The 461,668-nt window shown below is 36.6% G+C and overlaps 4 protein-coding genes and 2 pseudogenes across 19 annotated transcripts; 3 read left to right on the top strand and 3 right to left on the bottom strand.

Moving 5' to 3' along the window:
- Nucleotides 1-34,996: 34,996 nt before the first annotated feature.
- On the bottom strand, nucleotides 34,997-267,394 carry ABCB1 (ATP binding cassette subfamily B member 1). 2 transcript variants are annotated; one of them, XM_073238890.1, is made up of 28 exons: nucleotides 267,298-267,394; nucleotides 137,348-137,418; nucleotides 133,199-133,250; nucleotides 120,531-120,696; nucleotides 101,792-101,840; nucleotides 99,610-99,801; nucleotides 99,027-99,198; nucleotides 78,004-78,128; nucleotides 70,736-70,907; nucleotides 70,176-70,289; nucleotides 69,920-70,030; nucleotides 69,621-69,746; nucleotides 69,312-69,515; nucleotides 68,157-68,327; nucleotides 66,481-66,642; nucleotides 65,521-65,697; nucleotides 64,831-64,977; nucleotides 62,753-62,860; nucleotides 60,160-60,237; nucleotides 57,524-57,607; nucleotides 54,422-54,625; nucleotides 49,127-49,227; nucleotides 47,737-47,877; nucleotides 45,289-45,445; nucleotides 44,609-44,806; nucleotides 39,025-39,231; nucleotides 36,446-36,592; nucleotides 34,997-35,600 (listed from the first exon to the last, which is right to left on the bottom strand). In XM_073238890.1, the coding sequence occupies exons 2-28, from the start codon at nucleotides 137,410-137,412 to the stop codon at nucleotides 35,397-35,399; spliced, it is 3,834 nt and encodes a 1,277-aa protein (XP_073094991.1). In that variant the 5' UTR covers nucleotides 137,413-137,418; nucleotides 267,298-267,394; the 3' UTR covers nucleotides 34,997-35,396. The 2 variants fall into 2 exon arrangements, with proteins under 2 accessions (XP_073094991.1, XP_036846585.2); XM_036990690.2 differs by lacking the exon at nucleotides 267,298-267,394 and adding an exon at nucleotides 137,996-138,187.
- RUNDC3B (RUN domain containing 3B) lies at nucleotides 182,717-363,393 on the top strand. Of its 6 annotated transcripts, none has more exons than XM_036990695.2 (12): nucleotides 182,717-182,854; nucleotides 198,023-198,138; nucleotides 235,820-235,870; nucleotides 240,895-241,028; nucleotides 265,239-265,324; nucleotides 276,787-276,876; nucleotides 278,900-278,980; nucleotides 298,234-298,402; nucleotides 317,490-317,647; nucleotides 333,182-333,328; nucleotides 340,238-340,359; nucleotides 362,324-363,393. In XM_036990695.2, the coding sequence occupies exons 1-12, from the start codon at nucleotides 182,757-182,759 to the stop codon at nucleotides 362,467-362,469; spliced, it is 1,398 nt and encodes a 465-aa protein (XP_036846590.1). In that variant the 5' UTR covers nucleotides 182,717-182,756; the 3' UTR covers nucleotides 362,470-363,393. The 6 variants fall into 6 exon arrangements, with proteins under 6 accessions (XP_036846590.1, XP_036846589.1, XP_036846591.1 ...); XM_036990694.2 differs by lacking the exon at nucleotides 182,717-182,854 and adding an exon at nucleotides 183,225-183,802; XM_036990696.2 differs by lacking the exons at nucleotides 182,717-182,854; nucleotides 235,820-235,870 and adding an exon at nucleotides 183,225-183,802.
- LOC108395282 (small ubiquitin-related modifier 2 pseudogene) lies at nucleotides 269,583-269,960 on the top strand (annotated as a pseudogene).
- On the bottom strand, nucleotides 355,966-356,139 carry LOC118966984 (U2 spliceosomal RNA; annotated as a pseudogene).
- Nucleotides 363,394-365,158: 1,765 nt separating the features above from the next.
- SLC25A40 (solute carrier family 25 member 40) lies at nucleotides 365,159-419,206 on the bottom strand. 6 transcript variants are annotated; one of them, XM_036990711.2, is made up of 12 exons: nucleotides 418,995-419,042; nucleotides 395,207-395,275; nucleotides 393,663-393,771; nucleotides 391,720-391,779; nucleotides 390,092-390,198; nucleotides 387,480-387,547; nucleotides 377,686-377,810; nucleotides 376,838-377,011; nucleotides 375,442-375,551; nucleotides 373,263-373,344; nucleotides 368,842-368,922; nucleotides 365,159-368,441 (listed from the first exon to the last, which is right to left on the bottom strand). In XM_036990711.2, exons 3-12 carry the CDS (start codon nucleotides 393,757-393,759, stop codon nucleotides 368,329-368,331), a joined length of 1,017 nt encoding a protein of 338 aa, XP_036846606.1. In that variant the 5' UTR covers nucleotides 393,760-393,771; nucleotides 395,207-395,275; nucleotides 418,995-419,042; the 3' UTR covers nucleotides 365,159-368,328. The 6 variants fall into 6 exon arrangements, with proteins under 6 accessions (XP_036846606.1, XP_017523084.2, XP_036846609.1 ...); XM_036990709.2 differs by having other exon boundaries at nucleotides 365,160-368,441; nucleotides 393,663-393,783; nucleotides 418,995-419,064; XM_036990710.2 differs by lacking the exon at nucleotides 418,995-419,042 and adding an exon at nucleotides 418,805-418,968 and having other exon boundaries at nucleotides 365,160-368,441; nucleotides 393,663-393,783.
- Nucleotides 419,207-419,273: 67 nt separating this feature from the next.
- Nucleotides 419,274-448,059, top strand: DBF4 (DBF4-CDC7 kinase regulatory subunit). Of its 5 annotated transcripts, none has more exons than XM_036990720.2 (12): nucleotides 419,274-419,621; nucleotides 421,210-421,385; nucleotides 426,638-426,814; nucleotides 428,256-428,306; nucleotides 428,769-428,838; nucleotides 429,054-429,118; nucleotides 435,010-435,043; nucleotides 436,306-436,348; nucleotides 438,762-438,890; nucleotides 439,326-439,440; nucleotides 442,378-442,502; nucleotides 444,491-448,059. In XM_036990720.2, exons 1-12 carry the CDS (start codon nucleotides 419,576-419,578, stop codon nucleotides 445,473-445,475), a joined length of 2,016 nt encoding a protein of 671 aa, XP_036846615.2. In that variant the 5' UTR covers nucleotides 419,274-419,575; the 3' UTR covers nucleotides 445,476-448,059. The 5 variants fall into 5 exon arrangements, with proteins under 5 accessions (XP_036846615.2, XP_036846616.2, XP_036846614.2 ...); XM_036990721.2 differs by having other exon boundaries at nucleotides 419,274-419,707; nucleotides 429,054-429,130; nucleotides 436,303-436,348; XM_036990719.2 differs by having other exon boundaries at nucleotides 419,275-419,621; nucleotides 436,303-436,348.
- The last annotated feature ends 13,609 nt before the right edge of the window (nucleotides 448,060-461,668 follow it).

Raw genomic sequence — 461,668 nt, 5'->3', positions numbered from 1 at the left:
CGCCCCTGCGGGGGACAGTTTCCGGGCGCTCAGCAGCCACCGGCGGCCGAGAGGGAGAGAGGCCAAACTCGCCTCCGCGCTCCCACCCAGGGCCTGGCCGCGGGGCGTTGACCCCGCCGTGCAGGGCGGCGAGAGCGCGCACCAGGGCTGCCTGCAGTCAGCACGCTGTGCTCCTTCGGGAAGAGCCCTAAAGCTTTGAGACGCAGAACCCTAGGGCTGGAAGGGACTTGAGAGTCCACCCAATGCAAAACTCGCCTTTTTTACAAGAGACGGCCGCCCAGAGTTGAGTCCTGCCTGCGGCTGCCTCCGCGGGAGCAGAGTCCCGTGTTCAGTGCAACCCCGGCTCTGCTCCCCTCTCAGACTTCTCCCTGGGCTGCACTGTCTCTGCACCTAGAGCCTGTTTGAGTCCCCCGTATGTCCCGTCTGATTAATATCTCCACGTTCCTCCGAAAAGGAAGGGCCTAAAGCTGAAGGCAATCTTTATTAAGGCTTTTATTAATAATTATAAGGCTTTAAATAGAGGGATTCAAACTCTGAGCTTCGCATCTTATTAGCCAGGTGACCTCGGACACTGGCAGACCCTGTCTTGAAGAGTATGCTGGGAGGTGATTGAAAGGATGGCATGTTCTAGAATTTTGTTAGAAAAAGAAATTTACTTATTTTCCCTCAAAATGTTTTATCTCCCTTCTAGCCCACCGTGAGGATTCTCTGTATTGATGAACCAGAATTCTTCCTCCTCGGGAAGCTAACAGGTGGTCAGATTACTATTTTTCAGATACTCTGGGACTGAACCAGTTGGAGCTGTTTAGTTTAAAAGAAACCTTAGTGATAACTGGAGGACATTATGGAAGTGAGTAGACTAAGGACCACAGCCTCTTCAGTTTCTATAAAAGGAATCTTGGGGAATAAAAATGCAGATACTTGAAGAAGGAGGAAGCTGCTGAACTAAAATCGCAAATGACCAACCGACCAACCGGAGAGCAGCTGGTGATGAGATGCGTAGGCCTGTCTGACTGTCTGAGTCAGCTCTAACGTTGTCCCTCTAGACGTGCTCACTCTGTGCTCTGTGTCTGAGAGCACAAGTGAGAATCTAGGACCAGGGGTGTTTGTGAAGACGAGTAGCCACGTCTACGTGACATGTTCATGTATATCAGAGCCAATTCCAAGGGCTCCTTTATATTTATTTGATAACAATGAAACAGCCCTACCTGGTGCAACCATCCAGCTATTCATTCATTGAGAAACAATATTAAGCCACTATGTTCAACTGGATGGTAAAATGGAACAGAATAGAGATCTTAAAATTGATGGAGCTAGAATTCTAAACCAGGGACATCTTAGCCACCACATTAAGTAGGGCAGGGAAGTGGGGTGGAGAAGATACATCAAACACATGCATTCCCTTCAATCCAGTGATTTCACCACCTTTGTCCTGTTCCTCACTACCTTAATTTGATCTCTTATTTTGTAACCCATCTTGCGAACATCTGCAACCCTCTTGTAGGCCTTATCAGGCTTGCCCGCCAAAGCCATAATCCTGCTAATTTAACTACAGCAAGTCTCCACTAAGCAGTAGAACATGGCTGAAGAAAAACCCAATCCATTTGGCTGGTCTCACCATGAAACTAAATGGCCCTTTATTATACACTTCATGTAATTATTATGCTTGTTATTTATGTCCACTCTGTAGGATGCAAGATTCATAAGGACAAAGATGTTTCTTCTTACTTATACACTGATTCCAATATTTGCTGCCCAACAGTCATAATATTTCCTTAGTTCATTCACTCTTCCAGTATCTTAATAATTATTTCATACTTACCTTTCCTCAAACTTCTATTACTCTTGCCCTATCTTCACTTTCTGCTGAATTACTGTGCTGCTCATTTCACAATAAAATCAAAGAGTTCAAAAGGGCACTGGATACAACCTCCCTGACATTTGCCCACTTACCAGCATCTGCACCAACACCAGTTTCTCTAAGTGAACTATCCATGTCCCTATTTGCAGCCAGTCCTTCTGTTTGTACTTTATACTGTAGATCCCATTCCCTTAAGAATGGCTGCTTCTTCTTAAGGAGCCATTCTTCCCTCTTTCTCCTGAATCATCAACATTCCTGTCCCTGTTGGATCATTCCCCTTGGCACATATACATGTTGTTATTTTTTCCATCTTAAAAGAAGGTCCCTCTTGACCCCATTTCCCTGGCAATGACCATCATGTTTCTCTCCTCCTTGCAACTAAACTTTTTAAGAGCTATCTCTATCATTTCTCCATTTCCTGTCCTCCTGTTTTTCTTTAAGCCCACTCTAATCAGGTGTTTCACACCATCAAAACTGCTCTTGTAAGGGTCACTGATAACCTCTACATTGCTAAATCCAAAGGTCAATTCTTTGTCCCTATCTTACTGACATATTTAAGCAGTTGACAAATGTATCATCCTCTCTTCACTAATATACTTTCCTCACTTGGATTCCACGACTCCACATATTTCTTGGAGTTCCTGGTCACTCTCAGTCTCCTTTGATGTAACACTTCCTCTTTCAGCTTAGTTAACTTTGGAGCTTTCTGAGGCTTGTTCCTTGAACTTCTCTGTCTATTCTCACTGTCTCTGTAATCTCAGTCAGTCTGGTGGTTTTAAATACCATCTGTATCCAACAATTTCTAAATTCTGATTTCCAGCCTAGCCTCCCTCCTGAATCCCTGACTTATACACACAACTACATCTTTGACATCTCTATTTCGATGCTTAATAGGCCCAACCTTGACTCCCAAGCTTTTCTTAGGCTGCCCCTCCAAACAGGCTTCTTCTCAGCAGGCAGCTCCAGCCTCCCAGTTGCTCAATAAAACCACTGCAGTCATCCTGCAATCTTCCCTTTCTTCCACACCCCCTACTCAGTATGCATATAGGAAATCCTACTGGCTCTACCTTCAATGTATTTCCAGAATCCAACCCTCTCTCTCTCTCCAGTTCTGCCACCATGGTCTCTACCTGCATTACTGCAGTAGTGTCTAAATGACCTCTCTGCTTCAGTCTTTGCTCCCTCTGCCTTTGTCTATTCCCAAGGCAGCAGCCAGAGTGATGTTTTTGAAATGTGCATCAGATCACATCACTCCTCTTCTCACCATTCAGCCCCTCGGAGCCATGGCCTGCAGCGGGTTCTCCACATCCTCTCCGACCTTGTTTCCTCCTCTCCCTGCCTCCTCCACCCCAGCCACAGGTGCTTCTTTGATGTTCCTCAAACAAGAGGCAGAGTTCCACTCAGGGTGTTCATGCTAGTTATTCCCCCTGCCCCAAATTCTCTTCTCCCATATATTTACAGGGCTAAATCTCTCACCTCTTACAAGTCTCTTCTCAATTAGCATTATTTTTCCCTATAGTCCTGTATCATTTTTTCATTGCTGATTTCAACATGTTCTTTAGTTTTCATTTTTGTCTTTATATTTTTTACAACAGCTTTAAGTTTACAGCAACATTAAGTGGAAGGGAGAGAGAGATTGCCCATAGATACCTTCTGCCCCTACACATACATAACCTTCCCCATTATCAGCTTCCTCCCCAAAAGTGGTACATTGTTGTACAATTGATGAACCTACATGAACACATAATAAACACTAAAAATCTATAGCTTATGTTAGGGATCACTCGTGATGTTGAACATTCTATGGATTTGAACAAATGTAGAATGACATGTATTCACCATTACAGTATCATACAGAATATTTTCATTGCCCTAAAAATCCTCTGTGTTGTACTTATTCATCCATGCCCACCCCATCCCACCCTCAACCCCTGGCAAATATTGACCTTTTTACTGTCTCTGTAGATTTGCCTTTTCCAGAATGTCATATACTTAAAATCAGACAGTATGTAGCCATTTCAAATTAGCTTCTTTCACTTAGTAATATGCATCTGTGATCCTCCATGTCTTTTCATCTCTTGATAGCTCATTTTTTAAGTGCTGAATAATATTATATTATCTTCATAAACCACAGTTTGTTCATCCATTTACCTCCTTAAGGACATCTTGGTTGATTCCAAGATTTAGCAGTTATGAATAAAGCTGCTATAAATATCTGTGTGCAGATTTTTGTGGGGACATAAGTTTTCAACTCCTTTGGGTAAATACCAAGGAGTGTGATTGTTGGATTATACAGTAAGAGTGTGTTTCATTTTGTAAGAAACTGCTAACCTGTCTTCCAAAGTGGCTATACCATTTTACATTCTCACCACCAATGAGTTCTTTAACCTTTCATATGAAGCTACTTCTAAGAAAAGTAATTCTGAAAGCTCAAAGATCAGAGAAACAGTACAAAAACAGATGGGATCAAACAGTGAAACCTGGAAGAAAGAAGGTGTGATCTTAAATTGGCCGAGGCAAACTGTAGAGAAGGATGTGGTGAGCTATAAGAGATTTTATATATTAAAAGACTAAAAACTAAATATGAATTTAGACTTATGGAGGTAATTAAGAAGGTTTTTAGGAAGCAATCATTACATTGGTTAAGAATGCAAATTCTTTTTGCAATAGTAGAAACTGTCCTTTGTCAATCAGATCTCAGCAGGAGAGGAATGGCACACTCAAATTAGAATATTCAAGAAGGATTTAATGAAGGAACTATTAACAAAGATATGGGCAGAACATAGGGTATAGTACATATAGTATAATGAAGTATTTGAGGGCCAAAAAAATAGAAGAGCCATTGCCTTTCTCAGGCCAGCATGGTGAGAGGAGGGAGCAGTTACCAAAACCCATATTCCATGTTATGTAGAGGAAACTACTTTGAGAAGGGCTGTGTTACCCTCCAACTGTGCCCCAGCTTCCCCTTCAGCTGAGCCCACAGAGGTCAATCACCTAGGACAGAGTGCAGTGTGGAGAGAAGGGTGGAGAATACATACGAAAGCAAATGGAAGATACTTGGTACATGTCTCAAGGTGGAAGAATCTGGAAACTGGCCAAAAGATATTTTAACTCCACCATTCCTTGACTAGTTGAGACTATTCATGATTCATTCAACACTTTTGAAGAGGTTATATGCTATGTCAAGACACATTGCTTTAAGCACAGTGAAGACAAACACAATGAGATCCAGTCTGCAGGTATGTGGAAAATAGCTATAGAGTGAAAAATAATAAAATTAATTATACAGATTAATTGAATACAAATAATTAAAATACACAGTGAAATAGAAACATAAAGAAGTATAGAAAGTATATGGAGTTTGGCGCAGAGAATTTTCATAGCTGACTTAGGACCTTATATGCAATGCTAGGATATAAAATTATTGGCTAGAATAGGCTTTCTGGTATGAGTGCAAACTTTTAGAATTTAAAATGTACATGAAATTTAATTTAATCTATTAGTAGCCACTAATGACCCATAAAAATTAGCTACTCAAAGAATTTGCCTTCAGAATTAAAGGATATGCAAAAGACTAATTCATGAATGCTGTTATGAAACATCCAGTATTTTGTATTTAACCTCTGACACTCTTAAACACCTTTTAAAATATTTGTTCTCACAAAGGAAATCCTTAAAAGTGTCTTCCCTTAACCAAACCATTTACATTATAGTATATTTCTCTCCATATTTTGTCTATATACACATGTTTCAGACTTGGGATCCTCAATCCCGAAGAATTTTCTAGCGTTTTTTAATCTAAGAAGGTAAAATATTTCAGCAACAGGGTTTTTCAAATAATCCAGGTAGTCTCAGCCATAGCTTGGGTGGGACTGGCACTTTCCCAAACAACATAGAAAATCCATGAAAAATCCTACCTGAATCATCTATTTAAACTCTAAAGAGTGGGAGTATTAAGGTCATTGCCCACACTGATGGACATATTTTGTATAAGAGAAAATTGAAGAGGGTCAATGAACTCTTCCAGAAAGGAAAAACTATCACACTTAAATACTGATTAAATAGGAAGCCTCAGTTACAAACTGGCTTGATTATAGAAATGAAATATTAGAGTTATGACCTTGATAATATTGTTTAGTTTTCTCTATCTCTTCACTAAAAAGAAAAAAAATCCTCTTTCCCTGACCTTGCTTTTTCCCCTCCTCCACAAATAGAATAATGTGATTTCCTGCCTAAGATGCTAAAACCTCCCAATGCATATAGTAGAAATGCTTCAGCCACTACAGCTCTCTTGCAGGTTACCCACATGCTCAGGAATCGAAGATGGGTTTCTAAATTGTGTTCTTTTTTTCCCTTCAGGTGTAGAAGATGTAGGAGGGTATATTTTCATCTTTATAATGGAAATCAAAATGGTTAAGTGTGATTTATTTTAGAAAACCCACTGCACAGATATATTTATAGGAAGTGGACACTCTAAACTAAGGCATAGCTCAACACTCTATTTCGAATAAACCACAGCAAGAATAAAAATAAACCTATGCTGGCACACCAGTCCCTTCAAGCTGAGCTCCTGTCTTCCAGACTCATTCTTGTGGCAGCCACCACCCACTCCTTTCTATGCCCACCACCTGACACTCTGACCACCCTAAGTCATTCCAGGCTGTTCTACACTGCCCTCCACATCCACACAAACAGAACTCAGTTCTCCAGGAGGATTTTCTAAACTCTCAGATCACTTTCAGGAGAAGTGATTAATCCCTTCTTGATTCCCCAAGAAGTCTTGCATCATGGAGCCAATACATATTACTTATTGTTTCCTGTGTCCTAAACTGTGAGATCCTTGTCTTATCATTGTGCTCCCAGTATCTGGTCTAGTAGGCACTTAAGATTAATTGTTAAATCAATAGAGATAACACAAAACTTTCTTCTCATGAAGAGAATTGGTAGGCAACCTAGAAGAGCAAGAAAAATAAGAAGTGAAGACAACTATGACTTTTTTTCTTCTATTCTGTATATTTAGTATTGCCCTAAGTACTTTATTATAATATTTTAGTGCTTAAGTAAGCCAATGAGGTAGTGATTGAAATCCCTTAATTGCTGGTGAGGAAATAAAGGCTTAAGGAAAATAAGTAACTTGCCTCCTCAAATCATACATGTTAACAAACTAGCAGTCAAAAGAGAAATCCAGTTTTTTCTTACTGGAGAGTGGAGGTGCTTCACCATACACCAAACAACAATCAATAAGGCATTAAAACTGATGTAGCTGCCCAGTGAAGAAAGTGAAAAAGTTCAGTTTTCAACTCAAAGGTCATTTTTCCATATGACCAAAACTGGCTCTTTTGAAAGAATCCAGGTAAAAATATTTCATCATGTATCTTTGCCTCTTGCACATATCTGGAAGCCTTCCTGCTGTTCTCTGCTATTCTGATCTTTCTAGTCTCCAAGGGCAGAGGTCTCTCAAGTACTACAAGTTCCAAGTGGAACAAAGGACTGTAGTTACAGATGGTACTCCCTAAAAATCTTTTAGTTTTTTTCTAAGAGCAAGAAATCTTTTTTTTTTTCATTTAACAACTTTTATTGAGGACTTTCAATGTACCATGTGTTGACTGAAGTTTTGGAGTACAATGGTGATTGGTGAACCCGTTATCATCAAGGTATTGCTGCAGCCTAGGGGAATACTTTGAAGATCAAGAGTGTTAAGCTAAGTGAAAGTCTTAATAGGCTCTGAAATGAGAAGGGCTGTTACTTGTTCTAATTATCAGTTGGTTTAAAACAATGGTTTTTATGATCCCTTACAATTCTGTAAATTGGGCTCAGCTGTGAGGTTTCATCTCACAGGGGTGCATTTAGGTGCTGGCTCAGGCTGCATCTGACGGCTTGATGGGGCTAGATGTCTGTGATACACACTCACATGGCTGGCACTGATGCTGGCTGGGGGCCAGGCTCTCAGCTGAATCCCCAGGCATCTTGGGCTTCCTCTTACAGCATAATGGCTGGGATATGAGAGGGCAAGGTTGTCATAGTTTAGGATCTGCTCTTCAGTTCAAAGCACTCCCTAATTCCATGTTGTCAGGCAGAACTCCCAGGAAAGGAGGCAGCTCTGCTTACAGCACCAGGGAGCCTCATACCTCTCTGCCTTGCTCAGCCAGCTCCAACCCCAGTGGCCTTTTTCTGCACTTCAAAGGCTCTTTGAAAAATGTATCAAGGGGAAGGTGGGTCAGGATGACACCATAAAAGAGCCTGAACTCACCTCATCTCACAGACATTACAAACCCACATATGGAATAATTTCTTCGGATAGAGTCCAGAAGACTAGTTAAACAGTGTCTCCACAAAAAAGGATAAAAGGGCCACAGTGAGATGGACAGGGGAGACAGAGACACCCTTTTTCCAAGAACGCCACCTGAGGCATGGTAATTCATAGTTTGGAGGAATCTCAAAAATATAGAACTTTTCCCTGAGGAGCAAGGAGTTTGTGCCCTCCATCAGGCACCCCGACCCTTGGGTACTGCACTGGAGACATGAGCTCCCAAAATGTAAAACCAATGAGTATTACATTCAGGAGAACCATAGAACTGTAGGAAATGGAGAAACTGCTCTTAAAAGGCCCACACTCACTTACTTTCTCTGGGAACCAGTACAACAGCAGCAGTTTGATGATATATGAAGGAGACCCTCTTATTAATTTCTAAATAACTGACTTCCAGAGGGCAGGGACCCAGTTGGACTCTCTGGGGATGGAAGTGCTGGTAGGTGCAATTTTTGTGATCTCATTCTACCTTGCTAACACAATGCTGGTGGGTACCATGTTGGCAACCTTCTATTCATGCAAGAGGATATACCACACTCCTCCATCCCACACCGCAGTAGCACCTCAGCCAGTCAGTTGAGTGACCTGCCCCACCCTGTGCTACAGCCATTCCACAGCCAGCTGGATGAGTGCCCCTCCTACCCTGCCCCATAACCACAGCCTTGCTATAGCTGGTGGGCTCATACTGGTCACACAGGGACTTCTCTTTGGGAACCTGGTTCTGGGGCCAGGGTGACTACACTTCTAGGCCCCACAGGTCATTTACTATACAAGGTCACCTCTTCAAGATTGGGAGAGGTGGCAGTTTCACCTAATATGTAGATAGAAACAGTCAGACAAAATGAAGAGACTGAGGAATATATTTCAAATAAAAGTACAAGAGCTCAGAGTAAGATGTAATAGAACAGAGATAAATAATCTACCTGATAAACAGCTCAAAGGAATGGCCATAAAGATGCTCACTGAACTCAGAAGAATGGATGATCACAGTGAGAACTACTGCAACAAAGAGAGAGAAAGTATAATCAAATATTGAACAGAAGACACAGAGCTGAAGAATATAATAACTGAACTGAAAAATACCCTAGATAGGCTCAACATTAGACTGGATGAAGCAGAAGCATAACTCAGCAAGCTGGAAGAGAAAGCAATGGAACTCAGAGTAGCACAAAGAAGAAAGAATTTTACAAAGTGAAGACAGCTTAAAAGACCAATGGGACAATATCAAGCCAAATCACTTTTGCAACATAGGGTCTGAGAAGGAGAAGACAGAAAGGGGCAGAAAACTTATTTGATGAAATAGTGGTTGACAACTTTCCTAATCTGGGGGAGGAAACATACATCTATGCCCAGGAAGCACAGAGAGTTCCAAATAGATGAACTCAAAGAGATCTACATCAAGAAACATTATTGAAATGTCAAAAGTTAAAGATAAAGAGACAGTCTTAAAAGCAGCAGGAACAAAACAACAACTTGTCATATAAAAAGAAACCCCAGATGGCCATTAGCAGATTTTTCAACAGAAAGTTTGCAGGCCAAAAGGGAATGACATGATATACTCAAAGTACCTAAAGGAAAAAAATTCCAACAAAGAATACTTTACCCACCAAAGTTACCACTCGGAAGAGAAGAAGAGATAAAGAGTTTTCCAGATAAGCAAAAGCTAAAGGAGTTCATCACCACTACACTGGCCTTACAAGAATGGTAAAGGGACATATTGAAACAAAAAACAAGAGCACTAATTTATAACAGGAAAACATGAAAGTAAAAATCCCAATGGCAAAGGTAAATATATAGTGAAGGTAGTGGATTAATCACTTATGAAACTAGTATGAAGATCAAAAGACAAAAGTAGTAAAATTAATTGAAACTAAAATAATTAGCAAAAAGATACATAGAATAAGAGGTAAAATGTGACATCAAAACATGAAATGTGGGGGGGCAGAGGGATAAAAATGTAGAATTTTGGAATGTGTTCAAATTTAAGTTGTTATCAACTTAAAAGAGACTGTTACATACATGGCATGTTATATATGAACCTCATGGTAACCACAGAGCAAAAACTTATAGTAAATATACAAAAGAAAATGAGAAAGGAATTTAAATGTAACACTATAGAAAGCTATTAAACTACAAGGGAAGAGAACAAGAGAACAAGAAAGGAACATAGAGGAGCTACAAAAACAGCCAGAAAACAATGAGAAAAATGGCAACAAACACACAATTACCTTAAATGTAAATGGACTAACTTCTCCAACCAAAAGACAAACAGTAGCTAAATGGATGAAAAAACATGACTCACCTATATTATGCCTACAAGAGACTCACATCAGAAGTAAAGGCACACACAGACTGAAAGTAAAGGGACAGAAAAAGAGTCCATGTAAATAGAAATGAAAAGAAAGCTGGTATAGCTATACTCATATCAGGCAAAATAGACTTTAAAACAAAGACTGTAGTAAAAGACAAAGAAGAGCATTACATAATGATAAAAGGATCAGTCCAGAAAGAAGACATAACATTTATAAATGCATGTGCACCCAATACTAGAGAATCAAAATATATAAAGCAATTATTAAAAGACCTAAGGGGAGAGACTGACAGCATTACATACTAGTAGTGGACTTTAATACCCCCATTTACATCAATGGATGGATCATATAGACAGAACACCAATAAGGAAACATTGGCTTTAAACAACATATTAGACCAGATGGACTTAATACATATACAGAATATTCCATCCAAAAACAGAATACACATTCTTCTCAAGTGCACATGGTGTATTCTCTAGGATAGATACATTATGTCACAAAATAAGTCTCAATAAATTCAAGAACATTGAAATCATATCAAGCATATTTCCAGACCACAATGGTATGAAACTAGAAATCAACAATAAGAAAACAAGAAAAATCATCAAAATGTGGAGATTAAATAATATGATACTGAACAACCAGTGGGTTATTGAAGAAATCAAAGGAGACATAAAAAGAAATTCCTAGAGACAAATGAAAACAGAACTACAATATGCTAAAATATATGGGCTGCAACAAAAGCAGTTATAACAGGGAAATTCACAACAATAGTTCTACCTAAAGAAACAAGAAAAACCTCAAAAAATCTAAATTTACACATATAGGAATTAAAAAAAGGAAAGCAAAGGAAACCCAAAGTTAGTAGAAGGAAAGAAATAATAAAGACCAGAGCAGAAATAAATGAAATAGATTAAAAAGGCAAGAGAAAACATCAAAGAAACTAAGAGATGTTGAAGGTGGGGTACTGAAATCCCTTACTATTATTTTATTGTCTATTTCTCCCTTCAGATCTGTATTTGCTTAATATATTTAGGTGCTCTGATGTTGGGTGCATATATATTTACTATTCTTATACCTTCTTGATGAATTAACCCCTTTATCATTATATAATGACCTTATTTGTCTCTTGCTACCATTTTTGGCTTAAAGTCTGATGTAAGTATAGCTACCCCTGCTGTTGATTGGTTTCCACTTGCATGGAATACCTTTTTCAATCCCTCCTTCACTTTCAGTCTGTGTGTCCTTATATCTGAAGTGAGTCTTTTGTAGGCATAATATACATGAGTGTTTTTCTTTATCCTTTCATCCACTCTATGTCTTTTGACTGGAGAATTTAATCATTTTCACTTAATTGTTGCTGTTTTATAATTCCTTGTTTCTCTCCCTCTCTCTTCCTTCTTGAATTGATTTTCTGTAGTGGTAGCTTTTGATTCTCTTCTATCTTTTGTTAATCTACTTCATATTTTTGCTTTGTGGTTACTAAGAGGCTTACATCTCTTATATATATATATATAACTAATAACTTCAATTGTGTATAAAAATGCTAGCCTTTTACTCCTCCCTTTCATGTTTTTGATGTCAAAAATTACCTCTTTTGCACCAAATGCTCATTAGAAAATTGTTGTACTTACAGTTATTTTTAACACTATTGTCCTTTAACCTTTATACTAAAGTGGTTAACACACCACCATATTACAGTATTAGAGTATTCTAGATTTGGCTATATATGTAGCTTTACCAGTGTGATCTATATTTTCATATGTTCTCGTGTTACCAACTAGCATAGTTTCATTTCTGCTTGAAGAACTCCTTTCAGTGTTGCTTGTAAGACAGGTCTATAGGTGATGAATTCCCTCTGCTTTTGCTTTTCTGGGGAAATGTTTCTCCTTTGTTTCTTGAGGAAAACTTTGCTGGACAGAGTATTCTTGGTTGGCATGTTTTTTTTTCTTTCAGCAGTTTGAAAATATCATCCCACTCTCTCCTGGCTTTTAAGGTTCCTGCTGAGAAATCTTCTCATGGTGTTATGGGAGTTCCCTTGTAAGTTACAAGCATTTTTCCCCTTGATTTTAAGATTCTGTCTTTAATTTTTGACATTTTTATTATAATGTGTCTTGGAGAAGATCTAACTTGATTTTGTTTGATGACCTAAGAACTTCATGAACTTTGATATACAGTTTCTTCCCAGGTTTTGAGAGTTCTCAGCCATTATTTCTCTAAGTAAGTTTCCTGCTCCCTTCTCCCTCTCTTCTCCTTCTGTAACTCCAATGATTCACAAATTGGTTCTTTGGATGGTATACCATAGGTAGCACAGGATTTCTTGGCTCTTTTTCCATCTTTTTCCTTCTTTCTCCTCTCAGTAATCTCAATGTTTTGTCTTCTGTCTCAGATTCTTTCTTCTAATTAATCTGTTCTGCTGTTGATTATCTCTTATTATGTTTTTTAGTTCATTAATTGTATTCTTCAGCTTCAGAACTTGTTTCTTTTAAAATTTTCTCTGTTAAACATGTGATTTTGTTTATGTATTCCTTTCCTGATTTTTATTTGTTGTCTTTCTGTGTTTTCTTATAATTCATTGAGTTTCCTTAGAACAGCTATTTTTAATTCTTTAGCAGATAAATCACACATCTTCACGTCTGGGGTTGGCTACTGGAAGATTATTGCAATTCTTTGGTGTTATGTTTCCTTGATTTTTCATGTTCCTGGAAGTTTTGCATTGCTGTCTTCCCACTTGAAGTAGCAGTCACCTCCTTCAGTATTGATTAATTAGCTTCAGGAGAGAAATATCTTTAATCACCCCTGCTAGTGATTCTGAGGCTGTCTCCAACTGTCTGTGGATACAGCTGATCCACGTTTCTTGCTCCCTCTTGTGGCAGAATTGTTAAGCTTCTATGCCTTTACTTGATCCTGCACCAGGGCATGTACTGACTGCCTAACTTTTGGTTTTCCAAATGAAATTTTGTTTTTTGGTTATGTTTGCGTGATGATGTATTTTAAACATCTGCCCCCAGAAGGATCAGCTTTGGAAGAGACCAGTTACTAGGAAAAGTTATTCACCAACAAAACAGAAAAAGAGTCACTGTAGTTTTTAAAGTGCAAAAATATTAAAATCCTTGAGGAACCCTTTATAAGAACAATGCAAAATATTTAATGTACATCAGAGTATACAATTCACGATTGTGTATCTTTGGAATTACCCCAATCTGCCAAATCTGTAATTGACATTTGTGACTGGTTTGGGAGCCATCACAATGTGGGAATGCAAGAATCAGCAGGATCGAGTCCAAGAAGAATGACAGCAGATGACTCTGTGAGACCCAATGGTGAAGTCTTCAATAGCAATTACTTACACTAATAAATAGAAATTATTTTTACCATTCCAACCATTCTCACAAATATTAGTGGGAATTCTTAAGGAAGTCTTTTTAAAATTGAAGTGTAGTTGATATACCATATTACATTGATTTCAGGTGCATAATATAGTGATTTGACAGTTATCTACATTAAATGCTCACCACAATAAGTATAGTTAGCATTTGTCAACATACAAATGTATTACAATATTATTGTCTATATTCCCTGTGCTGTACTTCCATCTTCATAACTAATTTATATTTTAATTGGAATTTTGTGCCTCTTCATCCCCTTCACTGATTTTGCCCAACCCCCTACCCCACCACCATGGCAACCACCAGTCATTTCCTTATGTCTATGAGTCTATTTCTGTTTTATTCACTTTTTTGATTCTACAGGTAAGTGAAATCATAGGGTATTTGTCTTTCTTTGTTTGACTTATTATAATTAGCATCATACCCTCTAGGTCCATTCACGTTATTGCAAATGGTAAGATCTCATTCTTTTCTATGGCTGAGAAATGTTACATTGTGTGTGTGTATAGACATATGTGTGTATATATATATACATACATATACACATAGCACATCTTCTTTATACATTCATCTATTGACAGTCACTTAGGTTCCTTCCATATCTTGACTATTGGAAATAATGCATCGATAAATATAGGAATGCATATATCTTCTCATATCAGTGATTTGTTTTATTTGGGGAAATTTCCAGAAGTGGAATTACTGGGTCATGTGGTATTTCTATTTTTAGTTTCTTGAGAAAACTCCATACTGCTTTCCATAGTAGCTGCACCAATTTCCATTTGCCCTAACAGTGTATACGGGTTCCCTTTTCTCCACATTCTTGCCAAATTTGTTAATTTTTGTCCTTTGAATAGTGGCCATTCTGACTGGTGTGAGGTAATACTTCATTGTGGTTTTGATTTGAAATTCCCTGATGATAGTAATGTTGAGAATCTTTCCATGTGCCTGCTGGCCATGTGTATTTCTTCTTTGGAAAAATGTCCATACAGTCATCTCCCCATTTTTTAATCATGTTATTTGTTTTTTTGGTGTTGAGTTGTATGAGTTCTCTATGTATTTGGATATTAGCCTCTTATAGGATATGTCATTTGAAAACATTCTCAAAGAATAAACGAGAAGAGGATTGGATTAAAGATGGCAGCATGAGAGGTGAGACAGAGACCTCCTCCTAAAAGCACATATAATATGAAAATATAATTTAATACAACTAATCCTGAAAGAGCAACAGGAAAGAAGGCTGCACCAGACTGCATAGACCTGGAGAAAAGAGCAGACCTCACGAAACGGTAACATACCAAAGCTGTGACCCGGTGGGGCCCAAGCCCTTCTCTCACCCCACCTCACCAGTGGAAGGAAGAGAAACAGAGTGGGGAGGGAGTGGAGGCCTGGGACTGCTGAACACCTAGCCCTGGAGATCTGCTCTGGGAGCATGAACCTACATTGCGTGGTGCTCTGGTGATTTAGTGTGGTTGGAAAGCTAAGACAGGCAGAATACCTGGAGAGACTGGGACTCCAGTTGCTGTGGAAAACAGGGATTCATATCCGGCTGATCTGGGTGGGCAGTCTGAGAGACTTCCTAAAAGCAAGAGGGATGCTAAAGGGGCAAGGATTGCACAGAGCATACTGCTCAGGAGAAAGGACAGGTAGACAAAATTGTTTGGGGGCACTCTGCCCAGCAGGTTGGGAACTTAAATTATCTTCAGGCACTCCAGAAACCTGGCTGGCTACGCAGCTCCAAGGTCCCCACAATGATACACAGCCTGCAGTGTCTTCCTCCCGGCTAGCCTGTACCTGGCTCAGGCTTGCAAACCAGCAACCCCTGTCCTGGCATCAGGCCAGCCATAGAGAAGCCCTACCTATAGGGAAGGCCTGCCTATGGCAGCTACAAACACAAAGCATAGAGATTTACACCTGTGTGTTCGGCCTACTGGTTCTGGCAGTGGAGACAGACATAACAGCTGGGAAGCAGGAAACAGCTTTTTCCTCCCCCCAAGCATCACCACCACTCCCCTGCAACCCCTGACATGGCTCCAAGGGCTGAGCAGCTGCAGAGAGTAGAGCTTATGGGCACTAGGGGACACCACATACAAATTATGAAACGTCAAAGGAACTTGGCTCAAAGCAAAATTATGAATACACATGAGAAAGTTTCACATGAAATTGACCTCATGAAACTTCCTGAAAGAGATTTCAAAATAAAAATCATTAACATGCTCACAGAGGTAAAGAAAAATAATCAAAAACTCAGGAATGAATTTAGGATAGAGATCCAATCATTGAAGAACACAATGGAGGGTATTAAAAGCAGATTAGATATGATGGAGAAGATGATAAATGAAATAGAAACTAGAGAAGAGGAATACAAAGAAGCTGAGACACAGAGAGGAAAAAGAATCTCTAAGAATGAAAGAATACTGAGAGAACTGTGTGACCAATCCAAACGGAACAATATTTGTATTATAGGGGTACCAAAAGAAGAGAGAGAGAAAAAGAGATTGAAAGTGTCTTTGAGGAAGTAATTGCTGAAAACTTCCCCAATCTGGGAAGGAGGTAGTCTCTCAGGCTATGGAGGTACACAGACCTCCCAACACAAGGGACCCAAAGAGGACAACACGAAGAACTGTAATATTAAAATGGCAAAGATCAAGGATGAGGACAGACTATTAAAAGCAGCCAGACAGAGAAATAAGATCACATGCAAAGGAAAACCCCTCAGGCCATCATCAGACTTCTCAGCAGAAACCTTACAGACCAGAAGGGAGTGGCATGATGTATTTAATGCAATGAAGCAGAAGGGTCTCAAACCAAGAATACTTTATCCAGCAGGATTATCATTTAAATTTTAAGGAGGGATTAAACAATTTCCAGATAAGCAAAACCTGAGAGAATTTAGTTCCCACAAACGATCTCTACAGTGTATTTGGGAGAGACTGCTATAGATGGAAGTGTTCCTAAGGTTGAATAGCTGTTACCAGAGGTAATAAAAAGAGATAGACAAAGAATACAGAATATGATACCTAATATTTAAAGAGTGGAGGAGAAAGAAAAGGAGGGGGAAAAAAAAGAAATTTAGATTGTGTTTGTAATAGCCTACTAAGTGAGTTAAGGTAGACTCTTAGATAGTAAGGAAGTTACCCTTGAACCTTTGGTAACCATGAATCTAAAGCCTGCAATGGCAATAAGTACATACCTATTGATAATCACCCTAAATGTAAATGGTCTGAATGCACCAATCAAAAGACAGAGAGTGGCTGAATGGAAAAAAAAACAAGACCCATCTGTATGCTGCCTACAAGGGACTCACTTCAAACCCAAAGACATACACAGAATAAAAGTGAAGGAATGGATAAAGATATTTCATGCAACTAATAGGGAGAAAAAAGCAGGAGTTGCAGTACTTGTATCAGACAAAATAGACTTCAAAATAAAGAAAGTAACAAGAGACAAAGAAGGACATTACATAATGATAAAGGGGTCAATACAATGAGGATATAACCATTATAAATATCTATGTGCCCAACACAGGAGCACCTACATATGTGAAACAAATACTAACAGAATTAAAAGGGGAAATATAATGCAATGCATTCATTCTAGACTTCAACACTCCACTCACTCCAAAGGACAGATCAACCAAACAGAAAATAAGTAAGGAGACAGAGGCACTGAAAAACACCTTAAAACAGATGGACCAAACAGACATCTACAGAACTCTCCATCCAAAAGAAGCAGGATACACATTCTTCTCAAGTGCGCACGGAATATTTTCCAGAATAGACCACATACTAGGCCAGAAAAAGAGCCTCAGTAAATTCAAAAAGATTGAAATTGTACCAACCAACTTCTCAGATCACAAGGGTATAAAGCTAGAAATAAATTGTACAAAGAAAACAAAAAGACTCACAAACACATGGTGGCTTAACAACATGCTCCTAAATAATCAATGGATCAATGACCAATTTAAAATAAAGATCAAACAATATATTGGGACAAATGAAAACAACAGCACAAAGCCCCAACTTCTGTGGGACACAGTGAAGACCGTTCAAAGAGGGAAGTATATAGCAGTCCAGGCCTATTTAAAGAAGGAAGAACACTCCGAAATGAACTCTAAATTCACAATTATTGAAACTGGAAAAAGAAGAACAAATGAAGACCAAGTCAGCAGAAGGATGGACATAATAAAGATCAGAGAAGAAATAAATAAAATTGAGAAGAATAAAACAATAGAAAAAATCAATGAAACCAAGAGCTAGTTCTCTGAGAAAATAAACAAAATAGATAAAAACCCTAGCCAGACTTATCAAGAAAAAGAATATACACACATAAACAGAATCAGAAATGAGAAAAGAAAAATCACAAAGGACACCAAAAAAATACAAAGAATTATTAGAGAATACTATGAAAATGCATAAGTTAACAAACTGGATAACCTAGAAGAAATGGAGAACACTCTAGAAAAATAGAACCTTCCAAGACTGACCCAGGAAGTAACAGAAAATCTAAAGAATTACCAGAATGAAATTGAATTGGTAATCAAAAAATCACCCAAGAACAAAATCCCCGGACTAGATGGATTCACCGCTGAATTTTATCAGACGTTTAGAGAAGACATAATACCGATTCTCCTTAAAGTTTTATAGAAGAGGAGGGAATACTGATTCTATGAGGCCAGCATCACACTAATACCAAAACCAGGCAAAGACACCACAAAAAAAGAAAAGTACAGAACAATATCCCTGATGAACATGGATGCAAAAATACTCAACAAAATATTAGCAAACAGAATTCAAAAACACATCAAGAGGATCACACACCATGATGAAGTGGGACTCATGCTAGGGACGCAAGGATGGTACAACATTTGAAAATCCATCATCATCCACCACATCAACAAAAAGGACAAAACCATATGATCATTTCCATAGATGCTGAAAAAGAATTTGACAAAATTCAACATCCATTCATGATAAAAACAAAATGGGTATAGAGGGCAAATACCTCAACATAATAAAGGCCATATATGACAAAAACCCACAGCCAACATCATACTTAACAGTGAGAAGCTGAAAGCTTTTCCTCTAAGATCAGGAATAAGACAGGGATGCCCACTCTCCCCACTTGTATTCAACATAGTACTAGAGGTCCTAGCCATGGCAATTGGACAACACAAAAAAATAAAAGGTATCCAGATTGGTAGAGAAGAAGTCAAACTGTCCCTGTTTGCAGAAGACATGATATTGTACATAAAAAACTCTAAAGAATCCACTCCAAAACTACTAGATCTAATATCTGAATTCAGCAAAGTTGCAGGATACAAAATTAATATACAGAAATCTGTTGCTTTCCTATACACTAACAATGAACTAATAGAAAGAGAAATCAGGAAAACAATTCCATTCACAATTGCATCAAAAAGAATACCAAGGAATAAACCAAACCAAGGAATTGAAAGAACTATACCCTGAAAACTACAAGAGAGTCCTAAGAGAAATTAAAGAGGATACTAATGAATGGAAATTCATCCCATGCTCTTGGGTGGAAGAATTAATATTGTTAAAATGTCCATTCTGCCTAAAGTAATCCATAGATTCAATGTAATCCTTATCAAAATATCGACAGCATTCTTCAATGAACTGGAACAAATAGTTCTAAAATTCATATGGAACCACAAAAGACCTCGAATAGCCAAAGCAATCCTGAGAAGTAAGAATAAAGCAGGGGTGGGGGGGGGATCTCACTTCCCAACTTCAAGCTCTACTGCAAAGCCACAGTAATCAAGACATTTTGGTACTGGCACAAGACCCATAGACCAGTGGAACAGAATAGAGAGTCCAGATATTAACCTAAGCATATGTGGTCAATTAATATATGATAAAGGAGCCATGGATATACAATGGGGAAATGACAGCCTCTTCTGGTGTTGGCAAACTGGAGAGCTACATGTAAGAGAATGAAACTGGATCACTGTCTAACTCCATATACAAAAGTAAATTTGAAGTGGATCAAAGATCTGAATGTAAGTCATGAAACCATAAAACTCTTAGAAGAAAATATAGGCAAAACTCTCTTCGATATAAACATGAGCAACTTCTTCATGAACATATCTCCATGGGCAAGGGAAACAAAAGCAAAAATGAACAAGTCGGACTATCAAAATAAAAAGCTTCTGTACAGCAAAGGACACCATCAGTAGAACAAAAAGTCATCCTACAGTATGGGAGAATATATTCATAAGTGACATATCCAATAAGGGGTTGGCATCTAAAATATACAAAGAGGTCATGCACCTCAACAAAGAAAAACCAAGTAACTCAATTAAAAAATGGGCAGAGTATCTGAACAGACACTTCTCCAAAGAAGAAATTCAGATGGCCAACAGGCACATGAAAAGATGCTCCACACTGCTAATCTAATCAACAGAGAAATGCAAATTAAAACCACAACGAGATATCACCTCACACCAGTTAGGATGGCCACCATCCAAAAGACAAACTACAGAGGGGCGGAGCCAGGATGGCGGCGTGAGTAGAGCAGTGGAAATCTCCTCCCAAAAACACATAGATCTATGAAAATATAACAAAGAAAAATCTTCCTAAAATAGAGACCACAGGACACAGGACAACATCCAGACCACATCCACACCTGCAAGAACCCAGCGCCTAGCGAAGGGGGAAAGATACAAGCCCCGGCCAGGCGGGACCCGAGCGCCCCTCCCCCCGGCTCCCGGCGGGTGGAAAGAAACCAGAGCGGTTCTTTTTGGCCAGTGCTTTTTGGAAGCCTTAAAGGGACGGGCCCCCATTGCTGGGGAGGCAGGGTGGCGGGACCGGTGAGCAGGTGCCTGGGACCGGCGCCTGAGGACAAAGAATATCCCGCGTCTCTCCCTGCGGGACCGGCGGGCGGGTGCCTGAGACCGACGCCTGAGGACGGAGGAAATCGCGCGTTTTTCCCCTTTTTTTTTTTTTTCTCTTTTTGGCGAGCGCTTTTTGGAAGCCTTAAAGGGACAGGGACCCCGGTGCTAGGGAGGCAGGGCGGCGGGACTGGTGAGCGGGTGCCTGGGACCGGTGCCTGAGGACAAAGAACATCCCGCATTTTTCCCTGCGGGACCGGTGGGCGGGTGCCTGAGACCGACACTTGAGGACAGAGGAAATCGCGCGTTCTTCCCCTTTTTTTTTTCTCTTTTTTGCGAGTGCTTTTTGGAAGCCTAAAAGGAACAGGGACCCAGGTGCTAGGGAGGCAGGGCAGCAGGACTGGTGAGCGGGTGCCTGGGACCGGCACCTGAGGACGGAGGAAATCGTGCGTTTTTCCCCTTTTTTTTCTCTCTGTTTGGCGAGTGCTTTTTGGAAGCCTTAAAGGGACAGGGACCCCGGTGCTAGGGAGGCAGGGCGGCAGGACTGGTGAGTGGGTGCCTGGGAGCAGCGCCTGAGGACAAAGAATATCGAGCGTTCTTTCCCTGCGGGACCAGTGGGTGGGTGCTTTTTGGAAGCCTTGAAAGGACAGGGACCCTGGTGCTAGGGAGACAGGTCAGGAGGACCAGTGAGCGGGTGCCTGGGACCGGCACCTGAGGACAAAAAAAAAAATCGCGTGTTTTTTCCTTTTTATTTCTTTCTGTTCCCTCTCTCATTCTTGCTGTTGTTCTTTTGGTTTGGAGAGTGCTTTTTGGGGCAAGACAGGTCACTTAGACCAGAGGCAGGGAATCTGGGGATCTCTGGGCACTCTAACCCACTGGGGAGCAGGGAGCACAGAGGCCCCTTATGGAGATAAATAGCCTCCAGGCCGCTCCCCCTCCAACGGGGCTCCACCATGTTGGAGGAACAGCCCCAGCCAGGCCAAGCTCACAGCAACAGCGGAGATAAACCCCAAAGCAACTGGGCAGGAAGCAGAAGCCCTGTCTGCACACAGCTGCCCAGCACAAGCCACTAGAGGTCGCTATTCTCCCAGGAGAAGGCCACAAACCAACAAGAAGGGAAGCTCTTCCAGCGGTCACTTGTACCAGCTCTGCAAACTATCTCTATCACCATGAGAAGGCAAAACTACAGGCAGACAAAGATCACAGAGACAACACCTGAGAGGGAGACAGACCTAACTAGTCCTTCTGAAAAAGAATTCAAAATAAAAATCATGAACATGCTGACAGAGATGCAGAGAAAAATGCAAGAGAAATGGGATGAGATGCAGAGAAAAATGCAAGAGCAGTGGGATGAGATGCAGAGAAAAATGCAAGAGCAGTGGGATGAAGTCCGGAAGGAGATCACACATGTCAGGAAGGAGATCACTGAAGTGAAACAATCCCTGGAAGGACTTATAAGCAGAATGGATAAGATGCAAGAGGCCATTGAAGGAATAGAAGCCAGAGAACAGGAACATATAGAAGCTGACATAGAGAGAGATAAAAGGATCTCCAGGAATGAAACAACACTAAGAGAAATATGTGACCAAACCAAAAGGAATAATATTCATATTATAGGAATACCAGAAGAAGAAGAAAGAGGAAAAGGGATAGAAAGTCTCTTTGAAGAAATAATTGCTGAAAACTTCCCCAAACTGGGGGAGGAAATAATCGAATAGACCATGGAACTACACAGAACTCCCAACAGAAAGGATCCAAGGAGGACAACACCAAGACACATAGTAATTAAAATGGCAAGGATCAAGGACAAGGAAAGAGTTTTAAAGGCAGCTAGAGAGAAAAAGGTCACCTATAAAGGAAAACCCATCAGGCTAACATCAGACTTCTCGACAGAAACCCTACAGGCCAGAAGAGAATGGCATGATATACTTAATGCAATGAAACAGAAGGGCCTTGAACCAAGGATACTGTATCCAGCACGACTATCATTTAAATATGATGGTGGGATTAAACAATTCCCAGGCAAGCAAAAGCTGAGGGAATTTGCTTCCCACAAACCACCTCTACAGGGTATCCTACAGGGACTGCTCTAGATGGGAGCACCCCTAAAAAGAGCACAGAACAAAACACCCAACATATGAAGAATGGAGGAGGAGGAATAAGAAGGGAGAGAAGAAAAGAATCTCCAGACAGTGTATATAACAGCTCAATAAGCGAGCTAAGTTAGGCAGTAAGATACTAAAGAAGCTAACCTTGAACCTTTGGAAACCACGAATCTAAAGCCTGCAATGGCAATAAGTACATATCTCTCAATAGGCACCCTAAACGTAAATGGACTTAATGCACCAATCAAAAGACATAGAGTAATAGAATGGATAAAAAAGCAAGACCCATCTATATGCTGCTTACAAGAAACTCACCTTAAACCCAAAGATAAGCATAGACTAAAAGTCAAGGGATGGAAAAACATATTTCAGGCAAACAACAGTGAGAAGAAAGCAGGGGTTGCAGTACTAATATCAGACAAAATAGACTTCAAAACAAAGAAAGTAACAAGAGATAAAGAAGGACACTACATAATGATAAAGGGCTCAGTCCAACAAGAGGATATAACCATTCTAAATATATATGCACCCAATACAGGAGCACCAGCATATGTGAAGCAAATACTAACAGAACTAAAGACGGAAATAGACTGCAATGCATTCATTGTAGGAGACTTCAACACACCACTCACCCCAAAGGATAGATCCACCGGGCAGAAAATAAGTAAAGACACACAGGCACTGAACAGCACACTAGAACAGATGGACCTAATAGACATCTATAGAACTCTACATCCAAAAGCAACAGGATATACATTCTTCTCAAGTGCACATGGAACATTCTCCAGAATAGACCACATACTAGCTCACAAAAAGAGCCTGAATAAATTCCAAAATATTGAAATTCTACCAACCAATTTTTCAGACCACAAAGGTATGAAAGTAGAAATAAATTCTACAAAGAAAACAAAAAGGCTCACAAACACATGGAGGCTTAACAACATGCTACTAAATAATCAATGGATCAGTGAACAAATCAAAATAGAGATCAAGGAATATATAGAAACAAATGACAACAACAACACTAAGCCCCAACTTCTGTGGGATGCAGCGAAAGCAGTCTTAAGAGGAAAGTATATACCAATCCAGGCACACTTGAAGAAGGAAGAACAATCCCAAATGAATAGTCTAACATCACAATTATTAAAACTGGAAAAAGAAGAACAAATGAGGCCTAAAGTCAGCAGAAGGAGGGACATAATAAAGATCAGAGAAGAAATAAACAAAATTGAGAAGAATAAAACAATAGCAAAAATCAACGAAACCAAGAGCTGGTTCTTTGAGAAAATAAACAAAATAGATAAGCCTCTAGCCCAACTTATTAAGAGAAAAAGAGAATCAACACAAATCAACATAATCAGAAATGAGAACGGAAAAATCACGACAGACTCCACAGAAATACAAAGAATTATTAAAGACTACTATGAAAACCTATATGCCAACAAGCTTGAAAACCTAGAAGAAATGGACAACTTCCTAGAAAAATACAACCTCCCAAGACTGACCAAGGAAGAAACACAAAAGTTAAACAAACCAATTACGAGCAAAGAAATTGAAACAGTAATCAAAAAACTACCCAAGAACAAAACCCCGGGGCCGGACGGATTTACCTCGGAATTTTATCAGACACACAGAGAAGACATAATACCCATTCTCCTTAAAGTGTTCCACAAAATAGAAGAAGAGGGAATACTCCCAAACTCATTCTATGAGGCCAACATCACCCTAATACCAAAACCAGGCAAACACCCCACCAAAAAAGAAAATTACAGACCAATATCCCTGATGAATGTAGATGCAAAAATACTCAATAAAATATTAGCAAACAGAATTCAACAGTATATCAAAAGGATCATACACCATGACCAAGTGGGGTTCATCCCAGGGATGCAAAGATGGTACAACATTCGAAAATCCATCAACATCGTCCACCACATCAACAAAAAGAAAGACAAAAACCACATGATCGTCTCCATAGATGCTGAAAAAGCATTTGACAAAATTCAACATCCATTCATGAAAAAAACTCTCAGCAAAATGGGAATAGAGGGCAAGTACCTCAACATAATAAAGGCCATATATGATAAACCCACAGCCAGCATTATACTGAACAGCGAGAAGCTGAAAGCATTTCCTCTGAGATCGGGAACCAGACAGGGATGCCCACTCTCCCCACTGTTATTTAACGTAGTACTGGAGGTCCTAGCCACGGCAATCAGACAAAACAAAGAAATACAAGGAATCCAGATTGGTAAAGAAGAAGTTAAACTGTCACTATTTGCAGATGATATGATACTGTACATAAAAAACCCTAAAGACTCCACTCCAAAACTACTAGAACTGATATCGGAATACAGCAAAGTTGCAGGATACAAAATTAACACACAGAAATCTGTAGCTTTCCTATACACTAACAATGAATCAATAGAAAGAGAAATCAGGAAAACAATTCCATTCACCATTGCATCAAAAAGAATAAAATACCTAAGAATAAACCTAACCAAAGAAGTGAAAGACTTATACTCTGAAAACTACAAGTCACTCTTAAGAGAAATTAAAGGGGACACTAATAAATGGAAACTCATCCCATGCTCATGGCTAGGAAGAATTAATATCGTCAAAATGGCCATCCTGCCCACAGCAATATACAGATTTGATGCAATCCCTCTCAAATTACCAGCAACATTCTTCAATGAATTGGAACAAGTAATTCAAAAATTCATATGGAAACACCAAAGAACCCGAATAGCCAAAGCAATCCTGAAAAAGAAGAATAAAGTAGGGGGGATCTCACTCCCCAACTTCAAGCTCTACTACAAAGCCATAGTAATCAAGACAATTTGGTACTGGCACAAGAACAGAGCCACAGACCAGTGGAACAGATTAGAGACCCCAGAAATTAACCCAAACATATCTGGTCAATTAATATTTGATAAAGGAGCCATGGACATACAATGGCAAAATGACAGTCTCTTCAACAGATGGTGCTGGCAAAACTGGACAGCTACATGTAGGAGAATGAAACTCGACCATTGTCTAACCCCATATACAAAGGTAAACTCAAAATGGATCAAAGACCTGAATGTAACTCATGAAACCATTAAACTCTTGGAAAAAAACATAGGGAAAAACCTCTTAGACATAAACATGAGTGACCTCTTCTTGAACATATCTCCCCGGGCAAGGAAAACAACAGCAAAAATGAGCAAGTGGGACTACATTAAGCTGAAAAGCTTCTGTACAGCGAAAGACACCATCAATAGAACAAAAAGGAACCCTACAGTATGGGAGAATATATTTGAAAATGACAGATCCGATAAAGGCTTGACGTCCAGAATATATAAAGAGCTCACACGCCTCAACAAACAAAAAACAAATAACCCAATTAAAAAATGGGCAGAGGAACTGAACAGACAGTTCTCCAAAAAAGAAATACAGATGGCCAAGAGACACATGAAAAGATGCTCCACATCGCTAATTATCAGAGAAATGCAAATTAAAACTACAATGAGGTATCACCTCACACCAGTAAGGATAGCTGCCATCCAAAAGACAAACAACAACAAATGTTGGCAAGGCTGTGGAGAAAGGGGAACCCTCCTACACTGCTGGTGGGAATGTAAATTAGTTCAACCATTGTGGAAAGCAGTATGGAGGTGCATCAAAATGCTCAAAACAGACCTACCATTTGACCCAGGAATTCCACTCCTAGGAATTTACCCTAAGAATGCAGCAATCAAGTTTGAGAAAGACAGATGCACCCCTATGTTTATCGCAGCACTATTTACAATAGCCAAGAATTGGAAGCAACCTAAATGTCCATCGGTAGATGAATGGATAAAGAAGATGTGGTACATATACACAATGGAATACTACTCAGCCATAAGAAGTGGAAAAATCCAACCATTTGCAGCAACATGGATGGAGCTGTAGGGTATTATGCTCAGTGAAATAAGCCAAGCAGAGAAAGAGAAATACCAAATGATTTCACTCATCTGAGGAGTATAGGAACAAAGGAAAAACTGAAGGAACAAAACAGCAGCAGAATTACAGAACCCAAAAATGGACTAACAGGTACCAAAGGGAAAGGAACTGGGGAGGATGGGTGGGCAGGGAGGGATGGGGGGGGAGAAGAAGGGGGGTAGTAAGATTAGCATGCATGGGGGGAGAGGGAGAAAGGGGAGGGTGGGCTGCACAACACAGAGAGGACAAGTAGTGACTCTACAACATTTTGCTAAGCTGATGGACAGTAACCGTAATGTGGTTGTTAGGGGTGACCTGATATAGGGGAGAGCATAGTAAACATAGTATTCTTCATGTAAGTGTAGATTAAAAATTTAAAAAAGAAAGAAAGAATGAAAAGGGGGATTACTCCTTGACAGGATAAAACTATTGGTAAATCAAAGATCAACGCATGCTTTAAATATCCTTAATGTTGATCACTTAAAGGGTGTCAGATGATCAGCTATGGAGGTACTCTTTTCTGATAATATTCCTTTCTCTTAATTAAGAAAAAAAAAAAAAGCAGTTACTGTGTGCTGACCTCCAATGAGTTCTGCACAGTGGTATAGACGGCATGTCAAAGTGTGGGCAAAGGGTCTGTTTGTTTCTATGCAGAAGATCAAGGCCTAGCTTGGATACCCACAAAATGAACTAAGATACGATATGAGGAGGAGCTTCCGGCATCAGCACTCTCTGGAGGACTTGTGCCAGGGGATGATCATCAAAAAGCCTCCACAGGGATCCGGACGATGCTGCGGTTGTGGCTGCATCCAGCCCACCATCTCCTGGACTGGCCATAGGAATGAGGAGGGAGATGTCTAGGCTGGCATCTGCATACAGTGAGACAACAAATTTGACCGGATCTGTACTGTTGGAACTCAACCAGGAGTTGGGAGGGGTGCAAGTTGTAGCACTCCAAAATCTCATGACTATAGACTATCTATGGTTAAAAGAACATATGGGATGTGAACAGATCCCAGAAATGGGCTGCTTTAATTTGTCTGATGGTTCAAGTGCAGTTGGACAATATCCATCATATCATAGATAAATTTTCACAAATGCCTAGGGTGCCTAAATGGTTTTCTTGGCTTCACTGGAGATGGATGGTAATTATAGATTTGCTTTGTTTATGTCACCGTATTCCTATTATGTTAATATGTGTGTGCAAATTAGTTAGTAGTTTAAAACCTATACATACTTAAGGTACTATACAAGAAGATATGTCAAAGAAATAATCAATCCTCCCAAGTTTCCCTCATATGCTACATCTATAGCTTTTCTTCTTCCTTCCTAATTACAACCCTTAAATAGAATTCGTGCCTCATATCGAATTTACCGAGTATCATAATTCCTCCAGGTGGTAAAGATACCTCGAGACAAGTGCTGGGCATAGAAGCCACAGGGCATAAATCTTCAAAGAAGTAAAAAGCTAACCTTTGCAAACAATATGGCTTCTCTCTCACTTACCAACTTTACATTTCCCTGTATGGCCCCGGAAGATGACTGGTTAGCCAGAGACGGGTAAGATTCCTCAAGGGAGGAACAACCTAAGACAGGCACAGTCGCAGGGGGGCCATCAGGTGAGAATTTGGGGATCAACAGAGGTGAGGCTCAGAACCTCACCCCCTCTGCTTTGAGAGAAATCTTCTGCATCCGTGGATGTCTTGCTGCCCTTGTCTAGCCTGGATTAATACTTAGTCCATAGGCACACACCTGATCATCTGATCATCTACATTTGCCCTCTTAGAGCACTAAACTATGTTTTCTACCTTTATCTTGCATCTACCTACCACTTCAGCATTTTATTAAAAATAAAAATAATAATAATAATAGGAGAAATGTGGGATCAACATATAAACCAAGTACAAAAATCAAACGAATATTCATATTTGACCTGATTGTTTATAGGTCATAATGCATGATCAAAACCGAAAGTTTCTGTGATGAATGCCCTTGTACTGTTCACCATGTAAGAATTTATTCACTATGTAAGAATTCGTTCACCATGTAAGAACTTGTTCGTTATGCTTCAGAAGATTGGAGACTGACGAGAATTAGGCTTGAGATGGATTAATGATTGTACATTAAGCGTTGACCCGCCTATACTGAATTTTGTTGTTGTTAACAACCATTTGATCAATAAATATGAGAGATGCCCTCTCAAAAAAAAAAAAAAAAAAAAAAAAGCTCTCAACCGTAAGTCCCATGGGTGGGCTTTAGGAGGGCTTGGGACTCCCATGATTAGACATAAAATTTTATCTATGGTTGTATGTTTGCATTTTTTCCTGGGGCAAGAGCCCTTAAACTGCATCACATTTTTAAAGTAGTCTGTGATACTCCCAGGATTAAGAACCCTTGAAATAGTTTCTTTGACTGAAAATAAAAAATAAAAAAAAAAAAATTATCCCAAATTGAACCCTCCTACACTGCTGGTGGGAATGTAAATTAGTTCAACCATTGTGGAAAGCAGTATGGAGGTGCATCAAAATGCTCAAAACAGACCTACCATTTGACCCAGGAATTCCACTCCTAGGAATTTACCCTAAGAACGCAGCAATCAAGTTTGAGAAAGACAGATGCACCCCTATGTTTATCGCAGCACTATTTACAATAGCCAAGAATTGGAAGCAACCTAAATGTCCATCGGTAGATGAATGGATAAAGAAGATGTGGTACATATACACAATGGAATACTACTCAGCCATAAGAGGGAAAATCCTACCATTTGCAGCAACATGGATGGACCTGGAGGGTATTATGCTCAGTGAAATAAGCCAAGCAGAGAAAGAGAAATACCAAATGATTTCACTCATCTGAGGAGTATAGGAACAAAGGAAAAACTGAAGGAACAAAACAGCAGCAGAATCACAGAACCCAAGAATGAACTAACAGATTACTTAAAGGGTATCAGATGATCAGCTATGGATGTACACTTTTCTGATATTATTTGTTTCTCTTAAAAAAAAAAACTGTGTGGTGACCTCCAATGAGTTCTACACAATGGTATAAAGGGCATATCAAAGTGTGGGCAAAGGGTCTGTTGGTGTTTATACAGAGGACCAAAGCCTAATTTGGCTACCCAGAAAATGAACTAAGATACGATATGAAGAAGAACTTCCAACATCAGCACTCTCTGGAAGAGACATACCAGAAGATGATCATCAAAAAACTTCAAAAAGGATCCAGACAATGCTGCAGTTGTAGATGCATTCATCCCACCGGTTCCTGGATTTGCCATTGGAATGAAGAAGGAGATATCTAAGCTGGCCTGTGCATACAGTAAAACAACAAATTTGACTGGATCTATACTGTTGGAACTCAACCAAGAATTAGGAGAAGTGTAAGTTGTAGCGCTCCAAAATCTTACAACTACAGACTATCTCCTGTTAAAAGAACATATGGGATGTGAACAGTTCCCAGGAGTGGGTTGTTTTAATTTGTCTGATTTCTCTCAGACTGTTCAAGTACAGTTGGACAATATCCATTATATCATAGACAAATTTTCACAAATGCCTAGGGTGCCTAACTGGTTTTCTTGGCTTCACTGGAGATGGATGGTAATTGGAGGTCTGCTTTGGTTATGTAGCTGTATTCCTATTATGTTAATGTGTGTGTGCAATTTAATTAGTAGTTTAAAACCTATCCATGCTTAAGTTACTCAACAAGAAGATATGTCAAAGAAATAATCTTCCCATGTTTTCTTCCATCTGCTACCTCTATAGCTTTTCTTCTTCCTTCCTAATTACAACCCTTAAATAGAATTCGTGCCTCATATCAAATTCACCGAGTATCATAATTCCTCCAAGCGGTAAAGATACCTCAAGACAAATGCTGGGCATAAAAGCCACAGCCATAAATCTGCAAAGAAGTAAAAAGCTAACCTTTTCAAACAATATGGCTTCTCTCTCACTTACCAACTTTACATTTCCCTGTATGGCACTGGAAGATGACTGGTTAGCCAGAGACGGGTAAGATTCCTCAAGGGAGGAACAACCTAAGACAGGCACAGTTGCAGGGGGGCCATCAGGTGAGAAATTGGGGATCAACAGAGGTGAGGCTTAGAACCTCACTCCCCCTGTTTTGAGAGAAATCTACTGCATCCGTGGATGTATTACTGCCCTTGTCTAGCTTGGATTAACACATAGTCTACAGGCACACACCTGATCATCTACATTTGCTCTCTTACAACACTAAACTATGTTTTCTACCTTTATCTTGCATCTACCTACCACTTCAGCATTTCATTGAAAAAATAATAATAATAATAATAAAGGGAGAAATGTGGGATTCACATATAAATCAAGTATAAAAATCAAACGAATATTCATATTTGACCTGATTGTTTATAGTTGATAATGAGTGATCAAAACCGAAAGTTTCTGTGATGACTGCCCTTGTACTGTTCACATGTAAGAACTTATTCACTATGTAAGAATTTGTTCACCATGTAAGAACTTGTTCCTTATGCTTCAGAAGATTGGAGACTGACGAGAATTAGGCTGGGGGTGGATTAATGATTGTGCATTGAGTATTGACTCCCCTATACAGAATTTTATTGTTGTCAACAACCATTTGATCAATAAATATGAGAGATGCCCTCTCAAAAAAATAATAAAATAAAAAATAAAAATAATAAAAATAAAAGTAACCCAAAAAAAAAAAAAAGACAAACTACAGCAAATGTTAGTGAGGATGTGGAGAAAAGGGAACCCTCCTACACTGTTGGTGGGAATGTAAATTAGTTCAACGTTTATGGAAAGCAGTATGGAGGTTCCTCAAAAAGCTCAAAATAGAAATACCATTTGACCCAGGAATTCCACTCCTAGGAATTTACTGTAAGAATGCAGGAACCCAGTTTGAAACAGACAGATGCACCCATATGTTTATCATAGCACTACTTACAACAGCCAATAAATGGACGTAACCTAAGTGTCCATGAGTAGATGAATGGAAAAAGAATATGTGCCACATATACACAATGAAATATTATTCAGCCATAAGAAAACAAATCCTACCATTTGCAACAATGTGGATGGTGTTAGAGGGTATTATGCTCAGTGAAATAAGCCAGGTGGAGAAAGAAAAGTATCAAATGATTTCACCCATCTGTGGAATATAAGAACAAAGAAAAAACTGAAGGAACAAAACAGCAGCAGACTCACAGAACCCAAGAATGGACTAGCAGTTACCAAAGGGAAAGGGGCTGGGGAGGATGGGTGGGAAGGGCGAGATAAGGGGAAAAAGGGGCATTATGACTAGCATATATAATGTAGGAGGAGGGCACAGGGAAGGCAGTATAACACAGAGAAGACATGTAGTGATTCTATAGCATCTTACTATGCCGATGGACAGTGATTGTAATGGGGTATGTGGTGGGGGCTTGATAAAATAATGGGGGAAATCTGGTAACCACAGTGTTGTTCATGTAAGTGTATATTAATGATACCAAAAAAAGAAAATATATTCTCCCCTACTGTAGGTTTTTCATTGTAAATGGTTTCTCTTGCTATGCAAGTTTTTTAATTTGATGTAGTCTAACTTGTTCATTTTTGCTTTTGTTTTCCTTACCTAGAGAGGAATATCCAGAAAAAAATTAGTAATACTGATGTTCAAGAGTTTATTACCCATGTCTTCTTGGAGGAGTTTTATGGTTTCAGGTCTTGCATTTAGGTCTTTAATCCATTTCAAATGTATTTTTGTGTATGGTGTAGGACAGTAATCCAGTTTTACTCTCTTGCATGTAGCTATCCAGTTTATTGGATACCCAACACCACTTATTGAAGAGACTTTTTTTTCTCCACTGTATATTCCTGCCTCCTTTGCCTTCTATTGACAATATCAGAATGGGTTTATTTCTTGGCTCTGTCTTCTGTTCCACTGATCTATGTATCTATTCTTGTGCCAGTCCCATATTATGTTGATCTTTTTCAAGATTGCTTCTACTGTTTGGGGCCTTTCATGGTTCCATACAAATTTTAGGGTTATTAGCTCTAGCTCAGTGAAAAAAGATCATTGGTATATTGATAGGGATAGAATAGAATATGTATATTGCTTTGGGCAGTATGGCCATTTTAACCATATTAATCCTTCTTATCCATAATCATGGAATAGCTTTCCATTTATTTGTGTTTTCTTCAATTTCTTTCATCAGTGTCTTATAGTTTTCAGATTACAGGTCTTCTACCTCTTGGGTTAAATTTACTACTAGGTATTTCATTTTTTCTGTTGCAATTGTAAATGGGATTGTTTTCTTGATTTCCCTTTCTGCTAGATCATTATTAGTATGGAGAAATGTAGTAGATTTCTGTATACTGATTTTGTATCCTGCAACTTTAATGAATTCATTTATTAGTTCTAATAGTTTTTGGTGGGGTCTTTAGGGTCTGCTATATATAGTATCATGTCAGCTTCTTCCTTACCAATTTGGATTCCTTTTCTTTTTCTTATCCCATGGCTGTGGCTAGGACTTTCCAGTACTATGTTGAATAAAGTAGTGAGAGTGGGCCTCTGTCTTTTTCCTGATATTAGAGGAAAAGCTTTCAGCTTTTCAGTGCCAAGTATGATGTTAGCTGTGGGTTTGTGGTATATGAGCCCTCATTATGTTATGTTTCCCACCTTGTTGAGAGTTTTTATCATGAAGGGATATTGAATTTTGTGAAATGCTTTTTCACATCTATTGAGATGATCATATGGCTTTTAGCCTTCCTTTTGTTAATGTAGTGTATTGTATTGATTGATTTACAAATACTGAAGCATCCTTATGTGCCCAGAATAAATCTCACTTGGTCAAGGTGAATGATCCTTTTGATGTATTTTGAATTTGGTTTGCTAATATTTTGTTGAGGATTTTTACATGTTCATCAGGGATATTGGTCTATAATTGTCTTTTTTCTTGCAGTGTCTTTGTCTATTTTTGCTTTAGGGTAATGCTAGCCTCATAGAATGAGTCTGGAAGTATTCCTTCCTCTTCCATTTTTTGGGAGTACTTTAAGAAGGCTAAGTATTAGCACTTCTTTAAATGTTTGGTAGAATTCACCTGTGATGCTATCTGGTCCTGAAATTTTCTTTCTTGGGAGTTTTTTGATTACTGCTTCAAGTCCACTATTAGTAATTTGTCTGTTCACATTTTCTATTTTTTCCTGGGTCAGGCTTGGAAAATTGTACATTTCTTCTAAGAAATTATCCATTTCTTCTAAGTTGTCCAATTTATTGGCATATGATTTTTCTCCAAGTATTTTTGCTTTTTCTGATTTGTTCATTGATCCATTGACTATTTAGTAGCATATTATTTAGCATCCACATGTTTGTGTTTTTTTCCATTGGTTTTTTTGTAATTGCTTTCCAATTTCAAATCACTGTGGTTAAAAAAGATGTTTGGCAAGATTTCAATCTTGTTAAATTTACTGAGATTTGTTTTCTGACCTAACATGTAATCTAATTAGAGAATATTCCATGTGCTTTTGAGAAGATTGTGCATCCTGTTGATTTTGGATGGAATGCTCTATATAGATCTGTTGACTCCATCTGATCTAATGTGTCATTCAACACCCTGTTTCCTTATTTATTTTCTGTCTAGATGATCTATCCACTGATGTGAGGTGTTAAATTCTACTATTATTACATTACTGTCAATTTCTCCCTTCAGCTCTTAGAATATGCTTTATATATTTAGGTGCTTTTATGTTAGCTGTGTAGGTATTTACAATTATTATATCCTCTTGTTAGACTGACCTCTTTATAACTATATAATTCCCTTCTTTGTCTCTTGTTAACTTTCTTTGTTTTGAAGTCTGTCTTGTCTGATGTAAGTGTTGCTGCTACTCCTTTTTTTTCTCTTCTATTTGCATGAAGTATCTTTTTCCATCCCTTCACTTTCAGTCTATATGTGTCATTAGGTCTGAAATCTCTTATAGGCAGCATATAGATGGGTCTTATTTCTTTATCCATTCAGCCACCGTGTCTTTTGTTTGGACTATTCAGTCCATTTAAATTTAAAGTAATTATTAATAGGTATGTAGTTACTGATGTTTTAATTGTTTTCTGGTTGTTTCTGTAGCTCTTTTCTATTCCTATAAGAAGTTTTTTTCTTAAACACAGAAATGATCTTCAATATTATAATCAGGAGATGATATATTATACATTTTAGACACAATGAGTCCAATCATACAAAAGTTTAGTTTTATTATAGGCACTTTATGCAAACATTCAGTATTCCTTACTACTGCTATAGTCTTTTAGCAAGGCAGTTACAGTTCAAATAAGAAAATATAAACAAAAATTATACACCTTAACAAAATCTACTCTGAATTACTGTATAAGTTTTATAATGCAATCAAAACTATTACTTTGTTTCATTTGATGATGTTTCTTTCAGTTCCTTATAGTCTCTGAAGACTCTGAACTTGGTAGTGCTCTTAAATTCTGGCAGGAAGTGTTAAACAGGTAACTTTACATAGTTTTTCCAGGAGGTACTTGCTTTTTTAACTTTAATTAAATGTCATATTTTAATACAAATATTAGAAAATATTTAACAGCTCATGTGGCCACAGTTCACTAGTTCACTAGCGCTTTGCCCCAGCCTGGACACTGACCATGGAAAAGTAGATGCCTTTCTGTGCCAGCAGCTGTTGATGTGTGCCATGCTCCTTGACTTTGCCATTCTGAAACACCACTATTAAGTCTGCGTTCTGGATGGTGGACAGGCGGTGAGCGATCACTATGCAGGTGCGGCCTTCTCTGGCTTTGTCCAGGGCTTCTTGGACAACCTGTTTAATAACCACTTATATTAATTATGATAAAAATAGTCCTCTCCCTTTCATTCCTCCTCCATAATAAGCCTCACAATTAATTTATCCAATACTAGGTCCTTCTGTAACGATAGTATCAGTGAATTTATAAAGAATTTACAAAGCAAAGTATTTGTCATATCAGAAGATAATTTAATCCTAATTTGGATTAGTTCTGAGGCAGGAGTTACCTATTCTAAAAGTTAAGACAATAAGAACAATAGAGCCAATCACTTAAAAAAATTCATTGCTGTGCCCACCCACACATCCTTGAAAGCCACCATCTAGTCCAGCTCAACAGCAAATTCAGGAACACTGAGCCCAAGATGAACACAGCCTCCTTGGTTATTTTTAAGATAGGGAACATCTTAGAACTTTGTTTTTCACAGTCCTGAATGCTCAACTTTTTCTTGAGCTGAAAATGATTACTAATATTTATCTTAAGGTACAGTCAGCTTGTAACTCTGTATTGACCTTTGTATATTGCTGTATTTTAATACCATTGTATTGACCTTTTTATATTGCTGAGGAGATGCTTCCAGTAGAAATGAGAAATATGCCTCCAGAATACTGCTTCTGAGGTCAATACAAAGTGATCCAGGGCTGTTTTTGAACTGTAAGTGCTATAAGACTGATGTGCCTAGTTTTCTCTTAGTTCTCCTGAATAACAGCTAAAGAGCATTTAAATTCCACTGAAAGCTGACATAAGTAACAGCCAACATATCTGGCTGAATTTTGTTCTCTACTGTGGAAGACAGCAGTGTAATTAAAACCTTGTAAGGACAACTGATTCAAGTGTGAATGAGTTGAACTTAAATTCTTACCTTTTCACTTTCTGTATCCAGAGCTGATGTAGCTTCATCCAAGAGCAAAATATGAGGCTGTCTAACAAGAGCACGAGCTATTGCAATGCGCTGCTTCTGGCCACCAGAGAGCTGAGTTCCTTTGTCTCCTACTCTGGTGTTGTATTTCTGTAAATAGGGTTATGTTATTATAAAAAAGTAGAGCTGATAATAAAGTCTTAAAAACAGAGTTTTGTTACAAAAAATAGGATAACCACTTCCATACATGCAAAGTTTGGGTTCCCAAGGTAAGAATAAGTTCACAGGAGTTATACAAACAACAAAAACAAGAGCACATTTGATCTTTCTTCTTGAAGAGACAGTTGGATCTTAAAAGCTCAGTGTAAACAAGTCAACATTTTTATGAGGAAGAATACTGTTGTCATGTTAGTCTCTTTCAGTCTTTTGGTTTCATTGTATTTGGGACAAAGATTGCAGGAAGAAGGAAGGCAATTTGATTTGACCAGGCTATACATAATAAATAAATGAAGCTTATTTTATTTATAACCAGCAGGTGATGCTCTCTGCATTGTTTTAAACTGAGAAAGGGCCAAGTCTTGGGATGCAAGCCTTTTGCTGTCTGTTTTTATAAAAACGATCTCCAACACTTCAACAATTTTAACATATAACACACAATTCTATTTTGATATCTAACTTTAAAAGCTGAAATCCCCTTTTTTAATTTTTGTTTTCAGAGTTCACCTAAAATCCTTTTCATATTCTTTGCCACCATAATTAACTCTATTCAACATAATGATAGCGACAGGAATTAAACAGGTAATTAGAGGAAAGAAGATGTGGACTCTGACAGCATGTGTTACCTAGAAAATAATACTATGCTATTGTTTTCTGGTTTTTGCTAGGCTGAAATTTTAATCAAACTGCCTGTTCTGATTCTGACACCAAGTTTGACTTTAAAATTCATGTTCTACATGTTCTTAAAATTCATGCTCGCTCTCTCTATTGTCTATTTTTATTTGCTGTTTCTAGCAACCTTAGTTCTACAGCGCACAGTCTGAAATCTTCACCTCCCGATGGGGAAGACTGCAGGTGAGGTTGCAGATTGTCCAGGACTGACTCTACCCCAGAGTTGCAGCTGCCTGGAAAGGCAGGAGCACTGAGGTGTGTCCCACAGGAGTGCAGGGGTTGCTGGGATGCACTGACATAGGATGGATCCTGGTGAGGCTGGTAAAGACAGGACTGTAATCCAGGGAAAGAAGAATTAGACCAGTCTCCTGCAGGGTGAGGGAAATCTTAGTACAAGTCACTTGGGTGAAGCAGTGGGTCCTTAGATAGAAAACAAGATGTAAAGGGGTTTGCCTTCTCTTTCCATATTAAGACACTGGGGAAAGGACTGCCATGTCTAAAGGTGTGCTCTGTGTGACAGGCAAGAGCCCAGGAGCCCAGAAAAGTGGGGTCTTTGTGGCAGACAAATACCAGGGGGCAAAGGTTAGTCTCTTTGTTTGTCTTCACTAACCCCTAGCCCAGCTCTTCTCCAGCTTTAGCCTTGGCTATTAAAATGGATAGCTGGGCCCCACCTCCAAGATGTCTGATTCAGCAGATCTGGGGCAAGGCCTGATAATCTGCATTTCTCACAAGTTCCCAGGTGATGCCAATGTGCTAGTCCAGGCTCATCTTGGAGAACATACTTTGAGAATCTAGGTAAGGAGCTTGAAGTTACATATTGGAAAAGTTCTAGTCTTGGGAAAGGCCAACTATCCACAGTTAGGTTAGAAGGTTAAAGGAGGAGAGGGACAATTCCTCCTCCCTGGGGACTATGCTGTGGAGGCAGCAGCTATCAGAAGAGCCTGAGGAAAATGAAATCTTGGGAAAGAACTGGGGCCACCTCCTCCTTGAGGAGGAGATTGCCCTCCCTGCTGGTTTGAGGCTACTGAGCTTTATTTCTAGGGGCCACGATAAAGAATATAACTAGCACTAAGGTAGGGGAGATGGACTGGGTCAAGATGCACTTCAAAATGCAGGACCTAAGAGGCTTAAGAGAGGGCAAGAGGTTCCGTTTCGCTAACTTCCTAGGAGGAATTCAGAGGACATCCATGGGACAACAGCCCAGGGAGCCCAGGGAAGGCTTCAATGATTAACCCTGTAAGTAGAGCCTGGGTTCCATAAATATGCGATGGTGAGAGATTATGTGGCACCACTGTCACTCCAGTGCTCAGCTCTATTCAGAGAGAGCCTTCTTTATGGCATGGGGCCAGTTCCTCGGCCTGGCCTGACTCAGCTTGTGGGAGAACTGCAAGGAGGCAGAAAGAATGTCAAGAGAGAAATGGGCAGGGAGATCACGCCTGCTTCTGTGGCCCTGCGCTTAGGCTGAGTCAAAGGCTTCCTAGAGTCAGGCTTGCTCACAGCGTGAGTCAGTTTGGGTGATCAGGTAAACGCGGCATCAAACTGGGAGACAAAGTGTGTCTGGATGATTGTGTACATGTGGGTGTGTGTTTCAGTTGCTCATTTCTCTTCCCCTTTAGGAAACCAGCCCTTTAGAAACTGAACTATAGGCCAGGGAGACTGCTACATGTTCCTGCTCTAAGATGAGAGAGGCTTACATCAGGCAGTGTCTCGATGAAGGGGTGTATGTTGGCCTCCTTGGCCGCATGCACGATCTCTTCCTGTGACACGACCCGGCTGTTGTCCCCGTAGGCAATGTTCTCAGCGATGCTGCAGTCAAACAGGATGGGTTCCTGGGACACAATGCCTAGATGCGCTCGGAGCCACTGCACATTCAGGTGCTTTATTTGTTTGCCATCAATCAGCTGAAAACAAGAGTTCACAGATCAACTTCAGGACCAGCACACTCTGAATTTAGCAAAATCAGGATTGTTATTTTGTACATGGAAACTGTCAAGTTACTGTGAGACATTTTTGTTGGTTTTTGTTTGGATTGTTGAGGTTAACTGAATAAGGTCACAAAATTGAATGCTTTAAGGAACTGTCATGTTTCTTCTGTTTTAACCCTGGCTTCAGATACATGCATGTGGTTCATATATTCATTCAGAATATACCCCCCCTAGTTCTAAGATATCCATGTTCTAATCCAGGAAAGCTGATGATAATGTTTAATCACATGGCATTGGGAATTAAAAGTATGAGGTTGCTCATCAATTGACTTCAGAATAAGGAGATTATTTGAATTACCCAGGTGGGTGCAACATAATCATAACTGTGAACAAGGGAAGCAGGAGAGCAAATATCAGAGTGATGTGATGTGAGAGACTCGCTCGGTCATTGCTGGCTTTGAAGGTGGAGGAAGGGCCAGGAGTTAGACAGACAGGAACACAGACTCTCCTGTAGTGTCCAGAAGGAACACTGCTCTTTAGTCTAGAGACCTGGCTCTGTGGAATATCCTGCAGAAGCCTCGGGAATACCCCTTATGGCCTTGCTGATAAAAATCCTTACTTCCTGATGCAGATTGCCTGCCTAAAAGGTCTGCTTTGCAAGAAGAATTCAACTGAGAGAACTGTCATCCCCACTGAAGAAGACATCAGTGACTCAGTTTCAAGCTTTTCTAATAGTGGTGATGAGTGTACACTGAGCTATATATACTCTCTTTATCCCATGTGCCTGGCTGGGTGCCCCTGGGAGACAGCTGGCCAGGGGTAGAGTACACTCTTTGCTTCATGAGCACAGCTTCGGTTTGTGGAGCCAGCAGGTGCAGGGATGGAAAAAACAGCCATGACCTTATTAGTACCAAGCCCAGTTGCCATGGAGACTCTTCCGAGCATCTCTGCTCCAGGCTTCCTTACAGTGTTCAGTGAAGGTGGAAAGCAGAGGGTGGAGAGAGGCAGTAAAAACCATACAAGGATGTGGCAAAACAAGAGATCCTGTTAGATGGAACACTGTAACTTGAGAAATGGAAATCTGAGGAAAGAACGAGGGTTTTATTTCCCCCAGGCTTATGCCCTTGGGAGGAAAACAGACACCACCTGCCTAATATAATCAGACAAATTTGAATGATCTCAGCAAGTTTTAATGACTTTCTCTATCACACTGAATGTAATAACACTCTTGAGCCTCCTCATCCCCACATGACACCCTGGAATTGCAAATCATTTAAAATCTATGCTGGCCAAAGAATCCTTTCTTTAGGCAAAGCGTGTTCAGAAGGGTAGCTCTAAAAGAGATCAATGCAGAAGTTCTTTTGCTGAGACATGGTCTAAGGAAGACCAAGGAACTCTGGGGAATCAGTAAACAGTGGTCCAAGGATACTGGCCTAAATCAAACTGAACTAGGAAAGTAAACACATTGGTAATAATAACGTAAAGCCAAATTAAAATGACTAGCTCTATCTATTCTAGATTGTAAATCTACTGCTTGCTTTTACTAGCAGAAACTATCAAATGTCAAATATGTATTCTTCTATATGTATTTGCTCTGAAATAAGGATCAGAGATAAATTATTGAACACTAGGTCTTGTGATAAGCACATTTTGTGCCTCCTTTTGTTGATTCTTCACAACAACAACCTCTGACATAGGTGTGATTTCAATCCCCATTTCACAGATAAGGAAATGAGCAAAACGAAGTACCTTGGGAAAGGTCACACAGTTAGCAACTGGAGGGCTGGGATCTCATCCACATACTACACGCATATGAATTTTGGTAACACAGTGTCTCATAAATGACAGATATTTTTTTGTCCTCCATCAAAAGAGGAATGTGGAATGCCCCCATGTTAGCCCAGGCACCACCAGGTAATGCCCAGACAATGACAAAGGGCTTGTAACGGGATCCTAAGGAGGAGAGAGGACTGATGGTGGGTGTGATGGTTCGGAAAGGAAAGGTCAGGGAAGACTCAAACCAGAGGGGATGTTAACAGTGAAGTCAATGAACTTCAGCTTCAGGGGCCCTCAAGTGCAGGTAACTGCTGGGAGCTGACAGTGTCCTGGAGGGCAAGGCGGCCTGGCTGTAGTCAGGAAGCTCTTACAGGCAGGCATTTATGAAAACCTGCCTAAAGGGTAAAGGGGCTAGAATTTTTAAGGTTTCAATATTTCTTGTGATTTTTTTCTCATTCTAAGTAAATACTCATTTTTGTACCTAATTTTGTATTCATAACTTAATATATTCTTTTCAGCAGAGCCCCTAAAATGTATATTCTTCACACCCAACAAAACTTTGGAACCTCCCCTTTGTTTTTTAAGACTCCACAATTTACCTTAAACCTTTCAAATATATCAGTTCAGCAGATCTAAAACTATGGTTGGTATCAGAATCAACTGGGAAAATTATAAAATTAAAAGGCAAGGCCCTGACCTACTTGAATGAGCCAGGTTGTGTTCCTTATTAACTTTTTAGGCTAGTCTGATAGGCACCTGTTCAAGAACCACTGCTCAGATCAATGTTTCTCAAAGTATGACTCCAGGCACACCGATGGTCATGAGGATTTCCTGACCCCAGAGTCAAGTCCTTCCTGTGGGTATGATCAAATGACATTCAAATCCACAGACTCTACATGGAAATAAGAACTAATACCAGTAAGGTGCTGAGTTATTAAAGGTTACTCATTGATACTCATAAACAAAACTTGATACATTTACTAGTGTTTGTTGAGGGTACTTTCACTAAGAAGTCTGCCTGGTGCACACTGGTTGGCAGTATTTCAAATCTCTAGTGCAAATGCATAGGTGCAGATGAAAGAATTCCAAGAACAGAAGAGGATGCTTTGGTTTCAGTGCATCATCTGTGTTGTCTTGACATGGTTACTGTCCTGTGCACTCAGCATTCATTTCCATATTGTGTCCACCCTTCCATACATCAAGGGACTGGGAGGCTAAAAATTATTTCCCAGACTCCTCTTAGTTCTGGAAGTAACTGAGGTTCTACCAGTGAGATGCACTGTGCAAAATCTGGAAGGCAGAGGCCAATTTCCTTTAGCAGCATAGGTGAGCTAACATGGATGTTCAGGCAGACAGGAGATTTTCCAACAGCCATACTCTGGTGTTGTTTCTTCAGTTTTGGAACAGTTCTGAGACTGGCATAATTTTCTGCAACTTCCTGGCCATAGGATCCCAGCTGCAGTGTTGTGATTTGAATGTCTGGAAGCATTTACATTCACTTTTTACTTCCCCTGTTCCATCCCTTCCAATGATTGTGTAAGCACCCAATCTCCTTTATTAAATACTTACTTACTTGAAATATCTAGGGCAGTTTCTGTTTTCTACATTGCACCATAACTGATATGGTCCATGTTTTTAGTTATGCTCTCCTTGTGTTTCTGTACATATAGAATAATCAATAATTTACTTTCTTCTTGTTCAATTACTATACTGTTTACCATTATTGTTGTTTTCAACTCAACCCTCTGTTATTACCAAGTGCTTTTTCCACTGAAGTGACTATAAATGCATTAGGGGGACCAGGAGATGTTTTTGTCCCTGCAAAATAGGTTATAATCCTACAAGTTTTATAATCATAACTTTAATTAAATCTGCTATTTTTTCCCACCTGGGCTCTATGGGCACTGGGAACAAATCACTTATCAACCACAGCTCATATTAGCTCTCATACAAATGATATCTTGACTGCTCCCCTTTATACCCTTATGCATCCAGGTCTACTTATCCTTAAAAACCAGTCTTAGGCCTATCTTCTTCTGTCATTTAATTTATGGAAGTATATACCCCACTTCTTCAGTTAAAGTCTTTGATGGCAGACACCAAACCCTACAAATCATTAGAGTTACACATTTAACACACTGCTTAATAAAAATCTGTTAGGGACTATAATCAGTGTCTGAGAGTTAATATTTTTCTCCTCTAATTGCTTCATTTGTCAGGAAGGTCATCCTATAGTGTCCTTTTTTCAAACATTAACCACAAAACTGAAGCATCAAATCAGAATTCACAGAAAATATAAAATAAGGAACAAAGCTTAAGTAGTTGTGAAAGAATAAACTACGTCAAGGCACAACTGTCTTTGAATACTGCAAAAAGATTTAAGAGCACCTGTATTGCTGTGAAGAAGTAAAAATGGACCTGGCTACAGTTTGAAAATTCTTTTTTCACATCAGCCATTAATGCAAGCAGAGTCCACACGGAGCTGAGGGGCATCCGTCCGACCGTATGGAACAGGGGTCCCTTCTGGGTGGCCAGTTCCCAGGACACTTCAGCTGTTAAATATTTTCAGTATCACCTCTGAGTACAACCAATAACCAAATGCCTACAGAATGAAAATTTCTTGCTGTAATTTCTATTTCTTCAGAATTTGATTCTTTTCCTGTTCTCCATTATATCATTTAAAATTTCATTACTTGCTTCAGGACTCCTATCTCATCCCTGGTACCTGGGACAGTCCCTGACAGGCACTCAGTAAGGTTTGTTGAACTATGAATGAATAAATCTGACCTTTCACTTACTCTTTTAGTTTGGAAAATGAAAGGGAAGCCCTCTGTACTCTTTATCTACTCCCTAAATTTGTTGATCTCACTTTTTTCCTTAGAAGGTGTTTCAGTGCCCTCTCTCCATCAATGGTTTTATCGCATCCGCAGCCATAAAAACGCTCACATTTTCCCCTCCTAAACCTTTCCCCTAGACTCTGCCTCTCCACCCAAGCTGCTGTTTTTATTTGCCTTTTTTTCACCTTTGATCTTCTTGATAATCTATACTCAGTGTCCATTTCCCCTCCTTACCATCCCTCAACCATGCTAAACTGTTTTCTTCCACAACCACTTCACCAAGGATACCTACAAAGTCAGAAATAGCCCACTAACTGTCAAAGCATATCATGTCTTTTTCCATCTTCATCTTACCTACCTCCCTACAGCATCTGTCATTGCGGACTGTCTTCTCCTTGACATGCTCCCCATCCTTGGCTGCCATCTTACTGGTCTCTCCCAGCACCCCTCCTCTATCTTCCTGCCTAAATTTTTGCTGGGTCTTCTCAGGTAAGTAGAAATGTAACAAAGGGAAGGGAGATGGGTGGTAAAAAGGCTGCTCACAAAAGAGACAGTAGGCAGTGTTGAGAGAAGCTAGAGAAGTTGGCTGGGGAGTTGCAGCTTGGAGACTGTATCTAGGGGCTAAGTGGGACTGTTGTTTAAAGGTTTGAAAACAATGGCTTTTTAGTTGAGAATTAAATACATCCAGGCAAAGAGATGATGGAAAACCTGAAATGGACTGAACATGAAAGTGAGCTCACCACTGCTCCAGCCAAGGGGTCGTAGAACCGCTCGAGGAGCTGGACCACCGTGCTCTTCCCACAGCCGCTGCTGCCCACCAGGGCCAGCGTCTGGCCCTTCTTTACCTCTAGGCTCAGCCCCTGGAGCACTGGGATGTCTGGTCGACTGGGATAGTTGAACATGACTTCATTAAACGTCACATTTCCTTCCAACGTATTCTTAAATCAGAAAAACAACAAATGTGATTTCTGCAATCCTGGAAAGTCAGTGTAGAGCCACAATCCTCTGCCACCATGTATCAGAAGGTAATGAACTTGTCTTACAATTAGGCTAGATTTGTAACAGCTAGAAGGTAATAAATAAGATCTAAAAGGGTCAGTGTTTTTATAGCACATATTGTTAATACAAATGTGACAACTCAAATCTCTTCCCCAAGGACAGAATAACCCATTTATAATAAAGCCTGATGTACAAAGTGTGCTTATGAAGTGGGCCGTGTTTCTATCTCCCTGTAGGTTTGTTCTACCACAACATTGGGTGTTAATATATATTATTAGCATTTATTAAAATGAACCCACAATCTAGAAAGTTTCATTTTATTACTAGCAAGTAAAAAAGCACAGCTTTTATTAAGTTCCCCCTTGGAATATTTTTGCTCATCAGTAAGGAGCAGATTATGTCATCAAAACATCAAACTCACTGGCTGTAGGCCTTCTGTGCTATAGCTGTCAATCAGAGGGGTTTTTTCAATGATCATGATGATGTGGGCCGCTGACACCTTGGCTTTGGCATAGTCGGGAGCAAATGAGCTGGTCTGCCCCACTGCCATGGCCCCAAACACAATAGCTGAGAACACCCTGCAAGAAACAAAGACGTACACGTGCAAAGAGTTATGATTGCAGTGCCAAACGGTGACACTTTGCAGTCAGAGAACACTGTCTCAACAACCATGATCAACACAACAAGAAGTTATAGATCAACACAACACTTCCCTTACAAATTCATGTCGGTGTAATAATCTGATTATAGAATGGCCCATTTTCCATCTCTCTCTGTATCCTCACCTGCCTGTAATTAACTTTGCAGCTCGTCCACTGAAGAGGTGAAATTTGTATTCCTACTATTTGAATGGGGGTTGGCCTTGTGACTTCGCTGGTTGACAGGATGTGGCAGAAGTGACTGTTGCCAGTTCCAAGCCTATGACTCACTGGGCCTTGAATCCTTTCTTTCTCTCTGTCACTACTAAAGTCCAGCTAGCCTGCTGCAGGACGAGGCACAGATGGAAGAGCACGTATGTGGGCCCCAGCCACCCAGGCACAGCTCCCTGCACACGTGAGCGAGCCCAGCAGAGATCCACTATGCCCAACCCGATCAGCACAACTGCCCAGCTGACCCACAGACATGTGGGCAAAAATACATGTTCACTATGGTATGCCATTGGGGTTTAGTGGCTGGTTGATATGCAGCATTACTGTGGCATCAATAACGGATACAGGTGGTGATGCTGGAATTATACCAGAATCCTACAAAAACTGTGAGGTACACAGCAAAGAAGGGTTCCTTACATAGCAAGATATCATGCTGCTCTCAAGATGCATCAACAGTCTTAAAATATGACATGCAAATCATAGCAGCTTAAAGCTCAAAGGACATTACAGCTTATCAAGTCCAGCTCTTAATGTTTGTGCCTAGTCACTTCCCCTAAGTTGGCTTCCATTCTGTTTTAAGAAGTAGCAGGCTTGATGAAGTGTCTTGTTTAAAAAGTTCTTTTTCAAATTGAAGAAAAATGTACATCCTTTTGATATTAGAGCCCTTCAAGTACTGGCATATTGTTAAAAAGGCCCTTCACTTCCTCTCACCCTCCCCGTTCCAGCTGCCCTCGGCTGGACCTGTTTATTAACCTGTCTTTGGGCCTGGAATGGACATAATTTTGGGGAACCCTCCAAGAATAATACTGTAAGTCCATCACATTCCCTTCTCTGGAATCTAGGCCTGTGTTAATGTAGCATAAAGTATTTTTTTTATTTTTTTAATAGCTATAAATAAAGGACTTGAACTTATTATCATTGAGACCTATGGGGTCTTTTTGAAAATAGACTGCTCTTCAGATAGATCACCTTTTTCCTTTAACTGGAAAATTGATTCTCCAAATCTAAATGCCCATCTGTCAGTAACTTTCATCAATTCAGTGCCTTACCTTGGAGCAAAGCAATACATCAAAAAATTATCTAATCAAAGTCCCAGTGCCAATGATGTTTGGTTTGATCTTTTCATTAGAGTCATAAGTAGCACCTACATATCATTTGTCAGAGATATAAAGTAGAAATTTTAAATCTTCTGTTGGGGTTGTCCCAAGGAAACTATAAAACATGCACAAATCCATGTTTAAATAGTATGGACACATTATCCTAACACATTATACTGCCAGGCTTGGGTGATTCTGGTTTAAATGTAAAATATGTTACCACTAATTATGGGATGCTGTCAAAGGTCAGAATCTCACCCATCACCCCATCTAGATGCTCAGTAAGATTACATACACTTTTCACTGCCAAATTACATATTCGAGTACTTGACAAGTATAATTAAGCTGAGGCCTCTCTTCCTCTGACTGAAGTACTATTTTCTACATTCAGAACAATGCAGCAGAAATCCCAATCCACTTTTCCTTTATCATTTCTGAATTTCCACAGCTCCTGCTTCCTAACTGATCTTCTCTCACAGAAAGCCAATTCACCCTGGAATCTCTGAGCGATTGTGGTATTCACTGCCCCCCACCAGTTCTTTAGCTGCCCTGCTCAGGAGTCCTTAATTTAAAAGGACCCAGTCAGACCTTTGGCTCTGAGTTAGGCCTCTTCCCAAAGGCCAAGGCTTTCTGGAAAAGCCTTATTGTATAACCACCCAACTAGCCACCGATTTGGAAATGTCAAATGTGAGTCAGCACTGGGGGAGGGGAAAGTTACTGAGTCACCTGAAACAGGGTGCTTCCATGGTAATGCACGGAGACTCAGAGGCAGAATGCCACCTTCGGAAGCACCAGAATATCTTCCTGAAGCTTCACACAGTAAGGTTTTCTATCCAGGCAGGAAGCATGCCCAGCTTGGCTTTATTTCTGGAATTTAACTATAAATATTAGCAAGATACTTACAGCAGAATATTCTCAAAGGTCATGAAGTTATTGGCCACCAAGTAGGCACCAAACCGGAAACAGGCAGCATAGGAAAAATACATCATTGCCTGGGTGATGGAAAATGTGATTCCAAAGATGTGTGCTTTCCTCAAAGAGTTTCTGAAAATGAGACATTTTGCAACTTACTTGACTTTCATTTCTCAGTCCTTGAAACATAACCTTTGATAGGTTAACACTGAAGGCTTGGAGGCGTGGCAGACAAAATGGGTTTAGTTTCCCAAACATTTTAAGTTTGGTCCTCACTTTACCACTTGAGAGAATTAGGAAACTGCCTCTTGGAGGACCACATCTCCAAGTGTTGAGGTAAAGTTAAAATAAGCCAAGGAAAACATGAAGAGCCTGCTGGGGATTAGTAAATGGAAGTTCTTTCCCTTCTCCCCTTCGTGGACACAGAACCTATACATACTCTACAGTAAACATTCATTCACCACACATTTACCCAACACCTACAAGCTGCAGGGGCGAGTCCAACACATTCTTGTCCTTGGGACCCAGAAGTCCAGTTGGACTGTAATTTATGCATGAAGGTACCTTATGAAAAACATGTCATGGGAAGAGAGGAGGAAGTATTTGACTCCCCAGGGGTGCTACAGAGGCTTTACATCTGTGGATTTTCACACCCACCTGGAACCAGGCGAGGTGGAGAGAAGAGCAGGCTGGAGCGTGGGCTGCCCTCAGGGCCTCCTACTGCCCTCAGAGCCTCCTACTGCTGCTTCGACCTGCTTTTATCTGCTTCATATATTGGGATTTCAGTTTTGGGGTTTTCTCCAGAAAAAAAAAGGCTTTACTATATAAAAAAATTTACAAGTTTGAAAACTCATTGATAAAGTCTAGCTCTCTCCTTTACCACAGAGGAAACTAAGGCTCAGAGAGGTTGGGTTTGCTCATGTTCACATCACTCTTTAGAGCCCTCACTGGATGAGGGAGAACAGTGAAGGGAGGAGAGAAGTTCTCCACTGGAGAAATGTAAAGAGAGGCAGGAAAGCCATGCCAAGCAGCACCACCCTCTCGGATCCCATACACACTTCAAATTTCATGTTCCATAGAGAACTCACTCCCAGTGACAGCAAACAATAGGGCCATTAAGGAAACTCAGCATCAAAGAAGCAGGTCAATACCCTTCTCCCTCCCCTTCCCAAGGGTTCCCTGTTCTTACAGGTGACACCTCAGAGATGTCCCTGCCTTAGGTCAGAGCCTTGTGATTTTGCTCCTGGGTAACTCTAAGTGCTTCCCAATTCCCCAGTGGAATAGCTTATCCACGTGTTCCCTACCTTCTGGCCAACTCCTCAAAACAAATCTGATGACTGAAAGACCCCCCACCTCCCCTGCACTCTTCAGGGGTTATTACCTGTATGGTACCTGTAAATTCTGTGCATACATATGTTCAAACTTCTGTTCCTGAGTCAAAGAAACAACGGTTCGGAAGTTTTCTATTGCTTCAGTAGCGATCTGTAACAGAGACACCCAGTCACTGAGAGGCACAAAGGCACATGGAGGCAGTTAGTTGGAATTCCATAAAAGAGATTAATCAAATTAACTTTATTATCACATATTATTATTTATTGTGACCTATTAGCTTGTTCAAGTTTCAGATCTAGAAGGAAGATCAGCTAATTCAATTTACTCTTTACAGAGAGAAAAGCTACAGTTTAAACAGCTGAAGGCACTCACCTAAAGCCACATAGCTTTGCAGCAACAAAATTAAACTGGGGACTCAGTATTTTACATCTTTTGTAGCACTCTTCTATCACTGTCACACTTTAAGTTTATATATATATATATATTAAAATGTGATGTTTATATTTTTATAACTGTCATTCCTGATGACAGAAGAATATATTTGGAATACAAAAAAGATAAAGAAAGTGATAAGTTATGCATTGGTGTATTTTACATATTAGCTTACATGTTGTTTTCCTTAAACATACACATACTTAACAAAACTGGAGTGATATTCTGTATTTGGTTTTATATCATTATTTTTACCTTAACAAATATCAAAAGCATTTTCCAAGATCATTAAATATACATTAATGAGTCACGTAATAGCCCAGCCACTAAACACTCCTTTATTGTTGAACAAAGTTTTCAGTTCTTTTCTTATGAAAAATAATGCTCTGATAAACATCCTTGTAAATAAACATTTGTCCATAGTGAATTATCTTCTTAGGAAAAGTTCTTAAAAGTGAAATTATTATGTTAAAGGGAATAAACTAATTTTTAAGGAACACAGCACATATTAACAATTTGTTTTCTAGAACACTCCTACCATTCAATTATGTTTCAATTGAATGTAACTTTCAAGACTATTTGAATTGGACAAAATACATCCTTTACTGTCTTTTGAAGTCTGAGTAAAAGGCTGTGGAAAACTCAAAATGCACCAGTGTACAAAATGAGATTTCAGCCTGCATAAGCCTCTGGTCCTTGAAACACCTCTCTGTCTCCTTCTCCTCAGCTATAAAATACGAGGCCTGGGTGAGACAGTTTCTGAAGTCCCCTTTAATTCTGTAATTCTAAAAGAAAAAAGTTCTTGAATTCTAACTGTAAACTATAAATCAGTAAGTAAGAGAAATCACTCTTAGCGTTCAAAATATTCCTTTCTCTGGCTTCTACACTGGTCAGAAGTGATTCTAATAAAGACACATTCAATTATATCAGAGTGATTTACAGCTTAAAAATCATAGCCACAAAATCTTACTCCTCACTGAATCCTATACAAATTATATAACTTCAAAGATAACAGCAAATATTTGATAGGACATTGTCAGTTTTCAAGATTAATGAATAAAGCTATTAGAAGAAAAAAATACTATATTCTTAAAAACAAAACTTATTTAAAAAATAAATTAAAAAATATTATACTCTGAGAAGATTCAACTATGTTTACCATAATAAGCTGTTTACAAAGATAGAACATGTTCAGATTCAATTTATATTAAAATGTTCTAAAACTCTTTACACATTATAAAAATAATACACATTCATTTCAGAAAATCCTAAAAAGTATACAGAAAGCAAAAAATGAGAAGAAAAATTCACCTCCAGTCAAATCCCATGCCCTACCATCAAGACAATACTGGCTCAGACCCAGTTTGGAAATATTGAATGATAAGGCTTCAAACAAACAAATAGAAGAGGTTTTTTCCATTACTGTGAAAATACAACAAACTATAACAATGTCTGCTAAAAACCAGACTTTATAGTAAACACCACTGTATTGGTTTCAAGAAATATTTTCTGTGCTCCATTTTCTAAAGCAGGTATATTTTGTTTGTGATTTGTTTGCAAATGTCTTAACTTTTTAGAGCATATCAAGCCAGTAAAATTGAGAGTTTGTGAGTCACAGACCTTACATGGTAAGCAGAACAGTATGATCACTTCAGTCATCTTTCTCCTGCCAAACGAGGTAGGCAGGAAAAGGTCTAAGGCATTCTCTGCATCTTCACATCTCCTTTTACTCCAAGGACTTTAAATATTAAAGACTCAGTAACTGCTACAAGGAGAACAAACTTCTAATTCCGGAAGAGTAAACAGCATTGAATTTCCCTCAGAAACCATCATGCACCGAATAATTTTGAAAAAAGGAAAAATAAAAATGCATGTTTCCAGAAAAGAAAAAACCTCCTCACAATTCTCTTCCTATTCTTAAATACACTGAAGTTTGATTACGGTTTATTATTTCTGAGAAGGAAAAAAACTTCTATTTCATAAAAATGTTCAGTAGCCATAATAATGTGACAGAAATCTATGGAGCACATATCACGGGCAGGGTGGAGACTACCAGCAGGGTCTGACTTCACACAGTTCTGCACTGGAATCCTGTCCCTCTAAGGGCAAACCAGCAGATAGATCCTGGTCCCTGTGGAGATTATGTTTTTGTAGAGACGGCTGACCATTAATCAATAAACAAAGAAATAGGGGGCAAGAAAGAGCCTCTGCTTAAACAGCTGGAAGACCTAAGGTGCAGCTGTCCCAAGTGATTGTCACCAAAGTGACAGGCGGCAAGCTTCCAATGCTCTCCAAGATCCAGAGTCGTCTGCAAATATGTCGCCCATGTTCTCACCGTCACTATCCAGACTCAGAAGCAGAACCTCAGGAAATTCTACTAGGGCAAGAAATACAGGTCCCCGGATCTGCAGCTCACGAACGCGTGCATGCACCACTGGCTCAGTAAACATGAAGAGAAAATACAGACCAAGAAGCAGCAGTGGAAGGAGCAGCTGTACCAGCTGGGGAAATAGGTTCTCAAGGCCTGAGAATCGCAGGGTCAATAAAACGCAAATCGGAAAATAAATAAAAAATAAACAGGAAGGACCCATCCAGTGCTGAGAAGTGTCCTTAATTAATTCAAGTGTCAGGGAAAACCTCCCTGAGAAGGGAGTAATTCTGAGCTCTGAATAACAGAGGAACCAGTCATGGGAAGATCGGATGCAACCAGCTTGGAGAATTCTAGGAACTGAAAGAAGTCCCAAGAGGTCAGAGCTGTGTGGGCTCAGGAGACACTAGTGCAAGAGGAAGTCACAGAGATCATCAGGGCTGGCTCATGCAGTTTTATAAACCACAGGAAAAGGTCAATCAGAAGCCACTGGAGGGTTTTAACTAGGAAACAGCATGATCTTCTTTGTGTTTGTAAGAGACCAGTGTGGCTTCAGTGAGAGCAACATAGAGGGCTGGTATACAAGAATGGAAGCAGGGAAAGTGGGGAGATCAGACTGCTGCTGTGTGACTTTGGGCAAGTTACTTGGCCTTTCTGAACCATGGTACTTAGTCAAAAGGGATCATTCAAAAGGTTATGGACATCAAGTGAGAAAATATATGTAGAGCTCTAAGTGGAATGCCTAGTAGATAATAAATACCCAATAAACTGTAACCTGAGAATGATGATCAGAGAGGAGTTGATTTTCAATGTCATGTGAACTGGCTGGCATAGCACCCACCACTTTCTGTACCCACTTTTGTCCCTCTCGTGAACCACCACGGAATCAGAGTGTTTCTCTCACCTCCGACCTAACTTAGGAAACCTGCCATATACACATGTACGCTCTTTTGTCTGCACACCCTTCCCCGCCCCCTCTGACTGGACTCCAAGTCTTATATCTGACATACCACTTCCAAGGTTCGCGCCTGTGGTTTGCAAGGAATGAGCTTACACCCCATCATCTTCTTCCTATGAACCCAGGAAATACAATCATTTTCCTAAAATGACTCTCTGGGACATTCTGAACACCTCAGTAAATCATGACAGTGTTAAGCAGTAATGCATTTTCTTTTGATACATTTTGTCCTTGATTTTGGCATCTTCTCCTCATATGAAAAGTCAAGGCCATGGGGGGAAAACAGTGAAGTCCAGTATTAAATAAAGCGATTGGTCACAAAATGTATTTTCTGGCAGGGCTAATATTTCATGGGCCAGACCACAGCCAGATGCCTGTGGGTCAGCCCTGTCCCACTTACCCTCACAATGGCCTCTGCTGGCCTGAAAGGAAGACTCACATGAGGTCTCTGCCCGATGGACCTTCACTGAGAAGCACTAAAGCTGGTTCAAAGGAATTTCCTGAAGGAATCCCAAGGAAACAGCTTAAAAAATATGAGGAGATAGCAGGAGGTGGAGGACAAAGCGTCAGCGGTCATGACCAGCCTCCAGGACATGCGTCCTCATTCCTATTGGTGAGGTGCCTTGCCCAGAGATGAAGTACTACAGACCCTTAGGCCTCATGAGAGCTGGGGCCCTTGATCTGCCTGGGTCTATCCCTGGACTCTTGGGGCCCTCAGTTGGTCCACTGACCGATGTATCCCTAACCCAGACTTTAGGCCTGGTTTGGGGAGTTGGTCCTGCTCTGACAACTCATTTCTGCCATGATACCCACCACACGATCTGTGCATGTTCTGTTCTGCCATCAGAAGACGGCTTTGTTTCTTAACAGACAGGGGACACGACGTTGGAGCACAACTGTCTTAGGTTTATGTCCTGGCTCTGAGGCTTATCAGCTCTAAGGCACCAGGGGCTTTACCAGCCTGTGCCTCTGCCTCACCTGAAAAAGGAGCTGACAGAGGAACCTACCTCACTGGGTCACTATGAGGAGTAAGGCATTTGCCAAGATGACATGGTAAATGCCATATAAGCGTTTGCATAAAAAAAGACAAGGATGCAAGAACAACAAGAAAAAGAGAGGTAATATAGGTAAACCGAGATAAGAGAAAGAAGGAGGCATGATACAAAGGACAGAATATTAATAAATTAAGCAAAATAGAATAAATACCTTTAGGACTTTTCCATACTTTAATACCCCCATGATATGTGACTAAATACACCCTCTTACCTCAATAAAGGAATGGATTTCAGCTTACTTGAGACTAAGAGGGAAAGAGTCAGGCAGAGTGGGTGGGGTGGGGGAAAGAAGGAGGCAGGGAAGAGGGCAGAGGGTGAAGACCGTGGCCAGACACTCGGGAACCCTCATGAAATTAGTTGTCCATCTGTGAGCCTAAGAATTCGTTTTGCTCCTTCAGTTTCCAGTCTGCTGAACAAGTGTCAAAAGAAGACTGCTTTCAAGAGCGATTATAAAAATGTTCTCCTAGTGGGCAGTTGTAATAGACACTGATGAGAATACTTAGGCCAGCCATTATATTTAGTCTGACACACCTTTCCAGCTCCTTCCAGTTCTTTCTTATCCTTCAGTGCTTGTCCAGACAACATTTTCATTTCAATAACTCCCGCTATTGCAATGAAGGGTACAATCGCTAAGAGTAAAAGTGTTAATTGCCAGCCATAGATTAAGGATATAATAATGCCTGTCCCAAGATTTGCTATATTCTGGGTAATTACAGCAAGCCTGGAACCTGTAGCCTGCAAAACAAAGAAACAACACCAGTTAGAAGGAGACTTTCATATTATCTTGAAAATCCATGCTTATTGAATCTTAAGGATTACAATAGTTCAGCTCATGAAATTCCATTATCTTCCCAGTTATGAATTAAAAAGGAAAAGTTTTGTTAAGTTTATTTGGTTTTTAAAATGAACATTTCCATGATCAGAACAAATACTGAAAGATCAATGATTCAGAGTTCAACTACATATTTCTCTCTCTTCTGATTGTCTAACACAAGAAAAGTCTCATTAACCAATGATGGCATGACCACTAAAAGCAAGCTCTGAAAATGAGAGATAGATAAAATAGTCTGAAAATTACATTAATCTGGGAATGTTGGAAGTTTCCAATGTTAGATGCCTAACTACTTGTAATTTAAGCCTAATTTTTGTCATAAAGACCATCTAAATATATCTTGCCCTATTTGAGAGGCTTATTGTGCTTAATTGAACCTGCATTTGACTTGAAGAAGATAACACAGAGCTGACAAAGTTATGGGATTTAATTTAGGATATGAGGCAGGCATCAGAACCTGTACCTGGAATGCCAGAAAGAGCCTGGAGCATGACTTTCATTAGCACGCAGTGATTTCCAACTCTAAACCAAGAAGTCAGACTATAAGGTCGTTGTACTCCAGGACTCTACACTTCTCTCCTGCACCCAGGAAACATCCTATGCCCACAAGCCATTCCAAATTCCCAATCCAGCCCCCAGAACTGCTTTCTCCGGAAATGGCCCATGTTTCCCCCGCTCTTTCAAATTCCCTCTGCCTGAGTGGGGCTCACTCGGGCCCTGATTCTGATGGGGTATAGTCTAGATGGGTCTCTGCTGCCTCTGTGTTTCTGGACAAATGTCCCCCAACCCCCAAATGGGCAGGTGCATTTATTAATAACCAAGGCTTCTCTCAGGCTCTGAATTTTAGGACAAAATCTTTTACAATCGTCCTCCACTCCCCGCAGTAGGGCCCTCTGAAATCATTCAACACTTATGTGATAGAAATATTAGACTGGTTATTAGGAGGAAAGAGTGTATTACTTCTAGCAACCTCTGTACATTAAATTCCACCCCAGGGAACTGCACCAGGGCTGAGAGAGACAGCATAAATAATACAGCATTTATTTTTATTTGATGCAGTCATTGAGCTTATGTTAAAGGCTGGGGAGGAGGAGGAGGTTAAGCCCCTTGGCTTAATTTCATTCAACATTTCAGATGACGTGGTAGGGTCACTGTTCTCTATCCTAAAGACTAACATTAACGGTCCCACGTCTGCTTACACAGAGGGGCATTTCTAGAGCTCCGAGGATCACAGTGAGTGAAAGAGCACGGGTTAGAAGGAGGCACACAATTGTCATTTCAAAGAACAGGGCTGAGAGAAGGTGACGCTCCCGAATCACAGCCCAGGGGTGAAGCCAGGTAAGACTAAATGGGTTAATGCTGGAAACCCGCTCAGACCCACTCATGGTCTCCCCATCCCACTGGACTTTCCACAGCTCATTTACTCCCCTTGTTGTTTTTCTCCCCCACCTTTCCCTGATTCTCCTTCTCCTGCTGTTTATTTCTGCCTCAACACCCTATCATTCCGCTTGAAATCTAGCTTTTTGTTTCATAATAGCACTTTAGTTTTGCTGACTGACATTCATCTTGGGATGGATTAATAGCACAACCTCCTGACATACATTCCCTCTCCTTCTCCCTTCCCTCACTCTCTCCTTTCCTTCCTGGCCAAGAGTATAATCATCATACAATTATCCTGGAAACAAGATTCAGAATTATTTTTCTGCCTGAACTCTAATTTAAAGATATTTGTATTTATCAAAAAAAAGAAGCAATTTTCCTTTTGAATGGGAACACTTCATTTTTTTGTCATCCACCTTCTCTCAGAAAAAAATTTTAAAATACTTGTGATTTCTATATGACTTTCATGTGCTTTCAGTCTTTGTAGAATTCTAGTTTTCATACCAAAATAAAATTTAAAAGCCCACCATTTTATAGGCAAAATATTGAGATATATTTTCTTCTGATTTATGTTTAGCAGGGTGAAGCTATTTACTTGAAAATACATGAGGAAAAGTTTCAAGGATGGTGTATAAATATGTGTTTATATTCTCAGACACAGAGAACAAATCAGTGGTTGCCATAGGGGAAGAGATGGAGTGAAATGGTTCAAAGGGGATAAAGTAGTACAAGCTTCCAATTATAAAATAAGTAAATCACAGGGACAAATAATATTATATATCTTTGTATGGTGACATGATAACTATACTTATTGTGGTGAGCATTTTGTAATGTATAAAATTATCAAATCAGTTATACACCCAAAACCAATGTAATATTGTTTATCAACTATATATATGAAAAAATTAACCTAGATAAACATTATATATATACATAGAGAGAGAGAGAGATTTAACCATATTACTTCCCATGTGAGCTGGCGGCATAAAGTGGATCCAGCTGCCCCCTCTCAGCCCATCTGTGGTAATGGCCATACCGGTTCTCCCAGTTCCGAGGGCACTCACCAGTCTGCCTGCTCCCTCTTCCTTGGGCTTTCTGTTTCAGCCACTGTTTTAAGTTCTGGAGGGGTTCTGACTCTGAGTGGCTCACACAAGGTGGGCGGGTGTCTGTGCTAATGGGGCATGAAAGTGCGAGTCTAGGATGCCCACGAGGTAACCAGTGACAGCAGGGGGTGGACGCCAGCAGGCCTTAGGGACTCCTGGAGCTACTGGGTACAGTCCTCGGCCTCACAAACAACTCTGTAGAAGGAGAGGACTGAGGGCCAGTTTTATACAGACAGGAAAGCACTGTGGCCCAAGGCAGGTCCAGGCTCCAGAGGAACAGACGAGGAAGATAAACGCCAGCAGAAAGGAGGCACATACCCCTTTGACTTGAGCAGCATCATTGGCAAGCCTAGTCGTCAATGCTCCAGTGGTGTTTTTAGGGTCATCAAACCAACTCACATCCTGTTGGCACAGAAAATGATTTTAATATTCTAAAGCCCTTTGTGTGAGACTCTCAGAAGCAGGGGCAAGGAGGGGCTCAGTTTGGTCATCCTTTACATGCTTTGCATTCAACACCCAGGATTTGACACACAATACATAAGGAAGAGACTTAGTAGACAAACATACGAATAAATTTATTTGTTCAAAAATGTTCGAATGCCTGCTTTGTTGAGAATGTGACTTCTAAGTGTTGGAGCTGTGCAACAGAGAGCAGAAGACAAAGTTGCTGCTTTCATGAAGCCTAGGTTCTTGAGATGGAAGCCACAGGTAAATTAGTATAAGCCATGCCAGGTGGTGATAAAAGCTGTAAAGGAAAGGAGAGCGGGACAAGAAGGAAAAGGTAAAAAAGGGCATTCTTTTATAGACTGACATGAGCCTTAAAAGCACCACTGTGAGAATTTAGCAAAGCTGCCTCTTCCTCCAGACTGCCATTCTGACTTGCCTTACTCCTTCCTGATTCCCCTTACACAGTGAGACGGGGGTGTAGAGTAGGCGGTGCCCTAGAAGAGGAGTGACGCTGTAGGAGATGAGATCTGAGAGGGATTAGAGACCACATCATTTATGAACTTATAGGCAACTATAAAGATGCCATATTTTTTATCCTGAGGGATTTGGGTAACACTCAGCAGGTTTGGGACAGAGGAATGGATGGAACCCCTCTTATATTTCAGAAGAATAACTGCCTTCTCTGGAGTGAACCTACTGGCTTGGGATGACAATGGAGGTGGTGTGGCCGGTTAGAATGCCATCGCAGTATCACACAGAAAGAGAGCAGTCAAGGATGGCGTCCAGATTTTTTAGCCTGAAGAACTTTTAGTAGAATGGAGCTGCCATTTATGGATGTGGGGGAAGACTAGGTAAGGAGTAAGCCCTGGGGGGAGGGGGGAGTCAAAAGTTCAATTTTGGAAATACTAAGTTTGAAATGCTTATTAGACATCCAAATTGAGAATTTGAATAAGCAGTTAGTTAGATCACTGTAGTTCAGGGCAGAATAAATAAATCGGGTTAAAAAATTAACAAAAGAAATTTGATTAAAATTTAACATTCAAAATGAAAGATTTTCTTTGTAAAACCACTTGTTTGTAAATACACAAACACTACAAAGATTGTGAGCTTGAAGTATGAATTTATGTCTGTTACAAAAATAACTGTGGTCCTAAGAAGTTATCTCATCTGGTGATTTGCAATTTGCAACTAAAGCAGTATCTATCATTTTTCCCCAAAGTATTTAAGAAAATCAAAGCGTTATAGTTTATTATAGAATATGTCAATTTGTTTTTTAAAATTATTGTGCCTAAGTGCCTCCCTCACTGGAATGTAACTTCCTTGAAGACAGGGATCTTTTGGGTTTGAATGCCTTATAATACTTAGCATTATGCCTTGTAAGCAGAAGGCATTTCATGTACATTTGCCAGACTTTATAATTTATGGAGGGCATTACACAAACTATCAGCTCAGCTTCCAAAGTATAATGGATATAATGGACCTGCAGTTGGCCCAGGGGCTGGGGGGTAATGGGGCACTTGGCACTGGAGCAATGTCTGCCCCATTCTAAGTGGGATCTCAGCTATAAATACGGTTTAACTCAGAGTCCAAGGACAGAGTCCCCATCAAAGAATGCTCTCTCACTCATTAGACTTAGTCTTGGCTCTGTCAGTCACTAGCTACAATTCCCATAAATGTCTTATTTTTTAAGTGGTGGGAGGAGAAGTGGGAAAGGACTGAGGAATCAGACTGCTGAGAAAATGTGAATGTCACTTAGAAATTCCTAACACAGCCAATTCATGTTCCTCAGCCAGGGTTCAAGTACTGCTACTATGTCCCAGACATGCTTCTGGAACATCATTTTATTTACTGGCAAGTGGTTAGTGATTTTAAAATATAAGTTATAGTCACATACAAAATTTTCATGATTGTTAAAGGAACTGTCCCCTTTGAACTGGGCTGCTCAGGGTTACATTTCCAATACCCCTACCACCTCACCCCTACCACAACACACATCTGTCTGCTGTTAGGGTTCTGAAAGGGCAAAACATGAGAGGCATTCCTTAAGGTATTATCAGCTGCCAACACCACAGCTTGATTCGGTTATCAGTCCAGCCCCAACAAAGGACAGAGCAGTGAGGATACATTTTGATTTGTGGAAAGGAAGGGAACAGAGGTATCTCCTGGTGCAAAGAAACACAGTGTTTGGGTATCCCAGGGAAAGAAGGGAAGAGAGGAAAGGGCTGTGGGAGCCTGAAGATTGCTTCCACCTACTCTGCGTGCAGCTGCTGACACAAAGGCTGCGGGGCCTGCTCTGGAGACCATCCCCCGGTGACCCGCTGCCTGTGCAGCCCACACAGACAGACAGCAGGGCCCCCACTCCTGACCTGGGGCGGTTCAGCTGCATCCCCGACGTGTGATGGCAGGAAGACAGGAACATGCATGAGCGAACTGACATCCTCCCACTGCCTAAGAAGCTCAAGCTGGGAGCTCTGTACACCCTGGGACACAATCCTCAGCAGACATACCTGTCTCAGCATGGATCTGAAAACCATGTATCGCAGCCGCTTGGTGAGGATCTCGCCGGCTTTGCCAAACATGAAGCCCTGGGAAGACCAAGAACATGCCACAAGGAAGGAAACATGATTACACAAAGGGAGGGGATTGATGTCATTGCTAAAGAGGACACTACACAGTCAGAAAGCCTGATGTCCAGGGGTGGCTACATTTTGGTGGCTGCACTTTGGTGCAGAGTGGCATTATGGCACAGCCAGGAGAGCCCAGTTTTGGAACTGATGTTGCCACTCCCCTGCTAGCTGGCAGGCGGATCAAGGATTTATTAGGAAACATGTTTCTTCGTCCTACACTCCCAGCCTTACTTCTTACTGCTTATTTCTTCCAGAGAAGCAGGGTCTGTCACCCAGGAAGCTGGAGCTGCTCCCAGGGGAGGGAGCGCTAAACAGAGTTATGTGTCATCCAGGACCATTGGGAATGGAAAGGGGTGCTCATAACAATTACACCAGGCCCTGAAGTGTTCCTCGGGGAAACAGGAACACATGGTCACCTCAGGCATAAAGGATGCAGAGACCAAAGATAGTAAATTCTTAGTTCCCAATTTTAAAAAACCCAAAGTCTAGGAGTAAAGCAGGTTGGGAAGAAGGCTTACTGAGAGCATATGGGGCACTGGCTATGACCTCCCATGTCAGGGAGGAGGGAGGAGAGGTCTGGGGAAGAATACGGTGTAATGAGATTGCGCAGCCATGCGGAGTCCCATCTGTGGAGGAGGGACAACAGAGCCCTCATGCAGTGAGTCTGGGGGACGCAGGACTAGAAGGAAGGGGCGCTCCCCTTTCTTTCTGGTGCTCTGGGAGGTGGCGTTTACGGATAAGGCCTCCCACATGATGGCACAGGGAAAGCAGAGAGGGCGAGCCTGGCCGGTGCATCAGCAGACAAGGGGCCCTAATAACAGCCCCGCGTCTCCTGGGTATGAGAAAAGTGAATGCGGGCACAATGTTACTGAGAGAGTGGGAAGAAACACATGGAAAGAGTGCCAGTGAAGAAAAGCGGGGACTCTTCCAAGCGGTCCTGATAAAGGGAAGGAGGACCGCCAGACCTGAGCAGGCAGCTGAAGGTGGCGCAGGACCAAGAAGGCACGTGATGTCAGCAGAGCCCTGCCCCCCGCCCAGTGCTGGAGGCCAAGTAACTCCTCGACTAACCCAGAGCAGAGCCAGGGAGGAGGATGGGGGAAATCCCAGGTTAAGTGAGCTGAAGCCTGAAATTACTGAAATGGTTAATTTACTTGGAAATAACCAGATTAAAGTTTCTGCTATCAGACTGAATGAAATGTGAAACATCTCGTCTGTGAATGGAATAGTACTGTTATTTTTGTTGACAGCTAACCATGATTAAGTGCTTACTCCAAGGCTGTACTTTATATACATTATCTCTATAAGCCTTTTGAAAACACTATAATCACCAACTTTACAGAAGAAATGAGGTTCAGAGAGGCTGCTGAGTTGCCTGAGGCCACAGTTCTAAGGTGGCAGGACTGGAACCTGAATATGAGTCTATGAGAATTTAATCACTTGCTGACAATCACTCATTTAGGGTCCACCTTGTATCCCTAAGGGATCAGCGGGCATGCTAACATCACTTGGCACTGTGCCAGCTCCACACTTCTGAGGCCTGGTAATTCAGGGTCTCTGTCCTACCTCAGTTTGCCGGGCCAGCCAGGTTCATGTCCCTGAGCATCACTGGTTACAAAGGCATGGCTTTAGCTACCTTTGCTTCACCAATTCCAGTCTCCAAAGTTTAAGAGACCAGCTCAGAGACTACCTCCCACCAAATTCCTTCAACAACTACACACAAAGCCATTTTACCTTCTCCTGACTTTTATAGCATTAACAGTTGGTGGCTGTCTTGTATACAGTAAACTGTTATATCCATTACAGTCAGGTCAAATTCTCCAAAGAGATGTTAAGTGTTTAGCAATGGAAGAGCTCAGTCTTTTCCCTTTTGTACTTCCTACATCATCAAAAAAATGCTTTGTCTATATAAACAAATTAACACATGCTTACAACATGTTAAAAACGATACTTACCAGAATTTTATCTTAAAAATTACTTGTGGCTTATCATTGATTCATTCACTAATGATTGAGTGCTTGCTACGGCCTCACATAAGCCTAGGAACTTAGTCACATTCTCTTTTAATCAACAAAAGGCAGGTACCATTATCCCTATCTTACAGATGAGGAAACAGGCTAAAACAGTTTAAGTAACTTATCTGCCAAAGGACACCAAATTAGGAACTAGTTCAACTTGTACTTGATCCTAGGTCTAAAAGAAAAACCATTACTGCCTTACCTTACTAAGCTTTTAAAGCACTTAATTCCTTTGCTCTGTTCCCTCTAGTTTCATTAAGGTTGGGGGAGGTGAGGGTGGGCAGGAGGAGATAAGCAAGGGAGCCCGAGGAGGCCAATACGATGAAGAAACTTGGCTGCTAATAGCCCAGTGCACAGAGGAGTAATTCTACTAAAAAGCAAGTTACAGATGTCTATAAATTCCCAGTTAAAAATGATACATTTTTCAAAATGAATAAAATAAAAATATAGACATTTACCTGAAGGAAAAATGTAATAAAAGAAATAATTCCAAGAACCAGAAACAGTAGTGAAAACATGTTGCTATTGTTTCGTTTTGTTTCAGCATCTTCATTTTTGGTAAAAACCTGTTAAAATATTCAAAGGTTTTCAATTCAATCACTGAAGAAGCCATTCTGGGTCTGCCTCATTTCCCATCCAGCACAGGATTTGGGCGTCAATACAGCCTTAGAATAATGGCAATGGTGGGGCTGGCTTCCCTAACGCCAAACTTAAAATTATATACACTCTGCCTTCCTTCCAGGCTGAAAAGGGGTTCTTCGTTCCTATTAGGTTTCAATACTTCCACACATGCTACCTCTTGGAGTCATGAGTGCCACAAGGGCCACACCTACTGTGAAAATGAGGAAAGAGAATGAATGTTTCTTCCTCTTTTGGTGGGAAAGAAACTGGCAATTCATTGTTTTACAATATGGACATTTCAATTGCCCAGGGGTATCTGGAGAAAATCTGCTGAGGTGAACCTGGGAGATGCTTTTCACTGGCCCACGCCCTTCAGAGAAAGGAGGCTCTATGAGCCAGCCTTCTCTGTAGGAAACAAATAGGTAGCCAGTGAGGGAGTGCAACCAGCTGACCCAGTGCCTCACACAAGACCTTTCTTCAGGGCAGCTGAGAAGGGCTTACAGATGACTGGGGCACAAGCAACACAGAGTGACCACTCAACAGGCGAGGAAATAAGCACCTCCCTTCACACCGGGCCAGACTCCATCTGTGACAGAGCCACATTCTTAACCAACGCAGAAGCCTTTATCCTTGGTAAAGGAAAAAGGCTTTTAGAACACATTGATTTTTCTTGATTACTTATTCCAGCAAAAATAATATCTAACAATCAGTGAGCTATTACTCTCTGTCAGGCATTATTCTAAGAAAATACATGTATACAATTCCTTTTATCCTCACAATCACCTTCTGAGGCTTATTTTTATTATCATCACCATTTTACACAGAGGGAAACAAGCAAGAACAGAGACATTAATCAACCTGTTCAAGGTAACAGAGCCAGCAAATGAGGAGCCAAGGATATAAACCCAAGCAATCAAACTCAGAGTCCACAGCCGTGAACTCTGCGTTACAAACCTTCAGCAAGGCAGAGAGCTGGTTGCCTACCCAATATCTAAGAGGTAATGTGCCAGCACTCGATCACCTGCTTCCACACTTATTGTTACATGAGTAAGGAGGAAAACATAAAATCCTTGAATTACAATAGCCAAATCCATTCCTAACTGATCCACTTCAATTTTTTTCTGATGATGTCACTGTCTACCTTACTGTCTGCAAGATGTTTGAACAGGTATTGGTAAATTATGGGCCACAAGCCAACTGTTCATATAAAGTTTTAATGAAAAAGCCATTCGTTTGTGCATTACATATGGGTGTTTGTGCCCTACAATGGCTGAGCTGAGTGTTTGCAGCAGAGACAGTATGGCTTGCAAAGCCGAAAATATTTACTATTCTACCCTTTACAGAAAACTTTTATTAACCCCTGTCCTAGGACAGTTGCTTCATACAATCAAACACTTTATCTCAGTATTTTTTTCAGCACATAGAACAGTACCTGGTACAACGCAGACACTGAAAAAATGTTTTTTGAATGAATGCATTAAACATATCCATGCCAACCTGAAACAAGTTAGCCACACGTGGACAGACCAGAATATTTGTATATTTTTTGGTATGATCAAAAGTTAGTGTTTGGCCTATGTTTCATGTAGCAACCAGTGTCTCTCTCCACAATGTTTTCAGCAGTAATAGCAAGGTTGGTCTCAGCTTGGTGCTTGAACATGTGCTACTAGACAGATCATTCCTGCCTGGACTGTAACTTTTGTTGAAAATGCAATAAAAGTAGATACAACCAACGTGCCAGCCTCCATCTTTCAGATGCTGTGCCTTTTTGTTTTGGTGGGAAAGAAACTACATTATATGGCAATTCGGTGCCAAATAAAAAATGTATTTTTTGTGTGTGTGACTTATGTTAGAAACAGTTCATTCTTTAGTCAGGACTCACAAATAAATCCAAGAAATGGACATAAATACTTACCCCTATAATCCTTGAAAATATTACTGAAAATGCTGGTTGTAGGCCTCCATTTATAATAGCACAAAATAGACCGACCACAAAATAAGGCCATTCAGTTATATTCAGCTTCAGAGTCCTCCAGAAGGAAACTAGAGGCACATTATCATCCTGGAAAACACAAAATATTACAAAAGGCTAGTTAGAAAACAAATTAATATGTAATTGATTTAATGATAGTTTTTCCATATGCACAAAAAATTTTTAATGAATCTATCTTATTCCTATTTCCTCATGAACTGAGGGCTATTTAGCTTTTAAATAAGTGCTGAAAGGTTCTGTTATATGACTCTTTATTTTGTAAGAAGTAAATGGTGTTTTCACAAGCATTGAACTCTTGTCTGACCCTTGGAGCACCACAAGAATATTTACAAGTAGGGATAAAATAGAAATGTTTATATTTGAAGACCCATTATAATCTCTCCTTTTACAATACAAATTCTAATTCTAAAGTTCCCATCCCATAAATTCTCATTCACAAATTCGAAGCCAAGTCTAAAATGTTGAGATTTTTGTTAATGGAATGCTCTGGGAGCTAGGACAGGATTCCAGACAACTCTTTCTAGTTCCCTCTCCTCCCCAAGCCCTAGCCCACCGAACTAGGAGAGCCACAGCAGGAAGGTGGAGGGTGTAGCTCTACATCCTCCTCCATACCAAGGCCTCTTTTGTACTGAGCTTTCTGTCTTGGCCTGGTGGGGGATGGATACTCTTCAACGTTGATTTTCTTCTTAACAGACTGGATCCTGACTCTTTTGGAGACATTTCCAAGGCATCAGTTTCACTTTTGGATTCACCAATATCATTTTCTAATTCAATTTCATTTCCTCTTGTCTAAAATGAACAAGAAATATGCATAAGCTTATTAGGCTCAGTTAACCTATGAAAATTGCTGATCATCAGCTACCACAGAAAATGATAATGTAAGTAATTATAGAAGATGACAAAGTTAAACTGCTATTTCTTGTGATATATCTGAAAATTGAAACTACCTAACTATGCTGAAATCACATGGCGTCCATTCCATGTATCCTATCTAGTTATCTCCTTTCCGTGGAAGTACACAATGTAATCACATTTGCTTTAGGACAGAAATATAGTACAAGCCATTCTATGAGCCACCTTGATCATTTTAAATTTTGTCACTAGCCACATTAGAAAATAGGAGAGGTAAAATTAATTTTTATTTATATACTTTATTTAACATAATATATCCATTTCAACATGTAACCCATGGAAAAACTTATCGAGATATTTTGAATTCTTTTTTGTACGAAGTCTTTAGATTCTGGTATGCATTTTCTACTTACAAACACTTCAACTCAGATTAACCACTGCTGAAATGCTCAAAAATCACATGTGGCTAGTGGTAAGTATAGAGAGGATAGCTCACTTTAAAACTTCTTAAACTAATTTTCTCTAATTATCCTTTTTTATTTTTCCCTCCTTTCAAGAGAAAAAAATATCTAAAACACTGGTCTGATCCTGAATCCCCCAAATATTTTTTCCCACTTCCTGAAATAATCAAGTCAAGTAAGATTTATTTGTAATACGGCACACAGCAAAAATCAGCTTGCACCTGAGATGCTCTAGGAAAATTCTGGAGTTAGACTATACCTGCATTGTGACAAGTTTGAAGTAAACGCCTTTCTCTTTCATGAGTTCATCATGACTTCCTTTTTCCACAATGACTCCATTATCAAAACCAGCAATGACATCAGCATTACGAACGGTAGACAAACGATGAGCGATCACAATGGTGGTCCGGCCTTCTCTGGCCTAAAAAGAGAAAAATTTGGGTTTTGAATACATGAACAATTATATGCAAAAATTCATTCATTTAACTTATATTTACTAGAGACCAATGCCTTGGACATTGTAAAACCATCTAAGCTTTACAAGGTGGTTTCTGGCTTCAATAAATTATAGCCAACTGATAATGACTGAAAATGTTTTCTTATAATAAACATAAAACAAATATAATAGTCACATATTAAGTAAGCCTCTAAGTATTTTACTTAACCTCTATCAGTCTAAGTCTACAGTAATCATCAGTAATTACAAGGTGGAAAAACCCTAGAGCCCAGGCATTGGCTAATCAGAGCAGACTCACACCAGCGAGCTATACTGCTGCACACTAGCTGGCGATCAGTCCTGGAAGTCATAACGTCCTCGCTCACAGGTCATTTGGATGATCAACACGAACCATTAATGTGAGGCAGCAAAGTCCAGGCTTCAGTGTCACATTGATCTGGACTCAAATCTTAGTTCTGCTGTTTATGAATCTCAGGATTTTACCTAAATCATTTAACCTGTGAGAGGCTCAATTTATTCATATATAGAATGGGGTAATAATAGTAGTTATTTCTTAGAGTAGCTGTGATGACCAAATAAAATTATCCCCATGAAGCATTGTGATGCATATATGGTGACTGTTTAATAAATGCTACATATTTGTTGGTAGAAACATTAGGGAAAAACCGAAGAGTTATGTACATGGTTTTAGATGCCTAATCTCATTTTTATTTTAGTATGGAACAGAGAGAGACAACCTAGAACTTGTCAGAGATTTCTTTAACCTCTATAACTTTCCCAGTGCTTATTATTTGTGTTACTACACATTTTTCTCAAGGAACAAGTGATAAAATTATCAACACAAACTAAAAAAAACAGTATCAGGATCAATGTGCCAGAGACCAAGTACACAGAGTCTAGCAAAGTGGAAGTACTCAAATCCGATTTTGGTGAATCAGTCACACTGATTCTAGAATTGCAGGAAGGTCAAACTGTGGACAGTCAAGGACATTTCATGGCTCGGGTAAATTTCCTCCATCATCAGCTCTCTGCCTCTCTCTTGAGGTAACAGGTTTTTCATTTCTCATAGAGTATTCAACAGGTCTTTATAACGTCTTGGAAATAAAATGTGAATCTTAAAATGATTTTTCCTCTTACTGACAATCTCACAAACCTAAATAAAAGGCTTCTCTCTAAAGCTAAGGTTTTAAGATCACAATGAAGACCAATTTTCATTTGAGTCTATATTTCTTACTGTTAACTTTTTAAAATGTCCAAGTACCTTTTAATGAATGATTATTGATTTCTACTTTTAAAAAGGAGAAATAAATAGAGATTAAACAAACAGATCCAAAGGCCCAAAGAGTTTATTTTCCTAGCTGAAGGGATCATTTCAGAAGCAATTGGACATTCCTTTTTCCAAAATAATATTAAGAAGAATTAACAGTGGGCTATTCTTATGCTTATAAGTCAGGTTATTTGAATGGAAGCTCACAGACCTTATCCAGAGCCACCTGAACCACTGCCTCACTTTCAGTGTCCAAGGCTGATGTGGCCTCGTCCAGCAGGAGGATCTTGGGGTTGCGAACCAGGGCCCGAGCGATGGCAATTCTCTGTTTCTGTCCCCCACTCAGCTGGGCCCCCCTCTCTCCCACAAGGGTGTCAAATTTCTACAACACAGAAAACACAGGACAATTTAGCAAAAGAACAAGCTACCTCAGCTCACGTGTTAAGATGGGAAGTGATCACATGAACAACCCAAGCCTCACAGGCAGTCTGGTCCAGTTCCTTAAAATTCACAATCACCAACCGCAGTTTTTATTTATTTGCATTTTTTATTAGGATAGAGTTTCTATATAATGCTACATTGGTTTCAGATGAACACCTTAGTGATTCATCAATTATATACATTATTAAATGCTCACCATGGTAAGTGTAGTTACCATCTGACACCATACAAAGATATTATATTATGAGCTCTGTTCCTTCCCCATGCTACACTTCCATCTCTGTGACTAAATTATTTTATTATTTGAAGTTTATACTTCTTTATTCCATCCACCTATTTCACCTCTCCCCCCACCATGGTAACTAACCATCTGTTCTCTGTGTTTATAAGTCTCTTTTTATTTTGTTTATTAGTTTGTTTTTCAGATTCCACATATAAGTAAAATCATACAGTATTCCTTTATTTCTGACCCATTCACTTCCCTTACCATACTACCCTCTAGGTCCATCCATCCATGTTGTCACAAATGGCAGGATTTCTTTCTTTTTTTATGGTCGAACAATATTCCCTTACATATACATACCACTTCTTCTGTATCCATTCATCTATTGACGGACACTTAGGTTGCTTCAATATCTTGGCTATTGTAAACAATGCTTCAATAAACATAGGGGGGCATATATCTTTTTGAATTAGTGATTTCGTTTTCTTTGGGTAGATTCCCAGAAGTGGAATTGCTGCAACCCTTGGTGTTAAAAATATGCCTACTACTAACTGATGCTGCTAGAGATTTAAAATCTGAAGTAACCTTAATTTCCCCTCTTAGGAGTTCCCTCCCATTTATAGTAGTTTCATACCGTCTTATGCTTCGGCCAGCATTCTATTCTTGGAACCCCTAGCGTGACAAAGATCAAGAAGGACTTACATTAGGCAGTTTCATGATAAAGTCGTAAGCATTGGCTTCCTTGACAGCCTTCTTAATCTCATCCATGGTGACATTTTCACGGCCATAGCGTATGTTCTCAGCTATTGTGGTGGCAAATAACACAGGCTCCTGACTCACCACACCAATGATTTCCCTCAGATACCTTACATTTATGGTCCTAATGTCCTGTCCATCAATGCTGACCTGAAATAAAAAGTGTGATTTGCATACATTGCAGATTTGGAATGCGTGATCTGCAATGGCAATTGCTGGTTGCTGCAGCATCTAGGTCAGCAAGAGCCATCTCACCACGCCCTCTGCAGGATCGTAGAGCCTCTGCATCAGCTGGACGGTTGTGCTTTTCCCACAGCCACTGTTCCCAACCAGGGCCACTGTCTGCCCACTCTGAACCTTCAGGTTGAGACCCTTCAGGATCTAGTGGGATGAATGAGAAATAAACTTAAAGGCAATACACAGATGCTGGGACTATGAACTAGAAGTTCAATTCAAATCTAGGTTTGACTAGACATTTTCTATTTGACAATCTCTAAATCAGAAACTGCATCCAATCCACTGATGAATCATTGATTAATCATTTATCATCATACCTGAACTTCTTTTCGAGATGGGTAACTGAAGTGAACATTTCTGAATTCCAAATTTCCCTTAATAGTATCTGGTTTGTGCCCATTGTTCGAATAGCTGTCAATGCTTGGTTTCTGCACAATAAAATTTCAGAAGATTACTAGGTTATGACAACTACTTTTAGTGACATTTGTGGAGAGTTGGATAAAATGATAAAGCAATTGACTATTAATGAGACAAACTTTGAGGCAGATGGATAAATGGCCAGCTCAAACTTACGTTGTTGATTATCCTGAAGATTTCATAAGCTGCTCCTTTTGCATTTGCAAATGCTTCAATGCTTGGGGATGTCTGTCCAATACTAAAAGCCCCAACTAATACAGAAAAGAAAACCTAAGGAATATGAAGGAAAACCATCAATTTACTTAGCATTTACTACACTTTTTCATACTTCTCTCTTTAAACACATTTTAGAATGGCAAGGCCACTTACGAATACTAAAATGTTAAAAACAGTTTAAAAGTTTAAATACTTTCCGGGTTACAGTGTAGAATTAGTTTTACCTGCTCAGTGAAACAATAATTTGAGTTCTGTTAAGACCAGAATATTATGAATACATATTTATGTTTCGTCAATTGCTAAGGATTTGCTTTCGATCAGCAGTATAGTGGAATCCAGCAGTGGGAGAGTCAGAGACCCAAGTATGACTCCTGGAATAAGCACTAATATTTGGCTTTCTGTCTTCCAGCAATTCTCCTAGATTCTCTCCCAGTCAAGCCAACACCACTCAATTTCACTGGCATTTTTAACAGTGATCCATTTCTTAACACATGACTTACAGTGAGAACTTGTCCAATAGTGTATTCTTCAGAGAGGACCAAGGAGGTCCCATACCAGAATGCCAGAGCATATGAAGCATAGATCAGCAGGAAGGCAACACCAATAGAAATGTTGGATGTAATAGCTTTCTTTATTCCAATTCTTTCAGCTTCTTCTAAATTTTTGTTGTACCTGGCAGAAATAACAAAAATTACAGATAAATTTAAAAAATATTACATATACTCATAAATCTTATGAAATAGATGAATATAGCATGATCATTACTGAGTACTTAGAATGTGCCCACCTCTATGGTGTTTCACATGCTATTTTTTTCCTTTTGTCCTTCTATGTACCCAATGATGCTAGGGCTATTTTAACCCTTTCTCATAGACGAGGAACTTGAGGTTTATACAGAGGAAGTGATTTGTGGAGGAGTCTTCTAAAAGCTCCTTCTCTTGGTGTAGTGATGGTGAAGTAATATTTAGCAAACTTCCAGAATGTGGACTGTTTCATACACAAGACAAAATAGAAGCTAAGAAAACAGTTGTTTTCCCTTTAAAATGCCTTTTATATTTATTAATAAAATGAAGATTGAATGCTAGAAAATGCTCCACATGAGAAGTCCTTTAAATCCTTTTTGAGATTTGAGATTAAATCCTTTTTGAATGTTCTGAGAGCTTTGGATTGCTACATCATACATTACATTTAAACAAGCTGTATAGTTTATCTTGCTTCCATAGACATTTATTTTAAAAATCACTGACTTGAAAAAATTATTTGGCTCAAAATACAGAATAATCCATCATTATGTATCAGTGTTCCGTTCCGTACTCTTTCTGCATCTCTTCCCACTGTCAGTGCTTCCCAACATCATTGACATCACGGGGCGTGCTGCTGGAGGAATGGCCCGGTGGTTGGGCCACCCAAAGCCTCCTGGCTGCCTCACACACAAATAAATTAAAATCTCAGCACATCTATAACCCTATAACCTGTCCATAGCATGAAGATTTGCACTAAATCAGCCAAACTTGGAGAACAGCTTTAATACTTCTTACAACAAATACTGGGAATTAGACAAGAGAAGGCAAAAGCAAAGAGGCAAAGAAAATCCAAAAACAATGTTGGAAAGCACTGACAGGTTTTTCTCTCTCTGTACTAATGATTACACTCAAGTAATAATTCAAGAACTTTTTAAACCCTGGGAATGTGGTTAATTTCTGCTGTTAAAATTGAAGGAGATGGTGTCTGTAATTTTATTTTCATTTGAAAATACACAGACTGTTCTGCATAAGAAGAGGGACATAGAGATAAGCTAATGGGTAGATAAGCTAATAAAAAAAAGAAAAATCTTTGCAAATATACAATTTAGATAAAATTATTAGAGAAAAAAAGATTATAATTGAGCTGTAAATCTGTTTTCATTCTCTTAATCACAACTCCTTACAGAGCTTAGAACATTGCCTTGCAGAAAGGAGCTCAGCATTGTTGAAATGGAAGGACTTACTTCCATACAGATTCATACTTTGTAGTCTTTGATCCTTAGAAACGTGACTATTTTTCGTATTATTATATTAATTTTCTTTCAAGGAGGCATGCCATTAGTACATCCAGCAGAGTTCAAGCCATGCTGAGATGCGAACATGCATCCTTTCTTGCCTTCATGACTTTTTAAACTACCTACTTTACCTGTTACAAAAGCATGACAAATGAAATTTACAGGACTACGGTGTTCGCTAAAGACCAAATTTAAGCTTCATAAAACTTTATAGATAGAATAGTAACACATTATTAGAATTTCTCTTTCCAAAAATGTAAATCTCCAACTTGTCAGTTATAATCTTTGAAGAAAAAAAATATTTTTGAGTAATGTGTTTGAATGGTTGATATATTTATCTCGTAGTTTGAGTTGATCTGAGGTGAAAGGTACTACTAGATATAACTCATGCCTGATTACATTTAAGGAACGATAACGCTAATGACTCACACTCCGCCATTTCCTTTATTTTGGTTCTTGCTTACCGAGGCTAAGGTGGAAATCATTTCACTGATAAATTGTTGTCCCGTGTAGCCAGAGGAAACATTAGCACAAGAAGAAGCAAGAGCAAAAGGAAGAAAATCATTTAGACACCAGAAAAGATAAACGAAGAAAAGAAGGGGAAAGGAGGAAGGAGGCATAAACAATACTACTTCTACACTGGCTTCTTAATTAGCATTTCAATAAAAATGTCACAATACAAAACCAAATATTAAAATCATCCATTCATTAAAAGTATTAGTATGAAAACTGTCATTAAAGAAGGAGTTCTTAAAATGAACTAAAGTTGCTTAACAAAACTGTTGATATTTAGAAAAGATTATTTTTCTTAAATATTATGAAACTTCTCAGTGACACAAATAGCTACTCACAAGAGCAAGGAATAATTGACTTTAAACAAATAGAAATCAATACTAATGAGTAAACATTTGTAAGATACAAACGAGAAAAATATTTTTCAGTTAAGGAAGATAAAGCTATTGTTATAGTATTGAATTTATTTTAAATTCTGGTTACATTTCCTCTCAAAGAGAGCCAGCTTCCTCCTGCACCTACTTAGAAGAGAAAGTCTGACCAAGACCTTAATTAGTTGTCTATGTAGAAGCAGAAAAGGGAAGCAGAAGAACTAGAAAGAAAACTGAAGGATTGTATTTGGTCTAAGAATGATTTTACCAATTCTACTTGCAGAGTTTATCCTGAGTCGAGGTGCCTGACACCCCTCTGCTGCATGTAGTCTAGGCCTGGCCACCACAAGCCCTTTCACCTGGGCCACTACACCCGCCCTCCCATTGGTCTCCCTGTTTCCACTTTGCAACTGCTCTCATCCAATCACCAGATCAATCACAGGGAAATGATCTTACATAATGCAGATATTCACTCCCTTGTTGAAGACCCTCAGTCGTGTCCCTGGGCCCTTGGAATAAAACCCTAACTCCTTACCATGGCTGCACGTCCTGCATTCCGGCCCCTCCCACCTTCTACAGCCTCTCTTCTCAATCTCCCCTCACTCAGCTGAGCTCCAGCCACACAAGCCTTATTATATTTTCTAGAACATACCAAAGTCTTTGTTTTGCCACCTCAGTATATTTGGAAGACTCTTTTATCCCCCTTCCACCAGGGCAGGTTTTCCTCACCCTTCAATAACATCCTCAGCCTAGATGTAACCCCCTCAGAGATGCCATCCCCAACCACCATCTTTAAAGTAAATCTGCCCTCCTCACTCTCATCAGCACACTCTTAGATTCCTTGATAGCACATTTAAAAAATCTGTAATTTCATTCACTTGTATGATGACTAACCTTTCTTTTTTCCTCCCTTTCTTTCTTCCATTTTCTTTTCCCACCTTTCTATTTTGACTAAGGACCATATGGGGACAGGCATCTTCTATTTCCAATTCACTGTTGAAAACCAAGAGCCTAGCACAGTGCTTGGTGTGTGGCAGATGCTGCCTACATTTGTGGAATGAATGAACTTTCAATATATGACCAAGCCAGGAAGAAACTTAGGTCAGCGGGTTGTACTCCTGAATCTACTCTTGATTGTCAGGCAAACTAATTTCCAATTCTCCAGTGGAGATCATCCTTTCAAAGATAATCCCAGTCATTAATATATTCTGAATTTAGTGATTCCACACATAAAATGCATCTTTCAACATAGCTCTGTAAACCCATTTGTTTAATCTTATAATAAAAATTCGATCACCATCTTCTTTAGGAAAAAAATCTTTCTGTACCTAATTAATTAAAGCACTTGAACCAAAAAAATTTTTTTTTCAATTCTTTTAAGCTTTTGGTGAAATAAAATGATCAGCTTTGCTGACATTCAGTATTGGACTTAATAATGAATGCTCTTTCCCTTCTTACCCAAGTTACTACATCCAATATGTCACTATAGATTTTATTGCTAATATCTTTTAATCATATTACATATTCCTCAAATTTAGGATGTCATTGATTGCAACAAGTTTGTTATTCTGTTATTTTATGTAGCATTAAGAAAGGTGCTGACTGTGACCCTCCATATAAGGCTGGGACAAAGCCTCAGTATAATAAGCACCTGCCACAGGGAAGGTGACAGCAGAACCTGTGTGTCTCAACCTTGACAACAGATAAAGGGAGGAAAAAACCACCTCCTCTAAGAATCTGAACCATAAGGCGATACTCATGCCATTTTGAAGTATGAATTCACACTACTGCGTAGTTCAAAAACTCCCAGACAGAGAAATTAATGTAAGGTGGCCTCAGGTCAGTAGCGCCTTGGGTGTATGGCAGCAGCAAACACAGAATCTGCCTGTAAGTACTGACTTCAGTCAGACCCATAGTAATCATAAGATGACACTAATAAGATTTATCTCAATTTCAGAGATGAAATGATGTAAGAGAAAATTGTGTATCTTAGAATTGGTGAGATACTCTGTATTTGCTAATTGTTCATTCCTCATTCACAGGAACCCCATTTTTTCTGAATCGTTATCAGGTACCCAGAAATCTTCCTGTGCATTGCTAGTCTGCAGAATCTGCTAGAATTTCTATATATACAATCATCTCACCTGCGGATAATGAGATTTGCTTTTTGTTCTGCAACACTTATGGCTTTTATTTCTTTTTTGTTTTATTATTATTATTCTTACTCTTATTCATTTCCTGGGTCCTATTACCTAGTACCAGTACAACAGTGAACAGAAATGCCACTAGCACACATACCTGTTTCATTCATTATTTTAAAGGAATGCTTTTACCATTTCACCACTAACTATGATGTTTCCTAAGTGTCTCTGGTATATACTCTTTATTAGGTTAAAAAAGTTATTTATTATTCCTCGTCTAATTTTTGTCATGAATCATATGTAACTAATGCTTTTTTTCTATCCATCAAAACAAAATGTTTCTTTTAATCTGTTAATATTGTTAATTACATTAATAGATTTTTTTAATGTTAAAGCATCTCTGCATTTATGGAATAAGGCCATTGTATTGAGGATTTTTTTTTAATCTGATGGTATATTTTATGTGGATTTGATTAGCTAATAATTTATCTAGACATTCTGCATCTACGATTTAGATGAAACTGACTTATTTTCCTTTCTCATCACACACGCACACATATACACACACACACACACATTTTTCATTTTCTGAAACAATTTGTATAAGATGGGGTTACCTCTTTCTTGAAGTTTGGTAGAACTTTGTAAAATTATCTGGACCTGGTGGTTTTGCTTGTTTATGTGTAGGAGCAGGTGATGAAGATTTTTAACTTTGGATTCAATTCCCTGATGATTATGGGTCTACTCAAGTTTTCTTCTTAAGTGAGAGTTTCAACCTATATTTTTCTAGGATATGGTGTTTTTCATCAGGGTTTTAAATTTTATTGGTATAAAGCAGTAATTTAAAAAATCTTTTTTTATCAGGGGCAATTTTTCCTTAATTCTTTTTTTGTTCCTAATTAAACTTGCAAAAATCTTGATTATTTATGTCTTTTCAAATAATTAGTTTGTGGATTTGTCAACCCTCACTTTTTTATCTTTATTTTCTACTAAATAAAGTTTTGCTCTTATCTTCATTATTTCCTTCTTATCTGTTCCTTTATTGTTCTTTTTCTAAGTTCTTAAGCTGGATGCTTAGTTCTTTCCTTTTCAGCCATTTTTTGCTTTCTTTCTAGGTGTCTACCAGACACCGTAGGGGTTATCACTGGACTAGGACTTGTTTTAACATGAACTCCTCAGCTTCAGGAAGAGAGAGCTCCCTAGTCCAGAGTAACATAAACTCAGGCTCTAACTGCCCCTGAGGTGAGGCCTGAGAATTTCATTTCCATGGAGAGATGCTTTGCCTCAGCTCAGAAACTAGGCAAAGGCACATAAACTTTGCTTTCCTCCCAATGCCGGTGGACATATTCTTTTTCTAGTTCACCTTTCCATTGAGGAAAACTGAAAAATAATCCCAAATTCAATACTTCATTCTGTGTCTGATCAAACATTAACTATGCAGAAAGGACTTTTCTGAATAATCTCTCTAAATAGTACCCTCTATGACTCTAATACAATGCTTTATTTCCCCAAATAATATTTACCTCAAATGACATATTAGATACTTTATTTATGGTTGTCTGTACCCTTCCTGCCCCCGTGCTAGATTTTAAGCTCCAAGAGATGAAGGGCTATATTTGACTGGATGTCTACCTGGTCATTAAGCAAAACTTCCCATTTTATTAGTCAGACATATGTTAAGGCAAGAGATAAAAACCTTAGCAAGAACTGAGATTGAACACAGACATTGCTCTCCTTTGAACTATGGTAGGTGCTTGGTGATCACAAATTATGCTCAGAAGACATCCTTGTGTGCATGAAATATATATGAACAGAAGTGTACTCCAAACACGTATGTACAGTTTAAAGAATAATTATACAGTAACATCCATGTCAACACAACTCAAGAAAACAAAACATTGCCAGAAACATAGTAGCCCCCTGAGTCCCACTCTTATTTACCAACTCATCTCCCTAGAGGTAACCATTATTCTGACTTACAAAAATTCTCTTGTTTTTCTTCATGGCTTTACCAAATGATATCAAACCTCCCAAACAACATAGTTTAGTTTTTCCTATTTCCAGAAAAATGTATATTCATGACATATAAAATACTATAGCATCAAAATATTGTAATAAGTACTTACTTCATGAAGTCTGTCAATTCAGATATGATGAATACTATAAATTTCAATAAATTAGCATCTATACTCTCAGAAATCTAATAAAAATAGTTGCAAGGAAGATACTAAACATATAATTTTTGTACAAAGTGCTTTTTAGTTATATATTTATCTTCCCAAACATGGAGCATAACCCAACTAATTAGGGGCTTGGGCAAGGTGGGAAATAAACCACATTAAAAAATCCCCATAGATCTTAAACAAAATACTGATTCATACTTGGAGAATCAAGAATTAACTTGGTGGGTTAAAAAAATGTTCATCAGGGATATAAAATATGTTTCAGCCTTAAGAAACTATTTTATGTCACTACCCACCTAGGAAGCTCTAGAAAATGCTTTGAATTAGCAGATACTTGAAGAGTACATCTATAATTACAACTTTTCCAAAGTATTAGCTATGCTATGATATCTCCATGAAGATGTTTATGGAAACATATATATTGGAGAATACTCTTATCATCAGCACTGTCGACATGAAAGGCATTTAGTAAGATGACACAGAATTTAGTATTTCTATCAACTTAAAAAAAATCACTCAAACCTTTCAAGTTCTTTCTTTTGTCCTCCAAAGGCAATCACAGTTCTAATTGCTGCTAAGACCTCTTCAGCTACTGCTCCAGCTTTTGCATATGCCAAGAGTTCTTTATCAGTAAATGAAGATAGTATCTGTTTAAAAATGCAATTTCAGGACATTTAAAATTTTTTAACAAGTTAATTCTATCTTTTGTAGAGTAAAAAATAAATATATACAAAAATGCTGCTTGTATATTAGTGTATAGAACAAAATCTGTCTTCCCCTGGACATTCGTTATAATGTTCTCTTTTTTATTGGGCAGACTTTGAATTTTTGTTGTGCAGATAGTCTACAATAAATTAATTTTTGAAACTTCTCATTAAATAACTCATGGATCCTCATTTAAATAAATTAAACTCAGACTTTGGGGGAGATCTTAAATTTCAGAAAAGGTGGTATATATGATAATCATAAACAAATATAGGAAAAGAGGCATTACATCAAGGAAAGGTGATGTGTACTCCCCAAAGCAATTACTATTGGTACTCTGGTGCAGAAGGATCAAAGTGGGAGTCCAGAAGAAGGCAAGATACCAAATGTGGTGTAGTGACAGGACTTCAAGGTTTCACATACTGGGGAGGCAGAAAGTTCCCTTTAATGGTGCTCCTAAGCAAAACAATACTGTACAGAGACCCGGAAGGTCTTGGTTTTAGGGATGCTCTTTGATTCTTCTGTTTCATTCCTGGACATTTATTGTATGGGAAACAGTATATATAAGGGATCTCATTTATTCTTCTCAATTGCACAGTGAAGTAGGTTTTCCACACTTTGTATATGAGGAAATGGAGGGATGAAGGGGGTAAGTAATTTGCTAATAAGCGCAGTATCCAGGATTCAAGACTGAGCCCATATGTCTCTGTTGGGGAGAAAGAAATTTCCTCTCCCTCTCAAGATTCTTCTGGCTGGTCTAAGAATAAAACTGACGGGAGGATTCAAGATGGCAGCATGAGAGGTGAGACAGAGAATTCATCCTAAAACCACATATAGTGTAAAAATATAGTTAATACAACTAGCCCTAAAACAGCAACAGGAAAGAAGGCTGCACAAGACTGCATACAGACCTCATGAACAGAGCAGACCTCATGAAACAGGGTAACATAGGAAAGCCTTGATCAGGTGGGACCCAAGCCCTTCCCCCACCCCAGCTCACTGGTGGGAAGAAGACAAACTTAGCGGGGAGGGGGTGGAAGCCTAGAACTGCTGAACACCCAGCCCTGGAGGTCTGCTTTGGACCACAGACCTACACTGTATGATGCTCTGGAGGTTGCTAGGGTTGGGGAGGTGGGACAGGCAGAGTGCTTGAGAGACTGATATTCTGGCCATTTGTGGAGGATGGGGATCCACATGCGGCCGCTCTCGGACAAAGGAAAGGCGGCAGTCTGAGAGGCTTCCTAGCAGCGAGAGGGCTGCTGAAGGGGTGGGGTTTGCACAAAGCTTGCTACGGGGGAGAAGGGATAGGTGGACAAGATTGTCTGGGCGCACTCTGCCCAGCGGGTTGGGAGCTTTGAGAAGCTTCAGGCGCCCCATCCTCCTGGCTGCCTACTCAGCTCTGAGGCCCCCCACTGTTACATGAAGACTGCTGCACCTTCCTCATGGCCTGCTGGCACCTGCTCACACACCTGCAGTCACTGCCCAGGCGTCAGGCCAGGCAGAGGGTGGCCCCGCCTACAACAGCTAGAGATGCCAAGCACAAAGGCTTACACCTGTGTGCTCAGCCCACTGGCTCTGATACTGGAGACAGGCACTGCAGATGGGAATCAGGAAACAGCTCTTTCCTGCCCCCAGGAACCAGTGCCGCTTCCCTATGACCCACAACCTCACTCTAGGGGCCGAGCAGCTCCAGAGACTTGAGCTTCTGGGCACAAGAGAGCACCTCATAGAATTATGAAATATCAAAGGAACCTGGTTCAGACCAAAATATCACAAACTCCAGAAAAAGGCCCAAATGAAACTGAACTCAACAATCTTCCTGAGAGTTTAAAATAAAAATCACACACATGCTCATGGAGGTACAGGAAAATATTCAAGAACTCAGGGATTAATTTAAGACAGAGATCCAATCATTAAGAAATTCCACATCTGAAATGAAACATACAATGGAAAGATTTAAAAGCAGATTAGGTGTACTAGAAGAGACGGTAAATGGGAGAGACATTAGAGAAGAGGAATACAAAGAAGCTGAGACACAGAGAGAAAAAAGGATCTCTAAGAATGAAAGAATACTGAGAGAACTGTGTGACCAATCTAAACAGAACAATATCCGCATTATAAGGGTACCAGTAGAAGAAGAGAGAGAAAAAAGGATACAAAGTGTTATTGAGGAGATAATTGCTGAAAATTTCCCCAAGCTGGGGAAGGAGATAGTCTCTCAAGCAATGGAGGTGCACAGATCTCCCAACACAAGGGACCCAAGGAAGACAACATCAAGACATTTAATAATTAAAATGGCAAAGATCAAGGATAAAGACAGACTTCTAAAGGCAGCTAGAGAGAGTAAAAAGGTCATAAACAAAGGAAAACCCATTAGGCAATCATCTGATTTCTCAACAGAAACTTTACAGGCCAGAAAGGAGTGGCATGATATATTTAATGCAATGAAATAGAAGGGTCTCGAACCAAGAATACTCTACCCAGCAAGGTTATCATTTAAATTTGCAGGAGGGGTTAAACAATTTTCAGATAAGCAAAAGATGAGAGAATTTACCTCCCACAAACCACCTCTACAGTGGATTTTGGAGGGACTGCTATAGATGGAAGTATTCCTAAGGCTAAATAGATGTCACAGGGGGTAATAAAACCACAGCAAAGTAAAACAATTAAATACTAAGCAGATACAAAATCAAATCAACTACCCTCAAAGTCAATCAAGGGATAGACAAAGAGTACAGAATATGATGCCTAACATATAAAGAATGGAGGAGGAAGAAAAAGGAGGAAAAAAAGGAACCTTTAGGTTGTGTTTGTAATAGCATACGAAGTGAGTTAAATTGGACTGCTAGATAGTAAAGGAATTACCCTTGAACCTTTGGTAACCACAAATCTAAAGCCTGCCATGACAGTAAGTACATACCTATCAATAATCACCCTAAATATAAATGGTCTGAGTGCACTGATCAAAAGACATAGAGTCACTGAATGAAAAAAAGAAGAAGATCCTTCTATATGCTGCCTACAAGAGACTCACTTCAAACCCAAAGATATACACAGACTAAAAGTGAAGGGATGGAAAAAGATATTTCATGCAAATAATAGGGAGAAAAAAGCAGGAGTTGCAGTACTTGTATCAGACAAAATAGACTTCAAAACAAAGAAAGTAACAAGAGACAAAGGAGGGCATTATATAATGATAAACAGGTCAGTCCAACAAGAGGATATAACTATTACAAATATCTATGCACCCAACACAGGATCACCTACATATGTGAAACAAATACTAACAGAATTAAAGGGGAAATAGAATGCAATGCATTCATTTTAGGAGACTTCAACACACCACTTGCTCCAAAGGACAGATCAACCAGACAGAAAATAAGTAAGGAGAGACAGGAACTGAACAACACATTAGAACAGATGGACCTAACAGACATCTACAGAATACTGCACCCAAAAGCAGCAGAATACACGATCTCAAGTGCACAAAGAACATTTTCAAGAATATACTAGTCCACAAAAAGAGCCTCAGTAAATTCAAAAAGATTGAAATTGTACCAACCAGCTTCTCAGATCACAAAGGTATGAAACTAGAAATAAATTACACAAAGAAAACGAAAAAGCCCACAAACACATGGAGGCTTAATAACATGCTCATAAATAATCAATGGATCAGTGACAAAATAAAATCAGAAATCAAGCAATATATGGAGACAAATGACAACAATAATTCAACACCACAAAATCTGTGGGGCACAGCAAAGGCCATGCTAAGAGGGAAGTATTTGCAATACAGGCCTACCTCAGGAAAGAAGAACAATCCCAAATGAACAGTCTAAACTCACAATTAATGAAACTAGAAAAGGAAGAACAAATGAGGCCCAAAGTCAGTAGAAGGAGGGACATAATAAAGATTAAAGAAGAAATAAATAAAATTGAGAAGAATAAAACAATAGAATCAATGAAAGCAGGAGCTGGTTTAAACAAAATGGCTAGCCAGGTTTATCAAGAAAAAAAGAGAGTCTACACACATAAACAGAATCAGAAATGAGAAAGGAAAAATCACTACAGACACCACAGAAATACACAGAATTATTAGAGAATACTATGAAAAATTATATGGTAAAAAAATGGATAACCTACAAGAAATGGACAACTTTCTAGAAAAATACAACCTTCCAAGGCTTACCCAGAAAGAAACAGAAAATCTGAATAGAGCAATTACCAGCAAGGAAATTGAACTGATAATCAAAATACTAGTTAAGAACAAAACTCCTGAACCATATTATTTCACTGCTGAATTTTACCAAACATTTAATGAAGACCTAATACCCATTCTCCTTAAAGTTTTCCAAAAAGCAGAAGAGGATGGAGTATTCCCAAACTCATTCTATGAGGCCAACATTACTCTAATACTGAAACCAGGCACAGATATCACAAAAAAAAGGAAATTACAGACCAATATCCCTGATGAACATAGATGCAAAAATACTCAACAAAATATTAGCAACCCGAATTCAAAAATACATCAAAAAGACCATCCATCATGATCAAGTGGGATTCATCCCAGGGATGCAAGGATGGTACAACATTTGAAAATCCATCAGCATCATCCACCACATTAACAAAAAGAAGGACAAAAATCACATGATTATCTCCATAGATGCTGAAAAAGCATTTGACAAAATTCAACATCCATTCTTTACAAAAACTCTCAACAAAATGGGTATAGATGGCAAGTATCTCAACATAATAAAGGCCATATATGACAAACCCACAGTCAACATTATACTTAACAGCGAGAAGCTGAAAGCATTTCCTTTAAGATCGGGAGCAAGACAGGGATGCCCACTCTCCCCACTTTTATTCAGCATAGTTCTAGAGGTCCTAGCCATAGCAATCAGACAACACAAAGAAATAAAAGGCATCCAGATTGGTAAGGAAGAAGTCAAACTGTCCCTGTTTGCAGATAACATGATATCATATATAAAAAACCCTAAAAAATCCACTCCAAAACTACTAGATCTAATATCTGAATTCAACAAAGTTGCGGGACACAAACATAATACACAGAAATCTGTTGCACTCCTTTACACTAATGATGAACTAGCAGAAAGAGAAATCAAAAAGACAATTCCATTCACAATTGCATCAAAAAGAATAAAATACCTAGGAATAAACCTAACCAAGGAAGTGAAAGACCTATACTCTGAAAACTATAAGACACTCATAAGAGAAATTAAAGAAGGTACCAGTAAATGGAAATACATCCTGTGCACATGGATAGGAAGAATTAATATTGTCAAAATGGCATTCCTGCCTAAAACAATTACAGATTTAATACAAGCCCTTTCAAAATACCAACAGCATTCTTCAATGAACTAGAGCAAATCATTCTAAAATTCATATGGAACCACAAAACACCCCGAATAGCCAAAGCAATCCTGAGAAGGAAGAATAAAGCAGGGGGAATTAAGCTCCCTGACTTAAACCTCTACTACAAAGCCACAGTAATCAAGACAATTTGGTATTGGCACAAGAACAGACCCATAGACCAATGGGACAGAATAGAGAGCCCAGATATAAATCCAAGCATATATGGCCAATTAATATACGATAAAGGAGCCATGGATATACAGTGGGGAAGTGACAGCCTCTTCAACAACTGGTCTTGGCAAACTGGACAGCTACAAGTAAGAGATTGAAACTGGATTATTGTCTAACCCCACACACTCAAAATTGACCAAAGGACTGAATGTAAGTCATAAAAACATAAAGCTCTTAGAAAAAATCATAGGCAAAAAATCTCTCGGACATAAACATGAGCAACTTCTTCATGAACATATCTCCCCAGGCAAGGGAAACAAAAGCAAAAATGAACAAGTGGGACTATATCAAACTAAAAAGAAAAGCTTCTGTACAGCAAAGGACACCATCAGTAGAACAAAAAGGCATCCTACAGTATGGAAAAATATATTAATAAATCACATATCTGATAAGGGGTTAACATCCAAAGTATATAAAGAACTCACACACCTCAACACCCAAAAAGCAAATAACCTGATTAAAAAATGGGCAGAGGATCTGAGCAGACACTTCTCCAAAGAAGAAATTCAGATGGCCAACAGACACATGAAAAGATGCTCCACATCCCAAATCATCAGAGAAATGCAAATGAAAACCACAATGAGATATCACCTTACACCAGTTAGAATGGCCAACATCCAAAAGACAAACAACAGCAAATGTTGGTGAAGATGTGGAGTAAAAGGGGAACCCTCCTAGACTGCTGATGGGAATGCAAATTAGTTCAACCATTGTGGAAAGCAATATGGAGGTTCCTCAAAAAACTAAAAATGGAAATACCATTTAACCCAGGAATTCCACTCCTAGGAATTTACCCTAAGAATGCAGGAGCCCAGTTTGAAAAAGACATATGCACCCCTATGTTTATAACAGCAGTATTTACAATAGCCAAGAAATGGAAACAACCTAAGTGTCCATCAGTAGATGAAAGGATAAAGAAGAGGTGGTACATATACACAATAGAATATTACTCAGCCATAAAAAAAAAACAAATCCTACCATTTGCAACAGCATGGATGAACTAGAGGGTATTACGTTCAGTGAAATAAGCCTGGCAGAGAAAGACAAGTATCAAATGATTTCACTCATCTGTGCAGTATAAGAACAAAGAAAAAATTGAAGGAACAAAACAGCAGCAGACTCGCAGAACCCAAGAATGGACTAACAGTTACGGAAGGGAAAGGGACTGGGGAGGATGGGCGGGCAGGGAGGAATAAGGGGGAAAAAGGAGCATCACTATTAGAATGTATAATGTAGTGGGGGAGGACACAGGGAAGGCAGTATAACACAAAGACAAGTAGTGATTCTATAGCATCTTACTATGCTGATGGACAGTGAGTGTAATGGGGTATGTGGTAGGGACTTGATAATGGGCGGAGTCTAGTAACCATAATGTTGCTCATGTAATTATACATTAATGATAGCAAAATTAAAAAAAAAAGAGAATCAAATTGACATGAGACAGATTAACAGGAGAAAAAAGCCAAAGTTTCATTATGTACATGCAAGGAAGTCATAGACATGCATTCCAAAGACAATCAGGGAGAATGAGGCATGTGTCATCCTGAACCACGGAGAAGAGGGCAGGGGCCTGAGACTTCAAAGGGAAAGGGAAGTAACTTATAGGAATATGAAGACTAAATGTTTGGTAAACATAATAACCTGATGGCCCACACAGGAACAGTGGGGCACACAGAGAGGATTTTTAGCAGACTTTGTCAATCCCTGACTGTTACCCCCAGAGAGTCTGTAATATAGTTATCTACAGTGACAGCTTTCCTCCTGGAGTAGTTCCTCTGCTAAATTCTTTTTATGCTGGTGAGGGGGTGTGGAGAGAGGTCAAAGTGTTTTCCTGAGTCTTTTGGGTCTTGATGGTTTTTGGCTCAAAATAATCTGCATGTCACAATGGCACATCTTTGGGACAGTTTTTCCTTGTTCCCTAGATCTTCAAAGCTTGACACTGGAGTGGATCTCTCTCTGAACCCAGCCACTGACATACGAACTGGAATCCTGTGATGAAAATCAGATCAACTGAATGGGCAAAGGACTAAGGGTACTATTTGTACCTGGAATGCCTAAGTAGTCAACCATCTAACAGAAAATTACACACAAGGAATTAATAGTAAAACTGATTAAACTACACTCGTTCAGCAGAAAATTGTAGGCATTTGTGGACTCTTCTGTGTAAATAATATCAGTCTATTCCTTCCGCCCACAAAAAGCTCATGGTTGTTGTGTTTTAACAGTGCATTTCCTCCTTTGCTGTGTGTGAACGTATAGGGAGCTGCAATGGATGCAGGAGGTGAGTGAAAGCAAGTGGACATTTCCTAACTGTGTTCGTGTGTAGATGCTGTGCTGAAAATGTACCTAAATTCTTTGGTACCCAAAGTAATAACCCACTGATACACAAGACTTCCTGGCCTCCCAAAGCTAATGAAAGGGAGCAACATACTTTTACTGATTACTTTAAACTGGTTATTTTGAAGAAATTGCAAATGCAGGAGAAGCTCTGAAAACCAAGTAGAAGTTACCCTTTTGTAAAAGACATTTACAAGGTTACTCTCCATACAGGTGTCTCCTTGCTAACCAAGAAGAGAAGGGTCACTTTAAATTGACACAAAGTCTTATCAATGGAAAAGGCAAACTTAAACCTGTGTGACAACCTCACTTGTTTACTGTGCTTTTCCTGCTGACCTCCCAGAAGTGACTCCCCGCCCCCAAACTCTTGTTTTTAGCTGAAGATAGCTTTGGCCATTTGGGGAATTGCTCAGTTTTTCTGAGTCTCTCCCAGGTATACAGGAGGCATATATATTATTAAACTTATCTGTTTTTCTTCTTTTAATCTGTCTTATATCCATTTTAATTATTCGAACAGCAAAATACCCTGAAGGGATGAAAGGAAAACTTTCCCAGTCCTTCAGTTTTGGTGACTCAAATAGGACAAACTTCACTGACTGGACCCTGCTCACTCCAGTGCCGCTGCAGCTGAGATCTGGGGCCTCTGATAGGAGCTGGCAGAAGGTAAGAATTCTGAGCATGTCACACTCCTGGATCTTTGCCTGCAGGGTCTGATGGAAGCAAGAGGGAATTTTTCCTTTCCTATATTTAGATTAGCAGAGAAAATATTTATAGATCTAGTACCCTGGGTATGGAGACTCTAGCAAAGATTTGATAATAAGACCTCCTGCTGTTTACTGACACTTTTCCAGAGATGGTCGCTGTTGTGCTTTGCCTCCCTCTGTTGTGTCATTTGTCATCTCCTTCTATGTTCTGAGCTTGGCTTTGTGACCAGTGAGAAGAATTTACCTGTTTTCTGCCAACTGGGTAGTGCGCCTCCCAGTGGGTGAATAGGCCAGGGCTCCCAGACAGAGAATGATAGAAAGCAGCAATCTTTTTGTCTGACTGTGCCAGCTCTCAGGGAACTTGTCGGAAGAGGTCCCAGTCCACAGCGGCCTCTGTTTCACAACCTTTGTCAGCACTGATCAAATCCCATTCCAGACGTAACTGCCCAGTGTCACAGATTAATGGGCCTGTGACCGGCACATCTCATATTCTCCTGGGAAAGGAGAGACACCATTTTCCCTACACCATTTTTACTGACTATAACAACGAAGGTCTTTTACTTCCCTAGACTATTTTGGGAGTGAACTTTCTAGATCATAGAGGCTGCCTCTGGTGGGATGCCTCAGGCTCCTTTGGTTAAGTCATTAAAAGGCTTATTGGTTTGAGTCGCATTGAGATTAATAGATCCTTTTCTCAATGGCCAGACAATGGATCATTTGAATTGCAATATGTAAAAGAAAAAAAAACTTTTAAGATGTCTCATTCTAAACAATTGTCTTACTGGTACCTTTGGAAAAGCCAAATTGAAGGTGGACACAAAGTATAGTGGGACCCCGTTGACAAGCTAAAAGAACAGAAATTAGACTTAAAACAAAAACTAACATCCTACAAATGATCAGCTGAAGGCTGATGTTCAGGGGCTGATAGAAGCCAAGGCTGAATTGTATATTCAAAAAGAAGGCTTTGCACTAAACTATGTTTTCTACCTTTATCTTGCATCTACCTACCACTTCAGCATTTTATTAAAAATAAAAATAATAATAATAATAGGAGAAATGTGGGATCAACATATAAATCAAGTACAAAAATCAAACGAATATTCATATTTGACCTGATTGTTTATAGGTCATAATGCATGATCAAAACCGAAAGTTTCTGTGATGAATGCCCTTGTACTGTTCACCATGTAAGAATTTATTCACTATGTAAGAATTCGTTCACCATGTAAGAACTTGTTTGTTATGCTTCAGAAGACTGGAGACTGACGAGAATTAGGCTTGAGATGGATTAATGATTGTACATTGAGCGTTGACCCCCCTATACTGAATTTTATTGTTGTTAACAACCATTTGATCAATAAATATGAGAGATGCCCTTTCAAAAAAAAAAAAAAAAAAAGGCTTTGGCAAAATCTTTATAGACTTTATAAACGCAAGAGAAGTTTTAATTGTTCTAGATTCCTAATAATAGGCAAAGATGCCCCCCAAAACTCTACCTCAGAGAAAACTTGGGATACTTTCTCTGTGCCTTTGTGATGTAAATTTGCTACCCCTTCTCCCCTAGGACTTAAAAGATATCCTTTGAAATCTGAACTTTAGGAAAAGAGACCTCTCTCATTAGAGGAAAAAGAGGTGGTGGGGAGGCAGTGTTCGGAAACTGGTTGAATGAAAAATCTCCACAAACATTACTAATCATAAAGTCTGTTTGCATCTATCTCTACGTTTATGTGTATCTATATTGTAGATGTGCAGTATTTTTCTACCTCTGGATGGTACATCACAATTAATTTGCAAAGAGCTCTCTTTAATCGGCTTTAATTTTTTTCTTAGACATTTCAAACCACATTAACAAATTTAATGTGTCTATGTCTGATTTCCATAACACTTTAAATACTTAATAAATCCAACAAGCAATACCTTTTTAAAGCACATATCCAAATTTTGGACATCTAAGGAAAAACAGAACTTGGATATTAGGGCCTAACTGCAGGAGCATATGAAACAGGATTGGGAAAATGTTGAACATTGGTGAGGAGTACACTGGGGTTGATTGCACTACTCCTTTTTCTTTTTCTTTTGTAATAGCTTTATTACTGGGATATAATTCACATACCATGCAATTCACCTATTTAAAGTGTAAAATTGAGCGGGCTTTAGTAATTCACAAAGGTGTGTGACCATACCATAACCAATTTTCAAACATTTGTCATCTTCTCCACAAAGAAACCTAAGGGCTGCTATCAGAGGCCCCTATCAAAGGGCCCAGATCCCAGCTGCAGCGGCACTGGAGTGAGCAGGATCCAGTCAGTCAATTTTGTCCTATCTGAGTCACCAAAACTGAAGGACTGGGAAAGTTTTCCTTTCTTCCCTTCAGGGTATTTTGCTGTTCGAATAATTAAAATGGATATAAGACAGATTAAAAGAAGAAAAACAGACAAGTTTAATAATATGTATGCCTCCTGTATACCTGGGAGAGACTCAGGAAAACTGAGCAATTCCCTGAATGGCCAAAGCTATCTTTAGCTAAAAACAAGAGTTTGGGGGCAGGGAGTCACTTCTGGGAGGTCACCAGGAAAAGCACAGTAAGGGTACTGGGCAAAGGATTAAGGGTACTATTTGTACCTGGAATGCCTAAGTAGTCAACCATCTAACAGAAAATTACACACAAGCAATTAATAATAAAACTGATTAAACTACACTCTTTCAGTAGAAAATTGTAAGCATTTGTGGACCCATGTGTGTAAATAATATCAGTCTATTCCTTCCGGCCACAAAAAGCTCATGGTTGTTGTGTTTTAAAGTGCATTTCCTCCTTTGCTGTGTGTGAAAGTAAAAGGAGCTGCAATGGATGCAGAAGGTGAGTGAAAGCAAGTGGAAGCTGTGTTTGTGTGCAGATGCTGTGCTGAAAATGTACCTAAATTCTTTGGTACCCAAAGCAATAACCCACTGATACATGAGACTTTCTGGCCTCCCAAAGCTAATGAAGGGGAGCAACATAATTTTACTGATTGTACCTTTTAGTCATCACCTCCAAATCCTTCCATCCTTCCTCACCCCAGCACTTTCTGTCTCTATGGATTTGCCCATTCTGGACATTTCATATATACAGAATCATGCAATTTGTGGTCTTTTGTGACTGGCTTTCAATTAGCATAATGTTTTCATATATCCATTTCATGGACAGATAATATTCATTTTAAGGATAAACCACATTTTATTTATCCATTCATCAATTGATGGACATTTAGATTATTTCCACTTTTTGGCTAATAGGAAAAATGCTGCTCTGAACAGTGTGGGCTTGTGTTTTCATTTCTCTTGGTTTCTTTCATCTAGGAGTGGAATTTCTGGGTTATATGGGAACTCTGTGTTTAACCTTTTGAGAACTGCCACAGTTTTCTAAAGTGGCAGCACAATTTTAACCTCCTATCAACAATGTATGAGAGTTCTGATTTCTCTACATTTTTGCCAACACTTGTTATTGTTCATTTTTATAACACTATCCATCCTAGTGAGTGAAATATGGTACCTCACTGTGGTTTGGGTTTGCATATTGCTGATGACTAACAATGTTGAACATCTTTTACATACTCATTGGACATCTGTAAATCTTCAGAGAAATGTCTAATCAGATAGTTTTTTGTCCATTTTAAAATTTGCATTCTTTGCTTTTTATTATTGAGTTTTAGGTCTCCTTTATATAGTCTAGATATAAATCTCGTACCAGATATATGACTTGGAGATATTCTCTAATTGGCTTAAAATTAAGCATTTATAAATTAAGTACTACTAACATTCAAGGAAATAAAACAGAAACTAATCCAAATTCTATTCAAATTCACAAAATCTAGGATAACCTTTGGTAAACAAAAGGTTTTGTTCGGTTTAATTGGTTTACCAATATAGACTGGTTTAATTAAAATAGAGTTACCAGCGTGATATATAATGCAGATAAACAACTACCTGGGCTTAATAATCAAATTCACGTCATCTGTGTTACAAAATTTGTCAGCAAGAAAACAGCTTATGATCATAGCTGACTTTGTTTAATGTCACATGATACTTCATGGGTTATTTAGCATAAATATTCAGTAGCAGCAAATTACACAGATCTAAGAAGGATAAAAATGCCTTAGGTAATCTTTTTAGCAATAATTATGTATTACGGCATGTATACTTAAAAATAGCTTGCAAAATCTTTTTGCAACTTGAAACTTGAGTTTTTTCCTAAGTAAAATGGAAATTTACTGAACATCTAAATAATTTTCAAATAACATAAAATAGTGAAACATTAATTACTGAACATAAGTTTATCTACTTTTTGGTTTCCTTTTAATAGAGAAATCAATTAACAGACCAATTGATTCAATAAACCTGGCTCTTCTTGCCTTCTATGACTTTCCATAATTATAACCATATATTTTAGAAAGGCTACAATAAAATCTTCAGTAAGTGTTTTCGCTTTGTTTTTTAAAAGATTGTATGTGTTGAAAGAAAAAAACCCTCTGAACTACTCTGAGGGATATAAAAAGTCAACTTCCTCTGTTCTTCCAATATAAAATAGAATGGTGATATTTCCATTATTACATTTATCCACATAAGCTATGTAAAGTATCACCAACTCATTTTTTCTTCCAAAGGCTGCTAATTTCCTCACAAAGCCTACTTATATTAGTTTGAGATATATGAAATTGTTATTTCTCTAAGGCAAAAGCTGTCTAATTTTGTATTACTCAATCTAGTAATATTTTTGACACTAAAGATATTTTGACTTTCATCTTTGTTCCATTTTTCCATTTCCCAATGTAGATTTTTGTTTTGTTTTGAGGTAACTTATACTTTTTTGGGAAGGGATAATTATAGACTCACATGCAGTTGTAAGAAACAGTAGTGAGATCCCACATACCTATAAAGAAAAAGAGATAACAGGCCCAAAACTGAGTCACTTGTACTAAGCCCCATATCAGCAGACCAAGACTTAATATCTAAACTAATTGCAGTTGGAACCTCTCCCAGAAATGTGGCCTTTCACCAGTCAACCTGAAACTACATGATCAGTACTTGCTGAGGTAACCTGCATGATAGATCCCTACCCTTTCCCCAACGGAAGATAACCCCACTTGAAACAATCCACTCTTTGTTAGAAAACTTGTTTTTCTAACCCCTCTGTCAATAAAACCTTCCTTTTGTACAGCTCCTCAGAACTCCTAACTGTTAAAAGGGATGCTGCCTGATTCATGAATCACTGAATAAAGCCAATTAGATCTTCAAATTCATTTGGCTGAATTTTGTCTTTTAACATACTTGTCATGAAACACAGTCTTCATCTAGTGTTATCCAAAAGTAACATCATGAAACTACAGAGCCATATCCCAATCCGGAATGTAACACTTAACATTTACTCATCAATGTTATCCAGTTTACCAGTTTTACATGCACTTATGTGTGCATATTTAGTTCTAAGCAGTGTTACCACCTATCGTGTGCCATGTGACTACAGTCATGATACAGAACAAGTCCATCAGGAGGATCCCTTGGTGCTACCCTTTACAGCCACAGTTATCTCTTTCCCTATTCCTCAACTCTCTTTCCCTCCTCACTACCTATAAGCCCTAAAAACCACTCTTATCTGTAATTGTTATTTCAAGAATATATATAAATAGAATCATATGGTACATAAGCTTTTAGAATTATCTTTTTTCACACAGCAAGCTCTGTGGAGATTCCTCCAGGTTGTTGCATGTATCAATAGTTCCTTCCTTTTAGCAACAGGTAGTATTCCATGGTACAGATGTACCATAGTTTAATTTTTCACTTGCTGAAGGACATCTGGGTTTTTGTGGGTGTTTTTTTTTTTTTTTTTGCTATTACAAATAAAGCTGCTATAAACATTTGAATACAGGTTTTTATGTGTCATAATTTTCTCTCAGATAAATGCTCAGGACTACAACTGCTGGACTGTATGGTAACTGCATGTTTAGTTTCATAAGAAACTGCAACAAACTGTTTTCCAGAATGGCTTTACCATTTCATATTCCTACCAGCCATCTATGAGTGATCCAGTTTCTCTGCATTTCATCAGCATTTGGTGTTTTCATCATTTTTTATTTTAGCCATGGACAGATGTGTAGTTGTATCTCACTGTAGTTTAATTTTGCTTTTCACTGATGGCTAATGATGCTGAAGAACTTTTCATGTGCTTACTTGCCATCTATACATCCTTTCTGATGAATGTCTATTCACGTCTTTTGCCCCTTTCTCTAATTGGTTTTTTTGAATTTTTACTATTGAGTTTTGAGAGTTCATTATATGAACATTAGTCCCTTGTCATGTATGTGGTTTTCATGTACTTTTTTCCCAGTCTATAGCTTGTGCTTTCATCATATGGCTTTCACAGAACAATAAATTTTAATTTTGATGATGTTTAATTTATAAGCTTTTCTTTTAAAGGACTGAGATTTTAGTGTCAAGTCTAAAAACTTTCTGCCCAGGCCTGGATTCCAAAGATTTTCCACTATATTGTTTTCTAAACATTTTAGAGCTTTCCATTTTATAAGTAAGTCCATAACCCACTTTTAGTTAATTTTTACATAGAATGTGAGGTTTGAGATTGTTTTATTTTATTTTTGTCTGGATGCCCATCTGCTCCAGCACTATTTGTTGAAAAGGCTATTATTGCTCCACTGAATTGTTTTTCTATATCTTATTTTTCTCACCCTATTTTTCTTTGTCAAGATTACGTTAGCTATTTTAAGGCCTGTGTCTTTCCACATAAATTTTAGATTAAGCTTGCTTGTCTATGTCCACAAAAAAATCTTACTGGAACTTTTTATAGGAAATGCCCTAAACCTACAGATCAGTTCAGGAAGAACTGATGTCTGAGAATTGACACAGTGAGTTTCATAATCCGTGAACACACTGTATCTCCATTATTCAGCCTTCATATCTTTCATCAGCATTTCATATATTTTCAGCACATAGACTCTATACTTTTTGTAAAGTATATACCTAAGTATTTAATTTTATACTTACACCAGACACAGTTGATCTGGTATCCAGTGTCCTTTCCAAACTTATTATTAGTTTTAGAAAATTGTAGATTATTTGGGATTCTCTATGTAGAATATTATGCTCTGTGAATATAGTTTTATTTCTTCCTTTATCATCATATACCTTTTTTTTTCATGCCTATTGCAGTGGCTAGAAGTTCTAATACTTTGTTGAAAAAGAGTAATGAGAGCAGACATCCTTGTCTTCCTATTTCCAGTTTTAGAGGGAAAGCATTCAGTCTTTCACTGTTAGGCAGGATATTAGCTGTAGGGTTTTTTAAGCTGATCTTTTATCAAGTTGAGGTAACATCCCTCTATTCTTGTACTTGCTGCTTTTTTCTTTTTTAATCAATGGGTTTTGGATATTGTCTAATGTTTTTTTGTCTGTCAATTGATATGACCAGTTTTTCTTCTTCAGCTTGTTGATATGATAGATTGCATTTGATTGATTTTCAAATGTTGTACCAGCCTTGCATAGCTGAAATAAATTCCACTTGGTCATGATATAATATTCTTTTTATGCATTGCTGAATTTGGTTTGTTAATGTTACTGAAGAATTTTTATTCTTAGTCTATGAAGGATATTAGACCTACAGTTTTCTTTTTGTATTAATTTTGTCTATTTTTGGTATCAGGGTAATTACAGGCCTAATAAGAATTGGAAAGTGTTCCCTCTTTCAAAGTTAGGAAGAGGAAGAATTCTTTCTTCTGGAGGAGTGTATAAAATTGGTGTTAATTCTTTAAATGTCTGGTAGAATTTTCCAGTAAAATTATCAGGGCATAGAAAATCCCTTTTCAGGAGCCTTTAAATTGCAAAATAAATTTATTTAGTGATTATATGGTTATTGAAATTATCTATTCACCCTAATTGAGTTTTCATAGTTTGTATTTATCAAAGAGTTGATTTCTAAGTTTTCAAATTTATGAGTACAAACTTTTTCATAGTATTCCCTTATTATCTTTTAATGTCTGCATGATTTGTAGTGATATCTTTTTTATTCTTGACACTGTGATTTGTCTATTTTTATCACGCTAATTATGATTTTTTTGAAGAATCAGCTGTTTCACTAATATTCTCTAGTATTTTTCTATTTTTCAATTTCACTGATTTATACTCTTACCCTTATTGTTTCTTCCTCCTGCTAGCTTTGGTTTTATTTTGCTCTTTTTTTCCTAGTTTTTTAAGGCAGGAAATTGTATTACTGATTTGATACCTTTCCTCATTTCTAAGCTAAATATTTAATGTTATAAATTTCCCAGAGCACTTATTTAGTTGCATTGCAAATATTTTGACATTGTGCTTTGTTTCCATTTAGTTACATAAATATTTTCCTTTGAAACTTAACCTTTATGATTCATGGATTATTTTAAAATGTATTGTTTAACTCCCACATGTTTAGAGATTTTTCTCATTGTCATTCTATTGGTTTCTAATGTAATGTAGTCCAACAAAACACTTTAAGGTATCAATTATTTTAAATTTCTTCAGGTTTGTTTTATAGCCCAGGATATGACCCATATTGAAAAATGTTTAATGTATATCCTGTTGTTGAATAGAATATTTTATTAAGTATTAATTAGATTCTATTTGCTGATTGTGTTGATCAGATCTTCTGTTTCTCCCTAAATTTCTCTAGTAGTTCTATCAATGCTGAGGAGGGGATGCTAAAGTCTCCACCCATAATTGTGATGTTTATATTTCTCCCTTCAGTTCTCTCAGTTTTTACTTCATGTATGTTGAGACTATCTTATTTAGTGCATATGCATTTAAGGTGATTATGTCTTTGTGGTGGATGCATCCCTTTTGTCATTATGTAATGTTCTGCTTTTTTCATAGTAATTTTTTAATTCTGGAGTCTACATTATCAGATACTAAATAACTACTCTTGTTTTAAATGAATGTTTGTAAGGTTTATCTTTTTCCATCCTATTCCACTCTACTTATGTTGTTTAATTTGAAGTAAGTTTCCTGTAAACAGGATACAGTTGAGACATTTTTTTAAATCCACTCTGCCAATTTCTCCCTTGACTAGTATATTTAAACTATTTGTATTTAAAATTATTAGTGATATGTTAGCAGTAACATTTATCATTTTTTTTACTTGTTTTCTATTTGTTTCATCAGGTTCTCATTCCTCTTCTTTTTTCTTCTCAATATAGTTTTAGGATTCCATTCTGATATACTTATAGTGTTTTTAAATATTTCTGCTTGGGCTTCGTAATGGTTGCTGTATTATAATATTCACATGACTTACGATGACATCAACATTTTACCATTTATAATTGTTGCTTCAGTCATCAAATATGATTTAGAAATCTCCTGAGGAAAAGGAAAGCCTATTTTATATGTCCAAATTTCTGATCTTTCTGTTGTTCCTTTTCCCTTCCTGATGCTCCAAAATTATTTCATCATTCCCTCCTGTTTGAAGAACTTCATCTAGCCAGTCTTTAACATACCAGTAGGTATCCTGTCAGGAAATTAATTACCTTTCCTTGATCTGAGATTCACTAACACTGCTGAAGAGCAATTCTACCAGACACAGTGTGCACAGCTGATGGTTCCTTCTTTTCAGCACTTGGAAAATATTTTGCTCCTTCCTTCTGGCCTTTCTGGCTTCAGATGAGAAATATGTTGTCATTCAAACTAGTATTCCTCTATAAGTAATGTGTTGTTTCTCTCTAGCTGATTCAAGATTTTTTATCTTTAGTATTAAGTAGTTTAATTATGATGTGCTTTGGCATGGATTTCTCTTTGGGTTTATCCCGTCTGGTGTTAGCTCAGCTTCTTAGATCTGAAGGTTTTTTTTCACCAAATATTGGAAGTTTTCAACCATTATTTCTTTCAATACTCCTTCAGCCCCACTCTTTTTCTCTTCTTCTTTTGGGACATTAAGGGTAACAAATGTTAAATATTTTGTTATTGTCTCACAGGTCCCAGAGGCTCTTTTTATATCCTCACTGTTTCAGAGTGGATGAATTCTAGAATTCTATCTCCAGATACACTGATTCTATCCTGTCATTTCCACACAATGAGTTTGAGCCTATTCATCATGATTTTTTATTTTCTGCTGTTGTATCTTTCAGTTCTTGCATTTCCTTTTATCCTTTTTCATAACTTCCATTTCATTTTTTGATAAAATATTCTTTTTTATTTTTTTTCAAGAATTTATAATTGATTACTGAAGCATTTTTATGATGACTATTTCAAAATCCATGTCAAAGAATTCTAATGTCTGACTTTTCTCAGTTTTGGTATCAGTTACCATTTTATCATTTGAGTTCTGATTTTCTTGGAATAATAAGTGACTTTTTATTTTACCAAGGACATTTTGTCAATTTTGTTAAGAAACTCTGGATCCTACATAACTGTCATTTCAGCAAGCGGTTATCCTGTTTAGGTTGAGCATGTCATTCTTGGCCTATTTTTGTGAGCTGTGGCTCCAGTGGCAGTTTTCTAGTCAGAGCCTTCATGCTGTTAGTTTGGTCAGTGTGGTTAATCTGAAGCTAGTGGGGATCCTACTGACCCTTGTGTGATGGTTTCTGGTACCTGACCCCTCTAGGCACCCCACTGTCTCTGGGCAGGGGAAGAGGTTTGCTGGTGCACAAGTCTAAAGAGACTTCCTGGACGAGGGAGCTTGCTGTACCTGTGTCCTTTCCTGTTCTTTCCTCTGGCCCTGGTGTCTCTGGGAGAGCTTCAAGTGTACAGGGACAAAGTCTTTTCCCACACTGGGCCACATTTCTTTTTTAATATTTCTAACAACCAGAAAATATAAGAAATTTGGATGAAATCACCAGAAGTTTATGACAGAATTAAGATTAAAATTTGGGTCTCCATCAATAAGCTTAGGGTTCCATTACTTAAATATAGTATCTGAAGTAAATATATAATTATTAAGATAAAATTACTGTGTGTTTTCCTAACCTAATTAGAAAGGACATCAATCCAGTTTTCAGCAAATACTAGTATGAAGAGTTTGCTACCTGACTTGCTTAATAGCCTAGTAATCAGGGAAAAGAATTCACACACAAATCTTTTACCAAATACTTCAGCTAACTGATACAGAGATGCAGTTTAACCGCTAAGAAAGTATATTTTGACATAGGTTAAACACTGTTACTTTCAGCAACAAATTAAGAGTCCTCAGAACTTAATTGCTTCCTCTATTAAATAGATAATACCTATACTTCAGAAAGATAATATGTATTTGCCTGACATAATAGATGTACAATAAATGATAGTTATTATTTGTAATAACAAAATAAATAACCTACAGGGTAAAATTTCTAAAATTCCTTAATACTTATAATCTCATTTATTTTGGGTTAGGTTCAGCTTTGGTTGGCCCTCCATTATTTTATCTCCTTTTGCCACATGTAACTTGTAGTGTGTGTTGAACCCAACAGAAATTACATATGAGCCAATTTCTCCACTGCCATTCATTCATCAAATCAGCTTAAAATGAATACCAAACCCAGCCTGGAAGGGTTCATTATTTTATAAGGTCATCAGAGGCATATGTGCAAAGGTGAGAAAGGCCATTTGTACTGTTGCTTTTGTGATTAGGAGAGAAAACTGCAGGCTTGGGATTTATATGTATATGGGACTAGAAAGTATCTAGTTTTTAAAAATGATTTTCATACCCATAGATTTAAATATGTATGAACACAAAACCATTTATAAAAACAATTTACAAATAACAAAACTGTTAAATCAATTTGCAAATTAAAATCTACCAAATCATTTAAATCAATCATGTTAACTGAATGGGACATATTTGTTGTTCACTAACTTGAATTTCCACGTGTGAATGTGGAATTGTCTACTAGGTAACATGGCTCTTTCAAGAGTTCAGCATGCCTTCTATATGAAGGCAGAGGACACATTTCTGTCTCATTCCTTCCACAAATAATGACATGGCCCAGGATAGCATGGTGTCTGAGCTGGTATAAGACTTACTGAAATTGAATCTGCTTATTCTCACTGAATTTAAACAAATGACTTAAAACCAAATTTCAAGTAGAAAGTCAGGGTCACCCATGTAATAAAAAGACCTTCTACTGGGGGCGGTGTGGGGGGTTACAGCAGAATGGTTAATTCACATTTGAATCCAGTTTAAACTCTGGATTCACAGGCTTCACCTACCTTTGCCCAGAGGGCAGCTGACACACCAAGAACAGGACTGATGGCCAGAATCACAAGGGTTAGCTTCCAACCACGTGTAAATCCTATTATAAAACCAGTGAAGAATGCTGCTAATGACTGAAAGAATATTCCAATTTTGTCACCAATTCCTTCGTTAATTTTGGAGACATCACTGAAAGAACAGATAGTGTCAGAAATAAACATCAGGATTGGGAACACAGAACTTTCCTCCTGAGCCCAGTTGGTTTGTTGTTTTGTTTGAGTGTGGGGTCATTAGATTAGAGCCGAGATCTCACACAGATTTCCCCAGGAGTATTATAGTGGTGCTCTACTGCACACTCTCAAGATGTTTTCAATCCGGCAAGTCCAACCCCTCCTTCAGCACTAGTCATGCAGGTCCCCTCATCCACGCCTGGGTACTGGGAACAAAATGATGCGTAAGACAGAGGCACTGCTCAGAAGGAATCGTCTCATAATCACTTCTGAGTGATGCATGAACATATTCTAACAGCTCTGATGAATTTCTTCCCTTTTAATGAGAATACAAACCCCGTCTGAGTTAAACATAAAACTACGTACTTACTCTGTGAGCCGGGTGTTAAGTTCCCCAACATCATGTACGTCAAACCAGCCTATCTCCTGTCGCATTATAGCATGAAAAAATTGTTTCCTAATTCTGTACACTTGTCTTCCAGCTGCCAGGCACCAGAATGAAACCTGGATATAAGCAGCAACGAACACACCAGCACCGATTCCGCTGTAGTAATAGGCGTACCTAAAAAACAAGGACACACTCACACTGGTCTCTAATCACTGCAGCTTTCCCTAGCACGTTGTTCACTGCTGCCTTTTCCATTACCTGGCTATCTTGCCATCCTTAATAAGAAGGGGTTGTAACAAGCAGAGCTGATGGCTGACATCCAACTATGTCTGTGCCAATATAGCAGAATGGTTAAGAATGTGGTTTCGGGTTTGCCTCAAATCCCAAATCTTCACTTAACTGCTACATAATTTTGGGCAAGTTGCTTAACCTTTCTTTTCTGACTGGTAAAGTGGAGATTAGAGTAGTAACATAGTAATGTGGGAAATACACTTGGGCCCGTGCCCAGCACATAGTAAGTGCCCAGATATCGCCACTTATTGTGAAATATTCATGTGGTCCCTTGAAACCCCACAGCATCAGGTAGGAGCTACCATTGAAGCCCTGTCTACCTGTATCACCCAGTATCAGTTGGTGAGCACTTTGGGGTGGTTTCTGCACTGGGAAATGGACAGAAGTGACAGAACTTGCCAAAAAGTGGAACCAGGAGATGGAAATGGTTCCCTGGTCTTTTCGGCTATTAATCTGGTAGAGCTTAGATACCAAAAGACAACTAAAATAAAAAGTACTTTTATATCATCTGTCCAACTGGCCATTGTGGAGAATACTAAAATTCCTAATGAATTAGTAGTTCTTTGGTTTAAACTCTAACAATGAAGAAATAAGCATCTTCTAAAATGAGACCCTTGACCATCTGGAATGCTGAATTTGTGTTTCCTCACTCTGACTCTGTATCTTTAAAAAAATCGAACAACTGTTGTTCTTCACTAAGCAATTAATTTTTAGGTTAAAGACAAACATTCTAAATGAAATAAGGAATTCCAATATTCCCACTTTTTAAAGTTCACTATTTGCCATCTTTAAATAAAAATGCTTAGTGAACCAGCTGAAGCTGTAAAAATGGCTATGCAATAACCACACAGTCACTGATATTACAGTTTACAACTCAGTGTTCAACCCAGCGGGAATCGTGGTAACCATAGCTTCCCTAAGCTGCACCCTGTAATTTACAAAGTAGTTTCAGGGAAGATATAATTAGAATAATAGTGTATTTCATTACTCAATAATTATTATCTACATGTTAATGGTACAGTAAGAGATAGCTAGAAAGAAACCCCATTTAACACACTTAATAGAATGAGTTAATGTATTTTAAACCATCAGCTTACGGTTACTCAAATAAAGAATATATATTTATACTTAAGCACTAAGAGATAATTACAAGACATTCTGTTTCATTTTGCCCAATAAAAAAAAATTCTTCCATAGGAAAATTTGAAGATACTCGCTCTTCTCATCTTTCAAAATATGATCAAGTATTTCTATTTTCCTCAAATTTGTGAGATTACTTACAGGATAATGTGCAATTATTACCCTCTGGTTCACCAGCTCATACCTTTGGACCCCAAATAATAAGCTGTTCTGGGGAACAGACTCCAAGATATGTAAATCATTAACAAAAGCTTTCTGAGATGAGTTAAGGTTCTAAAGACTATATTTATTCTGGAATTTTTTTTGTTTCATTGTTTAGAATTAGATGCATTTGTTAAAAAATAAAAAAGGCCTGTTGCCTGCATCATCATATTATGACTATAAACGTACAATAAGCAAACTAGTAATTATAAATCCAAGGCAAATAATAGAATTCTTAATTAAACATTTTAAATGGCCACTTTGAACTCTTCTCCTTTCACTGTATATGATATTCCGTATTTAGCAATGCAGACATAAGTCTAATTTAGACTGAACACTAACTTTAGTATGTTTTATGCAGCAAATTCTTTCCTTAAAAAAAAATTCTGCACGTATCCTCCTAGAAAACCAACAATGGCATTGCTCTCCACAAAGCATTGAATCTTTGTTATAATAATGCAAAATTTTAAACAATACTACAACAGGATTGAGAAACAAAAACTTAACAATAGTAAAGAAAATGTCTAATTACGTGGTCATCTTCTCCTCCAGAATCCTGGCAAAATCTGTAAAGTTGATACCTAGGCCACCAAAAAAAAAACATATACCATTATATTTCTTTGTTCTCCACAAAAATAAGCATATAAAAATGAATCAAACTTGTATTGTTAAACAATTTACACAATAACAGGTCAAACTGGTACAGTTTTACTTGTGTGCAAGCATTGTGGCATCCATGCAAATGTTATTGACTGGTCATGTACAACCACACACATACTAAATTCAATAAAGCTTATTTATTAAAGGAAACTCATATCAATTGAGAAGCAGTCCATCAGCAAGAATACTGGTGTCCTTGAAATAAAATATTTTGTGAATATCACTCCAAGAAGACAGAAAAATCATTACTAGGGTCTCTGTCCTGATAAATATCAGCACACTGAAGCACTATGACACAAAAGCACGTAGTCTTAAAAATCTAACACTCCATTTCTCCAGTTGTTATTTTTATTTAAAAAATATAAAATACAAAGAGTAATGAATATAAATGAGCTTATCAGGCAGTGTTAGCAAATGTTAACGTTTTGTATACATTAAAATTTCAACACCCATGCAGACATATAATAATCACTGTTCAATAGTTTGGTGTGTATTTTTTCAGATGTATTTTCTATATGCATGTATACACACACACGAATACACATACCTACATTTCCTTTAAAAAACAGAATCACAGTGCAAATTTTTACACACACACACACACACACACACATATATATATAAATATATCTCTACTTTTCCACCGTTTCATCTATTTCAGTTGTTCCTGCTATTTTATTGTTACAAACAATGCTGCGGTAACCATACCCATGCATGTTAGACATATATGGCAAGTGCTTCACAGGATAAATTGTCGTAAGATTGCTGTATCAGTCAGGAGGCACATTTTAAATCTGGTAGTCATTGTAAAGCTTATGTTTTAATATGAGAGGGCCTAGTTTCAATGAGTCTGACAGGTGTGAGAAAGGGGAGGAAAAATTTTTCTGGCAAAGGGAGCCACATGGACAAAGTGCCTGCCACGTTTGAAAAATGACTAAGCCAAGCTGGCTTGGCTGTGGGGTATGTTGTATGAGTGGTAGGAGGTCCATATGGGGCTAAAAAGATCATCTGGGCCCTGCAGGTACAGGGTTTAGAAACTAGCAGTCACTCGGCGGATCTGAGTAGAAAAGGACAATATTAAAGGTATTGTGAAGGATGCCTGCAATGTATAAGATAAGGTGGCACAGGGAGAGACTGAGAGACTTGATCTACTGAAATTAATGTAAGGAAAAGGGTCTAAATGAGAACAGAAAAAGAAAGTACCGACAAGACTTGGAGAGAGAGATGTTACAGACCCTAGCAGCCTATGGAACAGAAATAGAGTAAACATGAAAAACGACCCAAACCTCAAGTCAAAGCATCTGGAGAACACTGGTGTCCTGCCCGGAAATAAAAAGTCAGCAAAAAGCAGTCTGGTCAGATGTGAGGAACTTGTTAGTTCACTTTCGAAGATTGTTAATCTGTCGTACCTGGGACAATCAACTGGAGATGTCCCACAAGTAGTCAGACTGTGTGTGTCTCTCCAGCTCTGGAGAGAGTTCAGGTCTGAAGATTTCAAAGTCATATGCTACAGGCTATAGCTATGTTCAGCCAAGAAAAAAGCCTTCTCTCCTCGCCTCTGAGGACAGGATGGCAGGTAAGGAGAAAATGGCGAGGAAGCCTAGATAGAGCCCTGGGAGAACTGCTCGGAGGCAATGCCGAAAGTAAGGAGGTGACAAAATGCAACATGACAGGTGCAGAGAACTGAGGCTGCTTCACCTCACAGCAATGCAAAAGTAAATGTACCCAAAGGGTTTGTGTTTATATAGAGGATCAAAGCCTAATTTGGCTACCCAGAAAACGAATTAAGATACGATATGAAGAAGAACTTCCAACATCTACATCCTCTGGAAGAGTCATTCCAGAAGATGATCATCAAAAAACTTCAACAAAGATCCTGGCGCTGTTGTAGCTGCATTCATCCCACCGGTTCCTGGACTTGCCATTGGAATGAAGAAGGAGATATCTAAGCTGGCCTGTGCATACAGTAAAACAACAAATTTGACTGGATCTATATTGTTGGAACTCAACCAAGAATTAGGAGAAGTGCAAGTTGCAGTGCTCCAAAATCATGCGACTATAGACTATCTACTGTTAAAAGAACATATGGGATGTGAACAGTTCCCAGGAATGTGTTGTTTTAATTTGTCTGATTTTTCTCAAACTATTCAAATTCAGTTAGACAATATCCATCATATTATTGATAAGTTTTCACAAATGCCTAGGGTACCTAACTGGTTTTCTTGGTTTCACTGCATATGGCTGGTAATTGTAGGTCTGCTTTTGTTATGTATCTGAATTCCTATTCTGTTAATGTGTGTATGTAATTTAATTAGTAGTTTGTTAAAACCTATACATGCTTATGTTACTCTACAAGAAGTTATGTCAAAGAAATAATCAATCTTCCCATGTTTTCTTCCATCTGCTACTTCTATAGCTTTTCTTCTTCCTTCCTAATTACAACCCTTAAATAGAATTTGTGCCTCATATCGAAAATTCCCAAGTATCATAATTCTTCCAAGTGGTAAAGATACCTCAAGACAAATGCTGGGCATAGAAGCCACAGGGCATAAATATGCAAAGTAAAAAGCTAACCTTTTCAAAGAATATTGCTTCTCTCTCACTTACCAACTTTACATTTCCCTGTATGGCCCCGGAAGATGGCTTGTTAGCCAGAGACGGGTAGGATTCCTCAAGGGAGGAACAACCTAAGACAGGCACAGTCACAGGGGGGCCATCAGGTGAGAAATTGGGGATCAACAGAGGTGAGGCTTAGAACCTCATCCCCCCTGTTTTGAGAGAAATCTTCTGCATCCGTGGATGTTTTGTTGCCCTTGTCTAGCTTGGATTAATACTTAGCCTATAGGCACAGACCTGATCATCTACATTTACCCTCTTACAGTACTAAATTATATTTTCTATCTTTATCTTGCATCTACCTACCACTTCAGCATTTTATTTTTTAAAAATTAAAAAATAAGGGATAAATGTGGGATTCACATATAAATCAAGTATAAAAATCAAATGAATAATCGTATCTGACTTGATTGTTTATAGTTCATGATGCGTATCAAAACTGAAAGTTTCTGTGATGACTGCCCTTGTACTGTTCACCATGTAAGAACTTGTTCGTTATGTTTCAGAAGATTGGAGACTGTTGAGAATTAGGCTTGGGGTTGATTAATGATTGTGCATTGAGTCCTCTATACAGAATTTTATTGTTTTTAACAACCATTTGATCAATAAATATGAGAGATGCCCTCTCAAAAAAAAAAAAAAAAGTAAATGCACCCAGATTGATTTTTTTGCTCAGTTATAAGATTGCTTCTGCTCTGTGTTTGCCAAGATAAAACAGGGTATTAAACAGCTGGGTAGAGATTTTTCTCCTTATCAGTCTTAGAAGATGTCTCATTAGGGATTTTCCAGCTTATCAAACTAGAAAATGTATCTAAATAGTATTGTCACTAGTGTCTGTTACTACTGTATGCAGACAGATTTTCAAGTTTAAAGATCTGTTGTCTATTCATTCCTATGTAACCAGTTTTCTCAATTCTAGAGATGAGGGACCAACAGAATTTCACACATGTTTTTGGCAATGGTGGCTTCTGGGTCTACCACCATTTCTATACAGTTCAGAAAGAAAAAAGCATGTTCAAAGTCAAAATGGATTCCTTTATGTATATGGACTCCATATACATATAGTTTCCTATATGGGCTCCTATACATATATACTTCCAGTCATCAGAAACCAATGCTAGCACCAAGTAGTTTTTATTTGTGCTTCAGTAGTGCCGAAGTGCCAATAAAAATGGAGCATGCGAGTCCTCTGATCTCTACTGACCATGAATGAGATAAAGATGTTATGTTCTTTAGGGTCCCTCCAATCACTTTTCTTCCAATCAACTATTATTAATTAGAAGCTCTCTGGCCAGTGATTTTTCCCTCCTCTATAAGCCTCTCATGAAATTCGTATCCTTAGGTATGCTTTCACACAATCAACTCTCAAACTGAAATAACCTTAAAGATCATATAGCCCAGTAACTTTTTAAAGAATATTTAAATAGTATCCAAAAATTAATATTGTTTATCAGTGGAAAGAGCCAGAAACTCTCTGAGCTCCGTAACATTATCAGCCAAATAATCAGTACAGGAAAGTCAAACATTTAAGTGTAGCTTTGATTTTAATAAAATACTTGTCGCTTGACCATTTTCTCCTCTTTAGGCTTCCAGAACCTCATTCTCCCATTTTTTCCACCACTCTGATCCCTTTTAGTCTCCCCTGCTAGTTCCTCATGCCCCCACTCCAACCCCTCCACATGCCTTTGTCTCCCAGAATTCCATGCACACTCCAAGGGTGACCTCAGCCCCTCTCTCAGCTCTAGTGACTCCCGTATCCATACTGGAGCTATTCAAATCCTCTCCTTCCTCACGGTCAATGATGGAGTTCAGGTCCCCATCTTTTCTTACATCTATTCTAAGAGCCTCCTAACCAGTCATTCTACTTAAATCAGGTCTTCATACCAATATGAGAATTTACCTTTAGAAACAAAAGTATCATCACATTGCTTCTGTTAATAACCTTCAGTGACAGCCCACTGTGTAAAGGATAAAGTCCAAGAACCATAATATGCCTTATTAGTGCCTTTGCAATCTTGCCACAACATACGCGTGGTAAGATAACATTTTTGAAACATCAACCAGTCATTGTCCCAAATGTTTTCTTTACTCCCACACCTTTCTCCTCATTCCAGGACCAGGACGCCATGTACTCCTGCCTGAAGGGGGCTACTGTCACAGCGTAAAAGAAGAGTGGTGAAGTTTTTTTCAGGCTTTCATGTTCCTGAAGCCTCTGACCTTGGAGACTGGAGAGGAAACTGAGCATGACAACTTTGCTTAAATTTCATGAGACTAAGCTCCGCCCTGGTAGACTAAAGAATATTTTCCATGTAGAGAATGGATGCAATAGAGAAATGATGACAGCTCTTTCCTCCAAATCTTTATTAATTCTTCTCTCTCTACCTGGAATGCCTTTCACCATAATTTTTCTCCTGGAAAAGACTCCTCCATGACAGAGCTCGAATATGGCCTCCTCTCAAGTGGCTTACTCCCAGAGAGTGACTTACCTCTTCACAGAATTCCAGTAATGGACCCATGATTTAGTTTACTAAATCAATGCTAGAACAGAAATATGATGATTTGTATTTATCTCCTCCTCCCATTCCCATTGGTGTGAGCTCCTAAGAACTGGACTATGTCTTATCTACTCTTGCATCTTCAGGGCACAGCCTGCTCTGTCTGCTCTAGTCCAGCCTTTTCCAAAACCAGCACACATCCAGACCATTTATGAAAATGTTCCATCCCATCCTCCCATTTTCTATATAAATGTCTCACCTAGTAAAAGGTTTACAGGGAGCTACCACCTTACTTTCCAAGCAACACTGCAAAGAAACTCACAACTACACAGTGCCCTCTGCCATGACCAAAGGTTCCATTCCAATTAGGGACCACATTTTTACCTAGCCCAAATACCTTAGTATGTTCAGTTATGTTACTTACTAAATAGAAGAACAGAATAAAGAGATGTGACAAATACATTTATGATTTCCCAACTGGTAAATTGAGATTGTATTATAATGGTAGTTTTCAAACTCTCTTCCACACAGCCTTTGTGCCAGGTGCTTTCTAGTCAATGGGATACAACCTAAAATGAGAGTGAGCCATTTTTTTCCCCTAATCTCATGGGATTTAAATGCAAGCAGGAAATCCTTTCACTTTGAAACCCAAACCCCATGTGACAGGGTACCAGTGCTAAACTAAGGCAGTTTTTTCCAGGAACTTCCTTTTTTTCCTGTATTCTATCCCATTTGAGAAGCTTGTAATAAACAGGTAAGCCAATAAATTAACAAGATAATTTTAGAGTAATAACTCATAAGTAAATAAAACAGCAAGATACAGGTAACCTTGAGAAGGGCTGGGGACAAAAGGTCTGACAAGTGAATGATAAGCCAATATAAAAAGGTGTGGCAAGTTCTGCACAGCCCCAAGCCGAGAAGAGGATTGGAGCGTTCACAGAAGAGAAAGGAGGTCAGTATGGGTGGGATGTACTGAGTAGGTAATAAATACTGAGGCTGATGCGCAGCAGGTGGCCAGTGTAAGCAATCTCTCTATTCCATGCTATGGAAAACCACTGCGAGATGGGACCTGGCTCTGTAAAGTTCACTCTGACAGTATGTGGAGAACTGGATACAGGCAGGCAGAAGTAGGAGCGCAGAGAGGAGTTAGGAGGTTGAGTTGGGAAGTGGTGAGGCAGGCTCTGAGCACGGCTGCACCTGGGGCTATATGCAGTAGGCTACATGTCGTGACCTCACCACAGCCACCACTGGGTAGGAGAGCAGACAACGGGCAGAGAGCCTGGCTCCAAGTGCCCCTCCACCACTTGCCACCAAGGAAGCTGCCCTTTGAGCTGTTTAATCTGTAAGCTTCTGTGACACGTATTGCTTACACAGGAGGATTCTCTGATTAAAGAATTAGCAAACCACTAAGTCAAATGATCCACAAGTTCTGTTCTAGCTCAAGAATACTGTAATTCCAAATTTTTCTAGTCACCTTGTGCAGAAAGGATGTTTCACCGACCACAAGCAAGAGAAACCTGGGCCTCTTGCCTAGAAGGCCAATCCCTCTGGCATGTGCCCAGGCTAGAGCTTGCCACTTAGTGTGGCTGGGCTCACAGCAGGTGACAGACGCCTCAGGAGACACAGTGTCCTGTGCTACATTCAGACCTTTAGCCTGGAGCGGTGCCTTGTGCTGGCTGACCTACCTGACACACCAGTAAGCAAATCTACAGGACAGCATCGTAGGGAGAAAAAAGAATAAGTAAAAAACTGTTTGCTACATTTAGGCAGAGTTTGAAACCTCTAGTAGAGTGGAAAAATAACCAAACTAAAAGACAGGATTCCTGGTCCAGGAACTCAGCTCTGCCACTAGCACACAGTTTCATCGCCACCACATTGTTTCCATTTCCTGGGTGTTTGTTTCTATCTCTTTAAAACTATGGGTTTGGGCCAGATAATTTCTAGGATCTTTAGCACCAATAAAATTCTATGATCCAGTCTTTCATTTATTGATCCTATTTCTTAAACATCTAAAATAGGCCAGGTTTTGCCTACTTTATTTTTTGCTATTTAGAATAGAATGCAGATATTACATAACTAATTTACATTTTGGTTTCCCCCAAATGTAAGCATTCCCCCAGTAATGACCAAAATGGCTATACTACACTATTATTTTAGAAAAACTAGTCCTATTTTAAGTTTTAATTCAAATTTAAAAAATAAACTCCCATAATAAACAATATACTTTTAAATATATTGTCAATAGTTGGGAGCATACTCATAGGACAGGTCTTGAGGACACAGATGACAGGTTTTCTTTGTTTACAACACCAAGCTCTTGAACCATGCATTCAAGATCTACACACAATTTATATACTCACAGTTCATAAGGGGAGATGTATATATTTCATATACATGAAATACAGATATTTTGAGAATTCACATTTTACAAAGTTTCCAAGTTCCTCAAAAGATTCAGACAATGAAAGTAGAAATCATATAAAAATAAATTATTATTTCCAATTTTCTCCTATTGATCTGAATTGCTGTAGTTCTATTTATTCTTTATTAAGGTATCATTGATATACAATCTTATGAAGTTTCACATGAGAAACATTGTGGTTACTACATTCACCCATGTTATCAAGTTACACCCTCACGCCACTGCAGTCACTGTCCATAACCATACTAAATGCTCTAGAGTCACCACTTGTCTTCTCCGTGCTATACTGTATTCCCCGTGACTCCTCTACATTATGTGTGCTAATCATAATGACCCTTAATCCCCTTCTCCTGCCCTACCCATATACCTTCCCCTACGATAACTATTTGTCCCTTTCTTGGGGTCTGTGAGTCTGCTGCTGTTTTGTTCCGCAGTTTTGCTCTATTGTTTGATTCACATACTCCACAAATGTGTGCAATCATTTGGTATTTGTCTTTCTCTGCTTGGCTTATTTCACGGAGCATAATATCCTCCAGCTCCGTCCATGTTGTTGCAAATGGTAGGATCTGTTTTCTTCTTATGGCTGAATAATATTCCATTGCGTATATGTACCACATCTTCTTTATCCATTCATCTACTGATGAACACTTAGGTTGCTTCCATTTCTTGGCTATTGTAAATAGTGCTGCAATAAACATACGGGTGCATATGTCTTTTTGAAACTGGAGTCCTGCATTCATAGGGTAAATTCCTAGGAATGGAATTCCTGGGTCAAATGGTATTTATATTTTCAGTTTTTTAAGGAACCTCCATATTGCTTTCCGAAATGGATGACATAATTTACATTCTCACCAACAGTGTACAAGGGTTCTCTTTCTCCACATCCTTGCCAGGATTGGTTGTTCCTAGTATTTTGGATGTTGGCCATACTAACTAGTGTGAGGTGGTATCTCATTGTGGTTTTAATTTACATTTCCCTGATAATTAGTCATGTGGAGCATCTTTTCATGTGCCTGTTGGTCATCTGAATTTCTTCTTTGGAGAAGTGTCTGTTCATATTCTCCACCCATTTTTTAATTGGGTTTTTTGCTTTTTTGGGTGTGGAGATGTGTTAGTTCTTTATATATTTTGGATGTTAACCCCTTGTCAGAAGTCATTTACAAATACATATTCCAATACTGTAGGATGTCTTTTTGTTCCACTGATGGTGTCCTTTGCTGTACAGAAGTTTTTAGCTTCATGTAGTCCCATTTATTCATTTTTGCTTTTGTTTCTCTTGCCCAAGGAGATGAGTTCAGGAAAAAGTTGATCATGTTTATAGTCAAGAGATATTTGCCTATATTTTCTTCTAAGAGTTTTATGGTGTCATGACTGACATTCAGGTCTTTGCTCCATTTCGAGTTTTCTTTTATATATGGAATTAGGCAATAATCCAGTTTCATTCTCTTACATGTAGCTGTCCAGTTTTGCCAACACCAATTGTTGAAGAGGCTGTCATTTCCGCATTCTATATCCAAGGCTCCTTTATCATATATTAATTGACCATATATGTGTAGGTTCATATCTGGGCTCTCTAGTCTGTTACATTAATCTATGGGTCTGTTCTTGTGCCATTACCAAATTGTCTTGATTACTGTGGTTTTGTAGTAGAGCTTGAAGTTGGCAAGCGCAACCCCCTCAGCTTTATTCTTCCTTCTCAGGATTGCTTTGGCTATTCGGGTTCTTTTGTGATTCCACATGAATTTTAGCACTATTTGTTCTACTTTGTTGAAGAATGCTGACACTATTTTGAAAGAGAATGCACTGAATCTGTAGATTGCTTTAGGCAGGATGGCCATTTTGATAATATTAATTCTTCCCATCCATGATCATGGGATGTATTTCCATGTGTGTTCTTTAATTTCACTCATGAGCGCCCTTATAGTTTTCAGGGTATATGTCTTTCACCTCCTTGGTTAGGCTTATTCCTAGATACCTTATGCTTTTTGATACAATTGTAAATGGAATTATTTTCCTGATTTATCTTTCTGCTAGTTCGTTGTAAGTATATAAGAATGCCACAATTTTCTGTATATTAATTTTGTATCCGGCAACTTTGTTGAATTCAGTTATTAATTATAGTAGTTTTGGGGTATATTCTTTAGGGTTTTTTATGTAAAATATAATGTCATCTGTAAACAAGGACAGTTTAACTTCTTCCTTAACAATGGAAATGGCTTTTATTTCTTTGTGTGTCTGATTGCCATGGCTAGGACCTCCAGAACTACGTTGAATAAAAGTGGGGAAAGTGGACATCCTTGTCTTGTTCCTGATATTAAAGGAAAATCTTTCAGCTTCTCACTGTTAAGTATGATGTTGGCTGTGAGTTTGTCATATATGACCTTTATTATGTTGAGCTACTTGCCCACTATACACATTTTGTTGAGAGTTTTTATCATGAATGGATGTTGAATTTTGCTAAAAGCTTTTTCAGCATCTCTGAACATGATAATGCAATTTTTGTCCTTTTTGTTGATGTGGTATATGATGTTGATGGATTTTGAAATATTGTTCCATTCTTGCGTCCCTGGAATAAATCCTACTTGATTATGATGGATGATCTTTTTTCATGTATTTCTGAATTCAGTTTGCTAATACTTTCTTGAATATTTTTGCATGTATGTTCATCAGGGATATTGGTCTGTAATTTTCTGTGCTGTCTTTGTCTGGTTTTGGTATTAGCGTGATGCTGGCCTCACTGAATGAGTTTAGAAGTGTTCCCTCCTCTTCCACTTTCTGGACTTTAAGGAGGATGGGTATTAAATCTTCTCTAAATGTTTGATAAAATTCAGTGTTGAAGCCATCTGGTTCAGGGGTTTTGTTCATAGGTAGTATTTTTTATTAACAATTCAATTTCATTGCTGGTAATTGGTCTGTTCAGATTTTCTGTTTCTTCCTGGGTCATACTTGGAAATATTTTTCTAGAAAGTTGTACATTTCTCCTAGGTTATGCAATTTGTTAGCATATAATTTTTCACAGTATTCTCTAATAATTCTTTGTATTTCTGTGGTGTCCATAGTGATTTTTCCCTTCTCATTTCTGATTGTGTTTATGTGTGTACTCTCTTTTTTTCTTGGCAATCTGGCTAGGGGTTTATCTATTTTGTTAATTTTCTCAAAGACACACCTCCTGGTTTCTTTGATTCTTTCTATTGTTTTATTCTTCTCAATTTTATTTATTTCTGCCCTGATCTTTATTATGTCCCTCCTTTTACTGACTGTGGGCCTCATTTGTTCTTCTTTTTCTAGTTTGATTCATTGTGAGTTTAGACTTTTTGTTGATGTGGTGTATGATGTTGATGGATTTTCAAATATTGTTCCATCTGTGCATCCCTGGAATATTTGGGATTGTTCTTCTTTTTTGAGGTAAGCCTGTACTGCAATACACTTCTCTATTAGCACTGCCTTCTCTGTGTCCCACAATTTTGCAGTGTTGAATTACTGTTGTCATTTGTCTCCATATATTGCTTGATCTCTCTTTTTATTTGGTCATTGATCCATTGATTATTTAGGAGCATGTTGTTAAGCCACCATGTGTTTGTGGGCTTTTTTTCTCTTTGCATAATTTATTTCTACTTTCATACCTTTGTGGTCTGACTAGCTGGTTGATACAATTTCAACTTTCTGAATTTAGTGAGGCTCTTTTTGTGGCCTAGTATATGATCTACTCTTGAAAATGTTCCATATGCACTTGAGAGCAATGTGTATCCTGCTGCTTTTGGGTGGAGTGTTCTGTAGATATCTGTTAGGTCCATCTGTTCTAATGTGTTTTTCAGTGCCTCTGTCTCCTTTCTTATTTTCTGCCTGTTTGATCTGTCCCTTGGTGTGAGTGGTATGCTGAAGTCTCCTAAAATGAATTCATTGCATTCTCTTTCCCACTTTAATTCTGTTAGTATTTGTTTCACATTTCAGGTGCTCCTATGTTGGATGCATAAATATTTTAAATGGTTATATCCTGTTTTTGTACTGACATCTATGTAATCTCCTTCTTTGTCTCTTGTTACTTTCTTTGTTTTGAAGTCTATTTTGTTTGATACAAGTACTGCAACTCCTGCTTTTTTCTCCCTATTATTTGCATGAAATATATTTTTCGATTCCTTCACCTTTAGTCTGTGTATGTCTCTGGGTTTGAAGTGAGTCTCTTGTAGGCAGCATATAGATGGATCTTATTTTTTTATCCAATCTGCCACTCTTGTATTTTGATTGGTGCATTTAGTCCATTTATATTTAGGGTGATTATCGATAGGTATATACTTATTGCCATTGCAGGCTTTAGATCTGTGGTTACCAAAGGTTCAAGGACAGCTTCTTTACTATCTAACAGTCTAACTTAATTTGCTTATTATGCTATTTCAAACACTAAATGAAGGGTTTTTTTTCCTCCCTTATTTTTCTTCCTCCTCCATTCTTTATATATTAGCTATCATATTCTGTACTCTTTGTGTATCCCATGACTGACTTGGTGGGTAGTTGATTTAATTTTGCATGTACTTAGTAATTAACTGGTTTACTTCCTTTACTGTGGTTTTATTTTCTCTGATTTCTCCCATTTAGCCTTAGGAGCATGTCCATCTAGAGAAGTTCCTTTAAAACACACTGTAGAGATGGTTTGTGGGAAGTAAATTCCCTCAACTTTGATTATCTGGAAATTATTTAATCTCTGCTTCAAATTTAAATGACAATCTTGATGGGTAGAACATTCTTGGCCTAAGGCCCTCCTGTTTCATTGAATTAAATATATCATGCCACTCCCTTCTGGCCTGTAAGGCGTGTGGTGAGAAGTCTGCTGATAACCTGATAGGTTTTCCTTTGTATGTGATCTTTTTTCTCTCTCTGGCTGCTTTTAATACTCTGCCCTTGTTCTTGATTTTTGCGATTTTAATTATTACATGTCTTAGTGTTGTCTTCCTTTAGTCCCTTGAGTTGGGAGATCTGCCCCTCCAAGGCTTGAAAGACTATTTCCTTCCCCAGGTTAGGGAAGTTTTCCGCAATTATTTCCTGAAAGAGATTTTCTATCCCTTTTTCTCTCTCTTCTTCGTATGATGTCCCTAAAATGCTAATATTGTTGTGTTTGGATTGGCTGCACAGTTGTTATTATTCTTTCATTCTTAGAGATGCTTTTTTCTGTCTGTGCCCCAGCTTCTTTGTAGTCCTGTTCTCTAATATCTATTTCATTTACTGTCTCTTCTACCTCATCTAATCTGCTTTTATATCCCTCCATTGTATGTTTCATTTCAGACACTGTATTTTTCAGTTTCTATCTCTTTCTTGAAGTTCTCCCTGCAGTCTTGAATATTTTTCTGTTGCTCCATGAGCATGTTTATGATTTTTATTTTGAAATCTTTATCAGGAAGATTGTGATTTCAGTTTACTTAGCCCTCTTTCTGGTGTTTCAGGGATTTTGGTTTGTACAAGATTCTTCTGCCATTTCATATTTCTAATGATTACTATGGAATAATAACTTCATGAAGGCAGCACCCTCTAGTGCCCAGAAGCTCTACTCTGTGGAGCTGCCCAGCACTTGGAGCAATGACAGGGGTTGCAGGCACCGGGCACAAGTGCCTGAAAGGAGGAAAGAGCTCTTTCCTGCTTCCCAACTGCAGTGCCTGCCTCTGCTTCCCAGGCCAGCTGGCCGAGCATGCATGGAGGGGCCTCTGTGTTGCACCATTATAGCTGCCATAGGTGGGGCTGCCCTCTGGCTGGCCTGATGCAGTGGCATGGGCAGCAGGTTTGGGAACCCAGGAGGAAGGAGTGGAAGGCTGCTTATCGCAATGGAAGGCCTCTGCACTTCAATGTCAGCCAGTGGGATGAAGCACCTGAAGCTCCTGAAAGTTCCCAACCTTCTTGGCTGAGTGTGCCAATTTTGTCCACCTGTCCTTTCTCCTGAGCAGCAAGCTCTATGTAATCCTTGTCCTTTTAGCAGCCCTCTTGCTATTGGGAAGTCTTTCAAAGTGCCTGCCTTTCTTTTGCCCTGGAGCAGCCTGTTGTGGGTAACTGTTCTCAACAAGTGGCTGGAATCTCAGTCTCTCCAAGTATTCAGCCTGTCTGCTTTCCAACCCCAGTAATCTCCAGAGCACCATGTGAGTTCATGCTCCTGGAGCACATCTCCAGGGGTGGGTGTTTAGCTCCCTCCCCTGGGCTTCTACTCCCTCCCCTCTCCATTTCTCTTCCTCCCACTGGTGAGCTGGGGTGAGGGGAGGGCTTCGGTTCCATGGGATTGCAACTTTACTACTTTATCCTTTTCTGAGAGGTCTTCTCTTTTCCCCAGATGTAGGCCATCTGTTGCAGTCTTGTTTCCAGTCACTCTTTCACAATTAGTTGTATTTGCTGTATTTTCGTGTGATATGTAGTTTTCGGATGAGGTTTCTGCCTCACTTCTCATGCCACCATTTTTTTTTTATTTACTTAACACTCTGGGCCCCAATTTCCCAATCTGGAAAGTATACATGATATCAGTATCAACCTCACAGGCAGGAAAGGGGTAAAGGAGTTAATCTATGTAGAGCACTATGTGCCCTGCACATATTAAATGCTCCTTAGCTTATTGTACACAATTGAATCTTTCCTCCAATACTTTTACTTTCCTCCATATCCTATCCAGAGATTTAACATCCCTTCCACTTAAATATTGACAATCTCTAGTCCTATTCAGTATGCCAAATTCCGTCTCATTTCTTCAACTGCCTGGATGTCAATTACACTTGTACCAACATGTCATGTTTGACACAACATGTCTAAAGTCACAATCACATTACCTAGGCTAATTTCCAGAGAGTCATCAGTCTCATGAGGAACATGACAATTCATGAAATATTACAGAGATTCAGCAATGGTTAAGCTTTGTTCACAAAAGTGGTGTGGCAGGACCGGAATCAACAATTTTAAGGCAAAGGAAAATGCTAACAATACTATTGAATTAGATGGGAGAAAGGTGTCAGGAAATAAGATCCACAACAAAAAGGTTAAGACAAATGGTGACATATAATCAGGACATCAGAAGAACAGAAAACTCATGAGGGATCTGTTTGCAGCAGCAGAGAAGGATCTATTCAAAATTTTTAGAGCTGTTGAGTTAAATCCTACTTTTAGTATAAAACTCTGGCTTTTAAAAGCCTTAGCAAATCCAAGTCTCCCTATGCACGGAATATGTCTTGTCCAACAAGCAGGCACTAGTACCTAGTGGATCCTCAGAGGTAATTAAGGTTCTATCTGGGGAAGGGGAAGAAGAAAGGTCAGAGTATCTGGGGCCCCAGAAATGCAGTAGGTTGGTTGTCCTTCCAGAAGCAACACAGAGCTTCTCTGCTGTCATTTCTAGAACCAGCATGAAAACTTCTGGTGCTCTCTCTCTCTGTTACCTCCCCATCTAGAAGATTTGGAAGCCTGAATCTGTGGAAAAGCAGGCTAGTGAAAGATAACTGAGCATACTGGACTAAGAATTGCATCATAGGTAGCATTCTGCCTTTGAAAATATGTGGAAGGGTATCTAACAGGGGAGTGATAATGAGAAATAGTGGTGAGAAGGGTATTAACTTTTTTTTTTTTAAGTATTTACTTAAAAATGGTTTCACTTGTTACACAGAACATGTTTATTTTGTGCACATGAAAGGTACTCTGCTGACCACACTTGGTCCTCACCAATTCTGGAAGCCTCTCATGATTCCTATATATAGAATTCAGCTGCCCTTTGTCTCCTTTCCCAGGCATTTTGTGTATCTCTATCATAAAATCAATCATATTCAGCTGTATTTGTTAGTTCACTTGTCCATTCCTCCTACTATACTAAATTTCTTGGGGATTGGGAATGAATACTTAGGATATGTACTGTGCCTGGCACATAGAATGCTTAATACAAATTCAGTGATGGATTAATTAAAGATAATAGATCCAAACTCAACACCCCACCTCAGAGATAAGCAACTTTTTCTGTGAAGGGTCAGATGGTAAATATTTTAGGCTTTGTGTACCCATATGGTCTCTGTCACAACTACTCTACTGCACCACTGTGGTGAGAAGCCAGTCATAGGTTATATGCAAATGATGGGCATAACTGTGTTCCATTAAAACTTTATTTATATAACTGAAATTTTAATTTTATAATTTTTGTGTGTCACAAAGTAGAAATCTTTTTTTTTCCCAAAGATTTAAAAATGTTAGAACTATTTTTAGGTCACAAACAGTACAAAAAGAGGCAGCTGGCCAGATTTGGCCAATGCACTATACAGTTCGAGGACCCCCTGCCTTCCGTTAAAGGCATGGCCAGTAGTTGCCAGTTACTAAGGCAATGCTGCTGAGGGGCAATTATCCACATGTATAATAGGTAATGAGGAGCTTGGGGTTTGTCCCAAGCTTTCAACAACCAGAGGTAGGATGACAAAGCTCTCTGAAGATGAAATGATGTAAGGAACCATACCATCACCGCAAGTTACATGGGTGCATTTGTGAGGAATATGGAAGCATGTGTTTCTTCTTAATAATAATTGACATTTGTTAAGTACTTTTTATGACTCAGCCCTGGTCCGTGAGCCTTAAATGATGAATCCATTTAATTCTCATAATCACTTCATGAAGTAAATTATATTGTTATCCAGCTATTTTATAGAAAAGGAAATTAAAGGATGAAGAAATTCTCCAAACCCCAAAACCAAAAGTGGTAAAGGTGGGGTTTTAGTGCTAGGGAATCCAATTCCAGAACTTGCTCTCTATCCAGAGGCAAACCTCCAAATATTTCTCTAAGTTTTCCCACAATTAGAAGAGTGAGCTGGTGAGAAGGATTGGCAAGAAATGCAATGGAAACTACAACCCCAATGAGAAACCATATGATCTAGATATCTATAATGATGAAGTTTGAATTATAAGCACATGACAATGCAGCCATTATCTGGCCTGGGAGACTCTAATCAATATGCAGACACATGGGCCTAGGAGGGAGCTAGTCCCCACAAGCTGGCCTGTCATCTGGGAACTAATGCATGCTATCAGAAAACCAAATCAGATTACTGTTCATCTCACATGTCTATGGTTGGTCCAGGTAAAGCCAAGGAAAGATTTCTTTCTACTTAAAGAGATCAACTGTTTTCTTATAAAAGAGCCTACTAACATCACAATGGAAACACAATGCATGCAACTACTAAGGCAGTTTGAAAAAAAGACCAGTGAACATAGCACAAGTTGACTTTACTGTGGCCCATCAGAGCTCAGTTCTGTTAGCTTCAGGCAGCCATTTAATGGTCTGTTCTTCCCAGACTGGGCCAAGCTTCCAGTCTTTTTAATAGCCCAATATTTCCTTATTAATATAGATAAATTTAACACCTGTCCCTTTGAATGGTGCATGCAGGTGCACAACATGATTAGTGTTAACACCCCCCCCACACACTTAGATCAATGTACACATCCGGACTTCATAAAAAAGTAGATAGGATCAGAATGGGTACAGATGTACACCTGAGGTCTGCTGAGCTACCAGAGAACACTGAAAGGTTTGATTCTCCCACGGTGAAGTGGTAAAGGAACTAACTCCAAAGAATAATGCCAAATATAGCATGCATAGGAACTGGTGAATTTGGACAGTGCTGGGAACTGCCCTTTGATGAATGGCATAAAAGAAAGGTGCTCATTCAAAGGTGGTACGTCTCTTGGCAGGTGCTTTTGAATGCCTTGAAGGGACATAATAAATGCATAAGACTTTTCTGGCCCAACTCATTACCTGCATTCACAGAACTGAAGCACTCCTGCCTCAGGCTAAACAATATGCTCTTCAAGATCACAAAGGAGTTCCCAAGACACATGGACAAGTATCAGAGAATCCATAAATACCCCTTTGGTATGAATATTTATGTGCATGGTTCTGGGGAAAGGATCCATAGCAATCATCAGAAACTTACATTTCCAAAAGTGAAGGTCATTGTAAAAGCTCCATGGTAGCTGTAGTGTCAAGTGTGTTTATTCTCAAACAGGCATTATCAACATTTCTACACTTGAGTATACACCAGGGTATGCCTTTGGGTCGTTCAGTTTAAATCAATCTGTGCTTGACCACAGGTGACTTGGAGGCTCAGAGCTTTCAGCCAGTTCTTCCTCAATCAGGGGTGACTGTGAGAGACTGTGTACGACACCCAGACTGGGTCACTAGTCCATCCACTCTCCCACTCCCCTAGAGGACTGTTTTAGATCTCCTTTCTTTATGAGCCAAATGTCTTGTTTCCTACTTCACTGAGAAAACTGAAGTAATCAGAAGAAAACTTACACAGATTCTTACCTCTTTGTCTACTCACCTGTGGGTACTGGCACTCAAATTCTCTCCCTTCCCACCTGTTACTATGGATGAACTACCTCTGCTCCTATCTAAAGTAGGTATTTTCTCTTGAGCAGTAGATCCCAACCTTTCTCAAGGATATCACTCAAGCAAATCTCTTCCCCTCTCTCAACGCATCATTTTCTCCTCTCTTAGATCATTTCTATCAGTATATGCAAAAGCTCTTATTTCTCCCATCCTAAAATACACAAACAAAGCTTCTCTTGGCCCCATTTCTCCATTTCAGCATCTATTTCTAAAAAGCCCGTACTATGATGTTACTCAAAATTAAATGTTTGGTATTTACTGCCTAAACCTACTATCTCCACTTTCCTCATCTCAGCTGATGGCAACTGCATCCAGTTTATCTTGTTCTCATGCTAAAAACTTTAGAATCATCCTGGACTCTCATCTCTGACACCCATATCCACGATGTCAGAGACTCTCATAACTGATTCTTACTTGTTCAAGGTCAAGATTAGGCTCCCATACCTCTTTCCTTGAAACTTCCTCACATATTTCCGACCTCACAGAACTTACTCTTTTTCTATGCATCTCTGTCAGCACTTCCACTGTGCACTCTAGTGCTTGTCAATATCCCTTCAAACTTACTGTGCACATGAACCACAGCTCAGACACAGTGCGGAACACACTAGTGCATATGTGATCAGGGCTCCACAAGCATCACTCTAAGTGACTGATTTTCCTTCAAGTCTCCAATAAAATTAGTACCACAAACAATACTTACTGGGATTAGTCATGTTTAGGGAACCATCAGCATCTCCTGGATATGAAAAGCTATCTGTCATGTCTCCAAAAACCAGCATCATGAGGGGGAGTGCAGCTCCGTGGATGATGGCAGCCACAGTCCCCAGCAACATATACAACCTATCAAGCCAATTTGAATAGCGAAACTAAAAAAAAAAAGAGAGAAAGAAAAAATTATATCTGATAAGGAGTTAATATCAAAAATATTTATTTAAAAAAACCTCACACAAATCAACACCGGAAAACCCCAAATAACCCAGTTTAAAAACAGGCAGAGGACCTGAATAGACATTTTTCCAAACACATACAGAAGGCCAACAGTCACATGAAAACATGCTGCGTATCACTAATCATCAGGGAAAATGCAAATGAAACCACAAGGAGATGTCACCTCACAACCCTTAGAATGGCTACTATCAAAAAGACAAGAAATAACAAGTATTGCAGAGGATATGGGAAAAACGGAACCTTCATGCACTGTTGGTGGGATCATAAAATGGTACAGCCATGATGGAAAACAATACAGAAGGTCCTCAAAGAATTAAAAACAGAAATAGGATCTGACCTAGTAATTCCACTTCTGGGTATTTATCCAAAGAAAAAACACTAATTTGAAAAAAATACATGGACCCCTATGTTTATTGCTGCATTATTTCTAATACCTAACATAAGGAAGCAACCTAAGTGTCCATCAACAGATGAAGGGATAAAGAAGATGTGGTGTATATATACCCAATGGGATATTATTCAGCCATAAGGAAGAACTCTTGCTATTTGTGACAGCATGGATGGATCTAGATGGTGTTATGCTAAGTAAAATACACCAGGTAGAAAAAGACAAATACCATATGATTTCACTTATGTGCAGAAACTAAGAAAAACAACAACAAATGAACAAAGAAAGAAAACGGAAACAGACTCATAAATACAGAAAACAAACTGTAGTTGCCATAGGGGAGAAGAGTGAGGAGTAGGTGAAATAGGTGAAGGGAATGAAAAGGTACAAACTTCCAATTATAAAATAAACAAATAATGGGGATGAAAAGCACAGCACAAGGAATACAGTCAATAATATGGTAATAACTTTGTGGTGACAGCTGGTAAGTATACCTAATTGGTGAGCATTCTGTAATGTATGTACTTATCATATCACTATGCTATATACCTGAAAGTAACAAATAAATGAATAAATAAACACAATAAAACAGGCAATTGGCTTCAAAAGACATTTTCATGGTTATTCTTCATATTATTATGCAAGCAATAATTTTAACTTTGGCCTCTTTGTTGATATGTTGATTAGAGTTTATTTATGAGAAAATGTTTTCTCACCAAGGCTTTATTGCTTCCAGGCTATAGTTTTCTATTTTTCTGTAGCTTTTCTGTTTATACATGATATAATAACTTTACCACCTAAGGTCAAATAAATATTATTTTAAAAAGAAAAAAAATAAAGGGGCATTTAATTCTTCTATTGAGTTCTGACCTACTTCATATGGACTCTGTCTTCTTTTCTTCCTTATGAAGTTTGATGACAGGAATAGAAAATTATTTGAGGTTTGATGAGAGAGATTACATTCTGGGAAACTGTAAAAGCCTTTACAGTACAGTAACATAACACAGTATTTGTTGCTCTGATTTCCAAAAACAGAAGGCACTTTTCTTCTCAAGATATTTTAATCCAGAAAAAAATTTATGGCCAAAAGACCCCCTGGGGACACTGCTGAAGGAACATGTTTTGTTGCTTTGAGAAAGGGCTTGGGTCAAAGATCTGCTGCATAATGGCATTAGCATAAATGCTAACAATTCTAATATAATTAGACCTCAACAGGGAGAACAAAGAGGCAAGGAATGAGTTAGATGCATACATCCCACAGAACAGATTTCCTGAAAAGATAGGATATGGCCATAATCACTGACAAGTACAGACGTTCATAATTTCTTTAATCAGTAGGCAAGTCATAAGAAGTAAAGACTTCTTCGCATCCAGAAAGTGATGAGAAGAGGACTCAGTGAGAGGAATGGGCTCAGCGACAGGCCACTTGGGAAGCAATTAATACTTCTCCGATATAATTCAAGTAACTAGTTAAGGACTGAAAAACCAAATGAAAGACAAGACCAGAAACAGGATGGAGCCAGTTGCGGATAAACTCCAAAGCAGGTGGCTGTCCTGTCCAGGCACGACACAGATGCAATCAACAGGTTTGTAATCTATGGAGGAAACTAGGGAAAATGTCTAGTTCCAGGCAGGGAATATAAACCAAAAGAAAGGTTCAGATCAGGCAACACAAAAGACACAAGAGCAGAAAGTAAGACTTTACAATGTAACTGTATTCACAAAGAGATAGGAAACAATCCTAGAGTTGGCTGACAAGGAACTCACAGCAGTAATAAGTAGGAATAAGTATTGAATTGACAAATGGAGACATAAAAAGCAGAAGAGTTCTTGGTAGAAATTAATGACAGTCCACAGAGCAGGGAAGAAACCATTGGCCATAAGAAAAACAAGCAAGTTGAAAATAAACATGTACTCAATGCTTACTCAATGACTGATAAAAGGCAGGTATAAATACCAAAGATCTAATTTCCAACTTCAGAGTGTTTAAAGAAAAAGAAGGGCAAAGCAAAAGAAGTTACACACAATAGATATCCTGCATGCTTGGAAAGCACCGTGCGCAGAGTAAAGCAGACACAAGATTGAGCAAGCAGTATCCCCTTCTTAGTGGAAAGCTTGTTAGAAGGAGGTGATGCTGTTAGGTAGAAAGACAGACATAAGAAGCCGGAAAAGGGGAAGACAAGGTTCACAGAAGAAGCCACCCAGGTAAGGTTTAAAGAAAAAGCCTCCCAAATCCTGCCCAGGTCAGGGGTCCCAGGTGAAGACAAAAAAGGCTTTGCAGGGAGGTAACTTCTTCCCCAGCCAGATCCCAAAACAGGCGCAATGAACAGAACTGCGAACTGCCGAACCACACCTCAGCCTAGGTAAGGGCATGCTCCACCAGGGGGACGGCTATACAGGTGGCCCTGCAAATCAAATAACCCACCTTGTCAGCCACCTCCCAACCAGAGCCTCCAGCCTAACGGACTGGGGCCTTATCTACCTTAACTCTGGCCCGCCCCTCCCTTGGAGCATATTCAAATACGGCTTTCCCTCTGCTTACTTACAGGGTCTCTGCCTTTCAGTTCTTTGTTGCAGCAGGGACAAGGACCCAGGAGAACAAACTCAACCAGTAAAAATGCTTCCTCCCAGTTCTGAAAGGTCAGCAGGGAGAAGGCATTCCAGGCAGAAAGAAGAGCAAGCAGATAGGAACGATTGCTATGTGCCCAAGAAGACTCCGGTCTCCCAAGCTTGGGGTGTGAAGTGGAGAGGCACCTGCACTGAGCCCAGGCCGATCCGAAGACGCAAGGGTTTGGGGGCAAAGGAGAGCAAAGTCCCCCGTAGTCCTGTCTAACAGCCCCTCCTAGGAGTGTAACCCAGGAAGCACATGGAGAGAATTCAGTATGAGGTGTAGTTTTGTGACACTAGCATATGTAGCAGAAGTCATGGGAGTGGAAAAGATCATCCAGGAAGAGAGAAAGAGTGAGTGAGGTTAAGGATAATTTAGAGATGAAGTAATGGAGATATGTTAGCTGTCCTTTTATGACCTTGGGGCAGAAGGAAGGAGAGAGGAGCTGGTTACTAGAAGGGGATGCAACGTCAAGGGATGACTAGTTAATGAAATCTTACGCATCTTTATAGGTAAATCAATCAAAAAGACTATAAGAGAAAATATAGGAAATAAACTGAGAAGGAGCAACATCCTAGAGAATAAAGGAAACACCTGTTTCAAGAATCTGAACCAAGGGTCATGGTGGATGCTGGAACTACTAAGAGAAACAAGATATCCCTGATGCCCCAAGAACCCTCATAGCTGCAAAGAGATAGATCTTTCTGCAACAGAGGCATCCAATCTGTCACATACACAGCAAGCCTCACAGAGTTGTTACAAGGATAAAAATGAGACTTAATAAAAATGTTTATTAGTCATACAATATAATAATGTGCAATATAATCAGGTACTATAATTGGTTTTAGAGATATGAAAATTAAGATTTTTCAGGAGCTTATAATTCAGGAGCAGGTAGAACAAAAAAAGCTGTAACACATCAGGTAAAATGTAGGACAGACACACAAATGAGTTGTAATTGGAGTCCTTTCAATATAAGGGAATGGGAACATGTTTGGTTAGATGCCGATAGGGGAGAGAAAGGGGGTGAAGCAGAACCTCAAAGAAGGAAGGTTGACAGGCACTGATGCATGAGGGCTGGGCTTTCCAGGGCAAAGAGGTAGAAAGTGCTGGCAGGACAGTGGTTTACATACTATTCAGCAGGCTGGATGGCAAACCTTACCATGGTGTCTGGGCTGGAGAGGGAAATCAGTGAATCCATCCATCCATCCATCCATCCATCCACCCATCCATCCATCCATCCATTCATTCATTTTTTTCTTTAACATTCAAAAGATATTTCTTAAGCACCTAGTAAGAGACAGGCTTGGCTCCAGGTACTGACAGTAATAGTGAATAAGACAAGCTACTTGTCCTCATAAAGCTTACATTCTAGTGCACAGTAAACAAGGGAATAAATATATTCAACATTCATTCAGTATCAAAGTACCTATTAAAGTACAGGGACAGTTCTAGGTACCAGGAGTGCAGCAATGAAGAAAACATGCAAAACCCTGCCCTGTGGAGCTCTGACCACAGTGACAGGCAGGGCCAGCTGCCACAGACTGGCTGGTCGGAGAATGTCTCTCTGAGAAGGCATCTGAACTGAGGCCTCAGGAAGGATACAGAGAGTCAAGTGGACACTTGAAGACAGAACATTCCAAGCAGAAAGAGCAAATACAAAGTTCCTGGGGTGCATATAAGCTTGGTGTTTCTCAAACCCAAACTGAATGCCCTGTGTGACAAGAACAGAGTAAAGGAGATTGACTGTGGGGAAATCAGAGATGATGCAGAGGGCAGATTATGTAGGGCCTTGTGTAGCCACAGGAGGGAGTTTTGGTTTTACCCTAAACTTCCCATCTCAGTGTAAAGAAAAGGCACTCAAGGGCTTTAGGGGAGGAACTGAGGTGATCTGAGGTGGCTTCTCTGGGTAGAACAATTTTAAGAAGAGCAGAAATGGAAGGAGGTTATTAGAAGTAAAAAGAGCAAAGTCTTGGCCAGGTGTGGTAGGTGGGATAATGCCCCTCTCCAGCGCCTGTCCAAACCCTAATCCCAGGAACCTGTGAATGTGTTTGCTCCCATGGTACAAGGGACTTTGCAGATGTTAAGGATTTTGAGATGAGGAGGTTATTCTGGATTATCCAAGTGGGCCCCATGCAATCACAAGGTCCTTATAAGAGAGAGCCAGGGGCATATGCATGCCTATGTTTATCACAGCACTTTTTACAATAACCAAGATATGGAAGCAACCTAAGTGTCCAACAGTAGATGAATGACTGAAGAAGATGTGGTACATATACACAATGGAATACTATTCGGCCATAAGAAAGAAACAAATCCTACCATTTGCAACAACATGGATGGAGCTGGAGGGTATTATGCTCAGTGAGATAAGCCAGGGGGAGAAAGACAAGTACCAAATGATTTCCCTCATTTGTGGAATATAATAATGAAGCAAAACTGAAGGAACAAAATAGCAGCAGACTCAAAGACTTCAAGAAGGGACTAGTAGTTACCAAAGGGGAGGGGTGTGGGAGGGTGGGTGGGAAGGGAGGGAGAAGGGGATTAAGGGGTATTATGTTTAGTACACATAGTGTGAGGGATCACGGGGAGAACAGTGTAGCACAGAGAAGGCACATAGTGGATTTGTAGCATCTTGCTGCACTGATGGACAGTGACTGCATTGGGGTTGGGTGGGAACTTGATTATATGGGTAAATGTAGTAACCACATTATTTTTTTCATGTGAAACCTTCATAAAAGTGTATATCAATCATACCTTAATAAAAAAAAAAGAGAGACAGAGAGTCAGGGGGATCAGGGTCAATAGCAGGAAAAGTGATGGTGGCAGAAAGAGGGTAGAGATGCAAGGCAGGGGCCGTGAGTCTGTGGACGCAGGCAGCCTCAGGAAGCTGAAACAGGGAAAAAGGAGATTTTCTCTTGAGGCTCCAGAAGGAATCCAGCCCTGCTCACACCTTGATTTTAGCCCAGCAAGACTTCTGGCCCCAGAGCTGTAAGGTAATACATTTGTGTTTTAAGCTGCTAAGTTAGTGGTGTTTATTACAGCAGAATATGTAATGAATCATGTCACAAACAGGATCATAAAGAGGAATGGCCAAGCTAGAAGGAATCACATATTGGGGTTGAAGACTGATACATCTCAGTTTACAGCTTCATATTTTCATCCAAAGCCCTATTTACAAGCATATATACCAAAGTAGAGTGGGGTAAAGGTTGCCTGAACTGAAGAGGTCAAGGAATGTTGACTGTAGGAGTTATCAATAAGGTTACCAATATAGAAGAGTAATGACAGCAAAGGTAAATGAACTAGAAGCAATCAAATGCCAACGTCCTCAACGAAAGAGCAAAGGTAACTAGAACGTGGGAGAGGATGCCACTACAAACGGATAGAAGACACTGTAACTGCACAGAATGAAACTCTAACGAGAAAGGACTCTTGCATGAAAACAACTTGGAAATGGCTGTGTGAAACTGGAAAAATGCCAACACCGTGACAGACTCCGGGATAAGGGGTTGAGGGACTCTAACTTCACAGGCAAAGATGACACACGAGAAAAACTTGTTGGGAGAAACCTCAGCAGACTGTGGCGTCACAGGAGCCAACAGAAGACAGAATGTGCTGGACAGTGTCAAGTGCCACTCAAAGGTCAAGGTGAGATCACTACATGTCTACTGAATTTGGTGAGTGGTGCATACAGAGGCCCACTTGTAATTCAGTAAGAAGTGACTGCAAAGTCAGACTGTGACAGGAAGCAAGGGCAGCTCCCACATGTGGGGCCAGCCAGAGGGTGACGGCTTTAAGGAGGCCATTAGCCAAGTAAAGACGCCCAATGTAAGAATGCCAGTGGGAAAGGCCTGGCTGAGAAGGAGAGACTGCAGATAGACAAGAGAAGGATAACAGTGTAAGGTCCTTGAGAAGGCAGAGGATTTGGTAACCGAAGTATAAGTGAATGCTTAGTTTTCCCTTCAGAACCAATTCTTCCTCTGTTATAAAAGGAGAGGGGGTGGGGGAAGCTGATCCAGGCACAGGCATGTTTGCAGAGAAGAGAAGTATGTTTGTAGGCAGAGAAGAGCTGAGGCATGTCTGTCAGGTGGCTTCTGTTTTGTTTGTGAACTAAAACCAGAGTCACCGAGCAAGAATGGGAGGTGGTGGAGACGCGGGGAATTTGAAAAGAGTCAAGGATTGACATAATAATGGTTACTGAGAAGAGGAGTAGGATTTCTGTTGAGGGTACACCTTATTGTGAGGTTTTCTCTGGCACCAATCAGATGTGGGAGTTCAGGGGCCAAGAAGGCAGACGGCTGTTTTCGCCAGGGCTGTGCATAACAAACAACAGGTGAAAGGAAGTTTAGTATGGGCAAGAGAATAAAATGATGCTCATTACTCTAAGCTGGATAAGAGAATGAAGACAGGAAGGAGCTACAGGGAGATTGATGCATCAATGGACAGAAGGCCCAGAGAGAACAGTAAGCAAGCTGAAGAGCCAGGAGAGGGCTCACTAATTTAAGCTGGCTGCTTGAATAGGTCACCTTGGAGACAGAAGAGTTTCAAATAACAACAAAATCCAGGATGTGAGTCTCTGAGCAAATGGCTGGGGTGAGGGAAAGGTAAGATTACTGCTGCTGTGAAAGTCAACAAGTGGTTATCCATAACACCATAAAAGTCATCCAAGACACTGTAAGCACCCAGGTGGAAAGGGAGAAACTGAGCCAGGTAAAGTCTCCAATGACTGGGGAATGACCACATGGCCAGAAAATAACAGAATCCAAAAAGAACTCTTCAAATCCAGGCAGATAAAAGCTTAGCCAATCACAGACTTTCAAAAATTATTAAAGATGTTAAAGCTCTAGGTCTAGAGTAAGCAAATCTGGGCAAAATTCTGGGCCTATCTACTGCCTAGCTATATGACTGTGACTTTGAATACACTGTTTAACTTCTCTGAGCTGGTTTCAACATCTGGAGCATAAGAATAACACAGGTTCCTACACCATAAGGTTATTGTGTGGATTAAGTTAAATAATACACATTGAGTGTTTAGCAAATTTCTGACACAGAGGAAGCACTTAACATGAATGGTTATTATTTATTAGAAAAAAGTCCACATTTCAATAAGATACATAAAGTACAAAGCTCTGAGTTGAATCCACAGAACAATCCCAGCAAGAGTGTGTGACTTTTAAGGAGTGCTTTAGGAGCAACTGCAGTCTAACTTGTATTTTTCCAGCCTTCATTTCCATCTGTACCATTTCCTCACTCACTTTAGAATGTGTTGCACATTTGTGTTTCTATAGATGTTGAAACAGAGCCTGATAAAATAAAGGCTTGTAAAAAAATTTGAATCTATTCCTCACTTCTTTTATACCACTGTTTCAAGACTGCTAGAAAGTATCATAGTGGAAATAAGTCCACAGGGATGGTGTGCAGAAAACAGTTACTAATATTGCAAGCCTAAGACTGCTGGGTTTAGAAAGGCCTGATTCAAGGTGGCCCCGCAGCTAGTATTTAGAACTTGGATTTTGGGAGGGTTACTTAGCATCATTCGAAATGATACAAGTGGTCAAACTATTTGTACCATGTACTTTATGCTGAACACTGCCTTCCTTCTGGGAGTCTGGAATTTTGGAACATGCTGTCTCCATAGCCTCTAGCAAAAACCTCGGGCACTGACTCTGAGTTTCTCTGATGGGGAGCATTTCACACAGGTGGGCACAATTCATTGCTGGGGGAAGTAAGTGTGACTCCACCGGGAGAGGACTCTGGGAGCATGTGCCTGGTTTCTTCTGGCCTTCTCCCTTCCCCTTTCCTCTTGCCACTGCTGATTTTGCTTTGTATCTTTTTGCTATAATCGTCTAAGCCATGACTATGACAACATACTGAGCCTTGTATGTCCTAAGGAATCATTGAATCTGAGGTTCTTAGAAATCCCTACATCCCTGGGTTTTTGTCTTTGCTGGAAACTGTTACTAACAAGCAATCAGCAATGCCAATCACATCAGCATTTTACTGTGAACCATTATGAATATATCCATTTAGAAGTCCACAGTGTTCTATGTCAACCCTCCAGAAAAAAAGACACGAGGAGAAGCCCCATAAGTAGTACACAGCTCTTTGTCAAAAAGTTTAGAATACATTCCTTCTATGCCATCATGGGAAGAGCAATTTGGAACATGAACTTCCCAGATTTGAATCCTGGCCATGCTGTTTATCAGCAGGCAAGTTAATATATCTGGTTTCAGCTTCCTCATCTATAAAATGAGAGTATAATAATACCTACCTCAAAGGGAGTTGTAAGGATTAAATGAGGTCATATAAAAGTACATAGAACATCAAAATGGCCATCCTGCCTAAAGCAATCTACAGATTCAATGCAATCCCTATCAAAATACCAACAGCATTCTTCAACGAACTGGAACAAATAGTTCTAAAATTCATTTGGAACTACCAAAGACCCCGAATAGCCAAAACAATCCTGAAAAGGAAGAATAAAGTGGGGGTCGGGGGGGGAATCTCACTCCCCAACCTCAAGCTCTACTACAAAGCCACAGTAATCAAGACAATTTGGTACTGGCACAAGAACAGACCCACAGACCAGTGGAACAGAATAGAGACTCCGACATTAATCCAAACATATATGATCAATTAATATTCGATAAAGGAGCCATGGACATACAATGGGGAAATGACAGCCTGTTCAACAGTTGGTGTTGGCAAAACTGGACAGCTACATGCAAGAGAATTAAACTGGATCACTGTCTAACCCCATACACAAAAGTAAATTCAAAATGGATCAAAGACCTGAATGGAAGTCATGAAACCATAGAACTCTTAGAAAAAAACATAGGGAAAAATCTCTTGGACATAAACATGAGCGACTTCTTCATGAACATATCTCCCCAGACAATGGAAACAAAAGCAAAAAATGAACAAGTGGGACTATATCAAGCTGAAAAGCTTCTGAACAGCAAAGGTCACCATCAATAGAACAAAAAGGTATCCTACAGTATGGAAGAATATATTAATAAATGACAGATTCGATAAAGGGTTGACATCCAAAATATATAAAGAGCTCATGCACCTCAACAAACAAAAAGTAAATAATCCAAATAAATAATGGGCAGAGGAGCTGAACAGTTCTCCAAAGAAGAAATTCAGATGGCCAGCAGACACATGAAAAGATGTTCCACATCACTTGTCATCAGAGAAATGCAAATTCAAATCACAATGAGATATCACCTCACACCAGTAAGGATCGCCACCATCCAAGACAGACAACAACAAATGTTGGCGAGGATGTGGAGAAAGGGGAACCCTCCTACACTGCTGGTGGGAATGTAAATTAGTTCAACCATCATGGAAAGCAGTATGGAGGTTTCTCAAAAAACTCAAAATAAAAACACCATTTGACCCAGGAATTCCACTCCTAGGAATTTACCCTAAGAATGCAGCAGCCCAGTTTGAAAAAGACAGATGTACCCCTATGTTTATTGCAACACTGTTTACAGTAGCCAAGAAATGGAAGCAACCTAAGTGTCCATCAGTAGGTGAACGGATAAAGAAGATGTGGTACATATACACAATGGAATATTATTCAGCCACAAGAAGAAAACAAATCCTACCATATGCAACAACATGGAGCTAGAGGGTATTATGATTGGTGAAATAAGCCAGGTGAAGAAAGACAAGTACCAAATGATTTCACTCATATGTGGAGTGTAAGAACAAAGAAAAAACTGAAGGAACAAAACAGCAGCAGAATAACAGAACCCAAGAATGGACTAACAGTTACCAAAGGGAAAGGGACTGGGGAGAATGGGCGGGAAGGGAGGGAAAAGGTTGGTGGGGGAGAAAGGGGGCATCACAATTAGCATGTATAATGTGGGGAGTGGTATGGGGAGGGATGTACAACTCAGAGAAGACAAGTAGTGACTCTACAGCATCTTAGTACATCGATGGACAGTGACTATAATAGGGTTTTGGGGGGGACTTGGTGAAGGGGTAGCCTAGTAAACATAATGTTCCTCATGTAATGATACCAAAAGAAAAAACAAGAGGAAAAAAAGTACATAGAAAGTGTGCTGTTCTGTGTATGCTACACGTGTTAGTATTATTACCTCATATTCTAACTCCAGGTTTTTATTCTTTCGTGGCTTGATTGTATTGATAGGATTACCTCTATATATTAGGTCTGTTAAACTTTCTAAAATACAAGACATCTTCAAAAAAATCTGAGCTACAAATAACTACATAAGACGAATGTTTTGTTTCCAAAATTACAGAATTGAAATTAAATCTTGGGAATAATCTTGTAGTTCTTTCACTACAGGACACATGAATGATATCTAAAACAAAAACTGTCACTTGGTCACTCCAGTAGTCTTTCTGAGAGGCCCAATACATAGTCTCATCTCTGAAAAATTCCAAGAGATTGCAGATGGAACGACAGGTGGAAACATATTGGAGAAATGGAAGTACAGGAAATGAAGACCATGAAAGACAACCGTGGAATCATCAGTATGTAATGGGGTATGTGGGGGGACTTGATAATAGGGGGAGTCTAGTAACCGTAATGTTATTCAAGTAACTGTACATTAATGATACAAAAAGAAAAAGTCAGGCAACTGTTTTTTCCTGCCTCTATCTATTTTATGTTGAGTTTATTCATCTCCATTTTACAAGATAGCCTACCTATCTCTCCCCCCATGGCATTTAAATAATGTCTGGTGTGTTATGACTACCACAGATGTAGTACTGGTACTACATTCTGAACCAATGAATTAAGTTGGTTCAGAAGTCTTCCAGATTCTAATCTTAGAGTTCACCTAAGTCTTATTCTTGGGAAAAAAAGAATCCAGGTAGAGGGACCATCAACCAGCCACAACTATAAAATCCCTGTCTAATTCTAAGTCTGATTAAAGAAAAGCTTCTAAGCAACCACCATTCAAACAGAAAATGACATATTAAGTCTTTCAAGTTCTAAATTCCCAGTTATTCAGCACAGAGGAATATGTCATCATCATAATAATAATAAATAATCCATTGCTAACATCTATTTTTTGGGTGCCTAAGACTTTGATCTCAAACCTATCAGGATTTCAGAGCCAATGATGACAGGAAACCTTGTGTCATATTTAAACCACACTCCATGTGGCTGGTGTCCTCTATATAGATGGCTGAGACCATCACTTGCACAGATAACAGATCACTAACAACATAACTCATTATGAAAATACTGACATGTAGGCCAAAAAAGGTGACTGTTGAGGCTCAATTCACATGGCAAATGACCATCAGCACTCCCCTGAAAAGAAACTAAATTAAACCAATTCATTTTACCTGAAAATACCATACCAGATGAACTATTTTTCTAGGTAAGGAGAAATCAAATTTCCAAAGCACTTTAAATAGTGTATAAATTCAAACTCACCATTGCAAACGTACTGACAGTTGGTTTCTTTTCTTTCTTCTTGTCTTTTTCACTGGAAAACACAGCAATTACATTGCATGAAATTTTTAAAATCACATAAATTTTTTAAATTAACAAATTAGCATAGACCTTATATTTAATAACAAATAGGACAAAGAAACATGTCTAAAATATATTACTCAGTTAAAAAACCTACCCCCAGTGACATTTAAAAAAATGACTGGTGTGTTATGACTAAACTATAAAGTGTGTACCACAAGACTTAACTGGTTCTGTAGTTAATAGTTGATCCCATTTATTAAGTTTAAATGTTTATATGTATCTTAGAAATCTATAAATGTGATGATCAAGGGTATTGAGATTTCTATCAAAATATCTTTTTCCTTGTGCCTTTGGTAGTTCCTAATTTTCTATGATGAATACACACCCAGACACATAACTTTTGCAATTAAAGAAATAATACTAAAAAGAGAGAGCTTCCTGTTTTTAGTCTACAGACAGTCCCCAATGTACGATAGTTTAACTAAGGTTTTGACTTTACAATGGCATGAAAGCAATATGCATTCAGTGGAAACCGTACTTTGAATTTTGACCTTTTCCCGGGCTAGCGATAAGTAGTATGATTCTCTGTTACACTGCTGGGCAGCGGCAGCCAGCCACAGCTCCCAGGAAGCCATGTGATCACCAGGGAAACATCCAATATGCTGACAACATCCTGCACCCAGACAGCCATTCTGTTTTTCACTTTCAGCACAGCGTTCAATGAATTATATTCAACACTTTATTATAAAATAGGCTTTGTGTTAGATGATTTTGCCCAATGGTAAGTTAATGTAAGCATTCTGAACATGTTGAAAGTAGTCTAGGTTAGGTGTATTAGATGAATTTTCAACTCTCAATGGATTTATTGGGATGTAACCCCACTGAGAGCTGAGAAAGATCTGTGATTAGAAAATCATTCATGCTCTCCACAGTTAACCTCCTTAATTATTATCTGATTAATTCTAGCTATAGATACTTTATCTAGTAACTACCTCAGTTTTATCCTTCATCATTCCCTCTACCACTGGCCATCAGATGCTGGGCATAAAACTAACCTAAGAAGAAAGGTAATTAAATTACTCTCTATGAGCAAATCTAATTCTGAGAGGAGGTCTGGAGCACTGAGGGACCATTACAGCAATAAATGCAATCTAGAAAAGCTACAGTCAAAAAAGATGGTTGTAAAGCATCTAAAAGCTGTCCTCAGGCATAAGGAGGTTATAGTATTTTGAGCCCATATTCAAATGAAGCTAACATGTTTTCCACTCTAGGTAACATAACTGCCTAGGATACGAAAGCAGACCAAGAGCTGCCTCCACATTTGCATGTTCCTATGTACAAAAGAAAAGTCTATTTCACAGAAGAACTGCATTATTTTTACACAGATTTTCAAGCTCAGAAAGTAAATTCATCTTTGTCTTTGTTCTTTACATTAAGCGAGGTCAATAAATTGAAGAAATTTCTAAAGAAAAAAAATCCAGAGTGTGCCCCGTATTTGGCTTTGGAATGATGTTAGACGGACATAGACATGCAAAATACACAAACATAACTTCAGAATCAGTCCCACCCGATTCACAATAGACATGGTTTCAGTATCCTTGGAACCGAGAGGAGAGGAGAACAGTCACACATAACTGAGTTTTAGCTCTAAGTTTTTATTTATTTTTTGTTCTTTAAAACATCTGTTACTCTGGAAAATTTATAATGTCCGGGGGCTGGCTAAGTAAACACATCCCATACAAGATCTCATTTAATCTTATCTTAATCTCTGTGAGGCACGCACATTTTTGTCCTTTCAGAGCTGAGAAAATGACAGGTGAAAGTAGTTAATTTGTCCAAGGTCACACAGCTAAAACAAAGCCAAGTTTAAATGAAAAAGTCTAAATACCAAACTCTTCAGTGCAATGTCAGACTTCTAAGATATACACTGCAAGGAAATGCTCTCCAGAGTTAATTCCCTTAATTATCATCTGACTAATTCTAGCTGCAGATAGTCTATCTAGCTACTATCACAATTTTACCCTTAACCACTGGTGATCGGTGTTGGGCATAAACTAACTAAAGAAAGGTAATTTTGTGCTCTCCTTGAAGGTGACAAACCTCATCATACTTCATATGCTTCCCTACCATTATGACATCTAAGAAAATTAACAGTAACTTTGATATCATCTGATACCCAATCCATATTCAAATTTCCCAAGAAATCTGTTTCTATAGGTCTCTCCTTTTTCAAACTCTGATATAATCAAGGTTCACACATTACTTTTGCCAGTTTTGTCTCTTTAGTCTCTTTTTTAAATCCAGAAGTCCTTCTGCTCACCAACCTCCAACACAAAACTGAACGCTGAATTTTTTAGTAACAAGAACAGATGTCTTATAGAATGTTCCACATCTTGGATATGTCTGTTTCAAACTGAGTCCAAATTGAGATGTGCACTAAGTATAAATACACAGATTTGAGAACTTGTTATGAAAAAGACTATAAATTATCTCATTAATATTTCTGATTACATGTAGAAATGATATTGTGGATATATGGGATTCCTTAAAATATATTTTCACCTATTTTAATTTTAATAAAATTAATTTCACCTATTTTTATTTTTTAATGTTGTTACCAGGAAACTAGTAATTACAAATGTGGCTCACATTTTATTTCTATTAGACAGCATCAGTCTAGAAGCTTGATTGGATTCAGACTAAACGTTTTTGCAAACTTACTTCTGGGTGGTGTGGTGTCACTAACACACTATTCAACCATGAGTGATGCCAGATCTGATCACTTGGCTAAGATTGCTTACTGGAAAAATCTCTCCCCTGGTAAACCACACTCTCCTTTTTTCCAGTTAGTAAGAATTTTGGATAATTCTTAGAAGTTTTCTCTGGGTGGTTTAAGATCCTTAACAATACTTACTTAATAAATAATAAAAACTCATGTTCCAATGTGATAGCTGGCATTTTTCTGTAAAGAACATTCTTTTATTCTCTCTACCTCTCCCATCCTTTTAGTTTTCTTTCTCCTCTCAGAATTTTATTAAGAATTTGTGGATTATACTGTATTCAGTATTTCACAATCAACTACAGTCATTATTCTTTGTGATGTGGAAATTGTCCCAGTCTTAGTCAGGGGAAGCTCCTTCAAGCCAGCTCCTATGTCCTCTCTGACAATTACAAGAAACTCCACTGCCTTGTTCCAAGTATCATAAGATACCAGGCTCATCTCTATGGGGTACAGATTCCTTTTAGTAAGGAATGGTATTTAAAAACCAGTATCTGGCACTAAGTGTGTTCATTACTACTGTCACTTTCAGTGACAGAAACTGAACTGTTTAAAAAATGAGTTCATATTTAAGTTTCCAATTCAAATTTAACATTTAAAAATTATTTTATATCCACATTTGTATTTCTTTTCTGTTATACTGAAAAGCTTGGTTTCTAATAACAATATATATACATCTACAAACTTATTTTACAATATATTGCAATTTACTACTAACAAACCTATTGAGTAAAGTTTAAAACTTTCTGTATAAACATTGCACTGTGATCAAAACGTAATTATCTTCCCTATGTGGTTACATTCTCTATACAATCAGGGTAACTTCACACCATGCTCTCATCTTCTTTGGTACCGCAGTCTTCTTTTTTGAGAACTTCCTGTACAAAGGTCAGATACTGCTTTTTTAAAGAAGTTAATACCTAAATGTAATTTTGGTCTTCTGTCTCATCTGCTCTGCCACAAATATGCAATGTTTATAAGACTTTTACCAGAAGAGACTGGCCAACGGAGCAAAGCACAAGCCACACATGGCCCAGACGCAATTGATACTGCTGTAAAGCCTGCAAGGTAGAAGGTTATAAAACACTGACGAGGATGTGGGCACTGGCTTTTGAGGCCAGAAAGTAGAGGAAGCAGCCCGCCAAAGCAGAGCATGCAAACGCTGTGCACAACAACTCAGCCAGCGAACTTCTGTAGAGCAACCGTTTGAGTTTAGGGCTAAAACCATCATCATTAACTCTATATTTAATTTCAGAACTGGAGGCTAGGAACAAGTTTCCCAAATCTCGCAAGTCATGTAAACAATGAAAGTGAAACAAACTGGCTACCTTTTTTTGCCCATTTGCAAGAAGTTCTTCCCTGCTCTTCCATTGCGGCTTCCTTCAAGATCCATCGCGACCTAAGGAGAAACCGCAGCCCGTTAGCACAATGCCTGATCCACAGAAGGCAGAGGCAGGTGCAGCTGGCTTTCCTCCTGCGCGGAGCCGGGCGACCTTAGGGCGGTGCGCGCGCCCAGATGCTCTAGCGGCGCTCGCAGCGATGGTCCGCCGCAGGGGCTTAGCTCCAAGCACCGCCTCCTGCTCTGCATGCAAGCAGAGTTGGAGGGTGGCTTGCGGTTCGTAGACTTTGCCCGCCGCCTCTGTGGCTCCGTCCCGGTTCCATTCGCCGCGAAGAAAGCTTACTCTATCCACCCGCCCGCAGGCTCAGAGTCCGGCTCCAGCACCGCGCTGGCTCTGCGCGCTGGGGGCAGCCGAATCCGGCAGGCGTGTTTGTCGCCGGAAACTATGAGTTCAGGGTGCTCCTGGCGCTCCCGGGTGATTCCATGTCTCACCGCACTTGGTGCCCAAAGACTTGCCCAGGAGCAATCTCCCCATCCCTCCTCCCCGAAGCTCTTCTCCCACAGGCTCCAAGCGCAGGAAATGGAGAGCCCGACCCCCTTCCTGTCTCCATTTAGTGCCCGGCTTCCCGCGCCCTACCTTGAGCTTTCTCTGGGAACGACCACCAAGACCTGGATTTTGGAAAAACAGATTCAGAATTAAGCGGAAACACCCGCCGGATCCAAACAGCGGCTTCGGTTTCTTTGAGCCTGGAGAGGCTGGTGCCCCGATGCGTCCAGGCTTCCTGGAGGGAAGTGAGGCGACGGCGCTCAGCCCACACCCTAGTGCTCCTCAGCCCAGCCAATCAGCCTGCCCACTCAGGATTGCTCCAGGCCCGCTCCATTGAATGTTGATTGCGTAAGTTAGGGAACAGGTTGAATTTCCAGGAGGTATGTCCTCGCTTCCCTTGCCCCACCAGCAAAAGGGCAAGTAGAGAAACTCTTATCGACTGAATCATCAGGGCACTTAACATTTATAGTCTTGTCCCTACATGTCCACACAAGTCTCCATATATATATGTGTGTGCTCCCTGGTTCTGGAGTAAGAGAAGCTTTCTTTGGCATTACATCTAATACAGTTAATAACACCACCTCTGACCCTGCCCGTTAACAGAATAAAATTTCTCTTTCTAGCAGCACGTTTAGAAAGACCAGGTAAGATTTTTCTCCAAAAGTCTTTCTGTAGTATGACAGTTTCTGAGGTGTATCTGTTCATCTCCTATTTGAAGATGAATGAAAGGAAATTAAAAGGATGCTTTTTATGTGTAAATCGAAACACATTTCGGGGTAGAAATAATACATTAAAGTATGCAACATTTTTAAGTTTTAGCCATCAAATCAATGCCTGTGTTTTTCCCAAGAAGTTTGAAAATTCTTACACTTTAATTTGGAATATTAAAATAAGTCTCATGTATTTTAGCATTTTACTTTAATTGTAATTTAATTCTATATCTACTGCTACAATTTACTTTTTTCTTATCCACCGTTTTCTTCCAGTTGATAAAAAATAAGTGGAATCTTCACAATTCAAATTTATAATTTGGATGTTAACTCATATCAGTGTTAACTCACATTAGAACTTCTCATACTTCTTTTAAACATAGGGGAAATGGATGTTTTTGTAACCTTTAGTCTCCATTCTCTGACTTACATGTTACCTCTTAGCTCGCTGCAAAGGATTAAAATAAAATTCTTTATTTTTTGGTGCATACTGTATTTTTCCTACTTTCTTTAAGTAACTCATACTTCAAAGCTATAATTTTCTTTCCATACTTTTCTCCAACTTTTCTTGTCTTCATTTTTTTTTAGCCATATAATCAAGTTTCTTTACAAGATGTTAATCAGACTTTCTTGCAGGCCACTAATGCTGTCTATGATTTAATTGGATATGCATGTGTACAGCATTCACTGCTTAAAAGCCTAACACCAGCTCTCTGGAGTCAAATGTACAAAGTTTTCATCTTTATCACATCTTTTTAAATCTGACTCATGCCTCTGCTCTGTTTCCACTTTTGTTTTACTTTGTCCAAACTTTAGGTTATATGATCTTCTTACATTGTATGTATCCTCGTAAATTGTCTTAAATTCTCCCTAAAACAATTCAGGGTGTTTTTAAAAGTATAATATTATGCTAATTATACCATGTCTTTCTCACATTTCAGCTTCAAGTGAAAATCCCTATCAAGGACATATGTAGCCTAAGGATCAGAATACTCCAGAGAGTTTTAATAAAGCTCTTACTTATATATATATATATATATATTAGTTTATTTGTTCCACTAAGTGAATATTAGATATAAAATATGATGGACTTAAAACAATGGACTGTTGATGCCTTTAAGAGTGTGACTCATGCCTAGTGTTCCTGCCCACCACTCCTGGTAATATTTAACAGTGAAACTTTGCAGTTCTTGCTTGAACTTCATTAATTTCCAGTGAAATCCAAGCATTCCCTTCCCATGTCTTCAGTCACACACCTTCATTCAAGCATCTGTGTTTCCTTTTTGAAGTTGCTTCCCATAATTCTGCATCTTCTGGTCCTCCACTGGCACATACTCCTTTCACCAGCTTGTCTGTGCTCTTCCAACACTCACGATTTGCATCCCTGCTGCAGTCTATCCTATGCATACTTGTGGGAATAATAAAAGCAGCTAATATTTACTAAGCACTAGTCAAGTCCGAAGCCTCTGATAGAGATTAACTCATTTAACCCTTATTAGAATCCTATGAAGTAGGTACTATTATTGTAACTCCATTTTACAGTGGAAGAAACTGAGGTTTATGTTATTTGCCCAGTCACATAATTCATAAGCAGCTGACTCAGCACTTGAAAGCAGCCTGGATCTCATACCTATGCTGTTAACCATAATACACAATTTGAGTGCCCTCTACTACACTGCCTTTTGGAGCTCTGGAAAACATTTTCATAGTATGACTCCATCTCAGAAAACCTGCAATGGCCCCCTGCCACCAATGGTATCTTATCTAAGAGTTTCCACTTCACTTTCAAGGTCTGCAACATGTTACCTCTCCTTGACCACCTTCATCCACTTCACTTCTTTAAATGCTCTCCCTTGCCCCCAACACATGCAAACATGTTCATTCCGTTTCAGCTCACCTTACGTCTCTGATGATTGCTCTGTGCCCTTCCACATGTAAACCTTTAAGCTAACTTGATTTACAACAATTTTCTTCTTCAGTCCCTGACTCCACTAAACTATTTGGGCTTTAGGGTCAGAATAACAGATTCAAGTACCATTTCTGCTCTTTATTGCTGTGCAAGTTTGAATAGGTTAATTTTCTATCAGTTATTGCTGGTGAAGAAGAGGTAGTAATGGTACTTTATAGTGTTATTGCAAGATTAAGTGATTTGTGTATTTAAAAGGCTTGCACAGTTCCTGAAACACCCTAAACAGTCAACAATTCCTATATGTCAATCTATTTTTGTCCTTTCTTGGCATTCTTCAGAACTCATGTATGTAGCTACATTAATTTATTCTCTATTGCTTTCTACTTTGAATAGAGCAATAGAGAAAAAAGGCCCCTCCCTAAGCAATAAAGAAAATGAACAAACACAACACCATTTCTCATCTACACTGCCACTTCCCCAGGCATCTGTTACCACGAGTACCGAATTATTGCAATAGCATCAAAACTAAGCTCTCCACTACCGTTACACCTTTTCCACGGTTTCTTTTCAGCCTTCCCCTTCCAGGGTCTGTTGTTCAGAGCAAATCAAGTCAAATTCTGTCACTATCCCATGGTTTCCCCTCTCACTCAGAGTTAAGTCCTATATGTATCCACATGACCTGGCCCCCTCTCACCTCTGACCTCATCTCCTATCACTCTGTCCTCAGTTCTGTGCCAGTCTCATCGGCCTCCTGTTCTTTGAACATCCAAGCATGCTCCCACCTCAGAGCATTTGAACTTACCATTACCTCTGTCTGCAACTCTTCCCTCAAATTAGCTACACAACATGACTATTTTCCTCATTTTTTCATATCTTCACTCAAATGTCATACTCTCTTGCTCAAAACACCTAGAAACAGTGTCTGGAATATAATAAATGTTCAAAAAATTTGATAAGTTAATGAATGGAAAAAATGAATGAGCAGGTTGACTCAGAAAGGTGTGGGCTATTTACAAAATTATATAACATCTTCCGGTTCAAGATAGTATATTGTTCTTATTTTGTATACCAGTTAAAATTTCATAAATTATTTGAATGTATGCCTATTGCAATATTTCTTCATAAGTTTGGTAATATTTATTCCAAATATTTACTGAGGGCCCATCATATGCCAACATTGGGGAGATTGTAGATTATTTGTAGAAGTTCTGCTGGTACAGATGGACTGGGATTGTGTGTTTCATTTGTTCATTTATTTGTATGGCAGTTAGCATAGTGCTTTTCCACTGGAAAGGATTCCTTAAATTCGATTGACAGGCTAGTTGCCTTATTTTCTTTGCCATCCAGAATAACATTAACTTCTACTGAAATACACCTTTCTACCTTACCTCAAACAAAATAAATATGCCAGATCCAAGATCCAATGTGCTAAAACTAAGTTCTGCCAAATAACACAATCTTATATGTAGAGAGTATTCGTCATATAAGTCTGATAAGCAGAGTTTCTCTAAGTGCATTGGAACATTAGATATTAGATGTGAAAGGCCCGCCAGTATTTTGACAACTCTCACTAATTCTCTTTATCCTACAGCCTATTAAGCAATGTACAAATGAATTTCAATTCCTACTTGTTGCTTTTTAATTTCTGTAAATGTGTTGTTAACAAATGTTTATACTTCTCTAATGTGGAGTTATAAAATTCATTACATGTGTTTCTGTCAATCAACAAGCATGGAATAAAAATGTACTGTGAAGAAATACAGGATCTCTGGTTGCATATTTACATAAATATTCTAATCTTCAACTCTTTATTAGTTTCTCAAGCCCCTGTTACAGTTTATCTATGATGTTTTTCATCTACTTCCATTTCTTCTCTTAAGAATTTTTAATTCTTGAGAAGATTCTTCCCATGCCTCTTTTGTTGTAAATCCTGTTTCTTTTTCTCTTCCCTTCAGTAATTCATTTCTGCTATTTCACCTAGCTCCTCTATTCAGCCAATCTGAGTCTGAATTGAAGGTTCAATTTCTGAAAGAAGGAATTCAAATTCACGGGAATGAACCTAATTGACCTGAGCCGGAGAAGGAAGGTGTTGTGTTTGTTCTACAACTTCCTATAGAAATTTCCAGTCTAAAGAGCAAGTCTAAAGAGCAAGTAAATGACTCAGTGTGGCAACAACAATAAAAGGTTGAAACACACCACCCATTTAGGTGTAATACGTATGAAGGACATGTGACTGTCTTAATGAAAAGGGACCTTGAATGACTGTACTTGAACTCACATTGGAGGACACCAGGCTGCTTCACTTAAAGTGCACATACATGCTTAAAAAAAAAAGACTAACCAATGCTGCAACATTGAAGTGGTGATCAGATGATAATAAATTGATTTAATTCAAAATTAAATGACTTAGTCAGATGTCAAGTTAATGGCAAATAGAAATTTAAGTTTTACTCCTCTGTGAGCCCTTCTTGGTATACAACAGCCAAGTGATGTCTACACCTCCCCCATCCTATTGCTCATTATCTATACCTCTCATTTGGTATTTATTATTAATGTTTCATATGACCAGGAATTTCTTTTTATATTTTAACAGTTCAGCAACTTCCACAAAATGAAGATTCAATAAATCCTTGTTGAAAATATACAATGTTGAGAGTCTGATATTAGCAACAGCTTTATTGAAGTCAGACCATTAGGCTAACTGTCTAAGTTATCATTAGGGTGCTTTGGAAGTTCTGTAATCTCCATCAGCCTTAGAGCTCCATTAGAGTAAGTCATTGTCCCCTATTAAAATAAGCCCACCTTAATAACAAAAGATTTTTTTTAATGAACTACAGAATTAATGGGAGAAAGAACAAAGGAAAGAAAAGAAAGAAGGCTTAGGACAGTTTGAATTCCCACTTCATCATTTACCAACTGAGCAGCCTTGGACAGGGTACTCAGCCTCAGGAAACCTTAATTTCTGCATCATTAAAACAGAGTCAATAACCTCAGGTTTTTGTAAGAAATAAATAAAGTCTTGAAAAGTGTTTGGTACAAGAGAATCCTTACCAAGGTATCCTCCCATCCAAGTACTAACAAGGCCCACCACTGCCTAATTCCAAGCTCAGAGGACATCAGGCGCATTCAGGGCAGTACGGCTGCAGGCCCCACTGGTGCCCTAGTACAGATGATCAATGGAATACCAAAATGGCAATAAAAATGAACAACTTGAGAGTAAAAATGTAATGACAAGAAAGGGCTAGTGATGGGCACTGAAAGAAAATAACAACATAGAAGTAATTATAAATAAGTGTTTTAAATAAAGCTAAAAAGGACATAAGCATTATTTCACATAAATTCAAATTTTAAAGGCAACAACTAACCAAATAGCTATTCATTGCAAATATCACAATGAGTTAATATTCTTCCTATAGAAAGATGGATAGAAAATTCAAAGGCTAACATAGAACTGGGCAAAAGATCTAAATAGGCAATTTACACAAAAAAGTCAATAGTACGCTAGTGAACAAAGAAGGATATTGTGAAATGTTCACATATACTGCACAGAAATGCAAATTAAAACAACAAAGACATTTTGAAAAATGACCCTATCAAGTGTTCACGGGTGTGAAGTAAAACAGGTGGAAAGTAAAAATTATTAAAATGAATAAGGAAACAAAGTGGCAATATATATCTTAAATATGCTTGACTCAGTTCAATTTTAGGAAATATGTCCTAAAGAAATAATCCAAACTACAGGAAAAAAAATCAAGCAGAATGATATTCATTGCTATTTTATTTGATAAGAGTAGAAAATGAGAAGTGACTTAAATAGTTAACCACCTATGAATGCCTGTGAGAATTATGATATATTCTTTTAAAGAAAGTATAATATAAAATGTGCTCAGAAAGAGTTTATAATAACACTGAAAAATGCCTATCTTAATTTGCAAGGAAAGGGATGGGAAAATTGTGAAAGCACATTATTAAGTATGAAAAACAAATTAATTGCTATAATACTAGGAACAAATCTATCAAAATGTGAAGAATGGTTGTTTTTTAGTGGTGAAAGATCAGTCTTTTTCCTAAATTTTTATGTATTACAAATTCCCTATATTCAAAGTGTATTATTTTTACAATATAAACAAAAATGAAATTTTGTGTAAAGCATGGAGATGGGGATAAGGAAGAGGGTCCAGGGTCTTGGTTATTGTTATCCATCTCTCAGTGGGGTTTGCTGTTTATTAAAATTAACTGGCTAAAATAAGTAACATTGAGAACTCCTGATATTCTGCATTTCTTCAAAGATTTCTTCTATTTCTGAAAATTTCATTTTACATGTTTCTAAGGAACAAGAGAAAGGGGGAAAGGATAAATATAGATGTAAAAACAGAGAGATGATCTTTGAGTGATTAGAAAATAGATGGTAGACTAAAATGAGTGGATTCCAGTGGTAGTTTTACCATCAACTCTGCATAACTTGGATACATTTTATCTAACTGTTGCTTCCATATTAACCTCAAAGAGTCGTGGAGAAGTTTGAAGACCTGGAGATTCTTTTCCTGACTAACCACCACTTACCTTGACCAGAGGAAGGTAATAAGGAGGGAAGACCAATTAAGGACTTAATTGTCATTCCCCCGAAGGGTGGTTTTCCATGAGGGTGGGGATCTTGTCTCATCTTTTGTGCTGTACAGACAGTGCCTAATTCAAAGTGCAGCAAAGATAGTTGGTACTCAATTTCCGTCTGTTGGTTTGACTTAGAGAAATTCCCACTAAAAGCATTATTTGACTTTTAAAAACATATCCAAAGAAATTAAGATGGACTTAGCTGGAGCAACTATTTGTTTTTTGAATCTTCTTCACCTCATATTGTTATTGAACTCTGTGTGGCAGGCTCTGAGTGGGCTGCTGATAATATGAAGATGAAGTTGCATGAAGTCTCTGAAGCTGTGTATGTGTTTCATGGGTGAAAATTATTAGCCTCATTTTAGTATACAAGATGAATACTTTACTTAATTATTTATTTATTTAGAAACAAAACTGCACTTTCACATCTAAACTGACCATCATCTTTTTCAAAGTAAATATTTGGGGAAACAAAACCAGTCTCAATGGTGCCTGCCAAGAAATAAAGTCTTTTGAACTTTTTTTGGATTTGTCTTTAGGGTCTACAGAAATATGCTTTGATTATCCTCAATATTAGTAAGGTTGGCCTTTAACTGATAAGTTTAAGTTTTAGAAGCATGAGATGACGTAGCATCGCAGAGAAGAACACAGGTGTCAGCATTAAACAGGTTTAAGTTCTGGTTGTTTGACATTGGAGAGTTATTCTCACTGCAACTGAAGTTCCTCATTTGTAAAATGACACAGTAAATGTGGAGCTGTTAGCTTAGTACCTGGATATGTTAAATTCTGAACTTTTACTTCTGCATTTCTGGCTATTGTTGTTATTAATAGAGTGAGTGACTTGAGAGAAGTTTCAGCTAAAACGTGAAATATGGCTGTAAAGTACTGAGAAATTTTCTTGTGTGGTTAGTAAACTTCTTCTGAAGATTATGCCTAAGGGAAATTCCTTTCAAGTTCAACACTTGTTTAGTTGGGTACACCCTAGTTTATATGCATTTAATCATTTCTTGTTTTATAGACAAAACTTTTGCCCTGAGATATCAGCCCTGAGGGACTCCTAGCATAAAAACATTACCCTACATACTTAGTGAGTTTGCAGAGTTCACAAAAAACGTCATTTCCTTTTTAGGTTTTTATAGCTTTATGATTCATTAACTTTGAACTTGCCTAATCTTAAATTAACTCCCTCCAGGGAACAAGGTCAAATTAGTTCAATGAGCTAATGTTTATTCACTTATTCTTTCAAAAAAGTTTGAATTGTTTCAAAATACAAACTACATACCAAAACCAGACAAAGACACCACTAAAAAAGAAAATTACAGACCAATATCTCTGATGAACATAGATGCAAAAATACTCAACAAAATATTAGAAAGCCAAATTCAAAATTACATCAGGAGGATCATACACCATGACCAAGTGGGATTCATCTCAGGGATGCAAAGATGGTGCAACATTCGAAATTCCATCAACATCATCCACCACATCAACAAAAAGAAGGACAAAAATCACATGATCATCTCCATAGACGCTGAAAAAGCATTCAACAAAATTCAACATCCATTCATATAAAAACTCTCAACAAAATGGGTATACAGAGCAAGTACCTCAACATAATAAAGGCCATATATGATAAACTCACAGTCAACATCATACTGAACAGCAAGAAGCTCAAAGCTTTTCCTGTAAGATCGGGAACAAGATAGGGATGCCCACTCTCCCCACTGTTATTCAACATAGTACTGGAGGTCCTAGCCATGGCATTTGACAAAACAAAGAAATACAAGGAATCCAGATTGGTAAAGAAGAAGTTAAACTGTCACTATTTGCAGATGACATGATATTGTACATAAAAAACCCTAAAGACTTCACTCCAAAACTAGTAGAACTAATATCGGAATTCTGCAAAGTTGCAGGATACAGAATTAACACACAGAAATCTGTTGCATTCCTATACACTAACAATGAACTAATAGAGAAATCAGGAAAACAATTCCATTCACAATTGCATCAAAAAGAATAAAATACCTAGGGATAAACCTGACCAAGGAAGTGAAAGAGCTATACCCTGAAAACTACAAGACACTCTTAAGAAAAATTAAAGAGGACACTAACAAATGGAAACTCATCCCATGCTCTTGGCTAGGAAGAATTAATATTGTCAAAATGGCCATCCTGCCCAAAGCAATCTATAGATTCAGTGCAATCCCTATCAAATTACCAACAGCATTCTTCAATGAACTGGAACAAATAGTTCTAAAATTCATATGGAACCACCAAAGACCACGAATAGCCAAAGCAATCCTGAGAAGAAAAAATAAAGTGGGGCAGATCTCACTTTCCAACTTCAAGCTCTACTACAAAGCCACAGTAATCAAGACAATTTGGTACTGGCACAAGAACAGACCCACAGATCAGTGGAACAGAATAGAGAGTCCAGATATTTACCCAAAAATTCATGGTCACTTAATATACCGTAAAGGAGCCATGGACATACAATGGCGAAATGACAGCTTCTTCAACAGCTGATGTTGGCAAAACTGGACAGCTACATGTAAGAGAATTAAACTGGATAATTGTCTAACCCCATATACAAAAGTAAATTCGAAATGGATCAAAGACCTGAATGTAAGCCATGAAACCATAAAACTCTTAGAAAAAAACATAGGGAAAAATCTCTTGGGCATAAACATGAGTGACTTCTTCATGAACATATCTCCCTGGGCAAGGGAAACAAAGGCAAAAATGAACAAGTGGGACTATATCAAGCTGAAAAGCTTCTGTATAGCAAAGGACACCATCAATAGAACAAAAAGGCATCATACAGTATGGGAGAATATATTCATAAATGACAGATCCGATAAAGGGTTGACATCCAAAATATATACAGAGCTCACATACCTCAACAAACAAAAAGCAAATAATCCAATTAAAAAATGGGCAGAGGAGCTGAACAGACAGTTCTCCAAAGAAGAAATTCAGATGGCCAGCAGACACATGAAAAGATGCTTCACATTGCTAGTCATCAGAGAAATGCAAATTAAAACCACACCAGTAAGGATTGCCACCATCCAAAAGACAAACAACAACAAATGTTGGCAAGGTTGTGGAGAAAGGGGAACCCTCCTACACTGCTGGTGGGAATGTAAATTAGTTCAACCATTGTGGAAAACAGTATGGAGGTTCCTCAAAAAGCTCAAAATAGAAATACCGTTTGACCCTGGAATCCCACTTCTAGGAATTTACCCTAAGAATGCAGCAGCCCAGTTTGAAAAAGACAGATGCACCCCTATGTTTATTGCAGCACTATTTACAGTAGCCAAGAAATGGAAGCAACCTAAGTGTCTATCAGTAAATGAATGGATAAAGAAGATGTGGTACATATACACAAAGGAATATTATTCAGCCATAAGAAGAAAACAAATGCTACCATTTGCAACAACATGTATGGAGCTAGAGGGTATTATGCTCAATGAAATAAGCCAGGTGGAGAAAGACAAGTACCAAATGATTTCACTCACATGTGGAATATGAGAACAAAGGAAAAACTGAAGGAACAAAACAGCAGCAGAACCACAGAATCCAAGAATGGACTAACAGTTACCAAAGGGAAAGGGACTGGGGAGGATGGGTGGAAAGGGAGAGAGAAGGGGGCGTGGAAAGGGGGCCTTATGATTAGCATGTATAATGCTGGGGGTCATGGGGAGGGCTGTGCAACACAGAGAAGACAAGTAGTGATTTTATAGCATCTTACTATATGATGGGCAGTGACTAATGGGGGGGGACTTGGTGAAGGGGGTGTCTAGTAAACATAATGTTCCTCATGTAATTGTAGATAAATGATACCAAAAAAAAAAAAACTACATAAAATATACTGCTATTTGTAAGGAACCATGTCCCAAAAGACCAATGCATAGTTGGTTAGATCTGATTTTACAATGATAAGTTAGGGAATGTTTCCTTTTAAATTTGGATTGAGAATTCACTTCATCATCCATTCAAAGGTATTAACTGGGTATCTGCTCTATGCCATGCTCCATTCTAGGTGTTTGTCATGCATCCATAAATGAAACAAAAATCCTTGTCCAAGTATAATTGAGGCTTGGTGGTAGTAAGGGTAGGCAGATTTATTACTGGCCAGAATGCTGTTTTTTCCCAGGATCATGTCTCAGAGACAATGAAGAATGAAGCCAGCAGGCAAGAGTACAGAACAACCAGCAATGCTTTAAATGGGTAAAAGAGAAGGCAAGAACTCCTTGTAGGCAGGAGGGGTTCCAAGAGAAGAAGCTGTCAGGGCTGTGGTGACTGGGGTTTATATTGCCTCCTGAGAGGAGAAAGTCCCACCTCCCCTGATAACATCTCCAACTCACTCCTGATTGGCTGAAAGTACAATGCTTTTTTTGCCTAGGGCACAACCAGTCAAAGCAGCTGAGGTTTATCTAAGTGGATGAGTTGGACTGGGGCTTTTTTTGAGACTTGCAAGGGTCCTGTCCCACTGTCACCTGCCTCAGATTGACAAAATCATAAAATATAAGGGGTGTAGTATGCTAAAATAATGGAAGGTGCCCACGGAGAAAACAAGAGACTGGCTGTGCAGTCATGGAAAGATTACAGTTTTAACTAGGATGAAGCTTATTTGAACTACAGTAGAACAGAGTTTGGAATGATGCAGTTAAAATCTTAGAAATCCTTGCATATTAGTGCTTTTTAAATTATTTATGTAAAATGTTTTCCACTGTAGGGTAATTCTATAGTCCAGAGCTTCTCTTTAGATTCACGGATGTTTAGCTTGTTAGAGAATTTAGAGGTCACCTTATGTAGTTCCTTCATTACACGGTGTGGATAAAGTGAAGGTTCCTATGACCAGGATCCTCACCTGACCCTATACTACTTGATGATGTAACTACTCTGCTGCTAGGCTACTACTTCCATGCCCATAGGCAATAAGCATTATTGACTGAGTCACTCTGTAAAGAGTTCTGCCTAGGGCTCTGCATGGAGGCAGAGATGAAGGATTACAGACTTGAGACTGCTGGATGTAGAGGTAATTCTAGTGCTTGACCTATCACTAGGAGAACAAGCCAGATAATAAACCCTTTCATCCCAAGAACATTCTTTTGTCATTCCTGGGTCTCACTGAATCCATAGTGAACTTGCCCGGGGCTGAAACCATTAGCAAGACACTCAGGGTCACTGAAATGCTAAAGAACTTGATCAAGGCCACACAATCAGAAAGGGGATCGAATTAACAACCTGGGTTTTCTGACTCTAAATTGCTGTTCTTTCTACCACATTGAGAAAGATTCTGATGGTGAGGATTTCGAATTGGCTAGTGTGGGATATGTATTAGTGGGTGTTTGGCCAATGGGTTTCAGCCCTGGGCAAGTTCACTATGGATTCAAACTGACCAAAGAAATGACAGTAGAATGTTCTTGGGGTGAAAAGGTTATACCCAACTTTATTTCCACGGTGGCAGGTCAATCACTAAAATCTCATTCACTCAGAGCGAGTCTGCATACAGCAAGCCAGTTTCTGCTTCTGGGCCTCTCTACCCACATAGCCATCCTCTGTCCCTCTGTCCTCGGCACTGCCACCAGTCCAGCCTCTGCTCTGCTCTCTTGCAGCCTTGCAGCCCTGCCGCCCTATCACATAGAGCACTGGGCAGAGCTGTTTATATGGAGTCAGTAACAATGTATAACAATGTATTGCCCACAGGTGTGCAGTGAGCTAGCCAACCAGGGCCAGGTGAGAATCCTGGCCACAGGAACCTTCATTTTATCCACAGTGGGACAGGTACAATCATATTCTCTAGCTGTTGTGTAAAGTTTCCATCATATTGATTTTATTTTTGCCCTTAGTCAGTCGAACTAGCCAGTACCCAGGAGAAGAGTGCATTTTATATTTGCCTTAGTAGTGGTGTCTACAGTCCAGTTATCTAGGATTCTAAAGCTAGCCACCTGAGGCCCATAGTTTATTTCATTGTGCAATATTTTTTAAAAGGGGGAAAGAAATACTGCTCATCAAAAGTTGCATTTTTGCTAATACAGTGATCTTTTAAAATACCTTAAATGATATTAGCCCATAGAAAATGAGGGGATGATGCTAACCATGGTAATTCAAAAAAAAAACCAAAAAACTTGTAATTTATTGTATGACCTTTTCCTGAGACATTGATCAATTCCAATTCTTATCTTTTAGTTGGCTTGCCTTGCTTTATTTAGTCCTTCCAGAGAGGTACTCTTCAGTGCTGCCAAATATTTGACAGTCTTGTCTCTCTTGCTTGACAAAGCCTGCCTTGACCTTGTAGTTATTGTGTTCTTTCTAATTGGCAAGTCATACTGCAATGTCCTTTTCTAAGAACTGGCAATTTAGTTTGCAATTAATATTCTGCTATCATTTCCAGCTTTGTTTCTTTTATTTATTACTAATAATTTAAGAGTGCATTACAATCTAATAGTGCTCATTCAAGGCCAGTATATTATCATAGTACCAATTTGTCTTATGGTAAAGGTGAACCTTCTTACTATTCTACAATCAAGCTTTCCTCATTCTCCATCATCTTTGTTACTGTGAAAAACAGCAAATTCTAAAGACCATGCTGTGGAAATTGCCATCTGGGTGGTTCAATGTATCTGATACTGATCACTGAATTTTTAAACCTGTCCCCAAACTGGCTTCTCTTTCAGTATGTACATCTAAGTACACAGCACCACTATTTACTTTGTATCAGAAGGCTGGGGGGTAGGGAGGGGTCATTTCTGGAACCCCTTCTCCCTTACTGTCTATGTCCAATCTGAATCCATCTTCTCAACCATAACAATAACCTTGTCCAAACTCACTGTGGCCTCTATACTCTTTTTATTTGGGCTACCTAACAGAGCTTCCTAACTAGGTTTTCCAAATCCATTCTCTATTCCTTCTAATTCATGTGGTAGCCAAAGTAACTGATAAAAATGCACATATGCTCATATTACACCCCCAGATAAGACTCGCAGTGGCTTCTCATTGCTCTCAGGTTCAATTCCAAAGGCCCTCCACCATCTCTGGCTTTGGCTCTCCTCTCTGGCCTCAGGCTCCTTCTCTCCTTGTTCCTGAGTGATTCTACCACACAGGCCTCCTCTAGGCTCCTTGGAGCTTTGCTGTGCACCGTGTTCCTGCTGCCAGTCCTCCCCATACTGTTTTCATCTATCCTCTCCTACCCCTTCCAATTACCCAACGTGCTTTTGTATGGACACACCCCCACACCTGCCATCACCTGACTAACATGGATTCATTCTTCTGGCTTAGTTTTAAAGTCACCTCCTTAGGAAATGTTCCCTATGCTTCCTGATTAGATTTAGTCACCTTGATAGTAGTTCACAAAGTACTTTGTACTTCTCCTTCCCATTATACATCGCAATTGCAATTTTTGTTCATTACAAAATGTATCTTTTCCATTGAGATAGGAGCTCCATAAGGTGGCCCATCCTGCTTTGTTCTTCTGTTTCCCGGCAAAGGAAGCATAGTAGGCACTCCGTAAATATTTACTGAATGAATGAATGACTAAAGTAATATCATTGTTCATCTTGCTTTTTCCCTCTTTATATCCTAGTGGGTACTCCCTTTTTTAATACTTATTCCACATTTGTAGAAAAGTATTACAGGGTCTTAGTTGGAAAAAATATCACTAACTTTTTGGCTTTTGACATTCTTAGAAAGAGTCCCATCTTTTGAGACTATGAAATAAATGTGTTAATCTATGTATTTTTTAATGTTTAGAGCATGTCTGAAATTCTTCAGTCTATGCAGATTTGACTTTTGGTCTGTGTACAAGTTACAAATAAAAGAATCAGGACATGGGGTTTCGTGAAGGAATAATTTTTTATGTATGACTTTCTACATATAAAAATGTTACAAAGGTATAAATCATGTTTAGTTATGCATATACCAAATCACCTTCTCTAGAGAGAAAAAAGTGACATAATTTGAAAAACTTTTGGAGACTGTTTTGATCAAGATTTGTGCCCAGTATTTGGAAGGAGTTTCCTGCTCTTGGCCACCACATGCTATGCCCTGGTAATCTGATGTCATAGGAAATACATTATTTAAAAAAATTTTTGTAGCGTGCTGCAGATGGTTCCCTTAGATCCAAGAATTCCAAAACAACAAAATCTAACAAACATTTATTGAGCAGTTGCATTGAACACTCCAGATATAAAGCAAGATGAGCTAGTCTTTTCCCTCAAAGCAGCTCTCAATGCACTTGAGAAAATAATGACAAATATTTATTGAACACTAAAGCAGATATTCTCTCACTTAATCCTTATACAGGTAGGGTTATGAATAAATTCATTTTACAGAAGAGGAAAGTAAGATTCAGTGAAGTTAAAAGGCTGTGTAGCACCAGACAGTTGGTGAGCAGCAGAACAGACCTTTGAATCCAGGACTCCATACAGAAATTTGAACTCTGGAACCGACATCTTTAACTAATTCTTTATGTTTCCTTAGCTTCAGAACATTACACACATGTTCAAGAAACAGATTTAAGATTTTTCATACAGTTAATATACTGCTTAACATCATTTTTTTTGAGAGCTTATACGTTCACATTCTATTTTCCCCCTTAAATCACCAAGTTATGCGAAATGCAGCTGTATTAGAGCTTGAGAGGATGAATATTTGAGGTGTATTGTTCTTTGTTGTTGGACAGGAACTTAAAATGGTTTCCATTAATGTGTCAAGGAAAGCAATTCAAGTCCGTGAAGACTTCAAACTAATCTAAATTGTTATATATTTTGTTATATATATAGTTACATTTTCAAAAGTTTCTTAAAAGTAAAATCAGGCCTGTTAAAACTAATGTGCTGGAGTATGTTCGAATGATTTGATGAGCAAGTTTCAGAGTTTCTGGAAGATATGACACTCAGGACAGCCTTAGGACATGGGAAGTTTGGCAATTAAATCCACAATGGTGTTGTCATAATCTCTAAGGGTGGAATGTGCATGGAAGTTTAATAATTGCTATCAACCTGAGACTGATGGCATGTAATCTTAATCTAAATGTCTTGTTTGTACAATTCCATGTATTGCTTGATGCAAGAGATTCTAGGATTGTAAAGGAAATCTGGTGTCCTACTTTAGTGGCTTCATGATGAGGTTCTATAATTTCGAAAGGACAGATAAGAAACAAAATTCTTCCTGGAGTCTTTCCTCCATAAGCTAGGTTCATAATTAAGTTAGACTTTAAAAAAGAAAAAAAACCTAACCTTTTTAAATAAGTCTTCTATATCAAGAGGGTTACAGGATTTATGTGGATATTTTCTTTAAAGGAAGCAAAGTAGGTGTCTGGGAAAATGGGGATAACTGGGGAAATGAGAAAAGACATGGAGTGGGAAGGCACAAATCCATATATATTAAGATCTTTTTATTTCTTTAACTTTCTGACATTCTTTAAGTCCATATTTTCACAAATGAATTGATGGAAGGCAAATTTTTATATAATGCAGTATTAGTGAATATTACCACTGTCCTAAACATGGTATTTAGTAAAGAAGGAAAACCTTAGTCAAAAAAGTAGAACTTCTCTCAAGGTAGATGGCAATTACTATGATTTTTTAAAAGAAAAGTTAATGATAAGCTATTATATAGTCAATGAAACGATAACATCTTTCTAGATGAATTTCTGTAGTTTGTCAAAGCATATCTTATCTTTCAGATATCTGAGAGATTTTGCATGTACTAAGCAATCTGTTTTAAAGCAATCTAAAAGATAGTACTCTTGGATGCACCATAAAATAGACCTTTGAAATGTGTTTATTTATAGAACATAATTTAGTTATAAAAGATGCATATATGTCACTTAGTTTCTCTTTACAAAACTGACATACTACTTACATACTAAAATGTCCAAATCTAATGACAAAATATTAAGGAAGTTTTAACATTTCTAGTATAATTAAGGTAATGTACTGCATAAAACTGGATAGCCAGATGAAGGGAACAGACCAGATAACGCAGATTATATTGGGAAATAACATGTAGTAAAGAACTATCACAGGCAATAGTGAGGAAAGGATTTTCAATAACTGTATTTAAGCAATTTTCTATTTATGTGAAAATAGATCATTTTAGATTTTTACCTCATACCAGGGACCAAGGTAAATTCCTCCTACCAAAGGAAACAGAAAAAGAAACACAGACAAATTAGAAGAGAGAGTTAGATATTTATCAAACCTCGAAAGAGAAGACTTTCTGAATTTAGAAGAAATAGAAAAAAATCACAAAAAAAAAGGATTGGCAGATTTGACATCATAAAGATATAAAATTTCCCTTGGTTAAAATAATGAAAAGGCAAACCAGACTATGGAAAAATGTTTAAAGCAGATATAAAAGACAAAAAGTTAATATCCTAACAGGCCAGTGAACATACTAGTACGCAGTATTCATATTTTATTCTACTAGGTCTCAGTTTCCACATCTGTAAAATGGAGATAAGGCAGTCTTTTATAGTTTTTTTATGGGAATTAAATGAAATAATACGTGGGCCTAGCACTTAGAAAGCAGCTATAAGGGTTTGTTTTTATTATAGAAATATAAAAATATGAAGAAAAGTAATGACTTTAAAATGCTAAGATAGCAATATCTAGTACATGATGTGTGGCTCTGTGCCAAACAACTTAATTAGGTAACTTATAAAATAGAAATATTCAATCCACCTAGAGAATAAGAATTGATACTTAGAAAAAGTGATTTGGTGTTTTTTTTTCATATCCTCTGAGAATGAGGTTTTTTAAAAATAATATCTAATTGGTAAGGTATGGTGAAAAACGCATTTTTAGATATGACCATTGAATTTGTAAATTGATATAAACCTCTTGAAAAATAATTTGCAACACTTTCTTTTACACCTTATAAGTATTAACAGCTGTCACAGTAAATGTAAAAAAAAAGCTGAAGAAAAAACAGACTCCTAGTTATTAGACTTAGAAAAGTAATTCTAAATGCAAAAAAAAAGTTGTATGACAGAGGTGATTATCACAGAATTATTTGAAGCACAAATAATGCACTGGAAATTTATTATCCTACCCAATAGGGAAACAAAGGTAAGGTAAATTATGATTTGTGACCACTTTCAGATACAAGAGGACTCTGGAATAACATTGCAAGAGTTTGCCCTATAAATAAGTAAAAAACATAGGATATGGAATTTTTACCATATGATTACAATTGAACAACAATGTTTGCACATAGTAAAAAGCCCAAATATTTGGGTAAAGAAAATGTGAATTTTCCTTCCAAATTTAAAAAATAATTATTCTGTAAGAATTCTATAAGAAGCCTGGTATATTAGTGAATTTGCTTTTATACTTTTCTTCTCTTTCTGTCTAAAATAAGTATGACACTTTTTTTAATTAAACTTCACTGAAAGTAAAACTTACACTTTTAAGTTGTATTGAATTTTATAAAGCTTATACTTTTTTTTTTTTTTTTTTTTTTTTTTAGCTTATAAACAATGGAAATTTATTTCTAGATTTATTTCTGGAGGCTGGAGAGTCCAAGCACTGGCATATCTGATGTCTGCTGAGATGGACTTCCTGGTTCACAGGTGGGCTTTTTCAAATAACCTCATTGGTGGAAGGGGTGAGCTAGCTCTCTGGGTCTCTTTTTTTTTTTTTTTTGAGAGGGCATCTCTCATATTTATTGATCAAATGGTTGTTAACAACAATAAAATTCAGTATAGGGGGGTCAATGCTCAATGTACAATCATTAATCCATCTCAAGCCTAATTCTCGTCAGTCTCCAATCTTCTGAAGCATAACGAACAAGTTCTTACATGGTGAACGAATTCTTACAGAGTGAATAAATTCTTACATGGTGAACAGTACAAGGGCATTCATCACAGAAACTTTCGGTTTTGATCATGCAATATGACCTATAAACCATCAGGTCAAATATGAATATTCATTTGATTTTTGTACTTGATTTATATGTTGATCCCACATTTCTCCTATTATTATTATTATTTTTATTTTTAATAAAATGCTGAAGTGGTAGGTAGATGCAAGATAAAGGTAGAAAACATAGTTTAGTGCTGTAAGAAGGCAAATGTAGATGATCAGATGATCAGGTGTGTGCCTATGGACTAAGTATTAATCCAGGCTAGACAAGGGCAGCAAGACATCCACGGATGCAGAAGATTTCTCTCAAAGCAGGGGGGGTGAGGTTCTGAGCCTCACCTCTGTTGATCCCCAAATTCTCACCTGATGGCCCCCCTGCGACTGTGCCTGTCTTAGGTTGTTCCTCCCTTGAGGAATCTTACCCGTCTCTGGCTAACCAGTCATCTTCCGGGGCCATACAGGGAAATGTAAAGTTGGTAAGTGAGAGAGAAGCCATATTGTTTGCAAAGGTTAGTATAAAGCTTATACTTTTATAAAAACTTACACTTTTAGTTATATTGAATTTCACAGTTTTATCAAATGACAAAAGATTATCACTTAAAATGAAAAATTTATATTCTTTTTAAAGTCCCTTTAATGTCATTTTTCCCATTTAAATATTTGTATGTGATGTGCAAGGCATTGTGCTCTGTGGCACAGGTTCTGTGGCAGATAACCAGGAGTAAAAATTTGTTCTTGGCTTTAGGAAACTCACAATAAGTCAAATGAATAGTCTTGCCATACAAGAAGATTTAATTTTTATAGTTAAATTTAGGACAGGGTGTGCTATGGAAACACAGGTAACTAATGACTTTAGGAAAAATGGGCCCTTTAAAACTTTTTTTCTGAGTTACTGAAGCATAGACTGAACTTTGCATCAGTGTAATGGGTGAGTTGTCTACCTGTAGGTATGTCAAATCTCAGAGACAGCAAGTGGTGATATGTGGGAATTATTACATTTAGTGTTGGTGGAAACTCACATCTTGTGTCTAGGTGTATGGTGGAGAATTACCTGCCAACAGGAGCAGAGACACCTTAGTGGGGGGCAAGCCTTACACGTATGGGTGCCCACGGGCCCTGCCAACACTTTCAAAACCAATAGGCTTTCATGGCTGATCAATCCAGGTTCTTCTAATTGTTCCATTTTTTTGTTAAGCTTATTAATACCTTCACATATATGGACTCTGCATCTTGCTTTCCTAGTAGCCATTTTTAAAAGCATTTCATTAGATTTCTATTCTGATTCATCACATATAGGGTTAAAATTTAAGTATCGGAGAACAATCAAAATTCCAGGTCCATGGGAAAACTGCATTACAGCTCATAAGAACAGACAGCAAGTACTTCAAGCCCAACTAGTGAATTTGCTTTTAAATTTTTCTTCTCTGTCTTTTTGCAATTTATTTCCCAGAGATAGATGAATTATATTACAGTAACTTTATTTCATCATTCTTCACTCAGAAAACTTGAATTTCTTTAATAAAAAATTAGATTTGAAAAAGGAAATTACCAGCTTTGGAAGTTTTATTTTTGTTTATTAACCTATAAAAACTTGACTTCTGTTCCTCTGAGTTAATGGTAACATTCAATACCCTCTACTTGCTTGCTCCTTATTTTAACCAAACTATTCTAAATGTTTTAATTTTTTTACTTTATGAAGTTAATTCTCTACCCAAAACCAAAAAATGAAATGATAATATGATAAAAGGAAAAAACCTGACTCATATTTATGTACCATAAATTACATTTCCTGGTTTACAGCATTTCAAAGTTCATGCATGGCATTGCATCACAAAGCATCAAATTGAAGATATCCTTCAAGGTGAATGATCATTGAGTCAGAAGAATGTTGCAATCTAAAATAAAGCAAACTGAAATGTGTTAAGAGCCGGTCAGTTCAGGCATTCATAGTAATTACTATTAGTTTTGTCTTTTATTTTATTATTTGTTTCCTATCTCTCCTGCTGCACTGTTAATTCATTAAGGAAGGATCTTTGTCTATCTTGCCTGTTTCTGTAATCTCCAAACGCCTGTGCCCAGAGTAGGGCTTAATCTATATTGCCTGAATTAATAAATGAGTAAGTTTGGGGCATGTATTTATTCCACTGAGAGTTGACAAGAGGCCTAGGAATGAAGAGGGCAAAAATGGGTGATTACTCTAAATTAATCCACCAGCTCATTGCACCTGATCTCAATCCTCTCTCACCAGAGTGATCTTTCAAAAGTTGCTAGAAAAACAAATCTGACCATGGCACTTCCCTGACTGAAACCTTGCAGTAATACAGCTGCCTACATAGTACACCTGGAATGCCTTTGCAAATGAGGGCTTTCCAATTCTGGCTTCTATTACTTTTTCAGCCTTCTGTCGTGCCACTTTCTGCTCTCTTGCTTCCTTCTCCAGTCTTGCTGAGCCAACTGGAGCTCCAATATCTGTCATGTTGTTCACCACCCCGGCATATCGTGCACTCTCTGCCTGGAATGCTCTTCCTCCCCAAGGCCACTCAGTGAACAGTTACTCAGCAAGTCCTTTCCTACCACCAGTGCCCAAGTAAAACTGATCATGCCCTGCCCCCTTGGATGTTCCCGTCTGTATTGTATGTGGTTCATTATAAGAGAAGTTCTCCTTGGCTTGTGGTGATTGGTCTGCATGGTTACATCTTCTACTAGCCTGTGAGCACTTTGAGTGAAGAGTCTGTTTTATTCATTTTTACAGCACCAGCATAATACTTAGGATATAATGTGTTCAATAAATGGTGAGTTAATGAAAAAAGGGAGATAAAGCAGGAAAAGAAAGCTAAGTCTGGTTTCATTGATTTAAAAATAGAAATTGGATACCTGTTGTATGTGAATGTACTGTTCTACATCAGTGAACAAAACATATAAACAATCATTCATTAATGAAATTTTACATTATGGTGAGAAGAGATAGAGAATGAACAAATAAAATGAGTGGTAAATATAGTATTAAGATGGTGAAAAGTACTATAGAGACAGACCAAGCAGTGAAAGAAGATAGGGAATGCAGTTGAATGAGGTTTGTAATTTAAATGGGGAGTTAGGAGGCCTCATTGAGTAGGTGACTGAGGAAAGTGAGAGAACAAGCCCTGCTCTTATCTGGGGCACAGTGGGGTGAGGGCCTAAGGCAGGAGCCTCCCGACATGGTCAAGGAGCCGCAGAATGCCTGTGGGGCCAACACAGAGCAGCCAAGGGGATGAGCAGTGGGAGATGATATCAGAGAAGTAACAGTGATTCTGTAGGGCCTTTTACTTATAGTGGGAGAGAAAACTATTGGAGAGTTTGGAGCAGAAGAGTAATTAATCATCAGTCTGGCTGCTAAATTGAAATAAGACAGTAGGGAGCCAAAAGCAGAGGGAGCTGGAAGTCCATTTGTGAACTGTTCCAATAATCTAGGAGATCCCAGAGGAGCAGTAGTAGGAGAAATAAGATGTGTTCAGATTCTGGACGTCTTTTGAAGGTACCACCAACAAGATTGTAGAAGGCCTTAAATATCATTATGATGTAATTTGTAGAGTTGTGTAATAAAGTTGCTAGAATAGCCTATTAATAAGAAGTGATCAAAGTAGAAAGGAGGAGGGCAAGAGGTCATATCAGAATTTCCAGAGTTTATAAGTTTAAAAATGCACAGTTAGGCTAATTTTATATGGGCAAAAATATTGACTTTTTAATACAAACCACAGAAAATAAAGATCTACAAAATCTTGACTAGTGAGCATGGAGGATACTCAGAAGATGAAGGAATAATTAAAATACATAAGATTGAGACAGCCTAACAATTAACCTTGTGCTTGGTTTTGTTAATAAGTATTTTCATAGTAAATGTTAGATGTAATTTATGCTTCTAAGGCTATTGTTTCAAGTAAGTATAACATGTTTTAGGGAGAGTAGATTTTTTTTTTGTATCATTAATCTGCAATTACATGAAGAACATTATGTTAACTAGGCTCCCCCCTTCACCAAGTCCCCCCCACAAACCCCATTACAGTCACTGTCCATCAGCATAGTAAGATGTTGTAGAATCACTACTTGTCTTCTCTGTGTTGCACAGCCCTCCCTGTGCCCCCACACACATTATACATGCTAATTGTAATGCCTCCTTTCTTTTTCCCCACCCTTATCCCTCCCTTCCCACCATCCTCCCCAGTCCCTTTCCCTTTGGTAACTGTTAGTCCATTCTTGGGTTCTGTGATTCTGCTGCTGTTTGGTTCCTTCAGGTTTCTTTGTTCTTATACTTAGGGAGAGTAGATTTTAATATAAAGTTTTATTTTATAGTAATAGGATAAAATAATAAGAAGCATCTGCCTTGTAAAATTACATACCTAAGTGTTATTTATGTCTTATATTGGTATCTTCTATTAGTTGGAATAAAATGGCATCTTCAGCTTGAGCATATCCTGAGTTGTGACTGGATTGTTGTGACTTCCTGTGTTGTCAGGCTTTGGAAGTCTTGTGCAGGATGGCTATATAGAAGAAAAGGACAAATATAATTCAAAACACCTATTGGGCAAACCTGAGTAATGACGGGCATTCTGTTCTTCATAAGACTATGAAGAAGAGGAAATGTCTGATGAGGAAAGATAGATATTCTGCCCACTGACATACTTAATTGTGTTAAAGAAAAAACCAATACTAAGATCAAGTTCATAAAGCCCTTGCCAAGCCTTTCAATAGAATTTTGGAGACAATAGCTGAATCCAGACTGGATGTTCTGGTGTCTCTTCCAGGAAGAGTAATTAATAATATTAGCTAACACTTGGGGAACACTTGCTATTGCTGGGTTTTTTGGTTATTATTTTTCTTCTTTACAAAGTACAACTCGGCTCAGTACATAAGATTGCATAGTATTGGCACCTATTATCTATCAAGACTTGAAAGCAAGAACTAGAATTTTCAGTCACAAAGTCTACAAAACCCTACATCATTAAGGAAACTCAATGGAATCTTGCATCCTGAGTGCTGCCAAATGATAATGTGGCAGCAATTTTAACTTGTTTCCAACTATTCATCACATGGCAGCAGAATAATCATTTCAAAATTCAAATTTGGTCTTGTCAGCCTCTTGCTACAAACAGTTCTGAAGGCTTCTCAGTGCTCTTAGGATAAAGATCCAAATACTTACTGTGATCAGTGAGTTTCTGTGTAAAGCCAGTTCTTGCTTGCTTTCTGGTCTTATCTCCAGCAATGCCCTCCCAGTCCCCTTTACTCCATGAACTCTCCAGCCACATTAACCTCAGGCATGGTGCATTTCCTCCAGCCAGAGACCATTAGTATAGGCTCTTCCTTCTACCTGCATACTTTCTCCCACCACAAGGCCCTTCAATTCCTACTTAATTCCTAGTTCTTCCTTCATACCTCAGCTCAATCAATACTTCTTTCCCAGACACAGGGACACAATGTTGTTCAACTCCTGGGGCACTGTGGGCATTGTATCTGTGGGAATAGTATCTCCTGGAGTCCTGTTCCCAACTTCCCCTTTTATATGTTCTCTTCTCCTTTGGAGCATTTATCATACTTTATAAATTTGTATGACTTTTAGTTAGGTTTCGTTAATACCTCTCTCTCCTATCTAAACGTTAAATTCCATGAAAGCCAGAATTTTCTCACCATTGCACTCCACAACCTAAAATAGTGCTTTTCATACTTCAGCTCAATCAATACTTCTTTCCCAGACACCCTTGAGGTATGAGCTAATCTGATGGTTAATTTTATCTCAGCTTGACCAGGCTAAGGGATGCCTGATAGCTGGTAAAACATTATTTTTGGATGTGTTTGTGAGGGTATCTATGGAAAAGATTAGCATGTGAATTAGTAGATTGAGTAAATATCTCCCTCACCAATTAGGGTGAGCATCATCCAATCAGCTGAGGACTTGAATAGAATAAAAGGAAGGGTGAATTCCCTCTCTCTGCTTAAGCTAAGACATCCATTATCTCTTGCTTTCCGACTTTGCTGTTCCTGGTTCTCAGGCTTTTAGACTCAGACCAGGACTTATGCCATCAGACTCCCGATTCTTGGGCCTTTGGAGTCAGACTTACACCATCAACACCCTGCTTGACATACCTTCAGACTTAGACTGAATTACACAACCAGCTTTCCTGGTTCTCTAGCTTGCAAACAGCAGATCTTGGGATATCTTGGCCTCCATAATTGCATGAACACCTTCTATAATAAATTTCCTTTTATATCTACATATATATATATACACCCCTGATTCTGTTTCTCTGGAGAAACCTAATATAGCAACCAAAAATATGTTTATTGAATGAATAAATAACAACAGATATAATTTTCCCAACACTTGGAGACCACTAGTAGGTTGATGATCTCTTTGAAGCTAGCTGTATCAAAATTCCTAAGAATATCAATGGTTTGGAGTGGGGAGGATGATTCCACATTAACAGACATTTAAGAAAATAAATGTCTTTAGGAATACATTGCTTCTTTTACCACTGTGGTAGGCAAAACTCCTAAAATAGCCCTTATGATCTGGCTCCTTAGTGTTACTGCTATGATTAGATTATTTTACATAGCAAAAATGGATTTTGCAGATGTAATTAAGATTCCTAATCAGTTGAACACAAGATAGGGAGATTACCTAGGTGGGCCAAACCTAATTACATGCACTCTTTAAGAGTTTTCTCTGGCTAATGGCAGAAAAGTTACAGTTTCAAAGCATGCAAGGGTTTGATGCACTGTTGCTGGTGGGAAATCCATATGAAAAGAATTAGAGAGTGACCTCTAGGAGTTAGGAGTGTCCCCCAGTCAACAGTCAGCAAGAAAACAGGGACATCACTCTTATAACAGAAAAAACTGGATTCTGCAAGCAAACTGAATGAGTTTTGAAATAGATTTTTCCCAGAGCCTCCAGATGAGACCACAGCTTAGTTGACACCCTGATTTCAGCCTGTGAGACCCTGAACAGAGAGCTCAGTCATGTGGTACCAGGCTTCTAACCTACAGAATAGTGAGCTAATAAATGGGTGTTTTTAAGCCACTTAGTTTGTGGTGATTATAAAACAATAGAAAGTTCATATACCTACTAAGCATTGGTTTCCAAACTCTGCCAACCAACATTTGAGAGGATATTAACCTCATTATCGAGATCAGATACATAAAACACAGTAAATTAAACATAAGCTTGGTAAATATTTGAATGATTATCCTATCATTTTTCCTTACATAGAGTCATTTGTTTGCACAGGTAAATAACTTGGCCAGATTTATGAGTTGAAGGATGCAACTGTCCAATTTTTGAACACTAAGCAGAGATCTTAGTGGTCATAAACTATACACACACAGACACACAGACACACAGACACACACACACACACACACACACACACACACACACACACATGCCCTGAAAATTCAGAGGGGCAATCATTGCTATAATTGTCATTTTGATATTTTTAAGCATGCATAAGCAAAATCAACTGTGGGCATAGTAAACTGTTACTAAAATGTGTTCTAATTTTCTTGCCTTTAAGGATTTCTCAGGGAGAATTTTTTTGAAAATTGTTTTAAAGGGCAAATTTCTCATTTAGTCTATCTGTGTGAAGAATTAGAGCAATACTTTTTTGAGTAACCCATTTCTCATTTATGTTTAGCTTTTGCCAAAATATCCACAAGATATTTATTTTATAAGAGCTTACATTTTAATAATGTGCCTAAGATAACTTACAAAACACTGCTTTGTACAATTTGAAGAATTGGTAGTCACACATTTTTAGATATGAAAGTAAGTTCTTGAAGTTAAAGAGATTTTTGCATTACTCCACTAACCTCACTATTTGTCTTTCTGTTTTTGAGCCAGCATCGTGCTGTTTTATCATATGTTTTTATATACTTTACAACATAGTTTAATATCTTATAAAGCAAATCTTCCCTGTTACTCTTCTTTTACCAGATGGTCTTGGCTATATTTGCATGCTTTTACTAACAGATGAATTTTAGAATCCTTTTTCCAAGAGCCAAAAATGTAAACTTACTTAATTCATCATGGACAATTAGTCTTTCTGATAATTTACTAATATAAATAAAAATGAAAATCTTTATAGTTATATCTAATGCTTATTGAATACCTACCACGTGTCTATCAGGATAATTAGTACCACATGAGTAAACTCAGGTGATATAACTGTTAACCTGGAAAACTAAGAGAATCAATTTTAAAAATCTATTAAAAGCAATTAGTATACTTGGAAAGGTAATTGTGCAAATATGAATTGCTTCTCTGTGTAAAAATTATAATTAGTTAGAAATAAAAAATGAGAATGAAATCTATTCATAATATCAATCTGGAACTCTATGACAAACACTATAAAACTCTACTTAGTGAAACAGATATTCAGAGAAATAGATACATAACATGGTCTTAGAACATTGCAAAATTGCAAAGATATTGATTTTTTAAACCCAATCTTTAAATGCAATGCAGTTCTAATCAGAACCACTACAGGCTTTTCAGGAGTAGAATGTGTCAAACTGACTCTAGTGTTTGAGTGAAAGAACAGACATTCCAGAATTACTAAAGAAAATTCTGAAAGGGAATGATTGAAGATATGAGCTATACCAGATATTTAAAATAATTGTCTTTAGCACTTATTTGATTTTGATCCTGCTGGATCACAAACAATAAATTAGTGGTTCAGAATACAAAATCCAGTGACAGATTCAAATAAATACAATATTTAGTACCTAACAAAGTTAACATTTAATATCAGTGCAAAAGGATGCATTATTTAGTACCAGTATTTGATAATGGTTGGCCATTTGGGACAAGTTAGGCTTTTTCACCAATTGACTGTTATATCAAGTTTAGTTCTATAAATATCAAATATACAAGTGCAAAAATAAAAGGGAAAAATAAATACACCACAGAAAGATAAGTAAACATTTTTATAATCTAAGAATAAAGTAAGCTTTTCTAAGCATGCAAACACAGATGCTGTAAACATAAAAATACATAGCTTTGCATAAAAATATAAACTTTCTGAAAGGAAGAAAACATAAACAAACACAAATAGTGACAGATGGTAAAAAAAATGTTTCAACTATATGTAGCATGAGCCCATCTGGGTAAACTTAAGTACATATATCTCTATTGTATGTCTGGAGAAATATCTGGAAAAACATTGCGGTGAAATATTTATGTTAGTTGTCTCTGCAGATTTATTATTGTGAACACAAATCTTTATTACAAATGCAAAATTACTATTTAAAAATTATTACATGACAAATTTAACACTTCAAGTCAGCAAGGAAAAGATGTATAATTTAATAAGTAGAATTCAACAAGTGCCTTAATTATTTGGAAAAAATTAAGTTATATCCTAATTTTACAACTTCACATAGTCCATTTAGATTAACTTTTTTCATTCAGAACATATTTATTGAACACCAACAAATCTGTGTCAGAGGCCAAACATAGTGAACATACTGTCTGTCCTCCTGGAGCCATAGTGCATATACATTTTCACAGAAATATGTTTTTAAATGAGAGTAGATGAACTGTGTTTGATATAAAAAGGAAACCAAGGGGAGGAGCCAGGATGGCGGCATGAGTAGGGTGGCAGAAATCTCCTCCCAAAGCCATATATATTTTTGAAAATACAACAAATACAACTAATCCTAAAAGAGAGACCAGAAGATACAGTACAACAGCCAGGCTACATCTACATCTATGAGAACACAGCTTCTCATGACGGGGGTAAGATACAAGCCATGGCACAGCAGGACCCGAACGCCCCCAACCCCAGCCCACTGGCAGGAGGACAGGAGTCAGAGTGGGGAGGGAGTGGGAGCCCAGGACTGCAAAATACCCAGCCCTAGTCATCACACCAGGAGCACAGAAACAAAGTGCACGGTGTGTTAGACATCAGGGAAACGGAACAGTAATATCTGTGAGCAGGTCCCCACAGCCAGTGCCCCTGGGACAAAAAAAAAATAGAGTGCTTTTTGAAAGTCCTAAAGGGACAGGGGCCTTACAACTGGATGGAAGTGTCCTGGTATACTCAGACTAGAGCTGGGAATCCCTGGGAATTCCAGGCACCCTAACCCCCTCAGCAACAGTGCAGCTCTGAAGCCCCTCATGGTGATAAACAGCCTCCCATCCATTCCCCCTCCCACGTGGCCCCACCATAGCAGAGAGGCAGCCTGAGAGCGGCCGCACCCTCAGTGGCTACCCAGAGCCTCCTCTGCAGCCATCTGGGCCAGAGTGAGAGGCACTGCTGGTCTGTGGCAGCCCAGCACAGACAGAGGAAGTCAGGACAGGGCACGAAAGGTTGCCATTCTCGCAGGAGAGCACACCCAGAGCGCCTGCCACTCCCCAGTGGAATTTGGGCTACCCTGAGAGCTGCCCTGCCCACGGAGGCTCAGGAAATAAAACCAGAAGCTGTTCCCAGTCTGTGGGTAACAAGCACAGGAAGCGGAGAAGGGCAAGGCACAGGAAGGGACATTGTTCTCCCAGCTAACACATGTGTCAACTGCCTACGACTACCTCTATCACCATAAAAAGGCAGAAGAATTTGATCCAATCCAGAATTACCCAGACAACCCCTGACAGGGAGCCTGGGGAGATAGATTTTAACCAATCTTCCTGAAAAAGAATTTAAAATAAAGGTCATAACCATGCTGATGGACCTGCAGAGAAATATGCAAGAGCCAAAGGATCAAGTTAGGAGGGAGAATACAGAAATAAAACAATCTCTGGAAGGACTTAAGGGCAGGCTGGATGAGGTGCAAGAGGCTGTTAATGGACTAGAAATCAGAGAACAGGTACACAGAGAAGCTGAGGCAGAGAGAGATAAAAGGATCTCCAAGAATGAAAGAATATTAAGAGAACTGTGTGACCAATCCAAATGGAACAATATTTGCATTATAGGGGCACCAGAAGATGAAGAAAGAGAAAAAGGGATAGAAAGTGTATTTGAAGAAATAATTCCTGAAAACTTCCCCAAATTAGGGGAGGAAATAGTCTCTCGGACCATAGACGCCCCAGAACTCCCAACACAAGGAACCCAAGGAAGACAATACCAAGACACATTATAATTAAAATGGCAAAGATCAAGGACAAGGACAGAGTATTAAAGGCAGCCAGAGAGAGAAAAAAGGTCACCTACAAAGGAAAACCATCAGGCTATCATCAGATTTCTCAACAGAACCTTACAGGCCAGAAGAGAATGGCATGATAGTTTTAATGCAATGAAACAGAAGGGCCTTGAACCAAGGATACTGTATCCAGCATGATTATCATTTAAATATGAAGGAGGGATTAAACAATTCCCAGACAAGCAAAGTTGAGGAAATTTGTCTCCCACAAACCACCTCTACAGGATATTTCAAAGGGACTGCTCTAGATGGAAGTACCCCTAAGGCTAAATAGATATCACCAGAGAAAATAAAATCACAGCAAAATAAGCAGACCAAGCAAATACTAACTAAAGGCAAAAAATAAAATCAACTACTCACAAAAACACTCAAAGGAAATACAAAAGACTACAGAATAAAACACCTAACATATAAAGAATGGAGGAGGAGGAATAAGAAGGGAGAGAAATAAAGAATCAACAGACTGTGTTTATAATAGCTTATGTTAGTTAGACAGTTACATAGTAAAATTAGACAGTTAGATACTAAAGAAGCTACCCTTAAACCTTTGGTAACCATGAATCTAAATCCTGCAATGGCAATAAGTACATATCTTTCAATAATCACCCTAAATGTAAATGGACTGAATGCACCAGTCAAAAGACACAGAGTAACAGAATGGATAAAAAAGCAAGACCATCTATACACTGCTTACAAGAGACTCACCTCAAACCCAAAGACATGCACAGATTCAAAGTCAAAGGATGGAAGAAGATACTTCATGCAAACAACAAAGAGAAAAAAGCAGGTGTTGCAGTACTAGTATCAGACAAAATAGACTTCAAAACAAAGAAAGTAACAGGAGATAAAGAAGGACATTACATAATGATAAAGGGCTAAGTCCAACAAGAGGATATAACCATTATAAATATATATGCACCCAATACAGGAGCACCAACATATGTGAAACAAATACTAATAGAATTAAAGGAGGAAATAGAATGCAATGTATTCATTTTAGGAGACTTTAACACACCATTCACTGCAAAGGACAGATCCACCACACTGAAAATAAGTAAGGACACAAAGGTACTGAACAACACACTAAAACAGATGGACCTAACAGACATCTACAGAACTCTACACCCAAAAGCAGCAGGATACACGTTCTTCTCAAGTGCACATGGAACATTCTCCAGATTAGACCACATACTAGGCCACAAAAAGAGCCTCAGTAAATTCCAAAAGATTGAAATTCTACCAACCACCTTTACAGACCACAAAGGCATAAAACTAGAAATAAACTGTACAAAGAAAGCAAAAAGGCTCACAAACACATGGAGGCTTAACAACACGCTCCTAAATAATCAATGAGTCAATGACCAAATCAAAATGGAGATCCAGCAATATATGGAAACAAACGACAACAACAACACAAAGCCCCAACTACTGTGGGATATAGCAAAAGCAGTCGTAAGAGGAAAGTATATAGCAATCCAGGCATATTTAAAGAAGGAAGAACAATCCCAAATGAATGGTCTAATGTCACAATTATCGAAATTGGAAAAAGAAGAACAAATGAGGCCTAAGGTCAGCAGAAGGAGGGACATAATAAATATCAGAGAAGAAATAAATAAAATTGAGAAGAATAAAATAGCAAAAATCAATGAAACCAAGAGCTGGTTCTTTCAGAAAATAAACAAAATAGATAAGCCTCTAGCCAGACTTATTAAGAGGAAAAGAGAGTCAACACAAATCAACAGAATCAGAAATGAGAAAGGAAAAATCACGATGGACCCCACAGAAATACAAAGAATTATTAGAGAGTACTGTGAAAACCTATATGCTAACAAGCTGGGAAACCTAGGAGAAAAGGACAACTTCCTAAAAAAATATAACCTTCCAAGATTGACCCAGAAAGAAACAAAAAATCTAAACAGACCAATTACCAGCAACAAAATTGAAACAGTAATCAAAAAACTACCAAAGAACAAAACCCCCGGGCCAGATGGATTTACCTCGGAATTTTATCAAACATACAGAGAAGACATAATACCCATTCTCCTTCAAGTTTTCCAAAAAACAGAAGAGGAGGGAATAATCCCAAACTCATTCTATGAAGCCAACATCACCCTAATACCAAAACCAGGCAAAGACCCCACCAAAAAAGAAAACTACAGAACAATATCCCTGATGAACATAGATGCAAAAATACTCAACAAAATATTAGCAAACCGAATTCAAAAATACATCAAAAAGATCATACACCATGACCAAGTGGGATTCATCCCAGGGATGCAAGGATGGTACAACATTCGAAAATCAATCAACATCATCCACCACATCAACAAAAAGAAAGACAAAAACCACATGATCATCTCCATAGATGCTGAAAAAGCATTTGACAAATTCAACATCCGTTCATGATAAAAACTCTAAGCAAAATGGGAATAGAGGGCAACTACCTCAACATAATTAAGGCCATATATGATAAACCCACAACCAACATTTTACTGAACAGCGAGAAGCTGAAAGCTTTTCCTCTGAGATCGGGAACTAGACAGGGATGTCCACTCTCCCCACTGTTATTTAACATAGTACTAGAGGTCCTAGCCATGGCAATCAGACAAAACAAGGAAATACAAGAAATCCAGATTGGTAAAGATGAAATTAAACTGTCACTATTTGCAGATGACATGATATTGTACATAAAAATCCCTAAAGACTCCACCCCAAAACTACTAGAACTGATATTGGAATACAGCAAAGTTGCAGGATAAAAAATTAACACACAGAAATCTGTAGCTTTCCTATACACTAACAATGAACCAATAGAAAGAGAAATCAGGAAAACAATTCCTTTCACAATTGCATCAAAAAGAATAAAATGCCTAGGAATAAACCTAAACAAAGTGAAAGACCTATACACTGAAAACTACAAGACACTCTTAAGAGAAATTAAACGGGACACTAACAAATGGAAACTCATCCCATGCTCGTGGCTAGTAAGAATTAATATCATCAAAATGGCCATCCTGCCCAAAGCAATATACAGATTTGATTCAATCCCTCTCAAATTACCAGCAACATTCTTCAATGAACTGGAACAAATAATTCAAAAATTCATATGGAAACACCAAAGACCCCGAATAGCCAAAGCAATCCTGAGAAAGAAGAATAAAGTAGGGGGGATCTCACTCCCTAACTTCAAGCTCTACTATAAAGCCATAGTAATCAAGACAATTTTGTACTGGCACAAGAACAGAGCCACAGACCAGTGGAACAGACTAGAGACTCCAGACATTAACCCAAACATATATGGTCAATTAATATTTGATAAAGGAGCCATGGACATACAATGGCAAAATGACAGTCTCTTCAACAGATGGTGCTGGCAAAAATGGACAGCTACATGTAGGAGAATGAAACTGGACCATTGTCTAACCCCATATACAAAAGTAAATTCAAAATGGATCAAAGACCTGTATGTAAGTCATGAAACCATTAAACTCTTGGAAAAAAACATAGGCAAAAACCTCTTAGACATAAACATGAGTGACCTCTTCTTGAACATATCTCCCCGGGCAAGGAAAACAACAGCAAAAATGAACGAGTGGGACTATATTAAGCTGAAAAGCTTCTGTACAGCAAAAGACACCATCAATAGAACAAAAAGGAACCCTACAGTATGGGAGAATATATTTGTAAATGACAGATCCGATAAAGGCTTGACGTCCAGAATATAAAAAGAGCTCACATGCCTCAACAAACAAAAAACAAATAACCCAATTAAAAAATGGGCAGAGGAACTGAACAGTTCTCCAAAACAGAAATACAGATGGCCAACAGACGAAAAGATGCTCCACATCGCTAATTATCAGAGAAATGCAAGTTAAAACTACAATGTGGTATCACCTCACACCAGTAAGGATGGCTGCCATCCAAAAGACAAACAACAGCAAATGTTGGCGAGGCTGTGGACAAAGGGGAACCCTCCTACACTGCTGGTGGGAACGTAAATTAGTTTAACCATTATGGAAAACAGTATGGAGGTTCCTCAAAATGCTCAAAACAGACTTACCATTTGACCCAGGAATTCCACTCCTAGGAATTTACCCTAAGAACGCAGCAATCAAGTTTGAAAAAGACAGATGCACCCCTATGTTTATCGCAGCACTATTTACAATAGCCAAGAATTGGAAGCAACCTAAATGTCCATCGGTAGATGAATGGATAAAGAAGATGTGGTACATATACACAATGGAATATTACTCAGCCATAAGAAGAGGGCAAATCCTACCATTTGCAGCAACATGGATGGAGCTGGAGGGTATTATGCTCAGTGAAATAAGCCAAGTGGAGAAAGAGAAATACCAAATGATTTCACACATCTGTGGAGTATAAGAACAAAGGGAAAACTGAAGGAACAAAACAGCAGGAGAATCACAGAACCAAGAATGGACTCACAGGTACCAAAGGGAAAGGGACTGGGGAGGATGGTAGGGAGGGAGGGATAAGGGGCGGGGAGAAAAAGGGGGGTATTAAGATTAGTATGCATAATGGGGGTGGGTGGTAGAAAGGGGAGGGGTGTACAACACAGAGAAGACAAGTAGTGATTCTAAAACATATTGCTATGCTGATGGACAGTGACTGTAAAGGGGTTTATAGAGGGGACTTGTTATAGTGGAGAGCCTAGTAAACATAATATGCTTCATGTAAGTGTAGATTAATGATAACAACAAAAAAAAGCAGTTCCTGTGTGGTGTCCTCCAATGAGTTCTACACAGTGTTATAAAGGGCATATCAAAGTGTGGGCAAAGGCTCTGTTTGTGTTTATACAGAGGATCAAAGCCTAATTTGGCTACTCAGAAAATGAACTAAGATACAATATGAAGAAGAACTTCCAACATCAGCACTCTCTGGAAGAGTCATACCAGAAGATGATCATCAAAAAACCTCAACAAAAATTCAGGCAATGCTGCAGTTGTAGCTGCATCCATCCCACAGGTTCCTGGACTTGCCATGGGAATGAAGGAGATATCTAAGCTGGCCTGTGTATACAGTAAAACAACAAATTTGACTGGATCTATACTGTCGGAACTCAACCAGGAATTAGGAAAAGTGCAAGTTGTAGCACTCCAAAATCTTACAACTACAGACTATCTACTGTTAAAAGAACATATGGGATGTGAACAGTTCCCAGGAATGGGTTGTTTTAACTTGTCTGATTTCTCTCAGACTGTTCAAGTTCAGTTGGACAATATCCATCATATCATAGATTAATTTTCACAAATGCCTAGGATGCCTAACAGGTTTTCTTGGTTTCACTGGAGATGGCTGGTAATTATAGGTCTGTTTTGGTTATGTAACTGTATTCATATTATGTTAATGTGTGTACACAATTTAATTAGTAGTTTAAAACCTATACATGCTTAAGTTACTCTACAGGAAGATATGTCAAAGAAATAATCTATCTTCCCATGTTTTCTTCCATCTGCTCCTTCTATAGCTTTTCTTCTTCCTTCCTAATTACAACCCTTAAATAGAATTCGTGCCACATATCGAATTTACCAAGTATCATAATTCTTCCAAGTGGTAAAGATACCTCAAGACAAATGCTGGGCATAGAAGCCACACGGCATAAATCTCCAATGAAGTAAAAAGCTAATCTTCTCAAACAATATGGCTTCTCTCTCACTTACCAACTTTACATTTCCCTGTGTGGCCCCGGAAGATGACTGGTTAGCCAGAGATGGGTAAGATTCCTCAAGGGAGGACCAACCTAAGACAGGCACCGTCGCAGGGGGGCCATCAGGTGAGAAATTGGGGATCAACAGAGGTGAGGCTTAGAACCTCACCCCCCCTGTTTTGAGAGAAATCTTCTGCATCCGGGGATGTTTTATTGCCCTTGTCTAGTTTGGATTAACACATAGTCTACTGGCACACACCTGACCATCTACGTTTGCTCTCTTACAACACTAAACTATGTTTTCTACCTTTATCTTGCATCTACCTACCACTTCAGCATTTTATTAATAATAATAATAATAATAAGGGAGAAATGTGGGATTCACATATAAATAAAGTATAAAAATCAAACGAATATTCATATTTGACCTGATTGTTTATAGTTCATAATGCGTGATCAAAACCGAAAGTTTCTATGATGACTGCCCTTGCACTGTTCACCATGTAAGAATTCGTTCGTTATGCTTCAGAAGATTGGAGACTGACGAGAATTAGGCTTGGGGTGGAGTAATGATTGTGCATTGAGCATTGAGTCCCCTATAGAGAATTTTATTTTTCTTAACAACCATTTGATCAATAAATATGAGAGATGCCCTCTCAAAAAAAAAAAGACTAATAGGCAAGCCTGGAGCTAGCCACATGATTTAACAGGATAAAGAACAGACACCTACTGTGGGCTCAGCTCTCTTGCTCTTATTTACAAAAATAAATAAATAATTAAACTACTTGCACACAAATGCTTGTTTTGGGATCAGCTCCTAAGAGGACAAAGACAATGATAAACCATAGTTTTTAAGCCAGGTAGGGAGAGAATTAAGGACATGATGTTGGGGCTGGGGAAAGGAAGTGTTCATAAGGCAATGAAAGGTAATAGGATCAATGGATTGGAGGACCCAGTGGTCAAAGAATGTTGGAGTCAGGGTACTGAAAGCAGTGATTGGAGAGTAGGACACTTGAAATTGGGATTATGTAGTTATTGGTGAAGATAAATTTTAGGGTATGACCATGAGAGTGTGTGATTTGGTGGAAGGTAAGATCATTGCAGGTGAGGGATCAAGGAACTGAGAGGCTGATCCGAGGCTAAAATCAACTATACAAAAGTACTTATTTTTTATTTGCCTTCTACCTCTCCCATAAGATTATTTTGAAGAGTATATAATCCACAGAAAGGCACTAGTACAGAGCTTGGTACATAGTAGGTGCTCAATAAATGTTAGCAGAGGTCCACAGTGGGTATATGATCTAAACCACACTAGTAAATCTCTCCCAAGGATTGTTATAACTTTACCCACTAAGGAAGAACTCTCTTTCATCTTTGGCTGTTGAGGCTGGCAGGCTACAATGGCCACCTAGACTGCCTCAGAGATAGAAAGGAGTTAGGGCAACATGAAACAGAGAGGAGATGGAGGGAGGATCCTGGAGATGGAGTATTGGAATCTCTAGAGGCAGTTGTCTCTACAGCCTGAACTACCCTGACTTCTCTACAATTAATCAGTTAGGTTTCAATAAAACTTTCATAAAAACTTTAATTGTGTTTTGCTTAAGCTAGTTTGAGTTGAGTTCCTGCCATTTGTAGTAACAATGAAAACAATATAATAACTAGTAAGGGAATTAACCTCTTGCCTCATGTTAGCCAAAGTTTGAGGTTCATACAAGGTAATCTTTTAGAGCCCAAGAAAGGAGGAAGTATTGTGAAGTTTATATCTGACTAACACACATACCTGAGTTTGCCTCAACTCCGCCGTTTGCTTGTTGAGTGGGCATTATGCCTTGAGGCTTAATTGGAAGACTGAGATTCAGCCTTGCTAACTGATGCTGCAGCAAAGTTGCTAAAGTCACCACCTACCTCACCTCTCATTGTCTTCTATATGATGCACACAAGAGAAATTTATTTCAGAATTTGTTGCCAGAATAACCTTTCTCTCAAGGAACTGGCAAGGGATTTCTTTATGAAAAGGAAAAACTATGTGATCAATTGTGTTTATTCATTTCAGTTCTCTGGAAGAGCCAAAAATGCAGCCCAACATATGGGACCTTACAATCTGCATGTATGAATATGTGAATTTTATGTTTTCCTCTTAATATTCTGTTCTAATTTACATTTTCCTTAAGCCTTACTTATATTTTACTGTTTTATTGTAAGTGCTATATAAAAATTCTACATATCATTTAGAGAATAAAGCAAAGTATCAACAACAACAACAACAAAAATCCACAATGAGATATCTCCTCACACCAGTAAGGACTGCCACCATCCAAAAGACAAACAACAACAAATGTTGGGTAGGTTGCAGAAAAGGCGATCCCTCCTACAGTGCTGGTGGGAATGTAAATTAGTTCAACCATTGTGAAAAGCAGTATGGAGGTTCCTCAAAAAGGTCAAAATAGAAATACCATTTGATCCAGGAATTCCACTTCTAGGAATTTACCCTAAGAATGCAGCAGCCCAGTTTGAAAAAGACATATGCACCTCTATGTTTACCGCATCAGTATTTACAATAGCCAGGAAATGGAAGCAACCTAAGTGTCCATCAGTAGATGAATTTAATAAAGAAAACGTGGTACATATACACAATGGAATATTATTCAGCCATAAGAAGAAAACAAATCCTATCATTTGCAACAACATGGATGGAGCTAGAGGGTATTATGCTCAGTGAAATAAGCCAGGTGGAGAAAGACAAGTACCAAATGATTTCACTCATATGTGGAGTGTAAGAAGAAAGAAAAAACTGAAGGAACAAAATGGCAGCAAAATCACAGAACCCAAGAATGGACTAACATTTACCAAAGGGAAAGGGACTAGGGAGGTTGGGTGGGAAGGGAGGGATAAGGGGGTGGGGGGTAAAGAAAGGAGGCATTATAATTAGCATGCATAATGGGGGGTCACGGGGAGGGCTGTGCAACACAGAGAAGACAAATAGTGATTCTACAGTGTCTTACTACGCTGATGGACAGTGACTGTAATGGGGTTTGTGGGAGCGACTTGGTGATGGGGGAGTCTAGTAAACATAATGTTCCTCAGGTAATTGTAGATTAATGATACCAAAATAAAATTTTAAAAAAGCATTTATGAAAGTAAAAATAAAAGGAAACCATAACTTTTCTGTACAATCTTGGTAGGTGACAAAAGCCTTTTAAAGTGATCAAAGGAAAAAACTCATAAAGGAAAATATTGATGAATTTCTTTTAGATAAAACATTTTCAGTGTCTCTACATACAATAATGCTAATTGTTACAGTTAACATAAAAGATGAAAGAACAAATTAGAAAAAGAAGTTGTTTTACATACAACAGACTAATATGATAATAAACCACTATAACAAAGACTAACTCTTGAAAGCAAGGGCAAAGGACATGAATAGGCAAAACCCAAAGAGAAAATATGAATTACAAATAAGTACATGGAATAAATGCACGATTTTACTACTTATAAAAAAGTTAAATATAAGTAAGATATTGATTGCCCTTTGTTACATGGAAAACAGCAAGGAGAACAACAGTTCACAGAGTGGGCAAGGGTGTTAGTAGGAATGTAAATTGGTAAGACATCACTAGAGAAAAATTTAATTTGCACCCATTAAAATTTTCATATCCTTTGACTCAACATGTACTTTCTCAATCAGAGTATATATAACAATTTCTCTAAAAGTAATCATTTTGGATGTGCAGATATTGAAATGCTTATGCTGTTCATAGCAACATTGGAAACATGCCAAAAATCAACAATCTGGGATTGATCCAGTAAATTATGATATAACTACACCATGGAATAGTATTTTATTATGTTGTAGTAGAAGAATGTTTATTTTCACTAAGGTGATCTAGTACACACATGTTAATGATGTGTAATAGAAACATTGAAGAGGAGAGGAGTGAGTAGAAAATGAAATAAATGTGCTGGAGAATGCTGACAATTCCCTTTGGTGTACAATAATTCAATCTGCCCTCCCTAAAGATTGCTGCCTTCCCTAAGCCTAAAATGATCAGGTGTCTTTCTTGCTAGTTCCAGTGGTAAAACTCATTCCACATTTTTTGTAATGCATTATGGAAGCCAACCTCTGCTGCTGCTTTCAACTCCCTAAAGACTCTACATTCCGCAAGTGATGTAATTTGTCATGGTATATCGTTCTTGATTCTTAAACACTATGTTTACAAAGCAGAGGTACTGTGTTTAAGCCTTACTGGGGATACTTTCGCAAAAAGATTGCAAAACATGTCAGGAAAAATAGTGAATCTAGGGGTCCATTTTGCATTTAATAGATGAAGATTTTAATCTCGGCTGTGCCATTTATCGTGTGGCTTTCTGCCAGTTACTTAACCTCTTTAAGTCTCTATTTCCTTGTTTGTAAATGGGAGAATAATATTCAGAGAATGGCTCTGAAGGTTAATTGATATAATCCAAGTAATGTCTGTAGTCTGTAATTTTTGGTTTGTTAACACCCCTCTCCAAGATAAGTAAAGAAAAGCCCTCTGAACTCAGGGCCCATATTGCCTTCCTCAAGGAGATTTTAAGAGTAAATCCACATTGTTTTTATTTCTCTTTACCCAAGGAGTGGGCTTTTCTACAAGAAACAATTTGTGAGACCTGTCAAGGTGCTCTTCAGCATAGCCTGTAATGCCAGCTTCACTATCCATACCCTAATGTACCAACATGTTTTGCACTTCGTTGACTTTGAACTTGTCTGCTACCTGGTTCCATGGTACCTTCTGGAATTTTTGTTCTGTCACCAATACTACCTTGTATTCCCTTGTATCCTTCATTTCTTCTGAGTGGTCCCTCCACCCTTTTTTCTCAAAGGAAACCTGGATCTCTACTGAGGACTCTGCTTCCCTTTTTGTACTCAAATGTGTTTTTATTTTGCTTCTAAATATTTTCATCTCTTTTGTACCTCAGGGCCAGAGTAGTAGTGTTTTCCGGGACTTCTACTGCCTCATGTTTCTCTATCCTCTTGTACAAAGCAAGCAAACTCAACAAAATCTGCCCTGGATCTTTGAGGCTTAGATAATTTGACAATATTGTCATCTACCAATCTCCCACTTACTCCTCCTAAATTATTGAAGATAACAGAGCAACTACTGTGTGTTTTAATCCTGCCACCATTCTGGGTGACTTCAAAATAGCCATCCAATACTCATGACATCTGAATTGTTTTACCTCTTCTTCACCAGACCTACTCCTCTGCTGCCACCCATTACCGTAATCGCAATTTGTCATCACCCGAAACAGCTCTAATTCCAAGATCGCTAATTGAAGCATATCACTCTGCCCAAGATCTTCAATCTCTTCCCCTAGCTTGCTTAACTATATCACTTATGATTATTCTTTGAATTCTGAACTCAAACTCAATCCTTTGATCCCTTTTCTCGATACCAAGCCATCACCTATCTCCTTTCTTCTTTCCCTCTTACATCTAACTTAAAGTTCATTTATAATCACGCTCTTTTTAATATTCCAAACTTCCTTGTTTTCTTTTTAAATATTTTTCATCCTTTAGAATATTTACCCTCCCAGAGAATCTCAGTCCTGCATGAAATCAACATTTTTCTTATTACTTGCCTGCCAGAAGCCTAAGTGGTCTGGACTGAATGTTTGTGTTCCCCCAAAATCCATACATTGAGGCCCTACCTCTCAATGTGATGGAATTTGGAGATGGAGCCTTTGGGAGGTGATTAGAGTTAGATGAGATCATAAAATGGATCCTAATAATGGAATTCATGCCCCTCTAAGAAGAGACACCAAAGAGCTCATTCTCTTTCTCTCACCTGCTTATCCCACTCTGCACACAAAGAGGACATGTGAGGACATAGGGAAATGTTGGCCACCTACAAGCCAGAAAGAGAGTTCTCCTAAGGAGCCCAATTGACTAGCACCTTGATCTTGAATTTCCTGGCCTCCAGGACTATGAGAAAACAAATTTCTATTGTTTAAGACATCCAGGCTATGGTGTTTGATATGGCATCCTGAGATGACCAAGACACTAATAATACCAAAGAAAGTTACACAATAGGGTGGATGTGTCCCATGGTAAATCCATCATTGCCAGTTTCAAATGGGTCCTCACACACTGAACAGGAGTCCCAGACTTCGTTAGTCAACTTACTTTCCTACTCACAGTAAGAAGGACTATTTGAATCTTTCGACCAGTGATGTTGTCTTTTATTTGGTATATCAGAAGCTATCAGACAGGAACTTGATCAACTTTCTAATAATAAGAAGTTCAAAACAACTTACATCTGCACACACACTCCCACCTTTCTCTCTGATTACAGTTGAGAATTGGTACCTTTAAAGCTCATCCCAGCCATCTGTGCCTTTGCTTTTCTGCATTCTTATTTCTGTTCATTTTTCTTTCATGCCATATTAACCTTTCCCTCCCAGTGAATTCATTCTATTAGTTTTACAAAGTGTTCAAGTCACTTCCTTGAAAAGGAAGAACGCAACAATAGGGATAAAAAACATCCCTCTACTCAACATTTACCTATGCCACCCCCTTGTTTCGCCCCCTTCACAACTTTTGAAAGAAGTTACATGATTTGCTCTTTCCACTGATTCTTACTCTCCTTTTTGGCTTCACCATCATTGTTCTACTGAAACTGTTTGTTGATCTTAAGGTACTGTGTATATAAAGGAAATCAGCTTTATGTCCATTCTAAGAGTTTCAAGTATGTTTTCTCAGACTGTAATTTTTCCTATGCTTGTGTTTATGGAGAAACTTGCTTTGAGGATATTTAAAAATTTCATGTCTTCAATTTTATTAGTGTTTTCTGTATGGGTGCTGGGTTTGGGCACACTTAGAAAGCCCATTTCTTCTTTGAGATTAAAATAAATAATGATTTGGTAATCTCTCTGGTTATATATTTTAGATTTGAGGACGTTTTATATGTTACAGTTATAATTTTGTCTTTTTTTGATGGGGAGAAATAGGAAATTGGGAAAATGTTGAATAAGTATAGTCTTGCCCCTTCAATTCTACAGAATTCTTATAGGTTAAATTAGGCATCTACTATTTTCACTATTTTTATTGTGAGTCTTTTTGCAGCTCTAGATAACCTTTGTGCAAATGCTCAGATAAAAAAAGAATTGCAATTGGTGCTGAGAATTGCAATTGGTGCTGAAAGAAGTTTAAAAAGTAGTGTGGAAAATCATGTAGCTCATCAGTAGTATTTTATACTGGATATAGCTGATTAATTATCTCCAGATTAGTAATCTAGACCAGGATCTTCAATCTCTTCCCCTAGAGGAAGAATGAGACACAGGACATACTGCTCAGGATAATTAAGGAAAGGCTTTATCAAATAAGGCCTCCATGTGGCAGTTTAATGACATGTTGCACATACAAAAAATGGCTGTCTTAAAGTGCAATCTTGTTCAGCAAGTACCAATGTCAACTGAATCCCTCTAAAGGTAACATATGAAAAATAACATTATTACCTAATCATCTAAGATGGAGTTTTACTAAATCTTCAGTCATAAATACAAATTTGTAGTACAAATAACATGAAAATGTATTAGAGGCTACAAAGCCGATTTTGAAAATAACGACACCTCACTTTTCTCCATTTGACATGACCACTCCGTTTTGTCTTCTGAAACTCAGAAATGTTTCATTTTTGAGAGAATATATGTGTGTTCTCTCCCTCCCACGGGACAAATCAGCACGGATGTCTAGGAGTTTTCTTGATAACTGATGGCTTTCCAATCTTTTCCCTATGCAGTTTTAACCTGTGTTTAAACAACAATAACAATTTTGAACAGCATTTACCATTGTCAGTGTAAATATTTGTTGAGACTGCATGCATAACTAGTACATCAGTTTCTTGATGGCTACTTCCGAATTCAAACTGTTGGGCTAGCAAGGAGAGACAAGTTAAGTTCAAGCTTCTAGGAGGGTAAACTTATGATACTTGAGGTCACCACTGAGCAGAGAAGAAATGTTTGGAACAAGTGCAGTGACCTAGAAAACCCTCCTGTTTTGACTGAGAAAAACCAAGTTTAAAGTCTGGATTATTTTCTTTTCATTTTAATGCATCAATATTTATTGTAATAAATTAGTCAAGACAAACTTTTTTTTCCTATACAGATTTTTAATCTGCCATAAGACTTAGTAGCTGAGAGGGCTCTCTTTGACTTGATGTTTTTAAATAGAGATTTAAATAGTTTTACAACCTCAGAAGTTAGTACAGCTTTATTTTATACAAATCTGTTCAACATAGAGTAACAGTACCTCCTGTAGTACTTTGTATAATATACATGAAGTACTTAGATATAAATTATACCTTCTAAGCTGTATATTCTAAAACATTCTTCTTTGACAGAAACTTCAAAACCAGTGGTGGAAGTTATATGGATGTTGGAGCCACCAAAACTAAAATTTCAGAAAAACAATGCCAAAAGAGACTGCAAGTTAAATTTAACTAACGTCTATTGAGAACCTGTTCTTTGCACAGCATTGTGCTAGGCCCCACAGGGACAGCAGTCACTAAGGATTTCACCCTAAAATATGGGAATATTGATACAAGCGTAAGTGCACAGCCAGATTTAGGTGAGTGCTAGAGAGCTCCGTGGCGGAAACCAAGACATTCTCGCTGGTAAAGCCGGTGGGGCGGACAAGCTCTAGAAAGTGAGCGGTAGGTTCCCAACACGAGCGACGAAGGCGGCCCTTCCGGCTTCTACCTACGGAGCCGCCGGGCCGGGCCGGGCTCGTCGAACTGCCTCTCGGCTGATGGCCCCCGACCACTCAATTCGGGGGACACTGCGCGGGACGTGAGAAAGACTGTACGCTCTCACCGCCTACGTTCGTTCTTATGTGGGCGGCTGCAGGAACTCCTGCGACTAGGGTAGGGGCAACATGGTGTGGAGAGTTAAGAAATTCCACACCATACGCCCCAAGAGGGATAGTCTACGGGTAGCCTCCCTGCTTCGGCTGTCTCGGTTTCTCAGGCCACGGTAAGGCGTTCGGACAAAAGGAACCCCGCTCCCTTCCTGGAAGCCTGGCTCTGGGTCAGATGGAGCAGCTGGCGCTGCTGCATTCTCCACTCTGTAGCTATGGATGCCACAGGACTTGGGGGTCGGCTTCCAGGAAAAAGATCAGCCTTTAAACCAGTTAGCGCACTCCGGGGCCCCGCATCCCACAATTCCCGTGCAAACTGCAGCGCCGTTCCCCGGCGTGCAGACTGTCTGCGGCATGCGAGCCAAGAGCGCGAGCCCGGCGTCTTGACAGCTGCCCACGCGCCGGGGCGGTACTCCAGCACGTTGCTTTGGAGAGCAGCACGGCCGGCCCCGCCCCTCGCGCGCCGCGATTGGCTTCAGGTGGGGCTGTGTTAGCCTGAAGGGCGCCGGCAGAGCGGGGCAGCGCGCGACAGGCTCGTGGCCTCACCTCAGCCCTCCCGGCTGGGGCGCTAGCGGCGTCTGAGCGCGGGTGGTTGGGCGTGCGGGGCAGGCGTGCACGCGCGCGGACAGCCGAGGACCCTCGGGAAATAGGGAGATTCCGACGCCAACCCGCACGCGCGAGCGCTAGGGCGAGGGCGGGGGCGGTGCGTGCGTGTGTGCACCAGAGTGTGTGTGGAGCTCCAGGGCTGAGCGCGAGCCCTCAGGGCCCGGGTGCGAGTTCCCCGCCGTCCTCTGCATCCCCCCTCTCCCGCTCCTTTCCTACCGCCCTCCCGCGCCCCCACCTTCGCACGCTGAGCGAGAGCCGGGGGAAGCAGGGGTGGGGGGCGGGAGGGATCGCACGAGACAAAAGGGGTGGGGGCCTCAGCCTGCCATGGCCTCCCGTAGCCTGGGGGGCCTGGGCGGGAGCCGGGGAGGGGGCGGCGGCGGCGGTAGCGGCAGCGGCAAGAAGAGCCTGAGCGCCCGCAACGCTGCGGTGGAGAGGAGGAACCTGATCACGGTGTGCAGGTACGGCGCGGCCCGCAGCCGGGGACCGGGGCCGGAGGCCGCCGGCGCCGCGGGTGAGCCACTGGGGGCCCCGGCGACCGGGCTGGGGCCCCAGTCTCCGCCTTACCAGGCGTGTCCCCAACGCGAGCACCCTGAGAGGGACCCGGGTCTGGGCACCGCCGAGGCCCCGCACTTTGCGTCAGTTCCAACACTGAAAACAGCCCAGTGTAGGGCTTGGGGCGGGGCTGGGAGAGGATTTGTTTTGAATGTACAATCTAGTGTCAGTAAAAGGACAGAAGGAAGACCGCTTTCACTTAGTGAAAAGCTGTCAGCCAGCTTTTCGTGAAGTAGTCGTTACCGTGATTGTTTACTGTGCTGCCTCAAAATCGGAATGTATTTTTGTTTATTTGGTTTGTTTCCGTATACATTAAGTCATTTAAATCCACAAATATATAGAGTGCCTACATGCCAGACGTGTGTGTGTGTGTGTGTGTTTCCTCCCCACTATTTTATTAGTGCTAGTGGGGTGTTCTGCATCTGTTAAAAGTGGAAACGTGGAGGTACCTGACTCTTCGTGGCAATGAATGTATTCCAAGGTCTGCCTTTCCTTAAATGTTGTATAATTGTAAATGTAGTATTCCTTTTCTCTAGAAAATATAGAAACATACAAGGAATAATTGCCATATAATCCTAGTATTCAGAAATAACTGATTTTTAACGTGCTGATATATTTTCTTTAAGTCTTTTTTCTGAGTATTAAAAAAGCTGAAGTCCTGGGCATTCATTTCTTAGGAATTTCTTTGAGCCATTAAGTTGTTTTAAAATTACTTCATTCCATCAAACCCCTCTTCATCAACCATCAATACTTTTAAGAATTAGAGAGTTACAGGATTTTTTCTTCCTTTGCAATCTGTGTTTTTCTTTTTTTGTTTGTGTAAAAACGTGTCTAGCATCTTATGTGGAATACAGGTATTTATACTAGGACTTATATTCAATAACTTTGACTATTTTTTTAAACTTGGGTGATTACAGATGTTTGCCTATCTAGCAGGAACACCTGACTCACTGAGTGTTAGGCACTTTTAAATTGTAAGCAGTAAAGTAACAATGGAATCGGTTTAATTTACCATTTGTGCTTCCTAGTGAAGAAGACAGGCTGTATTTAACATTTTTTAATTTAGCCAAAATATTTTTAAGTTAGGTAAATAGAACAATAAGCAAGTCTGATTTGCTTACCTTTATTTTACAGATACTTAAACATGTTTTTAAAAAGAGGATGGTCTTAAGCAGGCTCCAACATATATAGTGCTTCTTTGGGTAATGCATTTTATAAAAGCTCCTTCAGAGTTAAACTTCACAGGGCAGAGACCTTGTCTGCTTTTTCCCGTCTCCTTTTTTTAAATCTTACTTTTCACTGTAGCATCTGACACTAATGAATAACTTCAGTGGTGGGTACTGTTTTTTTTGCTTCCTCATTTTTGTTATGGCTGGTTTTAGGTCATCAAATGAACATTTTCTCATTCATCAGAGAAAGTTTGGGAGAAGAAAGGGACTTGTATCTTAACCTTATTTAAATTACACTCTAAATTGTGTTTAAGAGTTTCAGTCATATCACACAGATTTGTGTGAACACTGGTCTGGGCTGGTTTTACAGTATTTTCATTTTTATTTGCACAATTCTTTTCTGTGAAATGAATGTAAGTGCTGACTTCAGTTGCAATTTACACATGAATTTAGTATTGTGGCTAAAATAAATTTTAATATTTGGCTTAAATTTCAACTTGTGTGTTTGTGTGGATAATACTAAGTCTGTTCTTCATGTCCAAGTAGTTGATGGTGCATGTAATCCATGTCTAGTAAAGGGATCTGTTTAATAAGCTCTGTCTAAAGGGTTTTACTTTTTGGAAAAAAAGTCACTGTAAATCATTTGTATGTTTTAAATAGCCTTGTCTCAAATTGAGCAAAATGAACAAATCAATATTTATGCATTTCTTTTGCTTCTTTCTGCCTTTCAGCGTTACCAAACTATGGATATCTCACCCATGTCTCTTAATGAATACATTAAAAATTTTTATGTATCAAATCACGTGGAGTTGGGTAGAAGTTGGTTTAGTGGAAATAGAACTGAGTTCTAAATTTATTTTGTTATTTACTAGTTGCATGTCCTTTAATAAGCCACACAACCTTCCCATTTTCCAGTTTTCTCATCTGTAAAATCTTGGACTAGATCATTGATAACCTTCAAAGAGAATCATAAAACTGATAATAGCCTTCAAGCAGAAAGTGTTTATATTTAGTTTTGTATTTCTCCAAATATGAGCAGAGTATTAGTAGGCATATGTTTAATGGTAGCTCAATGAGGCTGTGCATCTTTCTGTCTAAACAAAAACATTTTGAACTATTCCTTTCGTTTGCTGATTCTCTACTGATATTTTGGAAAAATTGAACAGTTTACAAAAGCAAACCAAAACAAGACAACCTCCCTTCATCATATCATTATCAAATAGATTCTACTATTAATACTTTACTATTAAAAAGTGTCTATTAATAGTTATACAGTAATGCCTTGCCTTACTCCTTAAATGTCTTAGGCATACTCTCAGTTTAGATTTAAAGCCTTATTATATAACAACACAATTCTTTAGGTTTAAAGCCTTATACAAGAACATTGTTGTTATAATTTTGAACTTCGGAAGTTGGTTGGCTCAGGAATTGAATTGAACTTCTGTTCATTGAGTTTCTTATGTAATTATTTCACCCATTTGGTTTTTTCAGTAAATGTTTAGTGTAGACTAAAAATACTGGTATGATACTTATTTTGGCAAGTAAAGTTCGGTTTTACCAATTTTTCATATATTGTGGTAGAGAGAAAGTAGGTCATTTGAGGCCTCTAAATATTGAACATGCAACTCCAAAATATTCACAGAGTGACTTCAGCTCTGGGCTCCAACTAATATTTTCCCTGAATATTTTCTACTATTTAGAACTTTGAAAAATTAATTTGGTAAAGTCCTGCAGGCTTTTTTTAACCTGCATTTTTCATCCATTGAAAATCAGGTGGTTTAGTAAATTTTTGCCATTTTTAAACTTCATGGTTTATTGAAAAGTTTACATATTCCTTTGATTTTAGTTCTGTTAAAAGATAATTAAAATCTAAATTCCTTTTTTATGGGTTAACATTGCTTTATGAGAAGATTGTTCAAATATACATTAATATTAAAACATGCATAAATTTAAAAATGACGTTTAACTTAAATCAGTGCTTTAAGAGAAACTCTTCACAGTTATGATTTTGCCTGTCTTGTGCACAGAAAGGATTAACAAGAGTAATTGAAGGAGATAGTGTGATGAGTAGAAACAAATGATGAGTTTCAAAAAGTACTTCTGATAAGATGTACATAGTTATTTGTAGATTTCTATAGGATCAAGATATTATTTCATAACTCGAATATTATTTCAATAACAGCGCATCATTTTTCCAGTGTAGTCAGGGAATGTGATGGTCATATTTTCCATGCAACTATTGTTTGAGTTGTTTAAAACTCTCCCATCAACTGTAGTGCTTTATTTGAAATTTATTGTGGAGTGTGATCTTGTGTATAACTGAAACTTATAATTTAAGTGTTCATATTTAAACCACAATAATCATATTTAAAACATTTTTTTGATGAATTGCTTTAAAAATGAATCACATATTTTCCTACATTCTTTAAAAAGACTCTCCTAGCATAACATCCTTATTGATGACGTTACTGTGGATCTTGAATATGCTCTGTGCAGTGGCTGCCCTTGTTGGCTCTTGAGATACATAGAGCTTTCTGTTGCATGGCCCCAGAAGGTTGTGTGTTTGGAGTTCTTTGTCTGCTTTTGCATTCTGCTGTCTCTTCCTACCAAGTTAGCTGTTATTTCTTACAATTTGCCTGTTTCTAGTAGCTTTTTTCTTTGTGCTTCCTCTCCTGACTTGTTCATTATAATTAGTTGTGAACTAGGAAAGCAGATAAATAAATTTATCATGTATTTAAAAAAGAGGTACCTGCAGGCCTGAGTTAAGTGAGAAGACTTTAACACTTTGAACTTAACATTCTGGTTGCCAAGTAATCAGGAAAAAATGTGTATTCCTGTGCTTGAACTTGGTGGGTAAAATGCAGACATGCAAAATGTTATTGAATATTATTGGCAGTGTAACCCTTTAAATAGCCATATATTCAGTGAATTACTTTTCTTGTTACTATTTGCTTTTGTATGCCTCATGAGACTGTTCCTGTTGGCTATAGTGACATTAGTTACATTGCTTTGGAGCAGGTTCAGTATCATTTCCAAGGATTCCTAGAGTTCTTGTAGATGTTCGCAATGGATGTAGGATGATCATCTTCTCAGCTGTGAGTCCTAGCCACTTTTGTATTCAGTCTTACAGGTTAATAAAATAAATTTCTGAGTCAGTCCAAATCATCAGAAAACAGCTGGGTATGTAGATAGCAATGCTTTGCACTCTCCTTTTTCCAGTTGTTCTTACCTAATTGAACATTGGTACGATTCCATCAGCCTGCACTGAAGGTCATCAGAAGAAGCGATCAGAGAGGGACTTCTTGAAGTTGTGAAGAGCATTATTATGTCAAAAAGTCATCTTTTTGAGAAGATTTTTTGAGAAATATCTGTCTTATTTTTGTGCCAAGAATTGTTTCTAGGCAGTTGATTAATTTATATCTACTGGACACAATGAATGTGGAAGTGACAACTTCTCTTTTTCTCAGACAGCTTTAGAAATTTTAGTGTTAAATCTGTAGCCAACAGATACCTATGTAGAATATCAGAGTAATTAGTGCATTTAGCCTTATTCTTAGCTCTACTTTGCTCCTGCATTTTTCATATAATTTTTATTGACTTACGCATACAGAACAGTGCACACAGCATAAGTGTACAGCTCAGTGAAATTTTGGGGAAGAGGACACAGCATTGTAACTATCACCCAGGCCAAAAAGAAAAAAAAAAGAACATTACCCAGAGAAAACAAAATCACTGTCTTGAAAAGAAACCTATCCCCCATGTTCATTCATAACATGGAAACAACTGAAGTGTTCATTAAAGGATGAATGGATAAAGAACATGCAGTATATAGATACAATGGAATATTATCCAGCTGTAAAAGAGGAGGAAATCATGCCATTAGTGACAACATGAGTAGGCCTTGAGGATATTACGCTAAATGAATAAGTCAGTCAGAAAAAGACAAATACTGTATGATCTCACTTGTATGTGAAATCTAAAAACAACATGCCCTCATAGATACAGAAAACAGATTGCTGGTTCCAGGAGACTGGGATGGAATGCGGGTAGGGGATGATGGGTCAATGAGGGAAGGTGATTAAAAGGTACAAACTTCCAGTTTAAAGATAAGAAAGTCCTGTGGCTGTAATAAAAGGGGGAAAAAAAAAAGATTAGTCAAATCCCCAGACTCCTCTTCTAGTCCAGAAACTACTCCCTTTAAGGATAACTACTCTCCTGGACCAAAACATCAGGGTTTAGTGTTGCTTTTATTTTAATTTTAAATGAATGAAATATCATATTACATGCCCTTTTGTATTTAGCTTATTTTGCTCAACATTATGTTTGTGATATTCATCCTTTCTGTTGCTCTTAACTGTAGTTCATTTTCATTGCTTTGTCTTACTCCATCCTATGAATACAGCACAGTTTATCCTTTCTGCCTGTTGGACATTTGTTTCTACTTTTTGACTATTACTAGTTGAATAATCATGAATATGTATTTTGGTGAATACATTTACATACTTTTGTCAGGTGTATAGCTAGGAGTGGAATTGCTGGGTCATGTGGCATGCATATGTCCAGCTTTGGTAAATACAACAGTTTTCCAAAAGAATGGTACCAATTTATGAACTAGTGAGCAATGTGTTAGAGTTCCAGTTGCTCTACATCATCACTAATACTTGAAACTTTTCTGTTTCAGCCACTCCACTGTGTTTGTTGAGGTGTCATATGTGTGGTTTTAATTTGTATTCTCCTAATGTCTGATGAAGTTAAGCATCTTTCCATAAGTCTGTTAGTCATTTAGAAATGCTCTTTTGTGAAATACCAGTTCAAGTCACTTATAAAATGGGATTTTCATTTGCTTGATGTGTAGTTCTTTGTACATTATGTATGCAAGTCTTTTGCTGGATATATGTAGTACAAATACCTTCTCCCATTTGGTGGCTTGATTTTTTTCATTCTTTGTATAGTGTGTTCTGATGAATAGAAGTTCTTAATTGTACAGTAGCCCATTAATTTCCCTTCATGGTTGATATTTACTGTGACCTGCTTAAGAAATCAGCCCACTCAAAGTAGTATTTTCCTCTGAAAGCTTTATTGTTTTACTACTTTTACATTATATCAACAATTCTGTAGTTTATATTTGTTTACATTGTGAACTATAGGAGTCAAGATTAAATATTTTCTTTGAGAGATCAGTTCACCTAGTACCATTTATTAAAAAGACCATGCTTCCCCACTATACTCAAGTGTTATATTTATCATAATTCAGGTGACTGGATCATTTTTTTGTCATTTCTGGACTCTATTCTGTTCCATTAGCCTACTTGTCTGTCCTTGAACTAATATACTGGCTTATAACTATTACTTTATAATATGTCTTGATGTTTGGTAAAGTAAGTTTTCTAGCCTTATTGTTCAAGCTTGGCTTGGCTGTTCATGGGCTTGCATACTAAATTTTAGAATCAGCTTGTCAATTTCCATTTAAAAAATCTGCTTAGATTTTAATTAAGATTGAGTCAAATGTATAAATCAGTTTTGGGAAAACTGTCGTTTTTACGCTATTAAGATTTACATGCAATCCATGAGCAAACCACTCCATGTATTTATTCTGAAATTTTTCTCAAAAAAGTTTGTAGTTTTGAATATATAAATATTACACATATTTTTAAACTTATTCTTCCATATTTGATATTTTTTATATTATTTCACATCTTAAAATTTTAATTTTTTTCTGATATATAGACATAAAATTGACCTTTCAAAGTATTTGTTTTGTAATCTAGTAATCTTACCAGATTTATTTTTTAAATTCTCATAGATTTTCTGCAGTTCTTAAAACTCTCTCAGTATATAGTCATATCATCTGCTTGCTTTGTTTCTTTTTTGTCATGCCTTTTTTTTCTTGTCTTACTGCACTGACTAGGACCACTGTATTGCAGAAGGCATTAAAATTTTTACCATTAACTGGGATATTTTAAGTTCTACTTCTAGATTGCTGAGAATTTTTATCATAAGTGGATACTGAACACTGTATTATCAAATGCTTTTTTGTCTGTAGAGATAAACATAATTTCCCTTTTTTTCCTGTTTCTATAGTAAACTGTATTGATTGATAAACCTCTCTGGAATAAAAACATTCAATTGTTCTGTATTATCTTTTCTACATATCTTTGCATTCAATGAGTTAATGTTCTATTTGGGATTTTTGCATATTCACAGAAGAGATTGGTCTGTAATTGTTCTTTCTTAAGGTGTTTTTGATTCGTTTTATCATTAAGCTTTTTTGACCTTGTAAGACAAGTTGGGAATTTAAAAAAAAAAATCCTGTTTTGTAGAGAATCTGTGTAAAATTAATATTTCTTTCTTAAACTTCTGGGAGGATTCACCAGGGACTAAATCTGAACCACAAATTGTCTTTGTGGGAAGTCTTTTAGTAACAGATTCAATTTATTTAATAAACACTGCAAGACTCAAATTTCCTGTTTCATCTTTTATCAGTCTCACTTATTCAGTAAATAAACCCATTTTGTGGATATGATCAGATTTATTCTTAAAGTTTTAAAAAATATTGTCTTAATATTTTTATTTAAAGGTATTTATGTCTATTTATTTGTTTAAAAATCTGTAGTAATTTTCCATTTTTCCCTCCTGATACTGCTAGTCTCCTCTTCCCATTTTTTTTCTTGCTAGGAGTTTATGAATTTTATTAATATTTTCAAAAACCGACTTTTGACATAGTCAATTTTTCTGTCTTCTGTTTTTATTTTTTTTAAATTTATTTCTTAACTCACTGATTTTAAGTTTCTGTTTTTTCTTTCTTGAATGAGAATTTAGATGATTGTTTTCCATCTTTTTTCTCTTTTCTTAAATATGCATTTTTTGGCTACACATTACCTTGTTTGATACTGCCTTGGGATAGCTCATAAGATTTTTTCTGTTTTTTTTTTTATTAAAGTAGTATTTATTTTTGTCCTTTTTGCTGATGTGGAGTATGATATTAATTGATTTTTAAGTATTTTACCATCCTTGCATCCCTGGAATAAATCCCACTGGGTCATGATAGATGATCTTTTTGATGTATTTTTGAATTTGATTTGCCAATATTTTGTTGATTATTTCTTCATCTATGTTCATCAGGGATATTTGTCTATAATTTTCTTTTTTTGTGGTGTCTTCATCTGGTTTTGGTATTAGAGTGATGCTGACCTTATAGAATGAGTTTGGAAGTATTCCCTCCTCTTCTGCTTTTTGAAAAACTTTAAGGAGGATGGGTATTGGGTCTTCTCTAAATGTTTGATAAAATTCAGCAGTGAAGCCATCTGGTCCAGGAGTTTTGTTCTTATGTAGTTGTTTGACTACCAATTCAATTTCATTGCTGGTAATTGGTCTCTTCAGATTTTCTCTTTCTTCCTGGGTCAGTCTTGGAAGGTTATATTTTTCTAGAAAGTTGTCCATTTCTCCTAGATTATCCAATTTGTTAGCATATAATTTTTCATTGTATTCTCAAATAATTCTTTGTATTTCTGTGGTGTCCGTAGTGATTTTTCCTTTCTCATTTCTGATTCTGTTTATGTGTGTACACTCTTTTTTTCTTGGTTAAGTATGACTAAGGGTTTATCTGTTTTGTTTATTTTCTTGAACAAACAGCTCCTGGTTTCATTGATCCTTTCAATTATTTTATTCTTCTCAATTTTATTTATTTCTAATCTGATCTTTATTATGTCCCTCCTTCTGACTTTGGGCCTCATTTGTTTTTCTTTTTCTAGTTTCATTCATTGTGAGTTTAGACTTTTCATTTAGGATTGTTCTTTTTTCTTGAGGTAACCCTGTATCCCTGTATTGCTATAATCTTTCCTCTTAGAACTGCCTTCGGTACATCCCACAGGTTTTGGAGTGTTGAGTTGTTTTCATTTGTCTCCGTGTATTGCTTGATCTCTGTTTTTATTCAGTCATTGATCCACTGATTATTTAGGCACATGTTGTTAAGCCTCCATGTATTTGTAGGCTTTTTTGTTTTCTTTCCATAATTTATTTCTAGTTTCATACCTTTGTGGTCTGAGAAGCTGGTTGGCACAATTTCAATCTTTCTGAATTTACTGAGGCTCTTTTTGTGGTTTAATATGTGATCTATTTTGGAAAACATTCCATGTACACTTAACAAGAATGTGTATCCTGCTGCTTTTGGGTGGGGTGTTCTGTAGATGTCTGTTAGGACCATCTGATCTAATGTATTGTTCAGCACCTCTGTTTACTTATTTTCTGTCAGGCTGATCTATCTGTTGGTGTGAGTGGTGTGTTAAAGTCTACTGAAATGAATGCTTTGCATTCTCTTTCCCCCCTTTAATTCTGTTAGTATTTGTTTCACATATTAATGTGCTTCTATGATGGATGCATAGATATTTATATCCTTCTTTGTCTCTTTTTACTTTCTTTGTTTGGAAGTCTATTTGATCTGATACAATTACTGCTACTCCTGCTTTTTTCTCCCTATTATTTGCATGAAATATCTCTTTCCATTCCTTCACTTTTATTCTGTGTATGTCTATGGGTTTGCAATGTCTCTTGTAGGCAGCATATAGATGGATCTTGTTTTTTTATCCATTCTTCCACTGTGTCTTTTGATTGGTGCATTTAGTTCATTTACATTTAAGGTAGTTATTGACAGATATGTACGTATTGCCATTGCAAGCTTTAGATTTGTGGTTACCAAAGGTTCAAGGATAGCTTCCTTACTGTCTAACAGTCTATCTTAAATCTATGATTGCTATATTTCAAACACAATCTAAAGGTACTTTTTTTTCCCCTCCCCTCATTGTCATCATCTTCCTCCTCCACACTTTATATATTAGGTGTCATATTCTGTACTGTTTGTGTATCCTTTGACTAACTTTGTGAGTAGTTGGTTTAATATCATATTTGCTTAGAAATGAATTGGTCTACTACCTTGACTGTTGGTTTATTTTTTCTGGTGAAAGCGGTTTAGCCTTAGGAGCATGTCTGTCCAGAGCAGTTCCTTTATCATATCCTGTAAGGATGGTTTATTCACCTCAACTTTTGCTTATCTGGGAATTGTTTAATCCCTGCTTCAAATTTAAATGATAGTCTTGCTGGGTAGAATATTCCTGGTTGGTGGCCCTTCTGTTTCATTACATTAAATACATCATGCCACTTTCTTCTGGCCTGTAGAGTTTCTGCTGAGAAGTCTGCTGATAGCCTGATGGGTTTTCCTTTGTATGTAATCTTTTTTCTCTCTCTTGCTGCTTTCAATACTTTCTCTTTGTCCTTTATCGTTGCACTTTTAATTATTATATGTCTTGGTGTTGTCTTCCTGGGGTTCCCTTTGTTGGGTGATCTTTAGGGTACCATGACCTGACTGTTTCATTCCTGGATTTGAGAAGTTTTCAATAATAATTTCCTCAAACAGACTTTCTATCCCTTTGTCTTTCTCTTCTTCTTCTGGTACCCCTATAATGCAAATATTGTTCCATTTGGATTGGTCATATAGCTCTCTTATTCTTTCATTCCTAGAGATTCTTTTTTCTCTGTTCCTCAGCTGCTTTATTTTCCTGTTCTTTAGTTTCTATTTCATTTACTGTCTCCTCTACATCATCTAATCTACTTTTAAATTCCTCCATTTTATGTTTCATTTCAGACACTGTATGCTTCAGCTCTGAGTTGCTCTTTCTCAGGATTTCTGTCTCTTTGCTGAAGTTCTCCCTGAGATCTGTATACTTTTCTGTATATCCATGTGCATGTTTATATGACTTTTATTTTGAAATCTTTATCAAGAAGATTGGTGATTTCAATTTCACCAAGCCCTCTTTCTGGAGTTTTTTTCTTATAGTTTTGTTTGGACCAAATACCTCTGCCACTTCTTTTTTTTAGTGTTCCCTGTGTAATAATAGTTTTGTGTAGGAGGTGCCCTCTAGTGCCCAGAAGTTCAACTTCTGTGTGGGAGCCCCATCTGTTGGTATGCAGTGGGTGTGGCACCTGTCTGTCTTGCTCCTAGTGATCTGATTTCAGGTGGACTGTGTGAGCTGTCAGCTAATCACAAGAGTAGGGAGAATACTCAGGGCTGTGCTGCTGGAGCTGCCATGGGTGGAGCCGCCCTCCCTCCAGCCTGCTGCAATGGTGGGGGCTGCTGGCGAGAAGCACCAGTGCCTGCCGGAAGGAAAGAGTTCGGCTGGGAGGGGCTTCTGCCTTCCTGGCTCTAACGCCCACCTCTGCTGCCAGGTCAAGTGGGCCATGTGCACAGGGAGGAGCCTTAGTGCTGCGCGCTGGAGTTATCATGAGTGGGGCCACCCCTGGCAGGCCTGCTGCAATGGCAGGGGTTGCAGGCAAGCAGGACTGGTACCTACCAGGAGGAAGGAGTGGCAGGCTGTGTATTACGGGGGGAGCTTCGGGGCTGCATTGCTAGCTAGTGGGATGGAGCATCTGAAGCTCCTGAGAGTTCCAAACCTGCTGGTCTGAGTGGGCTGGGAAGATGTTGTAACCCTACCCTTTCTTCTGAGCAGAGAGCTCTGTGTAATCTTTGCCCCCCAAGTGCCCCTCTCTCTGCTAGGAGATCCTTCAAACTGCTTGCTTTTCTTTTGTCCCAGAGGGGCCGGTTGTGTTCACCTGTTCTCCACAAATGGCTGGAATCTCAGCTTCTCTGAGTGTTCTGCCTGTCATTGCTTTACAACCCCATTAATCTCCAGGATATCAAGTAATGTGGGTTTGTATTCCCTGAGCAGATCTCCAGGAGCATATCAGTGGTCTTGGGCTTCTGCTCCCTCCCTGCTCTGCTCCTCTTCTTCCCACCTGTGGGCTGGGGTTGGGGGAGGGCTTGGATCCCTAGGATTATGGCTTTGCCACTTTATCCTTTTCTGTGAGGTCTTCTTTTCTCCCCCAGATGTAGGCAGTCTGTTCTGCGGTCTTCAGGGCATTTTCAGGTTTAGTTGTATTTCCTGTATTTTCGTGTTTTATGTGATATTGGGAGGAGATATCTGCCTTGCTTCTTACACTACCAGTCTTTTCCCAAAATCCTCCAGCTCATAAGATTTTAGATGTATCTTCATTATTATTAGTTTCAAATGTTTTCTAATTTCCATAGGAATTTATTCTTTGACTCATGGATTAAATGTATTACTTAATATTTAAGCAGTTGAGGATTTTCTAGTTACTTTTAATTATTGATTTCTAACTTAACTCCACTATACAGAGAATATATTCTGAAAGATTTTAAACTTTTGATATTTTATGCTTGAAAATTTTTATGTGTATTTGAGAAGAATATAAATCTGTCATTGTTGATTGCATATTCTGTCTATGATAGTTAGATCCATGTACGTTAATTGTGTTACTCATCTTCTGTATCTTAGTAGTTTTTTTGTATGCTTAGTCTATCTGGCATTGAAAGAGACATGTTAAAGTCTCTGAGTGTAGATTTGACTATTTATTTTAGTCCTGTCATTTTTTGCTGTAAATGTTTTATTGGTTTATTACTAGATGTGTGCAGATTTAGAATTGTGACTTCTTCCTAGAGGTTGTATTTTCTCTGTCATCATGCAATGTCTTTCTTTAACTCTAATACCATTACTGCTTTAAAGTCTACTTTTAATATAGTTAAAACAGCTTTCTTATAGTTAATGATGTCTTTTTTCCATCCTTAGCTTTCAATCTTTATGAGCCCTTAAATGTAAAGTATCTCTTGCAGGCAGGATAAAATTGAATTTTACATTTTATGTAGTCTTTAGTGTATTTAGCCCATTTATATTTAATGTTATTATATTTGGGTTTATAGCTACCATTTTATTATTTGTTTTATGTTCACTTTTTTCTCTATTCTTTTCTTTGTATCAATAAAGTATTTTTTATTCCATTTATTTCTCTATTCCACTTTTCCTCTCCATGAACTTGTTAGTTATGTATTCTTTTTCTGTGTATGTATGTATGTGTGTGTGTATTTGGTTTCCAGTTTTTTGGTAGTTACTGTTCATTTATTATTGTCTAATGCAAATCTAACTTTTACTGCTTCTTCAGTGATGTTAGAACCATCATCCTAAGATATACCTTTTAAATATATACATAATACATATATTCTATAATTATATATGTATATTGTAAGTTCTGCTAGATCATTATTGTATTTAATCCTTGATATTCAGGCAATACAAATTTTTATTTACCCACATATTTATACTTCCCATTGCTGTTCTGCTAGTTTTGGTAAAACTCGGCTATTATCTTCTTAAACTCCAATTACATGTATGTTAAACTTTGCCAGACCCCACTTGACTTCCATGCTTTTCTGTATTTTCTATTCTTTTTCTCTCTCTCTGCTTCACATTATATATTTTCTATTGACTGCTCTTCTTGTTCAATAATCAAGTCTTTTACTGTGTCTCATTTAGTGTTCAACCCATATGCTAGATATATCTAGGGCAGTTCTTCATTGAAGAGATGGTACTTGAGCTATCTTGGAAAACACATTGATTTTTGCAGTCAAAAATAGAGATTAAGGACATTCTGATAAGAAGGAAAAATATAGACACTTAACAGATTTATAAGTTTACCTATTTATAGCTCATAAAAACTTTGGGTCTATACTTCATAAATACACACAACTATTTTATTCAGTTTTGTGCTGTAAAACTCTTCAAAGCATTTGGGTCTGACACTCATATTTCTTACAAGTAGTATGGCTTTTGAGTATATTAGAGTTAGTAATTAAGTCATTTTTTTTTAAATTCTGATTTTAATGGCTGTGAAGACTGAACTTATTCCTAAGTCACAGTGTGGTCAATAGATAATAAGTATAGAAGTGAAAAGCCTGGTATTTCTGTAAAATTCTCTATTTACCTGAGTGAAGTTGAATAAATGGAGTTTTCAGAATATATAATCTTATAAAATATTTCTGAACTGCTTTCCTCCCATTTTCCTACTCAGGTGAATCAACTCAGCTTAAAAGTAATAATTCCCCTTTTTTCATAGGTTTTCTGTGAAGACCCTGATTGATCGGTCCTGCTTTGAGACAATTGATGATTCTTCTCCTGAATTTAACAATTTTGCAGCTATTTTGGAACAGATTCTAAGTCACCGGCTAAAAGGTAATAAACGAATGTTTTATTCTCCTAACAGCTCTCTTTTTAATAGATTGAAATTTTAGAACTGTACAATCTAGTATGATTTCAATGGCAACCATGCCGTATCTTAAGAAAAACAGAAACTGATTTTAGAATGCCTAATCTTTTGGCCTGTCCTTTGTGTCTGGAAAATAATCTCTATTCTTTATACCTATTTCTGGGACCCATTAAAATACTGAGTTATATTAATTGCCACATAAAAGAAGCAAACTTTCCGTAAGTAATTAAAATAAAATGTTGAAACATAGCCCATCTTCAAAGGTTACTAGATGGTATTTCAATCAATTTATAAGGAAGCATCCAGGTATTAAGTTTGTTTGCTTAGTTTCTGCTTCATTAAGCTTTGAAATCTGAAAATTTTTCTGCAGGAACTAGTTAAAAAAGAGGTATATAAAAAAGATGATCAACTTTGGTTTTCTTAAAATCAGAAAATATTTACATCAGAAAGAGATCTCTTAAAATTTAAAAGGTAAGATATGGAGCTGTGTTCTCTCAGAATTATAAAATAATTTTAAATATATAAAATATAGCTGAAAACATCAACCAATATGTAGCATAAATCTTTATAATAATAGATACTAACTTTATCATTTTAATGCCATTAGTCTACCTAAATGAAATTTGATCATCAGATGGTTTCACTTAAGTGTTTATTATCTTTCAGTCTTAATGATATAGTTTCAAATTACTAATTTGCTTTGGTAATATAAATAAGAGTCTCAAATTTAATCTGAAGGTAATTATGTTCTGTGCTTTTTTGAATTCAGTCAGCCCTTTGTAATCTGAAATGTGGTCCATAAAAACCACTGATACTTTCCTTTTACTTGCTCTGGTTATTTTGCTTTTAAGTGTTTTTTTTGTAAATTTTTGCTATACTGTATTTCCTAAATTTTATGTCATTAATATGTAATCTTTTATGAGAAAACAGGGTTTACAAAAGCAAAAAATAAGCATTTTGAGATGTTGGAGTGACTACATTGTGTAATGATCATATTTTTAAGTTTTACATATAAATTAGTAAAAAATACTTGACTAAAAAAACACGTAATACAGTAGACCTTAATGTACCTTAATGTTCACAACTGTTTTATTATAAGACCTCAATTCCCTTGATTAAGTATTGTACTATTTAGCATGATTCACTCACAAAATACATGACAACTGTCGAGAGAAACATTAGGCTGTATTGAGACATTCATGTTGAGTGATTGGGCAGACTCATTACCATGTAAAGTCCTCTCTCCTGCATACTAGTTTGCCCTCTTCTGATTCATACCTCAGCAAAATGTAAATCATAGACCTTTAGATTTACAGTTGACCCTTGAGCAATGCAGAGGTTAGGGAAGAGGTAATGCTTTTTTATATTGTCACAAATCTCTGAAAATTTTTCCAATATATTAATCGAAAAAATCCACATATAAGTGAACGCATGCAGTTCAAACCCATGTTGCTCCAGGATTAACTGTACTTAATAACGAATGTTATTTCTGAGAAGCCAATGAACTACTCTATTGAAAATAGAATCTCTAATTGTTTGATGTTTAAGAATTTGACTAGTATTACCAAGACATTAAGAAAGATGATATGATAAGATTTTCATTAATTTTTTAAACTAGCTAAGATTAGTAATTCAAAATATGCTTTTCTACAAACGTTCCTGTACATTGACCATTGGGTCACTGTGATTAGTAGTCATGAATCATGAAATGATCCATAATATTTGAGATGAGTTATTTTAAAGGGTCAAGTATCTTACAGACTTCTGTATATTGTTTTATTATAGTGTTGTAATATTTAACAAATTGCTTTTACTTTTGGAGAAGTTACATAATTATTTTAATAGTATGCTGTGTGCACTTAAAATTTAGTTATGTAACAACTAATTTTTCCAATGTTTGTTTTTATAGAAGTAAAATTTAAAAATATATGTAACTTAATGGGTTTGTAAGATTTAGTTTTCTCCAGCTACTTTTCATTTTTGAGATGAAAGTGCATTTGGCTTAAATATTAAATTTTTCAGAGAAACGTAAAATTCACCCCCAGACACAATGTAGGTTGTCCTGACTTAGGTAATGTGGAATGCTGAAACAGTTATCAACTTGATTCACTCCAAAAGTGCCATTATTGAAGAAGAGGAAGCTTTTAAAAATCACATACATTAATCTTATTTGCAGTTATCCCTTAATAAAATGATGATCTTACTTTTCTGAAGTATAACTGAGAACTAAGAATCACAAATTATAGAATTAAAAGAGACGTTGGTTCAGGTCTTCATTAATTTTTGAACTTTTAAAATTTATTTTAAAGCATAATCCTTTTCTCTACCCCATCCTCTCCTCCCCTAATAAAAGCAAGTATGGATGATGCATCTGTAAGTGGAATGTCTTGTTGAAGCAGATTGGGGAAATTGGGCATTTTACTCGCTCTGCTGGAGTTGCATCCCACCCTGTGCCTCCACAGCACCCCTCACGTGGCGCCATGAATCTCTGACTAAAAATCACTACTCTAGTCTCTCTCCTACTAAGGCAATCCACTGAATGACATTTTTAAGTGGTGGACAGACTGTGTTTGTTTTAATATTTCTGATATTAGGGCATTTAGGGTAGTAAAGCAGTCATTTTTGCACAGTTCAGATTGTTAGAAAATTCTTATGTACAGGAAGCCAAGGTAACTGATTGTGTTTTGATCCATTTTCTATGACTTTTTTTTGGTCAGTTTGGAGCGTAATAAATACTAAAAATTTCCTGTTCTATAACCATTTCTCTTCAGGTCTCCTTCTCTCTTCCAGGTAAGGTATCTCTATTTCCTTCAATCTTATGGAGACACCACAATCTTAGTTACTCTTCTGGTTTATCACTGGTTTGTTAGTGCTCTTAAAATTTGGTACTCAGAGTTAGGTAAAATGCCTCAGATAGGCTAACATCTGTGTTATTTAGAATTTAAGATTACATTGACATTTTGATTTCCACATGACACTGTGGCTTAGATTGAAATTGAGGTCAGGTCAATCCTTAGACTTTTTAAAAACTGGACTATCACTTGTTTTATGTTTTAGGTAGTTCTCTAAATTAGTTGTTCATACTCAAGTTTGGTAGATATAAATGCAGTATTATTTCCTTCATCACCTATTTTAGAGATGGATGAGGTGACTGTAAAAATTAAAATAGGAGGACTTCTGCTTCCAGTAAAGGAAGTAAACATATTTTTCCCTATTTCTTCCACTAAGTATGACAGGAAACCCTGGATATTCTATATAGAAACAAACACAAGAAGATTCTGAAAAGTGAAGAGAAGAAGGAAGACTGTCTAGGGCCTTGGAGACCTTAGAAATGACATGGTGGTGGTCTCCTTCAATTTTTGATTGTCCTGCATATTCAAGTGTAGGTAAGCTAGTAGCCTGCAAACATCAACAGGTACAGACAAAATGTCCCTAAAAGGATCTGTTCTCTCTAGCTAAAGGACAAGGAATAGAACAGCCTAGCAGATGGATAACTTTTATTAGACAGTATCTGCTCTAGTTTAGCCAAATGCCACAGAAAAACTGTGGCACCACTCCTATCCTGGCCAGAAAGGCTACATGGGAAACCTAGAATTCCACCCTCATGAATCTGTAACAAAGTGTTCCAACACCACAACCAGATTGGTATCAGGGAAGGATAACCACAAACTTGCGACTTCTTCCCTCCTTGCTGGTTGTGAACCTTCTCTCCCACCTACTCCTACACCATGTCAATGAAGAGCCTGGACTTACATCTCTACCTATCTCCACTTGGCCTCTTGTGTCAAGAGGTGAGGTTGTGTCAAAAGAGGCTTATTGGAGACTTTTTTCATTAGTCGTCATCCAGTGGTAACAAAGCTACCCTGATGCATTGTCAGTGGAGACCATGCAGGAAGCCTGGACTCCCACTACCAACCAGCAGGAATGACCACTCCCCACTCAGTGTCAGTGGAGGTCAACTTTGAGTTGAAGCCAGTGCTTATAGAGCATTCTGAAAATTCTAAGGCCTTTAAGAATTAGGCTAAATCTACTCTGCCTGTGTTCTATAAATGGAATAACAAAGCCTGAATGACTGTACATCTGTTTACACCATGGTTTATTGAATATTTTAAGCCCATTGTTGAGACTTACTACTCAGAAAAAAAGATTCCTTTCAAAATATGACTACGCATTGATAACCAATGCACCTGGTCACCCAAGAGCTCTGATGGAGTTGTACAATCAGATAAATGTTGTTTGCATGCCTGCTAGCACAACATCCATTCTGCTGCCCATGGATCAAGGAGTAATTTTGACATTCAAATCTTATTATATAAGAAATACCTTTTATAGGGTTATAGGTACCATAGATAGTGAGTGATTCCTCTGATGGATCTGAGCAGAGTCAATTGAAAACATTCCAGAAAGGATTCACCATTCTAGATGCCATTACGGATATTTGTGATTCATGAGAAGAGGTCAAAATTTCAATATTAACAGGAGTTTGGAAGAAGTTGGTTCCTGCTCTCATGGACAGCTTGGAGAGATTCAAGACTTCAGAGGGGGAAGTTACTACAGATGTGCTAGAAATATCAGAAGAACTAGAATTAGAAGTGGAGCCTGAAGATATACTTGAATTGCTGTAATCTTATAAAACTTGATCAGATAAGGAGTTGCTTCTTATGAATGAGCAAAGATAGTGGTTTCTTGAGATGGAATCTACTCCTGATGAAAAGGCTGTTAAGATTGTTGAAATAACAAAAGGATTCAGAAGGTGATATGAACTTAGTTGATAAAGTGGTGGTAGGGTTTGAAAGGATTGACTCCAGTTTTGAAAGAAGTTCTGTGGGTAAAATGCTATCAAACAGCATCTCATTCTATAGAGAAATCATTTGTGAAAGAGTGAGTCAGCCAGTGTGGCCATCTTCATTTTTGTCTTATTTTAAGAAATTGCCACAGCCACCCCAGCCTTCCATCAGCCACCACCCTGGTCAATCAGCAGCCCTCAGCATTGAGGCAAGATGCTCCACCAGTAAGGTTATAACTCACTGAAAGCTCAGATGATGGTTAGCCCTTTTTAGCAATAAAGTATTTTTTAATTAAGACATGTACATTGTTTTTCTAGACATAATGCTATTGCACAGATAATAGACTACATAACAGTGTAAACGTAACTTTTATATGTACTGGGAACCCCCCACATTCATTTGACTTGCTTTATTGGGATATTCACTTTATTGTGGTGGTCTGGAACTGAACCCACAATGTCTCTGAGGTATGCCTATAATTGTTTTAAATAGTTCCCCTGTATATGTTTAGAACCACATCAAACAGTATTACAGCTTTTGTTTTCACCATCATACTTAATTTAGAAAACTCAAGAGGAGAAGCAAGCTTATTGTTCTGGCTACTGATTTGTCCAGTACACAGTCTGGGATATATGAGGCAAGGGAACGTACTAGTGTGTCATTTTTTGGGTTTGGAAGGTACCTAGCCCGTCTCTCTTTTATTCTGCATCTTCAGAATCTTATGTTTGTTTTATGTTCAGTGGCCAGGGTTTTTAGTTATATGTAGTGAGAAGACTGTGTATCTGCTTTATCTTGTCTGGAAGCAGACATCTCCTTTAATTTTTTAATGCGAAGAACTTTATCAGTAGTTTTTCTAGTGTTAAATCATCCATATAGTTTTGGGCTAAGTCCAGCTTGAGCCTCATGTATTGTTTTAATATACTTTGCCCGATTTGGGGTTTAATTCGCTAATATTTTAGGAGTTTTGGTTCTGTGTTTGTAAATAAAATTTGCAGTTTTTCTGTTTTGTGCTTGTTTTGTTTTTCTTAATTGTATTAGTATCATTAAATGAATTGGATGTTTTAGTATCATTACTATCATTAAATGAATTTCCTTTTTTTATTCTTTTAAGAATTTTGCATAAGCTTAGAACTGTTGGGTAGAATTAGCAGTAGAAACTTTAGATCAGGTGGGTAGTGTGTGTGTGTGTGTGTGTGTGTGTCTGTGTGTGCGTGTGTGTGTGTTTGGCACACACATGCACTTTAACACTAAATCTCTTTCCATAATGCTTATTGGTCCATTTGGTTGTTGATTTCTTCCATATTCTATTTATAGTTGTCATCATCTTCTATATCTTTTTAATTACTAATCTCTAGGTAGTTGCAATTTGTCCTTTCAATGTAATAATTAAAATGGATAAATTTATCTGAATGGTTTAAAAAAATTAAAAGCTCACTGAAGAGATCTGAAGACTAAAACTTAAGTCACATATTCATATCTTTATAACATTGTTGAAAGCTAAGATTCTGTTTTTTAAAAAAACCTACTCCTTATCCTCCTCATTTTTCAGCCATCCCCCTCTTCTGAAGGGTGTGGGATATTTCATTCAGGCTGCTAAGGAGTGGTACAAAAATTCCATCAGTGAGCACCTGATACTATTTTCCACATAAATATCAGCTAATTTGCCCCTAATATTATTATTATCTATTTCTTTTCTTGAGTAATAGTGCCAGGGATTTGTCAATTTTATTAGACGTTGTTGGTCATTTATGTAGCTTTGTTGGTCATTTATGTATGCTAATGGCATCTTTATTTCCTCCAATATTTTCTTTGGTATATTTATTTGAGTATATTCTGTTTAGGTTGGACTCTTAGCAAAATTATTTTTCAACTTTCAAAGTACTGCTTTGGTTACAATAAAAACCTTGGATATGTAATATTTTCATTATTCATTTTTACATAATTTCAACTTTTCATTATTTCTTCTTTGGCTTATATGTTATTTAGAAGTTTATTTTTAATGTTTCTGAAAATAGGAGCTTTCACATTTTTACTTTTTTGTTAATTGAATTATGGTCAGAGAATTTCATAACTATGGCAGGTTTTTTGAGATTTGTTAGATTTGCTTAATGGCCTAGATTATAGTTAATTTTAATAAATATTCCATCTTGAGGAAGAATGTGTGTTCCTTAATTGTTGATTACGTTTCTCAAATGTTATTCACATTTTTGACTGCTTGATCTGTTAATAACTTAGAAATTTTAAACTATTTTGTTCTGATGGACTTACCAAGTTATTCTTATAGTATCTATTTTTGCTTTCTGTATTTAGAATCTATTTTGGTATGGTTTTTATAATTTCCCTCTTTCTCTGCCTGTTTTTCATTTTTAGCTTCTTAAGGGTTCCTGTGATTTTTTGTGTGTGCTTATAATGTTTAAAAGTGTATGTATCATATTTTATCTAGCATTTCTAATTTAGTTTTGGGTAGCAGGAAGGTTTTCCTAAAATTCTATAGACAAATTATTGCTATCTTTAAAGAGAGTTCTGCAACTTTCTCTTTTCTTCTTTGAAAGTTATTCTTACTTATTTAAATTAAAGTGTTAATAAACAGTTTTATGTTGGTTTCAAATGTACATCACAGTGATTCAACAGTCCCAGTGATCAACTTATATTGTGATTGCAGATTTTTTATCCCATTATCCCATTCCCCCTCTCTGCCTGAACCCATCCCAACTCCTCTCCCTTGCTAACCACTAGTTACCTCTCAGTGTCTACAAGTCTACTGCTGTTTTGTTTCTTCTGTTTTGCTTTGTTTTTATATCCCACAAATAAGTGAAATCATATGGTATTTGTCTTTCTCTGCCCAGCTTTTCTCACTTAGCACAATACCCTCTAGATCCCTCCATGTTGTTGCAAATGGTAGGATTTCTTTTCTTTTTATGGCTGAATAATATTCCATTGTGTATATATACCAAATCTCCATTTACTGGTGGACACTTAGATTGCTTCCATATCTTGACTATTGCAAATAATGTGGAGATGAACATAGAGGTGCATATATCTTTTTGAATAAGGGATTTTATTTGCTTTGGGTAAATTCCTAGTAGTAGAATTACTGGATTGAATGGTATTTCTATTTTTAATTGTCTGAGGAATTTCTGTACTGCTTTCCATAGCAGTTGCACCAATTTACATTCCCACCAACAGTATAAGAGGGTTCCCATTTCTCCACATCTTCACCTTTGTTATTTATTGTCTTTTGCATAGTGACCATTCGAACTGGTGGGAGGTGATATCTTATTGTGGTTTTGATTTGTATTTCCCTGATGATTAGTGATGTGGAGCATGTTATCATGTGCCTGTTAGCCTGTTAGCCATCTATATTTCTTCTTTGGAGAAATGTCTGTTCAGATTCTCTGCCCATTTTTTTTTTTTATCAGAAAAAAATAGGTTTATTCAGGAATGGCAGAGAATTGCAATTCAGGGCAAGCAAGATACTACAAAACCATAGGCAAGTCAGGAGAACAAAAAAGAGGAATGCTCTTTTACAGGGGAAAGGGCTGAGTTGGGAGGGCTTTTTTTTTTTTTTTTGAGAGGGCATCTCTCATATTTATTGATCAAATGGTTGTTAACAACAATAAAATTCAGTATAGGGGGGTCAACGCTCAATGTACAATCATTAATCCATCTCAAGCCTAATTCTCGTCAGTCTCCAATCTTCTGAAGCATAACGAACAAGTTCTTACATGGTGAACGAATTCTTACATAGTGAATAAATTCTTACATGGTGAACAGTACAAGGGCATTCATCACAGAAACTTTCGGTTTTGATCATGCATTATGACCTATAAACAATCAGGTCAAATATGAATATTTGTTTGATTTTTGTACTTGATTTATATGTTGATCCCACATTTCTCCTATTATTATTATTATTTTTATTTTTAATAAAATGCTGAAGTGGTAGGTAGATGCAAGATAAAGGTAGAAAACATAGTTTAGTGCTGTAAGAAGGCAAATGTAGATGATCAGATGATCAGGTGTGTGCCTATGGACTAAGTATTAATCCAGGCTAGACAAGGGCAGCAAGACATCCACGGATGCAGAAGATTTCTCTCAAAGCAGGGGGGGTGAGGTTCTGAGCCTCACCTCTGTTGATCCCCAAATTCTCACCTGATGGCCCCCCTGCGACTGTGCCTGTCTTAGGTTGTTCCTCCCTTGAGGAATCTTACCCGTCTCTGGCTAACCAGTCATCTTCCGGGGCCATACAGGGAAATGTAAAGTTGGTAAGTGAGAGAGAAGCCATATTGTTCGCAAAGGTTAGCTTTTTACTTCTTTGCAGATTTATGCCCTGTGGCTTCTATGCCCAGCACTTGTCTCGAGGTATCTTTACCACCTGGAGGAATTATGATACTCGGTAAATTCGATATGAGGCACGAATTCTATTTAAGGGTTGTAATTAGGAAGGAAGAAGAAAAGCTATAGATGTAGCATATGAAGGAAACATGGGAGGATTGATTATTTCTTTGACATATCTTCTTGTATAGAACCTTAAGTATGTATAGGTTTTAAACTACTAACTAATTTGCACACACATATTAACATAATAGGAATACGGTGACATAAACAAAGCAAATCTATAATTACCATCCATCTCCAGTGAAGCCAAGAAAACCATTTAGGCACCCTAGGCATTTGTGACAATTTATCTATGATATGATGGATATTGTCCAACTGTACTTGAACCATCAGACAAATTAAAGCAGCCCATTTCTGGGATCTGTTCACATCCCATATGTTCTTTTAACCGTAGATAGTCTATAGTCATGAGATTTTTGGAGTGCTACAACTTGCACCCCTCCCAACTCCTGGTTGAGTTCCAACAGTACAGATCCGGTCAAATTCGTTGTCTCACTGTATGCACATGCCAGCCTAGACATCTCCCTCCTCATTCCTATGGCCAGTCCAGGAGACGGTGGGCTGGATGCAGCCACAACCGCAGCATCGTCCGGATCCCTGTGGAGGCTTTTTGATGATCATCCCCTGGCACAAGTCCTCCAGAGAGTGCTGATGCCGGAAGCTCCTCCTCATATCGTATCTTAGTTCATTTTCTGGGTATCCAAGCTAGGCCTTGATCTTCTGCATAGAAACAAACAGACCCTTTGCCCACACTTTGACATGCCCTCTATACCACTGTGCAGAACTCATTGGAGGTCAGCACACAGTAACTGCTTTTTTTTTTTTTTTTAATTAAGAGAAAGGAATATTATCAGAAAAGAGTACCTCCATAGCTGATCATCTGACACCCTTTAAGTGATCAACATTAAGGATATTTAAAGCATGCGTTGATCTTTGATTTACCAATAGTTTTATCCTGTTAAGGAGTAATCCCCCTTTTCTTTCTTTCTTTCTTTTCTTTTTTTTTTTTTTTTTTTAATTTTTAATCTACACTTACATGAAGAATACTATGTTTACTATGCTCTCCCCTATATCAGGTTCCCCCTAACAACCACATTACGGTTACTGTCCATCAGCTTAGCAAAATGTTGTAGAGTCACTACTTGTCCTCTCTGTGTTGTGCAGCCCACCCTCCCCTTTCTCTCTCCCCCCCATGCATGCTAATCTTAATACCTCCCTTCTTCTTCACCCCCCTTATCCCTCCCTGCCCACCCATCCTCCCCAGTTCCTTTCCCTTTGGTACCTGTTAGTCCATTTTTGGGTTCTGTAATTCCACTGCTGTTTTGTTCCTTCACTTTTTCCTTTGTTCCTATACTCCTCAGATGAGTGAAATCATTTGGTATTTCTCTTTCTCCACTTGGCTTATTTCACTGAGCACAATACTCTCCAGCTCCATCCATGTTGCTGCAAATGGTTGGATTTTTCCACTTCTTATGGCTGAGTAGTATTCCATTGTGTATATGTACCACATCTTCTTTATCCATTCATCTACCGATGGACATTTAGGTTGCTTCCACTTCTTGGCTATTGTAAATAGTGCTGCGATAAACATAGGGGTGCATCTGTCTTTCTCAAACTTGATTGCTGCATTCTTAGGGTAAATTCCTAGGAGTGGAATTCCTGGGTCAAATGGTAGGTCTGTTTTGAGCATTTTGATGCACCTCCATACTGCTTTCCACAATGGTTGAACTAATTTACATTCCCACCAGCAGTGTAGGAGGGTTCCCCTTTCTCCACAGCCTCGCCAACATTTGTTGTTGTTTGTCTTTTGGATGGCAGCTATCCTTACTGGTGTGAGGTGATACCTCATTGTAGTTTTAATTTGCATTTCTCTGATAATTAGCGATGTGGAGCATCTTTTCATGTGTCTCTTGGCCATCTGTATTTCTTTTTTGGAGAACTGTCTTTTCAGTTCCTCTGCCCATTTTTTAATTGGGTTATTTGTTTTTTGTTTGTTGAGGCATGTGAGCTCTTTATATATTCTGGACGTCAAGCCTTTATCGGATCTGTCATTTTCAAATATATTCCCCCATACTGTAGGGTTCCTTTTTGTTCTATTGATGGTGTCTTTCGCTGTACAGAAGCTTTTCAGCTTAATGTAGTCCCACTTGCTCATTTTTGCTGTTGTTTTCCTTGCCCGGGGAGATATCTTCAAGAAGAGATCACTCATGTTTATGTCTAAGAGGTTTTTGCCTATGTTTTTTTCCAAGAGTTTAATGGTTTCATGAGTTACATTCAGGTCTTTGATCCATTTTGAGTTTACCTTTGTATATGGGGTTAGACAATGGTCGAGTTTCATTCTCCTACATGTAGCTGTCCAGTTTTGCCAGCACCATCTGTTGAAGAGACTGTCATTTTGCCATTGTATGTCCATGGCTCCTTTATCAAATATTAATTGACCAGATATGTTTGGGTTAATTTCTGGGGTCTCTAATCTGTTCCACTGGTCTGTGGCTCTGTTCTTGTGCCAGTACCAAATTGTCTTGATTACTATGGCTTTGTAGTAGAGCTTGAAGTTGGGGAGTGAGATCCCCCCTACTTTATTCTTCTTTTTCAGGATTGCTTTGGCTATTCAGGGTCTTTGGTGTTTCCATATGAATTTTTGAATTATTTGTTCCAATTCATTGAAGAATGTTGCTGGTAATTTGAGAGGGATTGCATCAAATCTGTATATTGCTGTGGGCATGACGGCCATTTTGACGATATTAATTCTTCCTAGCCATGAGCATGGGATGAGTTTCCATTTATTAGTGTCCCCTTTAATTTCTCTTAAGAGTGACTTGTAGTTTTCAGAGTATAAGTCTTTCACTTCGTTGGTTAGGTTTATTCCTAGGTATTTTATTCTTTTTGATGCAATTGTGAATGGAATTGTTTTCCTGATTTCTCTTTCTATTGATTCATTGTTAGTGTATAGGAAAGCTACAGATTTCTGTGTGTTAATTTTGTATCCTGCAACTTTGCTGTATTCCGATATCAGTTCTAGTAGTTTTGGAGTGGAGTCTTTAGGGTTTTTTATGTACAGTATCATATCATCTGCAAATAGTGACAGTTTAACTTCTTCTTTACCAATCTGGATTCCTTGTATTTCTTTGTTTTGTCTGATTGCCGTGGCTAGGACCTCCAGTACTATGTTAAATAACAGTGGGGAGAGTGGGCATCCCTGTCTGGTTCCCGATCTCAGAGGAAATGCTTTCAGCTTCTCGCTGTTCAGTATAATGCTGGCTGTGGGTTTATCATATATGGCCTTTATTATGTTGAGGTACTTGCCCTCTATTCCCATTTTGCTGAGAGTTTTTTTCATGAATGGATGTTGAATTTTGTCAAATGCTTTTTCAGCATCTATGGAGGTGATCATGTGGTTTTTGTCTTTCTTTTTGTTGATGTGGTGGACGATGTTGGTGGATTTTCGAATGTTGTACCATCCTTGCATCCCTGGGATGAACCCCACTTGGTCATGGTGTATGATCCTTTTGATATACTGTTGAATTCTGTTTGCTAATATTTTATTGAGTATTTTTGCATCTACATTCATCAGGGATATTGGTCTGTAATTTTCTTTTTTGGTGGGGTCTTTGCCTGGTTTTGGTATTAGGGTGATGTTGGCCTCATAGAATGAGTTTGGGAGTATTCCCTCTTCTTCTATTTTTTGGAACACTTTAAGGAGAATGGGTATTATGTCTTCTCTGTGTGTCTGATAAAATTCCGAGGTAAATCTGTCCGGCCCCGGGGTTTTGTTCTTGGGTAGTTTTTTGATTACTGTTTCAATTTCTTTGCTCGTAATTGGTTTGTTTAACTTTTGTGTTTCTTCCTTGGTCAGTCTTGGGAGGTTGTATTTTTCTAGGAAGTTGTCCATTTCTTCTAGGTTTTCCAGCTTTTTGGCATATAGGTTTTCATAGTAGTCTTTAATAATTCTTTGTATTTCTCTGGAGTCTGTCATGATTTTTCCGTTCTCATTTCTGATTATGTTGATTTGTGTTGACTCTCTTTTTCTCTTAATAAGTTGGGCTAGAGGCTTATCTATTTTGTTTATTTTCTCAAAGAACCAGCTCTTGGTTTCGTTGATTTTTGCTATTGTTTTATTCTTCTCAATTTTGTTTATTTCTTCTCTGATCTTTATTATGTCCCTCCTTCTGCTGACTTTAGGCCTCATTTGTTCTTCTTTTTCCAGTTTTAATAATTGTGATGTTAGACTATTCATTTGGGATTGTTCTTCCTTCTTCAAGTGTGCCTGGATTGCTATATACTTTCCTCTTAAGACTGCTTTCGCTGCATCCCACAGAAGTTGGGGCTTAGTGTTGTTGTTGTCATTTGTTTCTATATATTCCTTGATCTCTATTTTGATTTGTTCATTGATCCATTGATTATTTAGTAGCATGTTGTTAAGCCTCCATGTGTTTGTGAGCCTTTTTGTTTTCTTTGTAGAATTTATTTCTACTTTCATACCTTTGTGGTCTGAAAAATTGGTTGGTAGAATTTCAATATTTTGGAATTTACTGAGGCTCTTTTTGTGAGCTAGTATGTGGTCTATTCTGGAGAATGTTCCATGTGCCCTTGAGAAGAATGTATATCCTGTTGCTTTTGGATGTAGAGTTCTATAGATGTCTATTAGGTCCATCTGTTCTAGTGTGTTGTTCAGTGCCTGTGTGTCTTTACTTATTTTCTGCCCGGTGGATCTATCCTTTGGGGTGAGTGGTGTGTTGAAGTCTCCTACAATGAATGCATTGCAGTCTATTTCCCTCTTTAGTTCTGTTAGTATTTCCTTCACATATGCTGGTGCTCCTGTATTGGGTGCATATATATTTAGAATGGTTATATCCTCTTGTTGGACTGAGCCCTTTATCATTATGTAGTATCCTTCTTTATCTCTTGTTACTTTCTTTGTTTTGAAGTCTATTTTGTCTGATATTAGTACTGCAACTCCTGCTTTCTTCTCACTGTTGTTTGCCTGAAATATGTTTTCCATCCCTTGACTTTTAGTCTATGCTTATCTTTGGGTTTAAGGTGAGTTTCTTGTAAGCAGCATATAGATGGGTCTTGCTTTTTTATCCATTCTATTACTCTATGTCTTTTGATTGGTTGCTTTAAGTCCATTTACATTTAGGGTGACTATTGAGAGATATGTACTTATTGCCATTGCAGGCTTTAGATTCGTGGTTACCAAACGTTCAAGGTTAGCTTCTTTAGTATCTTACTGCCTAACTTAGCTCGCTTATTGAGCTGTTATATACACTGTCTGGAGATTCTTTTCTTCTCTCCCTTCTTATTCCTCCTCCTCCATTCTTCATATGTTGGGTGTTTTGTTCTGTGCTCTTTTTAGGGGTGCTCCCATCTAGAGCAGTCCCTGTAGGATGCCCTGTAGAGGTGGTTTGTGGGAAGCAAATTCCCTCAGCTTTTGCTTGTCTGGGAATTGTTTAATCCCGCCATCATATTTAAATGATAGTCGTGCTGGATACAGTATCCTTGGTTCATGGCCCTTCTGTTTCATTGCATTAAGTATATCATGTCATTCTCTTCTGGCCTGTAGGGTTTCTGTCGAGAAGTCTGATGTTAGCCTGATGGGTTTTCCTTTATAGGTGACCTTTTTCTCTCTAGCTGCCTTTAAAACTCTTTCCTTGTCCTTGATCCTTGCCATTTTAATTACTATGTGTCTTGGTGTTGTCCTCCTTGGATCCTTTCTGTTGGGAGTTCTGTGTAGTTCCATGGTCTGTTCGATTATTTCCTCCCCCAGTTTGGGGAAGTTTTCAGCAAAAAGAGACTTTCTCTCCCTTTTCCTCTTTCTTCTTCTTCTGGTATCCCTATAATACGAATATTATTCCTTTTGTATTGGTCACATATTTCTCTTAATGTTGTTTCATTCCTGGAGATCCTTTTATCTCTCTCTATGTCAGCTTCTATATGTTCCTGTTCTCTGGCTTCTATTCCTTCAATGGCCTCTTGCATCTTATCCATTCTGCTTATAAATCCTTCCAGGGATTGTTTCACGTCTGTGATCTCCTTCCTGACCTCTGTGATCTCCTTCCGGACTTCATCCCACTGCTCTTGCATTTTTCTCTGCATCTCATCCCACTGCTCTTGCATTTTTCTCTGCATCTCATCCCATTGCTCTTGCATTTTTCTCTGCATCTCTGTCAGTATGTTCATGATTTTTATTTTGAATTCTTTTTCAGGAGGACTAGTTACGTCTGTCTCCCTCTCAGGTGTTGTCTCTGTGATCTTTGTCTGCCTGTTGTTTTGCCTTTTCATGGTGATAGAGATAGTTTGCAGAGCTGGTACAAGTGACCGCTGGAAGAGCTTCCCTTCTTGTTGGTTTGTGGCCTTCTCCTGGGAGAATAGCGACCTCTAGTGGCTTGTGCTGGTCAGCTGTGCGCAGACAGGGCTTCTGCTTCCTGCCCAGTTGCTTTGGGGTTTATCTCCGCTGTTGCTGTGGGCTTGGCCTGGCTGGGGCTGTTCGTCCAAAATGGTGGAGCCCCGTTGTAGGGGGAGCCGCCGGGGGGCTATTTATCTCCGTAAGGGGCCTCTGTGCTCCCTGCTGCCCAGGGGGTTAGAGTGCCCAGAGATCCCCAGATTCCCTGCCTCTGGTCTAAGTGACCTGTCCTGCCCCTTTAAGACTTCCAAAAAGCACTCTCCAAACCAAAACAACAACAGCAACAATGAGAGAGGGAACAGAAAGAAAAAAAAAGGAAAAAACACGCGATTTTTTTTTTTTTTTTGTCCTCAGGTGCCGGTCCCAGGCACCCGCTCACTGGTCCTGCTGCCCTGTCTCCCTAGCACCAGGGTCCCTGTCCTTTCAAGGCTTCCAAAAAGCACCCACCCACCGGTCCCGCAGGGAAGGAACTCTCGATATTCTTTGTCCTCAGGCGCTGGTCCCAGGCACCCGCTCACCAGTCCCGCCGCCCTGCCTCCCTAGCACCGGGGTCCCTGTCCCTTTAAGGCTTCCAAAAAGCACTCGCCAAAAAGAGAGAGAAAAAGGGGAAAAATGCGTGATTTCCTCCGTCCTCAGGCGCCGGTCTCAGGCACCCGCCCGCCGGTCCCGCAGGAAGAAACGCGGGATATTCTTTGTCCTCAGGCGCCGGTCCCAGGCACCTGCTCACCGGTCCCGCCACCGTGCCTCCCTAGCAACGGGGGCCCATCCCTTTAAGGCTTCCAAAAAGCACTCGCCAAAAAAAACCCACTCCGGTTTCTTTCCACCCGCCAGGAGCCGGGGGAAGGGGCGCTCGGGTCCCGCCGGGCCAGGCTTGTATCTTACCCCCTTCGCAAGGCGCTGGGTTCTTGCAGGTGTGGATGTGGTCTGGATGTTTTCCTGTGTCCTGTGGTCTCTATTTTAGGAAGATTTTTCTTTGTTATATTTTCATAGCTGTATGTGTTTTTGGGAGGAGATTTCCACTGCTCTGCTCACGCCTCCATCCTGGCTCCGCTCCTCTCTGCCCATTTTTTAATTGGGTTATTTGTCTTTTGGATGTTGAGGTATATGAATTCTTTATATATTTTGGATGTTAACTCCTTGCCAGATGAGTCATTTATGAATAGACTCTCCCATACTGTAAGGTGCCTTTTTGTTCTGCTGATGGTGTACTTTGCTGTACAGAAGCTTTTTAGTTTAATGTATCCCAACTTGTTCATTTTTTATTTTGTTTCTCTTGCCCAAGGAGATGTGTTCAGGAAAAAAGTTGCTCATACTTTTGTTGAAGAGATTGTTGCCTATGTTTTCTTCTTAGAGCTTTACAGTTTCATGACTTACATTCAGGTCTTTGATCCATTTTGACTTTACGTTTGTGTATGGAGTTAGACAGTGATCCAACTTCATTTTGTTACATGTAGCTGTCCAGTTTTCCCCGTACCAGTTTTTGAAGAGACTGTTGTGTCCTCATTGTATATCCATGGCTCCTTTATCGTATATTAATTGACCATAGGTGCATGGGTTTATATCTTGACTCTATTCTGTTCCATTGATCTATGGGTCTCTTCTTGTGCCAGGACCAAACTGTTTTGATTGCTGTAGCTTTGTAGTAGGGCTTGAAGTCAGAGAGTATAATACTCTCAGCTTTGTTCTTTCTCAGGATTGCTTTGGCTACACAGAATCTTTTGTGGTCATCATGAATTTTAGAACTCTTTGTTCTAATTCATTGAAGAATACACTGAATCTGTAGATTGCTTTAGGCAGGATGGCCAGTTCTTCCTATCCCTGAATATGGGATAGATTTCCATTTTTTGGTGTCTTCTTTAATTTCTCTCATGAGTATCTTAGAGTTTTCAAAGTATAGTTAGGTCTTTCACCTCCTTGGTTAGGGTAATTCCTATGTATTTAATTCTTTTTGATACAATTGTAATATTCAGATGTATGTATATTTATCTATATCTTATATATCACACATTATAATAATATATAATCACTTATATTAGCATGTATGTAATATACTATTTTTTTAAGTTTAACTATCCCCTTTCTCCTATGTCCCTCTGTTTATGGAAATGTACCCATTTTCATCCTCTAGCCTGGGCTTTCATTACTTTTTTTGTTCCTGTACATATAAGGTTATTTTCACTTAAGCATGAAATCTGTTTCTGGTTATTATTCACTGAAGCTATTATTTGAGTTGCCATTTAATTTTCTAGTTCAACTGTATTCTTATTTCTGCTTCCCACTTATTCCTTTCTATCTAGTCAGTTCATAATAAGCTTTTCCTACAAGTGTTTTTTTTCTCCTTCTCAACTATGTATTACTGCATTCTGAACTTTCCATTTCATTTTCTTATCTCTAAAAAATTTCCTAAGAAAACTTTTATTTTTTCTACTGTGTCCTTTTCCAGTCAGCCTGGGTTCTATTATTTTATGTCTTATGGTACACTATATATATCTTTACCACATTATAGCCATCAAAGCTTATAATTAAAAAAGCTAATGATGATACTAGCCAAAATGGAGTAAGTCCACTACTATCTTAACTCTGTTTTAGTATGGTTGGGCTGCTATGACAAAATGCCACATACTGAGTGACTTAAACAACATAAATTCTTACAGTTCTAGAGGCTAGAAAGTCAAAGACCTCACTGATTCAGATTCTGGTGAGATCTCTTCCTGGCTTGTAGATGGTTGCCTTCTTGCTATGTTCTCATATGGCAGAGAAAAAGAGAGCAAGCTCTTTGGTATCCCTTGTCTCTTCTTAGAAGGACACTAATTCTATTAGATCAGAACCCATCCTTATGACCTCATTTAACTTTAATTACCTCCTTATAGGTCCTGTCTCCATATACAATCACACTGGATGTTAGGATTTCAGCACATGACTTTAGGGGTCACAATTCAGGCCATAGTGCCACTGATTGCAGCTAAAAATTCTGGACAAAACACAAAAAGTGACTACTTGCATACATACAAAAGTAAATGGTAGCAGCCAGATTGAAGAGAGATATCAAAATTTGAGGAGAAACCATTATAGAAATGAATGTCTTGTATGTGTGTGTGTTTTCCCTCCTATACCCTAGCTTTAACCTCAGGGGGCCTCGTCTTTAATTGTGTTGTGGATGTGAAGATAAAAATGCCAAGAGCAACCTCCTCTTTTTGGCCAAAGGATCAGGAAAGATGACCCTGTGAGCCAGAGAGTGTGGGGGCTTCCCATTTTTTCTCTTTATCTTGTTGCTTCCTCTCAAGTGCAGCTTGAATTAATCAGATCTATGTGAAAGTGTGGAAGGTTTAAGCTGTAAGAGAAAACGTTTTGTCAGGCTACAGAAACTAGGAAAAGGAGGGACCTGGGAGCTGGAAAGTGTATCAAGGAAGAAAGCTGGAATAGGGAATGCTCTAATTCTATATGTTAATGATCAGTGTAAGTCTTGGCCTCATACCCAAGATTTTGAGGACTGAGCTAGAATACAAACCGCTGTGCAAGTCCCAAAGTGGCATGCACATGGGTAAGACCCAAAGAAGCAGAGCAAGTCTTTTACAATATTGGTCTAACAGGGTTGATTGTCCAAACAAAATGAAGAGCAACATACTCCAGAGGATTTTAACAGGCTTTAGAATCGACAGATAATATTTTAAATGTCCAGTATAAAATTACCTTACATACAAAAAGCCACATGCAAAATATGACCAACTTCCAAAAGACAACTAAAGATTCTAAGTCAGAGATGAATTATCAGGCAAAGATGCTAAAGCAGCATTAAAACATGTTCCATGATATAAGGTAAACATTATGGAAATGAATATAAAAACAGAAGTGCTGAATTGAAAAATAAAAACTTCAAAAAGGACCAAATGGAAATTTTAGAACATAAAAGTACAATATTTGAAGTAAAACATTCACTAGGTGGGGCTCTATAGCAGAATGGAGATAATAGAGGTGTTTAAGAATTTGAAAACAGATCAATAGAAGTTATCCGATCTGAAGAACAGAGCCTCAGGGACTTCTTGGAAATAACAAAAGATACAACATTTGTGTCATTGGAATCCTAGAAGGAGAGGCAGAAGAGTTTGGTGTAGAAAATATGTTTGAAAAAATAATAGGTATAAATTCCTGGATTTGGGAAAGAGATAAACTTATAGATTCAAGAGTTCAGCAAAATTCTAAAAAGATAAAATTAATCACTTTCAGATACATCATAATCAAACTTCTGAAAATAAAAGATAAAAAAAAAATCTTGAAAGCAGCCAGAGGAATATAATATATTATGTTTAGGGAACAAAGACTCACATGACTATAGGTTTTCATCAGGAACAGTAGAAGACAGAAGACAGTGGAACAACATCTTTAAAGTTCTGAAAGAAAAGAACTGCCAACTCAGAATTCTATTTCCAGTGAAAACATACCTCAGGAATGAAGGCAAAATAAAGAAGTACTCAGATGAAGGAAAACTAAGAATTGTTACTAGCAGAACTGGTCTAAAAGAAATGCTAATGAAAGTTGTTCATGCTAAAGCAAGATGACACCAGAGAGAAACTTGGAATTTCGTGAGAAAGGAACAAAAATGTTAAATATCTGAGTAAATATTAGCAGATTTTTTTTTCTCTTAAAATCTTTAAAATAAGACTATTGAAAGCAAAAATTACAACATTGGGAGGTTTCATTGTTTGCACATATGTGATATTTAAAACAAAGAATGGGAAGTAAAGGAACCTATCTGGTCCTATATTTTATTTGAAATGGTAATACTAACTGTAAGTAGACTGTTAAAGGTTAGGCATTCTATTGTAATCTCTAAAGCAGTGACTATAAAAATACTAAGAAATTTTGCCCAAAAGCCAGTAAGAAAATTAAAATAGAATGCTAAAAATATTCAAATTATAAGAGAAAACAGGAAAAAAAAGGGATCAAGAGAAAATAATAAAATGGTAGGTCTGAATTCAATTATATTAGTAATTAAATCAAATATACATTATTTACATTAAATAGAAATTATACACCAATTAAAGAGATTGGGTAAAGAAATGATTCAATATATAAAGAAACCTACTTCAAATATAGTGATACAATAGGTTAAAAGTGCAAGGGTAGAAAAAGGTATTCCATGCAAAAGCTATTTGAAAGACTGGTTAATATCAGACAAAGTAGTTAAGAACACAGGAAATTGATAGGATTGAAGGTGAACATTTACATGATAAGAAAGTCAATTTCCCAAGAAGATAACAGATCCTAAAATGTATGCAGCTCACAATAGAGCTTCTAAAAGCAAAAGCTGATAGAACTGACTAGAGATTTAGAAAATAGAAAATCCATGATTTTACTTGGAAACTTCACGACTTTCATAATAATTAACACATCAAGTAGACAGAAAATCAGTAAAGGATAGAAAAGATCTGGACAACATCATCAACCAACTGACTAAATTGACTTACAAAGCACCCCACTCAACAAGAGCAGAATGTATATTCTTTTCAGGGGAAATAGAACATTAAAAAATATCTTATTCTGAGCTATAACACAAACCTTAACATATTTAAAAGAATTGGAATCATGTAAAATATGTTCTCAGGCTGTGATAGAATTAAACTAGAAATTGAGAACAGAAAGATCTGAAAAAATCACCAAGTATTTGGAAATTAAAAAATTATAATTCATGTGTCAAGGAAGTCTGAAGGAAAGTTAGAGAATATTTTAAACTGAATGAAAAATGAAAATACATTATTGAAAAGAAAATGCATCAGTGGAAAATAAAATTACAGGCCAGTATTCCTGATGAACATGGATGCAAAGTCTTCAAAAAAATATTTGCAAACCAAATTAGAAAGACCATAAACCATGATCAAGTGGGATTTGTTCCAGGAATACAAGGTTGATACAACATCTGCAAATTAGTCATTATGATACACCGCATTAAAACATTGAAGGCTAAAAATTATGTGATCATCTCAGTAGATGCAGAAAAAGTATTTGACAAAATTCAACATTCATTTATGATAAAAACTTTCAGTAAAGCAGGTATAGAGGGCACATACCTCAACGTAACAAAGGCCATATATGACCAGCCCACAGCTAATACCATACTCAATGTTGAAAAGCTGAAAGCTTCTCTAAGATCAGGAAGAAGCCAAGGATGTCTACTCTCACCACTTTTATTTAACATAGTATTGGAAGTCCTAGCCGGAGCAGTTAGGCAAGAAAAAGAAATAAAAGGCATCCAAATTGAAAAGGAAGAAGTAAAACCATCACTGTTTGCAGATGACATGTATAGGAAACCGTATAGACTCCATCAAAAAACTGTTAGAATTCAATATGGTTGCAGGGTACAGAATCAATACACAAAATCTATGTGTTTCTATGCACTAATAATGAACTGTCAGAGAAATTAGGAAAATAATTCCATTTATAATTGCATCAAAAAGAATAAAATACTTAGGAATACATTTAACCAAGGAAGTGAAAGACCTGTATATTAAAAACTGTAAGACATTAATGAAAGAAATTGAAGAAAATAAATGAATGAAAAATTACCCTATGCTCATGGATTGCAAGAATTAATATTGTTAAAACATCCTCACTACCCAAAGCAATATATAGATCACTGTAATACCTGTCAAAATTCCAGTGACATTTTTCACAGAAACAGAGCAATCCTAAAATTTGTGTGAAACCACAAAATATCCTAAATAACCTAACAAATTTTGAGGAAGAAGAATGAAGATGGTTTTTCAGACTGTTTACAAAACCATATTAATTAAAATAGTATGTTATTGGCACATCAATGGAACAGATCAATGGAACAGAATATAGAAAGCCCAGAAATAAACTCATTTGATAAGATTCATCATCCATTCATAATAACACATTTCTGCAAACTAGGTATTAGAAGAGAACTTCCTTAAAGGATATTGTCTGCATCCATTTGGTCTGCTGTAACAGAAAACCATAGATTGGGTGGCTTACAAACAATAGAAATTTATTTCTCACAGTTCTGGAAACTACAAAATGCAAGATCAAGGTGCCAGCAGATTCAGTGTCTGGTGGGGCCTGCTTCTTGGTTCATAGACTACCATCTTTTCACTGTGTCTTCACAGGGTGGGAGGAGTGAGGGAGCTTTCTGGGGTCTCTTTAATAAGAGACCTAATCCCATTCATGAGGGCTCATGACCTAATCATCTCCTTAACTTCCCACCTCCAAATACTATCATGTTGGGGATTGGGGGGCAACACTGGGGCGACACAAACATTTCATCTGTAGTAAGCATCTACTTACTCAACTTTATAGTACTACTGACATCTTCAATGGAATAATTCTTCTAAAACTCAGCATTATGATGATGTTGGTTCTGACCATACTGGTCAATAGATGCAATGCAATCTCAATCAGAGTCTTAGCAGTCTTTTTAATAGGAATGAAGTTGATTCCATATATGGCTAGACAAAATAAGTAGAATAGACAGAACAGTTTCACAAAGGAAGATCAAAGTTGAGTACTTAAACTATCTGTTGCAACACCTGTCAAGATACAATAATTGTTTAAAACACTGTCTTATTCATGGAAGCTTCTGTATGGAGAAAGAGATTAATGGAGTAGAAGAGAGAGTCCAGAAATGGATACAAACAAATATGCTTGATTGATTTTTGGCAAGGATGAAAAGGCAATTCACTGGTGAAATGATAATCTTTTCTAACAAATAATACTGGAACAATGGATACAGATATCCAAAAAATGAACTTTGACTCCTCCCTTACACTATATACAGCTAATTCAAAATTATAAAATTCTTTAAAATACAGAAAATCTTTATGTTCAACTAGGCAAATACATTTTCAATGCACTAAATGCAAAAATTAACAAAGTAGACCTGATCAGGATTAAAAGCTTGTCCTCAAACAACACTGTTAAGAGAATAAGAGAAGTCATGGGCTGGGGAATAATAGTTGCAGTTCACAAGGTGACAGGAGAAGGGGCTTGAATCCAGAATATAAAGACTATAAAAACGTCATAGTATGAAAACAACCAACCCAACTTAAATATGGGCAAAATATTTTAACAGATTCTTCACCAAAGAAAATACACAAATGGCAAGTAAACACGAAAAGATACTTAAGACGACTAGTCACTCAGGAAATGCAGTTAAAACCATAATTAGGTGCTAGTACACACCTGTACTAAGTTCTGGTATGGATGTAAGGAAATAGGAACTTTCACATGTTACTGATGGAAATGCAAAATGGCTTTCCAGCAATCTCACTTCTTTATTCAGAAATGAAAACTTACCTTTACAGAAATACCTGTTTGTAAGAATTTTACTCATAATCATCAAAAACTGAAAAAAATCCAGTGTCCTTCATGTGAAAAATGGATAAGCCAACTATTATGTATGCCTACAGTGGACAAACTCAGCAATAAAGGAAAGAAATCTGTTACTACACAAAACATGGATGAATCTCAAATGGATTATGCTAAGGAAAAGAAGTGAGACCCTAAAGTTTAGATATTGTATGATTCCATTTATATAACATTGTAGAAAAGACCAAACTGTAGTGCCAGAGGATAGGTTCAGTTGCTGTCAGGGGTTAGAGGATGGACAGTTGATTACATAGGGTCAGCATAAAGTAGTTTTTTTTGGAATGGTGGAACTGTTATGTATCTTATGATCACAGTTACACGATTCCTTGAATTTTTCAAAAATCATAGAACTATATACCAATAATAAATTTACTATAAGAATATATTTTTACAATCTGTGAAATCTCTCTCAGGCCATAGAGGGGCACAGATCTCACGACTCAAGGAGGACAACAACAAGACATATAATAATTAAAATTGTTAAGATCAAGGGTAAGGACAGAGTATTAAAAGTAGCCAGAGAGAGAACAAAGATCACATTCAAATGAAAACCCATCAGGCTATCATCAGACTTCTCAGCGGAAACCTTACAGGACAGAAGGGAGTGGCATGATATATTTAATGCAATGAAGCAGAAGGGCCTCAAACCAAGAATACACTGCTGGGCAAGATTATGATTTGAATTTGAAGGAGGGATTAAACAACTTCCAGATAAGCAAAAGCTGAGAGAATTTACCTCCCACAAACCATCTCTATAGTGTATTTTGGAGGGACTGCTATAGATGGAAGTGTTCCTAAGGCTGAACAGCTGACACCAGAGGAAATAAAGCCATGGTAAAGAAAGACCAATTAATCACTAAGCAGATACGAAATCAAATCAACTACCCCCAAAGTCAATCAAGGGATAGACAAAGAGTACAAAATATGATACCTAATATATAAAGAATGGAAGAGGAAGAAAAAGGAGAAAAAATAGAAGATCCTTTAGATTGTTTTTCAATAACATACTAAGTGAGCTAAGTTAGACTCTTAGATTGTAAGGAAGTTATCCTTGAACCTTTGGTAACCTTGAATCTAAAGCCTGCAATGACAATAAGTACATACCTATCAATAATCACCCTAAATGTAAATGGTCTGAATGCACCAATCAGAAGACACAGAGTCACTATATGCTGCCTAAAAGAGACTCACTTTGAAACCAAAGACATACACAGACTTAAAGTGAAGGAATGGAAAAAGATATTTCATGCAACTAATAGGAAGAAAAAAGCAGGAGTTGCAGTACTTGTTTCAGACAAAATAGACTTCAAAACAAAGAATGTAACAGACAAAGAAGGACATTATGTAATGATAAAGGGGTCAATCCAACAAGAGGATATAACCATTATAAATATCTATGCACCCAACACAGGAGCACCTACGTATGTGAAACAAATAGTAACAGAATTAAAGGGGGAATTAGAAAGCAATGCATTCATTTTAGGGGACTTTAACACACCACTCGCTCCAAAGGACAGATCAACCAGACAGAAAATAAGTAAGGAGAGAGAGCACTGAACAAGACATTAGAACAGATGGACCTAACAGACATCTACAGAACATTCCACCAACCAAAAGCAGCAGGATACACATTCTTCTCAAGTGCACATGGTGCATTTTCAAGAATAGATCATCTACTAGGCCACAAAAAGAGCCTCAGTAAATTCAGAAGAATTGAAATTGTACCAACCAGCTTCTCAGACCACAAAGGTATGTATGAAATAGAAATAAATTATGCAAAGAAAATGAAAAAGCCCACACACACATGGAGGCTTACCAACATCCCCCTAAATAATCAATGGGTCAATGACCAAATAAAAACAGAGATCAAGCAATATATGGAGACAAATCACAAAAATAACTCAATACCACAAAATCGGTGGGACACAGAAATCTGTTGCATTCCTATACTCTAACAATGAATTAGCAGAAAGAGAAATCAGGAAAACAATTCCATTCACAATTGCATCAGAAAGAATTGAACACAAATATATTGCAAGACAGGCCTACCTCAGGAAAGAAGAACAATCCCATGTGAACAGTCTAATAAACTCAAATAAATGGAACTAGAAAAAGAAAAACAAATGAGGCCCAAAGTAGAAGGAGAGACATAATAAAGATTAGAACAAAAATAAATAAAACCGAGAAGAATGAAACATTAGAAAGAATCAGTGAAAGCAGGAGCAGGTTCTTCAAAAATAAACAAAATAGATAAACCCCTAGCCAGACTTATCAAGAAAAAAAGAGAGTCTACACACATAAACAGAATCAGAAATGAGAAAGGAAAAATCACTAGGGACACCACAGAAATACAAAGAATTATAGAGAATACTATGAAAAATTATATGCTAACAAATTGGGTAACCTACAAGAAATGGACAACTTTCTAGAAAAATACAACCTTCCAATGCTGAACCAGGAAGGAGAAAATCTGAACAGAGCAATTACCAGGAATGAAATTGAATTAGTAATCAAAAAATTACCTAAGAACAAAACTCCTGGACCAGATGGCTTCACCACTGAATTTTATCAAACATTTAGTGAAGACCTAATACCCATCCTCCTTAAAGTTTTCCAAAAAGTAGAAGAGGAGGGAATACTTCCAAACTGACTCTATGAGGCCAGCATCACTCTAATACCAAAACCAGGCAAAGGCACCACAAAAAAAGAAAATTACAGACCAATATCCCTGATGAATATAGATGCAAAAATACTCAACAAAATATTAGCAGCCAAATTAAAAAATACATCATGATCAAGTGTAATTTATTCCAGGGATTCAAGGATGGTACAGTATTTGAAAATCCATCAACATCATCCACCACATCAACAAAAAGAAGAATAAAAACCACATGATCATCTCCATAGATGCTGAAAAAGCATTTGACAAAATTCAACATCCATTCATGATAAAAACTCTCAACAAAATGGGTATAGAGGGCAAATACCTCCACATAATAAAGGCCATATTTGACAAACCTCAGCCAATATCATACTCAACAGCAAGAAGCTGAAAATTTTTCCATTAATATCAAGAAGAAGACAAGGATGCCCCCTCTCCCTAGTTTTATTCAACATAGTTTTGGAAGTCCTAGCCAAAGCAATCAAACAACACAAAGAAATAAAAGCCATCCAGATTGGTAAGGAAGAAGTTAAATTGTCACTGTTTGCAGATATCATGATTTTGTACAAAAAAACCCCCTGAAGAATCCACTCCAAAACTGCTAGACCTAGTATCTGAATTCAGCAAAGTTGCAGGATACAAAATTAATACTCAGAAATCTGTTGCATTCCTATACTCTAACAATGAATTAGCAGAAAGAAATCAGGAAAACAATTCCATTCACAATTGCATCAAAAAGAATAAAATACCTAGAAATAAATCTAAACAAGGAAGTGAAAGACCTATTCCCTGTGAACAACAAGACACTCAGAAGAATTAAAAAAGATACTAATAAATGGAATACATCTCATACTCATGGGTAGGAAAAACTAATATTCTCAAATTGGCCATTCTGCCTAAAGCAATCTACAAATTCAATGCAATCCCTATCAAAATACCAGCAGCATTCTTCAATGAACTAGACCAAATAGTTCTAAATTCATATGAAACTACCAAAGACCCTGAATAGCCAAAGCAATCCAGAGAAGGAAGAATAAAGCTTGAGGGATTATGTTCCCTGACTTCTAGGTCTACTACAATACAATTTGGTACTGGCACAAGAACAGACCCATAGACCAGTGGAACAGAGTAGAGAGTCCAGATATTAAGCCAAGCATATATGGACAATATATGATAAAGGAGTCATGTATATAAAATGGGAAGTGACAGCCTCTTCAACAACTGGTATTGGCAAACCTGGACAGCTACATGTAAGAGAATGAAACTGGATATTATCTAACCCCATACACAAAAGTAAACTCAAAATGGATCAAAGACCTGAATGCATGTCATGAAACCATAGTCTTAGAAGCAAACGTAGGCAAAAACCTCTTAAATATAAATATAAGCAACTTTTTCCTGAATGCATCTCCTCAGAAAATGTGAGGAGGGAAAGAAAAGCAAAAATGAACAAATGGGACTACATCACACTAAAAAGTTTCTGTACAGCAAAGGACACCATCAGCAGAACAAAAAGGCATCCTACAGTATGGGATAATATATATTTGTAAACAACATATCCAACAAGGGGTTAACATCCAAATATATAAAGAACTCACATGCCTCAACACCCAAAAAGCAAATAACCCAATTAAAAAATGGACGGAGGATATGAACAAACAGTTCTCCAAAGAAGAAATTCAGATGGCCAACAGGCACATGAAAAGATGCTCCACATCTCTATCAGGGAAATGCAAATTAAAACCACAATGAGATACCACCTCACACCAGTTAGGGTGGCCAACAACCAAAAGACTAGAAACAACATGCTGGCGTGGATGCAGAGAAAGTGGAACCCTCCCACACTGCTGGTAGGAATGTAAATTAATTTGACCATTGTGGAAAGCAATATGGAGGTTCTTCAAAAAACTAAAAATAGAAATACCATTTGACCCAGGAATTCCACCTCTAGGAATTTACCCAAAGAAAACAAATTCTCAGATTCAAAAAGACTTAGCATCCCTATGGTTATTGCAGTGTTATTTACAATAGCCAAGAATTGGAAACAACCTAAGTGTCCATCAGTAGATGAATGGATAAAGAAGAGGTGATACATGTGCACAATGGAATACTATTCAGCTGTTAGAAGAAAACAAATCCTACCATTTGGAACAACATGGATAGAGCTAGAAGGTGTTATGCTCAGTGCAATAAGCCAGGTGGAGAAAGACAAGTACCAAATGATTTCCCTCATTTGTGGAGTATAATGACAAAGGAAAACTGAAAGAACAAAACAGCAACAGACTCACAGACCCCAAGAAGGGACTTGCAGTTACCAAAGGGGAAGGCTGGGGGAGGGTGGGTGGAGAGGGGGGAGGGAAGGGGATTGAGGGATATTATGATTAGTACACATTGTGTGTAGGGGTCACTGGGGAGACAGTGTAGCACAGAGAAGACAAGTAGTGACTCTGGCATCTTACTATACTGATGGACAGTGACTTCAATTGGATTTGGGAGAGAGGACTTGATAATATGGGTGAAAGTAGTAACCACATGGTTTTTGTCATGTGTAGCCTTCATAAGAGTGTATGTCAATGATAACTTAATAAAAAAATAAAAAAATAAATATTTTTAACTCCTCCAAATTGTTTCCCATTAAAATATATAAAATAGAAAGTACCCCAGTTTTTCATTATAATACTTAAAATTCCCACTTCTGAATCCTCAATTACTTTAGGAAGTTGAGTAATTTGTCATAGAGCATAGTAAATAGAAGCTCAAAGGAACATTCCTTTACCATCACCCTTCCACACTTATCTTGGCTAGATGTGACTCTTACTTTTCTTCTGCTTGGAAATAAATCTGAGTATGAATTGCCCATTTTTCTGCAGTGGATGCCTTAAATTTGATACTTCACATAAACCTTCCTCTTTTTTCTTTTTCCACTTTTCCTTTTTTCTCCTAATCTTTTCCATACATAAAATAACCCTATTCTCTCTATCCCATTCATTCTCTTATTTAGTAATCCATCCTAGGCTCTTGATGGGGTCTTAATATAAAAAGATTAACAAAGCATGCTTTCACACAAAACTCAGTCTTTGAGGGTAGGAGGAGACTACATTGACAAATAATTATGTATAGTAATGTCATTGAGTTATAATGAAAGTATTAACAAGCATGAAGTAGCACAAGAGAGTAATCTGTTCTGCTTGCACATTTTAGGAAAGGATGTATATGTGGAAAGAGGCATATAAGTGCCTCAAGTGAAAAATTAAGTTTTAATTCTTTAACATGTCATCTGAAACTTTGGTTATGGACTAGTAGGCCAGACAGTTTAAGAAAAATGTGAAATTTAGTAGTAAAGTGGTCAAAAACAATCTTGTAAAACTTTAGCTAATATGGGGGTGTAATACAGTAGTGAATTTAATAAATGTTATATGGAGAATAATTAAAATGAAAAAGCTTCTATCAGAGAGGATTACAGACTATCACTTAGTAATAAACCACTTATTAAAGAAAAAATATCAAGTATAATGAGACTACAAGTTTCCTATTAATTTAATTATTCTTACTAACCTTGGCCTTGCCGAGTCAATTCAGAGTTTGCCTTGTTTCTGAACATTGTTTTCCAGTTATACCTACCTAGATTGAATCCTTTCCTTGTTTTTAAATTGTTGTACTCTACCCTCTTTGGTCTTTTGATTTTTCTTGACTGTACCAGTCACGTTCCTGCCATAGTGCACTATTGAGCTATTGTAATGGCTGTTCCCTCTGTACAGAAAATGCTTCTCCTAGATGCTTGAATGGTTCATTCACCCATCTGCTTAAAAAGTGCTCATTGAGGCTTCAACCCTTCCACCATTTAAAAATTATAGTTCATCCCCTCTCCTTTCATCCCCAACACGCTTGACCTCTTTTTTGGGTTCTTTTCTTACATTATTTTCTAACATATTATATGATTTACTTACTATGGTTATTATTTATTGCCTTTCTTTACCTTCACTAAAATGTAAGCTTCACGAGGGCAAAGATCTTTGTTTTGTTCTCTGATACATCCCACATCTCTTGAACAGTGTCTGGGATATGGTAGGCACTCTAGTAGGCACTCAGTGAATATTTGTTGGAAAATAGAATCCTGGATACAGAAGTGATTATCTCTGGGTTTTTTTCCTAATAACATCTGGATTTAGACTCTTAGAACAAGTTGGAATGATGTGAATTGACATTTGAGAATTTCTCCAAAATTCATTTGAACTGTTATGATACCTAAGCATTGCTCAGGAACACTGGCTTGAACCTCAAAGCTCTTCCTGACTTAGATGGTAAATAGTTACCTCCCCATGAGGCCACCTTTTGAAGCACAGTATAAACACTGTTAGAAACAATGGATAAGATAAACCTGTCCATTTGGCTTTTGAATTTTCTCTGTTCATTTTTGAAGGTTTTCCAACTTTTGAGTCTTGGTTTGCATACAAAATGAGGCTGGAATTGTTTCTGTAGTAACATATGAACACAACTTATCCAGTAAAAACCCATATACTCGAGCCAAAACATGATTCAGGAGATAAGAAAGTGGCCCTGAAGGTTACCAGAGTTTGATTTTTAGACAATGAACAAGGCCACTCTCAGAAACATCCTTTTAAGTTGTGTACTTGAACTTTAGGAAAGCTTCAGCAGATTTTGCATCTCAGAAAATCATAATATTCAAGTAATTCTTGAAACATACAGGGTTATGTAGTCCATCGTCAGTTTGGTTCAGTGTCTTAAATTGCATAGGGAATGAAATTAATATCTATATAATATACTAAATTTAAGGTTTGGTAGTAAATAAGTAACTGTAAATTCTAAAAACAGAAAGTCTTAGTCTCTAAAGGTAGTATGGTGAAAAAGATTAGTAACTAGGAAAATTTAAGTATCACTCAAATTTCCATGTTCTTTATGTATCTTTTTCAAAGATTTACTCTTTATTTACTCTTAAGCTTGTAGATGTCATCATTTCTTGTTTTTCTGATGCTTTCTAAAATGTCTCTTTAAGATTTTACCCTGTAACAGCCATGTAGACTACTTGACTTTGCATTCCTGTTAATGGTCTACTATGTTTTAAAAAAAAGGGGGTCGGGGGAAGAAAGAAAGAAAACAATAAAGCTCTATCATTATTCCTTTAACCTCTTCCTGTGTATATACTTTTGTCCTCTTAGGCCACCAATCATTTTTTGCCTTGTGTCTTCCCCTACTCTTACAAAAGCAACAAGAGTTTCAAATATAAAACTAGACAGATTATTAGTAAAAACTTCCAGAAATCCCAGATATAATTGCTGCTGGCAACTTTGTATATCTATCACATATATTGTGTATGTATATGCATTTCAACTTTGTATATCAGTCACATATATTATATATGTATATGCATATATGTATATATTATATTTTCTCTGTTATGATCTATATGTCTTTAGTATATTGTAGACATCTTTTCATGGCCATGCTATATTTTCTATTCAATTTTTTTTTTTTAGTATTTTAAAACTTGAGACTAAATTCACATAAGATCAAATTCACTTTTTTAATCATTTTTAAGTGTAAAATTGTTTTTTAGTATATTTATGTTGTGCAAATATCACTACCATCTAGTTCCAGAACACTTTTGTCACCGTAAAAAGAAATTAAATACCCATTTAGTAGTCACTTCTTTTTTCACCTTCATGACAGCCACTAATTTAGTTTTGTTTCTTATAGATTTACTTATTCTGGACATTTCATGTAAATGAAATTATAAAATAAGTGGCCTTCTATGTTTGGCTTCTTAGCATTATGTTTTTAGGATTCATCCACATTGCAGCATATCGTAGTATCAGTATTTCATTTCCTTTTAAGGCTGAATAATATTCCATGAAATGGGTATACCATATTTTGTGTATCCACTAATCATTTTATGGATATTTAGATCATTTCTACTTTTTTCTCTTATTTATAAATAATGCTGCTGTGAACATTCATGTACAAGTTTTTTAACATATATATGTTCTCTATTCTCTTGAGTGTATTTCCATTTCACTTTTAACAAGTACATAATATATCATTATATGAATGAATCATAATTAATTTCTTATTTAGTATTTCTCATTTTCCTCTTCTTAAAGATATTGTTATATATCACTGAGCACTGATCTTTATGTAGTTTTCTAATCTCTTTAAAACTATTTCCTATTAATAATAGCTAATAATTCTTAGATTGTAATTACTGATATCAAAGTATACACATTTTGATGTATGTACTATTATGTTAATATGTTGCTATGTTGTCTACCAGAAAGGTTATATGAATAATAATTTTTGTAATTATTTTTCTCATATCCTCCCTGTACTATTATTATTTTAATTGTTGATTTGATAGGGGAAAATATCTCTACCTTCTATTAATATGAAATATATATAATAATTTTAATTTGTACTAGTTTGCAAATGAGCTGAATGTATTTTCATGTTAATTAATTCTTTTCTCCAATTTTCTGATTATGACCTTTGCCTATTTTGTGAAGTGAGTTTTCTTAATTACCCTAGAATAGAAGGAACTATTTACAACATGTATTAGTTTTATATAGCTCATTTTGATCAATAATGACCTTCTTTACCCCTTGATAGTTCTCTTCTTACGTGATTAGTATTGGTAGTTTGTTATTTCATTTTATACGTATCATTTTTCATTTGAGAGTTTATTTCTGTTTTGAAACATCTAAAATAATTTATGTCTTAGTTTTCATGTTTTATATAGTTTTGAATGTCTGAAATTCTAAAACACACAATCCCCACATATTTGGTTGCTTCTTTCTGTTTGGAGTTATATCATTGTAATACTCTTAATTACTGTATTTGCTGTGGGCATTTCTGGGTAAAGAGCAAGAAAAATGTCTCAAGTATTTGTACTTATTAGGTGATAAGGACAAAATGATCTTTATGGTTTACAACCAAACCAGAATTTTCAAGGCGTCATTTTAACACCCAAATTTATTTACTAATTTACAGAATGAGAGATTTATTAATGGTTTTGAACTTTTATTTTTGAATAATTTTTTGAGTTTATTTTACATGAACTTCATTTTCAAAACCCCTTCAAATCGAAGGATTCCAAATTTAGATTGGCTTCTGAGGGAGAGTATTGCATTGAAGAAAATATGAAAAGACTTAAATAGTATCTACTATTGATAAAATTTTTGCCTAAGATATTCTTGAATGTCTTTTTTTAGTATATGAGTGAGTTAAAGAAATTGATGATTTTACTAGGTAACCCAAATTACTGGATTTAGCAGAATTTGATAGTCTCTGATAGAGACAATGCTTGTGTTTTCCATTATTTGTAGTCCTGTGGTTTTCTGCCAGAAAAATAATGGCACATGTCCAGCTTGACCTTCAGATTTTTGCAAATTAGCATAGAGCAACTTAGAGTACTTGTGATTATCATCATAATTTGTTTATTTTCAGTAATGGACAGTTGATATTGTCAAATTTTTTTTGTTACATAAATTCAACAATTTTGATCACATCTAATGCTTAAATTTGCTCATTTAAAGTAAGTAAATATTTCTAATTTTATAGAACAGGGAAATGATTGCACAGTTAAAGGACTTTAGTTCATTTTTAGTTTAAATTCTAGTTAATAATTGTCAACTTAAAAAGAGGGCATCATAATAATTTCAATTCCTATATTTTTCTGATTTTCTTATTTCAAGGAGTTGCTCATTCATAATTTGATATTTTTATTTTGTTAACATTGTTCCTACACATCTTTCCTTTCAGTCAGTTTGATTTTTAAAATGTAGACCATTTGCACATTTTTGGTACTCAGCTTTTAAAAACTGTTGAATCAATAAATAAATACTGTTGTTTCTAATGTACATACCATCTACTTATAAATAGCATTTTAAAGCAATCTTTTAAAAGTTTAAGATGTCATACGTAATATTACATGTTAATTTCAGAACCTTAAGAAATAAAAAATGATCACATGGAAAAGAAAACAATACTGTTTCATTTTTAGCTGAATTGAGTGCATATTGTAATAATAGATATTGCCTCACTGAATGATTTTTCTCTTATATGTAAATACATGGTTGAAGAATCAAAATTTCAAATAAGAACTTGCATTAATATTATCAGTGACAGAGTCTTATCTATTCTTGTATTCTATGTGGTGTTGCCAACTTAAAAAGAAAACTTGTAAAAATTCTGAATTACTATCTGATCATTAACAGTCAGTTTTGTTAATGGCAACAATTTACAGATCAATACATCTGGGGGTTTTTTTAGAGTCCATTTAAATATAAAGTCATCTACGTTTAACTTTAGTAGGAAAATATATATACACACTGAAAGAGAAAAATAGAATAAATAATAGTAAAGGCAAAATGTTACCTTGTATATAGTTAACATTTGTCAAATTATAACTGAAAATGTAGCTGTCATCAAAGAAATTGAAATGAATAGAAAGCTAAAGTTGGAGCAAGAACTAACATGAAAAAAATGAAAGAATAAATATCATATTTATGAATTAGAATTATATTGTCTTATCCCCAAGGCAAATTCATTTATTTAATAAGCAGTAATCAGTAATCTTTTCTGTATCGGGGCCAGTTTCCACATTAATAAAAATACAATGTTGCATTTATTCTCAGTTATTTGTTTTTGATAGTTATATACTTTTTGGGTCAGAAAATACTGTATCTTTAGTATGAATAAGCATTCTTTTATTGCAATATCCATCTCTGAGTAGATTGTTTTTTGGCTGAAGTTTCAGAAATTAACGAAATAACACCCTAATACAATTATATATGATATGATTATAATGGTGCATTTGAATGAGTCTTGGTCTTGAACAAAACACTTTGTGTTTATTCAGTTTATTTGGTCTTGTCTCAACTGTTTTTTAAGTTACTGGTAAAGTGCTGTTTCATTTTCTCTTAACATTCAATTTTATAACAAAAAGTTTTATTTCAATTGCAAATGAGAGCCTTTTCTACAAACACAACTTCTTGGACCACTTAGAAATAATGTGAGCTTTGTCATTCATTTACTTATTTTTTGCTACCAACTATGCTAAGAATTTAAACTTTATATGAAAAATATTTACCCCAGTCCCACTACATATTTATTATCCCTTTTTTTTTTCTTGTTTCTGAGGCTGTTGGTGAGAACTCATAACCAGCAAGGAAAACCAACTGACCTATCCTCCATCTGTCAGATACTGTCTCTTGAGTAGAGGAGCAGAGCATGAGGCTACAGAGAACAGAGATGTGCTGGGTCTAGGCAGGCTCTCTCTGGGCCTGTCCTTTCCCTTCTGTAAAATGAGAGAGGTGTTAAAATTTAATTACAAATACTTTGGAATCTAGTGCATTTTCATTTGGTCTGGATGCTTCTAATTGTTTATAACTGATCTAGAGTGAGATAAGTCATGATTAAAGCAATTAATGCCTACAGATAAATGAAAATGTTCTAAGTTTAAAAATTTTTTATATGATGTTTCACAGCCAGAATAAAAATAATACATGTGATAAGGACATAAAGCTAACATACTAATAGCATAAAAATAAACCCTAATCTACACATTGATTTTTATAATAGATTTAGTAATTGTTTCCCACTTTATGCCAGGGATTGGTAAGTCATGACATAAATCTGGTCTTGATATATCTTATTTGATACATTTTTTTGAAGTAGAATTCCTTTAAGATTTTCACAGAAATTGTTTTTACTTTGATAACTGTTTGATGATGAAAATGACTACAAATAAAATATCTAATTGTTTTCAGGGTAGAGATAAGTAAATTGGTATTCTTAATATTTGCAATGAAAAGCATTCTCTTCTGATTTATGTTTCAGGGCTGAGGAATTTTCATTTTTGCTTGTTGTAGCTCTAGCAAGCATCTTCTTTTCTGACATGGGCTACAACTAGGGTACCAAATTATAGATCCTTTTGGATATGTGTTTCCAAATTTAATATTTAAAATATTACAATTGGAGATGGATAGAGAGAGAATGGTGGACAAATAGATGTAACCAATAGCATGAGCTGCATGTATCTCCTTCCTTTCCTTTTCATACAAATATCACTATGTTTGGTTGGTTGGTTCTGTTTGGTTTCGTAAAGGGTGTAAGAATTTGGAAAGGTATGGGACGGTGTCCTAGTTGAGGTTTCAGTATTTGCTTATGAGAAAAGAAAAGATCATTTGTTAGGAAAGTCATTTTAGAAATTTGTCTTTGGAGTTTTCCTGTATAATTATACTAGGAATTTCTAAACAACGTAGCAAGAATTTATAGTGGTTTTCAGGATGGTGATTGTTAAACAATAATTGGAAGCTGCAGAAAATAAAACAGTATTTACGTAAAATAGGCATTTAGTCAATGTTTGTTAAACAGAAGGACATTTTACTTGATATCTAAGTGCTTCATCATAATTCAGAAAAGAAAACCCTCCAAACTTTAGCTCTTCCTAGGCCAAGTAAGGGAACTGTTCTTCAAAGCACATTTGTTTATAACTTTTAGAAAAGTTAACAGCAAAAAAGTATATTTAATTTTAAATTTAAAAGCTTTATAAGCCATATAGTTTAAACAAGTAAATAATTTTCTTAATCATTCTCATGTAAATTCTGAGGTGCAAAGCTAGCAAATTCTGAGGTCTAAAGCTTGCATAAAGAGTTGAGCTTTCTGTCATTTTGCATTGTCATCATCACTTTATTGTATTTGTGGAGTGACGAGGTTAGGTGAAGGTAAACAGGAAACAACTGCTTCTCACTTATCTCTGTGGCTTGAAGACACCCTAGCCTCTTTAATACAACAGGCTACCAGGGACCAGCTTGATTTATGTGCTTAGTATAGCTCGCGTTCATCTTAATTCAATTCATTTTATTTATTAGATAAAAGTCACGTCTACTGCGTCAAGATTATGTGTAGCCGTCTTACTTGGGCTGTTCAGTTTGGAGGTGTAAACTTGATGGCAGGTTTCTTAAATATCTGTGTGTTGTTGTTGTTTATTTTTTTTAAAGAGATTTCCCAAAGTTGCAGATGGCTGGCTCATCTCCAAATACCTCTTCAAGGTACTATGCTGGTGATGCCTCCCGCCACTGAGCTGCGCGGGAGCATGGAATTGACTTACTGGGGAGGGCTGTATCAGTTAAGTGATCTTTTTTAGTACATTGCATGGGTTTTACAAAGCTTTCTGTTTTTATTTTTGTTATTCCAGAGGGTACAAGACTGCTAATGCTAATTTTTAGATTAAAATCTTGTTGTACACAATATAATCCATTTACTCTCCTTCCTCTCCCATGTGATTCCCTCTTTTCTATTAAGTTTCATAGTTTTAATCACTATCTTATTAATCATACATATATGTAATTTAATTTATTGTTATAATTAATGATACAAGAATTATTGGTTATTGTCTCAGTTTTGTAAGTGCTGTGTGATAATATCTGTGTTATATGCAAACTGGGGGTTAAGGAAGCAGTGTGAATTTTCCAGAGTTGCTCAGAAAAACACACACGAGCTGTATCAACAATAACTGCTTTGTCATTCTTGAACCATTAGTGGGAATATATTCCTTAGTGCCATGTCTCTTAGGTAGACTATATGCCTTTATTCACAACTTTTTAGTTCCTACTGTAAGCAAAACACTGCTAGGCCCCTGTACTTATGACCTAGCCTTTTGTTACACTTTTTAATTAGAAATATATGCATTATCATCATTTTTAAAAATCATAGACAAAAGATAGAAAGTAGAAAATAAATGTCTTCTCCTTTCCTCAGTCCTTGTTCCCACAAGTAATCATTTTAAACAGTTTCTTTTGTTTCATGTTCCCTACGTATATGAAATAAATTACGCTTGCTTGATTTCTTCAGAACTGAACATTTATGCATAGCTCTCTGTATGGACTTCAGCCTTTGGTGCTCTAATTCAATCTGCCAGTATTCTAAGCGTGATGTTAAAAACACTGGTGGAAGAAAACAGAACCTTTGTACTCTGCTTGGAAAGGTGATAAAATCACCAGCATAAAAAAGCTTATTAAGTCAAATTCAATTTTCAGATTTTGGTGAACCTGGTTATTTTAATTTTTTTTATTTTGGAAGATCAGGTATTAACTAATTTTTATGTTATAGATAAATATTTTAGATATTTGTAATTAATTTCTTGCCACTGAGCAAGTCATTAGTTTTCACTAGCAAAGGATAAAAATTACGTTTTATAGATTAGTAACTGTGATTCATAGTTACTAAAGATTTACTTGAGGCATCCTATAAGTAACATACAGAGCTAGCAATATGTAAGTACAATTGAGCATCTAATCTAGACTCTTTAAGCTCCAGCTTAAAATGTAATTAAAGTTGTTTTTAATGTGTTTAAATTTTTTTCATTTTTTAGAACATGATATAAGATTTCATTTAGAAAATTAATCAAGGTCATAATTTTACCTTCAAAGCTAGGTGGTCTAATAAATATGAATCTCTACTGATAATAGTACTTTTTTATTTTTAAAGGAAAAGATACTGACCTCTTACAGGCAATGGGAATTTTCTCTCATAAAAGTATAGTGGAAAATATTAAACTGACTTTTATAAATCAGTAGTATGAAATTTAGGATTTCATAAAGTTTAGGGAGTAAAGTTAAAAATTAAATATCTTAGTTTTAATATATTGACAACAATATGTCCACAAACAACAAATTTCTTTTAAGTATCTGAAAACTTTTGCAGTGATGTCAGAGTGGTTTATTAAAATTTGATGGAACTATCTATCTTTTATTGATTTTCAAGGTAAATAGCTCCAAGGTGATAGTGTTTGATAGGTCATCTAGGTGATGTGTTGTAACTAACTGAATATCAGTTTGTGAGACAAGTTTTTTATTTACTCCTTACTTAGTTGAGCAGTAATCCAAAGGCTGGAGAAAGGAAGTTACAGATTCATTTATTTTATATAATCAGATGTGTCATTAGTCACTACTTAGTAAAAAAACACTTTAGAAAATTTAGTTCCTGTTCTTAGAAACTTACTGTGTGATGCAAATAGATGTCTAATTTAAATAGTACAGAAGAGTAATTTTAGAATAAGAGTGGACCCTACAGACTATAGGCTGTTTTTAGGTGCTACAAAGGCAGTTTGGTGGGAAGGACATCACAGAGCTGATTAGTAACAGATCATCTTTTAGTTTAACAAACTTCTCATCACTTATTTCTGTGTCTGAAATGAATTAGAGTTGGATTGACAGGATGGAAATAAGTTTTGAAAGGTTAACTTTGTCATTGGTCTACTAAGAACACATATAATTGAAAGCATAATATATACCTATTCTAGTCAAGAGCTTTAGAAAGAAAATTCTGTGACAGCATATATTTCTTCTCTAAAATAAAGTTTCTTCAGTTATAGACTAATTAGTTCCTTGCTATGTGATTTCTTTTGTGGTTATTTTTAAAGGAAGTGAGAATACCTTGGGAGTGATTACTTATTACTTCAGTAGTTACTTTTAAAGGCATGATCAGCTTATAGTTTTGTTTTTTAATTTTCCAGTTGAATAGTGGTTACAGACTAATAGTCCAAGTATATCGTTTACTGGCAGTTAATCTGTGTTTAAGTAAAAGTCATGTCCAAATAATAACAAATAGCAAATTGAACAATTCCATAATTTTTAATTAAATTCAACTCTTTTCATAGATACCAAAATTATTAATTATGTAAATAGAATTTTAGGATATAGAGACAATTTACATGAGAATTTGGAGGTCTTAAGAAGGGCATCCACTTTCTTTTAATCAAAACAGATCCTTCTCAGTGTGAAAAATTCAGTGTCTTGAATTAAGAACATCACTGTGGAAATGATGCCTGTGGAAGAGGAGGAAAGGCAGAATCAAGCCAAGTCATCCTCACATCTAGTTTGCTGAGTAGATAAAAGCATTGTGAAGATACCACTGGTTTATTTAAGGCCCTGAAAGCCATGATGATATGTCATTCTGTTAATCACTTAGTTTCTCATTATTTGGGTAATGAGTATCTGGGAAATCTTGTCATTATCTCATGATATCTATAAAAGTCTTGTAGATACCATATCTTCTTAAAAGCAGGAGTCCTAAGGATTTAGTGCCCATTGCTTCTCTGTTTAACCTAAGAGTAGATTTTTAGTTTCTGTATGTTTCCTCTCCTCCAAAATTGGGGCTTTGTTATATTCTTTTGGTTTTTTTCAATAGCTCTATTTTAAAACTTCTCATAAATTACTGGCCTTAGCATGTCAGGTTTCATGAGAAGATTTAAAATAAAGTCAAACAGAAACCATGTGATGTTCCTTTTCTTTAAAATCTCTGTCAGTGTTTAGTGCCCCATTTTTTGAGGGAAGTCAGGGAGCTGTGCCTCTCATTTTTAAAGTATGGAATGATCCCAATTAATAGAAGCCAAGGAAAATTAGTTGAGACTAGAAATGCCTTGGGGAGGTAAATGTGGAATAGTTGATATCAGAAAAGTTTGGTTTAGGGAGTAAATTTTAAGGATTTTTCTAGATTTTAAGCTAGTAGTGACAAAAACTTAATTTTGTATCTCATTCCCACTTTGTAGTGCAGAGGGTACTTGGGTCTCTTAATTATTTGTATGACAATTATAATAACATTAGTAATAACTGTTAACACCTGTACTAGGCTGTGTACTAATTGCTGCATATACATTATCTCATCTAATCCTTTCAACAGTATTATCAAGTAGGTACTACCATTATTGTCAATTTATAGCAGAAACCCAGACTTAGAGTGAAATTCAGTCACTTGATCAAGATCACATAGCTAGAAAGTAATCTAATTCAGGTCCACCTGACTCAGAAGCTGATATTCTTAGCCACTAGGCATCCTGCCTCATCTCCAAATGACTAACAAATTGGTGACATGAAAATTTCCCCAAAGACAAACTGTACTGTGATACTGTACTAAGAACTTTTTTAACTCAGAGAGGGGGCAAAGGAAAGTCATGGGGAGAAATTGAGAGGAAGAAGGGAGATTGTAAATATTCCTATAGATTTCTACATGTAGGTAGTAAGATTTGATTTTTAAAGATACATGGAGTATAGATATTAGAGTAAGGATTTGTAGATGCTTTTGTATTTTTATATATAAAGGTAAATATATTTATTTGCCCAGAATATTTGAGATTTGTATTATAGCATGTAAACATCCTAATTCCAAATTGTTAATTGAAACATTATTTTCATATGAAAAGATACTAGATTTAAAAAATTTTATATGCATTGCAGTTAAGATCTGTTTTTTGCCAATTTCCCAATTGATTTGTTTAACAAATATTGAATACCTGCTGTGAGTCAAGCATGGTGTCAAATGTTGGAGATTGATTTAAAGACAAATAAGACACAATTCCCTACCTTAGTGATCTTATCACCTAATATGTGAGACAATCAAGTAAACATAAGGTACACTCAAAAGAACAGTTGCTTATGAACATACACATACTTACCGAAATCTGAAAAATTAGAATGGTTAATGCCTGAAAGGCTTTTCATGGATAGTGACTACAAGAGAGCAGATGAACTTATAGATGAGAATGGTTGGGTAGAAAATTATGAATGATCAGTGGGTGTAAGATTTTACTTGATCATGTTTACTTATAGGATAGACTACACATTGTTTCATTCCTTTGATTTACCCTATGATGAGGAGAAAAAAGGGTTATGTTATTTTTTCTTTTTAAAGAAGAGAAAGCTTTAGAATGTAACTTGACATTGAATTCAATGCTTAATTAGAACTACAGGGAGAGTTTTCTGTGTGCTAAGACTGCTTGAATAATAGGATATTAAACTACAAGAAACTCTTTTCTGTTCTGTCCTTTTATTAATTTTATTTGTTTGATTTTATTGTTGAGAAAACTTTGATCCAGGTCCATTAAAAAAATTGTCTAATGTAATACTACTAGTTAGAGGTAGAACAGGAGGGGATTTAAGGCTTTTTGACAGAGATCAGTGCCCTTTCTACTATAGCACACTATGCTGCCTTTATTTTTCAGTATTTTATTGTTCTTATATTTTGAATTTGCTAGTCTAGTTTTCTTTTATTTTGTATTAAAATTTGTCTCCTGAAGGTCAAGTAACCTGGTTTGGTTATGAAAGTCCTCGTAGCTTCTGGGACTATATCAGAGTGGCTTGCCGGAAAGTTTCACAGAATTGTATCTGCAGCATTGAAAATATGGAAAATATCAGTTCCTCTAGAGCTAAGGTAAGACATGATAATAATATGCAATGTATATAATCTAATCCTCAACTGTTTTGACCCAAGTAGAAGACTTTGAGCTTTTTGCTGTATAAAATATTTTTTTCTTTGTTGAGGTTAAGTACTTGACTAAATTTAACATCTTTCAGAGGCTTGTTTCCATTTTTTTAATAACTGCATGTAGTTATTTTAGAATGCCCTTGTTTTCACTGTTGCCTTATGAATAGCAGGAATGTATGAAACCAGTCACTATGAATTTCCTTTTTGAGAAGCACAGTAAAGTATTTCCTATTCTATGAAGTTTCTACATTTCTTGAATTGTCTAAATCAGTGGCTCTCAGTGTCTTATAAAATCCTGAGAATCCTTAATGTCAAAACTATTTTCATATAGTACCAAGATGTTATTTTCCATTTGTATTTTTGAGTGCCATCTTTTTAATAACCTGAGTGATAAAATTAGAAGTACACATAAAGCATTTCTGCAGCATATTGAAATAGTATCTCAAGGAACAGTACTCATCAATTAGTTATAAGCTGAATTAGACACTGTCATACTTTTGTAATACTATTTTGAATTAGAAAAACATACATAGTTTTTTAGACTTAATCATTTGGTAGATATTTCTTGGATAAAAATGAAGTGAGCTTGTCATTTCAAGGAAAACAGCTGACAGTATTTGCTGACAATGGTAACATTAAAAATTAGAATTTTGGCAAACTTATATTCACTATCCTAAGCTTAATAGCTTACCAGCACTTACAGACTTTTCTGGTAACATTGATGTTGCTATTAACAAATGTATCTTTTAATTGTTTGATGAAATGTGTCAATATTTGGTAGACCTTCTTAACTCATATTTTCCAAGTGACCAGTGCATGGAATTATAAAATCATGAGCGGGTAAAAGATCCATTCCAAGTACAAGACAGACCAGTGGATTTAATGTAATACAGTATGAAAAGTTCATTGATATGTTTATAGATTCCGTGTTGCGTCTAACTGTTAAGAGATGATCACTTACTGGTTTTGATGTAGAATCTAAGGAAGATATTCACAATTATCTTAGAGGCTATTAAAAAATTCCTTTTTCTAACTATGTATCTTGTTGAAGCTAGATTTTCTTCATATGTTTCAACCAAAGCAATACATTATAAACACTTAATGAAGAAATGGATATCTAATTCTCCTTTATTAAGCCATATATAAAAGAGATTTGAAAAAATGTAGAACAAAGCCACTTTTCTTACTTACATTTTTGTTTAGGAAAAGATAGTTATTATTTTATTAAAATATTTATGTTAACATAAAACAGGTTTTTTTAATTACCTATATTTTAAAACTTTCTGATTTCGATTTGTAAGAAAGTGAATATTGATAGATATAACCTAAATAAAAGCTCTTTGAGTCCTCAATAATTTTTTTAAATTACGATATCATTGATATATACTCTTATGAAGGTTTCACATGAAAAACATTGTGGTTACTACATTCACCCATGTTATCAAGTCCTCCCATACCCCACTGAAGTCACTGTCCATCCATGTAGTAAAATACCACAGAGTCACTACTTGTCTTCTCTGTGCTACACTGTCTTCCCGGTGACCCCATACACACCATGGGTACTAATCATAATACCCCTCAATCCCCTTCTCCCTCCCTCCCCACTGGCCCTCCCACACCCCTCCCCTTTGGTAACTGCTAGTCCCTTCTTGGAGTCTGTGAGTCTGCTGCTGTTTTGCTACTTCAGTTTTGCTTTGTTGTTATACTCCACAAATGAGGAAAATCATTTGGTACCTGTCTTTCTCTCCCTGGCTTATTTCACTGAGCATAATACCTTCCAGCTCCATCTATGTTGTTGCAAATGGTACGATTTGTTTTCTTCTTATGGTTGAATAGTATTCCATTGTGTATTTGTACCACCCCTTCTTTATCCATTCATCTACTGATGAACACTTAGGTTGCTTCCATATCTTGGCTGTTGTAAATAGTGCTGCAGTAAACAAAGGGATGCATATGTCTTTTTGAATCTGGGAACTTGTTTTCTTTGGGTAAATTCCTAGAGGTGGAATTCCTGAGTCAAATGGTGTTTCTATTTTTAGGTTTTTTGAGGAACTGTCATATTTCTTTCCACAATGATTGAAGTAACTTACATTCCCACCAGCAGTGTAGGAGGGTTCCCCTGGAGTCCTCAATAATTTTTAAGATCATTAAAAAGTCTGAGCTGCTATTACAAGGAATTTAGGAGTTTTATTTATTTAGTTTTTGGATTGTCATAGTAACTTCCCTTATTCTTTTTGACACTTAAGAGTTGCAGAATGAAGAATAAGTAGAAAATAAAGATTGAAAACAGGTATGCAGTTTTTTAAGATCAAGATATAATTCAATCCATGATTTCACAATTATAAACTTATAAATTACATGTCTGTATAATAAATAAAAATATAAAAATCATCTTTCAAAATTGTTATTTCTAAGTTTATTATTCCTGTATCCATTTTTATATTTAGGGTTTTTTTTTCTTTTGGAAAATTTCTGGCTAGCAAAATTGACAAATATATATTGAAATTAAAGATTTCATAAAATATGAACTGGACATCAAAGTTTTAAAAACAATATTTCTAATTAAGTTCAGTGAAATAATCAGAAACATAAACATTTGAAATTTATTATATGTAAGTGTATTTTTAGACAAAGCTGATATCTGTAATTTTTGTCACCTTTTGAAGACTGGAGCTTTGGAGTTCACACTCTAAAGCTGCCCCTCCCTCCTTCACTGCCTCCTACCATTCTCCAGCAGAGGGGCTGTCTGAGTGACAGTGAGCTCTCTGCTTCAGTATCTTCTAACTCTTTTAGATTGACTCAGTTTTCTTCTCTGCCTCACATACTTTTTAAGCCAATAAAAGTCTTCATTTTTAAGTCAAATATGAGCTAGATTTTTTTAAATTACATTTTTTTCTTATGGATGTTTAAATCTTGATTTTTATTGTATGTTAACAGCTTTCTTTTTAGTCACAAGTATTGTCTTAGTAGTCCTTTGGCCTACATTTTCTCAAAAGTACTGAATTTTTAAATTTACTTTCAAATTCACTGGCTATAGTCTTTAAAAATGTACAGTTTGAATTCTCCTTTGCATCTTAGTGAATTTGTATCTTTTTGTCTCGTGTTTTCTTTATAGTTTAAGAGTAATTTCTTGGTCTGTAGGTTAAGATTAAAAGATTAGCTGTAATTTGAATGAATCAAGTCTGTACGATAGAAACTACCTCCCAAAATAGAAAAGGTAATTGAGAAGTTAACTAATATAAATATAGTATTTGGACTAAAGAAACCCAAACCCTAATGACCCAGGACTAGGCCCTGCACAGCAATATGCTGCCCAGCAGAGTTAATATTTATTCTATTAAAAAAAAAAAAAAACAGTGTTGAATATCGCAAAATACCAAAGAACAATCATGTTCCAGTCCTACATTTGTATCTTTGTTTTGGTCAGGCCTCAAATGGATTCCACATAGTGAGAAAAAGAGATCTGTGATTTGCCTGGTTATGCTGGGAAAAGTCAGTTAGCGAAGGTGATTACCTCTATCTTTATTACGGTGGGAAGACCAAATACTTAGTCTACTCTGTTAAATCACACCTGCCAAGTGCAGGGTTGCAGGATTAAATACTCAGATGGGAGATTTATTGAGCCTTTGAGCTCCTGCCTGGAGTAACTACTAGCATATGTGGCATTCTCATCGAACCTTGATACTATGAAAACATAGAATGGAAGCACCAAATTTGCCTCCTAAACAGTGTGCAGTTCAGTACACGTGGGACCAAAACAGTTAGATCTTCATCTTTTATTTCTATAGAGAAAGCCAGATTCAGTCTGATTACACTTTGAGGGTTATATGGACAACATTTTAAGCAGTGGAAGACAAGATGCACTGTGGAGCAATGACTAATTCAGTATAGAAACATTCTTTAAATTTACTCAAGTTGCTAGAGTCAGGTTTACTTGTGTCCTAGTGCCACTGTTGTAGAAGCTTGCCACCATGGGAGGTCTGATAACCTAGTCACTGTATGCTAAGGTCTATGAAGTGCTAACAGTTCTCTTTCTTTGTTTATTAGTCTGTGACGAATTGTGCCAATTTTTCAGGGCCTAAACATAGCGTAATAATAGAATAGAATATTCAAATTGAAGGTCATGATGTAATCTTTCCATCTCAGGTGTATTTGCAGCTAGTCTTTCTACAATGTGCAGGTGTTCTGGGATATGAGATTTCCATACATCGACTGACTTAGGTTTCAGACTAGAATTAGCTCTCTTAGGAAAATACCTTCATCTCAACAGGCACTTATTTCACTCTTTTCTGAACTCACCCATCATCCCCATCTACCATTGGGCTGATTACTTATAATATATGATCTCTGACAGAGACTTCCCACTGGGTCCTTAGTTACTACTGTTACTGATGTTGCAGGTAATTTTGCATGGGATTTTCTTAGTATTCCATCTCATTTTAAGCTCAAGAAATCCTTTTTTGCTTTTTTTTTTTTGCCTCATAGTATGAGCTCTGTGCTGTTCTTGAGTTCCTCTAACCTGCATATCTTGTGTTTAGGTTTTTTTTTTTCTTTTTCTATGTCTTTAAGAATAGTTCTTTTTTTTTAAGTTCTTGTTTTTGGCTAAGTTAGGCTTTCCTAGTTTGTAGTTGCTTACCCTGTACATTCCTTCTGTTACTGAATTTAACATATTAGAACAGTTTGTGAATATACTAGTCATGTTAACCATTCATATATCCATGCATCCTTCTAATAAAATTTTAATTGAGTACTTATACCATGTCAGAATATAAATGTAGTCCTTAACACATTCTTATGACAGTAAATCTCTAATCCTTCCTAAGCTTTCTTGGTTTCATTGTCTTGTTTATTTTTTCCCTTATTTGGAAGCTGGCTCTGTCTGTTCTTTCCCAGAGGCAGTTTAGCCAAATTTTCTACTGAAAGGAGCAGAGGCAGAGAGGGTATTAATCACAGATACCGCAGAGATACCAAACAGTAGAACTTTACAATAAAATGTAGTACTGCAGAGGCGCCTTATGATCATTTTCTATTACTGACTCATAAATCTTACCTCCTCTTTTAACCAATATTTGACATTTCCTATCCCCCATTTTTTATTGTGATGGGCCCAAACCTGGAAAAATGTCAGAAGGTCTTTGAAGCTTTATAAAGAAACAAGTTCCCAGGCAAAAAACGGATATTCTGATTCTGCCCATTTGTTTTACAATCTCACCATTTAAAAAACTAACTTCATATGAGTCTTTCTAAAATACTGTTTTCCTCATACCATTCCTTTTCTCCACTTTTCACTGGTTCTTCCAATGCCTTTTGGCTATGAGCAAGTTACTTAACTCCTTTTAGTTTTATCCACTTATTGAACAAGTATATATTGAGTACCTACTATATGCCAAAGCTGTTGTAGTACTGGATATAATGACAGTGGTGAAAAAGACAGCAAAGAGCAAGTGTTATGTATATGACATTTTAGTAATATAAGAAACTATATGTATATATACACACTTAATATAATTCCACAGGCCATGAATAAAATGAAACTGGTTAAGATGTTAAAAAGTGTTAGTAGTCATGGAAGAGGGCTTCTCTGAGGGGATAACATTTGAGCCAGGATGTGAATTATGGGAAGAAATGTGCTGTGCAGATATTGAGCAGAGGAATCAAGGTGTAGAATATAAGATATGGTCATGATTAAGAGTTTAGATATCATTCTCAATTGGGGAGTTATTTGAGGGTTTCTTTTTTACTTTTAATATATTTTTTAAGCAATACGGTACTGTAGTCTGATACACATCTGAAAAAAATCAACTGGGTACAGTATGGAGAATGCATAGAAGGGAAGGGTGAGATCAGAGAGTCAAGTTAGGTGTAATTGGAGTCTAAAAGAGATTATCCTGGAGGTGAGAGATAAATCAGTTTCTGCTTAGCTTGTAACAAACCATAAAGGTTGGTTAAAGTACACAAAGCAACAAAATTAAGACATAGAGAACAACCAAGGCATGAGAACTTGAGTGGCCATAATACTGGAAAGAAGGATGGTACACACAGCAAGCCCTACATTCATCTTGGTTTTTAGCCTGGGCATATTTTTCTGTTCCCATCACAGGTATAGACACTAAGTAGAGAGTATGCTCAGTGTCAGGGATAGTTGTTTTAGTTTCCTTGGGCTAAAGAAAAGAAGCTGGAGCTTGGGCCTGCCTGTGAAACTGGGACTTAATTGAGAGGTGAGAACCATTGACAAATGTACCTGAAATTATACATGCAGTTTTCCTGTGAGGGAAGGTATCTGAGAAGGTAGGAGGGTGAAAAAGCTGATGAAAGATTTCAGTCTTCTGGTGAAAAAGATGGCAGAGTAGGAAGGTAAGATGGGAACCTCCTCCCATGTACACACCAAGAAAACAGCTATAGCAAAAACAACTAACCCCAAAAATGACCTGAAGACTACAGACCAGACCATCTACACCTGGTGAAGAAGAGAAGGTGACATGGGCAAATTGGAAGAGGTGCACTTGATCAAGACCCAAGCCTTTTCCCATCCCACTCTACAAATGGGAGGGAGAGGAACAGAGCAGGGAAGGGATAAGCACTCAGAAACTCTGCACACCTGGCCCTGGAAACAGAAGTCCATACTTCATTGGGCTTTGATCACTGATAGGGGCTGGACACCAAGGAGAGTTAGAGCACTCTGGGAGGCTGAGACTTCTGCTTGTGGAGGACAGGCACACTACATCAGTCCTGCTGAGATCCAACACAAAGGTGGCAGTTTGAAAGATATACCAGCAGCAGAAAGGGTGCCAGAGGGGCTAGGTTGGATGGAGCTCCCTCCACAGGAGAAAGGGCAGGTGAATGACACTTCCCAAGCCCTCCCTCAGCCCAGGTAAGGCACTCCATCCCCATGACTGGTGTCTCAGCCCTGAGGAGCTTATCTGTATACCCACCAGCCTGCCCATCCAGCCCACTCAGCCCAGCAGAGGAGACAATCAGTCTTTGCTGCCTGGGAGGCTTTGATACCTGGCAGGTGGAGAGAAGCATTCCAGCTTTCCCAGCCCTCTCAGCCCAGCTGGGAGGGTGGCCGTGGGGACCAGCTCCAAATGCCACTTTCTCTTCTCTGGAGGTCCAGCCCTGCTCTACTGTACACCTGCCCTGCTATCCCACCCACCCAGCAACTCCACCATCACTATTGTTGCAGGCAGGCAGAGGGTGGCCCTACCTACAGTGATCCCAGCAGAGGCACCACTGCAGGGCTCACAAAGGGCCTCTGCTGATAGAGATTAGCCATGGCTAGCTGACAGACAGAAAGGTGGCCCTCCCACAGCCCTCCAACAGCAACTATGGCTACCACAAAGGAGAATCAGGCACAGGTGAGAAAAGAGCCTTAAGTTTCTGGGCACCACACAGTGCCTTCTTCATAAAATCATTACTCTTAAGTCCAGGAGCATAGAGGCTCTATCAAATAGAAAGGAAGAAACATAGCAACCCAGACAAAATGAGGAGGCAGAGGAATATGTTTCAAAAAAAAAACAGGATAAGATGAAGAAAGAGTGCTAAATGAAATGGAGATCACCAATCTTCTTGATAAAGATTTCAAAATAACAGTCATAAATCTCACTGATCTGCAGAAAGTTATTGATGATCTCAGGGAGGATTTCAACAAAGAGATAGAAGATTTGAAGAAGAGCTTCCCAGAACTGAAGAATAAAGTATCTGAAATGATAAATATGATGGAGAGAATGAATTATAGATTACTGCAGGTAGAAGAGACAATCAGTGAGATGAAAATTAGAGAACAGGAGAACAGCAAAGCTGAGGAACAGAGAGAGGAAAGAATCTCTAGAATCAAGAGGACAATACAAGCTATGTGACAACTCCAAATGAAATAATATTCTCATAATAAGGGTATCAGAAGGAGAAGAGAGAGAAAGAAATAGAAAGTATCTCTGAAGAAATAATTGCTGAAAAATTCCGCAGTCTGGGGAAGGAAATAGACAATCAGGCCCATACAAAAGGAACCCCAGGAAGACAACACCAAAACATGTAATAATTAAAATAACAAAGATTGAGGATAAGAAGAGGGTACTGAAGACAGTTAGAGAGAGGCAAAAAATTACTTATAAGGGCAACCCCAAAGGCTATCAGCAGATTTCTCAGCAGAAACTTTACAGGCCAGAAGGGAGTGGCATGAAATATTTAATGTATTTAGACAGAAGGACCTTCAACCAAGAATCCTTTACCCAAAAAGGTTATCATTCAGAATTGAAGGAGAGGGTCAAACTTTTCCAGTTAAATGAAAGTTAAAAGAATTCACCACCACTAAACCAGACTAACAGGAAATGTTAAAGGGACTTCTGTAGATAGTAATGTTCTTAAGCCTAAATATTTTCCATCAGTGAAAATAAACCCACAGTAAAGTAGTAGACCAATTACTTACTAAGCAAGTATGAAGTTAAAAAAAAAAAAAGAAATCAACTATACACAAAAAAGTCAGTCAAGGGATACACAAAAAATGAAGATTATGACATCTAATACCTGAAGTGTGGAGGAGAAAGAAGATGAAAAGAGAAGTACTTTTAGACTGTTTTTGAAATAGAGTGACCAAATATAGGCTGTTACATATTTAGGACACTATGTATGAACCTCATGATAAAGTCTATAAACAGATACAAAAGATACAAGTAGATACAAGCCTAAAGCCTGTAAAATAGATACAAAAAATTAATAAAAAGGAAATCCAATCACAACCCTAAAGAAAACCATCAGATAACAAGAGAAAAGTATAAGAGAGGGAGAAAGGATCAGAGAGAGACTACCAAAACAACCAGAAAACAATGGCAATAAGTACATACCTGTCAGTAACTACATTAAATGTAAATAGACTGAATGCACCAATCAAAAGACAGGATGGCAGATGAATAAAGAAACAAGACCCATCCATATGCTGCCTACAAGAGACTGTCATTTCAGAACTAAAGATATACATAGAGTGAAAGTAAAGGGATGGAAAAAGATATTTCATGCAAATAATAGGAAGAAAAAAATCAGGAGTAGCAGTACTTGTATTGGCAAAATGGATTTTAAAACAAAGTAATGATACAAAAAAGGACATTACATAATGATAGTCCAAAAGAAGATATAAAAATTATAAATATCTATGCACACAATATAGCAGCACCTAAATATGTAAAACAAATACTGATTAAGTGGAGAAATAGCAACTTAATCATATTAGGGAACTTTAACACAGCACTTACATGGACAGATCAAACAGAAAGAAAATAAGGAATTAGAGGCACAATGAACAACACACTAGATCAGACAGACTTAAAAGATATCTACAGAACAGTCTACCAAAAGCAGCAGGATAAAAAAGACTGAAATTTTATCAAGCAAACTAGAAATAAATCACATAAAGAAAACAAAACCCCCCACAAACACATGAAGGCTAAACAACGTGCTTAAATAATCCATGGCTCAATGAACAAATCAAAACAGAAATCAATCAATACATGGAGACAAATGAAAACAAAAATACAACAGTTCAAAATATGTGTGCTGCCTCAAAAGGTGTTCGATGAACCAGTACAGAGCAACACAGGCCTTCCTCAAGAAACAAGAACAATCACAAATAAACAGTCTAAACTCACAACTATAGAAGCTAGAATAAGAACAAATGAAACCCAAAGTTAGTAGAAGGAGGGATGTAATAAAGATCAGAGCAGAAATAAAATAAGAATAAAACAATAGAAAAAATCAGTGAAACCAACAACTGGTTCTTTGGGAAGATAAACAAAATAGACAAACCCTTAGCCAGACTTATCAAGGAAAAAAGTGTTCAGAATAAGCAAAATCAGAAATGAAAAAGAAATAGTCACAACTGACACCACAGAAATACAATGAATTATTAGAGAATTCTATGAAAAATTATATGCCAATAAATTGGACAACCTAGAAAAAATGGAAAAATTCCTAGAAAAGAGCAACCTTCCAAGACTGACCCAGGAAGAAGTGGGAAATCTAAACAGTCAGTTACCAGCAATGAAGTTGAATTGGTAGTCAAACAATTCCAGTAAACAAAATTCCAGGCCCAGATGGCTTCACAATTGAATTCTACTGAACATTTAAAGAAGAGCTAATACCCATCCTTTGTAGAGTATTCCAAAAAGTAGATATCCCTGATAAACATGGATGCAAAAGTCCTCAACAAAATATTAGCAAGTCGAATTAAAAAATACATTAAAAGAATTATCCATCATGACCAAGTGGGACTTGTTCCAAGTTTGTAAGGATGTTATGGTATCTGTAAATCAATCAGTGTGATATACCACTGAAGAAAACGATAAAAACCATATGATAATGTCAGTAGTGCTGAAAAAGCATTTGACAAAATTGAACATCTCTTCATGATAAAAACTCTCAACAAAATGGGTACACAGGGAATGTATCTCAACATAATAAAGACCATATACAACAAACCCATAGCTAACATCATCCTCAATGGTGAAAAGTTACAAACTTTTCCTACAAGATCAGGAACAAGACAAGATGTCCACTCTCACTGCTTTTATTCAACATAGTACTGGAGGTGCTAGCCATGGAACTCAGACAGGGCAAAGAGCTAAAAGACATCCAGATTGGTAAGAAAGAGGCAAAACTATTACTATTTGCAGATGACATGATGCTTTATATAGAAAACCCTAAAGACTCCACCAAAAACTATTAGAACTAATAATGAAACTTAGCAAAGTTGGAGGGTACAAAATTAATACACAGAAATCTGTTGCATTCCTGTATACTAACAATGAACTAATGGAAAGAGAGGTCAGGAAAACAACTCCATTTACAATTGCATCAAAAAGAATAAGACGAAGGCGGAGCCAAGATGGTGGCGTGAGTAGAGCAGCAGAAATCTCCTCCCAAAACCACATATATCTATGAAAATATAACAAAGACAACTCTTCCTAAAATAGAGACCAGAGGACACAGGACAACATCCAGACCACATCCACACCTGCGAGAACCCAGCACATCGCGAAGGGGGTAAGATACAAGCCCCAGCATGGCGGGACCTGAGCGCCCCTCCCCCGAGCTCCCGTCAGGAGGAGAGGAGTCAGTAGGGAAGGAAGAGGAGCCTAGAACGGCTGAACACCCAGCCCCAGCCATCCAGACCAGAGCGCAGACATAGTGCATGTGTGGGGTCCTGGATACTAGGGAAACAGGGTGGCAGGACCAGTGAGCGGGTGCCTGAGGCCAACGCCGGAGAACAAAGAAATGGGAGCGGCCATTTTTTCTTCTGGCGAGTGCTTTCTGGAAGTCTTAAAGGGACAGGGACCCCAATACTAGGGAAACACAGCAGCAAGACCAGTGAGCAGGTACCTGAGGCTGGTGCCTGAGTACAAAGAAAATCGTGTGTTTTTCTTTTTCTTTTTTTTTTTAAATTATTTATTTATTTATTTATGTGGTTGTTGTTGTTGCTGTTGTTTTGGTTTGGTGAGTACTTTTTGGAAGTCTTAAAGGGACAGGGTGGGACGATTAGTCCAGAGGCAGGATATCTGGGGATCTCTGGGCACTCTAACCCCCTGGGCAGCAAGGAGCACGCAGGCCCTTTATGGAGATAAATAGCCTCCCAGCCCCTCCCCCTCCAATGGGGCTCCACCATTTTGGAGCAGCAGCCCAAGCCAGGCCATGTGCATAGCAACAGCGGAGATAAACTCCATAGCAGCCAGGCAGGAAGCAGAGGCCCTGTCTGCACACAGCTGCCCAGCACAAGCCACTAGAGGTCGCTATTCTCCCAGGAGAGGAAGGCCACAAACCAACAAGAAGGAAAGCTCTTCCAGCCGTCACTTGTACCAGCTCTGCAAACTATCTCTTATCACCATGAAAAGGCAAAATTACAGGCAGACAGAGATCACAGAGTCAACACCTGAGAAGGAGACAGACCTAACCAGTCTTCCTGAAAAAGAATTCAAAATAAAAATCATGAACATGCTGACAAAGATGCAGAGAAAAATGCAAGAGCAATGGGATGAAGTCCGGAGGGAGATCACACATGTCAGGAAGGAGATCACAGAAGTGAAACAAACCCTGGAAGGATTTATAAGCAGAATGGATAAGATGCAAGAGGCCATTGAAGGAATAGAAACCAGAGAACAGGAACGTATAGAAGCTGGCATAGAGAGAGATAAAAGGATCTCCAGGAATGAAACAATACTAAGAGAACTATGTGACCAATCCAAAGGGAACAATATCTGTATTATAGGTGTACCAGAAGAAGAAGAGAGAGGAAAAGGGATGGAAAGTATCTTGGAAGAAATAAATGCTGAAAACTTCCCCAAACTGGGGGAGGAAATAATCGAACAGACCACGGAAATACACAGAAACCCCAACAGAAAGGATCCAAGGAGGACAACACCAAGACACATAATAATTAAAATGGCAAGGATCAAGGACAAGGAAAGAGTTTTAAAGGCAGCTAGAGAGAAAAAGGTCACCTCTAAAGGAAAACCCATCAGGCTATCATCAGACTTCTCGACAGAAACCCTACAGGCCAGAAGAGAATGGCATGATATATTTAATACAATGAAACAGAAGGGCCTTGAACCAAGGATACTGTATCCAGCATGGCTATCATTTAAATATGATGGTGGGATTAAACAATTCCCAGACAAGCAAAAGCTGAGGGAATTTGCTTCCCACAAACCACCTCTACAGGGCATCTTACAGGGACTGCTCTAGATGGGAGCACTCCTAAAAAGAGCACAGAACAAAACACACAACATATGAAGAATGGAGGAGGAGGAATAAGAAGCGAGAGAGGAAAAGAATCTCCAGACAGTGTATATAACAGCTCAATAAGCGAGCTAAGTTAGGCAGTAAGATACTAAAGAAGCTAACCTTGAACGTTTGGTAACCACGAATCTAAAGCCTGCAATGGCAATAAGTACATATCTCTCAATAGTCACCCTAAATGTAAACGGACTTAATGCACCAATCAAAAGACACAGAGTAATAGAATGGATAAAAAAGCAAGACCCATCTATATGCTGCTTACAAGAAACTCAGCTCAAATCCAAAGACATGCACTGACTAAAAGTCAAGGGATGGAAAGACATATTTCAGGCAAACAACAGCGAGAAGAAAGCAGGGGTTGCAGTACTAATACCAAACAAAATAGACTTCAAAACAAAGAAAGTAACAAGAGATAAAGAAGGAGACTACATAATGATAAAGGGCTCAGTCCAATAAGAGGATATAACCATTCTAAATATATATGCACCCAACACAGGAGCACCAGCATATGTGAAACAAATACTAACAGAACTAAAGATGGAAATAGACTGCAATGCATTCATTTTAGGAGACTTCAACACACCACTCAACCCAAAGGATAGATCCACCGGGCAGAAAATAAGTAAGGACACAGAGGCACTGAACAACACACTAGAAAAGATGGACCTAATAGACATCTATAGAACACTACATCCAAAAGCAACAGGATATATATTCTTCTCAAGTGCACAAGGAACATTCTCCAGAATAGACCACATGCTAGCCCTTAAAAAGAGACTCAGTAAATTCCAAAATATTGAAATTCTACCAACCAAAGGTATAAAACTAGAAATAAATTCTACAAAGTAAACAAAAAGGCTCACAAACACATGGAGGCTTAACAACATGCTACTAAATAATCAATGGATCAATGAACAAATCAAAATAGAGATCAAGGAATATATAGAAACAAATGACAACAACAACACAAAGCCCCAACTTCCGTGGGACACAGTGAAAGCAGTCTTAAGAGGAAAGTATATAGCAATCCAGGCACACTTGAAGAAGGAAGAACAATCCCAAATGAATAGTCTAACATCACAATTATTGAAATTGGAAAAAGAAGAACAAATGAGGCCTAAAGTCAGCAGAAGGAGGGACATAATAAAGATCAGAGAAGAAATAAACAAAATTGAGAAGAATAAAACAATAGCAAAAATCAACAAAACCAAGAGCTGGTTCTTTGAGAAAATAAACAAAATAGATAAGCCTCTAGCCAAACTTTTTAAGAGAAAAAGAGAATCAACACAAATCAACAGAATCAGAAATGAGAATGGAAAAATCACAACAGACTCCACAGAAATACAAAGAATTATTAAAGACTACTATGAAAACCTATATGCCAACAAGCTGGAAAACCTAGAAGAAATGGACAACTTCCTAGAAAAATACAACCTCCCAAGACTGACCAAGGAAGAAACACAAAAGTTAAACAAACCAATTACGAGCAAAGAAATTGAAACAGTAATCAAAAAACTACCCAAGAACAAAACCCCGGGGCCGGACAGATTTACCTCGGAATTTTATCAGACACACAGAGAAGACATAATACCCATTCTCCTTAAAGTGTTCCAAAAAATAGAAGAGGGAATACTCCCAAACTCATTCTATGAGGCCAACATCACCCTAATACCAAAACCAGGCAAAGACCCCACCAAAAAAGAAAATTACAGACCAATATCCCTGATGAATGTAGATGCAAAAATACTCAATAAAATATTAGCAAACAGAATTCAACAGTATATCAAAAGGATCATACACCATGACCAAGTGGGGTTCATCTCAGGGATGCAAAGATGGTACAACATTCGAAAATCCATCAGCATCGTCCACCACATCAACAAAAAGAAAGACAAAAACCACATGATCACCTCCATAGATGCTGAAAAAGCATTTGACAAAATTCAACATCCATTCATGATAAAAACTCTCAGCAAAATGGGAATAGAGGGCATGTACCTCAACATAATAAAGGCCATATATGATAAACCCACAGCCAGCATTATACTGAACAGCGAGAAGCTGAAAGCATTTCCTCTGAGATTGGGAATCAGACAGGGATGACCACTCTCCCCACTGTTATTTAACATAGTACTAGAGGTCCTAGCCACGGGAATCAGACAAAACAAAGAAATACAAGGAATCCAGATTGGTAAAGAAGAAGTTAAACTGTCACTATTTGCAGATGATATGATACTGTACATAAAAAACCCTAAAGCCTCGACTCCAAAATTACTAGAACTGATATCAGAATACAGCAAAGTTGCAGGATACAAAATTAACACACAGAAATCTGTAGCTTTCCTATACACTAACAATGAACCAATATTAAGAGAAATCAGGAAAACAATTCCATTCACAATTGCATCAAAAAGAATAAAATACCTAGGAATAAACCTAACCAACGAAGTGAAAGACCTGTATCCTGTAAACTACATTCACTCTTAAAAGAAATTAAAGGGGACACTATCAAATGGAAACTCATCCCATGTTCATGGCTAGGAAGAATTAATATCATCAAAATGGCCATCCTGCCCAAAGCAATATACAGATTTGATGCAAACCCTATCAAATTACCAGCAACATTCTTCAATGAACTGGAACAAATAATTCAAAAATTCATATGGAAATACCAAGACCCCAAATAGCCAAAGCAATCCTGAGAAAGAAGAATAAAGTAGGGGGGATCTCACTCTCCAACTTCAAGCTCTACTACAAAGCCATAGTAATCAAGACAATTTGGTACTGGCACAAGAACAGAGCCACAGACCAGTGGAAAAGACTAGAGACTCCAGACATTAACCCAAACATATATGGTCAATTAATATTTGATAAAGGAGCCATGGACATACAATGGCAAAATGACAGTCTCTTCAACAGATGGTGCTGCAAAACTGGACAGCTACATGTAGGAGAATGAAACTGGACCATTGTCTAACCCCATACACAAAAGTAAATTCAAAATGGATCAAAGATCTGAATGTAAGTCATGAAACCATAAAACTTTTAGAAAAAAACATAGGCAAAAACCTTTTAGACATAAACATGAGTGACCTCTTCTTGAACATATCTCCCCGGGCAAGGAAAACAACAGCAAAAATGAACAAGTGGGACTATATTAAGCTGAAAAGCTTCTGTACAGCAAAAGACACCATCAATAGAACAAAAAGGAACCCTACAGTATGGGAGAATATATTTGAAAATGACACATCCGATAAAGGGTTGACGTCCAAAATATATAAAGAGCTCACCCACCTCAACAAACAAAAAACAAATAATCCAATTAAAAAATGGGCAGAGGAACTGCACAGACAGTTCTCCAAAAAAGAAATACAGATGGCCAAGAGACACATGAAAAGATGCTCCACATCGCTAATTATCAGAGAAATGCAAATTAAAACTACAATAAGATATCACCTCACACCAGTAAGGATGGCTGCCATCCAAAAGACAAACAACAACAAATGTTGACGAGGCTGTGGAGAAAGGGGAACCCTCCTACACTGCTGGTGGGAATGTAAATTAGTTCAACCATTGTGGAAAGCAGTATGGAGGTTCCTCAACATGCTCAAAACAGACCTACCATTTGACCCAGGAATTCCACTCCTAGGAATTTACCCTAAGAACACAGCAGTCAAGTTTGAGAAGGACAGATGCACCCCCATGTTTATCACAGCACTATTTGCAATAGCCAAGAATTGGAAGCAATCTAAATGTCCATCGATAGATGAATGGATTAAGAAGATGTGGTACATATACACAATGGAATACTCCTCCGCCATAAGAAGAGGGCAAATCCTACCATTTGCAGCAACATGGATGGAGCTGTAGGGTATTATGCTCAGTGAAATAAGCCAAGCAGAGAAAGAGAAATACCAAATGATTTCACTCATCTGTGGAGTATAAGAACAAAGGGAAAACTGAAGGAACAAAACAGCAGCAGAATCACAGACCCCAAGAATGGACTAACAGGTACCAAAGGGAAAGGGACTGGCGAGGATGGGTGGGTAGGGAGGGATAAGGGGGGGGATGATGAAGGGGGGGTATTAAGATTAGCATGCATGGGGGAGTGGGAGAAAGGGGAGGGAGGGCTGTACAACATAGAGAAGACAAGTAGTGATTCTACAACATTTTGCTATGCTGATGGACAGTGACTGTAAAGTGGTTTATAGGGGGGAACTGGTATAAGGGAGAGCCTAGTAAACACAATATTCTTCATCTAAGTGTAGATTAAAGATAACAAAAAAAAAAAGAAAGAAAGAGAAGGGGGATTACTTCCTGATAGGATAAAACTAACTGTAAATCAACGATTAATGCATGCTTTAAATATCCTTAATTTTGATCACTTAAAGGGTGTCAGATGATCGGCTGTGGAGGTACACTTTTCTGATAATATTCCTTTCTCTTAAAAAAAATAAAAATTAAAAAAAAAGCAGTTCCTGTGTGGTGACCTCCAATGAGTTCTACACAATGGTATAAAGGGCATATCAAAGTGTGAGCAAAGGGTCTGTTTGTGTTTATACAGAGGAGCAAAGCCTAATTTGGCTACCCAGAAAATGAACTAAGATACGATATGAAGAAGAACTTCCAACATCAGCACTCCCTGGAAGAGTTATACCAGCAGATGATCATCAAAAAAACCTCAACAAAAATTCAGGCGATGCTGCAGTTGTAGCTGCATCCATCCCACATTTTCCTGGGCTTTCCATGGGAATGAAGAAGGAGATATCTAAGCTGGCATGTGCTTTCAGTAAAACAACAAATTTCACTGGATCTATACTGTTGGAACTCAACCAAGAATTAGGAGATGTGCAAGTTGCAGCGCTCCAAAATCTTGCGACTACAGACTATCTACTGTTAAAAGAACATATGGGATGTGAACAGTTCCCAGGAATGGGTTGTTTTAATTTGTCTGATTTCTCTCAGCCTGTTCAGGTACAGTTGGACAATATCCATCATATCATAGATAAATTTTCACAAATGCCTAGGGTGCCTAACTGGTTTTCTTGGCTTCACTGGAGATGGCTGGTAATTATAGATCTGCTTTGGTTATGTAACCGTATTCCTATTATGTTAATGTGTGTGTGCAATTTAATTAGTAGTTTAAAACCTATACATGCTTAAGTTACTCTACAAGAAGATATGTCAAAGAAATAATCAATCCTCCCATGTTTTCTTCCATCTTCTACCTCTATAGCTTTTCTTCTTCCTTCCTAATTACAACCCTTAAATAGAATTTGTGCCTCATATTGAATTTACCGAGTATCATAATTCCTCCAAGTGGTAAAGATACCTCAAAACAAATGCTGGGCATAGAAACCACAGGGCATAAATCTGCAAAGAAGTAAAAAGCTAACCTTTTCAAACAATATAGCTTCTCTCTCATTTACCAACTTTACATTTCCCTGTATGGCTCCGGAAGATGACTGGTTAGCCAGAGACAGGTAAGATTCCTCAAAGGAGGAACAACCTAAGACAGGCACAGTCACAGGGGGGCCATCAGGTGAGAAATTGGGGTTCAACAGTGGTGAAGCTTAAAACCTCACCTCCCCTGTTTTGAGAGAAATGTTCTGCATCCGTGGATGTTTTAATGCCCTTGTCTAGCTTGGATTAACACATAGTCTACAGGCACACACCTGATCATCTACATTTGCTCTCTTACAACACTAAACTATGTTTTCTACCTTTATCTTGCATCTACCTACCACTTCAGCATTTTATTAAAAAAAATAATAATAATAATAAAGGGAGAAATGTGGGATCCACATATAAATCAAGTATAAAAATCAAACAAATATTCATATTTGACCTGATTGTTTATAGTTCATAATGTGTGATCAAAACCGAAAGTTTCTGTGATGACTGCCCTTGTACTGTTCACCATGTAAGAACTTACTCACTATGTAAGAATTTGTTCACCATGTAAGAACTTGTTCATTATGCTTCAGACTATTGGAGACTGACGAGAATTAGGCTTGGGGTGTATTAATGATTGTGCCTTGAGCATTGACTCCCCTATACAGAATTTTATTGTTGTTAACAACCATTTGATCAATAAATATGAGAGATGCCCTCTCAAAAAAAAAATAATAAGATAGAATAAAAAAAAAAAAAGAATAAGACACCTAGGAATAAATATAACCAGGAAGGTGAAAGACCTATACTCTGAAAACTAGAAGACACTCATGAGAGAAATAGAAGACACAAATAAATGGAAAGCTATACATAGTAAGAATTAATATTGTCAACATGGCCATCCTGCCCAAATCATTTTTCATTTCAATGCAATCCCTATCAAAATACCAAGGGCATTTTTCAGTGAACTAGAGCAAATAATCCTAAAATTTGTATGGAACCACAAAAGACCCTCAATAGCCAAAGCAGTCCTGAAAAACAAGAACAAAGCTGGGGGTATTATGCTCCCTGGCTTCAAGCTATACTACAAAGCTACAATAATCAGTACAGTATGGTGCTGGCACAAGAACTGACCCATAGGTCAGTGGAGTAGAATAGCCCAGATATAAACCAATGCATGTATGGTCAGTTAATATACAATAATGGAGCCATGAATATACAGTGGGGAAAAACAGTTTCTTCAGTAACTGCTTTTGGGAAACCTAGACAGCTACATGCAAGAGAATGAAAGTGGATTACTATAACTACATACACAAAAGTAAACTAAAAATGGATTAATAGACCTAAATGTAAAACATGAAACCTTAAAACTCTTAGAAGAAAACAGGCAAAAATCTCTTGAACATAAACATGAGAAATTTTTTTCTGGACACATCTCCTCAGGCAAGGGGAACAAAGTTAAAAATGAACAAGTGGGACTACATCAAACTAAAAGCTTCTGTACACAAAAGGACACCATCCAACAGAACAAAAAGGCATCCTACAGTACAGGAGAATATTTTTGCAAATGGTATGTCTGGTAAGGGGCTAATATCCAAAATATGTAAATAATTCATAAAACAATACCAAAAAAACAACCCAATTTGAAAATGGGCAGAGGACCTGAATAGACATTTTTTTGCAAAGAAGACATACAGTTGCCCAACAGGCAATAGAAAAGGTGCTTCACATCACTAATTATCAGGAAAATGTATATTAAAATTACAATTATATATCACTTCCTACCAGTCAGAATGGGTACTATTCAAATGACTGGAACTAGTGTTGGATGAGGATGTTGAGAAAAAGGAACACGCCCTACACTGTTGATGGGAATGTAAATTGGTCCAACCTCTGGAAAGCAGTATGGAGATTCACCAAAAAACTGAAAATAGAAATACTATTTGACCCAGCAATTCCATTTCTAGGAATTTACTGAAAGAAAACAAAATCCCTGATTTGAAAAGATATATGCAGTCCTATATTTATTGCCTCATTATTTACATTAGCCAAGATATGGAATCAACCAAAATGTCCATCAATAGATGAGTGGATAAAGATGTGTTACATATACACAATGGAATATTAATACAACATAGAAAAAAATCCTCCCATTTCCAACAACATGCATGGACCTAGAGGGTATTGTGGTAAATGAAATAAGCCAGGCAGAAAAAAGAAATGTCATATGATTTCACTTACTTTTGGAATCTAAAAACAAAAAGCAAAATGAATGAAATAGCTGTAGACACAGACATACTGAGAAGTAACTACTGGTTATCATGGGGGAGGGTGAGAGGGATGAAAGGGCACAAAAATTCTCAATCATAATATAAGTTGGTCACAGGCATAGTAGTACAGCATGGAGAATATAGCCAATCGTTCTGTAACACCTTTCTATGTTGATAGATAGTAACTGCACTAGTAAGGATTTAATAATGTGAACAACTGGTGTACTGTGTTGTATACTTGAAACTAATATAAGATTGTTTATCAAGTATACTACAATAAAAAATATTTCACACTCTTGTTCTGGAGAAACAGAGATTAGAGTTCAAGGTCAAAGAAGTCGGAGGGGCTCTGTAAACACTCCGGGGTTTTATTTGAGACCTCAGAAAGACTATATCTTGAGAGTAAGGGAATTCAAATGAAGATCAGTCCAAAAAGGCCATTAGGTGTTGCCCTTAGGTGGTGCAAGGTAGTTTTCAAGTATACTGCCTGCCTTCTAAAAGGAAAATAAAGGTACTCTAGAGAAAGGTAGTATTAAAGCTGCTATAGATTTTCATATATAATGTGCAATATTTAATCAGAAATCACCAGGCATAGCAGGAGACAAAAATCAAATGGTCAAAACTAAGAAATATTAAAAGGGTAAATGAAATAGACCAGTGGGAAATCCAGATGATGGACTTTTAAGTAATTTTAATAGGTTTAAGAAATATAAAGATTAATAATACTAGAAAAGTGGAATATACAAGAAATCAAAATAGAAAATTATAGAATATTCATTCTTACCAAGCAGAAAGCTTATACAAAATTTGCTAAGTTATAATACATTTCAATGAATTTCAGATTGAAATCATATAGTTTGTTATCTAACAGTAGAATTAAGCCTGTATCAATATCTAAAAGATAACTAGGAAAAGATTATATTAATTGGAACCAAGAAGGACATCTAAATCACTCGTAGATGAAAGAAGAAATTACAATTGAGATTGAAAAATATTTGGAAAATAATGATAATGAAAATAAAACAAAAATTTGTTCTTAGAGGAAAATAGGCAAGGTGTAACAATAGTCTTTTGTGTATTGAAAGAAAAAGAGTAAAGGCTGAAAATGAGTTATGAGGACTTTCATCTCAAGAAGCTGTAAAAACTTGATAATATAGGTGAATGTAGTAACTACAATATTGCTCATGTGAAACTTTCACAAGATTGTATACCAATGATACCTTAATAAAAATAAATAAAAGAATAGCTGTAAAAAAATCCATAGTAGAAGAAATCACGAGGTACAATTAAACTGAAACAAATGTACACCAGAAGAAAAATCAGCAAAAGCCAAAAAAGTTGAAAGTTGGTGTTTTTAAAAAGTAATTAAATTGATAAGCTTCTAGCAAGACTATTCAAGAAGAAATAGAGATTATAAATTACCAATATAAAGGATGAAGAAAAGGCCAACCCCATAGTCGTTACTGACATTAAAAGTCCTAAAAGAAGATATTATGAGTAATTTTACACCTTTGAAAATTTAGATGAAATGGACAAATTCTTCAAAAAATACCACAAAACTAACACAGAAAGGAAAAAACAATATTCTGTTATCTGCTAAAGAAATTAAATCCATAATTAAAAACCTCCCCCTTCCAGACCATTTTTTCAATTGACTTGTCTTTTATAAGAATTCTTTGTATTTTCTGAACATATTTTGTCAGATACATATAATGCAGATACTTTTGCCCACTCTGTGATTTGTCTTTTCAACTCTCTTGATTTGCAATTTATTGCAATTTAGCCCCTGAAACAGGAGGGAAGCTATAGAGTATGGGTGTTAATTCAATTAGGTTGATCGATTTGGTGGTGAGTTTCTTGTCTTCTAGTTTTGTCTATGATTTGTTTGCTCATATAAGTAAAGTAAGGATGGTATTGTAACCTAATGCACAATTCTTGGAGATTAAATATTTTAATGTATATCAGCTCTTAAAACAGCCAAGCATATATTACATTCTTGAGTACTACTTTATTTTTTTTTTTCAAAAACTTTCAGGGGCAAACAAATAAATGAATGTTTCTGTCTCTGAAAAACTAAAAACTTTCCATAGTTCACCATTATCTAACTGATAAAATCTAAAATCTTAAAAGTAGTTTTTGGCTTTCTGATTTCATGGCCCCAGTAATTTTTATAAGTCTTTTTATCTGCTGTTCTAGTAAAAGTTCTTTTGTTGAAAGCAAAAAAACGTAAAATTAACACAATTTATTAACACAGTATAACAGAGAATTCTGTAAACATCCAAGGACAGAAAATTAGGTGCAGCCCAGTTTTGTATGAATTAAAATTAATAAATCAGGAAGCAGGACTTTCCCCACATTTCTTATCTCGCAATAGCACAGTCTCCTCTGTCTTTCTCTGGAGAACAACTTACCCTGCTTCTTTTTTGGTGAAACTGAAGCCTTTTGATTCAAGCCACCACTACGAGTCTGTGTATTTTAGATGAAATTTAAAGAGAGTATCTTGAGACTGCTTGCCAATGGCTTGCCTCTTCCTCCCTCAGTTCCAATCTGCCACATCTAATTGTAGGTTCCCTTAGGCTCACTCAGCAGGAACAAAGGATTGAACACTGAGCAAACTAAAAGGGTTTGAGCTTGGCCAAACCCATCAACATAACCATAGTCTGTCATTACTTTATTTCCAACAACACTGCTGCTCTAGACTGGCAAGTTTTACCAATGACTAGACTGACTCCTTTTTGATCCTTCCTATCCAAGAGTTTATGTTAACTAACCACAGTTAATTTCTAAATTTTTTTTTTCTCCATAAGAGTGATTGACCATCATATATATTGATTAGTGTCACCTTTATTCTCAACTGTCATTGTAGTTTTTGATTTTCTGTATGCAGTCTTCATGGATTTTCTGGGGATTAGTGAATGGGTTGAGTTAGAATGAAAATAAACTATTAAAAATATGATCCCTTCTATTCTTTGATTTTTCATCAGAGTCCTGAGGAAATGCTTTAGAATATAAAAAAATTAACTGGTTAGTCCCAACTATTGAATCATGTTACTCCTTTTCAAAAATAAAATTAAGTTACATTTGATCAGAATTATTTGTTTTGGTGATTTTGTGCTAGAATATGCTTCTGGGGTTTTGTTGTTTGTCTTTTCTGGTATATATATATTTATTAATAGTTAGCTCTGGGGATCACCAAATTTAATGTCATGATTTTGGTGCATGATATATAATGAAATTTGGTTCTTTATTAGTTGTCTAAAACCGCCCTTTGAAATAGTAGGTGGGAAATTTTCTTAAACAAGTGATAAAGAATTATTATTTGTATTAACTAGAATGGACTCTTCCAAAATGTTTTATAAGAGAACTCATTTTAATTAGCATGTTATTTTGGTCATTGAAATAGCGAGTTATATCTTCTGATTACATTATGTGATTCAAAAAAAGTGTCTAACCCAAGTAACTCAGTACTAATGGTTCTGTCTTTTCATCGGATAGAAAATTAATATGACATTCTGTGTACCCTTCAGAGAAACAAAATATATACCATATGTATATAAACAAAATTTACCTTTTTTATCTACTTATTTTTCTTAGTGTTTATCAAATGTACATTTTGAATGGGCTCTTTATATATTAAATGCTAATGTTCTTGATGATACAGTGGGAAAAATATTAACTTCAAATTTTTTTTATGTTTGTTTCTTCTTCCTTTTAGGGTAGAGCCTGGATCAGAGTAGCACTCATGGAAAAACATTTATCTGAATACATCTCTACAGCTCTGAGAGACTTCAAAACAACCAGGTTTAAATGTCCTTTTAATTTTTTCAAATATATATTTTGAAAAGTCACCTAAAGACTTGGCAATTAGAAGGAAGACTCATTTGTTTCTAAAGTAATCAACTATTTTATTTCCTCCTTATCATACTGCTCAGATAAATCCAGTGTCTTCTTAGGAAAATGCAGTTTGTCAACTAAACATATACATCTACCTTGGTTTAACTTTTCGTGCTTCACATTATGCCTGACATATCATTTTTCTGAATCGGTTCTGTTTTTCACTCTTGTTAACTCTTGAAGTTTCATTCTGTCTATGACATTTCCCAGATCAATTTGAAAGAAAAAATCTATGAAATTCCTATGCATTCTTTCTCTTTCCACATTACATTTATTTATATATCTTTGCTTATAAAGAATATAAATGAGTCATTTACTTCTTTAATTCAAATATAAAATTAATAATTGCTTGATTGTATTTTGAGACTGTTCTGTACCAATGTTGTTTTTCTTGTGTTGTGTACATTTAAGAGATGATACACTACCATGTGAAAATTAGGGCTATTAATTTTTCATGATAGAAAAAAATTCATATTAAGAGAGCAGGCATTCCTATTTAGCTCTAATCTACTAATCTATACTTACAGCATTTGTTAAAGAAACTACTTTTTTTCCATTTCAAAAGTATTTGTAAATGAAAATATTCAATAATTTCAATACCTTAGATGTGTACTATTCAATACAGTACCACTAACCACATGCCACTATGTAAATTAAAGTTAATTAAGATTAAATAAAATTACTAGTTCAGTTTTTCAGTTGCTGTATCATATTTCAGGTGTTTAATAGCTATGTATGGCTAATGGTCTAGTAAACTGGACAGCACAGTTATAGAACATTGCTTCATCATAGAATGTTTTATTAAACTATGCTGCTTTAGACACTTCTAAATTTCCAGACTTATTTCTGTCTTATCAGTCATGTATCTGTAATTGTCATGATTATAAATCCATCCAGGATAGAAAGACTTTTAACTTTTAAAGAAGTGTTTGCATAAAGTAAATCTAATATATACTTATTAAATTCTTTTAAAGTAATGTGATTCTTTTGTAAGATTTCTAAAGATTCACACGAAGATGATGATAAACTTTAGACATTGGAAATGAATCTTATGAAATAAAACACTTGTTTCTTTATCATCACTAATAAATAGGTTTAATTATGAAAGATACTAAATATTGAGGATAATACCAAGGCTTTGAAAATAAAAAATAGTATCAGTCTTATAGCTCAAACCTAAATATCCTAAATTAATTAACTCAAAATCAAATTTACATTATAATGATCTATGCAGTAACAAGATTGCATTAAAGATATGATACTCTTTTCTAAATAGAAACTAAAGTATAATCTAAATGTCAGTCTTGTTTCTTGGTTTACACAGTTGGGTGCGGTAGAAATAATTCTTGAATAGGTTATTTTTAGAACGAGAAGTTTAAGTTTTTAAAGGGAAATGCTTTTTGCTTTGTTCTTAGGTGTTAGCCGTCGTATCTGATAAAAGGAAATGATTCAGCTCTAAAAAAGTCCATCAAGTAAAAATATTCTTGTAACAATATATGAACATAGATTATTTAAACAGAAACAAGGCTTAGTATATGTTTTATGTTTATAAACACATGAATATATAATGTTTATGTATATACACACACATACAGATAGTATTTAAATATGAATATAATGACTGTAATTCCCAAAAAAAGAAGTAAATGACTTATTTCAGAATTCTCATCTTAGAAGTTAACTAAAAAATGCAGTTGCAAAAAGACAAACAAGTTTTTCTTTTTTAACTATGTACACAATGATTTATTTTTAACTGAAATCAAACTAAAGCAATTTCTTAATTCTAAGTCAATTTGATTGCAAACCTCTAGCCAAATGTATTTGGAAGTTTAGGTTTGTAAAATAAAAGCAAACTGCTACAAAGAATGGTTGTACCTTACCTTTTGTCTGGATGCTCCCTGATAAAAGAAGTTGTAGAACAATGAGAAATGATCTTTAATCCTTTAGGAGTCTTGAGAGTATCTGAATCAAGTGATTTCTTCTTGTTCCACTCTTCACAAAGAGTAATGACTGTCTTTTAAAATGGTGGTATAAGTGTTTACCCCAGTACAGAAGGAGGAGCTACATGACTTAAGACAGGCAAATGTGAACATACTAATCAGGGAAAATCCAAGGATAAGATTAGGTGGAGAAAGTAGGGGGAACAGAAATACAATAAATCTTCTTCTAGGGGTACTAGAAAAGTATTAGAGAATTCATGTGATCTTTTTGCCAAGGTGAGCTATTGAGGAAAAAACCCTGTAAGAGTTTCATTGTTTAGGGATTGCAGTGTTATACTGGGAAATAGCCAGAGCTGGGAGGTTGGTAGAGTCAGTAGAATCCAAGTTTTAAAAAAAACAAAGAATTGTTTTAATAGGTTACTGGGAAGACCTACAAATGGAGAAGTAAGGTAGAAACTGAATTAATTTGTTCAAAGTTTTTATTTCTCCTTACCCACAGACTGAAAATAATTAGAAAAATTCATCTAAAAATATAAATAAGACATTTGAAATAAGATAGAAAATTTGAATTTGAAGTAACAAATACAGAAAATACAGAGATAAAATTAGCTGTATAAAGACATTAGAACTTAAGTACACCACACTACTAAATTTATAACAACAAAAGTTGTGTTCAGAAGACATGTTAACTTTCTCAATACCATAGTAGGAGGAAAAGAAGTAGCACTTCAGAAACTACTGAGCTGTCACAAAGTGAAAAAAAATTGATAAACACTTTTCTCAGTTATAGAAAGATAGAGTTGTGATGAATTACCAAATCTTTCAAAAGCTAAGAAAGACTTTTGGAATCTGAATCTGTTTAAAAGTTCCATACTATTAAGGTGAAAAAAAAATTTATAAAAGGTGCTTGTGGACTACTACTTCACAGCATATACAAAAATTAACTCAAAATGAATCAGACTTAAATGTGAAACTCTTAGAAGAAACTATAAACATAAACTTTCATGACATTGGATTAATCAATAATTTCCTAGATTTGATACTAAATGTGCAAGCTACAAAATAAAGTTAGATAATTTGACTTAATCCAAATTAAAAACTTTATGCTTAGAAGAACATCATCAAGAATGTAAAGAGAAGACCCACAGAATGGGAGAAAAATTATGTAAAGCATATATCTAATGAGGAACTTTTATCTAGAATACATTAAAATAGTTCTTACAAATCAGTAATAAAAAGAAATCATTTATGCCTGAAGAAAACAAAATCCCTGATTCAAAAAGACATATGCACCCATATGTTTATCGCTGCATTGTTTGCAATAGCCAAGATACGGAAGCAACCAAAGTGTCCATCAGTAGATGAATGGATAAAGAAAATGTACATACACACAATGGAATATTATTCAGTCATAAAAAGAAAAGAACTCTCTGCCATTTGCAACAACATGGGTGGATCTAAAGGGTATTATGCCCAGTGAAATAAGCTGGGTAGCAAAAGACAAATACCCTATGATTTCATTTATTTGTGGAATATACAAACAAAGCAAACAGAAGGAACAAAACACCAGTAGACTCATAGACACTGAGAAGTGGCTACTGGTTACCAAGGGGGAGGTATGTGGGCAGGTGTGGGGGAGAGAGGGACTGTTGGAGCACTGTAATGTACATCTGATAAAATTTAAAAAGAAAAAGAAAAGAAAAGCATTTAAAAATGGGCAAAGAATCTAAGTAAACATTCTTCCAAAGAAGATATACAAATGACCAATAAACCCATGAAAGATGCTTAACATCATTAGCCATAGGGAATTGCAAATCAAAACCACAGTAAGAAACCACTGCACACCCACTAGAATGTCTACAATTAAAGAACATATAATCACAAGTATTGACAAGAATGTGGAAAAATTGGAACTCTCATACATTGATAATGGGAAAATAAAATGATGCAGTCTTTTTGAAAAAGGTTAAATATAGAGTTACCATTTGACCCAGCATTTATGTATGTGTGTATGTGTATGTGCACACACATACACACATACATATATACTTACATATCCAGGAGAATTGAAAACATACATTCACAAAAAATATGTACACAGATGTTCAGAGCATCAGTATTCATAATGGCCAAAAAGTGGAAACAACCCAAATGCCCATCAGCTGATGAACAAATAAACAAAATGTATATTCCATACAGTGGAATGTTATCAGCCATAAAAGTAATGCATCACTGCTTTTGTCACTCCTGATAACGGCTTGGGTGCTTGTTCAGTGCGAGCCTGGTACTGCTATTGTGAAGTGGCAGCTGAGGATACTCAGGAGCTCACTGTGGCTGACAGAAAGCTCAAGGGAGGATTCAAGACTGAGAACAATGATCATATTAATTTGAAAGTGGCAAGGCAGGATGGTTCTCTGCTGCAGTGTAAAATAAGAAACATATATCACTTAGTAAACTAATGAAAGCCTGTTGTGAATGACAAGGTTTAGATTCCCTTTTGAAAGGCAGCCTGTCAGTGAAACAGACATATGCACACTGTTGGAAATGGAGGATGAAGATATAATTGTGATGTGTTCCTGCAGAAGACAGAAGGTGTCTGTTAGAAAGGGTACCTGCTACTTCACTCCAGAACCCTGCTCTGACAGACCAAGAATACATTCTCAGAAAAACCAGTTTGGTTTTACCACATGCTGACTACTACAGTACAGTTTTTCTTTCATCTTTCCCCTTCCAAATTCCTTTATCAGGAATTGGTGTATGTGCATAAACATTTTTTTTTTTTAACTAAATGACCAATGGTGTGTTTTGATCGACATCAAAGGGAGATGGGATGGGGAAAAATACTGGTTCTGTGAAAAGACCCCCTTTCTTTATGCTCATGCTCTTGCACCTCTTCATAGTCTAGTAAATTATTTTTTCATCTTTAAACAAAAAAAGAACAGAAAAATCCCTGCATACCTTGTTTGAAGAATTTTAATCTTTTTCATGTATTATTGTAAAACCAAGGACACTTTAACAACTTTTTTGTGTGTAGCTGTTACATGTAGGGTGATCTGTTTTTAAGTAGGGATGAATTGTTGTAAAAAATGAATCCTAAATACTTTTCCTTTTAAGTAAAACATCTTGTTGTTTAAATAAACTTCGTTTCTTTTTTTTAAAGAAGTACTGAAATATGCTACAACATGGATGAACTTTAAAAACATTCTACTGTCCAAGAGCCAGTCACAAAATACCAGACAGTATACAATTTAATTTTTATGAAATACTCAGAATACACATATTTATATAGACAGGAAGCAGATCAATGGTTGTGTAGGTAGAGTTGGATGGGAAAAGATGTTTTGGAGGGAAATGGAGGGTGACTGCCACTCAGTATCTTTTTGTGGTAATAACAATATCACTATACTAAAAACTGTTGAATTGTACTTTAAATGGTGAGTTCTATGGTATATGAACTATATTTCAATAAAGCTGTTTAAAAAACTTTCAAGGCTCATTGAACTTACACATGGGGTAAGAAAATAATACAGGTTTTTATAACTGAAGAAAAGTGAGTTCTATTGCACAGAGAAAGCATAAAATCTTAAAATGTAAGAGAATCTCTAGAATAGTTAAGTTATTAAAGTTCTGAGTAATGGTACTGTTGCTGGGCAGCTGCATCAGGGGAGGTCATTCCCTGCGCACTAGGTGAAGCACTAGGAGAAACCTCAACCTGGACAGGAGAGGATTCTTGACTCTGGATGAGAAAGAGTTCTTGAACAGATCTGATGGGGGCAGATAAGGAAGGAATTCATTAAAGTGAGAGTGGTAGGGAATGGCAGCTGCCTTGCAGGCAGCAGAGAGCAAGGAGGTGCAGAGGGAAGGAGGGAAAGTTCATTAAACTCCTACTCCACTTAGGGCAGACTCCTTTGCCAACTCCTGAAGCCAGGGTTACCTGGCATCCTATGTCTTCTTGGATCTGCATGGCCTGGGGACTAGCCCCTACCATCCCAGGATTTGGGAAAGCTGTAGAACATAGGATCAGGTGAGATTATGTTCTGAGTACTTACCAAAGGAGATTTTCAGGCAGACTACTAAGAGCAAATCACACAGCTGCAGTTCCGTCCAGGTCACTCAGGAGACAGACACTTGCAAGCCCAAACCTGAGCTCTCAACAGCCCCTTCCTACTTACCAGGAGTAAAGCAGAGACAGAGTGAAGACTTGGGAATAAAATTAAATAGCAAAGAAACAAAATGCAATAATTTGAGCAGTGAGAAAGCTTTTTTGAACGTATGCACTTAAATAAAAGTGCAGGCATCCTCAGAGAGGAGGTGTGCTGAAAGGCTGGGGTTTCTGTCTTTTAAGGCTTCCAAGAATGGAGCAAAGGGTGAGGGGGTGGGGAGGGTTGTTGGTCGTAGGCTTGGTTTATGATTTCAAGATGCTTATCTCTGGTGAGAGACACCTTGTCTCCTCTCCTCCATTACCAGTCCTCCAGCTAATTATGCTAAATAAACTTAACACAAGGGACTCATTGATCCTCTTCTTCTCCAAGACAGTGGTTACCCTCAAGCAGTGGGGACTTATAGTTTTGGCCTACTTGCTCTGCCTTTAAAGTAGGTTGTTGGCTGATTACTAAAGAATAGGTTAGGAATCTTACTTCTTAACTCTCTGCTTTTAGAATGGAATCTTGAACTTAAGGTGGAGTCCCTCTTGCTTTTACTATGCTATTTATATCTCAGCATTTTTAGGAAAACTAATCATGATGCTTGTCTCTTGTCTCTGCCCTCCATCATTACAACTATTACTGGTATACTTTATATTACTGATATTATTATTACTGATTAATGTCTCTCCTCCCATCAGAGGCCACCTTCTTCTGGATCCTGTTCCCATTCACTTCTTCTTTTAGTTATTAACTTTCTCTTTCCTCATCCTCAGTCTTTCCCTCTGCTGAGTTATTCTAACCAATATAGAAACACATACTGGTATCTCCTAACTTAAAAAGAAAGCTTTTCCAATGAACTTATATTTCCTTCTACTGCTCATTTTTATGTTCTGCTTCATCACCAAACTTCTCAAAATGTTTATACATACTGTCCTAATTTCCTTACCTTAGAGTCACTGTTCTGTCCACTCTTGTCCAGCTTCTGCCCCTTACCACTCCACCAAGAATAATTTTTAAAATACCAACAATCTAGAAGCTACCAAATTTAATGGGCATTTCTGAGTCTACATTGTATTCCATTCATTGTCTGGCGAAAACAGCAGAATACATCCTCTTTCTTGAAAAACTTCTTTGCCTTTAAGTTATCTCTATAATTGCTCTTCTGAGTATCATTTACTGGCTTCTCCTCTTTATAGATTCAAATTATCAATATTCTTGGGCTCAGTACAGCACTGTCTGTTCTTTCTCTATTCATTTTCCTTTCTCCCTAAAATTTTATGTATCTCCCAATGGCTTTAAATACTACCTGTATGATTATGATACCACATTTAAATCTTTAGCAAGATAACTCAGATATCTTGATTTTACCCCTCTCTAAGACTTTCTATTCCCTTCTTAGCAAGTGGTTTCATAACCTACCTACATGGTTGATAAGTCAGAATCTAAAATTAATCTTTGATTCCTTTTTCTCCTTCATTCTTTATAATCATCCCATTAACAAGTCTTATAGATCCTGTATCTAAAATCTATCTTCAATTTATCCATTTACCTTTATCTCAAGGACTGCTCAGTAATGCATACCTCCTTTATCTCTTACCTCAACTTCCCTATTGGCACATATAATTATGACTGGCATTTAATAAGTTGTTCACAGTTATTATTAATGTAATATGGCCTACAAAGCCCTGTGTGACCAGACTTCTGTGGGACTACAGTCTCAGGTTAAACATTTGGGAATGCCTTTCTTTAGTGGCTTTTTTCAAAGTTGTTTTCTCTACCTCAACCTATTTACCTTATCCTACTTAGCATCATCTCTAATTATCTTTTTCCTTTGTAACCTGTCCCTTCCCCTAGACAAAGCTCCATAGAGAGGGAACATGTTTAGCTTGTTCACCATTTTAACTCTAGTACCTAGCACAGGTACCAGATTCCTAGTGGGAATTACATATTTTTTGATAAAATAATTAGTGAATCTCACATTCTTAGCAAAACCTTTGGAGATTTACTTTTTGATCAGCTGTTCATTCTGATTCAGTTTTACTTTGAATAGAATATAACATTTCTTTATAATGTTATAATCTGTTTTGCATGTCATGAGGGAGAATTTTCTTATCACCTCCTTTAAAGTTTCATATATGAAGACTAAATTGGGGAAGAGATCAATAATATTGATAATGAAATTTCTTTGGTTTATAACACACTCTCATATTTTAATATTGCACCCTCAGTCTGTAGAATAACGTTCAACTCTCAAAAAAAAGAAATTTTGAAACATGATATCTTGCAGTATCAACATGATCTATACTGGTTGTTCATCTAGGATACCATCCAAAGGATATTTATTATTGAAATACTTGAAGGGCCTTAAAATAGTCTTAGATAATGAACATTAAGGATAGCAGTATAGAGACTCTTTCAATTAGAGTTAAGTTTATATATGATAAGAGAAAAAATATTGTTCTTAGTAGGTATTATTTTAAGAGCTTTTCTAGTTTCTCATATTTTTCTAGTCAACATACAAATAATTGGAAAGAGTACACCTAATAAAAAGTAGAGGCTTTTCTTCCAGATCACTGTAACATCAAATAATTGCTCATACTTTTCCTTTGCTTCTGAGGTACAAAGCTTATTTAAACATATGATCTAATATACAAATATTTAGATGGAAGTTTTATATATTTTTTTACCTTGGTACTTTAAATATTTGTAAGACATTTTTGCAATTCAGTACACTGCTTTGGTTAGATCGTTCTCAAAAATATTTTCCTTAGAACAAAAAATATTTTCAAAAAAGAATTTTTTTAGTGTATTATATCTTACTATTATTGGATTAATCATCTTAGGCTTTATCCTTGGTTCATTTGTTACAAAACCCTTGGTTACATAAGCAGACTTTATTAATGTTCCAATTTTTCTGAGGCAAAATGAAGAGGTTGAAAGCTTGTGATCTTTTGAAGTCTTTGAAAGTGTCATAACAGGAATCAAATTTTCAGTCAAAATTGTTGGTATGTTGGTTTAAGAGAATAAAGAATTAATTTTTCCTAACAGCTTTCACCTCTTTAATGTACATGAATGACTTAAGTCTTTGATCAAATGAGAAAAATATCTTTTTCAAATCAGATCACTTTAGTTCAGTATTCTTTTACATACTGAATTAAGTTATTTTAAAATGTGTTATCTCAAACATATTTTATGAAAAATACTTTTCTTAATCAAAACTAATAATGAAAATGTTTAGCATACAGTGTACAATTCTCTTAACTAGCCTTTTGTCTCCCATTTATCGTCTCCTCCCCTGTGCTGCAGTAAAGACTGTTAAATTTAAATCAGGTCCATGCAACAGTATGCTTTATGAGTAGAATTATTGATTTCATATATAGCAAGCATTTCACTTATATTGGTTAGCTAAAAATTCACTAGTAATACTAAAGACAAAATAACTTATCAAAATAATATTATATATACAAATACAGGAGATTTTTATACTTAAAAAATCTCTAAAACTAGCTAGTTTTGTTTTCATTTTCTGATTCATCAGCAATCACTAATGTAATATTGACATTAAGAGAGCAAGCAAGAATAGTTTTGATCTCTTAGAATGCACTTTTAAACATGGTAGACTCAAGATGGGTAATTAAAAAGTAGACCTTTTCTTAACATAGGGGAATACTAGGAATAAGAGTGATACCCAGTATCAAAAAAAAAAGAGTTCTTTCTAATGCATTTGTCCTGTAGAATTTGGTGGTCTAGGACTATTGGAATTATAATTCTTCCAGCAGTCGATAAAATGTTCTGTCAACAGCCAACTTAGCCATTGGGGTAGGGACAAAATCTCAGATATAAAGATTGTCTAAATAGCTTTACCTTTTCATGGAACACCTCAATTAAATATGTAGAAAGTCCTTCCATTTATTTTACTATATTTGTTAGGCTGGACATTTAGTTTTTCTTCTTTTATATAAATCAATAAAGATAATTTCCATATATCCAAGGAAACAGAGTACATCTATTCCAAACTAGTCTTCCCACTGTATTTGTTTGCAGCCTTACATCTGTCAGAGAAGTTTCTCTTATTTTCCTTGTACTTTTTATTTATTTTAAATTCTTTATGAACCATAAGTTAAATTCTCTTTAAATATTTTTGTTTTACAAGAAGTGGTATGGTTTCATAGAAAATACATAGAATGTAAAGAAGAATTGGGTTTCCTCTTTGAACATCTGCATGAGCTTGGGCAAATTATTTTACCCTAGCATTTTTCTTGATGGTAAATTTGAAACTAATGACAATTCCTTCCATATTTACTTTATGAACTTTTTTACATATACCAAATGATACATTTTTAGAAGTATTTAGTAAGCTATGAACTATTCAAAATTAATAGTGGAATTATGAGCATATTAAAATCTTGTCAGCCTTTATAAACTCATGAATACTGAAAAGAACAAGACAAATTTCATTTACTAAAATGTTTCCCTTTTAGGTAGTTGGGTGTTAGATTGGTGTTCTGGTAATATAAATACATTTAACAATTCAGTGATTCCTAGTTACTGAATATAAACTAGTTTTTGCATAGTATTATTTTTGAAAAGAAGCAAATTCAATGATCTTCCATTCTTTTGTGGAAAAATATCTTAGGCCCATATTATGATAATTTTTTTAAATATCTATTTAGAATATTTAGAAATAAAATTTCAGTATTTTAAAAACTGACATTAACCAAAACAGAAGGCTTTACAGGAATTAGCAAAGATAGATTCATATTCACATTTTCTTAAAGAGCTAATAAATACTTTCTTTTTCATATGCGGCCACCTTGGTAACCCATCTGCCCTCTTAGTATTGCAGTGTTAAAGGCTGGCATAAATTAGTAATAATCAGACCATTCTAGTTCTTAATTTGATTAATAACCCTTGGAATTACAGAATAACAATGTATAGAAGTTTGCATAGTTTTGAAAACAGACCAGTGTAAATGACTGTGAATTTGTCACCTTTCAAATTACATTTATATTACTTCCCTATTGGGAAAATGAAAGCCAGTGTAGGCCCATTGAAAGAATGACTTTGGAGATTTTTTTAAGAGTGGTGGAGACACTTAGACGGACTTTTTTGTTAGGTGGCAGTTTTTTTTTTCTTCTGTATATCTACATGTCTTGGGTGATCCATGGATGTTTTTATTTTGATAAATAAAATTTAATTCTTTCTACTTCAGTTTGAGTCTGAGTGATTTCTCTAAAGTTCAGTTTTTAAAATATTTATAGATTCACTCCTTTTCACTTTTTAGGCGATTTTATGAAGATGGAGCAATTGTCTTGGGTGAGGAAGCAAATATGCTTGCTGGCATGCTGCTTGGACTCAATGCTATTGATTTCAGGTACTTAATCTAAATGCATGTCATTTTAAAATTTTAACCACGTAATAGTTTCTACTTATGATTTTATTCCTTGCTTTCTAAGTAAGGCACGCAGCTAAATATTGACATTTGATCCATATTTTCCCTTTCAAATTCTGTTCGTTTTCTAAATGGGTTTGCTCTCAGAAAAAACACTGTCGCAAACTAAGGGAATTTACTGACAGACTTGCTCCCTAGCTTGGGCAAAAAGAATGCTTAGACTCCATTCCCCCAGGGAGAAAAATGGTGTGCTCTCATAGAACTGAGGGGATGTTTTAGATCTTATCTCCTAGTAATTTTCAGCTACTGCTTTTAAAATGAAAAGAAACACACTCAAAGTTCAAAGCCAGAAAGATGTTTTAAATCTCCTCTGTCGAGATAAGATTCTGGCATAAGACACTGGGTGTCTTATATGTTTTATTATTATACAACTAGAATATAAAAAATATTGTTAATATTTGCTTTTATTACCAAGATGAATTAATTCCAGACAGATTTACAGTGCTAAAAGCAGACAGTGTAAGTTCTTCTTAGATTTATGAAAGCACTTGTATTTCTTAAATTGATCCAAGATTTTACATTATACTAAAAGTAAAAGATAATTGTATAACAAGAACTCAAACATTAGAATGAAGGAAATATATTTTCTTAAGTAATGTCACTTAAAATTCCAAGAATACTAACAAAATAAATATAAAACTTGAGAACCTACCTTTAGGTCTTAAATAAAAAAATGCTGCCCATTTTTATTGATGTTACCTTTTATGCATTAAATCATTTCCTTTCATAATATTTGTCACTTTATAACTTTCCTCTATTTAAGATTTAATAAAATAGTATTAGATTAATTAGCTTAATTGTTTAGAGTGAGCATGATAGATGCAATAGGAAGTTTGTCTTTTTAATTCCTCTAAGTACTTTACATGGCATGCTGCTGGCTCTGTCTAAATACAATTTTATTTTTGGTGAAAAAAAAATGCCTGACATAAGAATTCAAACTGTTGAATTATTGTACTTCATTGATACTATATAATCATCTGAAGGTAAATGTCTTAGAGATACATTAGCGATCTTCCTGTAAATGAAGGAAAGCCTACATGAAAAGTTTGATTTGGCTCTGTCTTTATTCAAGTATGAAATAATACTTACATACCCTTGATACTAATATATTAGAAAAACTATTTCAACAGGCAAACTTCCCACCAAAGAAACCATAAGGTGGGAGTTAGCTGATATTTTTTCCTTTGAAAATCATTGTACAACTCAAATGTTCCTATGTTTATCTTTGTAGAAGATGTACTTTTTTTTGAATACTAGTAATCATAAAACTAAACCTGTTTTTGTTTTTTTAACTATAACTATCCAACTGGATATACCATCATACAAAACAAAAATTACTGGATTTGGAAGTCCAGGAGATCTAAAGTTTCTTTGCTGGCTTTATAAGATCCACAGTATGACTCTAGGCAAGTCACAACCTTTTCCTATTGTATGGCCTCAAAAAGGATTGATTGAAGATTAGGAGATTTTTAGCATTCTTTCTATATCTAGGCTCCCAGCCTTTTCACTTATTCAGATAGTTTAGAAACCTTCATTTTCTAATTAGATCTTTTAAGGAGATAGTGTCACCTGAGAATTTATATGTAAATTACATATAAATATGAACAATAAGTCTTAATTTGAAAATGTTCTAGTAATGTCTTATAAGTCCAATAAAGACCAAGATAGTGTCAAATAAATTAACAATGTTTGAACATATTACTGAGTTTTTCTTTTGCACACTCTATTTATATAGCCATCTATTAACTTATACAAACCTTTGTTATTGGTATTGAAGGCAGAATATCTCTATTGGGGTGTTTATTTGTAACAAGTAACTTTTAAATTACAAACAAAAAACTCACTTGCAATTTGATGAAACATATAACTCTAACAAGAAATTGTTTATAACACTTTGATTTAAAACTTCATATTAATATGAAATATTTATTGTCTGTTGTCTTAGCTTCTGCCTAAAGGGTGAGGGATTGGATGGCAACTTTCCTGCTGTAATTGACTATACACCATATTTGAAGTTTACCCAAAGGTATTTGACATTTTGAAATGTGTTACTGAAATCTTACCTCATAATTGTTTTGCTGTGCAATACATTGACTGATTGAAATAACTTTTTACAAAGCATTTATTTCAGTATCAGAAATCATTCAAAAATACAACTCCATTTTTTAGTGTTCATGAAAATACATACTTTTTATGTAGTTCTAATTCCATCATAATTTTTAAAAAATAGAATATATTTCTATTGCTGTAATCATTTTAATAGCTTTATGATAGTTCATTGAGATTTCAAAACTATAGTTCATTATTTAGACTGTTTTTATTTTTTTTCCATTATAAAATGATAAGTTTTGTGCAAATCAATTTTTTTTGTTTCTATGTGAATTTACAGTTATCAGACAAATACAATTAAAAATGTCATGGCTTTTAAAGTGTATCTTTATAAAAGAGTTGTATCTATCCTACTACAGTTACAGATTTCTCACAATCTCATCTGCAATGAAAATTAATCAGATGATAGGTCTGCCTGCATAAGTGATTTCCTGATTAGAATGATGATCTTTATACACTTTTTAAATGTTATGGTCAAGCCAAAGCTGTAAGAAGATAAAAAGAGAGTAATATGTGTATATATGGAATACACACATTCAGGATGCACTCACTGAGTGCCTAATGTAGAAAAGAAACTTTCCGAGATGCCAGGGATACGTAAATGCCAAGAGTAAAGGAACTTGATAAACTTTTGGAAAAAAATACAATCCCTGTCCCCAAGATAATTAACCATCTAGTGAGAGAAGTCACTATTGTTTCAGAGCCAGAAGTGTGAAGATATTTTGGATGGTAAGAGAGATGGAGGAATGCGCTATTTTGGTATCAAGATTCCTAACGAATAAGTGGATCCCCTGGGAAAAGTTTCGGATAATTCCAGTACATTAATTCTAGAAAAGAAATACAGCAAGATGTTTTGGACAGTCATAAAGTTACACTGTTTTGGGAAATATTGGATTATAGGACATTTTGTGAAGATAACAAATAGTTCAAAAATAACTAGTAAAAATAATAGTAATAATATTATTGAATGCTTATTATATATCATAATTTTTCTAAGTACTTTACTTCTATTAACTCATTTAATGTTCAAAAGCCAGGGGGTTAGGCATCACTGTTCTTCTTTTACAAATGAGAAAACTGAAACCTAGAGGTTGAATAACTTGCCCATAGTCACACAGCTAATTTGTGCAGAATGAACCGTAAATCTGGAATTAAAAAGCAGTATGACAGCTGGAGATAGGCATTTGATCACCAAAATGTAGTTTGTGATTTAAGAAGTAACTTAAAACATAAAGATAAATCTTAGTACTAATTTTACTCTACTTACATAGAGTCTGTAGTAATTATTAATTGTGGTAACAATTAAAAGATACAAAATTGTCAACTTTTCAACTAGTGCCCTCAGGACAAATTTAATGATCTTACTCTGTGTCCCCAATAGCTTAACCACTTTTTTTCTAAATTTCTATGCAACTTCCTCTTTCTTTGATGCACTAATTCAAGCAAGTCTGTATAGTTTCCTTTCCTTTATATACTGAGAATTCCTACCATCTTATAAAGGATACTAACATGAGAAGGGAAATACAAATTCAGCCTAGTCTGAACCAGTTATAATTAATGACCAAGGAGGTTTTCCTCTTAAGAAAGATTTAAACTATCCTAATTGTCTTAAAGAACCAGTATTTTAAAAATTGAATCGATTCCACGGAATATACCTGTATTATGCACTTTTAAGAAACCTATTAGGTTCCTAATTTTAAGAAACTGTAAGAGTTCTGTCCCTCCCCAAATTACTGCCATTATTTGGAAAGTAATACATATTCATTACAGAACATTTAGTAAACACAAAAAGGTAGGTAGAAGAAAGTTTGTCACTTAATCTTGCCTTCAGGAAGCAGCTGCTAGAAGCATTAATAGTGATGAATAGCTTCCCAGCCTTTCTTAGACATAGATTTATTTTTTCTTTAATTAAAATAGAATAATAATGTACATGTAACTATGTATTTCCCTTAATACTTTAGAAGGAACATTTTTGCATGTCACTAACTATTCTTGTAAAGCATCATTTTCTAAAATGAATAGAATGTCATTATATGATTATCCAGTTATTGTTGGACTTTTAAGGTGCTTTCAGTTTTTCACTGTTATATACAGTATTGCAGTTAATTTCCTTATAACAACATCTTTTTATACAGACTGTGATTATTTCTTTCACTTAAAATCCAGGAGGTAGAATTTCTGGGATAAACAGTACATATATATTATGAAAGCTTTAAATATATGCTGTCAAATTGCCCTCCAAAGAGCCATACCAATATAGTCAGCAATATGTGAGTGTCTGCTTCCCACCAATACCAACTGACTATTAAAAGAGTGGCCAATTCTATAAGTGAAAGATGATATCCTATTGTTGTTTTAATTTGCATTTATTTGATTGCTGGTGAAGTGGAACTTTTTAAAAATGTTTATTAGCCATTAGTCTTTTTAAAATTGAGTTATATCCTTCTGAAGGTAAACATATGAAATGTCTTAATAGAAAAATCGTGAAATGTATTTTATACAGTTGGCCCTTGAACAGTGCAGGGGTGGTTAGGGATACTGACCTGCATACACTTGAAAAACCAGGTATAACTTTTGACCCCTCAAAAATGTAACTACTAATAGTCTGCTGTTGACCAGAACCCTTACTGATAACATAAACAACTAGCACATATTTTGTATGTTATATATATTACATACTGTCTGTATTATAAAGTAAGCTAAAGAAAATGTTTTTCATATTGTTGCAAATTTCCAAAAATTATTCCAGTATATTTATTCAAAATAATTTGCATATAAATGGACCTGTGCAATTCCATTTCTGATAATATATCCAAGGAAAATATAAACACTAACTCAAAAAATACCTGCACCCCCATGCTGATGTTAGAATTATTTACAATAGCCAGGACATAGAAACAACCTAAGTGTCCATTGTTGGATAAACAGAGAAGTTCTGGTGTATACACAAACACATACACACATACACACACAATGGAATGTTACTCAGCAAGAAAAAATGAGGAAATCCTGCCATTTGCAACAACAGGGATAGACCTTGTAGGCATTATGCTAAGTGAAATAAGTCAGACAAAGACAGTTTCTGTATGATCTCACTTATATGTGGAACCCAAAAAAAGAAAAAAACAAACTCACAGAAAGAGAGATCAGACTTGTTACCAGAGGCAGAGGGTAAAGAGAGGGGGAATTGGAGGAAAGTGATCAAAAGGTACAAACTCCCACTTATAAAATAAAAAAGTACTAGTAATGTAATGCACATCATGATGACTATAGTTAACACTGCTGTAAGATATATAGGAAAGTTAAGTGAGTAATTTTTTGAGCATCCTCCATACTGTTTCCTACAGTGGCTGTACCATTTACAATCTTACCAACAGTGCACAAGGGTTCCCTTTTCTCTACATCCACACCCAACATTCATTATCTTTTTCATGATGGCCATTCTAACAGATGTGAATTGATACCTCATTGTGGTTTTAATTCACATTTCCTTAATGACTAGTGATACTGAGCATCATTTCAGATACCTGTTGGCCTTTTGCATATCTTCTTTGGAAAAATATCTACTCAGGTCTTTTGCCCATATTTTAATTGGGCTTCTTGTCTTTTTGCTATTGAGTTGTATGAGTTTTTTCTTACTTTGGATATTAACTCCTTATCATATTTATGATTTGCAAATATTTTTTCCCTTATGTAGCTTGCCTTTCATTTTGTTGCTGGTTTCTTTTGCTGTGCAGAAGTCTTAGTTCGATACTGTCCTACTTGTTTATTTTTGCCTTTGGTTTATTTGCCTTTGTTGTTGATAAGAAATCATTGCCAAGATTAATCTCAAGGAGATTACTTAACTCTGTTTTTTCTAGGAAGTTTTACAGTTTCAGATTTTACATTCAAGTCTTTAATCAATTTTGAGTTGATTTTTATGTATAGTGTAAGATAGGGATCTAGTTTCATTCTTTTGCATACGGCTCACCAGTTTTCCAGGCACCATTTATTGAAGAGACTGTCCTTCCCCCATTGTATATTCTTGGCTCTTTTGTCATAAGTTAATTTAACATATATGCATGGATTTATTTCTTGGCTGTTTTGTTACATTGATCTATGTGTCTCTATTTATGCCAATCCAATACTATTTGGATTACTATAGATTTATAATATATTTCGAAATTTGGAAGTGTGGTGCCTCCAGCTATGTTTTTCTCAGGATTGCTTTGGCTATTGTGGCTATTGTATTGTATTTTGGCTGTTGTGGTTCCATACAAATTTTGGGCTTGTTTTTCATTTCTGTGAAAAATGTCATTGGAATTTTGGTAGCGATTGCATTGAATCTGTAGATCTCTTTGGCTAATATGGACATTTGAACAATTCTAATTCTTCCAAAAGCTGAGCACAGAATATCTTTCCATTTATTTATGTCTTTAATTTCTTTTATCAGTGTCATATGATTTTCAGTGTAGAGGTCTTCCACCTCCTTGGTTAAGTTTATTCTTAAGTATTTTATTCTTTTGATGTAATTGTAAATGGGATTATTTTCTTAATATTTCTTTCTGATAGTTTTTAGTGTGTAGAAACCAACTGATTTTTGTACATTGATTTTGTACCATGCAACTCTACTGAACTGATTTATTTGTTCTAACAGGCTCTTTTGTTGGAGTCTTTAAGGGCTCAATACATAATATCCTATCATCTGCAAATAATGGCAGTTTTACTTCTTCCTTTCTGACTTAGATGCATTTTATTTCTTTTCCTTGTCTAATTGCTCTGGCTAGGACTTCCAATATTGTGTTTAATAGAGTGGTGAGAGTGGACATCCTTGTCTTCTTCCTGACCTTAGAGGAAAAGCTTTCAGCTTTTCACTGTTGAGTATGATGTTAGTTACCTTTATTATGTTGACATGTGTTCCCTCTGTATCTACTTTATTAAGAGTTGTTATGACCTTCTGTTTCTTAATACTTAAATTTACTTCTTTTCTTAAAACTATATAATGCTCTATGTTAGCTGCATCTTGTCTGATAAATTATTTTTTTATCTTAGTTGTAAGTATAATTTCCATTATAATTTTTTGACCCCATGGTATTTGAAGTGTAATTTTTAATTTTTAAACATTTTCAGGGCTTTGTTGTGATTAGTGAACATGGTCTATATAATATATAATATATATTAGATATAATATATATAATAATAGTTTATAAATACATTATATATAATAATGTGGTCTATATATAATAATAATTTCTTGAAAATTATTGAGAGATTGCTTAGAATTGGTCAGTATTCCAGTGATTGTGCCCTATATTAGATTATGCTTATTTATAATGTTTTGTGATATTTTGTATCCCTTCTCATTTTTCCCTGCTTCATCTTTTTAATTGTTGAGATGATGTATTAAATTCTTTCTCTATGATATTTGACTTGTCAGTTTTTCTTGAGATACTTTTAATTTTTGCTTAATCCTTTTTGAAGCTAATTTATTAGATGCATACTTGTTTAGAATTCTTAAATTTTCCTGATAGAGTGAATTTTTATCAATATGTGGCAACTATAAATATGTAGTAATTTTTTTATTCCTTAGAGTCCATTTCATCTGATATTAATAGTCCCATCAGCTTTCTTTAGGTTAGTATTTTTCAGTATATTAAAAAAAAAATTTTCTACCATATTTCATCTAATCTGACATGCCTTCCATTGTAAATGCATCTCAGTTGAGAGAAATTAATATGTGAAAAAAATGGTTTGCCAGCAATAGTAAGATATCATCAATTGAAAGCTGTGCCTTGATTTCAGATGTGTTAATATGTGAAAAAATATACAGCAGGAATTTATGAAACAGGGCTTTAAAATTTTGTTTCCATATATTTAAAGTATATCTTTTAAAAATAGCTCCTAACTGGAACTTTAAAAATCAGTTTAATAGATTTTTGTCTTTCAACTGAACTACTTGGGATATTTACTGATATACTTGGATCAATATCTACTGTTGTACTTTTTGCTATTTGTCCTATGTTTTTGCATCCTTTTTTCTACCCTTCCTGTCTTTTTTATTTTTTTTTCATTGATATTTCCTCTCCTCCCATTTTATTCCTCTACTAATTTACAAGGTACATACTATGCTTATCTTTTTTCACTGGCACTCTCTTAATTTTTTTTTTTTTTAGGAGAGCCAGGGAGATTTTTACTGAGAGATACAGTGAGAGGACAGACAGAGCTCCTGGCTCATGCCAGGAGTGGACAAGAGAGCCCCTCTGTTAATTTTAATATGCATATTAAAGTTGGTATCTTTACCACCTATCCAAATAAGCAAGGACCTGGTACTGTTTTCACTCTAGTCACTTGCATTCTTGACTTCTCCAGAATTTTAGGTCTGTCACTGATATGTTTAAAATTGTGCAAAGTCTAGCCATCATTGTTAGTATTCCATTCTCTCAATATTTGTTTAGGTTTTACCCATAAGTTTACTTTCTTCTTTTTTTCACTGTTGTCTTGGATCATTTCTTTTCTGCCTGAACTACAATCATTGGAAGTTCTTTCATTGAGAATTTATTAGTACATCTCTCAGGTTTTGGTTTTCAGAATATATGCTTATGCTGCCCTCTTTTGGGGAAGATAATTTTGCTGCATGTGCTATCCTAGTATAGCAGTTAGTTTTTCTTAGCATTTTGAAAAATCTTTAGTAAATATTGTAATTTCTTTATATCTGTCTTTCATTTTACTAATTCTTTCTTCAATTGTTTCTGCTTGTTAGTGTATACATTTAATTTTTAATATCAAATATAATTTTTTATAAGTTTTATTTGTCTGTTTTTCAAAGTTGGAACTTTATCATCAGCCATGCTTTCTTTTCTCCAATCCACCCAAAGCCACAGCTGTGACAGTCACATTTCCTTTGGTGTGTGTTTGTTTAATGGTTTATTTCCTAGATCACCAACTAAGAACATCTCCTTGGTTTGGCCTTTTTTTTTTTTTTTGAGAGGGCATCTCTCATATTTATTGATCAAATGGTTGTTAACAACAATAAAATTCAGTATAGGGGGGTCAATGCTCAATGTACAATCATTAATCCATCTCAAGCCTAATTCTCGTCAGTCTCCAATCTTCTGAAGCATAACGAACAAGTTCTTACATGGTGAACGAATTCTTACAGAGTGAATAAATTCTTACATGGTGAACAGTACAAGGGCAGTCATCACAGAAACTTTCGGTTTTGATCATGCAATATGACCTATAAACCATCAGGTCAAATATGAATATTCATTTGATTTTTGTACTTGATTTATATGTTGATCCCACATTTCTCCTATTATTATTATTATTTTTATTTTTAATAAAATGCTGAAGTGGTAGGTAGATGCAAGATAAAGGTAGAAAACATAGTTTAGTGCTGTAAGAAGGCAAATGTAGATGATCAGATGATCAGGTGTGTGCCTATGGACTAAGTATTAATCCAGGCTAGACAAGGGCAGCAAGACATCCACGGATGCAGAAGATTTCTCTCAAAGCAGGGGGTGTGAGGTTCTGAGCCTCACCTCTGTTGATCCCCAAATTCTCACCTGATGGCCCCCCCTGCGACTGTGCCTGTCTTAGGTTGTTCCTCCCTTGAGGAATCTTACCCGTCTCTGGCTAACCAGTCATCTTCCGGGGCCATACAGGGAAATGTAAAGTTGGTAAGTGAGAGAGAAGCCATATTGTTTGCAAAGGTTAGCTTTTTACTTCTTTGCAGATTTATGCCCTGTGGCTTCTATGCCCAGCACTTGTCTCGAGGTATCTTTACCACCTGGAGGAATTATGATACTCGGTAAATTCGATATGAGGCACGAATTCTATTTAAGGTTTGTAATTAGGAAGGAAGAAGAAAAGCTATAGATGTAGCATATGAAGGAAACTTGGGAGGATTGATTATTTCTTTGACATATCTTCTTGTATAGTACCTTAAGTATGTATAGGTTTTAAACTACTAACTAATTTGCACACACATATTAACATAATAGGAATACGGTGACATAAACAAAGCAAATCTATAATTACCAGCCATCTCCAGTGAAGCCAAGAAAACCATTTAGGCACCCTAGGCATTTGTGAAAATTTATCTATGATATGATGGATATTGTCCAACTGTACTTGAACCATCAGACAAATTAAAGCAGCCCATTTCTGGGATCTGTTCACATCCCATATGTTCTTTTAACCATAGATAGTCTATAGTCATGAGATTTTGGGGTGCTACAACTTGCACCCCTCCCAACTCCTGGTTGAGTTCCAACAGTACAGATCCAGTCAAATTCGTTGTCTCACTGTATGCACATGCCAGCCTAGACATCTCCCTCCTCATTCCTATGGCAAGTCCAGGAGACGGTGGGCTGGATGCAGCCACAACCGCAGCATCATCCGGATCCCTGTGGAGGCTTTTTGATGATCATCCCCCGGCACGAGTCCTCCAGAGAGTGCTGATGCCGGAAGCTCCTCCTCATATCGTATCTTAGTTCATTTTCTGGGTATCCAAGCTAGGCCTTGATCTTCTGCGTAGAAACAAACAGACCCTTTGCCCACACTTTGACATGCCCTCTATACCACTGTGCAGAACTCATTGGAGGTCAGCACACAGTAACTGCTTTTTTTTTTTTTTTTTTTTTTAATTAAGAGAAAGGAATATTATCAGAAAAGAGTACCTCCATAGCTGATCATCTGACACCCTTTAAGTGATCAACATTAAGGATATTTAAAGCATGCGTTGATCTTTGATTTACCAATAGTTTTATCCTGTTAAGGAGTAATCCCCCTTTTCTTTCTTTCTTTCTTTTTTTTTTAAATTTTTAATCTACACTTACCTGAAGAATACTATGTTTACTATGCTCTACCCTATATCAGGTCCCCCCTAACAACCACATTACGGTTACTGTCCATCAGCTTAGCAAAATGTGGTAGAGTCACTACTTGTCCTCTCTGTGTTGTGCAGCCCACCCTCCCCTTTCTCCCTCCCCCCATGCATGCTAATCTTAACACCCCCCTTCTTCTTCCCCCCCCTTATCCCTCCCTGCCCACCCATCCTCCCCAGTTCCTTTCCCTTTGGTACCTGTTAGTCCATTTTTGGGTTCTGTAATTCTGCTGCTGTTTTGTTCCTTCAGTTTTTCCTTTGTTCCTATACTCCTCAGATGAGTGAAATCATTTGGTATTTCTCTTTCTCCGCTTGGCTTATTTCACTGAGCATAATACTCTCCAGCTCCATCCATGTTGCTGCAAATGGTTGGATTTTTCCACTTCTTATGGCTGAGTAGTATTCCATTGTGTATATGTACCACATCTTCTTTATCCATTCATCTACAGATGGACATTTAGGTTGCTTCCAATTCTTGGCTATTGTAAATAGTGCTGCGATAAACATAGGAGTGCATCTGTCTTTCTCAAACTTGATTGCTGTGTTCTTAGGGTAAATTCCTAGGAGTGGAATTCCTGGGTCAAATGGTAGGTCTGTTTTGAGCATTTTGATGCACCTCCATACTGCTTTCCACAATGGTTGAACTAATTTACATTCCCACCAGCAGTGTAGGAGGGTTCCCCTTTCTCCACAGCCTCGCCAACATTTGTTGTTGTTTGTCTTTTGGATGGCAGCTATCCTTACTGGTGTGAGGTGATACCTCATTGTAGTTTTAATTTGCATTTCTCTGATAATTAGCGATGTGGAGCATCTTTTCATGTGTCTCTTGGCCATCTGTATTTCTTTTTTGGAGAACTGTCTGTTCAGTTCCTCTGCCCATTTTTTAATTGGGTTATTTGTTTTTTGTTTGTTGAGGCATGTGAGCTCTTTATATATTCTGGACGTCAAGCCTTTATCAGATCTGTCATTTTCAAATATATTCTCCCATACTGTAGGGTTCCTTTTTGTTCTATTGATGGTGTCTTTCGCTGTACAGAAGCTTTTCAGCTTAATGTAGTCCCACTTGCTCATTTTTGCTGTTGTTTTCCTTGCCCGGGGAGATATGTTCAAGAAGAGATCACTCATGTTTATATCTAAGAGGTTTTTGCCTATGTTTTTTTCCAAGAGTTTAATGGTTTCATGACTTACATTCAGGTCTTTGATCCATTTTGAGTTTACCTTTGTATATGGGGTCAGACAATGGTCCAGTTTCATTCTCCTACATGTAGCTGTCCAGTTTTGCCAGCACCATCTGTTGAAGAGACTGTCATTTTGCCATTGTATGTCCATGGCTCCTTTATCAAATATTAATTGACCATATATGTTTGGGTTAATTTCTGGGGTCTCTAATCTGTTCCACTGGTCTGTGGCTCTGTTCTTGTGCCAGTACCAAATTGTCTTGATTACTATGGCTTTGTAGTAGAGCTTGAAGTTGGGGAGTGAGATCCCCCCTACTTTATTCTTCTTTTTCAGGATTGCTTTGGCTATTCGGGGTCTTTGGTGTTTCCATATGAATTTTTGAATTATTTGTTCCAATTCATTGAAGAATGTTGCTGGTAATTTGAGAGGGATTGCATCAAATTTGTATATTGCTTTCGGCAGGATGGCCATTTTGACGATATTAATTCTTCCTAGCCATGAGCATGGGATGAGTTTCCATTTATTAGTGTCCCCTTTAATTTCTCTTAAGAGTGACTTGTAGTTTTCAGAGTATAAGTCTTTCACTTCCTTGGTTAGGTTTATTCCTAGGTATTTTATTCTTTTTGATGCAATGGTGAATGGAATTGTTTTCCTGATTTCTCTTTCTATTGATTCGTTGTTAGTGTATAGGAAAGCTACAGATTTCTGTGTGTTGATTTTGTATCCTGCAACTTTGCTGTATTCCGATATCAGTTCTAGTAGTTTTGGAGTGGAGTCTTTAGTGTTTTTTATGTACAGTATCATATCATCTGCAAATAGTGACAGTTTAACTTCTTCTTTACCAATCTGGATTCCTTGTATTTCTTTGTTTTGTCTGATTGCCGTGGCTAGGACCTCCAGTACTATGTTAAATAACAGTGGGGAGAGTGGGCATCCCTGTCTGGTTCCCGATCTCAGTGGAAATGCTTTCAGCTTCTCGCTGTTCAGTATAATGCTGGCTGTGGGTTTATCATATATGGCCTTTATTATGTTGAGGTACTTGCCCTCTATTCCCATTTTGCTGAGAGTTTTTATCATGAATGGATGTTGAATTTTGTCAAATGCTTTTTCAGCATCTATGGAGATGATCATGTGGTTTTTGTCTTTCTTTTTGTTGATGTGGTGGATGATGTTGATGGATTTTCGAATGTTGTACCATCCTTGCATCCCTGGGATGAACCCCACTTGGTCATGGTGTATGATCCTTTTGATATACTGTTGAATTCTGTTTGCTAATATTTTATTGAGTATTTTTGCATCTACATTCATCAGGGATATTGGTCTGTAATTTTCTTTTTTGGTGGGGTCTTTTCCTGGTTTTGGTATTAGGGTGATGTTGGCTTCATAGAATGAGTTTGGGAGTATTCCCTCTTCTTCTATTTTGTGGAACACTTTAAGGAGAATGGGTATTATGTCTTCTCTGTGTGTCTGATAAAATTCCGAGGTAAATCCGTCCGGCCCCGGGGTTTTGTTCTTGGGTAGTTTTTTGATTACTGTTTCAATTTCTTTGCTTGTAATTGGTTTGTTTAACTTTTGTGTTTCTTCCTTGGTCAGTCTTGGGAGGTTGTATTTTTCTAGGAAGTTGTCCATTTCTTCTAGGTTTTCCAGCTTGTTGGCATATAGGTTTTCATAGTAGTCTTTAATAATTCTTTGTATTTCTGTGGAGTCTGTCGTGATTTTTCCATTCTCATTTCTGATTATGTTGATTTGTGTTGACTCTCTTTTTCTCTTAATAAGTTTGGCTAGAGGCTTATCTATTTTGTTTATTTTCTCAAAGAACCAGCTCTTGGTTTCGTTGATTTTTGCTATTGTTTTATTCTTCTCAATTTTGTTTATTTCTTCTCTGATCTTTATTATGTCCCTCCTTCTGCTGACTTTAGGCCTCATTTGTTCTTCTTTTTCCAGTTTTAATAGTTGTGATGTTAGACTATTCATTTGGGATTGTTCTTCCTTCTTCAAGTGTGCCTGGATTGCTATATACTTTCCTCTTAAGACTGCTTTCGCTGCATCCCACAGAAGTTGGGGCTTAGTGTTGTTGTTGTCATTTGTTTCTATATATTCCTTGATCTCTATTTTGATTTGTTCATTGAACCATTGATTATTTAGTAGCATGTTGTTAAGCCTCCATGTGTTTGTGAGCCTTTTTGTTTTCTTTGTAGAATTTATTTCTACTTTCATACCTTTGTGGTCTGAAAAATTGGTTGGTAGAATTTCAATATTGTGGAATTTACTGAGGCTCTTTTTGTGAGCTAGTATGTGGTCTATTCTGGAGAATGTTCCATGTGCACTTGAGAAGAATGTATATCCTGTTGCTTTTGGATGTAAAGTTCTATAGATGTCTATTAGGTCCATCTGTTCTAGTGTGTTGTTCAGTGCCTGTGTGTCTTTACTTATTTTCTGCCCGGTGGATCTATCCTTTGGGGTGAGTGGTGTGTTGAAGTCTCCTACAATGAATGTATTGCAGTCTATTTCCCTCTTTAGTTCTGTTAGTATTTGCTTCACATATGCTGGTGCTCCTGTATTGGGTGCATATATATTTAGAATGGTTATATCCTCTTGTTGGACTAAGCCCTTTATCATTATGTAGTGGCCTTCTTTATCTCTTGTTACTTTCTTTGTTTTGAAGTCTATTTTGTCTGATATTAGTACTGCAACCCCTGCTTTCTTCTCACTGTTGTTTGCCTGAAATATGTTTTTCCATCCCTTGACTTTTAGTCTATGCTTATCTTTGGGTTTAAGGTGAGTTTCTTGTAAGCAGCATATAGATGGGTCTTGCTTTTTTATCCATTCTATTACTCTATGTCTTTTGATTGGTGCATTAAGTCCATTTACATTTAGGGTGACTATTGAAAGATATGTACTTATTGCCATTGCAGGCTTTAGATTCGTGGTTACCAAAGGTTCAAGGTTAGCTTCTTTAGTATCTTACTGCCTAACTTAGCTCGCTTATTGAGCTGTTATATACACTGTCTGGAGAGTCTTTTCTTCTCTCCCTTCTTATTCCTCCTCCTCCATTCTTCATATGTTGTGTGTTTTGTTCTGTGCTCTTTTTAGGGGTGCTCCCATCTAGAGCAGTCCCTGTAGGATGCCCTGTAGAGGTGGTTTGTGGGAAGCAAATTCCCTCAGCTTTTGCTTGTCTGGGAATTGTTTGATCCCACCATCATATTTAAATGATAGTCGTGCTGGATACAGTATCCTTGGTTCAAGGCCCTTCTGTTTCATTGCATTAAGTATATCATGCCATTCTCTTCTGGCCTGTAGGGTTTCTGTTGAGAAGTCTGATGTTAGCCTGATTGGTTTTCCTTTATAGGTGACCTTTTTCTCTCTAGCTGCCTTTAAAACTCTTTCCTTGTCCTTGATCCTTGCCATTTTAATTATTATGTGTCTTGGTGTTGTCCTCCTTGGATCCTTTCTGTTGGGGGTTCTGTATAATTCCATGGTCTGTTCGATTATTTCCTCCCCCAGTTTGGGGAAGTTTTCAGCAATTATTTCTTCAAAGACACTTTCTATCCCTTTTCCTCTTTCTTCCTATTCTGGTATCCCTATAATACGAATGTTTTTCCTTTTGTATTGGTCACATATTTCTCTTAGTGTTGTTTCATTCCTGGAGATCCTTTTATCTCTCTCTATGTCAGCTTCTATACGTTCCTGTTCTCTGGCTTCTATTCCTTCAATGGCCTCTTGCATCTTATCCATTCTGCTTATAAATCCTTCCAGGGATTGTTTCACTTCTGTGATCTCTTTCCTGACATCTGTGATCTCCTTCCGGACTTCATCCCACTGCTCTTGCATTTTTCTCTGCATCTCATCCCATTGCTCTTGCATTTTTTTCTGCATCTCTGTCAGCATGTTCATGATTTTTATTTTGAATTCTTTTTCAGGAAGACTAGTTAGGTCTGTCTCCTTCTCAGGTGTTGTCTCTGTGATCTTTGTCTGCCTGTAGTTTTGCCTTTTCATGGTGATAGAGATAGTTTGCAGAGCTGGTACAAGTGACCGCTGGAAGAGCTTCCCTTCTTGTTGGTTTGTAGCCTTTTCCTGGGAGAATAGCGACCTCTAGTGGCTTGTGCTGGGCAGCTGTGCGCAGACAGGGCTTCTGCTTCCTGCCCAGTTGCTTTGGGGTTTATCTCCGCTGTTGCTGTGGGCTTGGCCTGGCTGGGGCTGTTCCTCCAAAATGGTGGAGCCCCGTTGGAGGGGGAGCAGCCAGGAGACTATTTATCTCCGTGAGGGGCCTCTGTGCTCCCTGCTGCCCAGGGGGTTAGAGTGCCCAGAGATCCCCAGATTCCCTGCTTCTGGTCTAAGTGACCTCTCCTGCCCCTTTAAGATTTCCAAAAAGCACTCTCCAAACCAAAACAACAGCAGCAACAATGAGAGAGGGAACAGAAACAAAGAGAAAAAAAAAGGAAAAAAAAGGAAAAAACAAGCGATTTTTTTTTTTTTTTTTTTGTCCTCAGGTGCCGGTCCCAGGCACCCGCTCACTGGTCCTGCTGCCCTGTCTCCCTAGCACCAGGGTCCCTGTCCTTTCAAGGCTTCCAAAAAGCACCCACCCACCGGTCCCGCAGGGAAGGAACGCTCAATATTCTTTGTCCTCAGGCACTGGTCCCACGCACCCGCTCACCAGTCCCGCCGCCCTGCCTCCCTAGCACCGGGTTCCCTGTCCCTTCAAGGCTTCCAAAAAGCACTCGGCAAAAAGAGAGAAAAAAAAGGGGAAAAACGCGCGATTTCTTCCGTCCTCAGGTGCTGGTCTCAGGCACCCACCCACCGGTCCCACAGGGAAAAATGCGGGATATTTTTAGTCCTCAGGTGCCGGTCCCAGGCACCCGCTCACCAGTCCCGCCGCCCTGCCTCCCTAGCACCGGGGTCCCTGTCCCTTTTAGGCTTCCAAAAAGCACTCGCAGAAAAGAGAAAAAAAAAAGGGGAAAAACGCGCGATTTCCTCTGTCCTCAAGTGCCGGTCTCAGGCACCCGCCCACCGGTCCCGCAGGGAAAAATGGGGGATATTTTTTGTCCTCAGGCACCGGTCCCAGCCACCTGCTCACCAGTCCCGCCACCGTGCCTCCCTAGCACTGGGGTCCCCGTCCCTTCAAGGCTTCCAAAAAGCGCTCGCCAAAAAGAGAAAAAAAAAGGGGAAAAACGCGCGACCTCCTCCGTCCTCAGGCACCGGTCTCAGGCACCCGCCCCCAGGTCTCGCAGGGAGAAACGCGGGATATTCTTTGTCCTCCGGCGCTGTTCCCAGGCACCTCCTCACCGGTCCCGCCACCCTGCCTCCCCAGCAACGGGGGCCCGTCCCTCTAAGGCTTCCAAAAAGCGCTCGCCAAAAAAAAAAAAAAAAAAAAAAAAAAACCGCTCCGGTTTCTCTCCACCCGCCGGGAGCCGGGGGGAGGGGCGCTCGGGTCCCGCCGGGCTGGGGCTTGTATCTTACCCCCTTCACAAGGCGCTGGGTTCTTGCAGGTGTGGATGTGGTCTGGATGTTGTCCTGTGTCCTGTGGTCTCTATTTTAGGAAGATTTTTCTTTGTTATATTTTCATAGCTCTATGTGTTTTTGGGAGGAGATTTCCACTGCTCTACTCACGCCGCCATCTTGGCTCCCTCGGTTTGGCCTTTTTTAATGTGGAGGTCTCTGATTGAAATTTGCAACATTCTGAGACCACAGACTCAGGAGCCCATCAGATAAAAATAGAGATACAGAAGATGAAATATATAATATATTCTTTGATCTTTATATTTTTGACAAGTATATTTACATTAACCTATGAAATTGTAATTTCTGAATTGGATTTATTTTGCTTCATGTTTTTGGATGTGTTTTCCATCTCTTTAATTTTAATTGTTCTGTATTCATGTGTATCTTCTAGACAACTTTATTGTTGGCCCTTGTCTTAATCAAACCTGAAAATTTGATTTTCATTGTTGAATTTAACCTATTTATGATTTTTGTAGTTCATTTTATATTAGAGATTATTTGGCCATCCTATTTTTTATTTTGAATTTACTGTATTTTCTTATTTTGTACCTCCCTTTGATAGATCAGAGGTTTTTAAAATACTTTGAAGGTGATAATAGTCTATGTTTATGCTCTTTTTTTAATGTTATTGTCATTGCTCATATTTTAAATTCACTTTTTACTTTTTAAGTGCACTAACACCTAATCTTTCTTCTAAACTAGACATCCATTTTATCACATTTTCCTTTCCACTTAGTTTCTTCCCCTTTTTTCCACCTGTTCCGTCTTCCTCTGCCATACTGATGTCTGAGGAATTTTTTTAAATTAATTTATTAATTTTGTTGTCATTAATCTACAATTACATGAAGAATATTATGTTTACTAGGGTCCCCCCTTCACCAAATCCCCCCCCCCACAAACCCCATTACAGTCACTGTCCATCAGCGTAGTAAGATGCTGTAGAATCACTACTTGTCTTCTCTGTGTTGCACAGCCCTCCCCGTGCCCCCCACCCCACATTATACATGCTAATCGTAATGCCCCCTTTCTTTTTCCCCACCCTTATCCCTCCCTTCCCACCGTCCTCCCCAGTTCCTTTCCCTTTGGTAACTGTTAGTCCATTCTTAGGTTCTATGGTTCTGCTGCTGTTTTGTTCCTTCAGTCTTTCTTTGTTCCTATAGTCTTTGGGTTTGAGGTGAGTCTCTTGTAAGCAGCATAGAGATGAGTCTTGCTTTTTTATCCATTCTATTATTCTGTGTCTTTTGATTGGTGCATTCAGTCCATTTATATTTAGGGTGATTATTGAAAGCTATGTACTTATTGCCATTACAGGCTTTAGATTCATGGTTGCCAAAGGTTCAAGGTTAGCTTCTTTAGTATCTTACTGTCTAACTTAACTCACTTATTGAGCTATGTTAGACACTGTCTGGTCATTCTTTATTTTTCTCCCTTCTTATTCCTCCTCCTCCATTCTTTATATGTTGGTTGTTTTATTCTGTGCTCTTTTGTGCTTCCTTTAACTAGTTTTGTGGGTAGTTGATTTTATTTTTTGCCTTTAGTTAGTATTTGGTTGGTTGGTCTGCTTTCTTTGCTGTGATTTTATTTTCTCTGGTGACATCTATTTAGTTTTGGAAGTGCTCCCATCTACAGCAGTCCCTCTAAAATACCCTGTAGAGATGGTTTGTGGGAGGCAAATTCTCTCAACTTTTGCTTGTCTGGGAATTGTTTAATCCCTCCTTCATATTTAAATGATAGTTATGCTGGATACAGTATTCTTGGTTCAAGGCCCTTCTGTTTCATTGCATTAAATATATCATGCCATTCTCTTCTGGCCTGTAAGGTTTCTGTTGAGAAGTCTGATGATAGCCTGATGGGTTTTCCTTTGTAGGTGACCTTTGTCCTCTCTCTAGCTGCCTTTAAAACTCTGTCCTTGTCCTTGATCTCTGCCATTTTGATTATTATGTGTCTTGGTGTTGTCCTCCTTGGATCCTTTCTGTTGGGAGTTCTGTACACTTCCATGGTCTGATCGATTATTTCCTCCCCCAGTTTGGGGAAGTTTTCAACAATTATTTCTTCAAATACTCTTTCTATTCTTTTTCTCTCTCTTCTTCTTCTGGTACCCCTATAATGCAGATATTGTTCCTTTGGATTGGTCACACAGTTCTCTTAATATTGTTTCATTCCTGGAGATCCTTTTATCTCTCTCTGCATCACCTTCTATGCGTTTCTGTTCTCTGGTTTCTATTCCATCAATGGCCTCTTGCATCTTATCCATTCTGTTTATAAATCCTTCCAGAGATAGTTTCATTTATGTAATCTCCCTCCGGACATCTGTAATGTCCTTTCAGACTTTATCCCTTAGCTCTTGCATATTTCTCTGCAGCTCCATCAGCATGGTTATGAGCTTTATTTTTAATTCTTTTTCAGGAAGACTGGTTAGGTCTATCTCCTTCTCAGGGTTTGCCTCTGTGATCTTGGTCTGTATCAATTTCTTCTGCCTTTTCATGGTGATAGATATATTTGTGGGGAGCTGGTGCGTGTGTTGGGTAAGAGAAAGTCCCTTCTTGCCAGTTTATAGCCTTCCTCTCCTGGGAGAAAAACGGCCTCTAGCAGCTTGTGCTGGGTAGCTGCGTGCAGACGGGGCTTCTGATCTTGCTCGGCCACTATGGAGTTTATTTAGCTCTGCAGTTGCTGTGGGCGTGGCCAGCCTCAGGCTGCTGCTCCAATATGGCAGAGACGCTTCCAAGGGGGAACAGGCGGGAGGCTGTTTATCGCAGTGAGGGGCCTCCGAGCTGCGCTGCGGGGGTTCTGTCCTGGGTGCGCCAGCTGTGGGGACCCGCTCACAGGTCTTACTGTCCTGTTTCCCTAGTATCCAGGACCCCACACATGCACTGCGTCTGCGCTCCGGGGAGGATGGCTGGGGCTGGGTGTTCAGCAGTCCTGGGCTCCCTTTCCTCCCTCCTCTCCTCCCGCTGGGAGCTGGGGTGAGGGGCACTCGGGTCCCACCAGGCCGCGGCTTGTATCTTATCCCCTTCATGAGGAGCTGGGTTCTCGTGGGTGTGGATGTAGTTGATGTCTGAGGAATTTTAGATACGGATTATAATGGATGTTCTCTCTACACCTCTGCCACTCCTTCCCACAAAAGAAACTGCTTAGGGGTGACTAGGTTTTTTTGACCTCTTGTTATCTTCTCTTTGCCAAAGCTAAGCTGACCTTGAACACTACCCTGATGTGTACTCCACTGCCTGCCTTGAGTGGAGATTGGACAGGAAGTAATCTGCCTGGGGCAATGAAAATAATCTTGTATAAAGCTCTTCTCAGTGCATCTGGAGCTTCTAGATCTCTTCTGAGAAAGTCTTTTCTCCTCAAGGCATTTTCAGTTTTTATGTTAATTCCTTAGATCTGTAAACCTCACTTGCATCTCTTTGGTATTTCTAGATTTGAGTTTATGAGATGCAGTCATGCAAGCTTCTCTTTTTTTTTTTCAGCACTCAAGTCTTTATAATATCATTAATATAATTGTATTTTTAATGCTAAATATTTTGGAGTTTGGTAAACAGTACCTTGCAAATACAGAAATATTTCTTAAAAATCATAGTGGAATGTGTTATTAACTTTATTTCTTTTTTTAACTCTGATCTTCCCAGTTCTGATAGCATCAGCAGTGATGAGGAAGAGCTGAGGACTCTGGGAAGCAGTGATAGTGAGAGCAGCACTCCAGAGAATGTCAGGCCTCCTTTCATCATGGATGACAATACTTGGTTCAACAAGTTTAAGAGAGTTAAACAGAAGTATCAACTAACCCTGGAACAGAAGGTATCAGTTGCTAAAAGTCATTTAATTTGGTTCTACTTATTGTGTTTTGCCTGTCAGTGCCAAAAGATGTTTTTAGTTGAATGTAAGTATCTACCCATTACTACTTCCTTTCTGTTCTTGAATTGTCCTTCTCCTAATTTTAAATGCAAAGTTTCTAGATGTTGTGTTCATTTTCTAATTTTATGTTTTAATATAAAAATAAGTGATTTAATCTTCTGTAAGCAGTTTCATTGACATTTTAGTTTCTATGATTAATTTTACAAAAGATCATTTGGTTTGTGAAAATTCAATCATTCTTTTTCACTGTATTACTTATTTTACCTTCTTTTTAAATTATTATTCTTAGGTGATATGTAGGAAAATTCAATGGAATTAGCAGTACAAATACTAAAATAAACAGTACTATGAAGAAAATAGTTACAAAATGTATTTACAAATATGAATAGATTTCCTATATACAAACAGCTTTGGTTACAAAATACAGAGATCTCATTATAAAAGGCACAAAATGTAATGTATATGAAAAAATCGTTAATCAAAATAGCGGCAGCATTTTTCAATAAACTGGGACAAATAGTTCTAAAATTCATATGGGACCGCAAAAGACCCTGAATAGCCAAAGCAATCCTGAGAAGGAAAAATAAAGCAGGGGGAATCTCACTTCCCAACTTCAAGCTCTACTACAAAGCCACAATAATCAAGACAATTTGGTACTGGCACAAGAACAGACCCATAGACCAGAGGAACAGAATAGAGAGCCCAGATATAAACCCAAGCTTATGTAGTCAATTAATATATGATAAAGGAGCCATGGATATAAAATGAGGAAATGACAGCGTCTTCAACAACTGGTGTTGGCAAACAGGACAGCTACATGTAAGAGAATGAAACTGGATCATTGTCTAACCCCATACACAAAAGTAAACTTGAAATGGATCAACGACCTGAATGTAAGCCATGAAACCATAAAACTCTTAGAAGAAAACATAGGCAAAACTCTCTTGAATATAATCATGAACAACTTCTTCATGAACATATCTCTACGGGCAAGGGAAACAAAAATGAACAAGTGGGACTATATCAAACTAAAAACCTTCTGTACAGCAAAGGACACTATCAGTAGAACAAAAAGGCATCCTACAGTATGGAGAATATAGTCATATCCGACAAGGGTAACATCCAAAATATATAAAGAACTCACACACCTCAACACCCAAAAAGCAAAAACCTGATTAAAAAATGGGCAGAGAATCTGAAAAGACACTTCTCCAAAGAAGAAATTCAGATGGACAACAGGCACATGAAAAATGCTGACCATCACTAATCATTAGAAAAATGCAAATTAAAACCAAATGAGGTATCACCTCACACCAGTCAGGATGGCCACCATCCAAAAGACAAACAACAACAAATGTTGGCGAGGTTGCAGAGAAAGGGGAACCCTCCTACACTGCTGGTGAGAATGTAAATTAGTTCAACCATTGTGGAAAGCAATATGGAGGTTCCTCAAAAAACTCAAAATAGAAATACCATTTGACCCAGAAATTCCACTGCTAGGAATTTACCCTAAGAATGCAGGAGCCCAGTTTGAAAAAGACAGATGCACCCCTATGTTTATCACAGCACTATTTACAATAGCCAAGAGATGGAAGCAACCTAAGTGTCCATCAGTAGATGAATGGATAAAGAAGAAGTGGTACATATACACAATGGAATATTATTCAGCCATAAGAAGAAAACAAATCCTACCATCTGCAACAACATGGATGGAGCTAGAGGGTATTATGCTCAGTGAAATAAGCCAGGCAGAGAAAGACAAGTATCAAATGATTTCACTCATCTGTGGAGTTTAAGAACAAAGGAAAAACTGAAGGAACAAAACAGCAGCAGACTCACAGATCCCTACAATGGACTAACAGTTACCAAAGGGAAAGGGACTGGGGAGGATGGGTGTGGAGGGAGGGATAAGGGGAAAAAGGGGCATTACGATTAGCACACATAGTGTGGCGGGGGGCATGGGGAAGGCAGTATAGCACAGAGAAGACAAGTAGTGATTCTATAGCATCTTACTACTCTGATGGACAATGACTGTAATGGGGTATGTGGTGGGGACTTGATAATGCAGGAAACCTGGTAACCACAAAGTTGCTCATTTAATTGTATAATTAATGATACTGAAATAAAAAAACCAAGGTTACAGGTGGGACCTCAGTGTTAATGTTTTATGTTGTTATATAAAAAAATTTTTTCTATAAAGCATAACTTTATACTGTATGAAAATAATATGAATATACTATTGTGGAAATTTCCAGAAAAACAAAAAAAAAACAAAAAAAAACAAAAAAACTTTAATATTCTTTTAAAGATTACTACAAGTAAGAAGTCATACTAAAATAATCTGAAAGCCTTTATATTACAGAAATCTGAAACTGCTGAGTAGAATACACTAAAAGAGTTTTTCATGAAGATCTGATATTTTGAGGAATAGGAACTCACTAAGGACCAGACACCTAAAGGGACCTGAAATCAAGAATAATAAGTTAATTAAAGCCATTACAGGCCCTAGTGAGGGACAGTTCTCTTAACCCAGGTACTTATGTTTTAATACCACCAGGGGAACAGTAAATCTAGGCCCCCTATCATTCAAGATGGAATTATCTAGAAGGAGAAGGGAGATGCAAAATGGCAGATAAATATATAAACCTTGACTACAGGGAACAACAATGTTCATGACCAAAGCAGGGTGGCAGGGGTTGACTGGAATATGTTTAATAAGTAGCTTTCACAGAAAAAAATAGAGCCTTGATTTTGTAGCATTTGCTGATTTCTCTGGATTACATATTTCCAAAATGAACTCCAATATTCAGTCAAATACTGGGTAAATATTCCAGTATTCAGTTGTGAGTACAGAATTGGGAAGAGATGCACAGTAACACACCATTATATTCTGTTTCTACCAGACAGACACAATAGATGTAAATGATTTCAGGAACACAGACCGTACATAGGAAGTAATGAGTTTTAAGTAGGTATTGCCTTGAATTTTTACTTAATTTTCTTGATAATTTACTTAAGTTTAGATTATTTAATTTTTAGTAATTTTCAACAACTGAATTATGAAATTTCTGAAATTTAGCAATCAGCTCTTGGGAGTCATATAAGCCAGCTGCAGCCCACCCTGGAGCTCAAAGTGGAATTAAAATACTCAATATCAGGAAGGATGAGTGAGGATGATTGAAGTCAAAGGCTTTTGAGGTCTTTGTATTACAGTGAAGGAATGTAGACACGTTTTTTAAATTTGTATGCCTGAATTCAAAGTTGCAATTAAAAGTGGAATATTTAACTTCCAAATTAATACTCAAAGAAATAAGGAAAACAATTAATACAATAGAAAGGGGGAAAATGAGGAAAAATAAGGATCATATAAAGAGAACACAAAATAAGGTGGTAGAAATAAATCTCAACATAACCAAAAGAGTCATCACTGTAAAAGTAAATGGCATAAACCCGTCAGTTAAGAGAAACTCTTAAATCTGTTTGTTTAATTGTAAATTTTAGTTACATACTGTCTATGAGAGACATACATAAGATGCCAAATGACACAAAAAAGTTAAAACTAAAGAGGATAAACATAGTAGGAAAATACTAACCAAAAGAAGTTGGTATTAGTATCATTCAACATATACATTAAGGCAAAAGCATCATTAAAACTAAAGACACTACCTTTTTAAAAAAGGAACAATTCACCAGGAATGTATAATAGTGCTGAACTTACATGCATGCATCTAACAATGTAGGCATGAGAAATATGAAGTGGAAATTAATACAGTATTCAAGAGAAATTGATAAATACTAGGAAGTTTTAATATCTTTTAAAATAATTTTTTAGATTGAGTAGACAAAATATTAGTAGGGATGAGGATGCATGAAATAGGTGAAGGGGAGAAAGTGGATACAATTCCAATTACAAAATAAATTAGTCAAGGGGATGAAAGTACAGCATAGAGAATATAATCAACAAAATTTTTGTAATATCTATGTATAGTGATAGATGGTAATTACACCTATCATGGTGAGCATTTTGTAATGTATATAATTGTTGAGTCATTATGTTGTACACCAGAAACCAATATAATATGGTTTCTGTAAACATTTCAATTTTTAAAAATTAATAAGGATATAGTGAACTTAAACAACACAGTAGTAACCTTGAGCTAAAACATGTTAAATACTAATAGACTACACATTGTTTTCAAGGACACATAGGAGAGCTATCTAGTTTTTATGATGCATGCTAGGTCACAAATCAAATGCCAATAAATACCAAAAAATTGACATAGTAGTGTGATCACAATGTAATAAAGTTAGATTCAATACACTACCCATTCACAACTCAGGGAGATTTTTTTCATTTTTTTTAATTGAGGTATCATTGATATGCAGTCTTACGAAGTTTTCACATGAAAAATATTGTGGTTACTACATTCAGCATATAACCAAGTCCCCCACATATCCTGTTGAAGTCACTGTCCATCAGTGTAGTAAGATCCCACAGAGTCACTACTTGTCTTCTCTGTGCTACCTTGTCTTCCAGTGACCCCACCACACTATGTGTACTAAACATAATACTCCTCAATCCCCTTCTCCCTCCCACCAGACCAACCCTCACCCAGCCCTCCCCTTTGGTAACCGCTAGTCCCTTCTTGGAGTCTGTGAGTCTGCTGCTGTTTTGTATCTTCAGTTTTGCTTCGTTGTTATACTCCACAAATGAGGGAAATCATTTGATACTTGTCTTTCTCTGCCTGGCTGATTTCACTGAGCATAATACCCTCTAGCTCCATCCATTTTGTTGCAAATGGTAGGATTTGTTTTCTTCTTGTAGCTGAATAGTATTCCATTTTGTATGTGTATGACCACTTTATCCATTCCTTTACTGATGGACATGTAGGTTGCTTCCATATCTTGGCTACTGTAAATAGTGCTGCAGCAATCATAAGGGTACATATGTCTTTTTAAATCTGGAAACTTGTTTTCTTTGGGTAAATTTCTAGGAGTGGAATTCCTGGGTCAAATGGTATTTCTATTTTTAGTTTTCTGAGGAACCTCCATATTGCTTTCAATAATGGTTGAAGTAATTTACAATCCCACCATAAGTGTAGGAGGGTTTCCCTTTCTCTACATCCTCGCCAGCATTTGTTGTTCTTAGTCTTTTTGATGTTGACTATCTTAACTAGTGTGTGGTGATATCTCATTGTAGCTTTAATTTGCATTTCCCTGGTAATTAGTGATGTCAAGCATCTTTTAATGTTCCTGTTGGCCATCTGAATTTCTTCTTTGGAGAATTGTCTGTTCCTATCCTCTGCCCATATTTTAAACAGGTTATTTACTTTTTGGTTGTTGAAGCATGTGAGTTCTTTATATATTTTAGGTTTTAACCCCTTGTTGGATATGCCATTTACAAATATATTCTCTATACTATAGGAAGCCTTTTTTGTTCTACTGATGGTGTCCTTTCCTGTACAAAAGCTTTTTAGTGTGATGTAGTCCCATTTGTTCATTTTTGCTTTTGTATCCCTTGCCTGAGGAGATGCATTCAGGAAAAAGTTGCTCATGTTTATATTCAAGAGATTTCTCTTGCCTATCTGTGCTTCTAAGAGTTTTATGGTTTCATGACTACATTCAGGTCTTGGATCCATTTCGAGTTTACTTTTGTGTGTGGAATTCTATGATAATCAAGTTTCACTCTCTTACATGTAGCTGTCCAGTTTTGCCAACACCAGTTGTTGAAGAGGCTGTCATTTCCCCATTGTATATACATGGTTCTTTTATGATATATTAACTGACCATATATGCTTGGGTTTATATCTGGGCACTCTAGTCTGTTCCATTGGTCTATGGGTCTTTTCTTGTGCCAGTACCAAATTGTCTTGATTACAGTGGCTTTGTAGTAGAGCTTGAAGTCTGGGAGCATAATCCCTCCAGCTTTATTCTTCCTTCTCAGGATTGCTTTGGCTATTTGGGGTCTTTGCGGTTCCATATGAATTTTACAACTATTTGTTCTAGTTCATTGAAGAATGCTGTTGGCATTTTGATAGGGATTGTACTGAATCTACATTGCTTTATGCAGGATGGCCATTTTGACAATATTAATTCTTCCTGTCCATGAGCACGGGATATATTTCCACTCATTGCATCTTCTTTAATTTCTCTCATGAGTGTCTTATAGTTTTCAGCATATAGCTCTTTCACTTCCTTGGTTAGGTTTATTCCTAGATATTTTATTCTTTTTGATGCAGTTGTGAATGAAATTGTTTTCCTGATTTCTCTTTCTGCTAGTTCACCATTAGTATAGAAATGCAACAGATTTCTGTGTATTAGTTTTGTATCCTGCAACTTTGCTGAATTCAGTTATTCTAGAAGTTTTGGGGTGGATTCTTTAGAGTTTTATATGAACAATATCATGTCACCTGCAAACAGAGACAGTTTAACTTCTTCCTTACCTACCATATGGATACCTTTTTTCTTTGTGTTTTCTAATTGCCATGGCTATGACCTCCAGAACTATGTTGAATAAAAGTGGGGAGATGGGGCATCCTTGTCTTGTTCCCGATTTTAAAGGAAAAGCTTTCAGCTTCTTGCTGTTCAGTATGGTGTTATCTGTGGGTTAGTCATTTATGGCCTTTGTTCTTTTGAGCTACTTGCCCTCAATACCCATTTTGTTGAGAGTTTTTATTATGAATGAATGTTGAATTTTATCAGGTGTTTTTCAGCATCTATGGAGATGATCATGTGGTTTTTGGCCTTCTTTTTGTTGATGTGGTGGATGATGTTGATGGATTTTCAAATGTTGTACCATCCTTGCATCCCTGGAATAAATCCTACTTGATCATGATGGATGATGTTTTTGATGTATTTTTTAATTCAGTTTGCTAATATTTCTTTGAGTATTTTTGCATCTATGTTCATCAGGGATATTGGTCTGTAACTTTCTTTTTTTGTGGTGTCTTTGCCTGGTTTTGGTATTAGAGTGATGCTGGCCTCATAGAATGAGTTTGGAAGTATTCCCTCCTCTTGTACTTTTTGGAACACTTTAACAAGGATGGGTATTAAGTCTTCACTAGATGTTTGACAATATTCAGCAGTAAAGCCATCCGGTCCATGGGTTTTGTTCTCAGGTACTTTTTGAATACCAATTCAATTTTGTTGCTGGTAGTTGGTCTGTTCAGATTTTCTGTTTCTTCCTAGATTAGCCTTGGAAGGTTGTATTTTTCTAGAAAGTTGTCTATTTTTTCTAGGTTATCCAGTTTGTTAGCATATAATTTTTCATAGTATTCCCTAATAATTTTTTGTATTTCTGTGATGTCCGTACTGATTTTTCCATTCTCATTTCTGATTCTATTTATGTGTGAGGACTCTCTTTTTTTCTTGGTAAGTCTGGGTAGGGGGTTTATCTGTTTTGTTTATTTTCTCATAGAACCAGCTCCTGCTTTCATTGATTCTTTCTATTGTTTTGTTCTCCTCAATTTTATTTATTTCTTCTCTAATCTTTATTATGTCCCTCCTTCTACTGACTTTGGGCCTCAGTTGTTCTAATTTTTCTAGTTTCTTTAATTGTGAGTTTAGACCGTTCTTATGGGATTGTTCTTTCCTGAGGTAGGCCTGTATTGCAATATACTTCCCTCTTAGCATGGCCTTTGCTGCGTCTCACAGATTTTATGGTTTTGAGTTATTGTTGTCATTTGTCTCCATATATTACTTGATCTCCGTTTATTTGGTCATTGATCTATTGGTTATTTACTAGGATGTTGTTTAGCCTCCGTGTGTTTGTGAGCTTTTTTGTTTTCTTTGTATAATTTATAGTTTAATATCTTTGTGGTCTGAGAAGCTGATTGGTACAATTTCAGTCATTTTGAATTTACTTGTGGGTCTTTTTGTGGCCTAGTATATGATCTGTTCTTGAAAATGTTCCATGTGCACTTGAAAAGAATGTGTATCCTGCTGCTTTTGGGTGGGATGTTCTGTAGATGTCTTTCAGGTCCATCTGTTCTAATATGTTGTTCAATGCCTCTGTCTCCTTACTTATTTTCTGCCTGGTTGATCTTTCTGTTGGAGTTAGCAGTGTGCTTAAGTCTCCTAAAATAAATGCATTGCTTTCTATTTCCCCCTTCAATTCTGTTAGTATTTGTTTCACATATGTACATGCTCCTGTGTTGAGTGCATAGATAGTTATAATGGTTCTATCCTCTTGTTGGACTGACCCCCTTCATCATTATGTAATGTCTTTCTTTGTCTCTTGTTTTCTTTTTTTTGTAAACTGTTTTGTCTGATAGAAGTACTGCAGCTCTTGCTTTTTTCTCCATATTAGTTGCAAGAAATATCTTTTTCCATCCCTTCACTTTTAGTCTGTGTATGTCTTTTGAGTTTAGAGTCTCTTGTAGGCAGCATATAGATGGGTCTTGTTTTTTTTATCCATTCAGTGACTCTATGTGTTTTGATTGGTTCTTTCAGATCATTTACATTTAGGGTGATTGTCAATAGGTATGTGCTTATTGCCATTGCAGGCTTTAGATCTGTGGTTACCAAAGGTTCAAGGCTAACTTCCTTACTATCTAACAGTCTAATTTAATTCACGTAGCATGCTATTGCAAGCACAATCTAAAGGTTCTTTTTTTTTCCCTCCTTTTTCTTTGTCCTCCATTCTTTATGTATTAGGTATCATATTCTGTACTCTTTATCTATCCCTTGACTGATTTTGGGTGTAGTTCATTTGATATTGCATCTACTTAGTAATTAATTGGTCTACTTTCTTTACTATGATTTTATTTCTTCTGGTGATAGCTATTTAGCCTTAGGAACACTTCTATCTATAGCAGTCCCTGCAAAATATACTGTAGAGATGATTTGTGGGAGGTAAATTCTCTGAGCTTTTGCTTATCTAGAAATAGTTTAATCCCTCCTTCAAATTTACATGATAATCTTTCCTGGTAGAGTTTTTTTTTTTTCAAGGCCCTTCTGCTTCAGTGCATTAAATATATCATGTCACTCTTTTCTGGCTTGTAAGGTTTCTGGTGAGAAGTTTGATGATAGCCTAATGGGTTTTCCTTTATATGTGATCTTTTTTCTCTCTCTGGCTGCTTTTAATAGTCTGTCCTTATCCTTAATCTTTGCCATTTTAATTATTATATGTGTTGGTATTGTCCTCCTTGGGTCCTTTGTGTTAGGATTTCTGTGCACCTCCATGGCCTGATAGACTGTCTCCTTCCCCAGATTCAGAAATTCTCAGCTATTTCCTCTTCAATGACACTTTGTGACCCTTTTTTTCTCTCTTCTTCTTCTGGTGCTCCTATAGTGTGAATATTGTTGTTCGATTTATATTGATCACACAGTTCTCTCAATATTCTTTCATTCCTAGAGGTCCTTTTTTCTCTTTTTTTCTCTTTGTGCCTCACCTTCTTTGTATTCATGTTCTCTAATTTCTGTTTCATTTACTTTGTCCTCTACCTCATCCAGTCTGGTTTTAAATCCCTTCATTGTTTATGTTTCATTTCAGATGCTGTAGTCTTGAATGTTTGTATCTCATTCCTGAATTCATCCCTTAGCTCTTGAATATTTTCCTGTAGCTCCATGAGCACGTTTATGATTTTTATGAGTTCATTTTCACTTCTCCCTCTGTGTGGTGTTTGTGGGATTTTCGTTTGAACCAGGTTCCTTTAATGTTTCATATTTGTATGTGGTTCCCTCTTGTGCCCAGAAGCTCTACTCTCTAGAGCTGCTCGGCCCTGGAGTGATGGCAGAGGTTGCAGGGGAGTGCTTCTGGTGCCTGTTGTGAGGATAGAGGTCTTTCTGCCTTCCTGGCTGCAGTGCGTGTCTCCACTGCCAGCACCTATGGGCTGAGTGTGCATGGAGAAGCCTCTATGCTTTGTGTTTGCAGCTCTGTAGGCCAGGCTGTCATCTGGCTGGTCTGGCACAATGGCATCGGCAGCAAGTTCGCAGTGTGGTGCTGGCTGGGAGGAACTCGCAGCAGGGTGCGTATCATGGTGAGGGCCCTTCAAACTGTGCAGCCAGCCACAGGGATGGAGCTCCTGAACCTCCTGACAGTTCCCAACCTGCTGGGTAGAGTGCTCCTGGACAATTTTGTCCACCTGTGCTTTCTCCTGAGCAGCAAGGTCTGTGCAAACCTTGCCCCTTTAGCAGCCCTCTCACTGTTAGGAAGTCTCTCAGACTACCTGCCTTTCTTTTTTTCCATAGCGGCTAGATGTGGATACCTGTTTTCCACAAGCAGCTAGAATCTCAGTCTCTCCAAGTATTCTGCCTGTCTTCGCTTTCCAACCCCAGTTATCTCCAGAGCAGATCTCCAGGGCTGGTGTTCACCAATCCTAGGCTTCCACCCACTCCTCACTCTGTTTCTCTTCCTCCCTACATTGAGCTGGGGTGGGGGAAGGGCTTGGGTCCTTCCGATCATGGCTTTGGTACGTTACCCTTTTCCTTGAGGCCTCCTGGTTTCCCCAGGCGTAGACAGTCTGCTGCAGCTTTCTTTCCTGTTCCTTTTTCATGATTTGATGTATTTGTTTATATTTTCATATTATATGTAGTTTTAGGAGGAGGTTTTTGTCTTACCTCTCATGCTGCCATCTTTAATCCCACCCCCCCTGTGAGATTTTTTAAAATAAAGATTTCTACAGTATGGATCAAAAAGAAATGAGGAAATACTTAGAAATGAGTAAGAATGAAAACAGTGCATACTGACAAATGTTATTTGTAACTTGTGCAATACTTCACAGAAATAGTTAGAAAAGAAAGTATGAAATTAAAGAGATAAATTTCCAGTAAGTAGAGAACAAAAGGAACCAAACCAGTTTACAAGAAGAAAAATTAATGGAATAAACAAAAAATTAATAAGACCAAAAGCTGGTTATTTGTAAAAACTAATGAAATAGATATCTCAAGAATAATTAAATTTATGAAAAAAGTTTTCGTTAATACCTTAGAAAATTTAGGTGAATTTTGATCAAATCTGACTGATCTATAACTTTTGAAGAAATTAAATGAGCAGTTTAGAATCTATCTCCATCTACCCCCAGTCACCAGACTTGTTTGGTAGACTTTACTGAACATTCATGAGGCATTCATCCCTACTTTATGCTGACTGTCCTGAGAATAAAAGAAGGAATATTTTTCAGTGAATTTTACAAATATTATATAACTGTGATACTAATATAAGTTCATGTGATTTAGTATCAGGTGGAATTGTGATTAATGTAAAAACAATAGTATGAACAATTTGGCATTATCTAATAAATGTGAAGATATGCATAGTCTGTGCCCCAGCAGTTCCACTCCGAGTCATATATCTTTGATGGTGTACCAGGAACATATAACTGTGTGTTCATAGTAGTACTGCTTTATTAAGAAAAACTTAAAATAATCCAAATGGCCATTGACAAGAGAGTGAATAAGTAAACTGCAGCATACAATGGAATACTATACAGTATTGAGAGTGAATGAACTCTATAGCTAGAGTCATCATTTTTAGATGAAAAAAGCAGGTTGCAAAAGAATATAGACAAAACCCAGCAAAACTAAACAATATATTATTTAAGATGATGTACATTTATGGTAAAGCTAGTAACTAAATTAAGGGGATAATAAACAAATCTCAGGGTATTATCTTTGCAGAGGAGGCAGAGGTATGTGGTCAGGGAAAGGCATTATAGGGGCTCTGTAAGTGTTGGCACATATATGGTATATATTATGCTGTGAATATATATGGGAAATATTTCTAAAAATTTTAATTTTTGAGATTTTATTCAAGAGAAAATCTGAAAAAGCTCAAGGAGGAGAAAGTAGTATTAACTACTATTGATATGTACTGTGACAATGTTTAGCTAAAATAGCTTAAACAGTTTGTTAATGACACATGAATAGCATAACATAATGGAATAGAAAAATACTTTAAGGAAAATAGATTCTAGTTAATATCCTGAGAGGAATTTGAATGTATACTGCAACTAAAAGAATAGGATGCCTTGAGAAGGGAACAGTCAGAAAACAGCAAGGAGCTGTTGGAAGTTAAAAATATGAATTCCTGAATTCAAAAATTCAGTATAAGGATTTGGGGGATAAATTCAATGAAGTCTGCCAGAAAGCAGAGGAACAGAACAAACAGTAAATGAGTAAAAGGTAAGAGACAAAGGATCAGTCCACGAGTGTCATATCTATTAGTTGTTTGCTAATAATAACTGGTAATCATCCACTGCATAGTGTACCAGGCACCATTCTAAGCAATTTATAACTATATTGATTCATTTAGTCCTCCCACTTACTGCTTGCATATTTTTGGATGATGAAACTATACCAAAAAGAGGTGAAGCAGCTTGCCCAAGGACACATAGCTGGTAAGTAGCAGAACTGGAATATGACACTAGGCCATCCCTTAGCTTGTAGTCCTAATGAAAACATACTGTTTTCCCTAACTTTTTAACACTATAATGTTAATATCTATTCTTGAAAAGCAATCATATAAGAGGCAGCTTTTTATTTGGTCATTCTGTATTAGTCTGTATTTTGAAGCTAGGTGGCATGGAAAGTATCTATCACTGTTGTGGGGCTTAGAAATATAATGTTTTACTAAGTTTTGCTTTAAATAACAAACATTTTTTTCCATACTGTTCAGTTTTATAACCTTTGCAATCTTTCTTTTTTTAGAAGCACTCTTTCATTGAAATACAGTTTATTTAGAATATTATATTGGGTCAGATGAACAGCTTACTGATTCATTATTAAATGCCCACCAAAAGTGTAGTTGCTATCTGTCACCATATAAGTATATTATGATACATACAATCGGCTGTATTACCTATGCTATACTTCTATTCCTGTTGCTAAATAATTTAATACTTTGAAGTTTGTACCTCTTTGTCCTCTTCACCTATTTCACCCTACCCTGTGGTAACCAACCATCTGTTCTCTGTGTTCATGAGTCTGTATCTGTTTGTTTGTTCATTTGTTTTGTTTTCAGATTCCACATATACGTGAAACCATATGTTATTCCTCTTTCTCTGACTTATTTCACTTAACTTAATACCTCCCAGGTCCATCCATGTTGTTGCAAATGACAGGATTTCTTTCTTTTTTATGGCCAAATAATATTCCATTGTATATGTGTAGCACATCTTCTTTATCCATTCATCTACTGATGGACACTTCAGTTGCTCTCATATCTTGGCTCTTGTAAATAATGCTGCAATAAACATAAGGGTGCATATATCTTTTTGAATTAGTGATTTCATTGCTTTTGGATAGATTCCCAGAAGTGAAATTGCTGGGTTGTATGGCATTTCTACTTGTAGGTTTAGGAGAGACCTCTATACTGCTTCCCTTAGTGGCTGCACCAATTTACAATCCCACAAGTAGTGTATGAGGGTTCCCTTTACTCCACATCCTTGTGCCAACACTTGTTATTTCTTGTCTTTTGGATAGTGGTCATTCTGACTGGTATGAGGTGATATCTCATTGTGGTTTTGATATGCATTTCCCTGATGATTAGTGATGTTGAACATGCTTTCATGTGTCTTGGTGATCTGTATGTCTTCTTTGGAAAAATGCCTATTCAGTCTCCTGCTCATTTTTTAATGGGATTACTTGTTTTGTTTTTGTTTTTGGTGTTGAGTTTTATGAGTTCTTTATATATTTTGGATATTACTCCCTTATAGATATGTTGTTTGCAAATATATTCTCCCATACAGTAGGTTGACTTTTTGTTCTGTTGATGGTGTCCTTTGCTGTGCAGAAGCTTTTAGTTTGTTGTAGTCCCACTTTTTTATTTTTGCTTTTGTTTCCCTGGCCTGAGGAGGCATACCCAGAAAAAAATTTCTAATGTTTATATTAAAAAATTTACTGCCTATGCTTTCTTCTTGGAGTTTTATGGTTTCAGGTCTTATATTTAGGTATTTAATCCATTTTAAATTTATTTTTGTATATAGTGTAGGACAGTGCTTCAGTTTCATTCTTTTGCATATAGCTGTCCAATTTTCCCAGACATCGTTTATTGAAGAGACTATCATTTCTTTATTGTATATTCTTGCCTCCTTCATCACAGAAAGATTGACCAGAATAGAGAGCTTATTTCTGGGCAACTATTCTGTTCCATTGGTCATGTGTCTATTTTTGTACCAGTACCATAGTGTTTTTAATATAGCTTTGTAATACAGTTTAAAACCAGGGAGCTTGATATATCCAGTTTTGTCCTTCTTTCTCAATATTGCTTTGGCTGTTCACAGTCTTTTATGGTTCTATACAAATTTTAAGATTATTTGCTCTAGTTTAGTGGAAACTGTCATTGGTACTTTGATAGGGATTGCATTGAATCTGTAGATTGCTTTGGGAGGTATGGCCATTTTAACAATTTAATTCTTCCTATCCATGATCATGGAATAGCTTTCCATTTATTTGTGCAATCTTCAATTTCTTTTATCAGTGTCTTACAGTTTTCAGAGTATAGGTCTTCCACTTCCTTGGTTAGAATTATTCCTAGATATTTTATCCTTTTTGATGTAATTGTAAACAGGACTGTTAATTTCTCTTTCTGCCAAGTCATTGTTTGTATACAGAAATGCAACAGATTTCTGTACATTGATTTTATATCCTGTGACTTTATTGAATTCATTTATTAATTTGAATAGTTTTTTGGTGGAGTCCTAGGGCTTTCTATATAAAGTGTCATGTCATCTACAAATAATGATGTTTTACCTCTTCCTTACCAATTTAGATGCCTTTTATTTATTTTTCTTGTCTGATTGCTGTGGTGATGACTTCCAGTAGTATGTTAAATAAAAATGGTGAGAATGGGCATCCTTTTCTTGCTCTTGATCTTAAAGTAAAAGCTTTTATCTTCTTGCCTTTTAGTATGATGTTAGCTGTGGGCTTTATTATGTTGAGATACGTGCCCTCTGTGTCCACTTTGTTGAAAATTTTCATCATGAATGGATGTTGAACTTTGTCAAATGCTTTCTCAGTATCAAGATGATTGTATGATTTTTATCTTTCCTTTTGTTAATGTGTGTCACATTGATTGATTATGCATATTGAGCTATACTTGCATCCCATAATTCATTTAGTTAATATTTTGTTGGGGATTTTTGCATCTATGTTCATCAGGGATATTGGTGTATAATTTTCTTTCCTTCTTTCTTATTTTTTTTAGTGTCCTTGTGTGGTTTTGGTACTAGGGTGATGCTACTCTCATAGAATGAATTTGGACTCTCATTCCTCTTCAATTTTTTGGAATAGTTTCTCTAGGAGAGGTATTAACTCTTCTTTATATGTTCACTAGAATTCATCTCTTAGGCCATCTGGTCCTGGCATTTTGTTTGTCTTTTGATTACTGATTCAATTATTTCTAGTAATTCATTTTTTTTTCAAAATCTCTATTTCTTCCTGGTTTAGTCTTGAAAGATTGTTTGCTTCTTAGAACTTATCCATTTCTTCTAAGTTTTCTGATTTCTTAGCATATGCTTTTTAATAATATTCTCTATAATTGTATTTCTGTAGTGTTGGTTGTAACTTCTCTTTTATTTCTGATTTTATTTATTTGAGTCCTCTCTTATTCTTCATGAGCCTAGTTAAAGGTTTGTCAATTTTGTTTATCTTTTCAAAGATAAACAGCTTTTAGTTTTATTGATCTTTTGTATTGTTTTTTAGTCTCTATTTCACTTATTTCTGCTCTGATTTTTGTTATTTCCTTTCTTCTACTAACTTTTGGCTTTGTTCTTCTTTTTCTAGTTCCTTTAGGTGTCAAGTTAGATTGTTTATTTGAGCTGTTTCTTGCTTCTTGATGTAGGCCTGTATTTCTATAAACTTCCTCCTAAAACTGCTTTTCCTACATCCCAAAGATTTTGCATCTTTGTATTTTTGTTTTCATTCTCCAAGTATTTCTTCTGTTATTTCTTTGATGATCCATTGTTTGTTTTAGTAATATACTCTTTAGCCTCCACATGTTTGAGGTTTTTCCATTTTTTTTCTTGTAATTGATTTACAGTTTCATACTGTTATGACTGGAAAAGATGCTTGATAGGAATTTGGTCTTTTTAAATTTATTAAGATTTGCTTTGTGTCCTAACATGTGATCTACTGGGGAGAATGAATGTTCCATGTGTGCTTGAAAAGAATGTGTATTATACTGCTTTTGGGTGTAATGTTCTGTATATATCTGTTAAGTCCATTTGGTCTAATGTGTTGTTCAAATCTACTGTTTCCATATTGATTTTCTGTCTGGATGATCTATCCACTGATATAAGTAGGGTATTAAAGTCCCCTATCATTGTAGTACTGTCAGTCTTTCCCTTTATGTGTGTTAATATTTGCTTTATATATTTAGGTGCTCCTCTGCTGGGTGCCTAGATATTTACAATTGTTAAATGTTCTTCCTGGATTGTGCCCTTAATCATTATATAATGTCTTCCTTCATCTCTTGTTACCATGTTTGTTTTAAAGTATATTTTGTCTGTTACAAGTATTGCTACTTCACCTTTTTTAAAATTCCTATTTGCATTGAATATCTTTTTTAAACCCTTAAGTTTCAGTCTGTGTGTGTCTTTAGGTCTAAAGTGGGGCTCTTGTAAGCAGAAAATAGTTAGGTCTTATTTTTTATCCATTCAGTCACCCTGTGTCTTTTGATTGGAGCATTTAGCCTATTTACATTTAAAGTAATTATTGACAGGTATGTACTTATTGTCATTTTGTTAAATGTTCCCTGATTGTTTTTGTTGTTGTTCTCTGAACCTTTCTTCCTCTCTTGCTCTCCCCTTGTGCATTGTGACTTCTTTAGTATTATATTTGGGTTCCCTTGTCTTTGTCTTTTGTGTATCCATTATAGGTTTTTGGCTTGTGGTTACCATGGGATTCTTATATGACATCCTATATATAAAGAAATCTGTGATAAGTTGATGATCACTTAATTCAAATGCGTTTTAACAACACTATATTTTTACTCCCCCTCCTCTACATTCTATGAAATGAAATTTTAATTATGATGTGTCTTGGTATGGAACCTCCTTGGGTTTATCTTGCTTGGGGTTCTCTCTGCTTCCTGGACCTGAATGTTTTCTTCCTTCCCTAGGTTAGGGAAGTTTACAATTATCATTTCTTCAAAAAAGTTTTCTACTTCTTTCTCTCTCTCTTCTGGGACTCTTGCAATTCAAATGTTTTCACATTTAATACTGTCCCAGAGGTCCCTTAACCTATCCTCATTTCTTTTAATTTCTTTTTTCTTTCTGCTGTTCAGCTTGAGTGCTTTCCATTATTCCTTTATTCCAAATCACTGATCTGTTCTCCTACATCCTCTAATCTGCTGTTGATTCCTTCTAGGGTATTTTTCATTTCATTTATTTTATTTTTCATCTCTGATTGGTTCATTTGATATTTTCTGTCTCTTTGTAGAGGCTCTCACTGAGTTTCTCCACCCTTCCTCAAGTGTGATGAGCATCTTTATAATCATTAATTTGGACTCTTTATCCAGTAGATTGTATAACTTTGTTTCAATTGATTCTTTTTCCAAAGTTTTATCTTTTTGTTTTCAGAATATTCCCCCATATCCTCGTTATGTTTGACTTCCTATACTTGATTCTCTGAATTAGTAGAAAAGGTTACCTCTCTCAGCGTGAAGGATAGGCCTTGTACAGGGAATGTTCCCTTTGTAGACTGCATGTGCCTGGTGGTTTGCAACGGCTGGGGTCCTAGTGATCATGAGCTGTGGGTGTCTTGGTGTCAGGGCTCCCAGGGCATGGTTGAAGGGTAGTGCAGTTGGAGGGGCCCAGTTATAGGCATTCCTGCATAGATATCAATGGCTCTGGTAGACAGGCAGTGGGCCTAGTCACAGTCTCCAGGAAAACACCACCACCTCAGCTACTGAGTCAACACCCACAGTGCAGCAGGGGCAGGGTGCACTCTCCAGGGGCTGGCAGCAGCTGGCTCTGTGCCCTTGGGGTGGCTGCAGCCAGAATTCACTCTTTGGCTGAGCATCTCAGTATAGGAGCAGCTGGGAACCTGCCTAGACTAAGTCTGAAATAGGTGTGTGTGCCTCATCCCTGCTCCCCACATCACTCTCAATGTGGGGAAGGCAAGGAGTACAAATACTGTTGCTCACCAGACCTCCAACTGGAGAGTTCCAGCTGTTCCCAACCAAACAGTGCGTGCTTCAGTTCTATAAATAAGGTTTTTTCACTTATGATCTAGATGCCCTTTAAAGCATGGCTTTTTCTTCTGTGCCCTGGGGCAGGGAATCTATATCTGGGTCCCTCAGCAATATCCCTCCCCTCTGTGGTCTTTGTGCTGGGGGTCAGGCTCCCTCTGTTTCTGTGTCTCCATCTCTCCTGCCTTTTCTCATGTGATCTTTCTATCCCTTGCTGGGCAGAAGGTATTCACTCAGTCCTCAGCTCTTCCTCAAGATGAGTTGCTCTGTGTGTAGGTGTAGATTTGGTGTGAAAGGAGGTGAATTTCAGCTCTCTCTACACTGCTTTCTTCCAACATTTTATTCACTTTCTTGTTTTTATTGAGGTATAATTGACACAGAACATTACATTAGTTTCAGATATATAACATAATGATTTGGTATTTGTATATATTGTGAAATGATCACTATAGCAAGTCCAGTTATTAACATTTATCACCATACCTAGTTACAAAATTTTTTTCCTTGTGATGAGAACTTTTAAGATGTTTTCTCTTAGCAACTTTCAAATATGCAATGCAGTATTATTAACCGTGGTCACCATGCTGTACATTACATCCCTGTGACTTATTTATTTTATAGCTAGAAGTTTGGATCTCTTAATCCCCTCATCCAAATCACCCACCCCCAACAAACATATTCTATTGAGCTTTAGAGAAGAACTTCAAAAAATGGAGAACATATGTTAAACTTTTTTGTGTTCAATAAAAACTATTATTTTTTTTTAGTATTCATCAGTGTTACTTTGGAATTATCTCATTACAATATGAAAGGTATAACATGTAAGCTACTCAGCCTTTTCATTCAAGATATATATTAGAATTTTGCAGTTGCTATATCTTGGTGATACTATATTTCCAGGGTTATCTTGAAGAACTCTTACGACTTCGAGAGAACCAGCTGTCTGAATCTGTCTCCCAGAATAAAGTACTACTTCAGAGGATTGAAGATTCTGATCTGGCCCATAAATTGGAAAAGGAGCAATTGGAATATATAATTGTGGAGCTTCAAGATCAGCTGTAAGTGAGATCCTTTTGGAAAAATATTGTCAGTATATAAACATAAGAAAATATGATGTTTTGACATAGGATTCAAATTCCAAGAAATCTGATTTCATGCTATTAAGTTCTTTTTCACTTTTTAAAAAAGTTTTATTTAGTTTTTCCTTTTATAAAGGTAATCCTTTCTCATTGAAGAAACACTACAAAATATAGGAAGAAAATAAAAATGATCTTCAGTTGTGCTACCCAGAGCTAACTGCTATAACTTGGTGCATATTTTTCCAAATGCTTATGCATAATTTTAAAAGTGTTTAGTTAGTTAATGACTGTCTAACTAATTAATTAGAAAAGATGGTATACAAGACCAGTAACACTCAATGTGCAATGCCAGTACACTGATATCAAGTTGTGCCAGAATATCACTAAGCACGGTTTAAAAGAGCTGTTTCCACAGCAAGGCTTTTTGTTGAAGAAAGCTGTGTATTAATCTACATTCTGGTACAAGCTCCTTAACTTGTTACTATTCAGAGCACTTGGACTACTCATACCATTTTGTCAAACTTGATTTTTTTTCAATTAATTGCTTATGGTGAAAATCTCACATTAATATTTATTTAATCTTAAATTTTAAGAATTTTATTGTTTGAAATTTCAATGTTTCAGAAAATTTGTAAAAATAGTACAAAGACTTCCCATAGGTCCTTTCCTAGATTGACCAGTTTTCAACATTCTTGCTCATTTACTTCAAATTCTCTCCCTCTTGCATACATCAGCCTCTTTACCCCTTGATATTTCAGTTGTATCTTTCCTAAGAGAAAGATATTCTCTTATATAACCATAGTTCAGCTATCAATTTAAGACATTTACATCGATATTATACTTCCATCTTATCTATAACTCATGTTTCAATTTTATCGATTGCCCCAATAATCTCCCATATTGCAACTTTAGTTTTTCTGGAATAGGATCCAGTAAAGGATCACATTTTGCATTTGTCAGTCAGTCTCTTTAGTCATTTTTAACTTAGAACAGTTTCTCAGTCCTTGTCTTACATGAGACTGATATTCCTGAAGAATACAGGCTAGTAATTTTATAAAATGTTCCTCAGTTTGACTTTGTTTTTCCTAGTAATAGAATGAGTTCATCCATTTGTGGCAAGAAGACATACGTGGTATGTTCATAAGTGATGTGGATAACCACACCCAGGGGTCCTTGAACTCTGCTGACCTTTTATTAGCGATATTAATTTTAGCCAATTAGTTTTAATTAGTTAAGGTGTTTTTCTTCTGTGTGGTTACTGTGGTTCTTTTTGTAATACGTAATTTTCAAGGAGATACTTTGAGACTAAATATAAAAAATGATTTTTAAGTGAAAAGTGTTATTAGGGAACATAATTTAATGTTTTCTAGGAACTTGTATCTCGATAAAAGAATTCTGTTAACATGTTGTTTGTTATATTTTTTTCTAATATTTTAAAGAGAGTTTGTGCCTGTGGAGTATCACTCATTGAGCAGCACATTCAATACCTTCCATAGCTTCTTGCTTCCATAAGCAGGTAAAAAAATATCAAAAGCCAAACAATAGATTTCTGGTTATTTCTCTACAATTAATAGATTAAAAAAGTATACTAACTGGTAGTTTGTAAACACTTTTAATTATGAAATGAGTTTTATTTTATCAAAAAGATACTTTCATTTGAATAACTAAGTTGGAATGTATCACATTTACTTTACTTTTGATAATTTAAAGGACACAAAGACTCTCAAACTTCTCAGTTTGAAATGAAGAATCTACCATTTATGGTTTTATCATATTTCTTATGGTAGAAGAGTGTCATCAATCCTCTTGATTTTCAAAGAAACCTTATAATGTCTTTAATGCCTTTAAGCAGATTTTAACTAAATCATTATTACCAGAGCAACAAATAAAAAAAGTATGGCTGTCATTCAGAATTAGACTATTTTCTTCAGTTTAAAGGTTAAAGATTCACTTACAGATAACAGGTTACAGTCTCTATCTGGGTGTTAATTGGTATATTATTAAAAAAAAGATTCCTTCACACAAACCCACTTACATGGAAACTTATTGAACAGAAGAGTTAGATAATTCTTGAGAATATTTAAAACTGTGTTATTAGAATCATCTTTATGATACAGAATACTCTGGTCATTTTTGCAGTTGTAGGGAGAGAATGGACATTTTTTCCCATCTTAATGTGCTAAGATTTTTTACCAACAGGCAGACCTACAGTCACAGCTGGGCACTGAAATTTCCTTTGCTAATCTGAAGAAGATAAAATTTATGATTTAAAAGGAAAAGTTCAGAAGAGGAGTTATTTTAAATGGAATATGAGGCATATGTTTGATTCTACATTATGTTGATTATCTTTGAGTGATTTAATCCCTTGCCACTCAACTTACTCTGTTTACATATTTCTCAATGGTTAGAAGTATTTTGGAATTACTGTTAAAGTATGCTTTAATTATGTTTTTGAATACTTATATACTTTTATGTAGTTTTGGCAGTAGAATACAAGTTAGTGTGGCATAGTATAGGAGCATCCTGAAGCTTTCTGGCAAATTAGGACTTTGTTCAGATACTGGCTCTATATTTGCCTATTTTGAGTTCAATCTTAATATCTTGGAGCCTCTGTTTCTTTATCTCACCTGGAAATGAAGTAATATTCATTTGTGAATTATTATTAGTATTAAATAATGTCATGTATAATATCATTTCACATGATATTATACATATAACATGTATATATAGCTATATATATATATATATATAGCAGGGAAATATAGCATTATTTTGTGATTTTATTCTTTGTTTTATTGAAATCTGTAGTACAGCTGGGTTATTTTAGCAACTTTAATTCCATTTTATTTATACATTAAACTTCATTTAGTGTTGATTTAATTGGTCAAAGGCAAGTGTATGTTTTAAAAGATTCCCAGGTGTTCTGATGTACACTCAAGGTTGAGAACCACTTCTCTAAGGGACTGGGTTAAATTTGAGTTTGACTTGTTTGACAAGAATGTTTTATCATTAGTGCTGTATATTTCATAGGGAGAAGCATACTGCTTGTCCTGCTTATAGTCAGGCTTATCATGATCGTAAGATTGAACAGTGGTTTCTAGTGGTCACAACCTTATTTCTCCTTTTTAAAAGTTCCCATCAGCCTTTCATCTAATAGTTAGAATCATGGGATGAGCATTACCTGGAGTGACTGATTCCTTAGAATTTGTAAAATGATGATTAACTAATTGTTATCCCTCCATGCTTACTGGCTGAAATCATCTATAAAAAAGAACTTTTTTCTCAATGAGTTAGGACTGTTTGGTGATTGCCACTTTAGTTCTTACAGGATATTATTAATTTTCAGTATAAGATGCTAATGCCTTACTTCGTCACAAATGAGGTGAAGATTTTGTTGTTCTCTTTTCTCTCTGTTTTTGAGAGTATTATGAACTTGTTATAGATAATCATTTCTCTAATGTGAATTAGCTCATACAAGATTCATGAATAAGGGGATGATGTCGGAGTAGCGAAGAAGTCACCTTGAGTCTTGGTTGATTTTTCCTGGAGGTCACTGTTTCTCGACAAGTAACACCAGCAGAATGCAAAATGATACTAACACAGGCAAATTCTGCAAAGCCACCAATAGATGGCATGCTCTCACTGTCCTTAAAATTCTCACCAGCCATTTCCGGTTCTGCTTGGAGGTGCTTGTTTTGTACTTACCCCAGCTTTGTGCACTTTGTCCTTGCCTTCGTCGCAAGCCCAACCTCAGTAACCTCAGCCCTTCCTTACACCCTCTTTCTCCGTATGACTTACTTTGTTGTTGTAAAGTTACTGTAATATTTCTTTACTTTGGTAGGAATGTAACATTTTAAATAGGATTTTATTAAGAAAGTTTTATAAAGGTTTTATTAAGAAAGTTACTATTTTTCTTAGTGTTTTAGTTAGAATGTTGAACAGGTTTTGAGTTGTCAGCTCCTAACCGTATTCACATAAAGCCAGTTATTTTCAGTGTGATATTACAGAATATTTTATTTTGTTTCTGCATTGTAACAATTGCATATAGTCAGTGTGCTATCATATTCATTTTTCTTTCTTATGCTTAAAATTGTGCCATCTTTGTTTAATGGAAACCTTTTTATCATAATTCCTGTATCCTTTTGACATGACCCATTTGTCTTTGATAACTTTCTTGCTTTCTGTACAAGATAGCCCAACCTCATCTTGTATATTCTCTGCCTCAGACCTATGATCAACCATCCTCTAAGGATCCAGGGTTTACCTTATATTTTATAATGGAAGAGAAAATGAGGTATTTCATTTTTTTTTAAGTTCTAAATTACTCAATGTTTCTCTTTTTCAAAGGATACCATCAAGTTCTAAAGTGCAACCAGGGCTGAAAACCACTGCTTTTCTAAGAGACTTGGGTAGATTTGGGTTTAATTTTTTGGGCAAGAACACTTCATAGGTAAATAATTTATAGTTTTTAGATACTTGGTTCTCTTTTAGGCTTCTTCTTTCAAAATGTTTTATTTGAAGAGCTATATCTGTAAAGTAACACAAACTGAATCTTTATCCCATGACTATGTCTAAAATTAACAAAGAAACAAAAATGCACAAAGAACATTTTTATATTAAGATTATGCAGAAGTTGGTGTATTCACAAAACATATAACCATTTTCGAATTCTGGAAAACTTTAAATGAATAAAGAATAAATTCTTATTATTCCTCTTGGTACCAAACTGCTTTTGTAACTTCTGTCACACTTATTCTTGACAAATATTTATTGTAAATGTATGAAGAGCCAGGCCCTGTTCTGGGTGCTGGTGACTCAGGAATAAATAAAACCAGCCCTGACAGAGTTTACTTGCGTGGAGATCAGAGACCAACAGTAAACAAGTACCTTCTGAATGATGGTCCTGTTGTCCAGAGTTCTAAGAGAGTTTGAAGGTGGAATGTAACACCTTGCATTCCACGGCTTTCCCTTTCTGACTTTCAGTGCTCCCTACCTAGTCATTCCGCCCATCACCATAAAATTCAGCATGACTATAGTCATGATATATTAAAACTTCTGTTTTCATGAAGATTATAGCACAAGATTTTCTCAGTGTGCTATGTCGCAAATAGCACTGGAATTTATCCTAAGAACTATAGCATATAAGTCAGTAAGTGACAAGAGGAAAATAACAAAGGTTTGTTGAAGTGGTGTTAAGGCATTTTGCTAGACTCAGTCTCAAAACTTACCTCATAGCCCTGGGCTTTAAATGTATGGCCTTACCAAAATTGAATATCATTTCATATCACGGACTTCTGGGGTTACTTAAGAATATTTGGAATCAAAGGTATTAAATTGTAAGTACCATGGGTTATAATGCCTTATATATATATCAGCCGCTGAAGGTGTAACTTCATCATGAGCATCAGCACAGCCTCTGAGGTAAGTGAGAAAGAAGCAAAAGGAGACAGGATGGATAAACCATCAAGTTTGGAGACACAAGATAAAGAATCAAACAAATGAACAAAATAGTACCTTTAAATTGGCTAAGCAGTGCTATCTAAATACAGAGTTTGAGATCCTAGATCTTTTAAAAACTTGTAACAGTAGACTTGAACCTAATCTCTGAAAGGAAGGAAAGATACCAAACTGGAAATCTTATCTTTTTTGTTTAGAATAAATTAGAACATAATATTCGGAGCTCAAAAGAATATAGGATTTCATTTTTGAAGCCAGGGTAATCTGTATCTACAGAGAATCTGTTCGAGCAAGTTGAGAACAGAAGTGGAGGGAATCGTTGGAAACACCAGCATTTAAGGAATCAGTGGAAGACAAGACCTCCACTGAGAAAGACCAAGAAGGAAGAGCCAGAGAGATAATTGTTATTATTTTACAAGAGGATAAAAAAAAGCAAAACCTTTATATTATATTCACCTAGGAAGCATTAAAAAAAAAATACCGCTGCCTATGCTCCACCATCACAGAATCTCATTTCATTGATCCTAAATGAGACTTTGGGTACCATCATTTCTTAAATGCTTCCCCAGTTCTTCAAATATATAGTCAGGGTAGAGAACCATTGGACTAGAAATGTGTTTCTTGTGATGTTTAGCAAAGCTAAGTGATATTAACAGCAATTTAATTGCTTCCCTAAATATTAAAGCTATCTAGATGTTTTGTTATTTTAAGCAAGAAAAGATGTATTAGTATGTAATTTCCAGTAAATTGAAGTTTTCTGTATTTGTTATTTTCCCTTGCAGATTAAATTATTTTTCAAGGTGCTTTTTCCTTAAGATTCTGAGTTGTTCTTTAGATTTAGAAAAGTCCATAGCTTATCTTGATAATGATAAAATTTGCTGTTTTATAATTGTAAGTCTGGGAAAAGGAAATCCCGGGGCAAAATACCTCTAAAAACCAAAATCAGTCAAAGGGAGAAATAAAGTTTAAAACCCGTTTATTGCTTACAAAACTGCAGTCTAGCCCATCTTTCTCTCCTGCTTAAGCAGCCACAACACCGGCCCTACTCCTCATCCCTCAGGTACAGATAAGCCCTCTGTTGCCCAGCTAATCACCCATTGATATGAAGATGAACTTCTCCACCCCTGAGGAATGATGCAAATGAACTAAAGCCATACTTCTTTCCACCTCTGAATGCCTATTGATATGCAGATATACTAAAGCCAGGTGAGATATTCTGGAAATGTTTCAATTTTACCCGCAATAGTTGAGCATTTCTTCATTCTACTTACGTTTATTGAGCATCGCTTCTGTCCTAGATGCTGGGTTTAGTACTAAGACTGCAGATGGTTTTGTTCTAGTTCTTGCCATTAAAGCACTTACAGAGGACACAGACATAAACACTAAAAGCAACAAATTGTCACAAGTTGCTATGATAGAGGTGTGTGTGGGATACAGTGGGAAACAGGTTTCATTAAAGGAGCATGAACTAGGGAGGATTTGGGAGGTGGTGATGCTGATACTAAATTTAATTGTGTTAGACTTTTGATAGATAAATATGGGAAGAGAGGCCCTCCAGGCAGAGAAAACAACAAAAGCAAAAACACAGAGGTTAAAGAGTCCAGCAAATACAGGAAACTGCATGGTGGCTCCTTGTTATGCAAACATGGAGGGAAAAGTGTGTGTGTGTGTGTGTAGGGTGGGACAGGTAGGTGAGAAAGGGGTTTGTATGTTATGCTAAAGAGCACTGTGTAGTTACAAATATCAAATCAGATTTCTATTTTAGATAAGACTTTAAAATAATATATGTAAACAAACACTTATTGAGTACCTACTTTGTCCCAGGAACTATGCTAGATACTGTGAATTTAAACATGAGTAAGATAACCTTGAGAGTAAGTTGACTGACTAAATGCCTAACATCTAAATGATGTGATGAGCATATAGGAACATGTATATATATATGCACAGTAATAAAAGTATATCCACTTTACAAAAGTAGCACAGTAACTGGTCCAGAGAAAGCATCACTCAGAAGTTTGTATTTGAATAGGGCTTTTCGGAGTTCTCTAGGTAACCAAGAAGAAGAAGAGAAAAAGGTTAGTCTAGGTAAAGGGAAAAGCACATATGGAAACATGGGTACAAAACATTGTATGAGGAGGATCAGTGTAACAAAATGTTAAAGTATTATTAAGAACAAACAGGTTTTCTGGGAGCATTGAAAAATTTTTTATTGGAACTGTATATTTTTACCTGAGATGAGCCTCTATTAAAAATTTAAATTCATGTAAAATACTTCACATTATTAGGGGGAGTGTTAAACATATCCTTCTTGATGGCTTATATTCATGTGACAAATTCTCACAAGCTGCTGAATCTTAGCAGATTACTTAATGGACAACCTGGATGTGAATGCTCTTTTAAAAAGAGACAGTAAATAACAGTGCATTTTTACTAAATTTGTTTTTCTTTAAAAACAATGAAAAACAAATTTCCCTCCTGATAAGGTATAAAGGATTCACAATGAAGTATCTTTGATGTTTACAGTCAATCTAGAGTCTTAGTGTGCTGTATTGTTCTGTACTTAGTTAAGATAAGCTAACAATAATCATGTGAAGAATAATTATAAACCTAGTAAAACTAAATTGTTGGTGACAAATTATATACTTTGTATGTATCGCAAATTATATATTGAAAAGGTAAAAGAATTTCAGGCTTTAGCTAAGTTACATAGAACAAGTTGTATTCATTTAATGTTTCTTTCAAGTCAAGGAGGAATTAATACTGAGTTATTTTTCCTTTGAAAAATAAAATAGCTCTTTGAACCTTAACTGAAAGCTGTCCTGTTTTGTGTCAGGCTGTTTCACAGGAGAGCTGGACTCCATATTTCATAGAGAAGTCTTGTGTTTATAAATCCAGTTATTTTGAACTTACACATATTCAGCAAAAATGCTCAGGTCAGACAATTTAGTGTATATTCAAATAATTCATGGAATAATTGATAATTTTGGCACATATTTCAATATAGTTACTTATAAAAAAAATCAAACTCTACTTTCAAATTATTTATTTTCATTTGCCAAGTAAAAGAACTTCATACAAACAGCAAGACAAAGATTCTTCAAGGATATAAAAGCCAATTGTTGGGAGTGGTGAAATATAATGAGAGGAGAATTTAAGTTGTACTTTCTGAACTCCCTCTTTTGAGTATGTTTATTATGAAAAAATATAATCACATGTTTTTCAGTTGTTTCTTCACATATTTTAAATGTATCTTCCATTGCCCACCAAAATATTGATATTAGTTGTATATATATTTTCAATTTTCATGAAGATGATGTCTGCAAAATACTAAATTAAGTTGGGCCTAAGTAGTGAAAAAATACTAAATAACTTTAAAAGTGCATTACAGAAAGTGTTTTTGTATGCAAATGAGTTGTTAGCAACTTAAAATAGGAAGTTTTAACTACAAGATATTCTATTCAAGATGCAAGCTAACCACAAAGAACATACCTGTAATAGAAGCAGGAAAAGATAAAAAGAAAGCAAATCACTACAATAAATAATTAAATAATGAAGGCAACAAGAAAGGAAGAGAGGGACGAAACAACTCCAAAACAGACAAAAAATTAACGGAATGGCAAGAGTAAATTCTCACTCATCAGCAATTACTGCAAATGGACTCAACTCAGCAATCAAAAGGCATAGAATGACTGAATGGATTAAAAAACAAGATCCAGGGATATGCTGTCAACAAGAGATTAACACATAGGCTGAAGATTGAAAAAGATATTTCATGCAAATGGAAAATAGAAGACAGCATGTATCTATATTTACATCAGACAAAATAGACTTTAAAAAAGTATCTAGAGACAAAGTTATTATACAGTAATATATGGGTCAGTTCAAAAGAAAGATGCAACAATTTTAAGTATATATACACCCAAAATCAGAGTACCTAAATATATAAAGTAAATAAAGACAATAAAAAAAACTGTTGGGATGAATAAACAAGTTCAGTAAAGTTGTAGGATACCAACCAAATCAGCATACAAAAAACAATTATGTTTCTATATATAAAGAACAAAATATCTAAAATGTAGATTTAAAAAACAATCCTACTTACAATAGCAGCAAGAATAAATACTTAGGAATAGACTTAACCAAAGAAGTTAAATGTATGTACACTGAACATTTTCAAGCATTGATGAAAGAAATTAAAGAAGACACAGGTAAATGGACATCCTTTGTTCATGGGTTGGAAGAATTAATATTGTTAAAATATCCATAATACCCAAAGCAATATACATATTCAGTGGAATCTCTATCACAATCCAATGGCATGTTTTGCAGAAATAGAAAATCCTAAAATTCATATGGAACCACAAAAGACTCCAAGTAACCAAAGCAATTTTGAGAAAGAAGAAAAGAGCTGGAGGCATCACATTTCCTGATCTCAAAATATATTAAAGATTTACAATAATCAAAACAGTTATGGTACTGGCATTAAATTAGACATATAGATAATTGAAACAGAATAGAGAGCCCAGTAATAAATCCACACTTCTACAGTTAACTGATCATTGATAAGGGAAATAAACACACTAGAGACAGGATAGTCTCTCCAATAAATTGTGCTGGTAAAACTGGACATCCACAGACAGAGGAATTAAACTGTTAACAAAAATCAACTCAAAATAGATTAAAGACCTAACTGTAAGACCTGAAACTACAAAACTACTAGAAGGAAACATGGGCAAGTAGCTTCTTGACATTGTTCTGGGTAATGATTTTTTGGATAATGACACCAACAGCACAGACAGCAAAAGCAAAAATAGAAAAATGGGATTGCATCAAACAAAAGGTTCTGCATAGTAAAAGAAACAGACAACAGAGTGAAAAGGCAGCCAACCTACAAAATGGAAGAAAATACTTGCAAATCTATCTGATACAGAGTTAATATAGAAAACATACAAAAGGGATTCAAACAATAGCAAAAAAATAACCCAATTGAAAAATGGGCAAAGGGTTTAAGTAGACATTTCTCCAGTGAAGACATAGAAATGGTCAACAGGTAAATGAAAAGATCCTCAATTTCAGTAATTATCTGAGAAATGCAAATCACAATCACAATGAGATACCACCTCACACCTGTTATAATGTCTCTTACCAGAAATGCATTAGATGACAAGTGTTGGCAAGGATGTGGGAAAAAGGAAACCCTTGTTCCTGTTGATGGGAATGTAAATTGGTGCAACCACTATGAAAAACAGTATGGAGGTTCCTCAAAAAGTTAAAAATAGAACTATCTTATGATCCAGCAATCCCACTTCTTGGTATTTATCCAAAGGATGTGAAATCAGGAACTCAGAGATACCTGCACGTTCATGTTAATTTTAGTATTACAATAGTCAAGATGTGGAAGTAACTTCAGTGACCAACGATGGATGATGGATGAGTAAAAGGCAATATATATAAAGACCCTGTGTATGTACACACATACACACACAACAGACTATTATTCAGCCTTAAAACAAGGAAATCCTGCCATATGTAACAAAATGGATGAATGTGGAGGACATTATGCTAAGTGAAATAAACCAGATGCAGAAACACAAGCACTGCATGACCTCACTTAATATGTGGAATCGAATATAGTCCAAGCACAGAACAAGAGGGTAAAATGGTTGGTACCAGGGCCTAGGGAGATGTTGGTAAAGGGGTATACAGTTTCAATTATGGAAGATGAGTAAGTTTTAGAGATTTAATGTACAACAGTATGACTAATAGTTAACATTATTGTATATATTTGAAATTTTCTAAGAGGAAAGATCTTAAATGTTCTCATATGCAGAAATTGTCAGTTCTACCTCATTAAAGCTGGGGGGATTGAATTATGTTTTTTGTAGCCAAATTCTTGAATAATTCCTATTGAGAATCTGAAGAAAAAGTAGCTGTCTAGCAGTTTAGAGATAGATACCACTGGAAAATTCTAAAATGATGTAATATACTATTAAAGTGTGATAGATACATAAATATGCTATTAAAGTGTGATAGATAGATTATTGCTATTATTGCTGATTTTCCATTAGTGTAGCTTTAAAATTATTACCTTAATGAGAGAATGTTAAATTGTTAATGAGAGGCTTGTAGATGCAAGTGAGAAGTAGAATCTATCTCATGTAGAATTTTTTAGATTAGTTCCATAACAATAGCATTGGCTAGAGTTTTAATTAAAGTTGAATGCTGAATTTCACGTATTTTTACCTTTAATTGCCCCTGACTTTTTGTTAAGGAAAAACAGTAATTGATGAGTAATTTAACATTAATCTATTTTTTTAAGCTCAGCCTAATGAGAAAAATAGCTTCATTTTTCATATTAACATCAGTTAGATTACCTTTGAGTAGGCCTACATGTTAACTAGGTGTATTGTGCTTGTTTCATGGTAAGTATCACAATTCTTTGATCATAAATAGTCACAACCAACTCTTAAGCACAAATGGAACTCATTAACTGATGTCAGCAACTCATGGAGTGGGTAGGAAAACCAGAAAAGCAGGCCTGAAAAGAGGTAGTCTGAGATACTTCAGAGGGTTGGGAAGTGGGAACTTAAGGAATGTTTCTGCTGGTACATTTTGGTCAGGACTCCACTGCTAGAATGAATACAGTGCTTTGTCTATTTATTATTCTAAATAGACTAGTCAAGATTCAAATTCAGGGATGGGATTTTCAACCTCTCTTAATTTACTTACCTTTCCCCTAGTACTGGAGTGGTGACAGAAAGGGCTTACACAAGGATCCTCCAGGAACCTTTCCTTTTCATAGTGGCAATGACAATGTCATTTCTTCACAGATGCACATTTGCCTTTCTTGTATTCTTCTCTGAGTATCTCATGCAAGCCAATTATGACATTGGAGTTGTTTTCTAGTGACCCCAGAGAGAGGGAATATGTGTAAGAAAAAAATCTGGTAAGACATCCCAAAATAATGGTGTTTACTGTTGTAATAGATTCTCTGGACAAAAGATGCTGCTTTACACGATTTTTCTGTCAATCTTAGTTTAATACTTTTTAAACACTATTTTTGTAAAAACCAGTATTAAAGTACCTTCAAAGTCCTTTTGAAAATTTTCATTCCTTTCCACTGAAATAAATTATTGCAACTAGCCTAAAAGTATATCTTAATGTGATACATTCTCATAGTCTTCTGCTTGTTTCACTTCTGGTATTCCATTCTGAGACAGAATCTAGTCTTGTGGACATAGTAGACTAAATATTTTTAAATGCATACAGATATCCTGTAAAATCAGAAATATTCAGAGGAAGCCTGTTGGAGGCATATTAATGGGATTATTCCATTAGAATCATGGTAGCAACCAGAGGTGGTGTGCAGGCTGATTTTCTCTACGGCAGGATTGTCTTGCCAGCATACTGCTAACTATCTGACAGCTGCAATAGGACTGTTGCTTTTAAAAATTAGTGGCTGGCACATATTGCTTTCCTGCTTCTGCACCGATGACTCAGAACCTTGGTACCCTAAAGTCATGGACTTCTGCTTGAGGATGCAGGTTGGCTAGGTGATATATTCTTTTTTTATTTTGGTATCATTACTCTACAATTACATGAGGAACATAATGTTTACTAGACTCCCCCCATCACCAAGTTCCTCCCACATTCCCCATTGCAGTCACTGTCCATCAACGTAGCAAGATGTTGTAGAATCACTACTTGTCTTCCTGTGCCACACAGTCCTCCCTGTGCCTCCCCCAACATTATACATGCTAATCATAATGCCCCCTTTCTTCCCCCCTCCCGCCCTCATTGCTCCCTTCCCACCCATCCTCCCCAGTCCCTTTCCCTTTGGAAACTGTTAGTCCATTCTTGGGTTCTGTGAGTCTTCTGGTGTTTTGCTCCTTCAGTTTTTCCTTTGTTCTTATACTCAACAGATGAATGAAATCATTTGATACTTGTCTTTCTCTGCCTGGCTTATTTCACTGAGGATAATATCCTCTAGCTCCATCCATGTTGTTGCAAATGGTAGGATTTGTTTTCTTCTTATGGCTGAATAATATTCCATTGTGTATATGGACCACATCTTCTTTATCCATTCATCTACTGATGGACACTTAGGTTGCTTCCATTTATTGACTATTGTGAATAGTGCTGCGGTAAACATAGGGGTGCATTTGTCTTTTTCAAACTGGGCTGCTGTGTTCTTAGGGTAAATTCCTAGGAGTGGAATTCCTGGGTCAAATGGTATCTCTATTTTGAGCTTTATGAGGAACCTCCATACTGCTTTCCACAATGGTTGAACTAGTTTACATTCCCACCAGCAGTGTAGGAGGGTTCCCCTTTCACCACATTCTCACCAACATTTTTTGTTTGTCTTTTGGATGGTGGCGATCCTTACTGGTATGAGGTGATATATCATTGTGGTTTTAATTTGCATTTCACTGATGACTAGTGATGTGGAGCATCTTTTGATGTGTCTGTTGGCCATCTAAATTTCTTCTTTGGAGAAGGGTCTATTCAGATCCTCTGCCCATTTTTTAGTTGGGTTATTTGCTTCTTGTTTGCTGAGGTGCATGAGCTCTTTGTATATTTTGGATGTCAATCCCTTATCAGATATGTCATTTATGAATATATTCTCCCATACTGTAGGATGTCTTTTTGTTTTACTAATGGTGTCCTTTGCTGGGCAGAAGCTTTTTAGTTTGATATAGTCCCACTTGTTCATTTTTGCTTTTGTTTCCCTTGCCCGGGGAGATATGTTCATGAAGTTGTTCAGGGTTATATACAAGAGAGTTTTGCCTATGTTTTTTTTCCTAAGATTTTTATGGTTTCATGGCATACATTCAGGTCTTTGATCCATTTCAAATTTACTTTTGTGTATGGGGTTAGACAATGATCAAGTCTATTCTCTTACATGGAGCTGTCCAGTTTTGCCAACAGCAGTTGTTGAAGAGGCTGTCATTTCCCCATTGTATGTCCATGGCTCCTGTATCGTGTATTAATTGACCATATATGTTTGGGTTAATATCTGGAGTCTTTATTCTGTTCCACTGGTCGGTGGGTCTGTTCTTGTGCCAGTACCAAATTGTCTTGATTACTGTAGCTTTGTAGTAGACCTTAAAGTTGGGAAGTGAGATCCCCCCTGCTTTATTCTTCCTTCTAAGGATTGCTTTGGCTATTTGGGGTCTTTTTTGGTTCCATATGAATTTTAAAATGCCAAAGATGTAAAAAGATTTGAAATCTTTTTTAAGAGGTGCCTAAGGCCTTTGGAAACAGAATTCTGCTTTTAAATTACCTTTAACCACCAGTTCAAATGTTGAAGTAGTCATGTGACAATGATCAGTTTGTGAAGCTGAAATTTCAGGAAATAAAAACAAAAAAAACATTTATTTGCAAATTGTTATTAATGAGTAACAGGTCTACAAAAATGAAAGGAAACCATGAGTTTTTATAAAAGTTTCATAATTGAAATATTTCCAATGAATTATATTGTTCAGTGTAAATTGTCATTTATTTAATTATATTCATCAAGATTTATAGTAATCGCTTCTACCAAAAATAATTACAGGACCCTCGTGGATTTTTCATTTTTTCATTTTCTGCATTTAATTTTATTTCTGTTTTGTTGTTTTTTTGAACTTAATTACTTTATTAATAGATGGAATTTAGAAGATGGAAAATCATACACATGGAATCTTTATTTCCTTTCACATTTTAACTGACAGCTAATAACCTGTAACTTAAGATATCATTGTCTTTTTCATTAAGATGTAAAGTGAAGCTTGAGTTCTTTAATCCTTTAGTAATATCTTTATGGAAAAGATAGGAAGTCTGAATTTCACAAGCAGTGATTTGTTGTAGCCTGCTGAGAAAGAATGAAAAACACATATTGTAGGAAACAAAACATCATAGCCCCAACTAGCTTTCTGTAGTTCTGTTCACAATCTGCTAAAAAGACAAAGCTCTTAAAAAGATGAATTTTGGGGGCCTAAATTGATACCATTAGGTTCTTCTGCCATTGCAGAACAATGAAGACAAAAGCACTCACCATCTTAATATTCACAGGACTGTGCTAAAGAATAATGATTTAAGATCAAGACAAGAGTTAACTGCCCACCTCACCAACCAGTGGCCTTCCCCAGGAGCTCTGGATGTCAATGCTGTTGCCTTGGATACGTTGCTTTACCGAAAACACAATAAACAGTGGTATGAGTAAGTGTAATACTTTTTTTTCCAACTAATTGCAAATTTAGTTGTACCAAAACATTTAGCAGTCCACTTGGTTTCTTAGCTGTTCTGAATTCGTTATTAGATTAAGTCAAGAATAGGATTTAAGACTACTTTAGCTTGGTAAAGTTAGATTAAGGCGGTTCATATGGAATGTTTTGAAGCCAAGGCACCCTGCGGACGTAAAATACCTAAGGAATTCTTTCACAGTATTGTACCAGCCATCTACTTCTTCTTCAGGTCACCTTCAGCCAGTCCTTCAGTTAAGTCTGTAAATTCGTATTTAATGAGCCATCTGCTTTTGAATTCTAGTTTTGTATTTGCCTTTGGATAATTTTCCTCATAGTTAGGAAACACAAAATCCTGTCTCATGAAAGGATAGAAAGATATTTCCTTGTTCTTGGTGGAACTGAAAGAGTTTTGTTCATTTCAATAAATACAATTTTTGGAGACTATTAAAGATGTCATCAGTCCACCTATGGGCCCCAAGATCCTCTTCCTATCTCTTTGTCATGTTCAAGACTATTTTATTTAGTCTTAGTGTCCCAGTGTTGAAAGAGCTACGAAATCTTAGGCTGTCTTCCTTTAGGAAGTCTTCATTTTGGAACTTGTAAATTGTATTACCTTGGTTTTTAACCACTTTCCCTTCTTGATGTATTTTTCATTATCTTTATCTTCCTATCTTCAGTTAGTTTTCTGATTATTTTCCCCCTGTCCCTCTCTATTCCCTTCTATTCTCTCTCTCCATTTCCTCACTTTTCCCTCCTTTCTGTTCTCTCTCTCCCCTTTCTTTCCTCTCTTTTCTCTTCCCTCCTTCCCTCCTCCTCTTTTTTTGCTTCTCTCTGCTCTTTTTAGAGCCCTTGCTTTTAAATCTCACTGGTAGAGCAGTAACCCTCTATCTGTGCTGCTTAGGGTGCCTCTCACTAGGTAATTAGTCAACATTTCTATAAGGAATGTTTCAGCACAGACATAATTTCCACCTGCTTTACTCTATAGTTCTACCTATTTATCAAAGGTAGAACTCAAAATAAATTTGACTTTTTGTTACTAAAAAGTTGCTAGGGGCTTTAATGCCTTTTTTGTTTGTTCTCATCAATTGTTAGAGATAAGCAGGGAAAAGTAAGCAGACTGTTTATAGAATAAATCAATAGAACTCTCTTCAACAGCTACTAAACCATGCTGCTTGGTATGATTCTAGATGACTGAGTGTTTCATGGATTAGGATTTAGTTTCCTTATATACTCTTATAAAAGTTACAAAAAACTAAAATAATCTTATGCTGGTATATAGTTTTACCTTTCTATGGCATATTTAATTAATAGAAGAATGTTAGTTGATTTGTATTTCTAATTCATGGTTGAAAAACTAAATCTGTAGCAGTACTTGGTACATTTGCCTACATAGAACATATGACACACACTTGCTTTGTTAACCGCAAAAATACTATAACATTAAATCTGACAGTTAAAAGACTAATAATCATGCCTTTTTATTGAAACATCCATCTTGTCACTTTAGATAGTGGGAGGTAAATATTGTAGCTAAAAAACACATGTACCCCTGCCTGCCTGTGCAGCTATCTATTTAGGAAGCAGGAGTCTACGTGGAAGGTCTATTTCTAGTTTACCTTTGCATGCAATAATAGTGACTGGTTTTTACAAGGTACTGTAGCTACAGCGAAAGTAATTGAAGTCACAGAAAAGAAAGCAGTGAAGCTGTCTCTTTAGCATAGATCCAGACTGTTACTCCATTAGCTTAAGAAGGGACACTTTTCCTTTCCAGCATCATCCTTTAATCTAGCCTGACCAAATGTTGGAATTACTTTTAGGTGGCTCTGTTACTGATATCCCTGTACAGAGAATGTGCATTAGGGTGTAGGATGGAGATTGCTAGACCTAGAGTTGAAAGTCAAGACTTACAAGTAGCCCCTGCTGCTTACTTGCTGGGTAACTCTAAGCAATACTCCCTCTTCTTACTTTTTGTTTCTGCACATGTAATACTGGGGATATGCCTATTTAAACAGAATTACAAAGGTTAAGTGACGTAATAAATTGGCATTTAAAAAGCTTCTCAGTGAAACTTTATACATATAATCATTATCTTTATTCTCATATAATCTTGTATTGTCCTTGTTTAGAGTATATACACTCATCAAACATCCCAAGCTCTGCTTTCTTAACTTGTAAAACCTTATGTAAAATCAAAATGACCAGGAAATCCCCAGTTGTTCTCAATAATCTCAATAAATCTTATAGTATGATGTTAATGAGTGTAAAATTCTAAGGTAGGACTTAGTGATGACCTTTTAAAGACAGAAGTCCTATAGACAGTTTACTCCATGACAGCAACGTGTTTGTCAGATGGAGCTACCAGTTACAGGAAATCCCCAGTTGTTCTCAATAATCTCAACTTTTTCATATAGAAATGGAGACTTTGGGTGTTCAGAACAGAGTAGTGCTCTATAAATCATGTTTGACACAAACTATAGTTTTTTTATCAGGATCAAATTTTTCACTCTTTTAAATTTATAATATAAGCCAAAGGTCTTTAACCTGATCACTGATTCCTCTTAATTTGACCAATGTCTTTAAGTTCAACAGATTTAAGTTCAACAAGTTTATTGAGAACCTACAAATTATGGAAGAAGTGTCACAATCTCTTAATAAGGAACATTAGCTCTTTTGATAATTGGAGAAAGAAAATGACACTATAAATTAGTCATTTTTAATTCTAATTGCCTGCTAAGAATATAGGCTGTCTATACCTAGTTCTCTAGATGCTCTGTAACTTCATTGACCCAGTTGGCTTTGAGAAGATAGTGTGCTATTTGTTTTAATGAATTTCTTGGTCTTACTGGTATTTCTTAAATTGAGCCATTGGATAACTTGGCTGTTTTCACTTACTCATAGAAAGATCCTTTTCACAAAAGAAGATCTTAAATTTATTTCCATTTACTATAATATTTGTAAAACTTAAGCAACATCATTTCTAGTTTATTTGTTTATTTAGACCTGGTAAAATGAGATTTTCTTGATTTTTTATCTTTTCCATTATTTCAAACTTGGGAATATCATATTAAAACATTTTTTAAACATTACAGGCTTTCTGTAAAAACTCTAAGTAAGTATATAAAGCACATTTCCTAAATATATATATAGAGCATACTTCTTTGTTTCCAGTAAATTCTGTTTTAATATGTCACTTTATATGTAAAGCCTGGGTCACATGAACTTGTTAGATACTGATTATATAATCTTGTATAATTTGGATGAATATATTTGGATGAATATTTGGTAGAATATTGTCTAATCCATTTATCCCCATCCCCAAATATCAGATTCATTGTCATGATATTTACATTTTCTGCTTAAACTTTTTTAGTCTTCTAAATTTACCATTGTCTCCCAATTTGACTATCATTCACAAGATTATTGAGAATTATGCACTTTTATATGCCTTCGTGATCTACTTCAGGCTAGTTTTTCTTAAGGTCATCTGATAAGTATACATAATCACTTCAGATTTATTAGAGGTTCTCCTTCCCATGTGTGTCTTCCTAATGTTTTTGGAGTAGGGCTCCCTAAAACACTAAAGCTGCAAAAATCTTTCACAGCTTGTAAGTTTCACTTGGATCTATAAGGAACATTAGCTCTTTTGATAATTGAAGAAAAATCTTCCTTTTCCTGGATCATTTATATTGGGAAATTATAATGAATTCTGATCCACATATATATATGTGGATCAGAATTCATTATATATATATATATATATATATATGGAAGGACTCACATATATCCTTCCCTTTCAGGCTCCCTGGCATCTTTCCACTAATTTTAGTAGATTAAGAGTATAAAGATATTCTGCTATACCAAATGCTTATTCTGTTACTTCAACATTTTCTGTGAAAATAAAGCCAAGAATAAAAACAATAGTATATCTCTGTTTCCATGGACATTCATGTGCCTTGGTATGTACAGTGTATATATCTTTGTTTTTATTTTCTAGATGTAGATAATGTCTCTGTGTATCGTACTCTCTGTTGCCCAATGACTACAAGCAACATAAATTGTTATCATCTTAATAACATCTATTGGGCAAATGAGTAATCTATGTCATTACTTCTTTTTGTTGATGTGTAAACTGTAAGATTGTATAATATTTACTGATAAGTGAATCCAGGCCTATTGCTCAGTTTCCTTTTAATTTGCCTTTATTTGGTACCCAATTATGTGTATAGAAGTATGTTTTTGAGTAATTTAAAAGGTCTAAATAGTTAGATATTGAATGTTATAAATTTTAATTTTGTCCCAAATGCTTATGACATGACATAATTCCTACAAGATTAATGTAAATTATATCGAACAATGTAATGGCATAGAATAATAGTCATAATGCATGGCTCAACTGTCAAGCTTTTATTTTAATTAAGTGAGCTATTGCTATTTTTAAGATTCTATTCTGAGAAATAGCAATAGACTATTTATTGGTTTGCTATGTCTGGTGAGTTACATTTAAATCTTATAGTATGATGTTAATGAGTGTAAAATTCTAAGGTAGGACTTAGTGATGACCTTTTAAAGACAGAATTCCTATAGACAGTGTACTCCATGACAGCAATGTGTTTGTCAGATGGAGCTGCCAGTTACATTGGAATCAGGTAGGAATGTGGAAACCCGACCCATTCTTTGTCATTTCTGAAAGCAGCTGTATTAGATTCCTCCCAGATGGTCTGTAATCCCTTCACGCAAGGAAAATACTGTGTGGTGCTGTTCTTAATATCTTATGAATCAGGTGCTTAATTCTGGCTTGGAATTTTCATTACTGCTTCAGGACATCGTTGTCTACCAGATTCTACTTTTACAGTCAAATTGTTGGTTAAGTAAAGCCTATAAACTCATGGATTGTTCACCAATTGTGACAAATTAAAGGGTAGAAAGATTCCAAATCATTTTGGATTTGGAAGTGTAATACCTAAGTGGAAATTCAATAGGTCATGCAAAGAGTTCATTCTGTGTTGCTGTTACCAGAGACTGATTTTACAAGCTTTCCTCTGTCAAGTGGGTAACAGTCCTTGAGATTACTGTGAATGTGTGCTCTCAAGCTCTCAGTGCTTACTTATAATATTTAAATGAATTAGTTGTCTTTTTTGCTTCTGGATATTTTGGTTGTAAATATTTCCATATATAATTTTTTAAATTTAATAATACTAATTTAACAAGTTTTCTTTGATGAAACATCAGTGTCAGAAACTCATTTTAAGCCATTCAGTTTAAAAACAAGTCTCCTTGTTATGCACAGGAAAAAAATTTGGGTAAGAAACTTGTTTATAACTTATTTTCTTAAATTCCTGTGTTCCTGTTTTCTGTATAGCCAAGGAAATAAGATTTCAATGGAAATCAAATTTTTCAGTGATATGATTAAATACAGTATAGTTTACATAGTCTGTCTCAGCCAATAAGGCTGTACTTAAGAAGGGTTTCTAATAAACCAGGAAACCAAATCTTTTCTCCATATTCTTGAGAGGAGATAACATAGTAGTTTAGGGGACAGAATTAGAGCTACCAGGTTCAAATCTAATCTCTTTGTGCCCCTGTTTCCCCTGCTATAAAGTGGGGATAGTAATAATTCAATATCTTAGGATAGTTGAGGATTAAATAAGTTAATATATATGTATAATACATGGAACAGTGTCCAACCTTTGCAAGTGCCATATGAATATTAGGTGTCTTTTTTTATTATTATATGTTGTATAGCTCATATATATTTTATCTACTATAATTATCATGTTTCCTACAATAGTAGAATTTCCTGCTACTTAAAAATATAATTTAAGAACTATACTCTCAACATTTGAAAAGTCACCACGTTATAAAGTTGAGAACACTGTGAGCCTTGTAAGCTAGCAAACTTATTTCATACCCTCATTCTTCATTTCTTAGAGGAAAAAACCAGATACCTGTTTCATATCTCCCCTCCTTGTGTGTGTGAATAGAGAATAGCTATAGAAGAGATCATTTAACTCATGTGTGCTTTCCCATACCGTTATCATGGAATATATGACATCTCTAGAAAATTAGATAGGATTTGTCTACCTTGGGAAATAGATGCTGAACCTGAAAAAAATCTTCCTTTTCCTGGATCATTTATATTGGGAAATTATAATGAATTCTGATCTTTTACTTGAAATGTCAGTAACACCAAACCTACTTATATCTCTTGAGTTGGTTTAATCCTGACAAAACAAATATGAGGAAAGTTAATAAACCTTGTTAACTTTTAATTTATAGCTAATTTTTTTCCTATTATAATTCATTTCTGATTAATTTGTTTAATAGAAAAAGGGCCCACAATAGTAAATAGATGAGGGAAAGAGGTTAGTTATCTTAATAGTGTATTAGCAAACAGCTATTCTATTACCCAACATTTTTTGAACTTCTAAATTACAGAGATATATAATAGTAACTTATTATTGTTATGTAAAAACTGTAAAAATATCAAGGCATTGAAGAACTTCAAAATGCTTAGGAGGTACTAGGTCATTGTTAAGTTAAATCAATTTTGTTTCTGCATTAAGAGAAGTCTTATATTTTCTACTCCTTTGACAATTGATAATAATCAGAAGCCTCGAATTTCTTAACTAGCTGGATAATAAAAAAATTGGTGCAAGGATTTAAATTTGCTAGACAATTGTTTTTCTTTTCCTTTTTAAAAAGATCTCCAAAAAGGGTGGAGGGGAAAATATAGTGGAGATCCTATTACAGCCGTGAAAAAGACAGAATTTAGGGGAGAAATTAACCAGAAATTCAATATATTGAAGAAAACCATTAAAGAATATTGCTAGAAATTATTTTTGGTGAGAAGAAATTCAAGTAGCATTTCACTCTTGTTTTACAGAAAAAGTCATCAAAGCCTTGACCAGTTCTCAGGTGAAGCTAGCCTTTCTCAGACGCCACTAGACCCTGGTCAATCACAGGAAGGAGATGGAAAACAAGATACATTAAATTTAATCACTGAAGGTAAGAAGAAAAATGCTATTTGAAAATTACTTTTCCCAGCACTTTCTATACTTTTGTTGCAGAAGATTATTGAAGAAAACTAGTGAACATTTCTGTGAGGCATGCTCGGAACTAAGTTGCCATTTTATGATTAATAATGGTCTGCTCTTGTTTTTTTCTCGTGTTTGTGGCTGACTTTCTTGAGTGATTGTTGTTTTGCTTTTATTTCCTCACTTCCTGAACTTTTTACTCACTCCAATTTGGTTTTTGTGTTTGTACCACTTTCTAAAATGGCTTTTATCAAGGTGACTGATCACTGCCATATTGCTAAAGTCAGTTCTCTGTCTTCATCCTATTAAATTTCACAACATCTTTTAGTATAACTGACCATTTATTCATTTTGGGGGCACTTTTACTAAGTATTCTGAAAAACTTGGGGGATAAATATGAGAGTTTTATTTTTTCCTGTTACTGCTTTCAACTTTGCTCTATCATTCTCTCTTTCCAATCTGTTGCATCTTGAACATCCCAGTCCAATTCCATAATTTTTTGGGCCACTTTCAATGATGAAATTTCAGTTTTTAAGACTCAGCCTATTCATTTTTAAAACATCAACCTCTTAGTTGGTTCCCCTCTTCTCTCCTACCTCAGCATAGGTAAGAGCTGTGACTCTAGCACTTTGGGTTGGACAAGTGGTGCTGGTGTGATGTGGTGCTCACATTTCTCTCTCTCTCTTCCCAGTCCCACATCTGCTGCTGTGTGTGAGAGGTAGGGAAAGATGGACAGTTCCTTACCTCTGGCGAAGTTGCATTCCTCTCTGCCTCCAATTTCTTTGTGGTCTGTTCCATGGCAGTAAATGGCACCACTGTACACATTATCCTAGATTCTACCCTTTCCCCTTAGAACTGCACGTCATTTTATCAGCGAGGCTCATCAGCTCCCCATACAACACCTGCTGCATTAGCATCTCCATCACTGCAGCCCTGGCCTAAGCCTCTTGGATGGGCTACTGTCACTGTCTTTTCACTGGTCTTTCACCTCATTCGTGCCCCTTCACAGTCCATTCTTCATTCAGTCATCAGTGATCTTTAAAAACATAAGTCAGAAAATGTTATACCCTCATTTAAAATTCTCCAGTGGCTCTTAGTGACAGTCAGAATAAAATCCAAACTGTTTATCATGGCCTCCTACATGATCTTGTCCTTGAGATTCTGGCCCCCCATCATACCATTCTTTGCTTGTTCTCAGCACCCCAACAAACTGACCTCCTAGCTATTCCTTCAAGCTGGTTCCTATCGTAACTATCTTTGCACTTGCTTTTCCAGTGCCCTGAAACTTCTTTCTTAAGGTCTTTGCATAACCTATTTATCAGGTCTTTGTTCAAATGTCATCTCAAGAAGTTTTTGTTGACTGCCATACTGTAAATAACCACCCTATCTCCATATCTGCCTGACCCCAGGCACTTTATCATATTGCCATATTGCCATATTATGATTTTTGTCTGTACCTCCCCACTAACATGTAAGCTTCATGAGGGTAAGGGAATATTACCTGTATTTTTCACTATTGTATTACCAGTCTGACATAGTAGACAGCTATTAAATATTGTTGGTAGACTAAATACATAATGAAAGTCATTGAATGTTTGAACCAAGGTGAGGTACAGGTAGTATAAAATAAAAATTCATTTAACTACAAGGCTCAGACAATGGAAAAATTGTGTTAAGTTGAATTTTCTGTTCCTTTTAAGATGGTAGTAGAAACATTCTCAGAGGGCCTAAAGTCTGTTTTAACTGTCCAGTAAATAGTTATATTGACTATAAAAGAATCTTTTTTTGATGATGTGGATAATAAAGATAGCATATTAGAGTGTGTTAGTGGTACTAATGTAAATGGAAGAGAATAAACTGGATTCACTGCCATAACTTAGAATACATATACTTAAAAAAACTATATATGAATGGATTTGTGATCAGTCTTCAGATAAGGGGCACATTTATTTAGATTTTAATCTAATTTCTAATAATATGCATTTTAATATCAGTAGGACTAGATTTGATCATGAATGTTTTTATACTACAGAAAAGTTTAGAGGAGGGGGAAGGGATGAATAGGTAAAGCAAAGGGAATTTTTAGGGCAGTGAAACTATTCTGTATGATGTTATAGTGGTGGATAAATATCATTACAAATTTGTCCAGCCTATAGAATGTACAACACCAAGAGTTAACCCTAATGTAACTGTGGACTTCGGGTGATAATGATGTGTTCATGTAGGTTCATCAGTTGTAATAACAAAATACCACTTGGTGAGGGATAATGATAATGGGGGAGGCTGTGTGTATATAAGTGAGGGATTGATTTATGAACAACCCCTACGTTTTGCTTAGTTTTGCTGTGAACCTAAAACAACTCTAAAATATAAAGTATATACATATGTAAAAAAGTATTGGCTTTAAGAATTCAAGGTTAAGTAAGAGATTCAATATTACTTATGGAATTTTTATACCAAAATGTCTAATAAAGTGATTAAAAAAAAGAGTGTTAGCCAAAAAATTCACCAACTGAAACCCAACAACAAAAAGGGCTATATTTAGGATTGTGTAAAACAGAAGTTTTGAAAAATTAAAGGACATACATCCTTTCCACCCTCAGCATTCTTCCCCTCTAGTAAAAGCCATACAGTAAAGAAACTATACTTTGATACACTGATACAGAACGATGCTCTCCAATTTAAAATTTCGTAAACCACCAAAATCAGCTAGCTCTCTCCACAGAAATCCTGAGGAGCAAACGCTCTTTTTTCAAAATTACTCTTCTTAAAAAATTCACCTACATTGAGAAAAACAATTCAGCTGATGAAAACCTCCCCCGCAAAACAGTAGTAAAACAGGAAAAAATACTATAATACAACCATATAATTTTATTAAATAGCCTCAAGCAAGCATTTAAAACTGATAAAAATGTTTAAATTAGGAATCAATAAGAACAAAAATGTTTAAGAAACAGGAAGAAATGAAATGACTTGATTAAACTCTAGAAAGAAATGGAAGAAAAAGACAAAATTATATCAGAAATAAATATTAAATTATAAGTTAAGGAAGAATAGACTTGAATGAGAACTTAGTATAGGACATTGAAAACAGCCAAGAGAATGAAAATGAGACAAAGTAAAATGGATTAGGGAGTGGTTGAATTGGAAATCAAAGAAAATCGAATTTATGTATCAGTGGAGTCACTGAAGAAGTGGAGTCATTTAACAGTGGAGCAGAACTGTAATACTGAAATATGTAATCCAAGAAAAAAATGCCTGGAAATAAAAGAAGACCTAAATCTACAACTTGCTAGGGCTAAAAAAGTACCAAAGAAAAATTAACCTGTAATAATCAACTCCAAGACATATCCTAGTAAAATTATTAGGCATTAATAATAAAGAAAACATTCAGGGCTTCTAGGCAAAAATATCAAATAACTTACAAGGGGAAGGGAATGAAACTAGCATTATACTTCTCTAGTTGTATAAACGTTAACAACTAGAAAAAATAAACCATCCTAAATAACATGAAATTAAAACAAAAAGCAAAGAAAACTTGTTACTGTGTAGAAAAAAAACATAGCTAATAAATATAAACTGAATCTAAAATATGACAATGAAAAGTCTGCATAACAGTTTGCGACATTTACTTAAAGCAATAATCAGAGCAAGATTAATAACTTTTACTTTTTCATTAAAAATGAAGGAAAATAATTCATTGTCCAGCCCAAAAAGCTAGCAAGAGAACAACAAAGTAAAAAGCACAAAGAAAATATGAAGATAAAATCACTAATTAACGTGATAGAGAATAGAAAAACAGCCAATTAATAAATCAAAAATCTATTTTTTAATTAACAAGTTAGAGACCTAACTAATTTTATCACAAGAGGGAGAAAGCACAAATAAAAGTAAAAGCATGATGTAATACAGTATGAAAAAGAAAATTATCCAGTATCACTTACGTATATTAATATAAAAGTTCTAGATAACATATTAGTGAACAGAATCTAGCAATACATAAAGAAAGTGATACACTACAATGAGGTGGATTTAATCCAGGAATGTAACGTTAATTCAGTATGGGAAAATACATTAATATAATACACAATATTAATAGGTCTAAAATAGAAAAGCTTATCTCCACAGACGCCATAAAGCCCTGGGACAGATTTCAACACTTGTGTGATATAAACATTCAAGAAAAAAAGAATAGAATAATACTTCTTTTACATGAATATGTGTATATGTAAGTCTTTGTCCTAAAGCCAGCATCTTACTTAATGGGGAAATACTAAGATACCCATTGTTTCTACCACTGTTTAACACTATACTGGAGGTATTAGCTAATGCATTAAAAGGAGAAACTTGTCAAGACATGTGAATTGGATTTAGCAGATGCTATCATAAACTGGATAACAGAGAGACAGTGATATTAATTAGACAATAAAAGTAGTCCTGTGAAGTAGCAGGATATAAAATTGTAGAAATCAGTAGCCTTCACATGTAGATACAATAACCAATGAGAGACTCTCTTGGTGGGGGGGAAAATAATTTAAATAGCAACAGAGAAGATAAAATATTTAGACTTTGCATGCTTCTTGTTAAATTATTCCTATATGAGGGAAGCTAGAAACCATTCTTAAGGGAGGTGGAAGTAGACTGAAGCAAATGGGAAGAAATACTTTTGAGTTTTCCTCAAGTTAATGTAAAGTTAGCACAGTTCTACATATGCCTTTAGTTTTTCATCTGGCCATCTCACATCTTGCAAATCGCCCTGATGATACACCTATGCAACCCAAAAACAGGTATGTACAGGTTATTCTACTTAGTATTCTTGCACATCTGCACTTGTCCCTTATTGTCCCAAGTTGTATGTGTCAAAAGTTCATTCTTTTTTATTGCTAAAATATGTTATGTATATATCATGTTTGTTTCTATTTTTAAACTCTTATTTTAGTTTTATCCAAGGGCTGTAGAGCTGCTACAATAGACTGAATTTTTGTGTCTCCCCCAAATTCATGATCTATGGTGTGATAATATTGGAATGTGCACTTTGGGAAATGATTAGTTTATGAGGGTGGAACTATCATGAATGGGATTAGTGCTCTTAAAGAGACCCCAGCGAGCTCCCTTGACCCCTCAGTCATGTTAGGACATTAAGAAGACTGCTGTCTGTGAACCAGGAAATGGGCCATCACTGGGCACTCTATCTGCAGGCACCTTGATGTCTATGAACCGTGGACTTCCCAGCCTCCAGAACTGTTATAAACAGATACTGTTGTTTCTAAGTCACCTGGTTTCTGGTGTATCTGCTCTAGCAGCCCAAATGGACAAGCTGCTAGGAACAGTTGTTCACAGTAAAGTTAGTATGAACCTTAGCCTTCATTTCTCTTGGACAAATCTTAGGAGTACAGTTCCTAGGTTGTACAGTAGCTAAATAGTTAGCTTTTAAGAAATTACCAAACTGTCTTTCAAAGTGACTATGCCATTTTGCATTTCCATCAGCAGTGTACAAGTGATTCAGTTTCAGATCCTCTCTCATTTGTTGCATCTATACTTTGTCAACATTTGGTGTTGTCACTATTTTTCATGTTAGGCATTGTGATAGGTATATAGTGATATCTCATTGTGGTTTTAATTTGCATTTCCCTGATGACAAACGATGTTCAACACCTTTTCATCTGCTTATTTGCTATCCCTTTCCTCCAGTGAAACACCTCTTCATGCTTTTTTACCTGCTGTTTAATTAGATTACTTTTTTTTGTTTTTTTGCTGTTAAATTTTGAGAGTTCAATAGGTAAATCTAAAATGGATGCTTATAGTTAACACTCAAACTTGATGGGTAAAGCAACATTCTCTAAAATGTGGAGTAATCTTTTAAAATATATTAACTGTTGAGGAAAAATATTTTATTTGAAGTTTGATATATCATTCACTGGTCTTATATTGAATTTCAGTAAAAATAAAATGAAAACTTTTTATTAGAGGACATTCATGGTATCATCCCAATTTGATAGTAGTATTTCTATCTATTTTTCTGTCTGAATGTAAGCTGGATGGTGATTTCTTCAAAATTTCTTATGTGCTTTGTTGCATTACTAAATTTTTATAATGAATATGTCACTTTTACAAACGTAATAGATGGACACTGGAAGCCAAATATGGCAAGATTTAAAAGTGGTTAACAATTTGGTGGTGAAACTCTAAATGACAATTTCTTTTACAAATTTTACTCATTTTTAGCTAAAAATTTTTTCTTAACATTTCCATAAGAAGAGTCTTAAAAAATAGAGATGTTACTTATGACTTGAAAAAACAGAAATTTATGCTTGTATTCTAAAACCTGGTCCAAGTAGAAAAGCTTTTTATGCCTTTCTACACTCCCATATCTTACATTCATTACATATTTTAATGTATAGTAAAAAGATATGAAACAAAGCAGTTCTACATTTCTACTGATTATTAAAACAAATAAAATTTCAGAAGTTAAAATATACTGTAGTTGTTGATAGAAAAAGGTGAGACATCATTTTCTTCAAAAAGAATTTATTAGTCCTCCATAAGTGACTGGTACTCAGCTAGTGACTACTAGTAGCTACCATGTTTTGTCAAATCTAAGATGCCTGGGGCTTTAAGTTACACTGTTATTTTATGCACTTTCAAAAAAGAAAGCAAAAGGAAAATACCAACAATTAAACTGTAACACATTGTTTCCTTCTCTCTTAGAAATGTTTTATTTTAAAAGATGTTTGACTTTTAAAAAACTTTTATTAAAAATTCACATAACATAAAATTTGTCATTTTAAGGCATACAATTCAGTGGTGTTTGGCATATTCACAATGTTGTGCAACCATCATCACTAATCCCAGAACCTTGCCATCACCAGTAGAGAAGTCTTGTACCTATTACAAGTCAGTCCCAGCCGCCCCCAACCCCACAACCCTTATCCCCAGGTCTCTTTGTATTTCTCTCTTCTGGACATATCATCTAATGAAATCATACAACATGTAGCCTTTTATGTCGTCTTCGACTAAGCATGTTTTCACAGTTCATCCATGTTTCAGTGTGTATTGGTGCTTCATTCCATTTTATGCCCGAATAATATTCTGTTGTGTGGATATACCAGTTTGTCTATCCATTCATCAGCTGGACATTAGGCTTGTTTTCAGATTTTATAAATAATGCTGCTATGAACATTCATGTACAAATTTTTGTGTGAACATGTATTTTTACTTCCCTTGGGTATATAACTAGGAATGGAATTGGCTGGATCATATGTTTAACCAATTCTTTTTCAAAGTGACTGTGCCATTTTACAATCCCATCAGAAATGTGTGAGGGTTTCACTTTTTCCACACCCTCACCAACATCTGGTGTTGTCTTTTTTTTTTTTTTTGATATTTTAATATGGAGTAATTTATTGTGCCTTTTTTTTTTTTTTGAGAGGGCATCTCTCATATTTATTGATCAAATGGTTGTTAACAACAATAAAATTCAGTATAGGGGGGTCAACGCTCAATGTACAATCATTAATCCATCTCAAGCCTAATTCTCGTCAGTCTCCAATCTTCTGAAGCATAACGAACAAGTTCTTACATGGTGAACGAATTCTTACATAGTGAATAAATTCTTACATGGTGAACAGTACAAGGGCATTCATCACAGAAACTTTCGGTTTTGATCATGCAATATGACCTATAAACAATCAGGTCAAATATGAATATTCGTTTGATTTTTGTACTTGATTTATATGTTGATCTCACATTTCTCCTATTATTATTATTTTTTTTATTTTTAATAAAATGCTGAAGTGGTAGGTAGATGCAAGATAAAGGTAGAAAACATAGTTTAGTGCTGTAAGAAGGCAAATGTAGATGATCAGATGATCAGGTGTGTGCCTATGGACTAAGTATTAATCCAGGCTAGACAAGGGCAGCAAGACATCCACGGATGCAGAAGATTTCTCTCAAAGCAGGGGGGGTGAGGTTCTGAGCCTCACCTCTGTTGATCCCCAAATTCTCACCTGATGGCCCCCCTGCGACTGTGCCTGTCTTAGGTTGTTCCTCCCTTGAGGAATCTTACCCGTCTCTGGCTAACCAGTCATCTTCCGGGGCCATACAGGGAAATGTAAAGTTGGTAAGTGAGAGAGAAGCCATATTGTTTGCAAAGGTTAGCTTTTTACTTCTTTGCAGATTTATGCCTTGTGGCTTCTATGCCCAGCACTTGTCTCGAGGTATCTTTACCACCTGGAGGAATTATGATACTTGGTAACTTCGATATGAGGCACGAATTCTATTTAAGGGTTGTAATTAGGAAGGAAGAAGAAAAGCTATAGATGTAGCATATGAAGGAAACATGGGAGGATTGATTATTTCTTTGACATATCTTCTTGTATAGTACCTTAAGTATGTATAGGTTTTAAACAACTAACTAATTTGCACACACATATTAACATAATAGGAATACGGTGACATAAACAAAGCAAATCTATACTTACCATCCATCTCCAGTGAAACCAAGAAAACCATTTAGGCACCCTAGGCATTTGTGAAAATTTATCTATGATATGATGGATATTGTCCAACTGTACTTGAACCATCAGACAAATTAAAGCAGCCCATTTCTGGGATCTGTTCACGTCCCATATGTTCTTTTAACCATAGAGAGTCTATAGTCATGAGATTTTGGAGTGCTACAACTTGCACCCCTCCCAACTCCTGGTTGAGTTCCAACAGTACAGATCCGGTCAAATTCGTTGTCTCACTGTATGCACATGCCAGCCTAGACATCTCCCTCCTCATTCCTATGGCAAGTCCAGGAGACGGTGGGCTGGATGCAGCCACAACCGCAGCATCGTCCGGATCCCTGTGGAGGCTTTTTGATGATCATCCCCCGGCACAAGTCCTCCAGAGAGTGCTGATGCCGGAAGCTCCTCCTCATATCGTATCTTAGTTCATTTTCTGGGTATCCAAGCAGGCCTTGATCTTCTGCATAGAAACAAACAGACCCTTTGCCCACACTTTGACATGCCCTCTATACCACTGTGCAGAACTCATTGGAGTTCAGCACACAGTAACTGCTTTTTTTTTTTAAGAGAAAGGAATATTATCAGAAAAGAGTACCTCCATAGCTGATCATCTGACACCCTTTAAGTGATCAACATTAAGGATATTTAAAGCATGCGTTGATCTTTGATTTACCAATAGTTTTATCCTGTTAAGGAGTAATCCCCCTTTTCTTTCCTTCTTTTTTTTTTTTTTTTAATTTTTAATCTACACTTACATGAAGAATACTATGTTTACTATGCTCTCCCCTATATCAGGTCCCCCCTAACAACCACATTACGGTTACTGTCCCTCAGCTTAGCAAAATGTTGTAGAGTCACTACTTGTCCTCTCTGTGTTGTGCAGCCCACCCTCCCCTTTCTCCCTCCCCCCATGCATGCTAATCTTAATACCCCTCTTCTTCTTCCCCCCCCCTTATCCCTCCCTGCCTACCCATCCTCCCCAGTTCCTTTCCCTTTGGTACCTGTTAGTCCATTTTTGGGTTCTGTAATTCTGCTGCTGTTTTGTTCCTTCAGTTTTTCCTTTGTTCCTATACTCCTCAGATGAGTGAAATCATTTGGTATTTCTCTTTCTCCGCTTGACTTATTTCACTGAGCATAATACTCTCCAGCTCCAACCATGTTGCTGCAAATGGTTGGATTTTTCCACTTCTTATGGCTGAGTAGTATTCCATTGTGTATATGTACCACATCTTCTTTATCCATTCATCTACCAATAGACATTTAGGTTGCTTCCAATTCTTGGCTATTGTAAATAGTGCTGCGATAAACATAGGAGTGCATCTGTCTTTCTCAAACTTGATTGCTGCGTTCTTAGGTTAAATTCCTAGGAGTGGAATTCCTGGGTCAAATGGTAGGTCTGTTTTGAGCATTTTGATGCACCTCCATACTGCTTTCCACAATGGTTGAACTAATTTACATTCCCACCAGCAGTGTAGGAGGGTTCCCCTTTCTCCACAGCCTCGCCAACATTTGTTGTTGTTTGTCTTTTGGATGGCAGCTATCCTTACTGGTGTGAGGTGATACCTCATTGTAGTTTTAACTTGCATTTCTCTGATAATTAGCGATGTGGAGCATCTTTTCATGTGTCTCTTGGCCATCTGTATTTCTTTTTTGGAGAACTGTCTGTTCAGTTCCTCTGCCCATTTTTTAATTGGGTTATTTGTTTTTTGTTTGTTGAGGCGTGTGAGCTCTTTATATATTCTGGACGTCAAGCCTTTATCGGATCTGTTATTTTCAAATATATTCTCCCATACTGTAGGGTTCCTTTTTGTTCTATTGATGGTGTCTTTCGCTGTACAGAAGCTTTTCAGCTTAATGTAGTCCCACTTGCTCATTTTTGCTGTTGTTTTCCTTGCCCAGGGAGATATGTTCAAGAAGAGATCACTCATGTTTATGTCTAAGAGGTTTTTGCCTATGTTTTTTTCCAAGAGTTTAATGGTTTCATGACTTACATTCAGGTCTTTGATCCATTTTGAGTTTACCTTTGTATATGGGGTTAGACAATGGTCGAGTTTCATTCTCCTACATGTAGCTGTCCAGTTTTGCCAGTACCATCTGTTGAAGAGACTGTCATTTTGCCATTGTATGTCCATGGCTCCTTTATCAAATATTAATTGACCAGATATGTTTGGGTTAATTTCTGGGGTCTCTAATCTGTTCCACTGGTCTGTGGCTCTGTTCTTGTGCCAGTACCAAATTGTCTTGATTACTATGGCTTTGTAGTAGAGCTTGAAGTTGGGGAGTGAGATCCCCCCTACTTTATTCTTCTTTTTCAGGATTGCTTTGGCTATTCGGGGTCTTTGGTGTTTCCATATGAATTTTTGAATTATTTGTTCCAATTCATTGAAGAATGTTGCTGGTAATTTGAGAGGGATTGCATCAAATCTGTATATTGCTGTGGGCAGGATGGCCATTTTGACGATATTAATTCTTCCTAGCCATGAGCATGGGATGAGTTTCCATTTATTAGTGTCCCCTTTAATTTCTCTTAAGAGTGACTTGTAGTTTTCAGAGTATAAGTCTTTCACTTCTTTGGTTAGGTTTATTCCTAGGTATTTTATTCTTTTTGATTGGTGTTGTCTTTTTATTTTTTATTTTTTATTATTATTTTTTTTTTGCATCAACCAGCTTTATTCTCTCTACTGCAAACATCTCAGGTTTAGAAGCACTACTTTAAAAGTTCATTCTCCCACATATTTCATATCACAATTAGGTCATACCTGCATCACTGCCCAGAAGAGTGCACTTCAACGAGAAGATACAATTTGTGAAAAGAGAAAAAATTATATATTTAGTTTATAGCTAAAGAGATTACTTGGCAACAATTTCAGGCTCTTAGTCCACTCTTGGCAATCAGAGAAACAGAAGCTGCTTATCTTTTTAAAAGGTTTCCTTTCTTCCCCATCAAGCTGGACTCTGTCTTCAATTTTCTCAAAAGGAAAATGAGTAAGGACTAAGAACCTGGGTTTTTTTTTTTTTTGTTTTGTTTTTTTTTTGAGAGGGCATCTCATATTTATTGATCAAATGGTTGTTAACAACAATAAAATTCAGTATAGGGGGGTCAACGCTCAATGTACAATCATTAATCCATCTCAAGCCTAATTCTCGTCAGTCTCCAATCTTCTGAAGCATAACGAACAAGTTCTTACATGGTGAACGAATTCTTACATAGTGAATAAATTCTTACATGGTGAACAGTACAAGGGCAGTCATCACAGAAAATTTCGGTTTTGATCATGCAATATGACCTATAAACAATCAGGTCAAATATGAATATTCGTTTGATTTTTGTACTTGGTTTATATGTTGATCCCACATTTCTCCTATTATTATTATTATTTTTATTTTTAATAAAATGCTGAAGTGGTAGGTAGATGCAAGATAAAGGTAGAAAACATAGTTTAGTGCTGTAAGAAGGCAAATGTAGATGATCAGATGATCAGGTGTGTGCCTATGGACTAAGTATTAATCCAGGCTAGACAAGGGCACCAAGACATCCACGGATGCAGAAGATTTCTCTCAAAGCAGGGGGGGTGAGGTTCTGAGCCTCACCTCTGTTGATCCCCAAATTCTCACCTGATGGCCCCCCCTGCGACTGTGCCTGTCTTAGGTTGTTCCTCCCTTGAGGAATCTTACCCGTCTCTGGCTAACCAGTCATCTTCCGGGGCCATACAGGGAAATGTAAAGTTGGTAAGTGAGAGAGAAGCCATATTGTTTGCAAAGGTTAGCTTTTTACTTCTTTGCAGATTTATGCCCTGTGGCTTCTATGCCCAGCACTTGTCTCGAGGTATCTTTACCACCTGGAGGAATTATGATACTCGGTAAATTCGATATGAGGCACGAATTCTATTTAAGGGTTGTAATTAGGAAGGAAGAAGAAAAGCTATAGATGTAGCATATGAGGGAAACTTGGGAGGATTGATTATTTCTTTGACATATCTTCTTGTATAGTACCTTAAGTATGTATAGGTTTTAAACTACTAACTAATTTGCACACACATATTAACATAATAGGAATACGGTGACATAAACAAAGCAAATCTATAATTACCATCCATCTCCAGTGAAGCCAAGAAAACCATTTAGGCACCCTAGGCATTTGTGAAAATTTATCTATGATATGATGGATATTGTCCAACTGTACTTGAACCATCAGACACATTAAAGCAGCCCATTTCTGGGATCTGTTCACATCCCATATGTTCTTTTAACCATAGATAGTCTATAGTCATGACATTTTGGAGTGCTACAACTTGCACCCCTCCCAACTCCTGGTTGAGTTCCAACAGTACAGATCCGGTCAAATTCGTTGTCTCACTGTATGCACATGCCAGCCTAGACATCTCCCTCCTCATTCCTATGGCAAGTCCAGGAGACGGTGGGCTGGATGCAGCCACAACCGCAGCATCGTCCGGATCCCTGTGGAGGCTTTTTGATGATCATCCCCCGGCACAAGTCCTCCAGAGAGTGCTGATGCCGGAAGCTCCTCCTCATATCGTATCTTAGTTCATTTTCTGGGTATCCAAGCTAGGCCTTGATCTTCTGCATAGAAACAAACAGACCCTTTGCCCACACTTTGACATGCCCTCTATACCACTGTGCAGAACTCATTGGAGGTCAGCACACAGTAACTGCTTTTTTTTTTTTTTTTTAAATTAAGAGAAAGGAATATTATCAGAAAAGAGTACCTCCATAGCTGATCATCTGACACCCTTTAAGTGATCAACATTAAGGATATTTAAAGCAAGCGTTGATCTTTGATTTACCAATAGTTTTATCCTGTTAAGGAGTAATCCCCCTTTTCTTTCTTTCTTTCTTTCTTTCTTTTTTTTTTTTTAAATTTTTAATCTACACTTACATGAAGAATACTATGTTTACTATGCTCTCCCCTATATCAGGTCCCCCCTAACAACCACATTACGGTTACTGTCCATCAGCTTAGCAAAATGTTGTAGAGTCACTACTTGTCCTCTCTGTGTTGTGCAGCCCACCCTCCCCTTGCTCCCTCCCCCCATGCATGCTAATCTTAATACCCCCCTTCTTCTTCCCCCCACTTATCCCTCCCTGCCCACCCATCCTCCCCAGTTCCTTTCCCTTTGGTACCTGTTAGTCCATTTTTGGGTTCTGTAATTCCACTGCTGTTTTGTTCCTTCAGTTTTTCCTTTGTTCCTATACTCTTCAGATGAGTGACATCATTTGGTATTTCTCTTTCTCCACTTGGCTTATTTCACTGAGCATAATACTCTCCAGCTCCATCCATGTTGCTGCAAATGGTTGGATTTTTCCACTTCTTATGGCTGAGTAGTATTCCATTGTGTATATGTACCACATCTTCTTTATCCATTCATCTACCGATGGAGTTTTAGGTTGCTTCCAATTCTTGGCTATTGTAAATAGTGCTGCGATAAACATAGGAGTGCATCTGTCTTTCTCAAACTTGATTGCTGCATTCTTAGGGTAAATTCCTAGGAGTGGAATTCCTGGGTCAAATGGTAGGTCTGTTTTGAGCATTTTGATGCACCTCCATACTGCTTTCCACAATGGTTGAACTAATTTACATTCCCACCAGCAGTGTAGGAGGGTTCCCCTTTCTCCACAGCCTCGCCAACATTTGTTGTTGTTTGTCTTTTGGATGCCAGCTATCCTTACTGGTGTGAGGTGATACCTCATTGTAGTTTTAATTTGCATTTCTCTGATAATTAGCGATGTGGAGCATCTTTTCATGTGTCTCTTGGCCATCTGTATTTCTTTTTTGGAGAACTGTCTGTTCAGTTCCTCTGCCCATTTTTTAATTGGGTTATTTGTTTTTTGTTTGTTGAGGCGTGTGAGCTCTTTATATATTCTGGACGTCAAGCCTTTATCGGATCTGTTATTTTCAAATATATTCTCCCATACTGTAGGGTTCCTTTTTGTTCTATTGATGGTGTCTTTCGCTGTACAGAAGCTTTTCAGCTTAATGTAGTCCCACTTGCTCATTTTTGCTGTTGTTTTCCTTGCCCGGGGAGATATGTTCAAGAAGAGATCACTCATGTTTATGTGTAAGAGGTTTTTGCCTATGTTTATTTCCAAGAGTTTAATGGTTTCATGACTTACATTCAGGTCTTTGATCCATTTTGAGTTTACCTTTGTATATGGGGTTAGACAATGGTCGAGTTTCATTCTCCTACATGTAGCTGTCCAGTTTTGCCAGCACCATCTGTTGAAGAGACTGTCATTTTGCCATTGTATGTCCATGGCTCCTTTATCAAATATTAATTGACCAGATATGTTTGGGTTAATTTCTGGGGTCTCTAATCTGTTCCACTGGTCTGTGGCTCTGTTCTTGTGCCAGTACCAAATTGTCTTGATTACTATGGCTTTGTAGTAGAGCTTGAAGTTGGGGAGTGAGATCCCCCCTACTTTATTCTTCTTTTTCAGGATTGCTTTGGCTATTCGGGGTCTTTGGTGTTTCCATATGAATTTTTGAATTATTTGTTCCAATTCATTGAAGAATGTTGCTGGTAATTTGAGAGGGATTGCATCAAATCTGTATATTGCTTTGGGCAGGATGGCCATTTTGACGATATTAATTCTTCCTAGCCATGAGCATGGGATGAGTTTCCATTTATTAGTGTCCCCTTTAATTTCTCTTAAGAGTGACTTGTAGTTTTCAGAGTATAAGTCTTTCACTCCTTTGGTTAGGTTTATTCCTAGGTATTTTATTCTTTTTGATTGGTGTTGTCTTTTTATTATGGCCATCCTAGTGGGTATGCAGAGTAATTTCATATTTTTTCATTTGCATTGCCCTCATGAGTAATAATGTTGAGCATCTTTTCATGTGCCTATTGGCCATTTGTATATCACCTTCAGAGAAAAATCTATTCAAATTCTTTGACCATTTAAAAATTACATTCTCTTTTTATTGTTGAGTTATAACAGTTCTTTACGTATATTTTGGATAATAGACCCTTATCAGATATATGATTTGCGAGTATTTTCTCCCATTATGAGGGATGTCTTTCCACTTCCTTGATAATGTTTTTTCCCCAAAGGGGTGCTCCATTCCCGGGGATACGGCAATACCATGTTGATGCATGGAGGGGACAAAGCAAGCTCCTATTCCATCTCCCTCCTCCAAAAATCCATTTACTATATGTATCAGATAGTAAACTGATTAAGAACAGATATTACCCTTGGTCTTAGCCAGAAGGCCGAGAAGCAATTGCTAGTGTTCTTTGACGCACAGTTTTTAATTTTGATGAAGCCCTGTTAATCTACTTTTTGTTTTAGTTGCTTGTACTTTTTGGTGTCACATCCAAGAAACCATTGCCTAATCCAAAGTCATGCAGATTTATACCTATGTTCCTTTTAACATACAACTCTTGAATTTCTTTAAATTTACTCCTAGGTATTTCATTCTTTTAGATGCTATTGTTCTCTTTATTTTATTTTCTGATTGTTCACTGCTTCTATTTAGATGTTAAGCATAGATTTAAAAACTTTACTCTGTATTTATAAAAAGGAAAATAAAAGTGAATTCAGCTGTTAAGAATTCTTAACAGTTCTTCACATTAAAAATCCATCTCTTCTGAATCATTTTTTTAAATCAAAATTGTCAGTGGCTGTCTTTTCTGACAGTATCACCCTCTGTGCTAACAGTGAACTATTTCCTAAAACAATACTCTGCTGTTGCCAGAATTTTCTTTCAATTTACCAACAATTATTCTGCACATTTTAATGTAAACACTTTCCTATTTACCTATCTTATAGTTTTCATTCTCCTCCTCAATTAAATGCTTCTGGAAGTTAAACAGCTTCTCTTGAAAGACAACAGGAATTCCATGACAAATCAATGTTTGACATCTTAACAGAAATCCTGCATTATGTATGGATCAGTCACACCAATTCCTTGTTACTTCAAAATTTCTTTATTCTGAGGAATTTCTGTCTTTGGTTAGACACTTGGCATGTGATATGCAATCCTTTTGTATGTCACCAAACTTCATCTACTTGGAGGATTTTTTCCTTTCTTAGACATCTTTTTTTTCACAAGCACTTTGTGTTGTTTTACAAAAAAATATGAATTACAGTAGTTCCCATACTGTTTACTTCAGTAATGTGAAATTTATATCCTATGCTTTTCTATGAACAACTGTTAATTTTAAGGGAAAATTATACTGTATTGTTTTTGAAGCATTTTAAGCAGCATATAAAAAGAAGTAACCAAACTGATATCCATATGAATACCTATGATCAAGTTCATGCATGTGCATGCAAAACATGTCATAAATCCCTCTTGACCAGCTACAACTACATTACACATTGGTTCCAATAGTTCGAAATTTCACTGCACAAAATGGTGACCACCCCTTTTCTTGAGCATTGATCACACAAAGTTAACATGGTCCTTACACAATAGCTTAGTGTAACATTTTCCCTGTATTTGTGGGTTTATGATAGTGGCTAGTGAATAGCTCTTTAGGCATTCCTTAAAATTAGGATACATATTTTGACCACCTCTTCTTTTACTCATTGACTCCTTCTTCCCCTCCCCAAACTTCTTTTCCTTACAGAATTGGTGATCTCACTATTCACTTAACAATTCTCAAACGTACTGTCATTCTTGGCTCCTCCCACCCAACATTTTGCCTTCATTAAGTCCTAGATTTAACTTTCTGAAGATTTCTGTATGTGTTCTCTTTATCCCTTCTGCAAACCTCGTTCAGGCAACTGCTGTAACCTTTTTACTTGTTTCCCTACATCCATTTTACTTTCTTCAAAGTCATGTTTCACAGAGCTAGCTAACCATGTAATTAATTCCCTATGTAAAAGGTTTCAGTAGCTCCCTGCTGTGTATGACCAAGAACATAGTCTTCAAATTAATAAGACTTGATTTCAAGTCACAACCCCAATGTATTTTGATTACATTTGCCCATTTCTCTAGTCTTATTTCTTGCCTCAGCTCCCTGTACCTTGGGTGCTAATTCTCGCCCCTCTGCCTTTGTTCATGCTGTTCCTCTGCAGAGCCTCTTCTGGTTTCTAACTCCTTAAGTGTGCATATCTGCTGGGATTGGGTTTGGTGGTCATTTTCTCCCTGAAACTTCTCTAATTGCCCCCCAAACTATACATTCTGATTTGGTGTGGATATTCTTTGAGCCTCCATAATATCCTCTACTTACTATTCTCACTACACTTCTGCATTTTATCATAATTTCCAGTTTGTGTCTTATTTCCATCATATATTAAGTTTCCCATGGGCAAGAACTGGTTTTTAAATTTATCTTTTTATCACAATGCGTGGCACATAGAGGACACCCAGTAAATTGTGCTGAATGACTTACTAACATTTGTAGGAGAACCACCTGAAAACTTATAGTGTCCAGACTCTATATCAATACATTTAAAACAAAACTGATCTTTTTGCCATAAAACAAAATTCCATTTTCTGCTTCTGGTGACTAAGTTGTTTCTATTAGGACCTTCCACCCCTAGAAAGTTTTGTTCATTTAGACAAGTTCTCCCTGACCCATATCAATAAATTACTTTAAAAAGATGATTATTTACTTAGATTTTAACATACTTATTTTTAATCTATTATAATTTTACATTTTATGTATATATGTATATATGTAGTACTTTCTTTAGTTGACATTATATACATTAGTTGACATTACAACGATATTCAAGAATACTTTGGAATAATCACCTGTCATACTTCACCTTAACAGTTTTTTTGTTTATTTTCTTTTATAAGCATAGTTGCATAGCTACAATCACAGCGAACATAACCATTTCAGATCCTTCTGCACCATTTTTCCTTTTATTTTTAAATCAAGGCTTGCATTGAAGCCTCTTTTGGCTTCTTCGAGAGCACACCATCCTGCATGTTCCACAGTATTTTCCCACAGAAAAGTTGACGGAACAGAAGCATGAGCACCTGCACACGCCTTATCTCAGTTTGCCACCACTGACGTGTTGCAGCTGCTTCGCCTTGCTCATCTGGGCATGTTCCCTCCTCTTACTCCTGTGTCCACATGTTGTTTTCTCAGCCATTTGAAACTGTATGGCAGGTATCATGACCCTTCACCTCTAAATACACCAGCGTGTATCTCCTAGTGATAAAGATGTTTTCTTACAAAACCACATCATTATGACCCTCAGGAAGTTTAACATCAATACAGTATTACCTGATAATTTATTAATATTCAGATGTCTCCACTTGTCCAGTAATATCCTTAAAGCTTTTTCTTCTTTCTTTAGGTCCAGGACCCAATCAAGGATCACACTTTGCATTTACTTTTCAGCCACTTTGGTGTCCTTTCATATAGCAGAGTATCCCCCAACTTTTCTTTTTCTCTTACTTTTAACATATATTGAAAGAGCCCAAGCCATTTGTTTTGTTTAATGGCCAAAAATTTAATGAACAATTAGAAAATCTAATGTCGTATTCAGGGTAAACATTTTTGGCAAGAATACATTATAAAAGATCTTTCGCAGTGCATCTCATCAGGAGGTCACTGTTATTTATGAATATTGTCACACTTTAAAGATGACTTCTGTGTCCTTTTGACACTCCAGTAGTCTGTCAGAGCTTTCTCACTTTGTGGTAAAATAAGATGTTCTGTGTTACTTTGGTATATTTCATGATCACACATGGATCAGCTATTTCTTCAAGAAGCCCTGTTTCCTTATACTTGAAAATGATGTTAGAGACCATAATCTGGGTTTTAGGGGTAACTGTTTCTACTGAATTGGTCTGTTTCCAATCCTCTTCAATGGACAGAATTAGGACTGTACTTTAAAGAAAAAGAAAACTTACTTACTTTATAATTAAAAGATAAGATTCAAGATTTCTATGTACCTGATTTTATATTTTTATCTTTCTTATGATGATAATATTGGTTCCTAATTTATATGACCATAATTGCTTGCTTTTTCCTACTATACATTAATTTCAAATAACAGTATCTATTTTATTGTTAAAACATGGTAACTTACAGCTTAAGATTTCTTTGTAATTATCTAAGGAATATATCAGAGTCAGATTACTGTGCTTAAAGGTCATCTCAACTCTGTTCACATCCACTTTCATAGGTAACCATTATTAGTTTAATAAATTTCCATTGATAATTTAAATAAATTAAAATTCATGTCCCCCTTTTTTAGATAAAAGGTAACATACTATACACTATTTTGTACTTTGCTTTTTCACTTAACAGTATATCTTAGAAATCACTCACAGCATTGCATAGAGATCTAGTTCTCTTTTACAGCTGCATAGTGCTCCATTGTGAAACTATGTCACACATTTAGATTGTTTGGTCTTTTGCAATTACTGTATGACAATCTTTATTTAAAAGTGGTAAACACTATGTGACATATATACTTACACAATAAAGTTATTTACCACAATAAAGCCATAAATCTCTTTAAAATGTTAAGGGACAAAAATGAAGTAGAAATTTAGAGAGGCTATCCAAACCAGTTGAGTTTCTGGAGCACTTAACAAGAACCCCAGAAAGCAGATTTTGGCTTGAAATGGGTTTCTATGCTTAAATATTAAAAGGATGCTTGAAATATCTTTATCTTTTGATCCTAACATAGCATGATAAACATTTTAAATCTGAATGTAACAATCACTTTTCTCAGCACTGTTATATTTCCTGTATTTTACTAGTCAGCAAGTTATGAAGTTAAAATAGCTAGTCATCTTTTGGTATCTGTTTCCATTTTACAAGGAAAGAATAGGCTCAAAGAAGATTCCTTTCCCAAGGTCACACAGCTAACGAAGACATAGGCGCCCTCTTTCATCTCAGTGCAGTGCTTCCTGAATTGTCATTACTTAATTGCAGAATTATTTAATAAGTGTCTTCTGTGTGCTAGGCACTGGGAATATAATAATGAACACAACAAATTCCATGTCCTTTCTCAAAGATAATAAAGGAGAAAACCACACAATTATCATACAGCACAAGGTGAGCTAAAGTCAAAGGACTGTGGGAACAATAGAGAGGGGTTGTTTGAAACAATATATTAATATTCAGAAACATCTGATAGGTGGTTCAGCTTATATTTCTATAATTGTGTGAGCAGAACCTAAGCTTCCTCTCCATCTTCTTTGGAACCTGCACCCTAAGCTCTGGAGAGAACTTGTTTACCCCAGCTGTGGAAGCAGATCTGCCATTTCTCCTTCAATGGCCCACTGAAGTCCAGCATATGTGCAAAGTTCCTGATGCATTGTAGATGCTAAATAAGAGTGTATTTAGTAAGTTAATAAAGGTGCCCCAAATCAAGCTTTCCTACTAAATTGAAGCAGTTCTGCTTCTGTTGCCTTACTTTACCTATGGGTGGATTTCCTGATACTTAATGTGGCCTGGGCACTGTTACTGTTAGTTTTTATTATCCTTTACTGTCTGAACATGAACATATTCTCTGAAAAAGGTAAACTTTTTATGTTTGCAACGTGGTATCTTAAACTTCCATATTTGGAACTTTTATGAGAAGCACAAATAAGCCTCTGATGTTGTTTCCTTCCTACATATACAATAGTAATAGTATATTACACAGCAGGAATAGTATACACAGTGTAACAGTATAACTTCTTTCAGAACCAATTACAATGTGTGTGGGGCAGAAGGGGGCCCTCCATCCCCTATTCCAGACGCCAGTTGCAACCCCAGGCTTCTGACCTACGGGCTACAGATAGGAGTTTCCCACAACCTCCCCCTCAGGTTTGATTAATTTGCTAAAGCATCTCAGAGAACTCAGGAAAACACTTACCTTTACTAGTTTAGTAAAGGATACAAGTTAACAGCCAGATGAAGAGACACATAGGGCAAGGTCCCAAATGAAGGGGCTTCTATCTTCGTGGAGCTTGGGGCCTGGCTTGGTGGCACACGGGAGCGTTCTGGTTCCCCAAGCCCAGCTCTTCCTGACTGAGCATCAGGATATCCAAGAGAGCAATAAGCCCTTCTCAGGGGTTTTTGTGAGGGCTTCATTGCAGTCATAATTGACTAAATTTTTGGCCATTGGCTGATTCAACCTCCAGCCCTGCCCTTGCGTGGGGGTCCAAGTCTCTCACTAACATGACAAAACACCCATTTTACCTTTAAGACTGCAGTGCCTTTAGGAACTGTGAAGACCAGATATACCTGGGAAATACATATCTGGTCACCGAAGTGACCAGATATGTATTCTTTATGACTCATTATATCACAGCCTGTTTTTTTACGGGTACCATAGAAATTATGGAAGATGCAACATGTTGACATAGAGATCTTTGACTTTGTATTTAGGTATGTTTGCAATATGTTGTAAAGTGTTTAGTAAGTTTTTAATGGTTTTAGGATTTTTTGGTGTCATTCTTCAATAGCAATTAAATATTTATTATTTTATCTTAATTTTCAGGTAAAGAAAATACTCCCTCATTACTCGGTCTCTGTGGGTCTCTAACATCAGTGGCAAGTTACAAATCTCTAACAAGCCTAAAATCTAATGACTACCTTGCAAGTCCTACAACAGAGATGACAAGTCCAGGCCTAACTCCATCCTGAAAAATTTTATGTAAAAGCCAGAAGTTTTTTATGTTGCATATGTCCTACTTAAATAGTTTGCTGGCAGAACCTTTGGAATTTCTTATTGTTCTGGCACATGTCTGGAATTCTATTGCTTATATTAGAGAATTCAATCCATTCCATATAAGCCTGTGAGTGAAAAAAAAATGATCCTGCCATTTTCATTTGAAAATTCTTAAATTTGTCACTGAGAAAGAATAGGCTGGATAAAAATACTTTCATAGATTCTCTATATTAATAATCCATTGCAAATTGTACATACTAGCTGATTTTCATATATTTGAATGTATCATAATTGCCAGAGACTGGGTTCAAGCTTTTATTCTGGAGCATAAGTATTTTCTTCTGCTCGTTTAGTCAAGGATTAAATTTTCTAACCATGACTTGATTTCATTTTTCATTAATTTCTTCCTAGGTTCTAATATTTAAATGTCTTTTTAATATGAGGTGGTTTTCAGCAAGTTTCACAGGGGCTTATTCTGCTTTTCTTTAACAGTTATCATTTGGTTCAGCCTAACATTCCACTTAACATTTTATAAATTTTATAGGAATATTCCTTTAGGCAGTTACTTAATTTGTTCGGGCCATAGGGAAAGTACTTTACATCTTTTAGGTAAAATGAATAAATTTCTTATCTTTGTTTTCCCAAAATTTTCTTACAAGTTTACCAATTTAAAAATATCAAATATGCCTCAAAAGTAGGAAAACATTTAAAAATGTAGAAAAGATGCTAAAAAGTTATTTTATCAGGAAAGATTTCAACTTTGATTTCAGAAGCTTTTAAATAAGAAACAGTCGTGTAATACCATACTTCATATGCCTGACATGCAGTGTTTTTTCCTTGTGTACAGCAATGAATTATGTAATTTGTTTTATAGCTTCTATCATTAATTATGCCATAAACTCTTAAAAATGGATGTTAAAAATCACTACACTTCTACAGGCAAAAAAAGTTAGTTTTCTTTTTTAAAAAGCTATGAGTTATATTTGAAATCTTTCTGCAATTTTTGGAACTGTATCTTCTGTCCCTAAAAATTCCACCCTACTGAAAGAGAAAGTATATGAAATATATTTTCTATAGTAAGTAATATAAGGAAAACATCATCAGTTGTGCCAAAGAAGTTTTATACATTGTTTACATGAGGAGCCTACAATACTTACTGGGGACTTCATATGCTATTTTTGTTAATTAATAAAACACTACATTCAAACTTAGTAGCTTTGACATATAGGGATAACGTTCCTGCTAAAACCATTTATTGAAAGGAGGCAAGAACACTGAACTTAACCACGTTCACTCCTTGTTTCAGAAGTGTAGGAGTGCAGTGGTTCTCTGCAGCATTTAGAGCTTTACTCTCATAATTTGAAATTTAAGATAATAAATAGTAACAAGGCTAGTCCTATTTGTAAGACAGTTCAAAATGTCATTTCAAAGACAAAGGAGGCCTGGAAGCCCTTAAAATAAGTTATCTTAGGTGTACCAGAACATACGCAGAACTTAATTCTTTTGCTTTAGCACTTGTGGAAATGCAAATATTCTTGAGAAATGGTACCTTTAATCTACTCTTAATTGTGTATACCTTATTGTGACTGAGGCATCCAAAGCAATTTTTAATCAGCATGGGGGATGAAAAGTAGGTATAAAATGAGGACAGTGGAAACCTTGGGAGGAGGGAGTGGGAAATGATTAAAAGAGGGGAACTTCAAAAATTTGAAGGTGGCCTTAAGCACTATTGCTGCTTTCCAAGAATGATCTGAGTTTAAATGCTTTATCATTCATGGTCTGTTCTCTACTAAGTACCTTTATTATCCTTCTGTAATTTAAAAAAATCATTGTTAGATTTTTTCCATACATTTTTTTATAATATAGAAATTCAAGATTCCGTAATTGGTAAAATGTTTCAGATGTGACTGATTATACAGTACCGTGTGCATATGAACATGCTGCTAAATGTAGAGTTAAACATGACTTCTGAGGATCATGACTTTTCCTTTCTTGGAGCTCTTGGTATAAAAAGTGTCTGCTAATGTGAATTCAAGTCTCTAAATAGTTCATTTCATACTACTTATAGAGATTATTGGTTAATGCTTGCATGAGAAAACAATGTATGTTTCAATCTTTAATTTTAGGTGGTAGTGTTTATTGTTCTACACCCTCCCCAAAACAGAATGCTGAATTATATGCTAATATTTCCATGTGTATTTTGTTGCCTTGAATACCTGTTGCATGTGTATTAAACATTTTGTACCATGCATTAATAGTCTTATTTCCTTGCCAAAAAGTTGATTCAAGTTGTACACTGAACTTTTGTTTCAACACATGTGGTAAATGTATATTACTTAACACCTAAAACACTAATATGGAAACAGTTTGGGAGAAATCCTTATTTCAACTTACATAAAATTGCTTTTTATTTAAAAAAAATAACATGATTTGCTGAAGAATATATAACATCTATTGAAGTGGTAAAGTACAGTAGTGGTTCTGGCAGCTACTTATATAATATAATAGCTATGTTTGTTTTCTCACCTGTAAAATGGAAACATCACGATCTTCCCGACACCTGTGTGGACATCAGGATGATGTCAGCATTAAATGAAATACGTGTAAGTTCTTAAGAGGTAAATGCCAAACACAAGCTACTATTACGATTGACAGAAACCTTAAGAATGCAAGTAAACTGAGTCAGTTTTTATTTAAGTCATCTTTATTAGATGTACATATATGATTTCAAGTGGTTAAAATATATCTCAAATTTACAGCTTGCAGAAATTCTTTGTTAAAGTTCCTATCATTAGTTTTGATAAATGAAATCTTACTCGATTATCTCTGAAATGTTACATGACTGCTTTGAACAACAGGGCTCTTAAGTTTTTTTTAGTTAGTTCTCTTTGCTCTTCCGTAAGCAAAGCAGCTTCTATTTAGCTTTAGCATTTATTCTTTTTAAATTATAGAAAGGGGGAGATGAAATTATATCAATGCCATTATGGTACCTTTTAAAAGTATACTTTACTCCAAACCAAAACTTTTAGATAGTTTTAAATAGGTCACCTTATTGTAAATTCCATTTTCTATTCTGCCAATTATATTTCAAAAAACCAACTAAAAAGTTTCACTATATAACACTCGGCCTTACTAGATAGACACATTCTGGTGCTTTTGTTCTGTGCTGTGCTAAACTATCCTATCTTGTTTTCTTTCAGTGAAAAAAAAAAAAATACTGGTCTTGAAAAACTGACCAGCCACCCCAACTCTAGAGCTTTGTCAGAAATACTTCTTTGGTTTCCTGCTGCTTTCTTGTCCCTCCTTCAGTGCACAAGGCCCCTGACTACATTTCCAATCTGATCTCCTACCACGTGGCCATGTATACAGCCTTTGCTCAGGGCTTAAGGTCTAAGTTCCCCCGCCTGGTTGAGACTCCTACCTCCAGGGTATGTTTAACTGAGTCACCTGTCTTAATAGTAGTGGCATTTCCTGTTCCCTCCCTCTCTGTGCCAGGCTGAGTGGGGAAATCCTCCCCATTCCCCTTACTACCTTTGTATACCTCTGTCAATCACAGCTCTGAAGGCTCCTTGTGGCCAATGACAGTAACTGAAATGTTTTATCATTTCCAGTGTTTTGTATACTACCTACTACATAAAAGGTCTGAATAAGTGTTGCATGATAGATTAAAATATGAGAGCATAATTTATTTTAGAAGTTTATTTTGGAAAATATTTCAAAAGTGAACTTCAAAACTAAACTTTTCCACATCCCTGGAATTTGTGCCTAGGAAAAGTGAGGGAAAGATTTAAACAAGTCATTGGTTAAATAAGTATAGTAAATAGTTTTTCCTAGAAATAACTCCATATCTATTTTTTTAAGTCAAATGTGTATTACATGAAAGGTAGCAAACACATAATACTTGGGCTAGACATTGCTTTAAAAATTTACACATAAAAAATTGCATGTTAGAAAATTTAACAGTAATTTAAACTGTTTCCTTTCAGAAATATTACCAAGAATACAATTTCTAGCCCAAACCATTTTCAATTGCTACTAATTTTTTTAACAAAAATAATACTTCTTTAATGATTAAGTATAGAGAAAGCTTTAATTCAGTATTCTTTTCACCCAAATCTCATATAATGTATGTTAGGAAAAATACCAGAGAGTTAGATTTATTTAAATTATTGTAGTCACAAATAATATAATAAGAGTTTTCTACAAGTGCAGTCAGTTTTAAGGAGAGGGGGCTTTCCTGCCTGGTAGTTGACAAGTAATATTAAGCTAAAATATGTGACTGACTTTTTTTGAGAGCAGAGTATAAATTTTTTTGCCTTTTTCTACCAGTTTTACCAAAAAGAAACATAGCAGAACCAAGGTAAATTTAAATTTAGTATCATTAAACGGCAGTGCTCAAGATAAACTTTCACATATGTATATATACATATTTAGCTTGAAGCACAGTGGTAATTTTAAAGACATTTTAATGAATATAAAAGAAAATATGTTTTTATAGATATTTATGTTGCTAATTTAAGATAAACACAGGTTACATTACAAATCCTTTACAGTTTATTTCTAATGAAACATACAAACTCTTCTACTTTAATACAAAATACATTAATTCCTCTTCAACACCTACAGATTTATAACCTAAATATATTACTCTATTTAGGGGAAAAAAAAGCTTCACATTTTCATAAAATACACATGGATTGCAATAAAGTGCTTCTTTAAATAGGTTATATACATCCTGAGAAAATCAAATATTAAAAAAAGCCACTTCTTGTTCTGCATCATATCCTTTTTGTTTCATTCCTATAGTCATAAGCTACATTACTTAGGCCATTAGCTTGTAGTGACTGAAAGCTATTTCTTCAAGGAAACTGCTGCCTCTTTAGTCTTTTGGGTCTAGTCTCTTCAGAATGTCCTGATGTAAAACAAGGAACATTTTGGAAATATTTTGTGACTGATACTGTATTCTAGAGAACTCCACAAAGTGGTACTTGGATTATAAGACGGCTGGCACCGGAGGCCCTTCCTACAGTGAAACATTATTTTTACTAGTCTAAATACAATGTGGTTTTCCACTGTACAACCAAGTTTGAATGAAGTGAACATTTAATACAGTCAGTAAGAACTCCCTCTCTTGCAGAAACAGATAACACAGTATCTTTAGTCATCAAAACCCGCAGTATCAACATTACACAAAGGATTATACTTTGGTTCATAAGGATAAAACAGCCATACCTTTGACTAGAGAAATCCTAATACACGTGGAGCCTTAAAATAGTAATGGGGGTGCTTAACAAAAAATTGTAACACATTTGGTTTAAAGACAACAACTGATAGGTAATATTTGGTAAATGTGAATAGTTATTTAAAGACTTGCTTTCTGTATCTACTCTACTGAAATATTTAAATATACGTATATGATTTAAATGTGTGTAAAAGGTTTCGCCATTTTTCTTCTGGACTCTGCACATCATCCAGCACACAATTCAGAATGTCCTGATGTATCTGACACACTCCCAACAAGACTAAGTTACACCAAAACCTATTATATTACCTACAGATTACTGCTTGTAGAGGTAAGGAATAATTTTTCTTTACAAGAATGCTCGGGGTTGTGATTTCTGGAATATCTTTTTCAGTATCTCAAAAATTAGGATAACATTTATTTCAAAATTAGGATTATGATTTAAAGGCAAAGTAGAAATTACTATTCATTTAAATTATAGAAAAGAAAAGATATAAAATCACTGTAACATAATGGTGAAAAAGGTTCTTGCCTGTGAATCTCCATCTTACTATCTGACTTTCGGTTGTTGTTTCAAGTTGACGGAGCATCACTAGTGTTCCTGTCTTTGAGCATTTTGTTTTTGGAAAAAAGCCTTTCCAAACTCATATGTGCTGATCATAATGGCACAAGCAGGAGCAATTTTAATTAAACGGGGTATGAAGCCTGAAAAGAGAATAGAAAAAAATTAGAGCAAACTTTACCTAATTTTTAAAAATGTAATTTATTTGGTTTCATTCTGATAACAATCAAATGAAATGACATATCAGTGCTATGTCAAAGGACATGCCCAACTGCTCTAATCCCAACCTCCGCACTTAAATTCCATTTACTTTATATGGAAATATTATTGGTAGTAAATATTTTCAATTTATAAAATATATTACAACCTGTAAAATTATTAAACTGAAAGCAAAAAATTTTTAAGCTGAAAGCAAAGATGTTTAGGAGGCAATCATGAATGTGGAATGTTTTCAGAATTTTCCTGTTGAAAGTTAATTTACGGTGATAGATATAAAAATAAAAGTAATCATTTTAGTCAGTATGTTGAAGCAAACATTTTTACCTGAAAATAACCCAGGAAATCCATTCTTAGCAACAATGTTCTTCATTATAGTCCAGGTTGACATATGCAAAGGCACAGAAACTAAATGTTAAAATAAATGATGCTATTAATAAATTAATAATTTCTAATTCAGATAATACACATAAAATACTGTTTATGGCTTTTGGGGTATATATCATTTCATTATAATAAGAACAGAACTATTAACCTACAGAGCTATTTTAAATCTTATTTTTAATAGTTGGTTTAAAAAGAATTAGAAAAAGGCTCTAAGTTTAAAGTTGTATAGGACTGAATGCAATCAAGGAAGAATACAAAAAAGGCTTCTTCTGAATAGATAATACTTGTTTCCTAAGTGTGGTGGTGAGTATCCAATATACTTTTCTCTATGCTTTAAAAATGTTTCATAATGAAATTTTTAAAAAATGTATAGAAATCTTTATGGGGTTCCCAGTGCCAAAGAGAAACCCTGATAATTTTCATTAAATTTTTATTGCACACATTAAAAATTAAAATAAAAATTTTTATTGCACACATTAAAAATTTAAATAAAAATTTTTTTCTCTTAAAAGAGATTCTGAGGGAAATAGTTCTTCTCCCTAGGAAGTTCCTAGTTTATTAAAACCTTTCTAAATAGATGTGACAGTCTTATCAAGTTCTGTCCCCTCCAAAGGGCAGATTTATCCTTTAACTAATAGTAATATCTTACTTATTTACAACCACTCAAATAATCTGAAACATAGTAAAAAAACTGATTTAAGAAAACACCAAAAACAGGTGTCACTGATATTCAAACATAAAGCTGCTCATACACAAAATTCACATACCTTCATTTTACACAATGGTTCTAAGCAGCTGGCTTAGTCCACAAAGCACTAGATGCAATAAGTTAAAAAAAAAAAGTCTGCTAAGAACTAGGCATACTACCACGTGAACACTGACAGCTGCAGCATGCTACAGATTTCAAAGTCTTGAGACTAGCTGGATGGTGGCAAACACTCCTAAACTGCCCTCACTGGTTTCTGAGAGCTACATGATAAACTCTACAATAATCAGTGTGTGCACTGATGGCAACTCTTTGAGTTATTATGAAAGATTAAAGCATGTACTATGAAGCATGCCTAGGAAAAAAGAAAGAGAAGGATATCTTTCAAAAATTGCTTTTAAGGTTTTACTTAATGAAGCAGGGCTCATTACCTCAAATTTCATTTATAGAAAATACCAGATTCTCTGACCATAAAGATAAATGAGGCTTGTTATTTATCTTAGAACCTATACATATAGGTTAAATATATATACCATAATAACTATAGGAACCCAACAGAGTACACTAATTCTAAAACCAAGAACAAAGTATTTATGAATGAAAGTTAACTTTCTAAGAAAGTCAGTAACAAAACTTTATATTACAAGTTAGCAACTTCTTCATATTTAAATTATTTCATTTAAATTTTGGAAACTACTGGTGAAAGAAAAGAGACCAAGTATTCACGTATTTCTAATCTTATAGAACTCAAGCCCCAAACTGGTCTCCATTTTAATAGTTAGGTGAAATTAAAAGAGAATGGACAGAAAGTTATTAACTGAAGGAGAGCCATGGTAGAGGTCTCATGGAATCTCTAAAGTATCTCCTGCCTACAGTTCCAATATTGAAGATATTCCTACAGGTAAAAAGCAACTTCTCACATTGTAAGGAAACACTAGTCAATTATTAAATATTTCAAGCACAGACAATAGAATATTCATTTGCTGACCATCCAAATTTATCAAATCCTAACAACTGTATGTTTCAGATCAAAGCCCCCTGTGTATTCCCTCCCAATCTTAATTCTTCCTCTCTCCTCAGAGGTAACCACTCTCTTGCCTTTTATTCTGTCACATGTGGTTTAAACTTTTACTACGTATGGATATATCCATAAGTTATATACATTTTTGTTTTTCATGCTCTTAAACTTTATATAAAATGACTGTAAGTGTGCATTTACTCTTGTAATGTGCTTTTAGGATTACCTATGTTGGCAAGTGCAGCTATGTTTCATTTTAATTGCTGTTTGTTACTGCATTTTATTAATTGTTCCAATTTACCTATTTCCTTGTCATGGGGCAGTTAGGTGGTTTTCTAACTTTTGGGGATTAAGAATCCTTCAGCAAATATCCTCATATGTATGCAGAAGTTTCTTCAGGGCACACTCTAGGAGTGGAATAGCTTGTTCAAAGACCATTTCTTGATACTGCCAATTTCCCAAAGCAGCTGTTGCAAATTTACTCTCTCATCTGGATGGCATCAGAGTTCCCAGTGCTCCACATCCTCCCAGCAATCCAGTGCCTATAAAAAGGCTTCTCACTGCTTTGCTGTTCTAGTTGGCATTTTCCTCATTCCTACTGAGCATTTTTTCACAAGTTTATTTGCCACATATAACTATTTTAAAATGATTTTTTACTGGGAGTATTTAAAAATATGAAATACATTCAGAGAAAAAAAGTTTAATCTGTGGAAAGTTTACTCTGTGGATCTGACCCTGGTCTAAAAAGCTGAAACCTGAGATTAAATTTTTAAAAATTAAATAGTGCTCTCATAAATGAGGTGAATTTACCTCCAGACAGGATATGCACTCACTACATCCTAACATGCATTTCCTCCACTAGAGTGTGAACTCTTGAGGGATTTGTCTGCTGCCTCATTTGCCTGTTTGGACCACTACGGTGCCTGCACAGAGCAGGCAGTGATGAGCAGTCCACTAATGGATGAAGGATGGGAGAAATGCTCTAAGTGCACTGACAAAGAGATTGTATTCTTGCACAGAACTGACCATCATTCTACATGTAACATTCCTCCTTATTTTCTTTTTTGCTTAGAGATAAGGGATTTGGTATAGCTGAGTTATGGAATGAAGGAAGCCACTTCTAAACAAAGCTAATTTACTTCTTTAGATAAATAATATATGATAAAAATGAGAAAAAATATGGCTTATCACTCAAATCAGAAGTGCACTTTGCCACTTCTGGCAAATAGAAACATCTTGCCAAATATAGCTGGCTCATAGCTGAAGCAGAATAAAAGGCACAAGTGACCAATGATAATCATATAAAATTAAAATCCATGGCTAACTGAAAGTTTTTTCTTTGGGGTTTAATGGAAACAGTAATTAGAATAACATTAATTATAAACATTAATTAGAAAAAAGCAGTGATAGGTAAGAGTTAAATCTAATGAAATAAGATGCCACCGATGCCAGTCTCAATGAGGAGGTACAATCACTTAGGGAACATTTTCAAAATATACAGGACAGAGCCTTAGATCTATTAAGTGAGAGTCCACTGTGGGTGGTGCTCAGCTTTAGATAAAGTCACCCCAGGTGATTCCAGTGATTCTTTACCTAGTTAGGTGGCTCCCAAACTTGAATGACCATCAGAGTCTGCTTGCAGAGATCCCCATCTTCTCCCTCACTGTCACCAGGACCGTGACCATGACAGCCACCTCACTGACACAGTCATCAGTCGTTTCTCATAAATCACCCCAGAGAGCATTCCCACTATCTTAAACAGGTCACTTAACAAAAGAAACAGGAATTCTGATGAGTTGGAAGGAAGAATGAAACAATAATTTTGAACTATCGAGGGAGAACAGATAGGGGTTAGGCAGCCAAATGGAAGTGGAAGAACCCTGAGGATAAACTTTAATCACCTCCCAGGTTGTAGTTAGCTCCAACAGAGAGGACTAGGACTTGGGGAAGTCATTCCCCAAAGTTGTCACTAATATTCATCAGATTCAGTTTCAGAGGTCTGTAATCAATGTTGCTTTTGACATACCTATTTTATTTTGCATGCATAATATTCTGGTGGTTAGAACTAAGCTTATCATAAGGTTTACATGACACAATTTTGTAATGGATAATTTCCAGTGGTTTTTCTAAGCTTTTATGGATAACAAATAATGATGTGGAAGCCACTACAAATGGAAGCTAGTAAGCATACACTTTTGTTCTAGAAGAAATTAAAGTTATAAAGAAGTAAAAATAGATGAAAAATAGGTAGAAAAAACATCAAAATAAAGGAAGCTTAAAAAAAGAGTAAAATGTCGTGCATAGTAATGAAACAAAACACACCAAAAGAAAAAGGATTCCCAGTAATTTCCTATCCTTTACCCCAATTTCCCAGATATACTTGAAAGAATGCTTATATAATGTAATCTTCTATACAGCAGGTATGAAACTTAACTGATGGCAGGCAAAATTCATAGACTTGAAGATTTCTTAAATTTTTTGTTTGGGTTTAAAGTATTTTTTTCTGGGTATTCCATTCTGACAGTAAACTTTCAGTTAAATAAAGAGTAAGGCAGCAGAAGAAAGGTATTCCTAATTTAGTATGTAGAAAGAAAAAATTTTTATAACATCTTGAAAATGTTTTTAAATTAAACTTACTTTTTTGATTTTCATATATCCAAAGTTGTGTCTGCTTTTGTGTTTTTACAACATCAAATGGCAAAGTTGCAACAGCTGCAAACTATCAAAAAGTAAAATTGATTAATTTAAATCTAGCTTTTAATTTTTCCTAAAATGTTTTTACATTCTTCTAATTAGCACATTACCCAATATGGATAATAATGAAAATGAAAATTAAACTGACTCTTAAAATGAAATCAGGTGTATTTACAGAGATGCTTTTATTAAAGAAAAATAGGTACATGTCTTATACATTTTTCCCAAAATTCAGGAGTAAATTAAAAAAACCTCAGCAATGTTCCCCTACTTTTCTGACTAGTGGTAAGGTCAGAATTCTGACCAGACCATTCTGGCTCCAAAACCAGTATCACAGGTTCTGATGCTCCTGTGTGTTTCATTATTTCTTTACACATGAAGTATGCTTATTTTAAAGAACTTCTCAAGCATCTAGTAAGCATTTAAATTTTTCTAACAAATGTTGTAAAAATAAATAGAATAAGCTAAATTTAAATAAATAAGACAGACTTTGAACTTTTAAACTCTACGTTTTATGGGTTTCAACATATTTATCAAAAATAGTTGCAAGAGTTCACAAATCACATTTTTAAAAACTCATAATTAATCAGTAATTATTTCCATAATGATACGTTTAAGTAAGGAAGATTTTTTAAAAGAATAATTTAATTCCCCTAAGAATATCTAACAATTTTTAACAGCCATGAAAAATCAAACCTGGTCTCCATTTCTTGCTTCCCAGCTCACATTTGGCCAATATGTTCATAAAATGTTCCTCAGAATCACTTAAATTGTATTTCATCCTGACAAAGTTGATTTAAGTTCTTACAATGTAATCAAAGATCTCAGGGAAGATAAAATCAATTATTGTTTCTCCATCTCCACAATCTAGCATGTAGTAGCAGAAGACAGCAATGATATATAAGCCTCTTTGACAGTATCTAGAATGATGTTGTGTAGGCTATTCTGTTTGGTGACAGAAAGCCTGGACAGTCAACCTCACCTGCTTTTTCTGTTGCAGACAAATTTTCATCTGAAAAAAGTAAAAAAGCAGTATCTTCTAGATTTAGATTTCTTGTAAATAAATTTTCTATGTTAAGTAGAAATAGTAAATAGAGAACCTTCTTCCATATTACTGGAAAGCAGGTACAATATCCTGAAGCCCTTATTCAACATTGTTTTATAAATAAGTAAATAAGCATTTATTTTTAAGTATGGAATTGTTTCTGTAATTTAAACTGTTATGAATTCCTAAATAATATTTGCTTTTCTTCATTCATGCAGGATCAAAACATACATTAAACACTTAGATTACAATTAATCCCTTCACAAATAAGAGGGATAAAAGATTTTGCTGGTTTTATAACTACTTAAATTGCTAAAAAAAGAAAAGGAAGTAATTTTTCTTTTGCCTTATACTTTTACTTATAACCCATTAGGCTTCCCCTTGACAGGTCTCAGACTTAGGAATATTCATATCTAAGTTTTGAACTCAGTCATCCTCAGTTTTCTGATACAATGGTTTTCTGCAGGTCTCCATGCCTTCACTATTCTCCTTCACTCTTGTTTTTCATTTAGTTCCAATATACCTATAGTATCTCACTGGAAGTCATCACAAATCCATAAGTATATGGGTGTACAAAAACTTTGTGGCCAAAATCTGCAAAAAAGAAATCCATTACATGACTTTTCATTAGGTGGAGGGATGGGAAAAGGTAAATGCTCTATTACTTAAAAATGGTGATCTGAGATTGTATATAATCTGATGATAAATACGAGATGACACTCCATGAAATATTACCTAACCAAATCTACTGGTATTTCATGAACAAATTGCCAAATATGTTATAAGCAATAAAGTATTATTTAATCTGCTATCATAACTAATGATCTACCAATGCAAAAGTTTTTCAGAAAAAAAAGTATTTGTTATTTAATAAAAATAGACACAAAGTACCTTTTAAAATATTTCAGTGATTAATAATTTATTTCCTCAAATGAGAATAGTAAATACTTAGCAAAGTTTTAAAGCAGTATAGCCCAAAAGTGTTACCTCAATAGACATGAAATGCCATATAATATTTTGTTCTGTTTTAATAAGGCAATTATCATTATTCTGGAGTATTAACAAGAATGAACTTACAGAACCAGACAATGCCCCTGAAGTAAAGCTGACCATAAATGTTGGTTCATATAAACCAGATTTTGCACACAACCACTTCTTTAAAACTTCATAGTTATACCAGTACATTGCTATAAAAAGAGAATGAAAGTATTAACACATATTTATAAATTAAATGGTGACTTTAAAGAAAATATTTATGAGATTATATGTTAAAGGAAAAGAGAAATTCTAATATTGACACACACTGCTTTTTGCTTGGACACATAGTAGGTGATATTTTTTAAAAAACCCACCAAATTCTACATGATATGGTAGCAATATTGTAAACAAACAAAAAACCCCATATGCATCAGTGAAGTAGGACTTTAATTTTAAAACCTCACAAGGACAGTAGGAGAAAGAATAAGTACAGTCCAATCTCCAGGAATAAAAACCCTAAAAAATGCAACCGAAGCCAGAAGTATTTCATAAAAGTTCATGTGCTATGACTAAGCCAGGTTACCTGAGAAATGCAAGGGTAGTAAATAAACCCATTAGATGCTATATACATTACAGAACCATAGGATGATCCTATAGTTCATCTTAAAATGATGGAAAAGCATTTCATTAAATTCAACACACTTTCACTTACAACAAATAAATGCATTTCTTGGAGACTTAGGGATAAAAGTGAACTTTAACTTGATAGAGGGTATGCATCAGGAACGAATAGCAAAAATAAATATTACTGGTGAAACAACAGAACTGTTTCCTTCAGAATGAAGAAAATTATAGGGATACAACATTATCATTGCTACTATTCAAAACTACTAGGCAGCACAGTAAGAAAAAAGCTGTAATGATTAAAAATAAACAAAATAGTTATAATTTACATATTAGAGTCTACATGGAAAACCCAAATATAAGCAGATTAGAATTTGATAGCAGTGTTTTAAAAGCTAATAGAAGAAAATGAACTGTAACACTGCACTAGCCCAAAAGATTTAGAAAACATTTTTAAAAAAGCTTTTAAAATAGCTATCAAAAGCTGATAGGGGGAGGATGTTCCTGTAAATAAATGTAAACAACAAAAAATGTATATAACCTTTAAGAAGAAAATCTTAAATCTCTACTAAAATACTTTAAAAATAAGGTAACATTGATATTTTTTATAATGCACTAGTAATTTAAGACAAAACTGTGGTATCAGCACAGTGCTAGTTAAACGGGCCAGTGAGACAGATCCATGCTCACATGGACATGTGAGATGATAGCAAAGTCCCTGGAGCAAGTATGGTCACTCAGTAAATGGTGCTGGGCTACCTCTACCCACATGAAGCAGAAAGGAAATTGAGTACAATGTAATTGATTTAAAATTAATATATAAATAAGACAAAGCTACCTAAAATTGAGCAGATACTAAGAAAAATCTTACCTGAGAATGGTACATCTCTAAGGACAGTAGGAGCCCAGCCTCTCCAAAGGGAAATCCAACCATCTTCAGATACTTTCTTGCTGAGAAATCGATGCAGTTCTTCGTAAGAAAACTTCTTATACTGCATCTTGGTTCTAATCAATTCTAAAGGACTTATCACAGTTACTGCAACAACTAATACAAACAAGCAATTATAAGAAAACAAAAATAAAGCCATGTACTATGCAAAAATATAGGTAAAATTAATATCTCATGCACTGTATATTTTAAACTTTTATTCTGAAATGTCTGCAAACCTTAGAAGCTAATAAATATCTAATAATGCCAACATATTGGCATAGATTTTTTTTACCATGATAAAGATATTTCTGAAAAGTCTGTTTTCATATACCTTATTTTTTCTAGTTTTAACTCTTAAGAGCAGCTGCAGAAATGTTATACATTAACCAGGACTACTACAAATCTCATTCCCACTGCACAGAGAAAAATGTCCTCCCACATAGAGGTAAATTTCTTTCTGTCTTAACTCTGAATCTCTAAGCCCACAGGAAAATGATCCAAGACTGTGGCATCAATTTGACATCAAACTATGTCATCCTAAAATCTAGAATCTAAAGACTAAAATTAAAAATCTAAATTCTCTCCAAAAGTAAACAGGGATGGGCAGATTCCATCTCATTCTAATGGCAATCACAATATCATGACTTCCAGAGTAGATATATTAACAAATAAGTACAAATTACAATACAAATATATCTTACCAATACTCTGTATTTTATACACGTCCACTGTGAATGTCAAAATTTTAAAAGGCTTAAACAAAAATCAAAATACAGTAAATTACTTACATCTGGCTACAATTCCAGCAATAACTGGTATGTAGCTTTCATTTTCTCCCAACTTAGATCTCAGAAGAGCAGTTAATTGATCATAGCAGGTAAAATAAATAACTGTGGCAGGAACTGCCATCACTCTGTTAAAAACACACAAATGAAAAGATGTACAAAATCATCAAAAGGTTTAAACATATTCTTAAATTATTATTAAGTATAAGCTAATATCCTTACATTTTACACAAGCTGAAAACCACAATAAATCAGCCCATGAGATCAATTACCCTTTTATTTTAAAAATAATTAGTGTTTGGAGCCAAGATGGTGGCGTGAGTAGAGCAGCGGAAATCTTCTCCCAAAACCATATATATCTATGAAAATATAACAAAGACAACTCTTCCTAGAATAAAGACCAGAGGACACAGGACAATATCCAGACCACATCCAAACCTGCAAGAACCCAGCGCCTCGCAAAGGGGGTAAGATACAAGCCCCAGTACGGCGGGACCCGAGAGCCCATCCCCCGAGCTCCTGGCAGGAGGAGAGGAGTCAGCAGGGAGGGAGAAGGAGCCCAGGACTGCTGAACACCCAGCCCCAGCCATCTGGACCAGAGCGCAGACACAGTGCATGCGTGGAACCCTAGATACTAGGGAAACAGGGCAGCAAGAATGGTGAGCGGGTACTGGAGGCAGGCGCCGGAGGACAAAAGAAAAGCGAGCAGCCATTTTTTCTTCCTATAGTGAGTGCTTTTTGGAAGTCTTAAAGGGACAGGGACCCCAATAGTAAGGAAACAGGGCAGCAAGACCTGAGGTGAGCAGGTATATCAGAGTCCAGCACCAGACAAAAAAAGAAAAGCGAGCGGCCATTTTGTTGTTGATGTTTTGCTGTGGTGAGTCTTTTTGGAAGCCTTAAAGGGATAGGGACCCCAATACTAGGGAAGCAGGGAAGCAAGACCAGCAAGCGGGTATCGGAGGCTGGCGCCGGAGAACAAAAGAAAAGCGAGTGGCCATTTTTTTTGTTGTTGTTGTTTTGTTTTGGCGAGTGCTTTTTGGAAGTCTTAAAGGGATAGGGACCCCAATACTAGGGAAACAGGGCAGCAAGACCGGTGAGCGGGTGCCTGAGGCTGGCGCTGGAGAATAAAGAAAAACGAGTGGCCATTTTTTTTTTTTGTGGTCATTTTGTTTTGGCGGGAGCTTTTTGGAAGTCTTAAAGGGGCACGGCGGTACACTTACTCCAGACGTAGGGAACCAGGGGATCTCTGGGCACTCTAATCCCCTGGGCTGCAGGGAACACAGAGGCCCCTTACGGAGATAAACAGCCTCCCGGCTGCTCCCCCTCCAATGCGACTCCACCGCTTTGGAGCAGGAGCCTGAGCCAGGCCACGCCCACAGCAACAGCGGAGACAAACTCCATTGCAGCCGGGCAGGAAGCATAAGCCCTGTCTGTGCACAGCTACCCAGCACAAGCCACTAGAGGTCGCTGTTCAACCAGGAGAGAAAGGCCACAAACCAACAAGAAGGGAAGTTCTTCCAGCCATCACTCGTCCCAGCTCTGCAAACTATTCCTATCACCATGAAAAGACAAAATTGCAGGCAAACCAAGATCACAGAGACACCAGAGAAGGAGACAGACCTAACCAGTCTTCCTGAAAAAGAATTCAAAATAAAAATCATAAACATGCTGAGAGAAATGGGATGAAGTCCGGAGGGAGATCACAGATGCCAGAAAGAAGATTACAGAAATGAAACAAACTCTGGAAGGATTTATAAGCAGAATGGATAAGATGCAAGAGGCCATTGATGGAATTGAAACCAGAGAACAGGAACGCATAGAAGCTGACATACAAAGAGATAAAAGGATCTCCAGGAATGAAACAATATTAAGAGAACTGTATGACCAATCCAAAAGGAACAATACCTGTATTATAGGGGTACCAGAAGAAGAAGAGAGAGGAAAAGGGATACAAAGTATCTTGGAAGAAATAAATGCTGAAAACTTCCCCAAACTGGGGGAGGAAATAATCGAACAAACCACGGAAATACACAGAACCCCCAACAGAAAGGATCCAAGGAGGACAACACCAAGACACATAATAATTAAAATGGCAAGGATCAAGGACAAGGAAAGAGTTTTAAAGGCAGCTAGAGAGAAAAAGGTCACCTCTAAAGGAAAACCCATCAGGCTATCATCAGACTTCTCAAAAGAAACCCTACAGGCCAGAAGAGAATGGCATGATATATTTAATACAATGAAACAGAAGGGCCTTGAACCAAGGATACTGTATCCAGCACGACTATCATTTAAATATGATGGCGGGATTAAACAATTCCCAGACAAGCAAAAGCTGAGGGAATTTGCTTCCCACAAACCACCTCTACAGGGCATCCTACAGGGACTGCTCTAGATGGGAGCACCCCTAAAAAGAGCACAGAACAAAACACACAACATATGAAGAATGGAGGAGGAGGAATAAGAAGCGAGAGAGGAAAAGAATCTCCAGACAGTGTATATAACAGCTCAATAAGTGAGCTAAGTTAGGCAGTAAGATACTAAGGAGGCTAACATTGAACATTTGGTAACCACGAATCTAAAGCCTGCAATGGCAATAAGTACATATCTTTCAATAGTTACCCTAAATGTAAATGGACTGAATGCACCAATCAAAAGACACAGAGTAACAGAATGGATAAAAAAGCAAGACCCATCTATATGCTGCTTACAAGAAACTCACCTCAAACCCAAAGACATGCACAGACTAAAAGTCAAGGGATGGAAAAACATATTTCAGGCAAACAACAGCGAGAAGAAAGCAGGGGTTGCAGTACTAATATCAGACAAAATAGACTTCAAAACAAAGAAAGTAACAAGAGATAAAGGACACTACATAATGATAAAGGGCTCAGTCCAACAAGAGGATATAACCATTCTAAATATATATGCACCCAACACAGGAGCACCAACATATGTGAAACAAATACTAACAGAACTAAAGGGGGAAACAGACTGCAATGCATTCATTTTAGGAGACTTCAACACACCACTCACCCCAAAGGATAGATCCACCGGACAGAAAATAAGTAAGGACACGGAGGCACTGAACAACACAGTAGAGCAGATGGACCTAATAGACATATATAGAACTCTACATCCAAAGGCAACAGGATATACATTCTTCTCAAGTGCACAAGGAACATTCTCGAGAATAGACCACATACTAGCCCACAAAAAGAGCCTCAGTAAATTCCAAAATATTGAAATTCTACCAACCAAGTTTTCAGACTACAAAGGTATAAAACTAGAAATAAATTCTACAAAGAAAACAAAAAGGCTCACAAACACATGGAGGCTTAACAACATGCTCCTAAATAATCAATGGAGCAATGAAGAAATTAAAATACAGATCAAGGAATATATAGAATCAAATGACAACAGTAACACAAAGCCCCAACTTCTATGGGACGCAGAGAAAGCAGTCTTAAGAGGAAAGTATATAGCGATCCAGGCGCACTTGAAGAAGCAAGAACAATCCCAAATGAATAGTCTAACATCACAATTATCGAAATTGGAAAAAGAAGAACAAATGAGACCTAAAATCAGCAGAAGGAGGGACATAATAAAGATCAGAGAAGAAATAAACAAAATTGAGAAGAATAAAACAATAGCAAAAATCAATGAAACCAAGAGCTGGTTCTTTGAGAAAATAAACAAAATAGATAAACCTCCAGCCAAACTTATTAAGAGAAAAAGAGAATCAACACCAATCAACAGAATCAGAAATGAGAACGGAAATATCATGACAGACTCTACAGAAATACAAAGAATTATTAAAGACTACTATGAAAACCTATATGCCAACAAGCTGGAAAAACTAGAAGAAATGGACAACTTCCTAGAAAAATACAACCTCTCAAGACTGACCAAGGAAGAAACACAAAAGTTAAACAAACCAATTACGAGCAAAGAAATTGAAATGGAAATCAAAAAACTACCCAAGAACAAAACACCCAGGCCAGACGAATTTACCTTGGAATTTTATCAGACACACAAAGAAGACATAATACCCATTCTCGTTAAAGTTTTCCAAAAAAGAGAACAGGAGGGAATACTCCCTAACTCATTCTATGAAGCCAGCATCACCTTGATACCAAAACCAGGCAAAGACCGCACCAAAAAAGAAAACTACAGACCAATATCCCTGTTAAATGTAGATGCAAAAATACTTAATAAAATATTAGCAAACCAAATTCAAAAGTATATCAAAAGGATCATACACCATGACCAAGTGGGATTCATCCCAGGGATGCAAGGATGGTACAACATTCTAAAATCCATCAACATCATCCACCACATCAACAAAAAGAGAGACAAAAATCACATGATCATCTCCAGAGACGCTGAAAAAGCACTTGACAAAATTCAACATCCATTCATGATAAAAACTCAGCAAAATGGGAATAGAGGGCAAATACCTCAACATAATAAAGGCCATATATCATTTCCTATACACTAACAATGAACCAATAGAGAAATCAGGAAAACAATTCCATTCACAATTGCATCAAAAAGAATAAAATACCTAGGAATAAATCTAACCAAAGAAGTGAATGACCTATACTCTGAAAACTACAAGTCACTCTTAAGAGAAATTAAAGGGGACACTAACAAATGGAAACTCATCTCAAGCTCGTGGCTAGGAAAAATTAATACTGTCAAAATGGCCATCCTGCCCAAAGCAATATACAGATTTGATGCAATCCCTCTCAAATTACCAGCAACATTCTTCAATGAACTGGAACAAATAATTCAAAAATTCATATGGAAACACCAAAGACTCCGAATAGGCAAAGCAATCCTGAGAAAAAAGAATAAAGTAGGGGGGATCTCACTCCCCAACTTCAAGCTCTACTATAAAGCCATAGTGGTCAAGACAATTTGGTACTGGCAGAATAACAGAGCCACAGACCAGTGGAACAGACTAGAAACTCCAGACATTAACCCAAACATATATGGTCAATTAATATTTGATAAAGGAGCCATGGACATACAATGGCGAAATGACAGTGTCTTCAACAGATGGTGCTGGCAAAACTGGACAACTACATGTAGGAGAATGAAACTAGACCATTGTCTAACCCCATATACAAAAGTAAATTCAAAATGGATCAACGACCTGAATGTAAGTCATAAAACCATTAAACTTGTGGAAAAAAACATAGGCAAAAAAATCTTAGACATAAACATGAGTGACCTCTTCTTGAACATATCTCCCTGGGCAAGGAAAACAACAGTAAAAATGAACAACTAGGACTACATTAAGCTGAAAAGCTTCTGTACAGCAAAAGACACCATCAATAGAACAAAAAGGAACCCTACAGTATGGGAGAATATATTCGAAAATGACAGATCGAATAAAGGCTTGACATCCAGAATATATACGGAGCTCACACACTTCAACCAACAAAAGACAAATAACCCAATTAAAAAATGGGCAGAGGAACTGAACAGACAGTTCTCCAAAAAAGAAATACAGATGGCCAACAGACACATGAAAAGATGCTCCACATCGCTAATTATCAGAGAAATGCAAATTAAAACTACAATGAGGTATCACCTCACACCAGTAAGGATGGCTGCCATCCAAAAGACAAACAACAACAAATGCTGGCGAGGCTGTGGACAAAGGGGAACCCTCCTATACTGCTGGTGGGAATGTAAATTAGTTCAACCATTGTGGAAAGCAGTATGGAGGTTCATCAAAATGCTCAAAACAGACTTACCATTTGACCCAGGAATTCCACTCCTAGGAATTTACCCTAGGAATGCAGCAATCAAGTTTGAGAAAGACAGATGCACCCCTATGTTTATCGCAGCACTATTTACAATAGCCAAGAATTGGAAGCAACCTAAATGTCCATCGGTAGATGAATGAATAAAGAAGATGTGGTACATATACACAATGAAATACTACTCAGCCATAAGAAGAGGGCAAATCCTACCATTTGCAGCAATATGGATGGAGCTGGAGGGTATTATGGTCAGTGAAATAAGCCAAGCGGAGAAAGAGAAGTACCAAATGATTTCACTCATCTGTGGAGTATAAGAACAAAGGAAAAACCGAAGGAACAAAACAGCAGCGGAATCACAGAACCCAAGAATGGACTCACAGGTACCAAAGGGAAAGGGACTGGGGAGGATGGGTGGGTAGGGAGGGATAAGGGGGGGGGAGAAGAAAGGGGGTATTAAGATTAGCATGCATGGGGGGGTGGGAGAAAGGGGAGGGCTGTACAACACAGAGAAGACAAGTAGTGATGTTACAACATTTTGCTATGTTGATGGACAGTGACTGTAAGGTGGTTTATAGGGGGGAAGTGGTATAAGGGAGAGCCTAGTAAACGTAATATTCTTTATGTAAGTGTAGTTTAAAGATAACAAAAAAAAAGAGAGAAAGAGAGGGGGGATTACTCCCTGATAGGATAAAACTAACTGTAAATCAACGATTAATGCATGCTTTAAATATCCTTAATTTTGATCACTTAAAGGGTGTCAGATGATCGGCTATGGAGGTACACTTTTCTGATAATATCCCTTTCTCTTAAAAAAAATAAAAGTAAAAAAAAAAGTAGTTCCTGTGTGATGACCTCCAATGAGTTCTACACAATGGTATGAAGGGCATATCAAAGTGTGAGCAAAGGGTCTGTTCGTGTTTATACAGAGGATCAAAGCCTAATTTCTGGCTACCCAGAAAATGAACTAAGATACAATATGAAGAAGAACTTCCAACATCAGCACTCTCTGGAAGAGTCATACCAGAAGATGATCATCCAAAAACCTCAACAAAGATCCAGGCGATGCTGCAGTTGTAGCTGCATCCATCCCACAGGTTCCTGGACTTGCCATTGGAATGAAGAAGGAGATATCTAAGCTGGCCTGTGCATACAGTAAAACAACAAATTTGACTGGATCTATACTGTAGGAACTCAACCAAGAATTAGGAGAAGTGCAAGTTGCAGTGCTCCAAAATCTTGCGACTACAGACTATCTACTGTTAAAAGAACATATGGGATGTGAGCAGTTCCCAGGAATGGGTTGTTTTAATTTGTCTGATTTCTCTCAGACTGTTCAAGTACAGTTGGACAATATCCACCATATCATAGATAAGTTTTCACAAATGCCTAGGGTGCCTAACTGGTTTTCTTGGTTTCACTGGAGATGGCTGGTAATTATAGGTCTGCTTTGGTTATGTAACTGTATTCCTATTATGTTAATGTGTGTGCACAATTTAATTAATAGTTTAAAACCTATACATGCTTAAGTTACTCTACAAGAAGATATGTCAAAGAAATAATCAATCTTCCCATGTTTTCTTCTGTCTGCTACCTCTATAGCTTTTCTTCTTCCTTCCTAATTACAACCCTTAAATAGAATTCATGACTCACATTGAATTTACCGAGTATCATAATTCCTCCAAGTGGCAAAGATACCTCAAAACAAATGCTGGGCATAGAAACCACAGGGCATAAATCTGCAAAGAAGTAAAAAGCTAACCTTTTCAAACAATATTGCTTCTCTCTCACTTACCAACTTTACATCTTCCTGTATGGCCCCGGAATATGACTGGTTAGCCAGAGACGGGTAAGATTCCTCAAGGGAGGAACAACCTAAGACAGGCACAGTTACAGGGGGGCCATCAGGTGAGAAATTGGGGATCAACAGAGGTGAGGCTTAGAACCTCACCCCCTTGTTTTGAGAGAAATCTTCTGCATCCGTGGATGTTTTATTGCCCTTGTCTAGCTCGGATTAACACATAGTCTACAGGCACACACCTGATCATCTACAATTGCTCTCTTACAACACTAAACTATGTTTTCTACCTTTATCTTGCATCTACCTACCACTTCAGCATTTTATTAAAAATAATAATAATAATAATAAAGGGAGAAATGTGGGATCCACATATAAATCACGTATAAAAATGAAATGAATATTCATATTTGACCTGATTCTTTATCGTTCATGATGCGTGATCAAAACCAAAAGTTTCTGTGATGACTTCCCTTGTACTGTTCACCATGTAAGAACTTATTCACTATGTAAGAATTCGTTCACCATGTAAGAACTTGTTCATTATGCTTCAGAAGATTGGAGACTGACGAGAATTAGGCTTGGGGTGGATTAATGATTGTGCATTGAGCATTGACTCCCGTATACAGAATTTTATTGTTCTTAACAACCATTTGATCAATAAATATGAGATGCCCTCTCAAAAAAAAAAAACGCTAAAAAAAAAATTAGTGTTTACTTAAGAGGCAACAAAAACATGTAAAATAGGAATCTGTTCTTCCATTCTACTTTGGGAAGGCAAGTTACAGAGCACCTGGTCAGGTCATAAATAGGAAAAGACAAAGAGAACATTTCTTCTTCTCCTTGATTTCTTCTGTTTCTGGTCTCCAAAATCTTCCTTCCTAATTACATTTACCCTAACATAAAAACCACTGAAGAAAAGGACAAGAGCATTTGGTGTATTTTTGAACTATGGACCATATATCACACCTGCTAAGTGGAAAAAAATTACAGTTAATGTCACCAGAATTATATATACTAGGTTTGATAATTCAAATTAACATATTCCTTCAAATGAAAATATTAAAAGGGAATTATTAAAAAATTAAACACAAAGTTGCAGGCTCTATGTCATAAATATTAATGCAACAAGAAACAAGTCCATGTTTATAGTCTAACTAAAGGACATTCACAGACCCTACTTAGGAATGCCTAATGTTTTATAATGAAGTTTGATGATGAGAATTTAGGAATGGGATTGACTGCTACTTTTGGGTGTACAGCTAACTTTATAACCTTAGGCAATGTTTACAATATATGCCTCAAAATTCACTAATCTCAAAAAAAAAAAAAAAGATAAATTAGGAAGAAATGAGGCAGAGAGGGGTAAGATATTAGTTGGGATATTTACATTCAGCTTTACTAGTTGATTGTATTTATTCATATAACAGCTAGTTAGTAGAGAATTAAAACTATCTAGAAAAGATAAAGTATATGTATCACAATACCACTCATTATTGTAGTAAAATAAAGTTAATGAACACCAAATTCTTAATTTCTGAACATGAACAAAAAAGTTATGCTGTGCACCAAAACAGGCCTGTTTGTTCAAACGTCCCATCTTCAAGAGTACCTGTGAGCATGTTTGAGTTTTGGCCAATTCCAAGGAATTTAGCTGTTGCAATGTTACCTGTACTTTTTTGTATGTCTGGAGCACTAAACCAACATGTAGGTTGATTGTGCAAATGATGTGATTTTTGGTAAACATCTACTTTGCTTTTGGAGGCCTGGAGTTTTGGTAATCACAGCTGGTCATAAGGCAGAATGTGCCTTCATCACCAGCTCCCAAGCCCTAGGCCCTGAAATCCAAGCACATCCTCAGGTAGAAACACTTGGCACAATCCACTGCAGCTCCGTGCTGAAAGAAAGAACCTGTTCTATGTGATGTCACAAGGAAGGACCCTGGAAGCCTATACCTGGTCCTATTGTATCTTGTTCCCATACTGATTCTGCTTTGTACCTCCTGCTGTAATAAACCACAGACATAAGCATAACCTACTTTAGGTCCTGTGGGTCCTCCCAGGAAATCATCAAATGTATGGGTGACTGTGGGATTCACAAAACAATGCTTCAGAAAATGAAAAAGCTGTAATATTAAAAATGCATGATTTTGTCTAACCATGCTGATTATAAGGAAAAACAAAACAACCAACATCATTTAGTAAGAAAATTATTAAATTTCAACTTACAAGGTAGGGGGAAGGCCACTCCACAGGGATTTAATGCCCTCATTTCGAATGATTTTCAAAATGGCATCCTAAAATTATAATAGAACAAAGTAGTCAAAATAGATCCCTGAACCTGATATATAAAATGTTTATAGTGATAACTGGCTGATAATTTGATTCTTACAAGCACTTATTTCTAAAATTTGAGTTTCTCAGATTTGTTATGTCCATTCTTTTTAAAAAAAGGCATCTTCTTCAGCTTCAAATACAAGCAGAACATTTCTGGATGATACTTTCTACTTATGGAATAAAAATCTGTATTACTCAGTCTTGGATTATTCTACTTAGGGCTTAGAAGCCAAATTTTTCAAGAATTATTATAAAAAGGAAGTGGAGCAATGACAGAGAATCAAATTAACTCTCTTGACCAATTATGAAATCTGAGAGAATATTATTTCAACCCAATATTTGAAATCTCTGGAGAGGAACCAAAAGCAGGCAGAAACTAGAGGCAACTGTGCTGTTAAAAGACAAAGTGCAATGAGTGAGATTTGAAGGTTGGAGCTTTTTACCAGTACAGTACCAAACAACAGCACATTTACTTCCTTGAGATGGCAAATATAAAATTCAGACTGATAGAATAATCAGAACGTTAGGAGGACATCCTGGAAAAGAAGGCACTACAGAGGACATAAACCCCAAAGTCTGCATGCAAAATCAGTCACAAAACTTGGTTCTCCACTAAATTATGCAACCAGGGGAAAACAACAGAGTCCTGACAAAAAAAAACCCAGCAGCTGAAGGCTAAATGAAAACTGCAGCTGAAGTCCACCACAGGGGAACTTGAGTTTGACGTGAAAACAAAGTTAACTGCCTTCTAGAACAAAATGGACCCCTTATTAGAACATAAAAGATTCCAGAGTCTTCACAGACTCCAAGAAGGGACGAGCGGTTACCAATGGGGAGGGCTTGGTGAGGGTGGGTGGGGAGGGAGGGAGAGGGGGACTGAGGGGTATCATGATTAGTACACATGGTGTGTGGAGGGGTCACGGTGAAGACAGTGTAGCACAGAGAAGACAAGGAGTCACTTTGTGGCCTCTTACTACACTGATGGACAGTGACTACAATGGGGTATGGGGGGCAACTTGATAACATGGGTGAACAGTAACCACAATGTTTTTCATGTGAAACCTTCATAAGAGTGTATATCAGTGATACCTTAATTAAAAAAAGATTCCAGAATCTTTGTGATGCATCACTCATAATGTCTATTATCCAATCAAAATTCATTAAGTATAAAAAGAAATAAGAAAATGTGCCCATACTCAAAGAAAAAGTAGTCAATAACACCAACACTGAGATGATTCAGGTGATGTAATTAGCAGAGAACTCTATTATAAATATCAAGAACTTAAAAGATGACATGCATAATGAAGGAACAAACCTGGAATTTCAACAAGGTAACAGGTACCACATAAAACAGTCAAATGTAAATTCGGAAACTGAAATAAAAAATTCACTAAGTGGGCTTAACAGCAGAATGTAAACAACAAAGAAAGAATCATTGGACTTGAAAATAGACCTTATTCAATCTGAAGAAGGGAGAGATGTAACAGGTGACAGCTTGGACTTGCAGTGGGCATCTGAAGTGGGAGCAGTCCTGTGGGATTGAGCACTTAGCCTTGGGAGCTGATATAACTCCAGATAGTGTCAGAATTGAGTTAAATTGTAGGATACCCAGTTGGTGTCTGCTAATAACTGGAGAACTGCTTGGTGTGTGGGGAAAGAGCTCACATATCTGGTTCAGAAGTATTGTAGGTAGAGTGTTCAGCTAAAATGATGAGTAGGCTCTTTTACACTTACTTTCACACAAAAACTTGTGAATGAATGTATGTAGCAGCTTTATTCAGATAGCTAAAAACTGGAAACATCCAGAAAACAAACTGGGATACACCCGTGCCAAAGAACACTACTAAGCAATAAAAGGGAACAAACTTGATAAATGCAACAACTTGGATGAATCTCCAGATTATGCCAAGTGAAAAGTGCCAATCCCAAAATGTTATATATTTATGATTCCATTTACATAACATTCCTGAAAGGATAAAATTGTATGAGTGGAGAACACACTAGTGGTTGCCAGGAGTTAAGGAGCAGTTGAGAACATAAAGGACATGGCTATAGAAGGGAACCCGGAGGAATCCTCCTGGTGATGGACTTGTTCTGTGTGATAACTGTACCAGTGTCAATGTCCTGGCCTTGGAATTGTACTGGTAAGATGTTACCACTGGGGGAAAGTAGGAAAAGGATGGGATCTGTCTGTATATTTCTCTTAAAATTGCATCTGATTTACAGTTAACACAAAATAAAAAAGGTTTAATTAAGAAAGTCTACTCCTCTTTTCCTCTTTACATTAAAAAATGCACTAACAGATAAAAACAAAGTTCACAGCAAGTTAAAAGCAAACAAGAACTTCCTTTTTCCTGCTTCAGTATTTACATTCTAACTGTAGATAAATGTGCTAGCTATATGACGGACTTTTTACTCTCCTCCAATTGGAAATCTTTCATATTTAAGATTAAATAAAAAAAGAGAAAACACACTGGGATTATAAATAATGTATCTCTCCTTACCAATGTACCCTGGAAACATCCAGGCTTCCTATACCATGCTTTGTTGCTTTCCTCTTCACAGACACACAGGTGATCCATAAGTCCATTACTATAAACAAAACATTTTCCTAACAAGGAAGATTCCAAGAGTCAACAATTACTTCACACAACTGTATTTTTACAGATGAACAAATTCAAAGTACAATGAGTGGACTAGAAAATTATAGGACATATAACCTTATCTCTATCTTCCAGGATGAAACATACCTAATTTGATTTGCTTAGTGACATGGCACTGGGCTCTAAACTCAGTGGTGAGAGGTAATTGAGAAAATTAGTGGATTTTGTTTTCAGAACTGTAGTAAGCAAATGAGCACAGAAATAAATTCTTGTAGGTTATGTGAGAGAATGCAGAGGGCAGACAAAGGAGGAAAACCTGTTTTGAAAAGAGAACATGTGAGTATGTCTTCTCTATCTGACCAGAAGAAAACTGTGATATGAAGGAAAACACAGACAAAAATATATTATGAAATTTAATATGTATCTGAAACTTACTAAAAGAGTACATCTGAAAAGTTCTTCCTCATAAGAAAAAATTAACTACATGAGGTGATAATGTTGACTAAACTTACTTCGGGGATCATTCACAATATATACATGTATCAAATTATTCTGTTGTATACATAAAACTAATATGTTGTATGTTGATTATCTGTCAATTAAGAAAAGAACTTCATGAAAGAAGTTCTTCTCAATTGCTGTAAATAATGCTGTGCTTTGTCCCTTTCTCTGTATTTGTACTGCTCAAACCAGATATTCATCAGGTCCACCTAATTTACTGTAACTTTTTCTCATCCCAACTCCTTCCCATTACTGGACTCACATTTGCTGCAAAAATTGTCTTCTCTTTCCACCATAAATGAATCTGTGAGTTTCATACTATGTAAGTCTAAGTGCCTCCTTCTGCTTTTAAGGCTTTGTTTAGTGTGTAGGAAACTACTATCAGTCTCCTTTTACCATCCATCTATCCTTTCATTCATCTGAAATATGCCTGTTGTTCATTCCATCTCACTGCTATGCATTCAACACATGGCATTTATGTCTAAGCCAACTTTAAACATATTTGAAATGCCACTATCTTTATAAACCTGTCAAAGATAGATCAAGGTACTGTTACTTTCCCTGTCTAATAAAAATATATAACTATTCTTCTAAAATTCCATATAAACTATACAGTCCAACAATTAACCAACCTACCTGATACAATAATTAATTTCCTATCACTGGATTCAAGCAACTGTTAGATGACTGTTCTAGGATGGGCACAGCTCTTCAACAAGAAGGAAGCTAGTCTCTAAGTTTCCTTACAAGTATAATTCTGCTCTTATTTATATACTCAAATACAAATTCATCCTCTGCTTCAGTTAGTAGATTCAGAAAAGTGTTATATGTGATATATATACATATATGTTTTCTGCCTACAACTCCTCATGTACAACTAAGTTATGAAAAAATGTTTCTGTATGAGAATAAAGAGACATCAACTTTTTTAAAAGTGACAAAAAGACGATAATATTATTTAAACAAAAATGAATGCAGTAACATTTAAAAATCTAATGCAATGTATTCAGGATAGCCAGTACAAATACCTTTAGGGAATGGGTTGTTTTGAGCTTGGAGTCGAATTTTAACAACATCAAGGGGTGTCACTATGAAGATACATAAATTTCAATTAGTAAGTAATACCTGTAAATTATATAGGTGTTAGTCCAAAGTGTACAAAATACATCAAATCAAATCTTTTATCATGACTATGAGTAAATTTATTTATAATCAAGTGGTTTTGAATGTAACATTCTAATTTTTTGCCCTTGAATTTTGTTTAAAGAGGATCAATGAGAAGACAACGTGATTACTTCTCTCATGAATACTAAACTGCCATTTACAATATATCTACAACAACAGTTCATTAACATTAAAATACTAGTGATTATAGCTGGCCCTGGAATGAGGATGTGGGGGTGGGAGCACTGATCCCTGCAGTCAGAAATCTTTTTGACTTCCTAAAAACTTAACTATTACTAGCCTACTGTATATAAAATGAGTCAATTAACTTCAGATGCAACAAAGGGTAGAAAAGAAGAAAAGAAATGGGAGGGTTGTAGGGTCCAACAGAGAAAAGAGAGCAAGCAGAGGGTGAATTAGCTGTTTCACTTGTCTCTACCAGGGCTGACTGCAGGTGGATCAGGCCCAGGCTGGAAGGGGTGTACTTTGAAGCAGCAAAGGTTTCCTGCTTCATTCTGAGTTGCCCGATCTGTCTTTAGCTCTCAGTTTCAGATCCTGTGCATTTCTCTCTGATCCAGAGAACAGCCAGTTACCTCAGCTGGTTAGTGTGGTGCTTAAACTCCAAGGTCATGGGGTTCAATCCCCATACAGGCCACTGTGAACATACAACATTCTCCCCTTTTCCATTTAAAGCAACCCCATCACCTGTGAAATGTGCTGCCTTATATCCAACTACAGATACTATACATTGATTGAAAAATATCCGCATATAAGTGGATCTGCACAGGTAAAACCTATGTTGCTCCAGTGTCCACTCTCTAAGAAAGTATGTAATCGAGGATAAATAATATTAAGTTCCAAAAATCTATTTACATATTTGAGAATAACTGTATTACAAGTAATCAAACAATACTATTTACCTAATCTGTTAAATTCACCTCTTCATATAAAAACTATAAATAACATGTATTTAAATAAGCTAGCCATAAATCATCTTTACCACCATGTTGTGTTATTCCATTTGGGAAGCGCACAGCAAAGGAGAGAGGCTTTTTTTTTTTTGCATGCTATATTGTATCCAAATAGAAAAAATGCAAAATAGTGGTTCTAAGAAAACTTTTCCTCAAGAGAGAAAGAAGAGTTATCATTAGATGACTTCTAAGTCCTATACAACCTAACATTCTGACATGAAGTAAGATACTATGTCCTAAAGCAATTAACTTGTTTATTCTAGTTATCTGCTATCTTATTTAAATAAACCAGCCAACTTAAAAATCATTAAAATGCCAGATTATCACCTAACCATGTCATTGGCTGTGTCGGTAACTAGCTTCAAAGAACAGAAAAATGTCACTCAGAAATATTTAAGAAATTAACTGTTAATGCAAGCAAAGTAAAACATAATTTATATTTGTTGCTACTGTAAGTTACTCAAATTCTATATCATTCATTATGCAAATATTCTATTCCATCTTCTGGCTTTATATTTTAAAAAAAGGATAATAGAGTCATAAAAGTTCAATATTGACAGGGACCTCAAGACCTCCTGGTCTAAGTCCCTATTTTATGATTGAAAAATGAAGTTTGGAGAGGAGACACTATCTCAAAGTGCATTCGCCCAGAGAATGGCAAGGCAGGGAATAAAAATTAAATCTCTTGATTCTCCATCCAGGGATATTTTCATGTCCTCATGCTGAAGGCAGGATATTATCATGATGAAGGATGAATGATGATTATTATTTCGAACAGTAAAGCCCAAGCGGAATTCATTCAGTTATGTAATCTTACATCAGTAACATTATTTTACCCATTAGTGATGTCAGTATAGCTCCAGTACAAGAGGCAACCATTTGTTGAAGAGGTGTCACTTTGATAATTTGTGGTCCCTCTGCTTCAGGATCCATATTTCTAACTACCTGAAGAAAAATCTGTTTAAGAAAAGCAAAATAGAAAATAACATGGAATTTTTATTCTTTTCCATTAATGGAAAATGCCCTCAAGATTGACTGCTAAAAATTCAATAAGCTGTAAAAGCAATAATTGGAATTAATATCAAACCACATGTGTTGACTATCAAAAGTAAATATATGAGTTTTATATGCAAAGGAACTACACAACTGTCAGTAACAGAACATGTTCTCTGATTTTCTGGAAATGGTCATGTACTTCAGCTAAGCTGTTTGTAAGACAGTAAATAGAGCATTAAGAATACAGGCTTGGCCATGTCACAGAATGAAAGCAGCTTACAAACAAAGCTCAGAATCTGTTAATTTAGCCTCAATAAGAAAAGTTACCAGCAAATATACAGGAATACTGTTATTACAAACCAAAAAGTTGTTGCAAAGGTATAAAATAATGTCAAAACACATAACCCTCATAAGATGCATTATCTTAGAAACACTGGCAATATACAGGAGACATCTTTCCAAATATCTATGAACACACAAACTCACACGCACACATGTATGTGTATGATTATCTACATATACATGTATACACAAGTGTGTGCAGTTTATATACTTAACTAATCAAACATGTACCATCATTTGTGTATCCGTACATGCATCTTATTTAAAAACAAAAATAGGTAAGTAGGGGATATTTTTATGTCCTCATGCTGAAGGCAGGATATTATCATGATGAAGGATGAATGATGATTATTATTTCGAACAGTAAAGCCCAAGCGGAATTCATTCAGTTATGTAATCTTACATCAGTAACATTATTTTACCCATTAGTGATGTCAGTATAGCTCCAGTACAAGAGGCAACCATTTGTTGAAGAGGTGTCACTTTGATAATTTGATAATATTGTTTAGTAGCCACCTTTAATGCTTAAAAATATGGGCATTATGTCAATACAGATTTACACTACCATTTTTAATGTTTGCTGTTCTTAAATATTAACCAGTCTCATATTATTAGATATTTAGCTTGTTGCCAGTTTTCATTCATTTCATACACTCATATACACAAACATTTTTGTCTTAGAGAAAAAGTAAGATTGCTGGGCAAAGCTAAAAGCTTGAGTCAAATTGCCAAAACACTTTGCATAAAGATTGATCAACTTACACCTCACTGGCAATACGTTAAATTCCTATTAATCCACAACTTCACCAAATTCACTCTCACATTACATATTGTTTACTTCTTCTGAACCAAGGTATACACAATACCCCATCATCTTAAATACTTCAGAATTTACATAACTCAGTTAATTATCAAATTGAAACTTAATATTGATAGTGCCCTACAGTTCATATTCCAGTTTTGTTGGTTATCCCAGTAATGACCTTTATAAAAAAGAGAATGACAACTTTATTGTTTCTTTAGGCTTTTATTTCTTACCTACCTGGTTTAAGTCTTTTTCTCAATTCTATGTTCCAATATTTTATTGTTTGTAACATCAGTAGCAGAAAATCTGTAGTGAAAAAACAGAGAAATTGTTTTATCTTTTCACAAAGGAAAGGGATAATAAGACTAAAGGAAAGGAGTATGTAAAAAACTTAAAAACACAAATTAACATTTTGTAACATTTTTCTAAGTTGACAGACAGTAACCGCATTATAGGGCATGAGAATTTAATAATACGGGTAACTGTTGAACCACTCACTGTGTTGTACATCTGAAACCAATATAAGATTGTATATCAACAATACTTCAACACAAACAAAAACAAAAAACACAAATTGACAAATATTTATTGAATGCTTTCTATGAAGTGTTTTGAAGAATATGAAAAGCTCTTCACAAATGCTAACTATAGAGTTATGAAAGTATTTTCACAAAAACTTCATATTATCCCAGTACACATACTCTGCTTTAAAAACAATTCTAGAATCTTAACACTTTGATCAATTTTAGTATCACTGAGTGCAACAACTACATTTTGTGACACAAAATTAAGTATCCAGCATTCTCTACTAAGAATTCTTTTGGAAAAAAAAGTTTAATCTGAATCTAAACAATGCTTTAGATCTAGCTTCCAATTTATAGGAAATCCAGATATTAAAGTACATGGTATAAGAGTACACAAAATAGGAGAAGGTATAATACTCTAGTCTATAGAACTATTGTCTCGGTTTGCCCAAGTGAAGGTAAAGTGGGAAAACAAGCGGCAGGGGAGGGAGAACTGTCCCAGAATATAGGAATCCTGTGAGTTACCAACCAAACGTATCCTAGTTCAAGTAAATAAGCTTTTAAAAGCCAGTTTGAAGGTACCTGAAGAAATCTGGACAGTTATTCAGATAGTAGATAACATCTGAATAGTAGATAGGGTTGGAGAGTAGATAAGATTAAAAAATTATTGTTGACTTTGGTGGGATAATGGTACTATGGTATGTAGAAATTGTTTTAAAGGATTCATATTTAAATATTAAGGGATAAAAAGTTATGATAGCTGTAGTTTACAATACTTCAGAAAAAATGAACATACTAAAATATTAATAATCTGTTAAATCTAGATGGTAAGTAAAGCATAAGTATTTCACTGTTCTGTATTTTTCTGTACATGGGAAAATTTGCACAATAAAAATTTTTTAATTCCCAAAATTTATATAGAATCTGCATGTCTAAGAATGTTTCTTCTAACACTCATTTAGATGAACACAGTTTTTTTAACTGGAAAAATAATACAACACACTAGAATATAGGTTATGCTCCTCCTCAAGAAGAGTAAAAAGGTCTATAGTGCTTTATTTTGACACCCATCCCAGCAAAGTTGGCAAACAATATGCGCACCTGAAATTAAAGCCAGAAAAATGGATATATTTCTAGCACTTATTTAGAATGTAGGGGGAAAATCAGAACTTTTAGATATAAATTTTGGGGACCAAGAATTTAAGTTATTAGATTTTTTTATTATTTCTTAACATACATATTTTAGAAAAATAAACTTCCTAAAACCCTAACATGTATCTACTTAAAATGAGATCAGAAAAAATTAGTCTTTTCACTTTATCTGAAAAATAACATGGGAAAAGTGGATAACGTAACCACAGGTTTGGGAGCAGATGGAGAAAAAGTGAAGTAAAAAGTGGGAAGAAAAAGTGAATTGTCTGGAATTAACAATGTATTCTCCAGTCCTTTAAATTTCTTACAGTCCTATCAACTTACTTATCTTTTGTTTTTGCATCTTTCCACTCACCTTTGTTGCAGGTACTGTTCCCTTTTCAGGGAGCACAAGGACTCATTGGAGTGATTACTTTCACATGAGTATCTCAGGTAACCTTAGGACATCTCATAGAGCCATGTTAAGATCTGCAAGAAGAGCTTTCTCCCTCAACTCCCTGAGCAAGTCCTCCTCGCCATGCCTTTTCTGCTTTCTGTTTTTTATTACTTGATATTAATGAGGTGCTATCCCTCGCCTAGGTGGTCTTCACGTGTAAGTGGCAAACATTCTCAAACACAAATAATTTGTGAGTTGTTCCAGGGGAAGAAATGAAAATTAATGACCAAAACACTCAACTAAGAGGTAAGTGGAGATGCTTTAGTAAAAGAGTTAGGCAATATCTGACTAAGTCAGAAAATGGTAAGTCAGTATATACTTAGCACCATCAGATTTTTTTTATTAAGGTATCATTGATATACACTCTTATGAAGGTTTCACAAGAAAAGTAATGTGGTTATTACATTCACCCTTATTATCGAGGTTCCCCCCCTCTATACCCCATTGCAGTCACTGTCCATCACTGTACTAAGATGCCATGGAGTCCCTGTTTGTCTTCTCTGAGCTACACTGTCTTCCCGTGACCCCACACACACCATGTGCACCAATCATGATACCCCACAATCCCCTTATCCCTCCCTCCCCACCTGCCCTTCCTCACCTCTCCCCTTTGGTAACCACTAGTCTCTTGGAGTCTGTGAGTGTGCTGCTATTTTGTTCCTTCAGTTTTAGCACCATCAGATTTTTTAACTTTTTCAGTCAAAATATGTTAAATGTTATCTTACAGTCTTGACTTACATTCCCTTGATCAATAATAATGCTGAACATCTCTTCACATTTTTATCAGCAGTATGAATTGCCTCTTCTATAGTATATTAATTTATATTTTTTGCCTGTTTTTCTTATGATGCATTTATATATTTTTAATGGCATGAGGAATCTTTTACACTTAATACAAATTATTTTAGATTGTGTGAACTATATCTTCTCAGAGTCTTTAACTTATTTTTCCATCTTTGAAGTATCTCCTGATAAACCAAAGTTCTCAATATTTGACAGGAAGAAGGTGGGGCAGAGACCAAATGAAATATACCTTCTTAACAAATTATGTAGTCATCACTACTCAGCTAACCATTTGAGGTAAAAATTATAAAAATTACCATCCTAAGTATTGTTAAGGGATGTTGAGCAATCAGAACTTGCATGCTGCTGAGAATATAAAATGGTAAACTGCTTTGGAAAATATTTTTAAAAATTAAAAAAAAAATTATTAAGTTAAACGTGCATTTGCCATTTGATCCAGCCAAAGGTCTGAGGTTCTTTTGTAAGCTATGGTGACTACAGTTGATAATACTGTTATATAATTGAAATTAGCTAAAAGAGTAAAATTTAAATCGTGGTAGTGCTTTGCATTTTTCCAAGGAATAATGATGTTATGCATCTTTTCATGGGGCTAATTGCCATATCTTCTTTAACTATTTTTTCTTTTGTTCCTTGTGCCACTTCTAAAGACTAAAATAGGACAACAGTGATAAAATGTCACTTTAAAGATTAAGATATAAAATATTGTGACTTCCATCTTAATTGATGCTTTGCTCTCTCACTTGCTCTTATGATACAAGCTGTCACAGTGTGAAATGCCTTATGAAGAGGCCCACCTGGGCACCAAGGGCAGCCCTGAGCCAACAGCCAGCACTGAATTGAGGCCCCTCCAGTCCAACAAGCCATAAGAAGCTGAATCTTGCTAACAACTACATTGGTGAGCCTGGAAGCAGGTCCCTCTCCAGTTGAGCCCTGAAATGAAAACCTCAAGGAGCACTTCACTGCACTCAAGGACTAGCCATACTAGACCACACCCAGATTCCTGATGCAGCAGCTTATGATGGTAAATATTCATTCTTTTAAACCACCACATTTTGGAGTACTTTGTTACACAGCAATAGTTAGCTAATATAGCATCTGCTGAAATAACCATATGGCTTTTCCTTTTCAGTTTGGTTATATGGTGTATATTTGTCATTGCTTCATTTTTTCATGTTTAACTTTCCTTGCATTCCTAGGATAAACCCCACTCATTTGTGATGTTTTATCCTTTTGGTATAGCACTGGTTTTGATTTGTTAAATTTTGCTAAGAATTTTACTATCAGTGTGAATGAGGGATACTGGTGCATAATTTATTCCCCTTGTGTTGTCTTTATCTTGTTTTGATTAATGTTTGACAGAACTGGGTCATCTGGGCCTACCCTTTTCTTTAGTAGATAAGATATTTGTGTTAATTATTCCTTCTTCTGTAAGCTTTACTAGTTGGTATACTTCAAAGAACATGTCCAAAAAATTGCTGAATTTATGATGATAAGATTGTTCATAATAGTGCTTTATTCTCTCAATGGCTATCAACTCTATAATTATGGCACCCTTTTTTCTTTACACTGGTTGATTTATTTCTTCTCTTTTATTCCAGGCCAATCTGGAGATTTATAAATACTACTGATCTTCTAAGAAAACCAAAATTTGATCTCATTTCCTCAATTGTTTTTTTTCTATACCATTGCTTTCTCATACTTACTGGTTCTTTTCTTTTCACTTTGGTTTTTTGACAATATTGATTTAATCATTCTCCTTTTCTAACACAGTCTTTGTACTTCTAAAAAGTCCCCTATAAGGACTGTTTAAGCTATATCTCACAAATCTAATTATGTTGCTATTATCATTCTGTTTGAAATATTTCCTCATTTCCTGGTTTTTCTTACACCATTCTTATGGGTTTCAGTATCTAGTCCTAGTCTATGCTGATCTTAGGAAATGAGTTGGAGAATATTTTCTCTTTTGGAAGAATGTATGTAAAGTTGGACTTATTTGTTCCTCAAGTATTTGATACATTTATCTATGAATTTTAATTGCATCTGTGCATTTCATTTTGTTTTGAAAATATGCATAATTTTAGTATTTGTTGGACAGATATTCAACATATAACTCATACATTTATTTGGTGGTGAAAAGGCTATGAGTATTTTGCACATAAGCAATCACCAACCTTACCACAAAAATGAAATAATAAAATGTAAGTCAATCACTGCAACATGAGAGCTACAATGCTATTCATTCTGTACATGGGTTTCTCATAGCCACAAGTATTCAATTCCACAAATTACTATAACAATTTAAATGCATAAATATTATTCCATTTGGTAGCAACTACTTAAATGAGGTATTTTACACAAACTATGTAACAACATTCATTTTTTACGCCACTCTCAAGTATAAAACGACTGTTTTGCTGCTGGGAAACATACACACACAAGCAAATAATTTACCATGAAAGGTCTTATTCTGAGCCATGAAATAAATCTCAGTGAATTTAAAAGTATTTAAATCATACAATATATATGTTCTGTAACAACAATGAATTAAACTAGAAAACAGTAACAAAGTCTTCTGGAGATCCCTAAATATAGGGAAACTAACACATTCTAAATATAAGTCAAAGTAGAAATCAAAAGATATTGTTAATGACTAAGTGTTGAAAGTTTTCCCTTTGACATCAAAAACATGATAAAGATGCACGTTATCATTATTCCTACTTAGTACTTTATTAAAGGTCCTAACCATCTAGGTAAAGCAAAAAATATATATAAAGCTTACAAACAAAAAATTATAATGATTTGTAGATGATATAATTGCGAATACAGAAAATTTATACCCATCACTTAATAATTAGAATTAACAAGAATTTAAGAATGTTGCTAGCTATAAAAATCAAATGCTAAACTAAATATTTCTATATAATAGGAACATGCAGAAAATGAAATTTAAAATAAATAGCAGGTATAGTAGCATGGAAGAATTTTATGTACTCTGGGTATAAATCTCACAAAAGATTCTCAAGACATCTGTAATTAAAAATATAAAATTTCACTGACTTACAGATTTTAATACAGAAATATATGCTATTTCATGGACTGAAAGAATGCTGTAAAGGTTTCAGTTCTTGCAAACTGATCTACAGATTCACAGGAATCATAACAAAAATCCAAAACCTTTTTGCTTTTGTTGATTTGATAAAATACTTCCCCAAATTGATATATAAATAGAAAATGGTGAGAATTGCCAAAAACTTATGAGATGCAGCCAAAGCAGAGCTTTGTACATGCTTGTATTAGAAAAGGCCTAAAAATCAATGATCTAAGCACCTCCCCTAAGAAACTAGAAAAAGAAGAGCCAATTAGACCTAAAGAAATTAGAAAGAATAAAAATAAAAACTGAAAGGCAAAATTCAGTAGAGGGGTTCAACAGCATATTTGAGAGGGCAGATCTTAAAAGAAAGATGAATTGTGATCCCCCAATCTTAATAACAGGAAGAAAAATAATGAAGAAAAAAGAACAGAGCTTAAGAGACCTGTGGGACACTACTAAATATATCAACTTAGACATAGCAGGAGAATAATAACCAAAAACTTTGCAACTTTGATAAACAAATCCTAACAAATTCCTGGTAGGAAAACTCAAAGAGATCCATGCTGAGATACATTATAATCACACTGCCAAAAAAAGGAATCCCAAAAGCAGTGAAAGAAGCAATTCATCATAATAAAAAGATCCTCAATGATTAATAGCCAATTTCACATGCAAAACTATTGAGGCCAGAAGGCAGTCATGTAACATTTCCAAAGTGGTAAAAAGACTGTCAACCAAGAATTCTAATGCTAGCAGAATTAATCTTCAAAATTGAGAGAAAAATTAAGATATTCTCAGATAAATAAAATCAGATAAAGTTTTCTATTAGAAAGATAGTGGATGTGTCCTACAAGAAATACTAGAAATAATTGATCAGGATAAATTGAAAGGCACTAGACAATTTGTAATTTTTTTCTCCCAAAAAGGAAAAAAAAGCACTATTAAAACCAAGCCATTATTAATCTGAAGTGTTAGAAATTAAATGTTAATTGTAATCCTCAGGACAACCACCTAGAAAATAAATAAACTATATGTGTTTTTTTAAAAAGGAATAAAGTAGAATCCAAATAGTATGCTAGAAAACATCTATCTAATAAAAAAGGAGGTAATGAAGGAATTGGGGAACAAAAATACACAACATATAGAAAACAAAGAGCAAAGTGGTAAAGTCAATCTTCTTGCATGAGTAATTTCATTAAATATAAATGGATTAAACTCTCCAATTAAGAGACAGAGGCAGAAGAGTAAATTAAAAAGTGATTTGATAATATACTTTTTATAAGGAACTAATTTTTGACCACAGACAAATAAGTTTAGAATAAAAGTAGAAAAAGATATTCTTTGGAAACAGTAACCAGAGGAAATCTAGAGTGCCAATACTAAAATCAGACAAAATAGATATTAAGACAGTAATTGTTATAATAATTAAGAATTATATTCTAATAAATATAATTAACAAATTACCTTTAAGAAAGATAAAAACATATATCATAAACATATACACACACACCTAACAAGAGAACTCTAAATTACATAAAGTAAGACAGAATAGAAGAGAGAAACAGGTAGACACAGGCATACCTCAGAATTATTGCAGATGTGGTTCCAGACCACCACAATAAAGTGAGTATCACAAAAAAGTGAGTCACATGAATTTTGGGGGTTTCCTAGTACATATAAGAGTTATGTTTACACTACACTATAGTCTATTAAGTGTGCAATAGGATAATATAAGAAAGAATTTATCTTAATTAAAAAACACTTCATTGTTAAGAAAATGTTAGCCATCATCTGAATTTTCAGCATGTTGTAGTATTTTTGCTGCTGGAGGGTCTTGCCTCAGTGTTGATGGCTGCTGCTGACTAATGAGGGTGATGGCTGTTGAAGGTTGGAATGGCTACGGCAATTTCTGAAAGTAACACAACAATGAATGGAAATAAGAGTGCCACATCAATCAACTCTTCTTTTCACAGTTCCTCTGTACCATGTGATGCTGTTTGGTAGCATTTTACCCACTGAACTTCTTTCAAAACTGAAGTCAACCCTCTCAAACCCTTCATCATTTTATCAACTAAGTTTATATCATATTCTAAATCCTTTCTTGTCACTTTAACAATCTTTACAGCATCTTCATCAGGAGTAGGATTCCATCACAAGAAACCACTTTCTTTGCCAATCCATAAGAAGCAATGCCTCATCCACTCTAGTTTTATCATGAAATTTCAAAAATTGTTACATCTTCAGGCTCCAGTTCTAAATCTAGTTCTGTGGCTATTTCCATCACATGTGTATTAACTTCCTCCTCTGAAGTCTTGCACACTCCAAGCTATCCATGAAGGTTGGATTCAACTTCTTTCAAATTGCTGTTAATACTGATATTTTGTCTTTTTCCCATGAATCACATATGTTCTTAACAGCATCAAGAATGGTGAATCTTTTCCAGAAGGTTTTCAACTGACTTTGTCCATATCCATTAGAAGAATCACTTATGGCAGCTATAGTCCTACAAAATGCATTTCTAAATAAGACTTGAAAGTCAAAATTACTCTTTGATCCATGGATGCAGAAAGGATGTTATATTAGCAGGCATGAAAACATTCATCTAATTATCCCCATCAGAGCTCTTGGGTGACCAGGTGCACTGTTAATGAGTAATCAAATTTTGAAAGGTATCTTTGTTTCTGAGCAGTAGGTCTCAAGAGTGGGCTTAAAATTACAGTAAACCATGGTGTAAACAGATGTGCTATCATTCAGGCTTTGTTGTTTCATTTATAGAGCATAGGCAGAGTAGATTTAGCATTTTTTTAATTAAGGTATCATTGATATACAATCTTAGGAAGATTTCACATGAGCAACATTGTGGTTATTACATTCACCCATATTATCAAGTCACCCCACACACCCCAATGCAATTACTGTTCAACAGCATAATAAGATTAACATCATTCTTAAGGACTCTAGGATTTTCAGACTGGCTTCAACTTAAAGTCAGCAGCTGCATTAGCCCCTAAGAAGAGAGTCAGCCCATCCTTTGAAGCTTCAAAGCCAGGCATTGGATTCCCCTCTACAGCTATGAAAGTCATAGGTGACATGTTTTTCCAAATGAAGGCTGTTTCATCTACATTGAATATCTGTTTAATGTAGTCACCTTCATTATTTATCTTAGCTAGCTCTTCTGGATAACTTGCTGAAGCTTCTCCATTAGCACTTGCTGCTTCTCCTTGCACTTTTATGTTCTGGGGATGGCTTCTTTCCTTAGATATCAGGAAACAACCTCTGCTAGCTTCAAACCTTTATTTCTGTAGCTTCCTCACCTCTCTCAGACTTCACAGAATTGAAGAGAGTTCAGACCTGCATTAGGCTTTGGTTTGAAGGAATGCTGTGGCTGGTTTGCTCTTCCAGAACACTAAAACTTTCTCTTTATCAGCAATAAAGCTGTTACTTTTTCTATTATTTGTGTGTTCACTGGAGAAGCATTTCTAATTTCCTTCAAGAACCTTTCTTTTGCATTCACCACTTGGCTGTTTGGCACAGGAGGCTTAGCTTTCAGTCTTTCTTGGCTTTTAGCATGCCTTCCTCACCAAGCTTAATAATTTCTAGCTTTTGATTTAAAATGAGAGAAGTGACTCTTCCTTGCACATCGATAATTAGAGGCTATTGTAGGGTTGTTAATTGGCCTAATTTCAATATTGTTGTCTCAAGGAACAAGGAAACCTGAAAGGAGGAGGAGAGGGATACAGAAGTGACCAGTTAGTGAAAAAGAATACACACATTTATCCATCAAATTCCCCAATTACGTGGATGTGTTTCACTGTGTGGGTGTGGCATCCCAAAACAATGACAGTAGTTAACATCAAAGATCACTGATCACAGATAACCATAACAAATATAATAACAATGAAAAAGTATAAAATTTTGTGAGAATTATGAAAATGTGACAGTGAAACACAAAGTGAGCAAATTTCTGCAGGAAAAATGGTGCTGACAGAGTTATTCAATGAAGGGTTGCCACAAACTTTCAATCTGTAAAAACTGCATATTTTCAAAGTACAATAAAGTGAGGTGTGCCTGTAATTGGAAACTTCAGTATTTCACTTTCAATAATTAACATAACTAGACAGAAGAAAAATGTGAAACTAAAAGACTTGGTCAACACCATAAACCAACTGAACCTACCAGAAACATGTACAATACTCCAAATAAGAGTAGGATAAACACTCTTTTCAAATTAAGATGTAATATTCTCCAGCATGCATCATATATTAATACCCAAAAAAAGCTTCAATAAATTTAAAAAGACTGAAACAATACAAATTATCTTCTCTGAACACAATAAAATTAGAAATCAGTAATAAAAGAATATTTGAAAAATTCAAATATGTGGAATGAAATAATATACTCTTAAATAATCAATAAGTCAAAGAATTAACTATGAGAAATTAGAAAGTACCATGAAATGAATGAAAAAGAAAACACATCATACCAAAACTTAAGAGATGCAGCAAAAGCAGGGCTGACAAGGGAAACTGATAGCTATAAAAGCTTACATTAAAAAACAAGATCCCAAATCAATAACTTAATCTATTCCCTTATAGAATCTAATAAAAGAGCACTCTGAATCCTAAGCAAGCAGAGCAAATATTATAGATTAAAATGTAAATAAACAAAATACAAAAACTATGGAGAATCAATGAAATCAAAAGTTGTTTCTTTAAAAAGATCTACAAAATTGACAAATGTTTAGCTACACTGAGCAAGAAAAATTAGAAGACTCAAGTTACTAAAATCAGGCATGAAAGTAGAGATATTACTACCAGCTTTATGGAAATAAAAATTGTTACAGAAGAATATATTATAAATATCTGTTAACAAACATAAAACCTACATGAAAAGGAAAAATTCCTAGAAACATACAAACTATCAAGACTGACTCAAGCAGAAACAGAAAATCCAAATAGACTTATAACAAGATTCAATTAGTAATCAAAAATCTGCCAACAAAGAAAAATCCAGCATCAGATGGCTTTACTGATAAATTATATCAAACATTTAAAAAAGAATTAACACCAATTCTGAAATTCTTCCAATAAACAGAGGAACATTTCCTAACTCATTGTATGAAGCCAATATTACTCTGTTGCCAAAGCCAGACAAAGACATTACATGAAAACTACAGAATAATATCCTGTATGTAAGATGAAAAGGTACTAACAAAAAATTAGTAGGCCATGACCAGTCATATATTAAAATAATCTAATGTACTGCAACAAAGTGTGATTTACCCCAAGAATGCAAAAATAGTTCAACATATGAAAATCAATCAATGGAATACACCATATTAATTAAAGGAAAAAAAATCTACTCAATACAGAAAGAAATTTGATAAAACTCACAACTCTTTCATGATACACTTAACAAAGTAGGAAAACAAGGCAACTTCACCAATCTAATAAAGAACATCTATGAGAAAACCACATATATCATACCTCATGGTAAAACCTGGATGGTTTCCCCAAAGATCAGGAAAAAGACAAGATGCTCTCTTGTCAACTTACATTTATCATCATACTGGAAGTTCTAGATACGGCAATTAGGCAATGAAAAAAAGGCATCCAGATTAAAAAGGAAAAAGTAAAACTATGTCTATTTACAGACAACATAGTTTATATCTAGAAAATTCTCAAAACCCACCATAAAAGACCTATAAGAGCTAGTAAGTTCAGCAAAGTTGTAGGATATGAGATCAACATACAATAAATCAGTTTTAATACTATATAGAAATAAGCAATCTAAAAATGAACTTAAATCAATTTACAATAGCATCACAAAGAATAAATACTTTAAGAATGAATTTAACCAATTAGATTTAAGATCTATACAATGAAAATAACAAAACACTATTGAAATAAACTCAAGAAGAGTTAAATGGAAAAAAATCTTTGCTGATGAATAGGAAAAAATATTATAAAGATGGCAATACTATTAAAGATGGCAGTGTGAGAGGTGAGACAGAGGCCTCGTCCCAAAACCACATATAATACGAAAAACAATTAATAAAACTAATCTTGAAAGACCAACAGGAAAGAAGGCTGCGCCAGACTGCATACACCTGGAGAAAAGAACAGACCTCATGGAACAGGGTAACGTACCAAAGCCGTGATCCTGTGGGACCCAAGCGCTTCCCCCACCCCAGCTCAACAGTAGAAGAGAAGGCAAGTGGGGAGGGAGTAGAGGCCTAGGACTGCAGAATGCCCAACCCTGGAGATCTGCTCTGGGAGCATGAACCTACATTGCATGGTGCTCTGGAGATTAGTGGGGTTGGAAAACTAAGAGAGGTGGAATACCTGGAGAGAAAGAGATTCCAGCCACTTGTGGAAAACAGGTATCCACATCCGGCTTCTATGGGTCAAAAGAAAGGTGGGAAGTCTGATAGACTTCCTAACAGCAAGAGGGCTGCTAAAGGGGTAAGGATTGCATAGAGATTACTGCTCAGGAGAAAGGACAGGTGAACAAAATTGTCTGGGCACACTTGGCCCAACAGGTTGGGAACTTTCAGAAGCTTCAGGCGCTCCAACCCCCTGGATGGCTACACATCTCCAAGGACAACCACTGTGATAAGCAGCCTGTTGCACCTCCCTCCCTGCCAGACTGCACCTGGCTCACAAAACAACAAACCCCGCCCTGGTGTCAGCCAGATAGAAGCACCATCTACGGCAGCCACAAACGCAAAGCACAGAGCCTTACACCTCTGTACTTGGCCCACTGGTTCTGGCAGTAGAGACAGGCATAGTAGCCAGGAAGCAGGAAACAGCTCTTTCCTCCCCCCAGCACCAGCAAGGCTCCCCTGCAACCCCCGAAATAGCTAAAGGGTCTGAGCAGCTTGGGAGAGTAGAGCTTCTAGAGGGTGCTACATACAAATAAGAAAGGTCAAAGGAACCTGGTTCAAACCCAAATCCCACAAACACCAGAAAAAGGTTCAAGTGAAACTGAACTGATCAATCTGCCTGAAAGAGATGTCAAAATAAAAATCATAAACATGCTCATGAAGGTACAGAAAAATATTCAAGAACTCAGGGAAGAATCCCCAATGGAGATCCAATCATTATGTAGTACAGCATCAGAAATGAAACATGCAATGGATGGATTTAAAAGCAGACTAGATATAGTGAAGGAGACAGTAAATGGAATAGAAATTGGAGAAGGGGAATACAAAGAAGCTGGGGCAAAAGAAAAAAAGGATCCCTAGGAATGAAAGAATATTGAGAGACCTGTGCAAGCAATCCAAACAAAACAATATCCATACTATAGGGGTGCCAGAAAAAGAAGAGAGACAAAAATGGGCAGAAAGTGTCTTTGAGGAGGTAATTGCTGAGAACTTCCCCAATTTGGGGAAGGAGATGGGACAGATCTCCCAACACAAGGGATCCAAGGAAGACAACACCAAGACATATAATAATAAAAAATGGCAAAGATGAAAGATAAGGACAGACTTTTAAAAGCAGTCAGAGAGAGAAATAAGATCAAGTACAAAGGAAAACCCATCAGGCTATAATCAGACTCCTCGGGCCCGAAGGGAGTGGCATGATATATTTAATGCAATGAAGCAGAAGGGACACGAACCAAGAATACTCTATCCGGCAAGATTATCATTTAAATTTGAATGAGGGATTAAACAATTTCCAGATAAGCAAAAGCTGAGAGAATTTACCTTTCACAAACCATCCCTACAGTGTATATGGAGGGACTGCTATAGATGGAAGTGTTTCTAAGGCTAAATAGCTAACACCAGAGGAAACAAAACCATGGTAAAGAAAGTAGAACAGTTAATTACTAAGCAGATGCAAAATCAAATCAACTACCTCCAAAATCAATCAAGGGATAGACAAAGAATACAGAATATGATACCTAATATGTAAAGAATGGAGGAAGAAGAAAAAGGAGGGAAAAAAAAAAGAATCTTTGGATTGTATTTGTAATAGCATGCTAAGTTAAGTGAGACTATTAGATAGTAAGGAAGTTACCCTTGAAACTTTGGTAACCACGAATCTAAAGTCTGCAATGGCAACAAGTACATACCTATCGATACTCACCCTAAATGTGAATGGTCCAATTGAAAGACATAGAGTCACTGAATGGATAAAAACAAGACCCATCTATATGCTGCCTACAAGAAACTCACTTCAAATCCAAAGACATACACAGATTCAAAGTGAAGGGATGGAAAAAGATATTTCATGCAAATAAGAGGGAGAAAAAAGCAGGAGTTGCGGTACTTCTGTCAGACAAAACAGACTTCAAAATAAAGTCACAAGAGACAAAGAAGGACATTACATTATGATAAAGGAGTCAGTCCAACAAGAGGATATAGCCATTATAAATATCTATGCACCCAACAAAGGAACACCTACATATGTGAAACAAATACTATCAGAATTGAAGGGGGAAATGGAATGCAATGCATTCATTTTAGGAGACTTCAACAGTCCACTCACTCCAATGGACAGATCAACCAGACAGAAAATAAGTAAGGACACAGAGGCATTGAACAACACATTAGAACAGATGGACCTAACACACATCTACACAACAGTCCACCCAAAAGCAGCAGGATACAAATTCTTCTCAAGTGAACATGGAACATTTTCAAGAATAGATCATATACTAGGCCACAAAAAGAGCCTCAGTAAATTCAAAAAGATTGAAATTGTACCAACCAGCTTCTCAGAATACAAAGGTATGAAAGTAGAAATAAATTACACAAAGAAAACAAAAAATCCCACAAACACGTTGAGGCTTAACAACATGCTCCTAAATAACCAATGGATCAATGACTAAGTAAAACCAATGATCAACAAATATATGGAGAAAAGTGACAACAATAATTCAACACAGCAAAATCTGTGGGATGCAGCGAAGACCATGTTAAGAGGGAAGTATATTGCAATACAGGCCTACCTCAGGAAACAAGAACAATCCCATATGAGCAGTCTAAACTCACAATTAACAAAATTAGAAAAAAAAGAACAAATGAGGCCCAAAGTCAGTAGAAGGAGGGAGATAACAAAGATTAGAGCAGAAAAAAAATCAAGAAGAATAAAACAACAGAATCAATGAAAGCAGGAATTGGTTCTATCAGAAAATAAAACAGACAAACCCCTAGCCAGATATATCAAAAAAAAAAAGAGTCTACACACATAAACAGAATCAGAAATGAGATAGGAAAAATCACTACAGACACCACAGAAATACAAAGAATTATTAGAGAATATTATGAAAAATTATATGCTAATTAAAACTGTATGGACAACTTTCTAGAAAAATATAACCTTCCAAGGCTGACCCAGGAAGAAACAGAAAATCTGAATAGAGCAATTACCAGCAAGGAAATTGATCTGATAATCAAAAAACTACCTAAGAACAAAACTCCTGAACCAGATGATTTCACTGCTGAATTTTAACAAACATTTAATGAAGACCTAATACCCATTCCCCTTAAAGTTTTCCAAAAAACAGAAGAGAAGGGAATACTTCCAAACTCATTTTATGAGGCCAGCATCACTCTAATACCAAAACCAGCCAAAGACACCACAAAAAGAGAAAATTACAGACCAATATCCCTGATGAACATAGATGCAAAAATACTCAACAAAATATTAGCAACCTGAATTCAAAAATACATCAAAAACATCATCCATCATGATCAAGTAGGATTTATTCCAGGTATGCAAGGATGGTACAACATTTGAAAATCCATCAACATCATCCACCACATCAACAAAAAGAAGGAAAAAAACCACATGATCATCTCCATAGATGATCGAAAAAGCATTCGACAAAATTCAACATCCATTCATGATAAAAACTCTCAACAAAATGGGTATAGAGGGCAGTACCTCAACATAATAGAGGCCATATATGACAAACCCACATACAATATACTACTTTACGATGAGAACCTAAAAGCTTTTCCTTTAAGATCAGGAACAAGACAAGGATGCTCACTCTCCCCACTTTTATTCAACATAGTTCTGGAGGTCCTAGCCACGGCGATCAGGCACACAAAGAAATAAAAGATCAAGGTTGGTAAGGAAGAAGTTAAACTGTCACTGCAGATGACATGATACTGTGCTTAAAAAACCCTAAAGACTCCACTCCAAATCTACTAGAACTAATATCTGAATGCAGCAAAGTTACAGGATACAAAATTAATACACAAAAAATCTGTTGCAATCCTATACACTAACAATGAACTAGCAGAAAGAGAAATCAGGAAAACAATTCCATTCCCAATTATACCAAAAAGATACAACCTAGAAATAAACCTAACCAAGGAAGTGAAAGACCTATACCCTGAAAACTATAAGACACTATTGAGAGAAATTAAAGAGGACATTAATAAATGGAAATACATCCCATATTCATGGATAGGAAGAACTAATATTGTCAAAATGGCCATCCTGCCTAAAGCAATCTACAGATTCAATGCAAGCCCTATCAAAATACCTACAGCATTCTTCAACAAACTGGAACAAATAGTTCTAAAATTCATATGGAACCACAAACGACCCCAAATAGCCAAAGCAATACAAAGAAGGGAGAATAAAGGTGGGGGATTGTGCTCCCCAACTTCAAGCTCTACTACAAAGCCACAGTAATCAAGACAATTTCGTACCAGCACAAGAACAGACCCAAAGACCAATGAAACAAACTAGAGAGCCCAGATATAAACCCAAGCATATATGGTCAATTAATATACGATAAAGGAACCATCGACATAAAATGAGGCAATGACAGCCTCTTCAACAACTGGTGTTGCCAAAATTGAACAGCTATATGCAAGAAAATAAAACTGGATCACTGTCTAACCCCATACACAAAAGCAAATTCAAAATGTATCAAAAGACCTTAATGTAAGTCATGAAATCATAAAACTCTTAGAAGACAACATAGGCAAAAATCTCCTGAATATATACATGAGCAACTTTTCCCTGAACTCATCTCCTCAGGCAAGGGAAACAAAAGCAAAAATGAACAAATGGGACTACATCAAGCTAAAAAGCTTCTGCAGCAAAGGACACCATCGGCAGAACAAAAGGCATCCTACAGTATGGAAGAATATATTTGTAAATGACATATGCAACAAGGGGTTAACATCCAAAATATATAAGAACTCACATGCTTCAACAACCAAAAGGCAAATAACCTAATTAAAAAATAGGCAGAGGATATGAACAGACAGTTCTCCAAAGAAGAAATTCAGATGCCCAACAGGCACATGAAAAGATGCTCCACATTGCTAATTACCAGGGAAATGCAAATGAAAAACACAATGAAATATCATCTCACACCAGTTAGCATGGGTAGCATTGAAAAGACTAAGAACAACAAATGCTGGCAAAGATGCAGTGAAAGGGGAACCCTCCTACACTACTGGTGGGAATGTAAACTAGTTCACCCATTGTGGAAAGCAATATGGAGGTTCCTCAAAAAACTAAAAATAGAAATACCATTTGATCCAGAATTCTACTCCTAGCAATCCTACGAAAGAATACAAGTTCTCAGATTCAAAAAGATATATGCACCCCTATGTTTATCACAGCACTATTTACAATAGCTGAGATATGGAAGCAACCTAAGTGTCCATCAGTAGATGAATGGATAAAGAAGACATGGTACATATACCCAATAGGATACTATTCAGCCATAAGAAAGAAAGAAATCTTATCATTTGCAACAACATATGGATGGAGCTGGAGGATATTATGCTCAGTGAAATAAGCTGTGTGGAGAAAGACAATTACCAAATGACTCCCTCATTTGTGGAGCATAACAATGAAGCATAACTGAAGGAACAACACAGCAGCAGACTCACAGACTCCAAGAAGGGACTAGCAGTTACCAAAGGGGAGGGCTAGGGGAAGCAGCTGGGGAGGGAGGAATAAGGAGATTGAGGGGTATTATAATTAGTACACACGGTATAGGGGAGATCTTGGGGAAGACAGGGTAGCACAGAGAAGGCAAATAGGACTCTGTGGCATCTTACTACAGTGATGGACAGTGACTGCAATGGGATGTGGGGTGGGGGCTCGATAATATGGATGAAGTAGTAACGACATTGTTTTTCATGTGAAACCTTCATAAAAGTGTGTATCAATAATATCTTAATAAAAAAATTGTATAAAAAAAGATGGCAATACTATACAAATTCAACACAACCAGTATCAAAATTCTGACTACCTTTTGTAGAAATGGACATGCTGATCCTAAATTTGATATGAAATTTCAAGGGACCCTGAAAACTGGAAATACTTTTGAAAAAGAAATACAAATTTGGAGGACTCAGGCTTCACAATTCCAAAATATACTGAAAGGCTATAGTGCAGTGTAGTACTAACATAAGGATAAACATATAGAAAATGGAATAGAATTGATAGTCCCCAAACAACCCCATACATCCATGGTCAACTAATTTTTAAGAAGTCTCTAAAGACCATTGAATGAGTAAACAACAGTCTTTTCAACAAATGGTGTTGGAACAAATGGATATCCACATGAAAATGAATGAAGTTGGACTCTTACCTCACGCCATACACAAAATGAACTCAAAATGGGTTAGAAAACCTAAACATAAGTGCTTCTAAAACTATAAAACTCATAGAAGGTAAGATGAAGTAAACTAAATGATCTTGGGTTTGGCAAAAGGTTCCTAAATACATTACCAAAAGTATAAAAAAACAAAAGAAAAACATTAATATAATTGGATTTTTATCAAAATTACAAACTTTTGTGTATCAAAAGACACTATCAAAAGTGTGAAAAGACATGCCAAGTTGAGAAAATTTTTGCAAATCATTTATCTGTAAGAACTTGTAACAAAATTCTTAAAGAATACTTACAACTCAACAACAAAAAAACCAAAGCCCAATTTAAAAATGGCTAAGGACCCAAATAGACATTTATTCAAAGAAGATATAATAATGGCAAATAAACAGGAAAAGATGCTCAACATCACTAATTATTAGGTAAATGCAAAGCAAAACCACAATGAGATACCACCTCACACCCATGAGGAAGGTCATAATTTTTTTTGAAAAGGAGGGGAGTGGGGACAACAACTGCTGATAAGAATGTGGAGGAATGGGAAACCTTTTACACTGCTGGTGGGAATGTTAAATGATGTAGCCAGTGTGGAAAAGTTTGTCAGTTCCTCAAAATGTTAAACATAGAATTATCATATGACCCAGGAATTCCACTCCTAAGTATATGCCCAAGTCTAACAAAAACTTGTAAACAAATGTTCAGTGTTATTATTAATAACAGCCAGAAGTGGAAGCAATCCAAATGTTCAACTGATGAACAGGTAAACAAAATATGCTATATTCAGATAAGGGAATTTTATTCAGCTGAAAAAAAAAAAAAGAATGACGTACTGAGACTTCAACATATATGAACCTTGAAATATTACACTAAATGAGAGAAGCTAGGCACAAAAAACCCCACATATTTTATGATATCATTTATATAAAATGTCCCTACTTGCCAAATCCAGAGATAGAAAGCAGATTAGTGGTTGTCAGGGATTGAGAGAAATACTGGAAAATGACTACTTACTTAATGGGTATTAGGTTTCTTTTGAGATGTCCAAGATACTTTAGAATTAGAGAGTGGTGATCGACACACAGTATTGTGAATATACCCCAAATCACTGAATTATATACTTCACAATCATAAATTTTGTTATGTGAACTTCACCTCAATTAAAAAAAAATTAGATGAGATACCAGCTGACTAGGAAGTATAACAACTAGGACTCTCATACATTCCTGGAGGGAAGGGTTAAAACTGTAGTAGTTTCTCATAATGTTAAACATTCACTAAACATATGATCCAGCAATTCCAAGAAAAATTAAAAACATATGTTTACTAAAAGACCTGTATACAAGCCTGTATACAAAGCATTATTTACAACAGCCAAAAACTAGAAACAAACCAAATATCCATCAACAGGTGAATGGATAAGCTGTGGTTTACCCACACAATGGTATATATAATACTCAGCAATAAAAAGGAATGAACTATTGATACATGTAGTACATGGATGAATCATAAATATTGTTGTGCAGAATAATTCAGGCCTAAAACATAAATTATACGATTCCATTTACATGAAGCTGAAATACAGGCAAAACTAAGACAACAGAAGTCAGAAGAGTAGTTACTCTGGTGGGAGAAGGGAATTGTAATTCCCTGAAGATAATTACATGGATATACGTATTTGTTAGGACTCATCAATCTGATTGTTTAAAATTAGTGTGCTTTATTGTATGTGGATTAGTAAGAGAATAATAGTCACTCCTTATCTGTGTGTGTGGGGGAATATTCCAAGAACCCCAGTGGATGCCTGAAACAGAGCACAGTACTGAAATTTATGTATATTGTTTTATCATGTACACACATACTTATGGTAAAGTTTAACTTATAAATTGGGCATAGTAAGAGATAACAATAACTAAAATTAGGACAATTATCACAATATATTATAATAAAAGTATGTGAATGTGATCTCTCAAAATATCTTACTGTACTGTACTGACCTTGTAATCTCATGAGGTGATAAAATTGCTACGTGACGTAATGAAGGAGGTGAATGATGTGAACACTGTGATGTATCATTAGGCTACTACTGACCTTCTGTTCTTATGTCAGGAGGAGAATCATAAGCTGTGGTTGACCGTGGGTAATTGAAACCATGGAAAATGAAACCACTGATAAGTGGGGACTACTCTATTAGAAATTTTTAAAATTTACATGATAAGACTTCTATAGGGTCTTACAGCAAACCAATCTCACTGGGGTGCCCAATCAACACAGAAGAATGAAGTGGGATAGGTGTTTTACAGTCATGGTCAAATAGTATGTTCCTACACTACTGTAAAGGAATTTACAGTCTACTTCAGAACATATAACCCCTATACCCGCTCATTATCCTCAAAAGCTCCTGTAGGTGCCACAGCAACTTCTGAATGATGTCGTCTCAGGGGGATTGAATGTCAAATTTTCTCTCAAATTTTGAATTCTCCTGTCTTACTCTCAGTTTTTGACCTTTCACTTCGGTTGTGTTCAAGGACTCAATATAATGAATTTTCCCTGGTTTCCCAGCCCACCTTCACCTGAAACATGGACTTTGATGCCACAGCCACTAGCCAACTCTATCCTTTCATATGCCTAGCCTGAAAAACAAAGAACTTAACCTCAGAAAAGCCTTAGGTCCTTCAATTTACCAGAGTAATAAGACTCTAAAATGAGAAATTTAAATAATAAAAATAGCAACAGAACACATTTCAGACTATAATAGTTGGCATATGAATCAGGAATTTTACAAAAGACCCCAAATAAGCACAAGATACAGGTTGTATCTGAGCTAGACTTGTTATGAATAGGAAAGAGGAACAGTTGCCAGCCTGGTAGAGAGGCTTAAGCAAAATAAAATAGGGAAGTGGTGAGTTTTAGAGAAGAATGAATAAACTTATTTGTCTAGATTCTAGAACAAAGAGTAAGTATTTGGATAAATGTGAAGTAGTTCGAAAAGCTGATAAGGTCTCATTTGAATCACAAAAACATTGTGGGGCAGACTAAGCAGATACTCCATTTATACATGAGGAAACTGTAGCACAGAAAGGTTAGTATTTGCTTAAAGTCATAAAACTACTTAGGAATATAGCCAGTACTGAATGAAATTGGTTTCTCCTGATTCACAGGAAAATGCTCATTCAATTAGACCATGATACTACTCAATATTCTCCAACTTTGCCTAATAGAACTCTTTAACTAAACTTCTCAACAAAATAACCTTGCCCTGCCCAGTTGTATACTGTTCAACTGAACCACATTTCAAGGTATACCTTAACACATGATAGGTAAGGAGGTTTCTATACTTAAAGGCCATAGATAAATGACCAAGTCCTTCCTCCAGTGGCTACTAAAAGATCTGAGTTCCAATAATAATTTTTAAAAATTAACCTTGGATTACAGATTAGAGAATTAGTACTACTGTCCAGTAAAACAGACTTTCTGCTTATTCACAGCTTGGCATTATCACCTACAATGCAGTCAAGGGTGTGCCTAAAAACATGAGATACAACTTTGTTACTATCCTTCCTCATTATAATAAGTAAGAACTTGCATATTCTTTATAGTAAATAAGATTATCTCCTACTAGAACATACAATGAGCTTCGATTTTTAATTTTCTTTAATAGAAATGTTTAAATCTTTCCCATATCCCTAAACCTTCCAAAGACCCTATCTTCTTTTCCTACCACCATTATTCCCTACAATGACAAATTTTTTGCAAGAGTACATTCAACCTATCTTCACTCAAGTCCATGGCTCTTATCTAGCTAGTACTTACCTTGGCCATCCATCCACTGAAATTCTCATTAAGGAAATTAACGACATCTTAAACACCAGAATCAAAGGCCTATTTTCAAGTAATTCTTTGTGAACTGTAGGGGAATGGAAAGGCTCGTGCAGAAGAGTTCACCAGAATGACAACACTTACTGAGCTCTCACTCTCTGCCACGCACTTTCAAAAATGTTTCATTTAATCCTCACAACATCTCAAAAGTATTTGTTACCTCCCTCTCACAGATTAAAACTGAGGCTCAAAATTATCCATAGTTAATGAAGCCTGCATTATCCCAAGGTTTGCAATTCTGTGACTTACGATAATTTTGTGATCCCAGTTCTCTTCCTGTGGCCTTTTTTCTCTCTCTTCCACTATGTCATCACCCTCTGCTCATCACTATTTCTCTTATTTCACATGCTGTCCTGGGCAATTTCATTTCCTCCCATGACTTAACTACACTATATATTAGTGTTTCTCAATCTTTTAAAGCTTTTAGAAACATAAAAAAATCTTGTGGTGTTTCTGCAATTTACATTTTGAAAGAAATAGTTCTATTTGTTCTTCCCAAATATAAATTTGAATGTTCAAGTTACACCTCCTCCTCCTGCCTCTCAAGATCTGATAACCTCTTATGCCTCCAGCTCTCAACGACTGCATGATGTCTCTAAAATCAATCTGTCCTCCCTCCAAGCCATCTCTGCTGATTTGCAGACAAATATTACCAACTGCCTAATATATAGTTCCATGATTGTCTCCCTCAGGCTTTTCAACCTAAAGCCACCCACGATAAAACGTTCATTTCCTTTAGCAAACCTAAACCATCCCTTTGTTACTCACTTTGGCTAACGGTATTAGAATAGACCCTTGACCACGCTTTCAGGTACCTGTTTGCGAATCGATGATACCGGCACTAACTTCCCTGAGCTACTAGGTCAAAAGTCAACCATTAAACAATGAGTGCCTAATACGGCCAAGAGTTAAGGAACGCAAAGTAGTATAAGATTTTATTCTCCTCCTCCCTAAGAATTTTACAAGCATAAACATATCAAAAACAATTTTTTGTGTGACGCGTTTTCCCACTTACAAATTTACTTTACAAAACATTTAAATTTAATCCTTACTATGGTCCCATTCTTACCTTCATCTTACAAATGAATAAACGAGACTCAAAGGATAAGGCGATTTAACCAAAGTCTTACAAACTGGTGATAGGTCCAGACCCAAAACCCTAGACTTGAGAGTTCAAATTCCACTTTCTATTATTTCTAAATAGACCTCTACACAGTAAAACAAAAACAGGTCTGTATGCAGACGCCACCAGAGCAGCGCCCACAGTCAAGTACCAAAGAGCACGAGACGACCCGAACCGCTCTGGGTGGACGGCCCGACTGGCCCGACCCTCGTTCCGGCGCCGCTCTCACCCGGTAAATCCCTTTGCGGCCTGTCTCCAGCCGGCAGTGACCGCTGGAAAACCACACTGCGACTCGGGAAGGTCAGAGTAGAGGCCGCCCCTGCCAACTGGCCCCACCGGCTCGAAGCTGGGTTCCGGCTCGGCCGCAGCCACCGCGCCTCCAGCCCCTGGGACAGCGGACCGGTGGGAAATAAGCGTACCTGAAGGAGACAGCTGGGGGGCAGGAGATACCGGCAACCCTAGAAGACAGGGAGGACCCTGGTGGCCGGCTAGTCCAGCCTCCGGCGCTAACTGCATTCACTATGTTTGATCAACACAGAGCCATAAGGACTCTGGGCAGCAAAAGGACGCCCAGCCTCAAACAACGGATCTGGGGACTTACAGGCGCCTCCTTTGGAGCAGGGGCGGGGCATCAACCCGTGGGGGCGGAGCCGTAGCGCGGGGAGGCGGGCACGTGGGGGCGAGCGCGAGGCGGGGCGCAGCGAGCGACGGGAGAGGGGGCGGGGCGCGCGTATCTGCGCCGCGGCCGCGTGACGCGTTTTCAAATCTTCAACCGCTTCAATACGCTGGTCTGCGTTTTTCCCTTTCCTCCTCCGCGCCCGAGAGCCGGAGCGACCCCGGAAACCGGCTGGCAGACGCGGCCTTTCTGCTGCGTGGGTGTGGAAGTCCGCGGAAGGTGACGAGCGACTGGCCTGCCAACGGGCCTCGAAGGGCCGTGTTTCCGCGGCCGCCCGGTGCGATTCCGTCTTCGGACCCAGCATGTAGGTGCCGGGCGGCTGCCATGAACTCCGGAGCCATGAGGATCCACAGCAAAGGACATTTCCAGGGTATGAAGCCCCTGCTCCGCCTGCAGCCCCTTTAATCCTGACCTCCCCTGCTGGTTCCATCATTGAGTCTTCACTTCTCCCTCCCGGTACCTGCCTCTTTTCTTTCTGGCTTATGTGTCCTTTGTGGCCTGAAAGAAGGCTCCGTTCAAGAAAGGGAACGGATCCCGGATCCCGGCCGGGACCCTCGCGCTCTCCGCGCTCCAGCCGCTGCCCCAAATTCCCTGCGTGCAGTTGGTTGTAAAACTGGAAAAAAATGTGCGTAGCCCAAACCCCTCCGGGACCTCCGCAGATGCTGGGCCCTGCGCTCAGGCCTTTTAGACTGCAGCTCGATCCTCAGTTCAGAAGCAGATGTTCGGTGGCCTTTCGCTGCATGATTACATTGGGTAATTGTGGGTGGATTTTTGGTCTTAATTCTTAAGTTTATTTTCCTTCACTCGTGAAATTAGGGTCAAGTATTTGTATTTAAAACATACCATTGCTATTTTCAACATTGGAGACAAACAGTAACAAAAGCCAGCTTCCATTTTCAGTCACTTTATTTGGTAAAACATTCCAGCCTCTTAAGTTTTTCTTTTTAATATGTGTAGTATATTTATAGTGTAAGTATATAGTAACTTTGAACTTATGAACAGATCGTGTTTTAAAAGTTTATTTTGAAAGCGGTTGTTTGGTTCTCAGATCTGTTTTCAAAGAAAATAATGAACGAATGGTGATTTGGTTCTTCAAATGGACCATTTAGTTCTTTTAAATATGTAGGCAGCCTATCTGAAATTGAATCTTGAGCAGTCAAGAACTTTTTTGAGGACTAGGTAATTTTAGGTAACAGGTTTCTTGTTAAGGGTCCAGCACTTAAAGAACAAGTTTGAGTGTTCTGGCAGATGCTCCATAGATATTTGTTGAGTGAATAACCCATGCAGCTTACACACTAAGGAGGAAGATCAAAAAGGTTTGTGTAAGTTCCCTGCCTTAAGACATAAAACATGAATAAATGTATGAATATTTCCTGTGGATGCAATTATTGACCGAATAATAATTATTTTATAGTGTCTACTAAAAATATATGAGATATTTGGCCTTTATCTTGAGTGGTACAACAAAGAAACAAATTAAAATGCTAATGACTTTTAAATTGGTAGGACTATCAAAATTTTTAAAAATATGACTATTTTATAATGAAAATTTTTTTTTGAGAGGGCATCTCTCATTTATTGATCATATGGTTGTTAACAACAATAAAATTCTGTATAGGGGACTCAATGCACAATCATTAATCAACCCCAAGCCTAATTCTCAACAGTCTCCAATCTTCTGACGCATAACGAACAAGTTTTTACATGGTGAACAAGTTCTTACATAGTGAATAAGTTCTTACATGGTGAACAGTGCAAGGGCAGTCATCACAGAAACTTTCAGTTTTGATCATGCATCATGAACTATAAACAATCAGGTCAATTACGATTATTCGTTTGATTTTTATACTTGATTTATATGTGAATCCCACATTTCTCCCTTATTATTAATATAATGAAATATTTTTAGAACAGTAAAGTTTTCTGTGTAAAACATGATCTAATTCTGTAAACAACAGGTGGAATCCAAGTCAAAAATGAAAAAAATAGACCGTCTTTGAAATCCATGAAAACTGATAACAAACCAGAAAAATCCAAATATAAGCCGCTTTGGGGAAAAGTATTTTACATTGATTTACCTTCTTCTGTCACCGTATCTGAAAAACTGCAAAAGGACATTAAGGATCTTGGAGGGGTAAGTCGAAACTGTACGCTTTAACAAAAAAGGAAAAACTTGTAATTAGTACTTACAAATATGTACGAAATCTTTAAAATTTTTCATTTTGGAAAGCTTATAACCATGTAAGCACCAAGCTTAAAATTTTTATCGGCTTTTACTCATAAATGAAAAACTACTTATTTTAAGCTTTTGCATCCTGACAAAACTTTTAGGTCACTGTAATTCTAGTGTCAGGTTTGCCAAGTATGAGAAATGAGACTCTTGTCCTGGTGGAACCACAGATTGCCTTCTCATTGTAATGTTGGGATGTCCTCCAAATAAGCAGGAACTCTATGATTACAATAGAGCCACATAAATTTGTCTGGCATAATAGTAAGGGAAAAATACATTCAAACAAATAAAGAGGTAAAATTACACTTGAATGTTATAATCTCAACAGATTGAATGTCATTCAGGGTTCAGAATTTTGGATTAAAAATATGTAAACCTGTTTCTTACTTTATACATTGAGTAAATGATTAGGAAATTCGAAAATTTGGATAAAATTCTAATATTAGGATTAAGGTTAATATTAGGTAAATTTTAGCAGGTGAGGTTAAGATTTATTAATTTATCTTCTAATTCTTCCTCTTTAAAAGGTGTCTATTGCACTTTGAGTTTGTCAAGGTTAGCGTCTTTAAATAATCTGAATTGATCCTGTCATTCCTAGACTAGAAATGTTTAGAACATGTAACAAGTTTCTTAGAATTGTTTATTGGTGTGATATTTTACTTATTTTTGAAAAGCCAGTCCACTTTTTTGCTGTTAGGCTTAAACACTGTCACACATTTGTCAAAAGTTGCGACATGTATCCTAATGACCATATAACTGCATTCCTAAAGGTCATGTTTTATAGGTCTATCACCACTGAGTGACGACCCATATATTTTAGAAACAAGTACTTCCAGGTCCAGAGAAATTAAACGACTGGCCCAGGACAGGAATAGCCTCTTAATTCTCAGGCTAACATATTACTTCACTGCCTGTTCTCTAGCAATGAATGGCTACAAAGTAGCTATTTGATAGAGTTTCACAGCTTCCTCATATATAATGAATAACCCATTAACCCTCTGATCAAAATTAGTAATTTTAGATTTCTGTTTTTGGTACAAAAGTGGAACTCTTCATGCAGAATCATATTCAGAAGGCCAATGTATAAAATCAGTCAAAAAGGCACTGCTGTAGCTAAAATGGCTACAGTAACTAGTGCAGGGATTACTTGTCCTGCTGTTTTTCTCTTATCCCCACAACAGTTCCTGAGACACATGCAAACAAATTTTGAATTAACATAAGCATTAGATAATAGTTGAGAGTTCTTTTGGTTTTATACACTTCAAATTTTTATCGTAATTAGTCCCGCACAGTGAGGAGAATATTGAGGACATACGTTTCCAAATTTTTCCCCAAAGTTAGGAGTTTTCATAGTTTTAAGATTAAACTTTAAGAGGTGTTCCATTGAATAGATATCTCGTGAAAGGATTTTGTTTATTACTTAATTTTTAGGATTACTTAGGCCTTATATTTCGTAATTATCTTGCTTCAGATTATTAGCAATGTTGACTTTTTCTTTAATTGTGTGCTTTTTGCATTTGTTTTCTCTAGTCTTAATGAGTAGGTCTAAATTTACCCCATTTATCTGGAGAGTATACTTCTGACAAATTCAACTACTGAGAACATAGCAGTGAGGTCGGACGTAATGGGGTAATAGCTTTAATAGTGGCAAGGAAAGTAGCTGTTACAAAACCACCTAAAAAGGACATGGCAACAACCAATCATTTAGGTCCCTGTCTAAACAGTTTGGTTAAAACAAGGCTGTTGGGGAAAAACAGTGATGTGAGGGCAGACACCTTGTCATGTCATCAACTTAAGGGCAGAGTTACTTGTTTGATGCTCGTTGTGACCTTGAATCATCAGAAAGTAAGTTTTAAGTTGACTTTTCAGAAGACATAGATTCAACAATAGCTAATAAAATGAAGACCATGATAAAATCATGTCAGCAGTACAGGGCATGGCATTAATTGTTTTGGTAGATTAAAAAATGAATCTTTTGTCCTCCTACTCTCTACCTCTAGTCAAGGTAGAGATGGTATGGATACAGTTAATTGTACCACAACAATTATTGGAGAGATTACTTCCAACTGAAGAATCTTGGAGGTTGTCGTACAGACACAATTTGAACTCAGCTTTAAAGAATGATGATTTGGGCACATGGACATTCAATCAGAAATTATTCCACCAGTGTCTCCCATATGACAGCACTATTTTAGGTGCTGGGGATGCAAAAATAAGTAAGATGTATCTAATGCTCTAGGAATTCTGTCTAGGAACATCAGACACTTAAATAAATAATTTATATTACAGAATCTTCAGTGCTTTAACAGAAGTTACATGGCAATTGCCATTCAAATGCAGAGAAGAAAATGGTTAACTTGGCTTCAGGAATCTTAGCAGAGATAAAATCTGACCTGTCTTGAAAGCCATAGGAGTATGCCAGGTAGAAGGGACAAACTAAATAGAAGAAAGAGTATGTTCAAAATACACATATGTGGTTTGAGCACCTACTGATAATTATGGTTTGAGCTTAGGATTTAGATGGGGGAAATGGCAGTAACAATATTATATTGGGGCCAATTGTAAAAGACATTTTATTCACTACTAAAGAGTTATAACTTGAGCTATAGGAAATGGAAAACTAAAGGAAATGTGTGGTACCAGCATAAGGACAGACATACAAACCAATGCAATGGAATAGAGACCCTGGAAATAAACTATCACATAGATGGTCAATTGATTTTCAACAAGTGTGCCAAGGTCATTAAGTGGGGAAAGGACAATCTTTCTACAGCTGATGCTAAGAAAACTATATCTACATGTGAGTGAATGAAGTTATACTTTTATCATACATCATATACTAAAACTAATTTAAAATGGATCAATATCTAAATGTAAGAACTAAAGCTCTTACAGGAAAGTATGGGAAAAGAGTGTCATAATGTCTTTGGGTATGACACCAGAAGCTCACAACAAATGGAAAAATAGAAAAATAAGACTTCATAAACATGAAGAGGTTTCATGCATCAAAGAATAAGTTAAGAGGGTGGAAAGAACCCACAAAAGGGATGAAAAAAAATACTTGCAAATCATATATTTGATAAGGGGGTAATATCCAGAATATTGGAAGAACTACTATAACTCAACAAAAACTTGAATAGACATTTCTCTAAGAAAGATGTACAAATGGCCAGTAAGTACATGAAAAGATGCTCAACAGCACTAATTAGCAGGGAAATAAAAATCAAGACCACAATGAGATAATCACTTCGCATCCATTAGGATGACCACTGTCAAAAAAATTAAGTGTTGGCAAGGATGTGAGGAAACAAATGCTTGTGCACTATTGATAGGATAGTAAAAATGTGACTGCTATGGAAAACAGTATCGTGGTGATTCCTCAAAAAATTAAATATGGAATTACCATGTGATCAAGCAATTCCTCTTTTGGGTATATATCTGAAAGAATTGAAAGCAAGGTCTTGAGATACTCATATACCCATGTTCATATCAGCATTATTCAGAACAGCCAAAAGGTGGAAACAATCCAAATGTTCATCACCAGATGAATGGGTAAATGGAATGTGGTATATACATACAATGGAATATCATTCAACCTTCAAAAGGAATGAAAGTCTGGTCCATGCTACAATATAGATGAACCTTGAAAACACTGCTAAGTGAAATAAGCCAGACACAAAATAACAAATACAGGATTTCACTTATATGAAGTACGTAGAAGAGTCAAAACTGTAGAAACAAAGTAGAATAGAGATTATAAGAAGCAGGGAAGAGGAGGATAAATGTTAAACGGTTATAGAGTTTCAGCATAGGATGATGAAAAAGTTGTGGAAATGGATAGTGGTGATGGTTTCACAATTTTGTGAATGTACTTAATGCCAATGAATTGTACACTTAAAAATTGTTAAAATGGTAAATTTTATGTTACATGTATTGTTTTAAAAAATGTATAGGAGATTGAGTTTCTCTTGAAAGATTGCATCTGGCTAGGGCCACATATTTTTGAATATGAAGAATGTATTTGATGTGTAAATCATTTATATTCCTTCTGGCCCTTGTAGGCATTTGAGTTTGTAATCTCTGTAATAAATAAATGTGGGTACTTTATTTACTGGTCGATGAAAATATTACTCAGAAAAAGGAAGTAGTGATTTGCATTTAATCAATGGAGCTGTTGGTCTCAGCAGCAAATTCTGCTGAGAGTTTAGGTGAAATTAACTCATTTATTAGATATTTCATTTTTTTATTCTCCCCATTTATGTTGTGAATCCTATAGAAATTAGATATAGCTATTTAAAATACTTAAGAAATCTTTCATTTATACTAATAGGTAATGATAGTATTTATTTCTACTTAGTTTAGTTTTCCTGCCTTTGGATGGGCATGATCTTCAGTAACATTGACTTTGCTACATGTGTTTATAAATTCAGGAATTTAATCAGTGGTTTTTCAAACATTTTAGTAGGGAAATTCTCTTCACACAGTCTTACACTCTTAAAGGTAAGAGTCCCCTCCTTGTTAGTTTAAGTCTTAAGGGAAGATACTGTAACTTCATTATTTTAAACTGTGTTGTCCAGTATGGTAGCCATTAACCAAAGGTGGCTATTTAAATTTAAGTTAATCAGTACTATATTAAATAAAATTTAAAATTCACATTAGTTACATTTCAAGTACTCAGTAGCACATGTGGTGAGTTGCTATAGTATCAGACAGTGCTGATAAAGAACATTTCCATCATTTGCAGAAAGTTCTACTGGACGGTACGGCTTTTAGAGCATGGATTTGAATCAATACCTATGTTCAAATTCTGTTACATCCAGTGTAAGCACAAGAAAGTCATTTAACTTGTCTTCCATTTTCTTCACAAAATATGAATAATACTAATATTAGTACTATGGGGTTGTTATATGGGGGTCAAATTAAATGTGATATGTAAAATACCTAAAAAATAGTATCTAGCACATGCTGTTGATGTTCTTTTTGTTATTGCAAGTCCCATTGTGCTTCCTCAGAACTGTTAGGTTCAGAAGAACACAGTATAGAAACCACCAATTCACAAAATACTAAAATGCATCAAACTGTCATTTTATACTATTCCTAGGATATGAAATAGTTTGTGGTTTATGTGCCTTACTTAAAAATACTTTTTCTTTTAGCGAGTTGAAGAATTTCTCAGCAAAGATATCAGTTATCTTATTTCAAATAAAAAGGAAGCTAAATTTGCACAGACTTTGGGACGAATTTCTCCTGTACCAAGTCCAGAATCTGCATATACTGCAGAAACTACTTCTCATCCCAGCCATGATGGAAGTTCATTTAAGTCTCCAGATTCAGTAAGTTTCTTAGATATGCTTTGAAACTTTCAGAAAGGTTAAAGTCTGAGCACTTTGTGATTTTCAAGAGCAAGCTGGCAGCTTAGTTCACTTAGGTATCAAATATCTATCTACTTTATGGATGGTTTTTCGATCATTAATAAAGTTCCTGTCTTATAAAAAGATATTTTTTTCCTAATAGTATTTATGTGGTCATAGTCTGATTTCTAAAATATGCCCTTGCATTTACATATGTTTTGTTTTTTTTTTTAGGATAATTTGCAACTAAAATGTAACAGCAGATCATTTTTAAAAATAAATTAAAAACTCTTGTTTGTTTCAGAGCAGGAGTAAGCAAATTATGGCCCATGGGCTAAATCAGCCCTGCTGCCTGTTTTTTAGTCTATGAGATAAGTGTGGTTTTTACATTTTAAAATGGTCAGGTAAAAATTAAAATATTTTGTGACAAGTGGAAATAATAGGAAATTCACATTTTTGTCCATAAATGAAGTTTTGTTGGAACACAACCATATCTATTTGCTAACATATTGACTGGTTGCTTTCTTGCTATAAAAGCAAACTTGGATGGTTGCGACAAGACTATATGGCCTGCATGGCTTAAAACATCTGGCCCTTTACAGAAAAAGTTTGCCAGCCCCTTTTCTAGAATTACTGACATCACATCACTACCCCCTCATCGACCATAAGTTGGAAGATACAGTAGTAAAGGATAAATTAAATTAATTGAGTATGGAGAGGAAAAGAGATTGAAAAATAAAGTGTTTATCTCAGTTTTGTATTGAAATAAAATTATTTTCAAATATTCTCCCCATTTTCTGTAGCCATTAAGGAAGCATTAAAAGGTGGGTGGTGGAGGGTGGAGACAGAAGGAGTGAGTTCCATAAGAGATACTGCTTGAAAAAAGAAACAAATGCATAGAAGAAACAAAGTCAAGGAAGGTTTTACATTCTTTCAGCTACTGCCTTTTTGGAGGAATGAGTGATATTCCAGTGACTTGTTGCTTGTAGCATTTCAACTGCTTTTCCTAGTGTTTTATTTAGAAAGTTAAATACCATGTAAAAATAGTATATGCAGTTTATTCGTCTTCTTAGATTTCAACTTAATAGGAAACTAAAATCTAAACTTACTATTTAGACTATTTTTTTTCATGTTGACTAGAATTTACAGAACTAAACTTGGGTCTCATTCAGTTGAGTATAGTTGCTGTACCAAAGAAAGAAGAAACAAACTTTTTAGTAGGAGATCTTATTACAAAGGTCCTAAGGGAATCACTGCTGAACACTCAGCATTTATTGTTGATAATCATTAAGACTTATACAAATAAAATTATTTTAAATTTCATACTTACTGTAAAATTAATCTGTAAATTAGCTTTTTAACCTTTTTTTCCCAATGAAGCACTGTTACAACTTTCTATGTTTGATCTCTGGTCTTTTTATAGGTATGTTTGAGCAGAGGAAAATTACTAGTTGAAAAAGCTATCAAGGACCATGTAAGTAGGAACTTTAAAAATTCACAGCATATGTTTTGCTATTAAAACTGAGGTAGAAAATGAAGATGTCCCTAAAATCTTCCTTTCCTCATTTTTAATAGGAAAAGGCTAAAAGTTACAGCATGTATCTCCTCAGAACCTGCTTTTCATGAAGAAACATCTCCATCTTGTGGCCTTTTAAAATACTACTGGAGATTTCTAAGCTTGTGGCATTTTTGCATTTTTAAATGAAATATAATTTCTTAAAACTTAACTCTAAGGCTAGAGTGAATTAATTATCAAGAATATGGAAATACATTAAGCAGATTGATTTCAGAAGAAAAAAAACTGATGTACTCATTGCTATTGTAACTATAAGATCTCTTCTGAATAACTACCTCATGACATTAAGCTTCAAATGATTAAAGTAGCTCATTTAAAGTAGTAATTTCCCAGAAAAACTTAAACTTTTTTATTTTACAGGATTTTATTCCTTCAAATAGTATATTGTCAAATGCCTTATCATGGGGAGTGAAAATTCTTCATATTGATGGTAAGGATTTTATTATTGTTTATTGACAGTATTTGTTAAAAGTATCGATTTCTGTCCTTTGGTTCTTAATTTTACATAGTGAGAATTAAAATAATGCGAGATACCTATAATGGTAATTCTTTCATCCAAATTTAGTATATTTATTTATAAGAAAATAACAATCTTTAACTCTGAAGATAAATACTAATCTTAAACCCTTCTTTCTTTTAATAAAGACATAAGATACTACATTGAACAAAAGAAAAAAGAGTTGTATTTACTCAAGAAATCAAGTACTTCTGTAAGAGATACCGTATGTAATTTTCCATTCTTTTTAAATTACTTAAGTGATTAACTTGGTTTTTATTTATTTATCTGTAAATTTTTCTTGCCTAGTAGAAAATATATTGACAGAATATCCTGGTGGTAAGCCTGTGTGGACTGTATGCATGTTTCTATTATTTGAATAAATTGTATATAATTTAACTTTAGTATTTACTCATGAGGTAAAAGTTGTTTCTGGGATAGTAACATAAGTTTTTTTGTTTTCTTTTTCTTGCTGCTGATTTATAAGATACTTTTGTTCATTTTCATGGAAAATACTACAATTAGCTTATCAAATGAGAAGTTTCTAATATATAGAATATACTCCTTTTGGAAACATAAAGAGGAAATATACTTCCCAACTGCTTTAGATGGTGATATAATAAAATCTTATTTAATATGATTGTTCTGGTCTGACCTAAAAATTTGTTAAATAACGCATTGGGCATTGCAGTCTGTTAGACCTAATGTTCCCATATCTTCAGTCTCTCACCTTTTTTACTAGGCCTCCTTGACACCTGTGGACAAAATCAAGCCTTGTCCATCCTCTAAAATATACAGTAAAACATCCTTGATCTCTCTTCCCTACCTAAATACTACCCAGTCTTTATATCCTCCAAACTTCTCAAATCTCCACTTTTATACATCCCATTTACTCTTCAGTTTATGAGGTATAAAACTACTGACCAATTTGCCAAATCAAATTAACACATTTTAAAACCAGTCATATTGGTTCTCTCAGCTACAGTCCATTTGTTCTTTGAATTTACCTGTTTTCTTCTAGAGCTCGTCTCATCTCCTAGGTTTCTCATTGTACTCATATTTCATCTGCTTTTTCTTTACTCAATCCTTAAATGACTAGACTCTGAAAAGAAAATAAATTTTATAGAGTATATAAAGACATGAAGCCATAAATAGACTGACATGTTTTAGAAATTTTCTGTGGTATAATAAAACGATGATTGAGTGAGAGAATGACAAATGAAGTTGAAAAAATCAGCAACTTTAAATAGGACCCTTGTACACTGTATAAAGAAGTTAGATTTTATCTTAAAGTGTTTGGAAAATTACTGAGAGATTATTAATACAATAATTAGGTTGGATAGACATTTGGGAAAGATCCTCTGGTTGCCAGTAAAGAATATTGGACAATGACTGTTGAACGATCTTAAACATAATTTTTAATAAGAAACATCATAGCTGCCCCATATATGCATTTTATATGTGAAGATTCATGAAGTCTATGAATTTTACATTTTTAATAAATTCATATTTATATAAGATGAACAATTTGCAGAGAGCAAAATGATCGAATTATATGACAGATAGTAAAGTAAGACTGTATATACTTCATTTGTTTGGGTGTTTTATTTACAAGTAAAAAAAGTTCCAAATGCCTGTTGCCAAATTTTTGTGAACTGATTAATTTTTGCAAATTAATTGAAATCTGCTGAACAGTGTGTAAGCTTTCAATTCATTTGGGTAAATACCAAGGGTATGCATGATTGATGGATTGTACAGTAATAGTATGTTTAGTTTTGCAAGAAACTACCAAACTGTCTTCCTAAATGTCTGTACCATTTTATATTCCCAGCAGCAATGAATAAGAGTTCCTGTTAATGATACTGGTTTTCATCTTGATTCAATTGAAAATACATAAAAATTTCTCTTACCACCTATTCTTTGTCCTGTTGGTTATGTAGAAGTATATCATTTGCTTTCAAATTTGCGATTTTCCAGATACCTTTGTTACTGATTGCTGTTTTAATTCTGTTAAGGTCAGAGTACATAATTTATATGATTTCACACATTGTTCTTTTAAGTTTGTCATTTGTTATATTGCCCAATATATAGTTTATTTTAGTGCAAATTGGAAAATATATATATATTATGCTGTTAATGGGTGTAATGTGCTATAGATTTTAAATATTAAATAGGTCAAGTTGGATGATAGTATTAATCAGGTCTTCTGTATCCATACTGATTTTCTGTCTTGTTCTAGGCATTACTGAGAGAGAAGTTGCCAGATATATTGTGGATTTGTGGATTTTTCCTTTCAGTTCTATCGTTTTTTTATTCATGTATTTTGAGCCTTGTTAAGCATGTATACATCTAATAAGTCTTATGTCTTCTTGGTGAATTGGACTTTTTATCATATAATGTCCCAGTCTGTCCTTGTTAGATTAGTGCTCCTCGTTCTGAAGTTGACTCTGTCTGACATGATATAGCCACTCCAGCTTTCTGTTGGTTAGTGTTTACATGGTGTATCTTTTTGGTTCCCTTTACATTTAATATTACCTATGACTTTATATTTAAAATGTGTTTGTTGTAGACAGTAAAAAGTCTTCTTATCAAATCTGGCAATCTCTTAATTGGTATATTTTAGTGATTTATACTTAATAATTGATACCATCGAATTTAGGCCTGCCAAGGTACTACTACTGGTTTTTTTGTGGATGATCTGTGTATTTTATTCCTGTTTCTCACTTTCCAGCTGCTTTTCAGATTGTTTTAAGATCTGTTGGCTTTTTTGGTTTTATTTCTTCATTTTTGTTTTGTGTTTTATTTTAGTGGTTGCTCTAGGATTTAAACTATACATATAGGTAATCTTTCATAGTCTGTTTAGAATTAATATGTTACGTGCTTCAAATAAAATATAGAAGTCTTAAAACTTTTTGAGCTTTTTACCTCTCCTCCCCCCACCAGTCTTTATGGTGTAGTTATTTTGATTACATCTGCATATATTGAAAAACCTACCAGTATTATCCTTTTGCTTGAAAAAGTCATATTGAAAAACTTAAGAGGAGGAAAATAGTCTTATTTAGCTAGATGTTAACTCTCTTCATTTGCTGTTTCTTCATCCCTGAAGTTAGAGGTTTCCCTCTGCTAACTATTTTCCTTTAGCCTGAAGAACTTCTTTAGCATTTTTTAAGAGCAGATTTGTCAGCAATGAATTTTCTTTATTTTCCTCAATGTGAGAACGTCTTTATTTCACCTTCATTCTGCAAGATACCGTCAATGGATAAAGAATTACGAATTACAGTTCTTTCGTTCAGCACTTTATGGGTATTCTAGAGCTGTATTCTGCCTTTGGTGGATTCTGATGAAAAGTGTACATTCTAATTGTTGTTCCCTTATATGTAATGATCATTTTTTCTCTATGTGCTTTCAAGATTTTTCTTTATCTTTGGTTTTCAGCATTTTGATTGTGATATAACTAGGCATGGTTTACTTAGAGATTATTCTCTTTGCTATTCACTGAACTTCTTGAATCTGTAAGTTTATGTTTGCATTTTTGTTCATATTTACATTTTATTACATTTTGTTTACATTATGTTTACATTTGCTGTTCACTTAGCTTCTTGAATCTGTAAATTTATGTAAAGTTTGGCTATTATTTCATTGAAATTTTTTTTCATTCTCTTTACAACGCCAGCAACAGTGATGTTAGACCTTTTAATATTAATTATAGCTAGAATACAACTTGTTGGGTCCCTGTTCATTTTTCTTTCCAGTATTTTATTTTTACTGTTTTTTAATTGAATATTTCTGTTCATCTGTCTTCAAGTATACTGATATTTCATTCTGCTATTAAGACCACTCAGTAAATTCTGTATTTCAAATTGTATTTTTCATTTCTACAATTTCCACTTGAGAAATTTTTATCTTTCCATGCATTTTAGTGTATTTTTATTTTTACTTTAAAGTCTTTTTCTGATAATTCTGACATCCAGAACACCTTGGGGTTGGCATCTGACTTGTCTTTTCCCTCAAGAATTGACTGTGTTTTCTGGTTCTTATTATGTCATAATTTTTTACTGTACATTAGATACTGTAAAATTTATGTTATGTAGACTGCAGATCTATTATAATACTCTGAAGAACTGATTTTGTTGTTTTTGCTGTCATTGTTTTAGTAGCCAGTCATCTAATTTTTTTCAAACTTAGCGGTTGTCTCAGTTTCTGTAGGTGGCAGTTCTAATCTCAGTTTCCATTTTCAAAGACTTGTATGCAGTTTTCTGTGTGTTCTACATATGCACCTCTCAAGATTAGTCCAAGACTTGGGCAGTGATTTAAATCTTGGTTTCATTTTGAAAGCCCTTGCTATGCTGCGTGGGGTCTGTCCTTAGCATATGCAGCTTAGAGGTCAGCCTTTGAAGTAAGCCTGTTAGTTATATGGGCTTATCCAGGGAGTTATGGATCCCCTTCTCCAGCTGGCTGCTCTACAGTTTACCCTTCACTCTCCAGTTTACAGTGACCTTTTCCTAGTTTCTGTTTTGAGAAAGTTACGGTTTCTCAATTTTAGCTGTCTGTGGCACCTTTACAATTGCAGTTTTGTAACTGGGGCTTCCCCTCAGGGTAAAACTGTGGGAGAAAAGAAAGAAGAAATAATAACAGGGATTCCCTTTGTACTCTTTGGACTGCAGGAGCCTCTTTTCTGGCTCTTTCTAGCCAGAGAGATGGGATTTATATAGGAGTTTTAGCCACTGGCTCCACTACTGCTGCCAACTCTGTGACTATAGAGGTAACATTGCAAGAGAAGTGGGGAATGGGAAATGGGAAACTTAGGCTCCTTAAAAGGAGCCTCTCCAAGCTTGACTTCCTCCTACAATGCGCCTGGTTTTGTGTACTTTTCAGTCCACAGGTGGTTGTTTCCTGTATTTTGTCCAGAGTTTTTAGTTGTAATCAGTGAGATTGATTGACCAATATGGTCAATCTTGACTGGAATTGACTGACTATAATAAATTTTTTAATAATTCCTTTGTTAAGTTTATCATAAAAGTTTTACTGAATGAGAGCATAAAAATAATTTATATTGACTGTTTATAGATTATTTCATCAACTGTACCTTTTCCACACTGGTTGATACCTTTCTGTGAAAACAAAAAGAATTAGAGATAGAATGCAAGGTATTTGTTGCCCATATTGGAAAAGTGTGAGCTTGTATTACTAAATTCCTTACCAATGACTAAAATCCTTTAACTTTTGAGTTATCATTGTTTCATATCTTTGGTTGAATTGATTTTTATTTATATATTTTGCTCCCTTTTTTTGGTATCATTAATATACAATTACATGAGCAACATTATGGTTACTAGACTCCCCCGATTATCAAGTTCCCCCCACATACCGCATTTCAGTCACTGTCCATCAGCATAGTAAGATACTATAGAGTCATTACTTGTCTTCTCTGTGTTACTACTTTCCCCATGCCACTCCTCCCACTACCACCCCCATGCTTACCCCTCTGCCCCCATCCTCCCCAGTCCCTTTCCTTTTGGTAACTATTAGTCCATTCTTGGGTTCTGTGAGTCTGCTGCTGTTTTGTTCCTTCAGTTTTTGCTTTGTTCCTATACTTCACAGATGAGGGAAATCATTTGATACTTGTCTTTCTCTGTCTGGCTTATTTCACTGAGCATAATACCCTCTAGCTCCATCCATGTTGTTGCAAATGGTAGGATTTGTTTTCTTCTTACGGCTTAATAATATTCCATTGTGTATATGTACCACCTCTTGTTTATCCATTCATCTACTGATGGACACTTAGGTTGCTTCCATCTCTTGGCTATTGTAAATAGTGCTGCGATAAACATAGGGGTGCACATGTCTTTTTCAAACTGGGCTCCTGCATTCTTAGGGTAAATTCCTAGAAGTAGAATTCCTTGAATTGATTTTTAAAAGCAAGTTTTTCTCTTTTTTTGTCCTGCAAAGATGGAATAATCACCCTTCTTATATATAGTTCTTTCCCTATATGGTTTTTTTATCTTGAGGATATTGAGCAATTGCATTTGTTGTTTTCACTGTACTTTTAAACCCAGCACATTTCACTGCATTTTTTCACCAGTTATTTTTTTCTTTTTTTTAAAGGGAAAAAGAGGTATTGGCACACAGAGAGCAAGAAGTAAGTATTTTGATATTTTTAACTGTGTTTGGCTTGCTTTTAGAAAAATAGAACAAATCATATAAAAATCTTCTAAGAAATAATGTAGACAACCCTTTAAATGACTTAATTTAGTAGTTCTTGGCCATTTTTAGAATGTGGGACCTTGTAGCAGTTTGGTGAAGCCTGTGGACCCCTTCTTAGAATAATGTTTTTAAAAACATTAAAAAAAAATCAATAGATTTATAAGAGTTACCTATATTAAATTTAGTTTTCAGAATATTTTAAACTATAAAATAATGATATAGTTGATTTTATTACACATTAAAAACAATTTCTGGTAGTGATTCTAATTGCTACTGTAATTTTGAAGTGATGAGCAAAAATAAATGATGCTTCGAGACATCTGTAATAACTAATATGCTATGAAAATGTTTCAATTAGTATCAAAATTATAGGCACTATTAATACTACTGTGATCCTATTGATTATATGCATAATTGGAGGAAATTTTAAATTCCAGTTAGGTACTAGTAAAAATGAAAGTTGAATTTTTTCCTCATTCTAGCTTAGAATTCTCCTGAATTCTATTCATAGCTCCTTTGGGAGATTGATTCACTTTAAGAATCTCAGAATATAGACAGAACTTCTGTTATTTTGGAAAGGGGTTGATATGTAAAATCACCTGATGCTTAAAACTTCATATGGAAATAGATAATGGATACAGAAGATCCCTGACATAAAATGGTTCCACTTAGAGTTTTTCGACTTTATGATAGTGCGAAAGTTATACACATTTAGTAGAAACCATACCTCAAATTTTCTATTTTTATCTTATCCTGGGCAATGTGAAAGATGATATTTTGTCATGATGCTGGACAGTGGCAGTGAGCCAAAGCTCCCAGTCAGCCACCTCATCACAAGGGTGATGAGCCCATACCCTCAACAACCATCTATAGCCATACAGCCATTCTGATTTTCACTTGCAGTATTGTATTCAATAAATGACATGAAATATTCAACACTTTATTATAAAATAGGCTTTTAGATGATTTTGCCCAACCATAGGCTAGTATAAATGTCCTGAGCCCATTTAAGGTAGGCTAACCTAAGCTTTGATGTTTGGTAGATTAGGTGTGTTAAATGCATTTTCAACTTAGGGTATCTTTAACTTATGATGGGTTTATTGAGATGTAACCTCTTTGTAAGTCAGGAAAATCTGCATAATTTCCTCCCACTCCCGGATTTGTATCTAATGTCATGTTTTGTATGTTCTTAAGCAGGTAGACTCAAAAAGCCTTTTGTAAAGGTGGAAGATGTGAGCCAGTAAGTATCTAAGTTCAATCTGTTTGATTTAAGTACAATACTAAAGGAGAAAATCTAATTAAAGTACCTCCACTAATATTGTTAGGTTCCTTTAAGTTAGATTTATATTAAACTAATACACGTGTGGCACAAGTTACAGAAAGTTGCATTAATTAATTTGTGCTCAAGGACTGAAGTTAGTTTCAATATGTTATAGATAATAGTTCCTTGAAATATCTAGTTTAGAGCAATCACAAGACCAGCTCTTTAGTATGGCAAATAACCATTATCTGGCTAAGTGTAGTACTATATGATTTGGAAGTACTATGTAAAGATTGCTTATACATTTGTGAAACAAATTATTGGTACTATTTTGAAAATACAAAATCTGTGTATAACATCTACTTTGGTACTTTTTCTAAGCTTTTTCTTAAGTTTTATAGGATAGTCTTAGTGTACTACAGATGTAAGTAAATTACCTTGGCATGGGAGAATTAGCTTTCTCTTGATGTTCTAGTTACTCATTTAGACATGTATGATTTATTAATTCTCAGGTGCTCACAAAGATGTATTAAATTCTTTTTATGAAATGTGATACTGTGGAGGAAAAAACGCAATTCAGAATTAGGCCTAGAGAAGGTACCAATAAATGGGAAGACAGCCCATGTTCAGCGATTGGAAGACTACATATTTTATTGTTAAGATGTCAGTACCATCAAGTGATCTACAGATTCAGTGCAATCCCTATCAAAACCCAGTGACTTTTTTTTGCAGAAAGAGAAAAGTCTATCCTAAAATTCATATGGAACCTCAAGGAACCCTGAACAACCAAAACAATCTTGAATAGGAAGAATAAAGTTGGAAGTCTACACTTGCTGATTTCAAAACTTGATACAAAGCTACAGTAATCAGGGCACCTTGGTGTTAAAGACAGATGTATAGACCAATGGATAGAATAAAGAGCTCAGAAATAAATCTGTTCATGTATGGTCAAATGATTACTGACAAGGATGCCAAGATCAACAAATACTATTGGGAAAAATAGATATCCATATGCAAATTATATACCATGTGCAAAATTAATGCAACATGGATCAAAGACCTTGAACTATAAAACCCTTGGAAGAAAACGGGAAAAGCTTTTGACATTGGATTTAGCAGTGATTTCATAGATAAATACACCAAAACGACAAGTGACAAAAGATTAAAAAAATAAATTTGACTACACCAAAATTATAAATTTCTGTACACCAAAGTGAAAAGGCAATGCATGGAATGGGAGACGATATTTGTAAATCAGACATCTAATAATGAAAAATAGAAAAATCAAATGACCATGGAATGGGAGACGATATTTGTAAATCAGACATCTAATAATGAAAAATAGAAAAATCAAATGACCAGATTAAAAAATGACCAGATGATTTGACATTTCTCCCAAAATTTATGGATTGCCGACAAATATATGAAAACAAGTTCAACATTACTAATTATCAGAGAAATGCTAATCAAAACCACAGTGAGATATCTTTGTCACCTCATACCTGTTAGGATGGCAACTATCCAAGAAACAAAATAACAAGTGTTTGTGAAGAAATTGGAACCCTTGTCCACTATTGGTGGGATTGTAAAGTGATGTAATTGCTATGGAAAGCAGTATGGAGGTTCCTCACAACATTAGAACTACCATATGATCTAGCAGTTCCACTCTGGTTATATATCCAAAAGAATTGAAAGCAGGGTCTCAAAGAGATAACTTCACATACATGCTAATAGCAGCACTATTCACAATAGCCAAGAGGTGTGTGTGTACACACACGCACACACACACACACCCTCCCTCTCTCTCTCTCTCTCTCTCTCTCTCTCTGGAATATTATTCAGCCTAAAAAGAAATGAAATTCTGAAACATGCTGTAACATGGATAAACTGTCAGGACATAATGCTAAGTGAAATAAGAGAAAAAATACTGCATGATTCTACCTAATGAGGTACTTAGTCAAATTCATAGAGACAGAAAGTAGAATAGTGGTTGCCAGGGGTTGACAGGAAGGGAGAATAGGTGGTCACTGTTTAATGGGTATAGAGTTTCAGTTTTGAAAGATGAAAAGAGTTTTAGAGATTGATGGTGCTAATGGTCGCAAAGCATTGTGAATGTATTTAATGTGACTGAATTGTACACTTAAAAAATGGTTAAGATTTTTTATGTATTTTACCATAACTTTTAAAAACTTTTTTTGTATGTTAAGAAAAGTAATAGTCCTACTTAGGACTATTCTAATAGAAATAGAATAGAATTGGGAAGGGAAGCCAAACTGATTTCTGTTACTGATTTCAGGTTCCAGATGAATTACATGATTTTTAAATATAAGACTTAAAACATGTTTTTTTACATCATAAGGAATCTCATGTATTTGTCTTTTTATTCTTTTAGACTTTATAGGCCATTTTATCTTCAGCTGACCAATATGCCTTTTATAAATTATTCTATTCAGAAGCCCTGCAGTCCCTTTGATGTAGATAAGCCATCCAGCATCCAAAAGCAAACTCAGGTTAAACCAAGGTAGGTATATACCTTCAAGTAATTTTTATTCTTTTAAAACCAACATTTAAACTAATTAATTTAATGCCATGGCTGGGTGTATGTGTGTTTCTAATCACTATTATGGTTTTCCCCCTGTAAATTTTTGATGCCCTTTTACTATATTTGAAGTCTGAATCTCTTCTAATTAAAGTGTGTCACATTTAGACACTCAGGTAGTTTGGGGGGGAGGGATTTGAAAATATTTACAAATAATTAAAATGTGTTGTTTCTCTTAAGTGATCTGAAGTATTCTCCAGAATAATCGTTACATTCTTAGTTTGCCTCTCAATATATTAAAAAGGAAATATGGTTAAAAGCATGATAAATCTCTATGCAAATTATGGCAGATACTATTTGATAAGTGGGGACTATAATTATTATGTTCAGTTAATTCTTTTGCCATATTTTTATCAGAATCTGGACAGATGGCGATAAATGTGGTGGAATCCCAGTTCAACTCCAGCTGAAAGAAAAGAAAAAAAAAGGATATTGTGAATGCTGTCTGCAGAAATATGATGATCTTGAAACTGTAAATGTCATTTTATATTAGGGGTTGATATTTCAGAAACTATGAATAATATTTGCTGCTTAAATTTTAGCTTATTATTGTGATAATTAACTAATATATATTTCAGTAAAATTATCTTAAATTTTAAGAAAGGGAAAATGTATATTGAGAAATAATTTCTATTCATTCATTCAACAAATATTTACTGAGCACCTACTATGTGCAAGTCATTGTTCTGGGTGAACACCATTGAGCAAGAGACCAATTCCCTTCCCTTGTAAAGATTATATTCTATGCAGGGGGAGAAAGATATAGAAAACCATAGGATAAAAGAATAACAAAATTATTTAGAGAGTATTAGTGATTAGATCAGTACCTAGGAGAAAATGTAAAGCAGGAATTCAGATGTTGTCTATTTAGACTTGATAAGGAATGCTTAACTGATAAGGTGATACTTGAGTAGAGACACTTGAGTAAGTGAGGTAATAAGACATGTGAATAATGAAATAAGCAATGCAGAAGTACTAAATTAAACTCACTGATGGATTGAAAGAATAGATGATGGTGGCCTGGACTAAGTAGTATTTGTAGAAGTGATGAGACATGGTCAGATTGTGGATATAATTTAAAGGTGGAGCCAAGAAAATTTGCTAATGAGTTGGATGTTGGGAATGAGAAGATGAGGAGTAAGAGTGACTGCAGTATTTCAGGCCTGAGTAATAAAAAACGGATATGTGATTTACTAATGGGAGGATGAGAAGGAAGTGAAGACAATTCTTTGAAGCAACAGAAGGAGAAATGGAATAGTTGGAAGGGTGTAGTGGACAAAGAGACCGTTTTAAAGATGGCAACTGTTAGAATTTGTAAACTGATTTTTTTAAAAAGCAAGAGCTTTGAATCCAGGCTGCCATGTCTGAATCCTGGCTTCTTGTTTGTGTGACTTTGAACAGTTCCTGGTACTTAGGTTTATTATAAATGTTAGTTATTATTGGAATTGTTAATTTTGAAAATAGTAGACAGTTTTGTTGCTTAGTTTTGGTAGAAGATGGAAGAGTTAAGGAGAAAGAATATTTTTAAATGTCTGATTCATAAACTCTGCCTTCATACTCTAAATTGAAGTTTGGTTTATAGCCCAAAATTTATTAGTGCTTTGTATAGTTTTTTTCTGTTTTGTTTGTATAATAAAGGAACAGAACATGGTTAGCTTAAAATTATTTTTAATCAGAAGCTCAACTGTCTCAGAAATATTTCACATTCCCAAAAAACCTTTTTGAAATTTCAATTATTTATTGGTCCTGAACTTTTACTTTGCTGCCTTTGCAGTAGAAAAATCTAGAATAGATGCTTTTCTTCATATCAGATTGTTATCCTAATTTGATACTCAGAAAGTGATGGAGTAAAAAGTGAAATCCTTGGCCATTAGTTGCCACAGTGAAGGAAAATTAGTGAAAGTAGGTGTTGGGGTAGATATTTTTAAATCATTTTATTTTTTACAGTTTTTTGTGTGTACTTTTTTAGTTGGTAAGAATAAAAAAAATGTCTTTTGTTTTTTGAATCTTAGGATTTCTCAGTGATTCAGTTTCATCTGTACCAGGACATTCATTTAACAAATTTGATTACTGTATATTAAGCAACAAACATGGCAGATATATTCTCTACTCTTTATATATCTTATGGTCTGACACAGAAGATAGATGTAAAATAGGTATTTGCAAGTGGGCTGAGTGTTTCAAAGGTGACATGAAATAAAGTACAATGGTAATAAATAAAGAGGGTACTTAACCATAGGACAAGGCACATAGAAGGTTCAACTGCTTGAAGGATTAGTAAGAGTTAGGCAGAAGTAGAGGGGAACTACATAAAAGTTGGAGCTTATGTTCTTAATTTATTTCAGTTAATAAATTATTTTTCCAAGAACATGAATAAACTGAATCTGAACTATTAGAGCTAATTTAAAAAAAATTTTTTAATCTTTCTCATTTGTTTAACATTACTCGGCATATGGAATTTGAATATGGTAAGTTTGCAAGTAAGGAAGGAATACATACATATTCTAGAATACTATGTTTTTTATAACCACTGAAGAATTTTGTTTTGGAAATACAGTCAGATCATCCCAAGTTAAAATGTTATGAAACTAGGGAAACAGAAATTAGGTTTTACCATGATCATCTTTGTATTGGCTTCTATACACAATTCTGTGATCAACTGAGAGACAGGTGACAGAAATTAACCTGGAGATTCCATCTACTCAGAAGAAGCTTGGTTTCCTGTGACTTTTATCCCAGTATACTGAACTTGTTTACTTTTCTTTTTGAACACTCTTGATTGAGAATAACTTGTCCGTATTCTCCCTTGTTAGCACTTAACTTGCTCATTCTCAAATGTGTTCTTCATTGATGAATCTTTTCTTTTTTTATACTTCACAGCATTCATTCTGCTTCATTTGTTTGTTTAATCTACCTTCCCAAATTCTTATTTTGAAGTCTTGTATGTTAAATTATAACATTTCATTCACAAGTAAGCTCCACTTTACTTGGTGGCAATTGTTTAAGGATAAGATAAAATAGTAAAGGGAAAAGTGTTTTCAAAAATATTAGCACACTCTGAATGTTAAGTGTCACTATTGTTTTTCTTCCTTATCTTCCTTATCAGAGTTCATTTGTTTTCAGTTCCATTGAAACCAATAATTAGTTAGTACTTGACTAATTAGTTAGTACTTAACTTTGCTCTTTAAAAATGGAAGACTTTGAAAACCAAAGTAGTTGTAGTGGTTTATCACAAGTTTATTTTACTTCTTAACATCCTTTGAAGTTCTAGTAAAGGATATTTCTTTGGAGTAGTTACTAGAATCCTAATTTTAGGGGCATGAAAATATTAGAAAGCCTGAAGGACAACAACAAAACTCTCTGTTGGTTTAAAAATATAATTTTATGATTTATATGCTTTCTGTTTTAGCATCTTCTAAGTGAGCAACACAAAAACTTTGCACAGAGTAATCACTATCAAGTTGTTGATGATATAGTATCTAAGTTAATTTTTGACTTCGTGGAATATGAAAGGGACATGCCTAAAAAGAAAAGGTAATTTATCAACCTAAGTTTTAAATTTTACCAGAATATTAAAATTTTCTTAAACTAAGAATAAATCCAAAGTTTCCTCTTCTTGGAATATGTATTTTCAGGATGTACATATGGTTAAGAACCAATTACTTCTTTCTTCTCTCCCTCTTCCTCTACTACCAAAAGTGCTTACCTTAGATTACCTTAAGGATTTTTTTGGCTTTATACCTTAAAGAGGAGTTGGCAAACTTTTTCTATAAAGAGCCAGGTAATAAGTATTTTAGGCTTTGTGAACCATAGGATCTCTGGTTCAGCATTCAGCTTTGCCCACTGTACAGTAAAAGCAGCCACAGACAATATTTAAGCAAATGGGTGTGGCTATATTCCAATGAAACTTTATTTAGAAAAGCATGTCAGACTAGACTACATTTGGTCTGTGTGCTAATACATAGTTTTTCAATACCTGATCTAAAAAATGAAGTTTATCATCTATGTAGACTAAAAAAGGTAGAATTTTGAATCTTAAGGCTTTAAGAAACCCTCCTCTACTTAATTCTGTTAAGCCTTTTTAATACTTTCACTAAATATTTTAGCTTAAACTTTACTTGCTAATGATATTTACTAAAAGTACTGACAGGACTTTTAAAGTGTGAAGTCAGTGCTGCTTAGTGTACAATAACTGCACACTGACAGAATGATCCTGGTTAGATTGTGTCCCATAAATCTAAAGTGAAAGGAAATGCTTTCCTAGAATTGATGGCGACTCAGTAGGCTCTTCAGGCCTTACATGTTTTTAGACTAATCTTAAGGCATGAAGAAGATGAGTAAATAAATAATGAGCTACAGCTTCTGAAAATTAATGAGAAAGCTTTTTGACTTATCTAGGTAGAATAGTTCCTAAACCTCATTATTTCTCTTAACATTCAGAATAGTCGTGCATGACTGATTTAATAATATGTTATTTGGAGAAGAGGCATACTTCCAGCTACTAAAACTGTGGGCTACTGTAAGAATTTAGAATTCCCTAAAACCTCAATCTGCAGCAAAATTCTGAACTATTACTAATGCGTAAACTAGTTATTCCTTAATCAGTTATTTTAGTATTATCTGCACAATTTTTATTTCTTATGGATAAGTCACCTAAACATCTCTCTAGACTTTAAAGGAAAGAGCAGTGTTGGACTAGTGTTTTTCATTTGTTATCCTCCATTTGTTCAAGAGGAATCTTAAGTGAAAGTATAAACAAAATAAATAACAAAAGGAATCATTCTGATTTTGAAGGGGCAGGCAAAATTCTGTATTTCTCTGTGTTATCTATGATATGTATAACATAAAACATCTAGTGAGCTGTTAAGTTTCTTTCTATTTGTTACATAATTTAGGATTGTATTATACAAACTAACATTGGAAGGATATAAAGAAGACTCCATGAGGGTTTCACGTCAAATATGTGTGTGAATTTAAGGATTACTAATTTGTCATCTTTAGAAATTTAAAGATACCAAGTTTCTGGCTCACTATGATAGTAGATATGTTATATTTAAATATAAATAAGTTAATGAATGTTTCTGCCTCAGATTTCCAGTTAAGCCTTATTCTCCACATTGCCAAGTAAAATGAAGAGAACATGTATGTAAATTGAAACACAGAAGTTGTGAAATTTTTCAGGATAATGAAAACAAAATTAGGAGTAGTTAGAAATTCTTTTGATTTATATAGTTAAAAGTACTTTAAACACCAAATTCAAGATACTGGTTAGTACTGGGAGGAAGAGAAAGAATATGGATAAGAAGAGGGGTACACTAGAGATCTCGGCTATACCTGTAAAGTTATTAACTTTTAAAACATCTGAAGTAAACTCAGCTAAATACTAAGTTGTCTGTATTTTTGTAATTCTCTAAGTTGGAGTTTTAAAAGTAGTTTTTATAAAGTAGTTTTACTAATTTAATTTTAACTGCTTAGGAGTTTTATCACAAATTTTGATTTTCTTTTCTTTTTGTCCTATAAAGAATAAAATACAGTATTGGATCCCTTTCTCCTATTACTACAAATGTCCTGGAAAAGTCTGAACCAAAAGAAAAGCTAGAATTGCAATGTATTTCTCAGAAAGACTTCAGGGAAAATAATGTACAGGTGATCGAGCAGAATTTCCTGTATAAAGAAACCCAGGAACCTGAACAAAAGATTGTGTTTATTTCAGAATGCATCCCCTACCCTTCAAGTGAATTAAGAGAACTTGATGAGAAAACAGCTAATATGTGTTCCATGTTAAATCCAGCTGAAAATGACTTAAAACAAAATTTTACACATCTGCCTCCATCTAAAAATAAACAGGGATGCATTCTTATTGATGTTTCTGAACATAAATTAATTATAAGTGAAAATGACTTAAAACTAAGGGTAGATCACTATCCATGTAGACAACAGACATCTATACAAGTTTCTGATTTTAATATGGATAATAATGCATCTCAACCAAAACAAAAGTCAGATACTATACTTTTTCCAGCAAAGGATCTGAAAGAAATAGATCTTCATTCAATATTTGGTTGTGATTCTGGTCTATTAGCAATAAACAGTTCACCAGAGCACCTAACCATTCAGTCAAAGACTCCATCCCATAGTCCTCCTGAGAATCCCAATGAATGTGACATCAAGAATATGGATTGTTTACCTTCTGGTAAAATTCATCGGAAAGTGAAAATATTATTAAGAAGAAATAAAAAAGAAAATCTGGAACCAAATGTGGAATTAGATAAAAGAACTGAATTTCTTATTACCCAAGAAGAAAACAGAATTTGTAGTTCACCAGTACAATCTCTACTGGACTTATTTCAGACTAGTGAAGAGAAGTCAGAATTTTTGGGTTTCACAAGCTACCCCGAAAACAGTGGTGTATGTGATGTTTTAGATATTTGGGAAGAAGAAAATTCAAATAATCTGTTGTCAGCGTTTATCTCTTCTCCTTCAACTTCTACATTTACTGGCTTTTAGAGTTTTTAGAAATACCTTTCAGAAATGATGAAGATGATAATTCTTGAAATTTTCACGTGTATAAAAATTCTTAAAGTTTTTTTTTTTGCCAACTTTGTTTACAGAACCAAATGTAAATATTAACAATAAAGGTGATGTTTGCATTTTTCTACAGAACTGAATACTTATCAGAAAATTGTAGAATAAATTTGTGACTCATTTTACATACTATGTTCAAAGTTGTTTACTAAGAATTATTATAAATAGTAATGTTTGCTTTATGTCACTGAAAGATATGTGAAATTCTCAGAATATCAAAATTTAGCATTATAAATTTGGATATTGTAGTTATATTGTCTATTAAAATAGAACCCCATGGTAACAATGTTGCCTTTAAAAACCTAATTTCCATACAGATAGAAAACAAGCATTAATTTCTGTTTGGGTTCTGGAAATCATTACCAGAAACACTTGACACTTGAGGGTAACCTAGTTGGACCACGCTAGTATGTTGGCACTAAGGAGTTAGGTTATCTGTAAATAGCCTGGGGGTATTTACAAACAGGGGTAAACAGCCATGAAGGAAAAACTTAACCAGGCTACCATATGGAATAAAGTAATTTTTCCACTGTTCTTAATTATTTCCCTTTGGAAGTAATTTCTTCCAAAATGACTCTTTCTCCCTAATTTGGTGTCAGAAATGAAAGGAAGAATGGCATTGAACTATAAATCAAAGTTTTGAAACATGTAAGGATTGCCTTTAATCAGGGTCTTGGCTCTAATTATTAGCTGATATCTGTAGGTGGTACAGGCATTTGCCTTTGAGTATTCTTACAGGATTGAGGCATTTACAACTACAGACATTTTTCACAATAAAAATCAGTGCAATTGAATATTATGTGAATATGTTATCACTAAAAATCAACTTTGATTACCAGTCTTCATTTTTTGAGAACCTGTATAGCTCCCAATGTATTCCCATGCTTTGATGTGTGTGTTGTTTTGACCATTTGGACAATATCCATGAGAAATACTAGCTTTTCAACAACTTTATTGTTCATGCTGTTACCTTAAGTAGGATAACCAAGATATCCTTTCATGTGCATACATACAACCCTTGTTTCCAATGTAAATTACTGTAGCATTTTCTGTCACAAATGGATGTGTGTGTATATGCGAAGCTATGTCAGTGATTACAGCCAACCTTCTAAAAACCTAGATGAAACTTGAAATTATTTGTAGGTTTTTTTCACCCTCAGTACTACCTGTATTCCCCCAAGTTTTCCAAACAATTAAAAGATATTTAAACTTGGTCTATGATCCTTGGAGTTTAGAGTGATGATCTCTTCAGTTTGCAGAGCAGCAGTTTGCCCTCCCAGTGGTTTGGAGTCATTTTGTCTTAGTTAAATTTAATAAGGAGAAGGCTCATGCTGAACACCTCCAATAGTTAAAAGTTTTTAAACTTTATTTTGACACCATTTTTGAACTATTATTTTGAATACTAGAGTTTTAAAATACTGTCCTCCAAGATCTTCATAATGTGTATTTACATTTAAAAAGAAAAGCTTAGCTTTCAGTTTATTTGGAACAATGCTGTAAATTGTAGCAGGATCACCACGTAAAGTTTGGGTTGTGCCATGCAGATGAATACCCAGCCAAGAAGAGGAGGGCAGGTAGTAATCCAGCCTTCAACTCACAGCAGGTGGTGCTCACAGGGAGGTTTTATCTACAGTGCGTGGCCACCTGCCCAAGGTACCTTTGGGGCCATGTCTACCTGGAAGAGGGTATTTTTTGTTTTTTAATTCTCTAACAGTACTTACTTGTGGTTTGGTTCCCAGCTTTTGTTCACAACAGGATATTTCATTTTTAATGTAGTAAGTTACCTTCAGAAGTAGGACTTTTCAAAGATCCATTGCAGGGTAAATGGAAAACTTGGTTTGCTTGATAGAAAGTGACATACTTTGCCAAGTGTATAGACAATTCTCAGCAAGCGCATGATAAATTGAGTTCTTCGATACCAAGAATACTGAAGTTGAAAGGTGTTAGGAAAGAAGAAAGGCACCCTAATTTACTTTAAGGCAAGTATAACAGACAGTATAGCTTTCAAAGTTGGTGGCTCTAGTTCTCCAGGAGTAGCTAGAAACAGCAGAAGTAAAGACAACTGTGGTTTTGTAACTAATTAATTATTTTTCTAAGATAATAGCAAAAGGTGTATTTTACAGGTCAAAAGAATCTTAAGTAGTTTTTAAAGCCAGTGATTTCTGTGCATGCATAGATTAGTATTAAATCTATTAAAATAATTTATGGAACTATATGTAAATGTTACTCTGATGTGTGTAAATTCTAGAGAACTAATGAATGTCAAGGCAAAATATGCGTACTTTTAAGAGGAATAAAAAACCAGTTTATATCGGTAAAACACCTAAAACCATTGAACTTGAATCCTTATTTCTGAAAATGTGGGATTATTTAATGTTTTCAGATGAAAATTTAGTTGTTTTTCTTTTTTAAGGCATTTTGGTGGAAGGATGGATGTGTAAATACTATTCTGCTATCTAAAAATATATTAAAATACTTAATAAATGGTATATTTATTTAAATACTATCAATTTCTATTAATGTATTCAATCTGAGAACAAAGAAAGTTTTATGTTACATTTTTCAGTTCATCCTACTGCTGTGTTTTATTAGAGTGAAATGTAAGGATGATAGCCCTCTTCCTGTGGGAAATGGAAAGGTTTTAAAGCATAATAATGTAAACTTCGGCTAACTGGATCTTAGACCAATGGGACTGCCTTGTTAAAAGGTCAAAGAATGTTTGCTACAGTAAGTTGCCCAAGAAAGATTAAGTGGGCCCAAATTACCTTAGATAGCAGCCACTATAGACGTACTGGCATTGAAGTAGGTGCTATGGTCAATATATATCAACTGTGTGCTGTGATTACATTATTTGTCATGCATAGGGGCAGAGACGGGGGAGGAGAAATGACATAGTACAAAGATGATTAGATCAAACGAAAGGGCAGTTTAGCCTTCTAGCTGTATTAGTTTTAGGGAATGTTTAATGGTGTTAACACAAAAAGTAGTATGGCATCCATGTTTCCACAAACTCCAAAAGTTAAGCCTTCCTGCATGAAAAAGCATCATTATGCCCACCCATTTGCCTATAGACTAGTGATTATGCACAACTAAGGTTAAAAAGCAGGACTTAGACCCCCGCAAATAAGGGCTATTAATGCATAATTCTGTTGGTAGTACAGAAGTAGCTTAAAATCCCATGCAAAAAGAAAAATCTAAGAAGAGCTCCGGGCAATTAAAAATGCAAGAAGAATTTGTCGGCAAAATATATTAAAGCAAGAAAAAGGTATGTCTGTTTTGAACACTGGCAGTATGTGACCAAGATTTGAACAAGAAACATTAAGACAAGAGACATGCACTGCCATATCTACTGAGAGATGTCACTTCCTTTGTGAAAAAGGTAAATTATCGATGTCCCTGTATGTTTTAGTTTTCTTTGTTACGCTTAAATGTGTAGTAAATCATAACTTACTTAGCTTTTACGCTATAGTGTAAGTTCATTTGTCCTCTAAATTTGCTGACTTCTTCAGATCTCAAGTTAATGCATAAATGATTATTAGGAATAGGTGAACTCTGTCAAATTACCAGATTTGGTAAAAAGAAGGCAGCATCTGTAAAGGTTTTCTTTAAGAAAGCTTTATTTTTCCTTTGTTTTTAAAAATCAAAATAAAATTATATACATATGCTACTCTATACTAATATATAAATTTTAAACATGGAAATTTTAAAGGATAAAATATATGCAATATTTTTTAAATGTTTTATTCTATTAATGGTACCAAAGTCTTTTTGCTCTTATCAAGAGGATGTTACTAAGATACTTTACAAAGACTTAAATGCAAAGAGTAACTGGATGGCCATGTCTTTATGCTCACTTATTTAAAAGTATAGATATATTTTGGTGTAATACCTTGTGAAAAGCAGTTTAAATATTTGTTTTTTAATCTTTGTCATAGCTCAAATAATGGCACATATTTAAATACTAAAAAATGAATTGCATTGTTAGCTCTCTGCTAAAACATGATATTAATTTTTCAGTCTCATCCCCTAAGCATGCCAAATTTTCATTAAAATATGCCTGATAAGTTTCTATTTCCTGAGGTCAGTCAGCTAGTTTTAAATTAATTAGAAGGCCTTCTATTTACTTTATAAACAAAAAATCAGAAGTTTTTTTTAAACAAAATTCTATTTATAAGTATGAGAGCTCTTATAGTGACACATTTTAAGTAATAAATGTAACAATAGACAAATATCCTTTTTCAAAACGCTTTCACTGTATCATGACCAATTTAAAAGCAGTTTATTCACTTAACAAACATATCTTTAACTTTGAAGGGATAAATTAAGTCAGTTTTTTTTTCTCAAAAACTTCTGAGGCCCCCAAATACCACATTAGTTGCCCCAGGTAGTAATCCAACAAAAATCTCTTTGCTTACCCTGTTTTAGCACTTTCAAACCGTATAAAAAACAAATAGACAATTACAAAAGTAAGTTTCTTGAGGACTTCATGGTAACTCATCACTCACTGGGTTCCTATAGGAAGTAAACTATAATGAAGTTCAGATGCAGGATGTCTTCTTCTAAGGGGTGCCTTCAGACATCAGGTGACCCTACAGGGAGATTTTCAGAGTTGCTAAATGAAAGCTGATGGATTAGTCATTGGATGTGGGCCCCTCCAAGAACAGGCATGACTATTGGTGAGGAAGCTCTACAGCTGAGAATTCCTGAAGGAGTTGAAAGCTGTCCACTGTCAGTACTCCCAGCAATGGGGAAGCAAGTTCTTTAAAAAGGGATCAGGATCAATTAACTCCTGCCAAGATGGGGACACCTTGCTTGTTGGCCTGTTGGCACAAGGGCAAGTGGTAGTTGCAGCTTATAATTCAACAGGAATTGTTCAGATGGAAAACACAAACTCAGAGGGTCACAGCAGTAATGGCAGGTAGAGACACACTCATGCTTCTACTCTTGGTTCCCAGACCAAGTATTCTCCTATAACAGACATAGCACCACATAAACATTTTGAACTCAAAGTATATACTGCATCCCAGAAGATGGTACCCCATCCTCAAAAATATCACCCCAAACCTCCAAGCTTATGGTACAGCTGTGCCTTCAATAAGCTGTTCCCACACTCATTCAGGCAGCATCAAGTGTGCAGTATGGTCCACTCCCACACCTTTGCTGTAGAGCCAATTCTCTGGTGTCACTGGATTCAACACTCTGTAAGCCCCAAAAATATGTCAATGTCAACATCTTCCTATGTTGACAGATAGTAACTGCACTAATAGGGGTGAGGATTTAATAGGAGTAACGAACCACTGTGTTGTATATTTGAATCCAATAAATCAACTATACTTCAATTTTAAAAAATTCCAGTGTGGTAGGAGTTTCTTGCTCATATGGTCCAATAAGTGTGATAACATTGATACAAATGGGTTAACGTGCTGCTTTTCAGAGGCATCATCTTCAAATTATAATATAAAGGACAAGAAAGTTTAAACAGTCCTGGGGTAAACTTTTAAATGTATACTGTCAGCTTTTCCCTGTGAAGGCAAAGTATTTCAGATATTTTTTTCCTGACAGGGATGGAAACGTATGCATCGGTGCAATCAGTGGCTGCACCTCATGCCCCTAAGGCTCTGTTCATTTGCAGTAGGAGACAGAAGACACCATATCTGGCATCGCCCCTGCAGCTGAGGCTGCTACTTAGGTGCAGTTTGTGGTCGTCTCCTGCCATTCTTTATCACCCACGTGAATATGATGGGGGACAAGTATCTTTATTTGACAGGGGCACTTATGTCCTTCATCACCCCTACCACCACCCTAAGTTAAGATAATGTTTTTGATTTATTCTTTGGCTGAGAGAGACAGTTTCTGAGCTTCCCACTTGGTCTCTTCTTTATTCTTTCCTTTTTTTTTTTTTTTTGGTTTTGGTCTTCTCACTACAATAATTCTCACCTTATAAGCCAAGGACACTATATGGGGGATTTTTATGAAGTACTAAGTCTTTCTCTTCCAATCAAACATTCAGAGGCTAAGCAAATGACATTGTCGACCCACTGTGAGTCACACCTTGGCCAGGACTCCCTTTACTACCTGACTCCCATGAGCTTCCACTCTAATAGATGCTTTGGGTTCCAGGTATCAATGTCAATTCAGACGCTGCATCCAATAGATACTCAGGTATTCTTACCCCTTTCCCAGTGCCCAGTTACCCAAGCAAATGGAATCAAATCCCTTTGGGGAAGGACTCAGGGAATCATTACCATGTGTAGCTGATGTGTGTTACAAGGTCCTTCTGCTGGGGACATGGCCTCTTTGGTCTGTGTTGAAAAATGATTCAAGTCTGGAAACAGAACAAAAGACCATGAATATTTATAGGAGCAACTGTCCTTAGCCTCTGGAGGCTTTTATTTTACTGGTACATAAGGACTAATTCCCTTGTTATTATCCATCCATTTTGCTCCTAAAGCAACCATGTTCACAACTCTTAACCAACTTCACAACTCTCTGAGGATCAGACCTCCTCTGGCTGCCTCTTTAACCTTACAATTACTATGATAATTATGTACACCTGGCTTCTGTATATGTGGTGGGTTTCATTAAAATATATAGATGTATATATATGAAATAAGGTAAGATGTGGCCAGAAACACACTATTAAAGGAGATTCCAAGAAGACTAATGTGATACACCACGTTAACAAAACGAAGGGTAAAAATTAAATGATCATCTCAATAGGTGCAGAAAAAACATCTGACAAAATTCAAAACCCATTCATGGTAAAATGCTCAACAAATTGGGCATAGAAAGGACATTTCTCCACATAAAAAAGGCCATGTATGACAAGCCCACCGGCAACATCATAGTCAACGGTGAAAGGCTGAAAGCTTTCCTCCAAGATCAGGAATAAGACACGAATGTTCACTCTTGCTACTCTTATTCAATGCAGTACTGGAGCTCCTAGTCAGAACAACTAGACAAGAAAAAGACATAAAAGGCATCCAAATCAGAAAGGGAGAAGTAAAATTATTTGCAGATTACATGATTTTAGAAAACCCTATAAACTCCACCAAAAAATATAAGAACTAATTCAGTAAAGTTGTTGGATACAAAATCAATTTAAAAAATCAGTTGCATTTCTATATACTAACAATGAACTATCAAGACAACAATCCCATCTATAACTGCATCAAAAGAAAAAAACAGGAATAAATCTAACCAATGAGAAAGATGTCTACACTGAAAACTGTAAGACATTGATGAAATAAATTGAAGAAGACACAAAGAAATGGAAAGATACATCTTGCTCATGGGTTGGAAGAATTAGTTTTGTTCAAATACATTTAACCCCACCAAAAAAAAACTCCAGTGGCATTTTTTCACAGAAATAGAACAAGAAATCCTAAAATGTGTATGGAACCACAAAAGATGCCAAATAACCAAAGCAATCTTGAGAAAGAACAGAGCTGGAATTATCATATGTTCTGATTTCAAACTGCATTACAATGTGATAATAGTTAAAACAATGTGGTACTGGCATAAAAACAGACATATAGATCAATAGAATAGAATAGTTCAGAAATGAATTCATAATTTATTTAAGACAAAGGAGCCAAAATATACAGTGGAGAAAAGGATAGTTTCTTCAATAAGTGGTGTTAGTAAAACTAGACACCCACATGCAAAAAATGAAACTGGATCCCTATCTTATATGACATACAAAAAGCAACTCAAAATGGATTAAAGTCTTGAATGCAAGACCTGAAAATATAAAACTGAAACCTTACACTCATAAAACTTGAACATAAGACCTGAGATTAGAGAACATAAGGGTAAGCTTTTTGACATCAGTCTTGGCAATAATTTTCTGGATTTGACACCAAAAACAAAGGCAACAAATGCAAAAATAAACAAGTGGACCACATCAAACTAAAAAGCTTCTGCCCAGAAAAGGAGGTTGCCAACCAAATAGAAAGACAACATATCAAATAGGAGAAAATATTTGCAAATCATATGTCTGATAAGGGCTTATATCCAAAATATATAAAGAACTCATACAACTCAATATCCAAACAACCCCAAACAATTGGACTAAAAATGGGCAGAGGAACTGAATAGAATGTTCCCAAAGAACACATACCCTTTTTTAAGCTCTGTGAGTAAAACTTTAGTAATGTACAGTAGAAATTGGATAGAATTCATTCTTATATTAAAGCAAAAAAGGTCCTATGTAACAACTTATTTATATTTGCATACTGAAAAAGTAAAGTGTCTAAATGGGTATTTTAAATTCTAATAAACTGTATGAAATCAGACAGAAGTACCCAGAATGCCATTTGGGAACCTTTATGGTGACATAAGAATGCACTTGGACTTGGTCTGTGAATCCAGAGTCCAGAGATGCAATTAGCCCCATGGATTAGGGTTAACCCCGAGAACCAGAAAACATAGTTTTAGTTTTTCTCCAACTCTCTAAGTCCTAATTCTTGTTGTTAAGAGAGGCAGGGCTGGGAATGGGAGTTTCCCCAAAAAACTGTTGCACTCCATGTTCACTGCAGCATTATTCACAGTTGCCAACTAATGCAAACAACCTTAATGTCCATCAATGTATGAATGGATAAAGATGTGAGCTACACACACGCACACACACACAATACAGAATTTAGCCATGAAAAAGAAGAAAATCCTGTCACTTGCGACAATGTGGATGGACATTGAGGGTATTATGCAAGGTGAAATAAGCTGGATAGAAAAGGACAAATACTGAATGGCATCACTTACATGTGGAATCTTTAAAAAAAAAAAAAAAGGAAATTTATAGAAACAGAGAGTAGAAAGGTGTTGCCCAGGGGTGGGAGGTGGGGGTAATAAGAAGTGGTTCATAAAAGGGTATAAACTTTCAGCTGTAAGATGAATAGTATCTGAAAATCTAATGCAAAACGTGGCAAGTATAGTTGATAACACTTTATTACACAACTCAAATTGCTGAGAATAGAACTTAGTCTCTCAAAAAATATGTGAGGTGCCATGTAAGAACTTATTCACTATGTAAGAACTTGTTCACCATCTAAGAACTTGTTCGTTATGCTTCAGAAGATTGGAGACTGTTGAGAATTAGGTTTGGGGTTGATTAATGATTGTGCATTGAGTCCCCTATACAGAATTTTATTGTTAACAACCATTTGATCAATAAATATGAGAGATGCCCTCTCAAAAAAAAAAAATTAAAAGCAATCCATAAAAAAAAAGAAAATGAAAAGAGAAGACACAGAGTTGAAGAATAAAATATTTTATGTAATTATTTCTGAAAAAAAAATATGAGGTGATGAATGTGGTAATTAATAGATGATAGAAATCAAATGAAAAAAACAAAAAAAAACCCAGAAATATATATATATATATATATATATATATATATATATATATATATATGATATAGGCAAGATGTGTCCAGAAGCACACTACTTCAAAGAAATTCAGAAGAGATTCTGTCTCTATGGGATGGGGTGCCTTGCTCTGCAGTGCCAGGGAGACAAGCTTACTCCTGCTTTGCCCCACTCCAACACACTCCTTGTAGAAACTGAGTAGCTTAGAGCCACAAGTATCTTCACCTCACCTCTCAGGATGTCCAACCTGTGCCAAGGAGGTGGAGTGGTTTAAAGTCATGTATCTATTACATTAAAAAATGTTCAGGATCACGGGAAGATGGCGGCGTGAGTAGTTCAGTGGAAATCTCCTCCCAAAAACATATACATTTATGAAAATACAATAAATACAACTATTCCTAAAAGGGACACCAGTGGATGCAGTACAACAGCCAGGACACACCTACATCTGTGAGAACTCAACATCACATGAAGAGGGTAAGATACATGCCATGGCCAGGCGGGACCTGAATGCTCCCCCACCCCTGAACCTGGCAGGAAGAAAGGAGTCAGAACGGGGAGGGAGTGAAAGCCCAGGACTGCTAAACAACCAGCTCTAGAAATCCACACCCGGAGTGCAGACACAAGGTGCACAGGGTGCTGGATATCAGAGAAACGGAAAAGCAAAACCTGCGGGCAGGTCCCCGCAACCAGTGTGCCTGAGACAAAAGAAAAGTGAGTGCTTTTTGCAAGTCTTAAAGAAACAGAGACACCACAGCTGGACGAAGTCATCCCGGCACACTTAGCCAGCAGCTGGGAATCCTGGAGAACTTTAGGCGCCCTAACCCCCTGGGTGGCAGCGCAGCTCTGAAGCCCCTCATGGCACTAAGCAGCCTGCCAGTCGTTCCCCCAACTGGTGTGGACCCCATCACACCGGCCTAGTAGTGAGAGAGTCGCAGTGTGCGCCAGGGGCAGAGACTCTGGAGGGGACCAGGAGCAGCCCGTTTCTGCCGGTGGCACCAGAGGGGAATGGGAGCGGCTTGTCAGAGTCTGCTGGAGTGGCGAAGAGAAGCCTGGGAGCAGCCCACACGCACCAGCGGCAGTGGCACTAGAGGAGCCAGGGAGAGGACTGCGTGAGCCTACAGTGATGGCGACTGGGTGGCCCAGGAGCAGCCCGCACATACCAGCGGCGGCGGCACAAGAGGGGCACGGGAGAGGGCCGTGAACACTTGCAGCAGTGCCAGAGGGAGCAGTCGTGCTCCCAGCAGCCAATCGGAATCCCAGCCAAATGCACAGCCGCCCGGGCCAGACCCAAAGGCTGCTGCTGGTACACAGCTGCCCGGCAGGGGTGCTGCAATTGCAGAGGAGCGCACCTGGCATGCCTGCCACTACCCGCAGGGCTCCATGCTGCTCTGACGGAGACCCCACCCACAGCAGCTTAGGGGATTAACCTGGTGGCTGCTCCAGGAGTGCGGGTAACCAACACAAGCAGCAGAGAAGGGCAAGGCATCCAGCAAGCAGGAAAGGACTTTCCTATCCCAGATGACACATCTGCAACCTGCCTACAGCCACCGCTGTCACCATGAAAAGGCAAAAAAATTTAGTCCAGTCCAAAATAGTTCAAACAACCCCTGAGAGAGGATCTGCAGAGACAGACCTAACCAGTCTCCCTGAAAGAGAATTCAAAATAAAAATCATAAACATGCAGATGGAGATGCAGAGAAATATACAAGAGCTAAGGGATGACATCCGGAGGGAGATTACAGAAGTGAAACAATCTCTGGAAGGATTTATAAGCAGAATGGATAAGATGCAAGAGGCCATTGATGGAATAGAAACCAGAGAACAGGAACGTATAGCAGCTGACACAGAGAGAGATAAAATGATCTCCAGGATTGAAATATTAAGAGAACTGTGTGACTAATCCAAAAGGAACAATATCTGCATTATAGGGGTACCAGAAGAAGAATAGAGAGAAAAAGGGATAGAAAGTGTCTTTGAAGAAATAATTGCTGAGAACTTCCCCAAACTGGGGGAGGAAATAGTTGCTCAGACCACAGAAGCATGCAGAACTCCCAACAGAAGGGAACCAAAGAGGACAACACCAAAACACATAATAATTAAAATGGCAAGGAGCAAGGACAAGGACACAGTATTAAAGGCAGCCAGAGAGAGAAAAAAGGTCACCTACAAAGGAAAACCCATCAGGCTATCATCAGACTTCTCAACAGAAACCTTACAGGTCAGAAGAGAATGGCATGATATATATAATGCAATGAAACAGAAGGGCCTTGAACAAATGATACTGTATCCAGCATGATTATCATTTAAATATGAAGGAGAGATTAAATAATTCCCAGACAAGCAAAAGTTGAGGGAATTTGCCTCCCACAAACCACCTCTACAGGGTATTTTAGAGGGACTGCTCTAGATGGGAACACTCCTAAAAAGAACACAGAACAAAACACCCCATGAAGAATGGAGGAGGAGGAATAAAAAGGGAGAGAAATAATCATCAGACTGTGTTTATAGTAGCTCAATAAGGGAGTTAAGTTAGACAGTAAGGTAGCAAAAATGATAACCTTGAACCTTTGGTAACCACAAATCTAAAGCCTGCAATGGCAATAAGTACATATCTTTCAATAATCACCCTAAATGTAAATGGACTGAATGCACCAATCAAAAGACACAGAGTAATAGAATGGATAAAAAAGCAAGACCCATCCATATGCTGCTTACAAGAGACTCACCTCAAACCCAAAGACATGCACAGATTAAAAGTCAAGGGATAGGAAAAGATATTTCATGCAAACAACAGAGAGAAAAAAGCATGTGTTGCAATACTAGTATCAGACAAAATAGACATCAAAACAAAGAAACTAACAAGAGATAAAGAAGGACATTACATAATGATAAAGGGCTCAGTCCAACAAGAGGATAACCATTATAAATATATATGCACGCAATACAGGAGCACCAATATATGTGAAACAAATACTAACAGAATTAAAGGAGGAAATAGAATGCAATGCATTCATTTTGGGAGACTTTAGCACACCACCCACTCCAAAGGACAGATCCACCCGACAAAAGTAAGTAAGGACAGAGAGGCACTGAACAACAACAGATGGACCTAGTACACATCTACAGAACTCTACATCCAAAAGCAACAGGATACACATTCTTCTCAAGTGCACATGGAACATTCTCCAGAATAGACCACATAGTAGGCCACAAAAAGAGCCTCAGTAAATTAAAAAAGATTGAAATCCTACCAACCAACTTTTCAGACCACAAAGGTATAAAACTAGAAATAAATTGTACAAAGAAAGTAAAAAGCAAACCTGCGGCTTCAGAGCTGCGCTGCCACCCAGGGGGTTAGGGCGCCTAAAGTTCCCCAGGATTCCCAGCTGCTGGCTAAGTGTGCCGGGATGACTTCGTCCAGCTGTGGTGTCTCTGTTTCTTTAAGACTTGCAAAAAGCACTCACTTTTCTTTTGTCTCAGGCACGCTGGTTGCGGGGACCTGCCCGCAGGTTTTGCTCACAAACACATGGAGGCTTAACAACATGCTCCTAAATAATCAATGGATCAATGACCAAATTAAAATGGAGATCCAACAATATATGGAAACAAATGACGACAACAACACAAAGCCCCAACTTCTGTGGGACACAGCAAAAGCAGTCTTATGAGGAAAGTATATAGCAATCCAGGCATATTTAAAGAAGGAAGAACAATCCCAAATGAATAGTCTAATGTCACAATTATCAAAATTGGAAAAAGAAGAACAAATGAGGCCTAAAGTCAGCAGAAGGAAGGACATAATAAAGATCAGAGAAGAAATAAATAAAATTGAGAAGAACAAAACAATAGAAAGAATCAATGAAAGCAGGAGCTGGTTCTACGAGAATATAAACAAAACAGATAAACCCCCTAGCCAGACTTACCAAGAAAAAAAGAGAGTCCTCACACATAAATAGAATCAGAAATGAGAAAGGAAAAATCACGACAGACCCCACAGAAATACAAAGAATTATTAGAGAATACTATGAAAACCTATATGCTAACAAGCTGGAAAACCTAGGAGAAATGGACTTACTAGAAAAATACAACCTTCCAAGACTGACCAAGAAAGAAACAGAAAATCTAAACAGACCAATTACCAACAACGAAATTGAATCAGTAATCAAAAAAATACCCAAGAACAAAACCCTCGGGCCAGATGGATTTACTTCGGAATTTTATCAGACATACAGAGAAGACATAATACCCATTCTCCTTAAAGTTTTCCAAAAAATAGAAGAGGAGGGAATACTCCCAAACTCATTCTATGAAGCCAACATCATCCTAATACCAAACCAGGCAAAGACACCACCATAAAAGAAAACTACATACCAATATCCCTGATGAATGTAGATGCAAAAATACTCAATAAAATATTAGCAAACCAAATTCAAAAGTATATCAAAAGGATCATATAACATTACCAAGTGGGATTCATCCCAGGGATGCAAGGATGGTACAACATTCGAAAATCCATCAACATCATCCACCACATCAACAAAAAGAAAGACAAAAACCACATGATCAATCTCCATAGATGCTGAAAAAGCATTTGACAAAATTCAACATCCATTCATGATAAAAACTCTCAGCAAAATGGGAATAGAGGGCAAGTACCTCAACATAATGAAGGCCATATATCATAAACCCATAGCCAACATTATACTGAACAGCGAGAAGCTGAAAGCTTTTCCTCTGAGATCAGGAACTAGACAGGGATGCCCACTCTCCCCACTGCTATTTAACATAGTACTGGAGGTCCTAGCCACAGCAATCAGACAAAACAAAGAAATACAAGGAATCCAGATTGGTAAAGAAGAAGTTAAACTGTCACTATTTGCAGATGACATGATATTGTACATAAGAAACCCTAAAGACTTCACTCCAAAACTACTAGAACTAATATTGGAATTCAGCAAAGTTGCAGGATACAAAATTAACACACAGAAATCTGTGGCTTTCCTATACACTAACAATGAACTAACAGAAAGAGAAATCAGGAAAACAATTCCATTCACAATAGCATCAAAAAGAATAAAATACATAGGAATAAACCTAACCAAGGAAGTGAAAGACCTGTACCCTGAAAACTACAAGACACTCTTAAGGGAAATTAAAGAGGACACTAACAAATGGAAACTCATCCAATGCTTCTGGCTAGGAAGAGTTAATATCGTCAAAATGGCCATCCTGCCCAAAGCAATATACAGATTCGATGCAATCCCTATCAAATTACCAACAGCATTCTTCAATGAACTGAAACAAATAGTTCAAAAATTGATATGGAAACACCAAAGACCCCGAATAGACAAAAGACAAAGTAATCCTGAGAAGGAAGAATAAAGTGGGGGGGGGGAATCTCACTCCCCAACTTCAAGCTCTACTTCAAAGCCACAGTAATCAAGACAATTTGGTACTGGCACAAGAACAGAGCCACAGACCAGTGGAACAGATTAGAGACTCCAGACATTAACCCAAACATAAATGGAAAATTAATATTCGATAAAGGGACCATGGACATAGAATGGGAAAATGACAGTCTCTTCAATAGATGGTGCTGGCAAAACTGGACAGCTACGTGTAAGAGAATGAAACTGGATCACTGTCTAACCCCATACACAAAAGTAAATTCGAGATGGATCAAAGACCTGAATGTAAGTCATGAAACCATAAAACTCTTAGAAAAAAACACAGGCAAAAATCTCATGGATATAAGCATGAGTGACTGCTTCATGAACGTATCTCCCAGGGCAAGGGAAACAAAAGCAAAAATGAACAAGCGGAACTATATAAAGCTGAAAAGCTTCTGTACAGCAAAGGACACCATCAATAGAACAAAAAGGTACCCTACAGTATGGGAGAATATATTCGAAAATGACAGATCCGATACAGGGTTGACATCCAAAATATATAAAGAGCTCATGCACCTCAACAAACAAAAAGGAAATAATCCAATTAAAAAATGGGCAGTGGAACTGAACAGACAGTTCTCCAAAAGAGAAATTCAGATGGCCAACAAACACACGAAAAGATGCTCCACATCGCTAGTTATCAGAGAAATGCAAATTAAAACCACAATGAAGTATCACCTCACACCAGTAAGGATGGCTGCCATCCAAAAGACAAACAACAACATATGTTGGTGAGATTGTGGAGAAAGGGGAACCCTCCTACACTGCTGGTGGGAATGTAAATTAGTTCAACCATTATGGAAAGCAGTATGGAGGTTCCTCAAAATGCTCAAAATAGAAATACCATTTGACCCAGGAATTCCACTTCTAGGAATTTACCCTAAGAATGCAGCACTCCAGTTTGAAAAATACAGATGCACCCCTATGTTTATCGCAGCACTCTTTACAATAGCCAAGATATGGAAGCAACCTAAGTGCCCATCAGTAGATGAATGGATAAAGAAGATGTGGTACATATACACAATGGAATATTACGCAGCCATAAGAAAAAAACAAATCCTACCATTCGCAACAACATGGATGGAGCTAGAGGGTATTATGCTCAGTGAAATAAGCCAGGTGGAGAAAGGCAAGTACCAAATGATTTCACTCATATGTGGAGTATAAGAGCAGAGGAAAACTGAAGGGACAAAACAGCAGCAGAATCACAGAACCCAAGAATGGGCTAACAGTTACCAAAGGGAAAGGGAGTGGGGAGCGTGGGTGGGAAGGGAGGAATGGGGGTCTGGGGAAG

Source organism: Manis javanica, chromosome 6 (assembly GCF_040802235.1).
Source record: "Manis javanica isolate MJ-LG chromosome 6, MJ_LKY, whole genome shotgun sequence".
NCBI classification, from domain to species: Eukaryota; Metazoa; Chordata; class Mammalia; order Pholidota; family Manidae; genus Manis; species Manis javanica.
Note: the sequence above shows the minus strand (reverse complement) of the source record. Positions and strands in the feature narration are given on the sequence as shown.

Bases quoted from the DNA above. Each gene is read 5' to 3' on its own strand.
- ABCB1 (XM_073238890.1), bottom strand. From the start codon at position 137,412: ATGGATCTTGAAGGAAGCCGCAATGGAAGAGCAGGGAAGAACTTCTTG. The intron at 70,031-70,175 runs GTAAGTTTGAGC...TTTATTGTGCAG, and splicing joins TCTTCAGGATAATCAACAAC to AAACCAAGCATTGACAGCTA. The intron at 35,601-36,445 runs GTAAGAATTTAA...GTTATTAAACAG, and splicing joins TGGATACAGAAAGTGAAAAG to GTTGTCCAAGAAGCCCTGGA.
- RUNDC3B (XM_036990694.2), top strand. From the start codon at position 183,669: ATGGCCTCCCGTAGCCTGGGGGGCCTGGGCGGGAGCCGGGGAGGGGGC. The intron at 183,803-198,022 runs GTACGGCGCGGC...CTTTTTTCATAG, and splicing joins AACCTGATCACGGTGTGCAG to GTTTTCTGTGAAGACCCTGA. The intron at 276,877-278,899 runs GTACTTAATCTA...CTGTTGTCTTAG, and splicing joins CTCAATGCTATTGATTTCAG to CTTCTGCCTAAAGGGTGAGG.
- SLC25A40 (XM_017667595.3), bottom strand. From the start codon at position 419,091: ATGCAGTTAGCGCCGGAGGCTGGACTAGCCGGCCACCAGGGTCCTCCC. The intron at 395,276-418,994 runs GTACGCTTATTT...TTTTCACTACAG, and splicing joins CCCCCAGCTGTCTCCTTCAG to ATTTTCTGCTACTGATGTTA. The intron at 377,811-387,479 runs GTAAGTTGAAAT...TGTTTTTAACAG, and splicing joins AGTGGCCTTCCCCCTACCTT to AGTGATGGCAGTTCCTGCCA.
- DBF4 (XM_036990717.2), top strand. From the start codon at position 419,576: ATGAACTCCGGAGCCATGAGGATCCACAGCAAAGGACATTTCCAGG. The intron at 436,349-438,761 runs GTAAGTATCTAA...TTATTCTTTTAG, and splicing joins AAGGTGGAAGATGTGAGCCA to ACTTTATAGGCCATTTTATC. The intron at 438,891-439,325 runs GTAGGTATATAC...TATTTTTATCAG, and splicing joins CAAACTCAGGTTAAACCAAG to AATCTGGACAGATGGCGATA.